The sequence below is a fragment of the Sylvia atricapilla genome, chromosome 3 (assembly GCF_009819655.1).
Source record: "Sylvia atricapilla isolate bSylAtr1 chromosome 3, bSylAtr1.pri, whole genome shotgun sequence".
In the NCBI taxonomy this organism is placed as follows: Eukaryota; Metazoa; Chordata; class Aves; order Passeriformes; family Sylviidae; genus Sylvia; species Sylvia atricapilla.
The window spans coordinates 23,448,147-24,024,862 of record NC_089142.1 but is presented as its reverse complement, the minus strand read 5'-3'; the positions used below and the strand labels follow the sequence as shown (position 1 = coordinate 24,024,862).

Genomic DNA, 576,716 nt, shown 5'->3' with positions numbered 1-576,716 from the left:
TGATTATTCATTTTTTGCTTAAGGGTTGTCTACTTAGTGACATTTATCACAATATAGTGCCCCAAGTACTACTAGTCACTACTTCAAGAAAAAAATAGCTAGGTATCACAAATACAGGGTGAAAGTTTGTTGTTTTTGGACTATAGGGAAAGGCCATTTAGTATATACAAACATCTGCCATTTTACAGGCACTTAATAGAATCACAGAATCGGTTAGTTTGGAAAAGACCTCTGAGATAGAGTCCAACCTATGGATACAGACTTTTAGCAACATTTTACTTTGAGGTGTGCTTGTGCTAAACATGACCCAATTTTGACACCTGGAAATGGACTCTCCAAGTCATCATATTATCAGTAAATTCAAGGCAGTGGGACCGAATGGAAGCAAAACAAGGAGACATCCCATGTCTGCACCCACAGCTATTCTGGCATGCAGGAGCAGTGAAGCCCTGGGCTTCTCATATGCCAAAAGGGTATGACAGATCTTACTCAGCTACAAGGAATTCTTGGATAAAAAGCAATTCTGCCAAAACTCTAAATATTCTCATTTTCAAAACAGTTTTGAGAAAAGTTTTGTCATATTTAACTTTCAGTAATGACTGGCATGCAAGTACTTTCCTGCCAGAAATCCCCTACATACACTCACAGGTCTTGTCCCCATTAGGATATTGGCGTACCTTCCTTCTCAATTCAATTGATATGTCCCAAAAATGAAAAAGGTTCTGCTTTTTATGTATTTACTTAGCGATCCTGAAATGCTGCACACAGAGTTGCTGGCAGGGTAAGTTTGCATTTGTCTTAAGCGAGGAAAACACAAAGCAAGGGAGACAAGATAGTAATTATTATAATGTCCTTTGTGTGTGGGAACTGAGAAAAGACTTGAACTCGATCCATGATGAGTTTTATTTAAATTGCAATGTAAGTAGAAGTTCCTGCACAAGGAGGCTCAGCATTATGCATACAGGTATGTGCATGGGTGCCTGCAGACACCACGCCACAACACCAACCACCAAAGTCTTCATATGTGGCAAATCACCTCAAAGTTCTATAACCTTTCATAACTGAAAAAGTGCTAACTCCTTTCTCTTCATTTTCTTCCTCTACTAAGTCTAAATACAGAGCATAAGCTGTTGAGAAAGGCTACTATGTTTTCTGCTGTTTTTTCATTGGCACTGAGCAAATATTCAGGATTGAAAATCAATTTTTCATGAGCTATCCCATGGTACAACGCATTCACCGAGTTATCAGAAGTTAATTCTCACAAGCCGTGTGATGGAAATAATTTTTTCAGTAGTAAGTACAATGCAAGAGATAGGCAAACCGATTTTCTAATGGACGTTTCATTTAAATAGGGAAGAGAAAATTAAGGCAGAGGCAGGAGGAAAAAGAAAACACTATTGAACCTGACATTACTAGCAAGGCAGAATTAACAGGAAGGCAAATAAACCCTAAATATTACAGCAAGGAAGTGATACAAGGCTCTGAAAACAAACACGGGACTCTTAACACTGTGGACCTTAATCCTCTATGTTTTTGATCCCACTTAACTTTCATTATGTTTTACCTATTTCTTATTCCAGATATTCTATTTTAGTGATGTTGGCTTTGGTCCCTTCTCTGTGGTTTGTGTAAGCTCTTGGTCCCGTAAAAGGTGCAACAGTTCTGCAAACAGTGATGCTGCCACAAGGCAGCTTTGAGACCTCAGTTTGTAATATTTCACTCAACATTTCTGATGTCAGCATTTTTTAAACGGTGTTTAAAATTTTGAAATGAGAAATGTTAGTAACAGTATGAGCCAGTGAAAAAAAAAGCACAGAAATGAGCTGAGCTTTAAAAGAAACATTTTATTTGGTTAAAAAATAAAGGTAATAAATTATTTCAAGGCAAGTTTTGGTTTGTATTTGTACATACACAGTATACTCATAACATAGCTGCTATGTAATCCAGGAATTCCATCCTAGGAAAAAAGGATTTGCCTATCAAGTAGCTTTAAATGAAACCAGCACAGTCCTTTACATGTGTCTGTATTGAAACCAACTGAATGGAATTCCTTTCCCATGTTCCCCAGTCTCCAAAATTACCCAGGAAAATACATTCTGAGTCTTGTGTATTTGTACCATCCCTCATGCTTCTTTTGCATCATCTAGATTAGTGTCTCTCAGCTTTTTTTAATCAAAGAGCAACTGATTATTATGTTTCCTGCCATGTTGGTGCACTAGCTTTCAATTTCAACTGGTAAAATGTTCAACTGGTAAATTATTATGAATATTAATTTGCAATTTCATCTTCTGATTTTACTTGTTTCTTTTGCTGTGTGTGAAGATACCAGCAAATGCTTTTTAGTTTTGCCTCTTTCCTTTTTCAATAATTCAAATTCACATCAATATCCTCTTTTGAAATCTTATGGATCATCACAGATCCACACACTCTGCTCTAAAGATTGATCTAAACTATGAAATCAGAATAGTATTTCCACACCAGCACATGTGACATTTGAAAGAAATATATCAGACATGATGAATAAATGTGGTGTTGCCATGGGTCAAATTAGATATGACTCAAACAAAACAATGAAAGTACATAGTCAACAATTACCCACAATACACCAGTGAGGATTGCACTGAGAGTTTTAATATCAACATCTAACAAAACATGTATGCCTGCTATGCGTTATCCTAGGATGGCCTAGTTTAAAAATCTAAGCATGTTTTTAATACCTCATTGGAATAATTCTTCAGACTAGTATTCAAGGGCATGGGAACCTTTGATCAGTCTGAATTTTTGAGTATGTTGATTGCTATATGAGGCAAGAACAGACATACAATAGACATGTAGGAGTTCAGTGTTTGAATGCTAATTAGTTGCATTCATTTATCAAACATAATAAAATATTGTCACCAGTGCTCAGTCTTTCAAATATTTCTACTTCAACTGGATAAATTCTGTGTGTTCTGGAGAGAAAAGATGCAATTTTTCTCTCAGCTGTATTTACATATGGAAGCAACACTATCAAAATAAGCACATACCATGGCCCATGCATCAGAAATTATTTGTTTTCCCTCCAACTATCTTTTGCATTAACCACTAAATTTTTAGATATTTTAACACATATGGTGAAAGAAAGATGCTAGCCTTCACAGAAGCTTCCTCTGAAGGGATGCCAAGTAATTTTTAGCAACCAGATTCTGCTCCAGAAATACACAGAGGTATTTTGAAAAAATCCATGAAGATACATATGAAAAAAAAATTATTTCATTTGGAAGAAGAGACAGGTAACTCAAGGCAACCACAAGGATATTCTGATGCTTTGCAGGGAGAAAATTAGAAGGGCCAAGGCCAATCTGGAATTTAGCCTGTCCACTGCCAGAAAAGACAAGAAGAAAGCCTTTTATCAACACATCAGCAACAGGAACTTTCTTGGCTACGGGGGGGAAACATACTCATAAAGGATGAAGAAAACACTTAATGAAGAAAGTACTTAATGACTTCTTTGCCTCAGTCTTTATTAGTAAGACCAATTGTTTTCTAGTTACCAGCCCCGAGTTGGAGGACAGGGATGAGTAGCAGAATGAAACCCCCATCATCCAAGGGGAAATGGTGAAATACCTGATGCACCACTTGAACACACATGTCTATGGGGCCAGACTGCACACCTACCCAAGGGTAATGAGGGAGCTGGCAGAAGTGCTCCCTGAGCCCCTTTCATTTCCCTGCTTAACTGGGAAGATCCCAGGTGACTGGAAGTTGGCAAATGTAATGTCAATCTACAAGGACCAGAAGAGGATGCAGGGAACTACAGGCCTATCCACTCTGATCTGGGTGCCAGGGACACCATTTCCTACAGCATTCTCCTGGATGCTCATGGCTCTTAGATGGGTGCGCTGTTCACTGGATGGTCTGTTGGTGAATGAAATCAATTCCCATCGGCAGTCAGCACAATGGTGTTCCCAAGGGCTCAGTGTCAGGGTGTGTGCTGCTTAGTATCTTCAGTGATGATCTGCATGAGGACATTCACATGAGCCTCAGTTTGCAGTTGACACCAAGTTAACAGGAGTGCTGATCTGCTGGAAGGTAGAAGGGCTCTGCAGAGGGATCTGGACAGGCTGGATCAACAACAGTGCGGCCAGAAGGACCAGGACAGTGACTGTCCCGCTGTGCTTGGCACTAGTGAGGCCACTCTCAGAACACCTTGTTCAGTTCTGGGCCTCTCACTACGAGAAGGACATTGAGGTGCTGCAGAGATTCCAGAGAAGGGCAATGGAGCTGGTGAAGGGTCTGCAGCACAAGTTTATGACTTAATTAGTCAACATCACAAAGGCAAAACGCGGAACTACCAGCTTTGCTTAAGAGCAAAAGAGCCTTGTTCTGAACTCTCCAAGAGCAAATGTTTTCTTCCATCCTGTTTCCAAGTACAGAAAAGCATTCTTGGAACATGCAACATATTTGGCATCATGTGAAATGTGAAAATTGTAGAACTAACTGTAAATCTTAGAGCTGAAAATTTTGAAATATTTCAGACCCTATATAAAGGTACGCAGACATCTATCTGTACACACCTCTCTGAAATAAGGAATGAAATGGCAAGACAGTCTTTGGAGCATTGCAGTCTCCTCTCTTATCACGAGGGTGCTAATGGAATATGTAATTGTGCAGGTGAAGACAAAACTGGAGGAACATGCTTAAACTACCCATGAACTACTGCAGCTTTATGTTGCTCTAACTCTCCCATTTAAGCGAAAACAACATAAAACCCCCGTATTTACTGTACTGGGCAATAAAAATATGGGGAATAAATTACACAGTAAGTACCATGGTAACCTTACTGATCTCTCTGCATTACACAGTTGCAAAGCTACTTCTTGATTGCACAGCTTACCCCACACAATGCTACAAATAAAAAACATATGTATTTATCATACAGCTTAGTAGAGTCAACTCAAATTTTATTTTTACATCATTCTGCAACAAATTTTGGTATTTTTTTATGATGTCTTATAAACCACAACATTTTTAATACATTTCAAAAAGCTGAAAATTATCAATCAGTTGTTGTCTTTGAATAGTATTTTTTCACCTATGCACAAATATCTAGTGCCTGATAAGCTTTTTGTTTTTTTCTCAAGGTTTGTCACAAATACCCAAATACCATTATCCTCATTTATTAGACAGCTGGCAACTCACTTTTTCTTGATTTATAATCTTTCTTCACATCTGGTTTATGTTTGTTAGCATGAATAAAGAGGGTAGTGCAATTAATAAGAGAACAACCAACAACTTTGCAATCTGAGAGGCAGACAAAGCTGTTTATTACAAGGCTGAATTGAAGCAGTTTATTCACTGGATATTATGACTGTATGTAGGAGTAGCTTATTTAGGACACAAATTGAATGAGCACTGAGGAGCCTACATCACCCGGCCGCACTGCCCCATGCTTACAACATTGCTCCAGAGGGCCATGCTCAGCACTGCCTAACTCTGACCAGCTTTCACAGAACTGCCCTGAGAGATGTGTGACAGAGCTAGTGGAGTTTTATTTAATGCAGGAATGACACGATATTTCTTATGGATTTCACAGCTCCCAAGCCATGTGGCCAAGTGACCGTCATCCATGGCAACAGCTATTACTTCACAGCCTTACAAAACTGAGAGTGCATTAGGTGTGTGTGGGTTGTAAAACTTGCAACGCGGAATGCACATTTAGGACACACTGAATGAAGTGCATCTCTTTGGAAAGGCAGAAACATCGAGACAAGCTTTGGGAAAAAGGAGTTGAAAAATACAAACTCCAACTTTTTCCTCCAGAAATCTCCACATCCTTTTTCCCTGCTGATACAAGGATTTTTCTCCCCTATATTTTTCTTTTTATTTTATGGACAACTGGGTTCCCATGGAGACGTGAGGCAAATCAAACAGCACTGGGTGAGCATTTTCCACTAACACAGGTTCTGAAGGAATCAAATGAACACTTGGTCCTTGCAGCACCCATGGACCTCCCCAATGTACTTTTCAACTTTCAAAGCTGTAGCTGCAGGCAGGGCATGAAGTTGCTCTTCCCATGGTGTCAAGCAGAGCCTTATCCTCCCCAGCCAGCACTGGGTCTTGTAACATTGCTAAAACAGTGATGTCAGTACCTTAAGTGTCTGACCCTACTTCCCCTGAGGTCCACGGAACTAATTTCAATTAACCTCAGATCAAGCCTTAGTGCAGACCATTCCTATGTGGGAACTCTGAAAAGAGATCTGAAAATAAAAAAAATGCTAGATCTACAGACATTTTTTGGCACTATCAAGTCTATGAGCAGGTTCTTCACTGAAGGCTTTTAATCTTCTGTGCAGATGAAAAGCAGCAGCATAAATCTACAAACACAGACTATTTGGTAAATTAAAGTGTCTGCCTTATCAGGACTCTTTAATTAGCAATCTACTTGGAAAAAATACAGTAAAATATTTCCATATTGCATGAGTATGGATTTCCCAAAGCTTACTACAATATGGAAAGCACTGTCACTTCTAAACCTGCCCCAAGACCCTTGTTCTCCCTCTTTTATTTCCTTCCCAAATACACCTCTGCTTAAAAGCATATGTCAGAGATCATTAGCCTATGAAGGAAAACTAAAGATCTTCCTAAAACTACCTCCACCATTTTTAGTACCAACTGCACTTCAGTTCAGGTACTATCCTGGACAAATGTCCAACTGGCCACAAATTATTAAGTGTTTTAAAAAGTATGGTATGGCATTGCTACTGTCTGCACAACTGTGGAAGTGTATTGTGTCTATGTTGAAAACACGCCTTGAGAACTGAGACACACCCTTATCTTGGATCTGAACACGTTGCCTCTGTTGGGACAGAATATTTAAATTTAAGTGTTTGTTTGGGAAAAATACTAACTATGGCATTTCATTAAGGAATGAATAAAGTGCCCACCAAGAAATTTACAAAATCTTTTGTGATCACAGGTAATGGACACACCTAAACTTTCAGCAGAGGACTGAGATGCAAGTCTTTGTCAGTCATACAAATAATTAGCATCCCCACAATGATACAGTTACTGCTATGATGCACGAGTCCTAATAAAGTTGCCTGAGAAAGAGCTTGAATAAAAAGCTGACACTGCTTCATTGAAATCACTAACAGTAACTACGGTGACTTCATGGGAACCAGAGCAGGTTCTGGGTGAGAAGTAGATTTCCATTTAAAATCTATTCCCAGGGCCACAGGTACATAATACAAATGAATTACATGTAACTGGTGCACTTTTGCCTTTTTGGTCTTTCTTTCTAAAGACCTTTCTGGAGGACTCTTTCATAGAACACTGTGGGACCTTTCCAATCTAAGACTGAACTTGTCTCCTAAAACTCTCTCCTGAAACACAAAGATCTGTATAAGAATTCTAAGCTCTCAACAGTGAAATTAAAAAAAAAAAAAAAAAATCTGCATTTGTAACAAAACTGTCACAGAATATCTTACAGCTAAATGGTTATGGAGTCCTTCTAAGACATAAACTTCACATCCAGGACAGGATAAGCCAGTTGAATGCTCTGGCTGAGCACTGCAGATGAGAAGTGGATGTCATGCTGCTGCCCAAACACATCACCACACCTGTGATGCTTTTTGTAAGCACTAACCTGTAATCACTTATTATTGAGGAATTTTTTATGATACAGAGGCTCAGACAAACCAAGTGTGTCCCTTAGACTGCAGTTAGGTGCCTCAATCCCTTCACTTTTTACTATCACCCTTCACCGATACTTTCTTTGTCTTAGGAAAGGTGTGTAATCATTTGATGTGGGGATTTTTACAGATCTCACTATTAGCTGCCAAATTTCTTGCAGGCTTATAATAGTTATCCTCACATTAAGGCCATTAAAGCCATAGTTACAGAAATATCTGACAACATTTGAAACAGACTATTTCAGACTGTGAAACTCAAAAACTTACCTGAGAAATGGAAATCCACAGAATTTATTTTTTAACACCAAATAGAAAAATGTAATGAAAAAGCTTTTTTAACAAAGACATTACAGAATACTGGCATGCTGTACAAATGTAATTAACCCACTGAAATTTAAACTAGTTGTAGGTTATGTTCAAGGCACCTTTTTTATAAATAGTTTTTTTAATGCTCATTCTACATTCACACTAGTTTAACCATGTAAACAAGTCCATGAAAACTCAGAATAAGGTCACTTTCAAATCTCTATGCCAAATACTTCAGAAAAATATAATATTACACAGAGAATTCAAGAAAGTAAGATAGATCTTACTGCCCAAACAGTTCAATAGATGCTATGGGGTAAATTATTAACCTAAAAGAGGTTTCCAAAAATTAAAGATAAGTAACATGCAATGCATTAACATTTGTGTTTATAATTTGAAAGTGTACAGAAATGCTGAAAAAATACAATTTACTATTGCTAGTGCTATCATATTTTTGAAGGGCAAATCTTTGAAAACAGTATTATCTGCAGTTTAAAAACATCCCCCATCTTTTTTACCCCATGTTTATTAATCTTGCCATATGCTAAAATGTATTTTCTTCACAAGGAAAATGTATAAAATTAATCTTACAATATCAACACTATAAACAACTTCCTTGAGACATTTTCTGGACACCGAATTTCTGAAAAGATTTAAGTATAACAATTTTAGAATAATTATTTTTTAAAATATGTACATTCATTCCAATGTCCTAGACCCAAGAAGAAATCCAAGTAAATTCTACAGAAGTTAGCCATGTGTCTTTGTCCAGGTAAGACTACATCCAGCTTTGCCAGTCTTGCTGTATTTCAATATAACCAACAAAATTATGATGTTACTTGTTTTTGTGTAGTAAGTTCCCAAACTTTTGCATAAATCCTCTCAGCTTGTTTTCATTAGGCTGCAATGGGTGGTAAGCAGTTGAGTTGTAGGTGACCATGTGATTACTCCTGCCGTAATTATTCCCTAAGGTCTTGCTTTTGATATCTGATAGATGTGAACTGCTGTTGGCTGCATTTCCTGCAGGCTGGCTGGCATTTTCCATCTTACAGAATGGCTCAAAGCGACTATAAACACGCCTTTCACTCAAACGAGATCTCAGCTCTTCCTGATGCTTTGAGCCTGCCAGCTGTGGTGTCACTGAGCTTGCTCTTTGGAGAGCAAGAACAGGCACACTTTCAGAAGTAGCATTTGTGGAGATTTCCCTTGCATCTTGATACTGAATCTGTTCTGTATTAAATCTTGGAGTAGATGGATCTCCTGCAGTTTCTATGAACTTACTTTCAAGGGGACATAAGAGAGGACACTTTTTATTGCTCTCATCAGATGGAGGTTTTGGAGATTTTGGTGACTTCGGAGACTTTGGAGACTTTGTTGGACTCCCAGTGACATCTTCTTTACTTTTGTTCAAACTACCTTGAGAATTTGATGACGAATTTCTTTTTCTCCTTGGGGAAGAATCTGTTGGGGAAGATTTATTTTCAGAAATCTTTGGTTTTTGATTCTCATCTTCAGAAACCAACGTGTCAGAACTACTGCACATTCTGTAAAAGGCAGGACCTTTGTTTTTTGACAAGTTTTCCTTCTTGTCTGGTGTGAGATTAAGAAGTGACCGCAATTTCTGGGATCCTTTCTTCAGAAAACTTGGGGAACTCTTACTTTCTTTCTTCGATGTGCAATCCTTACTAGACTCCTCCCTGCTAGCTTCAGTGAGAGCTGCCATGGAGATTGCCTTGCTAGCAGTTGGGCTCTTTAGCTCTCCTTTCAGCTCCTTTTCCTCCTGTGGCAAGTGGTTGGTCACACTATGCAAACTTTTAGCACTCTTCAGCATGTCTTCTGGAAGTTTTGGACTAATTGGCTGCTTAAGTCTATGCCTAGTCAATGTGCTGTAAACATAATTGGATGCATGTTTGTTGGTACCAGGATCCAATATGGACTTGGAATTAAACATGGGAAAACTTCTCCTTTTGAGCATATTTTCATTTTGAAGGTTCTTCAAATTTTCTGCATGTTTGTCTGTACAGAGTGTTGTGTATAAATACAGTGATGAGTCACCAGCTGCATTTGAATTTACACCAGATTTTGTGTCATCTGAAATCTGAATTCTTTGGGCTTTTGGTGCATCTGATTTGAGAGGAAAGTTTGTGCTTAGCTCCTCTGAAATATTACCTGTTCCATTTTCCACACTTGGAGCATGGTTAGATGTCCCTTTAGGTGTTGCACTTCCCTCTGACCCAATTATAGTTGAATTTGAAGAACTTGCACAGCTGCTTACTTCCTGCTGTTCCGGTAAGGTTGGCTGGAACACCAGTGACGATCGCAAGCGAGAATGAGAGTACAGTGCATGAGCTTTAATATTTTCAGCTGTGTCATAGCCGTCATATCTGTCACCCAAGGCTGAGCCATTTGACTCTACTGGATAATCTGACTGATCATTCAAATATGACTTTATTCGCCAGTTACGCAGAAATGATTTTGTTGTGTGCTCAAGGGTTGGCATCCTCTGCTGCAGGTGGCGGATATGATTATCTGTCCCATTGAAAGACCTCCGTACAATTGAATTTCTCTCCGCAAGATTTACCTTTGGTCGTGAGAACTGATCAGCAAAACTTTGCTGGGGAATATTGTAGTTACTTGCATATCCTCCTCGTAATGAAGACACAATACTAAGGCTATCAGATGGCATTTTCCAAGTATTTGGTAGATTGTTTGCTCGGTTAACAGCTCTGTTGAGCAATAAGTAAGGTGTCCTTTCTGGCTTTTCCCCAGCATAACTATGCCTCTTCCAGTGCTCATTTTTTTCACTAGGTTGATACTGCTGGATTGGATTTTGAACATTAAAACCTGGATTAAATGGTTGCTTATTATAGGCTTGATTTCTCAAGCCATATTTATCTATTTCATTTACTGCGTATCTTCCACGAGATTTCCAAACAGGATCCATCTTGAGAACATTGTCTTGCCTACCAAAAAGGTTTCTTTGGCTAGAAACTGAAGCCAAGGAAGACACTGAATGCTGGTATGTATCATTATCCCACAGCGTCTTGCGACTGTTTACCCGCACTAATTCTGGAGCAAATGAGCTAGGAACAGAAGAACGAGCATACAGTGTCCTGAACTCTTCATCAAAGGATTCAACAAGCTGTCCTGTGATAACTTGAACCATACTGAGGTTGGTTTTTTCAAATGACCACATAAAGCTGAAAGAAGAACAAATGACCATTAGATACAGTACTTTTGAGCTAAAGTACTACACTAGTCTTTCTTGATAAGAAAGCTTTTACACAAACTTTGGATTTGTAAAAATATCTTCTAAATAAATAAGTCTAGGACATGATTCATGTAATTTGGACTCAGAAGGTCGAATGTAACACCAGTTAAATTCAGATGGAGGTTTTCCACTGATTACAGTGAGAGCAGGAATAAATCTATATAATTGACCTTATAAATGTATTCTAAAAAAGGATTCACAAATGTAGAACAGTAAAGTAAAAACACTTAATGGAAAAAAATCACTTCTACAATGTCTATGGCAGGACTAATCTATACCCACTGTATTAACTCCTCAGTAAGAGAATGTTACTGTGTGATTATGTTGTGAAAAAATACATTTGAAGCAACATGCAGGACTGCATGAGCAATTTTGAGAGTACTTCAATCTAAACATTTTCAAAAAGATGCATTTTCAGAATTTGAAAAAAGTTTACATTTTCTAATACACACACTGCATTGGGTAAGAAAATTTCTTTTAATAGCAATGATAATGCGTTGATAATGCTTTTTCTCTTTTCTGCTGTAAAACAGAACACATGCTCAAAGCTAAGTAGCTGCAATTAATTTACAGTGACAAAATAAGATTAAATAAATTAACATGTACATTAAGGATGCTGCAACAAGATTAATATCATGGAGTAAAAAACATACAATTTGTAGATTATAACAAAGAAAAAATTTGTTTTGAAATTCTACTTTCATAAAAAAAAAAAAAGAATTTATTTATTTGCATTTTTCATCTGGATGTTAGAAAACAGGTTAGTTTTGTTCACAAAAATAGCTTACTGACTAAGGGGTTTTTGCTGCTTTCGTATTTTTCAGTGTACTTATAGTGTACCAAGATTAAATCAAATTGTGCTGTGTAAGTTTTTTCCTATTAATTCTCACAATTAAGAATAATATATAATATTTTTAAAAACCCCTGAACTTTAAATTGAGTTCAGTGACAGAGTTCAGAAAGACTTGTTTTTCCTGTTACAAATCACTAGATTCTTTTACAAAGAAGGCCTAATTTCTACAGAAATTGATGATTCCAGCCTCTGTGGTGCAAGGTGTTCAAGCAGTGTTGTTTTTCCAATCGGAAAGAAAAAAACCTATCCTGTTCTCACAGACTATGACACTGTGTGTAGTTGTCAAAGCATGCAGGCTCTCCCTGCAGTCTCTTACCCTGAGTCATTTATGAACTTGTCACTTACCTCACTACCATTTACACGCGTCAGTCTGAATTTAGGGCTGGCTGAGTCTTGGAGGAAATAAAAGGTCAGATTTTCAAAAGCTTACAGTGGTAGAAATCTATGAAAGGCAGTGGCTGTGGATCTGGCACCCAGGCACTATGCTGGCAGAAACTAACTCACTTGGGCAAAGGAGAAAAGTGTAGCATGAAAAGAAGGAAAATATTTAATAATGTGAGTTAAGACTGTCTCTGCTTTAACTTAGGTTTTTTCCAGTTCTGCAAGGCTGTAAGTTCTTCCAGTCTGTTTTGCACACACACACAGTGGAAATAAAAAGGAAAACAGAACACAGAAACTTAACCAAACATAGAGAGAAACATGGGCAATTTTGAATTTGACCATCCTATATTAGAGAGCCACAGAATCAATCTCTAGTGTTAGCTTTAGAAGATTATAACATGGAGGAACTATCCAAGATAGCTTATGAAATAATTTTGACACTTCTCTGGAGTGAAGGGTAAACATTCACTCCAAACAAGAGTAATTCAGACACTGTAAGACAGATCAGGATTTTTTTTTTCTTTTTAGCAAACCTCCAGCTGTATCAAAACATTTATTTCTTATCTGTGAAATATGATCATTGGATTTCTTAGGCTAGTTAGAAATAAGTATCTATGAAAACTTCTTAAATTACAGAAAACATACTTAAATTTACACATGTGATTCCCTAGAGGAACTTTCACAAATGCAAAATCCCCAAATTTGTTATAGCAGCAGTACTGAGATGACAGGCTTGCTGTAGACACTTCAGTGATTGATCTTACCTGTAAGAACCATATATGACTTTCTTACAGTCAACAAGAATAAATTTTTGTTCCATTTTTCCATAGAATTTTGCTCCTGTTTTAGAATAGTAATCTTGTCCTTTCACTGTCCGCACCCTCATATTCTGAAAAAAAAATCAAAACATTTTATTTTGTCTACTATGTTCCATGTTTAGCATCCAGGGGCGTAAAATTCAGAGGAACAGTAGGAGAAAAGTTACATTATTGCATATTAATAAATTCTGCAGGGAATGAATTTCTGATCAAAGTTATTGCTGAGGCCACAGAAAATGAAATTCCACTTTTCCATAGCCACCACTTCAGAAAAGAGGCTCTGGCAGAAGATATCTGCAACAAGGGAAAGAGGTTTTGTACTGCAAAAAAAAAAAATCTTTCCATCAGCTGATGCACATGTTTACAATATTTCCAAGTATCTCAGCTAACCATAGAGAACACTTAAAAGAGCAGGATCGTTTTTATTTCAATTGAACAAGGCTGTTTTGTCTACAAATACATATACTCTATTCTGAGATGACCCACTAAATAATACCACTTGACACCAGAATCCCTTGCAGTTTCACTACCAATAACATTTATCTATCAGCTTTGCACCATGAGATCAATCACATTTTCAAATTCAGAGACACCAACACAACTTGCATAGGTAGTAAGAATTCAATAGAGCAGTTAATTTTGAATTCTATTAAGCTTTATGTTTTATTCATGGAAACTCAGTAAATAGCCCTTGAGAAACTTTCCACATCAGATCTCAAAAACGTGGTCAAATTTTATCCCAGACTACCGATGAAACAGATTCAACTAAGTCAGCATTTTGTGATTTTCCTCTCTCTACTGTCACTTGGTTTTTTATGCTCATGGAAATAGAAAATTTGAAAGAAGTTGTTACTACAACTTATGGACTGTATGATAATAATGATTTCCAAGAATTTCTTATGGGGATGTAGAAGAAAAGGTGCATTTAACAGAAATTATTATACAAAAGGTGCTTATTTATAGAAAAACTAAAATTTATATTCAATGCAAACCAACTTACAAGTATCTACCTCAAGTAACTATGACAAGTTACAAGATACATCTAACTATGACAAGCAGCTTGGAATATAACTATGAATGATTACAATATTTATTGTAGTTTCTAGCCTTGGAATAGTGGAATAGTTTTTCTAGCAACCTTAAGTTTTCCAGTGGGAGTAAAATCCATATTTTGCACTGGCAGTAAAAAACAAGAATCTACACAATTATTACATACTCTGTACATATGGAAAAGGTGGAATGTAAGACCTGTGGATAGACAGGAATGTGATGCTTCACAGGACTACTAGAAGGACAGGCTGCAGATCACAGCAGATGTGCTCTGTAAAGGTCAGCTATACGTGGAAGGGCTGTTCACAAAACAAATGGAAAAGACTGTGTACATGGTAAATCCAGCAAAATCAGGAGGATTAAATAGATAGGAAAGGATGGGATGGGATGGGATGGGATGGGATGGGATGGGATGGGATGGGATGGGATGGGATGGGAGAGGATTATTTAGATGGAAAGGATGTGCAGTAATCATCTAGTCAAATTAACTGACAAATTCAGGACTGACCAAAAGTTAAAGCAAATTATTAAGGGCGTTTTCCAAATGCCTCTCAAGCACTGACAGGCTTGGAGCATTGATCACTTCCCTAGGAAGCCTGTTCCAGTGTTTTAACATCTCACTCAGTAAAGAAATGCTTCCTGATGTCCACTCTGAATCTCCTGTGGTGGGCTGAACCATTCCCATGGATCCCGCCACTGGATACCAGGGGGAAGAGACCAGCATCTCCTTTAACCCCCATCCTCAGGAAGCTGTATAGATGTTCAAACTTACAAATTCATTTAAAATTCCAGACTGTAAAGTATGACTGAGTTTGCAATACAGTGACATAAGACTTCATTATCTATGGGAGGACTTCTAGATTTGCCTAAAACATATGAAGTTCTAGTAGATAGAGTTTGTAGGAGGTTTAAGGATAGTATCTATCACAGTCCAATAAACTTGATTTTTCCAAACAGGAAATTAAAAAAATTAGGAGAAAATATCCATGACATGAAAGCATGTTTCCAAATAACATATGCATTCTAAATCAGTGTATATTTCAGTGTCGGTATCTTGAAACTTTTATCAAATGAAAAATCAAACCACAGAAGCAAGAGTTACACTTAAAAGCTGCTGAGTTGGAGAATTAGAGTTTAACTCAAGCTATCAAAGTTCTTTAAATTCCTTTCACCATTAGATGAGATTTTGCTTTTCATTTTTGTCGAGCTTTGAACACAAACTCAACTCAGTTAAAATGTACAAAGACAGCATTTAAGAACTTTTGTTTGTGAGCTGTATGTCTAGCAAATATAAAATATGTCTGGCAAACATAAAATATAAAGTTATCTCTTAATTAGATAAATAAAAGCAGTATTATTTACAAGTGCTGTAAAATTTAAAAAGGTAAAAAATTTAAAAGCAAAAATACAGGTAGATACTTAGGTTTATTTTCAGAAACAGCTACAAAACAATTAATAACAACCCAATTTGCATTACTGAATGCCAGGTTAACATAAATTTGCATCTCTAGCTGCTAATTACCTTTGCCAATCTAATGTTCTATCTTTAAGTTTTCTGCATTCCAACTAGAAATTTTCTTATTGATGTAGGTCGATTTTTGTGGTTTTCCAAAGTGATTTTGTTGAAATTTGAACAAGTCTACTGAAGAAAATAATTTTTTCACTAGCAGCTATTCAAGCTTTACCTAATTACATTAAAAGCTTCTATTTGAAAGATAAACACAATAGAAATAGTAATTCCTGAAAAAGAAGAAAATACTGAAATTTATCTTTTCTAAAGATAACTATAATAGTAACCCCTTATTTTAATAAAATCTTGTGAATTAGTAATGAAATTTGCATTTACTTTAATGACTGTTTTACCCAGTTCTATACACCTCATAATTATATGTGTATTTCAGACTTATATTTAATTATATTTAATCATATTTATGTCATTATAATTTGAAAAAGGTAACTTGAGAGCAGCTTATACCTTTTCAAGTACCCATAAGAAGTAATGTTGGCCTAAAGACATACCAGTTGAACACATTAAATCTTACTTAGATAAGGTCTGATCAGTATTGGACAGAATATCATTTGGGAATCAATGCTGGAGGCACAACCAAGTCTAATGGTTTGCAAATTACCATACTACACACACACACACACAAAAAAAAAGCTTTGCCTTAAGTACACATCAACTGAAATATAACTTTAAATCGGCATAAATTTAAATAGGAATAAAATTAAATTAAATTGCTGAGGGTGTTTAAAAAAATTATAACCACTGTAGTCACCCTGTTCTCCTTTTTGGTTACTTTCTCTTCAGTATTTTTTCCTCCTGTAGCTTTTCCATCCCTATTCCCTGATTCTGAACTCTTTTCCTACCTTGGTAGGTCATCCATTACCAGATTGGAACATGACAAGTGAGATCATGCTCACCTTTCTCACATAACTTCCTTTTCCTGCACAGTTCACCCAGCATTCTTCACCAGATTCAAACCCTCTAATTAAGGTGCCAGGAATGCACACTTTTATTAATCACCCCAAATCCCAAATCACTCAAACCCATATTTGAGGATATAGAGCAACAGTGCATTCCACTTGGGATTAGAAGCAGTAAACATACACATAATGAATTACCAGCCCCATCTGGTATGAAATGCTGGGCTTCACTCTCCTGCCTGGTTTCATCCTCAGGCTAAAGGACTCTCCTAACAGCAGTGTGCTGCCACACATCACAGCATCACTGTGGGTAAAGCAATTGTTCATTTATGAATGGAGAGTTTTGAAGCCAGAGGATCTTCTCTCTTGTCCAAGAGTTTATAGGACCCTCAGGAACATTTAAAATATCCAGTGGCTGCAATTTAAGGATAGCCATCAGTGCTATCCAGTTAATGACACCCAATGCTGAACAAGAAACAAGTTCTAACCTCTTTTTATGTACATTTTATGTACATTTTCATTCCAGAGAGAGCCTGATAATTCATACTGCCACATGCCACCATGATTTGAAACTCTGAAGTATTATTCACCACTACACATTTATTTTCTCTAGTAAAATATCTCCATTACAATAGCTAAGTAGAGTGAGTATATTGCTCTCAAATATTTCACTCAGCACGTTTTATTTGTAAGCACTGCTTTTATCAGTGTTCAATTGCTTGCCCTGTACTTGCTGTCAAGAATATGCACAAAGAAGAAAATGGATGTCTACCTAATATTTAGCCTAACAGTTTTAAAGGAAAAATAGTCATATTTCTCATATTGCTCCTCATTCCTAAAATTATTTATTATCCTGTGCCTCTCATCTCTAGTAAGACAAAATAGGTCATAGAATGATAGAAATAGAATATCAGATTGGAAAGGACCTCAAGGAACCTCTGATTCTACTATTCTTTGCAAAAGTACAGTCTGGTCAAGGTGGCCCAGAGCACCTACCCACTTGAGTCTTAGAAGTGTCCAGTGTTGATAAATCCACCACTACTTTGAGAAAATTATTTCAATGGCTGATTGTTCTCATTGTGACAAGAGTTTCCTTTTGGAATCTCTCCAGGAGTAATTTGTTCCCAAGACGGTTCATTCTTTCCATGTGACTCCTTGTAAAAAATGAGTCTCTATCCTCTCTGTAGCCTCTCTTTCCATTCTAGAACACTGTGATAAGGTCTCCCTTTCTCTTCTCCAAGCTGAAAAACTCAGTTATCTCAGCCTTTCCTCATAAGGCAGCTTCCCAGTCCTTGGATCATCTTTGTGGCCCTTCTCTGGACCTTCTCCAGACTGTCTACATCTTTTTTTAAGTAGTGGGGATGAAAATTGATCACACTGTTCCAAATGTGGCTGAGTAGAGTGGGACAATGACTTGTTTATCTCTGCTGGTGATGCCCTTGCTGATACAGCCCAGCACATTGTTGGCTTTCCTTGCAGGAGCAGCACACTGCTTGCTCCCATTGAGCTTGTTATTGGCAGAACCCCAGCTGGTTATATCCCAGTCTGTGCTGCATTCCTGGATTATGCTTCCCCAGGTGCAAGACTTTACACTTGTCCTCACTGAATTTCGTAAGTTGTGGGCTTGTTAACCCACTCTTACAGCAAACCCACGTCCTCCTGCAGGGTGGCTCTCTCTTCCAAAGTGCCTACTTATTCACTCCATCTGGCAATACCACCTGGTATTGCCAGCAAACTTTGTCAGGGTACACTTGATCCTCTCATCCAGATCACTTATGAGGCTATTAAACAGCACTGGGCTCACAGCTGATCCCTGGATGACTCCACTTGTGACAGACTGTCAGTTTAAAAAAAGCTATTTACCATATCTGTGCTGTACAAATGCCAAGCAGTTTTCAAGTTCGCTTCTATTCTGACTTTGAATATCAATCAATGACCACTCAAGACTTGACTGGAGTTTGGTCCTCATCACAGAAGTTTGCTCACAGATACAACATCATCCTGTGAGTGGCTATTCAATAACTAAATTTGCCTTAGATTTGGAAGTACTGGAAAACTTTTTGATGATTTTGGTAACACTGGTGAGAAAAAACAGGCTGCAAGCAGGTCTCAGGGGCAGCTCCTACTGTGTATTTAAACACGCATATCTGGGATTACACATCACAGAAGCAAAGTAAAATCAATTAGTGGTTTTATTTTCTCTTTCCTGCAATTTATTAAAATGAGAGGATTATCAGGTAATAAACAGGTCCAGCCAAATTGCTTTCAATATCCTCCTGTAGCAAAATGATTATTCATTATTAGCAGAAGAGTAAAAAAGAGGTTTCTCTAAAGAACAGAATCTCCACCATGTCTCGCGTTGTATCAAATCAAATACCTGTAAGTAGCAGAAAAAAGTAGTAAAAAATTTGCCTATTAGTTTTTCAAAAATCACCTGGAAAAAAAAAAATTAATCTGTAGCAACTCTTAACCTTTCTATGCAAAGGAATTGCTGACCAAGCAAGTCAGACCAGTGACAAAGTCAATCAAAGAAGCTTAGACAGAGAAAAAAAAAAAAAAAAGAAATACATTAATTACTGAGGACAAATGCAGTACAGTCAGAAAACTAATGAAACTGGAAAAGAGAAATGGGGAAGTACATGAAAGAAATTACATGAGTTCTACTGATGGATGTGATGTCAAGATGAGTATTAGGTAAAAAACAACCTACATGAAAAGATACTGCAGAAAAGACTAAAAATAATCCTAGTAACCCTCTGACTTCATAGTTTCCTACACGGAATTCACAAAATAACTATAGAATATATGGTCCATCTATTTTTTTCAGTTATATGTTTCAATAAAGAAAGGAAACAAGCCCTGAATTTGGAGTCAGAGTATAAATGAGACAAACTGTCTAAACAGACATTTAATGAAGATTTATGAACAAAATCCTCTTTCTTTTCCAAACAGAAGACTATTTTGTTGTAAATCTGAATTAAAAAATACAGTTTTGTTCATCACTGCATCTCGGATTTTTTACTGATTCAGAGGGAGAGAAAAAGAGACAGAGATGTTGAGTCTGAAAGCTCAGCAGAAAACTCATCATGAGTGTATGAAGAAGACAAGACTGAACCAAAGAAGCAAGACTGAACCAAATCATGCAACAACAGACAATAACAAGACCAATGCTGCTGGTGCTACATCTTCGGATAAAGAAATTGACCCATACAACTCTGTTCTCTTCTTGCCTTCACTGAACAGAAGTGCAAGACCAGGAGCCAAAAGCACAGTAAGTTGAAGATGTTTATTTTTTTTCTGAACCTTGAGTGATGTGAAAAAGGGAAAGGGAGAAAACATCTTCAAAATATTGGCTGTTCTTTCATAGTCACCTGCATTTCCCTTTTATCCTCTAAAAAGGCACAGGAGTTAATGCAAGAGTAATAAACTTAGAGCTATTCTCAGTGCAACAGTCACTGGGAGTAGCCCATGGATGAGAAGACCATTAATTTGAACAGCTTTATTACAAGCTAAACTGGAAACTCAGCACACAACAGGATTGCTGCTTAGCTCTTTGGCACACAGTTTTTTATTTTCTGATAAAACTCAAATTATTTTAAGTTAACCTTGCAGAGTAAAGATGTATTTTATTTCTCACACCAAAACCCAGAAATGTATAAAACACCATGTCACTGAAGAGTCTACAAACAAACCTCTCCAATCCACACTAAAGCATACAAAATCCACTCTAATCTATATATATTAATTATTTTAACCACAGCATAAATACCTAGAAGTCTATAAAACAGTCTTAAAAAGATAACCTTGAACCCAAAGAAGGTAAGCTTTTGAAACAGCTGTGGATATACATTGCATGGAACTAATTTGAAAATGCATATAGCATTTTTGAGACATCACTTGAAAGGCATGGTCCTAATTTTTTTTATTTTGGAAGGACAAAACTCATTCCATATATAGACATAGACCGTTTCTGGCAATCTCTATGGCACAATTAACCCAAGCAATCACCAGAGGGTGGTATCTAAAGCTCTAGAGTATGGAAGTATTGCCAAATACTGACTTCATGAAGGCAATCACTACCAGTGTTTATAAAACACATGGTTTTGGTGGTTTTTTTCTAGAAGTTCCCACAGCTCTGTGTATTAGGACACCAGAGATCAATTCCACACTCATAAGCAAGAAACAAGCATGGAAAGTAGAGTGGGAATACTTCTGCAGATACTTCACCACTCCAGAGCAAAAATGGGTATAAAAAAGAGTTTGCTCTAAACATCTACCAAAAATCCCTCTTTATCCTCACAAATACACCACATCTGAATCCGATTCCTGAACTGGGTTCTTAAAATAGGTGCTGCTTAAAAGAGCTTTTATAATACTTTTGGCTGGCATAAACACAGCTTAACTAGTTACAGAGGCAAGGAATTTCAAATGGGACTATGAGCTAAGACAGTCCTCAGAACTCTGCAAGGAGACTCTGACAACATCCTTGGAACTTCTTTAACACTGTTAATAGCAGAGTAAATCTAGAGGTATTTATGAAGCACATATGTCAGTTCAGTGCAGCTCATGGTTTATATTCTAACCCCTGATGAACATCTGGGCAGTGCAGAACATCTCGTGAAAATGTAAGCACCATCTTGTTATCTCTTTTACAGGATAAAATTACATATTTAATGTGTAAAAGCAATTGGATAAAGCACAGACATGAAAATATGGATTTTCAGGAAAACACTAACAAAATAGAATCTCAGGCCTCCTAAAGTATTTTAATCCATAACCTTAAAGAAGAAATCATAAAATGAAGTACACAACTTATTAATTTATCTAAGTTTTATAACTTTATTTGCAGGCAACTACAAGAGAAAGAGAAAAAAAAAAAGCTTGGTTTTTCAAACATGCAACATTCCTAAATACACAATAATAGAAAATTCTCTTATAAATTATATATGAAAATTATTTCATTCGATGAAATTCTCTTGTTTTGACACTTGAAAAATATGCTTTTAAAAGAAATACACCTGTAGAGAAACTTCTGCTTAGACTGTATCTATTTACGCCTGGTTGCTAATTTGAAAAACCAGTATTCAATAACCACTTTTTCAATAATAGTCACTTTTCAGTGGGCTGTGGAGGAGAAAGTAGTGAATGTTCATTAAAAGGAAAACAGGATGCCTTACCCTGAGCCTCTGAACTTGACAGCCTTGTTTCTCTGTCATCTTCAGAAAGTGACTGAAGTTCGATTCATCAAGCAGGATATAAACTGCAATCCCTCTAGCAGATGCCTCCACAATTTCTCTAAAAATATCCACATCTGTAAACATATCCATAACAATGGCAATGACCTGAATCAAACAGGAAAGACACAAATTATTGTATTGTATAAACTCATATACAGAATTCTTCACTGAATCCTGTGCTAATACGCTAATATTTTTTAAACATTAAAATGTTCTATATTCTATGCTGTTCCACTTAAACTGAAGGCTTTCAAGACCACTGATCTTCTTTTCAAGAAATCAAGTGATCATCTGTGTGACATTCATCACAACTACCAAAGTCCAGCAAATGTCGTGTTGTGGGTTGTCTTGGTTTTGTCTGGAATTAAGTTGACTGTTCCTAACAGACAGTGCCATACTGTGGTTGGGGTTTAGCATAAAAATAATGTTAATAACAAACTGATGTTAATAAGAACTGTCTTGTTGCTTAGTAGTTACTCCAAGTGAAGGACTTTCCAGTCCTTCACATCTGCCAGTGAGCAGATGCATAAGAAATTGGGAGGAAGCACAATTAGGAAAGCTGACCCAAACTGGCAAAAAGGATATTCCATCCTGCAGCATGTCATGGTCAGTGTACAAACTGAGGGGAGTTGGCTGGGAGGGGCCAACTGCTGTTCAGGGATGGGCTGGGCATTAGTCCATGAGTGGTGAGCAATTGTATTGTGCATCACTTGTCTTTCTTGGGTTTTATTTTCTCTCTCTTTCTCTCTCCCTCCTTTTACTTACAATTATTATTATAACTACCAATAGTATACTTATACTTCACTTTGCTTCAATTATTAAACTGTTCTTATCTCAACCCACAAGGGTTTACTTCTTTCCAGTTTTCTCCTCCATCCCACTAAGGGGTGAAAGAGCAAGTGGTTGTTTGGAACTTTATTGCTGGCTGGGGTTAAACCATGACACGGGTGTGTGTAGTGACTGGTTTTACAAGGAAAATGAAACCAAATAAAAGAAAGGGAGGGAAAACAGCAATACAAATGATGTGGAATAACCTTTAAAATAAAACTGCAGTATGCATAAAAAAAATCAGATAAAATTTTTGTACATAGGGCTTCTCACTCTTTCATCATTTTCTGAAAACCAATGGCTCAAGAGCCTGAAGTAGCTAATAAGCAGACACTGAAGAGCTGGAGTGACTCTTACTGGGACAAAGCCTCCTCAGCTTATGAGAGCTTGGCACAAGAAGATGAGCACGCTGAACACCATCTACCAACAACCTTCAATCCACAGGGACAAAGTATGTTTGATTTTCTGATTTGGAAAAGCAGAGGAATACCCTCTAGTGGTATTTTGGATATATATATATGTATGTTTTACTGTTGACATATCATTAGTAATTTGGGAAGAACTACTGCTGAAACGTGAAAGGAAATAAGAGGAAGAACCAGTGTCTGTGTAACTTCTAAAGGTAGTGTTTTTATCCACTAGAGTTTTAATGAAAAGTTCCAATGAGACGTCTCAGGTGCAAATTCAAACCAAATAAAAGCTTTCACAGATATCACAACAGGTTTTACCATTTTCACTAATCTTTAAACTACCTGTACATCAACTTTAAAGGTGTAATTGTCAAGTTGCAAGTACTCATCTTATTCTGGAACTGAAATATTTACCTCACTCAGGTAAATGCTGTTGCACACAACCAGGTAAAAGTTATGTCTCCAGTCAGTTGTATGAAATACCTTTTTTGAATCCCATCTGCTTAGAACTAAAAGTTTCATTTATGCCAAACATGTATTTAAATCACTAGAAATATAAATGAGAGATGGCTTACACAAAATAAAAGTCAAAACAGTGAAAACAACCAGAAAAGGTAAAAATACAACTCTTGAAAAAGAGAAAGGAACAAACTTGGCCTCTTCATTACATGTCACTTGGCAAAAAACAGTCTTTAAAAATTCACCAGTCAGAGAGGAACTGAATAGCATCAAAGAATTCCATTCTTTCAAAACTCTTAGGTAATATGCCAATGCACTATCTCATTTTCTTTATTGACTTTTTGAAAGTAAAACTTAAACATGTTTATCTTCAGTACAGAATATATTTCTTTATCTAAGGACTGAAAACATGAATGTTTATCTTGGATCTCATCACTTTCAGACTGCACCTTCTGCTTGGTCTTGTTTCTGAAATACACAGTGTTAACTGAACACGGCAACCTTCTTTATTCATCTATGTTATTTCACTTGTGTCTGAGAAGAAAACTGACAAGACAGATCAAGTATAGTAGGTAAAAAGACCAAAAATAATCTGTTCTCAAATAGCCTGTTTCATTACCTGTGTCTCCCTTCCTCTGAACTCCCTAATTTCTTCCTAGGCTTTCCTTTTCTTCACATCTTCAAGAAAAGGGTGCTCATTGCATTCTATGATCAATTTAAATGTAAGAGAAAAACCTGAATGGATTCATTAGTGCACAAGTACATGATATGAATACATGAAATATTCCAAAAAGCAGCACAGCACTCAAAAATCATTCTAACACTTTCCGTGGCAGATATCTAAGATATTCAGGTTTGCAGCAAAGACCACTAAACTGGAAAGATGCAGAAAAAAACCCACAAGAATGCATCATAAAAACTAAAAACCAACACTGACTAGAATGGCCATATCTATCTTTACGAAGAGGAAGGTAAAGAAATAAACACATAAGCAAGCAGGCTAGTAAGTTGGTGACGTAAGAAGGATGCATGTGCACTATTGTGCAGACATTTTGCTTGGGAATGAACAGGGGACCCTCTTTGTCTTCAGTAGTAGAACTGTTCTTAAACCATTCAGTTTATTAAACACGGAGTAATTCTGCAAAGCATCAAGTAGTCTTGCAAGAAAACGTAGGTTTCACTTCCAGAGTTGGAATAGGGATTGTATTTTGAAATCTGAAGCTTGTGCTGTCCAAAAAGTCCTTACCAGCATTTGAGTACATAGATGCAAAGCCACAGTGATGATCTGACAACCAAATGGGCATCCATTTGTGCATTTCCTAAAAACCACAAGTGACTCTTGTTGAATATCCTCATTAGGCTGCTCATTTACTCTTAGCAACACTCAATTGATCTATTAAATACAAACATAATTAGGCTTGGCTCCTGGAGAAGACTGCCAAATTTGAGCAATACATATGATACACATATGATACACAGAATATGTAAAAGGTCAAAGTCATTAACAGTGATAAGGTAATTTCTGCATACTGATTTCCATAAAACAAAATAGATGTTTGACCATAAACAATAGTTTTGATTCAAAAAGAGTGGATTCCATAAAGGTCATGGAATACTCAGGCCTTCAAATGTATTAAACTTTTTTTTTTTTTCCTCTCCTTTTAACAGGGGTCTACGTACATTTCCCTGTTTGTTTGTGGTTGTTTGTTTGTTTGTTTGTTTGTTTGTTTTTCCCTAAAGCATATTTGTTTTCCACAAAGCAATTATCTTTTTAAAAGGAACCACTCATGCTTTTGAAGCAAATACAATGGCCTTCCAACCATTCCATGAAAACCAGATGGGTACAGCAGTTTTTTGATGAAAGCACCAGAATTCTGGGAGAACTTTCCAAATCTTGTCAAACTGATTATCACCCTGATCAAAAATTACCCTCATTTGAGAACAGCTAACTATGTTACACCTTCAGGGAGGAGAAAAATAGTTGGTAGAGCAGCCACTTGCAGTGCACAATATCACATAACACTGAAATTATGCACAGCAAGAGGGAACTACCACCACCTGAGTGGGCATTAGATAGAAGAGCACATTTCAATGATCAACTGAAAGTGAAGACAGTGAAGAAAACAGTTTTTTATTCTAGCTTTTTTCTCCCAAAATTAAACTTAAATAATGTTGTCATCACTAGTATTTTTATCTTATCTACCCATTCTTCTTTAAAGGGATGTTTTTTAAGCTTAAAAATTTATTTCAATTACATCCTTACAAAAGAAAATCTGCTGAAGTCAATAAGCACAAATTACTCCTTATAAATCTGACAGCATGCTCAACTTAACTGAAGGCAGCAACAGAGCCACATGCTATTATTCTTCTTACCGTCTTGACTGTGCTTTGCAACAGGAAAGTTAACTACACACTCTACTTTGGCATTTAAAAAAACATGTAAATACAGACAAGAAAGTGTAATTTTGTTGAGTAGCATTTTTTTAATGCAAATATTTTAAACTATATTTTTCAGTAAGCTGATTTATTTAATTTGCACATTAGTGATGAAAATACCATTTTAAAGTTCTAAATAGTGATAGTCTCTAAACTATCATTACTTTAATACAGAGTTCTTTTCATTCTTTCAAAGTTCTTAATAATCTTCAATTTTGGTAAATGACCAACTCCTACACAAAGTACCAGTGAGAAGGTTCATGAAAGACACACAGACGTTTGTTTTGAAGGTTAAATCAAATAGCTGAAATATCCTGCATATCTTTGCTAAAGAGGAGATTAAGTAGATGGTAACATGGCAACAGAGCAGATAATATGACACAGTAGATGGAGGCCAGTGTTCAGTTCTGTGGCAGCTATTACGCAACAGGGTAAGTTATTGCTAGTTTGAGCCCATTCATGCACATTGTATTTGCTTAGATGGTTCTCACCTTCAGAAGCTAACTTAATTCAGAGGCTTATCTAGAAAGAAGTTGCCAATCCCAATAGTTACACTTATCATTAGACATCTCCTGAGTGTGTCCAGGGGAGGGCCACCAAGAGGGCACCTGCCCTGTGCAGACTACATGAAAGAGCTGGGTTGTCCAGCCTGGAGAAAGACAGCTTCAGGGAATCTTACAGCAGTTCCTGAGAAGTTCTCGAGGGACAAAGTTGGGTTCTTTGCAGTGGTGGCAGGACAAAAGATAATGGTCAAATCAAAACAAGACTGGGTATAGCGAAACCCCCGAATTCCAACAAGGACACCCACGTACTACAGCAGGTTGCCCAAAGCAGTCCAGTTACCATCCCTGGAGGTTTTCAAGACCCACCTGAATAAAGCCCTGGGCAGCCTGTTAAGATACTACCACTAGCCATGCTTTAAGCAGGACACTGGGCTGGAGACTTCCAACTGACCAAAGGCTGCAACTCAATGATTCAGAGATCTTCACTCCCATCATTTTCAAAATGAAAGCAAATTTTGCCATGTTTGGTAGTAATTATGAACTTTGCTGTAAGGCCTAAAGAACTCAAACAGAGACTATAAAAAGAGAATGCTGAGAAATATAGGAGTTTTTCTGCTTTACTTCTTCCACTTTTGACAAGAAAAAATAAGTGAATTTTAATCTTCATTGAGTTTTAGAACATCAAAATCAACCTGAAATTCAAGCATCCATGTAACAAAAGGCCTTTACTGCTAGCACTCAGTAAGTCTGCTTTGTGAACCCTTGACAGTTTCATTATCTCAGCATTGCCACTTCTTTCACAAATATGAATTGTGGTTCTCTAGGTTATATAAAACTGTGTGTCACTTAACAACTTCTTTGCTATAAACAGTAACAATACAGGAGTCCTCTACTTAAACTGTTTCCTGAGGGCAGGTTTTACTAGAGACACCTACGAATATCAATAACCTAGTAAGAAATAATGCTGAAGACCTACCCTACACTGCAAGAGTATTGATTTCTTGTAACCTACATGTGGCTTACTTTGGGCATTATATAACAAAAATCCATATTGTTCTGCAGTGCTTTTAAACTACAGTTTAAACTTCTAAACCCTTTCTCACCCCAAGAACAAAGAACCACATCTCTGACAGAATTATTAATTCTATTTTCATTGACCTTTTCTCCGTTACTCTGGTCCTCTTTTTGCAGAACTCTGTTTTGAGGAGAATCTCCTTGTGGCACATGCTCAGTGCTCCCTGAGCCTGGCATTTCTCAGAGAGCAGGCAATTGCAACAGTGCAGGAGGAGGATATAGTGCTGTGTACCTTAGGAACAGGAGGCAGATAGCAAATTAACGGGTGATTTTCTGGCATCATAAGAAACAAATCTGGTGATCAATGCAGACAACCTTCTCTCTATTAAGCTATTTAATATGTCCCACAAATTATTGTGGGTTTTTTTCTTAATTATATTATGTTGGGTTTTATGGTTGAGGGTTTAGATCCAGTTTATGTTTTCTGCAGTTCATATTAACAGATCCCTAATAAATCATCTGCTATCTTTACTTTCTGACACTCACACCAGAGTGTTTCTATGACAGAAGCTCATTAATTTGGTATTAATTTGCAAAATTGAAGACAGCCCTGAAATGCTTTGCACAACATATGCTCTCATTGCAATGTGTACTCTGAAACCATTTGTGCTGGATGAATTACTGAGGTCTCACAACACAGTAACAGATGAGAAGTTTTGCAATAAAGTGCCAAAGTGTAATATAATAAGGGAAGCCTTACTCTGTAAATACAGCCTAATAATATAAATAGTAATCAACCATTTGAGTATTATCCATTCTCCTACAATTTCTGTGGCAATATAATGGAACAAATACTGAGGTAATTTATACTTAAGCAACATTTATGAAATTAATGTCACTACTTGTTGCATTGTCACTACTTGTATGATCATCATAATTGACCCCCTGAGATCTTATTTAATATATTTAATTTGGCTCTAGAGACACAGAGCGATACACAATAACTATGTGCTGTACTTGGAAATATTCTTCCATCATTGCATTTTTTAAACGCAATTTAATTAACTACAGGGTGAAGCTCAGCACTTCATTACAGGCAGCTACACCACCGCAGAATCAGCCCTCCTAACCCTCATGATCCTCTTTTCCTCCTCCTGCTCCACCATTTATTCTGAGGATAAAAAAACACAGGTTCTCAAAACTGAGTACACCTTTTGTTCTGATCTCCAAGCCTCATTTTATCATGTCACATATCACCTAAAAAAAACTAAGAAATTTAAAGTAAAAACTAAGTTTATATGGAATAAGAATTAACTTCCAACATGCACGTTAGCAGTCTTCAATAACCTCAAGAGCTTCTCTCTGCAACAGGATGTCAGAAAAGTTCAACACCGACAAAAAATCATATAAATAAGTTCACTGTTTAATATAAAATAAATTTAGCTTCTGCCTGCAATATTACAAGGAAAACAAGTGTTTTTTTATTAGAAAATTATGAAGGCAGGTAACCACATAAGGCAACTATACAAATAATTTTAACTGTGTTTACCAATGCAGTACACATGGTAAAGACTTAACTGATCTGTCCAAGAAATACACACAAAAGATGTGCAGTAGAGGAACTTTCTACCAATATCTATAACGGGAAAATATTCTGTTTCTGTCAGCGAAGAATAACATGACAGTAAAAAGAGGAGCTCTGAGGAAGAATGTAATTTAACTTTGAAAAACACTGGGAAAACAAATTTTTTGCAATGAACAATCTTTTTAAAACTGCACGAGAATTCTGCCTTTTTCTCAATTTGGCAACTTTTGTATAGCTTAATATGTCTAAAAAAGCAGAACAGAAGACTAGCATTAGCTCTTCAATGGGCAAAACTAAAACCAAAACAAAAGATCTCTGAAATATAAATAAGACCATTTTCTCAAAAAAGAGAATGTATAGAAAGCTTCTGCATTACCTTTGAGAAAGTTATTGCAGGCCAAGCTAGCAAGTCATACATACACCACCTTAAAGTGATTCCTTCTCTGTTATCTCTTGAAATTCACACAGCTGGGAATTTTATCTTGCAAAACTTATGGGAGAGAGCTGACTCTAGAAATGTGATCTTTATCTATGGGTTTGGTAGTTGTTATTCCAGCTGAAGGATTAGTAAAATGTGAGCTGACCAAACTACAGAGAACACCACCTCACTCCAGCCAGCAGCAGAGGCAGTAATTCCTCTGAAGCTTGACTTCCTCGCGTGCAGAATTGAGTGTCAGCAAGTCATGGAAAACGAGAAGATGGAAGGGGATATACCAGGAATTCTTCATGGGGACTTTCCAAAGAGCATTTATAAACCTTATCCTTGGAATGAAGTATCTGCAAAGAAACTGCTGCTGCTCACTGCTGGCACACCATAGGCAAGAAAATATTTACCTAAATCTGCAAAAATATGTCATGCATGATTAAAACATAATGCTCGGTTTTAACACTTTTCTTCGTGCTTGCAATGCTCTCATCAACAACTAAAATGCTTTTGATATTTAGCAAGCAAGTTGTGTCCTGTCACTGAGAACAGAAGCAGGCAGAGGTCCTAAAGAAAAGGACATAAGGCAGCACAGAAAATCCTTGGCAAGATGGAGGGAATGCATTAGGGACCTTACTCTGCCCTTTCTTCTCTTGCCATTGATATTGCTGCTATATTCCCAGAGTCATGTGGGCTGCAGCTGGTTGGGTAGCAAGATTATAATATTTGTATTTAGCTCTTCAGAATGTTCATATTCAGTTGTTGAGAAGCTGCCAAGCTTTTTCTGAGGAAAGCAAACAGAAAGGAAATGCCAGGATTTCTGACAGCCTACGATCTGTTATGCCACAATGGAAATTCATGACAAAAAATGAAAGGTACTTTTCTAGCCTCTGGCTTTCTCTATGATGAATTTCAAAGACTTGCTGCTTCAGAAATATTTTTTTTCATTTAAAAGAGTATTAAAAGCTTCAATATGTGGGTTCTTATGGGTTCTCTTAATATTTCGTGAGTGTTTAGGCTACTTGAATTAATATTATAACACAATACTTTTTATTTTAAATTTGTTTATAAGTAGAAGCACTTACTCATTCACATGTGCAGCATTTAGTGACCGCACAAAAACAAATAATGCACAATAGTGTGATAAACCTCAATTATCTTATTTAAAAGCCCCTGTAGTATGAGTTGACCACTGCAAGGTTAAAAACTCTTTCAATACCTGAAATTATTATCTCACACCTGAGAAAAAGGGAAAGGGATGCCTCAAATGCATGTGGGATAGGGGGAAAGCAAATGGACAAAAATATTTTTTAAAATGTACTAACAGTCCTTTCAAATTATTCCTGCTTAAAAATGCTCCATGCCACAGTAAACTAGAATGAACATTAATACTTCTAAGGGATCTTCCTGTGATTTCTTACAAGAAATATTAAAATAATTGCTTATCAAAGTGTCAAAGTAAATATACAAGATTTCAGCTAATCTAGACAGCAATTCTAGAATATTTTGGGGATTTGGCACCTTTAACAGTACATTATCGTGGGGTTTCTTAGATTGGGAATGGACTGATGTTCTAAGTCAGTCTGCCTTCCCACTGATTCACTCAGTTTCCTCAAGAGTCCTGCATAAATTTTCAACACTAAACCCCTCTTCCTGAGAGTTTATATATTGAAAAATGCTACAAGATGTATAAAACCACACAGTATGAATGAACATTTACAGGCGGTGAACTTGAATCTATAAAAAAGGCATTTCTTAAAGTATAGAATTTTGATGGCATTTGTTAATTAGTCACTTGAAAACAATGCAAGATTCTCTTCATTAAAGGCAGATTTGTAGGAACAAGAGATGGTTCAGACCAACTTTTCTAGACCAGGAAGGATAATTTTACTTTTAAGTTTGCTTATGCAAGAGCTGTGTACAGTTTGTCATCTTTGAGACCTTAATAGTAAACTCATTTCTGAAACTAAATGAAATGGGAAGAGCTGAATAGCTAATATTTATATTTGATAAATAAGCTATGTATTTAAAATACCCTGCACGGGTTTCAATGCTTCTGCTAGTGTATATATATATTTAAAAAAAAATCCAGAAAAACATAATTACATAGCTTGATTGTATAATACTGCCTGAAAACCCTTGCACTTGCTTACAAGAATAAGTAGGTACAACAGGTACAACTTGCACAGAAGAAAATCCAAAAAGAAAGGCATATAACACAGGGGTGGAAACAGTGCTGACTGACTCCACAGTAGATGCTGGAAAAGGATGGAATTAGATGAAAATAAGTGTCTCAAAAGCAGGAAGCACTTATTTTTGCATTTCTATGCACATGAAAATTTTGGTGGTCCAAGTCAGCAGAAAAACCTGTTGTGTTTCAGGTTGGCTTATGATTTCGGAAGACAGACTTTGGAATGCCTATATGCAGTACGTTAAGCACAGGCCACATGAATGGCCTATTAACATTTTTGGAAAGTGGAAAAATAAAAGCACACAGTTGTGGAAGACTTGTAAGTTGTGTACAGTTATGACCATGCATCTTATACCAGGGTGACCTTGCACCAAATAAACACAAATTCATGCAAAGACTAATATTTTCTAACATGGAAGACACTGCATGCAAGAGAAAACAAATCTATTTTTGTAGGCAGTGCCCAATTTAAAAAAAAAAAAAAAAAAAAAAAAAAAAAAAAAAAAAAAAAGTTAATGAGATTTCAAATCAGTGAAAAGCTGCAGACCAAAGAGCATGACCTATGACTGACTTAATGACCTTAATACTGAGCAACAAGTCCTAATTATATCATTACTTGTTGAAGGTTAGTCCTCTATAGACGCTCAAAACTTCTTCCAAAAGGTAGTCTGAGTAAGGTACACTAGTAGAGAAAGTGTTTCAGAGATAAGTGTAGAAGAAAATGAGGAATAAAAAATTAGGAGTCCTTGCTGAAGACATTGTTGTATGTCCACAGAATCCCAACTAAGACTAGAACCAATTCTGATTAAAAACCTCCTTTAGTTCATGGTCTAGAGAAGGTAATGCCAAAGCGAAGAATAGACACCTCAACAGAGACTCCTTTTAGTCTTTGGAAAGTAGTGGCATAATTTCTTTGTCTTTAGGTTAAGAAGGTTAAGAAGGAACATTACAGTGTACTGCAATAGAGTAATATTTGTCGCAGTTGCAATTAGCAGAGCTGGATGGTTCACATGCAAAATAATTTTGCTGTTGGTAATTTTTAATTAAACTTTTGAGTATGAGGGAAGTAATGCTTATGGCCACAATTCAAAAAACAGTCTGATGACCCAAGCTGGTTGCTCAGCCTGACTTCTGAAAGGAAAACCAACATAAGAGTCAATTAATACAGAAATGAAGGCTAATCACATATTTAGGGAAGGGGAAATGGGAAAACACCTTTTCAAATATTAATTATTGCATCCTTTTTCAAAATACAGCTTTTGTATTCAGCTTCATACACGTGATTGAGAGTCAGTAATAGATACGTGAGGTATACACACTTAAGGACTCGATATTGGCCAGACATTTAAAGCAGTTGTGAAATCAAAATGAAAACATTCTGATTGCATGCATTTCTAGCGACCTGTAAGGCTCAATGATATTAAAGATTTTCATACTGCTGTCACAAAAGGGGAAGCAAACCCATTACAATTTACAGATTATTATGGCCTATTTCTGTTCCATCTTCCCTTCCTTCTGTGACTGCCTTTGCCTTACTTCCCTCTTCCATATCCTTCTCCCCTACCACTTCATGCCTTTAATTCTTTCTTTCTCCCTTCCTGTCCTTTCTTCCCTCTTTTAAGAGAGGAATTCCAAAGTCATTTAAACTTGAGACTGAAAAAAACTCTGATATTGGATACTGAATGTGGGCTTAAGATGGGTTCCTATGCATTTTATACAAGCTTAAAAATACCCCACTTTTTATTCCAGATTTTATGACTATACCCTTATGATATTCACAATAAAGCTTTTGATTCCCGCTACAACTACTGTTTGCTTCAATGCCACTAATTTCAAATTCTATACGTGTGCCTAAATACATTTAAGGAGGTTAACTCAAGCAGTAATAGAGCAAACCAGAAAAATACAGAATGCAGGCTGTTTAAAAATACTGGTCACAGGTCAGTCATGGGTCAGTACAAAGGAAAGCCAGTGATCCTCTGGTATAAGTAAGAGAGGATGAATAATGCAAAGTTTCTGCAGGGTTTAGCTCTGCCAGGTTCTCTGTTCATCCTTAAATTTTTTCCAGTTTAGCTACATGACATAGTAAAATGCATTTATAAGTAAAAATAGCATGCCTGGACAACACCTGTAGTAACATTTATGCTGCAAAAAAAAGCAAGAGCAATGGTGTCAGATCAGTATTCTGAAACATATATTACAGACATAATGTATGCCTGCATAAGTCCATATGGCATATAGTTACATCTGAATGCCAGTAAACAACCCAATCAGATGACTTAAACTATTTACTTTTAAACATGCTGCCAATTGAGCAGGAACCTTCCCTGATAGCCATGAGATGCAGATTACACCACCTGCTCACAGAGCAGCCACAGCTACTTGTGCAACATATTGCTAATGACTGAGCGCTGGCAGACTGCATTTCAATTTCACCTATTTTAAAGACAGGTTTTGAAACTAATTAATTAATTGTTGTCTGCAAATCATGTTCAGGTCCTCAGGTGAAATCCATTACCCTGGCTTACTAGATTATTTAGTATAGATTAAACAAAAAAGGAAAAAAAAATTGCAGACTAGTCTGAAAGCATCAGCAAAATGTCCTAAAGATAAGAAAAGATTAAACTTGTTAGTAAGTAATTATGTGCAGCTTTTCAGGAAGAAAACAGATTCAAATTTTTATGCATAATAACATATGGAGCAAGATGTCTGAAATAATAGGGAAGCAATTATAAAAACCCTGCTCAAACCTCCCATGAAGCAAACTGAAATAAAGAAGATAAGTAATGCTGCAATTCTTGTAGCCCCAGTGGTGTGAAGAGTGAATTGGAACTAAACAAGGAACTTAATGGAATTTAATTCCTGAATCAAATGCAGCATTAAAAAAATAAAACAATAAAAAAATTACAAGTAAAATTATTATTAGCTATAACTTCAGTATCAATGCTATGCTTTAAAAATATTGTATTTATAAAAAATTAATTCAATTTTTACATCTTTTATAAGTTTTTTAAGTGAAACCTGACAATTCTTGTTCAAGTGTGAATCTTGCACAGGTAGTGAGGTATTTGAGGGAGTTGCAAGCCAAGGTATAAGTGATGGAATTCAAAGACACAAGTGAAAAAAAAATTAAAGAAACATTTCTTTCTTACTTGTTCCTGCCAGGTTTTTGCTCAACTGATCTTTTGCCTCTACATGAGCTGACTTTGAATAACCATCTCCGTCAAGCAAGAAGCAATACAGCTTTAGAATTATCATGGTGACACTGTTATTTTGTAAATGCAGCATCAGCTTTCACTAATCTCCATACAGCTCTTCCACAAGACCACACAAGTATTAATTCATCATTTGCAATTTGATACTACAATTATGCAAAATCAGACGAAAGATTATTTGATTCTTGTGATAAGGTCTGATCAGGTATTTATAATACTCCATCTTTGTTATCTATTACTCTTTCCATTTAAATGTAAAAGTTTATTTTAAATGGTTACAAGTTCATTAAGTGTGTTCATAATGTTTTCTTAAATCAGAGCCCCAGGCCACTTCCAGGACACATCTGGGGAGGAACAGACACACAGCCAGGCTGCAAGCCTTCCTTCCATGATCCACATTCCATCTGCCTCGGCCACAGATGGGCACGACGCTCTGATCCTCTCATTTTTCTCATTCTCACAAGGACAGGATGCGTAACAAAGAACTCATTCAAGAATCCTTAAAATTAACAATTATTCAAATCAATGAGTTGTCATCCCGTATACTCAACTGAGCTAGTGACCAAGTTAATGGCAAGTTAACAGGGTTTTTCTAATGGGTAAAAGAGAAACATGTTACAACAAATCTTGCACTGTGCAGCTTCACGTAAGTGAGAGCATTCCCCTTTCTACAAAATATTCCTCCTAATGTGCATTGCACACCAGTTCACACACACCCCCCTAACATCCATTTGGGTAATGATAATCAGAGATCTCATCAGGAAGCGTGCTAAACATCTGCAAGAAATGCAAAACTCCTGCTAGAGCAAGGTGGTATCCTCCAAAACATCACAGCAGATACCTGAATTTAAGAATGGAGGAAGAAGAAAATCAGTCTCAGGGGCACGTACTGCCTCTCCTCAGTACCTTTCTCTGCAAGATGCACTGCCTATTTGTGCCAGTGAATCCCCTGCAGCCACAAAACATTCCTGCATTGAATATCTGTGTACCTCAAGGGTATGCATGCTAGGAAACATGAGGGAGAGAGAGGAAAATTCGCTTCTTTTGCCATCAAAAGCACAGCCTTCTAATAATGTGTGAAAGCAGAAACACCACTGACCAAACCACCCATGGATTTACATTAAGCCATGTTCTGTTGGCAAATTGGCTCTGCTGGAAAATGTGCCAAGCATGCTAATAGCTAAATATACTAGATAACTTTAGTTGTTTGAAATAAAGATAGAGATGAAAACATGCAATATACATCCATGGAGGAGAGGTGAACATTTTATTCCAAGAGCACTTTGTAAAGTGTTGCTTTTTGATGCAAAATAGTGCCTTTCAAATAAGTATTTGTTCTTACAAAGTACCTCTCAGGTCTCAGGAAACACCTTCCCTTGAGTAACCCGCCCTCTCCAGGTGCATGCCAGAAAGCCTCTCCCCTTACCAGACTGCTATGCTCCCTGTGCATTGTGCATGCATGGAATCCACATCTTCTGTAGCACAGTGTGCACACGTGCGTGTAGAGGATTACACATGTACACACACACTGACTCAAAAAAACACATTTTATTAATTGCCTCTTTCCTTTCGATAAAATGTTTTAAACCAGCACTGTATCGACGAAAGAAAAAAGAGCAATTATTTCAGATGAAGTAACAGGACGGTTCTTATCCTTTTTTCTTGCTCACTTAAAAAAGTGTACATCTTTTTCTGCTCTTTGGAGTCTTTCCCTGTAATTCTGAATCTGCATTCAGATGTTGGTGCAGTGTGTACTCACTCAGGATTAGAAGTACAGCTGTCAGGAAGGAATGTTTCAGAGAGTCTGTTGTAATTTTTGGTTTACTGTGACCAGTAGTTGGTAATTAAAAGACACTCCAGTCTCTTTTCAATCTTAGAAATGCAATAAACATTATTTTCATTGACACAGGAACAATTTTTGCAATGAAACAAGAGTCAGGTATGCCAAGGTAAGTTTTTCATGACACTTCCATGGGTGACTGCGCACTTGCTGAAATGCAGCCTAAGCTAGAAAAACAGTGAACAAGAAAAAAATTATGTTTTTTCACTGATGCACAGAGGAACACTGTGAGAAAAAAAGTAACATCAGAAGATGGGCAGAAATGAAGAAGCAAACAACTCTTTCATATTTGGATATTAAAAAATATTTCTGCTTGAATGCTCTAAAGCAAACAAACAACCTCACGGACGAAAAAAATACACAAAAGGTTGATGCAAAATCTAAATTTTAAACCAGAGGAAGCACCTGGAAAAGGTAGATTTCAGCATAAGCTCTTGAAACTATGTTCTCTACCCCTAGCATGAGTACCCCAAACTACCTATTTGTCTTTACAAATCACTCTGAGATTATATTCATATTTATAAATAGTCTGTGTTCTACAAGGAATCTGCATACAAGTCTTCCAAGTCCTAAACAATGTATTTAATCAGATTTTTTTTTATATTCAGTAAAAAATAAAAACATACAAAAATCTCCGTATTCTTTAAAGGATGTAAAAGACCTTTGAATGGAGACAAATGCTGGGAACTAGAAAAGCATGTAAATCACTCTCATTTTATCCAGTTCTAGAAGGTATTAGCATAGAAATACATTTTTAATAGAGCAATGTTATTTACAACCTCCCAAATCATCCCTGGAGCTACTAATAAACCAGAAACTTACTGAAATCTGTTTTCACTACTTCTCTAACATAAAAGACACTGGAAGAACTATCACAAAAAAATAAGCATAATTTTTAACTCCTCCTAAATTAACACTTAAATGTACACAGAAAGCTTTTCCTCTGTAAAGCGCTAACAATTCCACAAATGCAGGAATAACATTTTGCATCTATTTTTATCTGGGAAACTGAACACATACAGGGCGTGTGCGTGTGCATGTGTGTCACACTTCTGTCCTGTGCAGGGACACCTGAGTCAGCCCATTGCTAATGACCTTTGCCACTGCAAACAGTCTGGTCACGCTAAGGTGATGCTCCAAGGAGGGGGAGACACCCTGCTCCTCGCCAGTGTCCTTGTGCACTGATCCCTGCTCTGTGAGCAGATTCTCAGGGGCCAACAGCCTGGCATTGTGGAGAGGTTGAGCATCCCAAGGTCCCTATGAAAGCAACCCCTGCAGCTACAATTCAGCCTGAGCCTCACCTCACCTCACCTCACCTCACCTTACCTCACCTCACCTCACCCTCCAGTGCCACATTTAGAATTCTCTGCACCTTCCCTTTTGACTGACTGTCACGTTGACTGATGAGATACACAAGCAGAAAGCTCAAGCAGATTTGGTCAGGGCTTGCAACATGGGTTTCCTCAAGGAAATTCCATCATTTAGAGAAAAGTGATTGTCCAAAAAAAAACCTTATCTCCTGGGCAATCATGAATTAGTTACCCAGAAGTGTTGATGGTAAGACTAGCACCCACCTGTTTTAGGTCAGATTTATTCTTAGTATCAGCTCTTTGAAGATGCAACACAGTCAGGCTTGTGTTGTGCAGGGAGTCAAATGTCTTTATTGTTACAGTCCCTCCTGACACCAAAAGCTGTGAATCTCTCAGTTTTATCAGCCTCTGCTGATTTTGCAGTCCAGAAACAGCTACAAAGATGAATAGGGAGAGGCTGAACAAGCTCCAAGTTTTTAGAGGCTACCAACACTGATCACAGGCTCATGGTTACCCAGCTCTTTTTCAAAACAACTTCCAGTAAAATCAATTAGAAAATCACATCTGAAAAGGAAAGCAACGACAAGACTCATGAATAGGACACATGAACACAGTACAAGCAGCGGCAGATAATCAAGAAGTATAGAAGACTGCTTTATACAAAAAAATAGCATTCATTAAAATACCAGAATAACTGCTAGTCTTGGGGGGAGATCATGTCTCTATGAATGAGTTCAAAACTACCGACCTGCCACTGGGATTTTGAGGGGAATGAACCTGGAGCATAGGAATTCTCACTAGATCCAGTGCAAAGAGCCATTCATTTCAAGTTCCCAGGCACAGAGAACCACAAAGGATGCCTAAAAAAACCATAAAAGGAAGCAAAACCTACAGATTCTGTGAAACACTGAGGAATATTTTACAACTCGAAAACAAATTAAACATTTAAATTGAGATTTTTCTTGGTTTTGTGGTTTTGAACAAATTTGAGAATGGAAGGAAAAAGGAATGTGCAGTTTATTACCATTAAAATCCTTCCTGGACAACCTGCTGACCTTCAAGAACCAAGCATGACTTTGAAATTAATTAAACTGTCCTACGTGAAATACCATTCTCAATTTTCATAATGCATTAATTTAGTTAACTATGTTCATAATTACAATGAAAGAATTTTGGCACACAACATATTCACAGGTCTTCTGCATTTCAGCCTGTGGCAGCTGCTGACAGCAAGCTTTTCAATGAAATTCCAGTGTGTGTGTGTATGTGTGTGCGTGTATTTATTTATATAAATATTTTGTACCTGTTAATACAGATTATTTAAAAAATAATTAATGTCAGATTTTTTTTTTTTTTCAACAGGTAAAATGATTTCTCTTATTTAGTTTATATATTATATAAGCATGAAATTTATCCAAAAAGGATGCTTTGCATTTTTGCCATTTCAGGCCAAAATCCAATTTAGAGCCAGAGATCAGCAATTTAAAAACAAAACCAGAACAGTTCAGTCCTTATTACTTACACTGTAATTGCTTTATTCATAACTGTTGAGAAAGAAAATATACAAATCAGTGTATTTTTACCATAATTTAGAATAGTCAGTGGAAGTCACTAAAATTAGAAAAAAATAAAGTACTGGATTATTTTTAACTTTTATATTAGAATGCTTTCTATATTTCCAAATTTCTCCTCACTAGAGAAGTAGCTTAAATCCTAGTCAAAGTGATTTATTTCATTATCTCCAAAGTGGAATATATCTAGCAGAATTTTCAGAAACTTCTCCACTGTTAGGATAGCAATACGTCCAGTTGACATCAACAAGAAGCTTTTTTGTACCATATCAGGGGTTTATTTTCTTGAGGGAAAATTTTAGGTTCTTCACACAGATTCAGCAAAGAATGATCAAAGAGACCGCCCAGATTTAGATCTACTGCGTAAGGAGAAATTATGCTAAAACCCATGCTTGTTTCTTTTTGCATGCACTATACATATTATGAATCCCCACACACCTGTATGACAACAAGCAGCTCTGACAAAGTTCCATTTGAGTTTGTGAAACTAGAAAGTCTGTGTGAACGTCAGTGTGAAATGAAAGGCAGCCAACAATGCCACTGTTGCTTCTTTAAAACAAGTCAGAAAGATTTCTGTATTTGGAATTAAAATGTCACAGCTTTTTGTTTCTTATGCAGTAATTTTCCACAACAGGTAACTATAACTGTGCTCCTAGAATGTTTCAACAAACCTAGTTAGCTGGAAATCCTCCCCAAATCTTTAAACACCTAGTTTTGTGGTATGTTCAAACTAATTACATTCTATGACAAGGATTATCTTCTAATGAGGCTTTCAGAAAGAATACTCAGTTTTGTAACTTCAGTGCCTGCATTTAAATACTATTATTACATATTTCAGAAATTAGGTATTTTTCCTTTTCAAATTATCTGTGTTTTTGTTATGTATAGTCTACTATCTTAAAAATAGATAGCTGGGTTATGAACTAGACAGTAACACATTAAACTGAAATGTTTCTTTCTTTTACTTTATATCTCAAAGGACTACTTTGTATAATTAAATTCAGCAAATAACCTCCTCAGACAATCTAAGCAACGCCTCTGCACAGAACTTGACAGACTGTGAAATTCTGATTCCTACAAATTCTTTGATACACCAAGAAAATTCCAAATAGGTATACCAACCTATGTACACATCATTTTGTATCAACATGTCATAACTGTCTACTTCTCAAGGTAACTGTTTTGCTTTAATTTAAAAATCGGGAGCATTTAGAAAAAAATCCATAAAATGTTTTGGAAAGTTCTACCACAATAACTAAATTCCAGATGTTCACTTCTTACTGGTTTTTCTTTTGTTTTCCTTACTTGCATGCCAGCATGCATGAAAAAGTGCATGTGTGCTTTTTGCAATACATTTTGCAATCATTTTTAAAGTCTTAAGAATACAAATTGAGAAAGTTTTCCATGGAATTTTCATTGCAGTGTACATAAGCTCAGTAAACATGTGTAATGTGGCAGAATACAATAAAGCCTGTATCCCCATATAAATGGTTACCGTTTGCTAGCAGAGGACTTAATCATTTTGGCTGAGGCTTTTTATAGGAAACTATAGAATAAAATGTTCTTTGATAGACATTCTCTATTGGCAAAATCTGTTCTTGCTCTTTACGTATCAACATGATAAATTAAGTCTCACTCTTGTATTTCTTTTGAAGGGACCTGCCTATCTTCTCTAACATCTATTTGTGCATCTATCCCACTTTTCCAAGACCTGGGCCTGAATGCAGAGACCAGTAAAGAGATTGAATAGCATCTGGGGAAAGGAAAATATTCCACTGGTTTCACGGCTTGGCTTGGCTTTCAGATATTCAGTTATTCAACACAGTTTTTATTTACAATTAAAGAATTACAGCAGTCTGCTTGGACACATTTTTTTAGGCGCTCACAGTGGATGCAATCACCTGAAGATGTGGCTCATTTTGGACTACAAATGTACTGTGGCATGATTTAAGAGAAAGAGATTAATTAAACGTTCAAAATTAGATCCTTAATGATATATGGCCATAGCCTTAGGCATCAATTCTGCAAACATATGCATGCTAAGTTAATAGAACCTCTCACGTATACAAATTATAGTATTTAAATCCTCCCAGAATTACGGATCTAATTTTCCTTGAAGAAAAAAAAAAAGTGTTGCCATTGAGGAGATATTGTATTTTTATCTCTCTGCCCTTTAAGAAATATTCCCCCCAAAATTTCTTGTCAAGTCTTATTTGATGTACTATTTGATAAAATGAGATGAAAAGCAATTCTGTATACAAGTCACGGTTGTAATCAAATAGCCCACTGCTATTTCTGATACACAATTGCTCGATCTCTAAACTTAGTAATTTTTGCCAAAAACATCAGTCCTGTTCAGAAAATATACCTTCCCAATATTTACTGTCAGATATGCAATTTATAATAAAAACCTGGCAATAAAATTGATTAGACTAGCAATTCAAAAGCATTGCTGTGTTTTTAACATCATGTTGGTGTTTGTTTCTTGCTGAGAGTGACAGAGGAGGGAAAAAGACACAAACACTTAACACAGTACTGCAAGCAAGTACTGCAAGTCTTCATGTCTGCTGACTGGCATGCTCCAGGCAGCCACATTTTTTTATTGACCTAAGAGGGAGATATTATTCCCAGATATCACACCTGGAACTGCTTTCCAGAAAGATGCCAGAAGTGTCTAGAGCAGGCAGCAAATGTTCACCTCTTTCTGAGGTGCACAGTGATAGGAGGAAGGACAGAGGAGATAGGGCTATTCACAGGATAGAGCTGGAGAGGGGGGCAAAGAGGGAGGGAAAGGAAAGAGGAACTACTGCCAAAATGTATGCATAATGGTTTCCTGTCACGCTGTAAGCACGGTCCCTTCAGTATGGACAACTTTTTGTGCCTTACTCCTACCCATTTAATACAGATTCTCAGGGAGTTACTTCTGATCAGTGTTCACCACCACAGAGCAGAGCCCAGCTGATTCAAAGATCTCTGTATGTCTTAAGCTGTATGATGTTCTAAGACTCCAGTAACCTCAAGCTGCCAGCATTTTCACCCTGGGTGCAGGCTCCAGAGTGTTATGGTCCCTCTGAAGGGCTGAACAGTGTTTAGCTGCTGCACTGGTTTCTCATAAGAATCAACTAAAAGGACTGGCAGGATCCCTGGTCTTTTGACTTGCCTCTTTCCCAACACCCAAGAACAGCACATCTGTTTCTTCCTTTGCTCTCCTTCCTCCAAAAGGCACCTGGAGCTCTCTGACTCTGAAAGGCTCTGGCATATACACAGAAGAGCTTTCTGAGCTCTCAAGAACTCACTGCAAGGATGCTGTTTAACTCCTCTAATTTCAAGATGAAGAACAGAGCCTTTACTTGGGACAGGAATGCTGTAAAGGTGATTGTAATATCGTATTATGGCACTCCAGATCTGGACTAACTTTCATCATTAAAATAATGCATAAGAAATCAAGCTGTTTGACTAATGAGATTTCTGGCACAAGTGGCTTACTGATATTCAGTAATCCAGAATTCATTAACAGAATAGATGATGATATTATTGCAATCATTTTGTGCATCATAAAATCCATTAGAAAATACAGTGATATAACTGGTGCTCATGTTATGCTAAAAACATTAAACAGGGTGATAGCAAATAAATGAACAAACAGAAGAATCAGTCACAGTTTAATCTCTATGTTTACTCTTCCCATTTCAAAAGTATATCCTTTGAGAAAAATAATAGTTTTTGTTACATTTTAAAGCAACCTTCTGTAGACTCGTTAAGAGTACATACTGCTGTAAAAGTTAGACCTGTAGATGGCTGTATTTTTAGGCCCATGCTCAGCAAACTGATCTCTATCAAATATATTCTGTGCAGCCACATAGGCCTGCCGATTATTTAAAAAACCCCACACCCTTAAGAGTGACTTTTCAGGCAATTATTGCATGCCTGTGCTAATCCACCATTAGTCAGTGACAGGAAATTATCAGAACAGCAGACAGCTTCAGATATTTCTGTGCTCTGTCATGCTGGATGGAGATGTAGTTGCTTTGACAAGCAGCATCTCCTGGGCATTTGAAGCAGTTTTGCTGGCTTGACATTGTAACTTCTGTTTGCTGCCTCTGATGTCTCTAATCAGAAGGCTCACTGGCAGGGAGTTCTGTATAGCTTAAGAAGAGCTTAGTCCCTTAGTGGAAATTTCTTGAGAAAGCTCCCACTGGGAATCATAATTTTTTTCTGTGCTGGTTATTTCATCTCATCCTCAATATTATTTCTTCCTTATCAATCAAAAGCCTAAAGAAAAACACTAACTACTATGCCTTCTGTGGGCTGATGCCACTCAGATTCCCCCGAATTCAAAGGTGATGTCTTAGTGCTTTACCTAGTGCTTAAGCCATAAAGGGAATTTATTGAGCTGAAGTGCAACCTTCTTGGCAAAGCATAGCTGCAGCTCCAGGAAACAGCATGAAAATAAGGCTGAGATGCTACATCTGCTGTTTGAACTGCAGGCACACCTATTTGGCTACCTGAACACACAATCCTGTGCTACTCTTCCAGCCTGATTGCCAGTGGATGATGCGGATGCAGTTTTCTTTTCATCTCTAAGAGATATGGCACATAACTTCACATATTATCCTATCACCCAGCTTTGTCTCTGACAACAGGATCACTGGCAGAAGTGAAAAGGCCCGAGGAGATCTGGTGCTGCAGTTAGCAAACCCCCTGGATAAAAGACGCACCAAGAAGCTTTCTGAAGGCAGCTACATCCCCACACTCCTTGCTGGGGAACGCAGGGTTCACCATGGATCCCGTTTTTGAGGAATCTCTTCTGTTCCTTCACAACACACATCTGGGCAGTCAGCACAAGCACTCCAGAACAAGAGACAGAACTGGTTAAGATAAACTGCTCGTAGATAAGGTATGAGAACACCCTGTACACGTCACACCCTCCTTATCTAAAGTTAAGAAATGCTTCATGCTTTTACAAATATATTTGAAAAGTAAGCATTACACAGCTACAGCTGCAAGTTTGCAGCTTTTATCAGGGAAGTACTGATGTTCATCAGAAATTAGTCTGCATAATTACAAATGCACAACAGCAATTTTTATCAAAAACTAAAACCACAGAGGCAAGAAAATAAAGAATGGCCCCTACTTGCGCTGAATACTGTTTCCTAATGTACAATATTCTCACACTTTTGGTTTATAACTGTACCTTAAAAAATTTTTTGTGATTTATGTTCATTAAATGCTCAGTGTATCCCAGTAGTCCCATTTACAAAACAGCACACACTTTAGTTATGTTCTTTGCTGGCTAAGGATAAAGGAGAGCATACAAATTCTGAATCTACTGTTTACACTGCAGTAGTGGTATGTCTGTACTGGCTGGTACTAATCAGGAAGACTACAACACCAGTAACATGAATGATATATAGACATGCAGTAAAATTTAATAACTTTTCTATTTACTGCTTCAGAAAACAAACACCTAAGATATGGGAAAAGATTACAAACAAGGGCAAGGAAAGCAGAGATAGTTTGGTTGCTTATAATTCTGTATTTATAATGCCAATGACACTACTATAAATTCAGCTGGCTTACTGATCAGTGGACTATATACTGAAAAATTATTAACTGTTGATCAAGCAAGCCATGACCAGATCTTGCAGTTATTTATTTTGAACAGCTCCGTTGAGGTGAGTCATTTTATGGATGTCTGCAGATCCAATTGTAAAGTAGCGAGCTCAGCACCAGTTACACCCTGTGATGGTTGTGATGGCCAATGCTTCCTTCCTTCCAAAGGTAAATTACAGTAGGGTTTTACAGAGCAAAAGCCCTCTGAGGTCTCAGGCATGCTGACAGCATTTCTGAAAATGTGGACTTTAACTTCTCTTGCAACTTTATTGTATCTTTATTAGAAAATGGTTATAGACATACTTTATCAGCAGGCCAAAATGGAAGGCATGACTACACAGCTATCTATGGCAAGGTCTGCACTTCTTTTAGAGACGTAAATAATAAAGTGTACTTTGACCCTTCTATCGTGTACTGGAATACTTGCAGTACTCCTCAAAGAAAATAATGTAGCATTAAGCAAGTCCTTCTGAAATAATTACAAGTGAAGTAGATACTTGTACTCAGATCTGATATATGAGAAAACTTAATACATGTAACTCACTGGCATGCAATCCCACTCCTTCCAAACAAAAGAATGAGAAATTTTGAATTTCTTTTGTTTTGTCAGCACTTCTCCACTTTCTATGTAGATACTATCACACTGTGTTACACAAATACTACTTCAGTACTGCAGGTATCTGCACACCAAGCTATGCTCATTTAAAATTCTACCACAGATAATATAATATAATATAATATAATATAATATAATATAATATAATATAATATAATATAATATAATATAATATTTTAGTTTCCAAACTCTGATATATAACAAATTCAAAGTTTAAAATTACCCTAAATGTGTCCCCCTCAAAGCATCACTGGCTGTGCTGGAAAGCTATCATAAGTTGAAAAGCTATGCTAAAACTGCAAAAGATGAAAAAAGGTTTATGGATTTATGAATGTGAAGTGATTAAGGCTATAGTTCCTCAGGCAAGATTGTTTCTCAGCTGAAAAAAAGCCCCAGAAAAATGGAGATCTCTCCAGGAGAGGAATTCAGATGAACAAAAATAGCACTTCAACATTATCAGCATTTTTTGGACAAGAGAAAAAAGGAGAGGGACAAAACCCAAACACATTAGTCCAGGCACTGAAAGAAGCATTCTGCCTGGGAAAAAATTATTTTAAATCAACGGTTTTGTATTTATAGCATATTTTGATCTGTAATTGCTTCAGCATAATGTAGTAAAAAGTTATTGTTGAATATGATAAAGAACACTTTAATCTACTGAATGTGCAAAAACCGTAAATGACTTTTTAATGGCGCTTTTGTTTTGACTGACAGAGATTTATGTCAATGAGAGAAAATGCTTTAATGAAAGGAATTGCTACAAAGCACATGTTTATGCTTACTTCTCATACGTATGTGAATGAGAGAGACATTAATGAAGAAATACAGCTGCCTGCAATATCTGGCCTTTAATCTTCCATATTCCATTTTTAAATTCATCAGGGAGGTGTGGTATTTTGATAACACATTAGCACAGTTCTGACATAAAAATGGCAACACCTAAAAATTATTTAACTGCGTCTTTTAATACAAGTACTGAAGATGTCAAAAGTGTTGCAAAGATAGGAACCTCTGAATAGAAAATTACAACTAATTAAAAATTTTGTTCTCAAAGATTCCCCCTCCCCAGGCTCTGAGCTCTGCTTGCTCTTCAGTTTTGGATCCTGCCCAATTAACAGGAGTGCTACCAGGAAAAATGGTGGGTTTCATGTTTAGAGCACGTAAGAATTGGATTTCACAAAAGTCCCAGGTTTTCCAGTTTATAAAATTGCTTGCAGATGTGTCCCATCGATGGCAGTCCTCTCTGCCTGAACTGTGGGGCACTGCTGAGACTGCTCTGGGACCACCCTTAACATGGGGGGAGCAGCACAGCACGGAGAGAAAGGGACAGGCAAGTTAAATAGTTTGAAGATTCCAAAGGCAAATCCAAGCAGAGAAAATGCTTGAAATAATTACTTGTGAGCAGCACAACTTTGTGATGACAAAAAATTGATACTGGGTCACACAGTAGCAACAAGTGCAAGTCCTCTTCCAATACACAGCATGTACTCTGTGCAAGTAGAAAAAAAAAGGGAAATTACCTCATTGTCTGAAATAAATCTATCACAAACTAAAAACTATGTTTCACCTGGAAACCATACACATGACTGCCATGCTGGTTTTCAACCAGGAAGTCTTCTAACAGAAGCTGAGAGGAATTCACCCCTCGAGCAGAGCAGCTGAACCAAAAGGCATCTGCTGCAATCCTTGTGGGGCAGAATATCTAGGCAGGGAAAACACTGCCTATATGCTGTCAGATAGAAACTGAGTATTTCTATGTGTAAGTCTCATCTTAAAAAATGATATCCACTGATTATCTAATACTTTAGAGATAATACAGAAAATGTCTGAGTGGGACAACTACTGCATTTATCTATTCTTTCTCCCTGAATTCAGCAGATTGCTCTGGTTCTTTTATACGAAAAGGTGCAGCCTCTCTCTCATCTGCTTGAACCAATGTGATCAGTGAGCTAAGGCAAGCACTGCCACAAGCAATTCATTATCATTGTTCCAGTCTATATTTAAAATAGTTGGCAAAGAGTGAAAGAGAAATAAAAGATTGCTCAACACATCCATATTCTAGAATTTTTTTTTCTGTATAGAAACATTACTGCTCATATAAGCATGTAAGAATTTGATTTTCTTTCACACTAGACTGCAGCCATTACTAGACTATTATTATTATATTATACACATGACCAAATGAGATTAACAGTAAATAATAGTTAATTAATAATGAACAATAATGAATCATAAGAGTAAATAATAATTAATTATTAGTGAATTATTTTTTTCTGTAATACAAACTTTTACTCTTGCCTGAAACAATATACAACAAAATAAAAAACCCAAAAGTAAAAGAAAATATTTTCCTTTTCATATATTTGTAAAATGTGTCAACTGTTTTTATCTGACAAGGTCTACTGCTCTAGAAAACAACAAAGGCATTACATTTTGTACATAACTCTCTCTCACAAGAATTCAAAAGGAAGAATTTTTTGACTAAGTGCTTACCTACAGTGTGTCCAGCAAGACTAATAACAAGTTACATTGATTCACAACATATAACGTAATTCTTTCCTAAGGGTCCAAGTTTTGCAACTCTTCTCATTAAAAACCCCAATCATGAGTATTTGAGCAAAAACAACTGCCTTTTTTATTTTCCACAATTATAATACACTAACAATTCAAATTCAAAGCAATTTGGTTTTTAAAAATTCTTACAAATATCACTGACTTCATGAACCCAGGCTTACGACTGGCATTTGAATAAAATAAAGTCAGTGAAAAGTACTGCATATTTTTTGAATAATGTGCTACCTCATACATTCCATCATAAATCCCTAAAGTATATCACAAAAGTCTTTAAGTGTTCTCTGGCATACGCCACAAACCAGAAACCCTTGGGTTGTCCAAACAACACGGTTCTTTAAAAAACAGGTTTAAATTCTCTCCAGGAAGAGCAGATCCTTATTTGGATATTACTCTGAACTGTGCCTTCTCTCTAAAACTGTGTAGAAACATCTCCATGGTCAACAGAGGAATTTTGCTACTGTAAAAGAGAAAAACACACTGCCAGAAGGTCCTTTTGGTGCTCCGTCCTGTCCTTTCCCTGTTGCCTCACCCTGTCAATTACACCTGAGAAAATAATACAAGAGGTTTCTTGCACATAAGACAAGCCTCATAACTGATGGTTTTGAGGCAACTCTAATGAACCCACAGAGGGAGAGAACACTTCATTATTGAAGTCTCTGTGTTACAGTGTACTAAAAGAAGGAAGTTTCATGTTAACCAGAGTCAACACACTATGACCTGACACAGATGAGTAATAATCTTGATATCATTTCCCAGATGAATAATCTTCTCAGTAAAATCTGCCAAACATTATCAGTTGCTGTTCAGACAGCCCAGCCGTGATGAGTCAGGCTGCAGGAGCACCTCAAGCCTCAGAGAAGCCGGAAACCTGCCAGTGATTAAAGGTAGAAGCCTCCAAAATGTAAGAGAAATAAGGCTACCAGCTTGTTTACAAAAGTCTCCATCATTAAGATCAGACAGACCTTGCAGTGCTTCTTCCTCACACGGTTGTATCAACATGTGAAAAGACTCGTGTCTCCCCAGCTGACACAGTCATGCCAAACAGCCTCCTTGCGTGAACATAGGTCATGTTGACAGAGAAGGGTGGTTGGCAAGCTGTATCATTTAGAGATGAGGTCTAGTTACACCAACTGTAAGCCCCATCTTGTTGACATCTTGGTTTGACCTAAGGCACTCTGCTAACATCATATCTATCCCACAGAAGTGCTGTAGTATACAGGTGACAACGTAAAGCCATGCTCTGTTCAATACAGTTTCCCTGCTCTAACAAAACTTCAGAAACATATCACAAGCATGGATTCATCTCTTTAAAAATGGTTAGCTCATTTTTCTAGGATTTAACAGTATTGATCCTTTTCTGTAAGAATTCTATTACTATATCACCTGTACTTTACAATGAAGGTGATGTCTATAATTTTTATGATGCTTGTGAATTCCAGAAATATGTGACAAGATTTTATTACAACACTTTTCTATAGTCACTGGTTTTAATCTAGTGTAGCATGGCCTTACAAATAATTTTCCTCTAGTCAGGAAAAAATCAGTCAGCTAGAAAGTTGCTTAATATTGTTTACAACACCTTCTTAAGGTCAAAATTAACATACATAATTATCATTTTAAGGAGTGACACTGTGATGCATCAAGCATGAAAGAGGTCAAGAATAAGTCCACTAACAGTGCTACCTTATCCTTATCTATATATCCCAAAATTCAAAAGCATCTAGGTTTCAACTGGTTCAATCTCCCTTATGAATTTCTGGGACAGTTTATACATATAAATACACACCAAATGGGTTCCCTCATGGAGTGAAGTGCAGAAACATTCTCTGCCATGCCCTTGCAGGAGCTGGCTTCCTACTACACCAAGTCCTCAGGTATCTCAGTGAAATCAATGCCTGAACCCAGACACTGAGGCTTGGTGCTTAAATTTAATTGTTATGAATATGCCTACCCCCAACAGTCTGTTTATTTTCACACAGAAGTTTGATGAAATTCCCATGGATTTTGCTCAGAGTTGTGTTGGCTGAACATGATTTGCTGATTTATTCTTTACATGTTTCTGTTTTTCATGTGCAATATTATCCTATTGCCTTTGAATATTCTCAAGACTACACATCTCCACTGCTGCATAACAAAGAACCTTGTTTAATACAACTACATTTTTTAAGTGGCTTAGGAGAAATGCACTAGCCTGTTTACAAAGGGCTTACCTACTGTAAGCATGATTTAAATACTTTACCTCACTTAGAAATAGTTTCAATTTCTCTATGCATCTGCAGACAAAAGAAGCTGAACAACACCATGTCTCTTAATTGCTGGTCCCTGAAGCAACCAATCTATATCACTGTATCAAAAGTGTTATGGGTGTTGACGTTAAGGTTGTGCTGATCAACTAAACAAAACGTTCAGCTGTCAGATTTGCCAGTGACACACATAAAACATCCTCTTTATAACGTGGAAGCAACACAAGCACACCAGGGAGCCAACATACTATGCATTCAACCTTCTTCCATAGCAAACCAAGAATCACACCAAATTTTTTTCTACAGCTGCATTCAAGGAGCAACTAAGGGGGAATGGCCTAACCTCATGGCATTTCAAGACCCTGAAGAAAAACTGAACTAGCCCTCTCAAGGAAGTTAATAGTGTTTTAGTTGTTTCCCTTACAGTGGATACATTGGTAGGTCAGGAGGCTCAGTTGACAGAGTACTTTGGGGAACTCACAGTCAAGTCTCACAACATATCAAAACAGAAAACACCAAAACTCACTCAGAAAGGGATAAAGAGGGAGAGAATTAATTACCTCTTCCTTGAGCATACAGTCATTCAAAATCATTAACTGTAGGATAAAAGGCCTAGTGATAACTCTGTTATGGCAACAAATTATATGCTTTATCCAAATATAGCAGAGACATTGTAAAAAGACGCAGAGTCCTTCCCTGCCCCGCCCTGTTTAGACCCTTTCTACTGCACACATTTACATTAATATTTTAGCCACTCTATTGTTTACAGATTTATGTGAAATAGAGCCATTCTACCAATTTAAAGGTCATGCAAAACACAACTGTATTTCACAGGGAAAATTTGAGACTGTGACATACTTGCCAGAAATACTTCTGAAACTTTGTCATACTTCTAAAAGAGGTATTATGACCCTGTGACAAACAGATCTGCATGCTAAAAGCTTTTTATTTTTTTTAACTGACATTATTTTAAAAGTTTAAATCTTAAAAGTTTTAAATGGACACATTGAGAGCAAAAGTGGTTTGTACATACAACATTCTGCAACTAAGGTGTAAGCTGGGTGTGCTGTAGGAAACTCAAGATACAAGTGATCCTAAGTGGAGACAAGTACATTTGGAAAAATGTCTAAATTTTCTAGTCACTAATCAGAAATGAAGGCAAGATACACAAGTAAAATCTATTTCTTTGTTGCCTAACTCTAGTTCATTTTTTCCATTCTGAGTTTGATTTCTGCAAGGACAGGCCAAAATCATAAAACCTGACTCTCAAAGCACATGAGCTGGATGAACACTGAAGTGTTGTTTTCTTAGAACTGTCTGCCATGCCAACTTGCCTCCCACCGAGGCAAGAGAGAAGTATAAGTAAAAATCCCAAAGTTATACAGAATTGTATCCCTCCCTGTATATTCAACTGAGGTCAAAGAAAAGGTGTGCTGATTATCTCCAAATTTCTCATGCACTGGTCAGCATTACAGTAAAACGATAATTATTCATTATAATGGTAGGATTAATTAATCTCTGCAATTAACCCTTGATCCCTCTGAATTAAGGTTAATAACACTGATGCATGTGACACCAAAGAACTGATCTCATTTTGGGAAAACCTTTCTGGATGAATTGTGAGCAACCATATAATTTTTTCCTGCCAGGACAAAAACAAAAATTAAAAAAACTCTTGTAATAAAACACCAACTGGATTATTATTATTGCCACTTTTTTTTCCAATATTATTTTTCATGTTTACCTTTCTTGCATCTCGTATCATCTTCCGAACAGTTTCCTTTATGGTGTAAGGCTGTGCCCGTGGTGGATGAAAAAGTAGATCAATATTTGTGCCACCAGAAATTCCAGGCATCAGATAGGGCCAACCTAAGTCAAGATTTGGAGCTTCCACATCTGATTCAATGGGCCAGTAGGTTCCCGAGGAAGAGGTGTCATCAATGGCATGGTTAGAGGAATAAATTGTGTTTTGGGGAAGTTTGTGAACATTGTTCAAAATATAATCAATTTCTTCATCTGCTAGGAACTCTGAGCATCTCTCTTTGGAAAGAAATTCTTTGTAGGCTTCTAAACCTCCTTCAATCAGAGCATCAATAGCTATTCGGTACCATTCCTTGTAATGAGGTTCAATATAATTGTCTGATCTACATTCATCATGTAAGGAGGACAGCAAAGACGAAGTTTCCATTTTCACATGTACTTTGTATAAAGTCTTTTAAATGTCCATTCTTGAGCAGATGAAATGTATCTGCAAAGAGAAAATAAGTAAGAAAACAATAAGAATATTTCTAGATACCTATGACACACACACAGTTATTAACTAAAATACTTTTCTGGTAAAGTTGTTCTAAGTTTTTCTAGCATCTTCCATGAATTTAAAAAATATTCTGAAAAGGCTCAGGGACTACTACTGCCACAAATAAAATATTAAATAGATAGATAAATATTAAAGAGATATTAAAGAGATAGATAAAGAGCTTTTACATAAAGTAAACTAAACACATATTTCAGCGATTTTACGAAGTTCTGATATTACAAGCTATGTAAAAAATCCACACCAGTAACACCAATACATACCCAATGCATGTTCTAATACACTATCATAGGTTGTGTTTCAAAACCCCCTTTTCAACAACTAACTGAATACTGTCCAAAGAAGCACTTCAGAAACAAATTAAATTTCCTACTTTTTGATAAATTACTGTCTCTGCAATGCATCTCTTTTCTTTGCCTTCTTTGAAACCACAGTCATTCAGGTACTTCTCCTGATCTATCTGTTCTCCCATGCTGATCTAATCCATTTGTTGCTCTCAAGCAGGACCAGCCTACCTCATTTCAGTGAGTTATGAGGAACTCCAGAAAGATTTATCCTCCCACATCTGGGATCAAACTCTGAATCAGCAATTTGATGTCTAGTTTCCAACCTGCTCATTCCTTCTGCCAAAAGGAGCGGCTGCTTTAATCTTTTCTTTTTTTTTTTCTTTTTTTTTTTTTTAACATTAATAACCAAGTTTACTGCTGATGTTTTATAAATTCATTCTTATACTTTTTATTTCATTTAACAAGGTCTGAAAGGCTTGCTTTGTGCTGCGCAATGGAGATTTAAGAAAGAGAGAGAACAAATACCCAATGTTTCTTACTTCACATTTCTGCAACCCTCAGTAACTGACAAAAAAAAAGTGGGGGGAAGGTGTTTCCTGGCAGCAACATCAGCATAGCCATGTAAAATAGAAATATGGCAGCATATCTTCCAGGGCTAGGGCATCAAGCTTAAGAGAAAGACCGCAGAAGTAAGAAGAACATCCAACAAAGGCAGAAAAGTTAGAAAAAACTTGATAGCTTGAAAGTTAATGCTGGGTTTCCCCACAAGCCTAATTTAATAGTATAGCAGTATAATAGCAAATAGTCATATGGAGTTCTGATTTCATTTACTGGCATATAAATGTAACTTAATTCCCTCTTCCCATCAAGACCTTCCAGATATTTTTGCAAACAGTTTTCCACTGTCTGTTGGGAACAGTTTAAATCTTCCCGAAAGGAAATGTAAATTAGCTATATTAACCTAAAGGAATGAAAATAAAAATCTCCATAACTACTGATACTTCAAAAACCAATTAAATGTTCAATTAAACCAAGATTTATAAGGAACTTGGGAAGTCTGAGGTTAAAAAACAACCAAGAAATAAAAATCCAGATCTGAAGCTGGCATCAGCATGTCATATGGAATAATTCCATTTGAATCCTGTGTCTCAGCCAAGTAGCAGGGCAGATCTTCCCAGATAGGACTGCTTTCGAGCCTGGGGGAAAGGAGTGTTCCTGGCTCCTTCAAGAGTAGCTCTTTGTGGTGAACTGGAAAGCAGAACAGAAAAGGGATCTGACTGCTCTCCCCCCAACTAAGAACTACACGTATTCCTCTTACAGCTACGCAGAGCTTCATTCTATGCTGCTCTCACAAGAAGAAATTAAATGTTATAAAATAGGAGTGATACCATTTCCCTTCTCACAAATGCAAATACAGCTTGGGGCAGAAGGTGACAGAGAACCAAGCACACAGTACAGGCAAGACAGACAGATTCAAAGATTAAGCTCTCAACATATTGTAAAATTAAAATAGCCACATCAGGACTGGCCCAATCGTCTGGAACAAGTTTTCAAGACATTTTAGATACAGAATGAAGAACAACCAAGAATACAAAATGCAGGTATTCAGCTGACTTATTCTCAAGAGTCTGAACAGTAACACAGGTGACTTCACTGAGATTCCAATACACCCCTCTTTTAGGGCCTTTCAGGACAAGTCATTCTGTAGTCACTGTAGTAACACAGTCAGTCTTAAAAGTCAGTCAGTAAGAATAAATACGATTTTACAAAGGCAAGTGAAAGATATTTCTAAAATTCTTACTACTTTGGAATGGACATAATTCTAAAAAAATTAATTTTTCCACTGACTTCATAACTACAGTTGAGAAAGACATGTTTATTTCAAAAGCCTGCCTGAATTTATTTTTTCTTCTCATTCTGTCCTTTGAAAATAATTTAAGGGAACAAGACTATACTTAATACATAACATTGTGCAATATCAAATATTGAATGTTATGAACAAACAAAAAGCAAAAAATTGTTACATGTGTGTTCTGCCTCACATGCATTTCTTTCATTTGGTTTGGCTCTTTCATTTGTTTTTCACAATAGTATAGTATATTGCCTGACTTTTCATTGAACATAATGAATGAATTAATTGTGGCATAGGTCAAATACAGCAACTTATGCTCGAACTTATGCTGAAAGCAGGGTATACACATAAGTACCCGTGGAAAGGTGAGACTTCTGGTGCAGCATCTTCCAAACAAGAACAGTCATTTTACAGTGAACATCTTTGATGTTTGATTTACAAGTGCTGCTAACAAAAGAAGCTTAAAGCAGTGCACATTAATTTAAGAAAGTAAATGTAAAATTTGCCAGCATGGAAATAAATCACAGAACACTTGAGACAAATGAAAAAATTTTAATCCTGGTTTTTGAAATTAAGGACATCAACATGAGATACATTCATATGAAACAAAAGAAACTCCCGAATTAAAACAATGGCTTTCAGGTATACTTGACAAAAGCTCTAGGTACACAGATATTTTTTTCCTTAGAAGGTAAGAGCTACTGTGCAGAAACTGAACCTATGGAACTATATAATTCTGGATAAAGAAGTAGAGGTTTGGACAAAATTCTTAATAAACTTTTTCGTGTCTTCTTCAACCATGTATTGTGATTTCTGCATAATAAACTTGATTCTTCAAAGGTCCTCCTCAGGTCAACTATTACATTATCAAGGTTGTGCAGAATGAGGCCCATCTCTGGAGGCTTATAGATCTTTATCACACTTTACATACATGATCACAAATTTTACCAGCACCAGGAAAGTCGTAGCTCATCCTCAGAGAAATACCCTTCTCTGTCAATCCCAGTCCAGCATATCAGCCATCTTCTCTGCTTGAACACAGGGATCAGCCACTTAAAACTTTTTTAGCAAGTGCCATTAATGACCTTAAACTGAATTTAAACTCCAATGGAGCTGCTAAAACTGGATCTTCTGCTGAAGAACTCAAATTCTGAATCCCACATTGATGTGATTGTCTTGTCCTTCTATTAACAACATGCTCAGACCTTTCTACTGCCATTATCAGGAACCCAGCAAGAAAAGACCTTTTTTCTATGAGGAAGAAGTAACTGTGGCTTTATACAAAAAGATTTGGAGAGTACCCCAACCTTCACAAATGCAGCAGATGACAAACGTCCACTAAAGAAAATCATGCAACATTCTACAAGGGTTCCAGACTAGTACTAGGGACAAGGAACTTCCTTGCCATACTAATATTCACAGGATTTGAAAAAATTCCTATTCAGCAACTTTAGGGAGCAGCTCTAACCTCAGGCTCGTATAGCCAGTCCTTGGCAAGGGCCTGGCCATGGTGCTCTCCTCAGGATTCCTTATCTCTTTTCCAATGGAAATGTGATTACTTTGACAGTTTCTGCATGAAGTTTCAACCTTGCCAGGAAATCTAAACCTCGGGAACAGCTTGTTGCAAGCTGTTGCAGACTCTCAGGTACGGTTTTTGCGGCATCCACCTGAGCACCTCTGGCCCACGGCTCAGCCAAGGAGCCTCCCCACGGCTTAAGGGCCTGGCATGACCAACCTTTAACAGAACAAACAGGCGTTTTATGACACCTGCCTTCCACCAACCTTTCTATTAAAGAATCCTATCAAAACTAAATAATAATTACCTTACATGAAGCAGTGACAGGCAATTATTTGATTATTAACGAAATTACATTTTCTGTGAATACAAAGGGCATCAAATCCAAGTGAAAAACAACACCGCAAGCGGTCCTGCTGCTTTCTTTCTTTTCTCTTTCTGTTTCTGTTTGTTTGTCTGCTTGTTCTGCGGCGGGTTTGGTTTTTTTTGTTTTGGTTTGGTTATTTTTGGGGGGAGGGGGGTGGCTTTGTTTGTTTCAACCAGCAAGTTAACTTTCCAGGCAAAGCAAGGGCAGCGGGCGCTCCGCTGGCCGACCCCGCACGTGTGGCGCCCCGGCCCGGCGGGCGGGGGCCGCTTGCGCTGGGCGGCCGAGGGCGGGAGGCGGCGGGGGAGCCGGGGGTGCCGGGGGTGCCGGGGGAGCCGGGGGTGCCGGGGGTGCCGGGGGTGCCGGGGGAGCCGGGGGTGCCGGGGGAGCCGGGGGTGCCGGGGGAGCCGGGGGAGCCGGGGGTGCCGGGGGTGCCGGGGGTGCCGGGGGTGCCGGGGGAGCCGGGGGAGCCGGGGGAGCCGGGGGTGCCGGGGGAGCCGGGGCAGCCGCGCCCGCGGGCCGCCCACCGCGCCCGGCCCCCGCTGCCGCCTGCGCTCCGCGACCCGCGGGACCCCGTTTCAAACGGCCCGCGGCGCCGAGCGGGATGTTGGCGGGACGGGGGACTGCCCTGCCGTGCCCTGTCCTGCCCGTGCCCGTCCCGTCCCGGGAGAGACTGAAGGGAGAGCCACTTACTGCGCCGGTGCCCCGCGTGGGGTCTCGCCTCCGGAGCGGCGGGGCGGCTCAACCGGCTGCTGCGAGCGCGGCGGCGGCGAGTCACGGCGGCGCGGCGCTCATCGCAGGTACTTCCCGTCGCTCTCGGGCGCGGTGGGTGTGGAAACCAGTTACAACATGTCAGGACGGTGTCGCACCAAACCAGCCGCCTTTGGGAACGGGGCGAGGACTTGTCTGAACTGGGGAAGCCCGGCCCTCTCCCGCGGAGCGAAGGACAGCGCCTTCCCCGGGCCGCGCCGGGCCCCCCGCCCCAGCCCGGGCCGGCCCACCCTGCATTGCCCTGCCCTGCCCTGCCCTGCCCTGCCCGGCCCGGCTCAGCTCGGCCCTGCCCTGCCCGGCTCAGCTCGGCCCGGCAGCCGCGGGAGCCCGCGGGGCAGGGGCGACCCGAGCCAAGGCAGCGGCAGCCCCGCGGCGGCCCCGGGAGCGGGGTGTGCGTGGGAGATTAAACTCAAAGTAAACGTTGGCTTCAAAAAAAAAAAAAATAAACGCGTCAGCCTCGAGTCATGGTTTCCAGGTTAAGTCCGGTGGAGCAAGTCGCGGCAAGGGAATGATACCCGTTTGAGACCTTCAAAGTCGGATATATGGACAAGCCCCTTGTCCATAGCTCAGTTGCTTTGCAAAGGCTCTTTGCTCTTGATGTCTCGGGTGAGAGAAACGGGCCTGAAGGCAGAGCCCCCCATCCTGGCAGCAGTGCACCGGGCCTTCCTGCTGCACTCTTCTCTCCAGCAGCAGGCTGAGCACACCGCAGGGCAGTGCACGTGTCGAAACCTTGGAGAGCCCTCTCTGAAAGGCTCTTTGGAAACACCATCATCTCTTCAGCAGCACCTTGCACGTCCCATGCGCATAACAAGCTCGCCGAGGGGGTTTTGTAATTTTAAACTTTTTGTAGACTTTGTACTCATTATACTCTGGTGCCTAACTGCAGGCAGTTCTTTTTTGAAGCGTTTAAGACAATGTAGTGTAACCCTGACAGTTGGACTTTATTAGCAATAACTCATCCAGTCTGGCTTTAAGCACAAACTCATTATTCTAAGTTTTACTGCCTAATAGTAAGTGTGGGACATATCCTATGCTATGACATTTTGATGATGGTTTCTGAGAAGAAAACAGTAAAAATATGCAATATCTGCATAGCAATATTTGTATATTTATATGTGTGTGAGTGTATAAGTGTGATCATCAGGGAGTGTGTTTTCTTGTGCAGTTAATTCAGGTAGTGGAATGCACAAGAGGAAACAGTTGGTGTTAGTATACTCATGGACTACCCTTTACAGAAAAAGGAGCATTTGGATTAAATTATTAGACTGTTCTCAAACTCAAAAAATAATTTCCCTGGTTTTGATGGGGAAAAAGGGTGAAAACTACTTTAAAAACAAAACTTTAAAATGTACCTAGAACTTTATAGTTAGTACACAGCACTTTTTATCCCATGAAAATACACAGTCAGGAAGAAGTACCTGTTTCTGTGGAAACTTATCCATAAGGAGGTGAGGCTATCTAAATTTTTAAAATAGCAGATCCATTTTCTAAAATTATGAAAGGGTAGGAAGGTAGATGAATGGTCGCAAAACTCATTTTGACCTTGACTGAATTGGCTGGACTTTTATTACACAAAACTTACAAACCTGTGTCTTCTAGAGAAGTTAAGTGTTTGAGTACAGGCTGAGCATAAACAAAAAGCAGTAACGAGACCAATCATAGCTTTCTAAATAAGAAAATCTACATGAAGTAGCTAGGGGGGTTTTGCCTCATTAGTATCTGTACAAGAAAAGGTTTATTTCTGCTCCCTTACACTGTTCCTACAGCTCCCTTACAATTTATCAATTGAAGCCCTCCAGTAGCTATACTAGACCAGACACTTCATAAAACCTAACTTGGGTAATGCATTTTGGAATCTGTTAGCTGTCAAAATAAAAAAATGTTTTTACCTAGCAGGTAGCAAACTTCTGTGTCCTGCAGCCACAGGCATCAGTAGAAGCAGATGGTATGAGCAAGCTTAGTAAGCAGTAAGACAGATTCATAAACAATAGGTATAAAACTGTATTGTAAAAGTACAAGGCAGGAGTATGTGCTTCAGTATCCTTATTTGTAGAGTCGTGGAACTGCTGCAGTATGGGACAGCATTTCCTTTTGCCACTGAAAATGTAGCATTGGGCGGGATCCATTAAGGCATCCTAATGTTTGGAATTGTTTTACTGTAATCCAACAGATCCATAAAACCTCAGAACCTCTAAGGAGGTTCTTAGACATAGCTCTTTCATAAACTATGTGGGATAAAAGGATCAACTCAATATGTTTGATGCCACTATCTTTAGAATGGTTGTCCTAAGAGGTGTGGGTACTCAGGTGAGATGGTGGTGCTGATGGATGATCATCCCTGTTACTCCCATCTGTTTCCAGCTCGGAGACTTTTTTTTGTATTGACAGATCATCTTGCCCTATACAAGTCTAGCTGAATGCAAGCAGAAGATAAAAGATTATTAGCACATATGTAGAGACGCCAGTCCAAAAGTTTATTATATGGATGATTGTTAAGAATAAATACTTAGGTGAATTACATTCATATAAGTACATCCTACTGCATGCTTACTAAGATTTCATTTAGATTTACTAAAGGGAACATTGATTTGGAAGCAGTGGGGGTCTATACAACTCATGATACCTATGAGTTGAGCTTTTATTATATTTTAAGCAGGTGAAGAAAGAAGACGGTCCTGAAGATCCATGCTATTTGCAAATCAATGACCATCTAATTTAAAGCATAAGCACAGAGACTTCACACACTGATCCTAAAATTAGAGGAAATTTGCTTTTACAGATATGAATATAAAAGGACCTGCAGTCCATTTATACAAAGCTTGATTTGTAGTGATACAAAATCCACACCTTTCATAAAGTAGCAGAGAGAAAAATGAGACAGAAAACTGCAAACTAATATGGAAAAGCAGATGTCCTACTCTCAGTACATCTTTTTCAAATTAAATAATCATAACTTACTCTATTTGATATCATACTCTTAAATCAAGAATACATTCATTTGGTCCTTGTAATATTAAGGAAATACTTGGCAATGTCCAATCATTGGCTTGTTACTTTCACAGCTTCTATCAGGAAAAGGCCAGTAGTCAAAATACAGATTATTAAAGCCAAGGTCTTTTACTGAGAGGATTCCTAACCCATATATTGGGCCCTGGGTATGTGTGCTATATACTATATGGTAGATTGTTGTTATAGGTCAGGTCCTGTGTGAAAATTCCCTCTGAAAAAAAACCTGAAATAACTTCAAGAAGTTCATTTTTGTGAAGAGAATCTGTGTGTTTCATTTGAGAAATTTATTGCAAGATATTAATAAAGTTATGCAAAGTACATTATTTTTGAGACACAAGTAAATACATAGAGATTCACCAGTCTTTGTTTTCTGCCCACAGCATAACTATGTGAGAGAGAGGGTAAAAGAGCAGAGTGAGAAGAATGATCAAAGGGGAAGAGTTGCCATCTGAGGAAGAGTCACAGAGTCTGGGACTCCTCAGACTGGAATGGACTTGGTGATTGAGGCTTCCTGGTGTGGTTCATTACGCGACGTGTAGCTCCTATGTACAACAGGCCTGAATACAGAGAGGGAAACTCCTCTGAGGTCAGCTTTAATATGAAGCCAGTATCTCTCAGGCAGTTCCAAGACAAGAAGTTCTAAACTGATGGAGGTTGACAAAGTATTCTCTGCTCCTATACTTCATTCCTCTTACTTTCCTCTTTGCTGCTTATCTGCGTGTCATGAAAGGGCTACACAGACCTTTGTTCTGAATTCATACAGCTGTTCTTATATTCCTTCAGAGAATGATAAGGCAAATGTATAAAGAAACTTATATATGTGTAGAATATGAAAATTATATAAACGAATATGAATGTAGAATATGAAAATGTGTAAAAAGAAATTTAGAATATGTGTAGAAGCACAAGTAAGATTTCTTACTTGGGATTAACTTCCCCCTCTATGGATCAGAGAGGTAGCTCCTCTTGGTCTTCTTACAGGCTTGAGATATCAGTGCATGCCGTTAGATTAGATTCCTCCCCTGCTTTGGGAAAGAGGACTGCACAATGGGCAATAGGTTTCTCTGAGATTTTTATGTCTTTTGAGATTTTAAGTGTCCTTGTTATTCAGTGTCCTGGAAAGTTTTCTGCTCAGGTGCCCAGGTGCAAACGTTGTTTTAGCTTTCAAGATCCATACTTCAGGATGATTCTTGTAATTATTTTTTCTTTGCTCATTTGCCCTTACTTTAACATCCTTTGACTTACTTTGGAAATAGTACTCATTGTACTATTACCACTACAAGCAGGCAGTAATACAAATTTTAACAGAAAAAATAAAGCAAAAAATCAAATGCATCTTACTTTTCTTTTGATTGGAACACTTTCTTGTGTCTTGCTCTCCACTTGCTCACTTTACCAGTGAACCTTCTGGTGTATCTTCCTTAGCCTGTTCTCCTCATCAGATCTTCCCAAGGGCTGGTGCACTGCCAGAGTTTGAAATCTTAACCATATATTTTGCGATCCAGATTCAGGGTTTAGAGGTTAGGGATGAATGAACTTGTGTCTCCAAGTCAGACATACTTTGAGGTAATATGAAAATGAAAATCTTATACTCTTTAGTAAAAGGTAAACCTAAAGTAATTTTTAAGTAAATGCATTTAATATTATAAAAACTACTATATACAAATTCACATTGTATATAAGAATCAAACTATTACTAGTTTGATACACTAGTTTCATACACTAGCTGGTCTGACATTTTGAGTACATTTAAGTCCAGTTCGCTGTTTGTCCATTAGTAAAGGAAAATATCTCTAATTGTTTAAGCTGTTTCTCCTCATTACAGATTTCATGAATGTCCATCCCCATGTAGGAAGGGAGAATAAGCCCCTTATGGAATGGGAAGTCATCTGCTGTTGATCTTAATATTTTAATGATCTGCAGATCCAGATCTTGCAATAGGCCATCACCAAAACCCCAAAACAAGTACAGCGGGTTCATAGAATCATGGAATATTAAGATGTTGGAATGGGCCTTAAAGATCTAGTCCCAAGCCCTCTGCCATGGGCAGGGGTACCTCCCACTAGACTGGATTGCTCAAAGCCTAGTCCAGCCTGACCTTGGATACTGCCAGGAACGAGGCATCCACAACCTCCCTGGTCAACTTGTTCCAGTGTCTTGCCAACTACGCAGTAAAAGATTTCTTTGTTATACCTAACATGGATTTCCACTCTTTAAATTTGTACCTCCTTGTTCTGTCTACAGACCTAACAGAGTTCCTGACAGCTTCTCTCCTGACAGTTTGTCTCCAGCTTCCCTTAGGTCCCTTCAGATACTGGAAGGTTGCTGTGAGGTGTCCACAAAACCTTCTCTTCTCCAGGCCGAACAGCCCAAACTTTCTCCACCTGCCTTCATAGACTGGTGTTCCAGTCTTCATCAACTTCATCGCCTCTTCTGGACTTGCTCCCACAGTTCCATGTCCTTTTTGTGCCAAGGACACAGGACTGGATGCAGCACTTCAGATGGATCTCATGAGAGAGGAGTAGAGGTGTAGAATGACCTCCCTCTCCCTACTGGCCACACTGCTTTGAAATGCAGCCCAGGGCACAGCTGGCTTTCTGGGCTGTGAGCAGTCACCACCAATTTGTGTTTAGTTTTCATCAGCCGTCACCCCCAAGTCCTTCTCCACAGGGCTGCTGCTCTCAATCCATTGTCCACCCAGCCTCTAGTGGTGCCTGGGATTGCCATGACCCAGGTGTAGGATTTTGCATTTCTCTTGGTTGAACTTCATGGACTTTGCATTGGCCCGTGTCTCAGGAGTCTCAAGATCCCTCTGGATGACATTCCTTCCCTTTATGTAGATTCTTGCTACATAGCCATAAGGATCTTGGAGTCAAAAGGAGAATTCACAGCTCCTAGGCTTCTTTGGACTGAGAAGAAAGGTGAATAAATTCATAGAAAGAGGAAAATGAGATAGGGCTAGAGGGAACAAATCGTTGTTTTATTTGTACATGGTTTATTTTCAAAACTGTAACCACTGTGACAGTGGGTTGGCACATACAAGGACCCAGTTTTGGCCTAGTATTTACCTCTCTGCTTGGAGGGAGGTTGGCAAAAGGATGAAAGGTCTTTGTCTCCTTCCGATCCCAGAAGTGCCTGAAGCTAGTTTTCCTCGAGATGGTTACTTGGAGTCTTCAATATTACCCTAGTGTTTTCTTGGATGCTTAGGGTGCTCATGAACTTTATACACCCAAGCCCATCTTCCTTGTAAACCTTTTCTTATTCTGAGACCTGGGGAGGATTAAAGGTTTCACAGTGCCTTTAGGAGTTCTCTGGCCATTAAAAGTAATACTGGCAGAAGCAGAAAGGAAAAATAAGCCAGGAAATAGACCAGCCAATATCAAATGACATTGAAGTCTCAACAACAAAGGAAGTTATGTTAATGCTTTAAAATACCAACATCTTCAGTCTGAATGCAGCTATTAGAAATGGCAGATTTGTTCTTTCCTGGGTAGATTCCCAAACTGCCAATGAAGTTAAAGCCAAGGAAGTTATTAAGAATGGCATAAGTGGTAAACAAGTGCCAGAAATATTCCATCCTCAAATACAAGGTTTTTCTAAGTGTCCACATACCTGTCCAGAAAACAAAAATGCACTGTGATTAGGGAATGCTTATTGAATGGAATGGTACACAGCAAATACTGGAGTTCACTTATGAGCACTATGAGCTCAGCAAATGTTTTCCCGTTAATTTAGTGCTTTATAGTCAGTGTGAAATTGTCAATTTACATGTACAATTAGTGAAACAAATACGATTTTTTCTGCATTTATCAAGGTGTCCTTAGAATTAATGTAGTGCAGTAGTGACCAGGATAAATGAAGATTATTCTTCATTTCAGATTCAGATTTTTAAGAACAGATAAAATCTTTCATCAAAGCATCTAATTGTTGTTTTGGAAATAAGCTTATGGTCACTGACACTTCTCCAAACATGGAATAGACACACCAAACTTCAAATACAAGTACAAACTGTGAAAACTGCTCTGGGTTAAACTGGAGATGTTTCAACTACAGAAGAGACACAATATACAGTTACAGGAGTAGCTGTACTAGATCCATCTAATTCAACATTATGTCTTTGACAGTAATTGGTTAGAAGAAAGTATTTGGGTGAGTTTATGCTCTCTCATCTTCATCTCTTAGCTCTTTCAGAGGCATGTGAAAGTTGGGGATGGTGGATCCTCATCATCGTCGTCCCCAAAGCATGCTGAAAAGCCAAACATATCTAAATTCCCAAGTAGGTAAAATACAGAGTCTCTCATTTCAATACATGTTTCTTGCTGTGTGGTTGTGGGAGGAAGGGGATACATGGTAATGGAATCACAGGTTGCGGCAAGAGAAAAATCTAATTGTGCACCGGAAGATTCTTCCCTGTGGGGGTGGTTAAGCACGGGGATGTGCTTCCTGGACAGCCTGTGGGATCCACCTCTGTGGAGATTTTCAGAACATGACTGAACAAGACCTTGGACATCCTCATTTAATTTTTCAGTTAAAGTGACTTGAAGCAGGAGGTTGAACTAGATGACTTCCAGAAACCCTTTCCAGCCTATTTTTTTCTGTGTTACTGACTCTGTCCTAATTTTCCTTCCTGTAACAGCTGTAATTCTGACAGAGGTTATACCATCCTGAGAATGGTAAAATGCTTACCAGAGGTTTTTGAAATGTAATATTTCCTTATTCATCTCTATTGTGTGTTATATTATAATCCCCAGGCTTTAACTAAAAATACTTTATGATAATCAAAATTTTGGGTTTATAAGTGTAACAGTTTTACATTAAGAACACTTAAGAACACTGCAGAAGTTACCTCTAGTAAACTGAGGGGGTTTGCCAATTCATGTGAGAATCAACTGAAAACCAGTGAGAAATAACAGCTTGAGGTTATGAAATAATGTTATTATCTGATTGTGTCTACAGATTTTATCAATAACAGAATGTCTAACTTCTCTGATACTTAAATTTGCCTTGGAGTTAAACAGCAAGAGTGAGGGATACTGGTCACTTCCTAACACTTCAGCCAGCTCTTAATGTCCTTAAGGACTGTCTTGAAATCCTGAAGCCAATAAATACATAATATTTCTTAACTCCAGTTTAGGTCTGGAACCATATTTGTGTCATGCTATGTGTGTTCCTTATGTATGCAGTATACAAGACTATCACTTACAAAACTTCAAACAAAACAAATATTGTCAGATTTTACTGGTAATTGCTGAACTATCTGACATCAGAGAAAAGCTCTACATCAAATATTTACAAGTGAACAAGGTAAAACATTTTTGTACTTTGTAAATAACATTGATATGGCTGCAAGAGATTGTGTTTCAATGTTTAGAATAATGCTTTGAGTTGTCAATGATATGTGGTGGTTAGTCTGAAATTATCAGATCCTTGAACAGTATCTTGGATATAATATGCTCATAAATTCAAATGTTTGTGGATTCTTTCCATTCCCTTCAGCTACCTGAAATGGAAAATCTGTCTGACGAAGTGCCTAGAGGTGGGTTTGAGCTGTCATCATATGTTTACTTATTATGAGATGTCATGTGCTCACAATTCATTTTGATCGAACAAATGAATTAACATTTAAGTGGCAGTCAATATGACTTGTACTGAGTTAGGAAATGAATAAGGGTAGTTCAACTAAAGGCAAAAAATATATAGACTGAGGAGTAACTGAGTAGAAAGGGCTGGGTTATGAACATGGAAATTTGCAGTTGCCCTCACCAAGAATTGAACATGTTTTTAAATGGAGTCATTTATACAGAAAAAAAAAATGAAGTATTTATAAGATAGAAAATATCTTAAGTTCAATTATACTGAACTATAAATGTATGGCAAGCTAGAATGAGGCAGAGCATCATAAAAATGTTAGCCACCATAAAAATCTTCTTTAAATGAAGTAAATACTATCCTTTCATTTTTTAATCAAAGCCTGAATGAAGTAGCCTAGATGATTTCAGCTATTAAAAGGGGCTTTGATGACTAACACAGGATTTCAGACTCCTGTGTTGAAAATTGCTCATCAAATAAGCTCTTTTCAACTGTTATTTAAACTTGCTCCAGAGAATCTTTTATTTTCCTTTTAAAAACATAAGTGTGTCTGTGCTCTGTGATTGTGTATACAAGGGTCTTGGGACTTATGTTCACCTTCACACCTAACTCATAAGTGTGATCAACTTCTAGAAGCTTTGAATTCTTCCTCTCACATCCCACATGATGGTCAGATCAAAAGGTTTTCAGGTACTTAGGTGCTCTGTTGGCTCTGATCCTCTCAACTACATTTCAGACATTTCAGTTTTTATTTACTGCAATTTGCAGTGAAATCATAGAAAATGCTCCCAATTCAACTTGCTTCAGTCGCCTGTAGTTCAGGCTCCTGACAAACAGCACAAATCTCAACAGAGACGTGAGCAGAGCTCACCAGAGACTGGTGCACAGACTGCAGTGAGTAAGGAAGGCTTCCGGTGACCTCAGGAACGTGAAGGGCTGGTGACCTTCTACAGCATGAACCAGAATGCAACATGTCCACACCCACAGGAAAAGCAACAAATGCAAGGTCATGTCCAGTTGTTATTGTGCATATCCTAGTCATAGGAAGCAATGAAATAACAGTGGAGCTGGAAGACAAGTAAACAACAGCACTTAGATTTTGATCAATATTCTCCAAATTGTCAGTTATATTACGCATTTAATTGCTATATTATTCATAGTAGATATAGTTTTTTTCATGAACGAGGGTCTTTATAAATCATGGCCTGAGTTTGGGAAACTACTGCCTGTTTCAGAAGTAACACAGAATGAGACAAAAGGATTGGTGAGAAATACCAATGCAAGTAATTGAGATGTCATAAGAATAGAAGTATTCCTTAAGAGCTAGTTCATAGGCAAATAGTTTAATAGCATCCTCTGTGATCTCAACCCTTACTGAATGTGCACATACATACTGTTTTAATATACCTTCTCAGCAATGTCGTTTTCACTGTCAGAGTTTTGTTTTCTTCCTTGTAATCTTGCAGTTTCTCAATAAAACCTGCTATTACTGGGAAAAAAAATCATTCTCCTTTCTTCTGTGAATTTGTTCATTGCTATGGCAAAAAGTTCCTCCATAGCCTAATAAAGTGCAAAAGTAGCTCTACAGAATTTCTGTAAGTTTTTGATTTAATTTAATTTCATAATGGGCATTGCAGAAAGCCAGACAACAAACAATGTATAATAATCAAGAATATTTATGGCAAAAAGTGCCTGAGTGACAATGAGTTTGATTGAATTATTCTCCCTCCATTACCAGGTGGAAAATGGCACAGTGAAGATCATGTTGTCAGTAGACACCTAGGAGTCCCACTATTCATAGAAGAAGCCTTGAGAGGTTTCTGAAAATGCCTGGCAGTAAGGGTGATCTTGGCTTTGAGAATGGAAATATGAAGATAGGGAAAAAGGAGATTTGTAAAGCATTTCATTTTGTGTAGTGTAAAATTAAGGTTCTAGTTCAGTGTTACTATTCATAACAGCAACTGTAAACTGTTTTGATAGTGCATCCTGGACATCTATTAACCAGGATGCTGAGAAATGTGGGTTAGTGACTGGCAACTTTGAGGAGAGCTGTCACAGTGGAACTGAGCAGATTACTCCAACTAATTTCTGGCATCACAATAAATGGAAATACACGTGAAAATACGAATACTCCATACGGAGTATCCAGGCAGCAAATGTAACACAAAAATGAGGTGTGTAGCATATTTATTGTAAATTAAGGATTAAAAATAAAATTAGATGGAAGTAAAGATTTATTTAATAAGAAAAAGTAATTTAAGCATAGACCTAAATACATTTGTCCAGAATATGCTGGTGCTCATACTTGGAATATAGCTCTTCTTCAAGTTAAGATTAGAAATAAAGATGTTAAAGCAGGAAAGATTGTCATGAATTAAGGTCAGTATTTTTCTTTATTTGGACATTTATTGTGTATTTACACTGGACAACTTTATGTTTCAGACATTGTACCTTGATAGTGTCAGAATGACGCTAAATGACTTCTAGTGCTGGTAAACTTATTTAAGTCTGAATTCATATGTACTACAGTCTGCACTTAACATTCTTCAATAAAAAGCATGTTTCAGTCAATACAGATCTAATACCTTATCTTTCATCACCTCATACCTTTCCTCCATCACCTCATAAAGTTTAGGGTAAGCCTTGCCAATGGTTCATGAAATAGCAGGTACAGTTCCATCCATTCCTTTTTCTCCACAAGGAAAGTTGTTTACATTTTATACTGCTTGTTTTGGTAGGATTCTGTAGGAAGAGTTCGGGATTTTAAAAAACAAGCAAACAAAGCTAACAAATAAATACTTGGTATGTCTTGACAGGAAAATTTAAGACTGAAGAGACATGCATTGCATCTGAAATGCAAATTGCTAAACACGCAATGGTTATTTTCTGTCAAAAAAATATTTACATTTCCTGGAGTGACCTACAAAAAATTCTTTCTCTTGGAGACTCACTTTATTTAGGCAAAAAGTTGAACTGTTGTACACATAAATTCGTAAGAGCATTGTATTGAACAATGAATCACATTTACAGCTTTTTGATACCAGTTGGATCTTTTTTGAATGAAAGGTGTTCTTTCAATAATGTCAGAATTCTATTTTTCCATCAATTTAGTTGATTCTACCTGCTTCATGCATTATGTAATGAACTGCTAAACTTCCTGATAAGATTTCAGCAACAGTAATGAAAGTAATAGATTATTTTATAATGATAGAAAAATGCTTACAAAGAAATCAGAAATACACATGGAAAACGAAAAGGATAATCAAAATGATTTTATTGACATCATGTGAAAAACAGAACTTTCAATCTTTTAAACTATTTTATGCAATAAACTCTTCCTATAATTAAATAAACTTGCCTACAGGGACAAACCATACCAAAACAGTGATTGGAAAGTACTTTAAATCTGATGGATATTTTGAAAAAGTCTTCTCGTGCAAATTTCAATCTGCCCTTTTTATGTATACACATTATCAGATGGCTTTTAATTACATGATTGTATTAGTATTGTTTCTTCATATTTGGAAATCCTGCTTTATTCTGTAAAGGGGTAGTTATTCCTTATTTCTTCTTCCTCCAGTATTTGATATCAGATCTTACTCAACATCCAGCAAGCAAATCTTTCATCAAATTCAAAATTATCTAATATCTTCAGGGATGATTGTGCTGTGCTCTTGCCATAACATGCAAGTGCTTAATAAAATTACTTAATCTATGGCTCCCTACAAAATTAAGTATACCACTATTATCCTCATTTTATAAATGAGAAATTGAGACATGTAAAGATTAAGGTCAGAACTGTCAAAAACATTCCCTAATTTTGGATGCTGAACATGAGGTGTTTCATGCTTCATTTTCAAAGCACAACATATTTTTATCATGCTTTTTGTGTTTAAAGCGCAGCAATAATCAACTTGAAGCTGATAAACTTTAAGAACAGTATTGTAGCTGTATCTCTGCCTGGAGAGACTGTGATTGGGTGTTTAGCAAATGGATTTATTAGCTCTGTATGGGAGAGATGGGGTACATACACTGAGTGTTGCAAATAGGCCTTGCCAGAAGAGGAAAATGGTGCTTCACATCTGTTCTCAGCTTTGGAAGGGATTGTGCTCTCATGCTTTAGGGCACACATTTGTGTGGAGTGGATTTTAGAGATACTAAGGGAGGACCACTTGAGCTGAAATGTCCACATGATGCTATACGTATTAGGAAATGCAAGCACAGTTCCTGTGCTCTCAGGTAAGTGGTGTCTTTATATCAGCATGGTGACACACCTCTACTAACAAGCCCCAATTTTCAGAGGGATGAATTAGCTCACATGGTAACTTCATGGCAATAGTTACCTTGTTTGGGAGCCAGCTCACTTGTCTCACTCTGCAAATAGGATAGGCTATTTGCCCACAGAAATAAATGTGCCTGCTTACCCTAATCATGACTGATGCCTCTCTGTTTAGCCCTGTTTTGTCACAACAGAGAATCTGTATTCATGCCTACCAGTTTCCCATCAGTCCCAGAAATTATGCCCTTTCTACCATTACAGGTGCTCAGAGTCCTGTCAAGGTTCTCTTCTCTTTGTAGGACATAGGTCCTTTATTTTTGGTGTTGAGCATAACAGTAGGGATACCAGAACCTGTGTATAGGATAGACAAAAAAAGGTCTCAGGCTTTCTGCAAAGTAACTCTCTGATATTTAAAAATCCATTTATTTCTAGGAATCAGAAACAAGGCCTCTTATTCCTTATTAATGACACTTGCAGAGCATTTTTCTTGCAACTCTTATTTTTTTAGTAAATATGTGTCCCAGATCAAGATCTTTACATATGTCTTATGTATGGCTCCATCTTATGCAATAATCTCATCTTCTTTCTTAAGGTCTGCCCAAAATCTAGGATTTGTAGATCGATAGATGCTTTCTGGCATGTTTTAAGTGCTCAGTAGCAAAGTGTAGTCACACTACAGAATGGGTGAGCTACTCAGGGAAGGGGTACTCAGGGAAGGGGGAAAGAGCCAATTTTTTTTTTTTTTTTTTTTTTTAGCAGTTTGTTGGAAAATTCCTGCTAAGGAAATGTGCAGGTGAATGGAGAATCCTTTCTGAATTAATTAGTATGCTTATTTTTAATGTTTTGGGACCTTTAATGGAAACCAAAATAACTGATCTGAAAAAAGATGATCTGTTGATAACTGCTGTCCAACTAGTCTAAACTTGAGACAGACGTGCTTAATTATGTTAGCACATGAACAGACTCAATTATTTTCAGATGTAAGCACCTTATTCTGTAGAAGACACTGATACCTTTTTGCATTTTTTACAATTTGCCTGGAAGCAGTCTTCCCTATGGCAGATCAGTTCACAGAAAAGATTTTATTACAAGGAAGAGTGATAGCAACACATTCTTGCAAATGAAAACACCAAGAAAAAATTGTCTCATGAATTCAGGAATTGAATGCAAGCTTAAGTTAAAGTATTTTCATTCAGTTATTAGCTTCCATATTTCCTTTCGAGATAAGTAATAAGCCCCTGCATCTTCTTACTGTGGTACTTTAAAAAATGGTTTATCACTTTCAGGTGTTACCAGTTTTACTTTCCTTTATTTCCTTTACATTTCTTGTTCTTAGAATTCTGTACTAGTAGCAGTAATGAATTTGTCTGTCATTCTTACATCTTGCCATTCCGTATGTTTATTTTACATCTTTAAAGGTCTTTTAGATGGATAAATGCGTGTTTTGTGACTTTTTTCCATATTTTTATTTCACTCACACTTTCCATTAAATTTTGTAGATATGTAGCATGTCTACCTATGACTTAAGCCTTTCTTACAGTATTTTTTTTCTTTCTATCTTTGTAACATACCATTGTATTACTACACAAAATAATCCTAGTTTTGTTTGTTCCTTCTCCAGATACTCTTGACTACATGGTGCTTTTGACAGCTTACCAGGACAGGGGCTGTGTTGAAGCATACCACCTCAGGAAAAGCAGGATGAAGGACTTTGCTGCCTTATTTCAAGGATGGTCTTTTATTAAAAGGGAATGTCATACTACATATTAGACATATAATAACACATCTATTTCTTGTATCTTGTTTAAAATGCCAGAATAATTTGGTTTGATTGATGGCTGTTGCCTGTTGAATCTTTTGCAGCCATCAGAGCTACCTTGATACCTTGCCATGGTCAGAAAGAATAATTGTGTCCAGGTTCTTGACATATAGGACATGCTGGAACTTGGAGTTCGTTTCTGGAATATTAGGCTGTTGGGACTTAACATTCACCTATTCTTAGTCATTTTGCCAAAGAAAAGTAATTTGTAAACAAGATAGAACTTGGAAAAATATTTAAAGCCACTGGAGCTACCACTGTGCAGTGGATTGTTCGCAGTCTTGGAGATCTGGGCTGATTATCCCAATCCAAACCTTTTGACAGGGCACTAGTATAATGATAAACATTTCATTTCTGTGTGAATGCCTCCCTTTTTTTGTCAGCTGCTTTAAATTTCTGCACTTATGTCTGGTTTCTGAGATATAAAGTGGCAAAGGTTTTTGTAGTTAAAATAAGCCCTGTACAGATCTATAGGTGTACAATACCATTACATTCTTAATGTGTTGACAGAAAGCTTAGTTCATCCCACCTGCCAAGCACAGGCTGATTGAACCATTTTGGATTGCCAGCAGGTTTGGTTGTTCAGCACGAGTATCAAACTTTCTGCTTGACTGCTTTTAATATTTAATTCATTAACAGCACTTGATGATCCCGCCAATGGGTAAACTCTGAGCCTGTACGTAAGTGTGAGCAGATAACCAGCTGATGTTATAATCAGCCCATTATCCATATAGCCTTTTCCTATTGTGAAATGAACACTTTGGAAATTCAGGAGTTTTGGAAAATGATTCAAAATCTCAGTGCACATTAAAAACAAACTTCTATTTTATCCCACTTCAGGCAGATACTTTGATTTACACCATTACTGGTAAAAGCTGAAAGAGGGCCACAAATAAAATGAACTCCAAATATTACATGAATGTTTCACTTTTATTCAAAGATTTGTTTGTGATGATTTTGCAATGCTGTAGTGCTGCTATTTGTTATTTTGAAAATAAAAAAAAATCGAGATTTTTTTTTCTCAGTTTTTACAAGGTCACAAAGATATAAAGACATTACCCAGTGAACATTCTCATTAAGTTCAAATTAAGTCAATGCAAATAAGGGCTGTTCTTAAGAGCAGAGATTTATGAAACTTCGCTTTAGTTGACCATGATGACATAGAAATGAGAAGACACTAGTGTTTGATAAACAGATCCCATGATGTATGGAATTTAATTCACCCTGAGTTATCATCTGTCTCCCTGTAGCTGGCATCGAATCGGTGCACCAAGTCTTGTGGCTGCGTGCCATTCATCCTCTGCAGTGTGCACCCCTGTGTGACCCAGGATGAGTCTGTCTTGTTCAGGGATGTGGTCATGCATGGCTGGTAGTAGGAATGGTGAAATCAAATCACTTGTTCCCTGGCTTGTGCTCTCTTGTGTAAATACTGAGCAGCCTTAAATTCCGTTTTGCTCAACATTGCAAACCAAGAACCAAGCTCAATAAGATGGAAGAAACATCTCTAAATTGGCAGCCTGTTTAAAATCAAGGATATTAATCAAAGCCTAAAGTGTTTGAAGGACAAATTGTCCTAAGAGTGTTAGATGTCTTGGGAAGTTTAGAACCATTTTTATAAATGGTGATAAAAGTGATAAGAAGTCCTCTTTGCTGACACTTTGATGGGATGTGAAAAACATATTGCTTTAAATATAATAAATGAGTGAGATTTCATATATCTACAAAGGCCAATCAGTGAATGCTTCAATGACTGTGTGAAGCTAAAACAGTTTTTGTTTCAGTTTCAAATTTTCAGTAATGTACTTGTCCTTCACTGCTTGTATTAGGCTGAAGTTGTGTTTGGATGTTGCTAATCCATTAAGAAATAGGTTTAATTTGCAAGTGAAATTTGTATGAAGCAAAGAACAGGGAAAGAATACTTCTGGCAGACAATGTGTCCCAGTTGACATTGCTGTTGGATGGAATTATGTAAAGTTAGCACAGACAACACCTAGCATAGTTTTTCTCTGAAATCAGAAAACAACTAGCTACCATTTTCCTTGGGCTCTGATATGACCATCCATGCTTTCTAAGTTTTGTGCTTTCAGTAATATGAAATAAGCCAGAAGAAAGATCTCTATTAAATATTTTTAGACAAAGAATATAATTCCCCACAAATCCATAATTTTTAATATTACAGGTCAAGGAGGAAGGGAGATGCTCATCAAAGTCACAGAGATAGAAGGCTGACTGTAATGAGGTCCCTATAAACTATGATTGCAAAAGACTGGCTATGTAAACTGGAATATGCTTATTTGGAATTATGTAATTTAATACACTGATCAAACTAAATTAATAAATTATTTGAATTACTGGCTGGGATCTATTGAACACTATTGATCTGAGCATCAGTGTCAGATCAGTCTCATTGCAGTTAGGTCATATAATATAGATAACTGGTTTGGTTTGGTTTTCAGTATGAAGAGATTTGCAATTTCAGTCTAACACCTGTGAAATGGCCCGATACTTCCTCTGCTTATACCTTTTGGTGAAGCTTAATTGGTGTTTGAGAAGCTGCAGAAGTCTCAGGAGCACCTGGTGCTGTTGCACTGGGATCATTTGTCATTTTGCCAAGCTCATGGATGAGTTAGTTTGTGATTCATTTGTATTTCCTCCAAGGGCAGACCTGACATGCACCCTCTGAAAGCTGGCTGCAAACTCAAAAGCCCTATCTAAACCAGTTTTGAATAGATGAGATGGGTATTGGCACTCAGCTCCTCACAGTGCAGGGCAGCAGTGCAAAGCAGTGTGTGTTTGTTGACTTCTAAACTATTTGTTCAGCTTTCCTGGTGGATTTTGCAGCCTTGCTCAGGTATGTCAGCACCATCTGCAGTCACAGAAAAACTAGCAGTGTAAATATATTCTTAACATGAAATTTTGTCCTGCAGCCACTAATGCCAGGTAGACAACAGGGTAATAATTCATAGACAAACAACAAGAGCTTAACTTTAGTAACATCAGTTAAATACTAACAATTTGATAGTTGTGAACAAGGGCTTTTAGGATGTATTACACTTTTTATGACACATTATGTAAGTCATTCCAATCAGGAAAAGAAATTTGACTTACATAGAAACAGAATATTTTAGAGCAGCCTTGTAGTCAAACATAGTAACAAAGATTTAGAATGCTTTCACTGATGTGTTGAAAACTTTGCTGCCTCCAAAAACACAGAATTCTTCATCTTAAAAAATACTAAAATTTTGCAGTGAAGTTAAACACACTGATAATAGATATAAGCTGAAAATTACTAAATTGAAATTATAGTCTTTTGACAGAAACATAATTTCACCTATTTTGATGGGTTTTCTTAGAGTAAATTGGCAAATATCTACACTTATAGCAATTTTTCTGTATTTGAAGGAGGAAAAATGACATTCTTATATGTTATTAAAATAGAACCTGGCATAAATAGAAATTGCAAATACGAGGTAAACAAATGTTATCTATCAGGTTCTTTTATTTTAAATCCTCTGCATTCACATTTTTCCCCTTCCAATTGTATTATACGGGCCTCCTTAATATAGCTATAACTGCCCTTAAAATCTAAAAGCCTATTTTTCAACTAAAAATAAACTTGAGAATTGCAGAACTGTACTGTAGTTAAAATATACCTAAACCCTGTGATCCCAATAAGCCTAATTTAACTTTTGGTTCAAAAACAAGGGTACAAAAAAGTCAGAAATACTGAGTTCCAACAGTAGGTGACTTCTACTGAAATAACAGATCTTACAATGTTGGCACTTAAATAAGAACATTTTAACAGCATGTTAAAGTGAACATTGTTTCGCTATGGACAGCATAATTTTATTTATTAGCCTTTTATGCAGCTTTTAATCCACATGCTATTCCAGATACTAACCCAATGACATGATCCTACTTGAGCAAGATGATGCAATGCTAGTCAAATCTTCTGACAGAGCACAGAGAAGAGATGGGTAATGAGAGATGGTAAAACACTACTTTAAAGAAACCTATAAATCTCTGTTCTCAGGCATGTACATGAAACCTGTTGAACATGCAGGATGACAATGCAGGCTGCAGTGCAAATGGGTTTTAGATGTATTTGTCATTTTTAGTACTGTAACCACTCACTAAAAAGGCATCACAAAGCCTTCAAGAAATTATTTCCTCAAAGAGGAGCAACTGTCTGAATTTGAAGTTCCTAACTCACTTTCGAACTTTTATTAAGGCAATTTTTAGAAATGTTAGAATGAAATCACTCCCTTTACATTTTCTAGAACCAAACTCTTCACAGTGGTCAGTCATTAGACCAATTTTGCAGTTTCTGGAACAGACATCTCATGGTTCTGCATCTTCTACTTGCTAGGAGGTGGAGTTAACTGCCATGTGTTTTTTCTTGATCTCCAAATTGATATTATGGTCATGATCAAACCTTCCAAACAAGCAGTGAGGCTGTCCAATGGAACCAGTATATGATACTGATTATATAAGAGCCCTTTTGCTCCTTGGGTAGTTCCTCTCAAAGTCTACTGCCACAATTCTTATTCAGGCCAGTTAAACAGAACTTAGTCACCACCACTTCCAACCCTGCCAGACTGCTGGTAAAAACCTGGGATAGGAGAGAGAACAAGGGTGTGACATTATCTCACTTGCCACTGATGTTGTAGTAACTGAGTGGATGCACATAATGAAGAGAAGTAGCAACTTGACAGTGCTTTTAATCAGTGTGATAGATACCCTCATACCATTGCTAGAAAAGTTCTAGAGCTGGGGAAGACAGAGCAACAGTGTGGAGCACTGACACCTTTAATGTGCTTTTTTTTTCAGTGCATGAAAGACATAAACTAGACTGATCACATTTTAAGCCCTCCCTTTAGCAAAATATCTAGAAATGAGCCAAATGTCCATAAGGCAACAACTAACCATCTACCCTCACCTCACCTGTGCAGACTCATCCAGCAGAATAATTTTATTTGATAGTGAGTCAGCAGGACAACGACATTGAGGATACTGCTGTAGATGTATGTCTTGGAGAGAAGGGCAAGCCCAGGTCAAGTGTGACAAGATTTATTAGATTAATTACACACTGTACATATTGATCAAGACCCATGAAATATGTCAAAGTGTGAGAAGCTATCTCTATTAACACTTTATTTTCCTTATTCTGGGAGCCACAAAAAAGGTATTTTAAATGAGGCACGAATCTTTTGGGAGAGATATTACCTTTCCATGTGGTCTCATTCTATATTACATTGCACAGACATGGTAGATTGGGAAAATTTTTTGCAGTGTGAGATCACCCTGCTGCAAAAAATACATGCACTATTGGTGCAAGTGGAGGTCTTGGAGTTGTAAGCATCTGATTAAATGCTCCTAGGATTAAAATGTGTAGGTGCTTAGTTGTGGCTATCACTCCCCCTTTCAACCATTATATCTACATGTATTGTCTCTCTGCTTAGATGACTGTGTACACCCACATGAATGTGTGCTTGTGTTAATATTCACCACACTTATTTATATAAGCTTTCAAGTCCCTTTTCAGATTTTACTGCATGTCCATGCAGCCAGAATGGTGAATTCTTGCTGAAGGCTGCTTCTTCTGGCAGCTGACTTTGCCCAAAATTGGGTCCTGTCACTGGTCACCAGAGAGAAGAGCTCAGTGCCTGCCCTTCTGTTTCCCCTCACGAGGAAATGTAAGGGCTCACCCTGGCTGGACACCAAAGCTTCTCTGTCACTCCCCTGTGCAACTGGACTGGAGAAAGAAAATGTAATAAAGGGCTCATGATTTGAGATAAGGAGACATCACTCACCAAATACTATCATGGGCAAAACAGGCTCAAATTAGAGATAATAATTGAATTTATTACGAACAAAATCAGAGCAGAATAATGAGAATTAAAATAAGACCTGAAAAAGACCTTCCCCCATGTAGTGGTTTGAAAGCAAAATGAGTGAGAGGCTCCAAGTCAGAAATACAATTTAATGAGAAGAAAAGGGAGAAAAGGTAAAATAAAATAAATGCAATAATACAAAAAAAGACCACTGACAGAGTCACAATACAACCTGAGCAGGGTGATGGAAGCAGTCCAGGTGAGGTAGTCTTCCTGAAGCAGTGATCTCATAGAAAAGGTCTGGTAGCTCTTGTCCTCTAGGAATTCAGTGACTAAGAGTCAGCTGTACTGTCCCAAATCCCAGCTTATATCCAGGTGAGAATGCTTGGCTCCTCCCCCTGGGCGGAGCATCTCACAATGGGATGATGAGTCATGCAGTGGGTCCTTGACGGCCCATTAAAGAGAGATAGCTCCTGGAGGAAGTTACGTATGAGTCATGCAGCAAGGCATTTGATGGGCCAGAAGGCATCCCAGATGGAGAGGGGCCTGGGAAGAGCACTGCTCCAACAATTGGATTCATCAGTTCATGAAGATGGTGATAGAATACTTTTTGCACATCTCATACTACGACCCAGGACACCCCACTTATCCCTTCTTCCCAGTTCTGCCTCCTCCCCCACAGCACAGTGAGACAGGGAATGGGGGTTATGGTCAGTCTATCACAGGTTGTGTCTGCTGCTGCTCAGGGAGAGTTGTCCTTCCCCCACTCGAGTGTGGGGTCTCTCCCACAGGTGATAGACTCTCCAACGTGAGTCCATGCCGTAGGCAATGGTCCCTCTCAAACTCCTTCAGCGAGGGTCACTCCCATAGAATGCAGCTCCCCAAGGACAGGCTGTTCCAGCGTGAGGTCCTCTCTCCATGGGCTTCCCATGGGGTCACAGCCTCCTTTCAGGCACTCACCCAACACAGGAAGCTCATGTTTGAGGTGTCTCCACAGCCTCCAAATCTGCTGGTGTGACTTCTTTCCTGTTGGTATCCTGCTACCACTTGACCCTCAGAGCACGATGGATTTGACTACTAAACCAAAAAGAAAACTCTTACCCAAACATTAGCATCTGAAGCCTTGAGTATACATGCAAGCAGTGCCTCTCAAACTTGCTCTCTGACTTTATCACAGCACTTCTCTAACCACCCAAATATCTCACAGGATGACACTTACATGTGCTGTGTCATGCTGTGTACCAGTACTGCACTCTTCTATTTTTTATGACAGCTAGTAATAGCACTTGACTGGAAATGAAGTGGGAAGCACACACATTAGAGGTCTTCACCTGTAGTTGTTTACACACCAAGCTTCAGCACAGTGTAAAGCCCTGCTAATAATCAATGTGTTGTCTCATATTAATAAGTTCAGTGTGTATATAAAGTGCTGCTCAGCTGAGGGTTGTATCTGATTTAGACTGAAAGTTAATGGGATGTGGATTTTATATGCCTTTATATTAGTGAAATGGAGTGGATATCTATGAGACTATCAGAGAGTGTAAGTGATCTGCGTGTGAAAAGAAGGTGTGGATTAGTTTTGTACACATTAGGGTGTGTTTTTAATTTTATAAGTGTCTGAGTAGAATTTTGCATATCTCATCACCTCGCCCCTGCTTTTATCTTTCTTCTCTTGTTTTTTTGTTCTTCCCAATCCTTTAATTTTCCTGCTGCTTTTATCTGCTTTGCTTCCTTCCTCCTATCCTGCTAGACATCTTCTCTGCTTTCATCTATCAGGTCCTCTTCTCTTGCACTCTGCTGTCCCCAAACACATATCTCCAAGCTAACTCTCTTCTTTATAATCCACATTACTCATGCCTTTACTTTGGCCTTTAATCCTATGTTTTGACATGCTACGTTAGGGCTGAAGGTTCTTTGAAACAAAGAAAACATGTTACATGTTGCTGCAGTACTGCTCGCAATTCACTACAAATACTTTACTGTGTTAACTTAGATGCTTTATATCCATCTGAGTTTAGAAACAGAGGAGAAATAAGAAGTTACAAAGCTCCTCCAGTAGTCTAAATATTTATCTGTATGGAAGAACATGCAAAATGCTTTATACATGGAGATGTTACAAGTTGTGATCAATAATAGCTCTCTTCTCCAAGAAAAGAAATTAAAATAGAGTCCTAATATTGTAGACCTATTTGAAAGACTTGTTGAATTTTGAAGAGGACTTAAAAAGTTACCTGCTTGAATGTTAGTATTTTTATGTTTTACTCAGAAGATGAAAATATTTTCACATCTCAGCAGCTGAAATACGACTTCTTTCATCTCCCCTTTCCTTTACAATTGGAACTTATATTTCAGCAGAAGCAAATTCTTGAAACAATTTCCAACAAGAATGTCTTTCCAATTTTTTAAAATGTCTTAAAAAATTATTATTCCGACCTCATTGTGGTGAACAGAAATAATGACATTCCTATGTCAGAAAAATAATTTTATTATATAACACGTGACAATAGCTTTGGATGTAGCTGCTGTCAGCTCTATCTGATCTTGACTTTTTTTCTCCTGAACAGTCATCCCTCTGTCATCAGACTCAGGTGGAAAATGAAACTTCCTTATCTTCTGTGCCAATGTCAAAATAAAGCCAAATTCACCTACTTTCTAATAGATGATCTCTTTTACAGATGATATGTCCTTTTCTGGGGAAGACTGCAGTGGCACTAAGCCTATATAAGCTTTAAACTACAGCAGCAGCCACAGGCTGGGTTTGAATATGCTGCCCAGCATCTCTTACTGACACAGTAGGAAATTGCACCATAGTTTAGCTACCTCTCAACCCCCAGGTTTGAATGTGGAATTCATATCTGCTTTCTCACTTCTAGCCTCAAGTAGGAAGTCTCCAGAGACCACAGAAATCCTTAAAATGGCTGAAGAGTCCTCATCATTGGAGGAAAGCCCTAGGCACTTGGTGTATTCGAGGTAGGCATGCAAATACAGAACAAACCAAGCACGAGGAAAAAATGTTTCCACTTGCCATGTGTTCTAATGTAGGCTGCCACAAAACTTTGGGCGGGCTCTAATACTTTAATGAGAACTCACATTGCACTTGAGCTATTTATACAGAATTATTATATTCATTGAAGACAATTTAATGTAAATACTGCTGTTTTCTTAGAACACCTAGGATGAATGTGAAATCTTCTCTGTTTCAGAGAAGGGAAAACAACTGTGAAGAATTTGCATGACACAAACAGGTTTATGTTTTTCAGCAGCCATCAGCTGCTGCTGAAAGAATGGACTTCTGCTAAAAATGAGAACTGAGAAGTGGTTCATTTGTTCTGGCTGCTCTTGCCCATTCATCTGAGGTTGTCTGATTCTGCCTCTGTCTGATTCATACACCTCTATCCTGCCCTTCCAAACAGCCATTTGTAGCAGACTGAGATTTATTAGGGGAGATTATACTTGTCGCTTGTACAGTGTCCTTAAGGATGAGAAGTCATCTAAAGATAGTGGAACATAAGGACAGTCTAAGTTATTACTTTCAATCCCTTTACCACGTTTTGCCTGATTCTTGAAGCCCCATATGTTCAAACAGGATATGGAAATACACATTCAGCTGAGTTTCCTAGACATTTAGCAACATCAGTAACCATCTGATTTTTATTTTTGTTTTGTTATAAGTATCTGGTTTTCATGTAGTGATATAAGATACCAATTCTTAGCAGCCATTGCAGTTTTCAGAAAGAAACACCTTCTCCGTATCAGCAAATGGGTCTTCAGAGGCTCAGGTTATTAAGTTCTCTCCTTATTTGCGCTCTCAGAATGAGCAATAGATTTTGTTGATGCCTAAAATTGTTTGAAGAAGCCCAAATTAGTGTCAAAGAGTATGCAAACAGTAATAAATTGCCAGGTCTTCTTGTCACCTTCCAGCAGTGTAGGATTGCTGCTCACAAGTAGTTTTATGGGTAAAACTATCATGGCTGATTTTAAACATACCAAGAAATGTAATCTTTCTTCTCTGTAATGTTCTTCCACATATATTTCTGGCTGGATTCTTCTGGCAAAATGTCTAAATATCCTTTTCTGCCATTTTTTCCCCATTTTTCTGCTAAAGGTCAAAAATGCTTCTCCATTTTAGTTTTGCTGTTCATCTGCAGACAGTGAGGCTGAAGCACCCAGCCCCTACATCTCCCAAGAGGCTCTTGCAGATTAAAATTGGAGCACAGCATTTTGTGAAGGAAGCCAGAGAGAGATTTTCACGTGGCAACTGCGTAAGGACACAGCTGCTTTGCTGAGGTGCAGCATCTATTTGCCCTCAGTGCTATCAGCACATCAGCAGGGAAACAGCAAGCAAGAGTTTAGGAGACATGGTCTCCTGGGAGATCTGACACCATACTAATAACGCGTTACATGTTTATAACTTCTGAGTGTTTTCAGGCTCTTATGTTCTTTAGTCTTTCTTTATAACTTCTCAGTAAAAAGAAAGCTCTTGCCATTTCTTTGGGCTGTTTCCTGCTAAGGAATCTCTTTTTCCAAAGGTATGTGGACTTCAGTGGGCATAACGTTACAATTGTAATCTCCATTGCAAACACGATTACTATACTTCACTGCTCCAGGCACCATTCTCTGCCACCTCCAGGCTCCAGGAAGCTGAGATGATTCTAACAGGACTGTTCACATGACCAGCACACGTATATATGTGCAGACTTAATTGCTTTACATCTACAGATTTTACATGTCATCTGCAGCATAGCTGACTGCTCATACAGAATGAAATGCTGGCAGTGCTGCAAAAGGCCTGTAAGTTCCTATGTAAGTATGGGTCACTCTGACATGTTTATGTTTCTCCTGGATAAAAAGTATTCCTTTTTTAAAAAAATCTGAGGAACTACAGGTCGACTGCTGCTTTGAACAAAATCACAACAGGTATCTAAATAACAAAGGGGAAATTCTTTTTTTCTTCCTTTTCATCTCTTTTTCATCAATCACCTTAGTTTTGTCTCTACAGCCTTATTTCCCAGTGGGATTTCCCATTCTAGCAATCTGTCTGACAAAGATTGTGTGATGTGTATGACAACAGGAGAGAGAGTTTCCTTTGATGCATACCTCTTAGTTTTGGTGAAGACCTCCAATATAACATGCATATGGCTATTATTAATACTTAATAAAACCCCACCTTGACACTGAACTGTCCAAAAAAATCGTATGAACAGACACAAACACCTTATATCCAAATACATGCAAGGCCAAATTCTGGTTCAAGTAATTTAAAAATGTAAGACTCTCACACTGTGTATGCTGATCAAAATAATGGCTTACAGTGGTTCGCAATGACTTCTGAGAATCCCTCTGCAGTCTCATGCCCATGGGTACGTGGCTAACCCTTGCAAGATTACTTCATTAAACATAAATCTAAAGCTGTAAGATATAAATGCTCCTTTTAATCCTTATCAGGAATGGAAATGTCTCTAAGGCCAGTGAAGTTGAAACAATCCTGCTTTTCTTTCAAGGTTTTAGTATCTATAAATTTTACCGTGTTCCCTGCTATATAGGGCTTGTGTGCCCCAGGCTGAAATTACACTGTTCACCTCCATGTGTTGTTCTGATACATGGCGAGTTGGATTGGGTGTTTAAAAAAGCATGCATAGAGACATGGCCACACAGCTTAGCCATGGATTTGGCCACTTGGTACTATTGCATTTTGGTGGTTTGGGTTATGGATACCTAAAAAAAAATCCCTTATTAATTAATCAAGACTTTTTTAGGACTTGTTTTATTTCTAATTGTGGAATATTTGGTTACCAATAGGAAAATGTTAAGCTACACAGTTGCAGGTGGTTTTACTGCCAAATGCAATGTTTGATATATTCAATATACTACAAGGAGACCTGACACATTCCAAAATCCCAGGCAATGCTGGCAGGAAGGCAGGCAAACAGGGCTCTGGGTTGTCACACCACAGAGAAACACAGAAGGGTTTTGATTATCACAGATGTTTTTATATCAGCATGAATCACTCCCTGGATAAACAGTGTTTTAAGAGACACAGCTAAAAGGGGATGACGAGGAATAGAAACAATACTAAGAACAGCATCTTCAAGCAAGCAGATATACTTTGACAACCTGGGCCAATAAAGGTGTGAGGTGTAAGGCAGGTCTTTCTTGGTGTAAAACATATAAATATGTTTAAGTGTTACACAGTTTTATTTAAAGATCTTTTGCTATTTTTCTTCTCTTTGGCTGCACAGAAGAAATATCTACATTAAAGCATCCTGTGCTGGTCAGTGTGTTGCATGGACTGCAGATAAAAATCCGTTTTAGCTTTCAGACTCAGCATTTGCCATTCTGGATCCAAGAACATAAGCTATGTCTGTCTGCAGAGGTGTGTGCTGTGGTACTCTGTCATATCAGGGACAGTATAGAGGCATGTAACCATTTGGCTTCCCTATGAACTGTGCTACTGGCTCTTTATCTGCGTCTTCTGAGATATGGAGACTGTGGACTGGTGCTTCCTCAGCAGCCTCAGACAGCCCCAGCATCAGATGACAGTGGTGTCTATTTGCCTTTAGGTACTACAGAGAATGTGCGATTGCTTCAAGATTCAGAGCATCCTCTTAATCATTCACATTTAGATGAATTTGTCATTATGATTCCTTACATGTAAGGAAAGGAGCTAAATTTAGACGTATGTCAAGCTGCTGTATTCTTGCAATTGGAAAACAAGCAAGCATACTAATTTACAAATTTATCTCCAGGCTTTGAATTGGAATTTTGGAATTGGAATTTGGAATTTTTGGGAAGGCGACAGAATAACAGGAATTAATCTGTGTACAAATGTCAGGTTGATTTTGAGATGTATCACTTGAAATAATAACAGTTTTAAGACTTACTATTTTCATTTTTAGATTCTTAAAGTTTACTATCCCCTATAACTAATTTAAGAATTTTGGAAGCAGGTTACTTTTAAATCTGTGTTTAACCAAAATTATGTATTCACCACTGACTTTTTTACTTAGCTGACTGAACAGCAGTGAAAGCAGGTAGACGTAAGCATTGGAGTCAGATCAGAAGAGATCAAGGTTTAAGCAGTGAAGTGTGCAATGGCCTGATAAAAGAAATACATGGGAGCTACTTGTGAAAAGACAGAAGCCTTAGATTAGAAGCAGCATTGTATGTCAGTCACTCCTATTGTAAATTAATCTCTCCTTATACCAGGGTTAATAACTTTCTGGAACACCCACAAAAGTAAAAAAAAAAAAAAAAGACAATGAGAGGTTATTGCATGAAGATGTTTAATTTCGGATTTAAGCTATTGTGTCTCATCTTAGGGATAAATTAATTCAGAATTAACAGCCATTTCCAGAACTGCATAGGATTCCACAGGTTTACACTGGTTGAAAGTCATGCAGTTACCCTGAGCAGATGTGTGAGAAGATACATTCTAAATTCTAGATTTAGTAGTGAGCCACTCTTTTCAGCATGGCTTGTAGCAAAGGGTTTCATGTGTCACGGAAGAACCTGGAAGTACAGAGTTTATGGATTGTTTGTATCAGACTGTCCAAGCAGAAATTTGAACCAGGAGAGTTCACCTTTTGCTTATTCATGGCATCATGAACTGTATCTCTGAAGAGGACTGCAGCTGCGGGATTTTGAAACTAGAAGCCTGAGCAGTATGAAATTAATATTGACAGAAATGCACAAATTCAAGCCCTTTTCTGCCAGCTACAGAAATTTGAAGGGATTTTCTCTGAAAATGGATCTGAGTTAGAAGCAGCTTTAGACTGCATGAAAATGGAACATGTTTCTGTAAAAAAAATTTTCCAAATTTTCTATCAGGTTGTACTATCCATAAGGTTTTTGACATCCCTTTATACGTGTTGTATGTGTTGCTTCAATTAAAAAAAAATTACAACAAAATTATTAGAAATGGTGTGCCCTCAAAAACAATGCCAACATAATTGAGCATTTATAGAAATAGATGTTACCAATACTGAACCCACAATTATGTGATGCAATCCCTGGTGTATTTTGCAACTGGATGTTACTGAACTCTGCCAACACAGTCACTAATCTTGTGTTTTTACTGTGGTTTCAACAGTGTTGTTTCTCTACAGCAGAGACCCAACGAAGTATCAAGTAACATGAGAAGGGTACCCCTAAAATACTACCAATGGAATTATTTCAATTATTGTTTATTAGGAACATTAGGTCAGTCTTGATTATGTATTTTTCTAACACTAACAATTGGAAAACATTCTTTTTCTTTAGCAATATTTACAGATACTAATTAATATTTTAAAGTTTTTATTTTCATTCCTGTCTGTCCAAAAATGTAAAAAAAAATTAAGAATACTGTAGAAACCATAGATGCTGCCTGCTATGGGTGAGTTATTCTAGAGTTATTGCCAGTACAAAATGTTGACACGAGGAATAAGTAGTCAAGTCAGTGTCAGAGGATCACAGGAGAATTCATGTATGAGGGAAACTCAGGGGGTATCTAGTCAGGCTTCCTGTTCAAACCAGAATTAGATGTGGTCAGAGCAGATTGCTCAAGGATTTACCAAGATGAGTCTGAATACTTCAGAGGCAGGAGACTGCACAAGCATTTTCTGGGCAGCTTCCTTTCTTGCTGTGAAAAAACAGCAAACTTCTCCTCCAAACTTCCCATTTCAGCTTTCAATTTGCTCTCAACCTCCTGTGATACAACACTGGGAAAATCATGACTCCTCCAAACTTCCCATTTCAGCTTTCAATTTGCTCTCAACCTCCTGTGATACAACACTGGGAAAATCCTGACTGCATCCCAAATAAGTTTCCTGTAGGTCTTCCCTGGAGCTCTGTTTTCTTCTCCTGTCTGAACAAGCCCATCTCCCTCAGCCTCACCTCAAAGCCAAGTGCTCCAGCCCTGATGGTCTGGGTGCACTTTCCCAAAATCACTGCAGCTGATCAGTGTTTGGTGTTTTAGGGGGAGACACATGGTTGCATGTTTTAGATGTGGTCTAATGAGTGCTAAATGGAGAGGAATAAGCCTGTCCCTGATCTCCTGCCATGCTCTGTTAACACAGCCCCAGGTGCTGTTGGTCATTCCAGCTGCCAAGACTCCCTTCTGGAATGGGCTCATCTCGGTCTTCCCCAGAACCACCAGGGTCTGCTCAAAAAATCTGCCCCTGAGGCAGCCAGACCCCAGCCTCAATCACTGTCTGAGGTTGTTTGACTTTGTCTGTCCTTGTTGAATTGCACAATTTGTTCTCAAGGTGTGAGTTAAAGGAGTCACCAGGTTTGGTACCATTCCAAGCCATGCGCACAACTGGGAATCAGACAAACTCAGATGAACCAGGAGAAGATCAACCATTCTCCTTTCTGCTTTTTTACCCTTGGGCAAATCATGTCACCTCTCTGTTTTAGTGTTGTCATCTAAAAAGGCATTTGGCATTTATTGGTGTATTTATTCCCCTTGGCAGAGCACTCATGGCCTGGTTTATCAGCAATATTTGATTCCTTTCTCCTGAAACACAGAGGATGAAGGATTGAACTCAGACAGGGATTGAACCCAGGTTTTCACCTGCAGAGTCATTTATGAACAGGATTTCAACAAATAGATAAAATCAGTGTGTAATTACAAATATATGTGTCTGGCAGTGAACTAAGTGTAAAAGCGATTTTGCTTTAAACCTATTTCTCAAAAGTATCTAGATTTGATATATATGAACTTAATTTTCATCAGAAGCATCCCAGCAAAATTCTGAGTGTAGTGTTTACAAGCTAACTCCCAAGGTGCTAAAATGGAATCCTGTGTGATTCAGAATTATTTTTTTCTTTGCCATTTTTTCTGTTTAATATTTCATATTTTAGCTCATTTTTCCAGGCTCTGCTGTAGATGGTCTATCATCTGCTGATACTCTTCCCTTGACAGAGTGCTAAATAAGCACTTCATGACATTACAAAGTTTGTCTTGGGATTTACTAATTTTGTAGCACCCCAAAGACAATGTTTCCTGAGAAGCTGGACATTGCAGAAAAAAGGAAATCTGCTCCTTGGGTTATTTCCAAGTAAATTTTGCACATTATTTTTTGTGGGACACCTGCACTCTGAAAAAAAAAAAAAAAAAATCTAGGCCAAACTTTCAAACTGTGTTTCCGTCTGTGATTCATGCTGCACACCCTATGCAGCAGGGTGTGACTCTACATGTTTGGAACATGTTTGTGCAGATCCTTGCTGGATACCTGTAAAACCCAATGGTTATTTCTGACAGAGAAATAAACTTGCTCAGTAAGTAAAAAATGCTCCTCAACTATCAACTTTCACACTACATTTTTTGTTTTAAAAGGTCTAGCACTCGCAGCCAGTTGCAGACAGTACCTTGGAAGTGTCCATTGAAGGCCAGGTGTTCATTTTGTGAGAAATGTGCCACAAAGTATTGATTGGCTGTTAATTCTGAATTCTCACCACTTCATTTGTCGGGCTGTTAGCAGGAAAAACTGCTGCCCTCTAGAAATGGTTTAAAAGGTAATAACTGAAGTGACACCGTTCTCCCATGGGATCTCTTGGCTGTCTGATATTCCTCCCACCACACAGATCATGGCTCAGGTAGCTCTAATACAATTTTTTTTTTTTTTCAGTAGAATTAGAAGATTCAATGTGTCTCCTTTATGGGTTTGTCTCTTTTTGACAGTGAGATCTCATGCCAACACCACAGTCCCTCATGAAAGCTGTTATCAGCCCTAGTGTCAAAAAAAGAGTCAAATGGCATTATGAGGCCTAGATGCCCACCCAGGTTTTCCCTGTGGATAACAGAAGGCATCTAGATGCAAGCAGTTCCAACTCTTTCTTATCTACAAATACTTTAACTTCTTTCATATCTTTAAATACATAAAGAAGGAAGGACTTGGAATCCTTCCTCAAAATCTCTCTGGAGTTGTATACAGCAGCTGGTTTGCAAATGCTATTACCATGAAAATTCTGATTTGAAAGAGAAAGAGAACTCAAGCTCAGTGAAAACATACAGCAGACATTAACCCTGGAAAAGAGTTCTTGAAGGAAATATTTCTTGGCTGCATTTTCCTCTCCCACACCAAGATGTGCTGTACTGACATTTTATAAATGCTGTAGGTGTGGTCAGCAGTAAATCATGACTCTTCTGGGGAGTTCACTTCCCAGCACCTTCAGCCGTATTATGCCTTGGGGGCAGCTGTCTCACGGTGTTCTCGTGCGCAACTCAGTGCTTAGGCAAAGAATCTTCACATTCATGTTACAACATGGGAAAAATATTTCTGTAACATTGGTGCTTTTCCAATTGCATTTTCTCATACCTGATGATCGTCCTCATACTTAAGGGCCCTTGAAAAGAAATGTCTTGGCTGCATATACAGCTACAGCCTTTAGGGTTCTGGCTTTTCTCAGGAAAATGATGTTTATCTTTCTGATAGAGTGCCAAGCATTAAAAATTCCTTCCTGCAGTATTACAGTTAAAGAAGGTGAATTTAAAGAGAAAAATAAAATTAAAGCCAACAAAACGACCCACCCTTATCTATTATAACAGTTTGTGAGCTTGAAAAACCATAAAAAGCAGTAAACAGCCAAAATAAAAACTGACAGCTTATGTGATTTGATGTTTCAGTTGACAGAAAAAAGTATTTGGGTACCTAATCTCAGTAGTATCTCTGCATTATTGTAGTGCTATAGCAGTTAGGTCTGACGCAGCAACAGATCTAGTCATTATTGAAATGCAATTGTATGACTAACACAGCTAAGTTAGTTTCATTCTTTTTAATCTATCTTGCTTTGTCAAAGATTTGTGTGCTCCTCTGATTGCCTTTTGTCCTTTTACTAGACTAACATATTCTGCATCATGCAGCACTGGTCTCTGTTTTAGGAAAACGGATTTGAAAGTTAGCTGTATCACGTTGACACACACAAAAAATCTCACAAATTCTTCCAGTAGTAAAAATGTAATAGATCACAATGGCTATTCACCAAGAAACTGTGAGGAATAAAACTACATTAAAATACTTGTGTTGAAGATACAGCTCTACCTTTGGTAATTTTGATGATTAATCAACTTTTTTTTTAAAAAAAGCTGGTTAACCCCATATGCTAATAATATTTTCTACATTTAAAATAAAACCCACGAACCAAAATGGAGCAGTACTCTTATATAGTCTGATTGCATACTGTGATATGATCTTGTTTTTGTTGTTGTTGACATCATACTATGCATATGGTACTGTTTTAACCACTACTGACAATTCATTTTTTTCCACTGCAAAATGAGAATAAGGCACTTTTAAAGACAAAACTGTGGGACAGTTGAAGTTCAATGAAAAACTTCTTGTTTATAGTGTTTAAATCAAACAAAATATGTTCCTTCATCCACTGACTAAAGACTGAAAGATTTTGTTGTTTTCAAGTTAATAAAATCTATTTCAGGAGTTACTTTCTACTATTTATGATTTTTTAAAGAGACACAATAAAATTAATTATCAAATTATTATAAAAATATGAGATAGTATTTTAATGTACAGTTATGGAACAGGATAGTTATAATTTCTGTAGTTTTTGGTTACTGTCAGTCTGTTTGCACCAGTACGTGGCTGGTTTTACTTATTCTCCTTCTGATCCTTTATCTTTCAAGAAACAAACAGAAAAAGAGCGAGAACTGTTTTCTCTGCAAAGTCTCATGTTTGTTCCTGATCTAGGCTGAGGGTTTGGAAGTTGTGCAGGCTTTTTCAGAAGTCTCCTGCATTAGCTAGATGTTCTTGTTTGCTCTTTGCTAATATTTTTTTTTTTGCTTATATTCTGTGAAGGCCCCATGAGCTTCATCAGCAGGCTAGTAAATCCTATAACCCAAGTTAAGTGTAATCCTGCAGTTCTCTGACAAAAAGCCCAAGCAATCAAACAGGTAACCAACCAACTGCAACAGAGAGGAGGACAAAACCTGCCAAATGATAAAAAAATCCCAAACCAGACAAAAAAAAAAAAAAAAACAAACAAAAAAACCCAAAACAAAACACAACACCACCAAACAAAACAAAACAAAACAAACAAAACAAAACAAAAAACAAACAAACAAACAAACAAACACCCCAACACCTGGGAAAGCTTGAAAAACTGACCCATCGGTTTTCTTGCCTCAACTACTTGTTTCCAGTCAGGAGTGAGGTATGGGGAAAAGGCTAAGAGACATTCCACCTCCAAGGATTTGCCTTTTTGTGATGAGAAAGATAAAATACTTCAAAGTTAAGTAAGGAATATAAATTTTGAAAGTGCTCAGAACTTTTCAAAATGTTACTTAAAAGGACTAGGATACAGACTTCGAAATATCTCTTATATGCAGTCCACATCTGTCTGAATTTGAAAAAAAAGGTTCTTGTGATGAGGCTATGAGGTAAAGACTCAGTTTAATTATCCTCCCTCATAGTTATGCTTTTGCAGGTGAGAAAATATCTGTTTTTCAATTCATGTAGTACCTAGCTGCCCAGCATAATCGTAATGGATAACTTTTAGTACTCTTTTGATAGAAATAGGAAATACCAGAAAACCAGGGTTTGCCTCTGTAAGTTTGGGGGGCTTTTTAATTAATTAAAGCTCCTGTGCCAGAAAAATAGGAATCAATGTTTTGCATTTAATTTTCCAAATGATGTTGACATTTTAGTTTGCAGAAGAATGAGATTTCATGTTAGATTAGAACATTCAGCCCGACCTGTAGCATCCTGAATGTTAATAATCTGTCATCATCTTCAAGTTACATATGGATTATGCATAATGTGGTAGAGACAAGATAAATCCCAATGACTCTTACTAGGACCTGATAACTTCAGATCTCATGCACTATTCCAAACAAAACCAAGTACGGACTTCTTTTAGACTTCTAAAATATGTCTGAAGCAATCGCCATAAAATCTTTTCTATATTGCTAACAGAAGGAAGATCTGTAAAGTTAATGTCTTCCTGGAAATGCATGTCAAGACATCTGTGGAATTGTTCCAAGAGTAGCTCAGCTGTCTGGCTGGTGCAGACTCAGAACAGCTTGACATAGAGGGCAGAGGGGGGAGATGAGACAGAATTGCTCTGCTCGCCCAGCAGTTGTTCAAATGTTATGTGGAACTTCCCATTACACAGGAGTGGGAGGTTAAGTTATCATGTACCACTCTCCTTACTTTCATCACCAACTTCATGTCAGCTTCAGCTTCAATCTTCATCAGCAATTAGTGTTTGAAATCATTGCTTCCCACTAAAGTCTTCAGGAGCATTCCTCTTGACTCCAGACAGGTGTACTGGGCTCTAAGTTGAACCTTTTGTGTTACCAGTAGAAAAAGGTAATAAATTGCCAATAGGAGAATGAACTATTTCAGCAATGGCAGGACAGGTTTTGGTGGAGTTTTTTTTGGTTTTTTTTGGGGGGGAGGGGGTGTTATTTGAGTTTGGTTGGGTTGTGGCCTTTTTTTTTTTTTTGTTTTTTTTTTTTTTTTTTTTTTTTAAGAAATATAAGCAAGCAACAAAATATACTAATATTTATTGCATTTCTGTTTAAGCATTTACTGCTTGGAGCCGAAAACTAAATTGTAACACAGCAAAATAAACTATTTTCTCACTTGGTTCCGGTGTGTCTGGCTCAGGCCCAGATCTACTGAAAGCAAAATGATTTTAAGTTTCCTTCCTTTCAGGCACTCCCAAGCAGAGGCTCACTTTGTAGTCACATTAACCAGCTGTGGGCATATGTCTGCAAAGCCCTCCTGTGACTTCCTCCCAGCAGGTCTGCCTGGCCAGGTGTCCTTCTCACAGTGTATTCTGATTAACATTCTGTGGTGTACTGTGGTACACCAATTTCCAATGAAATCTGAAAGCTCAGCAGAAGGTAGTGCTCATTGACCCAGCAGCTGCCATGGATGGAAGAAAATAGGCTGAATCCTAATCTGCTCTGAAGTGGCTACTTATGGAACGCTGGATTCAGTGTGATACTCTAAAATGCCTGTTTGTCTGTATAGCCTGTCTGTTTTAGCTTCTCCAGCTTGCTGCTTTACACTGCTTTCCTCCTGCAGCTGTTGTGTTGGATGCCGACACTGGAAGTCACAAACGCTTCAGCTCCGATGGGGCAAGGGCAGAGCTGCCCTGTGGAGCATTCTGCTGCTAGAGATAAGCTTGTCCTCAAACCTAAAGGAGCATTCAAAACCAGACCACTTCCTGTAGGTGCCTTACTGGGAGCATGCTGGGGGATACACTGTGCTGTGGATTATTTCCTCTTGAGATGAAAGCAAGTGAGTTCTTCTGTAATGAACGATTTGATGTTTGGACTTCATTAGTGTTGCCTAGATACTGCAATGACTGATGTCTTTAAAACACAAATAATCTTTTAAACAATAGAACATTGTCAAGGTTGCAGAGTCAAGTACTCAAAAGATAGGAAATGCCAGAACTAAGATTGGCCAGGAAGCTTTAATTCAGCCTCTTTTGCTGAATGTACTATGGCACTTCAGTTACATAGGTCGCCTGCTTCATTAAGCATGAAGAGAAACAATGTTCCAACAGTGAGAAGTTGGGTATTTTATTTGCTTCTCACTCTTCACTGTATACCCCATGACCTTATTTGCTTCACACTATTCAAACACTTCTGTAAGGCAAAATTATTCATTTCCTCTGGGTGTCGGAGTGTTTCACAAACATTAATTCATTCAGCCCCACAAAATTCAAATTAACTCATTTTTCTGATAAGAAAACCAATACAGAAGTTGTTTAAGGTCAGAGGTTTCTATCATGTTGAGGTGTCAGTCAAGGTGATCTAAACTAGGAACTTCTAGAATACTTTCAACTACATCTTCAGGAATAGCATCTGTTGACTTTAGCTGGATCTTCTACTTATTTTATATGTAACAAAATTTTGTTTCTAAATAGAGTTTGCATGTATGCATAAATATAATGTACCTAACTCTTGACATTATAATGATGTATTTCTGCTCTGAGAGATATTTTAAGTCTGTATTTTCTAACTCAGTGCTCACTGAGTCAATGCTCACTGAGTCAGTGCTCATGTGTACTGGTCATTGGAGACTGCATACTGGCATCATTGATGCCAGAGATATCTTCAAAATGCCTTGAAGACTCTCTATAGTACAACATTCTGAAGGAGTGTATTTAGCACAGGGATCTCTCATAAACATACTACCCTTGGACCTTCACCATGACATTTTTCATTATCTAAATGAATTGTGTTTAACCTTTTCTGAACCTCCATTTAAATTAAATGCTTATTAAATACATGTACAAGAAATTGAATTTTTTTGTGGTCTCAATATTTAAAGAAAATTTTATCCCTCATCTACACTGATGGAGCATCAGCTGCTTTATTATGGGAATGCACCTATTTTACATATGAAGTTCTGCTTTAAAATTTAGTATGAGAGGATTTTCCTGGCATTTATAAACCCTATTCTAAAATGTGTTTGTTTCTTATATTACAGGATATTTGGTCTCTGCTTTATCCGTATTATATTCCAGCACATCTGTGCCTGTGTAAGAAAAGTTGAAGAAAACAAAAGACGAAAGTGCGAATACACCTTTCCACAACTGCACAGCTCACAGCATCCTACCATGGGAATATACTTGCCTTTCAAAGACATGGCTAAATGACTATAGATGTTTGCTGAGCAGTACAACAGTCTAACCATAGTTGTGCCAGGTTTACTGTTAAAAAACAATGATGTTTTGCAACAAAGAGCTATGAAGTGTTCAGGCTAATAACAAAGTTTTATGTTTGGTTCAGAGATTAAACTGAGAGCTGGACAGTTGAGAAAGGACCTTAACGTGACTTTATTATATGTTGAAACTGTTTCAGGGTTTGTTTTTTTTTTAATGAATGACCTATTGAAATAACTCTGTGGAAATATCTCCAGGATTAAGTTGTTTTTCGAGCTAGAGAAGAAGATGTAACCACAACCCTCAGAGTCACATGAAAACATAAAATTAAAGCCTATTTCTCTCTGGTTTGCATATTGGCAATGGTAATTGAAAAAATTATTTAGTGCCCTGTAGGGACATAGTTTAAATTCCTTTTTGATTTTAATGGAATTTGGATGAGGCACTTAGTTCATAAATCTACCAGTGAGGTATAAATGAGTACAGAGCTTTATTTGCTGCATATCAATATAAACTTTTTGTTGTTCTTTGCTGTTCAGTTATGAACGCATGAATTTGGAGGCACTCATTAAGATGTATGTGGCAATATTCTAAACTATCTGATACCAATTGTCTTTTTGACTGTGACAGATTTCTGAAATATTATTTAGCCATTACTAGAACATCTTTTTCATAATTTCTGTATTTAGCTTTAGTTCATTTTAGATGTATTGTCAGAGTTCATTTCCTGCAGCTTTTTTTGGCAATCCATGTAATCCATGCTTTGTCTGTTGTAACCTGCTCATAATTAGCCTTTTTTTGGTGTATATATATGTAGATATACCAAATAATACTGGGCTCAGTATTGTTTACTTTTTACACCAATGACTTGGATGAAAGGGCAGAGGCCTCCTCAGCAAGTTTCCTGAGGACACAAAGGTGTGAGAACTGGCTGATACCCCAGAGGGCTGTGCAGCCCTTCAGAAAGACTGGAACAGGTTGGAGAGATGGGCAGAGAAGAACCATCTGAAACTCAAAAAACGGAAATGCAGGGTCCTGCACCTGGGGAGGAACAACTCCAAGCACCAACACAGGCTTTTGCTGGAAAGCAGCTCTGCAGAGAAGGACCTGGGGGTCTTGGTAGACAACATGTTGTCCCTGAGACAGCAACGTGCCCAGAGGTCTGGCAGTATCCCAGGGTGTGTTAGGGAGAGCATTGCCAGCAGGTCAACAGAGGTGATCCTGCCCCTCTACTGAGCCCTTATGAGGCCACATCTGGGGTGCTGTATCCAGTTCTGGGTTCCTCAGGATGAGAGATATGGAGCTCCTGGAGCAGATTGAGCAGGTGATGGAAAATATTTTAGGGATTGGAGCATTTCTCTTATGAAGAAATGCTGAGGGAGCTGGGCTTGTTCAGCCTCAAGAAGAGACAACTGAGAGAAAACCTCATCAATTTCTATTAGCATCTGAACACAAATATGAAGATAAGACAATGGACCCAGCATCTTGGTAGTGCCCAACAATAGAACAAGGGGCAGAAACTGATACACAGGAAGTTCCAGCTGAATACAAGGAAGAATGTCTTTACTGTGCAGGTGACTGAGCAATGGAACAGGTTGCCTAAAGAAGTTGTGGAATCTCTCTTAGGGGAGATATCCAAGAACCATCTGGATTCAATCCTGTGCAATGTGCTCTAAATGACCTACTCTGGTCTCTTCCAACCTGGTCTGTGATCCTATCCTTTGTGATTTGTGCTCCTTTAAAAGACAATTTTTAAAACAGAAAATCTGTTCTTCACTTCCACAACTGAGCTCTAGGCTGGAACTATGAATCCATGTCAAAAGCAAATGTTGGGCACTCAAAAGAGATTCTGCCTACTTAGAAGCTGCATAGCAGTGCCCAACAAGTAATGCATACCATGAGAGCATCCGGCTTTCATTTCCACTAAGAGGACCCACCTAGTTACTTCTCTGCTGATGTAACTGCTGGGGTATTAAACTCATCAGCAGGCCATTAAATAATATTTATTTGCTGTGAAGTCTTTGTGTCTGGAACTTTACTCCTGTGCTGAGATGCAAGGGCATGTCCCAAACTCTTTGTGGTCCTGATGATAGTCAAATAGCAACATCTTCACACTTGACATTTTTTTATCAGTTAAGACACCTAGACCGGTGTAAGATGATCCCAATAGAGTATCTGCTAAAGACAAGCATTTATCTGTTCTTCAAATCTGATGATTTAAATCTGCCTAAGACTGAGGCTGTATCTTTCTTACCTATGCAGAGATTTTGCTAGTGTCAACTAGGATAGGCAACTTAGCCAAACTGGAGGTGTGAATTACTTCTGTAGCATTGCCAGCCCTTGGATTCACTCGGAATCAGAAAACTGTGAATGTCACTTAAAGACACTTGTTCTTTGTTCTCTTGATGTAGCTACACATTCAATACAACTTGGGTGATGTGGATGTGTGAGGAAAAAGAGACAGAGGGGGTTGAAAGAAAGAAGGTATTAACTGAAAAAAAAGGTGATTACAGAATAAATATTTTCACCCTTCAGCTTCAGACCAAAATATTGCAGTCTGAGCAACTACTGTTGTATTCTCCAGGGCCCTGTAAAATTTATTTACTGCAAAAGTATTTAATTGTCCTTGTACTTTATGAAACAAAAGCAATGAAATGAAGTTTTGGTTAAGTCCTTATCTAGTTAAAGTTAAAGGGGAAATTGAAAAGAAGTTTTCTAAGACTTAATTCCAAAGAAAATTATCATGCTTAAGATTTTTAACTTGTAATACATATTTTTTATCTCTACACAATCTATCTTTAAGATAAAATGAAATATTTCATTGATTACTTCAAGAGTGATTCATTCTTATACTCTGTCTTCATTCTATCCTTTTTTTTTTCCCAATAATTGACAACATTTTGCATTCTTCTTTTAAAAGATGCTAGATATTGTGTCTTCTTGAGTATTCAGGTGTTCTCTTTTTTTTCCCCCAATAGTTTTTTTAACCTCTTCACTCCAATTCTTTTGAAGCTATTTTTTAATTCTTTGCAATGTCTGTTTTTTCTGAGTTTCATGTCCTCCAGTTATGTTTGGAATCTCAAGCTAAGTTAATGTAAATTTTCTTCTTATTTTTTAATAATGGATAATGCATTTCATTAAAATATACTTTGAAATAAATACTACACAGTGCATAATTTACATTGTTAGAATAGTACAGATTTCAATACACATCAGACAACTTGTCCTCACAAATTCATACTTAGAGAAGCTTACATTATTTGAATTTAATGCTTTTAAAGTCCTATTATGTTGTCTTGGGCTTTTGTTTGAGTTGGACTTGGAGATTTTTAATGTAAGAACAAAAAAGCCAAACAGCCCACCAGGTCCTGGCACTTGACATGGTTTGATATTAGAAAACAAAACAGTAAAAAAGGCAACAGCACCATCTAAGAAAAGGCCCACACTGATGTCAGCTCTAAAAGGAACCGTGGAAAAGCCTCTTGGGTAATGTCTAAGGCATGACTTTTCAGCTAAGATGAGAATATCTGCAGGTATTTGATTTTTGAAGAATTTTGCTCTTTTATGCCATCATTCTGTGGTTTTGCTTAGCTTAGGACATTCTGTGCTCTCTAGTGCAAGCATTTATTAAAAAAGAAATAGGAAAAAAGTCACAATAAATTTTGCAGTACTTTGGAAGTTCAAAGGTCTCATCTGCTGACTTACACAAGTTTAAAAACACAAACCTGCATTAGTTTAATAATGATTGATTCTGAGGCTCCATCCTCTCAAACAGGCAGGCAAAATGTCCTGTTAAATTTCCTAAAGAATTTTTCAGAATAGTTAATCTACTGAAGACCTTTATTGTTAGAGGGAATAAATTCACCTGATTTGATATTGTGGTTGACATGGTGGAATTTTGGGAGAGATGGTCATTTTCATACAGAAACAACTTCAAAATCCTGTGTAGGTTGTAGGAACCAGGACAACATTGTAGCTACAGAAATCAGTATAAAATGAACTGCAGTGTTTCACTTGTGCAGAGTTGCACATTCAGTTTTGAACAATATCAATGGAGCTAGAATGGCAGAGGGAGATGCTGTGATTTTTCTCAGCATATGCCAATGTTGGTAATGCAGTGATCCCTTTAACTTTTGGACTGTTCAGTGAAGCAGAAGTTGCACAGAGCCCTTAGATCATGGAAAGGTTGTTTGAAAGTGACTTCTAGATAATATGTAGTCTAACCTCTTGCTCAGAGCAGCACAGTCACTAACCCTACAGTCATTCACCTATGGTTTCATCTGAGTTTTGAAAACCTCCAAGGATTGGACAACCTGTTTTAATGTTGCATTGTCTCCCAGTGGTTTCTTTCATTCATTGATTGGTTTTGTTGTGCTGTGTGTGTTTTCATTTCTGCAATGCACCTCTCTGGGTTCAATGTCTTCTTTAACCTTTCTGTCATGCTGACTGCCACTACTGAGGAGGCTTAGGCACTGTCATCTTTGTAGCTAACCCCAAGTAGTTGCCACCTGCTGTAAAAACTTCCTTCACCTTCACTCTGTTGTGCTGAACAAGCTCAGCTGCCTCAGCTTATCAGCGAGGCAAAGGTTTGTAAAGTAGCAAAGTCTGTGGAAAAAGTATTCCATTTAAACCACATGCAGTAGATGATGAACAACTGAGTTGGATATGGGTGAGAAAATCATTGACTTGACTACTATAAATATACAGTAATCTAAAAAGAAAATAAAATTGTTATAATCATTACTATAGTGTCTAAAAGTTTCTATTAGCATCATACCCTTGTTGCTTTTAGCACTATGAAAACTCAAGGTATAGCAATTCCTCATGAAACATTTTTTCAGAATGTCGCTTTAACACAAAAGTTGTAGGAGTAATTTCCAAATTAATATTTTATAGAAGTTATGGGAAAATATATCTAGTTTGGTCCTTTTAAAATCCACAGAGACAAAAAATTTCTGAGTTAAGAGGCTCAGAAAAGTCATGAAGCAAAGAGTCCAAACTTTTTTAATCCTTTGTTCATTGCATTAATTTCTGCCCTTTGGGCTCTTTTCAACTGAGTAAACCACTATAATATTATAACAGCAGTCTATATGAGATACCAGACTACCATAGGTTAAGGTGTTACTCTGATTCAAAGTCCCATCTTCCTATTTTTTTCTTCAACAGAAATATTCCTTTCCTATTTTTTCCCTTTCCACAGAAATGTTCCCAGGGAAATAGATGAAGTGGGAAAGGTGTTTTGGCCTGATAAAGATAATTCTAAGTGCATTTTCTACATGAAAAGGTATGCAGCCATAACTGAAGAGTGGCTTCTGTGGCTAAGCTACCTTTCAAAATCATTTTACACTTGAGAGGTAGATACCTCAAACTTTTGTGTTTTAATTAAAGTAAGACAGTGTCTTGTGCAGTACAATTTATCTCTTCAAAGCTGAAAGTTGATCAAATGCAAAGTTTTTAAAAGTTAAGAACAACTAACATGTAATGAAAGTCTGTTAGTGGAAGAAATTGTAAAACCTGAAACATACCTTAAATAGTGAGAGTTGTGAAAAATAAATACAAAGGATAGAAACAGATAGTTGACATGATTTTTTTTCCCTTTAAGGTTGCAGGAAAAAAATAGTATTATCCATTCCTACAAGACCTACTCTCAGCAGGTGCCAACACTCCTGTTCTTCCTGAATATTTTAATTTTTTCCCAAGAGATGGGACAGGAGCTGGGATTTATTTCTTGTAAGTGCAGCTGAAAAAAAGGGAAGGACAGAAATGTCAGGACAAGCAATCATTTTGTGTCATGTCTGGAAGAAAAAAAATATATACATGCATTTCATGGTTACAATGTCAATCCTCAATTCAGCAAGGGAAGTGGGAAAATAAATGGGTAGAAAGCAATAGAGCACAGTAAGAAGAGTGAAATAAATTACTGGAACAAGAATTGGGATAAGAATAACTGCATCATTGGGTGAAAGATTTAATTCCTTTGTCAAGAAGACTTAACATTCAGACTTGAAGAGTTATGTCAAGTATCTCAATAAGAAGTACTGTAAGAACAAGCTGAAGAGCTAATTAGTTAATTTATTAACTAAAATTGTAATTAATGCTCATTTTTAAATGGGAGTTTCCATTAGGTAAGTGGATATCATATTTAAACATAAATAATCACAAACATTTCTTGAAAAATTTGGGTAAAGGAAGGGAAATTGGGTGAGAACTCTTCTGGAAATACAAAGATTGTATGTGCCCTTTGTGAACTATGTATAAATTTATTTTGTATTGCATATCAGGTCTTATGGCAACTCAGAAAGAGTACAAGAGTTAACAAAATATTGGAAAAATAAGACATCCTGATTAAATTGTGCATTAGGCATGCTGGGGTTTTTGTCTCATCACAAAGTCTTTTGTCTTCTCCAACAGCATGAGTCTTAGACAAAGAAGAGAAACTGGTAAATACACACTGATTGACAGCTTTTGCAATTTTCAGCTTCAGCTAATGGAATCCCAGGATACCTGAGTATGCACAGCAGGCTTGCTGATTTTCTCACAAATAACCCAGCAAATTCTCTGCAATGGTCTGGGAAAAGAGGGTGTGAAGACCTGCATGCTCTGTCCTCCATAGAAAATGTTGCACAAAGAGACAAACAGGTGAATAATGGAATGGTTGCTTCACAACCTTCCACACTTAGCTATTTTGTTATACATAAAAGCTATGTCATAGGTAAATTGGAATGTGACATATAAAAATAGAAGACCTGACTCAGCTGTCAGCAAACTTTTCTCTTTTTGTCCAAAGGTTTCTTCATCGAGTGAAATAATTGGATTGCTATAAGCTGGACCTGGGGAATGAACTAATGTGCATGCTGTGCAAAATGATCATTTGAATTGGCCCCAGAGCAAACAAATCAAACCACCTTGGTAGTAAAGTTGTTTTCAAGAGTAAAGCTGTTTTCAAAAGGTCACTTCCATTTAGTTAAAACCAATATTTGCATCAACAGATGACTTATTACTATCTCTAGAAGTAAAAAAAAAAAAAATCTATTTATTGAATATATGCTATAAAAAGTAAATTCTCTGATATGCAACATCATAAACATGAAATTCATGTAATGAGAAATATTTGTGGTAGTGAGAGCAGCAACTATCTACCTTAGGACATGGTAATAAGTATTTCTAACGTATATAATAAAATATACGTTTATAAATAACATTTAACAGAATATATATACATATAGCATTTAACAGAGTTAGTTTTCCTCTATACAACTCAGTTTAAAGGACACTGGATGCAAGTCCTGTCCCTACCTTTACCAGTAATCAGCAGTTGGAGACAGCTCAAATTCTATGGTTAAAAATGATACATTTTGAGAACAGAAGTCCTATTGCCATAGGAAGATTTTAGAAATCCAAATTTAGTCAAATTTTAGAAATTAATTCACTTTTTGTATCAACTCTTTACAAACAGAATTTTAACAAAATGTATTTGTCAGCACTTTTCTAATTTGTTGAGTTTGTAGCCTCAGAATTTCCAATGCTCTTTCAAATAAAAAGGTACATTTTATGTTTATTTTTATAGCTACAGGATTTTGGGTAAGCAAATCCAGATGTCTCTGTCTTTTCCTCTCCTGAAACATCCAGTTGGACAGAGGAACACATACTAAGAGAAGGACAGCTCCTCACAGTTGCCCTGAGAAGCTGTGGATCTCCATCCCTGGCAGAGTTCAAGGCCAGTTTGGATGGGCTCTGAGCAACCTGGTGTAGTGAAAGGTGTAGTTGCAACTTACCCATGGCAGGGGATCATTGCAACTAGATGATCCTTGAGATCTCTTCCAACCCAAGCCATTCTATGATTCTAAGCAAGAACCTGAAACTAGGAGTTACGTCCTCTATTTTTCTTTGACTACGTTGTAAAAATGTGCTAGCAAAGGTTGAGGTCTGGTGACACAATGTGCAGTGTGTTGCTGTTCACAGGAAAGCAGATAAAAACTGATCAAAATATATGAAGCACTGGGTTAGGAGCTGGGAAGAATGACAGTGTGGTAATTTAAGTAAAGCTTATGTTTGGCTGAAGGACAGAACTAGACAGGCTCCAATGATCCTAATTCAAACTTGATAGTTTACCAGTTAGCAAAGCTTAAATATGTACCAGTGGCACAAAAATCAAAGAAGCTATAAGATTTTTGATGAGGATCCATCTCTGGATCCTGAATTCTCAAGTAATTACTCAGATTACTGTACTAAACTGATCAGAGTTTTCTCAGAGCATGAGCAACATCCTTCTTAAATGCATGTTCAGACCTGGTGACATAGTTCTGAATCGGTTGCTCCATAAAGGTTATAACCAGCATATTCACCAAACATTTGCAGTAAAAGCTGTAACCATTATTATCACAGCAATCCTCTCCCCACCTCCACCTTAAAACTGAAAACTCTAAATAGCATGAAACAGGAAATTTCACAATGCATTATTCAGGTAGGTGAGATCTGTTCAGGGAGGAGTAGACAACACACTAATTTGTGAGTACCTTTGCCGTAACTCATAAGTGTCTTATTTGATTTAATAAAGTGTATTTCTTCTTCCTTGCTTCCTTTAAGAACACATTAGAGGAAAACACATCACAACTGTAGAGGAAAACACAGTGTAGGACACAACAGTCAATTAAAGTTATGTCCATAGACCCTAATTACCTGTATTTGGAATGGCTGACAAGTATAGCAAAAGTACTGAGCTAGGCAGTCAGGCAGGAGGAAACATCAACATTTCATAAATTGGCCCCATTACTGTCATATTGCAGAGCTCCAGAAAAATATTTTTGTGAGCTTGTAGTGAGTAGGCTCTTCAACAAATACACAAGATAAAAATGGATATTTCCATAATGAAAAGTAAGCTTCAAGTGTGAAGCCATAGATTCTGGAAAACAGACGAGCAGGCCTTCAAAAGAGAAATTCTCTTTGCAAATGAATTACATGCTAGTTGTTGAGGCCACAGAGACAAAATGGCAATTTATATTTAGCTGGGGTTTTTTCGGGGGGGTTTGTGGGATTTTTTTTTTTTTTAATGTCTCCAAAGTGATAAGTAGCCCTGGTTCAAACCAGTCTTGCCACTTCATTCCCACCTGTGCACAAAACCTGGTGTGAGCATATGTCATGGTGGTAGGATCATATTAATTCAAAACAGGAAATAAGAGTAAGAAAATACCATTTTACTTAGATACCTTTTTTAGTTTCTTCTTAACAGAAAATAATAAGTTTTTGAACATATCCTGTACCCAGTTCCTTCCAGTGCAAGCTCTCTCTCTAGAAAGGCTACATCCCACTTTGCTCTCATGTGTCCTACAAGGGTCGTCCAAGCCAGCTCATCTAGCTTTCCTCAGGGCCTGCTGAATGGAACTAGGAGATGGACTGTGCTTCTGTATTCCTTCATGCAGGTAAAAGACCTAAGGCCACACTTAGAATCAAAGTTGCAGAATGGCTTGGATTGGAAGAGATCTTTAAAGATCATCTAGTCCAACCCTCCTGCAATGAGCAGGGACAGCTTCAACTAACACGGGTTTCTCAGAGACCCATCAAACCTGACCTTGGATCTTTCCAGGGATGTGACATCTACCAACTGTTCCAGTGCCTCATCACCCACACTGTAAAGAGACTTCTTCCTTATATGTAGTTGGAAGCTATCCTTTTTTAGTTTAAAACCATTACCTCTTGTCCTATTGCAACAGGCCCTGCAAAAATGTTTGGCCCCATCTTTGTTTTAAGCCCCTTTTAGGAAGGAACACTGCTCTAAGGTCTCCCTGGGGCCTTCTGTTCTCCATGCTGAACATGCACAAGTCTCTCAGCATCACTGTAGGGTTACTCCAGGTCTCAAATTATCTTTCTGACTCTGTTCTATACCTGCTCCAAATGGTCCCTGTCTTTCCTCTGCTGGGGACCCCAGAGCTGGACGCAGCACTCCAGGTGGAGTCTCCCCAGGGCAGAGGGGGAGAAGCACTTCCCTCAAAGTGGTGACTACCATTGCTTTTGATGTAGCCCAGGATGCAGTTGGGTCTGGATGAACTGGATTAGCATTTCAATTGCCCAGTGCTCAGCAAGGGGCACCTCTGTGAGGAAGGACCAGCACAGAAGTGGGAAAGGTCTGTGTCCTGAATGTAGCAAAGTGCCTTTCTGCAACCAAGAATCATTTGCTCCTCCAGGTTCTTGTGGAGAGTGAATTACCTGGGGGTCTGTTTAACTTTGCTAAAGAGAATTCTCTAGGGACATTTTTTATGGTTTTGAGCCTTGAGTCTTCTGTCTCAGAGGCGTCTACTTTCTCTCTTCATCTTCGAGGATCATTCCCACATTGCAGCTAGATGTCATACTCTGCCCCAATCTTCTGTTTTCCCTACATTTGTTTTTAAAGTCTGGCATTGTCAGAGTTGTGGCGGGGATGTGAGGATCGTCCCCTGGCTGTGGGCTGGAGGTAGCCAGCCCAGTGGCAAATGCTGTCAGCACCCCATAAGCCACACTGAAACTACCTGAAACTGAGCATAAGCAGGCTTTTAATAAGCTTGTTCAAACTGCAACCGAGATGCCTGGCAAATGCCCAGAAATCAAGACTTTCCAGGGCAGAGCCACTGATCTAGTAAGGCTGGCACTGGAGTGGTAGAAAGCACATATGCCTACCTCACTCTGAAAATTTTGCATCTTAGCTTTCTAACTTGAGCTCCTGGTAGAGACACATAGCAGCTAAAGAGTCAAAGATTTTTTGAGCTAACATGAGCAGAAGCTTTGCATGGAGCATCAACCATTGAGCTGTGGGTTCCAGCACACAGAAATGTACCACAGGCTTGGACACTGCCCAGCTCCTCTGCAAATACCTCCCTGTGCACCAGGTATTTGGGATGCAGGCTCTTGCAGTCATGCTCTGTGAGCCAAGCAGAGCGAAAATAACAGGATTTCCACTGAGTATCAGTAAAAGCTGGCAAATGGTCATGTCAGTAATTGAATTGTTTGCAAACTGAGGAGGAAAGGGAGAAAGTCCTGATAGGATAAAATGTGATCAGAATAACAGCTTGCTGCTAAGCAGTTAAAACATAGGCTATGTGAAAAAAATCTGGAAATACAGCAATTAAGACCTTTATTTAGCAGTTAACAGGCAAGCACACGCAACAGTGTATGCCTTTGCACAATCAAGTTCTAACAAGTTAAGAGATATCCTTAAAAAAAAAGCTGTGCTGTACTGTACTCACTGGGATGCATGAAAGGAAGGTGTTTGTTGTTCCTATTCCTGTTTTTGACCAAACGTTGATGGAATTGGATTTGTGAAATGTGATGTGACATGAGAGGAACCATCACTCGCATGAAGGAGTTTTTTAGAGTGACATCCTAAAAACAGTTTTTTGTCAGCACAGCATTGCTTTTCTTTGTTTGGGCTTTTAAATTTAATCACTGCTATGGCTGCAGATGTTCATGAAAGAGTGAATCACAGAAATTACACAAATGTTTATGTTTTCATGCTTATTCTCTTCATACTTGTCAGAACAAAAGGAGGGCTAAGTATCTGCCTGCAATGCTTCCCAGCAGCTTTATTCCTGTTGCAGTGCCCATCCTTTCAAAGGAGCAATTTGACCTGTCCTATTATTTCTGTCACTTTTCTTGGTTTAGGATCTGAAAGAAAAACAATCTTTGTAGGTTGTTGATCCCATCTTCTTTCAACACAATGGAAAGATGGAACTGAAAGACTCTTAGCTAATTCCATCTCATGGAATCTTCTGGCTTTCCTAATCTCTTTCTATGACACAGAGAATGGAGAAACATTAGGGCCTAAATTAAGGAGAGGATGAGTTAAAATCCCTTCAATGTCAAAAGCAAATAAACAAAAGGAGGTGACTATAAATGAAAGAAAAAAAAAGAAAAAAACCAGAAAGGTATAACTGCTGTTGATGTGGTTAGAATAAAGCCAATTATTCTATGAGAAACAATTAAATCAAACAATTAAGCAGGAGGTTGGCACAAGGCATCTAAGTAAAGCCTAGGAGTATGGGAAAGCAAGCAGGTTAAGCAGGTTTTGCTGCTGTCTCAATATTCCTAAGGTGCCTATGGATAATACTAGGCTTGCCTTGCTCAAGTTTCATTTGAGTTACATCAGAGATGCCAAAAGCTGGTGTTGTACTTAACGGAACACCTCCCTCCCCAGACCTCTATTATTGATGATTGTGGAGACAGGGAAGTCTTTAATAGATATTTTCTTGCTCAGATTACATATATGAGTGATGCTCAAGGAGAATCTGGTGGAAAGACTGATCTGAGGTTCCCCTCCCGCATTTGAGAGAGAATCTTTACAACTAGCTCACTTACTCATTTGGTTCAAGATATTCATTACTAATACAATGATTGCTGCTTCCTATATTTCAGAAGGCAAGGTGACCATACACAGCTCAGCACTATTCCTACAGAGTGTAAGTTGGATTATCTAAATATTTTTAATATGTAAGCATTTGTGAAACAAAAGCAGCAGTTCCCATGCTCATTTTAAAAAAAGCCAAACAAGAGGTTTTAAATAAATGTAGATATCTAATAAGGATAATAAAGGAAATGGGATAGTTTTAAAGTAACATTTGCATATTGAATATGTATAGAGATGAAAAATATTGATTGTGTACAGGGAAAAATTATGCGTTCTGATTATCTCCACAAATGTTAGATTATCTAACCATCCACCTCCATTCCTCATTATTTGAGAGCAGTTTACTGATTCATTTTATGTTTAGAAACCCTTCCTGACTGAAACATAATGTAGGATAAAGCACCTAATGTTTTCATAGGATCTTCTGTTCCTTTCCCAGGAATTATTAAAATATTTAATAATTTTAAATATTTTCTGTTCTGGGTCTCATTCAGTGTTTGACTCAAATAAATTAGAGAATTGCTTTACATTTACTTCCCATAGCTAGACCTGTAAGAAAAAAGGGCAAAATGTGCAATGGGCTAAAATGAAAAAAAAAAAAAAAAAAGAGTTGTGATTAGTGTCCATGCCCTTTAATTTGCCTCCAGCTTTCCTGTTGTAAAATTAGTTGCTTATGCCATTTTATTAGGGATCCATTCATCAGAAGACACATTGGGCAAAATTTGTTGATCACAATATTTTTGCAGTACCATGAAAGACAATCCCTGCTGCAGACGTAGATCTCTGGTGGTTTTACTTTGTAGAGTCATTAAGGGTGGTCATATGGTTCTGGAAAGGCTTAATATTCAACAGCCATCTGGAGAAAAAAAAGATAACTCTAATCCCTATTAGTAGGATGGGGAAATTTTCTTGTTTTTTCTTCTGGGGACTCAAGGGTGCTATTAACAGCTAAACCATAACTTCTGCATAATTTTGATGTTCTAGTTGTGCTGTATACCAATTTTCCCATGTTTACAGATGAGGCAATATTTGTTAAAAGAGAGTGTTCTAGAGATAATGAATTAATGCTTATAAAGTATCAAGATTTCCCAGAAGGATTACACATGACAAGTATACTTGAGGTATGTCAGGTTTCTCATGACAGTGTATTTAGTTGTAAAATGTATTTTAGAATGAATTAATTTTTTTCTGGCAAATATTGAATTTTAAGGTAAAGTTTTCTATGACAAAACTGTTTATTTTCCAAATTTAAAATATTCCCCTAAAAAAAGTAACAACCAACCAAAAATCCAAAACAAAACAAACAGACAAATAAACAGAAGAATTTGAGCAAAACATTTAAAATATTTCTTTGATCTTTTGAGAATGAACAGCCTCACATATTATACTTGAGTTTGTAGCTCAAGGTAAGTTTGTGATACCATTAGCCTAAGGTTGCTTATGCGTATAATGAAATAAAAATCATTAAAGATACTTTTGCATGGGCCTTCAACCTCGAAGTTGTATATATACAACACACCTTTTTTCTGGACTAAAGCTATAGCTGTATATAGAAGACAGCTTGTCTTCCTGATGTGTTCTTGTCTAATCTTTCCTTAAAACTTTCTATTTCAGTTCAATTACTTTTCAAAACTGCCAGAAATTATCATCCTACATTTGGAAAACTTATTTAAATAATGTAATTTGATAATTTGAAAGAATAGCCTAAGGGTTTGGATATATGTGTGGGGAAAATTCAAGCAAAACAATATTAAAAAGTTGATAAGAAATTAGATCATATTTTAGGTCTCCATGTCAACTCATTTAAAAACTGGCTTATCAGAAATTTTAGAGACTGCAGCATATAATAACAAAATCCTGTCACATAAACCTTTAACAAAGACAAAAAAAGAACTATCATGCACATTATTCTGAAAATATCATAGAAGTTTTAAAAATTTTGGAATACTAATTTGAATTTAGGTCACATCTTAAACAGTGAAATAACGCTTAGGTATGAGGTTCTATATAACAGCTGTCTTTTTCTATTAAGTCTTTATTTCAGAAAGAAAAAATTGAAGTTGGAATAAGGAGAGGATAAGATTTAAAGAAAGAAAGCTCTTTTTTTCTTATGTTAGCCCTCCATTTCATTTTTATGAACTTGAAAATAGCATTATGGTAGACCCCAGGAAGAGCTGAAATTCAGCTATGTTGTTTTTTTGAAAATATAGATTAGGTTGTATTTGCTAAATGTTTGTGCAGAAACACTAAGTGAGAGATAATTCACGCCCTTTATAAATTCTATGGCTTGCTGTCAACAACTGTTAATCTGAGATGAAGCTCACAGTAGGGGTGGAATGCTGTAATGGTTTTGCCAGCATCAACTGTGTAGGAGGTGTTTAAGAAAACTCTAGCAGTGTTGGCACAGGGTGCCTCACTTTGTCTGTTTTTCCTTAATGATACTCTTCAAATTACTTGGAAGCTCTTCCCACACATAATTAACTGCCATGTTCAGGACAATTGGCTCAAGAGTAGTCTGTATTACAGTCCCTTACCCAAAACTGTATTTCCAAATTGTAAGACTTGCTTCCTGAGCAGCACCTTGACCTTCAAGACACATGTACCCTCTGCTCAACATAATGCAAACATATGCCATGCATATTAATGTGTGAAAGGCACGTTGTTCGCCTACTAGTCTCTCATGCCACTCAAGGTGTGTCTTACTAGTTCCAGCTTGCAGGAGCAAAGAGTTTTCATTGATATGCTACAGGGTGCTAAACCAGTTCTCACTATATCTGCAAATAAACAAGCGTGAGTACAGATATAGATACATATTTTATCCAAGTGGAAGCCATCACATAATGCTAATCCTCAGTACTGACAGTCTCAACTTCTCTGTATGCTGTGCCTTTAGAATAATATCCATGTGTCTCATTGTGTGTAGTATAGGAACATATAGCTTTCATTTCACAGCAACAATGTGGCACAGAACCCTTCCAAACATTTACAGGAATGTGAAACCTGGACACTGGGAATTAGTAACTGCTCAGTAAAAACTCCAACTTATTAATGCCTCGGGAAAATTGTGATTAAATATTCTCTTTTATCCTCTGGTCAACACAATAGCATTGTAGAGAAATACGGAAATACACTAGAGGTGAAGTGAGCCCAAATCTGAGGTGAACCATGATCCTATATTCTCTTTCTATGTCAGTCAATAGAGTTGTGTTAACTTCCAAAGAGGTTCACACTGATCTCTAGGAGTGCTGACAAGAAAAATATATGCTGTGGACTCCTATAGCTCCACTGTGATACAGAGCTGCAGACTGGAGAGCGTCACTGACATGAAGTAAGTTGGTCACTGTAATGCAAGTCATTGATCTTCCACAGATCTTCTTCTGCTCAAGGTCTAAGACAGTTCAGAATCAATATACAGAATTATGTACATAAATCCCTTATATAAAACTACTTCCTTTCCCATCAACTCTCCATTGAGAGATTTTCTATTACCTTGATGGCTCCTCAAATTCTTTCTTATTTTTATTCATTACCTTTTCATGAGAGCTATGATTTAACAATACCTTCACATCCATTTAATACATTATTGGTCTCTCTTTTTTCAATGGTACCATAATTACAGCTTTCCCATTTGCACAAAGGTATGTGTTTAGGTCTTTAGACCTTTTGTGAAATGAACTTTTCTCATTAAGCAATGAGTTTTAAGTATACACAGCCATCACTCAGTTGTCAGGGTAATGGAGGATTTGAAAAAACAAAAATACAGATAATAGCAAGGACATTAATTATCCTACAAATACATTTAGTACATTCTTTTCTCATAGCTTCAAAATCCTGTTTATCCAGTTTTTGCTCAAAAGAAGGGTACTTTTACATAGCAACAGGCCGAGTTCAACCTTTTAGTACCAAGTCCTTTTTATCATGCATTTTATGGACAGTTCTGTATGTCATCTATCATAATGCATGGGAGAGGAAGGAATGGGGAAAGTGTCATTAAAACACTCAGAGGAATTATGTTCTGAGACCTCTGGTCACTGTATCTCTTCCTTTAGTACTGGTCCTGCTATTTCTAATATACAAGTCATGTATATGCCCACTTTAAAATTAATATACACCATTGGGTTTCATGGGAATTAGTCTGTTAGTCGTTTGCAACTATGTCTGTCTCTCATGAGGAATTCCCGGAGCCAACAGTGCTGTCAGGAGGTGCCTGCTCTTTGACCCTTTGACCATGAGGCACACGCTCTCACGGCGCTCCTGGTGCCCTCTGATTCACAGGGTTGCAATGGTCATACATGGATTGCCCACGTTTTGGGCAGAACGTGATGATTTGGCTCTTCATAGAGAACTCAGATTCTGAATTACTCATGACTCTCAATCTGCTTCTGGCTGCAGTATCTTTGTCTGTCAGTGTTGATCCTGTGTCAAAGATGAAGATTCAGTCAAGACTGGGTGATTTTATTTCTCTGAACAATGCAACTACTTCCCTAAGTGTAAATTCTGGGTTTCCTCAACAAAGCCATGAGCTTTGGTGTGTATTATATTCATGATTTAGCCTGTTATCATGGGTTACATTAGCCTCAACAACTTGTAAGACTGGATCTGCTGCCTTAATATCCAGCATAAACAGAATAGACAACTGGGGACGCAAGCATCATAAAGCCACCCCAGGACATTCAGAGATTAACATCTTTGGGTGGGTGGGGTTTTTTGGGTCTCATCTTTTTCAGAAAAATGTCAGTATTTTGCACAGAATGTTGTCTCCCTGAATATTTCTTATTTCTTGTTTCATGTCAGCACAGGTATAGGTGACTGACTGCTTTATTATGAGCAAGGCCATATGTTGACAGAAAGATTGTTTTCTGACTAGCCAGCATTCATCATTTACAGTTATATCATGGATTGTTCTTTATGTATCCATCAGCCTATGTGTTTCCAAAGAGTGTAGATGACACTTTTACTGACCCACTAAATGGGATTTTAGCTGTCTTTAATGACCTTAATTAAATCACCTTAAATGCTTTGCTTAGTCAACATCCAGAACCATGAGTATTAGGTAGATCTGAACACAGATATCAAACACTAGTGTGTGATTGCCCACACTACACAACTGCTTAGATCTGAACACAGATATCAAACACTAGTGTGTGATTGCCCACACTACACAACTGCTTGTGTGTGTGTATTCCCTGCTGCATGCACAACGGTGGAGAATGTTGAGCTCTAAGGACACAAGCCATGAATGATGCGCCATTTGCATGCAGGACCAAAGGAAAGCTTCTTGCACATTATATTTAGCAGCATATATATAGCCAAAGAGTCTGACAGTGATCTGCTTCCTTCAGCCACTAAGTTTAACTGATCACTATCACAAGTCAACAAAGAAAATAGCTGCTTGCAAACAGTGTGGTCTGTAGCAGTTCAGTTGCCAACATCCACAGCCTGCTCTCTTTAAATTAAAAGTGTTTATTCTATTTTTTATCCACAAAATGCTGTCAGCACTGGAGGAGGAGAGGGAGAGAGGAGTTTATGAGGAGTTTTAAGATCAACACAGGGGCTGCCAGGGAAGCCTTTGTGGCCAGTCAAAGCCCTGTCTTTGATCTTCTTGCAGTTTGCTCTTACAGGTGGAGGAATTCCCCCCTACATACATGCTGATCCTGGCTTCCAAGTGACATGTTCTCATTATTACTTAATAAAATTAGGTCACACATTGTCACAGTTTAATAGTCAAAAAAAGATACCAAGAGACTGCATCTGATAATGCTGTACCAAATAAAAGATCCTGGCCATGAGTCTGGTTATACAGAGACAGTGAGCTGACAAGTTGACACTGGATGGTGATAAAAGTATTCACTAATCTTTAGCCAATAAATTATTTTTTAGAATAACCTGCCAAAACATAATTAAGTATTACCTTTAAACTACAATGTGCACAAGCAAAGTATCTAATCAATATATATCCTGTCAACTTCAAATTGGTTTAGGCTCTTCATTAAAATGCCATGCAGTGAAATTAAAGTGTTTTTACATAAGCTCATGTGAAATAAACTAACACTGTTGTACTAACATTTAGTTTTTTGAGAGAACATGCTTTCAATACAGAGATGCTTAATATTAGGAGATTTGTATTAATTATATTGTCTTCTTCTAGCCTTCTATTGATACAGATTCAGATCCACTTATCTTGTCATTTTACTTACAGTTATTAACTAATTTTCAAGCCTGACATTCTCTGGTAACATAACTCAGTCTTTTAAATACTATGAAGCATTATTTTTATTTTATTTCCACAGTCCCTTGATCAATATCTAAATATTTATATTGATATAAAACAGCTCGTTCCCATGCCAGATCCTCTCCAATTGAAGGTTATGGCTCAAAAGACTCATCATCTCAATAACTACTCAATAAACATTTATTTTCACTTGTATGACTACCAAAACCTTGCCACAGAAACCAAATACAGTAATTGTGATAAAATATACTTCTTTCATTTTCAAACCTGCTGTGATCAATATCGGTGGATATTTGCTAATGACAACTCCTTGATTTCTCTTTCTCTTCTTCTAAACAGTATGTAAGAGGTGAGTTGCAAATCAGAGATCATTTGTTCAGAGTTAATTTTTTGCAGCAAAAAATATGTGAACAAGAGCTGAAAATTCATTTTCTGGTTTAAGTGGAGCTTCATTCCACAAGTTCTGATTAAAATAAATGCTGCAGAAATATGAATTGTGCTGTGTGTTACACAGCAAGAGTCTGAACATGAACTGCTCAAATACCAGGAGATCATCTAGTAAGGCTGCAGTGACAAATGAAATTTGAATGGGGTGTGGTTTTTTTGTTGTTTTTGGTGGGGGGTTTTGTTTGTTGTTTTGGTTTGGTTTTGGTTGTTGGGGTTTGGGTGGGCTTTTTTTGGTTGATTTGGGTTTTATCTTTCATTTATATCCACTGTTTCCAATATTTCCATGTAGCCAGAACTATGTGAATCCAATCCAGAGAACTATGCTCTGAAAGATATGGTGAATCCAAGCTGCCTAGTATTTTTGTGTCATTTCTGCAACTAGGCTGCTGCTCTCAAGGGTGCTAGATGTTAGATGAATCTGTTTCTGAAGAAGAAAGAATATTTCTGACAATATCTTCTTTCATAATAGAAAAGGCATAGAGCTTTACTCATCTGGCAGAACTAGAGGATTTAGTTCTTCTCTCTTACAGACAAAGTCCCAGCCCATTGAAAGGAGCGGGAAATATGTACTATTTAATTGAAGCTAAAAATTTATTCTAAGCTGAAAGGACACATTAAAGTGAGACCAAAGTTCAAGCCTTCATGTTTAGCTACTTTTTTCCAAATTCCAAAATTTATTTTAGAAAGATTTTTTATTGATTTATTTGAATAGAAAATATTTGGTTTAAATTTAATATATAATATTTAATATTTATACTTACTCTAGGTTTTTTTGCTTAAGAACTTGTTGATTTCCATTCATCATAGGATATATTTTGCAGAACTTCAAACATGCTTTTCTGCTACTATTGCAAAAAGTCAGATATAAAATCCATCCATGATTTTGGATTGTTTTGTGTTTGGAGCTTGATTTTGAGTGCTCAACGACCTGAATTTTGCAAAGGACTCATAACTGTCAGGTAGGACATTGACATTGAAAGAAGACTTGTCGGCCAGTTGACTCCTGAATATTTTCACAGCTGTGTTACACAATAGGCTGTGTAATGGCAGTTTGCAAAGAAGTCTGCTGTTAAAAAGTCATATTTTTATCCATCAATAGACATTCAAAACAAAGAATAAATTGTAACTAAACAGCATTACATGCAAAAAGACAACAAGATGTCTAAATGTAATTAGCTAAGTGTGGTCATGTATGCAGGTGGACCAGAGTAATCCATTCGAATTATCTTTTTTACAAGCTAAGCTAATAAATCTGCCCAAATACAATAAAGGAATTTGACTAACAGCACTCTAGCCATTATTGGTGTAGAAAGTCAAGTTTTCAATCTGGAAAGATATACCAAATGTAACATAATTCATAAAATCAGTCTAACTTTTTGGGTTTTTCTTTTAAAGAAGTTTCAGAGAGGGTTTATTTTCCATTTTCCACAGAAAATGTTGCCTCATTTAGCAACTGTCTTTCTCCACTCCTGGGGATCCTTTAGGGATACACATTTAATTACAGTGGACTCCATGGGGACTTCTATCACATCTTATGATTTCCCCTGTTCATTTTGCACCTCACAAGGCAGAATTCCATAGGTAACTTCAAACATCAAAATGTTCTGAACATGGTAGGAAAAACATGCCTGTTTTTTAAAATGCCAAAGAGGTGGAAATAGAGATTAAATAAAATAGTTTTATCCCTCTGATGCATGCTATTGTTGCATTGACAACTACGTTACATAGGAAATTCAATTATAATTAGTTTATACTGACTTTATATTGCATTGCTGACTCAACAGGAAAATAATATAACACTCAGTTTTTCATCTGTAAGAGTGTTTCTTTGCATGTATCTCTCGATTTATGTCACACTTTTTGCCTCTTTTTAGTCGGTTTACATTTTCAGGAGTTTCTTTCTGATTGGAGTACAAAAATAATGTCTATGCCAGCATTTACAAAAAAAACCAAACAAACAAACAAAAAAAACCACCACCACTTAAATACTGTTTAAAATTTGTTTGTAAATCATAGGAAGGACGTTAAAGTTAAATGTTCCATATATATTCTACAAAGTCACCTCCTAGTTTGAAGATGGCTAAATCTCCAATTATTACTAATTTGTTTAGAGAAGGGAGCAGAACTGGAGGAAGGAGGGGCACAGGAAGAACCACACTTGTACGTGGGTGGTCAAAGAGAGGACTGAGAGAGAGATTATTTGAGCAATTTTGAGTGAAGAGAGGGAGAGCTGACACAGCAGATGGCTCTCTTAAAAGCAGGATATCAGAGGAGACCTGGGTGGAACGCTGAGCAGGAGATAGGAGTTGGAAAGGCCCAGGCACATCCAAATGTCTGGGTAGAAGAGAGGAGTCTGTATAGCTCCAGAGAGAGATTTCTGTGGAACCCTATGGTTATGTCTGGGGGAGAGGCAAAGGCAGAGAACGCTTTCTTCCCTCCTTTACTCATCAGCTTCTTCCTTCCTCTTCCAGGGCATAAGAGCAGTGCTCCCCCTTCCTGTTCTCACAGTTCTCATTAGGAACAAACTCAAACCATCTTCCTGGGCCTCTGGGACCTCTTGGCAAGATCAGGGCTGTTTCCTCTGAGACCAAAACACCATCGGGATACTGCTGCTCCAAGTGCACTGGAGTGGCACCAGAGACACTGGTCTGGACAAGAGAGGACAGGAGGATGTTTTAAACAGGGCTACCAGAGCTGTATCCCGAAGACACTGCTGCTCACCTTTCCTCAGGTGCCTGCCAAGCCTGTGCTCCAGCAAAAATTCTGGAATGCAAATACCCTATATATAATCAGCCTACAGTCTGATTCTCCCTGGATCCCAAATTCTTTCTGCATCTATTACACTTCCCTAAGACTCTGGGTCCTTAGAGGACGAAGTGGCAGGGAAAAGCCTTGTCCTGTGCAACTGACAGCTCACAGCACAGCAACAGCTGTAACTGGGGACTGGAAAATGTGGACATGAACGCTTTTGAACAAAGGAGAGTATTCTCATTTCTGGATGATAGTTTTAAGGTCATTTATGTATTACTAGGGAAGACAATAAGACTTCCTGATACATATTTTGGAAAAAAACACACCAACAATATGTTTTCAATTTTTATGAATGAGAAGATATTTATAGCACTATAAATTCAAAGTGTAGTAGGTACCTTCTATCAGCAGGTGACTGGCCAATAAATGTTGCAAACAGACTGTCTTTGAAATTTCCTGTCTTGGTTAATTCGAGACCTCCACATACTGGCTACTGAATGCTGCTGCTGCTCTAGACTGGAAGGACATATAGATATCTTTTGATCCTGCTATAGCAGTCATATAAATAAGTCCCTTTGGGGAACTTGGGATGAGGCAGAGTGGAAATTAGTACTTATTATACATATAGATATACATACAAGTAAAATCTGCATATTAGGGATTATCATAAAAGTTTTTAGAAAACATAAGCGAGTGTGATAATTTTATCTATGTAGTTTCATTGTCTATGAAAATGAAATTTTATTAAAGGGGATACAGCGTGCTGGTCTCAATATCACTAAGATACTGAGAAAACAGATGCTTACTGTGAATTTCATCCAGTGGAAGCTGTTATCAGTGAAGATAGCATTCAGTCAGAAAGAGAAAGATTAATAAGGGCTCAGTTTTGAAAAAAACCCCAGAATTAATCCCAAGTTACTTCAATTTCAGAGTCATAAATGCTTCCAAGCAAGCTAGGGCCAATTCCCAGCAGACAGCTATTGCCGAGGAATACTTAGGAACAGTAAATGCTAAGACTCTTTGCTTTGAAGAGGTAGTCTCACAGAAAGGGCTCATTTTCTCTGTGTTCCTCTTCTTTCTTTAAAAGCATAGTCAGAACAAGAGTGCTTTACTCATCATCCCTCATTGCAGCAGGATTTCCTTGTACTGGGAAAGGCAAAGAGACCTCTATTAATTTACAATTCAAACGAGAGGTTAGTTGATCTGTTTTGCAACGACAGGCATTAGGAAAGCCTTATTTATGTGAGCTTTAGTTGTGTGAGCCTTACTTACATAAGCGGAGAAGACCTGAGCTAGACCCTTCAAAAGTTCCCCACCCACCTGGCTTGGGGCATGATTGGCAACTTCAATCTTGGAATAAGTAAATCTCCATCTTTTTTATGATATGCACACAATTATTTTTTTTCTTACAACTTTGATATCACCTAGATTATATCCAAAACAACCCACCTCCTTATCCTTCTGGCCCTACAAGAGGTAAGTCTCAGAAATTAAAACCAAGGTTTTAATATAGGCAGATCATGTTTGATCATCAGCATGTTTGGGTTTACTTGTGACATCTATCTTCACAATTAGTTCCTTTAATCCTGCTCCCATCTGAACCATTACAGGGGCAAATCAAGCTATCCTGGGGTGCTGTACCTGCAACAGGTTTTGAATACAGCATTCTGCCCTTGCAGAAATTCTGAATGTTTAGGAACTGAACCACAACAATTAAAATTAATCACAAATTCATAATTATCAATTTTGACACATACCATATGCACATCAACAGAACTTATATAAATGAAGAGAATACACAGGAAGATTTAAGAATAAATGTTATCAAAATATATATGGTATATATAATGCAAGAGGTAGTTTCTCTCCATTGGATATTGTCAAGTTCTTTGCAGCCATGTGGGATATAAAGCAAACCACCCAAAAGGCTTTCTGCAGGCATTCCTTTCTTCACTCTCCACTGTGAAACATTTTCAGCTCTCAGCAGGAAGTCTGACATTTGCATACAGAAGGGAAGAAAAAAGTTACAATTCAATACATTAAAATACAAAAGGAAGAAATGACAGTTATTTAAAGAAAAGGAAAATCAGTGCATGTTAGGTTTCAGGTTTTAATATGTGATGGACTGATGCTACAAGAAAATAGATGCAGTTCACTTTGAACATCATTTCTTTGGTCCACTTGATTTAGAAAGAGAGCAAAGCCAAATAATTGATTTAGAAAGATTACAAAGTAAAAAAATTGAAGAGTTGCAAATTATGCCCAAATGTTATTTCCCAGAATTGCAGTATCTAGGCAGTGAAATCTGAATGTTCTTTACTAAGCAGAGTCCTTCAGGACATGCTGTGACTATTTCTCAAAGCACTACAATAAACAACCTTTCCTGAAACACCAAATACTATCAGCTGCAAGAAGCATCTGAGCATGAGATGGCTAAAAATCCCAACAGAACTAAAAAAAAAAAAAAAAAAAAAAAAAAAAAAAAAAAAAAAAAAAAAAGTAGAACATCAGTTCATAACTCTGATGTAAAAAATACAGAACATAAATAATTAGGAAGTGATTAAAGTGATTATACTCAAGAGGTCAAGTGGAGGAAGGTCAAGTCTTCAATAAATATCAAAAACTGTTAAACTGATTTTCAGGACTGTTAAGAACTGAGAGCAAATCAGACATTTCATTATTTTCCATCAGTTTGTGAATGTTCCCATATATTTTAAAGAATCAGTAGAATCCTGAGAATCTATATTAACGGTAAAAATCAAAAGGGTAAATATAATCTCTGAAGATGTGAAAGACCTTGAAGAGTTACAAAAAAGATAACTTATCAGCAGAAGACAACAAAAAGATTGTGAAAAAGATCCAGAAAATCACGAACAGCAGAGATTTGGAGGAACTGAGTGGGGATGGATACTTCACTATTTGTCGCAATATCTTGGGAGCAACTAGTGAATCTTAGTCTGTGAGAAACAACAGGACTAAACTAAATGTCTTGAAAGAAAAATAGGAAGAATTGGAAAAGAAAATTAGAGTTTTGAAATTATAAAATCACAGGTACATCTCCTCTGCACATATCCTTTCACAAAGGCATTGAGGCACCTAATAGTATGGGCCAGCCTGGAGGTAAAAAAGAGCAAAGGACATGAAGGAGACTCAAAAGGAAGTGAAAATGGCTAAAAATACCAGGTGTCTGGGACACAGGCCCAGGACTGTTCCTACCATCCATATCAATTCATTCCCAGCAATTCTCCAGGCAAGGCAAGGCTAGTTTTTAGGCTGTGGCAACTATCAGACAATGCCCAAGAAAATCTGAGGAGCTGAATGAGCCAGGGGTTATTTCCATTATAGAGTCTGGACAGATGTAGGTTCTTTGGATAAGGGAAGGAAGTTTATCTGTAGCTAACTGTGCTACTCCACTTTCCCTAAGGGCCACATCAGACCCTATTTTTTGTGTAGATCTATGTGAGATCACAGAGATTCCCATTAAGCTTTTGGTAGAGAAGAAGATCTGCTTGCCTATTACCAAGTTGGAAAAAGCTGAACAGGGGATCTCCAAGACAATGAAATCATTAAGGATATAAGATGAAAAGCAGAGAAGGACATAGGCAATACCTCAGTATAATGTTATAGAAACCTGAAAGAGAGGTTGCCCTGTTGCTTGCCCTTGAAGCTGTGTGCAAGTGTCTTGTCACTATACAAAAGAGAACTAGAGCACAGAGGGATTTATCAATACTGTTTGAGTGGAAATAAAACCTACACCACCGTTCTTAAGGCAGGTACAAGAAGGATGGGTATGAATTGAAAAAACCCACATTTTCATGGCTGATGGCATCTATCAAGTGGGTTATTTGTTCCCTCCAAAAAACAAGGCTGTGGGGATTTTCTCTGTCTTAGGCTGCACTTGGTCTTGCAATTGTCTTAATCATCTCCCTAGGAGAGGAAGTGAAAAGCCTGGGCTGCTTCCACACTTTCTCTCCTCCTCTTTAAGACCATGCAAAGACATAATTCTTACTAGAGTCCACACAGAACATGTGACTTTTTGTCTCAGCTACGCCAACATTGCCTTTACACTGGCTGAATATCAGTCAGTTACACCACCTTAAGTATTTCATAAATCCAAGGTGTGACCGAGAGGGTGGGTATTTTTGAGAATGTATGTCTTCCTATATGTATGAAAAAAATCATATAGACAGTAATTTCTGCATCAATGTGGAGTTCCTATTTAAAATGTACAGCAACAAGAAAAGAAAAATCAAGCCTTTCTTGGAGCCTACACCTAAAAATTGATGATCAGCAGAAGAAAATCCTATTTATAATGAGTATATAACAATGATGTTACACCTTGGGCACAAATCTTAGTGTAAAGAATGAAGTATTTCTATGCAGCTGACAACCACCCAGACTGTTAATACCCTTTTTATCTCTATAGCTTGGATCAAAACTGCACACATGACAATCAGGCCACTGAGAAGTAGACATTGGACCTATTATGGGCTATGCTTTTCAAATAATTTCTTTTTGAAGAGGAAAAGTAACAATGTCTTCCGTATTCCATTTTTGATATCAAAATATGGTCACTTAGTCTGTCATGTCATTCCAATCATGGACATGTGATTTCTCCTTCCTTGATCAAAGGTCAAAATTGTTTAATGACTCTCAATCTTTAAGTGATCCACATTACTCACCACTGGGAATGGGTCGAAGTGAAGCACCCAGAGCTGTTGCACCATGTGCATGACAGGGTTGTCTCTGCAGCCTCATACTCAGTTCAGAAGAGAGTTCTCATCAGAATGGCTACAACTGAATAAAGTAGAATTACAACAGAGGTTGTGGAACTTCAAGGAGCAAAATCAGAGTTCTATGTATGGCCAGCAGGTATCAATCAGCCATTTCCAGGAGAGATGAATGAAATGAGAGAAGATGCCATTTATGCATGTAACTGAGATGATTTTTTAAACTAAGATATCTGTTGCCCTTGTGGGTATGACGGTAGGAGTGGACAATAAAAATTTAAATGGCTAACTCAGTCATAACCTTGCAATATTTTTTAAGAGAGTAACCGAAACTTATGAAAAGCTCCTTTGACCCACTCATTCATATTTCTTAGTTTCAAAATTTGCATAAAGGGGGAAAGAAATCTGCATTTTCAATTACATATACTTGAAGTGGATGAATATAGTAGGATTTTTATTGACTTTGTTAAGGATACTAAGAGCCATGAAGAGTGTCATACATGGAGATTGTGTGTCCCAAAGCTGCAGGACCTCTTTCTCATGTGTCCACCAATTTCAGTTGGTTGTCTCTTTAAAAAAAGACCTACCAACCTGAGAAATAACTGCTTGAACTAGCTCTAATTGCATCATTTTGACCTCTTTGAATATCTAAAAACATAAAGGAAAATTCTTTGCAAGATATTTAATGTTCATTTCTACCAATAGGTGTGGAAGAAGTAATGCTCTGAGTATTTTTTATTCCGTGGTGGCACAAAACAGCAGGTGTCAAATAACAAGCACACAAACATTTTGATTAAAGAAGTCAGCAGAATCCCATGCTACTGAAGGAGAGGAGATGTTAATTACAGACCTCATGGTTACTGACCCACCAAGAAATAATAAGTATAATGTTCAACTTCGAATGCTTTATTTCCTGATTCTTACACATTCAGATATTTAGACTAAGGTCAGCACTTCTTTTTAAATTCAGTTTTACCTGAAAATACAAGCGAGAACATAAGGCAGTAAAATTTCAATTCAGTCTTATCAAAATCAGAACTTATTTAGCTCTTTTTAGAATCTATTTATTAATAAAATAACCATAGAACTAAGGAAAAAAGCAAGCTTGAAGCAGACATGACATGCAAAGAGAAGCCAATAGAGCACTAACCAGCAGAATCAATTTTCATTCACGTGCAGCAGCAAGTCCAGCCTCTGTTCAGGTGGGAAATGTGGGTCCCAGTGGCCAGCTGTTGCCCCAGGGATCAAAGGATCAGATTAGGGCAGGATTTAAGTGCCAGGCTTCCTTCCCTGTTTTAGAGAAATGCCACTTCATTGTGACAGCAGTTGAAGGCTCCTACATTCCTCTTGAATGATGTGTTTGAGTCCCTGGGCACTGCTAGTGAGTACCTTCAGTAGTGCTTCCTTGTTGGATGCACTTTTCACAGGTAAAGGGTTACTCTACCCAAGCCTATTTGGCATTCAGATGAGGCTCCTGTGTGCTCAAGTCTCTTTGAGATGTCAGTCCTGTCTTCAAACATCTCTTACACTAATTATAACAGCCATGTGAAGTTTAGTCTGTATTTGAGTAGACTAAGTCTTGTCACTGAGACTCCCTGGGAATTGCTGTACACAGCCTGTAATAATGACATTTGAAGCCATTGCAGCAATCTAATAGTTAAACTTCCAATCTAAGTGACATTACCTCAAAGACACTTCCAGAAGATGATTAATGTCATGTATTATGTGCACCTCTTAGATGGTCTTTTCTCTCTCTTGATCACAGAAGGAGCTTAGGTGCCTGACACAGCCTATAATAATAACAGGAAAAAAGGAAGAATTTAATGTTAAAGTTATTTAACTTGGCTCTTTGGTTTCTTGTAGTTTGTTATGTTTTGTGTATTAATTAGGCTTTTTATGGGAAGTGTTGTTTGTTTTGTTACCTGTGGTCAATGATATACTTGGGCAAGATGTCATAAGCTCAATATTAAGTCCTTTTGCGTGTGGAAACTTAAACCTGTAATGTCTTACTAGTGCTGGTTTCAAATATTACATCTGTCTGGAAGTAGACTATTTTAAAACACAGATTTTGAAAAGAGCAGAGGAAAGCAGCAAGTCAAACCACAGGAGAGTGTACAGTGAGTAGGAGGGATGGAGCTTTATGCAGATAATTTTATCCTTTCAATGTCGAGTGACTTGCATTATCCTTTCTGCAGCTAAAATTGCGTTGTGTTTATGTTAGTTAATCAAACAGTAGAAGTCAGTTATTTTCCCAACAGGCAAAGGATTTTTTGTGAAGGCCTTTATGTACTAAAATATAGATGCATCAAGTTAGCTTTGATTTTCCTTGAATATTTAAGCACATATGGAAATTACCTCAGAACATTCTCTATCAGAAAATGGTAACATAAAATAATTTAAAAATTATATATCAGAGATGTTTTTCTCAATAATTTATTCTGTTATTATTAATAATGATACAGGGAGAAATTTAATTAATACATTAGTATATTGCATTTATTAAATAAATATTGCATATGTAATGTAATTGAAGTCTGAGGTTAGTTCAGATTCAAAGAAGTACTTGAATTCTATTTTTGTTACCATTTCTTGTGTTCTTAGGCTGTTTTTCAGCAAAGTCTTAACATACTAATATAGACACACCAAAATAGGGAAGATTCAAAATATTCAGCTAGAAAAAAGAAGAATGATTCCCACTGATTTTTAATAGATTTGATACCTAATTGCTATTTATGTCTATACAATATTTTCTGAAATAATTGAAATCAAACAAAAACTATAATGCTCAAGCCATAGTGAATAAAAGTGAACTTGGCCAGGATTTTAAACCAGCATGGTATTTTCGTACTTTTATAGTCTGCTTGTACACCATATCTAAGCTTTTAACAATAGATATGCCCTTCTGTCCTCACAAATGAAAAAAACTTGGGCTAATTATTTTTTATTTTCCTGCCCCAAATGTGAAGTACAGGGGAAAACTCATGCTGAATTTTTGGCTATCTCTATTACACATCTAGTATACATGGCACCAGAGATAGCTGTGCTCCACTGCCTCGTAAACTATCTATCACTCCCCTCTGCGGATAGACAGGAGAGAGAAAATATAATGAAGGGTCCATGGGTTCACAAAGACCAGGAAAGATCACTCATCAAATACTGTCATGAGGCAGACTTGAATTAGAGATATTAATTGAATTTATTACCAACAAAATCAGACCAGGATAAAGAGAAGTAAAATAAGACCTTAAGCACACATTCCCTCCTTCCCATCTCTACCACCTCCCCCAGCAGCATAGGGAGACAGGGAGTGGGGGTTATGGTCAGTTCATCACAGGTTGTTTCTGCTGCTGCTTAAGGAGAGGAGTCCTTTCCTCCTTCTGTGTGAAGTGTCTCCCATGGCAAATAGCTCTCCATGGATTTCTCCAATGTGAATCCATCTCATGAGAGACAGTTCTCCACAAACTGCTCCAACATGAGCCACTCCTCCACCAGTGAAACCTCCAGGCACAGCCTGCTCCAGCAGGAGTCACAAGTCCTACCAGGAAACTTGCTCCAGTGTGGACTCCTCTCTCCACAGGTCTACCAGGAGCCTGCCCCAGCACAGGCTGGATCACACCCTCCTTTCAGGCATCTAGCTGCTCTGGCATGGAGCTTCTCCTTGGGTTGTGGGTGCATCTCCATGGGCTGCAGGGGCACAGCTGCCTCACCATGGGCTGCACCACGGGCTGCAGGAGAATCTCTGCTCCAGCACATGGAGCAGCTCCTGCTCCTCTGTCTCCGGTGACCTGGGTCTCTGTAGAGCTGTTCCTCTCACATATTCTCACTCTGCTCTTCTCTGGTTGCAATTGCAATTGTGCAATTGCTTTATTTCTCTTCTTAACTATGTTATCACAGAGGCATAACCATAATTTCTGATTGGCCCAGTCTTGACCAGCAGCATGTCCATCTTGGAGCCAGCTGGGATTGGCTCTGCTGGACATGGAAGAAGCTTCTGGCAGTATCTCACAAAATCCACCCCTGTAACAAATTGACAAACTCAATTCACTACCGTATGGCTTGAGATATTTATTCTTTCTCCAGAAGTCATCCCATGCTGTAATGTCATGAGTTTGGTGATAATGATCGCAGTGCACTTACTATTAGAGGTCTTGCTAAAACCAGATAAATCATACCTGAATTCCCAAAGATCTTCTGGAAGGGTTTGAGTAATATGGGAGATAAAATTTATTTTTTATAGTTCTTTGTAGAAGAGGTTTTGGAAACCAGAGTAACTTCAACACCTAACAGCCTAGATTTTACCTGAAAATACTTGAGAGAACTCCCATGTGCTTCAGGAGTCAAAAAGACTATTGGTTATTAGTAGTCCATAATCAACAGAACATGCCCACAGTATCTCTCCAACTCTGTTCTGGGGTGCTACATTTCAGACAGCAGACTTTAGGATGTTAGCAGCTGACAGAGGCATAAGATTTTTTTTGATGACTTACATATATACTAATACATTGATTATTCTCATTCTTTAGGATTTGTTTTAGAATTCACCATCCAAATGGAGGTTGATAGATCTTAACTAACAATGTCTCTTTTTTGGGGTACTTTATATTTCACTAATAGAACCTAGTTGGTGTTAATCTGTTGGTAATTTTAAGTGTAAAACCAATCCTCTCTAAAGTCAAGGCATCTGAAATGGTAAGAGAAAAAGAAGGGAAGAATGGGTTTCTACAGCCTTCAGGTTCCATAGTAACAAAAGAATTTGTAACAAAAGTTCACAGAGTACATTTCAGGAGAGAATATAAAACATCATACAACATTTCAAAGAAAGTTGGAGAAATGCATTATCAGAAGAAACATGATAAAGGTTAATCAACAGATCATTTTTCTTTCTGATGTTTTTAATCTGAGACATTTCTAAAAGAAAGTGAGGTATTTTACTTTGTACAATCAGATTTCCCTAAGAACAGATTTAGACCTACCCATGCCCAAGTGGGCATTCAGAGCCCCTCCTCTCTTCTAGACCTTAGTCATTGTTGAAATTCTTGTGGCATTGTTCTGGTTTAGGGCAAATTTGGGAGGAAACCTCTGAATGGAGTTCCTCTGGGGAGCAAACCCAAACGGCCCCTCCCCACAGCTGGTCTGGGAAAAGATTTCCTCAGAGAAAAAAGGGGAAAAAACTATTTATTTAACAAAAAAAAAAAAAAAAAAAAAAAAAGCCCACAAGCATGAGGAATGCAAAATTTAAACAATAAAATCTCTTGCTGCTCCAAAGAGAGATGGCAAACTGAGGAGGTTCTCACCAGGAGTTAGCTCGGCTCTCTCTCAGTCTTTTATCAGTCCCAGTCTCTCTGGTGCTGGAAAATGCCAAGGTCCAGGCCCCGGTGGGCCACGGATGCTGGATCCCAGTCCTTCTCTGGGTTTTCAGTACAGAGCAGATTTTAACAATCCCAAGAAAAAGGGAGAAAAAAAAAACATCCAGGAAGCTTCTTTGCCTCAGTTAGCTAAACTAACTAAAAGAAAAAACCACTCTCCCTGGCCGCTGTCCGTGTATCCAATGAACACACCGTCCCGAGGAGGAAGGAAAAAAGGAATGTGGAGGAGTGAACACTTTTCAAAACAAACTGCACACGTCTTCTTCCCTGCTCACCCTCAGAACCACTCTTAAAGGCGCCGAACACAACCTACAGCACACACAGAACAGACGACTGGGGACACAGAGGCATCACAGTCAACCCAGGACAGATATATAACAAGTTCCTTATTTCTTGCAGATACTGTTTTCTCACTATCTATCTATCATGAACTAGTTTCCTGGTATTTTCACTTTATGAAAATTATTTATTTCCTGTTAAATTTTGACAAAATAATGAAGTCAACATCATACAATTAATTTTATCCAAAGCCTGTGGTTTTGATTACATGGTATTTAATCAAATAAGGAAGGATACCTCATAGGCAGGTAGCATTATTTGAAGTCCAGCTGATGAGCGGAGCAACCGGAGAAGTCAGAAAACAGCAATAACAGGAAAGGTAGTTGGGACAAGTAATGCAATAAAGTAAAGACTGTGATGAAAACTGAAGCAGCTCAAAATTACAAAATGTAAAGCTGGATGTAAACACTGAATCAATATAAACTAATCACACAAGAGCTATCAGCTGACACGTGTTCAATTTCCATGTGTTCTGGAAAGTAGGGATAGAGCTGAAGAAGAATGGGCATTTGAAGAAAAAGAAGATAAAAGATAGAGTTTCAGGTATAACTGAAACCTGCTGAAAACAATGCCTGGAAAACAAATATGTGTTCAAGAACAAAAGATTTATGAGCAAGGCCAAAGTCTGTGGTAGCTGGTAGAGTAAAGAGCTGTTGACTGTCAGATTAGATAAAAGGATTAATCCATGTTATTTCTGGTTTGGCACAATCACAGTGAGTCACTGAAAGCCACCGACTTAAAAAAAATAGAGACGGAATTAATGTTTTTAGGGAAAAACAAACATTCTGAAATACAACAAACTTTGTGCTGCCTTTTGTTCTACTATATCTAAGAGGATGGACAGAGAAGAAAATACTACATGAATAACCATGAACCTGCTCCTTAAGCATACTCTCTTTTATGTGGCTTTTCCACTCCTGTGTGTACCTCTCGAATCCATTTGAGACATTTTATTTTTCTGGATAAAATCTTTTCATTTTCTTTAAATTTAAACAGCAGGAGTTTTGTGTTCCTTATTAAAAGGCTTCACAAAGTATCCTGTCAAAATACTTGATATCAAGAAATCCATTCTCATGTTTAGTAAGAATCCTAGAATGAGTTCTTAAACAGCATTCAGTTCAAAAAACCAAACACGTCAAAGTAAGTCTGTTAACACAATATAGGTATTTTGTGTCAAACCAGGTAATTTCTTTCTGTTAACCATTCACTGAACTTCCCAGTTAGATCTATCAAGAGATTCCTTCCTTTTAGGTTTTGGTTTGGTTGGGGTGAGGTTTTTGTTTGTTTTCAGGGGGAGGGGTTGTTTTTTGTTTTGTTTTGTTTTGTTTTGTTGTGGTTTTTGGGGGGCTTGGGTTTGGTTTTGGTTTTTGGGGGGGGGGTGTGGTTGTTCGTTTATGGGTTTTTTTGTTTTGTTTTTTTTTACTTCCATAGCAATTGACAGCACAAAAGAGAAGATAACAGAGAAAGTTGGAAAGTAGCATAGGTTTCAGATCAGAAATTAAGGTGCTTTGCTTTAATATGCAGGTGCAGGGAAAAAGCAAACTTGAAAGGAAAAAATAAGTCTTACAATAGTATGGCCTTTGAAACCTATTTGACCCAAGATAATTAATAAGAGCTTCAAAGGGTGATTTTAATGATGACCCACTGTTCTGTGAAGTAGTAACATAGTTAGCTGGTTAGTTTGCAGAAGTTATTAGTGGAATATTACTTAAAAGAATCTAGGACTTTTCAGATAAAACATATTTCCTGGTTACTGATTCACCTACTGATGACAAAGTGAAGCACACACCAAAGTCATCTACAGGCAATTTGGTTTCCTTAGGAAATAGGAACATGCATAATAGAGAAATAATGGGGGGTTGGAAAGTCCCTTATTTTCTTTTATAATGAAAGAAAGGAAGCAAATGTTGTGTCTGAATAAAACTGTGCAGGCTGTGGCATTCAAGAAATCTGTTTTTCACATGCAAAATTGAGCTTCACTGCCAAGAGCCTTGGAGGACACCTAAGAATGCTGGTAGTATATAACCTTTTTATAGAAACACTTGTGTTTAAATTTTCAATAAAGCTGCAGACATTTAAATTAGTTTAAAAATTAAATTAATAGCTCAGGTTTTGGCTATGACCATGGACCTGCTTCATTCCACTGGACCCTTTTGGCATAATACATTTGGTTTGAATGTGACCAGATTGTTGTTAACTGCCATTCCTTACCTGCTTAGAACATCACCATGGACTTTGCAGGGGCTTCCCACTTCCCTCCTTGTACAAGCTTTTTGCAATCTCTTGCATACCCTTCAATGTTTTCTTTGTTTATGTATGAATTCTGGATCATTTTTTGACAAAAAACCCCATGGCTTTCTTTGTCTTAAACTGTCCGGTCTGCTATCAGGTACTTTGTCAGTGTTTTTAAAACATCCCTAGATCGATTAGAAACAATGCCCATAGTGCTTAAAATTGGTAAATTCCCAGAGATATTAAGTTTTCAAGTGAAAGCAAGAGTCTCAATTCAGAAATAGGCAGCAAGGGAGCAGGTAATTTTCTTCAAAAGAAGCAAGCCATTTGTTTTTCCATTGCTGTTCTGTGAAAGCATCATCGTCCTAAAGATGGTTGTTACAAATTTGAAAGAGCCATGATATAACGTATGGGGGTTTTACATGTTAACATGAAAACTTTGTGCAGATACCTCATGCTACAATGCAGACTTCAGCTTCTGTGGGAATTTTGCCTGGCTGAGTGTTAGAGTTCCATTTCTTTAACCCAAGTTTCCTAAAGATTTGCTCTATTTCCAGTTTTCAAACTTCTTCTGCATCTGTCCCTGACCAATATTAATTAGGATACTTTCTTTTAACTCTCATCTGCTCCACCAAGTGTTTTAGCCGATGCCAAGCATGCCATCCAAATTCTGTGTGCATCTTCTGCCATCTCCTGTATATCTGTTTAATCTCTGGCAGGTTTGCAAAAAGAAGGAGAGGAGGAATAAATTAGTGTTTATCAGCAAAACCAGTTAGAAAATAATAGTGTTACAATCAACAGATTCTTCCTTCAGGGAAAAAAAAATTAACCAAACCAAACCAGAAAACTCCTGTTCATTAAAACTAATTGTATAGATAAGATATTTAGATGAAGAAAAAGCTTTTTTTTTTTTTGCCTTTTTTTTTTTACACTGTGTTATTTTTACAAGTGGCAAGTATTTAATAAAAATTACAAGCTGGGAAATGTTTGAAGAATGTTCTGGTTTGCACAATGTGTATTTTATTTACTTGGCACAATGCATTATGGTTAGGAGATTTCATAAAATTTCATGAACAATTACAAATTTCTTTCTTGCACATCCTTTGGAATCAGTGTTTACAGTTACTTCAGAGATTCTGTCTAGAATTTAGTAATGATTGTTGTTATTAGACCTTCCCAATCCTATTAAATTATGTAAATACCAACCAAAGACTAACCCAAACCCCACTGAAGTTATTTTGTTATTTATCTACTCAGACAAGAAATCCAGTCTCTGTTTCCTGCACACGTTTCAGGTCACCTACAAATGAGCTTTGTCTTTCCTGTTTACAGGAGTCCTCCTGAGCTTACCTAGAATGAATCATGATTCGATATATTAATTCAATCTATTAAAAAGGCAGGATATTTTGTTAAGGAAACATCCCTGCCTGTCCTTCCAGGAGCCACTCTGTCAGTCACACTCACACACCTGAGCTGGGACGGAGGTGCCTTTGCAGCTACAGCCCCACACTCACACAGGCACACCAGGCTTCTGGGCTGGCTCAAACCCAGGTTCCCTTCCCGCAGCAATATCAGGTGAACCAATCCCTAAAATAATTTAATCTTGGTGCAATAACTAAATGACACAAAACCACCTGGTGCCTCCAAAGTGGGACTTAATAAAAAGGAAACTCTCACAGACAGAGGAAAGTCCTTGGCTCCTGCCGTGTCCCCTGGGCAGGGCACAGGTCCCCGGGCCCTTTGTTGTGAAAGGGTCAGTGATTCCCAGCCTTTTGCTTTGGGCTTCCAGAACTCAACTGCGGCTCCCACTGCAGCTGTCACTGGGATATCGGCACTGAATGGAATCTGTGCCACTCAACACTCTGACTAAGGGTTTTATTGCTTTATTTTCTCCATTCTGATAAATCTTTAATTCTTTTGCAGCTTTGTCATATTTTAAAAGATTTGTTAAAGCATGAAAATCTAAGTGATGCTTTCTTCAAAAGCTAACTACTTTCACACTAATGACCATATCAAGTTTTAGGAACAAAGTTCTTTTAATCTCAGTTTCTCAACAGCCTTAAAAATAGATATTGCTGATATACTTAAAGTTATTCTATTTTCTGTCAGAACAGACCCCAATGTTTTCAGGAAAACAAGCAACAGATGGGTTAATCAATTTTTATTTATTAAATTATAAGTGTATCAGATTTAAGAAACAAGGGAATCTTTACTCTGTGCATGTATGGATGACAGTAAATTGTGTTTTATCATGCTTAGCATTGTTTAAATGAACAACACTGTACTCTTCAGACAGCATGAATTCATTTAGTCTACTCGACTGTATTTGAAATCATGTATAAAAGAAAATTTCAAGACAAATGGTATTTTCACTTATACTTTTTTCTGTGCAGGCAGTGAAATATATTTGCTATATAGATCACAGCATTTCATTGTGGCAAGGCTTCTATAAATGAGGATAAAAGAAATAAACAACAATTTCCTGAAAGGCAGTTCACAAATAAATACAGTATTTCTTACTGCATATTAAATTAATATATCTTCATATATACAACCCATAGTCATATGTTATCCATTTGTTTATAAGGCTAACATAACTGTTACAAACTAGAATGCATGCCTAAATAAATGAATATTTTGCCAGTTGTTTATTTTTATAGCAAGATCCAAAGCATTTCAGGGTACAAGGACAGTATCCTATAAGGAACCATTGCTAAGATGGAAAAGGAGTGGACAAGACTAGAGGATTGAGAAGGACTCTAGAGGAGTCATTACCTTTGAAAGAGTGGGGTTTGTGGCAGTTTTTACAATGGCTAACCAAGATGAGAAAATTCTACAAACAATTTTGTATAATTACACAGGCTCATCTTGTCCCGTTATATTTTTATTCCCTAATGGATTATAAAACCAGATGCTCTTTAAAATCTTCTACACTGATGTGGGAATTTAAACAAAGAAGACCATCTTCAATTTAATTTCTGAAATTTGTGGTACATCAGAAAGGTGAATATAGACATCATCTTCCACTGAGTCCAAAACAATAAAGGGAAGCAAATTTAAATATTATCCCATTCCCTTAATGAGAAACAATGGAAGAACAACACATCCCTGATTGAGTTGTATTGCATTAAAATTAAGACATAGGTAAGAAAGTAGAGAGTGTATTTTAGTTAAATAAAACAGAACTACACTACTCTAGGAATTTTATCATAATGTGACTAAACAAAGGTAGTAATTTATAAATTACAACCTTTCTAGCTACATATGAAGGAGTTAGAATATTGCAATGTTAAAAGTCTCCCTCAGTTTTAAAACTCAGCATAGTTTTGGAACCTCACACCTATAGGTGAGTTGAGAAATGTCACCTATACGATTCCCTTCAAACAAAAATATTTCTTTGGAAGAGTGAAGATCTCTAAGTTTGTCTATGCATTTTTCTGGAGAAAACAGTAAAATTTAGCAGTGATGGTTATATTAAACCTGAAATCTAGCAGTTGACCTATTAACTGATAATTTACCACAGTTGCCTATAATTAGATTTATTCATAAAATGTGCACTTTCTGACTGATTTGCTTTTTCTGTGATTATTTTAATATTGGTCCTGAGAACGAATTCACAGTGTATTAATTATTGGACAAATATGAGGAGTACTAGAGCAGAAGAGACAGATACAAAACATGGAAACTCTGAATTCTTTCTAGTTCTATATCATACATATATTTTATCAATTCTAAATACCTACAAGAGAAATGGAATTTCAGGCATATTGGCTGCAATATCACAGAAGGATCTCATTATATTTTGTAGAAATAAACAGAGAAGTTGCCAGGTAATCTTTACAATACTGTGATACTTAGATTGCTGCTAGTACATTATATTGAAGGTGATGTATAGTGATCAAAAGCTTTTAGGATGCTTATTTCCTAATGAGATTTATTTAGTTTATCCCATTTAAATTAGCTTCTAACCTACTGTTTTTGAATGATCTCACACTTCTTTTCTCTCAATCTTTTTACACTCACACAATGGAAGTTGTACTACTGTGTGGAAACACTCTCATTTTTTCTCAAAAGTACCTGAGGTTTTAAATGCAATTTGATGATGAGTTGTTATGCCTTGGAGTTTTCTGGTTCACAATGATTTACTTGGATTCTCCACAAGTCTTTAACTGTGTAATATACATGAATGCATTCTGCTTCCCCAGCAGCTCCCCATTTTTGCTTAATCCCAAATTGTTGTCCTTTAGGGTTATATTATGGACACAAACATACGTTTTCTTTACTAGAAGTAGGTTCAACAGACACTCAAGTGTAATTTCTCAAAGCTAACTAACAAGCAGATATGTGAATTCTATAAATACCATTGGAGACTTGTGCCTGGACTGGAGAACTTCAAATCCTTAAGGACTTTTCCATTTGCTTCTGGTAGACTCTACCCGCCGTTTATCCATACCCAATCTAAACTATTCATTTATCCCACAGGCATACTTGGCATGAGCAATATATTGATAATAAATTAATCTTGGTTTTATGTCTCTTTTGTATTTAAAAATTTAATTCTGAATATCTTTGAAAGCAAGAAACTGATATTTTAGTTGTTATTTCTGTAAGAAATAAAAAAAAGAAAATAGAAAGAAAGAAAGAAAAAAGTGGATTTGCAGGCCTTCATTATGCATAATACTCAGTTCTATATGCCTATCAAGATCAGCTTCTGGGCTCTTAGTCAAGAGTAATGGCCCTTGAAAAAAAACCAAACATACAGAAAAGGAAATATTGGTAAAACAAAAGGATGCTGGCAAAATGATGCAAAAAATTTATTGAGTACAATGTTATGCTTTACACAAAACTATGAATCTGTGTAACCAATGCATATCTAAGAGAAAGAAATCTAGATAAATAGTATTTTAAGTTCCCACATAAACAATAGTAACCAACATAATGTAACAATTTCCAAATTATTAAAGTGCGCTCTTTGGAAAACATGCTATTTGCTACTCCTGCCCCATATGTGGGTTGTGCAGACAGAGGCAGATGTGAAAGACCTGTTTGCCTAAATAAAGAAATTTTGTCCTAGATTTTCAGATTGTTTGCCTTCTTCTGCTAAATTTTAATCTCTTGCTTTCTTTATATTTGAAGACAGTGACTATACTTCTGAGTAGGTCTGTATTTTACTCCCCATGGACATCTTGACCTTTCAGATATGACTGTAACAAAAATTAATGATTCAGTGGACTGAGTCTTCTAGGAGATCAGCCATCAGGGCCACCTGCCTGTGTGGCATGAGCTTGCCTTTTCTCAGCTTTAGGTCAGTTTTAGGCCTTTCTAGTGGTTTACAAAAAGTATTTCCCACAAGTACTTTCCACATTGTTGTATTACATAACATGGTATAGAAAACACTATGGTGATTTCTGCTGCCCATTTCTAGTGATCTCAATTTTCCAACTCTATTACATCAACCACTCCATCGCAGTAGCCAGGAAAGCCTTGCTATCTTGTCAAATAACAACATTTTCTTGTAAAAAAATTCAAATTATGCTAGTGTTTCGGCTGCTTTCTTCACCTTCCCTTTATTGCCACATTATGTCCTTCTTTCTTACTTACTTCTTACTTACCTAGGAAGTCACAACCCATGTGATGGTCAGTACCAGCAACTGGAGCAGGGCTGCAGTCCCTGGACTCCGCATGTCTGTGTGTCACCAGCTGGGGAGACTGGGACAGGGGACAGGGGCAGCTCTGGGTCACACTGCATGTCTGAGCCCAGCTGCTGGAGGAGCTGCCTCTTACATGTGTGTAATGTGTCTCTGCCTGTGACACAAAGGTTAAAACTAGATGGCATCCCAGGTCTCTTGTAACCCAAACAATTCTATGATTCACTGATCAGATGTCAGAATGACACAGAAAAACTGGGATAGAGACTCATATATTTCACATGGTTGCTAACACAGCAAAAGCATCACTGAGATGTGATTCAGTGCCTGAACCCTGCAGCTGATCAAGGAATACAGTAGCAGAACCTAGGGCTGTAAACTCTCTGCTTATAGTCTAGGTTGGGGGTCACATTATTCATTTTACCCCGTGATATCTGACATCATCACGTTCATGAAGGCACAGACTGTACAAGATTTATGGAAAGGGTCGGATGACAGCTGAGAGTCTTCCATCAAATTTTTTTTACAAGGCAGGTTTCATTAACATCAGTGCTATGAATCATTATAATGTCAGGTTACAAACAGAATGCATGTAAACAGCTAATTGCTTTTTTTTTTTGAATGAAAGACTGTGACAAGCTCACAGTTAACACAAAACTGTTAGCAGTTACTTACAAAATGATTGCTATGACTATAGGAACTGACACAGACATGGATTTTTTTATGCTGTTCACTAAAATTCCATTTAGTCTAACACTGAGATTTTCCACCTAGAACATAAATCAGATATCAGATGCTTCAGATGTAAAGATGATAATGAGGCAGATGTGACAGGACTATTTCTGTTGAATCCCTTTGAATGTGTGTTCTATTCCACCCTCTCACCCACTTCACTCCAAGGATTATCTCTTGTCAGCAGCTAAAAGCAGAAAAGAAAACAAAACAAATTCTCTCCAAAGTTTTTAATGTACCTGGGAAAATCATAATCTGCATTAAATCAAGGGGAAGGGGAAGGGGAAGGGGAAGGGGAAGGGGAAAGGGAAAGGGAAAGGGAAAGGGAAAGGGAAAGGGAAAGGGAAAGGGAAAGGGAAAGGGAAAGGGAAAGGGAAAGGGAAAGGGAAAGGGAAAGGGAAAGGGAAAGGGAAAGGGAAAGGGAAAGGGAAAGGGAAAGGGAAAGGGGAAGCCCATTGCTTTCATTCTCCAAATCCCTTTTTAAAGAGCTAATTAGCAAACTATCACATCCGTTTTTAATTGCCTCTGCATCCTCTTTTCATTTGACAGGCATTGCAATGAGTGTCAGTGGTTCTATCCATTTGCTGCATTGCAGCTTATGATGGATTTGAAGAAACTGAAGAAAGGTATGATGCCAATACCATTGTGTGTAAAGAAAAGCATGTCTTTATTCATTTCGTGTATTTTTACTGCATTGCTTCCAACTGCTCTCAATTTCACAGGTGTTTTCAGTATGCTGTGATTGTCAAGGTCAGCTTCTACCCTGTTTCGGAGACAGAAACAAGAGAATGCTACCCTTTATTTTCAAAAAATCTTCCAAATTGTATCAGGTGCATTTTAGCTTTTGAGTTAATGTTCTTGTAAGGTAATCACCTTTAAACTAGCTTTGTGCAAAGCAGTATGTTCACTAACTAGTGCTGAGAGGAATGAGAAAGGTGAAAAATCTAAAGAAAGGCTTTATACCACATTGCAAAACCCTGAAAATCCATGTTGTTTCACGCTAATTGACACAGCTTAAGCTCCTTATTTTGCATCTAAATAATTAAACACTCACTGTAGGCTACTAATGACCTGTTAACACAATTCTCACACAACATGTGGGTTTGCATGGTTTTGCTTTTTCTTTGCTTATTTGTTTAACCTCACCCATTTCAATTGCAATTTAATGGTGGGGAGTTGGTAATGAACCAGAAGCTTCTCAAGATTTGTTATACATGAGGATATGCTATTCTTAGTAAGTGGGTCTGTCCTCACCAGCTGAGTTTAAAACCACTTTGTATGATTCTGTTAAATCACACAAAACTGAACATTAGGTGAACTAGAAGATTATTATTAATAATAATAATCAGCAGCAATAATAATAGTAATAATAATAATAAACTGTCATTTTTGTCATTGGTGAGATGGATATGGAGCAAAGCATTAATTTCAGCAAGACCGTCTGGTATATACTGGCTGCAGTATATATATCACAATGTCAAATGGAGCTTAATTGTCCAAATTTAAGGTCAAGCCTAATGGATAGCTCTTTAAATCGTATGGCCGTGAGTCCATGATAAAGATAATAAACATGAAATTTACCACAACTTGTCTATATGTCTATAAGATCCCATTTCCCTGAGACAGAGGAGGGGATGAAAATTCACACCACTACTGTGGTTTGAAATACTCCATTGGAAGCCCATTGGTTTGTACTCATTTTTTCTGCTTCTAGTTAAGCTCTAGGAACTGATTCGGGGTTTTAAGTATTTTAAGCGCAAGAACCTCACCCTTGTTGAAAAACACTGTGAGATCTCTTGTTTATAGAATGGGAGACCAATGCCAAATCTCTTCCTTGCTTGTGCTGATATTCCTGTAGCTAGGAAATGCTCATCAGTGATACACCTGAGCTGTTGCCCAGTTCTGGAGTTCAGTGAAAGAGTGAAGTGTTGCCTGCATAAAATCCACATGAACTTGATCTCTGGAATTCCCTAAGCCAGTCAAAACTGTAAGTATCATCAACAGCTCTTTGAAAGAACTGGTCTGAGATGCTCCATTTTCCAATTAGCATGTGTAATTACCTGCACGGGAAGGAAAGAGTGGGTCCTCAGCTTTTCCTGCTTTAGCCAGATCCAACCTTCTCCTTCAGCAAATGTCCCACAGGTGCAACAGGTGACTCCTGGCTGGGCATCTCGCCCCTCTCTGGCAAAGGTGTAACATTATAGCATGAAAGAGAAACGCTGGTGGTCCTAGGAGGGAAGGTACTGGTTCTGTGAGTGTGCTGGATGGATTTGGGCCCTTGAGAATTTAGGTGCATTAAGTTAATAAAGTCTAATGAGGCTGATTTCTTAAGCCAGACTTGGTCTGAGCTTGTGTACGTCTATGAACTTTCATTCACTTTGGTGTAAAAAAAAAGTACATTCTAAATTAAGCAGCTCATGAGCTTATATTCAGCAATGTAATTTTAGACATGAATTCCTAAAGCATTTTAAGTTCTATTTTAGTTAAAGAAAGCCTTTCTTTGCATCTGGCCCCTTGTTTGTTTCAAGTTTTGAGCAAGAATTGGGGCGTATTCAATTAACATTGTCTCAATAGGAAATAAGCCTTCAAAATTTTTTAATCAATACTCTTGTTATCAGTATTCAAGACTCCTGCACTTATTGCATATTCAGATATTGACTGAAATGTTTTATTAAGAGAAAGGCTCTGCTTTCAGTGCAGCACTAACATGAGTTTTGATAAAAAGCTTCTAATCTGTATTCTGACCACCGTATTTAATATATATCAATTATTTGTGGTGAAGTCTGGTGGTTAATTGGTTGTTTTGAAGACAAGAGACAGACAATGTTCTGATTATTTTGAGATAGAGGAAGCTTGCATATGTATTTCTTTGTATTTTCAGATAAAAATTATCTCAGGATTCCCCCAAAGCAGGTGAAAATTTGACATTTATGGACTTTTTTATTCTAAGATTTTTTAATTGTTGACTTTTTTTATATATTGAGTTTATTGTCATAAAGAAATTATAAACATAACTTTTTTCCTAATAAGTTTAGGTGAAATGAGAAACATTTGAACTACAGAAGAAATTGGCATACCTCGGAAGTTCCTTAAGTGGGACACTATAATTTAAATCCCTTATACTGCCTCAAAAGAAAATCTACCATGAACTTTTAAGTCTAGCTCTTCAGTTTTCTTGATGTTGTAGTTGAGACAAGGTTCTGCATTTATCTTGATACACTGCTGTCAAGTAATTTACAGAAATGAAATACAGGGCATAGAAAAACTAGTTGTTACCTTGTGTTCGTGTTAAAAATAAGGCAGAAAACTCCATCTTGAAAAACAACAGAGTAATATTCACCTGGTCCTTTATCCTTTAGACAAGCTTGTGTCTTTGGAAGCATGTTAAAAATTATTGTATGGCTAATATATAAAACAAAATTGGACAGGTCTTCAGGTAAATTTGAGCTGTTTCTATAGTATTTGTACGTGCATGATCTACTCGAAAAATGAAGGAATTATCTTTTATGATTGATACCAGTCTGGTCTCTTTTCAAATGGGCATTTTACAATCTAAACAGCTGTCAGTTTCCAGCTACATGACATAGCAGGCAGTGTGTGAACTATGGTGTTTTGTCCTTCTCCACAAGGTGTAAAACTATTCCTTTTAAACTTAAACCATTCCCATGTAAACTTTACTCTCCTGGCTGGATGATTCAGCCCATAGATGGTGCAGGGCAGGCTTGGCATCAGCCTGGCTGGGGACAGTTTTATGTCACTGCTACTCCAATGCCCCTCCAGGTACCACTGATCACAGAGCCTTAAAAAAGGCTGCTCAATATTTACCAAACCCACATCTCTTATTTTTCTCTTTTGTCTCTGTCCTACTGCTCTTAACAACGCTCAATACACCCAAACCCACTGCTCCTGGTGAATCACGAGAGGTGATTTGTGCTACTTTGCAGTTACGCAGTTACACAGTTCTGGGGCTGCCCCATGGTCTGGTACCTGCCAAGTGCTGAGCTCCTCAGGAGTCAGCCTGGCTGACATCAGCAGTCCCTGCTGGCCCTGCAGGCTCTGACGTGCTCCATCCATCACAGGTGTAACTGCAGCTGTTTCTTTCAAAGCTTCTTTCAAACTTCTAAAATTTATAAACAACTGAGTAATACCAGCAAAATATCAACAAATAATACTGTGTGACATCTGTACAGAGTACCATGAAGGTATGGCTTGAGCAACTATGGTTTACATAGCTACAGTGAGTGATAAATAGCATCTTCCGCTGCTGGGACTTTTCTGCCAGGGTTTGTTCTTGGGTTTTTTTTCCTGCATCTATGTTTTCAGTATCCATATTCTTCTCATTCAAACACTTTGGAAGAGTCACTTGTTGGGGAGGATGAATGAGAGAAATGTTATAAATATAATTGCTTAAGATTCTGAAAATATGAAACCTATAATCGAAATAGAAATGAAAGCTTACTTTGAGTTGTAGGATACTGAATCTTAATTACTGTATAACCTGAAAACAATAGCCTAGCTAGCTGAAGGAGAATCTCTTTTGATTGAACAATACCTTTCTGCTGGCTAAGGGATCCAAAGGTCAATGTAGCAAAACAGAAGTCTGAGTAGTTTTTAGAATTTAAAATATAACACAGTATGGTAATGTAGTAGTTCTTATAGGCTGTATGTACATTCTATAGGATTTTGTGTCTTGTATTGGTCGGTCACTGTAAATTAGAATATTCATCACAAAAGGAAATAAATGTATTGTAACAAGGACCTCGCTCTCTTACCTCTTAACTTTTACGTCTTAACTCTTACCTCTCCTAACTCTTACTTCTTAACTCTTATCTCTTACTTCTCTTATCCCCGCTCTCCTACCCCTGCTCTCTTCCCCCTGTGCTCTCACCCCTGCCACCTTGCTCTTCTGCTCCTTTCTCTCTTAGCTCTCACCCTGCTGTTCTTTTTCCCTCTCTCTTTGGAACTTCCCTTCAGCCGAGGCTGGTGGCTGAAGGCAAGGCCCTTTTACCCATGATACTTGCAATAAAACCACGTGTTCTAGAATATACAGGTCAGCAGAATTCCTTGTCCCAGCCGTGCATGGATTTGCCTACAGTCACCCATCTCCTATCTTGGTGCTGTCTAGTAACAGTCTGGCCAGTCTGGGGTATCCAAAATACTCTGTCTAGAGGCAGCCTTTCAAAGGTATTTTACTCAAAGATTACTACTACTTTGTCACTAATACATAATTGGTTCCTATATATATTTTAAAGCTTTTTTAGTACTTTTGGACTGCTTATCAATTATTGATTATTTTGAATGATTGTTTACTAATGATGAGGTTGAAGCTGTGAAGCTTTCCACTTGATCCACTACAGCAGAGCAAATCACTGCCTTGTAAACACAAAAATGGAGGTGGAATGCAGCTTCCACTGGAATAGACAGGCAACATCAAGCAAGACTTGAAAATTAAAAATTGTTACTGCTTTGTGTGACTCTCTGAAGAAAAGGTGGAAGGTGGAAATCTCAAAAGATACATTTTTAAATATTCCCATAACTTTATTACCTGTTGCTGTGCAATCACTTGCTCCACTACACTGTGAATTTTAATTTCTACAGGACACATACCATCCAGAACAAAATCAAATCTTGCAAAAGTACTTAAGACAGTATTTAGATTTAGATTTGCCTCTAGGTTCAGCAATGCTACTCAGTTATGTACTAGTTTATTTATATTGCATCTTTTAACCCTTTGAATTTTTCATAGAAGTAATTTCCAGTCAAAACTATGGAAACTTAACCTGAATGATGTAAAAATTAACTGCTTTTAACCAGCTAGATTTCTAAGCAGTCACTGGAAAATCCTGGTCTGTTGTCCTCTTTCCCTTTCTGTGCAAGGATGGGGCATTGTTTGCTTTGTACTTTAAAGGAGTGAACTGCAGTGTAAGAGAGCTTCACCTAAGCCATCTCAGTAACTGAAATTGTTAGTAACTGAAAGGAAAAAGAGATGAGGATATTCAAACCTCATCCAAATTCCTAGATTTTTGTTTTTCATTTTAAATAGCAGTATCATCTGTCACTTTTTATATGAGTATATTGGGTAGGGAAGTTCATCTCTATGTTCATAAATTTTGGACGTTATCTTGAATCTGTTCCTTGAACAACCAGACTGAGCCCAAATTTGGTGGTTTGTGAGAGATTGCTTCCAGTCTGAGCAGGTGATGATGTTTTATTGGAGTGGTGGTAGGAAGCAAAATCAGGAAACAAAAAGCAAGTAAATTAGTACAAATAGTCAAAACACTGGAAAAAAAGAGTTCTTGACAGTTGTCAGGCAGAGACAGAGCAGAGACTGAATACAAGGTGGCATAAGCCAATCCAGAACTTGATAAAGAGGGACAATGTCATGACATAGAGGCAAAAAACCATAAACCAAAACTCAATTAATATACCAGAATTCTAGACAAGGATTTATGAAAAAAGCACAATTTTAACATTTAAATAAATGGAGAAAAGTCTGCTAAAAATGTGAGGTTTTTGTTTGTACAGCAAATTCAGAGTGCTGATTACTGAGAAATTGTGGTAGGAATCACAATAAAGTATTAGTGCTGAGCAGAGGGTAAAGATCATCCTGTGGACCTGCTGGTGTAGCCCCCAGTGCTGTTGGCCATATCTGCTGCCAGGGCTCGCTGCTGGCTCACACTTTCCTTGCAACCTGCCAGAACCTCCAGCCCTTTCCCACAGAGCTGCTTCTCAGCCTTCTGTGCTGTGTGGGTTATCCCTACCTAGCTGCAGGACATGGGTCCCTGTCAGCCTCCACTTATTGACTATTCATCTAGGCCATTAATTAAGACATTATACAAGTACTGATCCCAGAATTGTGTTTATTTCTGAAATGGAGTAAACCAGCTTACCCTCTTTTTCCTTTCTTTTGAAATCTAACAGCCACATCTACACTCGTTTCCCAGTGCCTTGACTGTGTATAGTAATTATTTGCTTTGTGTTTCCTGATTCACTCTCACACCTCTCCTATAAACCATGACCATCTGTTTAAATCAGGATTGAGAGATATTATTCGCACTCTGACTTTACCTATCAGTCTTGCTGATCATAAAAGACACAATTATGATTATGGTTGAAAATCAGCCATCACTGCAGAAAATGTACATTAACCAGCAACCATTGTATCCTCAATATGATGTTAGATGTGGAAGAAAATATTAGTGAATATGGCTCCTAAGAAATACTTATGCTAATGGACTTGCCAGTGTACAATTAAAGGTACTCAGAACTTCTATGGGGATCATTTTCAGAATTATCAAGCTTACAAAATGTAATGGTTTACAAATTGACATGTTAAATATACAGAAGAATTACAAAACATGGTCAAGAAAATCCTGTGAAGCAATGATGGCATGAGACATGTTTGAAAGCATTTAATTCCACTTTATATTGGCCAAAATTCTTGTCTACACAAAGCAATCATTCAGTCTAATAATACTATAATGTACGGTTTCTGTTTTTCAAACATGTTAAAAAGAGACGCCTTTTCATATTACACTTTATGAGGAATGTCCTTCAGATGCTTGACAAGGAGTAAATTTTTTTCTAAATTACAAATCGATGCACATCAGTCTTGTGGTATAAAGAACGGTATGTTACAATGGTAATAATTTTATTTATTCTTAAACATGCCTGTTGAATCATTGATAGATCTGTTAAATACTTAGACACATTTTATTATTTTCTGACAAACCAATTTGGTGCCTGTCAAAAAAGCTTCCAAACATTGTGCTACATTAAGAAATTAATGCTTGCACATTTTTTTAAAAATGCTCCTGTATATTCATAAAAACCACCATGATTCAAGAAAACATCTACTGAGGAACAGCTAGCAGGGAAGTCCGGTGGGTACGGGTGAAAATCATAATGCAGGATAAAGATTGTGTTCACGACTCTAGAGTATATTAACTAAGGTGAGAGCTGGTTTGACATCCTCTGACAACTCACAGCTTACACTGGCACAGCAAACATTGGAAGAGCAGAAGCATCCACACAAATGTATACAAAAGATGTAAACATTAAATTGGTTCTTTTTGAAACAGATACAATGGTGACAATTTCTACTCTGAAAGAGCATGTGTGGCCTTTGCCTAGCAAAGCACTGTCAGTGGTCTAGTGGATCTAATTTGTGCCTGTGAAACATCAAAGGCCATAGTACAGCTTAAAAGCAGATATTTGTGCTGCTGAAGGTGTTTAAAATAAATTCACCAGCTGATTTTAATTTGTGATTATGTTTTCTGATCAGCAGTACCAGTTTTTATTTGTGCTGCTCTTAAACAGCAACAAGAAATTAGTCTACTCCAGGACTCCAGTGCACTGTCCCTATAAAACATCTCCTAGCATTTAATGGATGTTGTGGTTAAGAGGAATATTTTATTCCGAATCCTGCTTGAGCTGTCTATGGTTGACATGACTGGACAATGCATCCTTTTAAACATCATTGTTCTGAGCCATGTAACACAATTTGTCATAATATCTCAAATAATATACTATGACATAATATAATTATTGGTTTTATTTACTAATTTTTTAAGTATTTTGTCTAGGTATTTATCAGTACTGGATGAAGATGGTAATCACTCTGCCTACATTAAGTGTTTCAGTTTAGATCCCTAAACTGGCAGCTTGTTTATCCTGTTTACCCTATATTCACTGATTTCAGCAAGTAGTGAGATAGAAGCATTTTAGGTAATTTCAATCTTGTCTTTTTACTGATTGAAGTTAAATATGTCTGTCTATAAACTATATCGACAGAAACTCAGGGGTTTAATAGTACATGGCATGAGCATTTCTGTTATCTCAAAGAAAGTGAAATAACCAGTAAACTGTTTTCACTCTAAAAATAACAAAAAAAAATCCTCCCAAAAGAAAAGGTTTTGAAAGTTGCTGGTCATTTAATTGGTATATTTTCAGTTTATCTTCTTTTGAGTTTGAAAAGCCAAAGTGTTTTCTCACAAGAACTCAGGAGATGTTAAGTTCTAGACAATCAGTAGTTTCAACCAGTTTTAAGTATCAGCTTCTCTTTAAAATTTGAGACATGATAAAATCCAACAATATTTTTATGTTATTGTGAATTACTACTGGTTGATGTGCTATTCCATACTGTCACGAGGAATCAGAAAGGAAAAGTAATAGAATAGTAATAAATTAAGTGATTTTGAAAGGATAATCCCACTTTAAAGTGTCATTCTTTAAAATAAAACAATAAATATTTTCATCTCAATACATCTCTCTGAGAACAATTTCATTTACAAAAGAAGAATTAAATCAATATATCTTTCTGAAGAATTATTGAATTGCTGATAAAAGGCTTAATGTAAATTTTAGGACAAGGTTTTGTGCAGATCATCAGTCAAGTTGACAGCACAAATAAATAATCCAGGTTTTTTTAAGAATGTGAGATCCCAAACTTTGGAATGACCTACAGTTTTTCTCCAGTATTATGACATTTTTGAAGAATGACATGTTTTTTATTCTTCATTCAATTTATTTATCTTTTCATTTCGTGATTGTCTGAGTGTCAATTCTGTGCAAATTTCTTTTTTGAATACTCTAAAAAAGCACAAAAAACCCAAACTGTTCATTTTCCCATGCTTGACAGGTTTTATAAATAAGTTATCAAGAAAAAAAATCAGCCCACGCACCTGCTTTGTTTTGACATAATATAGAGCAACCAGATATACTTAAGGATCTGGATGTTCTTTTATAAATTACTCTAAAATGTAGTGGCTTATTGCAGACCCAGGAGCACAAACAGGAACAATATAGAGAAGCTGAATTAGGACACAGATATTGGCTTTCCACTGTGCAACTGAACCAATGGAGACAAAATAGGCTATAGGATTTCCAGGTCACCAGTCATCAAAAAATATTTGACACGTCCTGGTTTATTTAAGAATCTGATAGAACTGATTTTTTTTATTGCTTGCAATCTTTTTTCCACTTGCTTTTATTACAGTAGGAAATCAGGTTTACAAGGTAGCATCTGTTTCCCTGAAAACTTGAATTATCTCTGTTTCACAAATATTAATTATTAGCTTGTTCTTTTGAGACTTACTTTTCTCTTCTCTAGGGTTACAAAAGAGGGTACAAACCACTGGTTATAAAACCAAGATACTTGATGGCAGCCACATCCTTGGTGGAAAACAGACTAGAAATTTGCCACTATAATGCATCCTCAAAGTGTGTTCTATAGTCATTAAGTACAAAAATGTAAATTAAATATCCTTAATTTCAATCCATTTTAGTCAAATGGAAAGTCTTGCATTATAAAACACACTTTAAGTAAAAATATTGAAAAGGATACTATTGAGAACAGTGAAGAAAATTGAAGACGTGATCATAGCATCCCTAGTGGCACATTAACACTAAAACTTTTAAATAGCAACCCTTAATGAGACACCAGACTTTACTGAGGAGCACAGTGCATGTAAGAATGACTTTCAGCATACGGCGATGCTTCATTGTGCCTAGAAATTGTAAGAAAGGCTTTTATAAATGAGTAAGATATTTCAGAGAAAACCATACAAATTTCATACCAAAACAAATTTCCCTGTGGTTTTTCTTAGCCCTTCTGACTAGGTATAAGAGCACAAAGACATTTCAATCTTTAATATTCTCAATAAGTTGAAAATGTGTCCTGTTTGCAAAGCTCAGACATTTGTCTCTGAAGCATATTCAAGGAGTGTAACCTGCAATCAGTATTATTCAAGAACCTTATTCATGCCCTCATTTGTGCTTTTCCATCTTGTCTTTGTGTGCTGTGCTCACCTATGGGGCAGTCTGGCAGACATTAATTATTCCCACCAACTGCCTGGCCGTGTCTATCTCAGTTCCAAGTGGAAAGCTGGCACTCACAACCCTTTTTTGACTGCTCAATCCCCTGTTTGGAGTTTTGATGTTTCATTATGCTTACCAGTCTGCCACAGGAATTTTAGAAAATATCTCATCTTAACATTCACATCACTCTATACAAACTGAAGTTAACAGCACAGATTATTTTGACTGGCCTTCTGCTTCTGCCACTAGAAGTGGACTTTTATGCTGTGGTACAATCTTCTTTCAGGGGAGGTTGCCTCTGCTTCCCATTGTTCTGTGCCCTTTGGCAAAGACAGATAGCTAGTGATGCTGTTTTTCCACTGAATGCTCTCTGATGAGTGACCAAATACCAGTCATGAGTTGTCTGCACATTGTAAGATTTGAGGAGGTTTTAATGCAAGATTTTGTCTTAAAATGGTGACTCTTTTTATCATCATTCTTTAGCGAGTGAGGCAAACAGTTGTAAATGTGTCATAACACATGGATCTCACAGGTCACAGCTGTACGAGGTGCATGTCAAGGCACAATTTGGCCTTTAAATATATAAACATCTGAAATTAAACGCACATGAGGAAAAGGGCAACTGTAAGGGAAAGAGATAATGTGTTAATTTTATTAAGGCAGCGATGACTGGCAGAACCTTAGAAAACAATTTGCCCATTCTCATTGCCTTGCTGAAATCTGTACTAGAGTGGGCTTCAGTGTGCTCACTGACAAGCTGGGGAGTCTTGGAACTCCAGCTGCAGGAAGAAAGGTGTTTCTACAGAACTGGCCTTGCTTTCAAGATATATAATAATAAAAGAGATGCACAAAAACAGAGTTTTAAACAGAAGAAGAAGATATAATTGTAATTACTTTTGCAATTAATAAGATTTCTATTTTTTAAATTTATACCAGATCCATGCAGTTACAACAGAAGTGTGTTCAATGGCTGCAGTTTTTAGCTGATATCAGTATCTCACCTTGTGTAGTGCTCAAAATTAAAAGGAAATTAATAAAGAGCAACAAAAAGTCATCAAAGCAAGACAGAAGTGACCAGGTTTCAGTGGAAATAGCACATAGAAAAAGGATTAAAGGTAAAAAATTAAAATAAGTAAAAAACAGATTGCAGCTACCATCACACTTGGATTCTTGTTTATTGCTGCATCTGGGGCCCTTCAGTTTCCTGTTAGAAAGCATGGGCAAAAAATTTGGTCACACTGGAATGAAAGAAAAATCAATAGAATCCCTGGCTGAAAGATGTGTTTGCTCATTTTATACCATATTTGACAGAGCATTCAAATAGAAATTAGGAGGGGATAATACACACTTAGCTTCTTTCAGAGACAAATAATGTCTGGCAGCAACAGGGGTGAACACCAAGGAGGTTTGGAGCAAGACCAGGAGCTGCCCAGGGCCTCTACAAGTTTGTCATACAGCTTCAAAAAGGTAAGTTCCTTGCTTTCACAAACCTCTTGCTGCATGAATGTCAAAGAACTTTCATTATCTTGATTAAACACTTAATCTTGAAACACCTGAATAAACTGCTGAATATCTTGTTGATAATGCTATTAATATCTTTAGTTAATAGCATGATAAATTATGTAAAATATGTGAGATAAAAAAGTAATTTCAAGGTGTCCAAGATGTTTCTTTCACCTGAAAGAAAAGTGACTTCAGGAGCTTAGGCAGAAACAAAAGAGATGACTGGCATTTCTGTGCCTGTTGAACACATCCATAACTTGTGAGTGCTAAAGGAATTTTGCAGAAGGCAAAGATGAAGGCCTAGATAAAATGGTGAAGAGAAAGTTTGGCTTTGTTCCGCCATAACTGCTTGTAGTTTGAATTTGTTTAAAACTTGCATATATTGAGCTTTATACATCTCAACAACAGTAGAATAATACTTAAAAAGTGGGGGAAAAGTGCAGCAAGTTTCGTTTCACCCAGTTCATGCCTGGCCTGAGACTGCATGAGGTGAGGAAAGGGAGCACCATCCTTGCTACATCAGAAATAGGGGTATGAGTGTCAGACCATTAACTCCCAAAAACTCTTTCCACCTCTTGTTTACAAGATGAGAGATCCAACATTGTTTGCATCTGACTTGGAAAATTGCTACCAGGAAAGTAATTATAAATGGCTATTTTATAAAATTTAAATATTTATTCCGATAAAATTAGGTTATTGTAATTAGCTTATTCCTTATACTGAAATTCAGGTGGTATCTACTGTTGTTTGAATTTTTCATGCTAAGAACTGTTCTGGGAGAGACTAGAAAATGATGATGTTACTGGGATTTATGAGACTACAATTATATTGACTGGTTCATGGTATGTCTCAATCCAATTTAAAGTTTCAAAGGAGTTAATACTCTTGACCATAAATACTTGCAAATGTATTTATAAAAACTTAAGAAAAAAGGTTTTGTAGTTCTCATTTTGCCTTACTTTTTCTCTACTATTTGAGAGTATTTTGTGGGTTATTTGAATTAATATATTTGTCACTGCAAATTGCAGGGCATTTCAAATGGTTGTTTGTAGAGTTATGGACATTTTTTGGTCAATTGAGAACTGACAGCAAGGACATCTCCCAAGACAAAGCCATATTGGACATATGTGAGATATCTAACTCAAGACATGGTGAGGAGATAAACTTACAAGGATCAGAAAAATTATGAAATGTACTTTTTTTCTTTACAAAGAGATATTAATAAATCATTCAGGAGTTTTAGGGTTAGGGCTTCTTCTTTTGTGAGAGTATGACATGTCAAAGTAATAAATTTTAGTCATGTCTTAAGCAATAACAAATAAAATTGAAAAAACCTTGGCCCATGTGACATTATTTTACAGCTCCAAAATATTCTGGAATAAAAATATCTTTACCAATTTCAGCTTAAAAGTCCTAAATAAAGGTTCCTTGCAATTAGTTACTATAGACAAGCATGCAAAAAACTGATTTCTTGTTCTGTGAAAAAGAAGAAAGTAATCAGATTTTAATTTCTTTATATAAATTACTTACCTATTACTGAGCAGTGTCAGCAATGGAGTTCTTTTAAATAATATCTCTTTAATACTAGTTTTGATGTCATAATTTCAGGTAAGATCAGTATACTTCTCTCTTTTACAAATTCTCTCAAGTCATCCATAAATATTCTAAGCAGAATTTCCCAATCGTTGCATGATATTTCCCTGTCCATAATACATTAAAAGAGTGGTCACCATTAATTTATGAAATAAATTATTTCAATCTGACTGCAGGAGGGAGCCATCCTAAAGGAATATTCTCCATCAAAATTCTTAAAGAAAAAGTACCAAAATAAAGCTGTAGCCAAATGAGATATTTTATTTATGTACTCTTTCATGTTGGCTTTTGCGTTTTTTTTCTTAAACACTAAAACCACTGTGGTTGGTAGCTTCAGTTACTGAATATATCTGCTGTGGAGATGTTGTCTATAACTTAAAAAGGTTTTCCCTGGGTTAAAAGAGAGAGGCTTACTTTGGCAAGAGGATTATAACAGTTCACATTTGCAAAGGTTAATTTCATGTGGAGAAGATCTGAAAATTCAAAGATGCACAAAAATTATTGCTATCTAAGCCTTTAGATGAGTCACAATTATTCTCTTCCTTTCCCTCCTGGCTTATGGATTTCTATGCAATTAAAAGCAAGACACTGAACTAAATCAAAGTTGAATCAGTTATATAATAAGTCTGCTATTACAGGCACTGTGTTCTGGGATCTGGCCCAAAGTCTTTAGGTAAAATCCAGTGCTGGAACTCCTTTGTAGAATATTATAAGGCAGGAACAAGCATTAGAGTGCCCAATTTGGAAAACATCTTAGTTTCTAAGTGAAGGTAAAACAGAGATAAAAATTTTCTTTTTTTTTTTTTTTTCTTTTTTTTTTCTTCCTCTGACAGAATAAAAAAATCCAGCAAGAATGGAAAAAGAAAAGTGAGAGTTACTACTCAATAAATGCAAGCACTGATTAAGGTAACTGGCACATTATCGTGTGGACTCATCAATGACTTTTTACAGATGCTGGAATAATGAAATTTTTTTAAATGTGCATTTTTAATGAAAATGTTTTGATATTGTAGTTCTTGCTGCTGTTATTTATCTTTTGTTCGGTTTTTTTATCCAACCCCCCAAATATATGGCTTTTAACACTGTGAATTTATTAACATATTACTGATCTGGAGACCAATACTATATGTGACAAGATGCCTTTAAAGAATATATAAATTCATGTGCCATTAACTGTCACTGTAAAAGCCAGCAGACAGAAAGTCCACTGTGAAGAGAGAACATACCTCTCAGATCCATAATTTCCAAATTACTGCAGCTGTGGATTTGTAGTTTCAACTCAGTTGTTTTCCTAGGAGAAAAAGGTTTATATGGATAGAGGAATTAGCATTAAGGAAAGGAGGGTCTCACTAATTTTCAGATAACCTGAAGAGCAACCAGTAAACTTTTCACAAGTGCTGAGTAGCTGAACGAGAGCAGCAGTACCAGCTAGCAGATGAATAAAGATGTTCTGCAGATAGGATGTAAGAAGCAGGATTACCAAATTGGGCTCTTGCAGCCCATAAATGGATCAGAGAAATCCCTTCCTGCATTGAAAACAGGTTAAGATCTTGTACATATTGAGTTTGCAGATTCCTATGTTTTCACAGGAGAAAAATATAATTCAGGTCAAAAGGAACCTCTGGTCAGCTACTCCACCTCTCTATTCCCATCTTCTTCAATCTTTTAAATTTTCTTTCTAAGTTGTCAGATAACAACTTGGCTTCTTGCTTACCTCAAATAAATTTGTTTTTTCCTTTAAGCTGCTTCCACTCTGCAATGATGGGAAGGGCAAAGTAAGAGGCAGGGCACAGAGTGCAGTTCCTGTCCACACAGGGAGATATGAGATTACTCAGCGTTAAATTCTTGTAGCTATTGCTGGGGCGTATAACACACTGACTAATTCCACAGAGTTCTCTCTTCTCACAACATTAGTAATTTTAAACAGAACTTATGGAGTCTCTTTGTATGATGCATTCTTCAGTTAAGATAGCAAACAGGAATACCTTATGAGAAAGTATTACAATGATTGTCCCTTCCCTGGCTTTTAGAAGTGTGTGATCACAACTAAATGTTTTGCCAAAGCTCATCTGTGGTTTTTTGGGGGTTTTTTTCTTAATCTTCTTTTATTGATTGTACACATTTATAGTGCTTATTTTTTACTACATAGCCCATTTTAAATTAGGCGCAATTTCATTCCATGGCTAAGGCTGGGTTAATCTAAGCACTTCAGTCAGCAATGAGAAAGCTGTGCTATGATGTTCCAAAAGTGACTATGTGTGAAATAAAAACACTTTGCTTTTATCAGCTTTAGATTTGCAGCTCTTCTTTTCCCAGTATGGCCTATTTCTTGTATTATAAAAGCTCAGCTCTTACAGTGCATGATTCACATTCCGTGATTTGTGGCTGTTTTATACACCCATATCCCACATCCTCTTACTCATCAGCTATACAAAACCAAGCAGTGAAATCCTGACCTGATTGGACTCAGTGGGAGTTATGACATTACCTTCAATAAAACTGGGATTTCACTCAGAATCTTTGTAGCCTTTGAATGAAAGAGCCTTTGGTCTCTTCTTTTTGGAGGGGGAGGAAAAGCACTGAGAGAACACGGTGAGAGTATTTATGATTTAACTAGATGTATCTCTTCCATTTGTGAGACAAAGCAGTCAGTAGAATCAGAGAGGACATAAAGGTGAAGTAATTAGAATTTACTAGGATGGGAATACATTGGCTGAAATCTGCATAAATATTTCTTTTGCCATGTTCTGTAAAGACCTGGACTTAAGAAACCACATTGACTCATTTGGCTTGTCAGCTTATTTATTATTCTAGTCTCTATTAAAGAAAAGCCAGGCCTGGTTGAGCAAAGTTTTAAATTAATCAGAGGTGAAACAAAGTTATCCAGAGTTTTAATTTTGGAATGAAATGAAGGCATTTTCCTTTCCCCATTCATTCCTTTATGTCCCATGATTGATGGATCAATTCTTTTCCTCCCTGTGAGCATGAACAAAAGGAGTGGGAGCCCCTCTCCTGCTGGGTTGCTGTTAGAGAGTTTTCTAATATCCCTCACAGTATTTTGTGTACTGGACTCCAATGCAGAGGCAGCAAAATGACTATAGAGTTTCAGAGTAGGAAGTACAAACCAAAGAAGAACCAGCAGCATTGGCTGCATGCTCAGCACACAAGACTTAGCCAGTGCAACCATATTCCTAAAACAATAAAGCACGACTATTCAGTCTCAGTGTATTTTTTGACAACTGCTGGAAAATTGCTGCTTGGCCAGTCCTATGACTGACTTCTAATTTTCACACCATTTTCAGTTTGTGAGTCTGTCAAAAAATACACTGAGATTGAATAGCCATGCTTTATTGTTGATCTGACGCATAGAAGTCACAGCTGATGGTATTAAAGAAGAGTCAAAATTGAGCCTTAGAATTAATGCAGCAAAGTATGTTTTCAATATTTCTTCCCTTGATTCCCCAAACACAGTCAGGGGAGTTAAATCTTGACTAATTAAACAATGAGCAGCATTCAGCATGAGGTAAGCAAGCTGCCAGCAGCTCCCTGAGCTGAGTAGGTTGATCTCTATCGCTTAATCTGTTTTGCTAAATTACATTGCTCTGTGACTCTATCAGCCATCCCATACTCTCAACCCTCTCTATTCTGTTCCGTTCCATTCCATTCCATTCCATTCCCATTGCTTTTGACAATTATCTTCCCTCAACCACAGACAGATATATAAATATGTATATAAATACCTCACCGGCTTTATTAAACTTAGCTACTTACAATGCCTCTGAAATACTGAGGGTTTCATTTTGTTATAGGTAGAAATGGAAGTTCACAGATAGCAAATTTTGTTTTCCTCCCTTGAGAGCCAGGACAAAAATATGCCAGAATAAAACCCAGTGGCCAGTGACTGAAAGAGTCACCAGATAAGATATGTAAAATTGAGGAAATGGGCTTTTGATTTTAGGGTTGCTTGTTTTTGAATGACTGCTCAAACTGTAATGACCTTTCTCTTACAGTCAGGTCAACTTTCTCTGCTCCAGTGGAGATACCACCCAGTTTCCTCAGAAAGCCAGTGCTATGAGTGTCTGTAACATGTAGTGCTCTGGCAGCAGCTAAGACTGGTGAGCTGGTGGACCAGGGTGGAGAGCCCCTTCTCACAGCTGCAGAGCAGGATGAGGGCTGGGATCTGGACATCCAACCCCTAACTCCTGTCAGCAAATACCCAAGGGACCAGAAACAGAACTTCTGGTGGTTGTTGTTTAAAAATTCAGCAGTTTTGTTTGACCATTTTTGTCTTATCTAGGTACTTTCAGCATCCAGCAGCAGCCAAAAGACACAAGATATTTTCAGGATCAGTTTTGGAGTGTAACTCCAAATTCATCTGAAATCCTGTACGAATTTCGGTCTCTTGCTTCTTTGGTTCTTCTCTATTACGTGGAGAAAAGTCTTCACTCTATCTTTACAGTTTGAGAGGGCACAAAGAAATTGCCACAGCTTGTAACCATTGTAAGGGCTTGTGTTAAAGCCCCACGGTTAGTTAGAAGTCTTTTTATTGATTGATTTAACTAAATTTAATTACATGGGTTTCAGTGACTTTTAATAACAATTCAGCTCTTTCCCTTAACATTTTCCGGAGTAATATTACTTGTAAAATTGAGATGTTGCCTTTGGAACATGTAACAAACCAATGCTTTTCAACTCACTGCAGTGCATGGACAGCTTCTGTATCCAGATTTCTTTATTAGACTCACAATTCAGGCACTAACACTTCACAATACCTTGTTACCTGGCTTTTCTGGAGTGGGAGCATGTAGGCATTTTATAGAGAGATGTGCATATTGCATCCTTCTTCTGGTCTCTAGGTAAAGAAGGGAAAAGCACTCAGGGGCCTACAGCAAGCCTCAAGAAGTTTCTGGAGCCAGATATCTTTGCCCCCAACTGCAGATCCTCTTCTGGAGAATTAAAAGTGGATGGCAGGGATAACAGAGGGAGGAAGCAGGAAACAAGGAGCCCTAATCGACTCCTTGGGATACATTTCACATTAGCAGTGGATGAGAAGCAAGAAACACTAATGACTTTGGGAGCTCAACCTGTATGCAAGACTCAACCTTACCATCTAAAAGATTTAACCACTAATTCACTGATTCATATTCCTTGCTTGTTTTTCCTCTAAGTCTAAAGTATGCTTTTGAGTCTGGCACTTATATATGTAAGACATACTTAGTAATATAACAGCTATCTAAGGGGCTCAAAATGATAATTGTTTTGACCTATCCCACAGTGATGGTAGCAGTTATTCAGAAATCATTCCAATAAGTGGCTGCAGTAATTTGTACTTTTGATGTATGCCTGCTGAGTATATCCCTTATCTTTGACCTTGGCATCAATGAAAGCATGGCAGATCCCACAGGTTTTAAGACATAGATTAGCTTGTTTGAAATTATTACTTTAGTGACCTCTATTTGCAATAATGGAGCATGTTTTCTCTATGCTATAATATCAATGGATGTTTTACATTGTGTCCTTCATAAGTTACAAGCAGCTCTTCTATGCATTTTTCTTGGTTGTATTCAGTGCTATTGGTTACAACATAAAAATTTGCTATTTGCTGTCTTATTTTATATCTTTGCTTTTATTTTGTAATGCTCTTATTTTGTATATACAATCAGACCACAAGTTCTGTTACATTTTGTTTACACCATTTTGCTCTCAAAACCAAATTTAATGCATTTACTTTAATGCATTTGCAATGAAGAAACACTAATCATTTCTCTAATATAAAATTTTATTTGTATAGTTTAAAATTACAGGGAAGTCCTAAAGGTATTTTCTGTAAGTTTAGAGACTAAAACATCCCTCAGAAAACAAAATTAAAATTAATTGTATTTGTTATAGATACTTTTCTTGGGGGACTTCTGATGGAAATTATCTTATTCAGACCTTTTACAATCAGAAAAAAAAAAAATCCAGAGTAATTATACTCTTTGTAAAGAGGTGGTGTCTCTTATTCCATGAGTTATAACTGGTACAACTGATAAGGAGACTGGTTTTCTAGCTGAGAGTAAATCATGGTTAATGTCTATCCATTTCATTTATTATAAATCTGTTGGTTATTCTTGTAATTTGATTTTCTATAGTTTCAGAAATTAAATCTTATTCATAGGGATTTGAATTGTTGAGTAGAATATTGTTTCTAACACTATTTGGTCTAAAAAAAAATTAAACACTGTCTGTGGGTCTGGATTCAAAATTTCCTGAGAAAATATTATTTTCCCCCTCCAGGCCAACATACAATACAGACTTTCATAAAAATCCTTTCAGTGTGGTTCATCATGCTACACGAGTACTTACTAGGCTGCCCTCTATTCCTTTACAGTACATTTGAGGACATGCATTTAATTTTTTCTATATATTGATCATGAAACAATAACATGTGAAGCAAACATTCAAGTTTGCAAGGACTCCAGGAGGAAGAAGCAAACTGGCTGTGTACTGCTGCATTGTCAAAATGCCTTCTGTCTGACAGAGGGAGAATCCTCAGACTGTATCCTGGCCCACATTTCACACAGTTTGTCTTTTTTTTTTTTCCTGCCAAGAAAAATTGCCAGGAAGATCATCTGATATGATAGATGTGTTCTATTAGACTGATCAAGTGGGAGAACTTGAATGATTGTAAGTTAATGAGTTTCAAGGAAGACCAGAAGCTTAACAACATAATGAACATACAAATCTCTAGTGAAGGGGGAATTGGTTAGGTAGGAAAAGATGCAGCAGTATCAGCAAGATTCCAGATGCACCTACACTGAGAAGAGAAATAGAGCAAACTAACAAGAACAAAAATATGTGTATGTAACATGTATGTGAATGTAAGCAACGTTATTTCAGCACCAAAATTATCACTCAGTTGATCATTTCTATAACCATTTATGAATGCTGGTGAATAATGCCACTTATTAACAAGTTTGAGGTACAATTTTATGTATCAAGGTTATATGCTCTTTCACTAAATCCAAAGTACAATGACATTTACACTCATTAAATCTCTACACAAGAATAGAATGGAAAAAACCAAGAATATTGCCATCAGGTATGGTCTGTTGCTGGCTTCTAAATTAACAAGATCAAGTGGAAGAAGCCTTTAGAAAAAAAATAAAAAGGAAAAAGCGTTAGCACCACCATCTGACAGATAAACTTTGATGTTAATAGCAGCATTCTAACTCCTGATTCACTGAAGAAAGAGAATAAGACTATACAACAGGGAAGCAGGACATAACTTTAGATCCAGGAAGTTAAGACACAGTTTAAAAATAACATTTTCTTCAGTTCTGAGCAATTTTGGAAAATTGGAAATATGGCAGACATTAATGATAACATCATGCAGTGTTTCATTCCTAGGGAAAAAGGGAGAGGCCTAAAAGGTTGTGCAAAAAATTAGTTTCAGTTTTCAAAGAAATATTAGAAATAAACAACTTGGAAAATTCATCATCTAGAAGACACGAAACTGATAAGAAATAATCAATATGGGTTTGTCAAAAAGAAATTCTGATTAACCAAATCATTTTTTGACATGATGGCAAGCCTGAGAGTTGGGTGAAAGCAGATACTTTGAATTGAATAGGACTTTTGACCCTGTCCAACAAGATAAACACTTGGCTTCCTCCAAAAGTCCTTCCATATTTCTGATTTGCTTCTCACAAAATGGATAAATAATTGGAGAAAAAAATTGTAATAGGTCAAAAATTAAAGTACTACAGGGGGATTTTATGGTTCCATACTCTTAAATATTTTCATTAAGAACCTGAAAAAATACAATGCATTAAATGTGCAAATCGTGTGGTTGTGAGCTTACTGTAAGTGTAATATTAGAATGAAGGATCTTGACAAAAGAAACCAAAGCAAACAGCAACAATTTAAGCAAAACCAAAACCAAAAAAATAAGCAAAAATACCAAGACAAACAGTAAGGGAAAAAAATACAAACCCCCCTGTCCTAGGCAGGAAATACTGACAATCAAAATCAAGTATCCATAGCAGTCAATGGCATGTCATATTAATGCAAATAAGAATTTAAATAACTACTGTTTGCAAAAAAAAATATAGTAATATTACTGAAATACTGAAAAATAGAAACAGAATTGTTTAAAATTAATGACAAGAAGTAATCATTCTTCTCTTCTCAGCAATGGTATGACATCCCTAGGACTACCACTTCCAATTTGGATGTTACACAATCAGAAGGATGAGCCCTTAACAATTATTAGAAAAATAAAAATGGGATTTGGTTTTTCAGGAGAGATCTATGGGGAAACATAATACCAAGCTTAAAAAGATGATGAAAAAAGAAGGAAGGGGAAAAGCTTTTTTCATGTCTGCTGAGGATGAAGCAAGTAGTATGGACTAGAATTGCAGCAGTGGATGTGTACATCAGACAGGTAGAAAAATATATAATGGGAAAGACGGGTAAGTACCAGAGTAAATTTCTTAGCAGTAATGTACTGCATTTCCCTCTGCAGGCTTTAAGAACTTACCAGACATCTGTCTGGAATAGTACAGATACAGCCAATCTTGCCTCAAACTGGGGAGTAAAAATGAGATGGATTTTCTGATTCCCATCTCACTCCCCATGATTCTGAGAAAAATTTTAAAGAAAAAAAAAGAACATACAGGTTAAAACAAGTAAGCTACATTGGATAACTTGTGTCAGTGTCATCAGAGGAAATATTTGTTTCCTGCATATGTGTACTTTACTTATCTTATGCATATTTTAAAATTCAGCGTTAGTTTCTTGGTCTACGGCATATATTCCAAGCTACTCAGTTCTGTCCTTTTAGCACAACTCAGTTTACTGTTCTGAAAACTTGATAACATTTCTCATGCAGTACAGTATAGGGCTTATACAGTGTAACTAGTGAATCATACTGTCATCCCAAATGTTTTCAAAAAGACTTTTAATTGAATTAAGTATCCCTGAGGTCTAAAGCAATATTCTCTATTACTGTCAGTCCCACTTGAGCTTCTTCCTGTGCTGGACTAAGGCTATCTGTGACTTCCTGGGTCTGACATCATATTTTGCTTTTTTTTTTTTTTACTGGAAGTACACATAGGTTGGAATGAGCTGTAAATTCTGCTTGTCTAATGGATCTATATTTACAAAGAAGTATGGTCACTCAGCTGGAAACATTGTTTTGTTATCTCAATAGCATGCAGGCAGCTACTGCTTTTTGACTGTGAATTCTGTTTCTGTACCTCTAATGTGTCTATTCTCATGGAAATTTCATTACAGAAACAAAGAGCTTCACATCATTTTAGTTTTTAATTAGGAAGAATAGTGCTCCATATTTGCTCAAAACCTTTAGACTATTATTCATTGACATAATTTGACTCAGGTGTCATGCTGCAGAAAAACGCATGATCTAGGCCAATGAAATTTTTCCTTTCACGTTTTATTCAAAAGAATGATCCAGCCTTCATAGGTATAAAAAGAAAACGGTGCTCAGGATGAATGTATGTGCTTCTCTTAACCACAGGAAACGCATAATGGAAGACCACTTAGCAATCCCATATGCTTTTTTTCCCGCATTCTTAATGGACTCAGCAGATTGCCTCATGCAGCATCTTCTCTGGCAGGTTTCAATACAGGTGCATTAGGAAGAAACATAAGAAATAGTATATACCCAGTGATTCCTCTTAGTGTACTTTCTCCTTTTATTAATTTTATTAGTTATAGCTATATTCAGAAATATTCTTTTTTATATAATTGTTTGTCAAATATGCCATTTATAAAGAAACAATTTTTACTAAGCAGTGGGTGAGAGGGAATGCCCCATGAAAACCATTATCTTTTATATTCCACATTATTGGAAAGGAGAGGAATATTAACTGAATTAAAGTCAAATTTCTCAGTGTAAGAAGAGAGAACAAAAGTTTCATTTTTTGTGGTTTTAATACAATTAGGGTATTGTAATTGGAGCCTCAGGAACAGGAGCCACCAGCTGAACGAAGAAAGTGCTGCCATCTCCCAGCCAGGTATATGTCTGTATTTAGTTTTTCAACAACATCCTTTATACTTGCCATAAACTGTCTTGCAGGACACTGATTTTGAGATAACCTAAAGGGAATGGCTCTGACATTACCCAGCAGTACTTTTCAGAGCAGCCAAGGTGTAGTAGTATACTCAGGTTAGCTTAGGAATACTTTCCAACAGGTGTTATGTAAAAGAAGAGTCTTCTGCTTTCTGTCACCAGCCTGGAGAGTTCCTTTGCAAAAGCAAAAGAGGGAAAAAAGTTGGATGTTTGGGTTCCTGAGGGAACTTTCAATAGATACAACAATACAAGTCAGACATCAATGAACAGGAAGGAAGAAAATGCATTGACTAGTAATGTCATTTGGTCATGACTGTGAGAAATGACAAACATTTCTGAAACACCCTCAAAGTTCCCTCCAGATACAGCCAGGAAGACAGACATCTGTATTTTCACACTCGTGATTCAGATATAACTAATGTACAGATGCAAGAAAAATCTCAAAGAGCGAAATCCAAATAATTTTCAGGCCTGAGGTAACTGTTTAGGGAGAAGCAGCAGCACTGCTGATGCACACTAGTAAGTGCTTCAGCTATACTGACCTGTGCCCACATAGAAACACAAACCAGCCTTACACAATTTGGAAACCTCACACCCACATGTCTGAACAGACTTTATGAACCTCTTCTCTCAGATGAAAGTTGGGAAAACAGCTCAGAGCACAAGCAAAGCACGGCATTAGTGCTCTAGAAACTGCTGCACTACATTAATGGTTCCAACACAGGAATGAACTTTAATAAATACTTTTGCTTACAGTGCAATCAGGAGTTCAATTCCCAGGTGCAGTTTTTCACTCCACAACTGGACTTTCCAAGCAAAGGGTGATCGACACCCTCTTGTAGTGAATTGAGAACTAAGGAGGGCTGGCAGGGAAATGCAGTAAGAAGGGTAACTATATGAAAATGGATTAACAGAGCTTGCAAAAGGAACACTGCAACTGAAGCTGTGTGTGGCTGGAAAAAGAAAATTGCATTTGAGAGAAGTCTACTGAACATAACTTTGCTCAGGTATCTAAAATGACTCTGGGATTTTTCTGCAAACGGCTGACTGGTAGGATGGGAAGTGGTTGAAACAGTATAATAAGAGGGAGAAAGGCAGCTGGTTGAGCCTCACCCAACAGTAGACTTCTGTCCACAGAATTACTGTGCCGTGGTTTATTATTTAAATGCAAATGCTAACATACCAGGTAGCACCAAAGTAAGCTGTGTCTTGGCCACATGCTCTTTTGTCAGAAACTCACTAATATAGCTGAGCAGGTGGACTCAGTGTAAACAATAGAATTAAGGACATTTATTTTTTTTTCTTTGGATTCCTTTTTTGTGGGAGAGTCTTAAGTTGTTCTTAAAGTATGTGTAAGGTCCAGAAAATTCTCAGTGAAAGATCTCAAGGCATTTTTCTATCATTTCCCCCCAGTGCCACTCATCCATTGTGTAATAAGGGGTTCTTCAACCCTAACAGTAAGGTCTTACTAAGTAAAGTAAGGTCTGCTTCTGCTTTCCTCTTTAGTTTAAGTTCCTACATATTTAATGAATATCTCTGAGGATCTTCTACCATTAAAATAGGCTACAGCTGGCAGTAAGTTATTAAGGAAGGATTCAAGCTCATTACTTAATAAATCAAGGTAAAATAGCTACAGGAGAATGGTGCTTTGGAGAAGTAAGGACTATTTAAGAAAACACAACTCTAATTTTAATTGAACATTAAAATTTCATTATGAAGTATGACTATTTTTTTAATTGCCAGATGAATTACAGGAGTGTTCTACTGACAGTGTACTTGCCCATATCAATAGAGCAGAATCATCTACTTTCTACCAAACTACTGGGTGACAGGAAATTTACTTTTCTTCACCTTTTCCTCCATTTTGAAATAACATTCATATTTCTATACTGTACTAATGTTTACTCACCAAAACTTTTTAATATCTTCAAGACATTTTGAAGATTATATACTTGACACTTTGCAATTTGATACATTTAATAATCAGAATTAAGAAATCCTCTTGAGAATATTGAATACTTAGACATCCAGCTCTACATCCAAATATATCAATCAATAAATTCTCAAAAATACATAGCTTAAATATATATATAGGTATATATCTCTCCAACACACATAATATTACCCTTTATAAGAGACAAAATCCATTTGAACCAGTACAAATGTTCCATATAACGTGTCCTCATATTTCAGGACTTTCTATTTATACTCCTAACTAAGAATTTTGAAAGTTAAAGGAAATACATCTTAGTGAGTCGCTTAGTGCCTTTTAGCAATCCCATTTCATTCATTTTGATGAATATTTTATAAGTGTGAATAGTAAGACCTTGATGTAAGATAAAAAAGAAGTGTCAAATGTTCAATATTAAAATATACATTAAAGAAGAAACACCTCTCTTTTCTGCATGTCAGAGCTGTTGGATTTATATATTACAGTATTTTTTCTACTTAGTCAAAATTACGATAATGAGAAAAATTATGCTCAATTGGATGAGCAGAATCATTCAGACCTATATGACCTCTCTCAAATAAAACAAGGACTATTATGAGCAAGGATTACAACATGAGATGTATCTGTGCACTGTGAGGTAAGAGAACAGGGATTTCTTTCTATACATGGGAAATGAATGCACAGCCTTCCACAGGATGACACAAGGAGCACGGACAGAAATTAATTCCAAGGTTTTCAGGCTGATAACTGGACTATACATTTAGCTTCTAAACTGAAATGTGACTCACCTTGACACCTAAAGCCAGCTGTCGCAGGATCATTTTATTAAAGTGAGTTACGAATTAAACTCCCAACTCTAATTGATTATTATATTTTTATGGGAAAGTATTATACTTTTATAGGGAAGATATGATCATGGTGATTAAAAAAGCCCTTTTCCATTTCAGTAAGAAGACTTCCTCTAGGTCCAATCATATAAGAACTCCTAGTAGCAGCACATCATATTTAATTTGTCTTGAAGAAAGGGCAATGTGATACCACTCAAAATAGGCAAAAGTATATTTTAAAAATCCTATGTATTCAATCTTTTAATAATAGAATAAATGGAAATGCCTATAACTATTGACAGAAGTCAACTTGCCACAGCCTACTACAATATTAAGAATAATGAGCATACCATATTCAATAACACTAAGAATACTATCTTTACTGAATCTAAGAAATAAATATGCATATAATAAATGCAGACGTCTGGAGTGATACATGGTTTTACATTTTCTATTTTACATCCTAGAGACTTAGCAAGAGTTTTATGTTCCTGAAGTTAAGTGTCTGTGGGAGAGTTTTAGATAATTTTTTACCATTTTTCAATTTATTACAAAGCTCACATATTCAGAGAAGAAGGGTTTCAGTATATTGCCTGTATGTAAACCAAAAGTCTTTGAATCTGAAAAAAAATCTCCAACATTTTAAAACTGATTACTATTTACATTAGTCTTATGATTCTGTGAGATCCAATTTAAAAATACTTAGCTGTAGGATTTTGCAAGACATATCTGGGTAAGAATGCAATGGGCGAATGTTGCTTTTACTTTGAAACACAGCATTCATTCTTGTCTTTCCATTGCTGCTATATGGAGTACAAGCTGCAGTCAAGCTAGATAAAGCCCAACAAGCTAACACCATTTAAACGATGAACATGCAAAGGAACTGATGAATGGAACGACTTTGTTCACTCAGTTCCATTTAGCTCAGACAGAATGACAGCCAGCCTGGAGAAACTGCTAATGAAATTTACTGCCATTCTCAAAATAGAAACCCCAGCTTGAAATGTAGTGCCTGTGCTTCTCAGGGGCTAAAGGAAATGGAAACGTAGCTACAAATACTTTTTGGAAAGACATCAATGTATTACAATGTTTTCTGGAATTCAAAAAATCTGTATTAACCATTTTGAAGGATCCTCAATACCTCTCTGTGGTAAGGAGCTTTATCTATCGGAAAGAAGAAAAGGAAGTTAAATCCCTGTGTGTGTCTTGTTACTATTATGGGATTTGCACATGTGGGATTTAACATAAGAAATTGCAAAAGGAATGAAGTGCTACTCTAGACTCAGCAAATATTTCTCTCTCTCTCTCTTTTTTAAATAATTTATTCCATAAAATTCATTTTGCATAAAGTTTCATTTCTCCTGGAAACTGAAAGACTAGTGTTTTTTTGAATGGTTATAATCTTAAACAATTTATTTTTGTCAGGCTCATGTAACAAACAATTCCAGCCTCACGGATCACACTCAGGATTTTGTGATTCTGCATGCATGTCCATCCCCTCTCTCAGCCTTACATAGCTTAGGTGAATGCACACTACACATGTGTTGAAATCAATCTCACTGCTTCTCAAGACATGAATTTCCAGAAGGCGCAGTCATAATTTCCAGAAGTATGTATCTAGAAAGTAAAAGTGGCAAATAAAGAGGTGGAAGAATCTAAGGCATACAGATTTACTATGCCTAGGAATGTCAAAGTAAGAACAAAGAAAAAGTGTGTGCCCTGTGTGCACCTGGTAAACAGGGATGACACATAATCCACAAAGAGTTTTATAGGCACAATAATGTTAACATTAAGTGGACAAATTTCCTTTACTATCCCTCATTTTAACCAGTCCTACATACCCCTTCACATACATAACCATACAAAATGAATGGTTACCTGCCATGGACTGTGGAATTGTTCTGGTGGATCACAGGAGATCTGAAGTTCCACTCACCAAGTATGGAACAACCCAATCTAAATTTCCACCACTAAAACAAGGACCTCTATGTAAATTCATACACAAATTTGTGTACGTCTAAGTTTAAATCAGATGATTAATTATGAGCTGGAAAATGTTTATCAATTTGTGCGTATGAAAAGGAAGGACAACTTAAAGTGAAAAGTAAAGAAAATGAGTAATATCACAGATAATTCCAGAGGATGAAGGATTGCATGATGTTATCAGGCAAAACCTCTCAATTCCTGATTCTAGACATTATTTTTGTGCCTTTTGGAAAGCAAAGGCTCTCTTTAGGATAAATGAAACATTGATTTTAGGTTCTAGCTAGACTCTATTAAGATGCTCTTTTAAGTTACATTGTGTCTGCAAAGAGTGGAGTTTTATGAACAGAAATCAGTTTTCTAATACCCATAATGGGCTTTTCATAAGCACTCATAAATAATTGACCCAATTTTCCTGTGCATCAGTAGAACTTGACCTGAAGCTTTCTTAAGGACTTTCAAAAAACCTTAGCTGCACATCTGGTATTGAATATATCAATGATGACTGAGTTATACTACAGACAGCCCATTTGTTTCTAAATACAGGAGCAAGAAAAACAGCATGGTGGTGGGAAAAAAAAAAAAAAAGACAATCAATGACTCACAAAGACTTTCTCTGTGTTGAAAGCAGATTATTTGAAAATTTACTTGAATAAAAAAAGACCATCTGACCAATGTGATAATGGTTTGGGATGCCTCAGGGTCTGCTAGTTCTGTCTATACTGCCAGATGCATCACTCCCCAGCTTCCAAAAGGTGTTTTAACACAACAGACCTGGAGTGCAACAGACCTGGTCAGTGCAAAACACAAAGGGAAATGGGGGCCCAACCCTTACAACTCAAAGGGGCACTACAAGGGAGGGTCAAGTTGTCCTGGCTCAGGCTCTGAGCAAAGGCAATGTTTCACCCTATTCAGAGCAAATATCAGACCTGGAAATCAAATCAACAGAAAGAGATTGTGCTTCCTTCCTTATCTCACTCTTGGAATGGTCCAAAGTTTTATTGCATCTCTGACAATTCTGTTCAATTACCTAACCCTGAGAAGGGTGGAGAGAATTACAGGAGAGCAGGTCAACCCAAGGAAGGCATACTGACATCCAGAGAAGCTTACTTGTTCAGAGAAGGGTCAGGAACAGTTTCATTTTTCAACAATTACAGTTTGACATGACTTGTGCCATACTGTTATATTGTGTCCTGGTTTCGGATGGGACATATTCTTCCTAGTAGCTGGTGTAGTACTACTGTGTTTTGGATTTATCATGAGAATAATGTTGATAACACATTCATGTTTTTAATTGTTGCTGAACAGTGTTGGCATAAGGTCAAGGACTTTTCAGTGTACTGTGCTCTTCCAGTGAGGGCCGCACAGAAAAGCTGATAGAGAACCTCACTACAGTACCTGATCCAAACTACCAAAGAGTTATTTCATACCATGGAATATCATGTTCAGTTTATTAACTGAGGAGAGTTATCAGGAGGTGCCAATCATTGCTTGGGGACTAAAGAGGCATTGGCGAGTGGGTAGAGAACAGTTGCATTTTGCATCGGTTCTCTTTATTGGATTTTATTCCTCTCTCTCTCTTTCTAATCTCTCTTTTCATCCCTGTTGTCAGTGTTATTATTGTTGTTGTTGTTATTATTATTTAAATAATTCAACTGTTCTTATCTCAACCCACGAGTTTTACCTTTTTCTGATTCTCCTCCCTGTCCCACCGGGGTGGGGGAGTGGAAGGAGCAGGGTGAGCAAATGGCTGCATGGTACCCTAATTTCTGTCTGGGTTTAAAATCTTACGGAGAGCTGATGTTTTCTTAGGAGATGCACCATATTTCAAAGATTATATATATATGGGAAGTTGGTACTTACTGCTCTGATGGATGTAAAATGAAGAAATGAAGAATTTTTCTTTTTTTCTTTTTGCTTTTTTTTAAAGATAGACAAAGTTATTACCTTCCTTGATCAGATACTCACACAAATCTTTAAAGCATTCCCCTAGAGACAGCTTTCACATGTGTAGACATACACAAACTTTAGAGGTTGTTACAGCTGCTTCTGATATAGAAGTTGTCCCCTCTGAATACAGACAAATACTATTGCCCAGACTGTCACTGTTCTAAGGCATTGCTCTAAGGCAATAGAGCTGAATCATTTCAAAACAGCATGAGTACTGAGAAGCACTAATCAAAAGTGTTTCAAGGCCTTGAGGAAAAAGATGCCAAAAAAAAAGAGAAAGCAATGTTTTCTCCCAGTTCAGCTAGGTCTGAAGTCCCACCATCTGCCTCACTGAAGTCTAGTCAGAGAATAATTTTTGTGCATGCTGAGTATGCTGACACTATTTCTGTGGATTTATGCATATATTTCTGGATGAGAAAAGTAGCTTTTGAATAAATTATAGCACCACAAGTACCACCAGTACTTCCCATTTAAGAAGACAAATGGAAAAGGAGTGTTTCTTGTCCTATTTTTTAATACAAATTCACAGGTTTCACATTCATATCCAGCATTCTGCTCTGTTTAAGAAACAAACAATCTCAAGGCATTTCTTACTACTCAGCAGGCTTTGCAGGTCAGAGAGGGTTTGTGATCCTCCCCCTCTGCTCAGTGCTGGTGAGCCCACACCTGGAGTACTCTGACCAGTGCTGGGCTCCAGAACACAAGGAGAGATGGATGTACTGGAGAACCTTCAGCAAAAGTCCACAAAAACAATGAAAAGACTACAGCAGCTCCTATGAGGAAGGGCTCAGACTACTGCCTCCAGGCTGGAAGTTGCATCATGGAAGATGGTCATTCATGAGGTCTCCATGTACTAACTTTTTCCCTTCGGGAGATTTATTAGTGACTGCATAGGCAACTAACAAGCTAAACAAAACTATGAGAGCTGCAATGAGAGAAAAATCTCTCTAAAATCATTGGCTCTGTTATCACAGCATGTGTTGCAGGTGACCACACTTTTCCCTGTCCGTTGGCAGGTCACAATTTATAATGTAACCAATTTGCTGCACATCAAATCCATGAGCCAGAAGTTGGCAGCTTGATCTTCATCTGAATTCCTTCACAGCAGCATCTTAAATCTTCTGGTCTGTGTGGATATGAGTCATGGAGTGACACGAGGAGTGTACAAAGTAGAGATCAACTGCAGTTAAATACAAAACTTGAACACGGGGGGGGTTGTCCAGTAATTAATGTATTGTGACACCTGTGTTTTGAGCAGACTCCTCTTTTTCTCCAGTCTTACTTGAAAGTAACAGTTCTTGGTGCAGCAATGTTTTTTGATCACTCTTGTAGTCTTTGGCCATGGTTTGATGAACCCGTAGTCTGTACTGCCACTCTGGGTGTTAGACCTGAGGCTTTGTACAGGGCATATCTTGGGGGCAAATTTCTCTAGGAAGGCTTTGGGGGTTATTTTTAAAGTCTCTAAGGGAGCAGGAGTAGAGAAGGCTTTTCAGCGGCTTGCTACCTTTAGATCTAGGTTGGTATTATAGGCAGTGTGAGACAGAGTAGTTGTAAACTGACCTCACTTTTCACTGCTACCTTGTGAGAAGAATGGTAAAAGACAGGAAGAGCTATTCTGGGTGATACTAAGAGTGAAGCATGAGAAAAGAGGTATGGAAGGACAACAGCTTTTTCTAATAAGCCATTGGTGTTGTTGATATCAGGGCAGAAATGAGAAAAAGTGGTAACATCTTCAGTTGATAACACTGTGGAAATAGAATATAGGGAACAAAGACAGTCCCATACAAAATATTCAGTACCACATTTTTTAGAACAGTGTAAAATGGAACGTGATGACAAAACCAGCACTCAGGTTTTATGTTTGCTATCTTCTTAACCTAAAAAGGCCTTGGAAGGGTGTCTAGATTTTCAGATGCATTTTGTGATGGAGAATAGATCCTTGACACCAGGCTTGCACATTGCATTTGACTTTATTTTTTTGCAGTTGTTAGTAGGGCCTGTTTTTGTCTAAAGTAGTATCATTCCTGACACTGGTAACAGGCCATACACTAGTTCCCTTGTTGGTAGGGTGTGCTACCAGGCTTGTGCCCGTCGTGGCTGCGGGACCTCCACAGGGATCAGTTCCTTGCCACCTGTGGTTCAGTGAGAGAAATCCGGCGCCCCTGCTGATGGCGCTCGCTCCACCCCGAGGAGCTTGGGATGTCCCGTTCGGGTCTTAGAGCTCGTCCCTCATCACGTTCCATCCTCCTGAGCTTCTCCCGCAGTGTTTGGTGCCAGGTGCTGCAGGACCTCTGTGGGGATCGGCTCCTTGATATCTGCGGTTCGCTGAAAGAGACCCGGCGTCCCCGGTGACGGCGTTCGCTCCTCCCTGACGCTCGGATGTCCTCTTCAGACCTTAGAGCTTGACCCGCATTGTGATCCATCCTCCCTAGCTTCTTCTGTGGTGTTTGGTGCCAGGTGCTGGGGGACCACCCCAGGGATTAGCTCCTTGTCCCCTGCAGTTCAGTGGAAAAAAGGCAGTGGTCCCCTTGATGGTGTTCACTCCTCCTCAAGGAGGCACAGACATGCCCCAGGCCCTGCCAGTGTCCTTGTCCAGCAAATCTGCTCTGCTCTCTTAGAAAGCACACAAGTGGATGTCTGCCCCTGATGGAGGAGGCCAGGCACTGTGGCCCCTCAGGCCTGCCCGGTGTAACCAAAGGCCGTGCTGTCACAGGTGTCACAGTGACTCCCTGGTGACAGGGGCTTTTAGGGGCCACACCCAGAAGACACAAGCTCCAGCCTCAGGAAAAAAACTTCCCAGATAGCTCATCTCACATGCTGTTGAGCAGAGCTTTGTTGCCATGTTTTTCACATAAATTCACAGGTTTTACCTTTCACACCCAGTGCTATGTTCTGTTTTAGAAACACACCATTCAAGGCCTTTCTTACTCCTCAGCTGGCATTTGCAGGAGCAGTTTTGGTGTCAATTCATACCATTTCAGACACTAGTGCTCTTTTTGGTAGGGTGTGCTTCCAGGCCCTGTGCCTGGCAGGGCTGTGGGGCCTGCACCAAGATTGCCTGCTTGTTGTCTGTCCATTTTACTCTTCCTGACGTTGAAGGGCGTTATTCTTTTACAGAGCTTCCTGTGTGATAAAAAAGTTAAAGTTCTTGCACTTTGGCTCCAAATTTATTGTTTTATAAAATGTATTTTAAAAAATTACAGGAAAGAGTTACACAGGCCTGTCTGTGTAACTGTGACTGTGATTAGTAACTGTGACTATCAGTCAGTGATCTCAGCAAAGCAAATTAATCTCTTCTGTACAGATACCTTCATAGTTTTAGACTAATTGAGCAGCATGCCTTTAGAAAAACGATTTTCTCTTCCCTGAGATTTGTGCAGTTCTGAACATCCTGAGTACCTGAATTTGCTGCCATTGTGATTTGAAGATCTCCTGCAGAAGAGCTCTAGACCCAAGTCAGTGCTATGGAGGAAAAAAATCTCTGTGTTTATCCAAACACACAGATCCATGCATCCAAAGATGCATGCATGTGCTGCAGCTATTGTCATGCCCATTACTGTGATCCCAGTTTGTTTTCTGCAGCATTCATTTCCCAAGCATCCTTTAGCTCTCCTAGAAGCTGTACTTCCACATGTAAAAACTCAGGAGTATCTCACACAGAGGAAGTTGTAAGTAAAAAGCCACACATGCATGACACTGTTCTGGACCACCAAATTGAACTTTTCAATCATCTTGCTTTACCAACACCAGCACGTACTTTCAGAATTAAACCGAAGGCTTTTCTTGACATCTGTTTCTACGTGCTTAGTTTTTGAAATTTCTTCCAATGATTAATAATTTACCCCATTTTAGGGTGAGACAGTGGCAGAAAATCCTCTGCTGTTGGGGCTATAAGTTGAATGAGCAGAGGACCCCAGGGAGGACTGAATATCCCTACCATGCATAGGAAGGAAGCTGGCACACACATTCAGGCTGAAATTCTATGGACCCTGATGGAATCCACCCCAGAGTAATGATGGAACTGACCAGGAACTTTCCAAACCACGCTCAGTCATCTACCAACAGTCCTGGTTAACTGGAGAAGTTCCAGTTTTCCTCCAATTAACAAATTTAATGCCCATCAACAAGAAGAATTGGAAGGATGATCAGGGGAACTACAGACCTTTCAGCCTGACCTCTACTCCAGGCAAGGTGATGGAAGAGATCATCCTGAGTGTCACCCCACAGCACAGGCAGGACAACCAGGGCAAAAAGCCCAGCCAACATGATTTACAAAGGCTGAACTTGCTTGACCAACCCGATCTCTTTCTGTGAAAAAAGTGGCCCACTTAGATAAAGGAAAGGTCTAGAAAACATGTCTTATGATGAGTGGCTGAGGGAGCTGGGATTTTTAAGTGTTGAGGAGGATCATGAAGGACCTCACTGCTCTCTACACTACCTGAAAGGAGGTTGTGGTGAGGTTAGGGCTGGTCTCCTCTAGTGTGTCTGCAGTGAGGATGAGGGGAAATGGCTTTAAACTGAGATGGAAAGATTCAGATTATATATTAGAAAAAATTTTCACTGTTATTTTGCCCAGGGAGGTGGTGGAGTCACCAACTCTGGAGGTGTTTAAGAAGCCTCTGGATCTTACTCTGGGTGACATGGTTTAGTTATTTAGGGATCACAGTTGTGGTGCTGGATTTAAAGTTGGACTTCATGATCTTAATGTCTCTTCCAGCCTTGATTGTTCTATGATCCTATGATTCTATGAAAGAGTGGAACAGAATCAGACTGAAATCAAAGCTGCTGTTTTGCCCACTTATATTCTTTCCTTTTCTGCTATTAGCACTCGGGTGGTCTGTCCATTGTGAAAATACAGTATGCAGAAATTACGTTAAATTTCCTGTACTTCTGCTCTCCTGAAATAAATTCCAGCAGCCTTTCCAAAATACCATGGAAACTTATGGGAACTCAAGTTCTTAAGTATACACAGATGGTTTGCCTGCAACCTTATTTAAATACAACCTTCGGTGTCCCAAACATTAGCATTCCAGTAATAACAAAAGTAACACAAGAAATGCAAACATGTTAACAGGCAGCACACCATGAGGGACAGAGAAGCATCAGAACAGTGAATGAAAATCCACATTAAAAGTAGCCAATTAGTGAAATGCCATCTGTTTATACAAACTTCACTCAAAGAAGGAAGATTTTCTGATCAATGGAACAATGAATTCTTCAGGACTTGGAAAAAATGAGTGATTAGTTGTACTCTTTCCCCTCTGTCTTTTTTCATTAGATGCATAATTATACAGTTATTTACCTTGAAAATGTCAGTAGGGCAGCCATCACTATGGTGCCCTAGTATTTTTTTGTTTCTAACAGTGTTGTATGAAATTTGGCAGGATCTATATTTACTAGACATCAAAGATTTTGTTGTTGCTGTTGTGGTGGTGGTGGTGGTGGTGGTTTTGGTTTTGTTTTTCCTTTTTAAAATTCTGGTGCATTCCTTCAGGGCAGTTGAGATAATCTCCTGTTACAGTCTATTTTGATTTTGGTTAGTTTTTCAAGAAGGAAATCAAAGTGAAACAGGGGTTAGTTTCACACCAGACTGGATGGAGTGGAAATATTACAAAGATGATGATTCCAATTGAAACTTATTGTTACTTTAGACTTTGTCAAAGCTTGGCCCAAACTTGCTGAAAAATCTGTAAGTATGGCCTTACTTTTTGCTTTAGATTGAGCCAAAGCCCAGAAAAATTTCCTGAATTTTGTTTCCAAAATGAAAGTACAATTACTTTTTGCTTCCGTACCTGGTGGAAACCAGAAAGAATCATTAAACCACTTCTGCCCTCCCTCTTCTTCTAGCCTTTTTTGCCTTTCTTCCGATTTCAAAATTTTCACAAACTTGAACAATTTGGGTTCTACTGAAGCCACACTCTTAATACCCTTTTTCACATGTAGTGAATTCTGCTAGCTAGTGGTACACAGTGCTCTTAAAAAAATTTTTATGTAGTTAGAAATATTAGATGTGCAGTTTCTAAAACCTTGATGGTCCAGTTTTGCTGTTTCCAAGTTTCTTAATGAGGAGAAGCACTTCAACTGGAGCACAAGTCTTACGAGGCTGAGGAAACTGGAGTTGGTTAGCCTGAAGAAAAGGAGGCTGGAGGGGCACTTTATTGAAAATTGGGGGCATTAGTCTGTTCTGTCAAGTGACAGAACAAGAGGAAATGGCCTCAAGTTTTCCCAGGGGAGGTTTAGATTGGATATGAGGAATAATTTCTAATACTGGATATTAGTAATAATATTTTCACAGAAAGGGTTTTCAAGACTTGGAAAAGTCTGCCGAAAGAAGCGGTTGAGTCCCTATTCCTGGAAGTATTTTAGTGAGCTGTAGATATGCCACTTGAGGGTGCATAATAGGGATTTGGCAGGGCTAGGTTAATGGTTGGACTTGATGATCTTAGATGTCTTTTCCAATTCTATGATTCTGAGTGAGCACAGTATTACAACTGCATCTTATAGCAATATTGCTGATGAATTTGGACCAACAGCTGAGTCCTTCACAATATGACAGTACAATACACTACAGCTAAATATTTTTCTTCTACTCATATGTTTTCTAGAAATTTTTCTTTGATAACACATTGGACTATGTATCATGATTTGATAGGCATAATGGATGATACTTGTGTTTTTATGCTAATTTTGCTGCAGTGAGAAATAAAAGATTATAGTCTCCAGAGCTTTGCAATGGAATTGCAGTTGTACTTATATTAAGGCAGTAGTTTTAATTAATTAATTATCTATGTGTTTCTATGGCTGTCACTTGGAAGAGCTCAAAACATCCAGATAAGCCTAAAGTATTAGGCTTATATTATTATATAAATATTATATAAAAATGAAACCTCCAGATAAGCCTAAAATATTTCATACAGAGCCTGAGGCAACCCACAGCTTCAAGAAGCCCAAAAACTTTAAAGCACAGAGGATTTAAATGGTGAGCAGGGTCTGGCCTCCTGCCTCAGGTTTCTTCCTCAGCTGCCTTCTCCAGGAAAACCTTTGCACAGTGCTGCTCCATGATGAAGATTTCCAGACAAAACTATAATTGTTATAGATGAGGCAATAACATTCACTGTATTATGGTGTGTGTATTTGACAGCTAGACTTATAAAGAGAAGAGAAAATTTATTCCTTTCATTGAATTCATTCTGTCTCTAATATGCCCTAAATAAAAGTTATTTGAGTCAGAGGTGCTTGCTCTGCAGCCCTCACTCACTGACCTCTGCCATCATTCCTGGTTGAGGGTGGCTGCTGAACAACGTAGGACCAAGAAAATTTTAAGAGCTGGGAGTCTCTACATTGTCTAGAAATAAACAAGATAACTGGATACAGGTGTATCTTGACTGAGGGGATGCAAGAGAGCTTTAGAATAAAGCAATGTTACAATTTTCTCTTTACTGAGGCAAATACAGCCTCTATCCTGATAAAGGCTTGGTCCTTGCAGTGAGGAATGGGGGCAAAAATGCAGGTTCATATAGGAAACAGCTTCCAAATGGTAGGTATAGCATTAAGCGCCCAAGTGCAAGTTCCTGTCACATCTCTAGTAAAACACTACATTGAAAAGATTTACAAACATATCTCTCTCTTATTCTGATTTCTAGAAGTGTAGCTCCTCTCTTCAGCATTGCTCTTAGTCTGGCAACTTTCCATGACGCCTGCAACTACAGGAAAACAGTTCCCTTGTTGTTCTCAGGACTTGTCTCATCCCTGTTCTAGATGCAAATCCCGTATGTCCCTGGGAGTTCTCCTTCTTCTTGTTTCAGGTTGTGCTCCTATAAACATGTGCACTAAGCTGCACATAAAGCTTTGCGGCTCTGAGTCCCAGTGTTGGCTGCCAGCTTGAAGCTATGAAGCCTCCCTAATTTCAGCATGCCCAGGTGAAGCTCTCCTTGAGGAATCTCTGGGCATCCAGGACAGAAAAAACATTCTAAATAAGAGGCTTAACATACAGACCATATCTTAGGAAGGTCTTGTCTCATAAGGAAATCAGGAGCAGCAACTGCCACTGGCAAAAGTAAAAGCTACAGCAGTGCAAACCAATTTGAAGTAGAAATAAATAATCCCCCCCAGAGTTTACTGAACATGTTATTACAGTGTCATTCATTCCAAAGTTAAATTATACTCTTCTGAAATCTTGACATTTATGGAATCAATATATAGCAAGAGGTTGGGAAATAGGTGTGCAGTTGATTCAGTACTCTTTCCTCTCAAGTACTGGCTTAGCTCACTAAAACTAGAAGAGTTATTTCTCTCAGAGCATTTAGAGCTTCTAAAATTGCTTGTGTTAAAATTTGCTATGAATTTCAAGCGATAAAGGGGGTTTTTGTGTCTAAATTCACTTTACTGTATGACAGAAAAGGCCACAGTGCTGCAGTATGGTACTGACATTTTAACAATAGTTCCTTTAAGTGATGCAAAGTAAATTGTCACCCAACTTTAGTTTCAGAGATGTTATTTCAGAGGCATGGGCATTTGCCGTATGCCACCGCTGTGAAAAATTCTGGAAGGAACTTGCTGATGACATTTAGACCACAGGTTCTTATTATAGAAAGAATGAACATTTTTAAATACACTGAAGGTATACCTAGAAATTCTTTGTTCACTGGTACTTCCTGGCAGCTTTTCTCCCCCCACTTATTTAACGTGCCATGTTTTCTTTCATACATCATTTTATTCCAGTTGGCATTTGGCCTTTGGATTAACTGAAACTGAAAGACCTAGAAAGTATTAAATTTCTTCTTATGTCAGTAGTTTCAATATTGATATTTTAATTAGCAAATAAGCAAAACAGTCCTCAAACTTGTCAAGATTTGCAGCAATGCTTATAAGGAGGGGATTTGGGTCAAAAAGCTGCTTCTTCAGACAGAAGAAGCTATGGAAGCATTAGGAGTTCTGGGTGTCTCGTTTGCACTAGTGATCCAGATCAGCAACACCAGGAACTGTGCCTGGATTACAGACAGGTCAGTCAAGACAAGCAACAGAATGTCCTTTCTATCTTTTCCTCTATTTGCAACAGGCTTTTGGGAATGTTTTCAGGTTAAACAGGGAGTGGAGGGCAAGCAGTTCAGGAACTAGTCTAGTCTAGACTGAATTGAGGAGAAATTACATTTTCTTCTTTATTTTATTTTAATTAAAACATTATTAAAATCGTACAGGTTTGGTTGTTGTTGCAGGAACAGGAATACAGTCTTTCACTGCAAGCTATTTTTGTATTACACTGAATACATCAACTTTGTGGGATCGACTAGAAGAAAATTAATTTCCTGGATTCTATTGATACATAGATACAACTTATCTACTTAGTTGTAAGGAAGGTGGATAGAAAATATTCTTCAACTACAGGATCAGAATTACTTATATTTCTTTGAAATTTATTATTCAGTATGACCATGAACTGTGTGAGCCAATTTTGTTTGGAAGAGCACATAGTATTTCTGAAGTAATTTCTGATCAGAGTATGTATTGTAAAGAGATTAATGCTAACTGCATAACTCCATTTTTTCAGGAATTGTTCAATCAGGAGGAAACTTCCTACTCTGTGATCTGTCAAGGTTTTCAGTAGCCCTGGTTATAACATGCTTTTAATCTGAAGGGGTGCTTGTACTCGGTGAGATCCAAGAGTGCTGTGATGTCTGCAGTGTGTTCCAGGAAGACCTCATGAGGGTTAATAGAAAGGTAACTTAGAGAGAAGACATTATTATTTTCCCATAAAGACTCAATATACAACAATGGAAAGAATAGATACACCAAGCAGAGTACGGTACAGATAAACTATGGCTGTCCCAAAGTAGCTAAAATCAGCTTCTCAATATCACACTCATTTCGTCCACGTAGAATCCTAAAATAACCATTTTCTCCCCAGGACTTTCCCCAGGAATTTGCAGCAATCTAAAAGTAAACAAAACAGAAAAAAATTATCAGTCTTAATTTTAAAATATTATTTAAATGTGCAAGGTGCAAAGTGCAAAATTTATCCTTTGTGTTAGTTTCCTTTTTAAGAAATAAAGTCTCTCAGATTGGGTGCACTGAGAATTAGCATGTATCTTTTTCTGATTTCTAATAATTTGTTCCTTTTTTTGGTTTGATCAAAAATTCAGTTCCAAAATCAGGGTTAATAAAAACAGAACAGTATTTCTACAAGACAGTTTGATAAATTGAAGCAGAAATCATTAAATGAATATTCAACTCTCTGCTGGTAAAAGTGATTATTGAAACAGCAATGGTCAAAATTCCAATTACAACTAACTTGTTAAAGACACACCAAAGATATCCTTTTTTAAAAAAAAAGCTGGCTTTTGCAAAAGGAAGTTTTTTTCAGGTAGCTATTGACATATTGAGCAATTTATTTTCTGATGAGATCTCAGTAGCGTCAGTAGGTTTTGACTTTGATACCAGTGAAACTACCTACCATAAGCCCTACCATCTGCTATATAAACACCAAAATACCTTTAGACAACTGCAGGAATAATGGGATGAGCTGTTAGTCATAATCCAAGGAATAAAATCTGACTTACTCTAAATGGCTTAAAGGATATATTCTTAGTTTGATTTGTTTTAGTTTTGGAGACTTATTCTTATGTCTGGATAACAATTGCCAACACTGTTCAAACAGAAAATTTGTCTTTTCCAAATATTTTACAAATAATATTGATTAATTTTACTGACTTTCATTTGCAGGCATCAAAAAGAATTGACTCTTCATGGAAATTTTTTATGATATTTGAAAAACTTAATGAGATTTGAAACAGAAAAGGCAGTGTAGGAAAAAACCACAAGTATGGGTGGAATGAAACAGGCTTCGAAATTGATGTAAGTGATGCTATAGTTCAATGGACAGCGTGATGAAAGTTGCCAGAGAGGGAAGAGAATTATACAGGACAAATTAAGGTGAAGGGAAATATAGTTGCAGAGACAGTGAATGAAAGAAGTAGGTTATAGATTACCCGTGTTGTTGAAATCTTTTTTCCTGCTTCAAAACACTGTCCTAAGTATTCACTTACCCAGAACTTCTGTTTCTGTCCATTTTTGTCACGTAATGCTCCCCACCTTTTAGAAAAGAATGAAACTTTGATGAAACAAGCAATCAGAAAATAAAAGCATTAGTTGTCATAAATACCAGTTTCAGAACAAAGCATGAGTAACAAACTCCGATGATTCAAGTGAGGTTACCTGCTGACTTGCTAACCAGAAGTCAAATCACCATGACTGATTACAAAAACTTAACATAAGTCTAGTTTTAGTTTTTCTTTGCAAAACCTCGTTTTCATTGACAGAATCTCTCTTCTGGAGAGCTTGCCTGTGAACTGAAATAAACTACGTAGGAGTATTGAAACTATTGTGAACATTTTTTTTCAACTAATCTAAAGATCCCTAGGAACACTTTTGTTAAAAGTCTCATGCAGCACCTTTACAGAAATAGCTGGTGAGTTGGGATTGAAAATATTCCTAGCCTTTCTCAGGTCAAATTGAAATGCTGACAGCTTAATCTGTTTTATTGCATGGTGTGGGGGAGGTTGATGTTTTTGTCATCTTTGAGGGCATGCTAACTTTTGTGGAAATATCTATGTAATTATACAAGAAATTTTCCCCATCTGCCAAGTAATAGGATTTTCGTAAGGGTATAGCTGTAGCTGAACTGCTTAGTGCTCTGCTTTTTAGGTTTCACTTTATACACAGGGCAGTTCCAACCCAGGGCAGCTCCAACTTGGATGTATTTCAGTGAGCAAGAGTTGTACTGCACATCTTAGGTAGTTAAGTACACATGGTCTTTCTGCTAGAGCTTAAAGAGCTCTGTCTTGCTTTGAATTCATGCAATAAATGCTTGTATAATTATTATTCACAGGTCATGATGCTTGGGGGCCTATAAAAGGGCACAAATAAACAGAAAACCAAAGATGTGAACTTTTAGATGGTTTTCCCCAGTGTAAAGTTAATCCTAGGGTATATCAAATGCCGTTGACAGAGTGTTTACTGGTGCATATCCCATCAACACCACATGTTTGAGCTGTATTTGCAGTGCTCCAGTCAAAGGCAACCAGCTAAAATATGATGAGAAATCTCACACTGTGAATGGGGGAATTGGGATTTTTCTGTCACCCTTTGATTTTAACAGCAACAGTGGCATCAACTTGGTGAACCATCATTTACATGGAATACCTGTACTTGCAGCCAAAGGGAAAAAGAAAAGAAAGACAAATTGGTGACTAGCAGAGAGATGAAATGTGGATTGTAGTTGAAAGCACAAATTGTAGCTACTGATAATTAAATTCAAGGAATCATAAAATAATATTTGCCATAATAACCCTGGAATGCAATTATTGTTGTTTTTTTTTAAAGAGGCCTCATGATGCATTTTTTTCTCATTTCCACATGAATTTTCAGGGATTAGCAATAATTGCCATTTCTTTGATAAATATATTTCAGATGCAATCTGTCATGATCATAGATTTTAAGAAAAGTTACAGGCTGTTGAATTTCATATCAGATTCATATTTGCTTCTTTACTCATGGATATTTTACTAAAGAAATTTACATCAGCTGTATCACGAAAGTCCAATATTTACATCAGTCTCAAAGACAGAGAAAAATTGCCTCCAATTTATATTCACTGATTCCTGCATTTCCTACTAAACATAATTTATTCCTCTTGCTTGAGCATGATGATCACCAGTTCCCACAGGGTCATATTTCTGTGATTAAATGCTTTTCCAACATATGTTATTTCCAAAAGGGTCGACTTGTTTCATATATTGATAGGAATTTATTGATTCTCAGAAATATTTCTAAATGAAAGAAGACTTGGAAGCAAGGTAGAAAAGGAACTTTTTTTTTCCTTAAATATAATGTATTCTTAACTATGAATTTAGTTTCCCAGGGTTTGTGTCATCATAGATACATAGGCACTTGACATTTACAGTTTAGGAAGAAGAGCTGTTTTCTCAGTAATCAATGCCTATGAGTATTCATCAAATACTCTAAATTAAATTATATTAAATTAAAATATAGAGTGCAGCCAGCAGATCAAGAAAAGTGACTGATTTCCTTTTTTGGGGACTGCCATTCTGTGTCCAGTGCCCAGTCTTGAGCTTCCCCACACAGGAAAGGCATTAACAGGCTGGAACAAGAACAAGAGGGGTCCACTGAGATGTCTGGGGTCTGGAGCACATGACGTATGAGCAGAGGGAGCTGGTTTTGTTCAGCCCTCAGGAGGGAAGGCTCCTGAGGGAAGGGCAGATATATTTGCTGTTTTCTTCTTCGCAAAGGACGGATAAAAGAGAAGATAGAACAGACTCTCCTGATACATTTTGGCGGTCCCCCCCCCTGCTCCCCGTCCACATCCCCTTCTTGAACCTTAACCTCCAGTGGGGGTAGTGATGGCTGTATCCAGCTTACTCTAGATAGATTTCCAGATCATTTTCCCTGCAGAGGAGCAGCTCAGAGAAAGTATTGATTGGTCCCTCAAATTCTTCAAGACAAAAAGTAAAAACAAAAGGCATAATCCTGAAGGAGTTTAATAAAGTAACTCCAAGAGGAATTAGCTCCCAAGTGGAATTGACAGAGACTTTAAAGTGAGTTGACACATGCTTGGACAACATCCATTAGATAGCAATATTGCATTTTCTGGAAGGATGACCAAAATAACCTAATCACACTCTTTTGTTTGCTTCTGGGATTATTCCAGTTTGATATTTACTCCAAATGAATGCCATTTTAAAAGCAAAGAGATGTTGGATCTCATTGTACTTGGACAGACAGGGAATTTCTCAGGGTTATTTTTGCAAAGCTTTAGATCTCTGATGTCCTTACCTTTGGTACTTTTAGGGCAACCTTTCAACCTTATGTCCTAGTTTCAGCTAGAATACAGTAAATTTTTTCTCAGTAGCTGTTACGTAACAGTGGTTTGGATTTGGAATGAGAGTGATGTTGATAATATACTGATGTTTTGGGTTTTGCTAAATAAGGAATTATTTTTTCCTTTTGTCTTATGCTCTAACACTGAGGAGGAATTCAAGATAAACTAGGAGGCATCCTAGCTGGGACAGGTGGCTGGAAGCCACCAAAAGGTTGTTTCCTCACTATAGAACTCATGCCCAGTATATAAACTGGGGGAAGTTACCCAGAAATGCATCTGGGTTCAGGAAGGGGGGTTCTGGGTTTGGTCAGCAGGTTGTGAGCAATTTCATTGTACAGCACTTTTTATCCTTTTTATTATCATTTGCCATTGTTATTGTATTTTATATTATATTTGATTATTAAATTGTTGTTATCTCAATCTACAAGTTTTACTTTAACTTTATCCCCCATTCCACTGGGGTGTATGCAAGGAGAGATGGAGTTGAGAGAGTGACTGTTTCATTTCCAACTGGGCTTAAATCATGACACCATTTCATATTCAAACTTTCCATTTTTATTTAGAAGAAGAAGATGAGATTTTAAGAAATAATTTAGGAAGTCTGTCTATCAATTACTGAAAATTACTTTTAAAAGGGAGTTTTCTTGTCTATGGCAAGAATATTCTGTGATAAATACTCCACTTAGCTTTTCCAAAAGAAACTATCATGATCTTCAATCAAAATAACCTTGAATTAAAAAAAGTAATTTCATGAAACTGTATTCAGTCCCCTTCAGGAAAAAACTAATCAATGTGTTTCCATTTACTCCAAAGAAACCTGCTCCAAATAACTGTAAAAAGAATTCTGTTGCTCTTTCAGAGAAAAGAATGAGTACTTGTGGTATTACATAAAATGATTTTCATAATTTTCTGTCCAATTCTATATAGTAGAGGCACCTTAGCTGTCCTTTTCAGTAATAACTTTCCCTTGATATTAACTCTGTAGGAACAGGCCCTGAATACACAACTCTGCCTGACAGGAAAGAAACTAGAATACAGAGACTGTTTCAGCAGTGTTATGGGGAATGGAAATTGGTTTTATTTGAACATTTCCTAGTTTTTTTTTTAATAAACTACACCATTAAAATGAAGGTGGACTTCACAAGAAAGGAAGAGAGAAAGCTATCATGAAAAAAGTAAGCTGATAATTAATCATTGAATAAAATAATAAAAAATGAGAAATATGACTAACAAGATAAAAAGGGTTATCAGCAGTGGCTTCAAAACTAAGGTGTTTTGGCAGATAACAGAAACTAGATTCAAGTGTGCTTACATTCACCTTTGTAGGTAAAATGCTCTTAACATCAAATACATGAAGACTTCTGAAGAGTGTGCTAAATAACATTATACAAACTGACTCCTTAAGACTGAAGATTTGAACTGAAAACAAATATGGCCTTAAAAATCAAGACAAATGGCAGGTCTTAGATCTCTAGCTAATTTCTGCGGATTCATTGCTACTGGTAGAAGTCAATGCTTTGCATTAACCAAGGATTTAAACTACTTGCTGGACAGAAATACATGCAGCCCAAAATGTCTCATCTCAGTTTCTTCCCTGGACTTGGTTGTATAATTCTCATGATGCTAGCAGAGAAAAAAAGGTGTAACTATTATGGGTCATGTCCTATTATTAGTGCTGGGTCACAAAAATTAGCAATTTCATCTACTCAATTAGACAAAAGTTTAATTCTTAATCTTGTTTTAAAAATATGAAGGTTAGAGTCAATGACTAATGTTCACCCTAAGAGAAAGCTTCTTAGAAAATATTTTCAGGAATTTGCAATTGTAGTTTTGCATAGACTTTTCAACATGAGAGGTGAGTCAAATTGAGTCAGTGAGCCAATAGTTAAATCAAGCCCACAGATCCCACAGATCTACTGTAATGAATTATATGAGGGATAGTCTGGTGGATTTAACTGCATGAATCATCAGACACTGTATCATTTTACCATTATCTCCTCATGTATTTCTTTGCTGTAAAATGCTTAAGTGTTGCTGTTTAATTTTTAACTGTAATACCTGATGTTGATTGTCGGACAATGAAAAACTATTTTTTTTTCCAATGAAAGAAAAAGAGGACTCAAGCCCAGGTTTCTTTATCCAGGAACAAAAGAGTTTGGGTTATGACTTTTGGTGGTTTGTTACTTGTTTGTAGTTATTCTGAGTCTAAGCTCGAGTGAGGGCAACTAAACAGAAAAATATAGAGAAAAACAGTCTCCAAAGCTCAAACCCCAGATATCACTAACAGTAGTCAAGACTTGGGACTTTGGACAGGTGAATCATTTAATTATGTATTAAGTCTTAGAATGTTGTTGCTCTGTCTGGCTGTCTCGTCAACACTAAACCACAAGCTCTTTGCCTCACATACCAATTTTATCTCCATTATTATGCCTTTTTGTGTTAAACATTCAACCAGTGTTTCTTTAGGGCATAGAAGTTTCAGTTTAGTAGTTGGCTAAGCCATTTAATCTGCTGCATTATTGCATTTAAATCTTTCAGTGAATGCTAATTAAAATAGAGGGGAAATATATATATCCAGCTAATGTACATCTCAGTGTCTTCTTATTAAAGCCTTTTGTCATTCTGAGCTCCTTCCAAACATTGAAAATCTATCTTGTTCATGAAAGACTCTCAAGGCTTTTAATAATATTTTCTTGTTTCCTTCAAGTCTTAAAGTGATAGTACATAGATTTAATTGCAGCCAAAGGCATGGGCTTTTGAGACCTTCCTGAATTTTTCAATGTCATGGCTTCACCAGTTGCAGCTTTTTAGTGAGGTATGGATCATATATTGTAGCTTGGCACTAAAGTGATTCAGAAATAAAAATCTGAGAGATTTGTCTGAACAAGCTACAAACATTCATGATGGATACTTCACTAACTTTGAAAAGCAATTTGTTTGAACTAGAACCACAGCTATTCCATCCAGTGTATTTCCTTGACAGAACTGTACTTTCCTTACCAAACAGGCTATGGCATTTTATACCAACAAATCTGCCCCAGGTTTTCTATTCCTATGGTCATTATAGTTCTTTTCCCATATGGAACTAAGCAAGCCAGAAGACTAGAAAGAAGACAAAATAAAATTTAAGAAATCCAGCCAACCAACTAACACACACACAAAAACCCAAACAAAAAAAACACCCACAAAAAAATCAAAATTGCAGAGAATCTGGTATAGAATAAATATGACATGTTTGATGAGAAATCCTAGCTTAAATGTACAGATTTGAAAGAAATCTACCACCAAGTTTATCTTTGATGTGAATTTAGTCTTTTTTTAATTAAGAGACCTTAAAATAGAAATGACAGTTTCATATGTAATTTTTCAGCCATCAGTCTTCTTAAAATAGGAGAGTGCAGATTAGAAAATGAAAATTATCAAACTAATAGTTTGTCCTCCTTCGTCCCACTTGCCATTTCATCGTGTCTCTTTAACTGATGTTCATTCTGGTGTCATTAAGAGCTGTAATTGTGTATGCATGGATCCATGAAAGCATGTATGTACATACACTCATATATATGCAAGACATTCTAAAAATACTGTCTTACTACAAATATTACACACCAGTCATTTTGGTTTTAAGCAATTTTAAGATGCTATTGCATGTGGGATTTCTCTAATCTAGATTTTTTCATTTTAGCTATTTAAATGTGATGTTATCCCACAAATTCTATTATAGTCCACAAGGAGAAATCAGATCCAACAAAGCAATTCAGCTCACCTTTAGATACTTAAGCTAGAGCAGATGAATATCTATAACTAGATGAATATCTATAAGAGTTTAATTTCTCTACATTAAAACTTAGCTGTTATATATCACAGTCTCCATTATTCACTTTTTTTGCTTACTTCCCTGTGTCTGGAATACTGACACAGAGACTGCCTGAGAGATCCTGCTCTCTCGAAGTATCTATGGGTCAGTCCATCCTGCCTTCAGATTACTGAAAGCCCTATTTCACTAGAGAGGCTCTGACCAAACCCTAACTCTGCTGCCCACAACAGCCTCCACCTGGTTGCTCCTCATTTTCCTCTCCTCTTTTCCATGCTATTTCATCTTTTTATATTCTCTCCCTGAGCCTGAGGTCACACAGTACCTGACTGGGGATACTCTCAGTCTTATCTCAGCTGATTTTATAAATAAGCCTTTGAATGTTAGAAAATAACTTGCAATTTCATGTTGCAGAACAAGGAAAGCCAGTCTAAACATTTAAAATCCTTCCACTCCAGTGATCAATTAGGCAGTTTCTAAGTGCATGTCTGCTTTTGTACAAATAGCTCTTGCAAGCTTCACCAAAATGTATTTGCATTTTATCACTCCATTGCCTTATATGTTGCACAATTCACTGGCAATTTAAGGTATTTCCAATGATGTTTCTGAGATATTACAAATATCAGCTTAATAGGGTCAGTCATTATTATGGCTGCCTTTTACAAGTATTGAATCTTTTTTATGGAAGGGATTATGAATAAAAAATGAGCCTACAATAAGCATCAACCCACTCAAAACTGCATTTTTTATACTATCTATCAGCATGTCTCCACTTCTTTTTGTCTCTCCAGGAGCCATCTCAGCTAAGCAAAATGCAAATATTCATCAGTATTTTTATCTGAAGTACAACTATGATGAGATTCTCACGAGTTTTTATTGAGGTCAAGGAGTCTAAATTTTCCTTTGTTCCCAAGCTATATACGAATGGCAAAAAACTTACACCTATGACATATACTTTGCATTCAAATTCATTGAAACTAATCACGGATATTAAAAAATGATGGCTTAATCATGAAGACATTAAAATCTATACAAAGAGATGGTTTAGAGTTCATGATGCAGAATCACATTTTATCATTTAATCATTATTTATCATTCCTAGATTTATCATTACTAGGATTTATCAATACTAGCCTAAGGCTCCAACCTAGCTTAAGGCTCCAACAGCCTCCAAGTTGTCAAGATCTAATTAATCTTTTACAGTTAAACAGCTCTGCAAATATTTTTATATGGCACAATCTTGGAGGCCACATTTGTACATTAGACAATTCAAGAATTGGTAACTATATTGTTGGATCCATTAACTACTTCAGCAATATTCAAAATAATTAAATGTTTAATAAGTAAATGCATTCCACACATATTAAACTCTGGACAACTCTGGGGTTTCCTAATATCTTCAGTTTTCTTCTTTTTCCTTCACTTCTTATGTCATTTTTCTGTACATCAAACTACTCATCTTTTCTCCTACTCTGTGTTTAGCAGTGACTCAGTCAAGGCACTCAGATTTTGCTCAGAGTGGCCCCTTGCCTAAGGATTGCTATCTTTTCTTTGCACATACTGTCTCTTCCCATTTAACTTGGGGAAAGAAATTAACTTAGGCATAGAAATACCATATCACAGGATATACTGACTTGCAAGAGTCCCACAAGGATCACTGAGCACAGCTCCCAGCCCTGCACAGGACAACCCAAGAGTGCCTGAGAGCACTGTCCAAACACTCCCTGATCTCTGTCAGGCTGATGCTGTGACCACTGCCCTGGGGAGCCTCTTCCAGTGCCCGAGTACCCTCTGGGTGAAGAACTTATTTCTCATATTCAACCAACACCTTCCCTGACACAGCTTCAGTCCATTCCCTTGGATTCTGTCACTGGTTACCACAGAGAAGGGATCTTGTCTTCCCTCTCTTCCCCTCACAAGAAGCTGTAACTGCTGTGAGGTCTTCCCTCAGTCTCCTCCAGGCTGAACAGACCAAGTGACCTCATACAGCTTCTCATATGAGGACTCTTCTCATACAGTTTCCCCTCAAGGCCTTCACCATCTTTGTTGCCTTCCTTTGGATGCTCTCTAATAGTTTAATGTCCTTTTTATGCTGCAGTGCCCAAAATTGCCACCTAGCACTCGAGGTGAGGCTGCTCCAGTACAGAGCACAGGGGACAATCTCCTCCTTTGCCCAGCTGACAATGTTGTCCCTGACATCCCTCAGGACAGGGTTGGCCCTCCTGGCTGCCAGGGCACTGCTGATTCATATTCAACTTTCAATCAGCCAGGATCTCCAGGACATTTTCTGTGGCAGTGTTTTCCAGCATCTCATTTCCCAGTCTATTTGTACATTCAGGGTTGCCCCATCTCAGGTGCAGAACCTACACTTCCCCTTATTGAACTTCATATGGTTGGTACATATGGTTGGTACATTAGTTATCTCCTCCTCTCTCCCTCTTCAGCCATCACTTTGTCCCCTGGTGGCATTCTTGCATAATCACTCATCTGGGTAGGTTACTCTGCACAAATGTGGAGCAGCTTTTCTTAGGGAATAGTTGTCATCACCCTATGCTTGCACCAGGCATACTTCATAGCCCGCCCAATGCCTGAACTCACAGCCTTACAGCAGCTCATCCCGGAGCTAAAGTATTCAAATTGCTCTGCAAATTTTACTGTCTAATGTTATTGGTTTCTCACAGCTGTTACCTTAAATACACACACAGAAACCAACACATACCATCTGTCCTTCATAAACATATTTTCCTAATTCAGTGCTCCATTTTTCTACACTAAATTCCAGTTTCTCTCTTTCATTGCTTCACAATATTCTCTATAACGATAATTTGGGAATTTTTTCTCTATTAGCCTGAGTCAATACTTTTTGCAGCAGTGTCAAAGATGATCTTGCATAGGCATGCTGCTTCTCTTTGCTTCTATGCCACTATCAAGCACGCTCTTGTAATCCACAGCCAGCAGTTTCCACAACCATAGGAATTCCCATGCCCTTCATGAAGACGACTTCACTAAGATCACAAGGACAAAATGCACCTTGTTTTGCAATGTTATGTTCTTGAAGTACTTGTTGAAAATACTTGCAGTAATCTTCCTAGCACACATTGAATCATTATTTATATGATATTCTAGACCACCAATAAAATATTTGTTTCGGATTCTCCGGTCATTTTTCTGTGTATTCACTCACCGATTTAATAATTCCTTGCATATTCCCTCCATAGCAAAGAATAAAGCCTCGTGGTGTGTTCAGTAATTCAAGCATATGCATTATTAGATAGTCATCATCTTAATATAGTGGCCCTGGCCTACATTTGAGAGGAAATCCACTGGTGTATGGCACACATGCTTCTGAAGCAGTCTCCCAAATAAAACCAGCAGCATCTCAGCAGCAGTTAGTTGCTATTCAGGACACAGAGAGCCCAGACTGCTGTGCCAGTAAGTTATGCCATTAAAGTGGGAGGTCACTGTCAACTTCCATGTTTCTATTTGCATTCTGTTTGGTGGCATATCTGAAGAAAATTATATAAATTTTGTTCACAACTTGATATGTACTTGGAATATTTGTGATCACCCAACCAAGTATTTTTTATGGTTTGTCTATACGTATATATATATATACACACACACACACACATAGACACACCATATACACATGAATACCATATATACATGTGTATATATATATATATATACATGTATAGACATATTATGTACACACACATATATATATGTATGTGTGTGTATGTATGTGGGAGGGTTAACTATATTTATATAGGATTTAATGGCTTATTCTATAAACACTGTATTTTAATTTTTTCAACAAATATAAGAGTAGATTAAAAGATGAAGGGTCTACACCTCTTTTCAATACCCTCTAAAATTCATAGACAAGGCAAAAATGAAACATCAGTCATATGTTGAGAGCTAGTAGTGTTCCATCTGTGATAGTCAAATCTTTGGGTTCCAAAGATTGGAACCTAAATCATTGACATTTTATTACACTCATAACTGGCAGAGAAAAAGGGTGAAAAAATGTGCTTTACTCACCCAAGGAGTTTGACCGAATGAGTTTTCCATTTCGATCCTGCTTTCTGGGAGTGTCGATATATTCCCTCTTTGTAAAGGAAAAAATCATCATACACTTTCATTATAGCTGAAAAACAATAGGAAAAATCACCACAGTCAGCAAACATTACTTTTATTATTCTTCGCTCCTTGCATTTTACCAGTGAAATTCTTGTTGTGTGTTGGACTGCATTAAGTGTACTTAGTAATTCTGCTAAAAGCATCAATTCAGAAAGTTCCCTGCTGTGAGTGAACCAATAGAAATACTTCAACAGAAGTCTCTCAAACTGTTGGTTTTCCTTGTCATGGACACTCTCTCTCATTGACTTCCAAGGCAGTAAGAAGAAATATTGCCTCATGAAGGCTTCCATAAATTTTGAAATCTAATTCAATAAAATTAATTTCCCCAAGGTCCATATAAACTACTCAGTTCTGACTAGGATCTGCATATTCAAGAAAAGTATTTAACAGAAAATGTATACTCTGTGAAATATGGTGGATTGACATGGTGATGGTGATTTTTTCTGAAACTTAAAGTTCATCAAATACACAGTAATCTTCTTAAAGAAAACTAGATTGTTTGTATATTTGTAAATCATGACTGTTAGTTAAAAGTGTGGAAAAAATCATCCCTTTTTTCATAAAAATGTAAGGTGAAAGAGCTGAGGTACTGAAAATTTTGTGCAAGAGAATGAAGATTACAAGTAGCTTTTTGAAAATAATATGCCTATTTTATATATATTTTTAGAAGCATCATTCATTTGTTTATTAAGAAAATAGTTCTGGATTTCTTTTCCACTTATGTTCTGCCGCCTTAGTACCATTTAGTTTACAGTTGTCTACCAGATCCAGAGAAATGAAAATACTTTTCAGGTCTATGATACCTTTAGATTCCAGTGAATTAGAAGCATTAAATAGAAGCTATATTTCATCTTCATTTTAGCCTATGATTTTAACTGCCACACAACTTGGAACATGAGAATTAGTGAAATCCAATTTCCTAAAGTTTTGCACCTTGGCAGGCCCATAAAGTACAAGTTTCACAGACCATATTTTATATGGTAAGACCATTTATAACATATGTGCCTGGTATAGATCTGCAATATCCAGTAAGCTGAGGTCATGCTGCCATTTTTTCTGTCTGGCATACATACTTACAAATTTCTTTTTCCTACCTGAATATTTTCGTAAACTTGAAGGAAATTAACTATCTTTACAACAACCTCTATCATATTTGAGTGAAAATGAAAAAACAGTCAAAAATTTTAGGTATGAGAGAACTCTCAAAACATGTTGAAATGAAGTCATTTGCCTTGCCATGGACATGCTTGATATCGTGCCCCTTCCCGATCACATCTTGGATGATGCTCTGCCAATGAGACCCACTGTTCCTGAGCAGAGGAGAATATACCTTGTGCCCCAAATGAGACCCATTCTTGTCTGTGAAGAGAATCATACCTAAATTTGATTTATTGAAATGAAGTAGAAATTTTTGAAGTGTACTTTCAAAATAACTTTTGTTTATGTGATAGAATTTTACCCATGATTAAATACCATATATACATTGCACACATGTGCATGCGTGTATACATATTTTGTATATATGTGTACATATATATGCATATGTATATAAAGTACCTTGCAATCAGGAGCTAAAATATGGTACAGCCCTTGGAGTTAGAGTGGTCTGGGTGCATGAAGTACAAGATGGACAAAGATGATGATAATTCTAGATCTAGTACTGAGATATTTTTATTTATTCAGTGACTTTGTCCTTATACAGACTGTGACTTGGACAGGACAAGGTGATCACAGTCCACCACCTAATTTTGTTCTCTCTCACACAGGAGAGACTTTGTATTTCCCAAAATGAATGGATTATTAATGAATCAGAAAAGGCAGCAATTTTCATAAGGTTGACTATAGTTCATGCATGAGCTATTTCAGTCATCCTGAGACTGTCAGATCTATGCATATACATGCATCAGATTAAAAGATTGATTCCACTATGAATTCCCCTGCATAAAATTCTTAAATAGGGATTTTTGTCTCTTTTTAATCATACAAAGATGCAAGAAATGAAAACTAGCTCCTACAAAAGGAAACAAAGTTTAGCTCTATACATTAATATAGCCAAGTTCTTTCTACAGATCATTTTCATGTGTTAGCTAATATAATTTTTTTTCTCAAGATCATAACAGCTGAAATTGTCAGTTTTGTGGGGTTAAAACTCTGATGTATTGCCAACAATGTGTGAGCCTTTCTTTAAATTGAGACTGACTAATGTGTCAGAGACGATAATTTTCCTACATCAGCATTATAACTGTCAGAGTACTTCCTAAAGTCCATGAAAAAAAAATTATGAATGAGCAATATTAGATTGTCCATCTGAATGTTTTCAAATTATTGCTGAAATTTCACTATGTTTACTTGAAAATGGATTTCTTTAAAAACTAGTATTTCATCATTTGAATCCAAAAAAGCTAATTGCTCAGTTTCTGTACTATGTAAGACAATTACATAGATCAGAGAGAAATTGTCATTCAAACTTGAAAGCTGTATAACATAAAATCTTCAACTACATTCCTAAACCTACTGCTTCACAGCTGTTAAAAAAAAATTCTTTCTTAACTTTAAATATGTTCAAAAATCAAAGTCCATTCATCATCATGATCTTGAAAGGATCTTGAATGTTTCCCAGCTATTAAATGTTACTTAGTACATTAGATAAGACTGTCCCTAAGCACTATGTAAGTTCTTCAGGAATGACAAGTGAATGAATAATGGAAAACCTCTTTCAGTATTTGAAGATCATTTGCAGAAAAAAAGTATGATATGGTTTTAAAATTAGATTTTTGCCTTGGTTGCATTTGTAATATGGGAAGAGAGAAGAGAGGATCAGTGACAAATTATAGGGTCATAACTGTGATTGATTTAAAATTCATATTATAGCCAAAAGAGAAAACAACAAGTGATTTCACTCATGTGATGCATACTCTCGGTTATATGCCATTATGTAGATCTTGATTTTTCTACAAACAGCAATACCTTAACCTGATACACAAAAACTACTAAATTTTTTTAAAAAAATCACATGAATTTTTGAGTGCTAAGTCCTAGCAAATGGCTGAATATTGATTATTTAATGTGTAAAATCTAGTACTAGCAGATTAATCCAGCAATATCTGTGTATACACAGACTATGAGTCCTAATTTTTATCATTTTCTAAAAACATCAGAAATTACTTTCTTTGCATCTAGATCAAATGCAGTGTGAGATATAATATTTTCCTTGAGAAAAAAAGACTTGGACAGAACAAAAAAAAAAAAAAAGACTGATGATTTTGATCTTGTTAAGTCAGAGCTTCAGATTAATTGCAGCTGCCCACATAAAGAGCTTTAAGAAGTAATTTAAACCCCATGATGCACCAAAATGAATTCTATCTAATAATCAAAACCATTTGAATGATAATTTGAAGATTATTATAACTCCCTATATAATTAAAGGCAGTAGAAATGCAGAAGTCCCCTGAAGTAAAATTCTTTGGTTTTGCATCAGCCAGCCATCCAAGACAGGTGGAGATCCTGCAGTATGACCTTTCTCCATAATCCCAAACCCCACATCCATTTATATCTCTAGTTACAGTGGCCTGGGCTGTGAGCAGGAACCTACGTTTTCAGCCGTTGCCAGCAGCATTCATGGCCACAAATGGACAATATCCAGGGTAAAAACCAAAATTTTTGCAGTTCCCTACTCAGTGCTGAAACCTCTTTATTTCTGACATCTGAGGGGTCAGGGATCTTCATTGCAGAGATCAGCAGAAAAATTCAAAACTGGTAAGCATCAACAAGAGCATTTGGGCTCTGAAATGAGAAATTCTGGGGTATTTCAGTACTGAATGATTTTCTGGAAGGCCCATATAGTTCAGCATTACCTTCACAGGAGAGCAGGTCTGCTGGGCTGGCCTTAGCCAGTGGGGGAATCAACCCCAGCCCTATCAAATCCAGTTTGGCTAACATTTAATTCCATCTGCACAGCCATGAGTTGTTATTTCACCAATGACCAAAGAACTTTCATGAGAAAAGCCACACGGATTTTTTGCACACAGATTTTGCACAAAATTTCAACATATCCATCTCAAGGTCATTTTACTCTTTACAGGCTCTGATGCAATCATGCTGTTTTTAGGGCTACTATTTACCCACCAAATGTCCCTGGATGAATTACAGTGCATATGGCCAGTTTCTTCACTGTGGCATATAATTTGCATTTTCTAATACTTTGATACAAGGTCATTGCACAGTCTAAATATTTCAATAATGTTATCATCCTTTAAACTTACTGTACCTTGCACTGGTCCTCTGTCCTTGATTTCTTTCATTATATCAGTTTCCTGAGAGGAGGTGAGAGCAGCAACAGGGAGAGCAAGAGAAGATAAAATTTATTAAATAAAATTAAAACTCATTCTAATTTATCATTGTGTGGACATACATACATAGTACAAATATACATGTGTACTTGTATTTCTGCGGGAGAATATTTGGTTTGCCAAATTAACATAACCTTCAGAAACATGTTTAAGAAGAACTGCACTGTTATGACTCTGTACTTTTTTTCTATCTCTAATTTCTATGGGACCACAAAGCATTAGATTTACAGAGATGATGTAGAACTCTACAGAGAAACTATAAAGAATTTCAACTCTTAGGAAAATTCAAGGGCAACATAAAGGAAAATTTACAGCTCTATTCTTGTAGTAAGGTAAACATATTTTAATATGCCAGTTAATATTCAAACCCCAAAGGAGTAAAATTGTTGAGACAGCAGACAAATTTCATTAACTTACTTTTGAGGACACCCTGTAGTGAGAGGCACACCGGTATAACCGATTGGATTTTTCAAAAGCATTTGGACATGGCCCATTTGTATGGTTTTTTCCATATTCACTTGACACATAACACTGATTTTCAGCTGCTGGCCCCAGGTGTTTGTTCCAAAATGATGGATAACAAGCATATGATACAATCCTGTTCAGGTTTTTAAAAAAAAAAAAAAATCATAAGAAACTTGCTTAACCATTTTTGCAATTTTGCTTCAAGATTTCAATTATTTTGCAACTGTTGCATTTCAAGTAATATTCTTCAGAAGTGTGAAAGACATATCTTCCACTGAATGGCATTTCCTTCAACTCATATACATGATATTTATGATAAATTTTCTATTACAGTAGTCCTCTCCCCACCCTTCTCCAAAGAGACAGAGGGTAAAAAATGTGTTTAGCACTTGCCACCTGGTACATTCATTTCATTAATGATGCATGAAAGTTCACTCTGAAAAAGATCAATAAATTACCAGTGTTGTCAATAGGCTTCATTTATCAAAAATGGCTTGTGAAATGGAATACATGGGATACTGTTGGAGAATTCTGAAACAATATACATGTTTCCATGTTAATGCCGTGCAGGCCTATGAGAGGGTTTCTTTTACAGAGCACAATTAAATATTTTGTTGAAGCAGAATATTTAAAATAGACAGTCTTATAAAAAGCATTTGTATTTAGGTAGCTCATCAATTATATTGGACTTTCTGAACCTGAGGAACTGAAAACTACATTACTACACAATATGGAGTATAACTATGCTTGCCTGTGTATACTTAGCTGTCAGAAGTTTTTCAAGATAAGCTCATACGTGCTTCAGCTGTTTTGAACATGAGATGGCATTTTACCATTAGCATTTGGTGATAGAATATCTGAGAACATCTTTTTCTTTCTGCCCAAAGTGGACCACATACACACAGTAGCACACTGGAGCTGCATGGTAATCCAGATAAGATCTCTCACTGAGAACCAAGAGTCACAGTTTGAATCTTTTCACCAACCACAGTTTCTGCAGCCTTGATTAACACAATTGAACAGCTCTCAGCTGAATCATGATTCTGTATGTGCTGAAGCATCTGCACAACAGTAAGCTTCAAGAGGAAGACCCTTCCAAAACAGTCATAGAAGAAAAAGAGAAATAGATGGGAATATGTTTATATGCACAAATATAGATACATACATACAAAAATAAGGTTAGAAACAAGCAGGATCCAGGGCCAACCAGGGAAACTCTGTAGTGTGTTCATACATTCTTGACAGAATTCATTTGAAGTCACATTTGTATATTCAATCTAATGAAATATTTTGTGGATTTATTGCATTTATATGTTTGAATTGTGAGATAAGAAAATAATCCTAAACATTAGACTATATTATTTGCAAGTTGGCTAATAACAATAACATCTTTCTCATACCCTGCAACTGCCAAGAGCCCAAGATACAAATCAGATTAAGCCCTATTGAGATTAGAAACACTATTTACATTCACATCTAACTTCTATACCACCTGAAAATGAAGTATTTCTTCCTCATTCTTGATAAATATAACATTTTTGTTTTCCTTATTAGTTAAAATAGACTCTTTCAAAGAACACTCATTTATCCCAAATTATGATTTGTAACTGAAATACTTAAAACTAATGATAATTAGTAATAAAATACATATTTACTCTTTAATTAATGGAGGAAGACAAAGAGAAAGTGATGTTTAAACGGTGTTTCAGCTCCACTTACAGCAATTTTCACTGTTAATTGGGTGTTTAGTGATTCTGAAAAGTCAGGTCTCAGCACTGGCCAACCTTCATGGAGCTTTATGGAAATCTTTTTCTGACTTCACTGGGGATAGTTTAGGTCAGCACTTGATTTTTCTGAACATCTGTCAAAAACCTGAGCTAAGCACACTCCAGGAAACAAAACAGCAGAAACTTTAAACAGCACTGAACACCTGCTGTGATAATTTACAAGGCCCCACAGAAAATCAATGTGTTTTCTCCCTATTGCAGGGCACGGAGATAAGGAAACAATGATTGCAATATAGCAGTTCCTAAAAATAAGTCACCTGAAAGTATGAGAAAGCAAGGACTATATGACAGTGCTCCTTCAAAAGACACTTCTGACTTGTATGACACAAATTTCCAGCTATTTTCATTGTCACAGACAAAAGGTTATGGATCATTTGGTTTAGCTACAAAATTGATTAAATTATGAGTCCAGTGAATCAAAACAGGTTTGGTGTTTTGGGGGGGCTTTTTTGTGGGGGTTTTTGGTGGGGTTTTTGTGGATTTTTTGAGTTTATTTTTGTTGGGGGTTTTGGGGTTTTTAATTGTTGCTCTTGATATTATTTGCTCTTGGCTACTCTCAGAGACTTAACATTGGGTTAGATGGACCTTTGCTCAGACCCAGAAGCACTGTTCTTGTTTTCTTCCAGTATCTGTTCTAAAGATATTTTGATATTTGCCTTAATGCATTTATTTGTGCCTGGAAATGTCGGAGTAGGTTTTGAAATATCATTTGAACTTGAGGAAAAAAAAGCGGAATGTAGAAATGCTTATAAAAATAGATAAGTAGGGATGCTTTCATGTGTGATACTTTGATGACAAATCAATGATCAGGGGTAAAAATGTGTAGCAAGTGAAAGTCTGTCATAGCACAGTGATATTGTACATCATATTGTACAGAACAAAAAATTCATGATGGTTTTCACAACTGCCCTTCAGATCCTTTGCTGGGATGATCAGCTGCAAGAGGCTGATGAATACAGGAGGCAGAGCAATAAGCAAGTACTTGGGAGTGTGGTGGTGAAAAGACAGTTCCCAGGTGTGCTGTGTGAGCGGAGGTGCTGTGGCTCTGTGTCTCCAGGGTCACACCAGTCAGAAAGCCTGCTCAGAACACCACTGTCACACTGCTTCTCAGTCAGGTCAAACATCAAACAAGCTCCTGCGAGGGTACAGCTAGGTTGATAACGAAGTGCCTTGTAGAGCTTCAGCCTGCCTTGCTTTTCTTTTAAAAATAAGCTAACTCTTTTATACTAAAATTGCTTCTGCATAACAGGCCATGTCACTAACTACAGTGCTAAGGAAAAAATACTAGTACATACTGGCATAAGAAGAATTTTATTATTATGGGGCTCATGGTAGTTTTGCTTGTACAGGGGTAACAGTCAGAGGGAATAGAAAACTAGGAGGTTGTCCTATTGGTGTATTCTTTACAGCTTTTCCTCTAAAAATAACATGCTCCAGCTGTTGTGGAGATAACGCTCATAAAAATTTTTCTCACTTCTCTTACCTACACCAGCAATTCTTCTGATCCTGTTTTTAACAGGCAAGAAACAGTCCAGAGAGAAAGAGTTTCAATTACTCTCCCAAAACCATTAGCTACTGAGTATAATGAGACTGTTCTTCTAGTTACAGAAAAGTATTGCATTTAAAAATGCTTACAATTAAAATTTCAAGTTATAACTTTAATTTCTTCATTAATTAAGCCTTTTCTTTTATCTCCCATGGTGCTGAGGGGCCTTTGCAGAGTAGAATCACTCATCTTAAGCATCTCCTGCTTAAAACCTAAATGCAAACTGGTTTAGTGTTGAGACTCTGAGAGAAAAAGACAGAGGAGGAGCACTAGAATAAACTCTCCCCATAACAATACAAAATCCTTGTCATATTAGAAATAGTTTGATACACTTGCAGAAAGAAGAATTCTCACTTGTCACCAGAGTGCCATGTCAACTATGACACATCTCATCTGACATTCTTTTGCTCTTGACATGGTTTGTTTGTTTTTTATAAATAAACTTATATACTTTATAAAAGTTGACAGAGAGAACACCTGAGATCTCTCTGTCTGTCAGCATCAGATATATCAGAGTAAGGGATGGGATTGCGTGAAAGCAAGACAGGAAATAGATTTTGGAATGGAACAGAAAGGACAAAAAAATTCTGGTAATGAGAGAAACAGCAGGATTTAATTATATGGTATCTAAAATGCAGTTATTGAAATTCTCCTGGAAGTCATCTCCAGGCATACAGATTTCAAGAAATTGACTGAAAGCAGGATGTGCAGATTTACCATGACAGGTAATGATGATATGATGAGACAACCTGACTATGTTGAAACTACCGGCTCCATACAGAATAAGTAAAGCAGTATCTGTCATTTACCTTGTCTTTAGTGACATTTTCAGCATAGATGTCTGTGGTATTCCTCTAGTTTTTTGGCTTAGGTAAACTACTTACAAGGTCAGTTGTGGACCAGCATGTTGAAAGGTCTATAGGTCAAAGTGACTGGTTTATTAATGGAATTTCCCAGAAGGCAACACAAAATCAACATTTTTGCATCTCTATTAAATCTGTACAGCCAGATGTAAGGCATCCTTAGCAAGTTTGTGGAGAGTATAAAACTTGTAGGGAGTGATTAGTATGCATGGCTGCTGTTCAGAGCAGTGTTAATAGGCTGAAAAAACAAGCCTGACAGAAATATCCTGCATTTCTACAAAGACAGATGGTAATTCCTGCCTCTGAGCCAGAACTGCCCAGGTACTGGCAGGGCACTGCCAGTGTAGGAAGTTGTTTCACAAAGGACGTGAGGTCCTGAGAAACAGAGAGTTGAATGGAGGTGAGCAGTGAGCCCTGTAGGCAAATTTGGACAGTCAGTACTGGGCTGCATTACCAAGAACATAACCAAGACATTGTGAAAAATTAATATTCCCCTCAAATTACTACTGTGCAGATGGAGCTGTATTTTCAGTTATTTGTTCCCTGGGAAAGACGCTGACAAACTGAGCAAATCAGTGGAAGACACTTAAGAGACTGGAGCTGAGGCACCTGGACTTGCTCAGTTTAGACAAGAGAAAGCAAAAAGGGTATATAATTCCTGTCTTCAGCCACATAAGGAGAGGTATAGAGGAGAGAACAAAACTCTTGGAGATGCAGAGTGAAAAGCTGAAAGGTACCAGTCACAAGTCCTACCAAAGAAAATGCTGATATAAGAAAAAGAATGTTTGACCACAAGTCAAACAAATTGACCTGCTGCAAGGGAGGTTGTGAAACCTCCATCCTTGAAGATCCTCAAAATGTGTCCAGGGACATGGCCTAAACAGCCTGATCTAATTTTAAAGTCTTGCTTAGAGCAGACTATTGGACCAGGTCACCTCCAAAGTCCCAACCAAAATAATTTTGTGATTCCATAAATGATTGCATCCCATTTTAAAATTTCTAGCTGTTCACGGGGAATTTGATAGCCCTTAACTCTGTTTAGTCTGTTCGAAAGGAAGAAAGATCTAGATACAGTCCTTAAGAAAGTGTTGCACTCTGGAACAACCTTGAGATGAGAAGATTACATGTTGCTTTATAGAGAAAAATGTTTGATTCTTTTGAATATTCACAATATTGCCTCATGCAACTGGCTGCTTACTGTATCCCAAGAAACACAGAAGTTCTTTTACATATTGTCTTATTGCAACTTAAGCAGCTGGTTCAATTTAAAATAATCTCGACTGCCAGATAAAATATTTACCCATGCGTTTTCAAGTATCTCCAGGCACCATCAATACTTCCACCATTACATCCATGCTGATTCCTGGTATCACAAGAGATCAAGTTCTGAGCAGAAAGGTTGTCTGTGATCTGACCCTTTGACTGAATGGCTATTCTATCTGCCGCAACACCTGTTTGAAAATAAATTTTCTGTTACCAAAAACAAATAATTACTCACAACTTTGCATTTGTTTTTGTGAAAAAGAGACAGAAATACAACCTCAATATTTTCTGTCTGTGCTGGTATCTTCACTTAACAATACCGATATAATCTGTCCAGACTTTTGTGAGAGAGGATTGTGAAACTGTGAAGCATCATAAGCAACTTGGCTGTTATATCACAAATTTCTAGATTTACTGGCTATTATAAAGTCCCAAATATCTAAACATCAGATGAGACACTTGCATAATTGTTTCTATCATATTTGTAAAAGCATATTCACATCTGGTTGTCTTCAGCAGAAGAAAGAAATAATTCCCAGCTTTCTGCAGCTGAATCTACAAATCTCTTTGCTTTCTTTTCTATAATTTTTTCCTTTATGTGAGGGGGAAAATTTTAAAAAGAGCAGTCCTATGAAGAAGAAAATTAAAGACTGAAAGTATATACTGGCTTTATTGCAGAGAATATTTGGAGATGTTCATATTGAAGAGTAAATGTAGGACTCTTTGTACCTCCTTCCTTTATAACACAAAATTATTCATCAGACATAGATACCTTATCTGAATTCAATGACATAATCAAGATTCTTAGTACCTATATATTTATGAACTGATTTATTGGCAGACTAGGTTAACTCAGTTGTGGGTGAAACTAAGGTACTTCTACTTTCTTTATTGAATGACAATGAAAAAAACATTAAGCCTCACTGCCAGTTATTACCTGCAATTAAGTTTTATTTGGATTACTTCTAGTGCCACATTTTTGAATTTCAAAATAAATTCTTGAAAAATTTATTGAAATCTAAATCCTATCAAAATCAACACTAACTTTGGTGAACTCTGAGGGGGATTTCAGAAAAGAAAGTTTGCTGATGTCACATGACAACTGTATTTTGTGCTTTTGTAAGGTGTCCCATGGTAATGAATCTATTTTCATGGGAATAAAAGCCGTTTATTGTAAAGTGTTGGAATACTTACAGAAATGATTTAATATGAAAAAATTATACAGAAATGTTTGTCTGTTCACTGAGCAACAATTAATATTGAAAATTCAGACAGAAAATGTTAGATGCACCTAAAGAACATGTGAAGGCATCTCACTCTACATACCTTTGAAAAGAATTATGTGAATTAAAATAAAAATATTTCTTTATGGGAAGGAAAACTTAGACACAATATCTGCAAAGTCTTTCCCTCAGTGATCTCTGTACATCTCTGCAGTAATCTGTCAAAAGATCTGTTAAAAGCTCTTATAGTCCTCTTTTTTAAAATTGCAGTGGATAATATATATTAAAAAAAGAGCATGTTTGCTGTGGTTTTTTTCAGGGAGCTGAGATTTGCTGGCCTAAATGCTCCATTCCTTCCCTTACTGCTGTGATTTAAAGAAGCATTTGCAGAAACCTGCACCTGTGAGGACCCACTGGCCAAATTAAGTCATAAAGATTGATTGCATGCTTATATTCCACATTTTTATGAAAAGCAAAGTGCTGAAGCTTGGATTGACATTTAAAGATTTTGAGACAATACAGAGAAAAAGTTGTAGCAATTTTAAATGTTCCTATTTGGTAATAAAAGGTGAAAAGCAAGCTGATATTTTGTTACTAACCCCTACAATTTTCAATACGTATCTACCATCACTGATACTTTCAAAGGGAATAAAAAGAAATATTACTTGCGGTTGAAAAAGCCCAGGATGCTCCACAGTTTCGCTGATCCAAAGGATCATGAATCCACTCAGGCCACTCATAAGTAGCTGAAAAAATTGCAGGAAACTTTTCTTCTGGAAGTGACTTTCCCTAAAAGAAAATGTAGATCTGTATATCGTCAATTTCCCATTTTTATAATAAATTTTACCAAAAATTTTTTGTAAAATTCTTAATTTTTAGACTGAGGAAATCTAAAGCATTGGACCCTGTGTCTTCCCAGGCAACTCTGTGGTGGTTTCCCTATGGCTGGCTTCTGCAAACCCCTGAAAGCAGGAGGGTTCTGGCACTCCATTAGTTGAGCTGAAAAGCTGAGCTTCAAGACTGTCAACCTGTATAATCTGACCAGTTCTTCTCTGATTTTTTATTCAAACAATAATTCCCTATTAAATTTGCTAAGTATGACCCAGCTGGTGTTTTTGGAAAGAAAAGCCCTCTGCTACAGATAGTGGTGAAGTTAAATACCTGTTACCCTGTTCTCCCAGACATGTGGCTGTAGGTAGGAAATTTTAGTCATTGTGGGAGAGGAATCAGTACAGTGTATCAATTTGTCTTTTACATAGAGGTTATTCAATCTGAAGCAATTATTCCCTTTCCAGAATAAAAATCAGTGATTTTTCTTCTGCTTTTCAATTTGATAGTCAATTCATGAAAATTCATGGTCTGGTCTCTAAAGCAATTTGGCCAGCCACTTCTGGCACCTTCATCTCTCTGTCTTAATTTATGTCCCCCTCCGAAGTCCTCCAAGCTTTGAACAGAAATTTGCATATGCAAGAGCCATCTGCTACAACTGATAATAATCTGCTCTGTGTTCAACATATAAAAAGCATTGACTCTTTTTTTTAAATGTTGAACTTCATGGAATGATGGATTATGCTGTGCAAGGAAATAGGAATGGCCACAGAAAATTGCAATCTTGCGCCTTACAATCAATCTGTTTCAAAAAATTGTTGATAACCTCAGTTCCAGAAGGAATTAATAATTCTATAATAATTATAATTTATAGAATTACTCCTATCCTGTTTAAATTCCTTTATTTTACTTCAACTTACTTATCTTCAAATTCTGGGTACCCTTGCTAAAACATTTTTCTAAATTGTTTTTGTGATTTACAATCATAAAGCATACCTTTTGCTAAGATGATTTAAACATTTGAGCCCAGTTTTTCCAAAAGTATTTTAGGACTCTTTGGAGAACCAAATGTTAGTCTTGTGCCTGTATCATGATCACTTTGTTGTGTACACTTTGAAACAGCAGTGCCTCCATCCAGCTTGTACACCTGGATTTGCCACAGAAAATCCCCAGCTGAGAAAAAGTGGGTAAGGAAAAAGGAATCTTATACCTCAGGTTTATATCTGACATTAAGCTGGGATACAGCCCCAATAGGCAAATTGATATAGTCTGTGTGTGTTCCCAGACCCAGTGGTTCTGGGTTGAGCAGGTTAGACACAGGCTGCAAGTCCTGAATCCATTAAGGAATACTGCAAGCAGCTTGGTCACTTCAATGATTTTGAAAGTCTCACCTCCACCTGTACAAGGCAAGTAATTTTTTAAACCTTGCTAAAATATTAATCTTAATATCTCAATATTCTAATTGTCTTAATAATCCTAATAATCTTAATATTTTGATTAATCAGTTTCAAAAGACTGTTTTTCAGGGTTTTATATACATGAGACTTGCAACATTAAGTGACACTCAGAAAGCAGCAACTAATTTAAAGAAAAACTTGACCAATTATCATTATGTCCATTATTAGTGAGTAAGCACTAGCTTAAGATTTACTTTGAAAATTAAACGTACAGGAGAAATCCCAGACAAATAGAATTTCTTTCATATGATGAGACTATTTACATCCAACCAGTAAAAAAGCAAAATTTGGCAAACGTTTAGCCCAACTATGTGGGTAATTGCTGCTTACAATTCCTTATTACAAATGAGGCAGTTGAGAAAAGCAAAATTCTAAATAGATCTCCAGTCTTGACAATGTATTGCTTTATGTATTCCTAACCTACTGCTAATGTATCCATTAGCCTCATATTGTAAATCCCAGAGCAAAATCCTCATTAACCTTCAGCCTTGCCATTTAGAAATTCAGGACTAATCTGTAGCCAGAAATACTGGCTTTTTTTCTGAAAAAATTGCTTCCCTGATATTGAGAAGTGCTGCTGGTCTGTGGCAAATATCAAGTCTAGACAACTGTTTCTCAATATATGCTCCATGGACCAGCACCAGACAGCACAAGGCAATCAGCAAAATGACTGGTGAACTATTTTTAAACCTTTTTATGTACTCTCTGCAGTGAAGTTAGCAGCCTGGCCAAAGCAGAAAGGTAAGAGGATACAAAAGAACACTCGAATTTCAACAATGACTTCTTCAGAAAAGAAAGAAGACCAACAAGAGAAAAAAGGTCAAAGATAACTGAATTTGCAAATGCGGAAATAGTTTCCCTGAGGGAAAGTAATATTTTGTTTTTGATTTTTTTTTAATGTAGCAAAAAGATTCTGGACATCACTTGCTTTATGAAGAACAAAAGGGCATGAGTGACTTTCAGTTTGCAAGACAACTACAACTGCTGAGGGTTTTTACTGTGAAAAGCCATATATCAATGGAACAGAGGTTTTACTTTGTCTGCTTTCCAATTGTTTCTATGAGTTTCTTGATATTTAGTGAAAAAAGTAGTGTCTTATTACTGAATTAGGTATTTCATTATCTTGTAAGATGGCACTTAGGTGACCACCTCATTGCTGGGGGTGCAGATCTTATGTCTGCACGAGAGGTGCAATGTGCCTCTTGCCAAGATTTGTGATGACAGAATACCACCAGAATCGTATCACAATGGTTTTAAAGGTGTTGCAATTATTCTTGTGCTACATGAAACTCCAAGAATGATTACCCTGTCTCCTGCAGTGAAAATGCCTTCTCAGATGGAGGAGCTTCAACTTTGTCAGGAGTCAAAAAGTTTTACTGGTGCATTTAGCCATTGGTCTATACTCAGGTCCCACCATACTGTGCAACAGAGGGTCCTCGGTTCAGATTTGATTCTTGATCCATATAATTGTCTTTTGGGTATCCTAATCTATCATCAGGTCAAACATCCTTTTCAGACAAAAGCATCATCTTTTTGAGCAGGGGAAGTCTTTTATTAATGGCAGAAGTTTTAAAAGCTCTACAAGTGATTTCAGGAAATTTGGGATTTCCCTAAGAATTTTACAGAAGCTGAAAAAGTCATATAGAGAGTACTATTTTATATTTTTAGCTTTTGTAAGCAGAAAGATTTCCTAGAATCCCATGAAAGGTATGTCATTCCAGAAACATGTAAGGAAGTTTCATGATGACTAAATGCATGAATGTGCCAAGCTGGATTTCTGGAGAAAAATGCATTGAATCTCCTTGGGTGTCTGGCAGTGCCAAAGGGAGTTGGGTTGTGGCTCACAGATTTCGTAAGACAACAGACAGAAAAAAATATGACTGAGAAATATATCTGTGGAACAAAGGCTGTAGGAAGTATAGCAGTGAAAGTAGCTGCAGGAAGCTTAGTAACAATAATTCAATAAGCTGGATATAATGCAGATCCACTGAGCAAACAGCTACTGAAAACTGAATGGAGGAAACTAAGTGTCATACAGAACTTCTTGAAACTTTCCCTTTCCTGTTTTCCTAGGTGGGATTTGTCTCACCTAGCTAGATACCTAGCAATGGAGGTGTCAATCTCTGGGCTGGGTGCATGACATCCTTTTTTGCCTGTACTGTATGAGCTTCATACTGTATCCCTCAAGGAAAAAGCCAAAACCAACAAATCAATCCAACTCTTTTGAGCCTCAGTGCAGTTCTTAAGGCAGACACCTACTAAATATTGGAATAAATTCTTTTATGCCATTGTCTTATTTTGACCTGCTGTCTTCAAGTGAAATGATCCTCCTTTGGCTGCAAAGAATAGTTCAGAAAATCCTACAAAGCAGAATTCCAAAGTTTAATTCCTGTCCACTTCTTGCTCTGGCAACCCTTCAGAGTGTAATTTTGATTGAGTTGGCCAGTCTGGGCCTGAGCCCAATGCCTCACCATGCTGCTGCAGGGAGCTGAAGTTGTCTGAATCAAGCCAAAGGGTTAGGACTGCTAAAATTACTGCAGAGACCATGTCCTCTTTCCCCAAAACCCATTCAAGCTCTGCACTGTTGTCACCACAGGGCTTTCTATCTTGTGGAAAATCCTTCTGCCACTGATGCCTAATTTTTATATATATATATATTTGCAGCCTCATAGATTTTTAATATACAGCTGTATAATTTTTCATGCTTTCTCACACTTCAGAATAGCAGATTACCCTTTCTCACACATTTATGCTACCTTCTTGAATTCTGTTTAAATAAATAGCCTTATTTTCAAGAAAAGCATTTGTAACAAGAACACTGTTTTGCACCAGCACACAGGAGACATAACAAAATATAGTACTGAGAACCCCTTGGAGAGACTCCAAGGGGCAGGCCCAGGGGTGCTAACCAGGGCAACTGGTCTCCTACAAATGTACTTGCTAGATATATTAATTAATTAAACTTATAAAATTTGTGTAAATCCAATATCAGGCATGAGAAAAGATATTTTGTTCACCTGAAAGCTTCATTAAGGGACTGCTCTTTATATTACCACCTTTAATATTATTTGGAAAGTTTAGTTTTGATTGTAGAAACACGACAGCAAATAAACAAGCATCAACAATTGGCTTCTAATAGATAATCAAATGGCATCACTTCCCTGAACTATATTGAAGGCAAAGATAAATACCTGTTATACTCAATGCTTTTGCAAACCTTGTATCTATCTTTTTATACTTCTGCTTCTTCTAATTTCACTCTGGTGAGCTAGTTAGGTGAGGGTCTTTTGGTCAGTGAACTCCATAAATTGTGTCCTCTAAGAAAGAAACTAAGTAACTGATCCAAAGCATTGGAAAAATCACTCTGGATTCAATTGCTTGTATTTTTTCTTAAGTTGCTTAACCTACGTACATAACTTAAAGTATATTTGCTTTGATGCAGAACTAATTTCAGCATAAATAAATGACAGGAAATTTAATTTAGCTGTCATGAAAATTGCCATGGCCAAGGGGTTTAGAAAGCTGGTAGTAGAGAACCATTTCATTTTGCAGTGATTCTCATAATTTTGCTGTCCATTTGTTCAAAACCCAAAAAAAAGCTTTCACAGCTTCTGTCAAAGATTGCTGTTTAGTCTCAGCTGTTAGCCCTAATGAGCTATGCCCAAATGTATTTTTCTGTGGTTACAGCTTTGTGTGCAATGATTAGCAAATGGAGAGAATATGGACCCCCCTTAAGGAAGAGAACTAAAATGATAAATTAATATTGCTGTAGAGCTTCACAGTGATTAGGATTTTCTTTTGCTCCTTCTCATCTGATTTCTGTCAATAGGGCCAGACCTTCCATGACTTGTAGAACTGTTCAAGGAACATCACATTCAACATGGAAACATTTAGTGACAAAACCCTGAATCATACTCTTATGATTTTCCACATTTATTTTTCCATGTGATAAAGTTATTAAGAAAACTAGCAAGTGTACATGACACTTACAGGAGCTTCTCTCATATTCAGCAAAGAATGAGATGGAGGGAAGGTGCCCAGGCGCTTTTTGAAACCTTCTTCCACTGTCATTCCCCAGAACTGACTGTAGTTGTCAGCTTTCCATCTTCCTCAAAGATGAAAACCAAAAATATAAGACCCAGGTTAGAGATATCACTCATGTTAACACATTACTCATTTTAGAGTACAACAAGCAAAAGCATCCAGAAGTAAATTTTTGAAATTGCATTTCAAAAGCTTGCATTCAATATGTATGAGAAAATAATCGATGGGCCTTTACACTGCAGATAAGTGCAGGATGGAGCAACACAGCACTATACAAATGGTGGTGATTTGGGGTCAGCATGGCATCAGCCTGTAGGACCTGAGTGTGAAACACGTCAGAGTAGTACTGGCAAATGAGACACTCAAAGCGTTACTGTTCTCTTGAAGTTATGCTCAAGTCATGCTCCAGCCCAGACTCCCACAGAGGACTAGCAGCCTCAAGTAGTGAGTTACAGTGCACCTCCAACCTCTGGTGCACCAGAAGAGAGATACTGCAAACACAGCAAAAAGCCCAGCTGACACCTTCTGCCTGAGTTTTATACCAATAGCCACTGTGAGAGAAAGGGCTCCCCATGGCTCTCTAAGTATTCCCCACTCTCAGGTGGACTCAAATCAGATTGTAGCACACTCTATGTGCTACACACACAAAAAGAACCACCCTTGCAGCTGTGCACATTGGGAACACGCTGAAATTCACCACTCAATAAGGGGTGAGTGACAGGAGCAAGCATTCTCTTTCTTGCTTTTGTATAAAGAGCAAAGAGTGGGATTCATGCTGCCCAAACAGCCCTCATTGCTCTTGGTCTCCCTGTGGTCAGTGAAAAGTGCAAGCACATGGAGAAGGTTGGTCATATCTCACCTGTCACCCTGTGACAAATCTCATTGGTCACCACTGACAAGAGACAGGTTCAGGCTCCAGAGGCCTAACTTGGTTTTTTATCCTAATTCAGTCGGTTTAAATGTCTCCCATGAAGTACAAAATGTTTCAGCACCCATGGCAGCTTGAAATCTGGACAAACTTCATTGGCTTCATTGGCACCCTAGATCCTAGGGAAGTTGGCCCTGTATCTCTGCCAATAAACAGCTAGCAGGCTCCCAAGGCACAGATCCAGTACTGGGGTCCCTAATCCCTGTGCACTAGCCAGGAGAATGAGATTGTTAGCAGGAAAAACACCAAGCCCCCAAAGTTCTGATAACCTGATCCCTATTGCGCGCATCTTCTCTTGTTCCAGTGTTACCTGGAGTCTTGTCACATGGAACAGTGCTCTCAAGGGAGAAGAAAAGATTACTTTAAATATCTATCCCAAGTAATAAACACAGTGAAGAATAGAGGAAGATGATGCAAATCATGTTTTGAAAGAAAATAAATTCTCTTAAATTTGGAGACTATTTCCAGCATAAAATGTTCAGTATCTTTCCATTTCAAGCTTTATAATCTGCCAGCGATTTAGGAAAGTTTCACAAATGCACACTTACTGTCAAAATCCTGTAATGTATTTGGAGAAGGAAGGGGTGGGGAAGACTACGTACCTTGTAATTTGCACATAGACAGAATGAGCAATACTGTGATGCATAACAAAACTTTAAAATAGAAGGGTTCTCACCCATAATCTCCAGAATTGATGTGCTGAATTAAGTCTTGGCGAACAAGGCACACGTCTGTTGAACATTTCCAGAGACTGTTGGAACATTTGCTAAAAGGACAAGAATATCATTAAACAAAAAAAAGGAATTGTCAATCGAAAAATATGCACTTTAACAGCATAAGGCAGATGGAGGCAGAAAAAAAGTGTGAACAATATAATTGTCACCGAGTGTTTATGAGAACACAGTATCATTTCTTCCTGCTTCGCCATCTAATGAGCTGGAACAAGGTGGGAAGGTTTACAGTTTGTGAGAAAGGTCATATGCGAAAAATTTTGCTTCCATCTTTGTGAGATCAAACCTGGGAATGTAATGTTGATGTTGCACTCCTGAAAACATGTGATGTTTTGAAGAAGTTTTACTCCGGAAACCCAGAAAGGGTTTTGTGGCCCCAGACATTGTGCTCCAAAGACCCTGGGATAAAGTCAGCACAGTGGGAACTCCAGCCATATTTACATGGGGCTGGAGCCCTGGGATTCCAGTCCCTCCAATGTACGGCAGGTTTTTGGAGAGCCAAAGCTCAGGCAGCCAGGGCTGATAGCAAAGCTCCCCTGCCCACACTGTCTGCTTCTGCCCCAAGGCAGAGAAACGGGTGCTCAAACAATTCACCCCTTTCCACAAACATATATATATATATATATATATACACACACATATACTTCCCTTGCAGGTTAATGTAAGTTCTCATTACTAATGCAAAAAAATTGAATTTAAGGAAACCCAAAAACACCAAGGAGGAAGGATTCCACAAAGTTTAATGATATTTGTTTGATCTGCATTTAGGTCAATGCCCAGGTCTAGACTGAAACCATTTCTATTTAGGTTTGACTGAGCAGGAACAGAGCAGGAACAGAATTAGGCCACTGAGGAGGAGATTTTAAAAGTAAAATATCCATATCTTATTTAGAAAGTCCCATTTCCTTTTTTGCTGTTTTCCTAAATTGACTGTAATCTACCTCCACAAGACCTTGATACTTAGCACTACTTTCACAGCCATTTTGATTTGATTACGTGTTTAATATAAATTTAAAGGTGCTCTCTACCTTAATTTCTGTTTCATGACATATGCTAAATAAAATTCAATTTGCTGTTCTCTGAAACATTACCAGGAATTGCAGTTGTCTTTAATTATTGTTCCTTCTCCGTAATATCGGCCATCTTTATAACAACCTGCCAACACAACATATAGATGTGTGAAAATAAAATAATTCTTCAAGTGAATTACTGAAAAATCTTGTATTAATTGGTTTTATGCAGTATGCTTGAATTATTTAGTTGAAAGTCAAGAATATGGTTCCAATTTCTTCCAAGTAATGAAGGCAGTTTAATGTATATTATTTTTCAGGAAACAGATTATCATTCATAGTAAATAAATTCAGTGTCAGATTCAAAACACCCACTGAAAAATTACTATCTTACATATAAATTTTTAAAAATCTTCAAATAAAGGCAAGTAGCAAAAAAAAATATTTCTAATAGATATTATTTTCTAATTGGCAATTAAAATAGAAATAAGTTTTTACATGTAGAGAATTAAAAAAACTACTGAATATTCCAAACCTATTGTAATAAATTATTTTATTTTCCCTTGCCAGATTGGCTCCTATTTGAGAAACAGACAGATCAATTGCACTTCAAGGCAAATGTATGTTTCATGCACCCTCTAAAACCCACTATAAAATGTAAATTGAGCAATGAGTTCTCCAAAAAATACATTCCTCTCTCTTTTTATTTTTTGTTTGATAACACTTGACTGAGAAAAAAAATTCAGTGTGTTTCAACATCTTCCACACAAATTGTTTAATTGGTGCATTTGATTGTCAAAGCTTCAGAGGAAAAATGATCCAGAACTCTGGCACAATGTGTTGGATTGAGTCAGTAACAAACATTGTACATTTATCACACAAGTCTGTGTTTTGCCTGTTCCAAGAGTAGAGCCTACAGACACCATGTTTCTTTCCCCACTGAGAGGGCATGGACTCCCTTTTCCTCTGCTTTCAAGAAGCTTAAGTGTTGACTTGCAAATTTGCAGGGCACCATGCTTTTCTCCCCAGCACGAGTGTGAGGAAGGGCATGACCCTCTCATGGCCAGGGCTGGAGTTTGTCTGCCCAGATCCACACACACGGCTCAGCCGCCTGCACCTCCTTCGTAGCCAGGACAGAGACATGCCCTCCAAGCCCTACATAATTAAGATCTTCCAGGTAAAAAGTACTTTGGCATATGTGGCCTTCAATTTATTCCCCCTGCTTTACTTTTGGCTTTATTATTTGCCTTTTACCTTCTAAATTACTTACACAATGAATATCCAATAAAGAGATATTTAAAACTTGCAGACTTTCCAACTTTTAAAGATCAGAGAACCAGGATTTTTTGTGAGATGACATATTAAAAAATAGTATAAAATCATCTATAGGACAAGTAAAGGTACTGTAAATATAATTGCTACCCCTGGCAGGTATATTAGGAGTTACAAAACAGTGAACACAAATGCAAAAATTTGGATTAAGAAAGCAGCAAAAACATTACCCCTCACCTATTGCCTTAACTAAACCTTCTGTTACAGTTCCACCTTTTAGAGGCAGACTTGTGACAGTGACCATGTGGCAAACTGCTGCAGGTTTTGTAGTGCTCCAACTCCATAAGGCAGTTTGCCAAAGTAGACCCACCAGCTCTCAGCTCTGAGCACAAATACAACTACATGTTTATGTAGAGCTTGCAACAGAAACCCCACGTTGAAAATAATAGACACCACTACACCAAATAAAAATAAAAATTAAAAAAAGTCTTTATTTACATAGAGCCCTAGAACACACTTTTAAATGGTTAGAAACACTTCAGAAAATAAAATTTGTTTTGCAGCATTTCTGTCACTCCTACTTATCAGATTTTGGCTGTGTGCTTAAGAACACAGCCTTGCGAAGAGCTTGTGTTTTGTGTGCTGAACTGCAAGCAGCAAGGTTACTGCAAACAGACAGTTAATTTTAAAAAGTCACAGTAGTATTTTGTTGATTTTAAGCTTTTGAAACTTTGGTACATTCTCTACATCTTTGCCCAAATTTGGTGTACTGAAAGTAAGAAGCTACATAATCTTAAAATCCACAATACCAAATTTTCTTCAGCAGCAGAGATTTGGCCTACTCAAAAGTCAAGGGAGGACCAGATGTTTGAAAATGCTTTTTTTTTTTTCCAATCTTTTGTACTAAAAATATTCAGACTTAGTTTAGAGTAGTCCTGGAGGGACTTCCACTGCAAACTAACTAGTCACAAACTAAAATATGCCACAAATCCTTGTTCTAAACATATCCCTTCACCTACTCCTTGTTCCAAGCACATCCCTTCATTTAGTCCCACACCTGAGCTGTTGCCAGAAAAACAGTGCCTCACAGGAAAGCTCTGCTGCATCAAAATCATTGCAGAGCACCTCAGATAACCCTCAGTTTTGTTGATGATTTGTTTGTACTGATGGACACAAATATTTAGAGCTTACTGTTCACTTCATGTTAATTTGTGCAACCCCATTGAAATTTTTCAGTTTATGGTAATTTTGAGCCAATGAAGTTGTTCTCTGAAAAGTTTCAAGCAAGACTGAGATTCTGTCCAAGAACAATCAAATCAATGCTAATGTCCTAGAGACAAAGAAATAACAGCTAGTAGAATTCTCACTCCATTTTCACACTTAGTGTCTTAGTTCACCATGCCTTTAGTCACATTTTCAGGATTTATACCCTCTAGAGACTAACCAGTAATTTTACTTCTACATATATTTTCACTGCGATGCACTAACTCCAACTGAGCATTTTCTCTCTGCTTACCCCATGCTGGAGGAGGCCAAGGCTCCTCTGACCTGGGGGGCTCCACAGGGTGGTTGCAGACATCCCAGTAGTCAGCACAACAGTCTACAGGCCCAGGAGAGCCTGAGGTGCAGTACTGGTCACAGTAACAAATAGCTCCTCTGGAGACAATGGTAAAGCTGCAGTCATCATCCCTTCCTGTGCAACAGCCTCGTATCCTGCAGGATGTTCCATGATACAGACTCCTTTTAATCCTGTTCCATGTAGCAGAACCACTGTCTGCTACAGAGTAAAGTCCTTGGGAGACATTTCTTTTAGAATCAAGATGCTTTGCCATGGAAACTTCACTGGCGATGCAATATAAGAGCAATATCTGAATTTCACGCCACATTCTTGTGCCTCTAGGAGCCTTTTCTGAGGCTTATTGTCCTTCACTTTCTCAGCAACTGTTTATTTAACTCTAGATGTAGTACCTCCAGTTAGCAATCCAAAAGAAATCTGAACAGAAAGCTGCTGACTACAGTTTTCTAGGAAGACTCTGCATGTGTTAATTATTAGTCAGATATGTTGTAAACTTATTTATTTGCCCAAGATACAGAGGTACTGGAAACAGAGCCATAACTATGTATTCATCATTATGAAACTGGTGCGACCTCTTGCAGGTGAGGACATTTATAGCAAAGTTTCAACATATATCAAATATATGATCCAGTATTTTAGTTCTATACTTGAGACTTCTAAAATCAAAACAATGTGAGAAATGAGTACATGGTGTCAAAGGAAGGTCTCTTTCTTTCCATGTGCCTATAACCAGCGTGTTCTCCACATAATTAGAAAACCTTTAACATTTAGATTTTAATTTCATCTACATTTTCTGTTCTGATCAGCAGGGTGACATCACTTATAAGTGACATAAGTTTATCACAGTAAACTTATCCTGCATCCCCCATTTCAATTTTATTTGCAGTGATCTAGCTTAGCCTTACATGCTTCAGTCTTTTTACTGGTTTTACTATGGGCAAAATCAGAAAAAAAAAAATCAGGCAATATTCAGTATAAACTATTACTCAAAAGTATTCTTTTAAGGTCTGCCTTTTTGTAGTCAAAAGAACTTGGCAGTCATTCTAATTAACATAATGAGTACCCACTGATAAGTGCTCATTGCTATTTAGAATGTAAATGGCTGTATTTATATATCCACAGGGAAAAAAAAAAAAAAAGGCAGATATCAAGGATAAGGCATAAGTCTAACAGCCTTTGCTACTTGATATGTAATCTCCAGGTTTTTGAACACCAGGCTTAAAGAAATATACATGGTACTGTTGCTAGAAAAAGATTCAGAAAAAAGTATCAAAGAACTTTGAAGTTCCTATCAGAGACAGCACATAATGCTTAACTGAAATAAAAAAACACCACACACAATTTCAAATCTGAACAAGACAATTTAATTCTCCAAAGCTGAACAAGCAGAGGTAAAAAACAGTCATCCTTCTGTCTCCATTTCTTAGCATGTGAGAGGAACCTGAGAAGATGACGGTGGGTAGTTTCCTAGGGAATCAAGGGGATTTTTCCCTTTGTGACTTCAGCTAGGCTGCTTGGGAAGACACTGTATCAAAGGGCAGCTACTTTTGAAAGCACAGCTGGTGTGGATGCACTGCCATGAATAGTAGAGACATTAAGAGGCAAAGTGTGTGTATATTTTATACATTTGGGCTTGTAATCCAAATATTGAAGTCTTCAATACAATTTCTTGCCAGCAGTGCTTTTGTTGGACCTGCCTCCTACACTGTCCTTGTCACAACTAAGGAGCTGCAGATGAGGGAAAATTTCATCTGACCACACAATTTTTATTTTTCTCTCCTGCAGGAAATTTCCTGTGTGAAAGATAACAGAAAGGCCAAGGTCAGCAACAGGCAATCACTGTCCATCACATTAATAGTACAAAGATCTTAATCTTAGAATTTGCTTTGCATTTTTGTAATTGTTTTGTTCATAATTTAAAAATCTGGACAACCTTAATTCTGTCACTGACTGCAATGATGCAACAAATACAAGGGAGATGAGAAAGGATGTGTTCATGGGAACAGTGAAGTAGTCTCCAGAAATTATAATTCATTTCTTTTCCTTACACCTGTGCAGCTCTGTCAGCTCCAAAAGAATGACCTTTGATTGGCACTGACATTAGCAAAATTCAAATCTCCTTTGTATTACAAATCTTCAGAAATACTTTTATCTAGATATCTCTTTGCTCTGGGTGCATAAGAAAATATGTGGTAAATGTCTGTCAGTCAGATTAAGCGAACAGGCATATCTCCATTTAACTTTAAAGACCTGCTGATGATAAACCAGAGGCAAGGAATTTGCTTGGTAATCATTTACACAGGAGTTAGATTTCTATTAAAGGAACACAAAAATCTACTTGTGTTCTAAGCACTTTTGTTTTGCAACAAAGTTGATATAACCCATTTTTTCCACTTGATGGCTTCTGTTCAAATCTTCAAAAACCCACAAAACTATTCAATTGTGCTTCAGAAAATAGATTTTTTTATTAGTGTTTTCTTCAGTAAGCCAAGCAGCTCTGTCTTCACTGTGTGAAAGCATGCACTGAATTATCTGTAACAATTTAGAAACAGCTTGACATGATCCTTTTTCTCCATTGAAGATTAGCCTGTTCCAAGCATAACAGCTGTCCTAAGATTTTGAGTCAGGGTCCTGGTACTAGTTCTAGTTGGCACAGTTAAGTGCAAAAATGTTTGTCTAGTTAAGTGCAAAAATGTTTGTCTAGCTCCTCTCACAGCAGTTCTTTATGTTTACACTTGAGCTTCAGGAAACACCACACATTTGACAGAAATTCAAATATTGATACCAGTGAATGATTGTTGGAGCAACAAATAAAACTCAAAAAAAAAAGTTAAAATGTCCAAGAATTTCTTTAAAGCTGGATCAGGGTTATTTCACAGCCTTTCTCTCAAAAGCTGTCCTAATTTGTCTGACTGAGTCTACTGGGCATCATGGAAATCTCATCACCTTCAGATAAGGGTAGGATCACAGTGGCTGGCAATACTCTTGGTGATGAAGGTGACTCCCAGGATGGACTCCCATGATGGACAGCAATTTAATTTGGAGAATTAAATTGTCTTGTCTCTCTGGATGCCCACCAGGCAACCATAACACCTTCCCTTCTCCTGGCTGCCACAAGCAGACTGGAGTCAAGCCTTGTGCAGGGGGAATTGCTGCACTATGACCTTATCCCAGGAAAATGAAGGGACACTCAGCCAGTTAGGGAAGAAATCACAATGCCAGACCCCAGGTCAGTCATTTGCCAGGACTCAACGCATCAGTGAATCCAAGTAATTGCTTATCTGCAGTTTAAACTCTGCAACCATACCATCCACCCCTTTAATTGAATTCAGATGGAAATTTAACTGGTGACTCCTGCCACAGAATGCATCACTGATTTCTAATGGCCACAGTACTTTATGCTTACTAATCTTTTTTATTGATGTTTACAATGCAGTGAAAGTTGTCAATGCAAAATTACTTCAACAAAACTATTATCCCACAATGTATTCTCTCTACTTTGTACTAATGGCAGAATAGGATTCATCCTCCCAATTTGTGAATGAGTAGTTCTTAGATATGTTTATGCAGAGACAAGCTGTGTGTTAAAGTGATTTTTTCACTGTCAATTCAGTCTTTGTATGTCTGGAGCAGGCATAGGAATGGGGATCCCTTCATCCTGTTTGACAAGAGCCTGACAGCTCACTGCTGTGGGTTGTTGCTGTGGTAGCAAGCAGTGTCTCTTTTAGCTCAAAATTTCACGGCTGCCTATCTCAAGTCTTATGATGCTGATCTAAATTACAGGTAACTCTGAATAATGGTTACTTATGGGACAAATTTCATCAGATGTCTGAGTCCTGTCACAATGTGACTTGTCATTTACAGTCTCTGGCACCAGTTCTTTCAATTCATCAGATATTTGAATCAACAGATTTAGGGCCAGAGGTAGATAAAGAGCCATGGACCCAAATTGTTCATGCCAAAGAAATCCCATTCCTTGCACACAGAGGTGCACACACACTAATGCCCAAGAGTTCAGAGTCAACAACCACAGGTAAAAGGAAATTACTTTATAGGTGTTACATATATACATTACATGGATCATTATTATTATTATTATTATTATTATTATTATTATTATTATTATTATGTGGTTGCTATGGCCTCACAGCCTTTTTGCTCTACCCACCACAGTAATTGACCATGCATATTTCCTGTGCCAGCTGCATCACTTGGTCAACCTGGAGGAAGCAGATGCCATCTCATTCTTCCTGCCAGCCACGCTCTTGTGCTGTGCCAAGGGCAGCCCACTCTGGGCTCAGTCCAGTGCAGCCTGTGGAGAGTGGGGGACGCTGTCCATGAACCAGCACAGTGTCTATGTAGTCATAAAATTGCAGGTGCTCTCCTAAAGGTGTTTTTAGGACTTACAGAACAGGTAGCAGCAGTCATTGTGGATCATACCTGAATAGGAACCTCTGAAGAAACACCATCAAGTATGGAAATTTTGGCAGTGACCCAAATATAGGATGGACCATATGCCACCTTCGCTATGCCATCAGTGAAGACTATTGTGAACATATTTACCTGTGCATGGCTGCATTTAGCTTCAGAGAGGTGAAGTTTACTGTGAACTTGCCAATCCCAAACCTCATCTACCAGTCAGAGATGAAGGAGACAAAGATTATACTGTATTTCATTGACAGAATGAGCTGTCAGAAAGTATTGTGCTGGTGCTGCAAGGAAGTCATGCACATATTGGTGTTCATCTCAATTGTGTGCTCCTACCTGATTCCACCAGTGAATCTTAGAATCATAGGATCATTAATTTTGGAAAAGAAATTTAAGATCACCGAGTCTATCACTATGTTTTCCACTAAACCAAGTCCCCAACTGCTACCTCCACACACCTATTGAACATTACCTGGCATGGTGAATCCACCACTAACCTTAGAAGCCTATTTCAATGCTTGACCACCCTTTGGGTGAATAAATGTTTTCCTAACATCTAATCTAAACCTCCTCTGGTACAAACTGAGGCCATTCTTATCCTATTGCTTGCTACTCGGAAGAAGAAACTGATCTCCCACCTGGCTACAGCCTTCTTTCAGTTATTCATAAAAGGTTACAAGGTCTCCCCTGAGCCTCCTTTTCTCCAGGCTAAACACCTTCAGCTCCCTCAGCTGCTTCTAGTAAGTCTGTATCTTAATCCTTTTAACATGCTGGTCCTCAGTGTTGCCTAGTTGCCACTTTGTGATTCTCCACTTTCAAGGATTTTTTATACCTTAAGGTACAGATTTTTCTTTCCTTTTCTATCCCTGAGATATCCTACCAAAATCCTTCTCTCTGTGCTTTTACTTTTCTCATTTTGCATAGCTTCAGCTTGTGAACTCCCTGACATTTAAGCAATTTTCTCATTAAAACTGAGTCAAGGCCAAAGATCTGTACCATACCAAACCAGGCTTTGGATTCCAGCCAGTTGAACCCTGAGGCCAAGGGCTGTCTTTATTCTGATACAGATCCAGATTTTCTCAAGTATGTCACTGCCCAAATAAACCTATTGTGCTGGCCACATTTCCCTTCTGACCACTTGGGCCAACTTTGTAAGTCATTTTCCTGATAGCCTGAGTTGCAGCACATAGCAACAAAAGAAACATCACAAGCATGTATGGGGGAGGTGTGAACATGACATATCAGAGAAGAGAAGTTGAGGCAAAAAGAGCACCATAAGCCCTCACCAAAGATACACAGCCATCGTGATCCTGATGGAAATGTGTATTTTTCCAGAAAATCATTGCAAAAATCAGGATACAGGCATCACAACCTGGCCTAAATATATGACACCATTGAATAAGCAGCATCCATTAATTTTCTAGTACTACAGAAAAAGCAATAACTTTCATGTTCCTTTGCTCTTTATAATCTCTCCTTAAAGACTTTTTTTCTCTTAATACTTTTTCCACTGGTTTCCCAGGACAGAATTTCTAGAGTGTAATTGCCAATATAATCCAAATTTTCATTCATAGATGGAAGATGTTTTAACAGAGAGGGAAACTGTTTCTTAAAGTGCACACAGATAAACAAAATCACAAATTCAGAGGTAAACAAAAGGATTTCTCCCTTGTCCTTCCTCTAATCCTAGTCGTTCTTTCTCTTGCATGTGTTCTTTTCACATATGGGCTTTAGTCTATCTCATGAGTTAATTTGAACTTAAACTTAAGCCATGTGAACAATCGTCTCAGCTAGATATGCTTATAATGCATTTGGGCTCTACAAAAATGAAAATCAAGAGGAAAAGAAATCTGGGGTTGGAACAAATTCAGAACAAAACAAATACCTTGGAAAAAAAAGGGGCAGGAAAGCACACTAAGGCTTTTGAGAATCACACAGATCACATGGCTTTGAATATTATTTTTTTCTCATTTCAGTGCTTTACTGAAACCAAGAAATACTATTAGGTCCTTGGTGGGTAATCTATTACAGCTTCTACAGTATTTTTAACACATTTATAATTATAGATGTTCTTATATATATGAATTTTTAAAATTTTCTATAATTTTTTGTTCTATTTGTCTATGTTAATTTCTGTCCCCACAAACTCTTTTGAACTCACAGAAATGCTTTTTCATTTTTTTTCCACCACCTGGTTAATAGGTATGCCATTCACAAGATCTATACAGTTAACTTCTGTTATTTTTCTATTGAGAAAGAAACTAATACAAAAAAAAACCACTCTTAAATGTGTAGCAATCTTTTCACAATATTCTTAAAAATTTATATATTACCTCTAGAGAGAAAGACTTACTGATGGCTGACCTTTTCTTCTGTTTTCACAGCTACAGAGTCCAACAGCTTAAAAGCAGGCTGGATTGAAGTTACACCAGGTCCAAGAGGGCAAAAGGCTGAGTAGCCTATGGACTATTCCACTTAAGCTGATTTTAATTTTAATGTTTTTCCTTATGGTGGTATTTCATAAAATAGTTCATCACATTAATTTTAATGAAAACAGCAGGGGTTCTCATAAAAATATCAGTCTTAATCACACTGCATGAGGAGATAAAATGCTCCTGCACTCTGGGACAGGGCTGCAATGCAAAGGTCCTGAGCATGTTGCCAGAGTCACCTGAGGGGAGACTTGGAGTTCAAAGAACCAAAACACTGGGGAGAACTCAGGTAGCAGACAAAGACAGTCAGCTTCTTTAGACTTTCATAATGCATTTTGAAAGCAAAGTCTTTAAGATCCAGGCTTGGACAACATCATGTGGAAGCAGCATAAACTGGAAAGTGGTGTCTCTTCCTGGCGTGCCAGGAGCACAGATGGTAATTCTGCCTGCACTCTCCACCTGGTCAAAAGGGCTATGAACATTGCATGGCAGGGGAAAATCACCGTGCATGTTCGCGGCTGTGGGTGCTGACACAAACATGAATAATCCCTGGACTACTTCACAAAATACAAGTGTCTGTGTGGTGGCAAGACGTGACCAAGTTTAAGTACACAGGAGCCTTTTTTCCCATTTGGGAAAAATGGGAAAATAACTGACATTTGTTCTCAGCTATTTGAAACACATGGAACCAGATTTGCGGGAGTAAAAAAACAAGAATCACAAAAAAAACTTTGCAACAAAAATACAGCTTTATTTAATTTCAACATTTATATTATTTCTAAAGAAAATATGTTGTGTTATATTGGGCATTTCTTAAACTGGCAAGCACTTCAAGAAATGGAGTATTCATGTGTCTATCTCCGTGGTTAATTATGCTAGTACATAAGATTATTTCTTGAAAGAATATTTGAATGTTATTACTGCCTTGCAACTAGCATATCAGAAGCAATTTTTTTAAATGGTGCTTTTAATAAGACTGGTGCTGTGGATTCCTTCTTAATATAGAAACAGGCTTCAAAATTCAGTTTCAGATCTTGATCCTAATTTGGGGCTGCAAAAGAAGGATTTTTGTATGAACACAATTTGTCAAAAAATACAGATTAGTAAGATGCATATCACATACTGAGGTCACTTAGTTTTCCTAATTTATACAACCTGATGATCCAGCTAACAAATAGAATTCATAGTTTCACAGAAAAAAATAAAAAAAAAACCTAAAGATATATGCAGCCACCTCCTTTGTTCTATAGTTGTGGGAGAAGATGAGAGCTGGCAGATCAGATTTGTCTTGTGAGAAGCTTGCCTGTCTTTGCAGCAGCCTGAGGCAAACTCCTTTTAGAACTTAAATTTTCACAGAGCTGTAAAACTGTTCAAATTCAAACTAAATCTCTCTCTGAAATTTAGAACCATTTCTTTTTCTCCTCATAGGAAAGATGGAAAAGTGACTAATATCCCTTTATAACAGTCCATTATGAAGAGAGAAGCTGCTATGCCTCTACTCTGTCCTTATTTCTTATCTTCTGTGTGAAGACGCTGAAGCCTTTACATCTTTTCTGAATATCCCATTTGTTTCCCACACCCTATGCCACTGATTTTGCACTAATACTGGAAAAAAGAGTAATTATCTTCATCATATTAGAAGCATTTCTTCCAACATCTCCCTGAAAGCATAACCTCTTCTACTCAGACTCAGTTTTTCCTCTCCTATAATCCTCAGGCTCTCACCTGCAGTATTACTGCCATTCTTTTTCTGTTTTTACCCTTCATATTTTTTCATATTTTTCTTCAATTAATTCTAACATATTTATTTCAAGCTATTCTTGTAATGAAAGTAATTTTTAAAAATTAAAATCCTGGCTTCTATGCTGCTTGCAAGTCCTCCCAAGTGAGCATTATCTGCAAACTGGGTAGGCCTATTGTCCATGTAATTGAGAAAATAACTGATGGCAAAATTTTATAGTGCTAGAGCTAGAAGACAGCATTCTAGAAGTCTGTGAGATGATCTTCCACTTGGGCAGCAAAAAACTCTTCTCAAAGTCCTGCTTTCCAATCAAGTACCTATCTGCCTTATGTGAATTTAATTTAGTCCATATCTGCTTTACTTGCTTAGGGATGCTGTGTGAGACTACATTGAAGATACACTGTATAAAACACATCCATATATCTGCTTTGCTGTCACAGAAGGAAATGAGATCAGCTTGATAGGATTCGTTTCTGACGTGTCCCTGTGCAAATAATCTTATCTTCTTACCATTCTCTAGATGCCCACAAACATGTCATTTAATACCTTGTTTCCAGTGTCTTAGCAGTACTGCTAGGACAGAATTTTTTGTAAATTTTTAGATTTTTCTTTACTCTTTTGCTTAGATGGAACACTGTGTTTACCTTTCTCCAGTTTTCTGGGAACTTACTCGTCCTGCTAATCACTACTATTTGAGAAATTGCTTAGGTTAAATATTTTAATGGTAAATTTCATTAGGCTGTTCCATCCTGAATACTCCAATTTACGTCAGTATTCCTTCAGGTGTTATTTTCAATTTCTCTCCATGATAGTACTCTCAAATTCTTAATAATAATTGAAATAAGCTTTTAGTCCTAATTAATCTCTTTTTTCCTGAAGACTGAAACAAGGAAAGAGAAAAAAATGCATTGAAACTTTCAGCCTTTTCAGTATCACCTTTTTGCTGACCTCTCTTGCTAAGTACTACATTAAATCAGCTCTCAGCACAGTACATAATTTGCAAGGCAGTATTATTTAACTCTAGCAAACCATTCATTCAATGGCAGTATGTGGTTATGTACTCAAATCTAAAAAAATTCATCTTATTTCCCTGACATCCTTTCATAATCTAATTCCAGAGTATACCTCAATTTCTTCCAACCATTTGATTGCATCCCACTTAAAATTAATTCTATTGTGACTTTATTCTGTCATTCTAAGAATTGTAATTCTGCATTGGTAATTATTGATAGAAAATCATTCACCAAATATAGCCATCTTATTACCCAAACACTGAGTTTTGTACTTAAAGCATCCTATCATCTTTTCAAATAAAATGATAAAAATTTGATAAAGTGACACCAAAGTAGTTACATATTCAAATTATGACTGTAATCAAATTTAAAAAAATAGTAATACTCACCATCATATCTAAACAGAACCTCTCTCATTGGAAACCTATAGAAAAATGAAAATAAAAAGTGAAAACAAAGTGAAGAGTAGAATAAAACCTGCAATATGTTATACAGGAACAGTTATAAAAAATGGTGGAGAACTTCATACAGCACTTCTCTTTTTTTTTTTTTTTTTTTTTTTTAATCAGTAGTTTGCTGCTCGCTTCATTTACAACTCTGTCAATGCATGAAAAATCATCCTTGGTTCGGTAAGCATTCTTGAGGAATTCTGCACACAGCAAATTTCAACCGACAAGTATCACCTTGACTAATTTCATGTCAGAGAACATTTCATATTTACATTGGTTTTCCACTTTCCACTTCTTTTTTGAACCTCATGCTGGAAAGACAGAGCATGTGGGCACCCTTGCATTCACATGACATGGGTATTGCTTGCCTCCCCATTAGCAAGGATTTTGCCAGTCTCCTATAACAGCCTGGTACCCAAACCAAGGAGGAGGATGGACTACAGGGTGGACCAATAGCTATCTGAGATACTGGTCTAAAAAGATAGTATTCAGCAGTTCAAAATCTCTGTTGCAGTTGGTATTTCAGAGGATGCTAGGGCAACATCTCCATCAGAGATCTGAAGAGTCTATATGTCCAGGAAATCTGTGGATGTTCCTAATTTGGGGGGTGAGGGAGACTGATATGCCAAAGGTATGACTCCCATTCTGGAGGACTTTGCCAGACTGGAGGAACGGGCTAGCAGAAGACTTGTTCACAAAGGCAAATACAAAATCCTGCATGGGGCAGGGGACAAGGAGGTACGGAGGAAGTGAATAACCCATGCAACAGCACAGGACAGTGACTGACTGACTGATTGACAGATTGGGAAGCAACTCTGCTGAGAGGGACATAAGGCCTAGCTGACACCACACTGAATGCACATCAGTCCTGCCTTCTTGTGATGAAGGACAATCTCATATATAGTTGCACAGATCAGAGCATAGCCAGCAGGTTGAAGGAAGTTATTCCCCTCTACTGGGCACTAGCGAGGCTGCATCTGTAACATAATTTCCATTTCTGAGCCCTCACAATAAAAACAGGTTTTTGCTTTGTCAAGCAAGCAGAAAAAAACATTGGACAACTATCAGGATAGTTACAAGTGTTTGGTGATTTCTGGGAAAAATGTGTGAAAGATGAGGGGGGGCTACAAATAGCACTTGTTAAACCTAAAGAGTAGGTTAAGGGTTATCTATTTTCCCTTTCTAGCAATTTGAGAAAGGTTTAATGACAGCTCAGATTTTCACGATGAAAGAAAACAAGGTAGCGAGTGGGGAAATTTTAATTAGGTATAAGGAAAAATATTTTATATCATAAGAGCGGTTAAACACTATAGCTAATTTTAATCTGATTCTATGATTCTAATTACCTATGAATTAGTTAGGTATTGAATAATTTTTAAACACCTTCTTTAGCCTACATCTATGTTCTGACTAGCTATTCACAGCGAGTTCTTTTCCTCTAAAACTATTTCTCAGAACTCCTGCCATTCTTTGAGAGGGACCAATAACAACAGCTGTTTCTTAATGTCAGACAGAATTAGATTCAAATTGCACTTTGTATCATATACTGATATTTCAAACTTTCTCTTTATTATTCTCATATTATTAAGAATATAATACCCTTACTACCCTTTCAGACTTTTAAATGTAATCTGATAAAACTAATATATTTACAGAAATTATTTTTATGCCATTACCCTACAAATAAAATTCTATAAATGCATATAATGCTTTTCCTTGTTACAGTGTGTTGATCTAACATGCCCTTTCAAGTCAGTAGGCTAATTGAAATTTTTTTTACTTAAGAAAAGAAGATATAATTGAAGCTGACTTAAGTATTGCTCAAATACCTGTTGCAATATAAATTTGCTATTGAACATAAAAAATCTTAAAGAAAAAGAAATTAAAGCATTGTTCTATATAAAGTATCTAGAAAGTTTGTCTGCTGATATTTAAGATTTTATTTGAGAATTTAGAATTTAGTGCATTGTTTAGACCTGCCTTTCTATTTAAAAGTATCAGAAGGCAACAGTTTACTGTTTCCATGGCCCATCCAATTTAGAGGTTAAAGAATTTATCACAGCTAACACCTGGAAGTCTTACTCGTTTAGTAAAAGCAGTAGTTATTCCTACTTTTAATGTTCATTTTCAGGGTCGTTAAACTTTCAGTTAAATGAACTGCTGTAAGACCTTAGGGTTGCAGTCCTTGGCTTGGTCAAAATAAACTAAGGGTGGTGGGACCACAGCTCCAGAGAGGAACAAGCAGCAATGTTCTGCCATACCAGCCTACACCAGCTCTCCACTGCCTGGGGAACAAGGCTGCAAACTTGTGCAAGGTTGAATGCAAAAAGTGAACAGTATGCCCATGATGAGGCACATGAGGAGCCCATGTTTCTGTCTCCTAGGAAAGCACAAGGAGCAACACCATCTTTTTCCCCAACATGGAAAGATCTATCCCAGTGCCAAACAGAAAAAGTAGGTGCTTGCATTAAGTTGACCTTTGAGTGGGAGTGTTTCCAGTACGGTTCCCTTTACTTCGATTAGGTATCTATCACATCCCTGTCCTTGCTTTGACAAGTTGGAATCTTTACAAGTTGAAAAGGTATTGAGCACTATTCAAGAGCTGAATCATTACAGAATAATTCAGGGTCCAGTGAAGAGGGTGTTTAACTGGAAGAACATCACTTTGATGTAGTAATGCATTTTAGGTTGGAGCTTTTGTTTAAAGTTTAAACCCTTTACATAAATTCTTTAGTGTACAAGGACACTTCCATAAAATGGGTACATTTTCCTCTTACATGTAGAATCTATCAATGATTAATGCTATTGTTGACTTCTGAGCAGGAACACTCCTTAAGTAAATAGAGACTAAGAGTAATGTATAACAGAACTTTGGACCTTATTGACATTTTCATGGAATTTCAAATTTCAAGAACTTTTGTTAGTTTGCACAAAAAGTCAGTAAAATCCTGTCACCATTGAAGTTGATAGAATAAGCTTTCTCTCATGGGGTCTTTTTATGAATGTTGACTTTAGAAATGCTATTGATTTTTCAGGTAAATTTTGCAGATCTTTCTTGAAAAACAAACAGATAAAACTGAGTAATTACTCAACTGCAGCAAAAGATTACATGGACCTGAAGTAATTGTATTGGTAACTGTAATTAGTCATTTATTAGTAATTATAATTATAGATTTGGGATTTTGTAAATCACAGATGAATAAGGGTAAGAAGACATGTATGAAGACATAAGTTTAGCCTCTGCACACAATGGGTGTTTTTCATATTATATAGGTACATATGCCCCATTTTCTCTCTAAAGGTTCTGACTCACTAAAATTCTGAGACTGATTATAACACCATTCACACATGGTGTTGGGCAAACACCTGGGCAAACACATGCTTTATTTGAAAGGAAGGCAGTAGGTATCAGAAATTATTGGCATATTGCTTGTTTATGTTTCAAAGTGTATCCATCAGATCTCCTCCATTTAAAATGCACTGGTAGCAGAAGAGGATTTCACAAGGAGCAGAATATTGCCTATTTATTTTCTTACTTTCTCAGGGAAGTCACAGGTCTTACTTGGCACATGCTATAAGAGAATGATGCTAAAATTACATGAACCCTATTCTTCTGACTATAGAGGTATCTCTGTTTGTTTGTTGGTTTGGCTTTTAATTACTATTTCCACTGAACACTTTGCTTTGAGGAAAACAACACAAATTACTAAGAAGAAACTAGCAACATATTTCCCTCATTTCCTCTCTCACTTCTTCTTAGAGGTGTTTACATTTCGTAGAGCATCTGCCCATCTGTTTGGGGTTTTTTGGAATTACACATCACACTTACTTTTTCATTCTGAGGGAGGAACACTGCAGGAGAAGTTAACTATGAGCCTATATATAATATGAGATAAAGAGAGCAGATAATAATTTAGATAATATAGGAGAGTGATCTTAGGGTCTTATGATAGCAGTAAGAGTAATATTTCACTTATGACTTGGCAGATTTTTTCCTAATCAGTTCATCATCCAAACCGAATTCACTGATTAAAAAAAAAAAAAAAAAAAAAAAAAAAAAAAAAGACATTAAATTACATGGGGATTTGTGGGTTATGAAACTCATAAGGTGGAAATTTGCTATAAACTGTTCCTAGAGTCAAGATAGGTTCCCAAATAAAAAGGAACAATGCAGGTGCCTGAAAGATGTTGTGATTTTAAAAATCATCAACCAAGACCTACCTTGCTTTTTTTAATGCACTGGAAAGGGAAAACATTATAACATACAATTCTGAAAACCCAGCCACACAAAAGAAAAGATGGTGAAAATGTGTTTGTTTTTCAGAGACAACTCAACAACAACTTATCTCCAAGAAGCCACTACCCTCAGGTCAGCTAAGAAGGCTGTTCCAAACAACTTGAACTGCCCCTAGTTCTGTGTTGCTCTCCTGTCTGTCTCCAAGACAGCATAAATGTTGATCTCTTTCTGAGTATCAGTTCTGAATACTTCCATTTCCAGCAGTAGATCTCAAAGATCTCAAAATGCCTTTGTTCTGTCCTTCTTGACTGAGAATGAGAAAAGGGGATCATCTCCAGATGCCTTTGTGTCTTCTCTGACACCCTTCGTATTAAAAATACGAAGAGATTGTACAGCCTTCACATGGCCAGCATGATGTGCCCCGGTCAACTCCTCCAGCTAAAAATGAGATTAAAAACTGGGGAAAATATTAGATCATTTGCTCTGTAGAAGTGAGTTGAACAGTTCTATGAAAAAATGTTTTCTTTGATTTGTAATAGAGAAAATAGTAAATGTGTCATCTCTTGATGTTACTTTCCGAGCAGCTTGTGGTGAGCCTGACATAATTTTTACTGATATTTCTAGATAGACTGTAGTCCACCTGCATAGTCATAGCTGCAAAATACACATTTAGTGACAGGGCCCAGGGAACCAGCACAAATAGTCAGCTTGCTCAGCAGTAAAAAATGGTATCTGACACTTTTTTTCAACTTTAAAGCTAGTCATTTGTCTCTAGCTAATGATATTATAAGTCATCCAATAAGATGTTAATCAAAGAAAATAAAAAAGCATACTGATAACATCACTTATAAATCTTCTTTTTTCCCATCAATTGTCTTTGGTCCTTATAAATGCAATCACAGTTTCATGAGATATAGTTCTTCTACAGGTCATGGTACAAATTCTCCCATTGTTGTAGTACATTTAAGCTTTTTTAAAAAATGTAGATAGAAATCCTGTTCAAAGTATTTATTTAAAATATAAGGGAACTTTTAGAAGACAGTTCTAATATACTTTACCTGCCTTGGAACAGATCAAGTTGGCCTCTAACCAAAGGAATTTTACACTTTTTTGTGTCTGACTTTACTCTGTCAGCACAGGATCCTTCACTTTCTAAACAGATCTTAATAATGCATCAGTTAAATTATGTGTCTTGTCTCTTAGAGAATTCTCTTTGAAAATATCTGTCTTTCCATTAGATTTGCAAAATTCTTCCTCAATGTGCAAATTGTGAAGCAGAAGGATGAGAGACAAGGATTTAGCTGTTTGCTTTTCTCCATTTTCAAACACATTAAAATCATCTGCATCATCAGAGGCTGCAAATATATACACACACACTTATACAAATAGACATGTATATACATATGTGTATATATATACATGCTTTAAAGCTCCTGGTGTCCTGCAAATCTGCTTAATCTCAAAAACAAATTTATCCTCAGAACTACGTAGTGTCTCTCACTGCCTTCTAATGATAGACCATTATTTCAATAGTATTTCCAAAGTTTTACAGCTGAGGTGGAAAAAAACAACCTATCTGAGAAGATCTGAAGGGTATTCTTAGTCTAACTTCACTTTGTGAGGGCATTTTGGGTCTTTCTTTGAATAGTTCCACAGACACTGTAACACCTGCTTTTGAGAGAATCAAGAAGTGGCTCCTGGGAGGCAGAGGAAAGGGGATTGATGGTGTAGAAACAAGCAGAAATGTCAAAGGCAAGGAACAAAGGAGGAGATTTGGAGGGCTGTGATGGAGATTCAAGCAAAAAGAGTTATGAAAGAGCTCCAAGTCCCTGGCACCCTGTGCAGAGAGGCCAGGAATGCACATGAAAATAAGAGGCTACAGTCATGCCTGTACATTCCTGGTGCAGAACTGCAGTCTGTTGATCCACCCAACAAGTGAGATATCAAGCTCTTTTCATTTTTATCTTTTTTCCTCCCCTTTTTTATTTTTCCAGTGGAAACTGAGATAAACTGTGAGGATATATTGATATGTTGTCAACAAACTCAGAATTCAGGCAAATCCTCCACTTCCAAAATGAAAAGGGCTTGACCCCAAAACTCCCACAATATTTTTCAAAACTGAAAGGAAGTTACTAATTTGGTAGAAATGATTGGCAAGCATCAATTTCATTTATTTAAATTATCATACTGCTGCTTTCAGACAAACTAGAATCTAATTTTAAAATAATAAATTAAAAATAAACTGTTTATAAATATGTAATTATCATTCCTATCTGCATTTTCACATTCATTAAAAAAACTAATGAAATAATTGTGAGAATGCACCTGGTTAAAGAGGTCACAGTAGTAAAAAATTCATTCTTATGTCATAAATGTTCTCATACTGCTATTATTGGTACTAACTTATGCCTCCATCAGTGAATTTCTAAAATAGCATTTAAAATGTCCTGCAATGAGCAATGTCCTATTACATTCCAAATCCTGAATAAAGAGTGTGATAGGTAATTGAATTACATATATTTCTTTCAACACTGAGGCTGTAATTCATCTTTCTGCTTATAATCTTGTTGGAAAAAAGGACTTGCTGGTGCCAGCTGAACCTTTTTAATTTTCTATATGTTCTGTCTCGTGAGAAAATTGATAAGGACTAATAGATAGCTTCTGCTTTCACTGAATGAATTATCTAGGATGGTAACCACTATGGTCCTAGAGTTTAGACACATAAATGTAGTAAGGAACTGACCATTGAATTTAGACTTTCAGAAAATTTTTATTCTTCTTCAAAGTCAAAAAAACCTGGCACTGAATTTTGATACTAGCCAAACTTGAATTATTTTTTATGTTTTATTGACTGTCTTTTATGAAATTTTCAATAATTAATTATCCTAAGTGCTTCTGGTAGCTGTTGTAGTACCTGGTATTTGAAACAAAAGCTATATCAGTGACTGAAAATTGTGGAATGTGTTATTTAAATATAGCTGCATAATTTAACAAATGCCATTATTTAACAATTCCTGCTTGCTAACATCCCAACAGCAAATATCAGGAACCTGAAGTATAAATGTTACAGTTATTTCAAATTCATATAAGTAACACAGTTGGTAAAACAGCTCTGGGTTTTGTTCTTCATTTATCATTAAGAAAAATTAGTGTTTATGTAGTCTCTGCGCTGGAAAAAAGCAGGTTTGGAAGCTCAGAACATTTTTACTGATCAACAATATGGGCTCTGCAAATAAAAGATAAAGCTAGCATGCAAATGCTTTAACTCATTAAATGTTAACAGATTACCTCCTTGGATATGAGCATCTCATTTTCTGGAATAGGCGCCATGGAAAGACTGGGCTGCTGAGCCAAGATGTCAGAGGTTGAAGAGAGCATGAGGTTAAATACCGGAAAAAGAAATCCATTATCAGTTCAATTTCCATATAAAATATCACTAAAATTTAAAATTAAAGCAAATACCCTCAGACATACTAGGGATAGCAAGGCAATGAGATCTGTGTTCAGCAGGCTCTTACTACTTCTTTTTGGTACTAAAATCTATTTCAAGGTACGGCCTTGAAATTTCTATTATATTCCCATAATTAACAGGGTGGGGAAGGGATAAATCCCTTTTAAATTTGAAAGAGGCATCTCAAGTAAAAATCACAGCAAAAGCACCTACTTTATGATAAATTTAGTATGAGAAAATGCATATAAAGTTATTTTAAAACTGAAACCGTATTTCCATCACTTTGAATATCTGTCTTCTCAGATCTCCTCCAAAAGAGCTTTCCTTAATCTGAAATTTCATAGACATAAATCATGCAAACATTTCATTGAAAAAATGGTGTATAAGAGTAATTAGTATATGCAGAAAACTGTTTTCAATCTTGGCAACTTTCCAGCGTTTTGATTATTATATATCTTGCATCTGAGTGGTGAAGTTTGATGGCTGTGACTCAAGTGAAGACCCATACCAACTTCAATGAGATTTTAATTAGAATGCAGGTAAATAGATCAGCTGGAGTTTATAAAGGCAATGTTAAGATCATAAGCTTGTGACATTTTCTTATTGAGTGACACAGAAACAACTTCTTTAAAGAAAAGGTTGCTGAAAGTTTGAAGATTTGGATGTTTGAGAATTCTCCAAAAGCCTGGAAGAAGCCTGCTATTTTCAGTGTATCAAAGGCGTTAATTTGTTTTAGCATTTAGATTAAATAGTAAATCAGCAAATTATGTGTTTCTTAAAAATATTGCTCTTCTAAGAAAATTGATTTTTACACTGTGCTTTTTGAAAAGCAAAACTGATCTTCTAAACTGGCCCCATACACAAAGAAACATACTGAAGTGGAATTTACTCTAATTTTCTGCAATTACTTTATGGATATTTCTCTCTTCCTTTGTAAATTTGCCCCAATTCCTTTCCAGAGAAGAGGGAATCTACTTTAGCAACAACAGAAGCTTTTTAACTTCTTTTTTCATGATTATTATTCCCAAAAAATGAAAAGGCAAGGAATAACTTTAGGCAGCAAGTTTATTTATCCTATAGATTTTACAAAGGAATAAATTTATGCAAAAGAAGGGTAAGAGGTAAGGTGCCTAGATCCTCTCTGTGGCAACATCCCTCTCCCTGACACTCATGTGGTTCTCAATGTCAATCAGGCCAAGGCATCCCCCAGACTTTACAGCACCCACAGGAGGTGTTTCATTGTCTGCATGGAACAGAAGTTCTGCTTCCAAACCCAGCATCCCATGATTACCAAGGCAGGGCAATCCTTGATGACACACAGGTACAAAGTTCTAGCAACACCTGTGGCATCTTGGCTAGTGTATTTCATTGAAAGAAACCCTAGAGTTGAGACATTAATTGCCTGCAGCAAGGGTCCCTGACTATTAGGAGATCGGACAGAACAGATGACACGCCTAATCGATACGGCCTCCATGTTGAATTCCCCCTTTATTATCAGCCCGTGGCAAGTTATATAGGTTCACCACATAGTTTACAGTTACAGGCAATACAAAGAATGCAAACAACCCTTATTTATCTAAGTCTTAAGGTGGCTAAAGTCTTAGAACTACAATTCTACATTTAGGAACCCATTACTTCCCAGAACACCTTAATATAAGCTGTGAGTTTTTCTACTGCTCCACAACTGTGAACTTCTAACCGCGTAACTGTGGCCTGTAGGCCCCGTGGGCTCAGGGACCCACAGGCTCTGCAGGCCAAAGGGCCCAGTCTGGAATTGCTCACCCTCAATCAGTCCAAATATAAATCCCAAAAATTGCCTCATCAGAATATGGCACACCTGTATACCAGGCAAAGTAAGAAGGGTCATCCACAAAGAGAAGAAGGAAAGTATTGTTCATATTCTGCTCACTTTCTCATGTATGGCAAAACCTTCTGAGAATAATTCTCCACTGCTCACAAGAAAGTAAAGTTCCCCAGTCAGACAGTGATCTGAGAATGCAACAGCTCTTTTTCTCAATTTACCCAGAGAGCAAATCAATGAAAAACACATTTCTGCTGTGTTATCTTATCCTAGCCTTTCTTGCTGGTATTCACTGCCTGCCCTGTTAACCTAAAATGTCTCTCTGAGTCATGATTCTGCCTTACCTTTCTTCTTGAATGTGAGGTCTCAAGTCAGTCCTTAGACCTGACAAAAGTAATTACCTTTTTTGTCCAAGAAATACATTTGCTTCCCTTATTTTGATAGCATCCTCTTTTCAAACTAAAGAGCAAAACTGTGTGACAGTCTCCACAGAAAGGAAAATTATTTCTATTTTCTGGAGAGATGCTCAATATTAATTATTTTGGAGAGATTTAATTAAAAGAAGGCAAGGAATTCACCAATTAATAATGAAGAAAAATAGTCAACAATATAGAGTTCTCTCTGTTTCTACAAGGCTTCTCTGACCAAAAACCTTGAAGTTATCATAGAAGAGTCTATACTTTCTACTAGTCAGGTGGGTCTAGTCTTAAGGAAGTCACATATGGCTCATTTATAAGGAAGTTTAAGTAGTACTTTAATGAATATAGAACACATAAATCAAGTCCTGCACCCTTTTTCTGCTGAAATAACACTTAGTCTTTCGGTTCCCTGAAAGGAAGGTCTTCAGATCTTGTCTGAAATCATGCAATTCTGCTTTTGCCAGCTGCAAAGGAAACAAATGCCTTGGCCTGGGTGACTTCATCCCAAAGACCCAGAGGCTGATTACGTGTTATTTCCACCAAGTGTCAGTATAAACCAAAATGTGTCTGCCTTGCGGTGGAAAATGTCCCATACTTGTCCTGAGTTTAACCAAAAGGCTACAGAATCTTGTTCTTTCCCTTATGATTTTTCCTTAAAAATATGATTTTTGTGTTCTTGACTGCACACAACATGGTCATCTTAAAAGTACAGGAATATGAAGCAGGCAGAATGAGGCTGGATTAGCCCTTTCTTACTAGACATTGGGTGACTATCACCTCTCAGAGTCATATAGGAATGTGCTTGTGTCCATCAGATCTGAGGTGTGAATGCAACTAGGACTTTGTAATTCTTATGGGTGTGTAGTTTCAGTGAAACCTCACCAAACTCTGTCACTGGCATTCTTTCATTTTCAGATCAAAGCATCTGGCAAGAAGCCCTATCTCCTATGCAAATGTGAAAATATTGTGTCTGTTGATGGTGGGAGATGAATATTGCCTTTATAATTACTACTTTTTTTCCTCTGACAGTTATGAAATTCTGCATTATTCTTACAAGGTTAATCAACAATTTTTAGCTTTTCCAGATGTTACTCAGTTTTCTCTTAATGTGGCATTTTTTTCTTTATTATTTCTAAGAACTATGAAAAAGCAAACTAGACAAATCTGCATTTGTGGCTGCAAAATTGTTCTGAGGAAAGCAGAATATCTTTACAACATATATAAGTACTAGCAGTATGTAACTTCAAAGAGAAATTATACACCTGCCCAAAATAACCTCTTACAAATTAGGACAAAGCTTAGAAAAAGGTGGTTATATAATATCTTCATTAGATCTTTGCTCATTTAGTTGCTATCAGCAAGACATATTTGCCTTTAAAAGGTCAGTTGATCTTTATTGTGCTATGAATCCCAGCTGCCTCTGAATTAATAGAAAGCTTTCTGAATTGTTCTCAGTGTAAGACATTTTTCATAAATCCAAGTCGATCTCTGGAGGGTCTGCAACCTTTGCTAATTGAGGCACTGGCTAAAAACTGGAACCAGTGAGAGGTAACATACATAAGAAGTAAGCATATTTCAACTATAGTAATCAGAGAACCTTCACAATTACAATACTCTGTCAAGTCTTTAATCCCCTTTGAAAATAAATTAGGTATTCTAGACCGTTACTGAACATAGATGCTTTCCTTCACAATAGAAAAAATGGCTGATTTCTCAAAGAGTAAAAGCATTTTTTAAGCACATACAGCAAGCAAATACTTTTATAAAACAGTTGTATGCCTCTCCACTTTATCTGAGTGACAATGAACATTAAATACTCAATACAATAAATGGTAAAACACCCACAGCAGCAGAGCAAGGAATACTTTCAACTAAGGGGAAAGAAAATATTATAATGTAGAGGGGAAATTTATGATTATAATGTCTCTAGTCTCTTTGAAATTACACAGCATAAAAACTATTTCAAAGATTCAGTCCTTAAACACCAAATTCTTTTGCATCTTGTACCTCTGTAAAAAGGAAAAGTAAAGTAGAAATAGTGATCACAATACAGATTTACAATGTGCCTTGAGACTTATGCAGTAAAACATCCTGACAGACTTGCAAATGCTTATTATACACTATTGTAGCCATGCATTTTTATTTTGAAGATTTCAAAACTCTTTCCAGGTACTGAAAGTACCTGGAAAAAAGGAAACAAATCTCACACAAGCATGGTTTCCTGACAGGTTCTTACCAGACATAGGCACAAAGGACACCAGAGTGCACTGACACTGAGAGTTCTGAATCTAAATAGAATGAATCACAAAACCATGGAAAGGTTTGGTTTGGAAGGGACCTTAAAAATCACCTAGTTCCAACCTCTTTGCCATGGGCAGAAACACCTTCTACTAGACCAGTTTCCACAAATCCCCATCCAATCTGGCCTTGGACACTTCCAGGTATGGTGCATCCACAGCTTCTCTCAGTAACCCAATACCAGAGAATACCAGAGGCTGGAAGAGTTACAGGGCTTTGCAGTAAGGATTCCTTATTTGTAAGTGGAGTTTGAGGGAGATGCATGCAAGCCCAGCAGTGCATCAATTTTCCTTGAGTCGCTTTTCCCCAGATGGAGTTTAACTCCACATTCAGGCCTAGTCCATGATGGATTTGACTGAAGATCTACTGCCATATTTTTTCAATGAAAAATACTAGATAAAAAAATTATGCTTTCTGAAAAAATTTTGATATGTCTTGCAAATTCTTGCTAGTAATTTAGAAAATTAAAATGAAGTATTCAGTTGCAAGAAAACCCATCTCTAACTACAATATCGCGTTTTCTGTCTTGGATGTTTAATTTTGGATTATTTCCATAAAATACTAAGGTGCATTTCACTATCCACTTTGTGGCATTCATGTTAAGAGCATCTATTTTCTCTTGTGGGCTAATGAAGCACTGCAATTCCTTGCAGGGCTAATTTCACTATTGGTGATTATGGGAGCTGGTGGCCAGCAAGGATTCCAGACCCATGATGAATGCTGGAGGCATGAGGCTACACATCCATAGGGTAAGGCAGCAGAGACAAATCTCTTCTAATCACATGGATTAGAGCTATCTGCTTTGAATTAGTTCATGTAGCCCAAAGGATGCATATTGGTTTCTGGAGTATTCAAATGTTTTCAAAATTTAATCTGTATTGGAAAGAAAATGTCAGAATTTCCAACAACACAAGTATTTGAAATTTCCCTCAGCATAATGGCTGTGAACTTTTTATGGACTCAGGGAAATAGAGTAATTTCTTAGATGCTTCCTGCCCAAGGAAGGGGCTCATTTCTAATTGAATGAAAACATCCAAAGAACTCTAACTGCTTTCCAGGTGACACTGAAATGAATGGGATTTAATTTTCAGAGCTGACTTTGCCCCACATATTTTATTACCAGATTAGCTGTTAAACTGAAAAATCCCTGTTTTCTGAGCAAGTTATTGATGCAAGAGACCTTCTACCTTAGCTACTTTAAGTTTAAACCAGAAACTTTGAATGAATCTTCAAGAGTGCACATCAGTAACTGTCACCCATTATATAAAGATTTGCATTAAGATCATATTCTGCCCATAATATAATTACTAAAATTATATCTAGTGTTTAACTGAGAAAAAGAAAAGGCTAGTTCACAGCATGTCTCTAAGTCAGTAAATACTGACTTCTTGAATTCAAGATCTGAGTACAGCCTTGGAATTTCACAAGAACTAGTAATATTTTAGGCTTTTATCTAACATAACTGAAATTGGAGTGAATTAAGACTGTATTTCAGAGTATACATTATAGAAATACTTGCAACAAAAATGTCTGTATAGCTCTGGGTGTTTTGGGATAGTTTCCATGAATTATGATTTTCTTTTTCCTTCAGGCCTTGCTCTTTCACTATTTCAATAAAAAGTGCACAAGTATAATTTTTGTTTCTCATACAAGTTCATACGCACCAAATCTGGTTTGGTATTCTTCACTCATTTACATTATTTCTGCTAATGCTGTTAATAACAGCCTTTACCTCTGGATCACTCTGTTCTCAGAAGAGTCGTTAGCCAGGGCCAGAATTTCTATTATATTTGGGAATGTTTATTGTATAAAAAATTTTGGACTGAAATCCACTATGCAGAAGACTAGATGCCATTACCCTAGAAAGCCAGATATAAGGACGAACTCAAATTTTTATTATGTAGAGACTTCAAAGAATAAAGACAAAGCATCTTAACCACTATTTGGTGTTTAAGACTAGTTTAATCTGTCCCAGCAGAGACAGTCTGTAAAACGGAAAAGGCAGAAAGAAACAGAAGTGGCTGTAAATATGCTTCAAGAGGAAATTTGAACCCTCCTGGGTATGTTCACTGGGAAGCATCTTTTGATTTCTAAGCATAGAAAGTGCCTGCTGGGGCTTGATCCTACTGCATTCTGCACACGTTTTCTAAGTGAACAGAAGCACACCAAAGAAATGCCAGGGTCCTGCCATCAGCAGCTTTTCCTACTGGAAATAGGACAGAAAGGCTCTCAAACTTCTCTAATTGCCCAGGTCAAAAGCAGTGGCATATTAATCAATTCTTTTCTCTTTCCTAGGAAGAGCTGTCTCCAGCGAAATGGGTAGCTGAGGTCATTCCAGGTAGTGCCAGACTCAGGACACCTCCATGTTAAGTCCATGTTCCTCAGTCTCCTTTTGAGCCTAAGATACCTTCAAGTTCTGTTGCTAATTCAATGGCTTTGAAGAAAGCAATTGATTATGTTTAGAAAGTTATGATCTTTCCAAAAAGTGCTTTAGGAGAAGCATCTTTCTTTATAGATAAGCTGAGCAGGAGCTCTAGATGCATTTTCTGAAGGCATTATCAAACCAAGTCAAAAGTTAGAAATGTCATCTAAATATGATATCATTAAAATAAATCATTAAGCCCAAGAAATGCCATAAAAAGAAGACACAGCAATATTAATCATTAATATTTTTCCAAAGAGGAGGTCCAATTTGTAGATCAGCCCTAATGAACTAACTTGTTTACCTCTGTTTTTCCACACCAAAGCAATTTTTCTGGGTCACAGATAGTAGATTGATCAACCACAATACACCTACACAAGCGCAACATTTAAATACCAAAGTTCAAAAGAGAAAAAGAAACTGTCTTCTAGACAATAAAAGCTGTGGGATGATGTCTGGGAGAAAAGTGGTTTTCCATGGCAACCTTGAAAGGCTGCTGTATTCACAGAATGTCAGTTGCCACTACACTACAATTAATCAAATACAAACTCCAATGAGTAGGAGATTGGATGATGATGTAAACACCACAGATTTCATTTAAAAATAATAAAGATTTCCTTTAAATATTCTGCTTACCTGTGAGCCTGGAGACCAGCAAGTGATTATGAAAAGTTGACACTTTTGGCATGACTACATTTAGTGGTTTCAAGAAAATTCCATTTAGATAATTTAGGAAAAAAATTACATTGGCTTGAGAATAAAGTTGGAGATTAAAGAGAACTTGTCCTCTGCTACTATTATAAGTAATGCCTGACCAGATAGAAAACGTAATTTTTTAACATATGTCACACTGTTTGCAAAAAGGCAGCTCCCTCCAATCCATTTTCAGAGGCTGTGCTGCTAAATATTTAACAGGGAGATTTTCACAGGGGTGTTCATAAATCGTGTATTCAGGCCTTGCTGACAGAAAGAAAAGTTTGAAAGTCACTAGGGACTTAGAAGCTGAGGGATCTACACCCCCTCTTTTCTTGCCTCTTTGCTTGAGCAGGTCATTCCTTTCTCCTTCAAAAAAATAGCTGATTTTCTAAAATCTAGTGGTATCTGCCCTGACAGGTATTCACAGCTATTATGCCTCCTATAAATCACAGAATCTTAGAACAGCAGAGATTAGAAGGGCCCAGCCTTTTGAGGGAAAGAGAGCCTAGGTGAGGTACCCAGCACCCTGTTCAAACACACCTCGAAAACCACCTGTGGTGGGGACTCTATACATCCCTACAGCGGTTGTTCTAGTGATTGGTCCCTCTCACAATAAAAAAAAAAAAAAAAAAAAAAAAAAAAAAAATCTTTTGTATAACAAGATGAATCCTCTCCTACTGCTGGTTGTGACATGATCCATGGTTTTAGGTCCTCACTATATCCAGTCTCCTGATTATAAGACATAGCTATTCATTTGGGTTGTTTCTATTTCCCATTTCTGAGGGAACATTGTTTAAGATAATTTTTTAACAACAGTGCAGGTGGAGAACAACTTAATTCACTGTGACCTCCTGTCCCCTTTCAATACTGTATTTGTAACATATTAAGAATGGTTATAAGAATTTATACTAAAAGGTTTTTCCCTCTAGTGGAAGGTGAAGCGAAACACAACATATAATTAGAAACTAATTCATCGATTGACCCTGTGGACACTGACCACATGTTTACTGCATGGCTGGAGAGGCAGTGAGTGAGTCACTGCATATTATTCCTTATCCTAAAAGATGAGAAGTGGAAAGGGGAAACTCCAGGGAACTAACAGAGAAAATAATCCAGGTTTAGTAGAGAACAGAAAGAAATTCCCATGTTTACAGAATGTGTCTAACTTGCTAGTACAGGTATTTATGACAATAAATTAAATAATTTCTTTTTGAAAACATTAATATCTCAGACTTCAGTTGGGTGGTACAGGAAATAATAGGCAAATACTGTTAGGAATTTTATCAGCATATACTGATTCAAATGTTAAATATTGATCATGAGTACAAAATCAAAATTAATCTTCCTTGGTTTTCAATGAATTTTACTATTATAGACCAAAACAGAAGCATTAAAAAATTCTAACTGGTGAATATTTGCTGTGGGGGTGAAAAAGCCTCTGTTTATATTAAAATAGCCCAGTACTGACATCTGATTATTCTGTTTGCCAAAGAACAGCTGACATGACATACTAAAAAATTACACTATCTTAGTTATCTTGAGACGCCTTTTTCCTGACTTATTCACTTTTATATTCAAATTTCTGAGTTCTTAGCATTGTTTTCATTAGCAACAGTAAATACACATTTTCATTATAAAAAATGGTTCTATTGGTTATATGAATTATCTGCTTGTTCATGTGAATGCCTTCAATGAACCAGGAAACTTGTCAAAAATATTTGATTATAAAATCTTTTCTGCTTAAGTAAATATGTCAGCCCAGTTCAGTAAAAGTTTAAACAGAACTTTTGTCTCTTCTGAGTCTTTCAGATGTGAAAAGGTGCTTTTGTTCAGGATGTCTCAAAGACAGAATGGAAGGTTGATTTTAGTTTTAGTTTTAGTTCTGGTTCATCCTCATAAGTGGGTAAAATGGTAAATCCCCAGGATGGGAGGGGCCAGTATCAAACACTGTTGACACTGCCTATTAACCTAAACTATGCTTCTAGCATGGAGAGAGAAAGGCATTTCCAGGTATTTCTTTAGAGTCTGACAGGTGATCAACAAGTATTCTCTGCAGAGATAATATATTTTTCCAAAGCAGTCTTGACTCACTGTCAATGTGCCCGAAACTAGGGATACATATTTAACCCTGGTACTTCCCCTGAAGAGAAAACCATGGCATAGCCTAAAGAAACAGGACCCAATACCTCGGCTTTAACCTCTTGCATCCCAAACAAAGTACGCTGTACATCTCAGAATGGGGTAGTCTCTCCTGGAAACAAGGTTTGATCATTTGCAGCCAGATTCTGTGTTACAAAAAGAGGAAATAGAAGGGATGCATCTGAGATGCTACAAACAGCATCTTTTATGAACTTCCACAACAGATGCTTTTCTAGGGCAATACTTCTCTTGAAGTAATGTAAATATCTTATGTCACCTGCTCATCAAAAAGACTTCTGTTAAGGCACAGGACACAATTTTCACCTTACAAAGTTCATTAGCCAGCCCTGTTAGCCACATACCGTGGACTACAGAGATTTTTGTCCAAACCTTCCAATGCTGTTTCAAAGCAGATAAAAATGTCAGCAATACCATCATTCACTTTGTACTGGCAAGGGAAAACTACTTGTCAGGATGACAGATAGAGCCACTGGAAAAGTCTGTATTTCTCTCAGATTAGTCTCTCTTCGCTCAATCACCAAGAAAAAAAGAAATACCCCACTGCTTTAGTGTGGGTAAATGCTAAAACTAATCTGAGCATGAGGGATGAAATAGATTATTTCTGCTTTAGAGAAGAAATAGTTTGAATGAAGAGTGGAGGCTGTCCTACCTGGTCTAGAGAAAGAAAGACCCAACACGAGCTGTGTCAAGGAAAGGAAAAGCTGTAATATCCCCAGGGAAGTTGGGCACAGAGGCTCATCCGACATGCATCTCCCATAGCACTTGCCAGCACTGAATCCTAATGACTCAGTTGAATTCTGCCTAGAATTAAAAGGATAACAGTCTACAAAGGTCTTGATTTACACTCTACTTGATGCTCACCTCATTGTACAAAAAGTTTTGTCTGTAAGGGCTAAAAGGATTCTCATGGACGTCAGATACAATGGAAGAGAAGTGGCTGAAAGGTCAAGGGTTTGGATAGTCAGTGAGGGAGATGGATGGAGGACATAAAGGGGACTTAGTTGGAGGGATCAGTATAGTTGGATACAGAGGACATAGGAGACAAAGAATGGAAGAAAAGAAGAAAAAAAGAAAAGTAACAGAAACAAATTAATGGGTGCAAAAGGAAAAGTTTGGGCAGAAAGCAAAGTGCTTGTCTTGCACCTTTTTGTGTCATTGGTCTTGATGGTTAACCAGAAAAGGCACCGAATTTTCATGCCAATACAATTGATCTACACTACATTGGCATGAAAGTGCACACACAAAAACCTGCAGTATATGTCCTATGAAACCAGTTATACTTTGACTGGAGTCCAGTGCATCTCCTCCTGCACCTCAACAGGTGTTCAAGTGACAGAAAAGGAAATCCTTGAAGGATCCTCTGCTAGGATAAAATGATTGCATTTGGGAAATTTAATGAAACAGGAACAAAACCAATGTAAAAACAGTGTCTGAAAGGTACAAAAGACAGCTCTATTTGAGCAGGAGCACTCCAGGGTCTTTAGCAAGACTCCAACAAGATTTTTGAGATCTAAGTGTTAAACCAAGATTCATACGCAGTATTTTTTGCTGCTCTAATTTGTCAGTAGTTAATAGTATTTCTGGTTAAGAAAACCCAATAAATATGCTCTTTTTGTGACTAAATGATAAAATCCTTTTTAAAAAGAGAGTTTCAAAAGATTTGGGATAGAGCCAAGTAGGCATACCCAGGTTTGGGCACACTTAGATTTTGCCAAGGCTGTTGACACAATACATCCTGGATTCTCACCCAGTTGGCTGGCTGTCTAGACTGGAAACTCCACTGTGCTGTGCCTCTGAGCCAAAGAACCAGAAAATTTGTGACAAGAGCTGTGATTAGTTCCAGCAGAAGCTAATGCATCACCAAGCAAATGAGTGAGCACAAGCAAACAGCGGATCAGAGCCCCGCAACAGCCCAGCCACTTCAGGCCAGCCTTGCCTCCTGCCATGCCTCTTCAAAGGCACCAGTCCTGCTTCTATTAATGATAAACCTTTGCAAACTGATCACACAGATCCACATCAAATGTAGCTAATGTCTCTTTAGTTCGTCCTTATCTTTCTTCTTTCATTGCCCAAAGTAATTTATTTTTAAATGACAAAGGGGTCTGTAAACATTCCTGCTAATAAATATTTACAAGCACATGAATTCTCTAACATTTCTTATGAGTCATTTTATATAATGTGTAACAAAATGCTTAATCTTCCTCTGGAAAAAAAAAATCCCAATTTCAAATTAAAAATCTTCATAAAGCTGTCATATCAGCACTGCTAGATTTGTATCCAGTTCCAGTGTATTTCATGGTTCTTTTTTGAACAAAGTGGAACATAGAAAAATCCTGGAATGCTACTGAAATGTACTAAGAAGAGAAAAATTCTTTCTCATGATGGGGAAAATACAATCTCCAGTATAGGCATATAAAAATGTGGGAGACTTAATATTGTTGGATTGAAACCTCAAAAATATTACACTCTGTCTGAAAAAAGTGTTTGAGGGGTGGATATCCACTAGGTAATAGTAATACCTAGTGGATAGTTTTACAGGCCCTCAGGGGAAAAGAAATAGGTGGCAGCATATGCTAAAAAAAAAAAAAAAAAAAAAAAAAAAAAAAAAAAAAAAAAAAAAAGGTCTATATAAACTGGGTTTTTTTCTTGGTTTATTACATTTTATTGGCACATGAGTGTAAATCCTTTCCAGATCCTTTCCAGATATTCTTTACTAATTTAAATGTTTTTTTCTCTGTTAGTTACTTTGGATTATCTGCATGAGATCATCTATCTGTTAAAGGAAAAACTACTATTTATTTTTAAAGGAAATGGACTTTTCCACATAGCAGCAATTCTTAACAAAATGAAAAGCAAACAAGCCACTCTCTGGTGTGCAGAAAACACAGTGTTTTCAACAGAGGGATGTGAAGCTGAAGGTCAGCAGTTACAGCTGGCCGCATCATTATATCTCAAACTGAATGTCACCCACATAGTCACCAGTTCTCAGTGTCACACTGAGAGGTTTGGCAGGGCAGGGAGGTACTGCAGAGGTGTAAGAAATATCAAAAGAGATAAGTTAATAAAGTGATGCCATCTGAAATCTTATCTCCTCCCTACCCTCCTCGAAGATGCAGTCTGAAAGGGTCTGTCCTTTCAAGACATGCTATGTGAATGAGAAGCAGCAACATTACCTAGAGAGGTTGTTGTTGGCAACGGTATTAGAAAAAAAGGAAAACTCAGAGAGAGGGAGAGAAGGAGAGAATAGAAATGCAAGAGCTGAACCTCCCAGTATGATTGGAAAAATCTTCAAAGAAAAACAGGGAAAATCTGTAACAGTATGAGCACTTTGGCCCACAGTCAATGCCTGCTAAGTTCTTATCTGAGGAAATATTAGCACAGGCTCTTCCACAGAGAGCAGAATGCCTAGCTCCCAGTCTTCTAGTTTTAATTCCCATCTCTTATATTCCATGAAAGCAGTAAATTTACCTAATTCGGGGGGAATACTGGTAGGAAGAATTCCCCCTCTTTGGAAGTCAGCCACCCTAAAGAAAAATATGCTTTTACTGAGAGCAGTGAAGGGGGAGAATGAGTCACTAGTCTTTACAAGCTAAAAAACCCAAGGTTAGAGACAACCAGAGCAATTTTCAAGCTGTTGTCTTGGTACCCAGCCTGGTTTGACAGTCAGTGCTGCAGCCTTCCCACAGGTACAAAAACCCCTCAGGAAAGTTTCACAGGTGCTGTAATATTGTGAACATCCTCACTAGGGCATCTAAGTTTCCTCTTATTATATCCCACAAGGGACATAATATCAGCACCATGAACTTACTCTGGGAGGCAGGGGCTGAAATTAAGAGCATATGCTGTCATGTTCAGCACTTTAGTGTTTTCCCTAGATTTGCATATTTTTATACTATTAATTGTACTATGAGACCACAATGAGAATCATATAGTCATTTCTCACACAAACAAAACCAGTTTCAGTTAAGTGAATCCATCTGAATACAAGTCACTACTTCTTTTTTCAGAACAAAGATGCCTTAATAAAGATCTTCTAAAATAAGTATTTTACAGCAACTTGTAATATTACTTAGCTTAGGACAAAAATACCAATTTATCAGTACTATAAAGTGTACAACATAATTCATTTAAATAAAAGAAGCAAAACTGAACCTATTAATTGTGAAATTAACTTTTTCATCTATTAAAACCCAGTATTTGTTTTGTTCATTTTAATATGTAGCTTTTATATAAAATAATTTCACCTTCTGTTGTAACAACAACAACATTGGACTTTTTATGCTGTCAGTATTTCAATAATATGTGCCACAAGTAATTTATAAAGTATAAGTTGATTGGTTTCCACAGTTAGCTTCAAATGTCATAATGCTGCAAGCTCTGACAATAACTGCAGGTTTGTATTTGTCTAAAAAGATGAAGTTTGGTGATTACATAATCCTTTCCATCAGTAAAACTATAGCCAGCATAATTAGTGTCCAGTGTTGATGAAAGGGAGGTCTGAACTGCCCCTGTCTTTGCAGAAAGGTTCTGCTGACATGGCCTAGGGCAAAAGCTCTACAGTAACATCCACATAACTCTCTTGCTCTTTCATCCCAGGAAAATGGCAGCACAGTACCTTGATACAAAAAAGCTTTCAGTAAGTTAAAGCATGAATAACTCACTATCAACTCTCCTATAGTCACTGAACTCAAATATTCACGGTCAACCTCAAAAGTTCAAAGTAAAATTGTAAATCACAATTTTTATTCATTTTTTCTTATATTTTATATAAACTCTACATTCTGTGGAAACCTTTTGATGCCACCCGTATGTGTTGTTGGAACCCACTCATACCACAATTATTTTCCTCTGTACTGCTGCAGTACTCTTGAGGATTTCTTGGATATTTCTACATCAAATCAGAGCTATGGAGAAAAATGGAAGGAGCTAAAATTAAATTCTTAATTAAATTCTGTTTTAAAAGGAAGAAGAAAGGGCTGCCATTGCTAAAATGTCTAATGTGAGCAGAGGGGCACAGGAATAAGAGAAATTCAATTAGTAAGGCATTTTATTCACGTCATGTCTGACAAGAGGACTATTGGCTTCATTTTACTTCCCTCCAGATGGAAGACTCAGAACATACTGGATAGGTTAATAACAAACTCTTACAGGGACATTCAGATTGTGTAAAATATTTAAGGTTTTTTTCCCAAAAATGCACATAAACACAAATGCATGAGGAAAGGCTGTCACAGCCATTTAGCTGGAGTTTCTCTGAGATAATGGCTCATACAAGTCAGCACAGTTCAAGATGTGTTTTTGCAAAGTGATCCTACAGCTTCATGCAGAGGGCTGTGGGAGAAGACAGCATCTTTGCTGCCCCATGGGCTGCCCATCATGGGGTTGAACTGTACCCTCAGTCTGTGGAAGGACATGGACATAGACCTGGGGGAGATACGTGCTGGGAGTGGAACAGGAACACACTGGGGCTCCTCTGCAGACTCCCTTGGAGAGGAAATTGTGAACCTTGCCCAGTCCTTGCTGTCATTTCTCTTCAGAGAGGATCCAGGTCGGAGGCCCAGATGAAGGAAGCACTTTCTAGGAGATATGAGCCAGGCATCTGTTTTACATGGAAGCACAGGACTTCAACCCTCTTTTTTACAATGTTTCTTACAAACTTCATGCAAAGGTCCTCTCCTCAACATACAGGCTTTTACCTCGCCAGAAAAAAACTGTCCCTGTAGAAAGCCCAGCTGCCCATCTCAGCTTGAAGACTTTCCTTTAGGAGCCAGGTGCCCCCTGGGGGATTATCTAACTTTAGAAAAAAAAAAAAAAAAAAAAAAAAAAAAAAAAAACCACAACCAACAACAACAACCAAAAAAACTCAGGACAAAACAAGGATCTATTTTTAGTTCTTCATTTTTAATGAACTAGTTGAGGCTACAAAATCCTTCAGAGTGAGAACTACTCACCTGCTCAATATTTTGATCACTGATTTCTTCAAGGTACTTTTTAAAAGGATTGGGTTGATAGGGCTCCTCCTTTTGCTGTGCACTCTTTCCTTTCACCAGCACGGGACGAATGACACCAGGTTTTGTCTTGACCCATAGCACATCCAGGAGAAAAGACATGGAAGAAGAATCACATAAAATACCTTGCAATTTATAGAATATTTGTTAGACTAGTCAATTCTGGTGGGGCAGTACTGACTATATTTTTAAATTTTATTAATGACATATTTCATCACCAAAATTATTCAGGTGTCATACTGACTGGACTACTTCTAATACAGATACTTCTAAAACAGCATGTGTTCATTACTGACAAAAAGTAGCTACTGAGCTGTCAGTACATGGACTGTGCATTTTGCTGGCTGGTGTTTTTTTTCTGGCTGTTCAGCTGCAGCTTGGTAAGTTCAAGTCACACTTTATGCACAGCCACACTACGCTTTCACACTGGGCTCCTCAAAACAGTAACTGTGAAACAAGGAAGGACAACCTGTGATGCTGTTATCTTATACCCAGGCAGAAGCATGTTAGGAAAAGTCTTACTGGGGAATAATACCAGTGACTGCATGCTGGATTTTACAGAGTGATAGGAATTCCATGTAGGTTGGAATCACTGAATCACATAGGTTGGAAAAGACCCTTACAATTCATTGAGTCCAACCATAAACCTAATACTGCCAAGTTCACAACTAAACCATGTATCTGAGCACTCAATCTACACATCTACTAAATACCTACAGAATATTATGTCGAATGAGTGGAAATATTAAGACAGAGTACCAAAAGTGGAGACATACTATTGATTTCAGGTACTGTAAGTTATACAAATGTAGAATAGAATTGTTTGGATTGGAAAAGGCCACTAAGATAATAAAGTCCTAGCTATGATCTACCACTGCCAAGCCCACCAGTAAATTTTTTTCCCAAAAAATCCACACAAACACAAATGCATGAGGAAAGGCTGTCACAGCCATTTAGCTGGAGTTTCTCTGAGATAATGGCTCATACAAGTCAGCACAGTTCAAGATGTGTTTTTGCAAAGTGATCCTACAGCTTCATGCAGAGGGCTGTGGCTCACTAAGAGCCACATCTACACATCTTTTAAATTCCTCCAGGGATGGTGATTCAACCACTTCCCTCTGCAGCCTGAAGAAATTTTTCTTAATGTTCAGTATAAACCTTCCCTGACATGACTTGAGGCCATTTCCTCTTGTCCTTTCACTACAATCTCTTTTCAGGCATTTGAGAGTGATAAGGTTTCCCCTGACCTTCCTTTTCTCCAGGCTAAATACCCACAGCTCCCTCAGCTGTTCCTCACAGGACTTGTGCTCCAGACTCTCCACCAGCTCCACTGCCCTTCCCTGGACTCACTCCAGCCCCTCAATGTCTTTCTCACAGTGAGGGGCCCAGAACTGGACGCAGCTCTCCAGGTGTGACCTCAGCAGTGCTGAGTGCAGAGGGACAATCCCTGTCCTGGTCCTGCTGGCCACACTATTGCTGACACAGGCCAGGATGAGACTGGCCTTCCTGGCCACCTGGGCACACACATTGGCTCATGTCTGGCTGGTGTTGACTGGCATGCCCACGTCCTTTCCCACTGGCCTCATTCCAGCCACTCTGTCCCCAGCTCTGCATGGGGTTGTTGTGACCCAACAGCAGGGCTCAGCACTTGGCCTTGTTGAATCTCATTCAATTGGCCTCAGCCCATTAACCCAGCCTGTTCAGATCCCTCTGCACAGAACCCTCCTACTCAGAAGATCAACACTTAGCTTGCAAACTGGCTGAGGGTGCATTAAATCCTCTCATCCAGATCATAAATAAAGATACTAAGCAGAACAGGTTTCAGTACTGAGCCTTGGGGAACACCCCTTGTGACCTGCACCAGCCAGATTTTATTCCATTCACCACCACTCTGAGCCTAGCCATCCAGCCAGTTTTTCTCTCCAGCTCCCTCGGAGGTTCCCCTGTCTTGGATCCCATCTGTGCACCCCACAGGAGCATTCCACTGCCGATCAGGCCAGCACTAGAGCCGCTCACCTCAGTGACAGTGACAGTATCTTTAACAGTTCAGTTGGAAAAGTACCATTTTAGAGAATCTGATCAGCATGGATAAGTGATACCCACCATTTCACACAAATTGGATTATTTAATCAAGAAAAACTCCTTGTTTAGCAACCAGTGAACCAAAAAATTTGACTATTAACTTCTCAATTTAGTATATCTGTGATTTTTTTTTTTTAATTCTTACAGTAAAACTGACAAGATGGATTGTGACATAAACTCTAAATGGAGGCTAAGGGATAATTTTAAAATAGACACATTCAGTGAGCCAGAAAAGGAAGAAAAAGTATACTTTCTTACTTGAATTTTAAAAGTAGTGAAGTCTTTGAAGATCTGTGTTTGAATTTAAACTTTTAAATGAGTCAGTTGTATTCTCCTCTGTTATGACTAACCCATAGAAAATAAGTGGTCTCTGTTACAACTTATGTAGGTAACAGGACTGCTGCTGAGCTCCTTCTATGGTTGCAGCACAGAGGGGTAGCTCACCCAGCCAGGACTGAGAAACAAGTGTTGTCACAGTCCACCTTCCTCAGTATCCAGCCAGGTATAAAAATGCTGAGAATAAACTAGACCCACTATTAGACTTATTTATAAATAAATATGTATACTTAATAACACCATTCTGCATATTTATAAGAGCAATACTCAGTCAATCCGGAAAAAGAGAAGCTTACTATGAAAGTAAGCTTAAAATGATGCAGCTGAGATTGCTGGACATAGCGTGTAAACAGAGTAATGGATAACCTTAAAACAACATCTGCAGTCATCCAACAAGGACAAGGCAAGAGGGATGTCCATTGGAGAGAGAGTGCAGAGGGTGTTTTGTGCTCTGCTTTTGCCCTGGGAAAGGACAGAGCACAGCTCAGGGTCTGAGGTGAAGGCAGCAGAGGCAGGCAGGAGCCCAACACACCTAGCAGAGCAAGGCCCAGGGAGCAAAATATCTTCCCTTAGATTTGTGTTTTTTTACTCTCCTCCCTCTCCACAGACTGGGGCCCTTTCATTTGTCTCATCAAGTAAGAAAAATATTCAACTAAAAGCAAAAAAATCAGCCATGCAGTGATACTAATTGTTTTTAAAGAGTAGTAACTGTCAAACATCATCAAAAATGTTTTCATTAAAAGATCAACTTTTCCAAAGATGCAGTCCTTATTTAATGAATTTATGGTCCATAGTTCATTACTATATCTTTGTAGGATTCACCAAAAGATACTTATTTTTCTATCGACATTTCTGAAAAGCATCCGTAAAATGTCTGCATTTCAGCATAAAGATAAATATAAATTTAAAAACAAAGGTACAGTTGTTATCAACTCATTATTATGCAGACAAAGGACATGTGGCCTTCTGGCACTTCTCCACACCATGTAACCATGCAATTAAAAGCCCATTGTGGTGCCTGAAATCATCAAGGATAAGCTACTCTTCTTTTGTAAGAAACCTCTTCCAAAAGCATGCAGTAGAAATGTTTTTAAAGAAGCATTTTCTAAACAACATCATGTACTCAAGTGCTGACTGAATCATATGTTTATGTCTGACTTTCCTAAAAGAGTGACAGATATCAAGCCAGCAACCAGAATTCTAAACACTTTATTAGCACCCTGACAAGCTACATAAAATCTTTGATCCAAAACTAAGAACTTGAACTCTTTTTTGATTACAAATGTCACAGCTGACATGCTGAGATCTAAAATTAAGTTTTGCCAAGGAAACTGTTGGTCTTCCTACAACAATATCAAAAAATGGTACAGGCTGCTGTGGTAGCACTGGGCTGTCATCATATGTGTACAGAACTTTCAGCAAATTACAAAGGGCCAAAGCACAAGTTCCAGAGCTGACCCTTAATCAGTGATACTGACCAGTGCCAGGGCATTCTCTGGCATGGGTTTGGCACAAGTCAGCAAGTGCACAATTAGAAATAAGCTACAGGCTGGGCTGGGTGCCTCTCTAAAGGCAGCATGGACAAGGCCACTCTCCCTCAGGAACAGAAAGTATTTTGCATGAAAAACGAGCCTTGCATAATATCTGTCTGAAAAGTCAGAAGGCTGAACATTGGCAGATGCATGGGCACATTGACCTCTCATTTTCTGCCCTGTTATTATGGCACTAGTTGCCCCTTGAGATCTTGCTCAAACTGGTGGGTCTGATCCCAGTTGCAACCCCATTCCATTAGTGACAGAATAAGAGGAATTTGCTTTAAATTTAAAGAGGGCAGATTTAGATTAGGTATTAGGTAGAAATTATTTGCTGTCAGAGTGGTGAGGCAGTGGAAGAGGTTACCCAGAGAAGTTGTGGATGCCCCAGCCTTGTCAAGTTGGATGGAGCTCTGAGCAACACAGTCTAGTTAAAGGTGTCCCTGTCCACAGCAGGAGGGTAGAACAAGCCACAAACAGTCTCTCAGTTCCTCAGAGATCTGCTTGGGAATCTGGGCTTTGAACTATGGATGCAGGTCAGATAGAAAAGAATGTCTGGTAAGGTGACAAAGCTTTCTGGCAATATTAATTAGGGAACTAAAAATATTGGTGCAAAGAGTTACAGAGAGATCTTACAAAACTTAGTGAATAAATGATGAAAGGCAGTTGAAACAACTGAATTCAGCATTGATACACTTCATAGCAAAAAACTAAACTACATCCTCAATCTGCTCATGTTCATGCACCAATGAACTAACTAGCTGTGAAACTAGCTCTCACTACTCAGGAAATACATCTTGACTTTATTGCGCATCGTTCTGTGCAAACATGGGCTTGCTGCTCAATCCAAGTAAGAGTTAAATAAGGAACTATAAATCACTAAGAAAAGAATATAAATAGCAATAAAGACCTTCTCACATCCTCATGTAAATAGAAAGTTCTGTATTCAGAGCTATACAAGAGCAGATTATGGTTTTAGTCCCCCAGTCTCAAAAAAAAAAAAAAAAAAAAAAAAACAAACTGAAAAAGATATAGAAAAGAGCAAGAAGGATCATCAGTGATGTGGGACAGTACCCATACTTTTCAAAGAGTGACCAAGTAATTTTAAATTTTCTACATGAAACAGAGATGACTAGTAGTATTAGGTCTAGGTATTATTGTAAATACCTAGAAAAAAATTATGTTCTTTAGAAAGTGAAGAAAGAAAAATTAATTGCTATTTCAGTACAAGAATTGAGGTCAAGTCAATTTTGGAAAACAGTGTATCACAACTGTGTTATACGTACCAGCTGACTCTCAGTTACCATGGGCACTGACTTGTAAAGGTTGGCCTACAAAAAAAGATGAATATATACAGTATTACATTATCTTTGTGACTATATTGACAACAGAAAAAACCCCAGGTACAGCACCAGGCTTAGCTTAGCTACAGAAGCTTTTCCCACTGATGCAGTGGTATGAGAAAATACAAAACATTCTCATTTCAAGTTTATTTCTAGATATAATCAAATGTCTGTTAAGATTTTAGGGTTTTTTTTTTCCAAGTGCAACAAAATTTCCCTTTTTCATCCTGATCTAATCATGAAATTTAAATCTTATTTTTCTGAGCCTGCCATTATCTATTAATTTGCAGGATCAATGTTATCAACACTATGAATAGTACTGGGTTGGGTACCTTCTCAACCTTTTCTCACTTTACAGTAGGTGAACCAGAACAATCCTACTTAAGCACATATGTCAATAATATGGACATTCATTTTCCAGTAAATCATGAGAAATTCGTATCTAGAGAATCATTGTATTATTATTAAAAATCAGCAGTATCATCCCTAAAGCCAACAGAGACACATTATTATTAAATGGTGAATGGAGTCAAATCAAAGACCATACAGTTTTAAAAGTTGTTAAATTACAACTGTAGTATTTAGTTGTCAGCTGTTATAAACTGAAGTTAGTTTTCATACTTTTAATACACTTCCTTGTTGTTTATACAATCATTTACATCCTTAAAAGGTTCTGAAGTTCATGAGAAGATAAAAGGCAGCTGAGGCCAAGACTAATCTATAACATTTTAATTTTTAAATGGCAGGCTATTTCAACATACTTCTGTACTACGCTATATAACTTATTGAAGTAATTAGCAATATTACCATGTGTGCATAAATATAGCTTTACATGTGGTGGTTATAAATTATACTTTAGCACTACTCATAAACAAATTTAAGCTCCTCTTTTAACCAAAAATGCCCTCAAAGCAACTTTTTGACAAGCATCTCAATATTAGTTATTGTAAACACAAAAAGAAGAATGCTTCTGTGGAAAACTGCTTCTGTGTGCTCTTTCCCTAATAGCCAGAGGAGAAATCACCACCTGGATTATTAACTGGGGTAGAAATAGCCTTTTTATATGCTACTAAGGAAGCGCAGCAAGAGAGGAGGAAAGAGCCATGATGCACCTATGTTGTCATAGACACCTGATACATCCCTCAGGAGACTCTGCTGCAGAGTACTGCAATGGCAGAGTACAGGACAGGCTGGACCCATCAAGTTCAGGTACCACAGCCTAGCATGGGGACCCCAGTCTGTCTCCTGACACACAAAAAAATCAACACACCTCTACAATTTATAGGAAAGATTAGCCTTCCAAAAAACCTGTGTTATTCCCAAATGTATTTTTTGGGAATGATTTGTTTCGTTCATCTAGAAAGTTCTGGTGGAAATGGAAGAAAAAGTGTAAGGGTGATTTTCCATGCCATCCCTAGGCTTCCCTAAGCTGGATGCCTGAATTTATGGTATATGTCCATATTTCAGTTTTGGGAGCTGGATATTTGCACTGGAGTGTTATTAAAAACACTCTGTTCTCAAAGACTACCTCTGAAGTACACTCTTTTATTTCATTAAAAAGCTCTCCTCTGATATTCTTCCTAATTAGTGTGAGCCAGCACAATCTGCCAAGCAAAAATCACAGTATGCAATAAAATATGCATACTGCCACATTCAAGAAGCAAAATTGAATTGATCAGTCAAGCATTGTGCTGGCATAAAACTGGGAGACCTCTGCTGCTTTGCCAGCACTGCTTTGATTTGAGGTTCAATAGAAATGCTGAATGATGAATAGTAAGCTGAGATTTCTCACCACATGACTAAATGAGTTGCAAGTAAAATGTGGAACCTGCAGTAACTGTGTATGCTAGAGAGAATTAAAATGTTAATTGGGTTTAATGTTTCAATAATTGAACAAATGACTCAATATAGATATTTTCATCATATGTTAGAATGTCTGTGTATGTGACAAAACAGCTTCAATTCACCTAAACTGTGGGTTTTCAGCCAGCTCTGTATCTTGGAAAGCAAAGTATGGATCAACCCAGATTCTGAAGGATAAGCAAGAACTACAGGACTTCTACCAAAGCAAGTTCTCTACAGCGCTGGCTGAGTCCAAAGAAATGCACTTTCAGCCCTGATAACAGTCTCTTTACCAAACAGCTGAACTCTTGCCCCAGGCTTTAGGGAAACAACAAAGAAGTGTATGAGAAAATTAATTTTAGTGTCATGTTCACACAGGTAAAATTATCAACAGACACAGCAGTGAAGAGACTCCAGCCGGGATGGATTTACTACAGTGGAAAGACACCTCAAGTCTCAAATGCCAGCACTGTAATAATGCATGTGCTTGTCTATCTGATATTTGCACTGTCTATGTGCTAGTCAACATCTGATATCACAAGTAGATGCTTGTTCAGACTCACCCAGGATCGTTTAGGAGCAAACAAAGTGTTTTTGCACACAAAATACAGAGCAATTGTAAATGTACTTACATATCTGGTTTCACGCCCAGCTGCTCGTTGCAGTGTTGTTGACGTCTTGTAAAAAAAACAGATATATAATCAATATACTGAGATACTCTGAATAGTAACTCCAAGAGATTTTCACCTTTCTGAGAATTTATTAACTGCTCAAATTCAGGAAAACTTGTGTTTTCCAGGAAGACTAACACCATACATGAGACAAGGCATATTTAAGTTTTGCTTGCACGTTTATTATAAAAAACACTACTTAATTTTATTGCTCAAAAACATTGATCTTGCTCTGTTGAGGATGGCATTTAATATGAGAATTCTCCTAACAAAATGCTTATTATTAGAGAGCCATAGGTATAATTGCCCCAGGAAATTGAAGTCATATTTGCTCACAAAATACAAAATATGGCTTCTCCATGCTTTCCTTTGCAAGAATTTGCTTTAATTTGACTAACTCATGACAATACCAAGGCATTTACTTATCAGCTCTCTCTTTCTTCCATGTCTGTGACCTACTTTTATGCTCTGTTAAGCACTTTCTGATCTCATTCTGAGATCCTCACCACTTTTAGCTTGGTCCCTATGCTACATCCTGTTAAGCTCACCTTTTTCTCCCTTTTATTTGATTTCATGACTGCTAAAAGATGCCTTCCATTCTCAATTGTCCAAAGAAGTGGTTTTTGGATACTCCAGCTAAGCTTGGTAACAGCATTTTCACCATTCCAGATTCTTCAGGCATTGGAAAACACACTTAGTAACACTGTCTGCCCGTCCTTCTCCTGCTATCACATTTCTGTCTTTCAGCCTCTTGGAGCAATTCACCATTGCATGTTGATTGACAGAAGTAATTTCAAAAACAAAAATTAAATTTGAATTGTATATTCAACACAGCCACTGAGAAATGCTGGACTTGTGCCCTATTTTTGCATGGTGGGCTGGACATTCAGCAGGATATTTTGAATGGATTAACTTTTTGATGAGTACATCTGCCAGAAATTCCTTTCCTCCCATTTTTGTTGCATTTCTACCATTTTTACTTTCCTATATCTATGACGAGCAACTTAAATTTACCTGGAGCAAACTGAATACAAGACCTTCCTCCCTAGGTAAGCCGTCCTTCTGAACCCAGAAGGCACATCAGTATAACTTAATGAAACCAGAAGTTTAGAAATAGAAGATTAATCCTGCCTCTCACTACCTATTTCTTAGTTATCCAGGAGAAAGAGATGTTGCAGATATCCTCCTTCTCGGAGTGGTGAGACTTAAAAGTAAATCAGAACTTCAGAGCAATCCAACAATTAATTTAATACTCTCATTATTTGAAATAAATAATGAACTTGAAAAAAGCCCTATGTTCTGAAAGATGCATCCAGCCATCAAAGCTAGAAACATTGCTTGTTTTGTAGTAAGGACACATGGATGAGATGAAGTCTGGGAGAAGGCCAGAGACCCTGCCATATGGCAGGCAAAGTATGAGAGATTTGTAGTCTCTGAAGCCTTAATATACTCTTTCATAATGTATCTCCTCCTGAGTTCAGGAAAGCATCCTGCAGCAAAGACTGCACTGACTCTAGGGCTACAGTTCTGTCTTTCCATGCTTTTTTTAACCACCAAACACTTCTATTATTGCATTTCTCAGCTGCAGCTTTGAGTTGCCATTAGTCTTACTGTTGCAGCAGTCTCTACTGATTTTGCCTACCTTTATAATTACCTGAAGAGAGCCCTTGCCGTGGAGGTGGGCTTATTCACCTACCTTGCCAGCATCTGACTCCGTGCTCATCTGCAGAAAACTTGGAGAAGACTCACACCGGCGCTGGAAAATTATTTTCAACAGAGAATGGATATATTAATGACAAGAGACAAAAGGAAAGGAAGACAATAAGTCCATTCCACATAGTGGTGGGTTACCATAGTCAAAGGGTCCTGCAGGACTTGATCAATGACAGCACACAACTCTTCTGTTTGTTGTCTGAGCTGGGCAGGTGAGCACATCTGAAAAGGGAGGATGGATCACTCAGTTAAACTTTGATTTTTGCTTTCAAATAAAGATCTGAAAGCTAAGTAACATCACTACCTCTGAATGAGTGTCCAAAGCAGTGCCTTCAGTCCCACTAGCAGGTATGGTAGGTTCTTCTAATGCCTGCAATTCAAGAGGTATTGGTGTGACACTGAGTTGACATTTTTGAAGATCGAGCAAACATACACTTTCTTCCAATACCCGGTTTCCAAAAGTGGCACTTACTCTTTCACCATGGAAAGATGGGAAAAAAAGGAGAAATTACAGGCCTAGTGATGTTCTTTAGGTTACCAAAACCTGATTCAGAATCTAGATATGGGTTTACAGAGAAGAGAGTATTCAATCAGGGTGAGTCATCTCCACTTCTGAAAAATCAGAAACTACCAGCTCAAATTGTCTTCTCCTTCACAGTAAATGTGACACAGTGAGGGTGCACTGTGGACCACAGTGGTGTTGGCAGATGCCTGCTGTGTGCCAACAGACAGCCACCTCTCAGCAGGTGAACAAGGCAGGGACCCAAACACACAAAAGGCCCTTTCTTTTCCTTCAGTAGATGTTTTCTGTAAAAAGCATCTCCTGTTTAAAGACAATGGTGATTTCATCTTGCAACAAAAATAGCATTTGCCATGCTTGGGTTTTAGCTCAAAGTCAAAAATGTATGAATCAAAATATGTTCTATATTCTATTTGTACAGAACAAATATATATATTTACTCACATTAATCAGGGATGCAATCTCTCCAAAATGAAACACAGGCTTCTTGTGGCTTGGCTATACCACTCACTTTCCTATACAAGTACTTGAAGCAGGTTTGAGAACACTGGAAATCAGTTTACCAAACCCTTAACTTTATAAGGGTGACAAAACACCCTCAAAAGCCAAAATCCACTGCTCAGTTCCCTTTTCATCTTTATCCAGCATCTGTGAAGCACATTCTTCCTGCCATCACCCATTTCTACTTTGAAGTGATTTTCAAATAGACATCGTGCTGAGACCAAAAATTACTCTGGAAGCTTGCTGATGTGTCTGCTAAAGCTGATCTACAGGGAAGGGAACTGCAGGATTTGTGGAGTTTTTTTTGTTTAACACATTATGTTTTTGTAAGGTTTCCTTTTGTTAATTTTGAGAGGTTTTAAGTAATAAGAGTAATAAGGGTAAAATAAGAGAAAAAAAGAGCATCCCAGTAAAGCCCTTTTTTCATGCATGTGGGATTCTGCATTAATGGACTGGTCCCACTGAAGTGGGTGAAGTGGGTATGAGGGCTGCCAAATGCAGAAGACATATGTAGACCTGTGATGGAAATGTCAGAATATTTAAAAATTAGAAAAGAAGCATACTTATTTCTGAGTTTTACTTTGCTGAGTGCATTTATTTCTTTCCTTGTCCAGCTACTGGCAATATACATCTGTGTACATCTAAGCAAAAAGTTAACGACAATTTACTTTTAACATTATCATACTAACACCCACAAATGATCTTGCACAAAAGCACATTTATGGAACACCATGTCTTCAACTAAAATTAAAAGTCGTTTTTCCCCAATCATTTCTTCCTTCCTTTCTATCTCTTGACAAATGTGTTGGCCTTAGAGTAGTTGTAGTTCAAAACATAAAAAGTAAAAGTGACTCACTTTGATATACAGAAATTAACGAAATCTTATCCCAAGACAGATCAGGAAAAGATTAACAGTCTTTCTCATCTCTGAAGTCTCATTATAGTCACCCACTAGAGTTTCAAAAAGACATACAGTGCTGATGAAGAGGAGGGGTCAGCCAAAGAGAGCTCAGCACTGCACTCAAATACAGTGCCCCTGGTTCAATAAAATTAGGTAGAAGAGTCATTTCAGTACCTATTAGTGTCAGGATTGACAAAGCCTGATGTAGAGGGATGATGAGTTTGAATGTGAGTTATGAAAAAAGAAAACTTTTAATCAATCATGAGTTTGGAATGGAGAAACATCTAAGTTTCTCAAAACCCTCAAGCAACCAGTAAAATAATAAACATAATGAAGGAATTGTAAAGAAAAAAACTACATGTTTCTGTTTCCTATTCACTTCACCAGAATGGTGAGTGAACAAAATCAAGTGTAAGAAACCATTACCCTGAAGATTTGGGGGCATCTTTCCAGAGGAATTACAGCTATATCCAGAAGTCTTTGTTCAGAATCAAGACTGGCCAATTTAAGAATCTATCAGTTTCAGAAACTGAGTTCCCAAATATCTTTCCATTTCGGAGCCTTCAGTGACTAAGGAATTCAGGCAAGCACAACACCAAGGTCTCTCCACAGTCCCTCTGAGATAAAACCATCATGCACAAGCCATGCTAGAAAAAGATGCACTGTTCTCCCTTTCTGTACCTTTGGGAAAATAAAATTTTAATCTTCAAACCAATTAATCTAATTTCATTCACTCTTAGACCTCTTTAATTCTCCTTTGTTTCTTTCTTCTTTCTTTTTACTATTTTCATTTTTTTCTTATTTCAACAGCTGAGTTCTCCAAAGAAAGAGTAGAAACAAGAAACTATACTTCCAAAACTATCCATATCACCTCTACAAAGGTAAATGATTCTGTTTAATCTGTTGTTAGATTTTCAAAACACATCTCAATTTTTTCCAGCATGTCTTCTTTTTATTTTCACATTTTCACATAGAAAATTTGAGATAAAAATGTACAACTACTTTTTTTCAAAATTACTGGTGTTATCATGCAAAAAGGTTATGATTAATTCCTATCTACATACTGCTGATTAGCACTATCAACAGTATTCAAGATTCACTTCCTGTGCTGATGGTCTAACAATATTAGAAGTGGAACATTCTTATCTAGACATTCACATTTTTGATTATATATAAAACAACAATCTAAAAGAACATTATAATTTAGATAATGAAAATGTAAAGCAATTTAAAGGAAATAACCAGTTGCTGTACCACTATTTTTTCCTTGAAAAGGGCAATTTTGAGGGTGTGATGCATTTGTGCCATTGACATCACTGACAACTACAACCCTTCCCTCCTCTTTCTTTCTTTTTGATTGCAAAAGCTCTATCAGAGATGAAAGGATACTGATAAATCACCCAAACACAATCTCCAGTATTTCCTTAGAAGACTGAAAGGTCCAAGCAACATATATGAAATATAGAACATCATTTCATTCACCAATGAACCATACCAACAGAAAGAGAAAAAATTAATTTTGTGGCCTAGATCTGCCACAGCTGTCTTCTTACTGCATTGTGAAAACCCTGGACTGAGCATAATTTTCCCATCATTATCTTTTCCTAAACCCTCTGCCCATGCAAAAAAAAATCCCACTGTATAATGGAACTTCATATATCATTGATTCCTTTATCTTCTTTCTTGAAGGTTCTGGGGGATTATACTGAAAATTTTACTGAAATTATACTATTTTCTGTCCTATAAAAAAAATAATACTGAAAACTGTGAGGTCCATGAAAAATGAGCTCATAGGCTGCTCCTACATTGGCATATTTGATTATTATTACAGACAAACTAGGTATTTTATTTAGTCCTACAACTGCACAAGTTATTGTCTTTCTTACCATCCTGCATTTGTTTCTAGCCTTGAGAAACACTTTGATGTGAATACATAAACTGGATGCAAGAAATTCACCTAGTGAGTGCACACCAGATGTATCTGAGGAAAATTAAAACCTATTTTTATCAAATATTCTCAACAAAGTCTTGTCAAAAATGCTTTCCAGGTTGTTGGGGGTTAGGTTTGTTCCTTTTTTACTTACAGAACTTTTCCCCATAAGCTGCTAGGAGACTATGTGTTAGGTGCTTATGGGTGCTCGATCAAAACAAAGACGTGGCCAGAAGCCGGGAGGGGGAGATGAGACAGCTTCTCTTGCTCTCGGCATCAGAGAGAGGACGGCCAGGCTGCTGCTTGCTGCGGGAGGAGTTCACTGTCCCCACCAGGTCCGGCCCTGGGAAATCTACCACCATCTGCTCGTGTGCCCTGGAATCCTGAGCTCCTCCTGCCCTGCGGGGCCCTGTCCCGCAGCCTCCGTTCGCTCGGCGCTGCTTTGGGGCTTTTTGCTGCGCTGTGGCCCCGCACTGCCCTGCCCTGCCGGGGCATCCCTGATGTTCCAGCACCACCGAGCTTCTGATCTCATCCACCAGCCCGGGATTTTCCAGCTTTCCAGCCTGGTGCTCTCGGAGTCCCAAGACACTGGGCTGCCCTGGTTCCTGGATCTGTTATTATTAATGCTGTCGTTGTTGTTTGTTTGCCTGGTTATACATACCAGTGAAGAACTGCTATTCCTATCCGCATACCTCTGCCTGGAAGCCCTTTTAATTTTCTAAGTTATAGTAATTTTGAGGGAGGGGATTTGAATTCTCCGTTCTGAAGGGAGGCCCTGCTCCTCCCTAGCAGACACCTGTCTTTCAAACTGAGACACAGGACCAGAAAGTTCTGATGGGTCTGATAATAGCCAATCGTCCAGCAGTTAGGTCAATCATCTGAAAGTGAGAAAAAATGGCTTCCAGGTTCCTGCTGTATGATTTCAAGAAGCAATCTGTACCTGCCTTTGCCACGATCAGTTCCTATAGCAATGGATTTTTGAGAATACAATAACTAAGAGGTTTTTTAAGGCAAGAACTTAAAGCTGGGTCTTCAATGTAGCTGAATGCTGCCATATTTCCTCAGTTGCATTTCTTCCTTTTCATTAAAAAAAACAAACACACAAAACCAAACAAAGAAACAAACAAAGAAACAAAAAACCAGCCAAACCCAAAACCAAACATATAATTTTTTCCTTCTGCATGCGGAGGAAAATACCTTTTTCTATTTTTTTCTTCCACAAGGAGAATATGCTGCACTGCCTACAGTCTGTTTCTGTAGGCGATGGGATGCAATTATCAGGTCTTTGGAGTTTTCCAAGAAGTGTAGCAAAATATGGAAAGACTGTTTTATTTTTTCTACATTTACACTTAGATTTTTTTTTACATTTAGAACTGAAATTATTGTTTTCTCCTTGTAATTAGTTGATAATGCAATCCAGATGAGACAACATTTGCACCTCTTCCATCCATAGCCAGTCATATCTAGTGTTTTTCAGAAGACTTGGTAAGTGTGGGATCAGCCTGAGCTGTGAAGCAGGTTTTTTTCATGAAACATTCCATCACCCTGTGCCACACTTCCTCCCCAGTTCAGGCTGAGGAAAGTCTGAGCAGAACATTTGCAGAGTCAAGTCTGTATGCCCATGTTTCTTTTCCACCAAAATGATGCTCAGACGAGGGAAATTCACCCCAATCAGTTTGTAGAGGGGATGTGTAGCTGGACAAATACAGCAAACCCATATTCTCCTGCATAGACCTTGCTGTAGACCAAAACCCACTGAATTGTTAAGAGAATACTTTTTTGGTTTATAAATCCAGAGCCTATAACAGGTTTTGGGTTACATCTCAAATTTTATGTAATCCTGAAGACGAAGTTGGACTTGTTTTAAGAGACAATTTTCAAGGCCCTTGAAAGAAAGAAGGAGTTAATAGACTTCTTCTACATTGGCACATTTGGTTATTATTACAGACAAACAAGTCCTCTATCACTCTACAGCTGCATAAATTATTGCCTTTCTTTCTTAACACAAGGTATTTAAAGTTATGAATTTTTCTGTAGCTCCCAGAAATAAACTCTTCATCTATCCATTTTGACTGAAAGACATTGTAGTAAATACTTGATAAACACAACCTCTAAATAACAGACATATTGCTTTTTAAATAATACCCAATTCAGAAGGGAATTTTGAATTAGACTGTGACCACATCGATTTAATTGTAGAACCTACACAAGAATGAGCATCTGCAGAAGGGTGACTCACTGTTTCAGTGTTAATAAGGCCAGAAGGAATGACAGTGCTCACCTTATTATGACGTCTTTAAACCACAGGACTATCTGGAACATGAGGAGCCAGAGAATTGTCCTGCCTTGATATTTCAATTTTTGTGATAAAAAGCCTATTTCAGTCTCCAGTAATTTTGTATAATGGTTAATTAATTCTTTCTGTCAAATTTTTGCCTTAAGCCTATATTAAGCTTGTTCAACTCTCCCTTCTGGCCAGTGGATCCTATCATCCACTGGGCTGAAGAGTTCAGTATCACAGCCTGTGAACCTGCCACAAAGCTCTGGATTTGTGTGGATGTGATGGCACTGCTGACTGACCCTGCTTAACACCAACTCATTACTAGCATTTCTGTCATCCTTGCTCAGGCACTGTGGAGCTGTGGGCTTGCTGGCAAGGACATTGTCCTGCCATCCTGACTGCCATCTCAGCTCTCTGCAGAGCAACCTCTTCTTGCTGCTCCCTGACAGAGCCTGCTCATGCTGAGGGTAAGTCCCTTAAAAACAAGTTTTGTTTTTCTGGCTGTGAAGGAAGTTACAGCCCAATCTTCCTAGAGATATCCCGGATAGTGCAGTTTGTGAGCAGAGAACAGGTGATGTGAGAAACATCAGGTTCATGCAAATTCAAACAGCTGGGAAGTTTGCCAGTAAGGAGATTTTATGAGGTTAAGCCACTTCTGGGTTTCTCAAAGTATATGCATATATAGCAAATCAACCTTTTTCTCTCTACTTATGGGCACATATTTGAACAAGTCTCTTTGAGTAAGAGTACTGGAGGACAAGAAGAACATGTTCTAAAAGAAACATTAAGGTGATGACAAACTAATGGTTTCATAAAGCAGAAGTTGGAAAATGCCAGTTTAAATTAAACCATCTACACAAACATAAAAAAATAACTTGAGAAAGAAAGTTAGACACCAAGAGAATGTTTAGAGGCTGACAAATCATTGTACCCTACATGGCACGTGAGTGGCAGTTTTTTGTCATGGGACCTAATTAATACTGCAGATGAATTGCTACTAAGATCACCCGCAACACAACTCTGACTAATTTTATTTCTCATGAGCACTTGAATTAAGTAATATAATTACTCACACAGTGGGACTAAGTTGACTTCTGACAATGTGCATTTCTAATTTAATCAGAGAACAAAACACTTTTTTAGCACCTTAGGCTAAAAACTGTATCTAAAATTATGTTGTATTTCTAATCACACAATAATTATTTTAACGTTAATAAAACTTCACTGATACAGTTAAAATCTTATTGTCCTAAATCTCACTCTTTTTAATGCTGTGTATAAAACGTTTTGCATAAAATGGGAACAACATAATTACTGTCATTGAGCTAGAATGTATCATGAGTTCCCCACCCAACATTTCTGAGGAGAATACTTGGATATTAGGGCTTGGTAAAATGGGGCCCAAGTGTGCCATGTGACTACTTCATGCTTTCTCATAGGAATCGTACTCTAAACTCTTATCAGCTAACACAACGGGACTAGTTGAGGAGCACTTCAGTTAGCTGCTGCTGCAGATCAATAGAAGATTGTTATCCATAACTTCTGAGATGGTAGAAAGCTTGTACTCGGGCAATGCTGAAACATACACTTACAAAATTATTTAGTCAACAGTCTCTCCTGAAGGCAAACCCTATAGCAGAGAACTGATTTCTTATTAGCACTACATGACCGCTTTCACTACTGAAGGATACACAAAGGCTGCAATTTTCTGTAAATCAGTGGATAACCAAAAGTCTATCTAAACACAGATTCTTTTCCTACAAATGCTGGCATTAGACTGCACACATCAGTTTTATGTATTGGGGATAAGTAACATGCAGGTTGTGAGTCAATGCCTCAGAGGGCACTCAGCAAGACCATCAAAAGAAATCCATTTTCTTACAAAAAAGTGCAATCAGACAGCTGACATCAACCCACTAGTTCACATCAGGAGTGTGATCTTAGAGCGAGTAGTACCCTGCTCAGAGTCACCTACCTGGCTTGGGTTGCAGAGTGGTGCAGTCTCAGAGTGCACAAACAGTGCCTTTCAGGTGAAGTCAAAAATGAAGTGGTACTTCAGGAGTCCACCAAATTCTTCCACCTGCTAACAGGCTTTCTGCTCAAACAAAACCCTCCCAAAATACATTCTGTAGGGGTGTAGAATCTCCTGCATCAGCTATTTTCCTTTACAGAGCCGTTTCTATTGCACCACATTGCAAGCTGAAGCAAACACAACCTTCATTAGTGCGTTCAAGATTTAAGTAAGGGAAGGATCAGGTTTTATGCAAAGGATTAAAAAACCATTCAAGACTAAGAGAACATTGGAAAAGAAAGGAATGTCTCCTTCTTTCTCAAAAAGAATCTGATTTATAGCACTTAACTTACAATTACTAGATCACAATCAGAAATATTTCAAGGGAAAAAATATCATCTTCAAATTTTGTACACAGTTAAGTTCACCCTAGACAGTAACTTGAGGCTTTGTAAACTACTAGTGAAATCAACTGAGCTGTATATGTGAATAAGTATTCAGATGTGTAATCAGGAATGCGTAAAGAAATTAATTAGAGGCTAAGTTCTTCAGCTAGGTCTTGAACAGAAAGCTTTTTCTGATAAAGCTACAAACTGGATGTAAGCATGATTAAGCATGTCTTTAAACATACAAGACACTTAGCTCATGGATCATCAGAGAAAATTTTTGTTAAACTTAGCTATTCATTTGAGCAGAAATAATTTGGGAAAAATATTTTTATAACGAATATCCATGGGTGTTTTGAACCCTTCATGCAAAGCTTAAATTTTCAATTTCAAATCTACTTTCCAAGTAGAATTGGCTAAATAAGACTATACAGCCCAGCCTTTGTTGACTGTGACTTTGGCCCTAAATCAATGCACTGAAGTCTGGATTTGACTCTCTCTGCCTGTCCTACAGAAAATGATTGTTACCACAAACTGCATACTGGGAATTGCCCCCTGGCTAGCTCTTACAGTATTCAGGACGAATGGAAGTTAACAGAGGTCAGGACAATGGCCAGGATGTTTCTCACAGTTTAACAAGACAGCTGCTCAAAATTGCATATTTTGGGATGTTAAATTTAGGGGTATAAGCACAGCTGCCCAATAATCATTAACTGATCTACTGATTGTCAGGTCCCAGAAGAGCAATGCTTCAGATGCTTTCCAGTAACAAAACAGATTTTGAGATGTTGCCATAAAAGGCAGTTCCTTTAGGACACTGGGTATTTTTTTCCTTTATTATAGTAAATTGATTTTCAGAAATTCAGATTAGTGAAGTCTGATCTTCAGTAAAAGTCGCTGATCCTGAAAAATGTCTGGAATTACAACCCTGAGTAGTTCCCAGAATTTACATTCTGCAGAAATGTCAGAACTTGTACATGAAATTGAATAGTCCCGAATATACAATGCAATGCTCATGTCTCTGAGCAAACACTAACCTTCTGTTCCATAAGCAATGTGTTTGTTGGGATTGCTGCAAATGCCTTGTAGCTTGTCTTGATCTTGTACTGCTAAAAGGGTAAACCAGAAAGCAGGAAGAGAAGTAAAACAGGGTAGAAGAGAGAGAGAGAGGGGGAAGACAGGGGAAAGGTATGACAGAATGAAAGACAATTACAATCATCTTGCAGACACGTTGCAACAAAACAATGCTTACATATTTCCTAGAAAAACTATTTCTTTAAAAAAATCTAGAGTTTCTGTTAAGGTTTTATGGTAATGTACATATTTAGTTCTTAGGAATGAAGTAGGACAAGGCAAATTCCCTCTACCTTATAGCTTCCAAAGTTTAACCACTTTCTGCAGACTACTACCCTTGAATGAATATCAGAGGAGGCTGTAAGTTTTTTCCAAGTTTTCTTGTGATTTGATATGAAAATGCACAGCTACTTCTGTCAGTACATCCACCTCAACAACCTCACACTGTTGCTGAGTGGTGTGATCCTGAACCATGAAATCAGAGGGATTTCTGTGATTGGCTCTCATGAGACTGCTTATGGTCCTTAAATGCTGAATTGCTTGTTTGAGTGGCTATATCATTTAAATCTTCACACAGCTGTTCACTTCTTGAATAAATAAGTCTACCACCCAAACAAAATAAGTATAGGAACTTACACACTCTAACAAAGCTAAATGAACTGACAATCTAAACCATAAAAAAATGTATGAGCTTGGGTATGAAAACTCTAAGATCAACTTTAAAAATTATTATTTTCAAGTAATTTATATTTTAGACTATATTAGTTTGCCCATCTTTACATACTATATTTTTTACATTTTCCTTGCAAATATAGAGGATGAATTCAGTAATTTTTAAAAGATTGATGAGATTCTTCTATACTTATAGGAGTTCAAGAGGTAGGATTCTTAATCACATGACTGCTAGAATTATTATTATTATTGTTATTACTATATTAAATATGTATTTGCTATATTGTTCCCTTTTAAACAACAATCTAACAAAAAAAGTCATAAATTCACACAACAATAGACTTTTAAGTTAGTGATTGAATACTTCTGGGACAATCAGCCAGAAATAAAGTATTTGTTAATCAGATCAGGTTTTTAAATGTACTATTACCTGCAACAGTAAATACTGGTAATTATGAAATAACAGTCTGTAGCGGTTTCATGGGGTATCATTCTTCCATATTATTTGATTTTTCATATTTGAATGTAGGTCAGGAATGCATATAGATCTACTCAAAACAGTTGGGGAACAGACTTTAGCAACATGGAGCTCAGCACAGCCACAAAACCTACCATAAAGCAGGAAAGATTATTCATGAGGAGCTCTATGCTACAAGGCTTGGTCACTGACTTTAAGCCTTTGTAGCATGTCTAGCCCATTTTGCAGTTCCCCATGGGTGTCTTGGGTGTTCATTTGAACAAGAAAACTAGAATGTTTTCCCCCAAACTCCCCAGACTGATATTTGCCCAAGCTCTCATGCTAGAATTGGTTTGCTTTTGGCTTTTTTGCCGTGGTGCAGACCAACAGACTTAACAGACTTAACTTTTGAGGCTGCTCAAAATTACTGCTGGATTCCTATGAAACAGATTCTTAAATGTATTTAGGCATTGAAAAAATAATTTTAAAAAACACGAAATAATGTGTAAAGAAACATATAGATGAGAAACCGAGTTAAAGACTTTCCACTCATCTCAGACCTCCAAAACCAGCACATTGCTCACAGGTTCTACAATATTTGGAAGTGATGAAGCACATGAAAGCAGTATAGAAACTTCTACATTTTAGCAGTCTGTTATGTCTTTGTTTAGTTCACATAATAGTACAACTAACCTCAAAGTGATCATAGTTCTATTTTCATATGAGATGAACATTTCATCATATATAAAAGCCTTTGCACTGTGGAAGACATTGTATTTCACTTGTTCAATTATGCAATTTTAGTTGGATATCAATTACAATCAAACAAGGATACATTTTTTGAATATGCCTATTTTAATATTTAGAATTAATCTTCCATCTCAGCGATCAGTATTTTATTTTTAGTTTAAAATAACTAAACATAAGCTTAGTTATGCTTAACTAAACTTATGCATATAGTTTTTGTATATGCGTAAATATATCTATGGAGCTATGCAGTGTTGCTGTCTAAATGTTCAAAGGGCAGGATTCAACTCATATGACTGTTGACATTTGAAAGTTATGTATACAAGCATAACTTAGGTGATTCTCTTACAGCTAGTGAAAAGAATATGGTGTATTGGGAAGATTATTTTATTTTACCTTTCTTTTTGCCTACTTTGGGATGAGATTAATTCTGTAGAAAAGCCTGTGATTATTAAAAAGCATTAGTGCTGACTGAAGAAACTGAATAGTAGACATCCAAGTTAGAATGACTAAATCTCATGTGAATAACTATCCCATGCTTTAAAGCCTTATCCACCAAAAAATAGGAAAAAGTTCAGTTCCAGCATTTGCATTCATCTGCTTTGTGTAGCTGTTAATTCAGTATGATTACTGTGATTATTGGCATCTTGAATGACTCATTCTCCAGTTTCCAACTAAGAATGAGTGAAGTTAAAAGCAAACAATATTATGTATAGAAAGAATTAAAAGGCTGTGCCCTACACTATTTCAAGACAGGTATGAGAATCAATTTCTTATGTGAGTTAAAAGTTTGCCCACTCTTCTGTCATCGAGACCTTTAGTAGATATAAAGTAAATGAAAAGTAAACAATGACCCAAATTGCAACATGCTGTTTCAGACTGCTATTTCATAATCACCAGATTTACTCAAACCAGAAAGCCAGAATTTGTTATTCTAACAACTATTCCTGCAGAATTTATCTTCCCTACTCTGTCCCACTGTCCATTTTGTCCATGAGGACACTATTAAAGTAGCTACAAAGTCTAGGAAGAGGGCTTTTATTTCCTGTGGTCACTCAAAGTCAACACTTCACACTGATCTGTGGATTTATGTTTATATTCACTTTTCAAAACATTCCCATTTTTAAATCATTAACAAATATAAACCAAGGGAAAGCACATGCTTATACATACACACATATACAAACAGTTAAATTAATAGGTTAGCCTTTGATTTGCATTAATTGGTGCATTTCCAAATTCTGGTTTAATAGATGTTGGTTTAATGTGTCTTAATGTTCCTGCAATGACTGTTGAAGCAACATCAATGCTGAAAAATTACACATGCCAAATTATACACACCAAGCACTTCTAGATGCTTTTTCCCCTTGATCTTCACTTAGCACATTCATATATGAAAAGATTTTGTCATGTGTCAACAGTCGTCACATGAAGCAATCTGGTTTTTGTCTAGTTACAAAATTAAGCTGATTACTACTAAATAGATCTAAATTCTGCTTAGGATATTTAAGTTTTCTCTCCTCAAAACTTTTCTTTTTTTTCTCTGGTATTATACTGAGATTTGAGGCTGGAGTGTCACAGAATAGCCTGCTACCATTAACACATCAGCAAAGTTCATTGAGCTATACCATAATCTAGGGATGGAAATAAGTGAGAGCAGGGTTGAATGGACAGTATTATTAACAGTAGATATAGTCTCAGACTCACGTTTTAAAGCCATGAGACACCTTTCCTGCACTGAACACCCATCTGCACTAGATTTAGGTATTTTAGGTCTTCCACATCTCCAGCTGAGTCAGCTTTGTCTACATTATTAAAAATTAGACTGGACTAATGGTCCAAGTCTGTTATACTGTGGACACTCTCCCAGTCTCCATGGGATAATGGGGCAGTTTCAAAATTGCCACCATATTTCATGATAAAGCAGAACTAATAGGAAAAGGGACAGTAGGAAAGACAGAAGGAGTATAATAACCTCTGCAAATATAAATCCAGGCAATAGCTCTGTCACAAGCAGAGAATTTCCCTACTGCCAGAGACCTCATAGTGCTCAATGCACGTGCTAGCAGGAACTGCAACTGTTTTGCAATCTGCAGGCTTGGTCACATGTTACAGTTTGGTCTCATGGGCTTTTATCTTGGAATTTCTACCATTTCATATCTCTTTTTGTTTCATAAACTAATACTGGCAGGGTGTAATAACACTGTACAGCTCTGCTAGGCACAATGGTTCCTCTTGGCTTGTTTGGGTTTCAAAAGAACCATTCATGACAATTGCTACTTTGTTTTGATTTTAACCTCTCATTTTACATTTAACATTTTTAAGTCATCTCTGCCATGGCCAAGCTGTTAGTAGCAAAAGTGACACAACTTGATCTAGCAGACCAGGCTGTGATTTTGTGCTGTGAGCAAATGAACCAATAAAATATGATAGACTTTGTCTGATGGACAGAGCTCAGATATGAGTTAGAGGAAGAGAACACAGCACAAGGGAGGCATAGAGTGCAAAGTCTAGATAAAAGATGTTGGAAAGCCTCCTACACCTCTGGTGCCTTCTGCAACTAACTCCTTCTAATTGCATAGCAGTTACTCTTGTTTTCATCTACCTGCTGTATGCTTTTGGATATCCTTCCCTTCCCCTCCCCTTTAAATCTCCAGTGTGGCTGGTTCCAAGCCCTCCTGCAGCAATTGCCATCATTGCTCATTTTCACTCTACGATGGCTCTCCTGCCTTTGGGGGCATGACAAACAGCAGGAGCAAGGCTGATCTGCCAGGTGTGAGACTTTTGTATTTGCAGTAGTTTGGGCTGTAGGAAGCTTGGCTTTTCTTTCTCCCTTGTCCTCTGTCTAGCACAACAAGATCAGAGGAGTACAAAAGAAAGGGAAGAAGCAGGAGACTGTCCTCATCTTCCCCTGCAGGCCCTTGGCCACAGCATCTTTGCTCAGTCTGAGCTCATTATCGCCTCTGAGCTAGTCTCAGGGTGGCTGAGGTGAGGAAAGACTCCTGGGAAGTGAGAAGGACAGGTGCGATAGTATGCTTGGGAATTAGTTGTCAGTGGAACATCTAATTCATATAAATTAGATTAAACTGATTCTTGCTCAGCCGTGCACCTAAGTCACCATACCTCTATTAATTTCCCTGGGAACACGTATGGATTTACTTTAGAATGGAGTGAATAGAACATGCTTCATGGTCGATTTTTGATACAGGTGAGCTTCACAAATATGTGTGCCAAATGTACATCAGAGCCACTGGACATAAATCCATCTTTAGTAGTAAATCATATTATTCAAGAATAGAGTATCTTCTTTTCTATGCTTAAGAATTCCTAAAACATCTCCATAAATACAGAACACAGTGCTAGCAATTTGAAAGGTAGGATTTCATTTTCACCATATTCACTGTTGATACAAAACCTGTTCCTTTTCACATTTTTTCCACATCCCATTTATTTTAACTAGTATTCTGCAACATGGATGTGATTTTTTTTTTCCTACAGGGACAAAGACTATTATAAAGTAAACATGCACCAAGAGTACCTTGGGTTTGATGTTCTCATGGTCAGGAGGCAGGGAAAAAGACTGTGGTGAAGTCAGCTCTCTGGGTCTTGATGGCAGTGTGCCTGGTGACTTGTCTGAGATGGGAGATCTGCACTTTAACACTGATGAGGCGGTAAAATGCTCAGGTCTCAGAGAGGAGGACTTAGACCTAAAATTTTCTTGCCCCAATGAAGAATTAAATTGCAGTGGATGGAAATTAATATTACCAGTTTGTGGAACCAGTGGGGTAGAGTGAGGCCGTGGGACAGACCACTGCTTTGAGATGCTAGAAGGGGTAGGAGAGGAGGCACTGATCTCTTGAACAGATGTTTGGGGTGAATTTGATTTAGATCTGGAAGGTGAGTGCAAAAGACTTGGGGAAGGAGATGAGTGTTTTTCTGTGGTGGGAGACAATGCACCACTAAGACTGGTAGAAGAAAGCAAAGGGTATGACCGGCAAGTAAAGATGGGCGAGTAAGTGTGTACTCTCTGTGACTTCTGAGGTGCCCGAGACGTGGAGGCAGAATACCCCAGCCCTTCTGGAGAAGGAGAGGTGGGATATGAAGGAAAGGAAGAGGGAGCTGGGGCACAAGGAGGAGGCACTGAAGACTGCAAATCTGGAGAGGCAACTGATCTTCTATGGGAGGAGACAGGGCATGACAAAGAATTTCGGCAGTCTGGAGAAAGTGACTGAATGGAAGGGTGCTTTTTAGGAGAAAGGGACCTCGCTCGAGGGGTGGGATGAGGCTTGGAAGGTAAAGGGAGATGCTGAGCCCATCCTGAAAGCCAATAATTCTCTTTGCTGGGAGAATCTGGCCTTATAGGAGGGCTTGAAACAGATTTCTTGGGGGTTGGGGGAGTTGTTTTAAACTTTTGATCTATTGCAAGTGTTGAGGAACTAAGGGAGCTAGGGGAAAATGTGGGACAAGAAGCAGGAGAAAGTGGTCTTCGCTGAGAGGAGCCTGATCTCAAAATAGCAGTTAAGAGAGTCAGTCTGGTTGGCAGAGGGGATTTGACTCCTGACTTGGCTGAATTTCCTCTGGATAATGTTTGTGTGCAAGGTTCATTTATACTACATATGGTCGAAGAGGACCCGTAAAGAGAGGGTGGAGACAAAGGTTTAGGGCTAGGAGATAATGAATGTGTTATTATATTTACAGGGAGAGGAGACAGAGCATTCAAACTTTTGGAAGAACTAGGGGATACAGACTGAGCTAATGATCCTTGAATTTCAGTTGAACATAGAAGATTGGAGGAAAGACTTGGACTCCTTGCCAGAACAGAGGATGTGGTGAAGCCTTCCACTTTGCAAACACATCCAGGGCTATAGAGACTTGGTGTTTGTCGGTTATCAGACAATCGAGGAGTAGAGTACCAACTCTTTGAAGCAGAAGAGGATATTTTAGATATTGAGGGAGGTGAACTATGGGAAGCAGACTGAAAGTAGAGAGATGAGTCTTGCTTAGAAAACCCAGTTGCTGACTGCCAGTTGTTACAGGAATCTTCCAGCGAAGAGACTTGATTCATGTTAACCATGGTACCGCACACTACTTTCTGATTAATTGGAGAAATTAATTGGACAGCAGGTGGTTTAGAGGAAAGATGATCAGAGGTGGAAAGAGTAGAAATTAACTGGAGAGAAAAAAAAAAAAAAAAAAAAAAGAACAGAATTGTTAAAACAGGTAGAACTTGTGGAACTGTTAAACACCCCACATTTTAGTCCTGTGGTCATGCGTATAGGGTTTCCATTAGTACTGCTGTGTGGGTTAAAAACATAGGGCTGTTTTAAGCTTGGACATAGAGCCCGATGGATAAGGTCCTCACAGGAGGTGACTAAGGCAAACAAACTTTCTGATACTTTGGGTTTATGACACCTCAGTTTTGTTGATATTAACAAGGTTCGAGGCTACAGTATTTTTCATTTTAGGTAAAACCCAAGACAGTAGTGCCATGAGTTTCTGCAATCATGTGATTCCATCCACATTATATAAACACAATGGCAGGTAAGAAAATTGCAACAGTGTCCTGTCTCACTTTGCCAGCTCAGTGGAAAGCAGCCTTTCTAAAAATAGGATTCAAGTCAAGTGTTCTTTTTCTCGTTCAGTAAACAACTCCTTCTGCAGCACTGTGATACCAGAATGAGAATTTTGCTTGGAACTACTTAAATCAGACATCCAGTCTTCTTTTCACTTCTCCTGTCATTCACAGAGCAGAGCATTTGACAGTTTGCAGGCATGTAAGAGTCCTTATCCCCTTCTCCACAGTCTTTTGATACAATAATAAAACAGTAATGAGCTCTTTCATGAGTGTCTCTTTTCTTGGGTCTATTCTAATTAGGATTTGTCAAAACTAATTAGAGCACACAAGTATATTATCAACCTGTTATACAGTTTCATGCTTCTAAAGAAAGAATTCTCTCAAAATCTTCCAAATTATTATAATGCTGAAATTAAAAACTGAGGTATACACAATATGAATAAAACATACCAGTGTGAAATAGTGATTAAAGTCAACTATAAAATCAAAAGGAAACAAATTGTCACCTAACATTTGACTGAGCAATTTGAAAGCAGAGAAATTGACTCTAATTTCATCAAACTTGATGTAAATATAGGAACACCTATTTAACTACTGTTAGATATCCTGAAAATATTATGCAGGTCTGTGAAGGACAATTATACTATTCAGTTTCAACACACAACTTGCTCGTGGCTGTGGCTCAGCCTATGAATTATATTTTTAATTCACATGTCGTGCGCATAAGAGAGAGGAATGATGATGGTGAGGATGACGTAATATAGGATTGATATATCACAAAACAAAAATAAGAACAAAACAGCTAATTTTCAAGAGAAAGCACATGCAGAAGCTGCGACAGAAAATCAAGGCTTAAAAGCTTTCAAGGGCAAAATAAGGCCTAAATATAGGCTAAATACACACTTCAAAACCCAATTAGCCCTTATAAATTAAAGGGCTAATAGTGAAAACAGTATTAAATTAAATAGTGAAAACAGTATAATAATGAAAGAGCAAGAGCTCTTCTTGCTAAATGATACAATACGAATAGCAAGCCTTTTAAACCAAAGACACTTTCTGTAATAAGGTAACTTCAGAAAAGCCAGGTCAATGCTTTGATTTTTAGGAATAACACAAAACACCCAAATGCCTTTACAACAACACTAACTTCCCCTTGTTTTAGACATAGGTTAAGGGATCCCACTTCAAAGTGGAAATTCAATGGATGTATACAGGGCAAATATTGGAATATAAAAATTAATGTTGCTTATATCATTGTACCTATATTCTATTGGATTGAGAAATTAGGACTCTTGCTGACAATGTTCCTAATCAAGAAGCAAAAATACTGGAAATTGAGAATAATTTACTAGTATTTCATCTTTATGAAAAAATATTATTAAATATGTCATGAAAGATAAAATTATTTAACTAGTTGAAAAGCAGTGTGGTAATAAATCTGATAATTTGGAGCAGCCTCCTGAATTTAATAATGAATTCTGGAAGTTAATCAACTACCAAAAGAGACGTGGAGTATGAAATCTCTATATTTCAAAACAGAAAAGATAAATTTCCTTTACAAAGATAACAGATTAAAAGAAAGTGAGGAACAAATATGAAACTTCATAATAAAAGCACAGGATTTGCACTGACTTCTAATTAGTTAGAACTTAGTCAGATTTATAAGCAGCTACAAAAATGTTCATGGTAGCAGATGAAAAATATGCTCCTGAAAGTAAGATAAAGACATTTTTCAGTACTCTTCCAGTTTAAATGCCACTGAACATTTACATGCTGAGCTAATTGAGCCATTAATCAAGCCTTCAGAAATGATTTTGCTATTGAAACACAGTATTAATAACCGCATCAATAGATGATCAACTTCTTATTTACAGGATCAGGAAATTATAATCAAAGTGGGTTGGAAGTGACTTCCAGAGGTCATGTAGTCCAGCCTCCTACCTAAAGCAGGGCTCTCAGTGGCACCAGTGGCTCAGGTCAGCTGTGGCTGTGTCTCCTCAGTCTCCAGAGCTCTGATGGAGCTCCAGCACCCCCAGGCAGCCTGTGCCAGTGCTGCACCACCTCCCACTGAGGAAGCTGCTTCTGGTGTCCCCGTGGGACCTCCCACGCTGCAATTTGCAGCCATTCTGCCTCACCTGCCCCTGCAGGGAAGAGTTTGGCTCTGTCCTGTCCATGACTGCTCTGCAAGTGGTTCTGGGCAGTTTCCAGATGCTTTCTTGACTGTCTCTTGGTGGGAGTCAACAAAGCCAGCTCCTTCAGCCTCAGCTCATACATGCCCCAGACATATTTACACTTTTGTGCTGGACTCTATTCCCTTCCTCACATCTCTTTTGAATTTGAGGGTTGCTGGGCACCAAACTGAGCATGGCTTTACAGCTGCAGCCTCAACAGTGTCAGGTGAGATATAACAACTTCCTTCAGTCACTGGATTTTTTTTCTGTTTAGTTTCTCCACTGGTTTAAAACCCTCCTGTAGGTGAATTTGATTAGTGCAGAAGAAGTGAGTGACCAAAGTAGATTTGTGTTTCTTTGGTCTGTGATTCAACTGCAAGCCTTTTTCTCTTCTTGTGAGCACTTCAGATATGCGTGTCCCAAAAATGCATAAAGAAAGTTGAAATAGGTGGTAAGGTTACATTAGCACAAAGGGATAAAGTCACTTGAAAAATATCTTGGTGCCTTGTAGTTAATCATTCCAGAATTATCAAAGTGGACATAATACTAGTATTGAGCCTTGCCCAGGAGATCTTCAGGACATTTGAAATGGCAGAACCGAGCTGAACATAAGGCAAATGGTCATTCTGGTGAGGTCACATTCTTTTGGAAGGGCACAAAAGATGTGGTTAGTTATACCTGCAAGATCCTGAAAGATGTGGTGGTCAAACAGTAAAAGGGAAAAAATATGCAAACTGAGAGCCCAAAAGGCAGAAATCATGTCTGAGTGAATCATGTCTTCAATTTAGACCTGATCCTGGGCCCCGTCAATCATGCCTTGATCTCAGTAGAATCTGCTTATAGATAGGAAAAAATTAAACAAATTGCCTACAAATACTGCAACCTAAGAACCAGAGAGTAGGAAGCAAACACTGGAAACTGCAGAAAACTTGAAAAAATCCCTGGAGACAACACAGTAAATCAGACTGTGAACTGAGACCAAATTAATATAAATGCTACTTAGAACAGTCCAGTTTCTCCCAACAAGGAATTGCATTCTCTCAAAGCAATGGCAGGAGTTTGTAGGGACTCCTGACTTATTTGTCTGGAAAAGCCAAACTAGATGACAATCAATGGACAGAGAAACGCCAAGTGACTCTGACTAACTAAAAATCCTTCCAGCTACTGACTCCCCACATCGAGTGAAGAAACTTCTCCAAGTTGGGCTCATTCCCTGACATTCAGAAAAGCAGACATCCCGTTCAACCCAAAGGGTAAATTTCCAAAATCAAGAGTCAGTCTGACTCTCTCTTGCATGGCTAGACTCTCTCTAACATAAACAACAAGAACAACAACAACAACAACAATAACAACAACAAAACTCTGCAATACAATATATAAATATTAAACTATTTACAAAACGTTCCAAATGTGACCAGAATAACAGATTTTTTTTTTCAGACTTTGAATATAGCCTGGCATTTTCCAACCTCGGTCAGGACCTCTATGTCTCACAGAACAGAAGTCTTTTTTTTTAAATGCTTTCCCTTTTTCCTTCTCTTTAAGCAAAGTCAGAAGTTAATGAAGCTGAACAAAGCCTCTGGGTCAGTTAGAGTGATCTCTTCTGCAACACAATGGTTCCCAATACTGGTCCTTGCTTTTTTTCCCGTCTGACAGGAAACTCATCATCTAATTATGCTTTTAAGTTAACATAATGTTATATGCAATAACTCTTTAAAGGGACATGATACTGCCCTTACAATCCAAGAACTGAAAAGGTAGCCCATATATGGAATCCGTTGGAAAAAGGAAATATACCGACAAATAAACCATGCATCTCTTTAATCTTTTTGTACTTTGCCCTTCATTTCAGAGGTGATGATCCTTCATTAGATAACAAGTCAGAAAGAATTATGCCTAAGGAAACACCTTGGAACCAGAACAACAGTAAAAGGCAACTCAGTAAAAACATCTTTTTATGAAGCAATAGAGATGGCTAAAGATACTGAGATAATGAAGACTGAGAATGTACAGTCTTGAAAACTTGTGAGTAAAGAATTACGACAAGATATGCAATTACCCATATTACATACTGCCTCTCTTCCTGTTCGGTTGAATAGTTAGCAGAGTTGGGCTTAATTTCTTGTTCCATGCAATCTTTCTGTGACCTCATTAGCCAAACCCCTCTAACTTCTCAAGTCACCAGAAGCTTAAGTAAGATCCAAAATAGGAACTCTTCTATATAGTATTCCAAAATTCACCCATTTTCTGTAAAAGCTTTTTAAAAAAATACCCAAGTAAGTCTGAATATTGCTAAAGTAAATTTTTATTTCCTCACGACAAGTATTCTCTTACAGGCTGCTTCCTCTATGTATGCTTAGCTATGACTAATCTTCCTCATGGAAAATTCTCACTAACTTTACTGGAATTTTCTCGGAAGAAACAAACATTTCAAACTGCTGTTAATCCCAAACCAGAGTGGATTTCTTATTTGCAATGTCTTCAATCAAAAATTAACACTGAATTTGATGGAAAATTGAGTGGCAAAAGTATTTCAACACAAGATAGGAAATCCTATTAATTTTCCGAAACAAAGTAGCCATGCTTAATATTTGTTTTTAAATTATCAATGAAGAATTGCATTTTCAAGTGATGGTAACCCAGTCAAGGTCAAAGGAAATACTTGAATTTATTTCATGTGAAAATGATATTGGTATTTTGCTAAAGGTGGAATTTTCCATTGCATATACACCCTTCAATATATATAAGTGTTCTTCCCAAGATGGGAGCCATTAACTTTTCATGCAGTAGTTTGGACTGATGCATTTTGTAAATGAAACTCTGTGAATGAAACCATTTCAAAGACTCTTTTTGGAAATGCCCCAGGGAGAACTGAGAATTTAATAAGTCAATAAATGCACCTATAAAGATCCACATTAAATAGAAATGTCATCCTCATTAGTTCTTTACATCTGTGCAAAGTCAGGTGTACCAACCAACAATCAGAATAATAGGATTTTTACAGCCCTTTTCTCTTGCATAAATGACTGCAAGAGGTGACAAGGAGAAAAAGGAATCTAGGTCCAGGAAGTCTGATGCTAATAATTCAAATGATCTCAAGGTTCCACTGATTTCAATTACCTTACCCAATTTAGACTAGCTAGGAATCTAACATCTGATTAACTTGCTATCATGATGAGCTGCTCTTAAAGGAAAGAATATATCTGCCTCATCTGCTCCACACATTCACCAGAATCATATGGAGAGGCAGCAAGTCGGAAAGGTTGGACCACCTCCTTATGGTTCAAATGTTACAGAAATGGTCAATGAAAATGTTAATCAAAGAGGAAATTGACCAAGCTGCTGTACAAACTGACTCCACATCCTGAAAAGTTTAGAAAGCAAAGGTTATCTCTAAGGAGCTTGTTACCTGATGTTTTTGTGGATCAGTAGTGCTGTGGGAAAGTGCAACACCTGGAAGGTGCCCATCGCCAGGAGGTTTCCCTGCCCCAGTGCCAGGTGGAACATGAGATGTGGTCAGCAGCTGAGCACTGATGGGACTGTAGCCATTGGAAGGCTGATGAATGTTGTTGGAGGCAGCAGCTACTTCATCTTCATCACCAGAATCCGTAATCAGGATAAACTCAGCCTTAAAAAGGTCATTCTCCTGCATTTCTCCTTTGCTTGAATGACACCTCAGGGACTGCAAAGCCGTTCGAGTGCTGTCTGTACAGACAGTAGACACACAGTCTTGTTTGGCCCCACTCTTTAAGACCAGCTCATCAGAGACTGCGTCAGACTGCAAAAGATACAAGGAAAAAGATCCCAATTAACTGCATTTTATTTGTGTTCCCCAAAATGTGAAGCAATTTTGGCTTTAGGTAGTGGCTGTCTCTACACTACCAAAAGTGCAGTAGGCAAATGAAGGACTTAGGCATGAGTACACAGCAGAAGCCACTTCCCCAGGGCGTCCCATCTTCCAGCCCCCAGCCAATGCAGAGGGGGTGCCTCCCCAGCAACTCACAGAGCAAAAGGAGGCTCTGAGCACAGCGAGGGCCCGAGACACAGCCAGGAACCCAGAAGGAGAGTGCAGTGAAGCCAAATGAGCTGTCAGACCACACTACACCAGACATGATGGGAAGGCATCCTGACCGCGGGATCCACAGAGCACACAATGCTCCTCACAGGAGTCCGACAGACAAATCTGGGACAAAACCTATACATATTAATGAAGAAACAAAGGCCCTTAAGACAAGGCATTCTCTGAAGAGAGCAAACAGATGCAGAGGTCAGAGAGCTTTGCTGTATGTTCAAGCTTCACAGCACAGACCACAATTGTTCTTCGTATTTTCTGCAATTTCCAGATCCAGTATGTCACTTCTCAAGCATGCTTTAGAAGAAAGCAGGAATAGTGCAGACTGCACATTTGTCACACATATAATTAAATCATTCATTATAGAAACTGCTATTGTAAATCATATTTTCCTCAGAGGAAGAATCAGGTAAATTAATAGAAATATTTTGTACTGCAAGAAGAAGCCTCCAGATGGGGCTCATATTTGAATGCTGCTTGAGGAACATAGTAATTACAAATTTCCACTTCACTTGCAGCTCCATGAGTCTTGGAGTTCAGTTCTCTGAAAAAATTTTGGACCACAAAGAGGGATATCACCATTATGACTTTGACAGTGTTATTTTGATTATCTGATGTTGGTTGTTGAAATATTGTTCAAGTTCCAGACATTTTAGTAGAGGGACTAATCTGTGCTATGAAGGCCTCACAACTGCATCAATTGCCAGAAAAGTTTCCTCTGTTTAAAGAGAAACACATGGGGATGGATGACAGGAAGACCTAATTCTGCTTTACCTTGGGCATTACTTACAACAAAACCAATACTGAGCAGCTCTGAATGCAACTAATGAGTTAAACTGCCTTGGGATAATAGTCCAGTGGATGTCTCTTCAACTACATCCATCCTTTTTTCCAGACCTAAACCCTTTTTCGACAGATAGGACAATGAAATGCTGGAACATCTTCAGGTCAGATGGCTGTGAACTCCTGTGAAAGGTTTATTACGTGGAAAAGTACCCAGACCTGCAGCCCCGGCAATATCCCAGGGAAGGAGCTGTTACACAAAAGCAGAATTGCCATAAGCATTAATATTAACCTGAGGACTGTGGTAGCCTTTCAAGCAGCATGGAATAAACTAAAAGAGCATTAAGTTTTGTGAGGCAGGAAAGAAATGACAAACAAAGGACTGACTAAAGGAAGGAGAGCCAGTAATGTTGTGCTGCTGGCTTCACTGTTGCAGGAAATCACAGGGACAAGTTTTCAAAAATCAAAAGCTCACTTCCCCTTTGATGCATTACTATGCAGCTATGAAAGGAATTGGCACCTTTCTGGAAGCATTTGCTGAAACCAAGATCCAGTGAACAACTCCTGGTCAATTTCCGTGTGATAACATTCCTTGCACACCACCCTTGCTGTCATGAAGATCTGGAAGGAATCCCCCTCATCTGCCATTGTATGACTGACAGAGGACAAAATTAGGATGATCAAGGGTTTCCTTACAACATAAAGTCTGCCAAAGGCAAAGCAAGCTGTTGAGCTTTCTCTTGAACAATGATTCCACATCTTGGTAATTAAACCAAGCACAGGCCAAGAAACCATTCAAGGGAAAGAGCTTCAGTTCAGCTGTGCTCAGAATAAAATTTTCTTTATCTTTTGAAGAAGTGGAAAAAGTAATGCAAAAAAAAAAAAAATCTACCTTATTTACAATTTTTTGGTTGCTCAGATCCTCTGGTTCCTCTGGAATCGTCACAAGGAACTTAGAGATATCCACAACCTCAAAATGGGTTGGAAGTTGTCCAATGGATGGTACAAATGTGAAGGCCAATGGTTTGGTTCCAGATTCTTGAGAAGATACCTAAAAAACACAAAATTAGTTCAACTTTTTATCCAAATAAATATTTTTATCAGAGTTGAGATAATATGAATAATATGAAATAATTAATCTACATAACTTACATATCTGTTATTAACTCTACTGGTCATTGTTTTGGTGGAATTTTTTAATTGGCTACTTGTATATTAAAGCCTTATTAAACATAAAAAATACTGCCTTGGTTATACTTATCAACATTCTCTATATTCTAGTGGTGTGGCACAGCAGACAGGAAAACTTTTGTTTGATAGCTTGCTATTCTTTCAATTTTCCATAACAAAATCAGAAAAGCATATTCAATCCATTTCAAGGCTCTTTTTATCTTTCTTTAACTCCACTTTAGTAGGACAACAATTCAATTATACCAGTGTATCTGGGAAAATTAGCTCCTAGAGTATTTGCTTAACAAAAACCAAATCGGAAAAACCTTTGCTAAAAAAAAAAAAAAAAAAAAAAAAAAAAAGTCACATTTTCTACCGCAAATGCAGCTAATTCTGAGCAATATCTGAAATAAATTGTGATTTAAGCATCTTCTCCATTTTCTTTGGGCTTTCCAGCCACATATACCAATTAATTGCTTGTCTGTCTGCTTATTTCTCCTCTCCCTGTTGCCCTACCTCAGTAAGTCTGTGGATATAGGGCCTGAATGCACCAAAGACAAAAGAGACTAAACAAAGACAATTTCATCTAAATGTTCTATTTTATCACAGTGCTCTCAAATAAATTGAATCCCCTTCACAGGATAGGAACAAGGAAAAGAAGTTTGTATCATCACGAAACTCTCAGTTGCTTTGTCAGCTATTAGGAAGAGGAACTGCACGTGCCTTCACAAGGTAAATAGAGGGAACCACACCCCAAACCACTGAACCTGACACGCTGGCTTTCCCACTACTTTTCAGCGTAAAAATTCTTTATTCTGATCCAAAGCTATGGAGTACATTGATTTTTCCTTTGTTATATCATCTGATGTAAATCTTATGACTGTTAATTGTCTTTTCAATGAACCCTAATATGCAGAGGCTTGAACTGTATTGAATCATACAGGACAAGAGGACTATTGCTTCAGCTCCTTTATTTTTTTTCTTGCTTGCTTGCTTGTTTAAAGTGAAACAAATTGAAGAGCTATGACTTCATTATGCTTCTTTGTAATTTGCATCCATAAGTAAATAGCAATTATGGAACAGAGTGGAATTATGGCTTACATTACTTGATCATCTTGTGGCTGGAACATTAAAATGATGGACACAGATTTCCAGTTTTAAAAATCTCCAGGCAAAGATTAGTTACATCTACTAACAGCTGCCTCCTGGACTGCCTGGGCAAAACAGAGGCAGGTTATTGTAGAAATGCTGTCAACTGGTCCTTCCTCTACATTTTGGAAGAACTGTGCTCTCTCAGACACATCCAGGTGTGCAGGTACGAGGTGCTCTCCTACTTTTACTCCCCCCTCCATTTCACACAAGTGACCAAGCAGTGAAATATATCATGCACAGCCTGAATCAACAGTGAAAGAGTAACAGCTGAATGCTGTACCATGCCAGGAGCTTGGGTTGTTATTTTATGCGAAGGAGACACAACAGCTCTATCCTTCTCTCAGAAGCTAAGGTACTTGAGTCTGATCATTGCTTTTCATAAAAGAAAAACACCATTTTTAAATATTAGCCAGCACATTAAACAGTTAGTCCTTGCACCTGATAAAAGCCAGCAGAGTACCATCAGTCCTTGAGTACTCTCCAGCGAGCAGCTGCCAATCCCTACAACCCAGCCAGGGACACAGCCCCCAGCCGAGCACCTGCTGCACCCAAAGGTGCCTTCAAGCTGCAGGATTACCTGCACACAGGCAGGAGCACCCAACACAGTAGCATTAGTGATTTCTGTACAGGTGACACAATTCACTGCAGTCTCACACAGTACCTGGGTCTACACTAAAATCAGCTAGAGATGGCCTTTGCTGTCCTGAAGACCTGAGTTTTACTTTCATCTTCTCTATCTAATTAGGAAGTGTAGCTGGTGACTTTGGCTACCTTGGTTGATTTTAAAAACCTTTTCCTCCTCTACCTCACCCTCTAGTCATGCTCTTATTTTGACACTTGGCAGCAGCTGTTCTGTATCACTGGACATTTTTGTGTCAGAGAGCAAAACATTCCTTATAAAAGAAAAAGGAAGAGATGGAATAAGTGTGCAAATAGTAAATCCAAACAATTTATGGCAACTTCCAATATAGTGTGGCAGCACTGCTAAACTCGCACTATTTTATCTGCATATTTGTAATGAGAAAATACAAACAAGAAATCAGACTAGAGGCTTCAGGCTGTTGCATAGTAATGGAGATATCATGACATCACCTGATTTTGTATGTGTCTTACCATGCACTTCTAATTTCATTGCTTTGGTGGAAAAATTACAGAACACACAAAGAAATCTTGCTGTATTTGGCCTAAAGATATTGTGGAAATAACCACCCAAACTGCTTGCAAGCAAAAACTATGATTGGAAAATAAATAAAAATGGACAAACGAGGTTCTTTTCAGATGGGAGGCACCATTAAGTCATGGCATTATTTATATTCCCCTAGTGCATATTATTTTCTTGGAGTTTAGAAAGCATACATAAGCAAATAAAATCACTGCATTTCAGGCAGTTTTAAGTTGCTAGAGACTTCACTAAGCAGTGACAGGACTGTGCTCCTCTTAGTTTCAGTCATGGCAATCGAGAAACAGGAATATCCAGCTGGTAAAACTGGTCATGCAATCTAAGCTGCTTCACAGAAACCTAAAGAAGCAAATATCACATGACTAACCAGTCAAGACTGGTGGAAAACAAAAGAGAAATATTTCTTGCTTTAATTTTTTAAGTGCTTATTTTCATTTTATAGATTTTTTTAAATAAGTAAAATACTTTGATATTTTAAATTTTAATTTAACAATGTGAAGCAAAAAGAACTGTTACATACTACTTCCTTTCTTAAGATAGAAAAAATATTTTTGCACCTTTTTTCATATACTCATCTAATTTACTATCTCTCTCTCTCTCTGGCTGATATTAATAACCCTGAAGAACTGAAAAGAAATGGACTTCCAGCACTTCATTACATCTACTGATAGCCATTCTGATATGTAGAGGTAAACAATAAAGGAAAAAGCTTAAAATTCAAAATTAAAATATATATTAAAAATAGATGAAACTTATCATCTTTTCTCCATAATCAGTAGTAACAGCAGAGGTAATTCAATTCTATACATTCCCTGCTGCTGGAATTCACTTGAATCAATACAGTCACAGCGGCAGAAAAATACAAAAAAAATACCAAATGTGACATCTATTGAATTCAATACTAAGGAATTCTGGTTTATTTTATATCATCAATCTTATGCCCATAAAATAATTGATTGTGTATAATAACTGATTGTTTATAATAGCTGATTGTTTATAATGCAGCCTTCGCATTAATTAGTTCTTTGAAGAATACAAATTACAGAGTTTAATACAAATAACCTTTGAATATCCATTGGTGGCTATTGGCAGCTGCATAATATATTGCCAAAAAGCTTCAAAACAAAAAATTTGTTCTAGATGACTTCCATGAACTCCTATGTCATCAATTTACAAACAGGTTTGTTGTATTATAATTATAATTAATGCCATCAATTTACAGCTGCCCTGGGGATAGTAACTTAAATTATATTAATTATTGCTTTCATTACCACAACTTCTGTAGTCCTTACTTGTAGAGCCCATTTTTATTGTCTTGGTTACCTTATGAACACAAGCGAACACTTCCATTTAATCTCTCATATGCTCTATATGCATTCAGCATACTGCTTATTTTGTAATTTAAATTGAGGTTCCATTGTCAATGAGTGCTTCTCAGAACTTCCTCCTGGAATACAGATTGCTAAAGTGAAATTCAATATGCTGGTTCACGTTACCACTTCTTCCACTGATTTGCTAATGTAAGTCATTCCATTAATAAAACAACACCCTGAGAAAACCTCATTCTTGAAACATCTACTTCTTCATTTGAAAATATTTATTTGTTTAAAGGACCGAAAAGGAAAGTATGAGTAAATAACAGCAAAATAACAAGTGTGTACATCATGAAATAGAAACATGTTGACTGAAGCATCGTTTTGGTCAGAGCACAAATTAACATGCTCACAATTCCTGAGTGATAAATATACCTCTGACAGTCAGAGAGAGCACAGCTAACACCATTCAGCCAGTCAGGGAGAGGGGCCATCCAAATACACAGCCCAGATTCTGTAACCTCTCCTTAAACTCCTTTTCTATGTTCAGACTAAAATCAAACCTCAGAGACATTGTCTCCTCCTTGAGGAAAAAAAAAAAAGATCTAGTCAGATGGAATTATCAGTTAATGAGATGTAAGAATCTTCATATCCGGACTTAATATAGCCATCACAATAACCTAATATGGATTAGCTGTTTATTGTGTAATATTAACTCTGGCTTTTCTAAAACCTTCTACAAACAGCAGGAGATGATCATCTGAACATCAACTTTCTCTCTGTGAAATTTCAGAGGAAAAAGCTGAACCCATTCCAAAAGTCCAGAACGAAATTACAGTCAAGATGAAGTTTGTTCCAAAGTTCCCAAGGATAGCTGTGGTCCAGAAGCTTCCCCAAGCTTTATGATGTGCCCATGCTATCACATTCAGCAAATCATTTGTGCTTCTTTCATTATATCAACACATACTCAAATGCACACAAGTATCTTTTGAAAATGAACGTGTGATGTCTGTAAATCACTGGAAAAAGCAAATGAATAATAGTAAAAAAAAAATTTAATCTATTATTGAAAATGCAAGAGGTCATTCAGATTAAGTGGGTTTTTTTCAAACATTGTTTTAATTAGCTCTTCAGCCCAGCAGACTTTATACAACTGTAATTGCTCTCTGATACTGCCCTACACATATGCAGCTAAGTTTGATGGAAAGTAAGTAAAAATAATGTTTAATTTCCTCTTTTTTTTTTTTTTTTACAGCAAGTAAAATAACTTGCCTGTTATGCTTACTTGGCTTAATTAAATGCAGTGTAACTAAATGGTTGTAAAATATTAGATCCTAAGATAACCTGGGTCTTTAAATCATATTTATAGTATTGCTGACACCCTTAAACCCCTTATTTGCTTCCAGTCTCTGAAACTTCCCAAGAAGCAACATCTCCCAAGTTAAAACACTGTGATGTAACACCCCAAGCTGCTCTAGTCCATCACCCATGCACAAAACCACAGTTAGGCAGTCCCATACCCAGACTGCCCCCAGCTTCTCCCTCAGCAGGTAATCACCACTTCCTTCTGGCTGTCCTATGTTCATTTTGCTGTGTAGATCAGCCAGAAATTAAGCTGAAATATTGCTGCTGATTTTGCACTAGTGTGGCTACACATGCCATCTTGCCTTCCATAGAGGCAGTCAAGGACTGACAAAAGTGGACTGAAAAAGTTTGAAGGCTGATTGCAAAATAATTTTTTTTTTTAAATCAAAACAAAATAAAAAGGTGGTGCTGTCTAACATGCACATGGACTGCTTCTCAAATATTTTTATATTGTTCATTGTCAGAAGACTCCTTGGGAAATGTGAGACTGTAGATAAAGAAAAATAACTGCCTCGAAACTGGAGTCCTTACAAGGCCATAGGACTTCATACATAGAATAACCTTATGCCTTCATATGTAGAACACCCACACTAGCCCATTAACAGATATATTTAAAAACTGACATACATAATATATGCTTATGCAATGTCATGACATCTCTGCCCAATAAAAAAGGCTGGTGCACTGGTTAGTCACATTATTATAGCAGTGATGCAAAACACATCTAATTTTCCAGTCTATTTTCGAGCAATTCCATTTTGATTACTCAATAAGAAATTGAAACTTAGGATTTATTCTTTTTCCTGTAAGAGTTTCTTGCAATTTCATCCCTGTAAGAGTCCCAAAATGCTGCTGTCACCCTCACAGAAACCTTGAAGCACGTTCTCTTTATTCTATATGACGCCATTCCTCTCACTGTCTTTCCCAAAAGCTGTGCCTATCAATAAGAGGGTGCAGTTTTCAAATTAAGCACTAGGAGGATAAATAAATCCCTACTTACTTCTGTCAGAGCCAAGACATCAGTCTTGTGGGATGATGCTAGCAAGAACTTCAATTTTAAAGTATCAGGCATTTGCCTTTTGATGTCACAAAATGTCTGAGACATTGAGGGCCACAGGGATTCCAGCCAGAGCAGTTCCCTCCCCACAGAGCTGAGGCTGAGGTTCCACCGCCACACACTGAGCGCTGTCAGTCCTGCCTGTGGCACCAGAGGAGAATCAAGCCCAGTGGTGCTGCCAGCATAGGTGAGCATCTCTGCCATTCTCCTTTCAAAAACCCATTCTAGAGCAAGTTTGGTAACACACCAGTGACATTGTTGCAAGCAATACATTTTGGGAGAAGGTGGTGCCCAGCATCACAACTGTGCCTGCACATATCTCTGCATGTGTTGAAAACTACACCCTCTTATTGACAGAATGACAGAATAGTCTGAGTCGGAAGGGACTCAGAAGGATCAACGAGTCCAACTCCTAAGTGAGTTGCTAGGGATTGAACCCAATTGAACCCTGCCATTCTTTGCATATGCTTTAACCAACTGAGATAGTCTCCTAGCAGACCATTAATTCTGTACAATGGATTAACCACAGAGTGACTCCAGAAAAAGGATACATATGTGCTAATACTACATGTCAGTCATGCTATCATAGCTTGAAAGCTGTTGAATGAAAACAAGGGATTTTAAAAGGTGCTCCCGAAAGTACAAGCACAAGACAATAGCAGAAGCCTTGAAAATGCAAGTGTGGAACAGGAGCCCTAGGGTTACAAGTACAAATCATTAATAATGATACTCACTGCAGGAATTCAACCTTGTGTGCTGGTATCAAGAATAACAGAGGAAGCAAAGAACCAGTATCTGCCATACAAAAAACATCAAACACCATCAAATTTAGATATAGGATGTGCTGGCCGATGAAAGAGGAACAAGTAAACTGTTAACAAAGACAGTAAAGTAGCTTCAAGTGGGCCCAAAGCCCATGGTAAGCCCCACCACCAACATCATCCACCTTCCTGCAAACAACTGGAGATGCAGGCAGCTTCCATAATAATGCATAGAAAATAAAAGTGGTAGAAATGAGAAAGTTGTCTAGGTTACTTTCTACTGTGTTATCGTTGGGAATGAGCTGCAATACTGTTTGTACTTCAAGCATGAGTATGTCTGTACCTATACTACATCATAATATGTCCCATGTATGTGAGAGTTTGTTTGCTCTTGGGTGAACAATATAATGAGGAGGTGCTAGGAGAAAACAGATTGAAAAGAGGGTGTGAGTGTAGTGCACAAAAGTCTTTCCTGAATGGATAAACTCAGGGGATTAGTGGTCTAGTTGAATACAAAATAAATGATAAATTCAGAATACCAAGTGTCAGCCCAAGACCACCAGAGCACACTGCAATCAGCAATGAACAAGTAGAACCCCACCCAAGACAGCTACATCTGCTGTACACACACAAAGACTGCAGGATTACACATACATGTCACTCTCTTAGAAGCCAAAGGCATAGAAGTAGAGCCTTCTCCTTCTGCTGTCCTGAAGGGCTGGCCATGAGTTAGTACATGAGGGCTTGAGAAAGCTGCTTGAGTAATCAAACACACTATGTGAATAATTATCTGTTTTAATAACAACAGCCTCATTCTCTTAATGATAATATTTTGAATAGAAAAAGGGTTCATTAAAATGTTGTTTTTGAGAAATGCTTCCTTCAACTTGTTCCTGTCAGGGAAAAGGGAATTAACAACATCATAACTCTGTGATTAGACTGCTAATTTTTCAATTAGAGTAACTACATTTTTTTCATCTCTGTACGTGTTTCACTAGCTTACGTAAGTTGCACAAGGTATCTCGTCTCACCACCCTTGAGATTTGGTGGTGATTTGGATGCAGCAGATGAGATTGTGCATTTCCCACCTGTGCAAGGCACAGTTTAGAAAAAACTGTTAAAAAAAAAAAAAAAAAAAAAAAAAGGTTTTTTTGGAAAAAGAAGTTTTGAGGCACTGTCTTGCTGGTTTGCTTACATGCAACTGTAGGAGGACTGGTACAGCCCCACTTTAGCAGATGAGTTACACTTCAAACTTCTCCAGGTTAACAGTTGTGTGTGAAATTCCTCATGGACCCTTATGAGGATATGCTGGATGTCAGAGCTCTCAGTAGTTCTGGGCAAGCCTGCTGTTAGCAAGAACACTTTAGCAATATTTTGGCAAACACAACATCATTTGTTTCACAACATCGTTTTCTCGGTGTTTCCCCGGGTATAACTCTATCCAAAACACTTCAACACAGTGTGAACACCCCAGTCATCCAAGTCTGACAGGAAGAAATGAACAACCACAGCCCTTTGTACCATAGTCACCTGCTAATTGTAGCATTTACTCTAAGAAAAATTGTCCTCAGACCTGAAGAGCTACAGTTCCAGGTTCAAATTCATTCTCACTGCCAACACTCCCAGCAAAGAAAATTCTTTCCAGGAGAGAATACAGGACACTTTCCAACATCCCCCACTCAGGGACTGCGGCTACCTCTGTAAGATTTAATGTGCTCATTCCCACGCCCCAGGTTAACAGATCCTGTCATTACCTCCTGATACAACCAACCAGCTCCATCTGCTCTCATCAAAACACCAAAATGCAGTGATATGCTCATACACGACTGGCAGCTACTACATGCATATCTCCACTGACAGCTGCCTCCTCATTTTGATTTTCTGATTTCCTAAAAGTTTCTTTTTCCTCTAATTTTCCTGTTTTATTACTGTTGTCTGCTCTCAGCTAAACAAAACTTGTTAAAAGTACTTTCAAGTTTTTGATGCACTTTCCAGTTTAGTTTATTAAAATATTTTCTTTTTTAAAACTGTAAAAAGTAAGGTAATTTGAGTGTTAAAATGGTTTCAACAAGTTTTGTTTAACTGGAAAATAAATTTTCATTTAAAAGCAGTGGATCTAGTAGTAGGACAGTAAACTAAATGTGATTTGGTTCTGGCAGCACAGATTCTGTAAAATTCTTTCCTATGTTTGGACTCTGCTATAATTTTAAAATAGGAATCAATTTTCAATAGATATCTCCTTTCCCAAACTGCTATAACTTGTGTCTGGGCACTGGTACTGCTGAGGAACTATATTCTTGGAGCAGAGATCCAAAGAATATTAAGAAAGAGTTGTGTTAAATTTTCAAAAGGCCATACAGCTGCCACCCACACGCCAAGGATAGATAATGGCATATCTTTCATGTTTTGGAGTTATCTCACTAAATGATCATGACATACTCTCAAATATGTTTTTCAAGATTCAAAAAGCCATCTGGCCTCTGAATTTAACAATACATTTTATCAATCAGAAAAGGGTATTTTGAAAAAAGAAAAGCAATATTGTCATAGATTTCAACACAGGCAAATTACAACCTGATTCTCTATCTACTTATATATGACCAGACTGAGGGCTTCTAGTTAGTCTGTCACCATTGTTTTTCTACAGTCATTCTAGCAGAAAGCAGTGAAAGTCTTGTAATATCAGCTAATCCATATTGCTCAGCTCCTTTCCATAAAGATGAGAACAGAGTTCTCAAAGATGGTACATTAGGGATACACAGAGTAGTTTGGAAATACCAGCTGCTAAATTTTCAGCTTTTAAACAAAGCACACATAAGGGAAGGCAGTTAATATTTTAATCTCTAAGAAATGGATTATTTCATCTTGCATTATCAGCAATAAGCTTCCCATCAGAAGCTGCACTCTTTACAGTCAACTGTGCCAGGCATTTAACAAATAATCAATACAAGCTCATCTACAAGCATTCTTACCTGTCCCCTACTAATAAAACTCAGAGGGCTGATAATTCAGATGCCTCCTTCTGCAGATTGCTGCTGGTAGTATGTAGAGCACAGTTGGAAGATAAATAAAAAATGAACATTAAAAAAGCAGCAACAATATGTCTGTGATAAAACTGAAGAAGAGGTCATATTTTCCCCTTCTCAGCAAGGATTTTGAGAGGTCCTTTTAATGAGCTATTTTCTGAGTAGGTCTGTGTGGGCCCAGAAGAATGCTGGCTACAAAGAGTAATTATTCTGGCACTCAGCTACTAGCAAACAATAGGATAAAGCTGAATGGCTGTTGGCTTCTTCTGCATGTTCACAGGAGGGCACAATAATAAACTTAGAATCTTGTTTTCTTCTCTGTGTTAATCATTAAAAAGCAGCTGTCTTTAAACATTTAACTTGAGCTTTCCCAGATACCAAGAACACTGCATGTTTAACAGTGCTAGGGTCTTTTTCATATGGCTTTATCTATTGGGAAAAATAGCTACACTTGTTCCAATTAAATAACTTTATTTTAACTTACTAAATAATTTTACATTTTATATATATACAAACTTGACTTTGTCTCATTAAAAAACTTTGGCATAATAATTCACTAAATGCAGTCGTGTACCATTCCTCAGATATTTTAGAGTGTAGGAGAAAGAATAGAAGAACTGTAGGAGAACAGCAGCCTGTATATTTTGCACCAAGAACAAGCAAAATTTCTTTAGCCAAGAAATCTGGGTAGTGAGAAAACACTTCATGACCAAATACGCTACTAATGTCAGGCTTCTAAAGAGTCTTCCAAATTTAAGGAAAATCCTGTCAGTGTTATAAAGAGTTTCAGTTGAACACATGTAAATAAATTCTTTCAATAGATGCTACAAATTACCTAAAAGTACCAGAGGATCAAAGGATTATAAAAAAGAGGAGGGGGCCTAACTGAAATGGACAAAAATCTACATGCTGTCTACTGATACTTTCTTCAGAAGTTCACAATATTAGAATACAGGTGACAATGCAAAGGAAAACACTTTTGCATGTAGTGAGAAACAATGTCGATTCAGCACTTAATTCCTATGTATTTGTACTGTCATGTTGTATCTTCATTCCAGGAAATTGAAGGAAGGCATGAATGTATTAATCATAGCTTTCGATTAAAGAAGCAATTGAATTAATTTACTGACAGAACTGCAATACACGAGATTTTATAAATATTTTTACCACCCTAAAGTAATTCAAAGCTTGTATTTCCTATAATATCCCAAAACAAACTCAGTACAATAAAGGTTGACCCTGGCAGTAATCCCAGTATATTTCATACAGATCCTCAAATCATCCCAATCACCAGCGGATATACCCAGAGGTCAATACTCTCAAGTTGTGTATTAAGTGACATTCCTGACATACATTACAAGGAACGGATTTTGTCTCTCCTCCTGTAAAGGATACTTAGCATTTTGATGATGTTAGGAGCGTTCATAAGTCAAGGTTCTCTTGTGCTGTGTTTTCTGTTAGCTAAAGACACATGCCCTCTTCTTCAAAGTCCAGGTTTTAGAGTCCAGAATTTTGGGCCTTGGCTCCTTTTGCCTTAGTGGGAGATGAATCTGCAGTCTCCTAGAAGCAGAGCTGACAGATTCAGGGAAAACATAGTTGCTTACTGCAGTGCTCTAAAATGCCTGGATTGAGGAGAATCCTGCAAGATTTCAGGAGAAATGGTAAATTTTTTTTAATGCATTTTTTCTTAAAGTTACTTGAAATAAGTCAAATTTTACCCAAGAACTGAGTGAAACCGAGTATGATTCTGAACTTGGTCTTAGCTTTGAAAAGGGAAGAAATATACCTTGGATGAAGACTGAAATTCAAATTCAAATTAAGTAAAATAGGAAGTTAATATACAGCTAAAAAAATGAAAGCATTTCAGTTATCAGTTTTCTAGTTTGAGATATCAGTCACAGTTTTAATTTTCAAGAGCAGGGATCATTAAACCAGAAATCTAATATATATCCTTCATCTAAATTTAACAGAAAAGACCCTATAACTAAAGCATTACTTTTTCATCCAATGTTTTGACAAGATAGAAGATTTACAGATAATAAACAGATTTGGACATCATAAAAGTCCTTGTTTTGCATCAGCAAATGACTCTTGCAAGTATTCTTTATCCCAGAGATTATATGTCCTCTGAACAATATTAAGAAATGACAAGCATTTTTAATAAAGATCTCCTATCTGCCTGCACAAGGCACCATGCAATCTGTGAATGGTTCATAATCAATGTCTTCTGAACAGCTTAATTAGTTTACATAACACAGAAGCATATCTAGTCTCAAATTAAAAAATAAAATTAAAACCCCTGAAACTCAAAGTCATATATCAAGACCATCCTAACAGCAATGTATTGGCAATCCAATCAAATTTTAATTATGGACACTTCTCACTAATTCTTTGGATTATTTTTAAATATTCTTAACTCAGTTTTTACAAAAAAGACAATGTACTATCTATATCAAATTCTTTTTCATAGTGTTAGACTTTATGTTCCTATTGACTACAGCTTCTGCTTCAGGAGAAAAGTGATGGAGGAGTTGTGTCTTGCCATGGCTATCCAGGTGACGTTTTGACTACAGCAGAGGCCACAGGCCAAGGGGAGAGCTCAGGCACCCAAGAAAAGCAAAAGGCAGATATATCCACAGGCCCAGTCCTCTTCCCTAAAACACCCATTCTCTGACTCTTAAAGCAAGCATAATCAGTGACCTGTTCTCCCAAAAAGTTGTTCCCTCATGCAGTATTTGGCTCACAGCTCCAGTCTCTGACTTTTCATCTGCCCTGCCTATTAGGTATTGTTTGTTAATTAGCCAGAAATTGGCATGGAGAAAAGAATTTAAAAGTTAAGGAAATGAAAGAAGTTATTTCTGGAAGTAACTTAAAAGCCCTCTTGTACCAAGGTATTACTTTTTCTCTGCTTTCCAAGAAAGATTCTTTTAGAAAATTACCATATATACTAGTAGATGATGAAATTTCATTAATTTAAAAGGCTGCCTTCAATTTCAGTAGAAGTCAGATGCTGACTGTTCTGTTGCATGTTGCAAAACCATTTCGTTTTATGTTGCCTCAACAGACTCTATATTGCCATTGTACATAGGAAATCCCATCTCCTCTACACTTCTGCAATGGACCAGGAATTTCTCATTTAAGTATTTTCTTCCACATTGAAAAAGTTAGTTTGCTTGAACAAAGGCTTTTAACAGAACATATTTTGCTTTATTCATTTTATCTGGAAGGTGCTTTGAATCGGGGAGGGAATAATTAGTGGAAGCACCAGAATGGAGAGACAGAACTGCTTTTGAATATGTCTCTCTTTGAATGACAGGAAGGAAACTCACCCCACGTTTCCTACAGTGCTGATGAATGACCCAGCTACCAGACTGTTTTCAGATGTCTCTTTCTCAGATGTCTCTTTCTCTCAGCACAAGCTTTGAAAGAGGTCTTCCACCATTAGCATCAGAAAACAGATTGCCAAAGGTTGAAAGCTTCCTTCTGATAGCCTTTTTCTAGTCAGAATTGTTAGACCCAGTTCTTGTTATACTGGTGTTAGAACCTTCCAGAGAAGGGGAAGCATTTGACTCAAAAATCTTGACAATAAGGCCTTCTAAGAAGGATTTGAGGAGCAGGAAAGAAGTTTTTAGTAACTCTGAGGCGACAGGTTTTGTTCTGCAGCTCTCAATGAAACCTTTTGCCTGCAAGAAGCCAAAAAAGCTACTGCAGCACCTGATGGTCACAAACAAGCCAGAAGGTTGCAGGTGAAGGATCTGCACATCTGATCTGTCAGATGCCTTTATTCTTCTTCCAAAACAATGTATATGAAAAATACACTTGGTCACAGATTTGAAGCAATTGGCAGACATTTTTGTTTGGCTCCTCACTAGTGCAAAATAAACACAAGATTTAAGGCTGTATGGATCAACAGCTGTTCTTGGCAAAATTCAACAGCAAAAAAAGGTTCAGAGAGTGATTTGTGCTACAAAAACAAAATCAGGTCTGCTTAAGAACTCCTTCTCTGCTACACAGGACATAAACTGTTTCTTAGTCATTGCATTTTCACTCCAATTTACTAGAACCTCAAACATTCAATAGAGCATTCAGGATTAAGAGGCTTTGGCATGGTTTCTGTAGAAAGTGCATGTCTTTGTGCGTGTGTGTGTTTGTAAAATGAAACACAGGAGAATGCTATGTGGGTGGAGGTGAAGTGTCAAGAATTTGGGATTTGCTTTCACAAATAGCTAGGTCAGCAGACTATATACTTGTCCTATTACAATACACTAGGCCTTGCTCACATGAAAAAAGTTTTTAATAAAATTTTTTTAATGAAAAAATGTAGATTTGAGTGAGATTTTATTATATTTTTGAAATCGCATCAAAATATAAAATAAAATAGGCTTTCTTACATTTGTACCTGCTACTTAAAAGTACACTTCATTCCATGAAGACTAATGAAAGGAACAGTTCCATAAGAATTATGCTATATCACTTCAGAAGACAAAACTCTAAATTATCAGCTTGTTTCAACCCTAATTACCCATGTGGCACACTTCAGAAGTTGTTTTCTCATCCAAATTTATTTTATCTCTCTTGGACCATGTGCGCCAGATTGCAAGACTATTTTTAAAGGTTATTATCTGTCAGTGGAGGTACAGATAGTGAACCAATCATTTAGGGACTGCTGGACATCCACAACTGCAAGATAAAAGAAATTACTGCTGTGCAAATGGAATTACTTAAATAGCCTACCATTACTTCTTCCCTGGGTACCATGAGAATGTGTCTCTGCTAACAGGGGATGATAACTCATTTGAATGTATTAGTCAAGCATTTGCAGTCATGTGACTTTTCACACCTGGTAAAAAAAGCCTGAAACATCATGAAAAAATCTTTTGCAGCATTTCTTAGTCAGCAACACTGAATTCTACATCACTTCTAAAATATTTATCTTCTTTTTTGTTTCTTTTTTTTTTTTTATGCTGTTTGTCACCACTTTATAAAACAGCTTGTACACAAACACACACTTAGAAAGTATATTCTGGGAAACAATTCTTATACACTGCATCCATCATTGCAACTGACCAGTAAGATAAACCTTCTGGTAAAGCTTCATGTTTCTTTTCTGTTCAGATTGACTGCACATTTTTCCAAAAATTGTAAAAATGCACTCACTATATGATCAAAAACAACTTTTGAGAGCCTAATGAGATCTGATTTGATGCAAAGGATTTTTCATAATTATTACTATTATAAAATTACAATATAATTATTGAAAATGAAATCTAAAATAAAATTAAAAAGAGGCATGATATCTTTGAAGAATATGCAAAGAATGTAATTTACTCCTGTAGCAGCAAAGGGAGGTGCACAAAAAAGTCACCAAGAATTGGTTTGTTGTTAGGTTTTGACATCAAACGTAAGAAATTTTCAATCAATTAAATTATGTTCAGAATGCAGAGAAAAAAAGCTTCTTGAAAGCTTCCAAGGAAAATGGAATCATTAGGGGGGAGAAAAAAACATAATAATAAGAATATTTAAGGAAAAAAAATACTATGTTAATATAAGGTAACAAAACGGGGTTCATTTAACAAATACGTAGAAATTCCACAAAAAAATCCATATAAATAATTAATATTTAGGGCAATGCAAAAACAACTAAGGATTAGCTGTTGATCAGGACATGGGAATGGAAAGGACAATTTAGGTCCCCTGCTCTGGCCCAGTGAATATTCAATTAGTTAAACAAAATGAAAGACTTTCATTAGGAGAAACTCACTGACATACTCTGTGCCTAATGATGAAGTATCGTAATTGCCTCGCAAATGGAGAGATGTGAGTTCAGCTCATAATGCTGGCCCCTTTCTCACAGGATTCTTAGAGAGGTGTCAGCTCTCAGACACAGCCTCAGACAGGACACTGCACAAGCTGGGACTCTGGCTGATCCAGCGTGGCAGTTTTTATCGTCTCATTCTCGTAAGAAACTGATACCTAGTTCAGAGGCCTAAATTTGGAAAGAGACACAGCTGAGAATGCCGAGCAAGGCGAGCTGCTCCCCCGTGGCTCCATGTCAGATCCTTACCGCTTCCAAGGGCCGGGGCTTGGGCTCTTTTCTACAGTCGGCTTTTCCTGAAGGCTCCCTGAGGCAGCTTCACAACTCCAGGGTCGTAACTTTCTTGGGTGATTACTACAGATAGATCCAAATTATCCCTCCTTAAGCTCCAGAGCTCGGGAGACCTGAGCCAGTCTGGGTCACCAGCCACGCAAATACAGGCTAATTGTGTAACACGTCACCTAATTTAATAAGCAGAGCACAGCTCTGCGGTAACCAAATGACTCATCCTCCACACCAAAGTGGCTCCCATCCAGACGGTCACAGCATGGTGGTGCCTCCTTCCCTTTAAACATGGTCATCCGAGCTTTAGAGGGGATGTGCCTGTGTGCATGGACAAAACACCACACAGCACCTCCAGATGAGTCCTGCAAAGGCAACACAGGACTAAGAGCTATTGTGGTCCCACCTCACACGATTCCCAGGTGTTGCTGCTGTTAGGTGCATGAAAGGACGAAGCAGGCAGCAGGAGGTCAAGCAGGAAAACTCTCCACTTTATTTTTCTGACTCCATATATATACTATTTTACAAAAAGGCCAAGATTGGCTACACAGATAGCAACCTCTTCGACCTTGTTGGTGAACATCACCATCAATCATCTTTCTCCTCCCAGAGGAGAAGAATGTAAACAAAGATAAAACATACATAGTTTACTTGAAGCTGCATAAGAACAAAATGCAAACAGTGAAAGCAGGCAAACTTGAGGCAACACACAGGTTCCAGTCAGCACCTCTCAGTTCTCACAAAACATCTTTCTTGTCCAAATGTGCACTGCTGAGCCCTAGACAAAACCCCACACTTTCTGTACCCTTCCATAGTACCTACCTGGTGAAAATAAAAGTCAATGGCCAAATCAACTCCAGTGAGATCTAGAGTGCTAATTCATCACGAATTTGTGCAAGTAAATGCCTCACAGCTCAGCTTCCCACCATTCATTGAGTCCATGCCAGTTATATCACCCGAAAATTCCTGTACTTTGGAGGGTTGTGCAATTTGCAGCACGCTGTTTTCCAGACTACCTCCGCTATATCAGCCTAGTATTTTGATACCAGCCATTCACATTCAGAAGTTAGCAACCTCTAATCAAGTTTAAATTGCAATCAAATGATTGGCACATCTTAAAGATGCATCAGTCTTAACATAAGTAATACCTAAATTCCATTTTTAACAGAAAAAGTATGTTATTCCAGACATCTAATTTTGATGGAAATCACAAAAATGGATTTGTATTCTGAAAAAAATAATCTTTGAATTATATTAAATCTGTTCACTATTTGAATTGCTGTCAATGAAATTAATTGTATGACAGCCCCTCATACAAAAACGTTACCTATAAGCATTTCATATCCAAACCAATAAGTGCTATCTTTGTCACTAGGGGGAAAGAAGGCACAAAAATAACTACTGCCTTCTGAAGGAGATATTAAGGGCAATGCTAACAAGTAAACTGAACCAATATATAGTAATCTTACTCCTGCCAAGGAATATCATGACAAAATCAATATGATATATGTGTCAATACATGCCAATGTTATTTTAACATCAAATCAGAGTCCTAGGTCAATGTTTTGTGTAGCTGGTGATAAAAGTGACAGTGGTAATAGCAGTATTACTTATCAAGATGTGTTATGGCAGCTTGCTTCTGTTCCTGTCAACACTGAAAACGTATAGTGATAATGCACTACATATGCTACCCACCTCTCTCTGCCAGCATCAACCTAACTTATGCCAAATCTTTCTAGAAACACTAATCAACATGCCCTGCTACAGACAGCTGAGATACTGAGGCTGTCCAATTTAAGAAGCTGATGAATAAATAATAAACTTTCAAGCATTACAAGCAAACTAAGGTTCTGCCAATGTAGATATTATAAAAGGCTAAAAATGATTGAAGTTGGACATTCTAATAGCTTCTATATTATGAAAATACCTCATTTTTTTTAGTACCACACACAGCATCTGTAATACAATAATGGCAGTATAATAGAAATGTTTGATTACCTAGAGAAGATCTTGAAATCATTTTACAGGTTTTTCCCAGTGAAGATTTCATTAAAGACCACAGCACACACATATACAAGAGATATGTCACACTTTCCACTGTCAATAAAGGAGACAAAAAAACCTTTTGAAGCATCATTTTAGCCTAAGTACCGTTTTCCAGCTGTGACAGCCTTCATTAAATAAAAATACCCCTTGGAAACACCCATATGCATGATAGCAGCTTTTCTGGGCCCAAGTATCACCTTCAGGAAAGACTAATCCCTAAATCTCTAGCAACTTGGAGCTAGTCCTTTGTAGCTCGATCCCACTTAAACAGGCTCTGGCAAACACTGCCTCTGCAGTCTGGCAGCAAGTGCTCAGGTCACAGCCACTGAACAGCATGTCCATGGCTCACTGAGACCAAAGAGGGACAATGTAGTGTAGTATATGCCCAAACCAATTAATGAGTGCTGAGCTGGGGAGTGGTGGGATGGAAATTCTGGGACCAGATGGGCCCCTGAGATTTTCACTGTTGATTTCAGTGAAGAAACACCATCAAATTTTGTCCAGAGTACTTTCATGAAAATGTTTAAGTGAGGTCAAATGTGCTGCTCTTACTTTCTCTAATGAGGGTGGACTTGGTTTATATTCTATATTGGAAACCTAGTCTAATCCTGTGCTAGATCCTCTCAAAACATGACACAGAAGACCACACCATTAACAAGGCTAAATATTATTACTGTGCAAAATTCAGAACTAAATGTAAAACATACATTGTATCTTACTCCTTATGAGTCTCCAGAATAACAATCTTTGTGTTATTATTCTCTTTGGCTTGAATATTCATCTCATTAGCAAGACACATTATAGGGATCAAAATACTTGAAGTTTCACTTACAAAAAATACTTCAAAAAGTCAATTCTTTAAAGAGTTTAATTGGAAGATATTTCTTCTTTGCTGTTCAGATTCAGGAGCAGTATATCTTGTATGACTGGACATGCACCATAAATATTACAGACGGTCAGAAGTAATGTATTAGCTTGTTAGATTTTAAAATGGCTTCTAAACAAATAAAAAAAATTTATTGTTTCTATGAATAAAATACATCAGTAATCTTTGTAGTAAACACTATCTGAGGTAGAAGGTTTTACATTTACAGTGATTAGCATGAGGTTAATCTCCATCAGTCAACTGCAGCTGTAATAAAATACACTGATAGCCCTTGAGCTTACGGTGTGGAATTCTACAAAAGCAATCACATTTCTCTGCCTGTTGTGGATGTGAAGTTTTTTTATGACAGCCAGCCAAGTTCATCTCTAGTGACAGAGAAAACCAATGGTATAAAGACAATAGCCTCAGGGATCTGTCTATCCATTATCTTCAAAAAGAATCAATTTCATGCTTATATAAACATCACTGCACCTTTTCAAACCCTAATTCTCTAAAAACATTCCCAAAAAACATACTTGATCCATGCAGTAAATACCGCAGTGAAACACCATTTTAAACTAAACCAAATAGCTTTAAAATTGACAAGGATATGAAACTGAGGAAAGGGAAAGCTAATGATACCATATTCTTTAACACAGTCCCTACAACTTGCAGGCAAATCCTGAACTAGACCTCAAATGTGACAAAGAAAGTAGCAAATAGTTTTCTAATCACCAAAAACACCATGATATTGGTTCCTCTGGGGTGGAGAATCTCTTTAAAAAACCAAAGCTTTGTTTATTAACACAGGTCTTGGTTAAACCAGAGATCACCTAGTGACCAACTTCAGACTTTTTATCATCTGTACTATTGGTTGATACATCATTCCATACAAAACACTACAGACCATTCCTGTAGAACACTCTGCTGCAGAGCAGCATTTCAGCATCATATAAACCATTGCAGGTCTCTTCTTTTTCTTTAAAGACGTCTAAATATATTGGTAATAGCAAGCAAAACAAAAAAGTCTGACACCACTGTGCCTATGAGAAAGCATTACAGTAACGGAGCAAACTTTATAAAGAGCTAAAATTGTGCAATAGTAAAGAATGAATCCTGCAACTTCAGGAAAGCATAAAAGAATCTGAAGTATCTGAGGAGAGTTCATTAAAGAGGCAAAACTCATCTGAAGGTGTATTAAGGGACTGTGGGTTTCCTCTTCAGCTGATGTCAATTTCCAGCAGTCCTTGTATCTCCCTGTGGCTTCACTGGTCCACACTACACAATCAGTGGGGGAAAAAAACAGAGCAGGAAGATATTTCAGCTGGGGATCAGGAAACACTTTCCAGTGCCATCTAGCACTCTGAAATAACCCCTCAGGACAGTAATGCAAATTCTGTGCCAAACTTCAGCAATCAGGGTTTTAGTAGCAGAGGAAAAAAGGTAAGGCTCAAAAAAGTATTTCCTATATAGAATACTACCATGAATCTATAGTAAGGACTATTGTTTATTTGTTGCAATGTTTTCTCTTAGCATATAACCCATTTCTAAATATCTTCCTAAATATTGTTTAGCATCCCATTAGTATCCTCCATAAACTATTAAAGTTTAAGTTGTTTGATTTAATAAATATTTTAAATGTTCAAATATTCTTTCTATTACACTAGGAAGAGGCTGGCAATATAGAGATGGTTACATTACCAAACAAGTGCAGGTGTGTAAGATAGGCAGTTGTTTTCCCATTTCAAACCAGCTTTCTGAAAAAAGTCTGCCTGAAGAAACTTAAACCCATGTATTTCCCAGCCACCACGCAAGAGGCCATTCCTGTAAGAGTTAATGTTCATTCCCTCTTCTATTACACTGCTTTATATTCAGAAAATATTTAGTATTTATGATTGCTAATTTCCCACCAATAGTTAAGGGATGTTATTAACAGAGGGTGAGATTTGGGGGCTGAGATGCATCTTAAGGTTGATTTAAAGAAATTATTCAAAGACTGGGCCTCCAGAATGCTGGAGGCACCCACATTCTCCTGCCCCACTCCAGTAGAATGCCTTTTAAAAGGGGAAAATTATTTTTCTTTTCCCTTTGCCTTTGTATTAAGCAGAAATGACTACCCTATGGATCTCTGTTCTGTGAGGGGGGCTCAGATTAAATTCATAGGATCAAAGGAATTATCAAAATAACTTCTGTTTTCTGCATTTATGATAGAGATATGGTTTTGCTCCAGCACCAAAATACTCAGAGTATACTGTAAAATGAAGCCACTGAAGCTGAAATGGATATGCTTGGGAAATTTTCATATAAGAAAACTTTGAAAGCCCATGACTTGAAAGGAACTAAAAATCCCTTTTCCAGAATTTCAGCTGAGATATTTGAATTATGTCTGAATCTTACTCTGGGTGGAAAAAGCTTTTCATCTCAGATCCCAGGAAAGGAGACTTCTTCCTTGCCCGCCACTGTAGTAAGCTAGCTGGCAAATATAGTCAGTAAGAGCCATTTAATTTTTCTGCCTTCTGTCATCTCCAGCTGAAGAATTGTGGTATAAATCTGGAAAATAAGTAGGAAGAGACCAGATGTGGTTTTGACTAAATGGACTGAAAATAACCTACATGCCAGAATACTGCACTGTTTCTTGGACTAATCTACAGGCCAGAATACTGGACTGCTCTCTCAGTGCTGATATGTGACCTTCTCTCTTAAGATTTACAGTATCTTTAGAACAGTGGGCTTGGTGGTGGGAAGGGAGACAAAACTTAAGATATCCTTCCAAGACACTCCTCTAGGTCTATAAAATAAACAAATGTACACATCTTTTTACAAATGTAGGGTGGGGGCCCACAACAAAAAGAATGCAGCCAACTCCATGGTCTCATGCATGTCAAGAGAGTGGTTTCCTGGGGGAAGAAGAAAACCTCAGCTTAATGCCCTGGGAAACCTCTTTTTAAGTATAGTAAACAAAAGGCTTACTCCCATGTTTCCTCAGTTCAAGTATGTCAATTGTTGCTAGAAGGTTCACCGTTCTTTGTGTTACCACAGGTTGATTTTTTGGTGCAGAAATTTTAATATTCCTACTTACTCTCCCCTATTGGACCATTCCATCAGACCCTGCCTTTATTCCCACCCCACACCTCTATCTGACCCTGGACCCTGCCTTTTGCCCCTTGTTACTGCCCTTTTCCAGTTAGTTGCAAATATGGTGTACGCCTCCTTGCTTATTATTTTGGTATTATTAAAATTCTGTTTCTGGACTACTGGATCAAGGCCGCCTTTCTCTATCAAGTTGCCATCTGGGCAGAGTCTCGAGGAAGCTCCAAGGGGTCTGATCATCCAGGCTCGGACTACTGGAAGTTTCTTCTAGGAATCTTGCTAATCTCAGAATTTTCAAGAGAGCCTGGAATAACTCCACATCAAATTTCAGTAAAACTGATTTTAGATAGATAGATAGATAGATAGATAGATAGATAGATAGATAGATAGATAGATAGATAGATAGATAGAGATAGAGAGAGAGAGAGAGAGAGAGGGAGAAAGATTTCTTTTTTTTGGGGGGTAGTAAATTCTGATCAAAGCAGACTGAGGCTAACAGGTTTATATATCCTTACTTCCACTTCATACTACTTAACTTCAAGCAATTTCTCAGTTAAGCCAGCTTGATTTTCAGATGCTGTAATCCAATGAGCAATATGACTGAGTAAAAGAGCAGCACCCTTTCCAGCTCTCCTCCAGCCCAACTCCTTGTCTGCAAGTGATGTTCTTTATCTCTGCAGTTCAACTGTCCAGACTTTTGCTCTACCTCAGGCAATGTAGAATTTTTCCCCTGGAGAATTAAGTTTTCTCTGTACAAAACAGCCTAAGAAAAAATAATTTAAAAAAACTATTGCCAGTGACTTCTGATTTCAGTCCAATAAGTGCAAGCACAAAGGAAATTAGGTTAATCTGACACCAGGTGCAATGAGTCCGAGTATCTGGTTCAGTCATACAGGTACTAAGTGGGTTTACCTGCTACAGGTACCATGGTCAGTATCTTTGATAAATCTCATGGATTTAATTTCTGTCTGTGTCACTTCGTATCTGTTGGTACATATGTATCACACTTCAGCTCACCATTGCAAAAAACAGGTTTGATTATTGTTTTGTTATTGAGCACATCACTCTTGGTGATGCAGCACAGCTTGGCTACATATATTAATAAGGTTTATCAGGCGAGATATAATCCTCTCTCTTCCTGTAAATGTCCTTCTTTATTTGTAGACAGAGTGTCCTTTGTAAAGTTACTCTTGTTAAAATGAGAAAAGCTGTTTTGTTCCTAAAGTTTTATATTGCAAGGCATTTTTTCCTAGAACTGAAATTTTCTGCATTATGATTTTCTAACATAAATGGAAGACTAGATGAGAACAATCAACTGTTTTTTGCAGAGTTCCTGCATAATTTTGCTGCTTTAATTCATACTCAGAGTATTTAAACTCTAAAATTAAGCAAAATTCAAGCAATGGAAGTAGGATATTTCCACATATTTCTCTCTTGCACTTTCATGACAAAGGCATAGAAAAGTTCTTTGCAGTCTAAGTGAAGCTTAGTGAAGCTTTCATTAATTATTTGAAGGCAGATACACTGACTGCATCTGTGATGATCAGTGAATGCATACTAGTTTAATAATCTTCTTTTGACAAATTAATACTGGGTGAAAAGCATTTATTAACTATATGTAAATCATCCTATGAGTAGATTTTTTTTTCCCCGTATTTCCTAACTCTATTTCCCAAAACACAATAGAATTGCCAAGGAAAATACAGGTAATCCTACAGCCATTTGTTTTCTGCAGCTGTAATTGCCCTCTCTCAGGGCATTTTTCTTTTCTGACCTAGAAACTACTAAATCAGAGACCATCCTTAATTCACAAACACAGCAAGGAGAGTAACCTTCCAGGACTACTCTCTTTGACAATTCAATAAAGGCCTTCTGGATCAATCTCATTGCAGTGGTGATGTCTAAATGGCAACATTCCCTAAGAGGAAGGAGTTATGGTTATTACAACCTGGAAATTGCTGTTCTTAAATTCACATAATTAACATGACAAACTGAATGCTCTTCTGACCATTTGATCCTTTATCATTCAAGAAAGAAACACGAGCAGAGCCTTGTTAGCTTGCCCAATGTACCAGAAAAATATAGAGGGTGTAGCAGAATATTAAAAGAGAATGTAGGGAAAAATAGATTCAGAAAATATGAAGAAAAGACAAGAATGTATAAGATAATAAATGCCTGACATATTTAACATGCTGAAAATACTCTTTCAGACTGGAATCCCCTCTGCTATCAATCAAAAACAGTGGCTCTTAATATAGCCTAACACTTTCCACGGGAGGAGGAATGTCAACGGCTGTTTCTTGGGACTGTGCCCAGATTTCAGTCTACATTTTCCTCGCATTTTCACTTGTGTATATCTTGAAATTCACATCTAAAGTTTTGGTGTGCCTGTTGATACCTCTCTGTTCCACATCAAATATAACTCTGAGCAATGAATTAAAAGAATTTACAGACAAAAAATAGCATTGCAATAATACGAAAAGCCGAAGTTTCAGCAGACTTAAAGGGACATTTCCTGTATAGACAATTAAGGAAACAGAAGCATTCACCAAGTCTACATGTGAGCTTGTTTAAGGTTCCATTGTGGCCTAAGGAAAGAGAATAGACACTTCTTAGAGTGAAGATAGGCATCTAAACTACATCAGAGAATAATGCCCAAGAAGTCCCTACTTCCTTCTGCTGACTGTAACAGGAGCCTGCACAACCTCTTCAGATGTAAATGCAACTGTCTAAATTCAGGAAAGATTAATCACGGCCTACTGATTATCCCTGTTAGCTAAAATATGCATTTCTAAATTACCGATTTTAGGGAATGAAAATCAAGTAGTTGAAGCAAGGTCAGACTCTGAATTAGTAGAAGAAAAAATGCTGTAACCTGGGGTCTACTCACTCTCTCCACTTCAATAATTTCTGAAATATTTAGCAAGTAAAATACTGAAATCTTCTGTAGGTTTCAAACACCTAGAGTCCGCCTTCCACATCCAGAATTCATAGCACAGGTCCTGAATAAACTTAAAATGGTACTTTGGTACTTTCTTTACAATATCTGTATTGAAATATCATGCTGGCACATGAAATTTTTGTGGGAATGGACGCTGGAATGCCAGAACAATCAAGAAATTGGTCCGAAGGTCTTTTTTGGTTTTTTTTTTTGAAGAAAGCATAGTGCTGGAATGCCAGAAAGCACAACTAGGAACTAAATGTCATTTGGCTGTTAGTTACAGAAACTGTGTAAACAGGGTAAGTCAAGAGGTTCTTGAAGCCTACTTATTGGCTCAGTCGAGGGTTATGTCTTTGAATAATTTTTTTTTTGTCATATTTTCCTATTGGAGAATTGTTAAAATCAAAATATAATTTCCAATTACTTAGTGGAATCAAGCTCTATGGATTTGGCATCAGGATCAGGAAAGACTTAACATCAGAAGGGCAACATCAATTGCAAGGCAGCATGTTTGTGCCAATGTTTATTATGGCAGCAACAGATTCCTCAGCCATCAGGGAGATCAAATTTTTGGAGTGGATTTAAGATGGCAAGCTCTCAATTAAAGGCACACCACCAAGGCACTTGTAAGCTGAAGCTCACTATCTCCCAGGTGCAGAGACCAGCTCTCCTCTTCCCTTGGCCCTGCGATCATCTCTTATTCCCCAGCCCACTGAACACCATGTGCTTGTGAGGATAACATTTACCTGCTGCCTTGCTTTAGTTAAAGGAGCAAAGGGGGGGGGGGGGGGGGGCGTTTCTACCTTGCTTTGCTGTTTTGTGTGCTCTCTCTTCCTCCCTTTTGCTAGCTGCCAGACACAAGATAGCATTAATCAAAATGTTCTGGGTGACCTTTGAAGAGACACTCTGCCGGGAGCCCTCTTTGCAATCTAAATGAAACACTTATATCATCCAAGGAATGGGATCTTCTCTTGAGGTTACAGACAATTTCACCAAAAAAAGTGTGGGCACATGATGATGTCAGGCATTAAGAAAAAACCCCTGCTTGAAGAGTATTAATTGTATAAAATCTCCTTGCCATTTCCTTCTGTACTGCAAGAGCACCTTAGCTAGTGCCCAAAGGGTACAGTTACCACTTGCCCAAAGAGAATCTGAGGAAGTCAGCAAGTAAAATGCATTTTACCAGCCTATTATATGGTGAATGATTTCATCAAGCAGCTTTTTACCAGGATAATGTATATTTCTTTTTCCTTAGTGAATGACCTCTACAAAAGCAATATTCATCTGCCCAAATGCAGATGTGTCCAGAACAGAAATCTACATCTAAGTCACATTCTCTTTACAGTCAGATTTACATTATAGACATTATCTCAAATTATGTACATTATCTCAAAGAGGGGATATGATTCCTGTCTAAGCACCATTAGTTGGACCACTCATGCACAAGATTCCCTGCAAATGTGAGTCAGCAGGTACCTAGAACAAGACTCTGACTGCTATAATTTGTAGAGAAAATCAAATTTTATGTTTATATTTATATTTATAACATCATGGATTCTTGGGATAAGAACAAAAGTGCCATGAGGCACCACATGAATTTATCATACAAACAAAAAATGGCATTTCATAGAACACATAATTATTATAAAACTCGCTACAGCAGGAAGTTCCAGATGCCAAAAAGAAAAACAGATCAAAACCCAAGAAAATACATCCACAATGTACAGATCCACTTATTTATACTAAGCTCAGAGGGAATAGGAAGACAAAGGAATATTTATCCTTTTCACTATGCCTTTTTTTTCCATAAGCATGAACCTCAAGTAATAGTCAAGGACAGCACACTGAGCTAGGTGGACTGGACCTCCAATTAAGTCATCCATTCCTGTTTTCTAACCTCATATTGCCAACAATGTTCTTAAAGCCAAGCAAGGAACATTATAGTCCTCTCTCATTCATACCATTTTTTCCCAGGATTAACAAAGGCAGGTTAAGCCTCAGTTTTACACCAGGAAGCACCCAAAGCACAAACAAAAAATGCAAGCCATCACCTTACCTTCACAATATTACTTCAAAACATTTGTGCTTGGTCCAATCCTCCATTCCTGATACATTATTTCAGTAGAGATGTTTACTGGTGAGGAGAGTTAGTGTTGGAGCCAAACACCTACTTGATATTATCCATTCTGTCATCAACGTGACTCACCGGTAGCAGTCTCATCTTCCATCCTTTTGAGCAATGTTGAAAAATTGCTAAGATAAGCAGCAGAATTTAACTGCAGAGTGTTCTTCTGGGGAACTCAAATCTTAGCCTGTGAATAATGCTGCTAATTGAATTTTTACCTCCATCTTTTTAAGGGAGAACACAAACAGTAAAAGATAAGGTTGCTTTTTGTAATATTTCTTTTTATTACATTGTCCCATCCCTTTTTTTTTTATGGCAGTGAAACACCAAACTATGGCTCAAAACCCTTGTCTTAAATACCTTAACTATTTTCTGAAGAATTGGACACATAGGGTTTTCCTAATAATACTTTGGAGCTCAGGAGTGAGCTATCATTGCAACACAAAATAAGCTCTGACCAGTTTGTGATAAAAAATATTTTACATATGACATTCTTTTTCCTTTTGTCCAAACATCCCATTTTTCTTTTACTTTTAAATTAGCCATCAGGCTAAATACTGTATTTCAGCAGTCACTGCTGCTGTGCATTACCAAATATGAACTCTTATGCCAAGCTGAAGGAAACACATATCCCTTATATTAAATACATCTCCTACATGACTGAAAGAATTATGTTAGGGAAGAAAAAATGTTACCTTATGCTAAGTCAATTTCTTTTGAGCACTTTTAAATCCACTGAACAGAGAGAAAAAAAAAATGAAAACTAAATAAATATGGAAATTATAAATATTTTTTGCACTACGTAACTACCATTCCCTTCATCACATTTTACTCCAGAGAAAAATTAATTACTGTTATCTTCCAGTAAAATCAGTGTAAATTAGTTATTTCAAAACTGGGTAGAAATAGACATAGACACGCACATCCCCCCAAAAGGAATATCAAAATGCTGTTAAAACCAGGAAATAGTTACAAGTGTTTTCAAGAAAATCCATTAAAAAAAGAAGATTTGTGTGTGTCTGAGGGGTTTCCCCCAAATTTTACCCATGTTTATTGCAGCCAAGCCTGTATAGAGAGCCTACAGTAACAGGCAGGAATAGGAACTATATCAGTATGCAAGCCAGCTGTCTGGATAAACCTGCATTCTGTGGTAAGTTTAAAAAATATTTGTAGTGTTTGGGGCCTTGCTGCTGCTTTTTTTTTCAATTATAACAAAATGGTATATAATCAAAACCGGCTGCATTTGTAGAAAAGGAGCCACATGAAACTGAGCACTAGCAATTAACAGTGAAAGTGCTTTTCCTAAAGGGAGATACAATCAGTGCTTAGATTCATCTCAGTATTAGCAGCCAGACACACAGTGCTTACAACAATAATTTTCATGGAGTTATCAAATTTTTCAACTGCAAACTCCAGTCTCTATGGATATTAAATCACAGAACCAATCCAAACAAAATCAGTGGAGGAGTGCTGCTAATGAAATGTGTGCACAGATCCACACAAAGTTGTAGCCCTAAATAATTGTAAGGGAGGAACAGGTGCCAACCAGATGCCAAAAAAATAAACAGTATGTCAGAAATTAATAGCAGACAGTCTGTTGTTCCTGTAAGTGACAGAAGACAACTGAAATTAAAATAAAGGAACCAAAATACAACCTTGTAAGAGCCCACAAACAACAAGGGCAACCGCACAATCTAATTTAAGTTTCCGATATTACTTCAGGCTTCCTAATGCTGAAAAAATACAAGGTTATCCCTAGACTCAGATAAAGAACCAACCATGGGACTGCAGAGTACTGCAAAGCTGTAAAAGGACGTTTCTTGTTTTAATGCCCAAAGCTCCTGCCAGGCTGGAGCACAACAGCTGCCTCACATGCCTGGAGTGCAGTGAGCAGGAGTGCCACAAACCCTGTAAACACTTCAGAAAATACAGGAGAACAAGAGGTCAACCAAAAATGTGACACATTGCCTAGTGCTGTCAAGTGAGAAGGCAACCACTTCACTGAAAGAGTAGCAGCAAAGGAGGATTGTCTGCAATGCTGGAGAGATATTAACCATTGAAATAATAATAGCAAAATAAATCAAGCAAAGAGCTGAAGCATTCTCACTTGAAGATACAATGCAAAGTATCACTCCCAGCTTTCTGAGTAGAAATATATCTTCTAGTTATACACCAGTCCCAGGATATAAAAGTCATCTGTATACCTATCTACATCTATTTCTATAGATCAGCAGAAAAACAATTGGTTAAGACTGAGTTACAAGTGCAGTCAAGTGCTTTTATATAAAGCGCCTGAGGGAAAGGAGGGAAATCTTGTTTACGGTTCAGCTAGGCTCGGGTATGGAAATCAATGGCAAAATGTGTTTGTACAGAAGGAAAAGAGTTTTCCCTAGTATCAGCATCAATCCACGTGGAAAGCTGTGCTGAGAAAGCCAACAAGAAAAATGCGACAGCAACAAGGTTTTAGTCTCCTTACTGAAATCCCTTATCCTGTAATGTGTGAAAAAAGACAACTAAACATTTTCATGGAAGAGGCTAATAAGTGTCTAGTGGGGAAATAACAGATGTTGGGAGAATCACTTCACCAGTGCTAAGGGTTGCTATAAATATATTAGCAGAGGGAGTTTCTGCTGTTGAGCCATACTTAAAAGCTATTTACAGGTGTTGTCACAAGTAATCTCTGAACACAATTATTTACCAAAGTGTGAGGAAACTTAATAGTAGGTAGAAATTATAGAATTATTACCTTGACAAATAAAATACAGCTACTCTCATATCAATTATTAAAAGATAAGCTTGCTGAAAATTGAGCTACTCACATCCCCTATTTTTCATTCTTCATCTCTATTCCCATGTTTCTTGAACTTTTTAAATTCACACATATCTATTTAATTCTCACTCCCACCAACTTGTAGTCTTTTTTTGCTTCATCTTTTTACGTCATTTTTCAAAAGTAATTACCTTTTTTCATTTCATTTTTCAAAAGTAATTACTTTTTTTTTTCCCCTTTTCTTTCATTTCTCCCATTTTAGACTCCTATTACTTTTTATGCACCTTCTTTAAAGAATTTTTAGGACTCCCTGCCTCTCCTGTCTTATTATCAGCTTTCTTCTCAAGTCTTGCCTAATGTGTGTATTACAACCATATCTATGGTGTGCAGTACTAAAAAAGTTTGTGGTGCATGCCACATTTTGCCACAGCATCAGTGAGTGCACACAGCCCCCCGGATTCACCCCACTTTTTACTTCACCAGTACTTTTCCCTGCAGCACTGATTTTACCGACATAGGCAGCAAAGAGTCAAATGATTTTGCTAAGTTCCATTGCTTCAGGAAACAATGAAGTGCTGAAACTCCCCACCGAAACCAATCTAGTAGCTCAAAATAGCACTTATGCTTCAAAAGTTCTCCCAGGTTCAACTTTTCAACCCCTACTCCTCCTCCATCCTCATCTCTTTTCCATATCTGGAAACTCGCATGTGCCTAAATATGGAGGTAAAACACCCTTAGCAACCCAAACCCTTATCCAAAGCTGTTACTGCCTTGGTTCAGCTCAGCATCCACCTGGACGTTCATCTCACAGCCAAAGCCAGACTGGGATTTATTACTCAGGCGTCACAGACCACAACTCCTGGCAGGCAGCACGCAATGCTCAGGAAAAGCCACATTACGAAACCAGGCACCAGGGGTGTTTCTGATAGTGGAGTGTTGCTGTTCAGCTGGAGGAGGACAGACAGGGATGACACACCACAATAATGGGCCAAAACCATGAAATTAAGAGGTGACAACATAGTAAAACAAAGTCGAAAAGTAACTGGATGGTGCAAATAAACTTCACTGAGATATAATTCACTGTTCCGTGTCTATTTTAAAAGTTAGAAAGCGACTTTGAATTTCTTTGTGTGTTAAAAGTCCCAAATACCTTGAGTACTTGCTATTCCACATAATACCTAGCCAGTCACTTCAGCAGAGTTCTAAATAACTGATTTCAGCACACAGCTAATAGACACAAATGTACTTTCTGATGATTTTTCTGTTAGATATGTTCATTCCTCCAAAATGAAAGCAACAGCACAGAAAACATTTTAAACTTATTATATTATTATGGTTACAAAACTTCATTAAAACTACTTAAACTACTTTAAACATGCCTCATTTTTCAGCACAAACCATTGTAAGTTATGGAAATAATTTTCTGTTTATGAAACAGACATAATTTAAATTACACACATTTAATGAGAGAACTATTCATTGAATTCAAGAATATAACAGTTTTGGATGTTTATTCATGCATCAGATGGGAAAAAATAAGTTGATCACAGTCTTCTGAAGATTGCTTCCAGGTCAGTTGAATTCATGCTTTTTCCACATATTCAATAGCAGCTTAAAACAAACATCCGAACTTGAAAGACATTTACAAAGAATTCATATGAAGAATTTAGTATACAATAGCACGAGCAGTGTGCTCTGCAGATAGGTAGTCATTGGTTACTCCTAACCTTGAGCTATAAAGGCCCTATGTAGATGATTTGTGGGTGAAATTGCAACATACATCATAGAAAATTACAATATTAGCATTACTAATATTGATACAAATGTTATTAATACTTATGCACTTATTTCAATTCTCCACTGGTTTCCAAAACAATAATTTGGAATTCAAATATTATCTGATTCCTTTTATGTTCATTAAGCTGGAGGACTAAAATCCCTTTCACAATTTCCTCCACTCCCCAGACAAGAAAAAGAATACTTGTTTAGGATACTTCCCAGAATGGCCCAATTCTCTCAGAAGTGGGCACACTCACACTCTGAACAAGTTCTGGTCTCTTCTTTTGAGACCAAAGGTGGTGGACTGAACTCAGAAGCATCCAATAATGCTAAAAATACCTTTGCATTCTGCTTCAAAAGTGAAAGCTGGTTTTACAAACTCCCTTCACACTTACGCTGCAAATTCTGTCCAATGCCTGCATGTCCCACACCTGCAAATACAAAAATACTGTTCTTGATTGTTTGGCATCTGTTCTATCGTAGGGTAGTGTTTCAGACATGCCACACAGATCACCACTTTACATATAATATAGTCTATTTGCAGGAAGATATATACATGTAAGTAACAACAGATTCACTGCAAAATCATCACCTGCTCACTCAGGCATTGAGTGAAAGTGGCTATTTACTTTGAACTGACCTAAATATATTTTACGTCATTCATATGTCATATAAATCATTAATATGCAATGAAAATTTGATACATTATTTGACTACACATGTAAGCTGGTGGATATTCATCTAGAATTGTGCCCTCTCACAGACATCAAGAATAGCGTGGCTACAATATAAGACAATCTCTGTACTTACAAAGGGAGACAAGCAACCGAATCAAACCGAATCACTGCCACCCTGAGATAGCTCAGTGAGGTAACTAACCACTGTAACTATTTATATTCTATGCAAAAGCCATTATTTCAAATATAATTCCATTAATGGAACAAATTGTTCTTGTTTAAGGAGTCTGAAAGAAGGCAACTATCTCCTACATTAATGAAGGAACATCTAAACCTGTAAGATTTTGTATGAAAAACAATAATAAAAACAGAACACAAAAACATTAATTAGAACATTATAGGATACAATTTCATAGACAAACAGTGTTTTACAAGAAACCTACAATACACAATAAATATAACAGCATATAAGCAATTCTGTTCTTAATAGAGTTTCCTATCAAGAAACTTAAGCATAGAAACAGCAAATAAATTTCTTCAGAATACTGGGGTCAACATTTCAAATAAGATTTGAATTTTGAGGAATGTGTAATATTACTACACCAGAGTATGTTCTGAAAATCTACATCAGCATGTGTCAAAGCACATCCTAATTCTGCAATGCCCAATCTCAAACCTCTCCCAAGCCTTACACTGCCCAGAGCATCATGAAAATTATTTCCATACTTTTACATGACACTCATATCTGCAGTACTTGAGCACTTCACAGAGGCAATGTTCCTAGAAGTCAAGTGGTCTGATCACTTACATTTCTTAAAAATTACTAATATCTACAAATTTAGCTGCTTTTAAGAAACTGGTTTAACTTGTCTCTTTTCATTTGTAGAGTGTTACCCACATATTTGCTGCCAGGGGGTAATTTCTGAGAGCACTTTGCAGTATGCAGAACCATTTTCTGGACACTTCCCTTTGACTGCCATTACACAGAGGGGTGAAAATGCCAACTTTCCCTTTCTTTGGACATATCAACCATTTGACTTAGATTTTCTGCATATGTCAAGAAGCACATGTTCTAAAAAAATGCAAGGAATATTCAACTGGAAACAGAAGGATGAAATATTAGGTTTTATTTTACCACATTTTAATTATAATACCACTGGGGGTAACTACTATTTTTTTCAGATCCAATTATATCCTGATGTAGTTGGTCATGGTGATTGCTAAGCAAAATCACTATTGGAGAAAAAAGAAATAGCCTGTAATCCTGTTACTGACACTTCTATCATAACATTCATGAATAAAACAAAGCAAATAAAACAGTGAAAATAAATTTTGCTCTGATAATCCTATTTCCCAAACTTTAAAGTGCACTGGAGCCTCTGAAAACCCCAGGCAATCCATCACACAACGCAGCACTGTGTCACTACAAGACAAAACAAGGCTGGAGGCTCACACTCCTGACTTCTAAGCCTTAGAAACTGGGAAGGAACTGAAAGTCATTACAGGAATCATTTATCATTATAATCCTTCGGCACATACACTTTCGTTCTCAGAAAAAGACACTGTAAACTAGAATACATTGTTATTAAGAAAAAAATTAAATGAAAAAAGAAAATCTTTCTTGCTTGATTTAGCTACTTCTCTCCTGACAAAAAAACCCCATCCCACTGACATTTTCTTTGGATTTTTTTTTAATATGTAAATATCAGTGTCAATTCACCTAAAAGACTGTAAATAAGATTGCCATAGGGAAAGCTGCTGTATTTTTAACTGAGATCTGTTCATTACATTAGTGAAAACATGATCTATTAAAGAAAAGCAGAGAGAAAGACAAATCATGCGCTGGAATTTTAAATACGAATACTTTGCATTTTGCTTTTGTTGTCCTAGACTGAAAGAGCTGAGTTTTGGCTCAGGAGCTTTGCTAAGAATTACTCTTTGTCTGATTATCACTTAACTCAGTTGATATTTTGGGTTTCATCTGGATATATTTCAAAGTGCATTTAATTAAGAAGAATATTAAACCATTTAATTCTTCCTTGAGGCTGAAAAATCTAATAATCTTTTTCAAACATTCATTTCATATAAAATCATCACCAACAGCTGTATTTTTAAGAAGCAGTAACATAGTGATAAATGTACTGTCAGTAACATTTTATGAGATGTATGGAGTTTCTATGAAAAGCATTTTTAATCTACTCAACAGGGGAAAACCATTTGATGGCTCTTGCCTGAATCTTCAGTTTTAAATACTGAAAGCAAATCCTGTTGGTTATTTTAAATCACTTAAAAAACATAACATTTATAAAACACTGTAAGTTTCCCATATATGGTTTCCAAATGTTCTTCAAGATCAAGAAACATGATTTAGTGAAGAAAGTATGGCAATGATTTGCTTTTTGTCTCATAGAGAAAAATGTGAAATTGATTTGGGGATTTCTGTCAGTTCTGGGGTATGAATACATTCATTTGTGTACAATTCATGATATTAAAATCTTCAACCAGTTACTTCCTACTTTTGAGAATCCTGAACAAATTAAAAATGGTTGAGCAAAATTAATTTTTCACCTACATTCAGCAAATCAGCTTTTGTTCCTTTTCCTCAAGAATGGATCTTTATTATCAGGAAGCAAAATTTCCATCAGAAATCATTTTGCAATATGTACTACAGGTCACCATCAGTTCCTTCAAAAAAGGCAACAGTTAATTCTCAAAAATGAAGTATTAAACGCAGAAAGGTCTCCTTGATGACCTTCATGTTCAATTAAGAGTTGAAGCTCTGCTCCCTTCATACACAGAACTTTGGGGTTAGGATTGTGCTTCCCTAGAAAGAAGAAGCAATAGTAAGGAAATATTTTGGATGGTCCTAGAAACTAAGGACCATCAGACATTGCTCCATTTTCCATCCTGTTAGGAAGTGGCAGGTACTCACCAGTGCCTCATCACTGTCTGTGGCACACACTCATTCCACACACAGTTTGTGCTTCCTCAGTCTGCCTTTTCTAACCTCAGTGTAGCATAATATGCTTAAAAAGTGAAATATAAGCTACCCTACTCCCGCTTCTCCTCATCCAGTGGAATCTTCTTCTTAAGGAGAGATGAAAATAAGCAACCATCACTTGAGGGAGGCTTGGTGCCTCACTTAATGTGACTGGAGAAGCAGGCTATACTGAGGTAGGGCAGCACTTTTTTGGGATAAACATCCTTGTTCTGGTTCCTGGAGATATGCAAACATAACACAGCACAAGTGCAGGAATTAGGTCTAGAAGCAGGAATGGGCTGCCAATAAAAGGCCAACCCAGTGGAGGAGGATCTAGACTGCCAAAGACCCCAATGCCCTCCAACCTGTTTCCAGAGGGATCTAGAAGAATGGATTGCACATAACAACTAATTTGCATAGAAAGTGAGACAATTAGCTCCAGAACAGGCAAAAATTATCAATAAAGACATACTCCCACAAAACCCAGACACATGTGATCTAGGACCCTGGACACCCCATCAGCAGGATTGATGCTGGAGCCAGGACTGATGAACTTTTTCTCTTTCCTTTTTTCTCCCTGTCTTTAATCTCTCCTTCCTCTTTCACCCTACTCCTTACTCAAAATTCACTACAGTGTGTTTATGCCACATGGGACTAACATTCCAGTTTCCATGCCACGTGTATAATTTACTAACAAAACTTTGCAAGTTTTTGTAGACCTTCTGACTTTTGTCATTCCTTTTTGACCACAGACACCTGTGAATCTTGGGTGCTCCCTTCCCCTTAAGGGTGGGACACCACATGCATGTTGTTCTCCAAGTCCAGCTCCATTAACATTTGCCTTCTTTCTCCCTTTCATTAATCACTTCCCTCATTTTATTCTGTGCATTGTCAAGCAGTTTGTCTCAGTTGCAGCTGGGATACAGTTCTTCTTAGTAACACACTGACATTTCAGTTTTTCCTAACTAGTGTTTATTCTAAAGCAAGGACTTTTCAGTTTCCCTTGCTTTGCCAGGGAGTAGATACATAAGAACTTGGGAGGGAGCATGGTCAGGAGAACTGACCTGAACCAGACAAAGCTATGAGCCGCATCATGGAACAGCATGCTCAGTATATGAACTGGGAGGAAGGAGTTTGTCAGGAGGAGCTGATCACTGTTCAGGTACAGTCTGTGCATTGGCCAGCAGGTGATGAGCAATTGTACTGTGCATCACATGTCTTTGTTAGCTTTTATTCCTCTGTCTTTCTCTGCTTCATTATTGTCATTATAATTACTATTCTTGTTTCATTTTGTTTCAATTATTAAACTGTTCTTATCTCAACCTACAAGTTTTAACTTATTTTTTTTTTATTCTCTTCCACAATGTGGGGTGGGGAACGGGAAGAAGGGTGTAACTGTGTGGCACTTAATTGCTGTCCAGGGTTAAACCACAAAAATCTCTGTTTCTAGGAATTCATACAAAAGCAAAAGATTTAATGCTGCCACTCTATTATTGAGTGCTTTCTGAATTCAAAGAACAGTGAATTGAAAACATTAGGCTTAAAATGGGGATGCCTTAATGATAGGCACTGTCTCATTGTGTATCCATACTAAATGTGTTAAAGGAGATTTGCAGATGGGAAAAGCTATTAGCATGTTTCATGACAAACGCTGTAGTATAGCTTCAAAATTAAATTAAAAAAATGTTTAGAAGGGACGTCCAAAAATCATCCACTCCCCCATATAGATTCAAGTTCAGACTACTGCCAAAGCAAAGCCATGATTTCATATGGTAAAGTCCTGAAAACTCCCCAGAGTGGATAGTACACAAATTCCCTGGTTGTTCCAGTGCTGCCCTATACTTCTAATGAAGGAGCTTTTCCTAGAATTAATTCTGAATTTCAGTGTGAGAAATTCAGCAGCAGTGGACAGTGAACGTCTTCACAAGTATCATGCATAACTCACACATTCCTGAGGAATATCTTAGAAAAAAATAAGTTTTTTCTAAATAACAGTCTCCACAGCCAAACTTATTTCTGGAAATGGTCTCTCACTCATTATAGCTCTCAGGTTATACCTAGGTATCACTCAGGGAATTATCAAACCAAAAGCATACAACAGAAAAATCTTTCCATTTAACTGATTTCTAGTGAGTTTCATTCCTGGAACTGTTTCCCAGAACTGCTTTAATTAATCAACAAGGGCTGTCTCTCCACACCAACATTCTTTTTCTTGATGCCTCACCCAAAATTCAATCACTTAAATTGCCCTATGTGACTTTGTGGCAGCATTTGATCTGTTACAGTGGTTCTTATCTTTCCTCACCCCAAAACATTAAAATAGGCAATTGCTACCTGTTCATGAAAAGCATCTTTTACCACAACATTCAAGACCCTACAGGAATCTGCTACACTCCTCTTCTGAACCCCTGTGTGATATTGTATGGTATTGTTCCACACAACCTCCAATCAAAAATGCACTGATGACACCTCTCCAAGATAGCTCTTTTCCCACTGATACAACAAAACCAATCTCAAATGTTCCAGCAGTGCCTCTGTAAGACTGGTATTAGCGTAAAGAAAAGGCAGCTCTTGCCCCATTGCATTTATGTTCAGTGACAGGATTGTAAAGAAGGGCAAACCAAGATTCAGTGCTTCCCACTTTCTTTTGTCCTGTTTAATGTCACATCAACAGTGCTAAAAATAGGCTGCTACGTGCAGGCTCCAAGTTTATTCCCCCCTCAGGTTCCTTCTGGGTGATTGCTTGCTGAAGTAATCCATGCCTCCACACAGCTAGGCAGGAATGCAAGTCTAGGTATGCAAGAGGAAATGCTGATCTTCTGCCTGGAGCTCTGCCTTCCTCACTTTCCTATACCTGTACAGCAAGATGCAATTGCCACCATGGTGGCACCTTAATACTGTAGCAACTACAAAGCCTCAGATCTACAAAGCTCTGGGTTATTTGAAACTGGCTCTTCTGAAGCAATCCTTTTTGCCAAAGCTGCTGTAATTCGGGATGAAACAGCACAAAATGCCTTAACGGCGTCAACTCACCTACCTGAACTCAGGTACATGACAAAATCTCCCAGAGGAGGTCAAACACACCCTCCACAGCAAGAACTGAAGCCTTCCTCTTAGACAAAGAGGAATCATTTAAAAATATATACATATAAAACCTTCTCTGACTCTATCCTTTTACGTTTATTTAACTTCATATATCATGAGATGAGCACAATACTCAAACTTCAGTACCAAATTATCAAATTGAGAAAAAGATTCAGGCAGGCAATGTATTTTTAGGGCTTTATTTTGTGGGTAGATGTATTCTTACAGGAGACAGAAGTAGAAAAGTCAAGGCGCAAAATAAACCAGTGAAGAAAGGGGACTTAAACAAAAACTCGCTTTACCTCTCACCTTTCCTCTCTCACTTGAATGTGACCTGGCGGTCTAGCAGCCCCCAGCCTGTCCTTTGCCAGGGCAGAGAGCAGGCAGAGAGGAGGCGGCTGTGGATGTGCCATCGGCTTCCTCCTGGCGTGTAACCCGCTGAGGCACCCGCACGTTCCGCACTCCGGGCTGCGCTCTCCCCCTCGGAAAACCTGCCACCCGCACACGCCGCGATCACCGCCTCCTCTCTCCCAGAAGAAAGATGTGACCTTAGCAGTGCTGTTCCGTGATCCTACACCACCGTCCTGGCTGCATGCGTTCGAGAGCGGCCACCCTGAGCCCGCACGGACACCAGACACCTGATACACACGGAGCGCGCAGACCTGCCCCTCTCGGAGGCTCCAAGTTCCTTCCCTGGAGCAGCAGCCGCATCCCCCCACCGTGACCTTTCCAGCCTCGCCGCCCCGCCAGGAGCGGCGGCTCAGGGGCGGCGTGTCCCACAGGCTGGCACATCGCTACCAGCGCATGCAGCTATTCTGTTCTTACTCAGCCACGGAGACTTTGCTGTGCCAAAGACGATCCTGTTGTCCAGGACTCTCTCTATCTGCACAAAGAAACACTCGCTCTTCCCTCGGCTCCTGTTCCTTCCTTGTGGCGACCCACGGCGGCCTTACCCCCGGCCCCGGGGCCTCAGCCGCCTCCAGCAGCACTGCCTGATGCATTCCCAGAGGGAGCCCGCAGAGCCCTGGCCATGCGGTCCTGCTCCTGGCAAGGAAGCGACAGGCAAAGCCCAGAAGGAGTGCTGCCATCTCTGACAGCAGCCCTCACAGCACAGGAGCGAGGGTGACCAGGCAGAGGAGTTTCCATGGAGGCACGGCTGTAGCCAGCGCTTCCCGCCCTGCCCTGCCCTGCCCTCTCCCACCAGCCTCCACCCAGCTCGCTCATCTGCTTTTCTAACAACCCTTCCCATCTCATTCTCGCTTCTCACCTGGTTTACACGTTGTTAAATCAACAACAAAACCTTCAAGCAGGACCTGCCACCACCTCATTAGTCACCATCCTCCGTTGTGTCTGGGCTCCCTTATGTGGCAAATTTCAGGAAACAGGCTGCCTTCCTCAAGGAATCTCTACTTCCATACTTCCCATGGAGAAGGCCTGGTATTGACAGGACTCTTGATGTTGATATCAGAATATGAAGATTGTTTCACCTGGGTGAGCTTGATCCAAATTGCCTTGCTCTGTATAAGCTGTATCCACACACTGTTTGTGAAAAGCAAATACTAATTCTTCTCTGAATAAAGTCTTCAACCCTGTCATTCAAAACCTAACCTTAGTACCATTTCAAGGAGTGCATGGCATCCTTTCTGATTCATATATCCATTAGGCTGATTTATTTTCTCTACAGAACTGTTCTTTATTGCTACTCCATGTAAGAAGAAAGTAAAGAAAAACCTTTATAATGCAAACTTAAATGCAAAGATTAAATGTTCCCCGTTAAACATACCAATGTAAACATTATTTTAAATGCCATTATTTATGTGGTGTTTTTTTCATGAGGAGAGAACACATCACATAGGAAAGAGACAAGTGTGAAATATAATTAAAATAAATTCAAATAAGGCAATATGCATAAAGGGATGAGGACTTCAGAATGAAAACAGACTATTTTGAGGTGAGCCATCATTTCAGTAGGGAAACTTTGGAATTACTGTGTCCTTCTGAGCTATCAAATCTAGGAAAAGGAAAAGTATGTACATCTACTTAGCCCAATCTATTTTATAGTGAGTCATTCTATCTTCCCTTCACAAAATGAGCCCTCCATTATCTTCTATTCTCACAGTCAGCTCCACACAAAGACTCTCTTCAGGATTCTGGCTGCCAAGCAGTCTTCCTCCAGGAAGCAAGGACAAGAATTCTTTAACAATGAATTTCACAAATATTATGTGAAATAGCCTGAAGTGGTAGAGAATTTTATATTATTTATCTCATCCACAGTAAGTAGTGAATGTAAAGGTACAACACCACTTCATAAACTGCCTGTGAGGTTGCCTTCTATGTTAGACTGAGCATGAACTGTTCTCTATTTGATTGACATGCTACAATCAGTATTTTCAGGATGACATAGATTTTGTTCTTTTGAAAATAGCTAGAAAATATTTGTAACAAGGCATACAAATCCAAGATTGGTCTTACACAAATACATACAGGTCATAGACCTGCAACATCACAGAAATAACACATGCAGTGGGATCGCTCACATGGCTATAGTGCTGCAAGGGACACAGGCTCTTCAGAAAGACAGGGAAAAGAAAAAAATGTCTGTGTGAAGCAGCAGCTAAAATGTGGAGAACATTTTACAGGCTGAACAACAGGCCTGGTTGAATGCTTGTGGGTCAGGACCAGAGGAGAGGTCAGTGAGCGTGACATCGCGGTGGGACTGGGCTACAGACACCATGGTAGGGGTGAGGAAGTGGAGTGTGCTCCTCACAACAATTTCTTTAAACAACTCAAGGAAGTATGTGGACTGCACGCCCTGTTTGTTTGGGTTTTTTCACGAGACATAAGCTTTTGTGACACCTGCAGAGAACAAAATGGCACGGCACAAGCAGTGCAGACCCTTTCTGCAGGGTGTCAAGGACTGCTTCTTGATGCAGGCACAGGATGGGCCAAGCAGTGTCATACACTGCTGGATCTGTTATTCATAAACAAGGAAGAAGGGCCTGTGGATGTTATACTTAGTGGCAGGCTTGGCTGTAGTGACTAAAATAGTGAGGCCTAAGACCTTGTGGGGAACTGAGGAAGACAAGTACCAAAACACACACCCTGGGCCTTAGGAAAACTGACTTCAGCCTATGCAGGAGCTGATAAGTGAGATACTTTAGAAGGCAGCTTGGAAACACAGAGAGCCTGGGAAAGCCATCATGTCCTTGAAAACAACACATGCAAGACTGCTCATTATTCAGGAATACAAGCAGACTAATCAGGACACCAGTGTGGCAAAACAGAGAGTTTGTAACTGAGGTGAAGTGCAAAAAGGCAGCACAGGAGGTGGAAGCAGAATATTTAATAGTGTGTGTATTTGCTCTACTGAAGTTAAATATGTGAATAGGTATCAACAACAGCATGTACAAATAGTATCCATACCACAGACTGACACTGCTCCATGCAGTCAGTTGACTTGACCTGCATGTAACAGAGAGTAAGGGGCAGAATCAATAAAAATCCCAGAGATACAAAACTAGGGAAGAAATGTGGGGGCAAACAGAAAGAAAGGTGTTAAGACTAAACAGGCAGAGACAGTTTGAGGTAGGACATAGAGGAGGCTGGGGCTCATCTGGAAGGGGACAGGGAAAGGGCTGGGAGGACCGGCACAGAGCCGAGGCATTCCTCCACTGTCAACAGAGTGCTGTGAAACCCCCTGAGCCAAAGCATCTCTATCCCTTCACTGAGCATCCACAGGAGTGTGACTGCTAAGGGACACTCCCAGCTCAACGTGTTGGGACGATTTAGTTTTGAAGCTATTGAACAGTGTGTGACCTGACATGGGTGTTAGCATCGCTCCCATCAGTGGGGTCCCTGTTTGCTCCAGTTTGCTATTCTTAAAATTAGTAAATGATGCACACAGAGAAGGTCATCAGCAGATCATCAGTGTTCCAAATGAAGCACTCTGCATTTTGGAAAAGCCTTACTTAAAGCTGGCTGCTCAATTCTTTGTACATGAGGATATGATCTGAAATTAGATAATCATACTGGCTGATTGCATTGCTATATATTTTCTCTATGCAAGAGCTAGAGTAAAATTTCAAAGGTTTCCTTTGAAACCCTCCCTGAAGATCAAGTGGATTTTATACTTGTTTTTAATTTTGAAAAGTTTTCCTTATGTTTTATATATCAACCACAAATTGAAAATGAGGTCACTGTCTAAAAATTAATTAATGAGAAAATGAAAAATTAAAACAATAAACAATATTCCCATTAGAACTTACTGCTGAAGCTTTAGCAATGCTCTTTTAGATATTACTCTTTAGATAAATACTGCTTTTTTTAAGAAAAAGTACTATAAGACCAGGTCATTACTTTCAGTTTCAATACTTTCCTTATTTCCTACCCAATGCACCTTGCCTTGGTGAAGTTGTATTGAAAACTTGTTAACTAACACACAAGCTTGTGAAAACTAACTTAACTGAGGCTGGTAGAGGCCAACATTGTGATTAAACAGGAGTAAAAGTTGGCCCACTACAGAATCGAATCAAATCAATGCAATGCCACCCTTTAAATGCTAAAAAATTCAGTGCTAATTTGCTTCTTAGCAAGAGTGATGAGTTTTCTTCACAGCTTTGCGAAGCCAAGAATAAACTGCTCTTTTTGTGATATCAAGAAATTAACCTCATTAATGCAAGGCAAATTATAAATTGCATTGCAAGCCTCAGCTAATTAGGAATAAGCTGTGTTTTGACTGTTTTCACTTTCTCTTAATAATTTGTTATGGTCATACCTCATTTCAGTAAGTTTCAGACTCATTCCAGACACAAACAATTTCTTCTGCCATTTATTGATCTAAAGTTATGGAATATAATGTGCAAAAGATATAGTCCCTTAAGAAAAATACAAGAAAATCACTGATATTAGCTATCAGCTTGAGTTATGACAACAAAGTTTAGCCAGATTTCAGTTTTTGCATTTCACATGCACACAAAATGCATTCACAAATTTCCATAATTTCCAAAGAAAGGTACTGTCATAATTAATTTAATATACACGAATGAAGTTTTAATCTGCAAGGTCAGTGATTAAAGGAAGCCAAGAAATAATCTTATAAAGTACAATGGATTATTTCCTTTTCCTGCTTATAATTACATTTTAAAAAAATTTAAAATATCAACATTTCTCAACATATCTTACCATTTGATTTTCCTCTAAAGCTTCTCTTCCTGAGGCTTTGCTTTCATGTTTTCCTAACTCCATTTCCCAGGGGAATAAAAATCACCTAATATCCTGAGCAGAAGTGATTCAACCTGACTACATGTTAGATACCCCTGCACTTTCGGAGTCAGGAGAGAAAAGTATCAGGAGCGCTGTGGTGATTTCTGGTCAGCGTGTGTTTCCATTTATAGCCATCAAAAATCCACAAATAGAAGCGTGGAGAGAGGGCAGACAGCTGCCTCTGATAACAATAAACATTGGTTTGGTATCACAGCAAATTGTTCAGGATGGATTTTGGTTACCAGCCTCATTCCCTCTCTCCTTGTTCCCCTCTGTCCCAAAAGCTCATACAGAAAAAGTCCATGAAAATTAATAGCTATGTCTCAGTAGCACTAACCTGAGTCCACATGGCTTATTAAGCAAGCAAAGTAATGAATATAATTCACTGACAACACACGTGCTATGTTGAGACAAAAAGTGTACAGAAAAACATTTTAAAACAATGCTTTACCGTAACTGCTGGTCCTTCCCTATTGAGTGTTTGGAACTGAGCTATCCCCATACTCCTTCAAGTAGAAAGTACTCTCCTATCCTAGTATCACAATGACATCCTGCACTTTTGAAATGCAGGAAGAATTGCTAAACTTCCAGCAGGCACTGCGAAGAAATGACCAGTGAACAACTAACACAGAGCTGACAGCCACACAAGGGTGTTTGTGGAGTTTGTGAGTTGACTGTTGAAGAATAACCTGGCTCTGGTTCACGGCGATAAAGTCAGGAGGCCAATATTAGAAACTGCAGGGCTGAAGGAACCTCTCAGTGGCTCTCCTGAGGATGCCAAGGTTTACAACACGCCCTTCTGTTGCCACATCAACTGGGCTCATGTTGTCTAAGGTGTGAATCACACACAGGGGTGGCTCTGCACGTACCAGCAAGGGAAGGGGAAGCATGAAGACACAGAGTAACACAGAAAAGACTTGCTACTGTTAAATAAGAATGTGCTCTCTGGTAATATGTGGTTTATTAAGAGATGCTGTAAAGCTGGCTGTTTAAGCACCTCACTAAATCCCTAGTAAACGCACATATATTCCACCTCTTCCTATCAAGACATTGGTAAAAGAAGACTCTCATGAAATAGATAAATAAGCAGATAGGATAAATGAATAAATAAATATTGAATCCTTTTTCATCTATCGTTTTTCAACAGCCCTTACTAGGCACACTTTCTGCACACTCTTTTGATAGATGCTATACTCACATGATCTTTAGAGCCTTGGATAGGAAGAAAAGGTAGCCAGTCATCTCCCAACAGTCTATATACCTTATATATCTGAAAAGGTGATAAAACCTTAGACTGTTCCTGTTCTGAAACATTCTTCAGAACAAAGGAAAAGTTACTTCAGTGACAACTGTATTTCTTTATTATTTTTTTAACCTGTGTTTTTAGAAGTGTACAACAGCCATGAGAAGAGTAAATATGGCAAGGCAAATGCAAAGAGCCAGTCAAATCTGCAAAGGCTGCTGTAGCACAAGGAATAAATATGAGCTTGATGTCATGAAGTAAAAATACACCCCACTGTGTCCTGGAAATGCTAGGATAAAAGGAGCAAGAGTAAGTGACATAATACCCAGAGGAAAGCTGCAGTTCTCCACTCTTCAGTGGGAAGGCAAATAGTAATAAGTTCATATCTCCATAATCTTTTTTGTGAGGTTGAAACTTTTCCCTGTGACAAGGGACTTCATAATGGCTTTGCACCACTTAAAAAACCTCAAAGGAGGTCTTCAGCGGGCTCGAAACAACAGCTTGCACTATGCTGCTGCTTACATTACTGACCATTGCTGCAGCCCAGATGAAGAACCTGAAGCCCCTCCAGTCCCATTAATCAGTCCATTTGCAATGGTTTTAAACGACAGACAAGGACAGGAGCACCTCAGGTGGGCACATTCAGCTGCATGGCTCGGTGCCCTCCCAGCCCTGTCCCTCTGGTGACTGGGGGACCCTGGATGTCAGCAGGCTTCCAAACAGCAGCTCCCACTTCCTCTTTGGGCTGGGGAAGAGACATCCATGCCAGTAAAAGAGCAGGCTCTCAGTGGTGCAAGAAACCAGCAATGCAGGATTTGAGATATATAAAGCAAGCAATGGCAGACTTTTACCTGCTGTTTATGCTGTGTGTAACTTAGCACTCATCCTTACTACCCCAAAACTTAATCTTCAATCATGTTCATAGTCTTTACTTGCAGGGTATAATACTGTTTTCATGTGTCAGCTCACCCTTTGATATCAAAAACAATCACCACAGAAAGACACAAAGAATTGATTATGGAGTGAACTGTACTCAGTAATTTTAACATAAGATATTGTTGAGAGTATGTAGTTTCACAAGTGGGTTTCCCTTTAACATTCTTGTAACAGCATCTAACAGCATTCCCTTGAGAATCTCCACTCCACTTCTCATGAATGGAAATTTATATTCTGGATGCATCATGCTGCTGACTGTGCAACTGCAATACAGTTGGAACAAATTGCATTGGAGACAGGAACATGAAAAAAAGGCTGTGCATGCAAAAGAGTATGACACCACACATGTGCATGCAAGAGAGTATGACTTCATGCCATCACACTAAAATCAAGAAGCCCAGGAAACACTGGATGCAGAGTCTTCTGTAGACTGAATGCTATTATATAAGGACCCTGGAGATAGCATTGGAAAGCTGACATCACCTTATTCTCTACCACAGCTTGCTCAGCATGGCATTTCATCACCAAACCTGAGGAAAATACTATGATCCTAACCATCTGAGAATTTGGTTTTACATAACCATGAGAGTACATTTCTTATTCCTACAGAGAAATAATGGTTATCCTACTCCAAGGACTTTCTAAGACACTGTTAGTAACTCTATATTTCCTGTTTTACTTCACAAGAGGAAACATAGCAAACAGGTGCTAAGTAAAAAGCATGTTCTGGACATTGCCTAAATTACTGTGCTATTTCCAATTGCTTCTTTTTATTACAGTTACTTATCTCCTGACATCTGTTTCTCTTCTCAGAGCAGGAGAAAAGAAACAAGAGACCAAGAGAAGAAGCTGACGGAGGAGAGAGGCTGTAGACTTTCTTGTAAGATGCAAGTGCTGAATATCCCAAATAACAGTATTACGTAAATAAGGCATTTAAACAGATGTGTTTTCTGTGCTCATGTGATTTGCTGTTCCTGGAGAAGGAAGCAGGTGAGTAACATGATGTTTGTGTGTCACTCTCAGCTCTGTTTTCACTCTCGTGGCTCCTGCAATTCTTTAAATTTGCACATTTTCATTTTCAGCCTGGCTCAGCAGTAGACCAGGGCAGCCAGCCAATGGCAGCAGCACACGTCACACATCTGCGCTACTGCTCTCCTAAGCCTGTAGCTTTTATTTGATCAGTATCAGACACACCATAGGCATTCAACAGAGGTATTAATTCCTCCCCTGATGTGGTCAATGAGACTACACTCAGCTGAAAACCATCTACTTAATTTACTTAATCACATTTACCAGTTAAAAACCCTAAGACTGATACAGAAATTACTCTCACAGTGATTTTTAAAGTTCTAATGTGAAAAGCGTCTCTCTCCCACACTTCAATCAAAACGTTGAAAAGAACAAGCGCAAAACTCGGCAGACTGCCTCACTACTTGTAACTGCCAGTCCAGCAGGTGGCACAAGCTTGAGCTTTCCAGGTTATTTCTGGTGCTCACCCTTTTCTCAGCCCCAGTGTGCCCTGCCAGCAAGCATTCCCCACGTTACCCCAGGTCACATGCACCCAAGGTCACATGCACACGCCTGGAAACGACAGGACGCCAGCAGCATTTCTAGCTGGTATTCTATGGCAGGATCCCTGCAAAAGCAAAGAGCATGTCAGAGCTACAGAGACAGCATAAGAAGCAGGCTTACCTTCCAGGCAGCCAGGAGCCAAGGGCGGGAAGCCGATCCTTAAGAGAGATGGGTCCACATTCCTGCCGCAGCACCCGACAGCTGCTGCTGTCACTCCCTAGGGCACCCCGTTGGCTATGCAAACACTCCCAGAGGGGGAGATAGCAGGCGTGGAAAAAAGAAAACAGCACAGGCACCACAAGTCTCTGCTTTGCACGTGAGGAAGCAGAGCCCTTCATTGTCATGTACAGGGGGCAGAAGGCTCCTTGACAAATGTTCTCCAAAGGGAGAAGTTTGTTTGTTTGAGGATGGAAACAAAGAAGGTTATTTCAACATTACAATAAACTGATTCCAAGAGCTCAGAGCCTTTTCTGACATGACAGTCCATGGAAGCTGTACATGCATTCTTCTCTTTGCAGGTCTTTTAAGTCAGTTTTTTTGAAGCGGACAATCCTTGTGCTGGCAAGGTCCTACATCTACTGTCCTCCAGGAGTATAGACAGGAATGGAACAACAGACTTCTTTTCTGTCAGATATCCATTGTTTCAGCTATATACATGATGTCCCTTAATATTACTGCTATATCCCTGCAAACCAAATTATCCTGGGCTGTAAAATATACATAAATAGATTAGTTACACACACAAAAAATCTTCCCTCCCATATGGATTGCTACAGTTTGCCATGCCTTCCTCCACAACGATGGGTGTAACAATGATGAGATGGGGCTAATGAAATACATTAATAAAGCATTATATATCTTCATAGCTATCTTTAAAATGATGTGGCAGCTGAGAATGAGAAGCCCACTCCCCACAGAAAACAAGTGACTGCTCCACAGCTAGGCAGTAGCTTTTTCTAGTCACCTCCCAGGCCAGGAGGAAATGAGAGCACAGGATATGAGCTGTCATTAACAGACCAACTCCCATTGAGCCTCTTCAACTTCTGTCTCTGCCCATTCTTATCAAATAGCCAAACCTCAAAAGAGACATTACTCAGTGCTGATAAGGACACCAGCATCTGACCTTTACCTCTGCCCCTCTTCCCGCAGAGCAAAAGCAAAACATAATCAACTGCCACTGATTTTTTTTCTTAATCGAAGCTTGAATAAGCATAGGCTTTGACTGATATATTTTGTAGAGCTGCATGTCCATAGTGTTACCACTGTAAGTTTATACTCACAGCAAAATTCTCAACACTGCAATATGAAATTTGCCTAGAAAATCAGTGAAAAAGGACAGATAAAAATCTCAGTGTTTAAAAGTTACGTGAATGGTGACAGCAATTGGTTAAAAGCTTGTCATTTTGATAGCAAATGTTTTGATTTCCAAGATCTAATGAAGAATCTAAAACAAAAGCTTATGCATGGGAAGTTAAAAGGAAGAAAATACCAAGTTCTCAACAGAACTCTCCTTTTACTAGCTTTCAACTACAACTTGTTCTGCAATCTAGGGCTAATTTATAGCAGCTGAGGATCTGGGGTTTTTTCTGCAGTCTAGTAAGACACAAAGTAGTAGGTAAAGTGCCAAAGCATTTGTGGGTTGTGAGATTGATACTTTTGCAACATGTATTGATCAAACATTAAGTCATGGTGAAAGAACCCTGTATATTTTGGAGGAAGAAAAGAGATGGAAAACAAATATTTTAAATATAATTTAATTTATCAATATCATTTAAGCCTATGCTTACAGACATTATACAGTCTTTATTATTACAGTCATAGCAGATTCTAAGATAATGTTCATTTTGCAAATGAATGAAGTTAGCTTAATATTTCTATTGCTATCGTCAATTAAAATGCAGATGTACAAGATAATAAAAAACAAAATGGATGCCATTGACATGATATCACAGTGGTAGTGCAAATCCATCTTTTCAAAATAAAATATCCCTTTTGTTAGTAGGAGATATTGTTCCCTTTGTGATAGCCATGCCCTCCTGGGAACTTTCTAATCCTGTAAAAGCCAGCTATCAGCATTCGTTGAAGTTATATTTGAATGATCACCTGAGAAATCTTTCTCAAGAATGTGAATAAAAGATGAGGATTTACCAAGACACTGGGTTGTGCTATATTACATTTACAGGGAAATAAACTGTATAATCATCATAAAAACCATCCATGCACACTTAATGTACATGAAAAGAAAGTCATGGCATTCAAGTCTAGCAGCATCAGACCCCACCTCTGAGTTAAGGCAGCACTGTGGAACCCCAAATAAAGAACAGTCCATAACAGTTCTTCTTAAACAGCTTAAAATGCATTAGAAACCCAAATAGCAGTGAAGAGAATTAAAGGACTGAAAACTGTTGGAAAGGACAATTTGCTCTTAAATTCTTCCCTCACACACATATATATATGTGAAATACAGGCATACTGCAGTAAGGCCAATTAAAAGTGTTCTGCTTATATGCAAGTCAGGGAAAAAATGTTTCAGACAGTCCCTCAAATATAAGAAATTGCTTCTTGCTTCACTCTCAGGTACATAGTGGCATAAGGCGCCTTCTGCATTTGGATCTAATAAAATACAACTTACAGGTACTGTTCAAATCTGATGTACCTTCACATTACTGATAACAGGAGAAACTGTTCTTTATTACAATACAATGAGATAGAGAATCCAACACAGATAACATTTCTCAGTGGGTAAAAAAAAACAACCCAGCACTATTTAAAGACAGATTTTTTTTTTTAATTCTCATAGAAAAATGACATTAAAGGGACAAATCAAAGGAACCTGGGGGGAGAATAGAAGGATGAGCTGCATTGACAAAACATGGACAGGAGATTTTAAAAAACCCACCCAACTATACAATTGTTTTCAGTATGTTTCCAAATGGGTAAAGTATCTTCTGAATAAAAACCACCTGCTTTTTTTCTCCATTACCATTTAGGTGCTGCAGGGTACCTTTACAGGTGGCTACTGAAACATGTGGTGACATTCACATAACTTGACCTTGCGCACTTACCTTCAGACTCACTAGTTCTTGCCGAAGAAAAGTTCAAGGCAATGAAATACAAACAGGGTTCTCCTCACAAATCCATCCTCCATGGTTTTCACTATAAATAAGGCATAGCGGTTCAAGTACTACATTAAATGTAATCAAACAATGGAAAAGAAAACCACCCATGAACTCCTGCCAGAAAAGTACTTTATTATGGAGGATAAAAAGCACTGCTCAGACAGTCTGAATAGGCATGGCCTTCTGCGCTGTCAGGCTCCTCAGGCTCAAAGTCATCAGGGTCTGGGGGCAACTGGTCAGCATCTTCATCGGAAGTGGAAGGGCGTGTGAGGATTATCCGAGGTATCTTCAGCAAGATGTGAAAGATTTCAGAGAAAAGAATCAGATCAAGAACAGGGAACTGTTTAATGGGAATATTTTAAAGGGACAGGGGAAACAGGTGATGAGAAGAAAAACAGGTGAGAGGTGTAACACCATAGAGAATCACAGAATTGGAAAACACCTTTAACATAATCAAGTCCAACTACCAACCCAGCCTTGCCAAGTCCACCGCTAAACCATGTCCCAAAGTGTCACAACTACATCTACATGTCTTTTAAATACCTCCAGGGACAGTGAGTCAGCCACTTCCCTGGGCAATGTGTTCCAATGCTTGAACATCCTTTCTGTAAGACTTTTTTTCTAATATCCAATATAAACCTACCCCGGGCACAACTTCAGACCATTTCCTCCTGCCCTGTCACTGGTTACATAGCAGAAGAGACCAACCCCCACCTTCTTACAATCTCCTTTAAGGCAGTTGGAGAGAGCAATGAGGTTTCTCTGAGCCTCCTTTTCTCCAGGCTAAACACCCCCAGCTCCCTCACCTGCTGCTCACAGGACTTGTGCTCCAGATCCTTCACCATCTCCATTGCCCTTCTCTGGACTCACTCCAGCCCCTCAATGTCTTTCTCACAGTGAGGGGCCCAGAACTGGACCCAGCTCTCCAGGTGTGACCTCAGCAGTGCTGAGTACAGAGGGACAATCCCTGTCCTGGTCCTGCTGGCCACACTATTGCTGACACAGGCCAGGATGAGACTGGCCTTCCTGGCCACCTGGACACACACACTGACTTATAATCAGCCAGCTGAGGTCCAGCACCCCCAGGTCCTTTTCCACTGGGCAGCCTTCCAGCTACTTTGCCCCCAGCCTGTAGCTCTGCATGGGGTTGAAGGGCAGAACCTGACACTCGGCCTCACTGAACCTCACATAATTGGCCTTGGACCATCAGTCCAGCCTGTCCAAATCCCACTGCACAGCCTTCCCACCCTGTAGCAGATCAACACTCCCACCCAGCCCGGTGTCACCAGCAAACCTATTGAGGGTGCACTCAGTTCCCTCATCCAGATCATTGATAAAGATATTAAAGAGGGCTGGCCCCAGTACTGAGTCCTGGGAAACACCACTAGTGACCAGCCACCAGCTGAATGTAGCACCATTCACCACCATCCTCTGGGCCTGGCCATCCAGACAGTTTTTCACCCAGTAAGTGTCAACAGTGTCATCTGCCAACTTCCAGTCAACTGGGATCTTCCTAGTTAGTCAAGACTGCCAATAGAGATGAAAGGGGCTCAGTGAGCACTTCACCAGCTCTCTCAGTACCCTCGGTCTGGCCCCGTGGACTTGTGTGTCTAATTTGTGCAGCAGGTGTTGAACATTTCCCCTTGGATTTTGGGGGTTTTATTCCACTCACTAACCTTGTGTTACAGTTTAGAGGACTGGCACCCAGAGAACAACTGGTCTTGCCATTAGAGACTGAGGCAAAGAAGGCATTAAGTACCTCAGACTTTTCCTTATCCTTTGTCTCTGTATTTCTTACCACATCCAATAAAGGATAATTCCCAATGGCCCTCCTTTTTTATTTTTCAAAAAAGCCACTGATAAAGCAAAATAAGGATAAATTGCCCTTTTCTCTATTAGCTAATCTTAAAAAAAAAAAAAAAGATTAATTTTTTTTTTAAATAAAGACACGTAAATATGAAAAAAATATTTAACTTCCTCATTCATTCAATTAATCTCCTGAAAGCAATAAAGGATGAATTAAAACTCTTATATCAATTATTGATCTTTGAAAAATTGCACATTTGGGCTTCTTTATTGACAAAATATATTTAAGGGAAACATTAAGAGAAAATATCAATGTTTAAATTTGTCAATAAAATATGCATACATGGATTTCATTAATTTTTTTTTTTTGGACAAGAACTTTCTATTCTTTGAGAATTATATTTCAATGCTTTAAGAATAATTTAAATGCTATAACTGATGAAAAAGAACAGTGTCAGGCTCTTTATGTATAGTGAAATAATGTATCAGTAATTATTTTTATCAATGAATGGATTATTACAAATTTTACTCTGATGCACAAAATCATCTTCCTTTTTACTGCTTTCCAAAAAAGGTTTAACATGTAATGAAAATATATAAGGGTGAGTCAATATATCTCAAGAAGAGGTAAATGATAATGTGTAATAAATAAAGTGGTTGTCTTATTAGAAGTATGAAAATTTTAAGGAAAGTTAGTACTTCTTATTTATCAGCTACTTCTATTTCATGAGAACATTTAATGTTGCCACCACAGAATTCAATTGTTTATATATTATTTCCTCGCTGTACATTATTTGATTTAGGAAATGACACAAGCATATAGATACTAGTAAAATGAATTATTCCCCAGGCTCCCCTGACATTAGCTGCAACTCCCCCCATCTCACAGCACACTACACACATACACCAAAGTGCAAGTGTCAGTGCACAGCTGAATCTCACCTCTAGTATATGTAAACTAATTTTAAAACCATGTATAAATTTTGTGTATACCCTGGTGTACTGAACGTCCAATTTTATACCTTTTTTTTCCCCTTCTTTTTTCTTCTGCTTAAACTAAGGACACATTTCTGGAAGCTTTAAGTAACCTATATAGATCCTAACCACTGGCCAAGCTACACCTCCTGGGATGATTTGCTTTTGTCATGCACACATGACATCATTTATAAGCTTTCCTGGCACTGGATGGTTCTGTTCTTTGTTGAAAGATGCTTCTTGCTTAACAACAGCCAGCAGCCAGCTGCTTTGCAGTACAGCAAATGAACATCTATACATACAGGTGCTTTACTGGGTCACATAATGAAATTCTGACACCTCAAGGACTACTGCAGAGGTCTATGCCCTAAGTTACCTACAGTCATATCCAGGACCAGGCGTTGCATTTCATTGAGCTGTCAGTTCAATGCTCAGGAAGACCTTTGTGTACTATGCTGTTCAAAAATAGACATGTGCACACCTCTCCATGACTGACATGTATTTCATTAGCAATGCAGAGTGACAATACCTATTTTTCTTTTTGAAGAAAGACCTTAGCCATGAATGTCAGTTTTGAATATCAGTTTTTTAAGTACTCTATTTCAGCATGGTTCTTACTCCCTAGTTTCCAAAGATCCAAAACTAATTCTCTAAAAGAGATTTTCTTCAAACATTTCATGACTGCTTGCATATCTTTCATATATTATGATGGAACTAGGTCTAAATTATAAAATAAATTTAATTGATGAAAAGTGCTCCTTCAGCATTTCTGTGGTAATTGCGTAAACTGCTCCACGAAATGCATAGTGTTAGAGAAGTCTTAAATCTAATCTTTCATGTTGCTGTAGGTAAAGAGGAACCAGCACTAAATGAACAACCAGTTTTCTACAGCAGAGGCTGAACAGTATCTCAGCCCAGAAGTGCTGCAATGGCTGGACACCTGCATTCTCAAGAGAAGAGTGGGCTCAGGTGTGATCTACAGCAGCCCCTCTGTACCCTCTCCAGGCAGGTGAAAGCTCACACATATGCTGACTCACACTGATTTGGAGACATACTGCTGAGTCTTTCTAACAAATCAAAGTTTGTCAGAAACTTGGTCCAAGAGCAAGCTGTATCCTCTGTCCCTCTGCTTTCTGCACATGTCCCTGCCCACTGTCTCTCTGAAACCCCATGTGAACCCATGCCACTGCTGTCCCTAAACCATTGCTGCTCCTTCCCCTGTGGCCAGTCATCCTCTTCTGTGCCTCTCTCCCTGATGGGATGCTGAGGACCTGATTTCTTCAAATCTGAATCATAGGTACCAATGAAAAACCAAATCTCAGCTGAAGATGGTGCCAATTACACAATTGCAAATGCAACTAGGTAATAGAGCATGCATTTGTACAAGGTCTAATTCAATGAAAAGAGGCTTGGGCCTCTAGTCTCTCTCCTTGCAGCAAAAGTTATCAATTAAGCTTCTCTATAAACCAAAACCGACACAAAATGGATGTAAGAAACACATTTCACATTTCTAAGCACAGTGGCCTAGCCATCTTCATCTAACCATCCCCTAAGAACCCAGCAATCTCTATCACTGCCTTCACATTCACCCAACCTCCAGGAACATCACAATATGAAGCTTTATCAGCTTCATTTACTCTTTCAGTTTTGTGGGGGAAAAAAAAAAAAAAAAAAAAAAAAAAAAAAAAAAAAAAAAAAAAAAAAAAAAAGGAAAAGGAAAAAAAGGAAGGAAAAAACCCTACAAACAAAAGAAAGTAACAAAACTCAACAACTCTAAAATTTCCACTGTATTTTGTTACATCCCTTTCTCAAATGCAGTGCTTCCCTTGCCAGAATCCTGGGAGGATTTTACCTTCGCTTTCATATTTCCCTGCTTATCTTCACTGACTTCAGCATTACCCTATTAAATAGGCAAGCTTTGCTCTTAAAGCTTTTCTTTACTATTCATGTTTGAATGTACATTTCCTGGTTCAGCATGATTGAGAGAAGATAAGATTTCCTATGTGAAAAAATGGCACAGCAAAAAGGAAGAAACTATTTCCACTGCCCATTACAGACAGGGTAACACAGAGGCATTTAGGATAGCAATAAGGAAAACTCTTCCAGTACAGGCAGCTGTGTTGCTTGTCTATGGCATGTGAGAAGGTGTGAAACTTCCGTCTTCAGTAGATAATTCTGAAAAAAAAATGATGCCAGTGTAGGAGGACAAATTATCTAGATTTTCTCTTATTCCATTGTTTTCCACTGTTCGTTACTCAGCAGTGTTTGAACTTGTTTAAAATACTTATGTTGAAATTCCAAAGTCCTCCTACTCACTTTCCATCATCATGCTTTAAATATAATTATTTAAATAATATTGGAACTACTATTCAATCTCAAATTGTCAAAATACATAGAAAACTTTTTCAGAAAAATGCATTATTAATTACTTGAAACAAGTTACTATTTTTCCATTTTCCCCTGAAATTGCATTTTCAGTGCCTAAAAAGTAAACTTCAAACTGGACATGTCCTGTAGTAAAACCAGTGGGCTCACTGTGGAGACTTCTTCCATCACCTTGTTTTTGTCACTTTTTTTAACGTAACATTAAGACTTTCTATACTAAAAAATTTCAGTTTTGTTTGAATCACACATAACTAAAAATCAAATAATTTCAGACACTCTCATTAAATGGGATTAACAGCCTACACTGAAACTCAGAGTCCTTCAACTGGAGCACAGACAGGGGGCTGCCTGTGCACTCCTGGTTCTCTGCAGAAAGAAGTAAAATAAAGCCATCTAAACAACTTGGGGCAATTCAGCTACAGTGTTGGCTGCAAAAATTCTTTCATACTGAAACAGAAGAGGAACAAACCCACAACTAGTTATGATGGGTGAAGGCAGTTTTTAAACTAAAACATGATAAATGAGATGTCTTGTCAGGTTAACATCCGATAATTTTTAACTTCCAGATGTGCATATATGCTTTCCTTACCTACTTTTAATCAAAATGTCTGTCCAAAAGGTTGCAGAACAGTCCATAAAAGACAGTTCATTATGTCTTTTTATAATTTTTTCAAATCTAAAACTGAACAGAACAAACCCCACTTTCTTCTTTCTTCTTCTTTTATAAGACTTTCCCTTCCCCTGGCCTCTCCCAGTCCAAACGTCCATATTCCAGTGTTAGCTGGAGAGGGAAGTTCTCAAGGCAAGAGTCAGAGCTACAACCCAAGCTTCACATCAAAGGCATAATCAACAGTTGCAGGGCAAATCACAGCTGGAAGCATGGCCAGCTGCTGGGGACAGAGGCTACAAATCAGAAGGTGAAACGACATATGAAAGGCCAAAGTTTGATGGAATACGGGCAGGAAAAAAGAATTAGGATTGACCTTTTTTTAGGAAGAAAACCAGACAGACATTTAACTTGAGTTCAAAACAGGTAAATTTTAAAAGAAAATATCCCCCAGCTAGAAAATACCTGTAATAGGAATGCCTAGCTCAGCTCTAAATTATGCACATTTTTAAAATTTGACTTTACAGTTGATCATCACTGACTTCAGTGCTAAGGATGGTACCCTTAACTGGGGAAAACAGGGGAAAACAAAATTATCAACACAGCTGAGAGCATGTGCAGGGGGTTAAATAAACCTCATTAATAATGTTATGATTTCATACTTAGTCTTACCTGTTTTGTTGTCACTGGCACAGAAGTAATTTTTTAAACCTGAACAGGAAATTTAGACTTCTCACTAAACAGTGAAAACAGTCCTTTGCTAGATGCAAAAGATCACATTCGATAATGACTGTCTTCACAGAAGAAACTGTCTAAATCAAATTTAGTAAAATAGGGCGTTTACTCATGCCTAAAAAATATTAACACAGCTGGACTTTAAATAAAAATTTTAAAAAGAGGATGCAGAAATGCATCCAACAGAAGAGCAGAAAAGGGGCAGATCTGCTGCTGCACAGTTCACAATAAACAGGCATCCGATGGTGTCCTTAACTGAAGTGATGTCAGCAACAATAGATAAAAGCAACCTTATCCCCAAAAGGAAACAAGGAAATACAAGTCAGAGAGAGAGAATGAGATCAAATTAGTTCCTTGTGAGTTCATTACTCACAAGCAACCCCACCTCCAGGCGGGAGCGGGCACAGCAGCCAGGGCGCAGCCGGGACAGCAGCTGGGGCAGGGTCGAGGGGCGTGGGACAGTAACAAGGTGATGCACAGCTGTGTGTACGAAAACACATGAATCTGGAAACCCCTCTAGGCATTCAACACAGCTCCCCTTTTATAGCACATCAGGGATGTTTCAATAAGCATGTGTTTTATGGTGCACCCTCAACTCTCCTGGTCTGGAAATCCCCGGCTGCATCCCTCTCCCTGACACATTACAATGCTATTTCACTGCTGTGTTTGATCTCTGGCAGAACTCCAGAAATTGTGAAGTCGGATGGAGAGAGAGAGGTATAAACCTCTCCTGCACTCTGGGGAAGATGAATCTTTGGTGAGGCATGGATGAAGCACCTCATTAGATTGGCTACAGGAGACCTCTGCACAAGGAAATCCGTGTGACCTGCGCTGCTGCCCTCAGGGAACAACCGGCTCAGGACAACTGCTGTTGCTTCGGGCTGCGACAGGGCAACACATAATTCAGTTTATCCTTGCCTTTGGAACAGCCACACTACTCTCAAGCACCGACAGAGGAGCTTTGGCACCATGCTTTTGGAAGTGCTGCCTCAGTTTTGTGTGCAGCAGCCTGGTGAGGGCCCTAAGCAGGGGCTACCCCACCAGCCCATCCCTCTTCCCTGTTGCTGTTCCCACACTGTGCACAGTGATTTTCTCCAAAATCTAATTCAGCTCAGTAGGATTTCCTGGAAGTCAATGCACCAGACGAGCAGTAAAACACTGGAACAGGTTGCTCAGAGAGGTGTGGATGCCATTCCCGTTCCTGGAAATATTCAAGGACAGGTTGGACAGGGCTCTGAGCAACCTGTTCTAGTGGAAGATGTGCCTGGTCACTACAAGTGGGGTACAAGATGACCTTTAAAGATCCATTCCGACCCAAACCACTCTATGATTCTACAGACACTTCCTCTGCGTGAATTTTCTAGATACTGATATATTTTACAGCTCAGGTTTAAAACTGAGCATTTTCTCTACTTCTTGGAATAGCAAGAGAACATCTTGCACGTTTCATCTGTCTTCCAGCATGCAGTATATATAACATTTGGTCATGTCACATTTAGAGCAAAGCTCCTTTCTGTTCTTGCTCTCTGCCAAGTGCCTCCCAAGTGCAATGCACAAGGCAAGAAAGAGGGAGCTCTGTCAAACTCACAACAAAAATGGAAGACCAATCCTCATCATGTCATATCTGCAATGCTGTCAAGCACAAAAGTCTCTTATGTGATTCAAATTGTGTATGAAAAATTGTCCTTTTTCCATTTCTTTCATCTTCTAATGTACCACTGGATAGTGACTTCCCTGACACTGGAATCTGATTTACAGATTTTCATATAAGTGCTTTCATGTAAGTGTGTAATCATTTCTGGCCTGATGCTATGAAAACATGGAAGAAAATGCATTGCTCTGACCACACTGGGACACTTAAAAGGCATTGCCCCCAAAAGCAGTACTACCCTTGATTCAAGTTGCCAACCCTATGATTTTTTGAAGAAAATGCATCACCCCTGTGAAAGGCAGTGGCTGTCTGAAAGCCTGCAGGAACTTTGTACAGTCTCTTCCCCTGAAGAGTCCATGAGGATGCCTTTCACATGGGGAGACATTGATTATCATTTGTGTAGTTCTTTAAATATTATTTAAATAATATTTAAATTTATTCTTTTATTCTCAAATTTTACTCTTTTATTCTCAAATAATATGCTATGTCCTATGGCACAGTTCAAGGTGCCTTGCTTGAGTCTGTTTGTCTTTTACATGTTTTTGCTTGTATTGTCTGCAGTGCTTATATTGTCTACCATATGATGGACTCACTTGGTTGATTAACTTGGAGGTATTTTAATATGGTAACTTGAATAGATCAATTAATGTCCTGCCTTTTTTAAAGGTTTTTTCCTATTTAGTGTCGTTAATTACAAGCTTTACAAAATCCAAGAACTTAAAGTTTGAAATGAGTCAGTTTTGACCGAGTACTGTGAGAAAACTACTTAAAAGGAACAGAGGAAAAAGATACACTGTGTGAACAGAAGCATTTGCTGGGAGCAGGAACTTAATTTCAAATTCACAAAATAAGTTCCCTAACCACTATACCACGGAGGCAAACACAGTGTCTACAACACACACCTTTTATCTTCCATCTTTCATTGTGACTCAGAAATACTCAGTTGCTTAGATAAAAGCAGGAGCAAAATAGGAGATGAAACGGAGGAGGCAATCACATGGCACATGTGTGCTCACACTCCACTGAAGTTCACACAATGGCTAAGGTTAGCTAAATCAACAAAGCTCATAGGCTTCTTTGCAAATGTATGTATATCCGTGCAAGAGGCAAGGCAGTGGAGAATTAGATTCCTGACTTCTAAAACTAACTTAGCTTGTCAGAATTGGAAAAAAAAAATAACAAACAACAACTCCTTACCTGACAAGATTAAAAGCGTCATGAAAATGTTTGGAGAAGGGACAAAGCAGTTTTTTATAAGAAACTTGAAGTAGTAGATCTTATGGTGCTACAGGTCAGTCAAACACTGTATGTGATGTGTGCAAGGTCTTTACTGTTTGAAACAAGCTTAAAAAGAAACCTGGCTTTGTTCATGATAAGGATATTCTGAGTCTCATTTTACTTGTCTTCTTTTGTACTGCTTCTCTGACCTGAGTACTCCACTGGCTTTGCTTTTAAAATTGAACAAAGTAAGACAATGACTAAAGAAGCAAAAGTTTTATTTTACGTTGTATGATTTCAATTTTCTGGTATGTTTAGAACATGCTCTGATGAATAAAGAAAGGGTTTAGTAATTAGGTTTTTGTTTTAACTAATGTAAGTGGATCAAGTTTTTTTTCCTGAAAAAAAACCCTTTATCAGCTGGAAATGAAGAAGGTAGATCTGCTGGGATTCTCATCTATGTAAGATTTCTCACAAGTTGCACATGAACAATATGAGACAGAGGCAGAAGACCAGCAACTGCAAACTGTGGGAGATGGTGTATCTGCTTATGCACTTTGTGTAGGCTCAAGATGATTTCATTTTGATACAGGTTCTAGTACACTTGTCTGTCTTCTCAGCAGATTTAGGAATCCTCAAGCATCTCTGCATTTTTAGCAGATCAGCCAAAAAATTTGGCTTTTTTAGCCTGAAGTTCTTCACATTTTTTCAGTATTGTAAGCTTCACCATTTATTTATTTATTTTATTCATTCACACAATCACTTTTAATGGGAACTCTTACTTTAATCTTCCTTGAAAACTCCACTATCCACGTGTAACCCCAGTGACCTATATGAAAAAACATAATTGAGAAAATTCCCAGGGCAAACACATAAAATTAAATCTAAAAATTTACATTAAATACTAGATTAAACTATTTTCAATGCTTGAAAATATAAATTACAAACTATCTAACATCCTTATTACATTGATAGCCCCAAAAATGAGTCAAAGAAGATGGCATGATGATGCATGTTATGAAATGACAGAAGATGCCGAAACCTGTCAACATTATCCATTCAGTCAAACCAAATCCTCTGTGAATTTCGGTCAGAGGCTGAACAAAAATATTTATGACGGAGAAAGATTGTGAAGAGTTGGCTCTGTATTTGAGAGGATGGATAGGAAACAATAACAGAACTGGAAATGAACAATCCAGAATCCAAGTTAAAGTTCCTTCTGTTAAAGTCAGCATGGATATGTGGTTATATCCCTGATAATTTTTTTGTTTAAGTTCCATTTAAATATTTATATTTAGATATATATAGTAAACAAAGTAAAATATGTTTTCATATTTTTGAAGAGTAATTAGCATAATTGAGACAAGTCTAGAAAATACTGTATGCAAAAACTATCTAATTGTAATTAAAGTTCTGAGACCTCTATCTACATGTCAGCAAAATACTCAATCATAATTAAAACCAAGGAAGATTCTCATTTTTCCTTTGCAAAACAATGACTCACTGTGAAAGAACATTTCATTTGTCCAATTAATTACTGGTCATTCACACTGTCATGAAATCTTAAAGTTGGCACAAAGGGTTTGAAATTGAGCTTGGCTGGCTGAGTTAACAATTAAATGAGCCTTTGAGAAGCAGTCAGAGCAACCAAGCCTATGGAAAACAGAGAGAAAACCTGAACATGGCAGCAGTGTTGCCTGTGGTAATGCCAGAGCAGCAGGCTCAGAGATGGGGTGGGCTGTGGCTAGCAAGAATGAGACAAATATTATCACATGGAGCATATGCAAAGAGGATGTTTTTTTAAAATTCAATAAAAATAAACAGATGAAGACACTATCTGCTGGAAGGCAGGATGGTGACATGCAAGAGAGGGAGAAGAAAGATGACACCATCTGGCACATACTCAGTTTTTGCAGAATAGTAATAGGAGTCTCTGGTTTCTCTGCCATTATGCTTCAATTCTTCCCTCCCTTGATGTAGACACAACCATCTTCTACTGAAACTTGATCAGAAGCACAAAGGAAATGAACCTTCCTATATTCCTAGCGCAGAAGAAGATTCTGCATTAAGGTCCTACTGCCACCTGCTTATCTGAACATGCAAAGCAAGTCCTCCATGAGAAGCCAGGCTCTAAACATTTTTCAGATAATAAGATTTCCTTCAGTTACTGAGGAATAAGAGGGACTTGAAAGTGAGAACAAATGAGAAATTGAGCAGTCCCAAGCCAGCAGGATACTCCCCATAAACCCATAATCCCTAAAATTGATGAATGGTGCTCCAGGCTATAGGAAATAACGTGATTCATTTGCTACAGCACAAAGATTTTGATTTCAAGAAAGAAACAAAACCAGAAACACAAATGTTTCTTCCCAAAAGAATTTGCACATCAGTTACTTTTGACACTCAGAACATATTCAGCCAGTTGACTCCTCTGAGTACTCAGCTCAAAGTTAACTATATCAGTCTAATCTGCCTCCTACCCTCACTACTGATGAAGAACTTTAAAGGGAAGCATACAACACAAAAATACAGTAATTTATTCTTTTTAGATGAAAAAACTAAAAGTCAGATACTACTGCAACAGATCCAGGCCATTGCCAATGTCTGAACAAACCCTTTCGACAGTGGTTCCTCTAACAGGAAGCCTCATGCTTCCTGCAGTGCTGATAAAGACTGTAAGAAACAGCCGCCAAGTATAACTGGACAAAAACAAACAAACAAACAACCACCAAAACAAATTGATTAAAGTGTTTTCAGCTGGAAAATAAAACTGGTCTAAATGTTTCACAATATGATGTTGGAGGCCAGAGGCCTCAAAGTAAGTTTCTTTAAGCAACTAATGGAAGGGAAAACCTTTCTTAAGTGTATCAAGGCTAAGCTTGGACAAAAGCTGCAGCTCAACATGTCAAACAGTGATTAACAGAGGAAACCAGAGAAAAACAGTTGCATGATCTATTTGCTCACTTTTTCAGTCAGCTAACAAATCACTAACTAAATGGTTAATAAAAACTTATATGTTCTTTGATTATAGTCTTTTATGTATAATATACATACTTTCATTTTTTGCCATTAGCTGGGTTGGTATTAAATGGTATTCATGGAGAAAGATTTAAAAAAAGACTGAAAGAAGATGAATCAAACAAGCATTCCTCTGGCATTTGCTGTAGGAGAAGCAGTTGTTGCTTCCTGGTACTTCAAGCTCCACACAAGCAAGATGCTTTTTGACCTTCATTATTCAGATACCTTGACCTTATTATACCTTCCTAGTAAAGCCATAGTTTCAGTTGTGCACATAAGTGACTAAGATTAGGGTAGGTCTTCAGAGAGTTGAACATGCTACAAAAGTTCAAAACACTGGATTTCTAAAAGCCACCCTGCAGGCTCAGCTGTTGCCTTCTGTGACATGTGCAGTAGGCTTTCTCTCACCAGTCACCTAAAATACAGGCAGGTCTTAGCCTGTGACACAAGTTCCCCCCTCCAGTCAAAAGATGAAAATGGTCATCTCCAGGTAGCTATTCACCCTCTCCCTCCTAAATGAGGGAGAAATGCTGCTCCTTCCATTAGCTAGAGACAGAGTCCAGACAACAGAATAATGACTCAGACTGGGGGAATGGACACGACCCCAAAGACCCTAAACCAGAGCACTTCAAAAGCTCTGCTCTGCTACACGGGTGCCCACCCAGGAGCTGAGCTCCTCCATGTCCCAGCTGCAGTGACAGCCAGGTAAACACTTGGTAAGGTCTCTGATCTTTGATATGTCTTGAGTTCTGTGCCAGTCTGCACTAGCATTAATGACAGCACAAATTTCTTAGGTAAGAGTGACTTGTTATTTAATGGGGCCATCCTACTTACTGTTATGACATGGTTGACTGTCGGGAAGGGGCTGCCCTTGGGGGAAGCTTCAGTAGGACCAGCATGAAGGGCAGCAGGTTCTGAAACAAAGGTTGCCTTTAAAAGAAAACACCAGAAACACATTTTTATTCTGAATACTGTTCAAGAAGAGGAGTTCCCTCCTCTTAAAGTTAGGATACAAACACCTAGCCCTGTTGTTACATGCGGTTGTACAACAAAAGCAAATAAAATTGCAATTCTTACTGTTTCTCATTTTTGGTGAATTTTGTATTTGAACTGTTGAAATTATCAGTTCAAGAATAAGAAGTTGTAACACATAGTGTAAAGAGAAAAATGCTTGTTATTTATACACAGATTAGTCCTGTGGTCATAGCATTAGTATTTCTAAAGCACAGCCCGTTGCATTGATGCTTTCTTGTGACAGACACAAAAACAGCAGAGATTTGTTTTCTATATTCTTTAAACAGATGAATGATTCTGCCATCTTGTGGGAGATGGAGAAATCCTAACTATTTGTACAATAACAGCAGGGCAGAACAGGATGGAACAGAAATATCTTCTCTTTTTCACTTCTGATTAAGTGAACAGACTTTAACACCTAGTATGTTCCAAATAGCCCCCAAAATAAAAAATTAATTACAGCCTCATGGAGGAACCTGAGCAATGGGGTTGATTTTTAAGATACTAAATTGACCAGAAACTCTGCTCAGAAGGTAAAGGCACAGCAACTCAAAATCCTGGGGTCTTTCCCCCAATGATCTGATACGCTGAAATATGTAGAGAATTATTTAAATTCTCTCACATTTGTTAAAGTAACTTTGAAAAAAGAAAAAATGTATAATTATACAGATTTTAATCTATAATTACCCTTTTAAGAACTGTTAAACTAGCAGAATATTTATATGTTATGAAGACCACATCTATTAATAATTCCATAGCATAGTTTTACAAGATTAGTGGAATAATTTACCATTAAATATTCTTTGGCTGATGCAGGTTGTATCATTATTTCTGTCAATTTAAAAGACATACAATATTGCTTGTTCTATCACACCTTAATTCAACATGGAGCATGTTGGAGTAAAAACTACTAATCTAATGAAGTATAATTGACATTTTAAGAGAACAAGAGCTGAAAAAAATATGGACCAGCTTCACATCAAAGTAATTTCATAGAGGTTCTCTTCCTCCACCATTCTCAGCAGGTAGAAACCAAACAGTACATTGAAAGTATGTAACACAAAACTGTATGTGATCTTTTTTTCCCATTGCTCTTGGGAAATTCTGAAGCTCAAGAATGTGGCTTCTGCTAGGAAAGATGAGGCTTGAGGTGGAGCAGCCTGAGAGGCACATTTATCCCTTGGCACTTGGCACTGCAAGCCTCCATCAGGGGAGTTATTTTGAGCTTTTCTCTTCCCACCAAAAATTACCTTGGGGAAATAAACTCATCTAGTTTATATCTCTGTTGCAAGTGCAATGAACTCAGCTAGTAAATCTAAAACCATGTCACATGAAAGCATGGATCAAGTACAACTGCATTTATGCTTACATAACTGCTTACTAAGACCATTATTTTCCTTTGTAAATCATTCATTTAAGTGAATGATATTTAGTTAAGCACTTTGAACATAAAGATCTGACAACCAGAACATAATAAGAAGGAATACAACAATTTAATGTTATTATAATTTCTTCATAATGGCAGGTATCTAAAAAGCTACTAAGGCAAGCCTAGATCTGCATCTCAAGTTCCCCAGCTCTAAGTGATTTAAGACAACAACAAGAGAACGCGCTCCACAGTGACAAACAACCCATTTACCTCAGCCACTCTGTCTCCTGCTTGTACCCCAGCCAAGTCTGATGGACCATCTTTTGGCAGCCGTGCAATCAGGATCCCCTGGTAACACAAAACATGAGTTTTAGAAGTGATAGTTTCTCCCACTGTTCTTAGATGTAAAAAGCAAATGGGAAGTAATTAATTTTCAAGACTTATTGTTCTGTTGCCTCCATAAAATTAAAAACTAAATGCCTTAGCACATTAGCAAGACAAAAAAAAAAAAAAAAAAAGCCTCCATGGCTGACACATACAACAATGAACAAAAGTCAGTAATTGTTTACGTTGTGCCATGGGGAACAGACTGAGGAAAACGAAGATTTATTTAAAAGATAAATGTGTGAAATATTTCTCTCAAATCAAGTTAGCTCTTGGGAGGGAGCAAATGAGACTGGAGAAGCATGTGGATTGCCAAGGGAGTGACTCCAAACTGAGGCAGAAAATGAGAATTAGACAACAGTGTTTCAGCCATCAGGTTGCCTTTGCAACATTATTGGTTTACATTTGGGTATCTCTCCCAAATCATCCCTTCTGGAGCTTCCCATCAAAATCTAATGCCAGATCCTACTCTGGGAAATACGCTACCTATGTTTACCCTTGTTCGCTTTACGAAGATGGAAATGTTACATGAAGGACAATCTCAGAAAGCAAACAACAAAATACAATAACTCAACGAACTACTCATCAGTCTATTCCTAATGATCACTAGATAAATTTTGAATAATAAAATGCACCTCATCACTTTCTTTACATGAAGATGAGCCCTTTCCACCAGCAATGCTAATACCAAGACTCCCCATTTGACTGCACACAGTAATGGTTACCTGGAAAAGAATTATAATGGATAAGTGACCTGATTAATCAAAAATATTTCCTATAATTATGTGAGCCTTGAAAAATCTACCTCCCACTCTGAACACCAGCAGGCATGCCCCTGGAGAGCCCAGCCCAGAGAAAAATGGTGCTACACTTCAACACTGGCCCATGCAAGACTTGCCACTGCTGCTTTGAAACCATGGACTGAACAAAGACTCAGCTCAGTACCCACCTCCATGTGAGCACCTTTGACTTGCCCTCACAATATCAAAGCATCTAAAGTGAGATGCATGGCTACAAGGAAACTGGGCTTTGTTGGGTTTTTTTAATGGGAAATTCTTTTTCCATATATGCCACGGGGAGCAATGACAACTCCCAGCTTACTCTCTTTAAGGTAAGCCTCATGACATCTGCCATGAAATGTCCCCCCTTCTTTGCATCTTTTATAAACTGCCTCACCCAGGAAGAGTTCCCCACAGACATAGGGACTGCCCCACAGACATGCAGAGGCCCCCAGCAGCAAGCCCAGGCCACACAGCAGTTCCAAACCTTCAGCGGGGGCTGTGGCACATCCAGCACCCGCAGCTCCTCCGCGATCCGGCCGCTCTCGCTGGGGAAGCTGCCTGCTGCTGACACAGGTGGCTGCACCTTGGTGCTGGATCCTGCAAGAGTCTTCCCTTTCACTGCCAACTTGTGCTTTTCTTGAAGCGTTGTTCTGGGATTTCTGTGATCTCGCATGCTGTCATTGCTATCAAAAAGGCTACCGGAAAACTTGGAAATCGGTTCCTGAGGGTTAAAGATAAAAAACGTAAACACAGCAACAGCAAGGAGAATCTAAAACACAGACCTTACCCATGCTAACATGAATTTGTTCCTCACTCTCACATTGCTGCATGATAGAATTTATTTCACTGAAGACAAAACTGCAACTTCACAGCAAACATACAAAGATTTATTTTACCATTATTTCTCTGGGCATATCTTGCCCTCAACACTGGGGTTGACACTGTGGGAACAGGGAGAGGACTGGCATTTTGTATAGCCTTTCACTAGATTCTCTGGCACACACAAGCACATGTAACACACACATACCCATATGTGCAAAAATCCTGCAAGGCCCTGTGAAAATGGCAGAGCATGAGAACAAGTCTGTTTTGGGCAGCCTCTAGCAGCTCTGTAGCACTGAATCCAGTGTTCCGGGAGAAGGAACCACACATAAGGCAAAGGAAAGATATTTCCATACAGAAAATAAAATGTTTCTCAAAACTCACCTTCCATTTTTGGGAGCATAGGTGTGAGAGGGAAGGCAAGCCCCTAACTTGCATCTACATATCTAAGACTTTGTTTCAGTCATTGTATTGACTTCAGTTGCAAATGGCAGTGAGTGGAGACCTGGAAACTCAAGTGATTTACGAGTCCTCTGGAAATGGGACCTCAAAGGTGATGCATACTAAAGTCTACTCTGAAACCTGGCTCTGGGGTGAACTTAGTCAGAGATGCACTGAGGAGCTCACAATGTCACCCTATGCTTAGCTAAACCACAAGGGCTTGAAAAGAGAAATACACAATTAAAATACATCCACCAAACAATTAAAGCTTCAGACAAGTTTGAATGCAAAATGTAGTGATGTTTCCCAGCTATCAGTTATTCCTAACAAAGAGTTAAATTAAATTCAGACACGATGCCCAAATTCTGTTCACATTTTAGGAACGCTTTACTTATATTTGGTTGATTTTTGCTCCTTAATTTTATGGGTTAAGGTGAAATCAGATCTTCATATTGCCCAAATCCTTCTCTCTTCTATTGGCAGTAAAATGATGCAGCAAACACACATGAACACCTCTGAAAATAAATCCCATAAGTGTTTCTCTAAACTTGGAAGTTTAATACCAAAATATAAAGCAGTGGCATTACCTTGAACAGCTGTGCAGAACCCCACTGGACACTTTACTTTTCAGTCTATATTGGCACTTTCCCACAATGTCTTTTTGGTTGGGATGGAAAGAAGCATTGCCAACTCCAGGGAAAGCATAAAAGGCATGATTGCTTCCCATTTTCACTTAAAAGGAAATTTGCTTAGCTTTGTGTCACATAAAACGTTCACTACCTATCTTCTCTTGAGAGAGATTTTTCTTTACAGTGCCAGGCTGACTAACCCAGACACGTCTGCAGTGCTGTGGGTGCCAGAGAAGAAGGCCATGAGAAAGAGCCACAACTGTGGGCTGGAGGAGGGGGCACACCAGCAGCACTCACAGGGGCTAGGAAGGAAGCAGAGGTCCTGGAAGAGGAGCAGGAGCCCCAGTTCCTCCCTCATCTCCCAGCAAACACCAGGAAGAACGGTGAGCAATGCCCTGAAAGGGAAAGGCTGCAAGAGTGCAAATCACCACCTCCTTTTAGGGGACTCCTTTTGGAGGTTCTTCCCTAATTTATTCCAAACCAGGACACCAGGCTAGGACCAAGAGGACAACCAGACTGCAGCACAGGTGACAGACACCTGGTAGGCACAGGATGGAGAAACTACAGCAGGCAGGGGCTCACAGACATCAGCATCCTGGAAGAGCACCAGAATTAACATGCAGTGGAGGAGCACACTGCAACCTCACTTTTCTACCATCCAGGCCTAGGGAGACACTGAACCCCAAGTGCTGTCAACAACCTACTCATCAGAAAGTGATGGAGGGAGCTTGGTAACTGGGGATATAGGTAGAAGTAAAGTAAAAAACATGTCTCCTCATTGCTCAGGTTACTCATCTTAACCTGCAGGTTGAACTGTACTCCTGAGGGCTGGATGGATAAATTGCAAGCAATGTGAAGGAATAAAACGCTGAACATAGCTCTGTACCTTCTGCACAGGCAAAGACATGAGAGTGTAAGCACGGCAGGTCCCCCAAACTCAAAGTGCTCTGCTGCACAGCAGTGTGAGCAGCTATAGCCTCTTCATAGATACACTTTGTCTCTCCAGATTTCAAGACTACTCACATCATCAGGATCCTCGAGTTCCTCCGCTTCTTGCTCAGGACTGATCCTTCCTTCTCTCCATTTTCCATTGGCAGAACTCAATTTGTACAGGTTACCACCATGAAAACCTTCCTTTCCTTTCAACGAGGCCCAGCGAGAGCCCTGGGAGCTCCAGTTATGGCCACTGTACAATTTGGGAGACTTGGGAAGCCACTTAATAGAGTCCTGAGGGAAAGAGGACATTAAAAAAAATAAATAAAATAATAGATTTTAAGAAAGCAGTTGAGGTATGTAAGTGCAGAAACTGCCTGGCAAGTTCTGCCAGGTATTTTAGATTCTTGCAAATACTGTTTCCATTTTTTACCTTTAGAAGTACCTTCAGTCCCACAGAGACACTTCGCCAGTTAATGGGCATTACTGGTGATACAATGAGCAAGCAAAGGCTGCTGAAAATAGTGAAAGCCTTTAAGGATTTATAAGAGCATGGGACCAAGCCTACCTTCAGCATCATAAAGAATTAATGATCGACAACAGTCTTCAATAAAGTGTACTATTAAGAAAACAAACAAGAGTACTCAGACTTTAGTGACCACCTCAACTCATGACCTGAGTTAAAAAAAACTATTAAGTCACTCCCCTCTTCATTATTCATTAAATAAAACGTTCCATTTGTTGAATGGTACCAATAGAAAGCACAATACTTAATTGATCTTTTAAGGATTGCTGATTTACAAAGTGATTATAGTTTAGTTATCTCAAAATGTCCATTTGCATACAAAATACTCCACCTTTCTCATTCAGAAGTTTATACATGACAAGTTGTATCAAGGTTGCCTATGTACCTAAATTTCATTGAATTTTAGAAATAGTTTTTCAAAGTAACCTTTATCTTTCTTTGAAGTTTTCTTTAAATCTCACTTCTGCATTTTCTTACAGTGATACAAATCCAGCAGTAAAAAGCAGCCTGACACCAAACAAATAATATACATCAATAGAGAAAACAAACTAACAAAAAAAGTTTTCAACAAGCTTGTGGTGGAGCAATCAGAAGCACATGGTGACTTTCACGTTTTAATGGGTATTTGATTCAGATTTAAATGGTTAAGTTTCCATTTTCCTTTTTAAATGCAGAACAGTTATGTTCACACACACACACAGATATGCTGCTACTACCAGCAACTCAGATGTCACCATCTCTATTAGATCTAAGGTGGGTAAAGACAAGGAAATAGGACAAGACTGTTCATGCTGGACACACTGATTCATCTTCAGCTGCTAAAGAAGGTCATCCTCTTGGGACTCTTCATTTGCTCTCAGTTTTAGGATGGCTGAAAACACTAGGAAATGGAAATGGACAGTATCCAAGTGTCTCATTGGAAAACACTGTAGACCTTTCTGTGAGTCTTGAAAAGATGATAACCCCATCACAAGATTATTTGTATTGTACAAGGAAGGTGCAATTGGTCTTTTCCTGCAGGAAATTTGCTGTTAAACCACATTTAAACTGCATTGACACTCAGTGATATTGTTATTTGCTGATAAATAGCCCATATTTCTGGTTATTTTAACCACACATTCTAAGCTCAGGACACTGGAGCTGATTGTCAATTCAGCTGATCAATGGGAAAGCAGCACAATCAATCACAACACAGCATTGGCTCCCTTTCCTCTTGATTATTCAAAATGCAAGGCAGGATTTTCTTCACACTCATCTTGAATAAAGAAACAAACTTTGCTTTCTGTTAATATTAGCTAGGGGGATAGCAATTCTAATCAGACAGATGAACAGTACACTTGGTGAAATAGTTTGCTATTGGCTTGGACTGTTGCATTTCAGAATCGTTAATGTGACATCACTCAGTGTTCAGGGTATTTCAAAACCGCTTAAATCCTTGTCAACTTCTAAGCTCATTAGGAAGTCATAAAGCAATTTCACTCTAAAAATAAACACAAGTACAGTGAAGCATTTACCTTCTTCCAAGGAAACATCTCATCCTTGTTTGACACTGATCCCTAATCCTAAACAACAGCTTCTCAAATTCAGCCTGCCAAATTCTGTAAAACCAGTAAAAGGCTATTCTCTCAAAGTAACAGACAGAGATTTCAAATTAAGCTTACAATCCCTTCATCATTTTCGGCATACACTCAGCTGCAGTGGCAGCCTCCAGTATGCAAAGGAGCACGGTGATGAACATCAATATATTTTCCATCCCTATGCCCCCTGCAGTTCAGTTGGGATACAGAGCTGCAGGGCACTGCTCCCTGTCGGCCTTCTCCTATGGCAAGATGCTTTTCTTCATGCTGACATACAGCTGTAAGGAAAATTCAGTACCTGTTTAACACCTGTAACCCAAGAAATTTTAGTCTTCAATATTCTTGATCTACAGTACTACAAAGTAAAATAAAAACAACAGAAATTCTGGCGAATATTTTTCATCAGGTCTACACAGTACTGTGGATAGGATTATCTTTATGAAAGCAGTTTCATGATTTGGTTGTATCAATAGCAAGAGATGGAATGGAACAACTAGAAATGCCTTTTAGTCTACATTTGCATATACCTGCTATATGCAAAACACCACATGAATTATACTTCCACAAAGTAAAATGAAGGAACCAGGCCAATAAATGCTACTGCTGTGAGTGCAGGCTAATATTATTTTGCAAGCAAATCTCAATCCCCAATTGATTTTTACAACTTGATTCTTTCTGATGATAGAAAAGGGAGAAGGCTGGAAATAAAATAGTGAACTCAACTTCTCAGTCTCATTTTTTAACTGGATTTTGTTCTCCCTGCCAAAAATGAAACCAATTCCTTATTCTGATGTATTAATTAAAATTGTTTTAGATGGGCAACAAGCTTCCATCACCCCTCAAGGTCGCTCAGGTAACAGAGCAGACTCGTACTCCAAAAACAAAGCTCTATTAAAAAACTTTGAGTAATTTATTACCTTATTCTCATTTTATTAAATACTGTAGGACCATGCTTTGAGACAGAAGGCTACAGGCAAATATCCTAATATGAAGAAAGAAAAATCAGTTCTCCTTACAGAATTTTACAGATTGGTCTTCTTACTACCCAGGTCGAGTTTGGAAGTTCTTGTGTTTCACATGTGGGGAAGCTAAGACCCAAAAAGATTAAAAGCATGATTCGTTTCTGGCAGCAAACACAAAGTGAGATGCACACAGATTTACATTTTTTTCAAAGTAGCTGGAATGAAACAAAGAAGGCAAATTCTGTATTTAGGACTTTAAGCTTCATGGGTATGTGGGTGGTGTAACACTGCTGTTTTTGTAAAAGCAAAAGTGTTTGGAGGGAGAAAATATTTATCAGCCTAGCAGTTATTATGTTCCATGGAAACACATTCTCTCTTCTCTGTTCACTGTTAATGAGCCTAACTGATTTGCTAACAGATCATTCTCCTTCAGTATTACACCAGCAAGTGACGTTTTTACCACCTTTCAACACATTTTTTACCTTTTCAAAGGCAGTCTCTCCATAACTACTGCTCCAGATCATACCCCTGTAGTTAAGAGGACAAATTGTTCTCATAAAGCACAATGCATCCATTCTGTTAAGATTTCACTAACAATTGCCCTAGAGAACAATTTCCTCCAGGAAACAAGTGGGGGGGAATGCTATGTATCACCCTAAAACATTCTGGTAAATGAAAGAGATTCCAAGACAGCCTAACAATAAAAGCCAAGTTACGAAAGCCACCCATGTCTCTGAAGCACCATTCTGAAATCACAGTGACAGTGATACACACTGCTTAAAGCCACAGCCTAGCCTCCACTGGCAAGTAGAATCTAGTTACCTAGAACATTTCAATGGTCATACACCTGCTACAACAATTCAACTCAAAACCCCAAACACGAATTCTCACCTATTTCTCTATTTAATAAAAAGATGATTTGCTTAAATAGCACAATTATGGGAGAGAAAATGGTTTTAAAGATGTATTTCCTAGAATATATACACTTTTCTGCTTCAAAGTACAACATAACACATTCTACTAATAAAAAACTATTTCAGACTCATTCCCTTTTTAACGTACAAAAGACTGTTTCTAAGAAAGCTTTGTGTAATTCACATGAAACAAAAGCTGAAGAAAATGCTGCTGAAACAAAGCCATCCTTGAATATGCTTCTGCTGAAGGAGAGGCAGTGTATTAGCTACCTGAACTGATTATGGAAGCAAGCCTTATACACTTTGCTAGCAGTAAATACACAATTTAATTTCAAACTCAGGTATTCAAGTATTAATTAACCAGATGAGATTTTTTTAATTTCCTGAAAATAAGGTTTTAAAAAATTGTTGTAGGTTATCCTAAATCCACTATGTAAATGGTCTGCAGACTTGAAGTTTTCTCCCCTTCTGAATGAAGTCATCAGTAATATTCAAACAAACCTTTCTGTTAGATAGTCTGGATGATGTTTTGGTTTTAAGTTGCTTAGTGAAAGTCCAGGATGCCATTAGCAAACTCATGTTTATAATCATGTAGTCATGATTATTATGTTTAATGTTCTAGAAATAAGGGACAATCCTATCTCCTATGGGGAACTTCAGAATGATTTAAAGCAGCCCATTTACTTTGGAGTTGTGTAAAACTGTCAAGTTACTGAGAGAGATGATAGAATCAGACTGTTTCCATCACAAACACATTCCTACAACTTGCCCGAGTTTGCTTCAGGAGGAAAAGAAGATAGGACATTTAATTAATTGTGTGTCGAACTAGAACTTTTTTTGCATTATACTGGGGATGCTTACAAACTGAAATCCAGCTGCTGATGCTTTAGTGGTATATCTAAGCTCTGTGTGCATCTGTGGATCTTGAGGGAACTTACTGCAGTCCACACTGGTCTTCGCAGAGAGGGTTGCAAATATTTTGTGTTTGGCTGTTATCACCAGCTGCACATCAGAGATTCCAGCCAAGAAAACATTCCCCAGCAACAGATGAGCACATCAGAGAAACAGTGTCAAAGGCTACTGTACATCAGGTGTTCACTTCCTGGTTTTAATGCTGAGGAAGGTTTGCTAAAACCCTTCTCTGAAACATCATGCAGGAGACACAAAGTTCCCTCCATGGACAACAATGATGCTATATTTTCAGGAGAGGTCTTCTTCTGGAAAAAGCTAAGCTACTTGTTAAGATACAAGAGTTAATGGACTAATAACAACAGTGTTTAGAGGCAAACATCCCAAACAGGTTACAAATTCAAAGCCAGACTGCCATGAGCCTTCACATCTGAAGTTAGCACAGTCCAGCTACACTCACTGAACTCCTTCCTCCAAGCCCTCTGCTCTGGCAGAACCCATGATTGACCAGCCCACTGCCACAAAAACTGCACAAGAGAGAATAAAACAGTGTCCCCAATACCCACCAGAAGAGGAGACAGGATGGCTCCTGCAAAGCAGCTCATAAAGTTGTCCTCAAATCAGGCATGTGCTACTAGCCACTTTGAAAAAAAAAGAAAAATCACATTCTTCATTCAGCTGGTGGAATGATGATTCTAGTCCTGACTTTACAATAAAAGAAGGAGGCACTGTCTGAAAATTTCACAATTGCTTCAGAAGACAGGGAACACCCAAAACAATTACTAATAGTCAAGACCAGCTTTTGTCATGCAATGCAAAAAAATCCTGACAGCAATGCAAGCACAGAAAGAGATTTGTGTGTTTGTCAGAAACTGAAGATGGGAAACACTTGAATACCAAGTCAATTGAAAAACTAAAGTAATTTTATTTTCTGGAGTCAAGGGAAAGAATGGTGGTGAATTTTCCATTAACAAAAGGTCTAGACACTTCTGATCAATAGTGTGCTTCTGTCTCAGTGGGAGGCAGACATTTACAGCACACATGGACAGTATCAACCAATATACTAAAAAATATGCTTTTAATAAAACTAAATTCCTGGCGTCACTACTCTCTCTTAAAAGCTGAAATTACAAGCTCCAAGTAGTGAAACCTGTTAAGTAGCTAAATCAGCAAAAAGCTGCTCACCCAGCACCAGGAAAGCATCAGTGCTAGACCAGAAGCAGGCCAAGCGGGACACAAACAAGTCACTTGCTGGAAAGAACAGCACTATGCAAGTTTCCAGTACATACTTTCCTACAATACGTTGATTATCAAAAAAATGGAACTTAAGCCAGAAAAATAATCTCAACACATAAATTACATGGAAGTTGTGGGAAAAGCCTGGAGCAACACACAGGGGATGGAAAAATCCACTGCTACACTAACTACGGTAGCACAAGAGTGCCTTTTTTCTTATTGTTCTTTTAAGACTAGGAATTGTGACTTTGAATAAAGAGAACTTGTATGCAATAACTGGCAAGTTAATATTAAATCCACTCCACCATATGGTCAGTTGATTTTCCCTGGTTACCTGTTTATAGTTAATAAAACAACATGCAAATTTTGTAGCCTCTTTGTATTAAACCCATCTCTCAAAAGACAAAGTAAAGTAGGAAAAGTTTATAGAGAAAAAAGTCATAATCATTCAAAGTCATTCACTATTCAGGCTCCTCACAGTATCAGCAAGAGAAAAAAAAAATAGACTGGGAAGAAAGGGCTCGTGCTTTCAAAGAGAGACACTGCTTCATCAGGACATGTGTCATCAGCTTTTTCTGGCTATAAAACAAGAGTTAAAACTGCCTGGAATGTTATCAATGCTGTTGGGAGAAGGAGGGTACTTTCAAGCACTCTATAAAATGGCACACACATGTATCACTCAAAAGATGAGAGGGACTTTGGAGGTCTAGGCTGATGGAGGTTTGGTCAAACAAAATGACCTGCAAGTCACTCTGCACACTGACCAGCATTAGGAGGAGAGAGAGGGCAGCCACTTGTCTCTGTTTGCACAGCAAGAATCCAAGCATCTTGTCAGCCCTGATAAACAACACTTCATATGCTCTTATTCCATACCACTGGCAGCTGTTGCCATACCTCAAGGTGTACCCTGGAAATTACACTTCCTGCCAGACTCAAACACTACACTACCTTGTATACGTTGCTGAACTACCTGCAGCAGAGCAGAACCTCAAACTGCCTCGCCAAAAAGCATAAACAAAAGACATTACTGAGATACAGTGCTACACAATATTACTGAAGAAACCTGAAAAATACACCTCCTTCTTCATCTCTCCCCAGACATTGACTGAAAAAACGTAACAAAAATGCAGATTTCGACTACACAACAAAGTGAGGAGACATAGCAGTGAAAAGCAAGGAATGCCAATATTCTTCTGAGGATAGTAGCTGGTTGCTCTGATGATGGACTTCAGCCCCTCTAACTTCTCATGAAGCAATTGTTGGATTCTAGTCTGCGCTGAATTAATTTTCTTTTACAACTGAGTGGAGGCAAGCACCTTCAGTATGCAATTCATACCACCCACCTTTGGCTGATATTACCATCAGGAAATGATCATCCTGGACTTCTACTAAGCAACTTAAAACCAACCACCCTTGGGTGCAGCAACGTTGAGTAGTCCCAAATGAAGGGACACCCTGAATCACCCACTTATTTATCTGTAGCCGGAGAAACCACAGCAAATATTCCTTCGACTATTACAAAAAAGAAAAAAAATTAAAAATCCCCAAAGTAAAACATACTGACTGCTGAGCAGTTCCTTTGTGCCGAAGTGGATGCAGCAAGCAGTGCTTGCCTTGTGGTGAGTCTGTGGGCTGCAGCAGTCTCCATGAGCCTGCTGGAATGTACGAAAAGCAACTGCCGAGTGACACAGTGCATATCACAGAGCTGCAAAAAGATTGACTTCTTGTTCTGACTGCAGCAGGAGGGAGTAAGTGTACAAGAGCAATTAATTATTTTCATCTGGTAGCAAGTCAGGCAAGGCCCAAATCCAGGCTTTATACATTCCTCTTGCTGATGGAGCAGACACTAAAAACAAAACAAGCCACAGCCTCCAAATGAAAAACTGGCATCACAGTGTCTTGCTGCCTTTGTCTCTTTTAGGAACTGTCTTTTTTAGGAACTTTTCATCTCAGATGGGTTTGTTGCTGTTTACTTGGACTCTGGGAACAGGGTTTCCTACATTTTTAAACTTTTGTTGTGTCAATTCCAGTAAGTACTTTAAAAAGAAAATTCTACCCAAGGCTAGAGTCAGCTGTACCAAAACCTGCTTTTCTTCTTGGTTTTATCTTAACAGCAGCTTACCAAGAATAACCAGGAGAACTCTCCCTTGGGAACAATGAAACTGCAGTTTCATACTTGCAGATGGCTTGAAACACTTACTTGTTCAGTATCAAAAATACAGCAGTGCCTTTGTAAAAGCATCAAATAAAAATTTAGAGTTAAACTAAAAAAATTATCACATGTTGTAGGTGAACAGAAGTTATTACTTCCCAGATCTCCTCCTTTTCTATCTTCTCCCAGATATCCTCATGAAACCAACACCTACTGGAAAAAATGTTCAGTAGAAGAGGGAGCACGGTTAGCCACACAAAACTTCACTTTTTTTGAAATTTGGGTTCATTGAAAATCTAACACTAAATACGTGACATTTTTGCTCTGTACCTCAAGTCCCTGAACTGAACCAGCCAGTGGTCTTTGTTAGCTCATGGCAGATATAGAACCCAAAGACATCAACATCAGTCTTTATCAGGCTTTTGCAAAATTGTTATTTACTGAATTCAACTCAGTTAATACTCACCTTTATAAACAAATCAGAACTCACAGATTTAGTAAGACCTTGAAATCTGCACTGGACAACTGAAGTGCAACACAGTAACAATGATAGCATTAATGCACAGATACTTGAATTGCTGTTTTAATGATACATCACATCTACTGAAGCTTTTAAAGATGTTTTTATTATGGTTTTATAAATTTTTATAAAACCACCAAAGCACTTTAAATAATCATGCTTTCTTGTGTAATACATAAAACTAATTTCATACTGTGCTTCTGAAAGTCTATCGTGCTGTTTTTCAAGTTATTTTACAGATGGCACAAAAGAAAAAAACAATGGAAGCATGAATTTCTAGTGACTGCAATGCAACAAGGCATCCAAACCAAGATGTTTCATTACAACTAAGATAAAGTGTGAGTGCATTATGCAATAAACAATAGCAGTTTGGTCATTTAATCTTAATTCTGTTAACAACAAAACTAACACTTGTGTTTCACAACCTAAGATCCCGTAATATAAACGTAAGTTCTCTGCTGTAAAATTCCCAACAAATTATTGTCCAAAAAGAAAAACATATCTAAAGCAGGAGACCAAATCTATTCACTTTCCTTGAGAATTTCTATATTTAAGACTAATATGACATACCAGACACAATAAGGCACGATGGGTGGTACAAACAAATGAATACAGTTGTCCATGAAACTTGTTCTCTTCCACAAATACTAAAATATGTACCGCTCAAGATAAATTTTTTCTTAAAAATGAAATACATCATCTCGTTATGAAAGTCCTATACAAAAATTTAAAATTTACACCATCTGAGCTGCCAAAAAAATAAAAAAGTGTATCGATTTTCCCACAAAACTATATTTCTCACCAGCACATCCAGCCACTGGGAAGAAGATATCCCAGCACTCTGGAAAAGAAAAGCATTATTTCCCCTGTGTTTAAGACAAAAATATTGTATTCTACATACAGTAGTGTATTAAACTTAAAAAAGCCTAGGACTATTAAAATTACAATATTGATTTGGAAATTATTGGTTCACTGCCTGGATGAAATAAGGCACTTTCTTCCAGCGGGCCGCACTTTTCATGTGTATGGAGACGATGAATCAGGTTCTGGTTAAAAACAAAAAGGGGCTCAGTGAGGTCCCAGGAGACGACAGGAACATTTCAACAGCAGGGGAAGACACAGGAGGTAAAACCTGGAGATGAAACTCTACACGGAAGTGGTCACTCTGTCAATGGCATTATTGACCTCGTTTTTGTTTGAATCCAGTCCTTTAGCAGCATTCATATCATTCCGTAAATTCTCCACTGTCTTTTTCATGTTCTTTAATTCTCCAGGGTGTGGAGTGGCTCGCCTTAGAAGTGTTCTCTAAAAATAAACAGCGCAATAAGTGGTTTTGCCTTTGTCTCTCTGCAAAAACAACATAAACTTTCAAGGCTTCAGCGTTCACATACCAAATATTAAGTACCAATTTTTCCCCCCTTTTCCTTTTCAAACTATGATGCTCTGTGCTGAGCATTACTTTAAAAGCTGCTTGTTTATGAAGACAGGGAAATAAGTTTTAAGAAGTCTCTAAGCGCAAATTTTGTCCTCTTTTGGACTACTAATCTGAAAGCCACTCAAGTAAAGTACAATTAGAAGTAATGAAGTGAAGATTCTTTCATAACTAACTCTACTTGGGGATTTTTTTCTCCCCAAAACTATACAAGTGATTTAAGATCACACTTAAAGCATTCATCTGATTTTGAAAGAATCCCACAAGATCTCTTTACAGCTTTAAATAGTGTTTGTGTGGAGCTCCATTTGCCTTTCAACCCCACCACACAGTCTGGTTCTCTAGGTAATTGAGAACAAGCACCTTGAGAGGAAGAGGGAGTATTTCTCTTCCACCTTAGACACAAGAATGTATATTATTGTGCTGAAACCTTTACAAGGAAAACAAGACTCACAAAAACTCCAGTTAGCATTGAGGCTGGAGACCAACAGAACACCACAAATACAACATACGTATTATACACGTATACATGCAATTACTTTTTAGTGGCATGCCTGTAAACTGTGCAGAACTGATGACCCACAAGTGGGTGCTTTGGTCAAGACTGCTTTGGAAATCTGCCCTTCCTTCTCCTCAGTAAGATCATAAACTTTTTTCCCCGTAGGAAGGTTCTTGCCTCAAATCAGGCAAATCAAGCTCTCATCTTCAACACCTGAGCTCTCACTGCTCTATGGACATTCTGGGGTTGGCACGGTTGTTAAGCAGCATTATTCTGAACTCCCTACCAGTCAGTGAACCATGCCTGTTAAGAGACATTTTCTTTCTGCTGCTTTGGAGTAAGCAACTACCTGGCTGGTTCGTTTCCAAACTAAAGTAAGAGTTTTTGTAGTCACTTTTTAAACTAAAACAATCTAGACAGTGCCCTGAAGTATCTCAAGCTGAGGTCTAATGAGGCCTATCAGCAACATTTTAGAGCATCAGAGATGCACATTGAAAACGTGACTGAAGCAGTGTTAATCTTTACAAGGACTTTTAATTGTTAATAAAAGCTAGTAAAACTACAGATCATGCTGTGTTTTGGTCTTTAGGATATGCACAGCCCAACTTAATGGAGAGGTCTTGTAAGTACAGTGACAGATGTTCCCACATCCTTTAAGTGGGAAACTAATAAGCAACATTCCCGCTATTTATGGACACCATGGTTGGTTCAATGCAAATGGTGGAGCTCAGAAAAACAAACAAAAAAAGAGCAAGAAAGATAGAAAGTAGAAACAGGATAGATAGGAAATAGAAATTAGAGAGACAAACAATAGCAAACTTAATGAAGACACATGCCAGAGTGCTGGAATCATAAATTAGACCCTATATACTTTCAGGCAGTAAAGCTTCACAGAAGCAGAGAAAGATCCTATCTTCTTTCTGGGAAGAAAACATCCTGAGCAAACAGAGGAAAACAAAGCAAAACAGAAGACTGTCCTGCATCAAAATGTAAAAGTTATATTCAAAGCAGAAAAAACAAAGGCATTTAAAGTCAACATAAAAAGTTTCAGCAACCAACACGAACTGTTCCTTCTCCAAATGTACACACAAAGCATGCAGTCCAAGCTGAAACATTTACAGCAAGAATGCTCAGAGACTTTTTATACTTCTGCATTCATGTCACAGTGTCTGGAGGTATCCAAAGGCTTGGAAAACATACCATTTCATTTTCCTCTTCATCTTTTTCATCTTCTAAGAAGCGAATTGCACTGACTCTGTTCACTGCCCGCTCATTCCATGTTTCATCTGACATTTCATTTACCAGACTCTCTAATGCACCACATCGTGGTAGGTTATCTGTTAGAACAGGAAAATGTAACTCAAGGTTCACAGCAACATGCATGTGAAGTCACACAATCAACATGCTATATTGTTCATAATTGCAATATCTGAACAATCACTCATCCAATACTTACAAGTGGCTATTCTACTGATTTTGGAAGAAAATAGAATTTGCATTAGTTTTTCTATCAAACACTAAATGGTTTCTGCATAAATTAGGTATTTTTGTACTTGGACTGTTTCAGAGTTCTAGAATACTGGTTATATAATTTAATATACTTAACACTTTTCTTGTGGAACATTGCTGCCAGCTGACACTAGCCAATTTCCTAAATGGCATTCCACAACGTAGGACCATTGCTTTTATTAATATCATCCTTTCAGTACTGCTAGGCATACACATCCAACGTGTTGGATGCCAAGCCTTCTACCCTTGAAGCCATGAGATTCACCTGGAGAGGACAAAATCTAATTTCTAGTAGTAAGGCCTTTAGAGAAAGTCAAGTCAACCACTGTTACTCTTCTTGAACTAATTCTAGAACTTAATTCTCTCTAATTCTTAAGGGGTTAATTCATATATTTATTTTAAGTCTTAAGTATTCTTAAAATCTAGGAGCTGAAAACAGAAGCATTTCTATCCTCCTACTGTTTTAATGGTATCTCTTTGCTCCAGCCATATATGATTAAAACTCTGGAATTAAATCTGGGTATCAACAACACAGATACCCATGGCTGAACTTTTCTCCTCAGGCCCCTTTGTACTCAGTGGAGAAGAATCCACATGATTCTCTTTTAAAAGTCCATTTTTGGATGGGATAAATTACACTCCAGTCATTACAGCAGAAATTTAAATATTTGCTCAGATGAATCTCCTTGAATGTTCACACACAGCTTTAAAAGCTTGAGGACAAAAACCATTCAGAGGTTACTGGCAGCAATACAGCTAACAAAGAGTTTATGGTTCCACCTGGCCCAGAGGCAAGTTTCAACACAAAAGGGAAAAGCAACTTATACTGCAATTCTACACTTGTTAATGAACATAATAAAGTTACCATACAACATCTTAGCTTGAATGAAAATTAGCTTGCTAAAAAGTAAAAAAAGTCCACTATTTGATTGCAATTTATTTTCCTGGTAAAGAGATTGCAATTGGAAATACATGATTTTTCCATATATATATGATGTATAATGAATGCACACAAATATAGACACCACTACTGGGCACACTTGCAAGCCTCAAAATAGTGATATGAGTAATTCTTTTTCTTCCAGATCTGTATTTTATTTATTGTAGCTACTGTCACTGTATTTTCAGTAACACTCAGTGCAAAGTTTGCAAGTCTTCTGAAGACTAGTAGGGTAATAGGAAAAAAAAGGTTGAAAATTCAACCAGATCTTTGCTACTTTGCTCACTACAGCTTATGCATGTTTTACAAACATGGGACAGCTCAGTAAACAAAGAAGTAATACTTCCATACATAATGAAAAGCTGATTCTAGGCACTTACCTTGGCAACCAGGCTCAGAAGGCATTTGAGGAAGTAATACACATGTTAAAATCTTTTCTCCTGTTTCAGGGTCTGTGTCAGTCTGAAATGTCAGCAGAGGTTGCGACTGGTTATCAGACAACCACAAAGCCTTCAGCTTTAAGGTAGTCAGTGAAATGGGAAGATACGTCAGCCTAGTTCAAAAAGCAAAGTAAAAGAGTCAGGCCAGTCCCTGGGAGACTTAATAAATGGTCATGAAGTCGACTCAAGACAACATTGCTGAGTTGGAACAAACAGGACTGAAACTAACACCTCTAATAGAAGGCATTGAATAGTCATCAATTCCAACTACTCTATTCTTTATAAAACACCAAAACAAACCTGCATTTTAGCTTTATTATAACTCCATAATCCTCTGAAGCTGAATAACAGGTAAAACTATGCCGAGCTTTCTCTACTGCAGTAAAGTACCCTGGAAAGCATGCAGCTGCTTCCCATCAGCAGCTTTATATGTCAACAGTGGCCAGAACAGAAATACCTCAAGTGCCTCTGAGACAATAATATTGCATAGATGAGATGACACTTGCTTTTCTTCTGTTTTGGGTGGGGTTTTTTTTGTTTTTGTTTTTTTTTTTTCCATTTAACTTCTTACTAAGAAACTGAACTAATTTGCTGGTTTATGCTTTAATCCACTCATTTTTGCATGTTGATGTTTGAAGCACTACGATTCATGAGAACCTGCAAGGCCAAAGTGGCTTTCCTTGTTACTCACACTGTATTGTGAAGATAAAACAATCAATATTGGTGCCACTTGATATTACAGCCTGGAAGCTTCACCTGAAGTTCTATCCATTGCCTAGATTCTCAGTTTTAATTCAGAAATACATTAATCCAGAAGGTCTTATTTAAAAATCCAATATTTTCCTCAGGGTCAAAGTAATCCAAAAATCCCACTCGTGACAAAACACAATTTATGCTTCTTTTGGCCCAGGGGGAAGGCTACTCTGACAATTTCAACAGTAATACTAACATGAATGTCCTAACTGGATTTTTATTACTCTGTTCTTAGACACAGTATAATTTGCTATCATAAAGAATTAAGTAAATACAGCAAAAGAACATGAAAATATAAAAATCTCTTGCCTGTTTCCAGCAACATCCAGGACATGAAGTTCAGTGGCCTGTGAAATTTCAGCGGGAATTCGAGATAATCTGTTGTCACGTACAGAAAAGACATTAAGACTGCAGCAGCCCCCAACCTACATTTGAGAAGAGGGAAGGAGAAAAAAAAAAAAAAAAAAAAAAAAAAGGCAAGTCTGGTTTTGTTGCACTACCACAGTGTAACAAAGACATGCAGTACGGGTCACTGAGTGTGTCACAGCACATTCAAGTTACAATGCCTGCCAGACACTTCCCCCAGAGGTACAGACTGCAACAAATGTTAGCGTAGAATAAGTCTGAAGGAGCTGTCTCTTGAACATCTGTATCGGCAAATAATAGATACCTTTACATATAGGTCACATTCTAGCCACCTTTTAGGGCTTTCCACACCCAGAAGAAACTAGTGACCACACAGATACTACTCTGCCCCCAACATTCACAAAAAACCTGACACTTAACTTATTCTAGCTCTCCATTTTACATATTAATCCATTCTTTCCTCATGGCACACCTTTATTTTCAAGCAAGTTAAATGGGGCTTGAAGCAAGGCAAAATACTAAATACACCAATCAACTCCCAGAAGTTATTGAGTCCACAAAGATTGATGAACAGTTCACTAGAAGCAGAAGACTCAGTAAAATCTTTGATGCCCTGATTCATTAGAAGCACCACCTTTCCACACAATTCCCATATGAATTGGCCTTCTTTAATCTATTTTAATCTAATATCTTCTGTCTCTATCAATTTACCCAAATGTAAGCATTTACAATCTCAAGTTAATTAGTTTTTTGGGTGCAAAGATGGAATTTTCATTTTTACCTTTAAAAATACATGTTTTGCACCAAAAGTAGCCGTTTTCAGAAAAATAAACCCCCCACATTTGATTAAAAAAACCTCATTCCAACTTTATATACCAGAGGGAACTTCTATAAACAGGAAGATTATTAGTTCTAGCAACTCAAAAGCTGCTTCAAGTAACTCTTTGTTCCTATTAATAAAGGAAACTTACCTTTGTTTGCCTATTGTACAGAGTTTCAAAAAGCACTGCTGCTTGTTTGCTAGTTCCAAAACTCACCATAAGAAGGGGAAAAAAAGATTTTTCTTTTCTTACTCCAAGTAACAGAGGCAAAATATCCCAATGCCATTTGAAGCTTCCAAGTTAAGCAGACTTAGAATCTGATTATAGAGTCCAAACTAAACAGAGTGGAAAATCTCAGTTCAAAAATTAGAGGACATCTGTAGTGACATACATCTAAGAAGGTTCTTCCCTCACACTATAGCCAATATGTAACTCTTGGCCAGGAGCCCCCAAAACTAAGCTGAAATCACTGTGTTCTTGCCAACTGTCATTTGTTTCTCTGCAAAACCCACAATTCAGTCCAAAGTCAAGACTGAGATTATAGACAAGCAGCATAAAATATTTTAACTAGTAAAGGAAAAATAGTGTCGCTTTAACCGACACTATTTACTAAGGAAAGAGCCACTTTCAAAGGATGCAATTGTGACTCACAAAATAAAACAAATGGAGCATTCACATCCCACTCACCTTCCTTTGTATCCTAAATGCCTTTTAACGGAAGAAAACAGCAATCAGCTGCTCAAGGCCTCTGATTCACAAGGTACTTACAGCAGAAAGTTAAAGCACTACATTCTTGACAAAACAAAATCTGTCATATTTCCCTTAAATCACTGCACTGTTAAGATGCAGCTATTTCATAAGATAATCAGTTTCCCCAGCCCTGTGTGTTCAACAGAAGCATGAACCTTGCAAGCCATTTTAGCTTGTGAATCAAAGTCCTTAGAAACCAGCACTCAAATAGTAAGCAAACATTTCTTGGTTCGAGAATTCTGCTATTCACTTTCAAGCACGTATAAATTCTTAAATAATGTGCCTTCACATGTTCACAGAACACAGCGTGGTGTTAAAAAAAATAGATACACGCTAAGTGTCTAACTGGTGTTTCTAACATGAGGAGCCGTGAAAAGCAAGAAATACAATTAGGGAATGTTGATGAGCTGGCAAGTGGTGCCCTCAGTGTACACAGAGTGTTGCCCTTTTCATGAATGGAGTTTGCATTACTCCATCTTGGAGCATGGAGATCCAAACAGGTTAGCCAAACAAACCAAGTGAAGCCATGCAGCCCTGATGAAACCAAAATTTCTACACTTTTGACAATGGAAAAATGCAGCAGTGGAATCAGGACAGCCTGAGTCATCATGCATTTAAAGCAGTTTAATGAAAGGTAATAGTAGAACCATGGACAGAAGAATACTTACAGGGTTATCAATTTACCTGACCATAATTTTCCAAGCGGCTAACAATTAAGAAAATACAAGAGATGTTCAATTTATTTTTCTTTATTCATACTGGACAAGAGCATGCCAACAAATGAAGACAGAACATATATTCTTCTACTGCCAAAGAGGGTTGTAACTCCTAAATAATTTAAACTTCAGTTAATTTAACTTTGCTCTCTATCAGTCAACAAACAGGCTGCTGTTCAAAGGTTTGGTTTCACTCAAAAGTAGCAAAGACCTTTTATTTTAATACGGTAATAGGGCAGATAAAAAAGAGACACTGAATTATTTAAATTAAATTGTTTTTAGAAAATGCAGACAGCATTTAATGAGCAGCATCAAGTGAGATACCACAAAGAAAAAGAAGACAAGCTGACAGTTAAAAATCAAAATCTTTGTCATTTCCAACAAAGATGGCACCCATCTAGCAGTACAGAAAGGCATCAGGACCAATGTTTGAAAACCTAAACATCAAGCTGTACCACGGAGGCAAAGTGCACACACTACACGGCAGGCGGAAAGGAAAACACTGTTGTGGCCACCATGAAGTAACAGGGTACCAGAAGGCCACTGGTTTGGCTCAGAGTGGTTAGCTGAAGAAGAGCCATGCTTTCCAAGGGTCACATGCTCACAACTGCCAAACCACCCCTTATGCACCAGGGACACAGCTGAGGCCACAAGCCCATTAGTTAAGCCCACCAGTTAAGCACACACTTCATTTCCAGCACAGACTTCACTTAATGGTGACAAGCATGTGGTTAGTTCTAGGCACATGAGCAACTGTTCCAAGGACTGGAGGATTAAAGAAGTCCTCACATTCTCCTGTAATGAGCAGGACATCAGGAAAAGATCTTACGTGAGTCGTGCATGCCTAAGTCATACTCCTGAGACTTAGCTCATTTTAGTAACTTTAGTTTAAGGGTTATTGACTTGTCACATCACACCAGCTCCAAAGAACAGTGAGCCTAGATAAAAACTGAAAGGACAACCACAAAAACAAAGCCCACACAAAAAAGTCAGGCACTAAACGGTCATTATTATGAAGGGTTAATTTTTAAGATCACTGACACTATGAAGATGGAACAAAACTTCATATTTGCATTCAGGTGGGCTTCATTGAGAGGATGATTATCACTAGGAGGCCTCTGGATTCCACATAAAATTTTAACTCTTTAAACTCTTTAATGGATGATCTTATTGCTCTTCTATCTCAGTCTGAGGCTCATCTTTCTAACAGCTTACTCATTCTGAGAAGCAGTAAGGCTTGGACAAACATAGACAGCATGTCAGCTCAGTTGATAAAACTCTCCCCTATGCTCTCATCATGACCAGCATTTAGCACTTACACCTCCTGCTTTTTTGCCATTCATATGCCCACTACTAGTCCATCTTAGACAGTCCTCCAGAACTGCGAGTCTTAACAGAATGCTTCTCTGCTGGTGTTTCTAATGACTCTAAAGTAGATCTGTTTACTACTCAAAAGCTATGAAACAATTCTGCTGTCATTTAGCAGTTAGCATCTTTCACACAACTATAAGCAATGTAAAAAAATAACATTATGACAAATACTGTAATGATTAGTCTTCCACTGTTGTGTGAATAGATAAAAGTCCAGTGACGCATCTCTTTTACTCGGCTCTCAAAACAGCTGTCAGTGTCAAAAACTCTCACAGACTTATACAAGTCCGATAAATACAGTGGCAATTTAAACACGGTTCCCTTTGTGTCGTAAAATCTTTTCCAGCACGTCATATCCAAAATTTTGTTTGCATTCAAAGTAAACAAAGTCAGAATTTTCCTTGGCACCAAATAAAGTATACTAATTCTTTAACTGCAAGCAGAGAATAAATTTTGGGGGTGGAAAAAGCTGCCCAATTCATAATTATTAACTATTACTCTGTTATTATTATTTACTTTAAATTGGCTAGGAAAATCTTCAGCAAACTCACTTCAGCACCTCCTGCACCTCTGGTGAATAGCAGGAGAGGAGTTCACCAAGACAACTTCTCAGCTCTCTGACTCAAGACAAGTTTTCCTGCACTTTTCCTTAGTGCCCTTTTTTCTTTCTCTGAGACACATATACTTCCACACAAATGAGAAAAGCAACAGAACATCCAAAGTGAAAATCAGAAAAAAAACAAAGTGATCCCAGCTTGTTTTACAAAACCAAAAATTTAAAAAGCACAGTTATTGCCAAAAAACCCAACCCTGTAGTACTGGTACCTAATAGAGTAACAATTCTCACAATATACCTCAGAAACAGGAAGGACACATTAGCAGATCTCTGCAGGTTGTAAAGATTCATTAACAAAAGCATATAAACTGGAAAACATTCCAAAGAGGTTATTTATGCAAGTGCCAAAATCAACACACCAGTTTCATCAGCGTTCCTGTGCCAGGGTGGGATCTCAATACCAAAGAGTCACCAGGCAGGTCTTTCAGGTTTAAGGGGAAAAACATTTGTAACTATAAACAGGTTTAGACATTCTCAGTTCTTGCTGAATTCTGTTTCACCACTTCAGTCAGAGAGGGACTAAGCTGCAAAACGAGATACTGAAGATGAAATCTGTCAGTGACTCAAGCCTTGGTCATACATTCAGTTCTTCCATACTTTGCCTTTATCAGCACAAAATACAGAAGAACCTCTGAACCAGGAAACTTTGAAGGTGTATTTGCATACAAACTCCTCAATAATCCCAAGCCAAGAAAGTTTACACCAAAAGATAAAGAAGTTTTACAAGTGTTCCTTGAAGCAATCCTACAATATAATGGTTTAACACACTGACTGAAAATCCAATCCTCCCAAACTGTTGACAAAACAAAACCAAATCAATATCCTTCTACCCCCTTCCCCCAAAAAACCCAAAAAACCACACACCACCACAGAAAAGGTAAAACTCAGAGATTATCTCACTAGGCTACACTAGAGCAGGCACAAAATTTCCACCATCCTATCTACAAAAGTGGTCTTTGCTAAGGAATAATTCTGGGTGAAACAACAGCGACACCAAGCAGATACAGTATTGGGTACATGTATTCTTCTCTCTCGCTGAATTTCACTTTTTTCTACACACATTACAAGACTCTGTCTCTATCCCACTCCAATAGAAACCAGTAACAGCTCCCCATGTCCATTTTTTACTGGGATGAAGACCATATATGCACAGCTGCTCTAGCACTCTGTAAGGCAGAGAAAGAATGAAGAGGTAAGAAAAGCACATAAAGGAAAAGAAGGAAAGATACTGCGAAAAAATACCTGCAGTGTATACTCTACTTCTGTATCCAACTCTGCTTCTGTGAAGGGGGAACCAGTGTACAGTACTAATTTTGAAGTGCAAAGCTCCGAGACCTCAGTCTTGGCCATACTGTCTCAGGAAACACCTTAAGCAATACAGAGCAGGCAGAGGCATTGAAAATTACTTGTCAGAAGCTAGTGCCTGGCTTTAAATCTTAGTCAGTCAGTTTAGGATGAAAATAAACAGAAAACATAGTATGCTTTCTCAATGTCAAGCAGCACCTTCCAACAGATAGAAAAAGGGTGACACATCTTTCTGTCTTACCTAAGTGTGCTACCAATGCATTTTGTATTTTTTCCCAAGTCAGTAATGATGAGAACAAAAATGGAAACTGAATTTTTCACCCAAGACACCAAACTGTTCCTCCCTGCCATCCAAAGAGAAACTCAGAACTGGAATTTTTGCCACCATCAGCCCCCTAAAAACTGCTCCTGTGCTTTGCATAACAGCAAACAGTACTTGTTATACCTCTGCACTCAGTTCATGTAGAACAATTTTCTTTCAGAACTACGAAATATGACTCTTCACTTAATTCCTCTGAATTTTAAGCAGAGAACCTGTACTATGACATCTTCACGTTTGGTTTAAAGCAAAATGCTGCTTGTTACAAAAAATACTATACCAAGAAAATGCAGCTTCAGGACCAGATGGAATATGGGCAGAATCCTTTGTTTTTTTAAACTACCATTCACCACTAAGGCACTCTCACTAAGGCACTCTACTTCAGGAAAAATGTATACCGTGCAGCCTAAGCCCAAGGAATTCAAACTGAAACTTGAAAAACCGAAACTGAGACGTCTTAGCTAGGCAGTAGGTTCTGCAATACATGCATATTAACAGTATTTTTGAGGCACACCATTGCCATCAGTTGTTTATGCTTTCTACTAGTAACATTACCAGCTTGGAATTCAAATGAACTGATCAAGAGTGAGATGACCCTGCAGTTAGAGAAGGGCTGACTTCCTTTAAAATTAAATAATAAAAAATTAAATATCCACAGAGCAAAACTTAAAATCTTACATTACATATAATTTCAAAACATTTGTTCCAATTAGACAGACACGCTGGTGTGGACACCTTTAAAGGAAAAACAAAAACTCTATTTCAAAGTCATTGATAGGCAGCCAAAGAGCTCTGTTTCCTGTTTCCCTGCCAAGCTCCCTTCGGAACCACCCTCTCCCACTTTTATTTCCTGGGATTCCACAACTCCCCAGCTCACCTCATTCCAGACTCTACCTTCTTCAATTTCCTCATTATTTCCCTTCTCCAAACACAGGCTCATCCCTGTCTTCATTCCACTTCTGTGCAGGTGTCCATCTCTCATGTGCCCTGATGTTCTCTAGACACATTCTCATTCCTCAGTTCACCCTTGCAATATTCCTCTACTCCCCTTCACCAACTGAGCAATACATCCCACCTCTGAAAAACATTGGTGGTTCCAAGTCTTCAGTATCTTGCTCAGTATTAATCCCTCCATTGTTCTGCACTGAGCTCCAGACTCCACTACACCCTCAGACACACTCCATATCCACCTTGCTTTACCTGCTCCTGCAGCTGAGCCTTCTCCTCTTGCCTGCTCCCGTCCCTGCTTCTTCCAAAGCCCCACAAATCGCCCTTATGCACCACCTCCGAGACCATATATTTCATTTACTGAGGAAAGTGCTTATACACTACACAAGCTATTCATGGCCAATCTGGAATAAACTGTACTAGTAAAACGTAAAAAACTAGTGAAAAAACTTCCATGCAAAACTCAAAAAAATTGTGCTCGAAGGTGGAGTGGACATAAAACTGCACAAGTCTCAAGTACAGGTATTTTAGCAAACAAAGTCTTCTGTTGAACAGGCACAAGATCAGAAAGATATTGAGCTATTAGAAAGCGTCCAAAAGAGGGTAACAAAGATGGTAAAGAGCCTTGAGGGGAAGGTGTATGAGGAGTAGCTGAGGTCACTTGGTCTGTTCAGCCTGGAGGTGACCAAGGGGAGACCTCACTGAGTTACAGCTTCTTGTGAGAGGGGGAGGAGGGGCAGACCCTGATTTCTCCTCTGTGGTGACCAGTGACAGAATGCAAGGGAATGGCCTGAAGTTGTGCCAGGGGAGATAAAGGCTGAATATTAGAAAAAGGTTCTTCACCCAGGATTGCTGGGCACTGGAGGAGGCTCCCCAGGGCAGTGGTCACAGCACCAGCCTGACAGAGATCAAGTGTTTGGACAGTGCTCTCAGGCACATGGTGTGACTCTTGGGGTGTCATGGGCAGGGCCAGGAGGTGGACTCCTGGTGGTTCCTTCCAACTCAGCATATAATTATGATGAAAACTGCTACCACATACCAACCCAAATAGTTTTCCCAGGGTCTTGCCTCTTGCTAGCCGTGATGCAACCAGTCTGGCTCAGCCCTGTCACAATTCTGTTCAGAACCAGAAGCACCACAGGAGAGAAGACACTGTTCTGCTAGAAAAGCCACAGTACTGACATGTCTCCCCCCTCACCTTCCCTCGGTTATGTTACTGGCCTGTGGCAGCTCAGACCCAGGACACTGGAATGGTTGCTATCAGTGCCACAGCAACATCCTCTGCCCCTGCTTGATCCCTCTTCTTCAGACAATCAGCTCTCCCCATCTCTCTGCCCCCTCACTTCCTTCTCATACCTCCTTCCTGAGGTATGTCCAAGCTCTGTAAGAAAGTGAGCTGATACTCCTCTCAGTTTCCATTCATTGGCTGTCACCGGAGTACATAACCCTCCTGGCTCCTTAGGTGACTGAAAGTGGAGAAGAGAAGCTCGGAGCCACATGTTAGATAGGAAAATTAAGAGGGAGAATTACTCAGATAAAAATTACAGAGAAAAAGCAGTACAAACAGAACCAACTCACAGCCCCATGCTCCAATCACAGGATGCTGCTTTCCCGACTTCTTTTCACAATTTACTGCTGAACTAAACTTGTAAAGCCTTCATTATAGTTAGTCTGAAAACACAAACTCTAGCCTCATTTCAATCCACATACTATTACAACAGACAAGAAGTCCTAGTGTTCATAGCTGTAAAACTTGAGGTACCTAGGTCACATCAAGTGCTTATATTTGAGGGCAAAAGCAGTCCAGAGATCTCCAAAACTAAAAAGACTGTCAAGACAGTCACTGAGCCATTTTTCAGAGTAAGAAACGTTCCCTTTGATATTGGTCGCAAGAGTGAGGTGAGGAAGAGTGTGGCAGCAGTTTCATACTACATGCAGAAGAGACACATTGGTGTCACATTTGCCCAACTACAACTCCGAGTCTTCAAATAGTGAGGGGCCTGACATCCACAGTGGGAAATCAGTTTTACTGATTATTTTTACCAGTTAAAAGCTAATTAGACCCAAGTTAGTTACAAGCTAGTTAGATCCAAGACCTTCTGTTCAACTCCAAAGACATTTTGCACTTCCAAGCCACTAAATCACTACAGTTCAGATCTAGTGGACAAGTTTCTGGTTGACATCAGCTTGGAACAAACACCCACTGGACCAAAGTTGCCTACTACTTCTTGCAGGCAGTTAAAATCAAGAGTTTTCTGTTTCTACAATCTCATCTGCACAAAACTTACCTCTTTGGGCAAAGATGTTAATTTGTTTCTATCAGCATTCAAATTGTTCAGCTTCTTTAGTTTTCCAATGCTCTTCGGCAATGACTGTGCCAACAAAAACAAAATAATATACAAACAGAATTCATAAATACACAGTCATGAAAAACCACTTAACTCACTTTTAAAATTAATTAACAGTCTGATCCACTTTCAATTCAAAATTGAAGTGTAGTTAAACCTCATTACTGCCAGACTTTCCAAAGAATAACCAAAGGTTCATACTGCAGAACAATTCTGGGAATGTCAGTTTCTAACACAAATACACTCATTAATTATCTCTGCACTATGACAATAGACACACAGCAGCTGTGTACAGAATGCATGTACACAGGATGTATTATCTAACTTTACACTCCCAAAACTGCTTCTCAGTTAGTTATCTCCTAACTCAGGTGCTATGAATTCACTACTGGAGAGGCATCTTCTTAACAGTCTTTACCTTCTAACTCAACCAAGTACCCGCTGAGCTTAAGAAATGCTCAAGCCTAGTTTATTTAAAGACAGCTACTCTCCAAGTGTCAGTGTCACAAGAAGTTTCAAAATAATGCAATGAAACACCTAACAGAAGGAATTCTGAGATTTTATTTTAATTGAACACATATTATATGTAATACCTGGCTAGAGCAGATCAGCAGAGCAAGGAGCAGTACAAGCTCTGCAGTGCTCAGGGCTTCCGTTCAGTTCCAGGAAGACTGATCCAGATAATGCACAGCAAAAACTGGCAATAATGCAATACAGCACAACCCCTCCCCCAAGGAAAACACAACACAGTAAGTGATACCTGCACTCCACATGCTCCAGTTCTCTCACTGGTCATAAAAGACTCAAGAGTGAATATGTAATTGCCTAAGCATTCGAAGGGCAGATTGTTACTACACACAACTTGATCTCCAGCTTTCATTTAACAGGTAAGAAGTAAGATGCATTTAAAGAAAATGCACTACTTAGCAGTAGCAAGGGTGAGTAACCTAATGAGCTAAGTGATTCAGCACTTAACAGCAGGTCTTATTACCAGCTGCCATTTGAGCAGCCATGACCATGCATACCTGCAGCTGGTTTTCTGTGAGAACTAGTTCAGTAAGGCTTTCACAGTCTCCAATGGAATCAGTTAGTTGAATCAGTTTGTTCTGATCAGCCTTCAAAATGGAGAGCCTCCGCAATTTTCCTGTTCAGAGAAAAACAACATGTATTTTTAGTCTCCTCCAATACCTTTAAGTACATAAACTTTTACTGCTGAAAAACTTCCAGAAATCTTCTAAAACAATGAATTTTTTTCTTAGGTAAAATAAAAGAACCCAAGCACTGCTTTGCTTAGTGCTTACACTATTTTTGCAAGTTTTAATATTACTGAATTCATACTCAATATAAATATTCATTTCTAACATTTAGCCATAATAAACTGTAATGAAGTTACAATCTGAATGATATCCCACGTACATATCAAGGATGTGTCTACCCAAATGCCTATAAACAAGTGAAAATTATCTGTTTGGTCCTTATTATACAATGTTTATTAATAAAAGGAATATTCAGAAGATCACCTACACCTAATCAGCCACAGTAAGAACATCTTGCACTGAAGTGACTGCACAAACCCAAACAGGATCAAGGTCTCTTTGTCCTAACAGAGAACTTAATTAGTCAGACATGAAACTCAAGTTTATTCTTTAGATGAGAAATCAAACTTCTTTGAAGGTGATTTTTCTCATGAAGAACAAAATACTACCTCAGGGCAGAAAACTCACTTTGTTCTACTCCTTTGTATCTGAATGGTCTTTGGTGCAAAAGCTGACTGAGGCAGAGCCCAAGACAGAGAATTCAGGAGACAACACTAGTTGCTGATACCTCCCTGGCATCCCTGTGTGGTCATGGATTACAGTCAACAGCTGTAATGACCTAGAGTATCAAGTTCACTGATGATACTAAATCATGAAAGGATGTCTGACACACAGAAAGATATGAACCTAAACAGAAACCTGAGGTTTAACACAAAAAAATGCAGAGCTTTGCACCCAGACAGACTAATCCTGTACACAAGCACAGGCTGGGAAGTGAAATATACAGCTATACAAGAGTCCTGCTGGAAAGGACATGGATGCTATGGTGAGCACTTGGTTGAATACTAAATAGCAGTTAGCGCTCATCAGAGATAAACATCAACTAGACTACATTAGAATTATGGCAAACAGATCATTGGAAGTTGCTGTATCTTATCAACTGCAATTAGTGAAATCACACCTATAAAATCATTCTCAGTTTCATATGATGTTCTGTCTTCCCCCTCAACTCCCCCGTTCAAGTGATGGGGGTCCAGTAGGAAGCTATCAAGATGGCCAGAGAACATGTGAGCTGAGGCTGAAGGAGCTGGCTTTGTTGACTCCCACCAAGAGACAGTCAAGGAGGCATCTGGGAACTGCCCAGAACCACTTGCAGAGCAGTCATGGACAGGAAGAGCCAAACTCTTCCCTGCAGGGGCAGGTGAGGCAGAATGGCTGCAAATCGCAGCGTGGGAGATCCCACGGGGACACCAGAAGCAGCTTCCTCAGTGGGAGGTGGTGCAGCACTGGCACAGGCTGCCTGGGGGTGCTGGAGCTCCATCAGAGCTCTGGAGACTGAGGAGACACAGCCACAGCCGACCTGAGCCACTGGTGCCACTGAGAGCCCTGCTTCAAGAGCTCTACAGATCCACCATTCCTCCCAAGGATTCAGTGATCAGCTGGGCAATGCCCAGGAGCTTCCACAGACACCAGCAAGGTTCACTTCTGCCAACAAGCTCTGTCTAGCCAGGGGCACGGGGTGCTGACTTTCAGAAGCTACAGCTCCATTTCTGATGCACAACAACTGTACTGGTCAGCACAGGTCATCAGGGAGGGCTGCCACAACTCCCTGTCAAACACACATTAGGCAGCTGCAGGACCCATAGCTCTTACCCCACTCCCCCAACCCTAACTTCTAGAGAAACTTTTACTCTTATATAGAATATACAGGAAATGGAAAGGTCTGACTACTCTTTTCCAAACGTTAAATATAGTTAAACCACATTCACAAGTCTTCCTTATCCTAAACCTTTATTCTGGGGAGTTCTTTAAAAAAAGAGTCCTCTCAAGGAGAAGGCGCACTCCCTACGAGGTGGAACTTCCCAAAAAACAGCTGATGTGTTGAGGAAAAAAAATGCTTGTTCATCTACTTGTCGCAACTACTGCATAGATAAAAAACAAACACCTCAAAAAAGGAGCTGGTAATGCTTCAGGAAATATTCTTCAGTTACTGAACCCAGTCTAAGAGGTCAGACTTAGAAAGGTTGTAGTTTCAATCCTCGAGGCAAGGACTAACAGCCTCCAAGGCAGACTTCCACGAGGTTCAGTAGAGAATTAATCACATTGTGCAGCTGAAGATAAATACACATCACCATTCAAAATTCTGTATTTTCTGTAGTGATACTTTCAGCCAGTCTTATCAAGTGACCCACAGCATGTTGCAAACTGAAATTTTACAATGTTAAAGAGTTCTGATGGTGGAATGGATACAATTGGAACTGAAGGGACATATTAACTTTTATGTTGTTTGAGAAGTATCAAGTGAAGACTGAAAGAGGATTATGAGGGAGTCATTATGCAGACAATTAAAATGCAGCATTAATAGAGCTATGAATTTGCTACTAAGCAAAAGAGGGAAAAAAACCCAACAACATAAGACAAGCTCATCTCTTGCACAAAAGAAGTTTAAAAACCCAAATGACTTCCAGTTACAGTGGATTAAATGGTTCTGTGTGATAGCACTGTACTCACCAATGCCATCAGGTAAGACCTGAAGTAAATTCTGAGAAACAAGCAAGTCTGTTAAAGAAGTCAGACCACTAATTTCTTCAGGAAGGCATTCCAACTTATTTTCAGAAACATCCAGACAAAGCAGGTTTTTCAGGTTTCCTACTTCCTGTGATACAAGAAAAAAAATTTAAGTCATGCCCAAACACGTAGGAAAGCACTTTGAAAAATGTACTATCAGAATGAAATTCCACAAAGAAAAACAATTATCTGTATGACCTCTTAATTGGCTATTCTTCATATGACCTCTAAAAGCAAAAAAAAGTAAATAATTGTGTAAATGACTTTACATATGATAAACTAACCAAGCAATTCGGTCATGGTTTCTTATTTTAAATATTAAACTGGCTTCAGCAGTCATGCAAGCTATGCTGAGCACACCCAGGCAAGCACCAGCCAAACCTGGAGTTTTCCTCAAGTAAAGACTGCAGAGTTGTCTTTTTTCAGAATGGCAGATTATCAACCACTACATAATTAAAGCCTATCCCTCCCAATCAACCCTAGGCAAATTAGGATTAGTTTCTCCTGGCTGCTACAGCAGCATGCCATGACATCTAGGGATTTCATATCTCCATATCTCCCAACTACAACAAATGTAGACACAAGAACTGGGGTGCTGCTCCAGTGAGCATATTTGAATGCCAACTTATACTGCCATCATCTACCATTATTAATGACTACTTGAGTTTTTATCATGGCAATCCAACCATTAGACAGATAAACACCTTTGCCTCTGTTAGCTATCCCAGCACCCCTACATTCCCCATGCACATAGACATCCCTATACAAACTTGAGGATAGATCTCATTTTAGCCATCTAAATCACCTTTCAGAGAACTGAACAACTGAGGAAACAGTGCCTTTTACTTTTACATATATGAAATTTTCATGCAGCAATGGCCTAAATCCTAACTTACAAGATCAGTTCTTTTACTTCTGAAATGTCTGCCTCTCAAGAGGATCTTTCATTAAACACATAGTCTTTATCCTACAAGTTCATCCTTTGGACATTGGACAAAATACACAATAATGGCCAGTTTCAATAAAAATGGCTGCTGAAGTGACATTTGTATGAATTATCATCTCTACTTACTAAGCCAAGCCAACAAAAACCAAGTCAACTAAATCCACTAAACTGTAATTGACTTGCAAGACACAGTTGACAATGAAGCTCATACAGCAAGTAACAGCAAACTGCAGGAGGAACAGAAGAAAGCATGTTTCAACTTTGCTGTAAGGGAAATAGAGGCAAGAGGAACCATCCTACATATTATAAAAGTTCTTAAGAAGGGAATTTAGAGTGCTGTAAGCTTTAAATGCGAAGTCCTCTCATCCCATGACTGATGTCAGATGGGGGATTTGCCTTCATAAATCAAAATTTCTATTTATGGCAACAGTTCTATTACTGTATTTTTTCCAAACACCATGCTTAAATGGATGAAGATGACTACAAAAAATGAAAAAAAAATTCATACTCAAATCTTTTAAAACTGCAATTCAGATGGATACACAAAGTGAGGGTTAGCTCAGACAACTAATGGCTCCCTGATCTTAGGGCAAGAACTACAAACAGAGGACGTGTCGTCCCACAAACTAAACAATGTGCCTATTAGGAAACAATTCCTTTGTCAAAATGCTTAAAAGAAAATTTCTGACAACATACAGTATCATGGCCAGTCTCCTGCAAAGGAATTTATTAAGAGAAAACCCTCACACACCCAAAACCAAACCCAGGCAAAGTAAACTGAGAAAAATATTCCATTTTACACATTTCCCTGTAGGAATGAATGAAAAGGTTTTCTTTAAAGAACATCTTAAAAACAGTATCAGTTGAGGTTATTTTTACCTGAGGTATTTCAGCTAATTGGTTTCCATCCAACCAAAGGTCTTTAAGACTGAAAAGTGCACCAATTGTTTCTGGCTACAACATAAAAAGCAGTACAGTTAAGTAACATAGGAGCTTCAAGTAGAAAAAAATGGCCACCCCACAATTACAGCCTAAGTAAACCAATTCTTACTGCAAGCACTATTTAGATCTACCTTGGTTAGAAGTAGCAAGGGTGACTGAAAGCGTTTGGGAACTCCGTCATACAAATTAACTGCTATAGCTTAATAACCTACCATTCTTTCCTGGCATGCACTAAAAAATTGTCAGTGCATCCTTGATCTACTGAAAATCCATCCAACATTGACCTGAATCAGCTTAAGGGAGATGACAGATATATTTTTGGTAGATCAATATGCGACAATGTAGAACATCTCAATCCTCAACAGTTTTGCATCATCCCTTTGCCGAAGATTCCCACTCTCACCCTGGAAACTGAACTGTGCTTAGCACATCCAGCTCCTGACACAAGTCCATGTGGTCATTGTAACTGCAAGCACAGATGAGATTTGTGTCCCTCCACTCCTTTTTATTTCCATAAAAACAGCTGTGCCATGCTCTCATTTTCTAGAGATCAGCTGCAGTTTTTTGAGTAAAGTAATACTGTACTGAACAAGACTAAGCAGATAGGAAAGCACCAGCTCACTGTCAAAATTCATCTATACCTATAAAAAGACTCTCCCTCCATGTATTTTTCTTTCTTCAATTTTGGACATCCTACAATCTAGTTAATCAAAATGATGCATAAAACGAGACCAATGTGCAGTTTCAGTGGTATGTTCTCTTACCAAATGATAAAGTTCATTGTTTCCTAAATCAAGTTCTTCTAGTCGCTGCAGCTGGGCAAGTGATCTATGAGATGAGATAAATCAAAACAAAACCACATTAGACTAAAGCAACAGAAACCCCATGTATTTGAATAAGCTCATTTTACTGAAACTTGAATTTCAAATTACAAGGTACTGTAGGCAGACAGTTATTTTACCAGGCACAGACTGTTTGCAGTATTATCTCAAGGAAAAAATAATTGGGTTTGTCAGTGTAACTGTATGCCCTTGGAACTTTAAACTTAATATAGGCAATCAAATCATTACTTTTTTTTTTTTATTTAACAATAGGTCCCCTGGGGTAGCAAATGCCACATAGATTAGTACAGTTAGATTTATTTTAGAGGAAATTTACAGTGATGAACTAGATAAAAACTCCCCATAGTGATCACATAACTATGTGACTCAAGAGTCACTATCTGCTATTTATCTTATCAACATGATCAGTCAATTTCTAAAATACTTCAGTTTTTGAGACTACAGAGGGAAGTACAAAATGATGTAAAAAACTTCGAACACATGGGCAAGAGAGGGCCACCCTTCAAAATAAGGCTGTCATAGAGCCCTTGCTTACTTTCGCCAAAGCTGCAGTAGCACAAAAACCAGAGAGAATTTGTCAGCTAGCTACATTACTGACAGTCAGAATTTTCCAGGAGCAATAAAACTGTCAACATTTTTGATAGCTTCATACTAATACTGCATGGCCAAACTTAGCAATTCCTATCTTCTGACCACTGACATGAAAGTGTCTTGTGGCTCACTGCTATGAACAGCCACAACGAAGACACTGGGTAGACTGACAGGAAAAAATTACCCCAAAGCAACTGGGGAAGAGATTCTGATTAAAACAGGTTAAATCTTTTACAATATCTATTAGATTATCTAAACAAGCAGAACAGGAGTCACCTAAACTCTTGCAAGAAGCAACCAGATAGTGAAGGAAGGAAACTCAATTTAAAAAAGAGGCTGCTTCTAGGCAGACAAAAAGGATGCCCAAAGTACAAGATATCAAATTAGTCTACCAAAGGACCACCAACTCCTCTGCCACAATACAGACAGTACAGAGACATCTAGAAAACTCTTTTCTCCAAAAATTACAGTGGATAAAGTCAGACTTCAGACATCAATAAGGCCCAGTTTGCTACCAAGGGTTTCATCTCCAGGTTTTAGAAGCTTTTGGCTACTCAGTCCTGAATAGAAACACTTACTTAAATGTTGTAAACGTCTAGAGTGAAAATCTCTGAGATCTTACTGCCCTACTTTCACAGTTACAAAACTTCATCATGAGAACAACCCAAACCACCACTCCCACTGATGATTAGCTTGTCCAATACATGCAGGAGGTGTTTGCTGCTTCTGTATTTCATAAAGAATACTTTTTTTGTAGAACAAAGTCACTCTGTGCAGACTGCAGCCTCCTGCTACTAATCAAGTACAACTAAAAGTAATAGATGTTAGTAGATATTGCTCAAAGAAAGCTGTATCTCATGTTGTCAATTGGCTTTGAATTTTTTTTCTAGCTGCCATTCAGTTTCATGTGTTAGCAGATTTTAAGAAGAACATTTTATAATAATATATATATATTATAATAATATATAAAATATATAATTAAATACATGCAATATGACTCACTCAGGTAAATATGTCAGCAAATTTTCTCTCAGTTCCAGTGAAGCCAGGTTATAAAGACTGCAAAAAAACCCAAAAAAACACATTTTAATATCATCTTACTTTTTATATTCCACATTTTAAGAAGAAAAGTGTGCATTTGCACAGTTTAAAACAAGTTGCTATAAACTGTTTTTTTGTTGTTTTAATTGCACTGGATAATTCTGTGAAAGCAGAATAGAAATACTGTTTTTGCTTGTTTCTCTGTGATACTTCAACAGATTAAAGCTAGAAAGTAAACCAACAAAGCACAAATTTCCATTTGTTAAAAGGTTTGTATATTAATAATATTGCATCTGAACTGCTTTTACTCACTCACCTTCAGAATGTGGCATGGGCTACCAAAGTTACAGAGCAACAGGTAAACCCATCACTGTCCTAATGACAGCGTGCTCATTACTCTAAGTGACATTATGCTGCTAAGCGGCTCACTTACTCCATATCCCAGGCTTTTACTAGCATCACCATAGCAACATTCAGATTTCTCAGGGGTTTATTTATGACTAAATGGAACACAAGGAGTCAGACATTATCCCAACACTATAATCTGCTCTAATCCTCCACCATCCCAGGGAAAAATGAAAATCAGACATGGTGACTGCAAATAAGTTTTCGACAACAGAATTATGTTCTGTCCTGGTGTGCAGGGAAGAGGGACAGTGTGCTAGGCCTTGAATAACATCTAGATAAAAAACAAGAATTCCACTAAATTTGAAATAGATGTTAATTCTAAATTGTACACTTCAGGAAGAAAAAGCAAACAAACAAGTCCATGCATTTAGACCACATAAAATTGAAATCTTTTCTCATCTCAACAATACCAGTTTACCAAATTACAGAGTAATTAGTTAGCTCCAGTAAAAAAGTAGCTGATAATAAAACCTATCCTCAAAAAAAAAAAAAAGAGAAGAAACATCTTCACACTGCAACTTCAATAGTTATCTAAGCAGAGCAACGCTACAGAACTGATGTAATGACTAATAGAAAGAGAAAGAAGATTCTTCATGGATTGACTTTTGATGGTGTCTGAAAAATAAATCTCTCTCATGCACCTGTTTCATACTGCTTTCAAAAAACAATGAACGAAATCTCACAGGAGTTTTGATTGCAGTCTCAGCAGCCCTCTCTAGCTTTTAAAATAAGTACATTTTACCCAACAGCTTCCATTTTCCTCTAGAAGCATAGTTTAAATATGCCATATATGCAAAGATATTTTAGTAGAAGTCTACTAAAAATTCAATTAAAAGATAAGTGGGAAAAACTCTGCTACTGCCACACAAATTCATTGACAGAAATAAGCAAGCCATCACTCCAACAACACAAGAGAAAACTCATGGTATAAAACACAAGCCAGGATGGGACATGGTATCCCCAACATTTTCACGGAAACCAAACAAGTGGAGTGGGAGAGGAAAGGGGTGATGAGAACCCTTTCTCTCCAAAAGAAATGTGGGTTTGATCTTGCTCCCACTGCCGCACACAGACTGCCATTATGTTCACGTTTACAGGTCTTTCTAGAAACCTATTTCAACCTTCCTCTGAATGTTCCACTTTCTCTTCAAGCTTCTATGAGGTGAGGTCCATGATTCATTCTTAACAAGAGAATACAACAGAGATGTGCACACCTCCAAGCTGCCTTGCAATCTTGTGTTTACACATCACCCCACATCTACTTAGCTCCCTCCCCATCACGTTGAAGCGTTGATGAGTAAAATGGTGCAATCTCTTAATTTCTTTTCCTACCTCAGACACCACTTTGGCTGTGACTGAACAGAAATCTTTGTCAGAAAAGCATATTCAACACCAATAACTTGGGAACCACCATCTTAACCACCCTCATCATATCATTAGACTGGGGCAGGCCATCAGCTCAGGAAACTGATCCTGCTCAAAAATAACCCAGCAAGGAGAGTAACACAGATCCCCAATCCAACACAGAATAAATCCCCTTAAACACCTGGGCCAGTACAGCTGCCAAGAAGATCCAAGGAAGGCAGCTGTGCTACAGCATTGTGAACACTCAGTGGCACCTGTGCCCTTGTGAGTACCTTGTGAGCATCTTTGCAGAGTGATTGTGGCCCACCACAGTCCCAGCCTAGGTTCTCTTCTTGTGGGAGTCAGCTACTTGCCACATCATGTCTTCATCTCTAAGCTTTCTGAGGGAGAGATACTTTATTTATTCTACAGCTATTCTCACACCCACAGCATGTTCACAACCCTAACTCTATCCCTGGAACGAAAGAAAAGATACTGCCCCACACTCCTTTATCCTTTCTACTTCTTCCAAGGTCTTTAGTCCAAATCCAATATAAGCAGACCCCAATAAGCAAAATTAAGCTTCCCACCAATATAGACACCTAAGTCTATGAAATTTAAACCAGCAAAGCTGCATCATTAGGGTGAAACACTATGTTTAAGATAGACCCATTTGATAGAAGGTCAGAAAACAAAAGGAAACTTGTGTCTTTTTCTTAAATCTTGTCTAGTTACAGAAATGGCTCCCAGCAAACCTGTGTGCTGCAACCTAAAATGTGACAGCTATCATATATTTTATCATATAAAAGACATGTTGATGTACTGAAGCACTAACCTCCAATACACTAAAAAGCAAAGGAATCACTTGTCCTTACATTTACCAACAAGTTCTTAACAAATTGTGTATGTACTAAAATTTTTCTGATTTTAAGTTAAGAAACACAATTTTAAGTCTTTTACAAGAAAAATTCTACATGGCTTGTTATTTTTCAAGTATCTTTTCTGATTTACTAACACTCTCTCCAGAAAGTGCAATCCTTCTTCTCAGCTACAAATAGCTATTTTTCACAATACACTAAATGAAATAATTTCTTTTTTCCCTATTTCCTTAATTTTAGTGGTGCACTGTCAGTCCAGTATTTCTAAAGTGCCTGAAAAGAACTAAAGCAAGCCGTATCTTATTGATTTCATAATCTTCCCCTAAATCTAATCTCCACCTTGTAGAGAAAATTCAGTCATGGGAAGTTACCATAAAACACAAAGGCAACAGCAATCTAATTTGCTCAGACTAAAGACAAATCCATCAGCAGCTGTTCACCAACTGCACTTAGAAATGCAAACGCACCACACAGCATTGCAGGCTGCATTACAACAAACAGTCCTTACTCTCCCAAAAAAAAATCCAACAGAAAATGCACAAGCATTTGCACAATGTAAATTATATTCTAAAGGAGAACGAAATAAAACAGTAACAGCAAAAATAGAAAAGAGAGAAAAAGAGTAAAAAACAGCCTAAAGAAAAAACCAAACAGAAACAAACATAAAAAAACCCCACCACTATCAAAAGATACTATTTCCCCACGGCTTGTAAAAAGCATTAATATTGTAATAATTCTCTACAAAAGCTACCACACAGACCTCAAACACTGATCATGTGTGTGAAATTACTGAGCACAAGCAAACAGACAAACCAGGCAGAGAATGAAGTTAACTGAAATAATTATGAGTTTTCCATCTCAGCATTCCAGACAATTTCTGGCGTAAGGGTGGAACCAAGCTGAATTTAGAAGTACAACATGGCTAAAAATGTCAGTTTCAGTATAAACCAGACATATTTGTTCAGCACTCTATGTACACTAACTGTAGATATTGGTATTGTGTGAGCTAGAAGAATGAAGAGAATGTGAAATCAATAACTGAGAACAAAATTAATAGCAACACAGTAGACAAAAAATGCTGAAAGTGTCTTTCCTGATCATTCCTGTCAGGTTTTGAAAGAGAAACGCACAATTGAACACAATCTACAGATAGGGAATACCACAAATATTCCTTCATCAACTGCAGCAGTCTACTCTAAAACAAAGGTTAGACTAGAATCATCTGCTAAAACCAGAAACAAAGCCTGTTGTTCTTTTTCTTCCAAAGCAAATCAGTTTGGATTGATAACAAGATTATCAGCACCACCATGTTCCACAAAACAACCTTTTCACAGACAGATGACTCTCTAAACAACAGAGATTCACTGCAATAGGTTAAAAAATATCACTGAAGTTAAAAAAATGGAAACAAAGGACAGATATTCCGTAGTTACTCTGGATGAAATTATATTTTCAGCGTACAGCACACATTAAATGTACTTTATTTTTTAAAGCAATAAAATACAAAACTGCTATGAGTTTATCTTAGAACTTTTACCTTGAGAGACAGTTGCAGCATATTCCTATATCCATGGAGACAGAAAGTCAGCCTTAAGTGTACACAATAGACAAAACACCCCATTTCTATCACAGTCCCTGCAAAAAGACTAGGAGCTCCAGGCCCTTGGCAGAGACCAGCAAAGGTTTTAACACATCCGCTGTTTCCTTGTGGGAAAGGAAAAAAAAAAAAAGAGCAGCTAAAATTACAGAACTGGAAAGAGAAATGTGGGAAAAGCTAGGAGAAAACAAAGATGACAAAAAGAACTGATATAAAAGCTAAAGATGCTCAGTTAATAAAAACTGAACAATGCCCTTCTCTTGAGTAACAAAAGCTACACTTTCTGACCTTATGTCAAAAGCAGCACACAGCTAAGCCAGCAAGACAAGAGTACAGGCTTTGGGAAATAAGGAAGCAAAGCGGGAAGAGATGAAGATCTAAAGCACCTGCAGAAATCCACGGCCTGATTTGTGCCCTTCCAGCAAGTTTCAGCTGGTTAGAAGAATATAAAATCCCAAATATAATTTTTCCTCACGCCTGTAAAACTGCAAAAAGGGGAAGAGCGGACAATGGGCACAGCCCCCATACTGTGAGAATAAGAGAAGGTCCTGCACAATAAAGATAGCTAAGGTGAGAACATGGTATAGATTCTGAATATGATCTGGTATTACACTTTTTATGCAGCAGCAGCAACGACTCCAGAACACAGCCCAAGGATAATCTCTCATTTCTGTGGGATGCAAGTCCACATTTTGATCAGTGCACCAGTTCCAAAGGACTTCAGTTCACTGAGCCAGCATCTGAAGATTACTAGTACTTAGATACCCTGCCTGGGTATACAACACATACACTTTGAAACATTCATCAAGTCACTAAACTGCGAAGGAAAGGAGTATAAACTAGGCAATTTACTGTCCTTTTTTTTGTGTGCAGGAGAGGAAAATGGTTCTTCTGTCTATTCAAGGGTTTTCCAAGAGATAAGGTAACTGTGATACTCTGACAACAGCATAAAGATGCATGAAACTAGCCATATTTAAAGTTATTACAGCCCATCCTCACCGGCCAAATAAAGCTACCAGTAACATGTATGACCTTGCCCCAGGACACACCAGTTAGATGACTATGCACTCACGTGACAGGATCCTAGTAAGCTACTCCCATCTCACAATGCTTCTAGCTGCAGATCAACAGTGCACTGGGAACCTGATGTTTAGCAGCTTTTGTTCCCCAAGAAAATGACACAGTTAATCAATAACTAGCCAGCTCTCAAAATACCACTTACTCAGACTCTAAGTACTTCAAGGTACAGCATATACTTTTAGGATAGGCTCCTGTTCCAAATCACTCCCAAAAAACCCTTTCTCTTCTCCTCTATTGACTTTTTCCTCAGCTTCACACAGACCCTGAAAAGACCAAACATCCAAACTCCCAAGGCTACATCATCCACATCACACGGGTCTGCATAGAAAAGTGTAGCCAGCAGGTTGAGGGAAGTGATTTTGTTCTGCAGTGGTGAAACTCCACCTGGAGCGCTGCATCCAGCTCCAGGGGCTCCAGCACAGGAAAGGCATGGTCCTGCTGGAGCAGGTCCAGAGGAGGGCCACAAAAAAGGTGAGAAGAGCACCTTTCCTGGGAGGACAAGCTCAGAGACCTGGCATTTCTCAGTCTCCAGAAGAAATATTTTACAATGAGGGCAGTGAGACACTGTAACAGGACACCTAGAGAAGTTGCAGATGCCTCCGTCCTAGAAGCCAAACTCAGAACAGGGCTTTGAGCAACCATATCTAATGAAAGATGTTTCTGCCCACAACAGAAGGGTTGGATTAGATGAGCTTTGAAGGTCCCTTCCAACCAACCCAAATCATCCTATCTATCAAATTAGATGCTTAAAGCTTTCAAGAACTCCTGTAGCATGTACCTCCTTCTAGAGTTAACTACCACTTCAGTTCTTCCCTGAGTCTGCCTTATTTCACCCAGTTACTATACCTACCAGTAATCTATCTTCCCTGTGTTTGAACAACCAGCTCCATGTGGATTTTTGGTGTAATGACATTTCCAATGCAACAAAAGGAGCATCAGCAGAAAAGGGAAGAATTATGCTTCCAGAAGTTATTAAGTATCTCTTAACACATAACCATGTAGTTGGTGGTCTGTATGTTCCAGGCATGCACTTTTCTCACCTTTTTTAAAATACCACATGCCTATTCTGCTGCCAGTTACTGCATAATCCTGGCATATAATTACACAAAGTTACCATGAAAGAACCTTGCAATTCATATCCATCATATGGTAACCTACAAATAGTACAATAGTCCTGCCTTGGTTACCTTTTGCTCACAGAAACTTGTTTTACCATGTGAATGATAAAAAAGAGCACTGATGAACTTTCATAAAACTAATCTGACAGAATTGGAAAAGACCTTCTGCCCACATCATGCAATAGGGGAGAGTGATTTATGCAAATTCTAAGGTACTGAATGCCAGAAATTCTTATATGAGCTAGAAATTACAGGAAGTAATAATTTCCTAATGGAGAGCACTTCCTTATTTCAAAACAAACCGATCTTCACACACAAAGTCCTGTGGTTCTATCTCAGAATACAAGAGAAGCTGGAAAAGTAGAAGGCAAAGTAACTAGATTTGGTTTTGATGAAATTGTTATTTTGTCTGACCGGTATTGTTAAAGACCATTCTTCCAGAAATATCTTTGAAAGGTTTCCTCCTCCTCCTCCTCCTCCTTTTTGGAGGCAAAGTAACTTCAGGTAACTTGCATCTAAATTAAACATTATTTTTTCCTCTCAAATTTCAGTGTGTAACATTCAGGGCATGAGGCCTTCCTTAGCAGTCTACTTCTAGAGTTTGATAAGCAGAAGAGCATTCTAGCAGTAATTCTTGTAACAATAGCTGAAATTAAGGATTATGTTCTTAATATTTGCAATTTCCTACAGAGCTGGGAGAATTGGACACAAATATGGGTGGGGAAACACTCCTTCCAAAGACTGATTTTGAATAGGGAGCAAAAAAGTGAAGCTGATAATTTTGGTCATCCTGGACTTCAACAGCAAAGACACTGGAAGTCATAGAAAGTGTATTTGCATAGTCAGTTACTTGAACTGACTTGTCAACAACATTAATTGGCTCATTAAAAGCTACATATCTTCCATAAGCAAAAACAGGATAAAAAGTCATTATGTTATCAGCCACTAACTGAGGGAAAGCCTCAATAGATGGCCAGCAGTCCAAGTCACATTCAAATTTTAAAAAAAAAGTTTTACATTTTATGGCCAAGGAATTCCCTAAATGTGTTACAGAGATAGTCCAAGTTGGTCTTATTTGCTTATCAAGACTATTGATATGGATTGAGAAGGCTAAGCAAATTCACTATTACCACAGAATTTAATTTTTAAAATGTCTTCTGTTCCACTCATGCAACATCAATCTTCAACAACTTCAATAAAAATGGAAGCATTTCACTTTAAAAAAATACTGCTAAATACGTTACATGTCTTTTTCTTGTGTAACATACAGGATGCAACATCTCTTATTTAAAGGCCAGATGGGCACTGCATGCACTGTTACATTTCTAGTGTTCTTGAAATAAACTTCCAAGTTCTTAACATTCAGTTTTGTCATTTACCAACCAGCTGTGATTAACACTGAATGCTCTACCTACTCAAACTCCGTAAATATTTTTTGCCATGCTAAATTCAGTTAAGCCACAGTAGGAGTTTTTTAATACTATTTTTATCAGCCTAGCCAGACCACCTACATTAGTCCTCCTTCTACGTATTTGTGAGACAAGCTTCCCCATCACTTCTGCTGTATCATGTAAGACTCTATGTTAATGAGACATTATTATGTTAAACCTGAAAAGAGAATTAAATTTTCTTGTTCCACACAATTTTAAGAACATTTTCCATTCTGTGTGATGCTACCAGATGCATGATTTACACTTGAAACATCCAGGCATACACTAAGAAAAACACAGTCATGGACTGCCCCAGGAATCCGTTCCAAGGATTAGTATGCCATTCTGATCTGCTTCTGTACCATCTGTATTGAGCAGGTTATCCTTGCCTTTGAAGATCTTTTATTCTCTGGCTACTTCTTTCACAATCAGCATTAGAGATTCTGTTTCAGAACCTGCTGAAAACTTCGAACTAAACACATATATGCAAAACCATCACCCTCAGTGACTAATAGAAAATCTCTGAGTATTTGTGGTTCCATGACTGTTGAAAAGCATGCCTGTAACAAATCTTTCTGCAAAACAATGCTTTTAAGCACAGCATTATTTGTTCTGTTCTTTTCATTATGTTCACTTCCATGATGAAATGCCCATTTCAGCATTCTACCTGCTAGCTGCAAATGTTAAGAGGAAAATATCTCTGCTTACCTGGTAATTCCCTTTCAGTAGTAAGGTTCCACAGATCCATTCAGCCTGCTTGCAGCTTGGGGGTAAACCAGACTCATCAGTCGTCAGCATCAGAATATCCTTCACAACTAAAGAAATTCACCCCTCCCCACATCAAAAGTTTCTGAAGCTAAAATAAAGCTATGCTACCTTCTCGCATCACAGATCCTGCAGTTGTCTTAAAAAAAAAAAGGCGGGGGGGTGTTAGGGAGGAAACTGTGAATGAAAGGGATACTATAAATTATTACATTTCTGTGATCTTTTGTTGAATCCTCAGGATTTTGAAATAGTTTCCAAGTAGGAGACCATCTGTATTTTTAGGGGAGTAATAACAATCGCATATGGCAGAGGAAAGCTTTCTTCATCTGCCATGTAGAGAATTTTCAAAATACCCTACCCACCAGTCATGAATAATCTCTTACTTTAAAGTTTAACATAAAAAAGAGTAATCTGGGTCTAAAATCATAACTTAAAGCTCACTAGTGAAGCTCTGCCCTTTGCTTCAGCCATTTAAGAATGTAGTTGATTTTGCCACTCCTACAGAATGGGACAGATAACTGTCTTTTTCAAATACACATTTCCTGCTGAAAGGACTTTATTCAGCTAAGGCAAATTCCTCGAGAAGCACTGTTCTAAAAGTCCAATGCTAGATTACACATTCGAGACACATAAAAGGCTCTCCAAAGAAGGTACCTTGTTCAAGCCTAAGAACCACAAATAAATAATAAAAACACAAAGCTGGCACAATCTCTCTTCTCCTTCTAGATATTAAGCTGCAAGACCACTTTGCAGATCTCTAAAATCATCAATCTTTACTGGCAAAAAGCCATCACAGTGGTCTGACGCCAACACTACAGAATGAACACATACGGACAAGGTGCTGGGCATTCGAATATTCATGCCCTGGGAAGCCTCACAAACACCCCAATTTATTCAAATGCCCTTACATACAAATGCTCTGATTTTTAAATCTCAGTAAAAAAACATGGACTGTGTTTTGGGTGCTGTGTGAATAAGGAAGTATTGAAGAAAAATAATCCTAGAAGCAAAGGGAAATTCCTAAATGTTACCTACGCTGGGAGGAACAGGTTATGCCTGCTTGTTGGGCAGCTCTAGACACAGACGGCCCAGCAAAATAGGCAAGGAAATTAGACTTGCTCTCATTAGCCTGAGAAAGGCTGTAAAAGACACTCCTACTCATAGCTTCAATGGTGTAACTTGTTTCTCCAAATAGTTCAACTAGCCAACAGGACAAGTCCTGCTCCAGGCTGCACCCACCTAATTATCAGCTTAAGTATCACATGCATTAGCATTCACTGTTTTACTCCAGATAGTAACCAAACCACTTGTTAAGAGAACACAAATCACAGAGAAACACGAAAAGCAGCACTGGTAATATTAGGACATCTAGTCTGTTATCCAGTCCTGTGTTTGTCACACATCTTTCTAGACAGCCCTGAAACAATACATGTGCTTAAAAGAGATAGGTTTAATCCAGAAAGGAAAAACGGCACATATAACAACACCAGAAAAGCCGACTGTAGTGGTCACACAGAATAAGAAAAGTTTACATACTCAGAGCATGGCTATGCCTAAGCAAGAGGAAAGACAAAGGGTTCAAGGAAGGCCTTGCCTATGCTCTTCAAACATCCAGCTGAAGTACTTAAAAATACTCCTCTTGGCATTACAAAGGAAAACAAGAAATTACATTACAAAGAAATATAAAATATGTGCGCAGAAGAATGCATAACAGCACAGTAAAAGTACTGAAGGAACACTATATATCAATGGTTTGAACAAGCAGTTTGAACAAGTTCACTGGCCTGGGACAGTGAAGCTGAACTCTGTCACTCACATATCAGACCATGGGAAAAACATGGATATCTGGAATTCACAAGGAAGACACACTTCCACTAAGGCCTCACCACAGGGCAGTTCACGTCAATTATCTGCCATTAATAAGAACTTTCTTATTAACATTAAAGTACTGCTGTTTGTAAAAGATTTGCCATTGCTCTTGCTGCTTTCCCCATTTAAGACAGTAAGGTAAATTTCCATCACCACAAGATTGTAAGTAGGTAGCTTAAAAAAAAAAAATTTAAAAAATAGATGCTAAGTACTGATACTGATCCCTGTACTACATGAAGATGGGTCAGAGATTTCACTGGCTGTATCAGGCAGTTTCCTAAACAACACCATAAGACTGTAAGCAATTAGGATGCACTTCTCCAAGTTTCCACATTATCTAGTGGCCAGAAGACCTGAGCAAGCACAGCAACTTCAAGTTTTTTTCCCAAATAAGCCCAACTATAGTAGAATAAATACCAGCATATATTTGTTTGCTCACTATTTGGCAGACCCCATATAGAGCACATTGGTGCAGCCTATTCCATCAAATAACAACATGCATTATTATCCAAAGCATACTGAAACTCCAATAAGGCATTTGGAAACATATCCAAACACCTTTTAGAGTCTTACTTAGTCTCCTCAGCCAGAAAAACAAAATTAGCATTACTTTTCAATTCTCACCACTGGGGGAATGGGGTCCCAGCAGATGAAAAAGAACAAAGGAGGGAACAAGTACAAGTTTGTAAGTTTTACCTTTGGAAAAGCCACAGAGCATTTCACAGCTTTTACCAAATACAAGGTGATTGGTAAAACCATCAAACTTACTTGCAGTAAATTATGAAAATTCTGCCAACTAAAATAGGAAAGTTGCACTTGTTGGTAGCCAGACTGAAAAAAAAAAAAATCTTACTCATAGATTTAATGCTAAAAAATCAGTAAAATTCACTCTCAGAAGTGATCCATAAAGACTTCATGTTGCAGCTCCAGTTCACTACAAGACCTCCCAATAATTTTGAGTTGGAAACAGATAGGATCTCTCTGTTGGACATTCCCCAACAGACTTCGGGAACAGTTAGATTTTGGGTGGACACCCCATGAGTTTCCCTCATGCAATATTACCATTCTTCTGAGTTAGAAACTATGCATTTTCAGTCCAAGCTTCCCACTGACCTCCCAACATATTCCCACCGATTCTGAATACTCGATGAGGCAAAAACAACAGCCCTGCACATCTGTCTCTGCTTCTTTAAATATAAACCTAATAATAAAAATTTCTACCCATGAGATTAAAGTATTTTTGTAAAAATACAATATTCATATTCTAAACAGCTAATGTGGGAACACTTCCCAGATCAAAGCAGCCTGTCAGACTTGAATAAAAGTCTATCCCTCCAGGAGTACTCACCAAGTCCATCAGGACAAGCTTGTGGCTCTTCCTCATACAAGTGAGGACCCCAGATTTTTAGTTTCAATATCAAGGATCAGATACTAACTTTAAAGAGGGTGGGTTGCATGGCTCCTTTCTGCAGGAGCTCACCCTGAAACAGTATCACAGCATTTCCACTAACTGCTTAGGATCACTACCAGGCAAATTTTTACCTTTCTTTCTTGCACAGCTCCATATACCAACATCTCTACAAATTCTGGTATACCAATTTTATCCACACTGGTTTCCAGTCATCTGCTCCAAAACAAAGGCTATCACCGCTCACAATACCAAATGAGAGGCAGAACAAGCAAGTAGCCAGAGCCACCACAGCCAGTGAGCTCTCAGGGAAGCCAACAACCTTCTGCAGCTACTGTTGCAAGGCAGCAGTCCACACCATGCCTTTAGCAATCACGCTTGTCAGGTCTCTTGGATTTATTTACAGAATCAGGCAAGATCCCAAAGTTTTGGCCTTGAACAGGCCTTTTCTTAGCTGCCAGTGCTGAAAAAGCTGCATGAAAATTTTTGTGAACTTTTACAGTGAAGGAAGAATATCACAAAAGTCCTGGCCCATGCAATTTTTAGGCAAGACTCTGCCCTAGTCACTGGGCACACACTATCTGTACCTGTTAGTGCTTGCGGGAGGTTTCAAAAGATATTTTCCACTTCTGTTGCAGCTGGTGCGGTGCCAGCTGAGAGCTTTCATATCCATGGGAAGTGGCTAAACTAATGCCAGTCTGAACTTGACTACATTGCAGGAGCTCCAATGATTAAGATCCTTTCTGCAGGACTCCTCTGTTTAGAAACAACTGGATTTTACCAAATTAACAACAAACCAGTAAAATGGGTAATAGCTGTGTGCAGCTATTTGCCAGGGGAGAACATGAAAGAGGTCTAACATATGCTCAAGGAGAAACTGGACAAGTACACAAAAGAGAGATTCATTATGGGCTATCAATCAGATAAACCAAAATCCAAAGCTCAGGAAATCCTCTGCACCAGAAACAATCCGGGTATGGAAAAAAAGAGTCATCCCACACTCACAACTGTTCTTCTAAACCTTCACTAGGCATCTACTTACAGCTACAGCAGAAGGAAGGAAACTGGGCTAGATGAGCCTTTGAGCTGAATCAGCACAGTCATTCTCATAAATTTAAGTGAGGAGACACGGAACTACTACTTCTCCTTCAAACTGGAAGAGACATCCTTCTCTCCACTAAGGAGAAAAATTTCCCATCTGCAAGCGTGGATGTTTATTTCAGTCAAAAGGAAACGCATGAACACTGTTCACTTCACTTTCCACGTTTCCACTTTGAAAGTCCGTCCTTGCAACACTGATCTACCTTCCAGAGTGAACTAACACTTAAAATAAAACTTACAAAATTTCATCTTAAGAGCTATTCCACGAGTTTTCATCTCCACAGCTCTCACTGAAGGTTTTTTCAAAACCAGACTGCTCCCATAGCTAGTTAGGAAGCTTCTGAATTTCCATCCTGATCACAGCCAGCTTTTCCCCAGCTGCTCTTGTGCCAGCAATTGCCTGGTTTTGAGCTAAGCTGCAAGCCATCTGACATGATCAATGGATCAATGGTCTACTTAGGAAAGCAAAAGGTCAGATCAGCACGACAAAACACTGAATTAATTTTGCACCTAAAATTCCAAGTTATTTTAAATCCTAAAGAACAGAGCTGAACTATAAACATACGCACTTTGGATTCTGCATTAACCTGCAGACGTCAAGTGAAAATGCCACGTTTCAGGGTTTTTTTTAAACAGATCCCTCCAACTTGAAAGAATAGAAAAAGTAAGAGTAGACCTGTACATAATTTTATAGGTGCATTAGATACAATTATGTGAGTCATTTATACAAGAAGTGTAACGATAAAGAAAAAAATAAATTTTAAAAGTAATAAAGCACGAGAACTTACTTCCCAATGTTTTCAGGTAGTGCTTGCAGAGAGATGTCATTTACTGAAAGACACGTCAGATTCTGCAATTCAGGAAAGCTTTCAGGCAACCTATGGAGATAATTCAAATCAAGAACTTCCAGAAGTACTCTCTCATGTGACCAAGACTTTATTTAGCAAATACGCACAGAAGGAGGAAAGCCCAGATTCTAGCATGACTCTCAGAAAATTCTAAGGATCATAAAAAACACTCATGATTTAGGGACGTTGAAGTCTATTCTGTGTCGAAGAACAGGGGATATACCACTCTCTTCCCTGCACCCAATTTGAAGCTTCAAAACACTGTAGGGCTTGAGAACATTTTAAGCATTTTTACAAAACTGAAAAATAAAACCAAACACATTAAAAAAAACAACATAAACTTCTTTACTAATATTTTCCTGTATAACCAAATGGTAAAATGGTTTTATTCTTATTCAGGCTCCAGTTAAACACACACTTATAGCATGGCCATTCTGTATTAGCTGCTAGGCTGCTCTTCAATTGCTGTTTTTTTGAAGAAACATGCTGTTCACTATGAAGACAATGTTCTGCTGTTACAGCATTTCACATTTACTGGTTCACAACACAACAGCATGTTAATCCCCCCTTCATACACTATAAAATGCAGTCATATGCAGAACACTTCCAAAGTTCCCAAAGCCTTTAGGTCCATCACCCAGCAAGGTGTGGGTCCCCTTTCTTCACACTGAGTGGCTCCTGTACCACTTGCTGCTCACTGGCAATACCAAGAAGCTCAGTTTGCAGTTGCACAAGAGACAGGATGAGGTAAAGGGTCCAATTAGGTAAAGAAGCAGAAGTCCCTGGCCCAGCCACTCAACTTCTGCTCAACCCCCAGAGCATGCAATCTAAGATCAAGCTGTAGCATTTGACTTGGTCCTGCTCTCCCCATCACCCAGCTCAAGGCACATGGTATGACCTGCAGACAACTTGCCAAATACAACTCCGAACAGGGGGATGAGGAGAAGGGAAAAGGCAAATTACAGTGTGGGGCAAGAGGGAGTTTTCATGTGATCAATTCTGTACTGCACTGCTTCGTATTTTGGACCTTATTAACAGATGCTCAATATCTTCAAAATGTGAGCTCCACTGGAACCGCTCGTTGCCATTTAGAGTCTAACAGGTTTAAGAGTGGAGTTAAGTGGTTCGATTGTCTTTTGCTCAGCCTTGATTTTAACAGGTAGTTGGACTCAATAATTATTGTAGGTGCCTTCCAACTAGGACTATTCTATTCTCTCTACAGCAGGCAGTGGACTTCCATATCTATAATAAATCTACATTTATACATATGTATAAATATCTATAAATAAATGCATTGGCTTTTTGCTGATATAAATAATATATAAAACTGAAATAATCTGAAAACACCTGGAAAAATGGTCTGCCAGCCACCTTCAGTGCTCAGTTTCATGAGGGATTTAAATCTGACAATGAGGCAACATACTGTATTAGTGGCAGGACACTGATTGCAAAGATCTCTGACTGGCTTCGAAGCTTAGAGGAAATAAGGACAAGAATCAATGGCTAAAAAAAATTTCCAGAATATTACACAAAAATAGCTATTTGACTTTCCCACATTGACTGGGAAATCAGTACAAAAACTTACATGCTATTGTATAGGAAAACTGAAATTCTGGATCTCATGACGTAAATAGCTAGCAACCATATGTAAACAGTTCCTGGAATCTGTGCTTTCTAACTTAGTAAATTGCTTGGAGTGATGTTTTCCAGGACATGCATATGCTTTGGAGCCACTTTATCGAGAATTTTTAGAATTCCTTTGAATTATCAGCAAAGAGTTATGATATCTACTTCAACACCGCTGAAAAACTCTTTTGTGAATTCCATGAAGTCGTAGCTGTGCATTACAGGTAGTGTTTAAGGAAATACATTACTCAGGCCTTACTGAGCACACAGAATGAAGAAGGATAACTAGAATACAACTAGTGAAACTTTTGATTTCAATACCACAAGACGCAGATCTGAGCTTTACACAGTGCAACTGATGCCTGGAAAAAGGCTGCTCAGTGACCCTCACCACTTGTGTATCTAAACATCAGTTCAGCCTCAGTTTGCTTTGCTGGATTTTTGTGGTATTATTATCTTCACTATATGAATGGGCTACAGAGCCATGGGGATTAAGATCACAAGTGTTCCTTTAATGCTCAGCGATGTGACTTTCAGAGAACTTAAGAGGCACTATGGGCAATATTCAAAACACACTTCTGAAGAATCTCAGCTGCACACGTGGGAGAAGTAGTCTTGCAAAACCACTGGAGCTGCTTAAGCTCTTACAGACTCCTGTTTGTTAACACTGCAGCAGCCCAGCCAGCCAGCTAACCCTGCAAGTATCTGGCTATCTCAGTACAAAGCAAAGCAGGTCAGTGAGCACCCACTGTGAACACTCTGGCTTATGTGACTTGCTCAGCACCACAAAGGAGCTCTGTGGCAATGGCTGGTTCAGGAAATAGTTCTCCAAACAGTATTCAAAGGATTAAACTAGCAAATCACTGCTTCCTTGCCATCTCCACCCTCACTTCACCAGAAAAATTTCAAATTCTTCAGCAAATTGAACAGAGAAATATAACAAAACTCCTCTTTCATACTAAAAGTGCATAACCTCCAAGCCCTGGCTCATCAGAAGAGAGGCTGGCAGCAGACACAGCAGCCACCAACAAACACAGTGCACTTCTGCCTCATGTTACTGCATGTCACTGTGTCCCAATTGACGGGAGGGTGATGAAATGCTAGTCCAAGCTTTAATCATTAGTAAAAGCCATTATCTGCAGCAGCTGATCTAAAGTCTATTCCAAATCATCAGGCACCTGGGTTTGTGCCAATTCATTCGCTCTAACCATTGCTGTAACTTTCCCAAGTATGAACATGGTTTTCCTATGCATTTAAGAAAAGGAATGAAAAACATTTTATAGACAATCGTGTTTACCAAACCAGATTTTTCTGGTTGGCTAACAAATTTCACCCCCACCCAAAGAAAGATGCACATCCACTTTTTAAATCTGAACTTTTGCTGCAGTCCCTGCCACAGACAAAGACTGTTGGCAATATTACACAGACTCTCGCTCACAAATTTTAAGAGCTTATTTAAAATTGGAATTGTTACAGCAAAATTGCAGTTCTAGTATGTCACGTACTAAGAAGAAGGTGAAGTTACCTAGTCAGTGGATTGCCACTGAAATCTGCTACCTGTAGTGCTCTGCAGAATGAGATGCTTTCTGGTATTTCAGGAATATCTGCAGAAGAAAAAAAAAGGAAATAATTGTCAGCAACTGTACTGCATCCGCACTGAAATTATTGCTTAATCACAGCAAGTAACTTGCTACTGCAAGGAGTTATCTTGGTATCTTTCAAGACATTACAACACGCAAGACTGCTCCCTGTCCAAGTACAGAACTATTGAAGCAGACACATTTTGCTCTTTTTCATACCCTATTTTCCCCTCGTGCTCCATGTTCATCTTCCTACTACTCACCTGTCCTTGGACTGACCTTTATCAGAGTCTGCCCATCAAAAGAATCAGACAACCAATGTGCTAGGGCTGTCCTAAAGAGCCAGTTATAATCTGAACCTCTGGTGAACTGATCAATACATGCCCACATTCTATAGTGGAAGAAAGTATATGGGAAAGGGAAACAGTGGAAGGAAGAAGAGAATGTACAGGTCTCTCCACGTGTAACATACACCCATGGAGCAGAAACATCCTCCTTTACACCACAGCCAAGTAATTCAAAAATTATATTCACACTGACAGGTCACAAATAAGTGCTACTACACCATTTCATATGGCCAGGAAGTAAACAAGAGATATTTATTCATGGAAACAGGTGGGTTTTTTTCAAGGAACCTCAATACAGCACATTTATCTACTCAAGTCAAGTGTATCTTAGAAATAAAGTTGTCTTCTGGCCCTCTTACAGCAAACTGAATATCCACAAATAGTTTATGAGTCTTCTAATTAAGTACCTGTTTACTGTCACTGAGATCCAGCAAAAATTAAACAAATATTTTTGTTTCCTTGAATGTCAAAATTAATCTCTATGATTAATTTCAAAAGTAATTAAAAAAAAACACAAAACAAACAATTTTTAAGTAAAGGTCAGGCTTCTGTTCCAAAGTTTTCAGCTATTTCCACTGACCTCAACAGCCATGTATGATCTAAATACATCGAAAAAAAATTATGTAAATTTGTTCTTTTCCTACCCAGCTGAATAATTCAGAATTGACTACCTACATATTTTGTTCAGATGTTCTCCCCAGAAGAGGTGTGATGGGGAAAAGGTAGAAAAGAGGAAGTACCTGCTTACCAGGTTCAACTCCTGCCAGGTAATCTCACCAAAAAAAAAATTTTTTTTTTTTGAATGCTTTCCAACTCAGAACAAAACCACAGAATGATTTGAGTTGGAAAGCATCCCCTAGTCCCTACTCCCTGCCGTGGGCAGGGACACCTTCTACTAGACCAGGTTGCTCAATGCCCCATCCAACCTGGCCTTGAAGACTTCCAGGAATGGATCATCCACAGCTTCTCTAGGCAATCTGTTCCAGTACCTCCCCACCCTCACAGCAGTTAACTTCTTTCTAAAATCTCACCTAAATCTAGTCAAATAGACACTGTAACTTTTATCTCGCATTACAGCAACAACAAATACTGACACTGAAGGTAGCTAACCAACAGCAAGTAAAGAATGTGTCATCTACTATCTAGTCTTCATACTATTCTTCCCTGAAGTAAAAAAAAAACTATCCTAATTTGTTTGGGGGAAAAAATATACACATAAAAATGCAACACAGAAAGCAGAAGATAAATCCTCAATGCAGAAGTTTCTAAAACTAATCATGCTACTGATTTCCTCCACTAAAATATAGTTTCACTGCCATACTGCAAATAGTTTCTTTTGTACTTCTGTATGATGTAGTGCAAAACCCAGAAAATATGCCTTCTCAGTAAAACTATTTTGACATGCTTTTTGTGTTGTAACAGTCTTACTGTACATCTGTACCATCTGTAAAAGCCAACAAGTATCCAAGCTAAGAAAAAATTACTTCAATACAAGATATCATTTGCAATAACACAGTATAGGCATTGCTTTTAGTTTGGATGTATTTGCAAATTACTGAACCTGCTCTGGGAATAAAATGTGCTTTCCCAGACCATGAAGTCACTACATGAGCAAAACTCTTCAATAAGAAATGCAAACAGACACAGAGAAAGCAAGAGAAATTTCATTTCTGTGGGGTTTTTTCACATCATCTCTGACCCCAGAGAACAGCGTAAAGCAGCATTGGAAGGAAGACTTCCATGGTCAAGAGGGATTGGGTTAGAGAACACCTTGACTTCTTCAAGTCCATGGGCCCTGTTGATACACGTTCATGGTGCTGAGGGAGCTGGTGGACACCATGACCAGGCCACTCTCAATCATCTCTGAAAGGTCATGGGGATGAAGGGAAGTGTCTGAGGACTGGACAAAGGCAAATGTCAGCCCAGTCTACAAAAAAGGCAAAAAGGAGGACCCAAGGAACTGCTGGCCTGCTAGCTGCACCTCAGTCCCTCCAAAGGGATGACAAGAAGGTGATCAGGAATAGTCAGCATGGATTCACACCTGATCAAATTTACTGCCTTCTGTGATGAAACAACTAAAGAGACTAATATTGTCTCTTTAGACTTTAGCAAAGTCTAACACTGTCCTCCACCACAATCATGCAGGCAAACTCAGGTGGTGCAGACTAAATGACTGGAGAGTGAAGTGAGCAGAGAACTCAATGAGCTGTGAGTCCACACTTGGACAGCCGTGTCACCTTCTGGGCTCCCCAGGGAGCTTCTGGAACAGGTCCAACAGTGGGCAATAAAGATGATTAAGGGACAGAAACACCTCTCTTACAAAGAAAGGCTGAGGGAGCTGGGCTTGTTTACCTCAAAAAGAGACAACTGAGAGGGGAACTCATCAATGTCTATCAGTATCAGAAGGGAGGGTGTCAAGAGGATGTTTCCAGGCTCTTCTTGATGGTACCACTCAACAAGACAAAAGGCAACAGATACAAAGTGACACAGGAAGTTTCACCAGACCATAAGGAGTGACCAAGCACTGAAACAAGATTGCCCAGAGAGGTTGTGGAGTCTTCTTCCTGGAGATACTCAAAAACCAGCTAGACACAATCCTGTGCAATGAGGTCCAGGACAATCCTGCTTGAGCAGGGAGGTTGGATCAGTGACTCACAGTGATCCTTTCCAGTATTATCCCTTCTCTGATTCTGTAAAGTGCATTTTCCTCCCTCTTGCTTGATACTTTTTCACTATCCAATTCTCTCCTCTGCCTACCTGAACAAAGGATGGACAAAAATTCAGTGCAGCTCTCTGAAGTGAAGATCATTATACATTTACTGAATTCAAAAAGGTTGAAGTATAACTCATTTTCATTGCCAAGCATCTTAAAAAGATTTCTCAAGCAAAACACAAGTTACAAGAAGATACTTTATCACTACTTGTGAAGACTAATGTAACATTGCAGTGAATAAATCAATACAGAAGAGAAAAAAAGAGGAGCATTTTATTATAAGACAAAAAAATGGAGTAACAATTGTAGCAGAGAAGATAATGGTACATAATAACACCACTGACATAATCAGCTGGAATGCAGCAGAGGATATTAAAATATATAAAGAAGTCCTTGTGTCTCTTGATGGATTTAGAACCTTTCACCACTAGTGTTGACTACTCCATTTTGTTACAGACATTAACATGTACTTACCTGCCAATATCAGCAACAGTAAGGTTGAATACTTTTCTTGCCACTGTTGGATAACCAGCTCAAATCCTACTTAAATATCTAGGATTCTTCTAATGCTACACTCTGATGAATGCTTTGCATTTACACGATGCCCCAGATGTTCTGGCATGCAGACTGTGCAGCGCTGCTAATAATAAAGCCATAAACCAAACATAAGCCCTGTGACGTGTGAGAGTACAGATACACTGACAGCAGAAAAGAAGTTGTGGCAGCAGCAGTGGATCAAAATGAAGCTCAGCAGTCATGTATACCAGACGGTATGTGTCCTCTTCTACATTCAGAACAGCTCTCCAGATCTTTATTGTTACAGTTTGCACGAGAATTTGCTGACAATTTAGCAAACCCTGTACAAGTAACTTGAGAAATAAGTTTGACACTAAGGAATTCTGTACTGTCTAGATGAGGAAATTATTTCTAAAAATCCTTCTGTTTGATGATAATCCTTTCTTCACCACCACTCCCTTTTTTGGGGGGGAGGGGAAAGATTTTTACAACAGTTACATCACTCAATCCACATTCCCCCACTTTTCTTCCTCTAATGGCTGGGAGAGTGATTTTTAAACAGATAAAATGTTTGCCTGGCACATTTTTCCAGCATTCTATATTAATTTCAGAACTGATAGTATTCCATCTACACAAATGCTACAGTAGAGCCAGCATCCTTTATATATCCCACAATATTGAACATCATTTCCAACACCTAATCAATATCACAATAGCAATGGCCAGGAAAGTTCTAGGCCATGACAGGGCTGCCAGACCTGAGCTACTCAGTGACTCTTGAGTAAAAGTAAAAAGTACTTTCACAAGAATTTTGCTGAAGTCGCAGACATGAGAGATGCACCACATCCCTGAGGGAGAGTTTACCATGCTCAAGAGTCTTTCAGGTAGCAGCTACTGGACGCAGCTTTCCAGCTGTGGAGAGAACTCAGAGCACCGTGCATTCAGGAGCACAGGAGCTGACACACTGCACACACCTCAGCCAAAGTCAGCTGAACAGACCCCATTTACCTGGTCACAGTGGAAAGTCCACCAAGAGGTATATACAGCACTTTTACATGAGACAAAACACCTTTAACTGTTTAGTGACTAGTAGCAATTCATAAAATGCAATTCAGCAGTTGATTAGTTCACACCGAATTTATACCCAAGGGACCCCATTCTAGACTCAAAGGCTGGGAATCCATGCAACATTATCCCTCAGAAGAGATAACCAGCAGCAAACCAGGTCTCATCCATCCAATTCAATACACAGATTATTTTTCATCCTCCTCTTTTAACAAATACATTATCAACAATGGTATTTACACATACATACACACACACAAAAGGTCCACTGAACCATTAAGCACTGCAATACTCAAGTGACTTAGGAGGCTAAAGGTTCTCTTGTCACTTCCAGGGAGGTTCCTCTCTGCCACCCACCTCCTCAGAGAGATCTCTGAAAAGCCTGCCCTTGGAAAAGCTCAATTTCCCAGCCCTGCTCTCCACCTCACCTCCTCCTACTGAACGTGGAAGGAAACTGCCCGCTTTGTCAAATACCTTTCAAGTGGGAATTTGTGTTGCAAGCATTTTTTGTCTTTTTGAAGGGCTCTGCAGCTGGAAAGCCCAGCAGAGCAGGCTGCTGTGTCACAGATGTCCCCACCACATCTCTCTACACTCCCAAAAGCAGCGAAATGCAGTTGCCAAGGGTCTACTCCTGCAGGGAGAAGGGATGGAGGAAGGTTACTCATCCTCTCCCTCGCATTTCCATACTGAGATGGTGAAATTCACAATGATCAGACAAGTTTTTCTTTTTTTTTTTTAAACCACGAGGCTTTGCTACTAGCCCTAAAGTCAGAAGTAATCAACCTATTTTGATGAAGTGCTACAATTTCTGGGGCACAATGTGACAGGAGTCATGCAGTTCTTGCAAAATCTATTGAGATTAAGTGGTTCTTGAACAGGTTGTAACATTTTCCTCGTCAGGCTCTGAGGCTGAGGATATACAACATACAAGACATAAAGCTCTTTTTAAACCTGTCTTTAATGCTTTAAGGAAAATTCATAAACAGGGACAAGTTGCATATTCTCAAGTAAATCCCTTGCTGAATAATTAACAAGAAACTGAAGAGGCACGTCTCATTTCATCCCCTCACTGCTTCTGGGAACATCCCTTTTCAAAACAACAAGAGCACCAGGGCAAAAAAAGTCCTCGAAAAACAGCATTCATGCATACATATATTGCATGGAAGAAAACTGTGTAGAGACATAAGAACAAGCTGGGTTTTTGAACAGATAGTATGTGGTAATTCAACCGACCATCCTTCTCAGCTGCAGTAAGCACCAGGAACAGAGATCAGGAGCTGTAAATACGAAGCAGGAGGAAAAAAGAAGAGGAGGGAAAGAGAGGGGAGATATGGAAAACCAGATCACGAGGAAACAGTAGTTCCAGGTGAATTAAGTGGAAGAGCCCAAGATTGACAACAAATTTATGTATTCTACCTTTTTACTTATACATGCCAGTCAAGAGTTAAACAGAAGAGTTAATGGAGATATTTCTATAAGAATTTCCACCTTGGACATCAAGAATAACAAGAATGTAATACTTTTAGTCTAAGCAGCAAGAAGGTAAAAAATGTGAAGACTAGTATTCTACCAACGAAGCAGTGGATGAGAAAAAGTGTTTTAAGAGCATTCCAGATTTATTCCAGATTAATTTTTCAGTACTTCATTGTCATGTCATCTTACATTCTCAATAAAAGGGAAACCTAAACCTAAGCAAATCTGTGAACACAAGAACTAACAATGTCTGTATGCAGATTACCATTTTATGATCTCTAATCTAGATTATCCAGAAAATTAAATCTTTATTTTATGTCACTCCTCTATGTACTGTCTGATGTTTAACACTGTAGCTGACATTTGAGGCAGGTCTAAGGTTTCTGCCTCCAGCTTGGCCTGCTCCTCTCCACAGCTTTCCCCTGAATTTGTATGAAGCCAATATTATTGCTAGATGCACACACAAGTACATTAAAGTCTCATCAGAGAGAACAATTAAATCTAGCAAAACATGCCACGATGGAAAAATCCACTTTTCTGTAATCCATTTAAAAGTAACAACTTCCAGACTTATCTAAATAAAGTATTTTATCATGAGATTTCATTTATCTTCTCTTTCTCAATCACAGTGCTTACTGCTTCTTCCTTCTCCTTGAGGAGAGCAAGGACATGATCCAGTAAATTCTCTCCTTACCTTACTTCTCCTGTTGCATATAAAGCTCTCCTCTTCCTCCAACCTACTGACATCAAATTAATTTTAGTGACAGATTCACAAATCACATTCACTTTTACATCATTTCTTCTAAGCAAGTAAGAATTTCTACACGTCTGAAGCGCTTTGCAGAGCTCCAGAGTCCAAAAGTAATTTGCAGCAGGTGTTTCTTTCTTCCCTAATATGCTCCTTTATACATCGATCCTTAAACTTCATGTGTAAGACATTAAAGCGATGATGGTTTTAAGTACAAATTTTAAACTAATCTCAAGGGAGAAATGGGAGATAATACAAAGAAAAGGTTTGTCACAAGAAATTAGACGTGTCAAAAAAACCACAACTCAAGCATCAAAACCCAAACATGCAACACAACCGTTAGCAAGCAACCATCTAAAAGAGAGGAAAAAAAATCTCTTATCTCCAAGTCTGCTTTGCTTTCATTAGCAGCAAAAAAGTCCCCAAAATCCCCACAAAACAAAAAAACAGTCACTGTTCATATGCAGACTGCAGCTTAAGTTACTCTACCACCATACAAAACACAATAGTCTCTGGCAGGATGCTCCATCACTTTCAGGTGTACACACCAGGGTTGCAGCAACTGCATTCACAGGATGCTTTCTTGTATCAGATAAGACATGTCCATGCAGGAGTAGGAGAGCAAATCTTGTTTGTCTGTAAGCACTCAGTTGGACACAAATCAGTTCAGAAGGCAACCAAGCAACATCCAGCAGTTGCATATGTTAACAAAATAGATGCATTTGTCAACTATACTGCCTTCCACCACAGGTTGCTGTCTTGGTGTTTTTCCCTTGTCCACTGAGCAAGAAAGCATCAGTCCTCATGTACTTCGTAGCATTCTAGGTTTTGTTGTTTGTCACCAGACCGGTATCGGCACATTAATGTTAAGGCAGCTGGTGGCAGGCAGAGAAGAGGAATTCATGGAGGAAGTCTATGCTCAGAGGCTGTGGAAATGCAGCAGAGGTGGACAGCCACACTCCAGGCAAGAGCACAAAGCAACAGGAGCAGCTGCCACACAAGAGAGCAAGAGTCCATGTGAAGCAGCAGGACAAGATCAGAAGACACAAAAGTGCTTCTCCCTACTTAGTTTATCTCTTCACTGTAAAATAGCTGGATCACCAGCCCAGGCTGAACTGAAACAAGTGTTCAAGCCTTTCCTCTGTCAGAATTCCTAGTTTGAAAAAATACTGGTTATCCTGTTTTCAGTGGGGGAGAGGAAAAGGGAAACACTTACTCACTTTGTGGGCAGAAGGGAAGTAATCTTACAGTACAGATGACAGATATATCTTGGAGAGCAGATGGCTGAATTAAAAAGGGAAAGCACTGATGTGCAGGCACTGATACGAACAAGTGAGCTGAGTCTCAGAGAGCAAAGCAAAGATTCTACACCACCCTTCAGCAGGATGGACTGAGGGATGCTCTGCAGGAAAGCTTCTGCCCACTCATCTGGCTCTCTAATAACTTGCTGAATAAAATTTACCTATCACAATGCATGTGGTGGCTTGAGGATTACCAAGATCTCTAAAGAGACTTTCAATTAGGTTGTAAAGTGGCTAAAAAGAATAAACATTTCAAATAAAGTGCAGAAATTCAAACTGCCTGCAGCAGAAAGTAGAACAGTTGAACAACACAGTTGTAGAGTTCTCCAAATACCCTGAGAGCTGAAGGCAAAACAAACTACAGGTTTCTAATTTTGCAACTGTGATCCATTTTGGAAGCAAGGAAAACTTAAGAATAAGGCTCATAGAGCACTTGGGATACTGATCTTCTAGAGACTGCCTTCCAAAGTCTTGGACCCTGCTCAGACCTTGCATAGCAGTAACACAGGCTTTTCTCACACAGTGTAGGGACTATTGACATGCTTGTGAGGAACGATCTCTACTGCTACAGTAATTCTAAAGTAGCATATTTATCTTTGGTTAAACCTGTAATTATTTTCATATAAATGACAGCATATGGCAACTATATGGAGAGAGGATTTTGAAATGAGAATATCCTGATGTCACAAGACTTGTGTCCAGAACAACCACACTATCAATACAGTCCTAAGCTCAGTTTAACCAGAAACTACAAAAAATAGGTAGCAACTAATATATCATGCAGCCAGAATTCATCGCTATGATGGGTATGAAATATGAACCATTCACATTAAACAAACAGTATAATTCTTATTGGATATCATAGTAAAGAATGATGTTGAGATTTTGACATCATGCAGAGCCAAATATAGCTTAGCAAGATATGCCCACATAGATTTCCTCAATAGATGCCACAGGAAAACTCATCACCCCTCAGTTCACAAAGTAACGGATCTCAGCTCCACTGAGAGCTGAATCAGCAAACAGAACCAGAATAACCTACCAATTATATAAAAAACTACTTAATTCTCCCATTGCACTCACACTTGCATCTTTTCCATAGTTTTGAGTCTCGCGGCTTGGACTTAACACCAAACTGCAAGGTTACATAGCACTTCCACAGAAGACCACACCATGTGAGTCCCTTACTTGCTGCCAGCTGGAAAGCCACTACAGACAGACAGTGCAAAACTGCCAGAACAGACAACAAACAGCAACTACCTACACTATGGGCTTGCACGACCAAGTCCTTGGTACACACATTCAATGGAAGCAAGAGGAGCAGCAAAAAAAGCCTGCCAGGCTTTGATCACAAATGGAGAGCAACTCACAGATAAACACAGCAGTGCAAGAAGCTCCTCTCCTACAAAAGCAATGGGGTCAGCCTGCATCAGAGAAAGGGGTGGACAGCAGGACGGTTCAAATGACACTCCTGAAGCTGGAAAGGATAGGAAAGCCACTCCAGCCCAATGCCTGGTATCCTAGCTCATAGTGACTTTCTTCTTATGCTCCAAGAGCTGAATGAAACAAGTTGCTGACAATCTGTCAATGGCTGTGAACGAGTGTATGACATTAGGAACAGAAAACCTGGCGTCCACAAGCACACCTGTTAAGAGGAAGTGTGTGCAGGATAGAAATTTCTTTCAGATAAGAATACAACAGTTAACACCTTCAGGGCATTTTAAGGAACGTGCAATGTCACGACAAAAATGTATCAGTGGAGTTTGGTGGATTTAATGTTTATCAAAGGCAAACAAAATCCTTTCTCTTGGAGGAGAGGGATACCAAAAAGGATTGCACTACCTCTGCAAGAACACAGCACACATGCATAGTATACATAATCCTGAATATCAGCATGCATTAAATTAACTACAGAAACTTTATGCATCGCCCCTCCTGTCTAGAAGAAGCTACAGAACAAGAAAAGCCATTAACATTTTAATGATAGGATAGCAGAGCCCCAAGCTTTAAGAATTTGGCCTCCAGGGGTTGTGCAAGGAGAAAAGGGGGGGTGGAATCGCTGAAGGAGATCTCTGGGGGATGAACAGCATGGGTAGCAACCTGCTATAACTCACAGAGATCTGAAACACAGGGCATGCCTTTAGAACAAAGAGAAGCTTTATGAAGTGCCAGTCGAGGCACCAGCAAAGGACTGCAGAATTTTTTCTGTCTTTGGAGACTGCATTTAATGAATCACAGGGTCTTTCGTGACTTACCTGAGAGAATGTCCAAGTCCTGTGGGAAAAAAAATAGCATACAGGCACTTCTGACTGTGCTTAGAGCAGAATCTCCCCCCCTCATCATGCAGAGCAAAGACTTGCACTGGAGCTCAATGCAAAGCAACTGAGCCCTACCCAAACTTTAGGGTCATCAAGCAAGAATGCTTCAGTGACCCAGTGTCTTCACAGAATTCACCTGTGCTATGAGAATCCAGGAAAAGATTTGGTCAACCTTGGGGAGTCTGAGGGAACCAGCAGTAGCTTCAGACACACAGCAGATGAGTATCTATCCCAGAAGATTCCTCAGGGAACACTCCTGAGTTTCAGACATGCATTGCCAGCAAGTCAAAAGCTCAGGCATCCACTGTTGAAATCCTACAAGTGTTTTCTTCAGCCTAAGAATGAGTACATGAGCTTTTTGAACAACTTGATACCAAGAGGCAGAGATAAACTGGATTGCCAAATAACGTTCAAAGTGTTCACCAGCACTATGCTGTTTTTTTAACACAGCTTCTCTGCCCTCTTATATTCCAGTCCTTGATTCATCCTTTCAACCTCAGCGCAAATACCAGCCTCAGCCAGACTAGAAAAGCACAGCAGGGATGCTTCCTAGGAAAATCTGCATGAACACATGGGCCTTGCAGGGAATGAGAAATAGCATCAACATGCAAATACTCCAGGAAAAGTTCAATAATATATGGCTGCTAGCCTTCTCAAATCCTTTTCCTTCTGCACCACAAAGGCTATCTTTACCCTCCCCAGCCTTCTCTCACGTACACAGGGAGAATCAAATTTACATCTGCTCAAGACTTTTGGCTTCATTTCTTTGAAGGATTTTTGTAGTTCTGGATTCACTCATTAACCAAGAAACTGCTTAAAGAATTGATTATTGTCACACATTTTTAACATATATACTAGCAGGTCTTGGGCATTTCAGAACACCTGAGAATTTAGGAGAAACACATTTCAGAGTCTCCCTATGGACCCTTCCCAAGCACCTACAAAGCAGGGCTACTTACATGGCACATAACACTGCATGGCACAGGTACACAGAGCTACCTCCAAAGATCAGGAGAGACTGATCCCTTCTCTAGATTCAACACTTAACGGCTGCTCCAAGCACAGCTGGCCACTGCAGCGTGGAGGAGCACCCAAGTCCACCCATTTGATACACCCACCATCTCAGATGGCTTCAAAGACCGTCTGCTTGCCGAAGGGTTATAAAGTAGGAGAAAGGAAGACATGTTACCATTTTATGACAGCAGAAATGAAAGTACTCTGTTTATTCAAAACCTTTTCCTCCTTCTGTGATGAGAGGTTAAAATAGAAAAAGCTGTTCCTCTGCAGAGAACATTAAATGAATTTATATCTGCATTTTTAAGCTCTTGAGGAAACAGAATGGCCAGCATTGAAGGCAATTAGTGCACCAAACCAGACAACTAGAAAAACAAAAAACACAGAACAATGATCTCTTATTTCCCAAGCTCAGATGTCACCATCACACTTTCCTATTCATGCAGCATACTGCATTTTGAAAAGCAGGGCTGTTTTTCTCTGCCTGAAAAGAACACGAAGAGCTCCTATTTTTTTTTATTCCTAAGTAGTTTTGGGCAGTTGGAAAAACAAAACCTTTTAGAGTGCAAACCACTGAACAGGACAAACCTGCAGCAGGTTTAGAACAAGACATAGTGGGAGGCAGGTTCAAAATACAAAGCTAATAAATTAAAATACTGTAAATCTCAAAAACCTTTCACGAGAATTCCCCCTCCAGCATCCCAGATGGTGTGTGTTTTGCCTTTTGATTTGGAGAACCATGAGACAATCATAAAATGGCCAAGCACTGGAAAGTAAGGCTAGTTATCTTCCGGCACGGCCCCCTGCACCACACTGTACAGTGCATTTTTAATTTGAAGAGTCAAGTATGCAGCAACTGTGACATAATTAAGCAGAGGAAAATGGTATCAGTCACCTTCTGCAATGAACCACAGAGAAAAGAAAGCAATGCAATAAAATGGGTAATTAACACTGAACCTTGGATATATGAAAGCAACTGCTCCCTGCCACCTGCATTAGTTCAACCCATCACTGGAAAAAATACTTCCTTGTGCAGTAACTTCTAATGACACACGCATCTACCCAGCCATAAACATTCACACCATCTGCTCTTGTTACAGTTGAGTTCTCAAGCCAACTTCCAAGTCAGGCTGACAAGAGTTCACATGGCTCTGATCCACCAGCTTTTTTCCAACTAGTTATTCATTTGCAAAGAGAATTACTAAGCCAACAGAGGGTTTCTTTTTGTATTAGGTCTGCCACTGACAGCACCCAACTCAGCCAAATTTAGTAGCCAAATACCACATCAACTAATGTATTTCTAAAATGTTTCAACTAAACTGTCTCTTCAGTCTCTGGGTTTTTTTCCAGTTTTCTTCTCTTAAAAAGTTTTCCAAATATGCATAAAATTATATGGTTCACAGAAATTTTTCAGCAATTGCCTGGAGACTCATCACGCTTCATCAGTTATATTATCAGATAAAGACAGAATTTAAAGCACCAAACAGATAAAGGAAATGTGCTATAGTAAGGTGAAGTACTAACAATATTTTTCAGTCACAAAGAATCAACGTGAAGTTAAACCATTAAAGAAAAAGGCTCCTCATTACCCTACTTATTTTCTTGAATATTCAATTACAACCCTCATTTATTTACGAGGTTACACAACCTTGGTCACTCCCACCCCTTCCATCACAGCTGAGAGAGCATTTCGTGCACATCCACTGCATGTAGGGAGGCAAAAATAGCTGACAGTTGCTCTAATTTGGTAACACAGATTCACTGTTTCTAGATCACTGGGTCATAAGGCTGCTTAAAGGTGACCCACCAGCCCCTGAATTTCTTGTAGAACAAGTAGGTTCACCAGGCCACAGAAAACAAAAATGTTTTCACTCCATCACAATGCAGGACAATACACAGAGCAATAACTGCAAGTAAGCAATAAACCCATGTTGTTTCCAAGAACACATTTTAGAAGACAGTTTCTCCCAGCATTCTTTCTGAATTTGTCTCTGCAGTTGACAGACAGACTGATTCTTCTTCCAAAAGTACAACTAGAAACACCAGCACTCTGCCTCTTGCTAATCCCAGGTAAAGAGCAGAGCAGAGATAAAGAACTGGACTTCTAACCCACAGGCAGTCCTTTTTTTAGGACAGAAAGCAACTTTATTTTTTTTTCAACTTCCTTTTTTTTCTTTTTTTTTTTTCTGTTTTTTTCCATCTCTAATTGCCAGGCAGTTCAGAGAGCTTGGGAAGTCAACATTGTGACAGATACATATATAAAACTACCACATAAAGTATTTTTTAAACTGGAAAAAAAAGCAAGCTCTCAAAAACAGCAAACTACAGTTAAACATTATTTTATTACTATGTTTCTACCACAAGCTTCCCTCTGCTCTTTCCCTCCTTCCCATCCACAACTAGAGGTAAACCCATTAATTAGGCAAAAAAAGAGTTCTGCATAACATAGGTAACAATTTCTGAGACAGAAAACCCCTACTAACGCAGTTTTCTAGACCAAGTCACAAGACAGTATAGAATCAAACAAATTAACTCTGGAGATTACCATTTCGAGACAAATCAAGTTCCACCAGCTGCATGAAATTCGCTATTTCTGGAGGGAGCCGTTGGATTTCATTATCACTAAGTCCAAGTTTCCGTAACTTCACAAGCTGGAAGAAAGGCTGAAAGAAAGAAGAGATTACATTTCAGGAAATATTCACGTAACTCACATATAGGCATGATAAATGAAGAGGAATAACTGGAATCGCTTTCAAAATGCGAGCTAATTAAAGCTATTGCATGGCATTAGTTATGCAGATCTCCTTCACACCTGTATCAGGACAAACATTTTGTTTTAATTTGCACATGCAAACAAACTATAACTTGTGTTTTAGCTAAAATGAAAATTTACGTTAAAAAAAAAAATCCGTAAATCTTGCTGTTAAAGATCATTGCAGATAGACACCACCAAAATCCAGAGTGCCAGCTTCAAGCCATTAATGCTACCAAGCAGAGTAATTAAAAGCATCCTAATTACACACCAGGGCTCATTAGGAAGTTAATGCAGAGGGACACTTCTAAAGAATAAGATCCAGAAAAATTGACTAAGAGGGGCTGACAAGGTCTTCTTCACTGGTGAACACTAAAACCAACTAGGTTACAGAAGCAGCCTCTCTCAGCAAGGCTTTCTTTCCAGCCTCAAACACCCTCTGTTCTATGGCCCAGTTTCAGAAGGACTAATGAAAGTTGGGCAGGATTTCAGGTCTTCTTTGCCTGAGGAAAAACCTAGTCCAGCCCTGTCCATAGTGAGAAGACAGGAACACAATGCACACGAGATGCTAACACTGCCTGACCCCAGCAATGGGCTCAGGGGGTCTGGCAGCCCCCAAGACAAAATAAAATCAAACGGGCCAAGCTGAAAGTCAGGTCAACCCCAGACACCAGGAGCAGTTGGAGAATGAAAGAGAAAAATGATCATTTAAAACCTACTGAGATGCAGGCATTCGTAAGAAAGTTGTGGAGCTCTTATGGCAGCTTTCCTTTCTTCCAGGCAGCCCTTTCAAGGAGAGTGACTCCAAGGGGTGAGGGTTTGTGCAGAATGAAATGACTTTACATACAAGTCATCTTGATCGAAACTGAACAGACTCCTCCAATTGAGTGAGTTTTGTGCCCCTGCATCCCCATGGTTTTGCCCACTTAGGGTGACTGGAAGATACTTTGGGATACCTGCTTACATTTGGGATCACCTACAATCCCTTCTAAAAAATCAGCACCTCTTTTTGAGTTTTTATTTAATTTAGATGATGGAGTCTGTGCTCTAAATGTCACTCAGATACAACTTAGATTGACACAAAAAGGGACAGTAAGGCATCTCACTAGGACACAAGACAAAAGCAGTTTCATGAATCTGCATTACAATACAGTTTTTCAATCTTACTTTGAGTGTCTTGTGGCCAAGATCATAAATCAGGTTTTTAAGTGCAGAGTTTTGCACTTCTACATCAATCTTTCAATATACACTGTGTCACAGAAAAATTAAACATGACTAACATGACTGAAACTAATGTGCTTTCCCTTAAAAACATGGGTTCCTTTTAGGGGACAAACTTTAAAAAGTAAAAGTTTTGTAAACTTTAAAAAGTTTACAAACACTTGACAGTAAAAGCTGTACCAGATCTGAATGTGGAATTTCAAAGGCATTTTTGAGTCAGAATGGCACTCCTCCACCCTCCCCCATAATAGAAGTGTTTTATAACAGAGTTGAAATTTTGAGAGGAAGGTAAAATCCTCTGTAATTCCATATTTCTAGCTCTCTAAAAACTTATATTCCAATTAAAATAGCCACAAATGCTTTTTAATCCTTCACTGTCCCCAAAAGATCCGTAACTGCATTTTCATATCATTACCATTCTTACCTTAAAACAAATGTAGCCCTTTCTCTAAATATTTATGAATAAAATAATAAACCAAGAATCCATCAGAAGCTTAGAAAAGCACTTAAAGACACTTTTGTGAAAACACAGCAGGAGCACGCTCCGCAGAAGAGATCCCAATCTGTCCTAACACTCCAAAATAAATATCTGCCAAAATGTGTTCCTCAAAGGAGTGTGTAGCTGTTAAACTATATGACAGCTATAAATATTGATGTTCTACTACAAATCTTCTCCTGAGCAACAGTTTTCCTGACAGATATTCAATGGCAAGTGAGCAAAGACAGAAGGAACATGGTTAAAAGACAGAATAGTCATCAAAAGCCTGTTAGAGCTGGATATCCCTAGGAAGGTTTGAGGGCCCTCACGTGTCAATGCAGTACATATCTATTAAATGTGCAGAGCAACAAGCAGTGTTACACAAGATTTAAAGACATTCCTGTTTCTTTAGCTGACTATTACTTAAGAGAAAAATTAACTGGAAGTTTTATTTTCCATCTGCATAACAATTTTTAAATGAATGACACCATTTCCTAGATAAAATCAAACTGCAGCTACATGAATGGCACTTCTTTGAACTTCATTTGTTTCTTTTTCTTGAAACTATAGGACTCAATCAACTCTTGCAGGTTTAGTGCATCCTACTCCCATTTCAGTAAGTGTTCTTCCTTTATCCAAGACACAACATTAGCGCTCTGAAGCACTGCTGGACAGACAAGCAACTCCTTTTGGCCATATATGCTCTACCTTTCAAACAGGCCACTCGGAACAAAGAGAATTTTTAAAAGCTTACTCAGTAGAGTTCAACATATGTAAACACATATATATGTGTGTGTGTGTGCATGTGTATGTACATATGTGTCTAAACATTAGCAATTTTTTAAATACATTCCAACAAGAAACACGTTGCTAATTGATGTATCTAACGAAGTCCTGCCTCTATCTGACAGGCTTTAACACAATCCACAGTGCAATGGAGTTGTTGGCCAGAGCAGCACATCCACCCAGCACGCTCTAATAGCTGGTTTTGATTGCAGACCCAACGCCTCTATGAGTATCTTGGCAACACTTGTAATGCTGCTTAGTTTAGCCAGCCTAATTAATAGTGCCTCAATGAGAAAAATAATGCCAGGAGCATAAGCACTGAAGTAGCCTACAACCTGATAGTAACAGTTCCTGACCCTCAACTGAAGCTTTTCCTGCTATGAAAGAATTTATAGAAATTCTATTATATGGATTTTCTAAGAACATACATCCCGAACAGATCCCTTCTCTCACTGAAAAACTAACCAAGTCTCTCTCACCTGGACACATATTTAAAACAAAAAACCTCATTCTGACAAAATTCGGTCGATGTAAGCCAATGGAAGAAAAAAAAGTAGGAGATAAGTGCATAACTCACTGAGAAGTATAAACAGTGTGATCCCATAGCCCTCATTTTTTATACCTTTTTTTTTTTAAGAATACTGCTACAACTGGCACTCAATTCTACGGGGGGAAAAAAAAAAGTAAAGAGAATTAAGCCAAACTACTAGGATATTTTCTTCCATACAAATGGCCAAGCCAACATAACTCCGTGTTTCTTTCAGCGGTTTTCTCATGAACCAAAAAGTATTCATGCCTGAGAATTTCCCCTGAATATTCAGCACCTTAGCTGATGAGAATAAAAAAAGCATAAATGGAAATAGATGAAAACAATAAACAGTTGAAGTAAAACACATAGGTGGGAACAAAGATGTATTTGCAGCTAATGCTATTTAAGGGGAGGAGCAACATTTCAGCAACATCTGAGCTGCTAGAGCCTTTGCAGTGCTAGAGACACATCACACTCCAAACCCATCTGGCACAGGTACATAACTAAATGTTTACGGTGTTAAGCAAAACACTTCCATAAAAAGGCTACTACTAGCAGCAAACAGAATTAAAATTAGAACCTTAATGAATCCACTGCCTAATTCTTACAATGGGCTAGCATAAGCAGTAGAAATTAGAACAAAACTAGAAGGAGAAAGAAAGCTGCAAATTAAATTGGTTCACAGTTACACGCACACCAGATAGGATGAGGGTTTGGTGGTTTTTCGCTTTTCTTTTTTTGTTGTGGTTTTTGCAGGCACTTGAGCTGCTGCTGACAAGATTAAGAATTTGTAAGCATTTGTTCTTATGTCAAATTTCCCTTAGAAGCCAATATGGATTTTCCACACATACATGCTGCCTCAGGTTTTAAGGCTTCTTCAGGCAGTTACATTATTTTATTAAAATTAATTAAGCTATAAGACAGAATATGTTATTAGGCTCTGTTTCTTAAGTACATCTGTATTTATTTTTCCCATTTTCCAGACTTACAAATGACCAACAAAAGGCTATCTGTGCTTTAGAACTAGGAAGTGGTACATATTAATTTAAACACTTTAACTCCTAAATGCATTCTTGTTTCAGATCTTACTTCAGGCCCCATAGTCTTCTCTTACATTGTAAACAAAAATCAATGGATACACCATTTCATCTGTTTACTTCCAATCACCAGGCACGTGTCCTCCTCTGGTCACTGGATAAGGGAAATTACAGTCAATCCTTCCCCACACTTTTTATACTACCTCAAAAAGATCTTTTTCTGAGGTCTTTCTGGAGGCAAGCACAAGTAGAAGAGGTAATTTTGGTAAAGTGAAGCAGTGAACAGGAGATAAGGCATCAAATCCCTGAAATAACCTTGCAACATAGCTGCTCCCCAACAAAGTCCCTAGTCCCTTGCTTTTGGCTCCTAGAAATTACCATTTTGACTGCATTGTTGCATGGCTTCAATGAGCAGAGGAAGCCCAACTCACTTTAGGTGAATTCACTGCTTGGTGGTCAGGATACCATGAGGAAAACAAGGATTAAATCCAGTAATGAAGCAGGACCACTGAATTCAAGCACTCTGCTTCCTCCGAACTGGTTTCATCACCAGCCTCTGCCACAAGCATATGTGCACATTTCCCATCTGCCTGAAGGGCAAAGATGAAGAGGGAAGGGTGAGCTTTTCCTCATTCCTCTCCCCACTTCTGTGTAACTCATGAACAGAATGGCCTTTCACAGGCTATGAATAGGGGTCACTCAGTGCTAAGGATTCCAAAAAGATCGGACACTCAGTGCCCTACACTCACCAACTGGTGGGATTCCAAAGGTCACTTCTTCTCCAGTCAGCCAGTGGACATCCCAGTCTGGAGCTCTCAGAAAGTTGTACTGCACCCTGCACTCCACTCAAGTCTCAACACATCCACCCTCAGTCGAAATCCACAACTAACTTTGTGCAAAAAACTCTCTCTAGGATGCAATCCTGTACATCACTGTCTTAAAATCCAACCCAGAGACTTCTGCCAGTAGCACGGATGGGAGCACTGAGAAAAACCAGCAAGAGCACAGAAAACAGACACCTTTTCCACAGAAGCACATCCAAACTAGCTGCACAATAAAATGCTGAGGAAGCTGGATCCTACTCTGGATTCATGAAGTGTGAAAAGAGATCTCAGCAGACTCCAGTAAGGCCTAGCATGGGCATTATCAGTTTGGCATCTCCCAGAAAGCCTGCTAGCAACATCAGGACCCCTCAAGTCACTCTGCTTTCGCCTGCAAGGAAGGACAGCTGGCAAGGGCAACAGGGTTTCACAAATAAGGATCCCACGTGATCCTTTGGGCACAACATACTTCAATTTTCAAATAAAATACTCCCTGAGATGCTGAAACAATTTCTGAGGACAGGGATGAACTCAGGGTGCAGCACAGCCAGGGTCATCATACAACTGATGACTGCATCAAAGCAGCAGCTGATGGATTCCCTCTGCTGCCATGAAGAGATGCAGCAGCAGCTGTGATGGACAGCAGCACACAGACCTCTGTGGCAAGCTGGCAAATGGTCAACTACTCCATGCAGCTGGGGTCTCTAACTCTGTCTTCACATCTGCCATGAGCAAAACCAGAACTGTTACATACATCTGGCATGATGACAGGTTGTTTCACACACCCAGCCATGTATGAAGAATATACTCAAGCTGGACTTAAATCTCACAACATTCTACTGTCAACTTTGTCATCACTAATATTAATGAAAGACATCATGGAGGTGGACATTCAAGCAGGAGTCCATTCAAAACATTAATAAAATTACCAGATTTCAGAACAAGAGAAAAATATTAATGAGAGATCACATTTCAGAGGCACATATCCTAAACAGAACCAGATGCTGCAACTGCTGTCTCTCCCTCCAGTGGGTACTTCAAATAAAAGGCCAACAGAAAGATCAGCCAGGCAAGAAGGGCTGTGGGGGAAGGCCTATACAAGACAAACAAAAATTATACCAATGCCTCCTTGAAGCTGGTATTCAGCATCAACCTGCTATGCTTCTGACACCCTATTTTCAAAGCATCTGCCATTTTCTGAACCATGACAAGGATAGGCTAATTGCAGGTCCTACTGTCAGTTGTCACCGTTCCTTTTAAAAAACAAATAGGGGACTATCCACTCTCAAAAACCAACACACTGCAGCAGTGAATCAAAATGCTGAGCCACCAAGAAGTGCATTGACCAGGTTGTCTCATACTGTTCCTGGCAGGCAAGGATTTACTTTCTCTTTTATGTCAATTAAGCAGAAGCCACAAAGGTTAAAGAGCACTCCATGCTAAAGCTAGAGCATAGTGGTGAAAGGGACTACCTCTTCCTTTCAAGAGAGACCAAAAAACATCTACTACAATGAAATATGGATTCATTGCAGTTAAATGCATTTGCCATTTGGAGGAAAAAACCCAACCAGAGCCCACATTAATCTCTCTAATGAATTTCTAGCATGCATTGTTCCAGTATACAAGACTGTTGGCAGGAGGTAATGTCTTTTTTTTAGACCAATTGATATAATTACAAAAATAACTCTATGTATAATCATAAAATTTATTTCAGAGGTACAGATGTATAATGTCTACCCACAAACCTTGTCTCACCTCTGTACATCACAAAGAGAAGGGAATGCTACCAGTTTACTACAAAAGTACAAAAAAAGTTAAAGGTATTGAAACATAACTACTGAATTACTTTCTTTCAACTCGGGTCAAAAATCCGTAGAGCTGAGCTGTTATTATGAAAACCTTCCATTAGAAAATATTTCAAAACTGCCACTAGAAAATATTTCAAACCAAGAAGACTTCAAAAATCTTCTGAACAATTGCAGGGACACTAACAGGGACACTCATGACTTTCCTTTGTTTAGAAAACAGCAGACAAAGTTCTTCCTCTGCTCCCATCAGACTGTGGTCTTTCATATTTGGGGTCAAAATGTAAAGTATTTCTTCAAGTCTGAAGCCATATAGAAAAATCTGCAAACTAGGAAGAGAAAACCTAGATATACTTATCTGGTAATAAACTTCTTTGCAGCCTTCAACACAGAGCTCTATGTTTAGAGGCATGTTAATATAAAGATCCAATTAATGTTGCTTCTCTACAAACCACATGGATTTTGATAATTCAAGCATATACTGCATGACAGTACTAACTGACTATACTCACAACAGTTACAAAAGGTAACATATTCTCAAGATACTGAAGTTGTAAAGTCGCTGGTATTCTTAGCAAGTATTTTAAATAGCATTTGTCATGCCGAAAAAATGCTTAAACTTCTATTGAAACTACTTTGACTGTGTGCTTACAGTCTGCTTCAGCCTCACCCAGTGGCTCAGTTCTCTCTCTGACACTAACTGTAAATACATGCTTGTTTAAATCACACAGTGGTATTTCTTTAAGGATTTACAGCAAGATGTGCAAAAACACCACAACACTCTCAATGTAAAAAGTAAAACAATTAAACATTTGAGGATGAATAAACCGTGAGAAACACAACAATTCGATCTGTATCATTAAAAATAGCCGAATTAAAGACAGGCAAAATCTCTGATATGCCCTCTACAGAATCATAAAACAGTTGAGGTTGGAAGGGGCTCTAGAAATCACCTAGTGCACCCCCTGCTCAAAGCATGGTTCACCTAGGACCATGTCCAGTCAGGTTTACAGCATCTTCACGAACTGCATAACCTCTCTGGACAATCTATGCCAGTGTTTGACCATCCTCACAGTAAAAAAGTATTTTCATATTTCAGACAATTCCCTGTGTTTCAGCCTTTGCCCACTGCCTCTTGTAATGTCACAGGGCACCCCAAGCAAGGTTTTATGCTGAAACACATATTTATATACAACCACGAGTCTTTTTCTTTTTAAGGCTGAACTATTCTGGCTCTTTTAGTCTTCTCTCCTGACAGATGCTCCAAGCCCTTAACAGTCTTTGTGGATCCTACAGTGTGTGTCCAGTATGTCCATGCCTCTTCTTTTGGGATCCCCAGCACCAGACAAAGCACCCAAAGTCTGTTTCCCCAGTGCTAGCCATAGGACAAGGATCACCTGCTGGCAATGCTTTGTGTTATATTATATCCAACAGGATACTGTTGGCTCTCTCTGTCGTGAAAGAGCACTGCTGGCTGATGGTCAACTTGTCCACCAGGTTACCCATGACCTTTTATTGGAAAACTATTTTCCAGATGGTTTGCCCTCAGCCTGTAGTGGAGAATTGGGTTGTTTCTCTCCAGATGCAGGTGTATTTTTCTTTACTGAACTTCATGAGATTCCTCTCTGTCCATTTCTCCAGCCTCTCCCTGTCCTGCTGAATGACAGCATAAACATCTTTATTACCAACCTCTTCCAAGCAGAACCCTAAATATAATGAAGGTTTTTTTTTCTCAAGATACTGTTTATTGTCCTGTTCCTTCCTCTCAGAACGCTGAACTCAATGGTCACTACAGCCAAGGTGACCAAGGTCACTACAGCTACTGCAACCCTGATCTTCACATCTCAACCTGTCTTTTCTTGTTTGTAAGTAGGAGGTCCAACAGATCCTTGAGCACCCGCATTAGGAAGCCATCAAAGTACTTCAGAAAACTTCTGGATTGCTTATGTCCTGCTGTGCTGTCCTTCCAGCTGTCATATTGTTCAAGACCCATGTGAGAGCCTGAGCCTGCAAACATGAGACTTCTTCCTGTTATCTGAAGAGGGCATTATCTACTTCTTCATCCTGGTCAAGCAGTCTACAGCAGACAGCCAAAACAATGTCATCCACTAATCCCAAGCTGCTCTTAGCTGGCCCATCCCAAAGCAAAACTTCACATATCCCTGCTGCTTTCTCATCCAAAGGGCAACTCCCCATCCTTGCCTTCCTGGCCTGTCCTTAAAGAGCCTGTGTTCATCCACTGCAGCACTCCATCATGTGAGAGATCCCACCACATCTCTTCAAACCCAAGGAGATCAATGCATTCAAAAAAAGAAAATGAAGTTCCTATATACGTACAACTTAAGCAGCCAAAACACAAATTTAAAGAGAGGTCTAGTACGATAATCATGCCTTTCCACAGATTACTGGCCACTGACCAAACAAGTGTCTTTCAGGCTTATGGTTGCATAATGATAGAAACAATGACAGAACACTGAAATTTAGCCCAGAACAGGTTTTGTCCTGAGACAAAGGTGTGGTATGGGAAGAACAGAGTGACTGTTTCTTAAGGAGCTTTCACATGATTTTGGTAAGATAACAGCACCCTGGATTTCAACACCATGCATAACACAGATACAGTGCTGAAAGCCAAACAGCAGCATCCCTAACAAAGAAACTGGGGCACAGGAAGAGGTCAGGGTTTAGCTAGGTCTCTTGGGAAAAGGGTCTTACATCTATTTAGTAACTCTACAGAGAAGCTTTAGTATTTAAGACCAAGAAGAAAAATTACAGATGGCAGATACGATTTGCAAGCTCGGAGATGCAAAATGATTCAGAGGTGCACTACATTAGGTTTACAAGCGCTACATAAAAATCATTCCCCAAAGAAAAAAAAAAAATGTTCCTCAGACTCTTAGGCTAAACTAAGTGCACAGGAAAAAAAATGGGTTTTTTAGGGGTTTTGGGGTTTTTTTATGGTTTTTGTGGTTTGTTTTGGGGTTTTGTGGTTTGTTTTGGGGAAGTTTTGTTTTTTGGGGGGTTTTTTTTGGCCACTGGAGTTTTTCCATAAACAACATCTGCTAGAAGTATCACAGGAAAGTGGTCTTTATTCTTTGAGTTAAAGAACTGAGCAGCAGCAAGACAAAACAGCAGCAAAACAAGAGTTATAAGCTATTTCCACCACCCACCAATCCCAAGAATGATGTGATTTAACACAAAGGCCAAAATATAATACTGCATTCAAGAGTTCCTAAGACTTTTTTTTTTTTTATCACTGGAAAAAGAAATATGCCGGGATTCAGTTTTGTACTGCAAATTTGAGTCACAGAGAAATAAAGCTGACAGGATGTATTTGCCCTTAAATTCTAACGTACGGGAGTAGAAAACAACATTTCATCAACTAAGGACTGATCTATAGAATTGAAAGCATTTTATTTTTATCTGATGCTTTTCATTAGAAAAGCTATTGAAACGCATCAGGCAGAATGTGTTATTTTCTTCTATCAAAGCAATTTGCCAGAAAGCCTACTCTCCAGTGAAGAATAGTTTTTGACATGCAGCAAATGAGATACTACACATTACAGCTTGAGTCGAAAAATTCTTCAAGTTTTCACTCCCAAGGAAAATAAAAATGCCACAGGTTTAGAAAAAAACACACAAACGACATTTTAAGTTGCTCTACGCACACTAGCAATCACTTATTATTTTTTTCCAATAAAATCAGATGCATAAAATAATCAGCAGAAGGCACTGGAGATCCAACACACGAGAGGGAATTATTTAAGCAAGTTAAGAGCCACACTTTACCACCAACTCTAGACAGCCCATCCTTTTCAGACCAAAGGGTGAAGCTCTTTAATTTGTCTTGTAAAACAGAAGTGGCAAGAAGCATGCTGACAGCTAGAAATTGCTGTTCTGTGGGAAAACAGCCACATGTGCTGAGAAAGGCTTCAGAGAGACTTCATTATTGTGGAAAACCACCGGCAGCTTAATAGTATACAGCTTGCTCCTCCAGCACATCCCACCAGGCTGGCTTATCCTGCAAGAAGAGCAAGAGCAGAGAAGGAACCTGGGAGGCAGCAGAAAGGAAGGGGAAAGAGCAGAGTACAAAGAAAAGAGATGTTTGCAAGGGCAGTCAAGAACCCAGCACAGAAGGGACAGGAGAGGAAGCAAAGCATCAGAAACAGACAGCAGACACAGTTCTTTAGGTTGGAGGAAATAAGCAAGATCCTGGAACACGAAGGACAGGGGAAGATGGGAAAGTATGAACATGCAGGGTGAGGAGTCTGAGACACCAGTGCTAAGGACAGAAAAAGGTCACTGTAAACATAAGCACAAGTTCTGCATCATATAACTGGGGAATGGAGCGAAGAAGGGACCCAGGGATCCAGCAGAGCAGATAAGGAAACTCTGACAAAGATTCATTTACTGACGTGGGAAACCAAACATGCAGCCGCAAAATTATATAAAAAACCTTTAAATTACTATACAAACAGCAATTACTATCTTGTATTCTTGAAATACTGACAGATACAGCTTGGTGAAAAATGGTATTTGTAAGGAAAAGGAGGTCAGAGAAACAGCTCCTTTTCTGGTCCACATATTAATGCCCAGACATGGGAAAGAGTAGAAATAATGGGACAATGACATCTACCTTTCTCTGCTTCTCCGACATTTCTTTTCAGGTGTTTTCCGGATGACCCCTTCCTACCCTCTCCTCTTAGAGAAAGGTGAAGAATTCTACCATACATTTTGGTCAGCTTACCAAAAAAAAAAAAAAAACACAAAAAAAAAACAACCAACCACCACCAAAACTACCAAAGTTTTATTAATTCCCTTGAAATTATTCAAGTATATTTCTTGTTTCTCCTGAGGATACTTCACAGGACTCTCATACAATTCAACAATAGTGCTGGGTCCTTCTGCTAGTCATTTCCCTCCAAGACGCTACAGCAATTCTCTAAATTGTCTTCTGTATTTTGAAAGGATTTTAAGGTGTGTTTTTTCTGCTGGGTTTTTTCATTAACACCCTAACATATGCCACGTTCTACTGGCTTATTCTAGAATAAGAGAGATTTTAAGTACACTGGGAAAGATTGCAAATTAAACAAAGCCTAGGACTACTTCTGTATCTCAAAATGGAGATTTTAGGGTGTATTAGAGTATATACTTTTTTTGGTGGATTGGATCAAACCAACTAAAGAACACCTTTTATTGATAGAAATGGGGGCAGAGAGAATCAGAGGGGAAAAGGGGGAAGTGTGTGCATCTGACACAAACTGCCTCATCAGCCTGAGAGAAATGCAGGTCATATATTTCATCATGCCCCTTGCTGATATTTATCTCCTTCAGAAAGCTTTACATCTAAAGGGATGAAAAAAAAAATGCAAGTGGATGGAAAGTGAATGTCTAGAAATAAAGCCATCATCACCGTCTGACTTGTAGCCACGGCAAAGCTGGTAAAAAACCTCACCAATATCAACTCGATTTCAGAGAAGCATTACAAGGCCTCCTGCCTGCTGTAATTGACTTTTCAGACCACAGCTGCCCACACTGGGAAAATGAGTCCAAGCTACCTGTGTGCATAAGCAAGAGCTGAGCAGCCAGAGTTGGGGTTTCCTCCTCCATCCATGGCAACTTCTGCTGCAAGTGACAGAGTTTACAGGGCAATTCTTCTTCACTGTACCAAGGTGAGGCTTTACAGCAGCAATTTCCTAAGGGGCATCACAACCATCTCAGCAACACAAACACCTTATCAGTATTAAGGGATTATATTATGGCATCAGCACAGCCCACAGATGATTCACCAGGAATTGGCACAGATCACTGTGAACTTCAGGTCCTCATCCAGCACTGAAAAACACCTAACTAACCGGCCACTGAGAGTTACACAATTCTCCTGACTTGTTTAGGCTTCAACTGAGCCCAAATCTAGCTTGATTTTGTATTACTGCCTTTGTGTACGCAGAGAAGAAACTTAACGGAGGTAAGGTCAGACTAATACAATCAATGACACTAAATTTTGGATGTAACGACCACTTTTATCTATGCTGACCTAACAGGTTGTTAATTACACACTGATGATTTCCCCCATTTTTTTCTCTACCAGAGGTATGGTATACCTAAGATTTTGCACCGATTTCCAATTCTGTATCTGTACTTTGCATTGACACTTCCCTTATAATTTAACAGGAATGAGCAATGTATGCTGTAGTCACCTTCTACTGAGAGATCTTCCATGATTCCCTTCAACCAGATTCCAAGAGAAGAACTTTTAGAACTACCTTCTGGTAGAAAAGTTGAACAGGGCTCTTCCGATCAGTTCCACCTTCAATAGATTACTTTCACATGCACTACTGCAGCTCTATTTTTGTGCCTCAAAATTCTGCAGAGTCAACATTCATACGAGGTGATGATGCTGTATTCCATTTATCAGGAATCATTAAGAAGGAACTGACAAGCAAAGTTCATATGTTCGTGCAGGAACCACCAATAAAAACACCTCCCTGCATTGCTGACAAGGCACAAAGTACTTAGGACAGGTATAAGTAAGTTTCTGTGGTTGCATTTCAACAGATTCCTCCTAGTCCAGCTAAAAACCCACAAACATATTCTTACAGTATATTTAGGCACTCCTGTAACATGATCCATCCACATTAAAAAAAAGACAAAAAAAGCCTTCTTTCTAACTTCAACTTTTGCTTGATTCCACCACAATGCCAAGGAGCCTGGGTTGGTTTGGGGAGTTTTTTAACCCCCTCCGCTATTCCTTACATGTATGGAATATAATGCATAGTCACATATAACTAATAGGAAGAACTGGTCTTTTTAAGCATCACAGGGGAAAAAAAAGTTATTTAATATATTAAGGTTCAAGAAATAGAAGAGAAGCAATGAAGAGTTGCACTCTACAGAAATTAACATCATATAACACCACGAACAGACGTCATCCTTTACATCTGTACACAGCAACCAGTTGGTGGTGGAGTTCTTATTTTTTTAAAAAAATCAGAGAGCCATGGGTTTCAATGGGATTTTAGTCACACGTGCACTAAATACCCCTGTAATATGATGTGCACAAGCCTGAAAGCCAACACTAAGAAGAAAGGTCTAGTACAAAGGGACTCCTGAGTTTGGTCTGTGCACAAAGCCAGCAAAAACTGCTGGAAGTAAAAATAGCACCCACATACAGGCTATGTAAACCAGTTTTGCTCTACTTCAGAAGCATAAAGAGTTCAGTCACAACAAGATGCAAACTTGCACCTAGGTTTTTCAAAAGAAAAAGCCAAATTTATCACGTCAGTTCAACTGAATATTTTTACTACTGTCTGAAGGAAAACCTAACCACCACGATTACTTTTACTATGTAGAGTTGAAAAAAAAAGAGTGTATGTGAGTGCACTGAATTTAAAAAAGGAAAAAGTAAGGCTGTTTAAGTCTGGGTATGAACAGAGCAACTTTGATTCAGGTACAAACAATGGTGCTTTTGAAAAAATTTCTGGCTAGTAGGTTCAGTTTCTTGGATTCCAAGTTAGTAAGAGCCCACACAGTTTTAACACGTAGCTTCCAGGTAACACTTCCCGTGTCAAACTCTACCAACCACAACTCACAAAGGCTTCCGAGTTGTCCAAAGTTTAAAGAACAAACACGGGGAAAAAAAAGCCCGTGGATCCTCAAGTCAGAAGTCGAGCATGCCTCCCACTCACTGCATCTGTGGAGCTGCAGTGCCTCGCAGGAATCACTCCGATGGAGCCCCTCTGGCAAAATCTGCAAGTGCCACCTGGAGAGGCACCTGAGGTACCACCTCAAGGTCTCAAAGCCATGCTGAACTTAATCCACCTTTTGACAACAATACCAAAATATATTGCATGCATAAAACTCTGACTACATGCTTCAAGGGGGAAACAAAACACTGACAACTGTGCGGGACTTAGAGTGAGACACAGAAAAGGCTTATTCGCCTATCATGTTTTGCACAACGAAGTTTCAAGGAGTAGAAGGCAGAAACGGGAACGCGGTTATCTGCTGGAGGGTTTTGGTTTTCCCATGTACGGAGCAGATAGTATCTACCGAAAGGGGAAAAAAGGGGAGGGCTAAATACCCTCCAAGGTCTCGTAATTCCGATGACGTGCCTGTTAATCACAATATACACACTCATGTCCTGCGACTCCGGCACCAACCCCCCTGCCCTCCAACAGGACCCGTCCTCCCGCAAGACGCGCATTTCCAGGTTTTGCTCGTGAACGCTCATTTGCCATCTAACTCCGGGGAAACGCTAACCTGAAACTCCGGCTCTTCCTTTAACTCCAAGGGCTGCTGCCACAGACCGGCGGCCCCAGGAGCCCCTCGCCGCCGCCTCGGTGCGGGCGCCGGACCGGGGAGCTCGGCGGGCACCTGCCGGGGCGGCGCAGCTGGCGCCCGCTCCCATTCCCGCTCACCTTGGGCAGCTCGCGGAGCTGGTTGGCGTCCAGCAGGAGCTCCTCCAGGCTGCGGCTGTAGCGGTAGATCTCCTCGGGCACGGCGGCCAGCGAGCAGTGCCGCTTGTCGATGGACTCCACATGGCGGTTGCACCGCCACAGGGGGATGCAGTGGAACATCGCCCCGCCGCCGGGGGCCGCGGGGCGGGCGCCGCCGCTCACCGCCGCCCCCTCCTCGCCGCCGGCCGCGGGAGCTGCTGCCCGCTCCGCCGCCGCGCAGCGCGGGTCCCGGCCAGCCGGCGGCCGCAAGCCGCATCCAGCGCGCCGCCGCCGCCGGCGGGAAGCAGCCCCGGGCGAGCGCGGCGGCCCCGGGAGAACAATGGGCGGGAGCCGGAGCGGGGCGGAACCGGGGGCGTCCCCCTAGTGCCTCTCGGAGGGCCGCTGCCCTCCCCGCAGGGGCATCGCGGGGCGCCGAGCGCAGCGCTGCCGGCCGCCGCCGCGCATTCCCGCGCCTGACCCGGAACACGGGCGGCCGCTCCCGCTCCCCCTCTCCTCCCCCGTCCCGGCTGACATCAGCGGGCCGGGCCCTGCCGCCCTGCCCCGCCCCGGGCCCGGACCCGGCCCGCCGCTCGCACACCCCCCGCGCCCGCCCCGGCGGCGCCTCGCTCCGGGCAGCCGGGGGCGGGCGGCCGCGCAACTTTCTGCCGAGGGGAAAAAAAAAAGCGGCGCCGGCACGGAGCTTCCCCCGGCTGGAAGGGTAAGGTGCTGCCCGGGCAGCGGGGCTCGCAGCGCAGCCCTCCGCCCGGGGGCTGGCGGGGCGCGGCTCCCTCAGCAGCGGCCGGGCGGCAGCCGCCTCGGGCTCTGCCATCGCCCCGCGCGGACTGCGGCCGCTGCTGTCGCAGCCGCGGTGCCCGCAGTCACCCGGAGAGCCGGGGAGCGACTTGGACCTCATTCTACCCACTCTGGGACACGCCGATCCCTACCTGAAGCGCCCGGGAACACCGAGCGGGAGCGTGCGCAGACCACGCTCACAGTTTCTTTTCAATTGTTAGAACATGGTCTGGAAAGTAACACAATAAAATGTATGGAACGCACTCTAGGTACATGGCCGTGAGTAATGTTTCCCCTCTCAAACTGCATTGGTCTAACATTAAATATATATATATATATATATATATATATGTATATACACTATCCTCAAGGCTTTCCGAAATATGGGGGGTTTTTTAATTCCACTTTCAAAAGGGCAATTTTAAGGTCACAGGATTAGCAAAAACAAATAGTCCGGCGGCCCTCTGCCCGTGACTGCTGGCTCTGGGCTCTGGCAGTCCCACTCCGCATCTCTGAGTAGGGCGATGTGCTCCTGAGCTCTGATGGCAAAACAGTCTTGAAGGATCTCGTCTTTCTGGTTGCATAATGGCAATTTTGTAATCTACACAGCAACACAAAACACTTTTGAAAACAGGCAGCTAACATCAGAGCTGTTCTTGAAATATTGCTATTTTCTTGCATAATTATAATTGGATGCAGATATAGGAATAGGGGAGAGGGGGAGTTTATTGTAATCGTCTCTGTTCTTCAATCCCTGCATGGTACCAACAATACTTAACCTTATAAAGTTGCAATATTGTCTTTTTCTAAAATATTTATTGTTGGGTTCTTCTTAAATCGGCTAATAAATCTTATGAGCTGCACTTGTTAAATTTCTGTGGGAATTGGAGTGATCTGCCTATTTTTTAGTTTTGATTTTAGGTGATTGCCTACTATTTCCAGACCTACAAAACAAGAAACTTTAAAAATATTAACTTCTCCTTATAAATATCTTTAAAAATAGCCATCAGAACCAATAGTTTCTTCCTTCTATCAATATATTCAGTTATTACAAAAGAGCATTTATAAACATCTCTTGTCTTGTGCTCAAAAACCAGGGCAGACACACACCAGCACTCCCAAGCCTTCCTAGCCTCACAGCAGGAGGTTAGAAAACTTCGACAGGAGAAAATCAAACCAGCCTGTTGTGTGTTGGCAGAGCTTGGCAAGGACAGGGATGCAGAAAGCTGCCCAGCAGATTATAGAGGTGGAGATGAGGAGGACCATCTCCATCACAGTTAGTGGATCCCAGCCAGGGCCAGCCAGGCACTTCAGATACACTTCTTGCAGCTGCTGGTGAGACTGGTCCTCCCTCATGCCATGCAGAGGAACTAGGTTCAGAAAATCAATCTTCTCACGGCAGCTCCAACCCAAGACTTGACACTGAAGGTATTGAACCACATGCAGGGAACGTGGAGGCTCAGCAGAGATGAACTGAACAAATATTGAGGCAGATACGAGGCTCAAACTGTTCACAAGCTTCTGTGACCAACCAAGATTTGCTGCCAAGATTTCTTTGCCTGAATTCAGTAACCTCAGTGCTTCTGTTCCTGGGGAACCCTCTGAAGTGAGACTACAGAGGAATCATGCAGCAAGGCACATGAACAAGGGAGGGCTGCAGCTGACTTGCCTCCAGTTTACCTAGGACATGCAGTACTACAAAGGACTACATCATGGGGATGGGATAAATCAAAGCTTTTGAAGCTGGAGAACAATGTGACTTGCTTACTTGCCAAACAGAAGGATGAGCACATTGACTCCTGAACTCCAGCTCTCAAAAACAGACTGCCCAGTGGCACCTCAGGACCTCATGTCCATCTTTGGCTCGTTTGGAAGCATCCACATTGTCCCACAGCTGAGTCTGGCAACAGGCAAGACCTCTAGCAGTGGCCTCAGTGGAAAGGTTCTCTCACCATATTATGCTGCTTTCTGTCCCACCGTCCTCTGTGCCATTTGGGAAAAATGCCCAGCATGCCCTCCAGACAAAGAGGACTTCAGACCCCAGCACTACACTGATTGTCTCGGATGGCTGTAAATAGCCTAAACCTTTCTTGCATGACATGGACACAAAGTCTGACATGAGATGTCACTTCTGCAGATGCTGTCATGTGTCTCATGACTAGGCCTCACTGTGACAAGTCTAGGCAGTAACAGGAGGGTGACTGACAATCGGGTGAGTCTGTGTACTTTAATGAAGAATGAGTCAAACCATTTGCACACTTCTTCATGAGTGTCAGGGAGTCCAGGGGACAGAGTGATGGCAAGAAGGCTTAATATTTATTTATGAGATATGCTTTCACCAGCTGACACTCAATATAAGGATAAAGATATTTCCCTTCTCGAAGCTGGACAGCTATTGTCATAGGATCTTTGATAAAATCCTTGGAAGCTTAGGACACTATATCGGTGCTAGTACCCCTGGCCCACTGCAGAGGTGAAGATATAGCCTGAAGCTATGGGGTGGAAATAGGCATTGAGGAAGTCAAAAGGCAAACCAGTGCCATTCTTGAGGAAATAGTATTCTCACAGCAGAAAGCAACCTTCCAAGCAAGCAAATTTGTTCAGCGTTGGTCAGTGTAATAAGTTACTGGTGTCTGTGGTTCTTCTGCACTAGGAACTAGCAGCAATAAAAAACCTTCCGTAAATGAAGAAGAGACCTCGTGTTGGGACAAATTTTGGTGGGAGAGGTCTTGAAAAAAGGGTGAGAAAAGAGAATTGTGATACAATACAATAACTAGAAGCTCTAGCCAGGCATGAAAATTGTGAGAAAGGAGGACAGCAAGTTGCCAGGATCCATAACAACACATACCTGACAACCTTATTACTTGGGGCAACTGTGCCCCTGAGGGTCGGAGCAGTATTGCCCTCTCTGAAAGAAGCAGTCCTGCTGCATTACACATTTCATATCAAGCGAAGGTGTGGCTCACATGCAGAAGGAATGAAGGTGTGCTGGTCTCACCGTCCTGCAGGGGGATTACCTGGCTCGAGCGGCCATTTGGTAAGAGAGATAAAGCCAGTACTTCTGCAGGAGGAGCATGAATGTGGGGAGCAGCTGTGTGCTTCTTTACTAGCCAACTGCTTTCTTCAGCCTTGTGCAGACAAGGTCAGACTTCTACCAGCTCTGATTCGGAGGGGAACAGGTTAAGTCTGCTCTCACTGTGATATCACTGCTATTCACACTGTGATCAGGCAACCCACATCAGAGTTTGTGACAGTCACTGTTGCCCCTGTTAAATGGTGTTAAGGTGCCATAAACAAAGGTTGCAGCCAGTTATTTGCAGGACATACACAGCAGGAGGTGGGTAAATTCTCCTGCATGGCATTGCTGGCAGTGTTGAGTGCAAGAGATGACCCTGCTGAACAGTTCAGTGCTTCCAGGGCTCTCTGTTGGGAATGACACCAGGGGTATCAGTCATACACACAGTCACTTCATAGCTGAAACCTGGGAGACTACTCATCACCAAAATATTCATGTCTTATAGTCCATTAAACAAAGAGCCAACCTTCAGTCACTACCAGCGGGGTCTGGGCATATAGCCAAGAGTTTCAGTGCTAAAAATCTCAATTTCTCTTGCTAGATACTATCATCCTGTGTGATCCTGAACAAAAAATTAGGTCTCTGTGACTTATAAAGAACACAGGCAATGAAATGTGAAATACAGATAAGGCTGGACTGATCTCAGGAGTGTTCCTGGAAGTTATAGTTTGAAAGAAGCAAGAGCAAGGTCATGCAGCAGCTCTCCCTCCTCGGCACAGTTCAGACAGAATTGCTTTCTGGCTTGTCAAAAGGCAATTAAGCAAACAATGGCAAATTTTAAGTTGAGATTTTTATAAAAAGGCCTAGAGCAAGGATATCCATGGGCTAGAGTGAGTGCAGAGGAGGCTAGTGCTGCTACAAAGAAAGCAGTAATATTCAGAATAATCAGAATATAATAGTAATGTACACTGTGGGATAGAAAGAAAACATAAAGAATGTGTAGAAATAGATTTGGCATCAGCATAGTTTAAGTAATTCATAAAGCTCATAGTTCAAAATCTACTTAACACCAGAAAAAATACTAAATGAATGAATAACCAAAAAACTACCAAACACACACACACGCACACACACACACACACACAAAAAAAAAAAAAAAAAAATCCCCCCCCCCCAAAAAAAAACCCAAACAAAAACCCATGAACAAACAAACCCACACAGATAAAATAAAAATAAAGCAGGACAAGTTCCTGAAGCCTCTTTCTGCATTCAGGACTTCTTCCTTCCCCCAGATTTCTAAGCCTTGCTATAAAGAGATATGGATACATAGCACAGACAGTCCAGGGCAAAACAAGAAGAGTATGAAGACAGAAAAAGATCCATTATTATTTTCCCCCATTTTTGGGGAAAATAATTTAACTAGCACTGGATTTCTGCTGGAAGATTAGTCACCCAGCACCTCTGAGCAAATTAAACAGGAATACTACCGAACCCACAGTAACTGTATTACAGCCTGCAGAGCTGCTGAGAGCCAGCCCCGGCAGGGTGCTAGAGGTAATTAGCACTACCATACTTCTCTTTGCTCAGTTTTGCTGGCGGAGGGCTCTGGCCTCATTTGCTGTTCGTTTCTATGTAAATTGTTTAGAGGTGGGCTGTAAAAACAGCAGGTAAATGTGACTGCAAAGTGTTCCCATACTGATTACACAGCTACAGTTACAAATTATAGTTTAATCATCGCAGGTACCACCACAACTACAAGGTTTTTGTATGCCTAGAATAAATGATACAGAATCACATAATGCATTACTAGTACAAAGGCAAGTCTAAGCCACAATGAATTATTATAGCCATAATACCAAACTGAGGCGGCACATGCTCGTGGCAGCACATTTAACATGTTCACTGTGGTTTTCCAGTGTTATAAATAGCAGTCACTGTGAGCAGAAGCTGTAGCATCTCCTGTCCTCTCCACCCCCACCACCAAACAAATCACTCGTGTTAACGTCAGCTTTTATTTGAACACAATGAGCTGTAATCACATGAGGTATTACTTTGATTTAATCCTACTTGCTTCAGTTTGGTTTGTAAGGAGTGGCCAGTCATATGTGGTTGCATTGTATCCAGTAGTTTCATATTTCTCATCAGCTTTCAAGGGCTGACACCCCTCATCTTCTTCAGACAGAAGAACAAATAGATGTGTTCATGCAAATAAGGAAAAGACATTCTGGCAGCTGGGATGGGCTTTTTCCTTCTTTCTTTTTACCCTCTCCAAATTGCTGGGCTGGCTGTGGCAGCTGATGGATAGATTCTGGGTCCCAACCATTTTTTCAGGGTTTTGCTGTTTTCAGCTGGCTCAGTACAACTTCTCACAGCAAATTCTGCTTCTCCAACCACAATGAAGAGAACAAGCAGAGACATGAATTCAGGTCTGTGTTTATTTTTTCATATCAACATCATGATGTAACTAAATAATCCTTGACTGGGTATAGTTGGGTGCTCTCTTTCCTATGGCCAGCAGAAACAACCACAGTGCTGGATTTGGCATGAAGTAAAAAGGCAGATACAAGCACAAAGTAGGTCACACTGCCTATCGCCCCAGCCTGAGGATCTGGGTAGGCATTAAGCCTCACCTTCATTTCATGATCTCTATTGGCTGAATTATGAGAGACCCCCAGCTTCTCGTGGGCTTTCAACATTGCAAGGGTCAGGAGGTCACATCTCTCTGGGGGAAGCTGAGCTGGTGATTCCCACCAGTGCAAGGGTAGCAACAAGAAATACCATTTGGTATGTCAAGAACCTGTATCAGGAACACTCTTACAGTCCATCATTTCGTGGACTCATTGATGGACCATGTTTTACAGAGAGGAGGAAGAAGCAGCTAGTACCAGGGCTAATGTAAATTTTATAGCAGTGAAAAGTATTTTGACTGGCTTGTAATTCTTTGAAACCTTTTTTTTTTTTTTTTTTTTTTTTTATGTGGTTTCTTATTTTGGTCCTCTCAGCTGGAAGGGAATTTAATGCCCTTAAAATAGTCAAATGGGGTATTATCAACAATTACACACACACACACAATTCCACATTTAGCATTCAAAAACACAAGTTTAATGTTAAGTCACTAATATTTCACTAATATTTATATTAGCACATATAAATGCATGTTAATTGCACAGCTGTACTTCAGTGAATTTTACCACGGAAGATTTTCTAAAATTTAAATTATAAAATACCATGTTATAAAAGTGTTACTGATCTGGAAAAAGAATGAAAATTTTCTGACATTTCTCCTTAGAGCAAGCAAAACTGAACTGTGAAAGTTGCTTATTCAAGGAATAAGACCAAGGATATATAAAATATAACCAGTAATTATTTGGAATACCAAAGGGAAAAAATATACTAAGCAGTTGCACCAGGTAAAATATTTTTCTGCCTTTAATCATGTCACAATAACAACTGGCATTAAAAGCAGACATCTGAATCCAGTGAGTTACGGGGTATGAAGCAGCTACTCAGTGAGAACCACAACTGTCTTCAGAATTAAATCCCTTTCTGCAGAGATGTTATGCAGAGGACTGAAAGATGAATTAGCAATGTAGGACATACATACAACAGCTCAATCGCACAGTTAGGAAAAAATGTAGTTTAAGAAGACAGTAGCATTAAAAAGTAAATAAAACTGAAAAAAAACCCGGCCTGTACTGTTGATAAAATGTCAGAGAGCTTGTGAGTCCAGGTCACAGTGCTTATTAATCAGCTACCCAGTTCCGTAAAGCCTGTGCTAAGTTGTCACAAATGATGGTTTTCAAAAGAATTTAGGTCAAGTAAATACTTGGCAAACAGACATACAGTGGTGAACTAGGAAGTCCATGCAGGCACCTCCAAGCTCTGCAGGCAAACAGAAGGAGTAAATAGAAAGCAAAGTGGGCTGGAGTGTGACCCTTCAGCAGGAACCAGCCCAGAAACTCACTGTAGGTCCCCTCACAAAGAGCTACTCTGTCCTATCCTTGGTCATTTTATGAGAGGTTTTCTAAGGTACCATGCACTCAGTAAAGACTGTTTTGTGTTGGAAGAAAGTAGTGAAATTAATTTGATTGTGAGAAGACCTGAGATGACTACAAATGTAAAATCATATTACTTGAAAATATGCGGACAGAAAAGGGCCTGGTACTTCAAGAAACAGGCTTCATCCAGCTGACACCAGAGGTGTAATATACATCTTGTCTTGCTAATTGTGGGAATCCTGGCATGGAAGCACCATCACCCACTATAGATACTGCTCAGCTTTAATAGTGAAATGCCCACTAGTTTTTCAACCATTGCAGAAACACAAACCCTGAGCCTAGACATTTTATTCAAGTTTTTAACTCTGTATTTCTATTTCTAGTTTTTAGCATTTTGTCCACATACTGTGCAGGGGCGTAGGCTGACAGGAGGCCAGACAAGGCTGAAAGGGAAACCTCGTCTGCTCTGGCATGCTCCTTCCAGCCACAGAGTTGGCAAAGCAGCAGCTTGTAATTTTGGCTGTTATTTTGCAGCCTGGCTGTCCATACCCCTTTGCTGTGCATGGCACTGGGCTCTTTGCTTGTGGCAGAGGCTTGACTTCTCGTCTCCCACTTCTTACCATGGGCTCGCTTGCTTTAGGCTGCCCAGATGCATCAGTGCTTTCAGGTTTAGGAGCTCGACAGATGGGGTTGTTCCCTGGTAGAAGTGCTGCTGCAACATGGGCTACCCAAAAGAAACAGAGCCCTCCCAGGGATCCCTTTCCTATATGTCATTTTTTCTCCAACTTTCCCCATCCAGCCACAGTCATCTTGTGGCTCACCCTGTGTCTCTTCCCTGCAGGAAGGACAAGCTGCCCTCAAGCAAAATCTCAGCAGAAATCTGATCCCAGGATACAGATGTTGGGGGTAATACAGATACAGCTGTATGATGCAGCTTTTCCTTGATTCTTTTGTCTCCCACTTCATCCCTGTGTGTCTCTGACAATACCACCATGAGATAACATCATTTATTTTCTGGAAGATGGGAAGCTCTATGCTGTATTTTTAATTAATCTCAGGTCTGCAAGCCGAAAACAGAAATTGAGAGTACACAACAGCTATAAATAAAGCAAAAAATGAAAGCATCTCACCCCTTCTAGCAGCACACATAGCGCCAAACGGGCAGGTTCCACCTTACACACATCGCCAAGCTGCTGCCAGTTTCCTAGCTTTGCTTCCCTGCTAACTTTCCTCAGCCAAAATCCCCCTCACCAAAAACAAAGACCCTTTCTTTAGTTTGGAAACCTCCCTAGGAAGCAGAAGGGCACCCTTTGTCCTTCTGTCATCAGGAGCAATGGGAAGAGATGATAATCTCCATCGTTAGCTGGCCCAGTACTTCCTTCTGTAAGATTTAGTTCCTACTTGTTTGCAACCTCCACAAACTCCAGCTATCAGGACAATGTCTTCTGCCTTACATGTCCGGCTCAGACTCAGGTATTTTAAGAAAGTTTCAGCTAAAATGAGCATCTGGTTCTAAGAATACATTTAGAAGACAATACACTATGTGTATCTTGAAAAGATGCACAGTAATTTTGCTGCTGTGACCATTTGCTTTGGAAGAAAAAGAGCATTTTTTACCAGAAAGCAGCAAGCTCAGCCTCCTGCCACAAATGGGCTTTTGCTGCCACAACCATGAAACTTGTCCAAGATTCCTTTGAAAAAAAATAAAAAACTCAGTTCACAAAGGCCCAGTAGCCTGTGCATGTAACAAGCCTAATATTCAGCAGTTGAAAGTCCCACAAATCCTCCATGGACTGCATCGTGTTGCCCAGCCTGTCCAGGTGATGTATCAAGCATCCAGCCAGAGCAAGACACTGGTGCAGTAACCAGCTGAAGCAAAACCAAAATTCCTCGAAGATCTGTTGTTAACATAGCAGGGATTTTGATCTGTATAAGGACTATAGATGTGTGACCCACAGCTTGGTGTGGCTGCACAGTCAGCAATCTAGGATACAGAGCACCAAACGGGAGAGTCACAATATATCAGCTCAGCGTCATCCCTTATTATAGCTGAAATAAAAAGGGTTTATTTGGAGTTCAGCCTTACAGGCTGCATCCATGCTGCTTATTTTGAGGCAGATTTGTAGCCCATGCAAACTACTTACTTTGGGGATTGCTGCCATTTCTCAAGAGGTAAATCCTGGCTGCAGCCTCAGCTTTAAAGGGCTCTGTGCTTCCCTAACAAGCTGTGTAACAGTTCAGCAGCTTCCATCTGTCTTGTCAGTCCTACTCTTGGCTTCCTGTAGAAAAAAATTTCCCTGGCTCATTTCTATAAGTGTTGCCTACTTGATGAACAGATACATTTGCGGGCAGCCTGAGTACAAGCTGCTTAAAAGGAAAATATGCACCCAGGACTAAGGTTTCCTAGCCTGAATGAATATAGATGTATCTGTAAATGGAAATAGATCAATTATTGATTTTGAGCTGCATCTGGACTTCTGTACTGAGGAAGCAAAATCCTCTGTGTTTGCTATAAATCTAGGGTTTGCTGCTTGCAAAACCTTTAATCTCTTTTTATCACTCCAAATTAAATCTCCAGTTTTACAATACCTAAAAGCAGCACCCGACATTTTCCAAAGAGCTCTTCAAAAGCCACGAGATGCAAGAATAGGTGGATCCCTGGAAAAATCACAGAAGGCTTCAGCTCTCCAGGGATGACCATGAGCACCAGAGAGAAAAGTGGAAGTATCCATCCTCAGTACATAGATGTTGGACTCCAGTCCCAATTCTCTTCATCTGTATTTGCCACCACTGTTCACATGGCCCACAATGCCCTTCAGAATGACAGAAAAGGATCAGTAAGTCTTCTTCTAGAGGGACAAGTCTGAGCAGTCTGCAGGCTGTCACCAGTTCCTAAGCAGTTTAGAAGCTGTGTTTTCTGAGAGATGATCATTTAGCCTAAGGTGAGCAAATTTCAGAATAGTATCACAGTTTCTAGGGCAGGGACATGACTTTTGATCCACTCCCACAGCCAAGTTAGTCTCCAGGAGTGGAGAGCGCTCATTTCCTGGCTCCTCAGCTGCTGGCAGCTCTGGGATGGAAGAAGTCCTGCAATACACATTTTCTTAAGAAGCTGATCTTTGCTCCTCACTGTCTGCAGAGCAATCTGCTCCTACTACACTTGGCTCTTCTTCTCCCTGTTATAGAAACATGAGCACGTACTTAGGATTAAGGTAACAGAATTGTGACAAGAATTGTGTCATCCATATCTGCCCATGGTGGTTTTCTCTCTGTCTTCCATCTTCTGAATCTTTCACATGAAATTTAGGCTTATTCCAGAGTCCAGAAATCAGCAGTTACTGAGCTGGAGCAAATCCCAGGACTGAGACTCCTGTCAGGAGCACCCCAGGTTTCTACCCAACTGAGCAGCTCTGGGCACATCTCCCTTTCTACAGTGGGCATAAAAGAATGCACAGGGGGTGAACAACTTTGCATGAGCATCTACCAGTCCTGCAGAGCTGTGTGTGGAAACATAACATGTTCATCTCTTTTCCTGAACCTGGTGCTGATCCACTGAATGAGAAGATAAATAAATGCATACCTGGCATCAGTCATCTTAGGAGACTTCAGCAGCTACAGAGGCTGACTCCTGCTGGAGATGTGCCTCACACACCAGCCTGGAAAGAACAAAACTACCATCCTGGTACATGAAGGGTAGGTATCTAGTGTAAGTGTGTCCATTTATACTAAAAGGTGAGTTTCCCTAATGAAGGAAAGAAGCCTAGCCTTAATTTTTTTTTTTTTCTGAGTCTGTCTTCCACTCATAGTAAAATCTGCTTTCACAATTTCAAACACATGTTTAGAGAGCACAAGCTGCTGTCTTGGTGGAATGTAGTTTAAGAGCAGCTTAAATTAAAGAAAAGGCAGAAAGCTAGAAGTAGACCTTTTTTCCTTGAAATTTCAAACTGAAAAAAATCAGCCATACTGATTTTCATGAATGTGTTTTCCACATTTCATGAACAAACATGAAACCCACGTGCACTACAGACAGCCCATTGTCAAACTTTCTGCCAGCTCAGATTTTTATAAGTTGTTGGAGGGTGTCTGACAAGCAATGTCAAATAATAATCAGAAGACAGGAATGTTTGGCAATGAGGATGATGCCATTAGAGCTGCAAGAATGAGGAGACTGGATGAGAGAGAGCTTTAGCTGCAGGGAAAGCTTGGGCTGAGAAATGCCCTCCGTGATGGTGCAGGCAGGGGAGCCTGTGGCAAAGAAAAGGTGGGTGATGGTGGCTCATGAGCTGCAGGAGAATGGCCAGGTTGGATGGGGCTCTGAGCAACCTGGTCTAGTGAAAGATGTCCCTGTCCATAGCAGGGACATTGGAGCGAGATGATCTTTGAGGCTGCTTCCAATCCAAACCATTCTATCATTCTGAGAAGAAGCAAAGCTAAGCTCTCTGGGCAGGTGTAGCTACACACACAATGTGATGATTACCTAACCCCAGCAAAGTCTTTGTGGGATCAGACAATCAGGACTCCTGCAAGCAGAGGGAGGTACCCTTGAGAATTCACAAGAATTTTGAAAAACCGAGCTGCTGTCCAAAGCCACAGTAAAAACTGCAGTAAATTCCAGCAAAGGTAGCACTGGAAAAAGGAAGAACTGTAGTGCACTTTTCAGTGTTTAGGAATGAAGTCCTGCAAAGCAAGGTGTTACATACATTACTCTTAAACCGTTAAAAAAAAAACCCAAAAAACCAAGAAAATAAGAGAAAAGGAAGAGAGAGTTGAGAACATCCAGTCGTAGTTCAATTATCTTGATAAGTGAAATGGATTCCATTGCTCCATGGGTGGTAAGCTTGGAGTTTAGCAACACTCAACACACAGAGAATTTTTTTTGTGCAAGAATATTTTTATGCAATGCTCTGCAAACTGTCAACAACACATGGCTTTCCAGCTGATGAACCTTTGCAGACCTTTGAAAATGAGGACATCCAGTGGCTGAATGTTATAACTGGGATTTTCATCAGGGATTTATGTCTGGGATAGAACCTCACCAGTTATGCCGAATTTCTGCCCTTCACAGAGACCTGAAGTAGGTTGTGTGTGAAGCAAAGGCTTTTCCAGAAATTTTCTATGCTGGGGTGAATTCTAATTAATTACAGGGATCGTGTTTATAACAAACTGAGGTGAGCTCAAATCATTCAGTAATACCTAGAATATTGTTTCATCTTTCTGTCTCTGCTTCCCTGTCATCATAGGCTTATGCTGATATTTATATTTTTAAAAAAGTCCCAAGTAAAAACAAACAAAAAATATGCAAGCTTTTTCATCCCATCATGTTTCTTGTTTGGTCTCTAGGTCTCTTATTTAGTTACTGAGAGTAAACACAGCTGTGAGTTTTAGAAACCCTCAGCACCTAGCCAGTCCCTTTGGAACCAATCAGCACAGCAAGTGTCACCATGCTTTTAGTAATTTAGCCTTAGATGTATCAATTTGAATATTTACACCTAGTTCCTATATTACAATAACATTTAAAGACCAGTTGCAGTAATTAATCTAAATTCAGTGTAGGAGAAGAACTAAAATAATAATAGATCAAATTCATGCTTTCCTGCCATGAAAGGGCAGTAACACATGACTAAACAATACTACATTCTAGGACAAGAATATTGTGCCTTGTACAGAACATAGGAGAAGCAGAATGAAAATATGAAAAAAGTAAAGTAACATCTAAAGAAAATGGGCCACTGGAGCTTTTGCACCTTTGCAGGCCATGAATTCCCCTGGAGAATGGCCTGTATAACATGTATAATATTACTGTCTGCTATAAGAAACATCTTACCCAACATTAGGCACTGAATTTCATTTGGCACTGAATGTGGCAGTTGAAAATTGTGAAACAATGCTGCATTTCCAGGATGAGCTGGGTAAGGCCAGCAAGAATAAGAACCCTCACCTTCCTCAAAAGCTGATCTGAACAAATGTCACTCTGGATTGTATCTACATGCCCCAAAGTAATCCTTTGAAGATTTTTCAGGTAGTGCTTCATACAGTTCATACCTCTGAACCAGCAAAACAAACTACTTAAAAGAGAGGGGAAAAGAGCACCCCAGACCTTCTCCCAACCTCCACCACTCCATTTCAACATGGAGTGCACAGTGCAGTCTCCACCTTCTGCTTCCACTGGTTTTTTTCTGGTCTAGGTTGATTGTAGTTGCACTGATTAAGTCTCCCCATGTGGTCAAACGTAACCTGCTTCTCAGCTCACTCCAGTACAAAATGTCATTGCAATTTAAGCCTATGTTACTACAGCCTACTCCTCCTCTCCCCTGCTCTCTCTCCTGCGCCAGCCAGCACTAATGCTCATGCAGGCACATTACAGACAGTTCATGCAAGTGGATTCAACTGGAATCCAATCCAGCCATCATTAGTAGCTGAATCTGCTCTCTGAACTACTTCAGTTCCCAATTCCATGGGAACCAAGTACCAATTCAGTACACTTTTCATCAGTTGCATGTTTTTAGACTCTGAGGCTACACTTTCAGTCTAAGCTTAAACCACTTAGACAGTGAGTTACTTTAGGCTTATACCACTATGTCAGAAACTGAACCCAGTGCCCTCATGATTAGCAAAAGAGGGTTTAGCCCTGAAGCTCCCCAACAGGACAAGACAATTCTCTCACACTTTGCCAGTGTTCTTGCAGCCAAGCACAAGCTGGACCATTTCTCATAGGGCTTCAAGTCAATTTTTGACCATCCTGACCCAGGCTTCTACAGAGAGGGGAAAAAAAAAAAAAAAAAAAAAGCTCTTCTCCTTTGCCTCCCATTCCACAAGCTCTCCTGTGCATTGGTCACAGCTGTGGGGTAAGATCAAGCTTGTAGGAAACCAAAGCAGTATGAGAAATACAAATAAACAAATTGGATTTTCATTTCATTGGTTTTGAATGCTGAATCAACACAGCATATAGTACATGAGCATTAGATCTGATTGAAGAAAGGAGGTGGAAATGTTTGGTCAGCAGTTTGGGAGTCTATTTTTACCAATTTGGCTCACGGCTTAGTCAGAAAAACACTCAGCTTGGCGCAAAGAAGGTGCCAGGAACATACAGCAAGAGAGGAGAGAGAGACTATATCAATGTCAGTTTTGATCAGTTCACATTGTTCTATCTTAGACTTGAAAATTTTACTGCTTTTTCAATTGGGAACTATATTTAGAGTTCATAAAAAGAAAATGGTGAACAAAATGGTGCTGGACAGTACCACAAATTTACTTTCTTTGAAGGAGAGCTGTAGTGTTCATAGACTGACTCTTCTAAAATTACAACACATTTTTATTCTCTGGCTTGGGGCTTATGAAGAGCAGAATAAAAGTCCCACCATGGATTTCTGGACCCTGTATTAAAAAGTTCCTGTATGATAGGCAGTATTTGGGGTGGCCATGTCTACTGGCTAACAGCGTAAAAACTTCTGCTTTCACACATTGTAACATAATGTGGAAGCAAACAGCATAAGTGAGAAATTTAGGTTATTTTTCTCCCCATTACCCTTAGCATTCTCTGTGTCTCTAGTATCTTATATGGTTTCTGGACCATTAGTGTCATACTCAGCTATTTACTTGGTTTTACATTGTGTTGGGGAAACCAGTGCACTAAGCAAAGTCAGGTCAAGATTCCCAGTCAAACTGAATTGCTCTTTGTTCCTCCACAAAGGTTATTTTAATTACAAACTTCACAGAGGAGCTCAGGAGGCACACCTAAATTACAGACAGCAGGCAGGGACAGGTGGGGAAAAAGTGGCTTGGAACTCTGAGAGACGTTGCAACCTGTGCTGAAACATAAGAGAATTGGCAAAACAACTGAATACCAATACTAGAAGGTGCTTTTCTTCCTTCAACAGCACTCTGATGCGTTTTTTACATAGAGCCCTACCAGCTCACAAGAACTTAATCCTGAAATTAGAAAGATCTTTTCAATTAGCATAGTTTTATGGCTAGATTATGTGGGCTTTATTCATGGTATCTGCATTTCATTGAATTCATTATGAATGCAACCACAAAGCATGTAGTTATTGCTCTAGAGGCTGCTTTAGATTATATGTTGACAAATTATATATTGACAGATTACACAGTGACAGGCAGCTCATCCTTGCATTCCTTTCACCAGCCCATCAGACAGAAACCTCACTGTACACAGGCTGAAAATGACAAAACAACCACATTACTTCCCGCTCATGTATCTAATTTGCTTTCAAAGTGCTTGTTTTCATCTGAGAGGCATAAAGGCAAAAATATTATCACCCTTTCTACTTCAAGGAGAAAAAGAATGTGTTAGTACTGTAAGTAAGAAAACAACAGCAAATATATATTTTGATTTTCCCAATAGTACAATGCTTATAGAGCCATTATTTATATACGAATCAACCTTAGATGTCTGTGGAGATAACTAAATACCCCCCTTCCACTTAGTATGGTATGAAAACTGTTCTTTTCAGCTAAAAACGTTCAGAAAGTTCTGTAGCACCTATGGCTCATGCTCTACAGAGTAAAAAAATATAAATAAATAAAACCCTATTCCCCTTTAATACAAACGGGATGCTACATCATCATTTTGTCTGTATCAGCCTGAGCCAGATCTGGATCTAACCCAGTTGTCTGTAAAAGAACCCAGAAAACATAAGACAGAAAATTGCTGGCTATATCCTGCTGAGGTTTGAAAATAGTGAGGCAACATATACTGTATTTTGAAGAGATTCATCCATATATTCATCACATTATCTTACAGTTTTGAAGTCCTAATAGATAGAAGCTATGCTTATATTGAAAAATAAAATGTATATCACAGGCCTTTGGTTTTCCACTTTAATGACAGTGGATGTTTTTACTGGACTTAATGGACTGTGAATATTGCAATTCATCTGACTGAGTGCATATTGTCATTCCTGTGTTTCTTAAGTTCCAGCATAATTTTCTAGAATAAATCCCAGGTGCTGCATATTAGCACAGATTTAAATGGTTCAGCTTCACAGCTATCAGCTGCTGATGGGTTATGGAAACAGCCTTTGCATGGCTGCTCATCCACGGACACCAATTCCACTCTAAAACAGGCACTACAGAGGCATTTATAAAGAGATAGGATCTTGCCCTGATGCTCAAAAAACAGATTCCGAAGGGATTATCCAAGCAAGGGAAAATTAGTTTTCCCGAGTTCAGTCTGCATGCCCTCCCCTGCCCAGCCTCCGCAATGTTTACAGTCAACATCTCCACTCGGATTTATTCTCCAATCGAAGTCTGGGGACTTCAGTGGATGACTCCTATTAACATTCCCCTCAAGTAAGCATTACCACCTCTCTGTCCTGGCAGTGCTGTGTTTCTCTAACTTCCTGAAACACCCATTCTAATGCAAGCTCTATTTTATGCAAGCAAGAGATTTTTAGACGACCTAACAACCTGTTCTATTTAGAGTGGATAAAAAGAGGCTAAGTATATAAGGCCAATGAAGTGTCGTGGCTGCACGTGGGTGGTGAGGAGTGTTGCCACCTTCCTCAGAACCATCTTGAAAAGGATGTCCTGAGGGGAACAGACACGTCCAAGCTGCTGGAGTGATTTAGCTCTTTTGTGAAAGCTGTGGGATTCAGGTGACACAGAAAAAAGGGACAGAGCCTTCTGATGCAGTTCTCCAGGAGCTTTATTCCCCAGAGGATTCCAGGGACACAACACCGGCGAGCCAGGCAATGCAGGGCTTTTATACAGGGGAGGCAGGGGTGGAGTTACGTAACTTGGCCGACCAGGTGAGGGATTGAAAAATGAACCAACCAAGGGAAGGACTGAAAATGGCCCAATTAACTGGGGTAAATGGGAGGAAGGAGGGAAGAACCAATGGGGTACAACCAATTAACCTGGTACTGATAAAGCTTTATGTGGGTGGAAGGGGGAACACACCACGTCACTATGGGACAGAGCAGTCTCCTAAGGTTTCTTCCCTAGGGGGCTTACCACAACCCTGAAGCCTAGGTGCTGCTTTCTCTCCAGGGGAGAGTGTCCTTGGCACAGTCAGGCTCCTCAGCCTCCCGAGGCTCAACTCCCTCCACAGTGAAGCTCTCCAGGAAGAGAAGCAGTGAGCCTCATAGTCTCGGTACACAAATACATTATGGCATATCCTAAAAGTAATGTCACTCTCCTTTAACCTTTTGTGCTTAATTTTCTTTAGTGGAAAGTGGCAGCCCATTAGCAGCAGACTCAAGTGAATTGCTGGCTCCTCCTGAATGAAACCTGGAGGTTTGCTGCCTGCCACAGCCATGCTGCCAGTCAGTGGGCTGTACCGCAGGGACTGCTGTGACAAGAGGATTTATTTTAAAGCCCAGATGGAAAATGATGGTGCTCTTGCAAGGCATTTGAGGAAGTCTTCCCTCTAGCAAGTCTCCCTCTTATTTAACAGGGACAAGTGACATCTGATTAAATTGTGAAAAATGCAAGCACAGGCATTGCTCGCTGGTCTTTGTAGACTGCTATGCTGAGGCCACCAGAGCCATGTGTGGTCTCTTATGGAGATCAACATAGTTACTACTGCTTGGAAGTATCTTGTCTCCACTAGATAAAATAGTACAACGTTCTTCCTCTGTGAAAACAAGAAAAAAAACAAGCACTCTTTTTTTAAACCCGCCAAAAGGCATGGGAGCCAAGGTTAGGTGAGCAGAGGACAGCCTGTTTATCTACTCACTTCCAAATAGGCACAGTCCACTCATCACTTGAGGCTGTAAGCAGAGCTGCACACAAGCAATACTTGTGAGCATGGCAGGTTTTGGCAAAGAGAAAGTTCCAATTTTTTAAGTCCCATTTTCAAGCACAGGAACTGAAATTGGACTTTCTAAACCTGAATTTGAAGCACCTGCCTTCAGGAACACAAGCACCTATTTTACACTTAACAACAAATCAGCAAGTCAAAGTGCAAAGAAAACAAATTTAATAGATTTAAAATTATGAACAAACACTTGAAGACAGCAAACACATCCTCAATTTTGGGATTATTTTGGGATACATTAGCAAGGAACAGCTGCATCTATGAAACTAGGAAGCATTAATTTCCTGTTGGAGTGCTACGAAAAATAAAAAATGCCACTGGAAATACATTTAGGGAATTATCTGTAATAAAGAACAGGGAATGGTTTTGATGTTGGAACTATGGTGTCACCCCTAAAAACAAGAAAAGAAAAGCATGCATGTGCATCACAAGAGAAGCAGAGTATACACACTAGGGCTTCTCATAAAGACATTTCCTTGTGCAGCATTGCTATATTGCACCAGGATCTGGAGGAAGGAGGGTTATGATAAAAAGAGGAGGTACAAAGACAGACTGCAGGATCTGGGTGAACAGAGAAGGTTGGGAGTGGGAGGGCAGGTAAGGACACACCAGGCTTTGGGTAAAAAAAGAGGTAGAAGCAAAACTCATCTTACTCAATGTTACTGGGAGAGCTGCTGAGGCACAGAGCTACACTAGCATTTTGGATTATAGACTGAAAAAACTTTATATTATTCTTGACCTCTCAGAAGTTTCTCTGATTTTTCAGATTTTCCATGCTTGTGGCTTGGCATCTGTCTTGAGGAAATAAACCCTCTGAGCTGCACACCAGCATTCTTGGAAAGGGGCTGTCAAGGCGGAAATGACCCAAACAATAATTTTCATAATTGCCTAGAAGAGTTACAAAGTCCAAGTGTACCCAGCTTCAGGAGGAAACAGGAACCTGCCTGTCACAGCTTCTTTGCAGCACTTGAAACCCTCTGTAACAATCCTTCCTGGGCCATGGAACAGCCACTAGGAAGGACGGACAAGTAGGGACAGGAGCCATGCTGCAAGAAGGGCACAGGAGATGGGATGCACAGCACCCACCCAACTCCTTACCACCCTCAGGACTGCAGTCTTGTGGTGACACTGTTAGCCTTCTGCTGTCAAAATTCTTACCACATTCTGGTACCTGATAACTACCTTAAAAAGACTGAATGACCTTTAAAGTTAGGTAAGCAGGATGTATCTCAAAGCATAGTAAGGAAAAGGCAGCTCTTTCCTATCTCCCCACAGGTAAGAGCCCTAACTCCCCCAGCAGCAGCACGCTGACAGAGAAAGCAGAGAATAATGGATAGGCATCCAGGAAGACAGTCAGTACCCAAGCAAAAATGCCTTCTCTCCAAGGGAAACAGCAGTGCCACAGGAAATGGTCATTTTTTGAGAATCATAGCAATTCATTCCTAGAAGAAAAGCCTTGTTATCAAAATAATTCAACAGATTATTATAAACAAGGGATAAAAGATGAAACTTCCTGTTGCAGAACAGTGAGAAAAATACTGGTGAAAAAGAATGGCTGTCTTCTCACTCACCAGCTCAAAGATCTCAGTAAGTTTTAACTACCAAGAACTAAGAAGAATGTAAACAGCTGCTGCTAGTCACAGCAGTACCAAATGCACGGTCTGTTACATCCTTGGTTTTTCCCTTAAATCTTCAGAAAAATCCTTTCTGTGCTCTGCCATAATTTTGAGCAAATTATACGATGTTTTCAACACTTAACACTGATTTATATGCAAAATATAGCTCAGTCTTATTTAAACAATCTAGAAAAACACTTCATTCATTATGCATGAGTTCTTCCACAAAGCTCTTGATACAGATTATAGAGAAACAAGATACACTGAGTGTTGAAAGTTTTGATAACACTGAATGATTAAATAACTTCATAGTAAATCAAACTCTAAGGTTTTCTAGAGGAAACTCTTTCTTATGCTTCTCTTGCTAGGCAAGCCAAAGACATTCTAGCTCTCAGAATGAAGAACATGTTGCTGTACCAACAGCAGAGCAAATACAGATACAGCTTACAGGAAACTTCTGGAAAAGGCATTCAATACAGACCACGGACATTTCCCTTCTTAAGGACCCATACCTTGCTGAGAATGTTAAATTTTAACTTCTTAAGATTACTAAAACCTTCTATGATCCCAGTCAACCCTGAACATGCATAGGATCTGCTGTTCCAGCTGGATCCCTGTAAGTTTATGAGGCCTGACAGAACTAATCCAAAAATACTTAAAGAGCTGCCTGATGTCATCACAAGATTTCTCTCAATGACTTTTGAATGGTTTTAGGAATCTGGAGAAGTCCCAGCTGGCTGGAAGCTGGCAAATGTTGGCCCAATTTTCAAGAATTGCAAGAAGGATGAACTTGGAAACTACATGAAAAACAGGCCTGTCAGTGTCTCTTCTATAAATGGAAAAATTATGCAGAATATTATTCTGAAAGTTATTGAAGACGACCTAAAGGATGACACAGTTACCACTCACAGCCAGCACAGCTTCATAAGGGGAAAGTTCTACTCCTCAAACCTAATTTCCTTTTACAACAAAGTAATCCACCCAGCTGATCAAGGGAAGCCAGTTGATGTAATCTTGGATTTCAGCAAAGCTTTTGATACTGTCTCTCACTGGATCCTTCTGAACAAAATGTCCATCACATAGCTGAATAAACACATCATGTGATGGGTGAGCAACTGGCCCATGGGTCTGGCACAAAGGGGGACAGTGTCTGGGGTGACACCACACTGTCACTAGTGGGGTTCCACAGGGCTCCATCTTAGGCCCTGTGCTCTTCCACATCTTCATAAATTACTTGGATGCAGGACAGGAAGGGATGCTGGACAAGATGGCAGATGACACTAAATTGAGGGGAGCTGTTGACTCCCTTGAGGGCAGAAAAAGCCCTGCAGAGAAACACAGACAAATTAGGCAGCTGAGCAATCACCAACGATATTAAATTTGAGAAGAAAAAGTGATGAATCTTGCACCTTACCTAAGGAATCTGAAATTATGCCAGCTAATTATTCAGCTGGTGATCAACATTCAGTTCACAACAAAACCTTGTGGCATAGAGACTTCCTTGCTATAATGAGTTGCCCAGTATATCAATTTTGCCTTTTCAGAGCCACACAGAATTTTTTTATCCTTTCCTGTTGAGAGATTGCTATCTCTGGTCAGGGCCTGAGATCTTCCATCCCTCAGCTGCAGAAGCAAACTCAAGTCTCAGGCTTTCTGGAAATGTGGAGAAGCTGCTTTGTGCATAAGCCTTTGGGGACTTTTTAAAAAACATTTCATTCTCTCCATGCTTTTCTAAATACCTAAGCTCAGAACTCAGCTGTCAGCACTGCTTGAGCATGATACCAATGCTCTAAAAGGTCATACTTTAATACACCACTTTAGTGTTTATCTAAAATTTGAGACAAACTAATTATCTAACTTTCAGACTGAAAGGTCTGGAAAGTATTAAAAAGCACATCAACACAGGTAACTGAGGGAAAATGTGTTTTGCAGAGAGTTGGCTACAGCACATACGTGGGAGAGAAAAGCTGAGAATGCTGAGCATTGTGAAGAGCTGCAAGTAGCAAAAATGCCTTGTCTGGTGAAAGAAACTTACCTAATATGCAGAGCTAGATAGCATAAGGAAGAGTGCTTCAATGTTTGCCCCTCAGAGAGGTCAGCAACTTGGAAAGAGGGGATATTGCTTCCCAACCTGGTCTAAGCAGCTGTTTGCTTGCCCCTCTTGCAGGTTAGACTCCTTCCTTCGTCCAGAGGCCAGGAATAGTTTGCTCCTCTTTATTTCTGCCTGAGCAGCTAATTTTCCTGCTTCTGAAGCAGCATCTTTCTGCAGTCTCAGCAATTCCATAAACACAAAGGGATAGGGCCTGGAGATGTCCTCAAAAGCTTTGTCTACTGCTCGTATACCTATTTACAGTTCTGTAGGAGGACAGCTACAGAAGATTTTCCAGAGTTGCTCAGCCCTGTCCCTCAGCAAGTGCCATTTTTAGGTCTGTCACCAGGGATAAAAAGAGGCAACTTCTCTGTAAACAGAGCTAACATAACATACACTGCTAAAGGCTTCCTCCCGCACTTCCCACAGCAAGCACTCCATATAGGGCTCAAGCTACACAGATTACATTCATGACTTTATAGTTTCACATTTAAATCAGGAATTTTAAAGTTCTGCAATTTGAGGGGGAAAAAATAACAAAACTGCAACCTTGCATGCTATTCTGACCTGAATTAGTTTTATCTTCAGAAATAAGGAGAAACATTTGGATTCTGAAACTAGATTTCTATGCCTTTAAACAGTTAGCAATTTTCTGAGTTTTTGACACTTAATTTCTGGAAAAATTGTGACAGTCTCATCACATATTTCCTTCTAGAAAACCTAACACTTCCAAGCTCCATTTCTAGTATAATTTTTTGTCTAGGGCGCACTGGTGAGGAAGTTGGGTAGGGTTAAAATGCACAGGACTGTTAGACCTCAGATTCCAGGATGTTTCATCTCCAGGCCATCAGAGAGTTGGACTTTGTTTCCACAGATGGACATACTATCTCCTCAAGTCTTCTGGGATTAGTACATTCCTTTACACATTTGGGAATGCTTGTTTTTCATCTGCTTTTTTATTGTTTTAGATCCAAACTCTCTACAAATTATATTCATCTTTTGAAAAGCCTGCAATTCTGCCTCTATAATATGTGTGTAGTTACAGGGCCCCTTTTTTTGCTAACAATTAGGGTTGAAGTTTTAAAAACAGCCCAAGACATGTAATCAAAGGAATTCTGTTCAAAGAATTCTGTACCACAGAATAAAACATAATTCAGCTCTGTGAAAAAGTTTACAGACGGAGAAGACATGACAGCTGTGTTAGGATGTAACTCACATGTTCAAAACAGAAAATTTAATAAAGCACATTAAAAATGTTTACTAGAATTTGTAAGAGAGGAGGCAGATACATTGCACATCACTTCCATTAAGCAGGAAGAACAGCCTGTTCCCATTCTCATGTCAAGCAGCACAACTGCAGAGTGATTCCATCACTTTCCTGAAAGGTTTCACTGCTAAACAATGGTACCCAAAACAGAGACCTTTGAGAACTAAGGCAAATGATCACACCAAGAAGTGCTGAATGCAGCCCCTACACTGGATCAAATATGATTGATCAGAAGAATCCAACACCATTCTTTTTCCCCTCCAACTGATTCTGCAGATAGGAAAGGAAATGTTTTGGGCGCTGGAGAGAGAATTGCTCATATGGAAGTTAGTGAGAAAGAAAGAAATAAGAAAAAAAATCACAGTACATTTGTCCTGTGAATAAACAAGCCCAAGATCATTTCTACCAATGTGGTGACCCAGGAGAGACTTGTTCCTCCACTGGCAGTAATTAGTTACAACTGCAGGAAAACAGTCTTGATAAATTTCACCTCTGTTCAATGGTGAAGGTGGCTGAAAGGGGAGATACTAAGCTGTCTAATCCAGGCCTTCAATCCCTCACTCAAAAATCTCTCCTGTCTTTACAGGAAGGGCAGGGAAAGGAAATAAAAAAAACAATGAGGCACTCTCATTGATTTGGGGTGATTTGGGGTTTTGTCAAGTGGTATTTTGTTTGGTTGGGTGTTTTTCCCTAAAAGCAGTATATAGAGGATGGTTGTCTTATGCATCTGTGCATCAACATTTTTCACCACATTAAGCCTTGTTACAGACATTTTGCCAAGCTTTCCGATGGCAAGTCTGGCATCTGCACTATGTGAGGGGATTTCTTTTCTTTCTGCTGAGGTTATAACCTATGACTACCAGAAATCCTCAGACATCCCCAGGTACTACACAGCCAATGTCATCATTCTCAGAGCTGTAACCTCCCTGCTCACAGGGATTCCAGCTGTGCCTTGCTTTAGCAGCAGCTCAGATACTGATCCCTGAACAGCAATAACTGACAACAGCATGCATGGGGCACTACACTGATGTCTACAAATTCTTCCAGAAGGATCATGCCAAACCCTACATCCCATTCTGGCCTTGGCCCAGGACTTAAACTAACATTTAAACGCCTACAAGGTCCCCAAGAAGAGCTTAGATCCTGGAATTCACATGCCTTCTGAGCAGGGTCTCATAAGAGTGAACACTTCACCTCAAAACTGTTTTCCTTCTCCTACCACAGGGACTGTTTAGATGGCAACAGCATGCATCCTCCTTTTTTAAGTGGTATAGCTGTCAGGCCAAGTACTCTTCTTGGGCCCAACCACTAATAGGATGGAAAACGTTCCTGAATGCTATGAAACAAACACTGTCGGGAAGTGGAAAGTGGTTTCTATGCTCAAAAGAAGAAAAAATATCAAGAAGAACTATTACACATTTGTGGTCTTTTCTACAGCAGGACATTCCTTTTGTGCCCATATTTTTCTCCCATTAATTATTTCAGAAATTAATATGGAAATTGCTTATTACCTGGAGGGAAAAGCATTATGCTGCTGGGATAAAATGCTCCAGAGACACTGCAGGAGGACTAGGAGCTGCAATGTGTTTTTAGGGAAGAAAACACCATCATGCACTTGTAACATTCAGTCTTTCTGTGAAAACAGTCCCTTATGCAAGAAGGATCAGAGGTCTCCTCTGATGAGTTGTGGCAACCAGCCTGGGGAATATGCAGCAAAACCAACCAAACATCTTTCACCCATCTGCCAGAAGGAAAGTCATCTGCCTCATGCCAATATACTCCAATACCATGTGTACTGTTAGGTATGTCACATGCCAAGAATACATATCTAGCAATAATTCCTCTATACTGGAGTAACTATATATAGGGATGGAAGGCAGGAGACTGCAGAAGCATCTACATTAGTGTTCTAGTTCAGATTAAAAGGATATGCTTTTGAAGTCAGCTTTGAATTTGCCTCCATGATTGATTTGTATTGTATCATCAAGCAGCATCAAACTACAAAAAGAAGATTCCTCACAAAGATGCATTCCCAGAGCACCCCAGCATAGTACAGCCTCAGGTAGGCATTAGTCCATAGGAACAGACCACAGCATAAGCAAATGAAAAATCCTAGCCTAAAGTATGTGTAGCACCAACTACTTTATAATAAAGAGATTTGCTTGTCTACTGTATTTTCTAAATTAGAAATTGTGAGCATGACAATCTGATCCCATGAGCATCCTCTGCATATCTCTTACCAGAGCTATATCTATAGCCTTTGAAGTGAGATACAATGAGAAGAGGAAATGAAAGTCACCTAATCTTGAAGTCAAATTTGCCCGCTGCATAACTCTCCTACCATTGTCAAGGATAGGAAAAGTTATTGCCAATCAACAATGAAGTCTATTAGTTAAAACAACTATTTATCCTGCAGACTCCAAAGTGGATATTCCCATCATCTATATCTGTTCTGGATGGCTGCAGCTGTGTTCTCAAATGCCAGAGCCAAACCAATGACTTTGTCGAAACCTTCAGCTGAAGTGAGCTTCTGCCACCAGCTGATTAGAAACAAAGAGTGGTATATTGGTCATTCAGCCAGATTTAAGTCTTGTAAAGAATGCTTCTGGAACAAACTGTTCAGGTATGTATGACATATGCTGCATTACCTCTCCTACTAGTTAATGTTTGTTTTGATTCCAGAAACAGCAAAAGCTGTTTCCAGTTCAACACGAATGTTTTCAACTTCCATTCTTTTTAGTGCAACTATAATGCATGGAGAAAAAACAAACACAGCAGTACACCTGCTGACTTCAAATCCCTGTATTTGCAGGGATTTGCACAAGCTGTTATGTATGAGTGACTATGTTAATGTCTACAAAAGCCATTTTTAGTAGCAGTATTTTAGTAATCTACCTATAATACTTAACATATAGGATGGTGAGGAAATTCACACATAAGGTGTTTTGAGTAAGAGACATCAACTCAAAGGTTTCATGACAACCTTACCCTGTGCTTTATGAGGAGTTCTAAGATGCCGAATCCCATGGAAGTACAAAAGAGGAAATAAGACCTACTTACAACTACTGAGTGCAACTGATAGAGTTCCTCCATTTCTAAGCCACGCCTTCAAGGCAAAGTCAGGCTTATGATTCATGCAAATGAACTGGTCTAGAAGAAGAAACTACAAAGACATAGCTCATTTCTAAAACTAAACCCATTCATAGACCAACCCCCAAACTGCAGCAGTCCCTAACTCTTGAAAGGACAGCTATCCAAGACCAAATAGCTTCTTTACTTTAAGACAACTGGTTGTGAGCTTGTGAGCTAGGCCTCTTCATGACAGACTGAGAGCAGCAGATCAGAGTACAGTCCACACTTTCTTTCATCTCCACACTTACATACAATCACAGAATGACCAAATTGTTTGGGTTGGAAAAGACCTTGAAGATCTTCAATGTCCAACTGTTAATCCAGTATTCTGATCCTCAAATGCCACATCAATACATCTTTTAAATATCTGTAGGGATGACAACACAGCCACTTCCTTGGGCAGCCTGTTCCAATGATGACAACCCTTTCAGCAAAGAAATTTTTCCTACTATCCAATCTAAACCTTCACTGGTGCAACTTGAGGCCATTTTCTCCTTGTCCTGTAACGTAGGAGGAGAGACCAACCTCCATCTGTGTAAAATCTCCTTTCAGGTACCTGTAGAGAACAGTAAGGTCTTCCCCTCAGCCTCCTTTTCTCCAGACTAAACCACCCCCATACCCTCAGCCATTCCTAAGAAAACTTGTGCCCCAGATCCTTCACCAGCTTAAACTCATAAACACATCACCTATAAAGGTTCATATAAACTGATTTGTCATTAGTATGTACTGACCTTATTTCAGTTCAAGTAAGAAGGCAACAGTATGAAAGGATTCAGAGGTTTCAGTATTTATTGTTAATTATTCACCCATACAACTTTTCAGAACTATTTTAACTAAAGCAAATTGAACAGTGCTTACATGAACATTACTTTCATTCACTGTAGCACAATATACACACAGTCACATCAAATTAGCTTCAAATACACAGTCATTTTATCATTGTCCAACTCTACTCCTCAGTGCTTTCAAAGTTTTCTTCATAATTGGTGCTATTTCTTCAATAAAAACAAAGCAAAGAGACCAATTAGGATTACAGCTATGAGGAACTTAAAATGGTTTTAGTTTAATATTAAGCATATATTAGTAAGCAGAAGATTAAAACAATTAAATTGATCATCTTAGGAAACACCACTTACTTTTGGTAGGCGTCTTTCCACCTTGAATCATGACACCTGAGCTAGAACTTCTACAGTTGCCAGGAGGTATCAGATTTGATAATGAGTTATTCCTGTCTCTCATTTCTGGAATCCCTGTTCTTTTGAAACAAGCAAGAAAAAAGTTATTTTTTAATATCAAGTTACTATTTGCCTTGGCCCATTTTGAAAAAAAAAAAAAGACAAAACCAACAGCCTGATTGGATACATTTAAGAGACTTTGTACATTTCAGAGTCATAGGATAATTCAGGTTAGAAGGGATTACAAAGGACAATCTTTCCCATTTTAATTCTTGAACAAATATTGCATTTATAAGGTTTCATGTCTCTTATTAGTCTTTAAAATGAAATTATCAGAGTTTATGACAAATCAAAATGGCCAGCAATACCACTGTGATTCATAATGCTGTGCGCTCTAGTTTGCACCTTGTGTTAGTTTTCCTCTTTGAACACAGCTGAACTGCTAACTAGCTCATTGACAGCAGATGAAGGCAAATGTTTAAAGACAAAACTTCTGTAACTGGCTAGTAAAAGGCACGATAACTAACAAAACAGCATACTGGAATCTTCAATCAACAAGACAAGGACAGTGGCAGACATATATACAGAGCTGATGCCTCATGCTAAAGACCATTAACCCAACATAGCAATAAAGTGTCAGCACAATGTCACCAAACATGACCAGCCCTGTACTCCTCAAAAGCAGTCACTGAGGATTCTGCCAGCACTCGGTACCATTGCACTGACTGAGAATTGCAGCCTCTTAAGGAACTACATGTCTGCATGCAAATCTTTAGCAGGATTTTTTAGCTCCTACAAGACCAGCTTCTCAAGTGACAATTTCACCCATACAAATTCTGCAGCTTAAAAAACCAATAGGTCAAAGCAGTGAAGTTTAACTCATTGTGCCTAAACAAACCCTTTGGTTCTCAAGAAGGCAAAACAATGATCCTCTTACAGCTTCTTTCATGTGTGACAAAAAAAAAAAAAAAAAAAAAATCATGCAAGGCTTGGTCTACATCATTCAGCTACTGGTCCAGAGATTATATGAGCACAAAAGATACATGCACTTGTATGCTACTGTACCTGAAGCACCTAAACTGGAAAGGCAGGTCCGTCACAATACAGAATCAACCTCCCACAGAGCAACTGAAAGCAAAAGTGCAACTCAAAGTGCCTTAAGCTACTGCCTTGGTGAGGGACTATCTTTTCATTGGAAATAGCAGCAGTATGGAAAGAACCTTCCAAATCTCACCAGCTAAAGGCACAGTTATAAAAATTTATCTGGTGTAAAAGCTGAGTTTAAGAAAATTCTTACATTCAAGCTGCCCTTCCTAACCCATACTTACAACCACCTTGAGCAGCAAAGCTGTTTGACCAAGCTTCTGAAATTCACAGGGGGAAAAAAAGTAATACAAGTTCCTGCAGTTCATTCTGTTCACCAGGCAGCTGATTGGGATTTTATTAAAGCAGGAGAACATGTGAGGCTACCAGGCAGGTTTACAGACCCAAAACATCAACAGTGGAATTGCCCTAGGATGGCAAGCAGCTTTAGTGCAATCTGGAGAAAAGAAACAGCGTCCACTTACACTCCAGCTGGAAGGGTGAATTCACTGGCACTTTTGAGAAATGTGCAATGACAATGCACACATGACAGAGGAGTATAAAAGACTTAAAAGGCAAGTTTGTTTGTAGCTACTAGCCACTTAAAAAAAGGGAAAGTAAATAGAGTTATTTAGAACTTTAAAATTGTTTTGCAAGCACGATTTTGAACTAAGACACAAACTCAAATTAAAAGCATAGTACCTAGCACTTACTTGCACTTCTCTGTGGGATGAAGCTGGATGACAGGTCCTGCTGTCATATGGATTTTTTGCTGTCGGCAAATGTTCCTGGGGGGTTTTGCTGCACCAGTCACATAAGCCATTTTTACTTGCCTGCCTAATATTAAAAAAAAAAAAAAAAGCAGAGAATGCATGTCCTTTATGTCCAAAACTCTTTTCATGTCCTTTATGTCCAAAACTCTTTGCACTGCTGCTTAGAATCCTTAGTCCAACAAGTAAAGTAAGATTTGTCTAATGCATAATATTTGCAGGATACACCAACATATTGTATTAATTAATGTGTTTATTTTTTAAGCAAATTTTAATTTAAGAGTAACAGCGTTCATTCTTGATGATTTCTCCTGGAAGTACAGAATTAGTACTCACCGCAAGCAAATCACTAAACCAAACATATTGTCAAGAACAGCAGAAGAGATCGGGTTTTCTAAGTGGAAGAGATAACCAGAGAGTTTACCTTTTGGTTTCTCAGACTGAGCTGAAAGAATAGTTTTTGTAAGGATCTTCAGTTTTTCTTCTCTCTGATTAAAGAGTCTCCAGTACATTTCACGCCAAGACTCATATTCCAGAAGGCTCTCATTTTTAAAATCTCTTTGGCAGTGTTCCTTCCACAAGTGGTCAGTCTCTTTTATAAACATCTAATTTGAACACAAGATGGCTTAAATCAGAGATTTAAAAATAATATTTTCAAGAGTATCTGTTCTGAGCCTACAGACACAACCCAAACCTTTGGTGGAAGAAGGTACAGAACCATTTGCCCCACACATGCTGACAGAGGTACCCACACCATGTCAATACCATGCAGGGACACTGACTACAGCCTGGAAATCACACAGCTTCAAGTAGCAGAGCTGGAGTCAGTGAGCCATGCTTACAGGCTAGACTTGTGTTTACAGCACAGGCTCAGGCCACTCCAGCTTGCAACTTGAAGCACACAGAGGAAAGGCTAACTTGCCCTAGAAAGGACTGCACACTCAGAACATCAGTGGCCAAGTGCATGGAACTCAAGTCCTGACAGTGTAGATAAGCAATCTACCACAACATGAGATTGCACCCCAGCTACTTCCTAACCAATATGCTTTGCAGGCTTAATAGTTTGTAACTTAAAAACAGTTGGTTCTGAATTTCCTAGCTATTTCAGTGGTAAATACGACAGTCATCTTTTTTTCTTTCTTATTTTTAGAAACAAATACTCTTCTATACATACTGTTTCTCACTTAGTCATCAGTAGTAATTTTCCTGAATGTTTTAAACTTCAGAAAGGGAGACTTGATAATGACAGCTGAATTCAAAGAAATTAGTATGCAAGACACAAAACCAGTGCAGCCCATGGAGTTATGGAACTCTGTGTTTTCCCAATTTTAACAAGGCAGAATTTACCATATTACATTTCTCTATTCGAAACAACTGCTCTGGTGTGCAACGTGCTAGCACAGGCTCAAGAATTTCAAAGGGCACACCTCCTGCTTCTTGTAGCACTACAAAAGAGGACAGTGGTTTCAGTATCTCACTTATTTTACTCAATGGGTAACACCACTCAGACACTTTAAAAATAAAAACACAATTTCAGCAAGCACTAATACCACATCCCATGTCAGGCTATGAAAATATTTATAAATCAGCAGTTCTATACTGACTAGAAGTTATACTTGAGGATGGATAAAGCATCTTGGAATAGTCATTGCCCCATCTTTACTGATATGCATCACTTCCTCCTCTGCCTATGCAAGGAAGAAAAGAATGTCTTGATCACGACAAACATGGAGGGCAGGGACAGAATTTTTAGTTTATCACTTATAGGATATTATTTTAAGTAAACTCGGACCTTTAAAATGGTAAGCTTTCAAAATAAAGCTACATTTAGCAAAGTCATCAATCCATTTCTGCAAGTGCCTTTCAACTAAATCACCATTAATAGGGAGGAACAATATATTTTAATGTGTCACTGGTTGGCATGGAGAAAAAAAAAATCTCATCCCCTTAGAGCCAGAAGTGTTACAAATCCCCTGCAGTACTCACACTCAATATTGTTGTGAAGCATGCGGATACACTGCTCATACAGTGTGAGCATCTTTGAAAGGCAGACTGCCTTAGAGCCAGAGTAAACCTGCATTTTAGAGTTCAGTCTCTGTCCTGTGAATTGAACTGTATCTTGCGGCTGTGAATTGACTTGCTGGGGTGCTTCTACAATGGGTACTGTGGACGCTGCAAGCAAAACATCAGGCAGGTTTCACAATGCTTCAAACATTCAGCTCTGAGATAAACATATATTACTTTTGCTTACATATACAAAGTATTTTCTTAATACAAAGTTACTGCATTACAGCATAGGACCTTTGCACATACTGCAAGTTGCAAAAGTCCATTCACCATCACCTAACTCCAAGATGCACATGGCAAGTGAGCTGCACCAACTCAAATCAGTCTTGCATTTTTATCACCAGTCTATATGAGCTGTATTCACACCTCAGTTGTTCTGTTATCCATGTACAGAACTAATCCTCCTGAGTTATGTTAAAGAAGCCAGGAACTCCAATAGCAGCAATGTTTCAAGATCCCAGTGGTAGAAAACCACTGAAGCATCAGAAGAGCTGCCAGGGGAATCACTGGTACTTTATGTCACCTACCTATAATGATGCTAGTGATTCCTGTGCCAAAGCTAGACCTAGTGCCTCATATATTTGTTTTACCTAAGATAATTTCTGCTAAGACTTTGCCTACTTTAAGTTACAGAAATGAGTAAAGATAAATGGAGCCTGCAGAACTGCCACTTGATTTATGCCTTCCCCAAGTCTGTGGCAGCATTACTCAGTATTCCTTTATTCAGTAAGATGTAAGAAGGAAGGCCTTATAACTCCCTTCAGCTTCAACATGATTTCTACAAATGAGAAAGTGAGGCCCTTCTTTGCCATGGACTCATGAGGTAATACAGCTTATTGGAAAAGGGGATAAAACATTTCTACACAGAGCTGTAAAAACCTACACTATTTCACATTTATCAGCCTTGTATATTACTTACCTGTGAAGTCTGCAGTACATGGGGGAAATAATTCTGAGATGCCTGGCAGAGTTTTAGGTAGTGGAGTACTAAGAAGCTCTTGGAGGGATGCCACTTTGGCCTGTGCACAGTCAAGGAAAGATTACTTCACTATTATAAAGTTGAGGTTGACCAGGCTTAAAATAAGCTACAATAAACCCCCAAATATTTATGCAAATCCCAAAATGAACAAGGATAATCAGAATTCTTGCTTTTCTACACTAAAATTTACTCAAAGGATTACTTTTCAGTATATTCTTTCATACTCCACTTACCAAGACTATACCACAAAAGGAACTTAGTGGGATATCTGCAATTAGCACATAGATTAAAGAACAGAGTAAATATGTAGAGCTAACGGGCTTTCAGATAAATCACTGTTGAGGCATGCAGTGAATGAGGCAAAACTGCAAGATGACAAAAGCATAATTCTAAAAGACAAGACACAGCTTTATACCTGGTCCTATCAAATCTCCTAGATCATATCCCCTAAAAAGGGATTTAAAGGTGCAGCAGCCTGTTAAGTATAGGTCCCTACAAATGGATAAGGTGCAACACCTAAATCAGGTCTCAAATGTCCTCCAATTGCAAGTCAGGCACAGCCCAAAACCTGCAATCCCTAATCTCATTTAAGTATCTATAGTAACTTCTCACAACTGATTGAATATCAAAGGTTTTTCATCAAACAGTTTATGTTAGAGTATCATACATAAGCCTCTACAATAATATTTCCCCATCTGGGACAGAAGATACCACATTAAGATTGCAGATCTTCCATAATAAAAAAAGCCTGATGCTTTCACATCACAGTGAAGATATAAACCTGAAGACAACTCTAATTTTCAGTGCACAAAAGGTCTTCATTTAAAAGGTCTAATTAATACACATTTTTGCATACACATTTTCTCAGAGGAGCTATTTAAGCTTTTTGCACTTCAAGGGACTAGCTCAGGTTAAGAATATGCATAATTTAGTTTTATATGCAATACTGTGGTTTACTTCAATGCATTTAAAGAATGTTCAGTTCCACTGCAAACCTTAACATTCACTATTAAAGAGCCACAGCATCTGACAGAAGGACTATTCTACACACAAAGAGCTGCAGCAGCCACAAACTAAGATGGTTAAGAAAGAAAAAAATGTGGATGTCTTTTCAAAGTTAACTGCCTTTGCATTTAGCAAGTCAAACGCAGATTAGTTGGTAAGGACCAAACACTGATGTTGGAAATAATGCTAAAATTACAAGTAATTCAATTGCAAACTGTATCTCTTTTTTTCCCCCACTACTGTAATTACTGGCAATTGCAATGCAGCTGATACATCAGAGTAATGCAATCTGTTCCTTAAAATAAAAACAGATAAATCTCACTGAAATTAAAAGTCCAAAGCACTTGTTTGTCTGCAGTTTATCTGCTGTGATCTCAACCCTGTAGTGGCTTACCTTTTTACTGGGAGTTTCTGATTGATCACTCTCACATTTTTTTACATCTTCAACTCCCTCTTTTGCCTGAGAAAGTTTTGAAGTCTTTTGGGGTTTCATGCTACTCTTCTGTTTACTGCACTTTTTGGGCTGTGCACCTGTAGAGCAAGCCTTTCTCTTTCTTTTGTTGGTAACCTCATCATAAGTAAGATAAGATTCAAAAGACATAGCAGGGGGTTCAAATTCCTCATCACTAGATGATTTGGCTTGGTCTTCCATAACAAGATTTTGTTTTGGTTTCTTTACATGTTTAGGATTTCTCTGTTTGGAAGCATCCTTACTAGGCTTTTCCTTCAGGAGTAATAAGCCCTCATTGCCTGCAGAGGAATGCTGCTTTTCTGAAATTTTCTTGCTCTCTGTGGAGATGCTCTCTTTGAACTCACTTTCTTTAGCCTGTGAATTGGTACCCTGGGAAGCATGCTTAGAGCCATTGCTGCTACATTCTTTATTATCACATTCTTTTGGAGACTCAGAATTTGTACTTTGATGGGTCTTTTGACTACAAATATGCTCTTTATTCAACTTTGTAGAAATAGGAGCACCACTGGAACTTCTAAAGGCCAGTACAGATGTTTCAGGCTTCTCTGAAGGCTTAATCTCCTTGGAAACAGAAGTTGGCATCTCACATGTTCCTTTTTCATTATTTTTTCTTCCCCTGTGATTACTGCAACAATAAAAAAATTACACCCCATTCTGCAGCTGATGCAAAATTCTTAAACAGTCTGTTTTTCCAAAACTAGTTCAACTAAAAGCATAAAATCACACCATGTCATAGTTTCACAAAACCCAGAATTTAGTTCTGCACTGTGTTCTTATTCTTCCATTATCAGTATAGAATCACAGAGCTCTTGGGTCCAGCATTGCTAAATACTGAAACAAGAATTGATAAGCAAAACAAGTGGAGAGTAGGGACATACCCTGAGGAGAAAAACAAACCTGGTAGTACTATCTGCCTATAACATGCTGGATACCACTTTTCATAAAGCTTCCCTGCATGCTTTATAACAAAGACATAGTACTTTGAAATAGCTAGGAGACAAAAATTTACAACATGCTCTGTAGGTGAGACAGATTAACAGGTCAGCCTTCATGATTTGTTTATCACAGGTTCTGGTATTTTACTTTCCTGCTGCTTGAGCAACTTCAGACTTAAAATGCACTAATTTAGTCAAATTATTCCCTTGGTTTTCTCAGCTCAACTGTCTGGAACTATTGGAACGCCACAAACATCTAAAGCAGAGGTGGCCTGGCAATGGCAGTGGTGGCTGCTTCAGTCTCAGAAGAAACTGCATCTCCTCACTATGCCTCCTCCTCCAGAGGAAATTGCATCTCCTCAGAGTGCCTCCTCCTCTCAGCCCACAAGAACATTACAAGAAAAACCTCCATACAACCACATCACTGGAGAGCTGCCTCATTTAACCACCACATCTGGGAAGAAGGAGAAAGTTTCCTAATTTCCTGAAGTGCAGAGCAATGCCCATCAAGGTTTAGTCCTGTTTGCACCAGCTGGGACCTAAGAACTTGTGCCACTCACAAAAAAGCAGCTGAAGTCAGGGTGCTGACTGGCTAGTTGACCAATAATAGTTTGATTGTTTTCCTCATATTTTACAACTGCATTCTTATTTCTTGCAATCAATTCACATTCCAATTCAATGTACATTTGTCATTCCAAACACCTTCCTAAATTTCCAATGTGTATTTAAAAATTACACTACAGTATAATTAACTTTAAGGATAAAAGTTCACACCTACCTTTTACTTTCTGGAGAAACAAGCTTTTTCCATTGTTTTAACAGACTTTTAGCTATAGTGCCAGCAGTGGCATGTTCTCTAAAACTGTTAACTGTTTTTTCTATGCCAGTTTCCTGTTGAAGATAGTGCAAGAAAGATGGGCAGAATAAATCACAACTCATTCCAAAAAAAGCCTCCTCTAAAACTGCTACAAACAGTATTTGACTAGTATTCAGGGCAGTCCTATGGCAGCCAAAGAATAAATGCCCCCCATACTGCAAATTGAATCGAAGGAAATAGTCATTTATAACCAAATATGGGGAACAAAATGCAGGCTTAATTCACAAAATGAAGATATGTACATTCAATGGAGAAAAACTACTTGTTTCAGGAATTTCACTTCTCTCAAATGCTTTAGTCCACAAAATGCATCAATTCAAGTTTCCTTTAGGCTTATGAAGTACATTTGAGCATATTAGAGAGCGTATATTTGGGTGTGGTGTAATATAATAAATACATCTCAACCAGTAGTACAGGGTCGAGGGGTCAGAGCAGCAGAGTCATTTTCACAATATCATTGTGTCTTCAAGTCTCACTCTAGTGTGTCTTGTTTAAGCAAAAATATCTTGCAGACTTTGAGTATTTGTAGAATCAGAGGTGATTTTAACCCTGTATTATCAGCAAGCACATCTGATTCACAAACCCTCACTTTTAAGATGCACATAAAATATGGAATCCAGTAGGTTCACTGCAACCTGTGAATGCTCTTGCAAACTAGTGAAATTATACTCCTGTGAAGTGTGAGCTATACACATTACTCCCACATAATCAGTTCAGCCTCTAGAAAAGGCTTCCTTAAATTCACTTCAAGTATATTTAGCTTATATATAATTTGAGCAACCTGATATGGTTAGTCAGTTATCGCAAACAGATGGAAGAAATCTGGTGGGACTACTTCATAAAGCTATTTATGTTCTTGAAATGCATTAAAAATATGTGGAACCCTCCACTGTAAGACATCACTTTCCTCTATTTGACTTGAAGGCTTCCATTGCAGTCTGTCCCATTATAAAGCACGCAAAATTTCTGGGAACATGAATCATCTGCAGAAACTCTTTGTAATTTTAAGAAACTAATTGCAATATGAGATTATGTATTTTTATTGGAAAACAAAATAAATATCGCTTCATTTCAGTAGAAGTCTGCCTGTATCTAGGCAGGCAAATGCCTTTACCTGAACAGGCCATCCAAATATCTTGGCAACTATATTTTTCCTCTTACTCTTCAAAGAATTGTTTCACAAACCCCACATTTTTCTTCTTTTCAAAACACAGGCACATTGCTTATAATAGCTAGAAGCTTCACAGACCAGTGCAAGAATATCTAATATAGAATTTCATAGGAATGCAGCTTGGATAAAGACAAATAAAAGTCACAGGTATCTTTATTTGGGATTCCTGATCTTTACATGCAAGAAACTAACTTTGAGCTGCTAATGAAAGATGGTAGAGTTAGACAATTGACCTAAAAAATGGTTCACCCATACTTGCTTTAAGCATTGATTTAAGGCAGTTTTACAGTGAAAAGAAGCCAACCTGATTAGCAAAGTGTTCTCTGTATGGTCATTTCCCTGCTCTGTACTATCACTGTTGACATAGTACTGCATTTATTAAGTTGGATAACCCTTTTGAAAATGAATCTAACCAAATAGGATATAAATTCAAAATTATAAAATACAGCATGTTCACCACTTGTACAAATGCACAATCTTTACATTTACATAGTAATTCACTACACAAGAGTTCAATGTATTATTACTAATCACTTACCACTAAAATATCCAGTGATAAATCCAAACCTTGTAGTACCTTAAGTGTTTTTAGAATCTGGAAGGAAAATTAAGATTTATTGTTGTAAAAAAATAATTGAAAATCTTATTCTGATCCTCTCATCCTCATTGACATATTTAATCCAAAAATACATGATAGTGTTAAAAGGAACATCCAGCAACTCCTGGAAAATGTCAGGATTCATTTACTGCACATCAGGCCAGTGTTTGCAATCTGTGCTGTGAACCAGTGCAGTCATGCCAACCCCTCAATTTCAGTAACAACAGAAAATCCAGTAAATAGTTTGAAATTCACTGCTACAGAGATTACAGTAAAAATCAGTAACACAGAAGTAGAGGCTACATATATATGCCTACTCATCCTGTAGCAGGCACCCTCATTGGCCACAGAGCCAGTACAAAAGCTGCATTATGCAAAGCCACCAAGCAAAATTCAGCCTCACAGTCAGCAGCCCTACTCCATCAATCCAGGCCAAGAAAGAACAATAGAGCTGGTGCGAGCCCAGACTCCACAAAATAAGGTTTTGAAAACATAACTGCAATTTGAACTTTAACAAAATAAGCCCAAACTAGAAGAGCTGTTTTCTTTTGCACTGTCAAAGCTTGCACCTGTTACAAAACTCAACACTTCCATAAAAGCAGAAAAGATTTTTTTCACATACAAAATGTTCATCTTCCTATGAGAAGTGCTTTAATAGCAACGAAATCTCGTTTATAAGCAGAGCATAAATTTCAACAGGAATAAAACCAAGTTTATTTGGCAAAGGTTTTATAGCACCCCAGAATCTTGCAGCTAACCATACAGAGCAAATTTGTCTTATCTTTGTCATCATTTGAGAAACCATTCCTCAATTTAGGGCTGCCACTGAAACACTCCCAACCACACACATGAAGCTATGTTATGGAGACTACAGAACTAATGTACAACTGAAATAACAGCATTTCACAGACCTTTCACAGAGCCTGAAATACTAGTCAAGTGTTTCAGATCATTGACACTTCTCAGTGTAATAGCAGGAACACAAAACACATTACCCAGAAATCTCCTGATAACAATAACAGCTATATTAATTTAAATAACCAATAAAGCGTCATTTATTATTTTAGATGCTGCTTCTGAAATGGCATTGCAGGAGGTGGAAGAGGTACTAAAAAATGAGTGGCAAGCTCAAAGAAGCAATTTACAAATTGCACTCCAAAGGTATGTTGCTCTAAGTTTCACTGTTCCTATATTGCATTAGAGCAGTGGAATGCCACGCTTGACACTGATTTTCATTGTGTCCAGTGGGCTCCATCTACACACACCTGGCATGCAGTTCTGTAAATCATCCACCCTGAAACAGTGCTTCTGAGTCTAGGCAAGCACAGGAAAAATGCTTCACAGTCTGGGAAAATGTGAGACAAGGTAAGACATACACCTAGGACAAGAGGTAACAAATCAAGTCTGTCCCAAAACATTCAGCTGGCTACAAAATGACAGGATACCTACCAAAAAAAAAAAAAAAAAAAAAAAAGGGGAAAAGGGGGGGGGGGAACCCCAAAGAAAAAGCAACTTCCTTTCCAAGATTCCAGAATCAGCACAAAAGCCATATGAAGTTCTGCTTGTCTTTAAGATAAGGCACTCCCCAAGAAAAATAGTAGTTGCTGAAAATGTTAACATAGTTTCTAATGCTGGAGATAATCAGTGTCAAGTTAGTTCACTTTTATTTAATTAGAAGAATATATATCCTCATTGATTTAATTTATTTTGCAACGGAAAAGGAAGTAACCCACTGCTGACACATTATATTGTGATATTTAACATGTCTAGATAATCAAGCAGTGCAAATCACTGGGAATAAATCCCATTTATTTTGCCAGAGACAAACCTATTTGTGGAAGAATACTAAGGGATGTTTTCATCAAGACAGTAGGGATTTTGAACAGTTCCTCTTGATGGATTTTGGACTTAGTTAACTCAAAGCCAAGCTGATTTCAGAAGAAAAAAATTCAGGAAGCAGGCAATTACTATTCATGCTACTTCAAACCAACAGGCTAAATTACAAACAAAGTACCTAGATGACAAGCATGTTCAAAAGCAGTCAACACATTTTAATGAAAAGCAAAACTTGCCAAATTTTCTAAACTACAGACCACACTGCTCATTTTGGTTACTTGAAATGTCTATTACATTTGGAAAATTAAGACAAATAACACTGTTTCATTTTAAAAAGAGAAAAAAGGGATCAGAGACCCTCATAAAGTTTTTAGAAGTTATACCAACCACTTAAAAGCAGAGAACAGCTTGGGCTGCAGGGGAATCAGCAGCTCTGCACATACAGGACTAGTACAAGACTTTATTCTGTAACTGGACAAAAATGGCCACATCCAGCCTGCCAGTAGGAATAACATATCTCCAAGTTCTTGGGATTTACAACCAAACTTACTTACACACAAAATCAGAAAATAAGCAAATATAATTGTGCCAGGCATCTGTAGCAGCGCAGTAACTCTGTATTTATCATATTTGCTAGAGGTCTCTGATTTCTCTACCAAAGACAAAGCACAAACACCAAGCTCCAGTATCTATCAGGCTTTGGAGAAAGGTGCACTGCGAAGCACAAGATACAGCAAAGTCTGTCACTAAAACCAGAGCTTGCTAGAAACACAAACTTTGTTGTCATGATACTTATACATAGTATACCATTATAATTATTCCATAAGGCAAAATGATGAAGACTGTTCTTAGCAGGTCTTCAAAAACAAAATGAAGACTGACTATTGAGGGATCTTTCTCTAACCATTTCTTTCACCATGGCATTTGTGGCCTATCTGGCTTTTACCTCACTGGACTGGATCTGGTAATTTCTTTATGAAGACCTTCCATATACACACAATACATATGTAACCCTCCACTGGTTTTCAAACTATTTTACCTCATGTACCACTATCAGTTATATCCTTGTGGGAAAACTCTACCAATTTCAAGAGAGACTCTAAACTTCATAGAAAAATTCTGAAGAAAAGTTATCTTCATATACAATTCCTGGACTAGTCTACATAATCCCAAAATACTGATTTATAAAGAATGATCAGAACCCTTTAGGACTGAGGGTTTTTTCCATAAAATACATTCCCAGAAAAACCAAGACCTAGGTCTTCATGCAATATAAATAGGCAAAGCCTTACGGACCACCTGAGAGCTGGCACCCTCTCTGAGCGCTGTGAGACAAAAGCAAAGATGACAGTAGGAACAAAAGCAAACAAAAATACAGGGAAGAAGGGAAAGCAGGCTGGAATTTGGAAAGCAGAGATCAATGGAAACGAGCAACGGGAAAAGAAGCACGTAAGCAAAAAAATTTTCCAGGGCCAAAACAGAAAGCAAAGTGGTAACAACAGCTGCCAGGTGCGCTGGGTTTGGTCATTTCCCACTACACCAGGGTTGCTCCGTCATCCTTTATACAACTGTTGTACAGTCTCCTCTTATTTTCCTATCTGAACCTGGAACCTCAGGAAGGGTGGAACCCATTAACAGGTTCCCAGACCATCTGTCCTCAGGGGACTGACAACATTTCTCTACAGTAACTCCTGTTTTCTCTTCTTCCTCGCCCAATAGCTGCATTTCTCTTTCAAAGACCTCCCTAAGATTCTTTAGCTTATTCTCTTGTATAACAAAGCCTGTGAAATTCCATCAGGTCAATAACTTCTGGCAGAGCTCGAGAACTTAATTGAAAGAGCACCAGGACTTTGAGGAAAACACCTTAGAAAAAACCCAACTCTGTGCCAAGCAAATAATCCCTATGCCCTCACCTAACAAAAAAAAAAAAAAAAAAAAACCAAACAAACAAAAAAGAGCCCAAACCAAAAACAAACAAACAAAAAACCAAACCCACACAAAAAAAAAAAAATACCCAAACGCAGCTGTTCACCTAAAACAATTGCCTAGTTTTGTTTTCAGCTACTAAATCTAATGATCTGTTAATTACACTAAAGGAGCTTTCTTCCAGTCATCTTACACAACACAGAAATGTAAATACTAATCACACACATTACCTTGGCTCTTTAGTTTCATGAAGTTATGCTAGCCAGAGCTACAGCCATTCTCTGGCTATCTTATTATCTTTCCAGCTTGGACAGTTTTGTTTTTAAAAACAGTTCTCAGAACAGGACATAATATTCCTATAATTGTCCCTCTAAAGCTATGTAGCAATAATAACATAACCCTGCTAAGCTACCCAAAGATAGCATTTACTCCATAAGCCACTGCACTCTACTGCAATTTCATGCTCAACTGGTAATACATCACAGCTCTAAATCATTTTCTGAGTCAATGCTTTCCAAAATACAGTCTCCTATCCTGAGTGACCTATATTCATAGCTCCTAGCTGTGACTTTCCACTGAGCCATGGTAAAACATGTGTTGTTCAAATAAATGTAACCTACCACATGATCATATTTGGTTTCTAGACGGGACTCTCTTAATTTAATACAAATTATTTCAGTATGTGTAGCATTTCCCTGCAATGCCTGCCTGTCTTCCAAATTAAGGAAGATTTCAGTAGCATCATGTCACAAAGAGATGCATAATCACTCTCCTACACCCCCAAAAAAACCACAAACCCACAACTCAACATTGTCTCCTGATGAGGTCTGGAATTATTTTTGGCAAGTGCAACTGAAATCAGTTTTATGCATTATAGCAAACCCATGACACTGCTAGTCCAATCAGGATCATACAGAAGCAAGCCAAGTTACTTGAAACTTGCATATATTTACAACAATTAGTGTCAGCCAAATACAGTTTGAGATAAATTTGGCAGAACGTATCTACATAACATCTCATTGAATGGTATGGATCATGGCACCACCGTTAATTTTTCATCAGTTACATCTTAGCATCATACAGCTGCTCAGCGTGTTCCTTTATGATCAATGCCAATGATCAATAAATACCATTTCACTGACCTTTAACACTAGCACAGTACTTTTTTCCCATACCTTCCCAAGACCCATAAGCATCATTCAGTATCTCCTCTTTCTTTTGGCAATTCTCTGAAAACTCAGTGGGTAGCCACCAAACTTCATACTTAAGAAGCTTCTGAAATGGACAACTGATGTCCTGCATGGTTATCAAAACCTTTTTAGCAGTATTAAAAAGTCCAAAGACAAGTATTCTCAGTATGGAACAGAAGTACTTGACAACAACAACACTTGCCTACATACACATCTGTAATATTGATTTGAAATTCTTTTTACACGTCTCTAGAATGCTCCTCTTTGCCTTTGAAGATACCGACCACGTAATTCATCTTATTAGATTCAAGTTCTGTTAGGAGTATCCTTCATGACTGCCAATTTACAGCTATCAGTTTCTCACTTTCCCTGCCACTCCCTAGGCCCTGTTAACTATAAATACTTCTATTTCACTAGACAGTTTTACCAGGGAAAGAAGTGCTGCAGCACCACCATTAGCTCCATTTTATGCAGCACCTACAGGCAGCTATGCTACATAAAAACATTGCGTCTTCTCCCTTAATGAATCTAAATCAGCCAGAGTGGTTCTCAATTTTCACTTTAGCAGAATGCTTTGAAACTTACTGGTTTGGGATCATTTAAAAACTAATTACCTCTAGAACTGCTTCTTTTCTTTTCCTTTGCTACCTCTTGTTCCAAAAGCCTGTCAACACTAGTCCCAAGTACAAACTCAGACACTGTAATAGCTGATCATTTCTGTCGCATAGGAAAAGATCTTTAGGTTCATTGAACTGCAAATTAAAACTTCTGAAGAAGCACCTGCACAGATATTTGCATTTTAGACAGAAATTTTCTACATCACAGGCATTGAAGAAGATGAACCATTATTGGCTATGAAAACCAGTATGTCCTCTATATGGATACACATACTTTGAAAACACACTGCAGACATGATTAATAGCTAAGCTTCTCGTCAGCTACCAAACACAATGCCACTTCTACCGCTGCCCTCTGCCTCCAACCACGAACTTGCATCAAATTTTAATGCCTTTGAAACCTATCAAGGTAAAAGCGTCCTTTATTTTCAAAACCAATGTGACCCTCCGAAGAAAGAACTTAAAAATAAAAAAAAAATCCAAACCAAGCAAAAACCACATCATTGCTTTGAATACACCTTCTTCAGTCAAATATAATTTATTATTTCATAAAACATTCTGCTAGTTTGGCACCCGCTTCTTCGCTCCCATTTCCTCGGGAGTGCCGGCGGCCGCTCAGAGAGCGGGGCGTGCCTCGGTCCGCTCAGCGCCTCCCGGCGCAGCGCCAGCACCTGCTCGGTCTGCCTGCTGCACGGGTCTCTTACTGCTGCTCGCAGCTGCTGAGCGGCCTGGCCACCCTACACGGCTTGTTTCAGAACAGCCGAGTCCTTCTTGGGCCAGGAAGAACAAGAAGGCAGGGCTCGACAGCCCCCGCTCTTCTTGATGTGCGCCGTTAAAACCAAGCAAAAGCACCTATTTCCACAGAAAAGCTCTTATGAGCACGGAAATTACAGCCCAGCAGCTGCCGCGTTTCCCCTCCCGGCCGGCTACCTCCGCGGGCTCCTGCGCACAGCGCAGCCGCTCCTGCAGCCCCCGCACCCTCCGGGCACGGCTCCGGGCACTGCTCCGCCCCTTCTCCGCCATGGAACCGCTCCGCCCTTTCTCCTCCTTAGCATCACCGCCGCTCCGCCCCTTCTCCGCCATGGAACGGGCACCGCTCCGCCCCTTCCCCGCCTCGGCCTCGGCGCCGCCGGGGCCGCTCTGCCGCCGGCCCGCTTTCTTGTAGCCGCGCCCTCTCCGCCATTGGGCGTGCATCCGGGCCGGGCTGGTTGCCGAGAGCAGTGACCGGGCCGGTCGCTCCCCAGCTGCCAGCAGTAACAGGGCGGACGGTGTGCGTTTCTCTGTCCCGCATGTGGACGCACGGTGCGGTGCCGAGCAAGCACTGGGGTGAGGCCGCGCACACGAGTCAGGGAGCGGCGTGCCCAGGGAGCCCACGGCGGGCGCTGTGCCGCTGCCAGGGCCGTGCCAGCCTCGGGAGCAGCCCGGGCCCTGTCCCGTGTGCGCCAGGAGGGACACGGACAGTGTCGCTTGTTGGTGCACATCTGTCCTGTGAGGTGCAGTAAGGCCGAGGCCCGGGGCATCCTTGGTGACTGTGTGGCAGCGAGGCTGCCCTGTGGGAGGGCGCCTTGTGTTGGGGTAGCGAGGCCGAGCCGTGATGACGCCACTGCCGCCCGCAGACAGCCCAGCGCAGTCCTGACTGCTCCTTCGGTCCTGCCTTATGTACAGCCTGAAGGCTAAGGCGCCTGGTTGTTTTGGTGGGGGGGTTTTGCGGTTTTGTTTTGTTTTTTTGTGGGTTTTTTTGTTTGTTTTTTGGGGGGATTTTTTTGGTTGGTTGGTTAGTTGGGTTTTTTTTACGGGTCTGAGGACTCTTGAGCCCTGCAACTTTCAGCAGGGCTCTCCCATTAATTACCTAAATTAGCTTATGACAGGGAATCAGTCTTTGCTGCTGTATGAACTGCGCATCTAAAACGAGATCTCTACCATGGAGCTTGCCCGAAGCTGAAGATGTGCTCATAAGACTGCCAAGCTGAACGAGTCCCTCTTAAAAAAATCTGTGTGTTTGCAGAATTTCCTGTGAAGTTACTATAGATGTAATGAAAACAGGTACACAGAACACCTTTCAGTCTTTAAAGTAGTGTTTGGGAGAAGTGTTAAAAAGAGGCGCATCCATTCTGAACTACAACGGCATTTTAAATCAGCAAAAGTCTGGTATTTGCACGTTAGCATTGCTGTTCTTGCAAAATAGATCTTATTACAGCTTGGCACACTTTATAGCAAATTCATCAGCAGAGAAACAAAAATAGCTGATAGGGCAGTACAGTAAATAGAGCACTCAGATTGGAAATGAAAAAAATAAATCCAGGTCCCTGATGCAGACTCTCTCCAGTTACCATACTCATGTTTTTATTTTACAGAAATAATCAACTCATCTTCACAGTATGTAGAGACTTCATCAACCCTGCCTTAAAATAGGCCATTCACAACTAGTTACTCTTCAGTATTCTGGCTCTAATAGTATAACATTATTTATTCAAAATGGCATTGGTGCAGAAGAAATCTTTAGAAAAATTCATCCCACACCAGCATTATGATTAAAGTCATTATTGAGTAGGGAAGTTGAGAGTCAGATTGTCATAGGGATTATGTGATTGAAGCTGGAATTCTCATACGCTGTTTGAAAGCCTAATTATCAAACTACTGGTTTTCCTGGGACGAGGAATATGTTCGTGCTGCCCAGTTGTTCTGAAAGATCATGATTTCATGAAGCAAAGACAATATTTAAAATTTCATAAGTTTTCCTAGAACAAGCAAAATATTTTTAGCCCAGACCTAACTGAAGCACTTTTCGTATTGCTTGTCATAACTATCAAGAGGAAAGAATTCCAAGTTACTCAGTCTTTCAAAACTGCAGCTAATGCTGATTATTCCAAGGATCTGTTTGTTTGGCATTGATGTGTGACTCCTCTTAGGAAGAAGTGGGCTTGGCATAAACACAAGTAGAGCTCAAGGGGTGTGTTGTACCATCAGCTCTGCTGAAGGCTTGCAAACTCTTCCTTACCTTACCTCTGTTCTTACCTACTGCCAGTGCTCCGTGAGTTTCCAAGGAAAGACTGAAATCAGAAAGAGTAATAGGCTTTGTTTGAGCTCAGGAGAAGAGCCTGGTGAGAATTTCAGGGGATGGATCAATGGGCTTGACTAGGCAAAACGAGGCAAGGAAGTGGGAGCAAATGACCAAGTACAGGGGGAGGTCTGAGTGACCGAATGGGGCTGGGTGCCTTGCTGCACACAGTTCTTTAGAGCCACCTCTGTGAAATCAAGAAATCAAGTTCTGTGCATTTGTTCCTAACAATGCTGGTTTTAGATTTATTCAGCAGCTTTAAAAAACTGCACATTTCTTTTCTATCTCTTTTTTGAAAAGACTGCAGTTGCCACTGAAATTCAGTATGCTCTCACAGTTACCTCCTGTGTGCATAAGGAATTTCACCCTTCCTAAAGGCATTACTGGTATGATTACCTAATACATTCAGATTAGTGCATTTGAAGATATTTTTCTTAACTATTTATCATAGAGAACTAAATTTGGGCTTTGAAGGTGTGTAGTACTTGGCTGAACAAACACAAAGTGATCTGAGGAAACAAAACAGCCATGATCTAGAGCTTTTGTTTACATCTTTAGTTGACCAAGGTACATCTCCACATGGCCTTGGCTGTTACGCTTGAGTTCCACAAACAAATCAGTGCATGTTGACTTCAAATATAAGGCTTTCCATTTCCAGAAAGAGTGTAGTAATGATTGTGCATGGATCAGAAAAATAGCTGTAATTGTCTAAAGGCCTGTCTTTCCTGACAAAAGAACTTTCCCTGTTGTTGATTCTGAACCATGCACGTGGAGCAAACAGTAACAGTTGTTTTTGTTCATTAGTGTGAGAAAAATCTCTTTAAATGCTTCCACTTTTTACCCCTAAAATGTTGAAACATTTCTTCATGACCTGCTACTGCTGCATGAATTGATAGTATGATCCTTAGTCACTCATACAGACCAATTGATTATGAAGAAAATTATATATTTTTACCCAAGATTAATTCATACCTAAAAGGATACATCTTGAGATGCTGAAGGTACTTTAAAAAAAGTATTATTCCATCTTCAAAGTGAGAAGACAATAATCTGATGCCAAGGACTTCAGTCAACATAAAAATGTTTTATGGTAATTAAATTCTATGGCATTGAAAGGAAATAATCAGAATGTGCTATTTTCAAGATATGAGGCAAACAGTATTGAGTATCTGAAAATTAAAAAGCATATTAAAGTTTGATTTTTAGAACTTGTATTATGTAAATTATATATATATATGATCTGCATTATGCAAACATATAATGATTTTTGATGCTGGTATTAGTTACTTTTAAAATACTTTATTGTGTGCTAATTAATGCAGAATGAGAAAGACTACTTCCAAGACCAGCTTGTGTGCCACACAATATCCAAGTATGCCATCAGTTGTCCTCTGTTCTTGAAGACCAAGTAACTAAAGGTTTTGTGGATCTTGTCCTAACATAGGACCAAAGTTTCAGAACTATGTCAGTTTTAGTAAACTGAGATGTTGACTTAATCTCTACAAGATGGTTGTCTCTATATTGCCCAGTTCAAAGCATGTTCAGTATTTTCTGGAAATTAGAACTTAGTTTTGTCTTTTCAGTAAGGATGCTTCTTGGTGTTTCCATTGTTTTTTCAACAGTGAATCATATAAGGATGTTGGAAATACATTCATAGAGACTGAATAAAAAATAAATTTATTTTTAAATATGCTAGTAATTTTAAAGATATGAAAAGTAGAATAATATGTTTTCTACATATCATGATACTGTGTTCATTCTGGAGGACAACTGTCCCCCTTATTAAAAAAACCCACAACTAACTGAAAAATTAAAAAATAATCTTTCTCTGAAAAAATTGGCCTTTTAGGGCATCTTAAAATTATGAAAATTGGTAGAAGTTTGGACATGATCTTTTAGAAGAGGGAACACTAGGTAACTCTAGTTAAACATATGATACATGTTTAGTAGTGCTGTTTTAGAAATGTGTTTTTTCTACCTACAAGACCTAATATATTACAAGTTCTTAAAATTCATGGAGTACTGTGCAAAGTAAATTCTTTGTGTAAAAATCATTGTAATCAATCCTATTAATCTAAAGCTTCAAATCTTAAAGATAGTTGTTGATGTAAGTAATTTAATAATTAGATTAAACTGGTAAATTAAAATACATTGAGATGTGTTAAGATGATGAGAGATGTCATCCGACATATGAAATAAATGTTGTAGTTAGTTGTATTTTTGAGGCAGTAGGAATCTACATGGAAGGGAAAAAAAGGACATATGTGTTTGTTTGGCACAGCCTGGTTTTAGGTAGCACGGGGCCCACAGAGATGTCTCTGGTGAGAAGCTGCTGGAAGGTCTCACCATGTCCAGCAGAGCCAGTGGCCGATGGCTCTGAGGAAGGACATGCTGCTGGCCAAAACTGGGCCAATGAGAGAGGCTGGTAACACCTCTGTGATGACATATTTAAGAAGAAAATAAAAATAAGAGTTTTGCTTCTAGTCAGAGAAGAGAAGGAGGTGAGAACATGTGAGGAAAACAACATGGAGACACCAAGGTCAGTGGAGAAGAAGGGGCAGGAGCTGCTCCAGGCACCAGAGCCCAGATTCCTCTGCAGGCCGTGGTGAGACTGTGGTGAGGGAGCTGTGCTCCTGCAGCCCCTGTGGGGATCCAGGCGGGATGGAGAGAGTCACCCACAGCCCGTGGGGATCCAGGGGGGATGGAGAGATCCACCCACAGCCCGTGGGGATCCACAGGGAATGCAGAGATCCACCCACAGCCCCTGGGGATCCATGGGGAATGGAGAGATCCACCCACAGCCCGTGGGGATCCAGGGGGGATGCAGAAGATCCACCCACAGCCCGTGGGGATCCATGGGGAATGCAGAGATCCACCCACAGCCCGTGGGGGAGATGCCCATGCCGGGGCAGGTGGGTGCCTGGAGGAGGCTGTGATCCAGTGGGAGACCCGGTGGACAGAGAGGGTCCCGCTGCCAGGCTGGAGCAGCCCGTCCTTGGAGGACCGCACCCTGTGGAAGAGTGACCCACGTCACAGCAGGTTTGGGGGAATGTCTGCCCGTGGGAGGGACTCACACTGCAGCAGGGGAGGTCTGGCTGCTGCTCGTGAGAGTGGCCCCACGGCGGGGCAGTTCACGGAGAGCTGTCCCCTGTGGGAGGGACCCACGGTGTCACAGAGGAAGGATTCCTCTCCCAGAGCAGCGGAAGAAAATCTCGGCGATGAGCTGAGCAAACCCCCATGCTCTGCCTCCTTCTGCTGTCAGCGGGAAAGAGGGAGGGGCTGGCGGGGGAAACAATGTTTTAAGGGCTTATTATACGTCTTATTATCCTCCTCTGATTTCGTTAGTAATAAATTCACTTTGCAACTTAAGTTGAGCCTGGTTTGCCCTTGAAATATTTTTCCAGGTCATTATCTCACTCATGAAACCTTCGGGGGTTTTTTGTCGTCTCTGCCCGGCTATAGCAGGGCAGGGTGAGCAAGTGAGTCTCATGGGTGCCTGGTGCTGGGCCAGCGTCAAACCATGACAACATAGTAGATGGAGACTCCCTTTTTACTGGAAATCACAAAGAAAAGATGGAGGATGGCTACAAATTACTCCTGAGGAGATTATGATCTGACAGAAGAGGAAAATTTTTCACAATGAGAATATAATCTCCCCAGGGAACTAAATGGTGGATTCCCCAAGGTCGGACACTTGTAAGCTTTGCCTGAAGATAGTGCTGGGCCATGTTGTCAAAATAATGCTTTTGCCAAGAAAGGTGGGGCCAGGTGTATTACTTCCAACTTGGTATTCCATGATTCTATGAAAATGAGGCTTTGTCCTTATTTTTTCATAGTTGTGGCGCTATTTTTCAAAAGGAAAGCTGGTTACCTTGTTGCTGTTGGGAGGGCTGAGCCTTATATCCCTCTCCTTCACTCTCATTTCACACATTTGACTGACTGTAATTTCCTATTCTGTTTTTTTCATTCTTACCATATGATGTTTTGTAGCTCCACCCACACAACAATGCCCTTTTGTCAAAATGGCAGGTGTTACTTTGCAGCAGTTGTTTTAAAAGCCTGAGCCTGAAGGCAGCCAAATCTGTATGATACAAGGCACAGCCAAGAGAAAATCCTCCTGTTCTCAGACTTCCACATACCCCGGTACTCATTCCTTCCCATGCAGACACTGGCACTCTTTTTATCTCTCCCGTTGAATGAAATTGTCCTGGGATGTGGCTTTATATTATTTTATTATCTCCTGGGTTTGGCTTTATATTATTCCTGAGGTTGCCTGGCAAGGATGCAGAGATAAATTACTCCAGCATACGGTATAATGCCCAAGTTAGGGTACACACTTGAGACAGAAGATCAAAGTTCACATCTCTGAAAATGTATCAGGAGGTGAGCCATAATCTTTGAAAGCTGAGGCAAGTCTTTATGGAAGCTGTGACGCATCTCCACAAAACAGAACATGACTGAATCCCCATCAGCTGGTCTCCTTTCCTCTTCCTGGAGTTAAGCACAAAAAATCTAAGAAAGTGTAAGGTGCCAGCTTTTCCATGGTGTTTTCTGTGGGTTATTTTAGGTCATAAAATAATAATAATCATAGAATGGATTTTGATGGGACCTTCAAAGACTATGCAGTTCCAACCCCCCTGCCATGGGACACCTTCTGCTAGATGAAGTTGTTTTAAATTCCATCCAACCTGGTCTTGAACACTTCCAGGGACTGAGGCATCCACAGCTTCTCTGTGCATCCCATTCCAATGCCTCACCACCCTCATCAGAAAAAGTGTCTTCTTTATGTCCAGTCTAAGCCCAGGCTCCCAGCTGGGAGCTGGGGAACCCAGTGGTTCACCCTACACTTACCTGAGGCAGTCATTACCTGCTGTAGTTATCTTCACCTTCCCCTCCCTTTCCTGTCCTGTCCCTGTGCGTTTGCAGGTACATTATCCAGGCTTGTCCCCCTGATTTTCAGTGATCAGGCCGCCCAGGGAAGCTGAGCTCCCGTGGCTGGGCAGAGGCAGGGAGTAAGGCATGGAGAGGAGGGGTCATTTTAAAGAGCACCCGAGCACAGGCTCCGGTCTCTCTCGCTCACTGTGACTGCGAAGTGCCTCACTGAAAACCAGTGAGCTGGACTTAAGTGGCCTCTGATCTTTCCCACTCCTTTTCCCCACAATTCCTCTCTTTTTGTGTTCGTATTTTCCAAGGAAGAGGCATTTTCACCGACAGCTCTGGGACAGTATCTTTCTGAGGAGGGTAAGAGGTTTTTAACTCCTCACTTTGATAGTTTTTAGAAGGTGGCATTTTAAATCAGGGGGGAGGTGGGTTGGTATAATGCATTGTTTTTGCACCCCAAGTGTCCTTTGACATGACTGCTACTTAAACTAAAATAAAGTAGGTGAAAGCAAACAATCATAGAAAACCAAATCACTCAGGGTTTTCAAAGTTCAGTATTCTGGTTTTATTATAGGATTGTTTGATTTGTTTCAGTAGGTTTGCATGCCCTGTCACAATGCTTGTACACTAAGCTAGCTTGTGAAATTTCTGCTGATGAAAAAGCGTTTCTCAGGAAAAATCTTTGGATAGTGAGCATTTTTGAACAGAGAGCTTAAAATGTTGTATTTAAATGAGCTCTGCAATCATGCAATGAGGCAATAAACATTGAGTTTAAAATGTATTAAATTTTTTAGGAACAACTCTCTAAAAATAGTTAGAAAAACAGATAAGGCTGCCAAATGAACATGCCCTCACTAACTTTAAAATTGTGACTATTAATATGCAAAGCTATAACTATGTGTATAACCTACAAAGTTATGCAAAAGTTTTATTTTGCCTCTTTTTCCATGCCAACAAATATATGCTACACTTGCAAAATCATAGGGCTTTTGCAACAAAATTGTGTTAAACAGCCATGTATACTGAAACACCAGCTATACCTTCAACTGAACCTGTCTTAAAATGGCAAGCTGCTGGGAGGCTGCTATTCTGGGAGGTGACTCTGATAGGTCTCAACAGATGCAGCTCCTGGAATGCAGCCGGAGCGGGGGAGCCGGGCAGCAGCTGACCCCTGCGCTGGCACACTGGCATATCAGGGATCACAGCTCACGTCAGCACAGGCTGACGCTGACACTCTGGGCACACATGGCCCTCTCCCTCGCCTGCTCTGCAAATGGTTGTCACCCAGCAGCAGCAGCAGCAGCAAAAAACTCCTGGTGCTCACAGGCAGCAACCATTCCTTTCTATAATTAAATTATCATTTTGTTACATGCTGTGTGTTTCTTAAGGAAGAAATGATATGCTGAGATTCTAGATTGAAATATTACTGAAGTCTTTTTATTTCGTTATCTACAGTAAACCAGTCATTTGATTTACCATTAATCGGAATTTTTTCATGTTTGCGTTTTTATGACAAAGAAAATTAGCATGTGTAAATTATTTTGAAATCAATGGATATACTGGAGATAAATGCTATGTTTGAATCTATTTGAATGCTGATCTCCACAATTCTGTTTAAATTGTGTTATTGAAGATCAGTGCTTTCCTTCAAGTATATTTGAACATACATATATTTGTTTGAAGTAACTCCTTTGTTAGTAGGGGCTGTCTCACATTACATTTGACAAAAAAAAAAAAGTGGCTCTTTATTTGATTGAGAGCTCACCTAGGGCTGATACATATAATTTAAATATGTGTTCTAACATAACTCTGGAACTGATTTTTACCTTCCCATTTGCAGAACTTATTTAAAATAACACATCCTAATAGAATTTGTGTGACATTTTTTCAAACAGAAGTTGAACATCTTCTCCCTAAATCTCCACAAAATCCTAAAAGTAAGATTATAGATTTCAAATTACTGATTCTGAAAAGCAATCAAAGTATGCTATGAGCAGAAAGTATTTGCACATCTGACACGAGAAATAGAACACTATCAGTCTATAAATCAAAAGTTACAAAAATCTGGAAGCAGTTTGGAGCAGGACCTAAATCTAAAATCAATATGACATCATATTAAAATCCCCTTTCTCTTTATGTCTCATCTGTCTTCGTTTCTTTAAGAATTTTTCCCAGTCTTAATATTTCTTGGTCAAGTTCTGAACTCACCTGTAAGTCTGTAGCAGCCCTGGAGTAAGGATGAACAAAGCTGGGGGCCCATATTTTTCCTGTGCTTCAGGCTAATGAATTCAGATCTAGAACCTGTCTGATTTAAATAAATATATACAAAATTTTACACTCTGGCAAACCCATTTAGAGAATTTGATTTTCTGAATGTGGTGATAATAAGTGAATTTTAATTTATGATGTTGTTATTTAAAACAAAAATAAATTACTGAATTACTTGTACATATATTCCTCACAATTGATTGTTATTAATAAGCAGCCATGCTGCAACCTAGAACTTAGGAAGACAGATTATTCTGTGTGTTTGGTTTTGTGGCATTATACGTATTGACAAAGGTTGGATTTGTTGCATAATCACATAGCTATTAAATTTCACAACTGTGGTGTTTAATTTTATTTTTAGCAAGTGCTTGGCTGTAATATTTCATTGCAGTCATGGCCCCTAAGAAGAAGAATGTGAAAAAGAACAAAGCAGATATCAACGAAACAACTATCATTGTGGAAGACAGCCCCCTCAGTAAACTAAATGGCTTGAATGGACTCTTGGAAGGAGGAAATGGTTTCAACTGCATCTCATCTGAGGTTTCTGACCCATCATACTGCCCAAACCTCTTGGAAGGTCTAAGCAAAATGAGACAAGAAAATTTCCTTTGTGACTTGACTATCAGTACCAAAACCAAATCATTCAGTGTTCATAAGGTAGTGATGGCTTCAAGCAGTGAATACTTTCACAACATCTTAAAAAAAGATCCATCCACTCAAAGAGTGGACCTCAATGATGTGTCCCCAGTGGGTCTAGCTACTGTTATCACCTATGCTTACACTGGAAAACTTACTCTCTCACTCTACACAATAGGTAGTATTATTTCCACAGCGATTTATCTACAGATTCATACCCTTACAAAGATGTGCTGTGATTTTCTAGTACAAGAAATCAGTGTTGAGAACTGTATGTACATTGCCAATATTGCAGAAACATACGGACTAAAAACAACCAAGGAAGCAGCGCACAAATTTATTAGAGACAACTTCATTGAATTTTCAGAAACTGATCAGTTCCTAAAACTTACTTTTGATCAGATTAATGAACTTCTTGCAGATGATGACTTACAGTTGCCTTCTGAAATTGTTGCATTCCAGATTGCAATAAAATGGCTGGAGTTTGATCAAAAAAGAGTAAAGTTTGCTGCCAATCTCTTAAGTAACATCCGTTTTGGTACCATCTCAGCCCAAGACCTTGTCAATTATGTTCAAACTGTGCCAAGAATGATGCAAGATGCAGACTGCCATAAGCTCCTAGTGGATGCCATGAACTATCACTTGCTTCCCTATCACCAGAATACACTTCAGTCCAGAAGAACAAGGATCCGTGGAGGTTTCAGAGTCTTAGTTACTGTTGGGGGACGCCCTGCTTTAACAGAAAAGTCTCTTAGCAGAGATATCTTATACAGAGATCCTGAAAATGGATGGAAGAAGTTAAGTGAAATGCCTGCTAAAAGTTTTAATCAGTGTGTTACAGTGATGGATGGTTTTCTGTATGTGGCTGGTGGGGAAGACCAGAATGATGCCAGGAACCAAGCCAAGCATGCAGTCAGCAATTTCTGCAGGTAACTGCTATTTCTTTAAAAGGGATGGAGGTATCTAGTCCACAGAAAGCAGGTAGATAGACTAAGCTGGTTTGTGTCATGCAACATGAACCACTTGGACATAGAGAAACGGGACAATGGAGGGGAGGTATAGATGCTATTCTATATTAAATGAATATATATCGAATGAACAGAAATACACAACTAGAGTTATGCAAAAAATTTCACCATGGTTACACATCCACACTGAGAAGTGAGGAAAAACTGAAAAAACTTCTTCCAAGCAGAGGAAATAGATAGGAGCATGAATAGGAAGTCATGGAGTGTTCTAAGGAGACATCTCAAATTTTCAAAAGCTTTTGATGCCTGAGAAAGTTTGGAAAAACACCTCTTTAGACATTATAGCCTTCATTTTCTATTCACCATGTTTTCAACAGCTTCTGTATTAAATTTTATATCCTTTAGATTTATTATTATTATTATCAAGAGTTTAGAAACAATAGTACCATTGTTTGAAGGCTGTCTTTTACAGTCTACCCCAAATAATACCTTGCTTCTAAAATATTGCAGTTCCTATCTATAGTCATCCGAGACTGCACTGGTGATAGCAAGGTCAGAAGAGTGCATACACTAATATGCAATGTCACATGGGCAATAGTAGTTTTTAAATAGTCCAGCCTAAAAGCTGTCAGTGCAAAGTAGCTTGAAGCAAAGGCTGGAGCTGGGAAAACTTTTATCTGCCTTTTATCTACTAACAGACTGTGGACATGCAATGGCATTACACAGCCACAGTTCTACCAGTGCTTCCTTTTCTGCTTCCAGAAGGAACAGTCAGCTTCTCCTGAGAACATCAACAAGTGCACAAAGTTAATGAATGAGGAACATTCTCTAGATCAGTTTTATTGTGTAATCTACTTTGTCAGAAAAATATTTGCTCTCTTGACCTTCTGCCTTTAAGCTATGCCTCACATTGTCACAAGGAGTTGTGTCCTCAGTGCAGACCTTGGTTGGAGGGAGGAGGTGGAGGAATGCTCGTTATGCCTTTAACCTTGAGCACGTCAAGTCACATCAGTATGTCTGTGGACTTGCAGATGACAATGCTGAATGAAAATTAGTATTTACTTTCCCATAGTCTTTTTCTCATGTGATTCTCTGGTCCCCTTGGCATGCAACAGAAGTGAATGGGTCCACTAACGTACCTCACTCAGCATCTTCAGGAGTCATAATTTGAGATTTCCTATTTCAAAGTTGTTCATTTAAATGTCAAGGACAAAGAATAATATTCAGATAGGAATAGTGTTAGAAAGCACGAATGCTCTTTCCACTGCATGGGAGTCGAGAGGAAAGCATATTCACCATTTAGAAAGCACTAAGAGGATGCAAGTATAAATCACCACCTGAAGTTTTGTAAAACTCTCTGAGTAAACATAGGCATCTTTGCTGTAGGTGTAAATTGCAAAAGAACTTCTAAAATTTCTATTATGTCTCTTTCCATTATTTTAATGAGATTATTGTACAAAATCAAATTACAGAGGAATCAGATTTACTTCATTAAAATAATATCAGGTTTGAATGATACAAAAATATTTTTTCTCCAATCAAAACCTAAATTTATTTGGAAATTTAATCACAAGTACCAGTTTCATTACACTGACTTTTAATAGGCTAACTAACTAAAATTCTATCAACTTTTCTCTTTCAGCAGTGGCAGAGAAGTTCTGTGTAATTTAGTAGACCAGTAAATAAGACTGTTACCTTCTTTTTCTTAATCCTTTCAGATATGACCCTCGTTTCAACAGCTGGATTCACTTGGCAAACATGAATCAGCGGCGCACCCACTTCAGCCTGAACGTGTTCAATGGCCTCCTCTTCGCAGTGGGTGGCCGCAACTCCGAGGGCTGCCTCTCCTCTGTCGAGTGCTACGTGCCTGCAACTAACCAGTGGCAGATGAAGGCGCCGCTGGAGGTGCCCCGGTGCTGCCATGCCAGTGCCGTGGTGGATGGCCAGATCCTGGTCACGGGAGGTTACATCAATAATGCCTACTCTCGCTCGGTGTGCATGTACGACCCCAGCAAAGATAGCTGGCAGGATAAGGCCAGCCTCAGCACCCCAAGGGGCTGGCACTGTGCTGTGTCCCTTCTGGAGAGGGTCTATGTCATGGGTGGGTCTCAGCTGGGGGGGCGAGCAGAGAGGGTCGATGTGCTCCCTGTGGAGCGTTACAGCCCGTACACGGGGCAGTGGAATTACGTGGCACCGCTTCAAACCGGAGTTAGCACGGCTGGTGCCTCCACCCTTAACGGGAAAATTTACTTAGTGGGTGGCTGGAATGAAATAGAGAAAAAGTACAAGAAATGCATTCAGTGCTATAACCCAGATCTCAATGAATGGACAGAGGAGGATGAGCTGCCTGAGGCCACTGTGGGCGTATCTTGTTGTACTATATCCATGCCCAACACCAAGACAAGGGAGTCCAGGGCCAGCTCAGTCTCTTCTGTCCCAGTCAGTATCTAAAGACAGGTCTAACCAGCAATAAGTAAAAATGTTTACCAGCACAGCAATATAATTAACCCTTTAAGTAAAATTTTTGTGCTTATATGGAAAAAGAAATCATTGGCTTTGCAAATGTACTTTTTAACAGTGCAAACTGGCCAGTTTTTGAGAACTTTGGTGCAGGTGGCACATTAGGAGTAAGATCAATTTTCTTTGCAGGAAAAGTGAGTTAACCCATAACCACAGAATTTCATTCTCTTCTTGACTTTGCCACTGACTGTGGCAAATAATTTCATTGCTTTATGCCTTGGTTTCCTTACTTATAAAACTGAGATAAACTTGCTTCAGAATATTGTTATGAGGCTTTTTAATACTAAATTTTAAACACTTTCAGGACCCAAAATGAAAGTCAAATATGACTAGTAATAAATCTTAATATAGATCAGAAATGTGCCATGCCATCATAAAATTGATCAGTTTTGTTCTTTTCTAAGTATTTTATATTTTTCACAAATGGAAGGGAAAAAAAAGGAAAACCAAAATTACCACATATAGCATGTGCATACTTTCCTTTTGGGGCAATGGTATTCACAAAACCTTCTCAGAGCATTTTCTCCTTCAGAAGGTAGAAGAAAGAAGTTCTCCTGTCATGAAAGCCTTTAATTCCTACATAAAATGCTGTGACGTGGCTTTCAAGATCTGAATCCACAAAATACTTTAGCTCCCATGAGCACTATGGGCCAGCCCCAAGGGACTACTTCGGTGTCAGATGGTGGGTGTCCTGGCCTCTGTGTACACCAAGGAACATCACCTCCTCCTTCTCCTTATGCCAGGGAGACACCCCTCTCATTCCAGGTGGAAAAGCCTGGAAGCTGAGTTCATGCCAGGAGACACAAAGGGCTAATGGAATCTGAACATGGGGAAGATGCATGGAGCAAACTCCCTTACATTACTCCAGCAAATAACCAGTGGAATAAGGAACAAAGATAGAATAAAGATTTCAGGATTAGAATTTGTGTGGAAAACAGGGAATCATGGAAAAACTCCCTTAGTAGAAACAAAGAGATACCTTAAACACCTTTCTTGCCAGGTGTAGGCACAACACTTCTCCTGGGCATACCATTATGCATTTCCTTCTGAAGCCTTCCTTACAGCCCTTTTTGTGGAGATTTTGTTCGTATTATTCCAAAGGCTAGACTAATACTCTTTGTGTTGAAGTTTTCCCAGTGAAAAGAGTAGAGTCTTCACTCAGCTTAGGTTACCTTCCAAGAATTTTTTGTCCTGATTTCAGCATGAAGTGAGGGAATTAAGCATGAAACCTAATCCTATTCCCATAGCCAAAGGGATATGCAGCCCATCATGTCCCATAAGGATTTGAGATCAAACAACTGCTGTCAGCACAAAATGTCTACATCAGTATAAAATGTCTACATCCTTCTTTTAGGGAGGAAAGAGGGAATATACAGAATTAAAATGACTTAATATAACCAGAAGGACTCACCTTAACCAGTTCATGGAGGCTTCGCATTCAGTTTCCTCAGATTATCACTGGCACCTCCAGGCTTCAGTGCCAATGAAAAGCCATGCTCTTAGGAACACAGACATTATGAGGCAGACAAATTTTTATCTCATTTGCAAAAAGGGAACACTATAAAGTTGTTTGTCAGTGCAGATGTTGTTGAGACAAGCATTTTCAGGAGCCAAGCTCTTTGTAGGTTTGTTAAAGCTGCACATTGAGGATCAGCATGAGCATGACATGGTATTAGAGATGAAGTAATTCACTCTGTCGGTTGGGATTAAACTCCATGGTACTCACTCCTGTTTTCCAGTTCTAACTTAGAGTTCATGTTTGCATCCTGACTAGACAATTTTAAATTTCAAATTGTATTTTTGACTGATGTGTGTTATTGGAATATATTGCCATCAATTACTTGTGGTCAGAGTAGCACTGTAATATAATTTTGATTCATTTAATTGGCATATAGTTGTTCTCTACTCCATGTAATAACAAATAATAACAAATGTGGAACAGAGGAACAGAGTAAAATTACTTTGTTTTAAGTATGAAAATTCTGTTCTTGCCCATTCCAGTCACCAAAAGTTTTTCCTGCAGGAGAGAAAAAATTTCTCTTTTTCCAAGTCATGACCATGTGTTCCATATTAATTCATTCATTAATTTAGGAAGCTCTTTAGAAATAACCATCTCTTCCAATTGGTTTTTATAATTTTTTTAATCAATCCAGTCTGATGAAGACACCTGTACACATTCAATTATAACTGTGTACATGGTGCAGTTACTTAGTTTTTATAAGGTATCCATAAGGTATTTATGAATTGAAAAAACAACTGTTATGGCCTCAAACAGACATTGGATGGAATTGTCATAGGCAAGTGTCTCTTTTTCTCTTTCGGAATTCAGTTCCAAAGTGCCATGAGTAGTCATGGCTGCATGTTTTCCTGTTTATGATCTAGCACTTCATGTACATCAACAACCATCTTGTTTTTGAGTAGTAAATTATTTATGAATGATGGGCTAAGTGCAATGAAACTTCTCTCTTACTACTTAAAGGGTTAAAAACTTTGGGGGCCAAATCCTTTTCATCTTACTCACAAAAAAAGGTTCCATTGACTTCAGTGGGAGACTACTGAATAAGATGTACAGGATTTTGAACTCTTGGCCAAATTCTGGCAGAACAGTAGATAAAACTGTCATACCCAGAAGGAAGACTGTTCCTCTGCCTCCAGTGCCCTTGGCCATGACAAATCCATGAAGACTTGTTGTCGGACAGGAGCCAAATACCACTGGCCATGTGTTCCTTCTGTAGCACAAGTTAGGTACATACTTCAGGCCAAAAATCTTAGGTAGATTAACAAATGGTGTTGTTACCAATATAACACTACAGCTTGGCTTTACATTATTTTCTCTAAACATCTGTTTAGGTTTCAACTGCACATTGAGCCAGGATTTGGCCCTTAATATGTGACACTATTAGCTGGACTTAATATTATGGTGAATCATACTATGTACTGAGCTATTTGTGACATTTTTATGTATGATCTTCTTTTGTTAGAACTGTGAAAAATATTTGTATGTTCTGTTTTACGGAATGGTGTCCTTTCATGTCTGGTACCATATATTCTATCTCTAGATGTTTAATAATGACATCTCAGTTGAACTTGAAATACTGTATATACGGAAAAGATGTTTTAAAGTACAAGGAAGTACTGTATACAGTAAGATTAAGTAGAGCAGAGGACTTCAACTGTATCAGATGCAGACTGTTAAAGCACTACAGGGATCTTCTTTAATGCTATACTAGGAGTAGGAAAAGAAAAAAAATAATATAGGCTGTTATCCTCAAAAATCTGTATAAAACGCCCATGTATTTTGTAGTTGACACCTGTGCTTCAAATTCAGATCTGAAAAATAAGCTTTCTTCAGTCTGTGAGAGAAGCAGTTTGCAAGGGTTTGTTTTCTTGTTGCCTGACTGTTTAGGTGTATGGGAGAGTGTGTTAGAGACTGTGAGGGAGGAACTTACTGTTGGAAAGCTGTGTGAAAGGAAAATGTTGTGTTTAGTTCTTAATGAAGACAAGATCATGATCATTTAATATCTTCTTAAAGTTAAGCTGTAAGATCATCTGTGGATGAGTCAAGAGTCCAGTAAACTTGAATTCTTCAAAGAGGGAAGCAGGCAAAATTAGCAGCAACCAAGCTCAATGAGGTACTAAAAAGTGCTTTATGTTGAGATTTTTAAATGTCAGTTCTTGTAGAAAAAAGGATGCAATAAATTAAATGACTGAGTAAGAACATTTATAATATCCTGAAACCTAGATTATTTTATCTCGCTGTTCTAACTCTTGCCAAATCATACTGGGTTTAGGAGCATTTTTTCCTTAGCAGCAGCTGGGCTTGGTAATTCTAGTTGCAAACTTAGCAGTCACACAAATAGTTGTATGAGCATGCATACCTTCTTGCATTCAGTGGGATTTCTGCTACAGAAGTTATTCTCAAAGATTTGTATTTGGAAAAACAAAATATAAGAACTAAATCCATGAGCAGACTAAGATCAATGTCTAATTAAAGCTAACACAGGGTATTGGACTGATCCTCAACATCACCATTCACTTACCATACCAGCACATGGCATTTTTTTTGAGACTCAGTTACCCTGTAAGGATATTTCCTTGGAATGGCTGCTCAGTGAAATCCTGTGTATACTGCAAGGGGTTTTTTTCTGCAACACACAGCATGGGAATTGCTCTAGTCCACGGAAAGGCCAAAATGGAGCCACTTAGAACCATGAGCAAACTAAGATTTTGTTCCCAGTCTTCAAGGGTGTTTGAGAAGAATGTGTTGGAAAGAAGCACCTACTTCAACACATACCTTTCCATAAGCAGTTTAAATTATGTTCTATCACTGAGATTTTCATCATCTCTCTGAAGAAAAGCAAAGATCAATTTTTAATTGTCTGTAACTTAATTTTCAGTTGAACTGAATTTTCAGTCCATTTTAACTGGCTAGCCAAGCTGGGAGATCTTTTTCAAGGTCTGAATTCACCTGCTCAGAGAATGCAATTGGAGCCAGTAGTCCAAAGGTTCTTGACCTTTTTACAATGAATCTTCTCATCTTTTTTGTCAAAGATTTGCTTTGTGTAAGTACTCAAAAACATTGTAATGCACAGATTTATACTTTGACTTCTCCTTGAAAGAGAAAGATCTCTTGTCTCTTTTGATTTCTCTTTTCTTATCCATAACTGAGTGACTATCAGCACCAAAGAAGATGCACAGATGCGAACAGTACATAAAAGCTCAACTGTGAATCTGTAAAAATCTCCTTGCTGGTGGCCACAATAAAGAAAATTACACATTCTGAAATTGCTGCTGGATGGAAAAGGGTGAAACATCACAAAACCACAGATTATTCTGAGTTGGAAGGGACTCATAAGGATCATAGAGTCTAACTTTTAAGTGAATGGCCTGTTTGGGGATCAAACCCACAACCTTGTTATAAAATGAGTTCATTTGCAAGTGTGCTCATTTGCAAATGTGATCCTGCACAGAGCTCTGTTCCCAGAAGTTCCCTAAAGAATAAAGGAAAACACATGCAATTCTATACAGCTGGTGTGAGAGATTTGGTTAATACCAGATAAGTTATGCAAAAGACAAACTTGTCTCAATGAAAATTTTCAATAGCAATATAGGCTATTAATAAACTTAGGAGGAATAGACAATATCTGTTGTAAGAATGGGAACACACACATTTAGATACACTGTGAAAGGAAGACGTTGTTACTCTAGTTGCAGTCTTAGCAGTTCCTTTATTGACAAGAAAAGTTAAAAATATAACTTATTTATGTAAAGCATTTTCCTGGCTTATAAATGTTAGATTGCTTATACAGAAGGGTTTTCTAAGTGTACACTTTAAAGATGGACTGTGATAACACAAGGGAACATATTACAACAGAAAAAAATCTGTAAGTGTAATGTGAGAATGTTACGACTTAAAAACTAAAATTGTAGTGCAGCAAGTTGTCATTAAGAGGAAAACAGCATGTTGGTATTTTTCATTGTGTGCTTTAAATAAAGCTGTTGACACATGGCGCAAACAAATTATTCTTATTGTAAAATCAGTTGGAAACTGCGAGACTGTCTTTCTGACAAATGCCTGGTTGCAGTTGAAATATGCTTTGTTTTCTGAGCCCTGGGCTGATCCTTGCTTTCATTTCAGCCAAGTGGAACGTTTGTTACACCCAGGCTATCAAACCACCTTCACAATAAGCTGCACAATGTGACACTGGAACCACTTTTATCTTTCCCATTTTATAACAAAGACAACAACTTGCTTTTTTACAATTAATTTCACAGTCCTTTGTTGTAATCAAAATGCCTAACAAGAAGTGATGATAAATCAGATGTCTGACTAGCAACTGAACACGTTTTCATTTAGCTTGTATGTCTAACAGTACCAAAAATAAAACCATCTAACTTCCAAGGAAAAAATTAGTCCAAATTCTGAAGAGCAATTATGTTGTGCCACAGATGAGAAGGTTTGAGATGCCAAAAATTGTTCCTTGTGTTGTGACACAAAGGGCTTGGTTCAAAGTGTGATTCTATAGGTCACAACCTGAAGGGTTACCTGGCCTGTGGCTGTGCCAGAGATCATGACTGTGGGCTCCTAAGATTCCATAATACACCAGGACACAGGCTTTATCCTCTAAAATCTTCTACTTTTTTACATATTATAACAAAGATCATGCTAGCAAGTATACCGTAGTTATTACAGTTAATATGAAGATCAAGAAAATTATTATGAATTAATATGAATGTCAAGCTATTACAATTATTATCAGCAATCAATAATACAAATTCAGATTAAAGGTCTTGCAGTCTGCAACTTGTGTTCTTTTCAGTGAAAGCGGCCACGGGACAAATCACGACTTTTCATCCTGTGTTGGGTAACGCCACCTTTAACCACGGTGCAAATGGTTATGCAGGGAATATCTTTGATAAGGCTGCTCTCCAAATTGTTACTCAGATAATCAAGAACGCCATGTTGATTTACTGAACGTAGCAAAGCTTGTTTTTCTCAGCCTGGCTTAATGTCAGCTGGGGGCTTCTATTTCTTGCCTGTAGTCAAGGGCACAAGGCTTGCCCAGTTAATTTAGTTTCAATCTTCAATTCGGCACCTGATGCTTATGCATGCCGAAGGGTCATCTCTCTACGCGGGATCTCTAAAGGGTTTTGCTCTGCTGAATCGTTCCGGGAAGGAGACACTGGAGGGCACCAGAGGCCGGGTTTGGCGCCGGGCTCCCCGCGGGCGACAAGCAGGGACAGGAGGGGACGGGCGGAGAGAGCCGGAGCCGCGGCGTGCCTGCCAGCCCGGGCCGGGCCGTGGGGCGGCCGCGGGAGGCTGACGGCGGTACCGGGGAAAAGGCGGAGGGAAACCAGCGACTGCTTGTTTCAGCCAGCAGTGCTGGCGGCTCCGGGGAGGTGAGAGAAAGAGGGGAAGAACATTCAAGTCATGAGTTATTATGTCATGTAAAAATATTTATTTCAGCAGTGGTCTGCCCACTGTCTCTTCTCTTTTGTTAATCTATTGTCCGTAAACATCCCGAGAGAAAAGACTCATGTTCGTACCTCCGGACGATCCCAACAGGTTGGTGCCACAATCCTAAAAAAGCAGAGTGCAATTCAACAAGGATGAGCTGAAAAAAGTCCCATTTGCTAAAATCAACGTGCACAATGGTGCATGAGGTTTGACAGCAATAGCATCAGGGAAATGTTTCTTGGATTCAGAATGAGTTTCTGATCACCTCAAGAGAGTACCAGCCCTGCTTTCACAGGGAAAATGACATAGTCTTGACTGGGGAGGACATACATCTTTCATGTTTTTGGCTCACATCAGGGACTTGGTTTGCATGTTGCAGATACATGATCTCACCATCAACCTATCTGAAAGTTTTTCAGTCTCCTCTGTCAGAGCTGTTCCAGTTTGAATACATAACTTCATATTTACCCCCCTTATAGGGTAGGGAATACATTTCTTTTCAGATTCCCAAGCCAGTCTGCTAAATGCTGATAGCTCAGGACAAGTTCTTGCAAGAACATATTTTGCTTTCATCCCAGTGCAGTATGAACACATTTTTTAAATTACTGACATTTAGCAGATGGGAAAAACAGTTATTTCCTATGTTGCTGAGAGAATGGTGCAGCCAACAGATTTCTGGCCCAGCTGCTGCTTAAAGCTGTTATGCTGGTCACTACATACAATTGAGAGTTCAGCCAGTGAATTGTGGTTTGCTATAATAAGAATATTTTGCTTTCCATTAGATCACATTCGGTGGAACAACAGCAAATGCACTGAAGCAGCCAAAAGGGCTGTAGTGAAATTTCAGGGTCCCTTTGCTTCATTGCTGATGTCAAACAAGTTCTGGCAAAAGGACACCTTGACCACATTGTCAGAAATAACAGATCAGCTCTTCTGAAGAAGGAACAGATGTGGTAGGCCAGGCGAACTGCAAAACACTTAAGACTTCAAAGAAATCTTAACAAAGCTGAAAAAATGAAAGCAAAAATCAGGTATTAAAATTCAATGCAGAGCTCTCTCAAGGTGTTATGTGAGTAATAACACCCTAAGATGTTAGCAGCAGCTTGAATTCTTCTCCTGCAATCCTTTGAAACAAAAGATACACTGGTCTCCTGGATGGAAATTGTTACAGGGAGTCACAGCAAAGAGACTGGTTCATGCAGCAGAAGCAGAGCAGGAGGATATGTCAGTTTGAGTCGCTACCCAGAAGTGGAATCTGTTCATATGAGAAGTGTTCAAAGAATTCCCATAGGATCATATCTCTTTGGAAGGGCAGGCCACTTAAAAAGGCCAGATCAGTCATGCAAGTCATGAAGCTGAGGAGTTGCAGGCATTAGCTGCTGTGTAAGCTAAATGCTTTCATATCTGCCATTGGTCCTTTGGAACACTGAGGACAACCCAAGGTCAGGAAGCATAAATTTAGACATCTATATATATGCACTAGATATTAAACCTTCAGTTACAGGCAGTACAGTCAAAGGTACACTATCAGCCAATGCAGGCACATAAAGTGATTTATTCGGTTACCCACAAGTCCTACTGTAGGATAACCCAAGTTACTCCTTAGGCTTTACTGACTGTATTGGCTAGAGACAAGATTCACATATAAATGTCCAGCACTGCCTGTGTGCTAGGAGGGTGTCCTCTGGCATCCAGCCATCCCAAAAGGACATGGGTTTCCCTTGTATTTAAGTGCCAGGCACATCTCATTCTGAAATTCTTCCAAAGGCACTAACATCTAGGCAAATGAATCAAACCACTAGTTTCCACTGATCCATTCATCAGTGTAGTGCATGTTAATTTAAGAGCCTCCATCTTGAAGTGAATTCCACTCCATGTATTACCTGTTTTTCTCTGTCCCTGAAAATTTTGTTCACTAAAAGTTTCATTTTGAAGCTGTTGTGTCTTTTAATTTTAGAAGCTCTCCTGCTTTGTTTCAGTCACCTGAAATATGTCCATCAACAGTTCACATTCTTAAGCCTTAACAGGCTGGTGCAGAATAAATACATGTGCACACAGGTAGCTCAGTGTTTAGAGACTGCATTCAAACTTTCTGAATTCTGGCTTACTCATGTTTTGCAAGAAAATCCCCGGAAGGCAGCCCTGTGGTCCTCCTTCATCATACAGGGACAAAAATTGTACTTATGGGGAGTTACGGTTGACATGGGAATGAATGTGTTTAAGAACATCAGAAAAAAACAGTAAAATGAGTTCAAAGGAATGGTCAATATTAATAACCAAGGACATATATGGAAGCAGTCAGACTGGAAAATGCTTAGGGGTGGGTTGTTAATTTATATAGTGACCAGAAGGCCTCTGCTTCCTCTGCAAGAGAATGGCAACAAGGATGTCACATGGACCATTCTTCCTTCCACTGTGCCGTGAGGAAGATGAGGATACTCAAACAGAGGTATCAAGGACAACAGAGAGCAATCTTTCCAGAGTTTTATGTAGAACAAAGCTTTTGAGAATGAAATGAGGTTCTGGCATTCACTGCTCATCATTCAGCATTGTACTCTGGACCAAATTCTGGTCAAGATCTGCTTGGGAGTGATTGCTCCAGTTCATTAGTTTTGAAGTTTTTGTCCCAGCCTGCATTCTTTTGTTTTTGCTGGAATGGAACACAAAACAAAACCTGCCTGACATTCAAACTGCTCTGCTGATGATTCACTGTCCCACTCCATGGCTTTAAGCTAGCAACTAGCTCACTTGCTATCTCATTTGTGCCTTCCGAAAAGCAGGGTAATGAGTTACACTTTGCTGATAATGACAAAGGGAGTATGAATGGAATTGTTCCCAGAAAGTAAATTACTAAATAAATATGCATTAACAAGAGATCCTAAGACAAGAACATGCTTGTTGGAGCACCTGCATTTTCACTGAGGCCAGTCTTGAATAACACCCTGCCTTACAAAAGGCTGAGAGTCACCGTGACAAAGCACAAATTGATATCAAGGTTATTAAGGCAATAGTGACTCTTTTCATTCACTGGTATCACAGGAATCAGCAAATGATGTGGCACATTCTTCAATTTTGTTTCCTCCTTTTGTTGTCTGTGGCTGCCTCTTCTCCAAGTACAGCTTGATCCTGCTTCTCAATCTCCTTCCACCAACAACTGAGCCGAGCTTAACCAGGCAACTTTGCAGGGCTGGGAGTATTTTAGAGACATTGTCCTAACAACTTCCAGACCTTTCAGTTTAGAAGCAACACCACTAACATTTACATATTACAACAGGACTAGTACAGTAATGTATTCACATTCATTTACTTGCATTACCATAAATTTTATAGACACAGGCAGGTGTGTTGACTTTTATTGTGCTCAACAAAGAAAATGTCTGAAAAGAAGCACTTGGACTGGGAGCCATGAGGTAGAAAGTAACAGGAAAAATAAACAATCTGAGGCAGCAGGTTCAGTATAGCAACCACTCAACCATCATCAAGAGTTTAGTGGGGCCTGAGGACTTTCAGAGAAAATAATTAGCTGGCTATGAGGTGTTTACAATGACTTTTTCAGAGAGGAGAGAGTGCTTCTTGGAAAAATCATCAAAAGCACATGTTTGAACATTATGAGGTTGGAAATGGAAAATTACTAAATTGCATCATAAACTGATCAGAGGTAGGGCTTGACCTCTAAATACTGAAAGGGTTATTTTAGAAGTTGCTTCATCTGAGCAGTCACAGCACACAGAGTTGTGGTGAGTTCCTGGGAATAATCACTTAATTCCACAAACAGTAAACCTGGTGAAGCCTGGTTTATTTTGAACTCATGTTGTATTTCCTTACACGCCCAACACAATAACCTCTCCTAAAGCTCTTTATGACTTTCTCCTCACCTCAGCTGTACTTATTCAGCATGTTTCTTCTCATGACCTCCAAATACCATTTAGGTGAAAGGCTCCCTGACAAGGGGCATATTCTGTCTCTCAGCCTGATACCCACAGTGAGTGGCCCAATCACTCCTGGTGAGCACACACTTCAGCTTTGCCTCGTTAAATTTCCTTTCTTAGGAAATTTAAGACCATAGAGATGGTGTTGAGAAGTTGTGTAGAAAATCCCATTATTCTTCATCTCAGATGATCATCCTAATTAAGCAGAAAAAAGAGAAAGGCACTCTTAGTCCATGATTCATCCTATCCCAAAATAGATATCTAAATCAGGTCATTTGAATCACGGTTAAACATGCCAGCTGGTCTCCACTAACTGTAAGGACAACCAAAGGGATTATCTCAGATGAAGACATTGGTACTACAGAAGTCTAAACTTAGGTGAAATGAATCCTACAGTAATTATTTTGAGCTCTATGTCACTTCATGATGTTAAAAAGCAGTGATTGGTTTAAAAGCTTTTAGAGTGGGAGAAATGGATGGACACTGTGATCACTGAGTCTTCCTTCATCTGAATGTTAGGCTGAAAAATCAAAAAATCTTCCCAAGGAGAAGAGTGAAAAAACAAAAATATATTTGTGCACATTTTCACAGATGAAGATGCTACATTTTCGACCATTTTTTTGAGTTCTCTCCATCTGCTCAACAGCCCCTGTACATGTGTGAGTTGTTAGAGCAAGGCACCTCAATGCTGGTGTCACCACCATCTTCCCACCAGATAAAACCAATGCACATTGACAGCAAGTACCAACAAGTTGCCCTCTTACACAAAGGTGAAATTAGATCACTTACCTTTTTTGGTTTTTGTAAGCTTTTCCAGGAATTAATATATATTTTTCTAGTCAGAGATAAAGAAAGAAGGTGATGAAAGAAAGAAGATGAAAGAGAAGTCACACTAGATATATTCGTTCCAACAAGATCAGAATATTTAGTTGTTCTGTATTGCAAAACAGAAAAAACAACCATTAACTAGTAAAGGACCTTGAAACTTTTTCTTGCAATGCCCTCTTTGAGGACAGCCCGAGTTTCCACATACCTCTTTCTCCACCCCTGGAGCTAGCCTGCAAAATCCCTCCTATGGGCTAGTGTGTAGACGCAGAGGTGCTCCACAACTCTGACTTGGTTTCTCAATATACAAAGAAGTCAATTTTATGCAACTTCATTGTGAAAATCCACCCTGAACACACAGTTGTACAATAAATGCTCATGACTTACCTTGTGAGTGAAATTCTAGGACAGCTGGGCTGGGGACACCTACCAGCATGTCCTACACACCATTTTACATACTCATCCTAGTCTGCCACTTTCCCATCTCTGCAATTCTTGTGGCTCCCTGGGGAATGCTGTCTGAGGGCTCCTGCTCATGCCTGCTGCTCCAGCACTTCCATCCTGCTTGTGGCATACTGTGACATGGGGCTTGTGCTCACGTGTGCACCATCCCAGCTCAGGGAAGTAAGGATCAGAAACATTTCACAAAGGCTCACAGAACTCTGCTGGAGGTCGCTGTCACTGTCCCCAGGTTAACAGCCACCCCCAGGCTCAGCTATCCCACATAACCTCACCCCGTGAGGAAGCACAAGCTCCCAGAGACTGCCCTGCATCCTCCTCCTTGGTCCTCTGAGAGAGAGTTCTCTTCCTCCCCTCCAGCTCTGCCTCCTGTGGGCACACATGTCCATGTGGCTGTATGGAAAACCACATCACAACCCTGAGCCAGAGTACAGCTGTGCTTTTGTTCCCATTGGCTGAGACTTCAACTGGATTAATTCCTTTGTTGTTCACATCAGGCTGGTGCAAATACATCGGAGAGGGCAGGAATGAGCAGGAGGGAGGCAGCACTATATTTTTTAGCACCAATTCTGGCAATTGTTAGCTTAAAAATACAATTCCTATCCCTGAACCAACTTCTCAGCAGAGCAATCCTTTTCAGCCTTCTCTCCATGAATGTGGAGGGCACATCTGATTCTGCAACTGGGCCACACAAGTCACAGAGCCCACAAGGAGCAGCTGTTGTTAGAACTTGGATGCAAACTGAAAGTGCCAGGAGAGGAGGCTCTGAAAGTGTTCACTTCAGCCAAGTCACCAGGTTTGTGAAAAGCTGAACGAAGCAGTCAGCTGCCTGTATTGCATGGGAGCCTCATGGCAACCCTCAGGACACAGCATATAGAGCTTTTTGTGTTATTATTTTAATTATGTTTTAATTTAGTAGTGACTAAGCAACCTGACAAATTCTTGTTCTCCCTCTGCAAAAAGAGTTAGTAGGTTTGAGCTGTATCAGACTGTGACACGTGTGATGCTGCTCATTGACACAAGCAGGAGAGACCCAGACAGAGTGCTTGTGCTCCAAGAGGGCTCCTGAACCAGGCTGGCCCTGTGCAGGTGAACTCATGGAAAACATTGCTGCTGCTGCACAGTGACAAACACTTTGAGGCTGCCTCCTCTCTCTGTGCATCCCCCTTCTCCCCATAACTTTGAAGTGCAATTAAAAAAAAGTCACCTGAGTTTAATTCCTGAAACTCCTTTTTCTCCTGAAACTCCTCTGCAAGCTGTGCTCTGTGGAGTATCAAAATTCCGTTTACATCTGCATGTTGTACTTGAAGTTTTGGAAATAATTGATAGTGCCAAAGATTAATATAAACCAACTCACCAGCCAGAAGACAAAATACTTGTTGCCATAATTATCTCTTTTTCTGTTTTAGTATGTTTCCGACCAAGTTTTGGTAGGAAAGTGGCAGAGTTGATGGCTAACTTGATCTGTCAATACAAATGAGGAATTAAAGTCATTTAGGAATATCAGGTGCCACCCGGAAAACAAGCAAGAGGACTTTAAAACAATTATGGCTAAATGTATTCATTTTTTGCATTCCAGAAGGCTCCCTTTGGTCTCTCCTGAAGATAATACATTAACATTAGGATGAAATATTGGCCTGCTGTTCAAACTTTTCACCTGAGATTAAATTATAAGCTACAGATGCTGAGTCACTGGTCTTTTTTATTAGCTCAGAGAAGTAACATGATATCACACAAGGATAGAGACCAGCCAAATTTTTCCAAAGATAAGAAATGGATTAATTTTCTCTGGGAAAAGAATTCCTTATCTTTCTGGCTTCATTTGGTGATACATCAACAGAATACCAAAATGAATTGATAAAAAGGATTTGCTCATTTATTTTCTTACAGAATATTTGATCCTTTCAGATGATTTCAAATAGCATCATATCGGGTCAGAAATTCCTGACTACCAAGGAATTGGAAACCTGATTTTCATAGCACTGCTGCCACATATTGATGTAACTTACCATGGAAAACACCCTATATTGATTATATATAACCATAGTATGGCCAAAAAACAATACAAAGAAACACATCCATAAATTTTAATTGTTTTCAACTCCAAGCAGCTTAAGATCTAAGCAGAGAGCAGAGATTTTAGGGGAGCATGAGCTATTTCATGTTCTAGTTCAGATGGAATTTCTAGCTAGTTCAGATGGAATTGTTCAGATTGACAGAGGGAGCAGAGAAGATGGTCAGTATTTTCTAAAATGCAGTATCTTATGGGTTTGTTGTATAATAATGGTGTTAAACTTTCAGAAAAAAAGACCCTAGTGGTGGGTCACTAATTAACGTACAGTTTGATCAAGGGGAGCTCCTCTATTTGGTCAGTGCTTGCTGAAAAGCAACTAAACAATTTTGTGTATTTTTGGCAATTATATTTACTTTTGGTACCATCCTCACAAATAGCAATGTCCATTTCAAAGTTCAAGTATCTACTTTTAGATCTCTTAGTATTTCAAAAGGAAGAGAATATTTAAAATAAACTACATCCTTAGTGCAGTAAATCAAATACTTCCCCATCAACTAGGACAATTTCTATCTTCTGATTCCTCTCTTAGGTTTAATTCTGGTTTGGATACTGCTACTGAGCAGCTCTGTAGGTCTTGAAGACATCGGTGTGCAAGTGGGACAGCTTAACAAATGCAGAAATCTGAAATGCAGAAACTCGCTTCCTTCACAAGTACAATATGCTACTGAATAGCAGCTATTGTCTTTATTTTACAGTGGGCAAAATTATGTTCTATTTCTTAAGGAATGAAGAAGTCAGGACAGAAATTAATAATTTAGTGTTTTTTGATTGGTACCATATACAAATCCAGCATCAGTGTTTACAGGAAAGTGTCCAGTGGTTCTCACTTGAAGTTATTTCCTTTGACTTTGCAAGACTTCCATACAGCTGAAAATTTTCTCTCTTGGTATCACTAGGAGTGCCCATCATTACAAAAAGTTGTCATTACTGAGAAGAAAAGACATAAACCACACCTTCTTTATGGAGGGGTTCGGTCACTGTTCAGAACATGACCAGGTGGGAAGCATGCTGTTTCCTAGCTTAACAAGACTACAGTTGGTCCCTTGGGAAGCTCTTTGGTAACTATGAATTTGATGAAGAATTTCCCACTTGGAAAGGTGAGGGTTGCATGATATGAAAAACTCCTCAGATTCCAAGCACACAACAAACATGGGTTGGAAGTGCTGAGGGGGCCTGCTCCTCCAGTCTGTGGAGGTTTATGATCCAAGCAGGGACTGACAAATGTGCCATCCCCACACAGCAACACTGCAGCTGCTCTGCCTGGGACAGCCTTATGCTCTTGTGAAGGCTCCAAGGCAAGGATCAGCACACAGACCCAATGGATCAGCACAAGATACACACTTATCACAAAGCAATTATGAAAAGCAAATACCAGAGAGTTCTGCGATCAGTTCATCTCAGCTTCTTCTGGAGCTGAGAATAAGCAAGTTTCATTTATCAGCATATAATGTGCTAAAGGGAAGGAGAACACAGATGTCTTAGCATCCTTTTGGCACTGACTCCCTGGGAAGGGCAGCCTGTTTCTGAGTGCAGTTCAAAGGGCAGAGGATGTGTTATGAATCAAAAGCATCCTAACTTGCTGAGGAATGCATAAATGACAACATGAATATTGTATACATAGGAGGCCTGCATTTTCACCTTCCCAATTTTGTGAAACTATGAGGTTATTCACACACACCACCCTAGCAAAAATGGCCCTGAACTGAAAGAAAATTGTTACTGCAAAGTCAATTCCTTTAATGTCATGAAATGCCAGAATTAAGCTTGCCTTTAATGTGACATCCTGTTGTGTACATATTATTATATACTTTTTTAATGATTCAACTACATTGTGCTTCTTTTAAGAGATCCCTACTTCATTCAGTACACAGGAACAGATAAGTTTTCTTAATGAGATTCTAGACAAGATTTTTATTAGCACTGATCTTCTACACCCTCTTTTGTTTACTGAACTCACTCCCAGTACCGCTATGAATAGGAAATTAAAAATGTAATATTTTATGTAATTATTCTCAAAGTTCACCTAAGCTGCAGCTGAGTTCTATGACTCAGTTATCCAGGACAGTAAACTAAAAAATGCAGACTAAACAAGCATTGTAGTTTTCATGTCTTGTGCCCCCAGGCTTTGTGAGACAGCCATGTCCAGCTGCATTTACTGTGGCAGTATTCTTACCCTTGTTGAAAGTTCCCTACTCAACCCTAAAGCTGACATTTCAGAGAGGAGCGTATTTCAGCTCAACCCCAGAAAATACACAATTTTACTCTCACAGTTACACCAATGTCCTCAGGCTGACTGACTGACTGTAGGATATGTTTGCACAGTACAGACTACAGAGAATACCTGAAGGTATCATAGGGAAATACAAAGTTGAAAGCTTCAAATTCCCTCTGATCTATGCCAGGACAGACCACTGTATCCAATGCTTACATGCAGAGACGAAGAAAAGAACTCCTTTCTTCGAAGGAAATGTGTCCACCTGAAGGACATATTTTTCCATTGAGTTTTGATTACTCAGCAACTCCATATCATTGAATTTTGATTAATCTGTCCACTTGAAGGGGGACCATTCCTCCAGTTTTCCAGAAGAAAAAAAGAAAGACAGATGCATCCTATTTGTTAAAAAAGAAGTGGAAACCATAATCCATTTAAAGGTTTCAGAGGAGAATACATTAAGGGAAACCAGAAAGTACATTCTCTGTGTGATTAACTCTTTCACCCATGACTTCTAAACACACCAGCTCTAGGGGAACTTGCAGGAAAGATGCAAGTTTTCACATGTAGATGCCCTCTTGAGTGCCTGACATATCCTACTGTGTTGGTTGGCCAAACCAACACACCCAATCAGCCTCCAGCCACCAAGGCAGAGGGCAAGGAGGTTCAGTAAGTCCTGTGCTGTATCTTCAGCCCTGTGTGGATGTCCTGGCCAGCCTCTGCAGTTTATCTCCAGGCATCTGCCTTGCTCCCCAACACACATAGATGTCCATGTTTTGGCATGAATTGCCCTTGTGCTGCCATGCAACTGATGCTCCAACATTCCTGCCACGGCATTTGCCCAGCCAAAGCAGGGTGCCAGAGGCAACAGTGAGTCATTGCTATGTTCACCCCAAGACACTGTTGTGCGAGGAAGACAGGTTCTTGCTGTGTTCTGTTTATAACAGGGCTGAAGCTGTACTTCCCACAGAGCTTAAAAAGTGAAAAAGAAAGCCTCAGATGACATTTCAAGGGAGCATAGCTTGGGAGGTGCCTTTTCTTCTTAACCTCAGCAGAAGAATGAGGATATAATCAGATAAGTGTCAAAATGAATGATGAATCCACACATCAGATAACTGACCCAGTTTTAAAAGAATATCGTACTTTATTATTTTAGATTGAAAAACAGGATGGTTCAAAATTTAAGGGATTAAAACTGTCCCAACTGCAGCCAATGGAAATATTGCCTTTCACTTCAACAAAAACAGAAAATGTCTTCAGTTAATCTGAAGAAAAAACTTTGAAATGCTGGAGTGATTACTAGTTGCTGCCAACCATTAACTTTCCTCCTTTTCCTCCAACTGAATTATGCCAAATCTTTCATGGGCAGTACATTTCATTGCCATTTACTTATTTGCTGTCTTGCTTTTCTACAGATTTTTGAGAGGAAGATGAAAAGCTGATCTATTTCCAGAATTTATGATAGGGGGAAAAAAACAGCTAAAAAAAAAGAGAGAGAGAGAGAAAAAGAGGAGAAAGAAAGCCTACCTTAGTCCCATGGACCTGGCAAGAGAGATTGTTATCTCCTAGAGAGAGCTGAGGGTCAAGCTTACAAAATATGCCACTACTAGTGACCACCCTCCCTCAGAGCAAAGCCTTGTTGCTGGTGTCTCACTGATCTGTCATACTGCAGTCCCAGCTTTATCCGCTTATACCCATGACAAACAAAGATAACATGTATATGCAGGATGATGCTGGACTGTGCATGAATAGAATTTGGCTATTTGTTATTCAGTAGTGGCACTTTATCACAAAGAACACTACCCAGATTTCCATTGCTATAAAGCTCTTGATTAGTTTTTCTCCACTTCCTTTCCCTAGACCCAGATCCAGTCACATCTTTTGCATTGGCTTTGTGCTCATCAGTACATTCATACTTTGAGTCAACTCCATATGCTATCACAAATGATTCACCTTTTTTCCAGTTTAATATTCTTCTCAATTCCAGTAATTAGAATGGGCTTGGTGCAGGGTCAGAAAACACAAGCCAGTGCATGTAAGGAGAGGTAGGCCAAGGCAGAAGGAGGGCAGGGAGAAGGGCACAGAACCTCTTTACGTGGAAATGAGCTGTTAGACAATGTCAAGCCCAAACGTGTAACTTTACCTGTGCAGCTTTTCTGCAGACACTTTAATTGTTATGTGTCCTGCAGGCTTCTCCTAAGAGCCATCTGCAGTCTGACCGCAATGATATAGCCAGGCTCAAAGGCTGAGCAATAATGTGATAAGGTGAACATAAAGAACTCCAAGAGAAGGCTACCTTTTCAATATCTTTAGAGGCCTAAAATGTTGAGTAGTGTTTACTGAGGTGTTTCCAAAGCACTTAGGGATCCCTTGAGAGCTACATGTCTGTTTAATTGTAGCATCTTTGTCTTTGAGAATATATCCCTTACCTCTGAACAACCTCCTGGGTCATTTAGAACTGCATCTTTCTTTCTGCAACACAGGCTGAGAAACAAGTGTGGTAACACCACCAAAGACCCTGCAGCCCATGATCCATAGCTACTTCCAATAGTGGTGTTTATGCAGCGTGTGGAAGCAGCAGTGAGACAGCAGCTGGGAGCTGCTCCCTCACATAACTCAGTTTTTCACTGGGAGAAAGCAGATCTGTTCAGCTTATATTCCACCCATTTCACAGTACCTGAAGCTCCATCCAGAAATACAAGCTGCCAAAGAAAGATAAAAATGGAATGTAAAATTATTTAAATAGCTGAACTATTCAGTGGAAGGCCAATGTCATCTTTCTTGATATAGCCGGTCTATTTGCAAAAGGGCGGTTCAGCCTCACTAGCATTTGCTGAGCTATCTTACAGCATGTTTTACTTGAGATGCTTGGAACATGTTTAGGCTTATTAATAAATTCAATCTTTTTTTACATGTAGTAAGACACAAGTTTCTACTTGGGATTTTGGACAACCCTTTCATGATATAGTTAAAGCCTTTTCCTTGGTGGAGTGCCATAGAATTACACAGCTTTTATGAAAAAGAAGATTAAAGTAGACTGGAATCACGAGAAATTTGAGAATAACAAAGGTTTCTCAGGGGGTGATCCATATGACCAAAACCTGCACACATACACTAGAAGGGATGTTATAATCAGCATTAGACTGAATTATTTAAACATGGAATCTTTTGGCTGTATCTGCTGTTCTTCCTTCTTGCTCTGCTGCTGTATGCCCCCAACAGCCTGCACTGAGGGAACCTTGCAGCCTTCTCTGCCTCTTTTACCAAGCATGGATCTGTGCAGGGCACAAACCCAACAATGCTGCCTTGGTGCTGCTACCCAACAGCTGTGGCTTTGGAAAGAACCAGCTGGCAACAGCTAATCCAACAGGCAAAACCTGGGAATCCTGGCGTCAGAGCCATGGAGTGTGGGAGAGCTGCAGGTTTGGCAGGCAGATTGTCACTCTTTTACACAACTGTGCAAAGTACAGTTCTTGTGATAAAACATTACAGTTCATGACAGGTTGTTTGGGGCAAGGGTTACATTTCCCTGAGTCTTATCTTGGTGCCTGATGCATTCTTTGGCAGAAATGTGAATTTGATTAAAGATTAAAGAAGCTACAGATGTGAACAAGTGGGTTACCACATGGAGGTTGTATTGTTGTTACTGGCAGTATTAGGAGAGGTTAGAAATGTGAGGCATATAATCATTTACAGGCCTAGGAGAGAAACCAGGCAGTTATTTTCTATAAACCTCAACTACTAGAACAATGGAGCCTTGGGGGATTTGGTAATGCAAAGCATGGTTTGGGTTCCAACTCTTACCTCACCTGCTCAGGTTTAACTATTTCTTCACACTTGAAGTAAAAATCTTCCCAAATGCATATAGATTATTATTATGCATATATATATATTGAAGAGCAATATATATATTATTTATCCCCTGAAACAGGGGATATAAGCAACTGAAATGTGAACCTGAAATGTGCAAAGCAAGGTTAGAAATACATTCCATATATATATACACTTGAAGGTGTATGAGTATTTTAAAGGCTTTTTACATATATTTCTTACTTTTTCATCACAGGTTTAGTATCAGCTGGTGAATGGCCAGGAGAATATGGTTTGTCAGCCCTTCCAAGGCAGCAAGTCTAAGAAGAGGTGAGGACACAGCATACACTTTATCTACCTGCTCCTCTGACCTTCTGCACAGGGAAGTTAGATCACCATCCGTCTCTGGGCCTGACATCAGGGGGTTGCCAGGAAATATACAGCTCAGACCAACACATCCCTCAGCAGTTCTGACCTTTGCAACAGTCTGCTTTGACCCAGAGCTCTCCCCTCCAAGTCTCAGTCACTGCTGTTTCTGTATTAAATGCCTTTCAGGGTTGCAGCCCACCAATTATGCTGCTTCATTAGTGCAGCCATAGGGCAGGGATGCCACTAACCAGTTCCTGGCTCCTGTTAGCTACATAGATGAAAGCAGTCAGATGAGAGATCAGGACAAGAACCATATCTAACAAACCACTGGCCAGTTCACTGCCTGGGGGTCCCTGCTGGAAGGGGGGGCACAGCAGTGGGGCACAGCATGGAGGGAAGCTGCGTACCTGCCTGCAAAACCCTCTGCAACCCACAGGCTGCCTCTCCTTGCAGGCAGGCTTGTCACTCTCCACTGCCAGCATCCCCGGCAGGCTGTTAGTACTGTTTGTTATGCAGTAATTCCATGGCAAGCTTTATGGGAAACTGAGGGTGTTACTCAAAGAGAACTGCATCAACCCTTAGAGCTGGGGACCTAAAGGTAAGGAAGGTAAGCAATAATTATTTCAGGTATTTAAATTAAGCCTTCTGTATCCCTCACAAAGCAGCCTGACATCTCTGCTCCTCTGCTTGTCTACTTGTACACAAGACCACTTGTGAGTTCTTCAGCGGTGCTATAAATAACAGCAACATATTACAAAGTGCTGTAACTCTAAGTATTAGGCCAAAGTGTATCAATTAGTCCACCTAAAGGAATTTCAGAAGAGGTATTTTCAGTATCATGTTTGATTTCTCTTTGAAATGGAGTCTCCAAAACACTTGTAACCTGCATTTGGAAGAGAAACCCTGAGAAGTACTGATCTAGTGGAAATACCTAGGAGGTATGAATGGTGTCAACAGTAACCTTCAAAGAGTATGTCATAGCAAATAATGAGTTTCTCTCTAAGTCCTCTTTTGCTAGTTTCTTTTTACTGTTTTGATTTGGCACTCATCTGTCTGAATTCTTTAAAAAATCACCAACCAACCAATTTCATTCATAGAGACTTTCATTCATTCCTTCAAGGGGAATGCATTTCCAATAATTTTCAAGTTTTGAATAGAACTTAATACTCCACATAAAATCAAATATACAATATGAAGTAGAAGAAATGAAAATACTTTGTAATTAAAGATTTGGAGACATGGCCCTTTAAAATACAAGGTGATTATTCCTATTTGGTTCATTGTTACCTGACCAAAAGCCTACATGATGAGCAGTCTTGTAAATATTGACTACTCCCATCCGGAACTATAACTTATACTGCAGTAATAATATTGAAGGATGAAAGGAGACAGAACTGCAACACACAATCTGCCAGGCAATGAACAAATACACGAAGTGGGGGAAGGGGGAACAGGTCCTGTCTTGGGAAATCTGTGGTATTTCCAGATTTGCAGATTTAATACTGTGGATGTTTAGTATCTTGAGCTGGACCTGACCTGAAGGAATTTGAGTATGGAAGAATCAAATTCATGTTTGGTATCTACACAGTTCTCAGATGTCTGTTTTCTCTGGCAGGGAGACCTCACTACATTAGGGCACATCAAACTGCTCCCAGGATGGGAAAAGCTTGTGGCTCTAGGTTGCTGCCTGGCAGAGGAACTGCCTCCAAGTGAGACCACTGAGCCTAGGCCCATCCCAAGGGGAGCACAAGTCAATGCAACAGCCCCTCCGCCTTTCAGTGGCCTGGAGTGTACCTGGCAGTGCAGCTCACTGGCTCTGCTTTTATTTCCCAGCCTGTAAAAAACTGATGACAGAAAACTGATACTGAAATAAATATTAAAGCTGCTACTAATGCATCTTACTTAGGAATTCTATTTTTTTCACTAAGGATCAGTACTTTATTGTTTGCTGCTAAACTTTATGTAAAAAATATGCTACAGCTTGAGTGTGGCAAGAAAGATGAGACAGTTACTAAAGAGAAAAATATAAATAATTTATTCTGCTTTTTAACTAACTTTTGAATGTTCCAGCCCACACTCAATTAGTATTTGTGGGTTTGTGGATTCTTTTCAGGAGATGTTGATGATGCTATTAGGACTTTTTGGTGTATTGTCCTTCAAGAGGATACCTGTATGCAAAAGAAGTGCACACACCTACACTCCTGCCTGTGGTGGGAATTCAAGTAACCAAGAAACTCAGTTGCTTTGTTAAGATGCACACTCTGAATTCAGGCTTTTGTAAAGCTTAATCATCAACAGAGTCTTTGGAAGGACTTTGCACTCAGCCACTATTTTTCTTATGTCTAAAGAAGAATTTCACTGCTTCTGATACTCACAACGAATGAAGTGATGCATTAAAGACAACTCGGCACGCAGAAAGGATGAGAAGGTAGCCTTCAGCTCTGCTACCTGAGCGCCTGGCATTCTTTTATTTTATATTACACAGTTATCTATTAAGAAAAAAAAATCCCACAGGTCAGCCTATGGAAAAGAACATAAAGATAATACTCTAATAAAGGTCTCCATCTTAGAAGATGCTGGAAATAAAATAAACCAGAAAATAATTGGGAAGTTCTTGCTTTCTTTGGAATACTTTGTATCTTGTGGATATGATCAAAGAGCCTCTTTAGGACAGGTTTGGACACAGTGACATCTGAATTGGTAGGAGAGTGCACTTCCAAGGGAACTGGTGGTGGCTGGAGAAAAAAGTGAACAGGATGCAACGGCCATCAGTCACCATGCCAGACCACTCTGAGAGAGAGCAGCTCAGCAATGGGCACACAGAATAATTCACACAATACAACTGCTATTACTGCTAGAAGCATTCATGGCATGATTAGATATGCCCAAGTCAGTCAAGGCACCATAATCATATCCTGTCCACAGCAAAAGAATATGTGGGCTACTCAGAAATGAGAAATTCAAGTTCCTTGCAAAAGGAACATGCTAATACAGACAAAAGTGGTGAAACTATGTGATTATATTCACTTTTTACATAAATGCACGAAACTTTATAGACTGAAATGAACAATTCATCCTTACTGAAACTAAAGAACTGCAACCCTCAAAACCAATGGCTGTCAATAAAAATGCACCAAAAAGCATCCCAGAAATGCACCACTTAAGACTCATGACATAACTTAATGCTACTACAGTTGTTGCTACATCAGGCAACTGCAAGAAAAAGAAATTTTAAAGCACTACTGACAAGCCACAACAGTGTCTCATACACTAATTGAGAAGTTAGCATGGAGAGGAATAAGCATTATTAGTTAGACCGGAATAAGTCTCCATTAGTCATATTCCTCAATGCAGAGCAGGAAGACTTTAACTAGAAGATGTATCAGAAGATCATTGACTTGAATCTTTTCAGTGCCCTGACTTCCTTCTCCCCCTAGAGAGATCATTTAATCCAAGTTGCTAGTCAGCAAGACTTCCTGCATCAAGAAATAATTGACCAAGTACTGATCTCTCTAGTGCCTCAGGAAATGTCTGGAGGCCTCCTCACTCAAAAGGAAGCAGTTATTGCATCTGCTGCTCACCTGAGTCAATTATACTGGACACAGGTGCATATCATAAATTATAGACCTAGAAGCACAAAAATTTGATTAAAAAAAAATTCTACCAAACATACCATTTCAAAACTTTAGAGGTGGATTGTTTCATTTGAAGTCTTTTCATTTTACTCCAAGAATACACAGTATGCAGCAATACCAGCTCAAGGATCACCTTGAACAAAGCTGCTTTAAAATTGTTTTGCAGATGATTCATGAAGTAAAACAAATCTTTCTTTCCTCCTTCTAATAACAGCTTCATCACAAGATGTTTGCTCATTGCTTATTACTTTTAATGACAGCCAGTAAAAGAAAGGATTCTGTAGGAGTGGCCTTACCTATGAGTCTACATATCTCTCATCTCTCCCAGCGGGCATATTCTCAAAGAGCCAAGCTACTCTATTTAGATTTAGTGGCAGCTGATTTGAATAGCTTTGCAGCTATACAAAACACGAAGTGAGTTATCCTCTGGAGAAAGGCAGGAACATGTCAAACAGCTCCTTGCTGTGCAGGCTTCAAGTCATATATTCTCCTCCGATCAACCTATTAAATGAGAGCTACATCAGCGTGTTCCCTTAACAATTTCCTTTGGACTGTTCAGAAAAAGTAGTTCAGCCTTGGGGCTGGGAATATGGGTACAGAGTAAACTAACAACATCATATACTGCCTGTATGTTCAGAGAAGCTTTTTTTCATATTAAGTCTATTGGAAGTAATTATACATGATACTCAGTGTACTGGAAATAATTATACAACATTAAGCATGTGGGCAGATATAATACAATGGTGGTTTGTCTTGAAGCCATATTTTAGGTGATGTGCAAATGAACATTTCTGCATGTGATGCTGTCAACTTTAGAATGGCTTAGTCCTCCACTATGGATCACCTCACACTTCCAGAACACATACATTAGAACTAGAGGGGGAAAAGCTTCAACTGAAGGTAGTGAACCGTTCATAAACAGAGTCACACTGTTATGCTAGAGATTGCAGTATGAGAAAAGAGTTTACATCTTTATCAGTTTTACTGGTGCAAAAGGAAAATACCTTAATTTTCTGTTGTAAACAATGTATTAGCTCTATAGTTGACGAGACTAAGCATACAGGACTGGAAATAAAGCAGATATCAGCACTTAAATAACACAAAAATGACCTGAGTTTAAATACTGAGAAAGACAAGACACTGAAAATGTGCTCTTGAATTTCAGGTCAAATAGTAGCATTAGTGGTCAGCTGAAGAGTACAGACTACATAATAGCAGCAGCATGCAATATAATAAAACTGATCTTAACTTCAAAATTTTGTGTATGTTCCTGGAATTGTTTACAGGGCATTTACACTAGCACACTCAAAGCAGCTACAGTTATACCAAACACCCAATTCTTCCAGAAAAGTTTTTCTTCAGAAAAGTTACACAGGGCTCTTGCTGTCAGCCAAGTGAACTGAGAGCATGGAACCTAAACAGTATAGACAGGTTGGTTCAGATTCATGATGACAGAGTTAACTTTGATTTGCTTCAACAAGGTTTGCTCCAGACCCAGGCTCACTGCCCCAAGAGCAAGAAAGGGGCTAACACAGCTGTTGTCTAGGACTGCCAGGACTACTCAGGTGTTTCAGCTCTAAGTCAAAGCTGTGGAAAAGCTGAGGCTGGATGGCAGCATGATGGCACTTTGGAATCTTGACATTTGGTGCAATTGCTCTCAAACATGCAAGGCTTTGTCCCCTTAGATCTGAAATAAAAGTACAACTTGGCTTTCCTATGAGAGATATGCCTCATCAGACTGCCACTGTCAAGTGTGAGACTTTTGGCCTCTTGTTTCAAAAATAAAAAAGGCTGTGGGATTTCTTAGTTAGAAGAAAAGATTGCTTTCTTGTCCCCCAAACTAAGACAACTAGCCATCTCCAGATCTACTGCCGTACCATCAACAGCACTGCTTTCAATCAGGCCAGCCTGCACAATTTCAGCCAAAACCATGAGGTTGTTTTGGTTTTTTTTTAATCATGAGCTCCTAATAAAACCCTCATTATAAATTGTTTGTATAATTGCTCTGTCAGTGCTGCTCTTTCTGTAGAAACTTCCGTCATTAAAATACTTTTGAGTAGTTTTGCTTTAATATTTGGTATCTTCCACTAATGCATATTAGTTTTGTTATGCTACTATCTTGGGAGCTTATTCTATCCTTTAGGCACCTCATATCCTGGAATAAAGACAATTGAGCAGTTCTTGTAAGTACAGTAATTCAGTTAATGAAATATCTAATAATAGACTTCATCCATTACTGGTCTATATCACAATTTAAATACCTGATTCTCAAAGCACTGGTTTATCACATAGCAGCCCTGCTTGTCCCTGCGGCCTATGATGAGCTTTGTGACTGTAATAATGTAGGACCAAGAGTGATGAATTTCCGCTTCTCAGCGGTGAGAAACTTTCTCTTCATGTTACGTTCAGCCTTTTGTCTCTTCATTTAGTAATGACTTAGTCTAATAGGCCTTCCTTCTACTTTTTATTGAATGTAAAACACCCGCCTTGACACGTCCCCGCATGCTCTTTCCTGAGACAATGCTGTTGCAATTCCCTCCACAACAACTCCCAGGTAACAAACTCATTTTCTACATCTTCACGAGCTGGGCTTATGCTTGACACTACAACATGTGGATTCCGCAGCCGGAGAGACGCAGAGGAGGATCTACGAGGGATGAGGGGCGACCTCTCTGGATTTCACTCCACCCACTCCGAGCATCGCGTTTTATGCCGGTGCTCTGTTCTCTAATACACACAGCAGCCTTCACACACTGTCCGTGCTCTGGGGCCTTTCAGTCAGGACCCTTATTCAGGCGCTCTCAGGCCCACAAGGGTCCCTTTCCCGCAGGAACACCGCCGGCCAGACGCGCCCGGTCCCGCGGGGGGACACCCTCCCGCCGCCATGTCGCCTGGCGCAGGCGAGCGGCGCCCCCTCCCGTCTCCGGGGCGTGGGCCGGGCGTTCGGAGCAGCGGCGCTCACGGTCGCTGCCTGGACCGGATTTGCCTCCCCGGGGACGCTCCATCGCTCCATGCCCTCCTCCCCGGGCGGCTCCGCGGGGCCGGGAGCGCCGGCAGCGCCGCCAGGCCGCGCTCAGCCCCGCGCTCAGCCCCGCGCTCGGCGCGGCGGGGGCGGCGCCTGCCGGCGGAAAGTGCTGAGTCACGGCCTGACGCGCGGCCGCCGTCACGTGCGGTGCCGGGCTCGGACCCGCCGCCGCGGCACCGAGCGCACCCGCCGCAAAGAGCGCACCGCGCACTAGGGCACTCGCTCCGCTCCGGCTCCGCTCGCTTCCTCGGCCCCCCTGCCTCCCGGCCGGCATGGGGCTGCTGTCGCAGGGCTCGCCGCTGAGCTGGGAGGAGACGCGGCGGTACGCGGAGCACGTGCGGAGGCACGGCATCATCCAGTTCCTCCACATCTACCGCGCCCTGCGCGACCGCCACAAGGACGTGCTCAAGTGGGGAGACGAGGTGGGTGAGACCCCTGCGAGCGCGGCCTCCGCCGCCGCCTGGGCCGCCCCCCGTGGCGGGCGCAGGTGCCGTTCGGTGCGGGTCGGGCCGGGCGCGGTGCCCGGAGCGGGCCGGGCCGCGGTGGCCGGGCGGGCGGGGACGTTGCGGGCTGCCCGGCGGGGCTTTGTTTACCGCGCGCTCGCACACGCGCTCGCCGCATCTCGTTGCGCAGCACGGCTGCCCTGCTATTGCCCGCGGTTCGGAAACGCCACAGCAACTTTGAGCGTTTCCGCCTGGCGCCAGCCGGTTGCCCGGGCAGCCCCTCGGGAGGTGTATTCCCGGGGCGGTGATGCTCGGCAGCGTACGCTCCTTCTCCGGAGTTTGTTTATGCTGTCCCGATGCGTCTGAGTAACGTCTGTGCTTCTAGTCCAAGGCAGTGCGTGCTCGGACACAGACTCAGTTTTTGGGAGGAAGGTAAGGGAAGCAGGACCGGGGATGAGCGGGCGGACTGCAGTGGCAGCCCTCTAGCCGCGCAGCGCGTTCCTTCTGTATCCCTGTGTGAAAGGGACCTGCCGAGCCCTGCTTTACCCCAGAGTTTCCTGGGCGTTTGGTACATGTCAGCCTGCTTTCTGAACAAGCATCGGGATGATCGTTCGGGTCATGAGTTGAACTTTGTTACAGGTGCTTTGTGCCCGAGGACCGTAACTTTAGTCACAGGTCTTGGGTGTGTTGCCTTGTAAACCTGCGCTCAGCTGTGCCACTGCTTGACAGCACTCTGCAAGGAGCAAGGGCTGCCTCCTCTATTGATAGTACCCCAGGACACGGGGAGCAGCTTCTGCACTAGAAGCTATCCTTGTCCGTGGTGTTGCTGAGGTCCAGCATTGGTCGCTTGATGCGGCTGCAGGGAAGCTGGAAGAGCAGAGTAGGATGCAAGCAATGTGGAGACCTGGCCATTGCATCTCTGTCTCATGCAGAGTTTGCTTTCTGAGCAGCAAAAGCATTTGTGAGAAAACTTTATTCAAGTAATAGCAGCTGTTCACGGATGTTCTTTGCCATAGGAGAATGCTGTTCACCTTGTGCACCTTGAGAGAACTTGTCTCTTAATGTCAGTTCTCCTTTAAATGAACCCCTTTTATAATTCACATAAGGGCAAGGCAAGCGTCAGTGCACAGAAGCTGCTTCCATGAGTGAGTGTGGGCCTGGCTACTAAAATCTGTTCAATGAGTGTGTAGTCAACACAATAGGGTTTTGCAGCTAGAGTGGTGTGGACTCAGAAAGTTTAAATATACTTTTATCTCTCCCTGTCTGACGTTTGTGTTCCCACATGTCTTGTATGACTGAAGTTACACTGACAAAAGAGCCTCACAGTCTTGAGTCCAGGAATATAGACAGAGTCTTCCTGTTGCTCCAAGACTTAGCTGGAGGGTTTTCTCATTAATCTTTAAGAGACGGTACTCATTTTTCAATGGGTGTTAGATTTTAGTTGTCCTTGCTTTCTCGGAGTGAGATTTCACAAGATAGCTAAAGCTGATCCACTAGCAAGCTGGTTCAGCTTCCCTCCCTGTCTTCCAGGCTTGTATTTCTGCTGCCTGCCTTGTGTTGCTACTGACCAGTTGAGTTCAAAAAGTTAACCCAGCAGAAAACTCTTATTCCATTCAGTTTTTTAGGGTGATTGGTTTTCTCAGCAGAGCTTTCACAGGTATACCGAACAAGTTCTGTTTAATGTGAGAAAAGTACCAGGAGTGTGTGGAGGAAAGAGTCAAGTACAACCAGCCCCTGGCAGCACCTTCAGCTGATCACTTGGTAATCATGGATGTATTGTGAGACTGGACTCTGGGAGCCTCATTCTTCCTTTGGCCTGGGGACTGTACTAAAAAAAGTGTTTATGCTCCATAAATAGTGGAGCGTTATGTTAAAGGAGATCCACAGTTTTCTTCTACCATGCCCCAGCATTGCAAGAGGCAGGATTTTAAGATCAGTATCATTGCAGACATAATTTTGATAAGGAGCTGAGAGCTGTATTAGAAATATCTGTGAACATTCCAAGAAGGTCGGGTAACCTGGTTCATTGTCTACCTCTTCATTTTAACAAATGTTAAAAAACTCAGGTGTGGCGACTTCGTTCGGCTATGTTATGCAGTTAGGTATTTTTATGTAACACAGCATTTAGGAATGTGTTAATGGACCAGGTACTTGTAGCCAGTCTTCTCTTGTGCAAACACAAAACCATACCTCGGTCCATAACTTACTTGAGCTGTGCTGTAGGTAGACCAATGCAGAGGGCAGTACATTCGTTTTCCATTTTTCCCCTCAGATATCTAGTTGTTAGAAAGTGGCGCCACATTTTTATGCAGCTTAGATGAGTCAACTGACTAATTGGACAATTTTCATAAAAAGTCTTCTTTGTACTTTGACCTGCATGTAAAAAGTCATAGCCTGAGGGTGTTTAATTGTTTTAAAAACTTCTTGAAGATAGAAATCAAGAATGAAGATGACAGCCCTCATTTAATGGTAGAGATAATATCAGAATAAACAAAATTACTTCTGTGTTCAAGAGGTGTTTCTGTAATTGTGTTTAGTGAAAAATGTGTTTTGTAATTTTTTAAAAGAAATATTTATGAGGAAAAACCCAACTTCAGTAGCACATACTGTGTTTGTCTTTTAGGGCATACGTGTGAATACTTGAAAGGTTGTTCTCCATCTAAGTGATACTATTGTTAAAAGGAAATACTGTGTTTGCTCATGAGTGTACATACATTTGCTTCATTAGGACTCTCACTTTTCAGTGTGTGTTGTAGGACTCATTACAGAACTGTGGGGGTTCCTTGTAACCTCCTAGGGATTCCATTCCCTGGGATTCCAAGGGAGTGAATCTCTGGGGAATCATCGTGTACTGTTTCTTGGGTGTCAGACAGAAGTGTTACGGCTCAGTGCTAACAGAACATGGTGCTGGCATCTGTTTTGAAGGGAGTGAGACAGCATCACAGCTTACATAGCAGGGTAGCATTCCCTAGTGCTCCCATCCTGTCCTGAGTAAAAAGCTGGAAAGGTCAAAACTGGTTCTTCTGCCTTTTGAAAAATCAGCTCTTTTATTGCTTGTAGTGTTAGTAGATCCAAGAGCTGCTGTCTGTTCTAGGGTAAGTTCTTTTTTTACTCCATTTTCTGCAACCATGAAGCCTATGCAGTGGTAAAAAAACAAAAGCCTACCAAATATGAGTGTGACAGAGTAAAGTTTGCTCTAAAAGAACTTTCCAAAGGGCTCTTTAAATTTGCACTTTCAGGTAAAGGTCCTCTGCCTCTTAATCATCCTTCTACCTCATTTAAAACTGACAGTTGACCTCCCTGTTTATGCTTGACTTCTCCTGACTGTGGAGATTACAAAACAGTGAACTATCTCATTATCCCTCATCAAGCCCCGCCTTACTATCGTTGTCTTAATGCCAACAAAGTTTGGGCAACAATTACATCTGCTGGTGAGGCCCTGTTATGCTAATAAGTACAATCTCCTTGTGTTCTCATCTTCCTCTTCCATCCAGTAATGTGTGCTTGACCTCGGGTTTGCAGAGTTGTGATCATGGTTTATTTTTTTATTTTTGTGCAGCAGAATCAAAAAGCTGCTTTCAGTACTGTGTTTCAGAACTCCAGTACAGTTAGCAGATACTATATGAAACAATTAGTTTCTGCAGCTTGGGCAGATGCTAGCCTGTTCTGCTGCTTCCCAGCTGTTTTCCCAAAAAGCCCCCTTCTGTGCCAATGCATTAGTAGTCTCCTGTTCAGCACCTCTTGTCTGCTGGTTGCATTCCTCTAACTGACGGATGTTGCTTAAATTTCCCTTTGGAGCTTTATGCGGACATTCGGATCAGACAAGTGGAATGGCTGGCCCTTGGCAAAGCTCACTGCTGCTGTTTTGTGCTGAGATTGCACACAAGTGTAGACTCACAGCATTTCACACTGAACTACATACACATATGTATTCATATGTGCATGTAGTACTTGTCTTCCACAGTCTGTAAAGACTAAGGAGGAGCTGTTTCAGCCTAAGAAAATTTTGAGAAATGTGTGCCAGAAGGAGATCTCAGAAGGAAGGGATTTAGAAAGCAAGCATGGGCAAAACATGACAGTTTTATTTTAAAGTACATATGAATGAATTAGGAATCTGACTTGCTCAGCCTTGTTTAGTGAAATTGGACGTAATGACCGTTTTGTTGTATGTGAGTCTTGTTCCTGTCAGTGTGGGGACCTAGCACACAATAAGCATCTTCAGCTTTTAAAAAGTTGTTTTCTTAGTGCAAGCTTGAAGTGAAATTTGGAGGCCTTTAAAAAGATTTGATAATGCTCTGTATGAGGCAGCATGAAAAATGTACCACTGCACTGCTTTTGAGTTGAAGTCTTACTGAGTTAATTCTCATTTGGTTTTGGTTGGTTGTTTTCTTTCCTTCCTTTTACCTCTTTCTCAGTGCTTTTTAAGCTTCTTTTGATCTTTCTCCTGTACACTCAATTAATTCTCCTCCTTACCCTTTAGTTTTTCAATTATACCTTGTAAATAAGTTAAATGAGAACTAAAATGAGCATGTGCTTATCAGCACTTTCTCATTCAAGAAGCAAAGCAGCACTTCTCAGGACCTACCTGAGAGGCCAGAGGTTTCTTACCAGAATGTCCCAAAGGTGTTGCTTCTTATGAGAAGATGCATGACTCTTGAAAACGTTCTCCTTTTTTCATAATGAAAGGCTAAGCTGTGAAAAGAGCTGAATTTCCTCTTCAGTGATTCTTTCCAGGGAGCTAGCTATTGCATTAGTGTCTTGTTACAGTTTCTAGCCTGTTATGTCTTTAGGTGTTTCCAGGGCAGTAGCATGGTGTAGTTATGTTACAGTCTGTGGAACTTCAGACTGGTAAAATTACTGCTGCATATTTAGGAAATGAATTTGGGTTCAGATGCACATGGTTTGAGGCTCCAGTTTGCCTGTCACCCATTTAAAACCAGGAACAAAATCTAGGGCATTGTTCAGCAATGGTGAATCTAGCTCACCAGCTGCACAGTACAGGTATTATACCTAACGTACACAGAGGAAGTTTTCGTCATCTCTTTGCTAAAGAGGCAACCAGTGAGGCTTGGTGAGAGACAGATACATGTGCATAAAAATGTTCAAAAAGAGATAAGAAAGGACCAGGATTGATGAAGGAGTAGGTTCAGAGAACATCATGGTGTACAGAAAGGTAGTGTTCATTTCTCATTTTACAAGAAACTTGTCTAACCTAATGGACCAGAAGAGCAGATGTCCTTTTAAGATAGTTACTTATTTTACAAAGCCTAGATGCCCTGTGGAACAAGATGCTACATGATAGCTGTGAAGCTGAGATAGACATTGACTTATATAGACAACAAGAATAAACAGTTTATTATGGTTTCTTTAAACTTTACATGCTGAAAGATGTTTGTCCATCTATCCAAACCACTTGGATAATTGTATGGTGAATTGTGGGATTTCTTTAATGTTTATCTGAAGCTATCTAACCAGCTTTTTGTTCTATATGTTATAAATAAAATGGAATCACAAAAAACAAGTGTTGTGTTTTCCAGAATGTTGGTAATGTATGGTCTTTAAAAAAAAATTCTTCCAAGTCATTATACAGATTCATCATCATCAATATTACGATGATCTCACATTGTCACTTTGTACAAACTGCTGCAGTATACCAGTGTGCAGAAAATGCTTTTTTAAAAGCTTTTTTTGGTATTCTTGTGCCTATATTAAAGCTTACAGTAGCCTGAAGTCTTATAAATTTTTTTGCATTCTTGTCATTTTAAGACAAATGCTTTTAGTATCCCTGTCCCCCAGTGAAATTCCCCAAACAGGATGCTTTTTTTTTTTTTTTTTAAATGCAGAAATTCCTCATGATGGCCTCTGCCAAATGTGGCATGTACAGATGCATCTGGATGGAGCTGTCTTAATCGATGTGCTCACCCGCTGGCTGCTTGGGGGGAAGCAGCACTCGTGAATGATTTCGTTATTTGTCACGTGTCTGCTTATTCACCCTTTCTCTGAGCTTTATTTGGCTAAATAAAGGGACAGTGGAATTATTTGTTTACCAATAGACTTAGTGCTTCCTCAATATCTCTTCTATGGATACCTGACTGTTTGAAATAGTGGTGTTTCTGGGGCTGGGCCAGAAGGTATGATGTTAGTTAGCGCATCAGCTTATGCTGCTTGACAGCCATACGTGTGTATGCATGCAACTTTTAAAAGGAATACACTAATGCACAGGAATATAACTCTTTAAATCTTGGCTTGAGCAAGATAGATGTCCTTGAAGAGTCTTCATGTTTATTCCTTCCCAGGATACTTTGACTGACTGCCATGAAACTACTTTTTCTGCCTGGTTTTAATTCTGGCATCAGGGAAAACCTAAACTAAACCCCCTAGCTCTCAAAACGCACACAGTGTACTAACCCCGTGATGGCAGATAATTCTGTTTCATCTCCCTTTGCTCAGCTTTTCCATGGCTGAGTGATGTGTATAGTTTGTAGTGCGGCACCAGTGACCTGAGAGCTGTACTGCCAGATGCACTGTGTGTGTGACATGCAAGACTCATTGTAGTTCGTACTGAGATGCTCTTTGAAAATTTAATTTTGTAATCAATGAAAAGTAGTTTGGAAGTTTTGGGCTTTTCTGTTGTGTGGAATTTTGTTTGGATTTTTATTTAGGTTTTTTTCTGTGTTTGTTTGGGTGGGTGGTTGGTTTGGGCTCTTAGGAGATTTTTTTTCCCGAAGCAAGCTGCACTTGGTCATAAATACTGACCCACCCCCATAGTAAACATTGATTTCCTCCTTCCCAACCTCAGATTTTAATAAGAGAAGCTTAAATTACCTACTGTTTGTATATTTCTGATAACAAAATATTCTGTTCACAGTGTATTTCCTTCTGTGGATATCAGGCGGATTGCTGTGGTTTTATCATGGGATATTTTCTATTGTAATTCCTATTTTCCCTCAGGACCTCTTCCTGCTGTGCAGATGCCTTATTTTGGTTAATAGTATGAGGAAGAATGGGTACAAGAAAGAAAATTAAAAAACCTGAACCAAATATTCAACATTAACAATAAAATCTTTCTGAGACAAAAGGCAAATTAGAAACTTGCAGCATTTTGTTTCACAGGTGAATAAAGTTGTCTTGGCTGCAGACAGCTAAAGTTAACATGATCCTAGTCTTTTTAATAATATTAGCCTCAGGTGTTACGTAGTACAGAAGTCAATGATGCTTCTTTCTGTAATGCACCACATCTTATTTCTTTCAAATCATGGAAATGGTTATAACTTCTCAATTTTAATTTTCAATAACCCAGCTTCCTGCTTTGTGGTGTGTGCAGAAGGTTCTCTAGTAACATTGTATCGTGCACAAAAAAATCTGCAGCCCTGGTGTTGTCACATGGGAGGGGGAACAAGCAAGAGCACTTAGCTGGGGCTGGCTGTGTTGGCTGAGATGAGAGCCTCTGCATCCTCTTTTGTTTTGTCTATGATAATAGTTAATGTGGCATAGTTGTTCTTAAATTTTTCATTATTGTCAATATCATGTAAAGCATGAATTTTGTTTCTGGGACATGCTTTATGTAAATTTGTTTTGTTTAGTGCTGGCAATGGTGCTTTTTAATTGGATTGGCACTTCCAATCTGCTTGATCAAAATTAAGCATTTTGGGAATTACATTTTAATCTTGGTTCTCCTGTTGCAGATTTTTGAAATTATTTCTGTGGCAGAGAACATCCGTGATAATCTCATGAGTGTGGAAATGCCTTGCCTCATGCCAGTGCACAGTCTGGGGGCTTGCTGGCTAGAAACAGGGTAGCCAGCCTCTGTGGCACTTCCAGACTTGTTTTCCTCTGAAATTTGCTGCCTCGGGTGTTAGACTTATTGTAAGACAGTAAAGCTTTCATTAAAGGTACATTACCAGTTGTTTTTTTCTGTGGCTCCATGCTTTATCATATCAGTGGTGAGAACATAACTGCATCAAAAAAAACCCACCTTGGGTATTACCTTCTACATCCAGTAGAAGTATTTGTACCTACAGAAAATAATCTGCTTTTTCCATCTAACACTGAAAACTTGTGGCAGAGGTTTTTTAGTGAAGTCAGATTATTAAAACTTTGTTCTTCTCATGACTGTCATTTAATGATAATGATACTTTAATGATGCATTAACTGACTAATAAATATATGGACGAATATGTGTTTTCCATAAGTGAGCTTAATAACTAGTGAAAAGGTATTTTGTACTGCATATATATGTATATAAGGCAAACTGCATGAAAATACTTCAATGTTAGTAGTGGCTTTTGTTAACAGTAAACAATACGCATGAGACTCCATTGGGTGTTCAGGAAAAATTTTCAATTTCTCTTAAAACTCCAGGCCTGAAGGTAGGTTCAAATGAGGAGACTGCTAACAATTGTTTCAGGTATGTGTGGCAGGAGAAGGAGCCACTTCTCCAGTGGAAGGAGAAAGAAGCTGTCATTAAGATTTTCCTTGAGAAACAGGAGTGGTCTATGAATCACCTATAATCAGGTTGATTTAGAATCAGAAAATGGTGTGTGTTGTAGGGGACCTTTGGAAACAATCTTGTCCAACCAAGTCCATGCCCTGGGCAAGGACATCTTCCATTGCACCAGGTTGCTCAAAGTCCCATCCTAACTGGCCTTGATCACTTCCAGGGATGGGACATCCACATGTGATATGGGTGGTCAGGAGTGTGATATAAGGCTAATGCAGGTACTGTTTTTTACACACAGAAGGCATGAAGCAATGCTTTTTTCATTGCTTTTCACTTAAAAACAAACAAACAAAAAAACCCAAACAAACAAAAACCCTCCTCTTCAAACCATTCTTCTAAACTATTTTCTTCTATTATATAACCTTGGCACCTTACTTCTGAGCTTACTAAGGTCCACACTCTGTGCTTACCAGTGTTTACATAGGCAGAAGTACTTCATGGCAAAGATTTTGAATGTTAAAAGGATTTTAATGTTTAACACTACAGCAAAGGCTTTACTCTCATCTGTTAGATAGGTTTTGTTCCCTGTGTAGGTAGCATGATGGTGTTAAATTGAGTGTGCAAGGGTGGATTTTCATACTGGGAAGCAGACCACTACCAAGGCAAGTATTTGGACAATGATATGTCACTGTCCAGGTGTTAGAAAGGTAAATTACTTGTCGGTAGAATTGCCATGTTGAGGTTTAGGGCTTGACATGCTACAGTGATCTTAGGTTTAGTGGTAGGGGTTAGCAAAGGATTTACTACTGATAGTGGGCACAAAGGACACAGAATTTACAGGCCACAAGGACATTTGGCAAAACTCCCAAGATAAGTAAGAAACCAACTAAGCCAACTCAGCAACTGTGTGGAGATCAGTTCCAACTGGGTAAAAGGTAATTCTGGCAGGAAAGACATTCCCACCACCATGGTCCACTGACTCAAAAAACCCACCAACTCAAGAGAAGTGCTGAGCATGCAAACTAACTTTCATGAGAAGCAAGAGAATCATTTACCCAAGAGAAGATAGGGTTAATAAGAGAACTATGTAACTTGTAGTCAGTGATCTGCGATTTCTGTGCTGAAAATGTATAAATGGTATAAAGCTTTGATGATAGGGGAGCTAGCAGCCTGTTGTGTGTTACCACCTAGCTTCTTGCTTGGCAGAAATTAGAATAAAGAAATATTCAGCCCTAAGTTGACACGTGAATGTTCCAGATTAGACATGAGGAAAAAAAAAAAATCACCATTAGGGTGGTCAGGCATTGGGATAGGTTACCCAGGAGGTGATAAAGTCCCCATCCCTGAAGGTGTTGAAGAGGTATCTAGGTCTTGCTAGCTGATATGGTTTAGTGATTTAGGGGTTACAATGGCAGTGTTGGGTTGACAGTTGGACTTGCTGATCCTTAAGGTCTCTTCAAACCTTGAAGATTCTGTGATTAAATAGAAGTACCTTGTCATGGTGTGTACATTGGCACTGCACACTGGACAGCAAGCCCACATTTGGAACAACAGTGTAGCATAGATGGCGACGTGGTTCTCTTTGTTCCTTAGAATTGCTGCTAATGGGTTGTTTCTGATACACCTTCATTTTTAAAAAGCATTCCTTATGCAGAAATAATATGTGTAATTACGGTCAAATAACTCAGGCATTCAAACAATTTCAGACTTGCTTACCCATTTGCCGAGAGCTGTCATGTTTCATTTTGCCTCCAGACAAGTCCAGCACAACTGTTTGACTTAATGAATGGAGAATGGTTGTGGTTCTCTGCAATTGAGAGGCTTCAAGGTCTCACTTGTATTTACAGAGGTGTTATCAAAGAATTTTCAAAAGCCTGAAATTTTCTTGGTAGCCAACTGTGAGAAAAGGTCATAGTGAGTGAAGTAGCACCATTCTGGGTGCTAGCAAGCTAATGGAGCATAGTGCTTCTTGAGAAGATTCGGCAGTGGAGTGGAGCGGAGCTGGCGTGGAAGTACTCTGCAGGTGCAGTTACATTGCAAGCCAGTAATTTAAAGGAAGAAAGCCTCTAAAGAACAGCTTCCCTTGTGTTGGCTCATGAGTAGTTCTGATACTCTGGGTATTTGCTTTAACGAAGATTGTATTTGCTTTTTAAATGCATTTAACTGTAAACAGTAATTTATTTTAGGCTTGCTTTGTGTCAGAATGGGGCAGGGGGTTGGACTTTCAGCTTTGGCTTTGCAACTTGGCTGGCCAAACTGCTGTTCCTTTGCCTGGTAAGGTATCACAGAACTTCTGTGAGCCAGGCACACCAGGAGTGGTTAGAGAGATTCATCTATTGAGGTTGCACAGAGCATTATCTGTCAGCAGGGAGGAGCTGGGCTGTCACGTCTTGTCCTCAGCAGCCTTGCAGCGTGTTCCAGCCAGAAGACAGAGGTGTGTAAGGTTTGCTGCACGATGAGAGCACTGACTGGAAACTTGAGTCCAAAGTGGCCATGACAGGGTACATTGTCATCACTGGCTCTAAGCAAGGCTGCCTGTCAGCTATCTCCATCAGTAGTTTGATCTGATGTGTATTTTGCTTCTTGCTAAGGAGCCTAGTTAAAGTTATAGGGAGAAGTGAATTCCAAAGAGTTCAGCAAAATAATGAATTATGGATGTTTGGTGAAGCCCCTCATATTTGGCCTTTGAACTGGAATCTCTGCCAGGCATGCTGATTTTTCTCAGCTTGGCTGCATTTCTCTGAACTTTGTTGTGGATAAAAACATTTGAGAAGTCTGTGAATGATAACCTGAAGTTGAATGTAAAAATGTGTACTCTGAATTTGTTTCTTTTTTTTGTAGCTGTAGGCTAAATCTTTTGATGAGCCTAAATTACATTCTTTAAGGATGTCTATTCAGTCAGTCCCTCTGTTGTCAAGATACTCTGTGGGTTACTTGGAACTGTTGGCAGCCATCTGAAGTTTTTTATTTTCTCATTTAAATTAATGGCAGATCATCTGTGTGTTAAGACAGCTTTGAAGATTTAGTCAATGCTTCTGCAGGCAAAAGTAATAATTGTTTCTAAAGCTAGATTCATAAATGCAGTATATTCACTACTGTACTTGAAATATGAAACACTTTGATTTCTTCATATTTGCCTTCTTGACTTAGTGTTGCTTTACACTTTTGGCTTGTTTGGTTTTGCTTTTTTTAACTTGCAGTTTGGTTTATAGAGAAATACAGTGTTCTCCCCACCAGCTGCATTTGGAGAGGGATTTCTCGGACAGGAGGCTAATCACAGTAGCATACTCAAGTAAAAGTGAACAAATGTTCAACTCTGGGTCTTGACAGCAGCTGCTGTTCCTGCGTCCTTCGTTCTGCTACCCTCACCCACAGGCACTGTGGGGTGAGGCCAGGCATGGGGTGAGCTTGATGCTTATTCTGTGTCCATCTGAATGACTCACAGGTGTGGGCTCACATACCCCCTATAGATTAGGCCAGCTCCGAGGGAGAATTATACTTCTGCAAAGCAGGAGATGATACTGAATGTGGTAGGAAACTGAAGGTCCCTTTTTCTTTCCAGTATTCAAGGTCAAGTGACACTGGAGAGACTGGTGCTGGGCAATAATTAAATCAGTGCTCAGCTGTGTTCTGGTTGACTTTAGTCTCTAGTTATGTCAAGTAGATTATTGTGGCATAATGCACACAATTGCCAAAATATACCACGCAAAAAAGTGCAGTCTGCGCAGAAACTAGAAATCATTATTTTTTCTGCAGGAGATTAAAATTTGATCTTCGAAAACATACAGCAAATGTGTATAATTTCTGGATGAGTCCCTCCAGAGTTGGTCTCTGATCAGATTCTGTAGAATTGCAAACATTCTTTGATAATATTGCTTGTGATTTAATCACAAATCCCAACTAAGGATTATATTTTCTGTCACTGTAGTAAGCAATAACTCTTCCATGGACACTGAAGGAACCAAAGAACATGAAGACCACAAATCTACTTAGAGCATGCTGTAAAACATGGCCCAAGTTCCCTGTCTTTTGGCAAGCTGCTTTCCTATTGTCATTGGACTTCTGTACAAAATAGAAACTGCCATGAGTTGGTATGCTGCAACTTTAACATCAGCATCTTGCGTCAGTCTGAACTCCTGGCACTGCAGCAGTCGCGTTTGTTAAATACAGAGAGATGTGGCTCTAGACAGTGTGGAAAAATGAAACTGAGGAGCACAATGCACCTCTGACAGTTCTAGCTATGAAATTGCAATCTGAATTTTTAACTGTAAGTCATGTTTGACTTAGATGATTTTTGGAAGTCTTGGTGGCAGTGGTTCAAGAGCCTCCAACAAAAGGCACTGCCTGTCACTGCTGGTCCAGCTGTGGACCAAACTACCAGACCCCTTTCCAGGGGTTTGAAAGCCAGAACCCTGGTTACGCATTTCCGTGTGTGACTTCTGTTTTTACATGGTAGGCAACACACCACACCTGGAGGCTGGTTTGTCTTCTACACTTCCTAGAACATTGCTAAGCATCCTCTGAACTAGAGGTATTGGCAAATTGTAAGTATTGAAGGGCTACAAGGTCAAAGCAGCTGTTAAGCTGCCATGCTGGGTTGCATTCTAAAAGTCTTCAGGGAGCTTTGACAGCAAGTGTGCATGGAGATCAGGAAGTTTGAGATGAGGGTGTTCCAGATTTGGCTGCTTTCAGATATCAATTAGGGCAACATATTCTCTTGTGCTGGGATGCAGCAGTGCTGTCACAAGTGGCTTGCTGGTTCTAATGTGGGTTGCAGCATGGTGCAGGGACAGGAGGAGAGCTCTGGGACTAGGTACTTTGCTGGGCAGGAGAAGAAGAAAATGTGGCAGCAAAGCTAAATCAGGCAGGGGTGAAAACCACTGCACTATGCCAAGAGCTGGAGTGTGGTAATGACAGGACTGATGCTGTCACCAACAGCGGTGAGCTTTCTGTGGTGTAAATGAGACATAGTCTTTAATAGCTCCAACAAGAGATGGGTGTAAGTGGATGTCTTGTCGAATAACTTATGGTTTTTTCATTTGTTTGGTTGTTTTTTTTATCAGCAGAAGAGACTATAACTGATGGGATGAGGGTGAAATGTTTGTAGGTTGCATATAGCTTGCATGAGGTTTTAATTCCTTCTTGTTTAGAAATAATGTAGAGGTAAGTACAAATTCAGGATTTTTTTCATGAAATGTCTTCAATTAGAAATGGAGGGAAAGAAGTTTCAAGGAATTTCAAGTCTTTATTTCAGATGAAATAAGTTTACAGCCATCTTTGCCAGTACTGCTTACTGCATTTGTAGTTAGTAATGTTTTTGAACCTTCATAAAGTTCAGTGTGACGTACCTTTTTTTTCACTTAATGCTTAAGATTGCATGCCAATGTGTTTGTGTCTGAACAAAACCTTACTGTTTAATTGTTTGTTTTGTTTTAATTATTTACAAGGTGGAATATATGTTGGTAAAATTCGACCATGAAAATAAGAAAGTGCGTTTGATACTCTGTGGTGAAGAAGTTGTTCAGACACTGCAAGACAAGGGAGAGAAGGTAAACCCCAAGTGAGTAGCTGTTTCCAGTTTCTCTTTGGGTTTTTTTTTTTGTTGTTGTTGTTGTTTTTTTTGGTTTTTTTTAATCCTCCTGTTATGATACTGTGCAAAATTTTGTTAACCTGGGTTAACATTCAAGTCTGCTATTGGTAAAACTGTAAACCACAGATACTGATATTTTCAGATAAATCTGCGGTTCAGGAAGTGAAAGATTTTAAGCATGCTTGCAGGCAGTCCATGCACTTTTTGTATTATGCTTTGAAATAAAGGAGGATGTAATGGTGAGCCCACAGAAGTTGCAGTTTGGGTGCTTTTTTTGTCTTGCTCTGATTTTGTGTCTGTGTGTATGCAGTAATCCATGTTCCATAAAGTACATGTGCATCTGCACTTGCTCTTGTGTCACTTGACTACAGGAGCAAGTGAGGGCTGTATAGGGGAAACCTGTTGTCTGTAGGAGCACTCGCCCATTTTTGAAAGAAGTATAGATGTAAGAGTGGCAGGGAAGTTTTTCCCTATCCTCTCCTGTGCAAAAGCAGCAGTGATCTGTATTTTCTGGTTCTGGTTAAAACCCCAAGAAACAAAGCTTGAGATAGATGCTAAAGGTGACTGATTTGGGTAGGCAAATCCTACTTACTGTACTGCACAGCAGCACTATCACTGCCAAACTGCACCTTGCTTTCTTTTCACCACTTCCTGATGGTGAGGTACATTGGAAGGTACATTGTGTTCCTCTGTCAAATATTTAAATAAAGGAGATTTTTCTTGCAAGTGGTATTAATTTCTGGAATTCTTACAAATAATTCATCTGTTTTGAAGTTGCAGAAATATTTAAATGTGGCTCTTCTTTTATTATAGTCACCCAACACTCTGGAGACCGGAATATGGAAGTTACATGATTGAAGGAACGCCTGGAAAGCCATATGGGGGAACCATGTCTGATTTCAACACTGTGCAAGACAACATGAGGAAAAGACGGCAAGAGGCTGCTTCTATGCTCAAAGAAAATGAGGCTGTTTGCACAGTGACATCATTTCCAAGGTGAGAAGGTTGTCAGTGTTCTGTTCTCCTTACACACTTTTTCTCCATATTGCATACAGCTAAACTGTTCAATGAAATAGAGAAAAATATTATTTGGTTAAAGTACTTTGGGTTGATGTTCCAGTCATGTTTTTTAAAGTTTTTATTGCAATAAGACAAGCAAGTAAGCATCTTTTACATTTTTAGGTTGCTTCTAACCTATGATGATTTTGTATTAGGAGACAATACTGAATATTTGTAACATAAAGTATTAAGTCTAGAGTGGTCTACCACCCTGAGTTGATACAGAAAATTATATAGAAAAAGTTTCTCTTTACCTATTTAGTACACTGTGATCTTTATAAGTAGTAATTTTGCAAAACATGGCTAACCTGATCTATTTTTAATACCACTAAAGTACATGCAAGCTTCTGGTAGTTTGGGGCACCTGGACTTAGAACTTCTATTATACTCTAGTTACTGAATCTAGAATGGAGGGCATCTCTCCTGGGTTAATAATACCCTTACAAAGGATAGATTTTGTCCTTTTTATTGTTGTAAAGGGATTCTTGAAGAAATTAAATTTAGGATGAATGTCATTATCTAGGAGAAACTGTATTTTGTGACATTCCTTTCAAATAAAATTCTAGATAGAGATTTATTACATTTGTTCTAACTAGCCTGGTCAGTGAAGTGGATGAAGATAGTTATGCTTGTAAGGGTGAAAAAGTTGCTCTGCAGTAGAAGTGCCTGACCTTCCCAGCTAGTTTCTTGTGTAGTACAGAATGCAATAGCCTAAAATTCTTTCTGAGAGGAGAAACAATACAAAATATGCCTTAGCAGCAGTGGTGCCAGAATTTCTGCATAATGCCCCATGAATGCTGTTTTAAGAACACTGTTGATAAAATTCACTTTCACATTATTAGAATTATTCTAGATGTAATAAGAGTTTATTTAAAGTCCAACGGTTAAGTACTTGTATTAGAGAATTGGGGGTTCTTCCCCTGCAACCTTACAGGTACATTATGTCATTGAATAAGTTTTATATACAAACATTTTGGACCCTGTCTTGCAGGGAATAAAGGAAGAGGAGTTCTTCATCCCTTTGTAGATACAGATAAATACTTTTTGCATCGCTGTAGGAGCAGTACAATTGACTTCTGTGAAAAGCCAGTAAATAATAAGATGTAGTTTGTTTATATCTTGTGGGTCATTCCAAACATACTTTCATCCCTTGGAGATTGCACTCCCTAGGCATAATTTAGTTTGTTATTTCTGCCTTTTGCTATCTCGCCATTCAAGTCCTTGTTGGTTTGACAGGAGTCTTGTTAACCTGTATTTCTGAGGTTTCATGGGGTTGAAGTTTTTTCCACATAATACATATGTATGCCTGCGTGCATCTGGGCACGTACATGTGTATATAATAAAGTCTGTGTATTTGAGAAGACAAAAAAACTAGTTAGAGTGCTGACAGAAGAAAGGTAAATACATAAGCTTATTGAAACTAAAATAGTTCAGTCAAAAGTGAATGATTTGAAAATGTTTAAAGAATTCTAGCTTAGATACTGAATGACTATCTCTAGTTCCTAAATTTGTGAACCCTCACTGTTGGACCAGAAAATTGTTTTCTTTCTTGAGGACTGGAGGAATGCAGTTTTCAATGTAGCACTTAAGTAAGTGATGAAGCTGGCTTTACAAGTTGTAGGAGAACTTTCTGAAACCAGGAAGAAGAAACAATATTGAACATAAGTAATATTCTTGGAAGTGTGAGTGTTTCCTGATATTTTGAGTAGTTTCTTTGTAATTGTATCAGCTATCTTTTTTTAATCATGCAAATACTAGAGCCTTTCAACACAGTCTTTGCCCTTTTTACTCTGCAACATGGAGAAACTAATCTTCTACTTTACCTCAGCCTTGTCAAATGTTCCTTTGTCTCAGCTGTGCTGAAAGCTTGTTTCAGGTGACTCTGAAACTTTAAAATGGAGTTACCCAAAGGGGAGGGATGTATTCTGATCAGCTTGCTTATCTCTCAGCATTTTATGCCTAAGAGCTGCAATTTTTCTTTGCTTATGACATTTGTCTTGTAGGAGTTTTCAGAGTTCTGGAAGTGTTATAAGACTTAGGATATGTGTACCACTTGAAACTACATCTAATTCTTACAGAGCTGGTTAAGCATGTATTTTAAAAGAGGCAGATTGTTAAGAGTGGAGCTGGATAAATTACTTTGGCAGTCATCTTGTATGCTCGAGATAAACTTTGAAGCACGGATAAGATGCACCAGCACACTAAAATGTTTGTACCTCACATAGTACTGAAGTTTCCTGCTTCAGCCACTGAAAATGTCCATGTTTGCTGTCTAATGATAGACTACTGGGGTTCTACTTTAAAAAAAAGGCTGTCTTAACCACTGTGGAAGGTAGTTGTTGGCTGGTTGTCTACTAGAGTCCTAATCTCTGATCATCTGACCATTCTAAAATCACAGTCTGTTTTCATCACAGCTTGGATCTCATTGTTGTGTTACTTAGGTTAGGGTGTCCTGGGTTTACACTGCCGGAATATAAGCCAACACCAGTAGAAGAAGGAGCTTCAAAATCCCTCTTTTTTCCAGATGAAGCCATCAATAAACATCCTAGATTTAGGTAAGAATATTTGGGAAATTTGAGAAATCTAATATTTTGTCTCTACCTAAATATCATAGATATATCTGCAAATTCTTTACATTACTGGAATAGAGAGCACTGTATCTGATTGCTACAGGTATAACAAGGACTTGGACAGAAATGGTTGTGATGACATTTATTTTCTTTTCAAAGTGTCTTAAGAAAATTAATTGTTAAGTTAAAGGAGCTTTGTATAATAGTTCACACCATTATAGGGCAAAAAGTTGATTTTGCTACTGCCAAATCGTTTCCAGTTTGAAATCCTGTGTCTAAATGCTTCCATCATGGTTAATCCAGCTCTTACTTAGGTATGTCACAGAAACATCTGTCTACTCAGTAGCTTGCCTTAATTACTCTGAAGTGGACGATTTACTTCTCACAGTAAAGTGAGACTTTTGGACAATGAAAATCATTCTGTTTAAAAACTAAGCATACCTTTTAACTTGACCTTGTATTCTTCAGGTCTGTAGCCTTTCAATTCTGACTGTTTTATCAGTGTAGTACTGTGAAATCCGTCAAAATAAGACTGATTTTACTGAAGAAAAATTCAGAGTTGTATCTTTTACAGCCCATCTTAAAACTAGGAAAAGAACTAGGTTCTTTTCTCTCTTTTTCTCTTTTGAAAGAGAGTGCTCAAAATAAATAGAAAATTGACATTCTGAAACCCTAAACATTGTTGAAAAAGTAGCTGCAAAAAAATTTGCATAAAGAGAAAATTTCATGTAATTCAAAATACTTTTTCTTTTGTTCTAGTACACTGACCAGAAACATTCGACACCGAAGAGGAGAGAAGGTTGTGATAAATGTACCAAGTAAGTAAATTCAGTCTTGTCTTTGTTCTTTTTCAAAATAATTGTTTAGTCTTATGCTCTGAGTTACTGAGTTTCTGTATTTTCCACACAGTATTTAAAGATAAGAACACGCCATCGCCTTTTATTGAGACATTTCCTAATGATGATGGAGAAGCAGCAAAGGCATCTAAGCCAGACTACATATATATGGATGCTATGGGTTTTGGAATGGGAAACTGTTGTCTCCAGGTAAAGTGCATCTGCTTGCAAGATGTTAGTGCACACTGTCATCTCTAAACCCTTCCCTTTCCAAGACTTGTCTTATGTCTACTTTCACTTTCTTCAACTGATACATTGTACATCAGTGTGGCAAAAGGGGGACAAAAGAACAAGTGGTATGTCTAGTATTCTAGTCTCAAAATCCAAGTGTATTTGGGTTCTGTGGCCAGGTTTTGCTAGCAGAGGGGCTGCAGGGGTGGCTGCTGTGAGAAGGTGCTTCTCCCATGGGAAGAAAGCCTCTACCATGTCCAACAGAGCCAGTGCCAAGACAGATCTGCCACTGGCCAGGGCTGAGCCCACCAGTGACAGTGGTAGCACCTCTGAGATACATACAATAAGAAGGAGTGGAAAAACTGTGCAACTCCTATAACATAGGAATGAGACTATGTAAGAGGAACAGCTCTGCAGGCACCAAGGTCAGTGAAGAAGCAGGGGGAGGAGGTGTTCAAGGTGACAGAGCTGAGATTTCCCTGGAGCTTGCAGTGAAGATCTTGGTGAGGCAGGAGGTTGGCATTGGAGCAGAGATGCACCTGGAGGACCCCACACCAAAACAGGTGGATGCATGAAGGAGGCAGGACCTGTTATCCCATGGAGTACCCATGCTGGGGCACTCAGTTCCTGAAAGACTGAACCCTGTGGAAGGGACCCACACTGAAGCAGTTAAGTGTAGCCCATGAGAAGGGCTGTTGTGGTTTAAACGGAGACCGCAAATAAGTACCATGCTGTTGCTGCCTCACACACATGTATACCCCCTTGCCCCTGGTGGGATGAGGAGGCAAATCAGAAACAGATGAGACTTGTGGGTTGATAATAATTGAAATAAAATATAATAATAATGGTAATAAGAGAGGGGGGAGTAAAACTCAAGAAGAAGGTGGTGCTCAGCAGTACAGTTGCTCACAACCTGCTGACCAATGCTCAGCCTGTCCCCATACAGCAATTGGCCCCTCCCAACCAACTCCCCCAGTTTATGTACTGAGCATGATGCCATATGGTATGGGATATCCCTTTGGCCAATTCAGGTCCCAGCCGTGCTCCCTCTTGGCTTCTTGTGCACCTGCTCACTGGCAGAGCATGGAAACTAAGTCCTTAATTTAGAGTAAGCCTTGCTCAGCAAGAACTAAAACATAAGTCTGTTATCAACAGTATTCCCGTAGTGAATCCAAAACACAGAACTATACCCAGCCACTAGGAGAAAAATTACCCCAGCTGATGTCATGTTGGAGCAGTGAACATGTTCAGTGGAGGACTGTCCCAAGGAAGGAACCGCACGCTGACACAAGAGTGTGAGGAGTCCTCCCCCTGAGGGAGAAGGAGCAGCAGAGACAATGTGCGATGAACCAACCACAGCCCTCATTCTCTTGCACTGCTGGGAAGGGAGGAAGTAGAGAATTTAGGAGGGAAGTGGATTTTAAGATTTAGGTTTTATTTCTCATTATTCTACTCTGATTTGACTTGTAATAAATTCAATTAATTTCCTCAAGTTAGGCCTGTTTTGCCTTTGACAGTAAGTGGTGAGTGATCTCCACTGCACCAAGTTGGGTCAGTGTTGATCTGCTGGAGGGTGGGAAGGCTCTGCAGAGGGACCTGGACAGGCTGGATCAATGGGACAAGGCCATTTGTGTGTGGTTCAGTAAGATGAAGTGCGGCGTCCTGCACTTTGGCCACCAAAAGCCCATGTGGAGCTACAGGCTGGGGACAGAGTGCCTGGAAAGCTGCCCTCGTGCAAAAGGACCTGGGGGTGGTGGTTGACATCCAGCTGATCATAAGCCAGTGTGTGCCCAGGTGGCCAGGAAGGCCAGTGACATCCTGGCCTGTGTCAGCAATAGTGTGGCCAGCAGGACCAGGGCAGGGATTGTCCCTCTGTACTCAGCACTGCTGAGGTCACACATGGAGAGCTGGGTCCAGTTCTGGGCCCCTCACTGTGAGAAAGACATTGAGGGGCTGGAGTGAGTCCAGGGAAGGGCAGTGGAGATGGTGGAGGGTCTGGAGCACAAGTCCTGTGAGGAACTGCTGAAGGAGCTGGGGGTGTTAAACCTGGAGAAAAGGAGGCTCAAGGGATATCTCATCATTCTCTACAGCTGCCTGAGAGGAGGCTGTAACAGGTTGGGGTTTGCCTCTTCTCTCAGGCAGCCATCAACAGGACAAGAGGAAATGGCTTCAAGTTGCACCAAGGGAGGTTTGGGTTGGACATCAGAAAAAAATTCTTCACAGAAGGGGTGATTAGATATTGGAATGGGCTGCCCAGGGAGGTGGTAGAGTCACTGTATCTGGAGGTGTTCAGGGAAATACTGGATGTGCACCCATGGTGTAGTTGACAATGGTCTAGTTCAGTCACAGGCTGGACACAGTTATCTTGAGGTCTTTTCCAATCTAACTGATTCTGTAATCTCCCTGGCTTTACCTTGATCCTTGTGCCTTCTGTTACATTTTCTCTTAGCTGTCCAGCAAAAGAGGGGAGTAATTAAGTGGCTTTGGTGGATATCTGGCTTCCAGCCAGGGTCAATCCAATATACCAGCTTTGTTTGCTTGCATTACGATTTTTTTTCTGCTAATATTCAAATGTAACTGGATGACTTGCTGAGAGGGCTTCTTGAACTGGTCAAACCACATTTGATCAAGCACCTGCTTCTGAAACTCCAGCACTTTTTGAGTGTAAAAGGTCATCCTCCCCTCTGGTCATCTTTTAGGCATTACCAAAAGACACTGTGGAGATGGAAACTGAGCTGTCTTGTAGAAATGGGAGAGGTTTATTAGTTACTCATTTTGGGTGTTTTCCTTCTTATGCACCCTTAGAACAGCAAACGCAGGGAGTGGCAAGAGGTCACAGGAGTATTTTTAAAAATAAGTAGCTTTCTGCTTTTGTATAATTTTATTTCATTTACAAACATCATTAACTCCTGTATAAAGTTTCTCATACTTAAATATTTTTAGCTATCTGCTAAGGAGTTGTCTTCTCACTGCTTGTACCACAAACCTACCAAATCCATGTGGGTAGTTGTCTTCTCTGACTGTGTGCTGGAAGATATTTTTGATACCATTTGAACATGCCCACTTTTGATGGTTTTTAGTAATTTGCCCGAGTTATTCCTGTCTTACAGTATCTTCCCTTTAAATCCCGGTGCTGAATATTAAAGAGTGCTTTAATCCTTTAATTTTCTGTTTGCTTTAAATGTTTCTCTGATGCTGGGCACTAACACCTTAGGTAATTGTGATCTTGATAAAATAAATGTGCTTGTGGCCACTACAGTCTTGGAAGAGCTAGGAAGAGGCTAGTGTTAACTCTCTATGCGATTAAAGGAAATCCTCCCAGCACTTCTTGTTTTGTAGCAGGGACAGAAAACTTAATAAAAAGCAATCCCTTTGAGCTTGAGATACTAGAAGAGCTGTATAAATAAAAGTTCTTGACAGGTGCCACCTATGGTTTCTTGTCACTAGGGCAAATTAGGGCAAATCTGATGAGATAGTAAAGTTTACATAATACTGTGTGGTTTTACAAGGTGTTAGTTTGCCATGGTTTGTTTTATATCATGTCTCTTATTTAAGACCAATAAAAGAATTCCAGCCTTATTCAGTCACTATATGAACTTTAAAAAACATTAAATTCGTTTTTAAAGGAGTACTATTTTACTGTTAGATACATTTTATTATTACATTCTGGTAATCAGTGGCCAAATTCAAATTTGGTAGTCCTGTTATCATCAAAGGGAGAATGAAAACAATGCTGGCAGCTGCTTCTGTATCAACTGATAACTCCTGATAACTGACTAGAAGAAAACATGTGTTGCCCACTTATTTTTATAAGGTAGTTTGTAGTATATATACTTCATTTCATGTTTGGGAGGTGGTCTTGTTGGTTTGGTTTTTGCTCCTTTTTTTCATACTGCACACCAAGCTTCAACTTCGTTTGATGCATTTCCAGAGGTAAAAATAATGTCCCGATGAGCTTGGGCTGGGATGGCCTGCACTGGCAGTGCCCATAGCCCTGCTGGAGAAGACAGCCATGCCCTTTGCCTCTGTAATGGGACATTTGCCTAGAAACCATGTTGAATCTCAGATTTAATGTGGTTTGGAATAAACACAAAAGGAAAGGGGAGGCAAATATTACTGTCTGGGGAAAGTATAAAAAAAAAACCACCCCCACTTCAAGGCTGGCTCCCTAGTGCTGAATGTCTAAAATTAGTGATGAGAAATCATACTTAGCTGCTTTTCTGCAAGATAATTATTAATCTTGTCTTTTAACCAACTGGGTTTTTGTTTGTTTGCTTGGGTTTTTTTCTGAAAAAACAAAACAAGCCACTTGAAAGATAGACGCAGAAGCATTTTCTCCACAGCGCAGCTGTTTTCTAATTTGGTATGTTTTAATGAATATTGGATGAACATTTAAAAAGACAAACACAAACAAGTCCCATATTTCCCCTATACCACGGTCATGAAGGCTCCCCCAAAAAATCCATCACTAAGGCACTAGTGCACTCAGGAGTTTTGGAGGGATTTGTTGGTTGGTTTGTTTTTTAAAGTCTTACTTGAGGTGCAGTTTGGTTTAGTGGCAAGCTGAGAAGAACATTTGTGTTTTGTGGGATGCTCTAGTTACTATCCTTGGAAGAGGAAAGCCTGTGTACAACTGGAATTCTTCAGGACAGCAAGCAGGGATGTTGATTTAGAGCTGAAGCCTGTTGCATAATGTTATGATAGTGGTATAGGGCAACATTCCCATCTAAGTTTTCCTGTGATCTGTGAGTACATAAAATGCTAAGACAAAAAGAGTTTTGAGACTGGTCACTCTGTGCAGTTTTTAAATTCATAAAGTGTTGATTTGCAAAGTCTACAGGATAAGGTCTGCTATTAGAAATGTGTTTTCTGTTTGATGCTGCTCTGAGTAAATTTCACAGAAATATTACAAAGGAGTTACCTATTCCAGTGGCCTATCTGTGGTAGGGCTTCTAAAGCACTAATACCTTCTGCAAATAATTCTTCTTTTCTATTTTTTGCTGGGTTCTGGACTCTAATACCAAAAAAAGCTGGATTTTTTTCTTTAAAAGAAAGTTACAGTAGACACACAGATATTCTTTTTTTCCCCCACGTTTTTCAGGATCAAAGGCATCTTGAAATGTTCTTTAAAACAGCATTAGCGTCACATAAAGCAAATGTTAAATCTACAATAGAGTCAGATTATTGCTCTAAGTAGGTTCCTGGCTTATTTCCTGAAGGGTGTATTACTCACCCATGTGTGTTCTGGATGTTAACTCGGTTTTCTTAGATTCTGGCAAGTGTTTGTATATTCAGCCTCACCATAGAAGCATTAGGGTCTGAAATCTTGTAATGCACAGGGAAGTGGCATAGAAAGAAGCTTGTAATATAAATGCTACTGATAGGTGGGGCAGAAATGTGTCTAAGACTTAGGGGGGAAACCCACACAAAAAAAACCCACAAAACCAAACAAAAAACCCTAAAACTTTAAGTAGATAAATAATTTTATAATATATTTGTTTTTAAATCTAAGAAGACTTTGCTTGTATGATTATAGAAATTTGATAGCAACTTTACATCTTCCAACAGGTAACATTTCAGGCTTGCAGCATTTCCGAAGCAAGGTATCTCTATGATCAGCTAGCAACGATTTGTCCCATTGTGGTAAGTAAGGGACATCTGCTAGATGAATTCTTCCTTCATGGCAAAATCCGCTGACTGTATTTATAAAAATAACACCCAAATTGCAAGCTCACAAATTGGGTACTCGGGGAGAAGACTCTGTCTAGGTTGTCACATGCATCGTGTTAACTATTTAATGTGCAGATGACACCACAAAACAGGTAATATCTGTTCCTTCTTGGCCCTTAGGTCTGTTTCTTCCCCTCTGCTCTTGCTTCCACATGCATGAGACTCTTGTTGAATAGTTTTAGAAATAGATTTGGGTGGCTTTTCATGGAAACGAGGCAAGCTTGCTCCTTTAAACAATTTTTAATTTTTCAACTGGTATTGAAAACTCTCTGGTGTTACAGAGGGTTTCAGCTTAGACTCTTTAAATCTGTCCCTTTTATAAGCATGTTGTCATAAACAACTGTTTATAACAGGAGTTACGAAAATAAAGTATGTGTCTGGTCTGGATGATGAGTAGATCCTGCCTGGAGTGAGTTATGTTCCAGCTATGTTACTAAGGTGCTTGGCCAAACAAAAATAAACAAAATAAAATGATTGCCAGGTGAACTTTGGAAGTCAACAAGCAGAATACTTTCTGATTTGTCTCAAAAGTGCTTCTGCCAGCATCATTTTTTTGTGCCTTAAATGCTGATCTGTAGAGGTAAAACGTTTGGAGAGTGTCAGGTGCCATTTCAGGAGCGCCAACCCTTGACCCAGGCATTTTTTTGGAGGTAGCAGTTGAGCTATTTGACTACAGGGGCTTTGGCTGTATATTAAACTGAAGTATATGTACTTCAGTTCCTTCTGGATCCCTTTCCAATGGAGCTGTATTTTGCCTTTGTTTCTTTGGGCTGTGCTTTGTTTTGATGCCGGGCTGTTTCATTTTAGATGGCGTTGAGTGCTGCATCTCCATTCTACAGAGGCTACGTGTCTGACATTGACTGTCGCTGGGGAGTGATCTCTGCTTCTGTGGATGATCGCACGCGGGAGGAGAGAGGCCTGGAGGTACGCCCTGTTACGTCGTAGGTGTCTGGGCTTCTTCAGGCAAAAAAGTTAAATTGCCTTAGTATCAAATTTTGCTTGTGCTCATCAGAATCCCTGATGAGGAAATGTGATGGTCTTTGTGGTAGATACAGGAGAGATGTTGTAAACACCCACCTTGTTTGGTCAGTTTGTGTTAATAAATATGTATTTTTAATTAGGTATGGAATCCCAGTCTTCCACAGCTGGCTAAAAAGGGGCCCCGTATGAACTTTTATGCTTGAGCACAAAAGGCAATAATTGTAGTAGATTAAATAGTGGGTGCTGCTGAGTAGTATAAACTAGAACTAAATCAAGTGAGTCAGGTGTCAGAACTTGTAGAGTTTCTCTAAGCAGGAATTTCCATTCAAGGCACTTAAAAATTACATAAAATAAATAATTTTTAAAATTTACTTGAAATATTTCTTGAACTATTTATTTTAAGGGCATCTCTTACGGTGTGCACATGGTGAAACTGTTGGTATGTGTTCAATGCTTTCCAGGTGCTTGGGGTAATAGTATATTACATCAGGAAAACATTTCAACTTCTAGAGGGTTGTAGTCAATGTATGATGATTGATTTTTTGCTCAGATAAATGTCTGCAAACAAAATAGTTGTAATTCCAGAATTGCTTTATATTGAGCCTATTTAAGACTCATGCTTTTAATAATTTTAGTTGAGGTTGTAGAATTTTTTAAATAGGATAATAATTCTCAACGTAAGTGTCATTAGTGAGCAAAACTTAGGTAACATTGTTAACAAGCTGTTAAAATATTGTATTCTTAAATTATATAGCCACTGAAGAACAACCATTATAGAATCAGTAAATCCAGATATGATTCCATAGACAGTTATCTATCTGAATGTGGTGAGAAATACAATGACATTGATTTGACAATAGACAAAGATATCTACGAGCACCTAATAAAGGAAGGTAAGTGTTTGCTTCATTATGAGCAGGTTCAGAATTATGTTTGCAGAGTGTGGGGATATTTTATGGTTTTGTTCTTGTTTGTTACAAACCTTGTGCAGCCCTCAGAGTGACTCCTACTCAGGAAGTATCTGTGCAGAGTGGTCTTGAGAGGTTTTTAAAAAGGATTCATTTGTAACAGAAACTGTCCCTAATGCATCAAACTGAGTTTCTCAAGCTGGAATAAGTGTTTTATTTTTATGGAGAGAGCCAAACTGCTTTAGGAAACATGGCACAGAATGCATCAGAAACCAGGAAGCCACATCAATATTCAGCTGCCATTTCCAAACAAAAAACTATTTCTTTTTGGGGTTTTTTTCTCTTTTTAATCATTTCCTTCCTTCCTGAAGTCATCACTTTAACAGGATGTGGTGGGTTGAGGTAGCATTGCAGTGTTAGATATTTTCAGTCTTGTAAAAAAAATAATTTCCTAGAGCCAGTCTTGATACATGTGAATTGTTTGTTTGAATTTTCATTTTTTAGGTATTGACCACCTTTTGGCACAGCATATTGCACACTTGTTCATTCGAGACCCACTGACTTTGTTTGAGGAGAAAATACATCTAGATGATGCAAATGAATCCGACCATTTTGAGGTTATGTCTGATTTAGAGGAATTTAATAAATATATATAATTGCTTATTTTTATAATAGTACTTAATTGGAGGATGGCTGTATTAGCTAAGAATTTTTTCATTAATTTTTCACTTCAGCTAGTTTTTTAGAATATGACTTTACAGTTATAAGCACATTCATTTATTTTTTTTATCTTTTATTTAGAAGGTGATGGCTTATGCTTTAAACCAAATAAAATATGAAGAGCCTAAATTATAGCTGTGTGTATAAATGTTGAGGGGAACTGTCAATTTTAAGGCTTCCTGAAAACTGGTTTGTATTTTATTTATGTAGAAATCTCTATTTTAAAGCCTTATGAGGTAATAGCTGTGGTAATATTAGGCCTTTTTAGTTCAGGATGTGTCAGCCCCTCATGAAAAAATAAAGTCAGCTGCATGCCAGTCCCTTAGTGTCTTGTACATAATACTCAGCCAAAACAGCATGAAAAAGTACAACATATTTGCTCTTGGGATGGGTAGTTGTACTGTGGGCTTGAGGAAGTTACAGCACTTACTTTGGAACCACTTCTCTAACCCCCTACACTGATTCCACGGAAAACACTAGGACTCTAGTTATCTGCTATTTTTCTTTGATTAGTGATGTGTATCTGGATTGTGACAGATTATTTCATGTGCTCTGCAGAATATTCAGTCTACAAACTGGCAGACAATGAGGTTTAAGCCACCACCTCCAAATTCAGATATTGGATGGAGAGTGGAATTCAGACCTATGGAGGTAAGTAAGACATCAGTATTTACAAGAGCACATTTCCTTTTAAGTGGAAAAGTACCAGGCATTCTGCCATCCAGTATCAAACTCCTATTACTTGTGCTGTGTTTTCTCCCCTTTGATTTGCTAGATGCAAGTGAAGTGGACAGCAGTATTTAATCAGACATGGACTGTGGGAATGTAACTGACAGGGGAATCCACTGCAGCACATCAACGCATGCTAATGGATTTGGGGTGATGGAGAGAGGAATTAGGCTTGTATTTAAAGCAGCAGTAAACAAAGCCCCATTTAGCTTCTAGAGACTGTATTTCTCCAGTACATTTCCTGGTACTGAACAATTCCACTGTCAGTTTTGTTTTTTTCACAAGTGCTTTTATTCTATAGCTGTCTGTTTCTAAGCTCTCTGAGTTTAATCCTTTTAAAGCAGAAATTTAAAAGCTACTATACTTCTGTAATTAGAGAGCCTGAAGGTGCAGGTTATTAGTCTTTTGAAATACAAATGTGCTTTGCATCGAATTGCAGGGTTGAGTTTGTTGAAGCATGTGCCTGCATTGTGCACTGAAAGTCACTGCTGGTGATTGCACGTGTGCATCACCCCCCTCAGCAAGTACAGTGTGTGTGAACACAAGGACTGACATGAAGATCTGAGTCAAACTGTTCCAGACTCTCCTTGGATGAGTGTGTTCCCACTAAAGTAATTGAATCTCTACTCCTTTCATGTCTAGGTCCAGTTAACAGACTTTGAAAACTCTGCATATGTTGTGTTTGTGGTATTGCTAACCAGAGTGATTCTATCATATAAACTGGATTTTCTCATTCCTTTGTCCAAGGTAGGTGTGAAAGATCAGATCTGTTAGAACTAAATGTAATGCATCAAGTCTGGTTTTTATCCACTGCAAGCTAGGAAATAATATTCCTCCACTTACAGAACAGTCATTTTTATCTTCCAGTCAGTTTTCATTTGTATCGGTACTTTGAATTAATTTAAACTCTACAGTACTGAACAAATATTTTACTGCTGTCTCATGGAATTAAACATACAGAATTGCTGTAGGAATTTCTGTGATGCCTAGCAGTGTCTAACTGCTGCAGAAATGTTGAGAAATACCATTGTCACAAGGCTGTTTCGAAGCTGGGAAAGGGTATGTTTCCCCCATTTTCCGTGCAGGGGGGAAATAACCTGCAGAAGTCAAAATAAAAATTTCAGACTTAATATGGATGTCGCCTGTGTCTCATGCTCTTACTCCGTGTTTTGTTTGTATCTAGTGGGGAGGGAAAGGAGGAGTTCAGCATGCTTAGTGTTACATAGTATTTGAGTGGAAACAAGTACTGCTGATTCTGGTCACAACTATGACTTGTCTTCAGACAGACAAGCCATGCAAAATGTAATTTTTCCTTAATCTTGTCCTCACAATTGCTGAACTGTTTTGTCTGAAACTGTCCTTGCATGTCCTCTTTCTGAGGTGCTTGACCAAAAAATGTCTTTCTAGGTAGATATTCCTGCAATGTTATAGGTAACTTTAAAAAAGATCTTGTAGAGCAGAAGGCTTTTGACACCATACTGGAAGATTCAGCATAGCCATACTATCCTAAGGCTTTTCACAGAATTTTTTAATTAAAATGGAGAAAAATACTGAAGTCATAAATTTACTGTAATCACACTATACATACATGTTATGATTTGGTCTGACTTCTAAAAAGAGATGTCAGGGAGTTCAGACTGCATAAATAACGCAGCAATTTAGCACTTTAGATTACATAATTACATTATTATTTGAGTGTCTCAAAAGCACAAATTTTTAACTACCAGTTAAGAGTGAATAAGAGATCAGGTGCTAAAAGAACCTGAACAGAATTGGAGGGCTGGAGGGCTGAAAATTGCTTGGGCTTGCCAAGCAATTTGGCAGGTAATGCAACACAGAATTGCACAACCATTGGTAAGCCTGCCTCTTTCAAGTAAAATAATAGGGGGTTTTGGGGCTAATCTCACACTAATCTTGGCTGTCTGATTGAATGCGGTTGAACACTTGTCAGCTGGGACTGGAGCTCTTTCCAACTTTCAAAACAACCTGTTGTGTAAATAGGTTTCATAATATAAAATGAATTGAAACCAAAGCTTTAAAAGGTAAGAAGTAAGCAAAGATTTTGCATAGCCTTTAGTTAAAGATCAGACAAAGAATTCAGAAAATTATATCTCTTTTTCTGAAGACAATATGGTAAGGCTAATGTCCAAAAGCTGTATGGTGTTAATTCCCTGAGAACACACCAACCAAAGAAATTGGACAAAATTTTCCATGCAGAAAGACAGAGCAATGCTTATGTCATTTGCAGAGCAAACACTGTGGTTTGGAGGACTTTCGAGAAGCAATCTAATGCTAAATATCTAACAGATGTTTGGGAATGGAATAGATACAATTCCCGTACAAACTTACTTGAATGCTGTATCTGAAAGTGGTAATTCTTCTAAAGACATTGATAATTTTGTTAATAAAAGCAGCAAATTATGGCTAGGGAAATTGAAATTTTCTTCTTCCATACTTATTTAAATTGCATCTAAATATGCAAAGAAGTCTGCCAGAAGGGATGCAACCTGTTAAGTGTAACTATTCTGTGTTTTCATCCAAACTTAAATTAGCATAGCATGTTCTAATGTGATTCCATTACCTATTCTGCTGGAGACCTAGTTTCATAAAATGTTGTCTATTTGTGGGTTTGTCTTGGATGCTGAAGAATGAAATAAAACTTGGCTTCACAACTTGACCTTGTGTGATGAAATAGTGAGAAATATAGTAGATGTTTCAGCTTATGAAACCCAAATATGACAATTCAGTAGATTCCTGCTTTTCTACAATGTCACAGATCTCTGAAATACTTTTTTTGCCAGGTGGATGAAAACATGAAGGTGGCCCAGAAAAGAGATGCTGTACGACAGGGAATGTTTTACTTCAGAAAAGATATATGCAAAGGTATCACATCAAGTAATCTGAGTAACACTGTTGTAGATGATTAGTGTATGTCTTGCCTTTTAACCATTTTTTCCTTTGCCTTTGTCACACATGAAGGTGGAAATGCTGTTGTGGATGGATGTGGCTCTGCACAGAATGGGACAGGCACCGACACAGAAGAGTATACGTTAATGAGCATTGATACAATTATCAATGGGAAGGTCGTAGCCTCTTCTACTTGGAACACATTCTATTCTACCCTCCCAGAAACCAGACAGTTTTATGCTGATTCTGTTCTCTTACACAGGAAGGAGTCTTTCCTGGTTTGATCCCAATTTTGAATTCCTATCTTGAAAACATGGAAGTGGATGTCGACACAAGATGCACCATCCTAAACTATCTGAAGCTAATAAAAAAGAGAGCCTCTGGTATGTTGGATGGTTTTGGAAATTTACTTTCTTGGCATTTTTCTACTTTCAGTTGGATAAGACTGATGGGAGCTGTGCATGTCTCGTTATCTGTTGAATCATTGAGCAAAGGACTAGAGTGTGTTCTCTGCTTAAATCTTGTCCTGTTTCTGATTTTTAAGGTTTAATGATTCATTTTAGAATTTAAATTAGGAGTAACTGATAGAGTAACAATCATGGTTTAGAGAGTAGTATATGCCCAGTTATTGATCTTGCTTTTCAACACCATTTACTGCTGCTTTTGCCACTGTATTGTCCACTTTGAAATAGTTTAAACATACACTAGTCTATTTTGCCCTGTCACTTAAGTGTTGTAAGAGTATTTGAGGCTGGTTCTGAATAGCTTCCCTGATATTACTGGTGTGACTCCAAAGCTTACTGCTCCAAAGCATTCATAAATCTAAACTCAGGTCTGCTAGACCAGGGGACATAGACTTCAGCTCTCTAATATGAAAGTCCTTCCATAAGTAGCAGAACTCCTTCCAGGCAGAGCAGAGCAGGCTCTTCCACTGTCTTCCCCACGTTGCAATGTTTTTCAAGACAGGTGTATAATGACTGTTTATGTTTCTTTTTAAAATGCAGCAGTATAATGAGTAAAAGATGCAAGCTAAACTTAACTCAGAACTATGTGCTTAGCCCAGTCTGCAGCAGCTTTTCAACTTTTTCTATGTAAATCTCCTGTATAACTGTATTGATGTAAATTTAGCTAGATGATTAATTTTAGCCTCATAAGTCAAGAATTTTTTTCCTTCCCTCTCCCCACTCCCTCTCCCAAGTTTTAAACTAAAGTATTGCATTCCGTTTTAATTCTTGAAAATTGCTGTAGGAGCTTCTAGGTAAAGACCTTTCTAAAGCTGGGGTGGAAATTGGGATTTTGTCTTATCTGGTAATTAACTACTTTAGTAGTTCTTCAGAATAGTATCATGTTTTTAAACATTCACTCGTCTGTTGGTTTTTTTGAGGACCATTTCCTTAACAGAAATGGTCTTGAGAAAACAAGGAATACATAACTCTAGCAGAGTCTTTTTCCTAAGGCCTAGTGACCTGGGTCCAGCCCCAGCTGCAGGTGTTCCCCACCAGAGAAAAACCTTGTTACCTCGTGCAGGGTTGCAGTCATTGCAAAAGTCAGCTCCTGTATTTACACAGACCTAAAAGCTGTGAGAGTGAGGTAGATAAGAGTGTAGGGTTTATAGTTCAGTTCTTATGAACTGAAATGACTTTTAAATGAGGCTTCTTAAGAACTAGAATTCACGGAATAAAAAAGCACTAGGTATTTATTACTGTGCCATGATATTTCTCAGTTGTGAGATTTGGATTATTCCAGTGTATTCTTGGTCTTAAATGAAATGTTCTTGATCTGCAGCCTGTTTAGTGTGAGACATATCCACAAAGAGTGGCCATTTTTCAGATTTCTCTAATGGTGAACACAGCACTCATGAGTTAAGACCACTGACACCTTAGCTGCTGTGGCTGTAACCTTGCCCAGGCATAATTCATTTGAGCTTCAGTCACCTCCTCTCCCGCAGCACAGCAAGGAATTACCCTCCTGGTCTCTGTATAACTGGTGTGTGACTGCCACCACTCAGTGTGACTACAGACTTGCTAGGCAGGCAGCAGCTGCACCAAATATTAATGAAAGCAGTACTGAGGTAGCAGCATCAAGTGGTCCTTGTCCTGGTGTGCTCTCCTGGCTGCCTGCAGTGCAGTAATCACAGAGCTGGACGAGCATTCATAGATGTGATTTCCATGATTTTTGCATTACCTTTCTTGAAGCAGTTACAGGGTTTTTTACCTTGAAGTCATACAATAAGAAATTACACACTTCTTTTATATGCTTTTTGAAAAACTTAATTCTGTACTTTTGTCATGTTTAAATGCTCTTCACAGTTATTCCATGATACACCTTCTAGTTCCTGTGCTGTAGGATCATGATTATCTACTTGTCATCAGCATTCATAATTGTATTGACTTCTCCAGTATATGGTTGCACCTGAACTTAAAATTCCCTTTGTGTCTCCTTGCCTGGAAGGTGTCTCATGCTTTTTGTCAGTCAGTGGTGCCATACTCCGGTTGGTATTTTTGAGAGCTGCAGGCTGTGCTCCCAGTGAAGGTGTGCAGGTACAGCAGGGCAAGGCTGGGGAGTGCCTGGGCTGCCTGGCCACTAGGTGTCTGTGTTGATGTGCACTAGACACTCACCGGCTTCTCCAGCACTGATGTGCAGCCTGCACGGATTGCACTTCAAATGTGCTTCTTTTAAGCTTCACTCTGCTCATCTCCTGACTCCACTGACTTTCTTGCAGAGCCCCTGCTTCTCGTTGGTGTCAGAAAGTTTTCATGTTGAGTTTTTAGTGCCTTCAACAAATAAAGCCTCTTGGGTAATTTTTTTTCCTGCCCTCTTACACAGAAGTGTAAACTCTGGCCTCATTCTTTTAAAACTTTAGTTCTGGTTTTTGAAGCACATTTTGATTTCTAGTAACTTTTATTATTCTGCTTTTCTTCAGGGAACTTTCTGCAATTTTTCTGGTTAGTCTTCAGGCACGTCTGTTCAAAACCACTGCTAGGATATTTTTAGATAGTGTTGGATTTTTTAACAATTTATTTGTGTATTCCTTCATGCTTTCTCTAACGTGATTCCTCTTGCTTTTTGCAGTATTCCCAAACCAAAGACCTCTGTAGTGGAAGCCCTTGACTCTTTTCACTCTCACAACAAAGCTGATGTTCCAGTAGCTAACCATGAAAGTTCTTGGGTCTTTGCGCATGCCATCAGCCCATCTTAATGTCTTAACTGTCAGTTACCTTAAACTTACAGTAGTTAAGGTTTGCTTGCATGTCCTGCATCCAGGAGCAAGATTCAGCAGTCTGGACACTGGTGTGCTGCTACTTCATGGGGATACCAGTTTCCTGCAAGTGGTGTGTGTCACTCAGTGACCTCGTATGGAGGTGCTGGGGACATTTAGGTACCTGCTGACCAACTCAAGAACTGTGGAGTGAAGCAGGCACTCTGTACAAACCAGAAGTTGGTATAATTGGGAACCAGCCTAATTTTTGCTAAAGTAGCTGCCAGAGGGAGAAAGAATAGTAAGTCAAGGTTGATTGATCAAAACTAGCAACTCAGTTGGATGGATCAACTACAAACTTATTTTATATAAGTATAGTAGTGCAGAGGTGTCTGTTGATTCATCTCAGCCAGATTCTCTGTTAAATGAAGTGTTTAAGCCCTTTTGCTATACAATCTGTTGGTAGCACCTGTTCCATTTGCTACTTCTCTCTGCATTTTGTCATTGGAACATCTGAAAGTTGAAAAATTGCACCAGATAAGTGGCTTTTAGACCATCAGGGATATGTGAGCTTAAACTTGAAAACCAAAAAGTATAGGAATGTGTTTTTCATGAAAGCACGGGCTCCTCATTAATTGTGTATATAGTGCACAGAACTCAAGGTGTTCTACTGCTAAATTAGATGTATAAACTGTGAAATTAAATTTCCTCTTGCCCACAGGAGAATTAATGACAGTTGCTCGATGGATGAGGGAGTTCATCGCACAGCATCCGGACTACAAGCAAGACAGTGTGATAACTGATGAAATTAATTACAGCCTTATGTGGAAATGCAACCAAATAGCTCAAGGCCAGGCAGAGTGTCCTGAACTATTGGGGGTAGGATTTAATAAGAAACAAAGTGGAAACAAAACTGACTCTTTGGAATAAATGAATGATTGCTTCTTAAATAATAAAAAGATTAAGCCTTTTAGCAAAGCACTAGCAAAGATACTGTGAATCTGGTACAGTTTCATGGTGTGAAGACCAAAACAGGGATACTGCACTAAAAATGGGCCAATCTGCCGAAAGATTAATTTAAGGCATCCTAAAATAGGCATATTCTTATTGTTAAGGTTTATACAATATACATGTAAATATTAAAATATTTTTATGATTAACATCAATGTATTTTAATAACATTGTAACTAAGGTTATTGTGAATTAGCTTGTACCTTTTTTATGCTTAATATAGAAAGAAAAATTGTCATGAACAGCTTTGTAAATGTAATTAATGGTACTTGTATATTCTATGCATTCCAGTTACTGAATGTTTACTGTAATTTTTTTAACCTGGAATGTGCTAAGTAATTGACCTTATTGTGTAAGAAAAAAAAAAAAATCCTTCTGGATCTACCTGAATCACAGATACTTCTTCCTTCCATTTGGGTTTTGAAAGTATGTAAGAACAAACAAATATGTGTGCATCCCAGCTGTTAATCTTAGAGCAGTTTCTCAGTTGCCACAAGACCTGCATCCACTTGTAAACTGTAAAACTCAGAGGAACATATAGGTCTTTATTCATCTTTATTCAGATAATGCAAGTCAGCCTGCCTGCAGATGCAGTTATTTTCTTCCCCTCTGAAGTAAGCTGTATGCTATCTCAGTTCAGAAATCTGCCCAATGATTTCACAAAATAGTAGTAATGGGAGATGTGTCAAAAGAGGAGGAAGTGAGAGCTGGACATACTGCTCTCTTCACAAAGGAACCAGAGACACCTGCTCTGGACTTCAGCCTGCTTGACTGCTCCTCTCCCACATTGCTGCCGTTCCCATAGTTGACAGTGACTGTAGCGCAAAACCAAACTTCTGTCTATTCTTCCTGAAAGCTGAGTTTTTCATTTTATCATTTTGTTAATTATGAATATTTTTGTCAGCATGTTTAATTTCTGTAAGATAATTTATGTAGGTGGCTGGGGTTACCTACATAGCTGTAGTTATGGACAACTTAAGCCCCTCTAGTAACAGTTTTAAGAGAAATTTTGGAATGCACTAATCCTTTGAATTGGATGCTGGTGCTGGGAGTGACTGTAAACTATTTAAATTCAGCCATTGTGTCTGTAAATAAAGCAAACTTAAGAGGCCTTTTTGATTTAGCTTCTTAACTGATTTCTAAAAGTGAATTGCATTAGGGGTAGAAGATGCAAAGCTTAATTGAACCCTATATATAAATACCTAAGATGTAATGATTTTTTTAAAAGAACTAACGCAGAAACTGCAGTGGGAGGTGCACCAAGAAGCTTTTATGTACCAAATTACACTTTGTTCTGTGTTCACGGGTGTGCTTTAGAGAATAAAAAGAATGCTCTTTCTCTGCAGTGGTGAACTTGTTTTAATTAACATGTAGGCATATGCTAATTTAGTTTCTGTAATAAGGAAATAAAAATAAAATTTGCAGTATGTTTTGGTTACTTGCATGATTTGAATCCACATTTTCAGATTCAAAAAAAGAGGAGTTTCCCTCTGGCAAGTACAACTCACCCAGACTCACTTTGTTCATTCACAGTGGAGCTTCTCAGGACTCAGACAAATGGTCTGACATTCCTACAGCAAAGAAGTCCTTGCTGTTTTCAAGGTAGCATGTCTGATTGCACAGCATGAGCTGCTATGCTTGGAAAACCCCTAAAAATAGTTGGAACGCTTCTCTGCTGGTACTGCATCAATACATGTACTTACTCCCTTTCGGTTGACATTGAATCACCCTTCCAGCTGACAATGTGCCCTGTAAGATAGAGAACATTTTGTCATGATGCCTTAAAAGTTGTGGCTGGAAGTTTCCCTCCTGCCTTCTTGTGTGCATGTTTTCAGAAGGGATGAGTGAGATCAAACACAGAGCTGCTGCTGTTATGTTATTTTTTGAGACATGCATGGTTGCAGCGTCTAAGCATTGTGCTTTCACTAGATGAAGAGTTCAGGTATATGATCCAGCCTGTTCTTTACAGTGTGGTGAAGGCTGTCAGCACAAACCAGAGTTGCTGCAGGGACAGGGGCCAAGCCTTGCCACTGTCTTTGAATACAACTTAGAGGTGGCTCTTCTCTGTGCCTACTCTAAGGTAAAGAAGCAAACACTAGTCCAAGCCTCAAGCCCTGGCTGACCTTTTGCAGAGAGCATGAGAAACTCCTTTGGGCTATGCATACAGGACTTTTGGTTTTGCAGTCATGAAGTGCTTTCATGGAAATAATGATCTTTCCAGCAATCATGTGAGCAAAGGGAGGGGAAGAAGTATCAGGCACCTGAGGTGAAATGTGATTGCTTCCTTGCCCAAAGACTTCAACTGTGCATCAGTCGTGGCACTTCTAAGTGATCATTCTGTTGGCCCCTGTTCAGCTCCAGTAACATGCTTCATGCCTTCCACTCAGTTTTCAGCTAGGAGATCCCATTGTGATCTCAGAGGGAGATCTGATGCTATGAACTCTGATGCCAGTTTTCTCTTGCATCAGACTTTATACTCAAGTGTCTGTTTCTGGATTATTATAGCCATAGTTTTATCATGGCCTGCATCCTTAAAATTTGTATCCTTTTGTGTGTGCACCGAGCTCTGCAAGCAGTTTGCCTTTCTGGGAGTGGTGCAAACCTGCTCCAGCCTGGGTTCCTCTCTCCACGTGGCCACAGGTCCTTCCAGGAGTCTCTGCCATTGTGGATTTCCGACAGGATCACAGCATCCTTTGGGCATCCATCTGCTTTGCATGGGCTGCACCACGGGCTGCAGGGAATCTCAGCTCTGTCACCTGGAATGCTACCTCTTGTCCTTTTTTCTGACCTTGGTGTCTGCAGAGTTGTTTCTCACACATATTGTCACTCCTCTCTCCCAGCTGAGTGCTGTTGTGCAGTTTTTTCCCTTTTTCTTAAATACACTATTCCAGAAGGACTACCACTGTTGTTGGTGGGCTCAGCCTGGGCCATCAGCAAGTCCAACTTGGAGCCATCTGTCATTGACTCTATTGCACATGGGGGAAGCTTCAAGCAGCTTCTCATAGAGGCCACCTCAATAACCTGCCCTACACCAAAATGGAGCCATGCAAACCCAATGCAGTGTTCCTTGGAATAAGATTCCCTTAGAAATGGGAAACTCCCTGTAAGATTCTCCTGGACAGGTGAAGTCAGGAAGGCTTTGCAGTGCTTTCTGTCCATTCCCTCTCAAGTATGAGGATTCACTCTGTACAGCCGTGGGAGCAGTAAGTGCAAATTCCTGCCGTTTGTGTAGCAGCATTATGTCTCCCTTTGAACAAAGCAATGTCTTTTTTGAAGAAAAGTGTAACTGTAAATGCTGGCTATGAATTGAACAACTGGGCAAGATACTGTGGCTTGTGTTAAGCAAGAAATGGCTGTAAACTCTTTTCTCAGTCTTTGAAAACAATGTTAATTTAGCCATTGAATTTAGTTACGTATCTCAAAGTTACACTCCTGTGGCATGACATAAAGGGAAAACTAAAATCATGCTGACATTGAGAAAGTAAAAAGGAAATTTTCCTTCACTTCCCAGTGAAGGAAAAGTTAGACAGAGCCACATTGTGCTCAAAAAAAAAAAAAAAAAAAAAAAAGGTTGATTCATGATGGCTCCTCATCATTGACTTTTCAGAGTTTGTGTTCTGGCCAGAAAAATACTAGTTTATAAAATATTTAAGAAACAACAATTGTTCTTACTCTGGAAACAATCCAATCTCCTATTAAATGCAGTTAGATCAAAAGTAAGGAGATTTTTATCTGAAGGTACAGGGTGATGGTACAGATTTTGCGAAAGATCTTGAGGAGTGCGTTACTATCAGTGCCTTGACTATAGCCAGTCTGTGTGGCAGTGAGGAAGAGCTTGCTGTGTGTTGCTCTGGCACGTCACATTCAGAAGAGGTGACTGGGGGCCGGGAGGAGGAAAAAATGAAGGAGAGAAGCCTATTACCATCCTGAGAGGTTCCATTTTCTCCCTAGTCTTTGTGCTGGGGAAGCATCTGTGCCAAGATGACCTCAAGTTCTCCAGCATTTTTCAGTTAGGTTTCTTCTTTCCCTTCCAACTATTTTCTAGTTTGGACTGTATTCCTTCCCGTCTGTTCCCATCCGTGCATGCTCAGGCAGAGCTGGACATCTAATCCTTGCCAGCTTACTCACCACATGGGCATTCAGAGGCCAAGAACTTAGAGTGTTTTTCTTGGCACTGTAAGGGACTGGGACTCCTTGCCCAGAGACTGTCACACAGCTGCCTAATGAAAAACAGGAAAGCCTTCCAGCAAAAAAAATACCTCTCTGCTGAGGGGAAGCAAGAGTTGGCATCACCCACATTTCCTACCTTTCATCCTACTTTGTAGCATTTGTGTGTATTATTCATCCCACTGGCATCAGCTACAGGCATCTGATTCTAAAGAGCCGTAGGACAGAGGATGGCATGGGATGTGAGTGGAGGCAGGCCAAGCTGGCAGCCAGCTCTCCAGACACCCCTGGCTGTGGAGAGCAGGAGATGTGGCTGTTGTACTCTGTTTCAGACACAAACTGGACCACTGAGCATAAACCACTTCTGCCTGTAGTTTCTCACCCCAGTAGGGTGAACCAGAGCAATGCAATATAAACTCCAGTGTGATCCCTGAGCTTCAGCAGCGTGACCATTGCCAGCAAAATGAAATAACCTTGGCACAGAGAGCAGAAAGCCAGGCAAGGTCCTCGCTGGGGTGTGCTCAAGGCACGGGGATGAGGTTGGACAAAGCTCATTGCTAAGCCCAGGGCCAACCCTACGTGTCCTCCTAAGGTAAGAGGCATTGCAGTGAGTTGGGAGAGAAAACAGCTGTTCTTGGTGGAATAAACGGGGAAAGGAGCCAGAGCCACAGCCGTTTTCCATGTCCAAATCCTCTGTGGATTTATGCTCAAGTTGCTACTCATGGGTTTAGCCCATAAACTCTCCCCGGTGGGGTTGCCCAGCAGAACAGTGGTGATTCCTCTCCCTTCCTGCTGCATTCCCACTGGGAAGGGGCAAAGAGCAGCTGAAGCCAGTGGCAGGGCTGCCTGGGGACACCCCAGCTGGGAGCCCTCCAGGCAGATGTGCTCTATAGATGCTCTATAAGCAAGGCAGACTCTGTGTGTGTTTAAAGAGCAGTACAGACCAACATGTCCCTTTCCAACGTTTGGTTTAGCAATACAATTGCTGGCAGCGAAACTGCCATGGTCCAAATTAAAACATGTAACATTCCAGTGCTTCCGGACATAACACATCCTGAACAACCGTGTGAGGTGAAGAGGTGTATTCCCCTTTTAAATGCAGTTTGCTCTTAAAATAATCATTTCTAGACAACAAAATTCACTCACTGTTTAAAAAAAAAAATCTATCTTGGCCTCCTCAGAGAATGGCACAAAACAACATATTTCAGATTTTTGTCTTTTTTCTTTACTTTCAGTGCAGCCCAATTGGCACACATCCCACAGCTTCTTGTGGGGGAGGGATGCAGCCATTTCCAGAGATGCATATGAAAAGCAGAGCTCCAGAAGGGAGTGCCCACACATCGCTGGAAATTCATTCTGACTTTCCACTTCCTACTCATCACAGCACGTGTGGTGTCATCAGTACCTGACCATTCTCACTCAGGCCACAGGAACTCAATGAGGTGGCATGGTCAGGAAGGGAGAACGTAGCCAGGCATCCTGCTTCAGACCCTCCAGCTGTAACTCAGGCTTCCAGAAACGTGGCACTGTAAGGCTTTTAACTGATAAAGTGTGATGCTTGCCCTGAACCCCAACGCAATGCTAGGACAAAACATTCTCATCCTGCCTCAGAAAATCAAAATCCACAGAACATAAAGGAAACTTGGAGGATTACAACTGTGCAATAATAGTATCCAGGGAAAATCCCAGCAGGCTGCTGTTTCTCACTGAGTGTCTCCTGTACTCATATGTTTGTACAAAGCTCTGAATTAGTTTTCAAGATATACCACAGCAAGCGGCTCTCCAGGGGAGAGGAACACTTTCTCCAGGACCATGCAGTCCAGAGGGGATCATCTGCCAGGCACACCAGTTGTCAGGACATCAGCAAAATGGTTAACTGTTTCCAGCTCTGCTTTCGTCCTGAAAGGGGAGGTTTATCTCCTTTCGTCCTGATGCAGCCAACAGTTTTGTAGTCTGTCAAAACTTTGGTGAAAAGCACATTTACTGTTGCAATGACATGCTACATCTCACAGCTGACATATGGCAGCCAGAGGCACAATGTGCGTTTAGAAGTGCCCACAGGGTGATGGTGCCCATAGGTGGTGAGTCTAATGCTCTAATTGCAATTAAAGCATAAAGCATTATGATATATTTTATCATCAAACTGCATGGTCTTTACAACTTTTCCTCAGCTGTGCCTAGAGTTTGAGAGAGATGACATAGTGACAGCCTTGCCCACCCACTTCCTCTCTTTTATCATCAACAAATACAGAGTGTGTATAAACTTGGTTTGTCTTAGCTACTTCCTTGTAAACAACTTCTACTGGTGGAGCCCACTGGCTCAGAGTCAGCCAGATTGGAGATTCTCCAATACCTGTCATGAAAAAACATCTCTGGGCTGTGTCCTGGGACACCACAGGTGGCTTGTGCCTCCAAGAGGACATTACAGACACTGAAGAAATCACTCAACACTAGTGCTGTGTCTTCATGGCACACCTCCAGTTGGAGGTCAGCAGCTATGACAGCCCTACAACAGGAACTGATGATTTAGCAGCTACTCTCAAAAACTCTTTTAATGGGGCAGGAAACACTGATGTAACACCAAGTTCCCAGTTTCGAAACTTGCCTGATGATTTCTGTGAGGATTTCTGTGAGGAGGGAAAAAATCTGAATCACACAGTACCCAGCATATCCCATCTTCTCTGTTGAAGTGCTCCCAGGAACTCTGCCTGCTCCATGAAGCAAAGCTAAACTTAGTCAAGAGGAACTGAAAAGATGTTTTCCAGGGAAAAGGCTAGCTTCATCATTACTTCCCTCTCTGCCAGCCTTACCTTCTCCTTCATGACCACACCATTCCTGCCCCCTCTTCTCCCCAGGCAGCACATCCCTGTGGTTGAGTCTCTTGTTTGATTGACTCTTCTTTTGCTCCTGAGTAAGCTCTGCCTCCTGATTTTGCTCTACCTGCCTCCTCCTTTGCAGCTCCATATCAGCATCCTTACACCCGTGGGATGCAAAGTGGGAGGCTGTCCCTGCTTCCAGTACTACCCAGATGGTTGAAGAGACACAAAAAACCTGGGAAGCCAGACATGGGTATGAGCCACGCAATAGTTCTCTTGAAATGCCTATTATAGAATATCAAGAAGGAAGACTGCAAGGCTTATGCAGCCTAGACTTGAGGACAGAGTGCACAAGTTACAAGTTTGTGTGTTGTTGCTGTTTCACACCACAACAATACGGACTCCGAGATTCAGAAGGCTGAAAATTACTCCTTTATTTTTGGGATGTGTCTCCTTTTTATACTATCTTACACAGGTCAATTTGATTGGTGAAACAAAGGCAAACCTCTTCAATCACATTGGTCAGATCAGAGGGACATCAAGAAGTCCCTCCTAGAAAAAGGAATGAATAACGTAGGTACGGTTACAAAAACATTTCTCCTGTTTACAGAAAATTCCCTGGGAAAAGAATTTCAGAAAACCAAAACACCTCAGGCATGGAACCAGGGCTACAGTGTGTGGCTTCTTTTGTCAATGGTTAATGAAAAAAAAAAAGGAAGAAGGAAAAGAGGGAGGTGCTAAGGAGCTCCAGTTTGTCCAAGTTCAGTTTATCTAGCAGCTCAGATTTCAGTGTGGGTAGAAGAAGACAGGTCTGGCATAAAGAGTGAGTTGTAAATTGTCTGCAAGGAGACAGGCAAAGGAAATTCTGCTTTTATTTAGAGACAGCTGATATGGAGACCAGCAGGACATAATGGAGTGGTAAGAAGCTGAGAATAACCCACCAAAGGGTTAACCCACCTAATAAAGTGAGGTGATAGTCAGGAGACAACCTAAGAGTGGGCAGAACAGCAAAAATCAAAGATGTAGACAGCAGTGAGAGATTAGCAGTGTCTGTGAAACCTGATGGTCCAGGCAAGAAAAGTCTGGCATGTAATTTGGGATGGAAGGCCTTATTGTGTTTCCAGAATTTAATCTTTTAAAAAAACTTTTTAAAAATATCTTCTCTAATTTTGAGCCTCTCCTTCCATCAAGTGATTGCCAAGGAATACTTTCATACTCTTACCTCGTTAGGCACATAGCAAGGCAGGCAGGAGCTGCTCTGTGTCTGGCCACTGTGGAACCAGTTTTGGACATGCACCCTTTTCTAGGCTAAGAAAGCTGAGCAATTCCTTCTTCCCAAGAAAAGCTGGGGGTTCCATCCTCCTTCTGCTTCTTTCTGTGTGTCAGATAGAAACCAAAAAGAATGAAATGTCACTGAGGTAATTACGACAGGAATGGCCTTAGTCAAAACGTCAGGACTTGGTGCTGAAGAGAGGGTGAGGCTGGGAAGCAGCAGGGTCCAACATAACAAATGCCCACTGTGCTGCTGATGGCTGTGAGCCATGGGACAGCAAGTGAAGCTTTATATTGCTTGTGCCACTGATCTTAAATTGAACTTAGGCTTTTGCAGACTTATAGCAATGTTTTGTGTAATCAAGAGTGATAGAAGTCCATTTATGGTGACATTATTTTCCAAGATGGGTTGAGGCATCAGATCCTTGCCCATTTATTGTCCTCTGTAAGGGTCTGACCTGCATATTCCTCCCACATTTGACCTGCCAAGTTTTCCAGACCTCTCAGCACATACCTCTCCAGACATAGGGGAGCCCAGAGAGATCTGTGTAGGTCCAGTCACTGATCAAACCAGCAATGCTCAAGTCACAGAGAGACTCAGTCTGGAATAAAAGCAACAGGCTATCCACCAACTGCAATAGTGGTCACTTTCTGTTTTTCAAGAAGGGCTTAGCTTCAAAGTTATTAGGAGACCCTTGTGGTTAGGGCACTTCTCAGAAAGTGGAAGTTATATGGTGGTGCATCTTGGGCATGAGTCACTTTCTCAGGCAATGGTCCAAAATGTCTGGCTTCTGGACAGTCCTAAGCTCTTCTAGGATTCCTGGGAAACAGGGTTTTCCCATTTGAGCTTGTTGTTTAATCAATACTACCCACTTACTCCATGTAGCGTTGGTTGTGTGAGGTGTTGAGGGGATGTTTCCTTTAAACATCCAGCGTAAGACAGGCAATCACAGTGCCAAGAGGTGACATGCTTCTGTCCCAACAACTTCTGAGGCAGCTCAAACCCCCTCAAAGGCTGCTAATATTGCTCTTTCAGCTGGAGTATAGTGGGCTTCTGATCCTCAATAACTCCAGCTCCAAAACCCTAATGGTGGACCTTGGGTTTCTCCTGAGGTCCTTTGCCAGAGGCTCCAGGTGAGGCCCTGCTCCCCAGCTGCAGTGTAGAGTATATTTTGCATGGCTGGTTCTGTTGAAACAGGCCCAAGAGTTACTGCAGAAGCTATTTCCTGTTTGATCTGCTCAAATGCCTGTTGTTGCTCAAGGCCCCACTCAAAGTGGTTCTTCTTCTGGGTCACTCAATAGAAGGGTGCTCACAAGCTGACCATAACCTGGAATATACCTTCTCCAGAACCCCACAAGGCCTAAGAAAAGCTGGTGCTGCCTTCTTGTTAGCTGGTCAAGACAGTTGGTTCCCGGTGTGCTGGACACCCCACCAAGTGAAAGCAAATTGTGGCCTGCACTCTGCTGCCAGAGAGACTGAGAAAAGCACATCAGTGATATCAGTGATATCAACTGGGGCTCCGTTTGGCTGCCTTTGAGTCCACATCACACTGAAGTTCCAACATGTCTGTTACAGCAGCGTGCAGATGCAGCATGACTTCCTTCAGGCCATGATAGTCTTCTGTCAGCCTCCACTTCCCATTAGACTTTCACACCAGCCACACAGGACTGTTAAAGGGTGAGCAAGTCCTGCTGATCCCCTCCTTGGCTCTCCAGTCAGTGAATTAGTTCATGGATGAGAGTTACAGCATCTCTGTTGGTTGCCTTTGACTCCAGCTTATACTGAAGTTCCAACATGTCTGGCAGGGCAGCACTCAGAGGTGACCTGACTTCATGCAGGCCATGAGAGTCTACTGTTCACCACATGGCCTGCCCTTGGGGCTTTCCTTTCTTCTGACCAGGGCAGGAGAGGGCTGATCTTTTGGGCTGCCCCTAAAATCTGGGGTGTGGGCTTGTTAGGATAAGGAAGTATTCAGAGTTTCTTCTACATTTCAGAGCCCAGAGGATGCCACCTCTATGGCTGGTGTATTTATTTGTGGGTAATACCATGCTACCAAGCTGCTGGAATATGATGCGGAGGCACTTTGAACCGCCTTCATCCATATGGCCATTGTGCAAGAAGCATCCTCTGAACCTTTAGGGACCCTGACACGTTTTAGAGCACTATAGACGATTTCCAGTACTGCTAATTCTCTCAGCTACTGGATACCTCCATCTGCAGTGGTCCACTTCCCTGAGGAGTTCACAAGATGTTCCTTAAATGGATAACTTGCCCTCATGCTTGAGAAAAGCCATCTCCAGAGGCTGCAAATTGCTCCTTCTTTTCTAATTCCTCTTTCAATTTCCTGATCTTTAGCAAAGGATCCCAGCTCTTGGGCTTCATGACCTTCTAACTGCTGACTGTCACCACCACTATCCCAGCATTAAAGCAGCTAGGCAGAAATCCACTCCCCTGGCTGGCAGCTGTAATCTTTTAACAAGTCTTGAAGCTATGATGAGATCAGGGACAGAGTAACTGTGGTTTCCTGTTTAATTTGCCTCACTCCATTTGATTTCTTTGTTGAAGGACGTGCCTCTTGATCTAACCCCTCATTTCCTATTGTTACTTCCCCTCCTTCTTCTTCCTCTGCTTCTGCTTCTTCTGCTTCTTTGGTTTCTTCTTTCTTCTGCGTCTTCTTCTGCTGCTTCTTTTTCTTCTTATGCTTCTTCTTATTCCTCCTCCTCCTCCCTTACTAATTGGTGGCATGGGCCTGTAACTCACCTTGTCCATCTTTTGTTTTCACTGCTGGAGCAATTACTGCAGTTGCTGTAGTTTGAGTCCCTGTCTCAGCCTTAGTGTCCTCACTTGCAGTTTGGGTTCCTGCCCCAACTGCAGTCCTCTGAGAGTGCTGTGCAATCGCTCAACAGGCACATGCCAGGCCCCAGTACAGGGCAAGAAGCTGCTGGTTTTCACCAGGGTGGGCAAGGCATCCTTCTATCAGCTGACAGGTCAGTTTGTCAGAGTTCATTACCTGTTCAGGTGTAAAGGCCTAGGTAATGGGAGATGATAACCACCCTAAAAACTTGCCCAAATCCTTCCACAAAGCCTGCCACCCAAGAACTGGATGCCTCAGGGCAGATTTTAATAGCTCCTCACCTAAAGATTGTTTTCTCTTACACCACGATCATGCCGGATTCCATGAACTCCATACCATACCAACAGTATTAGTTAGTATGACTAACAGTATTAGCTAGGATTATTGCAGCTTGCATAAGGATGAGCCAAGACCATGGGAGACTGCATTATAAAAGCATTCACAATAATCTCAGGTGAGGAGAAGGAGTTGTATTCCCTTATGGTCCACAGAAGATACAGCACAGCTGACAAACTCAGTGTCCTGCATAGGAGCTTGCAACTCGATAACTACTATTTACTATTTACTATAACATGCAATAAATAACTGCCTTTATCTTGCCCTGAAGTTTGGTTGCCAAAAAAAGTACTGTAGTGGGTTGACCTTGGCTGGGTGCTTGGTGCCCACCAAGTATGACTCACCTTCCCAGTGGGAGAGATAATAAGATGGAAAACAACTCCTATGTTGAGATAAGGCAGTTTATAAAAGAAAAAAAAAAGATTAAAAAAAAAAAAAAAAAGAAAAAGTTTGCACATGCATAAGCAGAGGGAAAAGTCAATCTCTACATTCCTACCAGCAATATTCAGACACTTCTCAGGAAGCAGGACTTCAGCACATGGAGCTCCAGAATGCAAACACTGTAGAATAACAAATGCCCCACCCCATTCCTCCTCCCTCCCTTAGATTTTATGTCTGAGCTGACATCATATGGTATGGAATATCCCTTTGGTTAATTTGGATCAGCTAGCTCATTACATCCCCTCCCAGGATCTTGCCCACTCCCAGCCCCTTCGTGGAGGGGAAGGAATGTTACAGGGACAGTATCGTGCTCAGCAGTAGCCAAAACACTGGTGTGTTATCAACCCCCTTCCAGCTACTGATGCAAAGCATAGCATGGTGAGAGACAAGTGAACTCTATCTGTCAGACCCAGCAGAAATAGGCTGCTGCCTCTGAGAGTTTACATATACACAATCTCCACACAGAGTACCTAAACCAATTCCTTAACATAGTTTTTAAAGAGTCTCTGGTAGAGAGACATGAAAGGATCGAAATTCTCCAGCCTTTTTACTGGACTTTGCTACCACAGAGAACAAAACCGTGCATATTTGTAAACCTCTGTAAAATACACATTGTGCGGTGTGAGTGTTCTTCCTGCCTAATCTCAAAACACATTAAACAGAGCAAGAGATGGCCAAGGCTAAAGGGGAATTTTCAGAAAAACAGAAGGTGTTTCATAACGAAGCAGACAAAATAATTTAGAAATTGCTCTCCTGAAAATAGGTGTCTGGGAGATTAACATGGTTGAATCATCTAACTTAACTGTGGAACTGATCATTGCAAGAGGTGAAAACATAAATGGCTTTTCCAAGTGATCAGCCAAATTAATGGAAAAGATGTGGTTAGTACTTAGATAATGGCATCATGGTCATTGTCATTACTATTATTGTAATTATTTGGCATAATATTCAGTGTTCTAGTTACCACCGCCTGGGTGTCATTTCTGTCCAGGGAAATCCGCAAACCACGGGATGCTGGAACGAGGTAAATAAGTCAAGGAAGGATCATTTTGTATATTCTTACAAAATTCAGTGTTAATTGGGAAGCAGGCATAGTGGAAACAACACACTTCAGCCTATCAGGCAGGTGCTGGAAGCTGGATTGGAATTCAAGCAATCATGAGAAAAGGAGGGGAGGGGAGGGGAGGGGAGGGGAGGGGAGGGGAGGGGAGGGGAGGGGAGGGGAGGGGAGGGGAGGGGAGGGGAGGGGAGGGGAGGGGAGGGGAGGGGAGGGAAGAGGGGAGGGGAGGGGGTCCCCTAGCAGGTAACTAACTCCCAGGCACCAGCACGCACATGCCCTACTCCAGTGGGAGCCTTGCCTATGCCTGTGGCGACTCCTTGGGGATGGCTGTTAGTGGCTGAGCATGCAACTGAATTAAAGTCTTCAGATTTCTGGGGGAGCCCTCCAAACACAGCAGCATTGCACAGCAGACAGACCAGCTGGAGCCATGTTACTGTGTTCCTTGACAGCAGGGCAAAGCCTGCCCAGCCGTGTCAGCAGTCACACAGAACAGGTAGGTGCCTCTCCTGAGATGACTGAGGCCTCTCACAGGGCTGCCTCTCTAACAGCCTTGACTATGCAGAATGTAAAGAAAGCCCCAGTGTTTCCTACTCTTTGCTATGCAGCAGCATTTTCAACCATTCTGCTCCATGCTCCTGTTCTAGATGAACAAGTGATTCACATCATCTCCCTAACTACTGAAGTAATGTATTAATCTCCCTCTAGCTGTTCTTTCTCATGCCCCAACTACTTTCCCAATGATGTCTTGTAACCTGATTAATGGGTACAGGCTGCATCTTGAGCAACACTATTCTAACAGCCTGTTAATATTAACTAGCCACTTTGATGGAATTATTTGTTACTTGGAATCATGGAATGGATACCTAGCCCTACCCATTAGGCAGAAAATATTTGGGGCTCAGATACAGTCTAGGGAAAGCATAAATGGCTTGTCTGGTCACATATTTGTACAAAAAATATATTGTTAGCTTATTCCCTGCATGGTCCTAGCTCAAGCTGCCCAGGCACAGTCCATGAGTCACACAGGCAGGATGCAGCCACACTATTCAGAGGCAGGTAGAATTAGCTGTATTATGTTGTGGCCTAACCCCCATCAGCAGCCAAGCCCCATATGGCTGCTTGCTCACTCCCCCATCAGTGGGATCAGGAAGAAAATCAAAAGAATAAAAGCTAGAGAATCTGTGAGTTGAGATAAAGACAATTTAATGGAAAAAGCAAAAGCCACACATGCAAGCAAAACAAAACAAGGAATTAATTCACTGCTACCCATGGCAGAGGTTCAGCCATCTCCTGGAGAGCAGGGCCCCATCACATGTGACAGTGACTTGGGAAAACAAATGCCATCACTCCAAATGCCCCTCTCCTCCAATCCTTTTTCTTCCCCCTGCTTTATATACTAAGCATGATGTCACATGGTCTGGAATATCCCTTTGGTCAGTTTGGATCACCTGTGTCTCCTTCCAGCTTCCCATGCACCTTCAGCCTCCTTGCCAGCATGGCAATATGGAAAGCAGAAAAGGCCTTGGCAATGTGTAGGCCCTGCTCAACAATAACAAAAATATATCTATATTATCAAGCCTCTGTTCAGCACAAATCCAAAACACAGCCCCATACCTGCCACTGGAAAGAAAACTACCCTTGCCAAAGCCAGCACATGGATACAAGCAAAGCTGGCAGGTGAGCTAGCCCTCTGACTATTTCATTTACTAGTACAGAGGTAGCTTATGTGCCTCCCACCAACAAACAGGTGGCAAAAACAGGTTATGTCTATAAATTAGACATAATGACATCTCAACTTTCATGTACCCAAATATTTTCTTGGTTTCGTCACCTGACCCTCTAGAGAACTAGGGGAATGTTATGCCTTTGGGGTTACATCCAGAAGCACTTGATGATATATCATGTATTGTACAGGACCAAAGGAGCCCTTCACAGATGAGGAAGCTGGTCAAGCACTGCAGCTTCAGGCAATGGCAAAGCCTCAGAAATTTATGATTCAACCTTGTGTAAATCAAGCAGCATTTGAGTCTTATATAGCAAATGTTCTTTTTACACATTGTCTTCATGTCCAACTTTTTCTAAAACATCTAAAAGCTACATGATTACTTTGTGTCCAAAATAGGCATGAGAGGTTCTCACGCATGGAGGGGGTCTAATATCACTGCCTGTTACCTGTAATATATGCAGGAAGTGATTTGCTTTCCTGATAAAGGAAAATGCAGTTCAAGTGCATAGCAATTTGCACATCAGGGAACAGAAGCACATAACAGTTGGGGTTGAAAGGGACCTCTGGAGATCATTTAGTCTACCCCCTGGCACCCTTCCTAAGGCAGGGTCAACTAGAACACTCCACCTAAGACCATGTCCTCATGGCTTTTGAATATCTCCACAGATGGGGACTCCACAGCCTCTCTGGGCAACCTGTGCCAGCGCTTGGCCATCCTCACAGTAAAAAAGTGTTTTCTTATTTCAGATAGAATATCCTGTGCTTGGGCATGTGCCCATTGCCTCTTATCCTGTTGATATCTGAGAACAGGCTCTGCCTTCTGCATATCATCCCATCAGGTATTTATATACAATAAAAAGATTCCCCCTGAGCTTTCTCTTCTCCAGGCCAAACAGTCCCAGCTCTCTCTGCCTTTCCTCATGTGAGAGTTGCTCCTGTCCCTTAATAAACCCTTGGATACTTCATGGGACCAAAACCACTGAGGTCATACCTTTCTTGTCCAGGAGAGCCCCGCACTGGCACAGCATGCCAGCTGTGGTCTCACCAGGGCTGAGCAGAGGGGAAGTGTCCCTTCCCTCAACATGCTGGCAACACTTTGCCTGATGCAGCCTAGGGTACTATTAACCATCTTTGCTGTGAGAGAGAATTGCTAGCTCATGGTCAGCTTGTCCATCAGGGCCTCTTTTGCTATATTATTTTCCAGCTGGTTGGCCCCTAGTCTGTAAAGCAGCATGGAGCTATTCCTCCCCAGGTCTAGGACTTTGTATTTTTCTTTACTGAGCTCAATGAGATTCCTCTCTGCCCCCTTCCCAGGCTCTCCAAGTCCCTCTAAATGGTATCAGCCACTCATCACAATTTTGAACCATTAACAAACTTGCTGAGCTTGTCCCATCACCAGAGTTATTAATGAAGAGGTTAAGTAATAGCAGTCTCAGTATCAGCCTTGGGGTACACTCCTAGTAACAGTGGTACTTTGTGCCACTGACCACAACCCTTTAAACCTGTCAATTCACACAGTTATCAGTGCACCTCATTGTCCACTTATCATGCCCATACTTCTCTGTTTGTCTATGAGGATGTTACAGGTGACAGTTTTGAAACTCTGGCTAATGCCAAGAAAGAGAACATCCACTCACCCACCAAGCCACTCTTCTCATCATGGAAGGTCATGAGTTTGGATAAACACAATTTCCTTTTCATAAATCTGTGTTGACTATTACAAATCACTTTGATCAAACAAGGCTTCTTCCACTTGCCTGAAGAAACCTCAGCTATTACTTCTTTCCAATCCAATGATCTGTACAAGATATCCACAACTACATAACCCAAGTTGGTCTATCCACTAGTACAAAATGAATGACTATTCAGCTTCAGGCAGGTTTCTAATGTAGACCAATGGACAATGATCAAGTTGTGGCAGAGACACACACAGAGAGGAAAAGATCAGAAAATGCATCATGGTTGGTCCAGAGCATGATCTGGCTTTTTGAGATTAAGCAGCCAGAACACTGCTGTGTGTCATGGAGCATCATAGGTCTGCTCTGAATATCTTAGACTAAAAGAGTCTAAGACTAAAACCAGAAAGAGGTCTTCTCCAAGTAGAAGGATTTTTGCACTCTAAATACTGCATCAGGAAGTTTGGGCAGGATGTAAGGAGCATGTCCTGATGTTTAGAAGGCAGATACTGCCAGGAAGGATATCTCTCCTCCCAGGTTCCCTGCTACTCCCCACTCACTCTTATGTTTTGGGGCATCCCCAGGATCCATGGAAAAAAACAGCACCAAAGGAGTTTTAATAGGTGTTTTGCTTCCTCAAATTTGTACCATAAAGCCTGATTGTATCCATGAATGTTTTATGAGGTCATTATTTGTGTCAGGTAACAGATGACAGATAGGAAGTCACATCGACAATTTGATTTTAGCTGACAGAGCATGCATATTGCATATCTCCTTATATCTCAAATTTGTGAGGAATTATATCCTCCTATCCTTACCTTTGCTGATGCTTTCCTTCATCTTCTAGCTTCGTGCCCTTTTCATAGACTACTGGAGAAACTTTACTGATCTTCTAAGCACAAATTCAGATATCCTCATCCTTCACAGATTTCCAGTACAAGACATGATTCCAATGCTACTGACCTCATATTTCACTCCTCAATTTCAACCTCATATGGCATTTGTTTAAAAGATATCACACCTCAGAGCAGAGATGTGTTACTTATGACACAGAGCCATGCAAACCAATGCCTGACAGAAGACATCCAGTGCATTTTAAATCAACACAAGGTAGGCTGCTAGATGTGGGTTCCCTGACCTGTGTATCTGTAGATGCAGAGTTACAGCACTGAGGTTACCTTGGCATTACACAGACAGTAAGTGAGAGCAGAGAGTCATTCAGCAGGAGGGTTTTGCAATTGGAATGGTTAAACAGATTATCTTTTATTTTTCTTGTCTACTTATCCACTCACTGGTGATGTTGTATAACCTACATCTGCACTCAGGATTTGTTTAAATGTAGGAAGGCAATACTCTTGGAGTCCTTTGCAAATACATTGAACATATTTTGGGAAATATTTTGTTTAACATTTTTGAAAGAGGAAGACAGATCAAGAGTACAGCATGCCTGTGGTCCTGTCCTGTCCATTCCAGCAGTTATTAGTATCCAATGGGTAGAGGGGAAAAGCTGTTTCTGAGGAGCATTTACCCTTTTTGAATATTGCATTTGAATTGTGCAACTACAAGAACAAGGAACGCAATACAAAAATCACCAAAAAAGGTGATTTTGATAAAAGCTATATACTTCACAAAATCTAGAATAGACAGTAGGTGATTTTGTTACATTTAGGCCTTGTCCTTAATAGTTCATTTTGCAGGAGTTGTAAGGAATGGCATAAAATTTCAAATTACTGCAAGAAAAGAAAATGGCTATTGCTCTGCTGACACATGTACTTACACACATCTTTCTGGCAAGATAAAATAGCCTGCAGTGTATCCATATTTTAAAGCTTCTTCCCACTACCAGAGGACACAAAAGTGTTGCAAAGTGCTTTAAGTGGTTTCTCTTAAATTTTTCTCATCTTCTGGTAGTCAAGATTAGCACACAATTTACAATTTTATGTGAAAACTATGATTTTGTCCTAAAACTATTATTGTTGTTTTCATAGCAAAACCAAAATCAGCTCTTGCTGTAAGCTAAATTTCTTGTGGATCCTGGAGGAGTGAGAAATCACAAGATTGTTCAGATGTTGGAGCTCATTCTTGTGCTTTCAGTAAAGCCCTCTGTGGATGACAAAAATGCATTTGTACTTATCGAAGTATGTTTGGCTTCTTCAGTTGCTGCCTGTAAATAAATATTGCACTAGCACATCTTTGGTAGTATTCTAAAAAAAAATCACAAGAGCAGCTCAGGAATATTTCAATGTTAATAATACCTTGAGCTTGTCTAACAGGCTTACTCAGTGACCTCGGAGCAAGCACTGAACTCTACAGCTGGGAGGGAAAAAGGGACAACATGGCTTTCTGGAGGAGTATAAGCATGCCCCAGCCACGCCTGGCTGTTTGCCACAGCTGGGGAATAGTTCACTGACAAAGATGGGAAGTGCCGCTGCCATTTTCCCCCAGAAAAGCATTAAAACTGTTTCCCCCTGCACTCAATGGCACTGTTTGTGACCGTGCATTGAAAACAAAGGGCATTTGTTCTTATGGATTTAAAAACATAGTTTGCTTTATATATAGAAAGAATAACTGTGTTTAGTTATTCTTCATTGTCAGACATGACTCTCTTTGGGCTTATGGCCATTCATTTTCAAACTTCAATTGTCTTCCCTTGTGTTTCCCAAGTGTTTTTTTATAAAGCAGTTGTCCCTCTCTAACTGGATAGCAGCAGAAGTAAATCAGCTTCCACATGTTTAGAAACAAAAGAACAATGAAACATTCAGCCAAGCTTGCCTCAACAGATTACTCTATTTTTTTAATACTTTCAAGGCAATTTGAAACAGGAAAACTGCCCAAGAGCTCAGAGGATTTGGGAGGAGGTACTCTGAGCAGCAACTGTGACTCTCCTGGCGATTAGGGGCCAGATCCTCCCCTCACTTAAGCTCCTGGAAACTGTGCAACTGCCCAAACAGAGCTGGGAGAATAGTTTTATCCATTTTCTTGCAGCAGTATGCTGAGGGTAAATTACTGTGATTAAAGATTTACGTTTGTCAGTTGAAGTTCAGTAATTTGGTACATCACAGCAGCTCCAAATTTCTCAGCAGGATAAGCAAAATTCAAGCATGAAGAGACTCTGCTTATGGTTCTGGGGAGAGGTGAAAAAGCAAAGTGGGATCAGAGCCACCAGGTGCCAGGATTTTGGGAGTATGTGCAGCCAAGGTAGGCAGCCCACAGCTCCCCTGTCATGCTGCCAAAAGCAGCTGCCCAGCCTTGCTTGTAACACTGGTGAGTCCTGCTCTGCCTTTCTCAGCCTGGGGCAGTTGTGAAGGAAGATTTGTTTTTTTCTAGCCATGCAGCCAACAGGTTTTAGATGATCATCCTGTGGGCTGACAGCAAACAGGCGATGGAGGCCAGGTGTCACCTGGGAAGCTGTCAAGGCACTTCTGTTCAATTGCCTGGACATACACTTCCTTAAGTAGTAGGTGGCACTTTTATGCAGTGGCACTTACATCTCTCCTGTCTGGAAGCATATAGCTTTTAATAAGGCTAGGGCCACATTTTAGACCTTGAAAGCAATTTCCAGTTTTTGTGACCTGAAGCCCAGCAAAATTATTAAGCATCTTGTTCTAAGACACGAAAAAGTGGTAGAGATGGAGAGAGGAGGGCATCACCTACATGCCTTCAGTCAGGAGCTGCAGTAAGGACATGGTGTGGACACACCTCTCTAGCACTCCTACGACATGCAGAAAGATACCAAAACTAGTTCAAACTGTTGAAGATAATTTCAACAGGCATAAGGCAGTCATGTGAGCTTGAAAACAGCCAAGATGATGATTAGCACTGTACAAAAAAAGCCACCAGGGATAAGTAATGATGAGGGCTGTCTGATGAGTTGCTGCTGGGCTTGGAGCACAGGGTGCTGTTTCCTGCCATGCTCAGCAGCTCTCCTGCCATTTGCCTTTTGCACAATCACCAGCTGGAGAGCTGAGCAGAAGTGGTGACAGCCCCTGGCATCTTTCCCTTCTGGTTTTCTGCCTTTTTTATCAGGAGGACTGTTTTGCTACTTGGCAAAGCCAGGGAGACGGTTTACCTTCAGCTGGCTAGGCTGCTGGTGCTGGCAAATATTTCCAAGAAAGTGAAGCTTACAACTTCTGTTGCTGTTTTAAAATAAGATATGGTTCTGGGTTTTGCCACTGGTATTTAAAAAAGGGAATGTTACAATAGATTTTATATAAATGGATGTATTCTTTATAGTTCTACAGTTTATTTAGGCTGTTCAAAATGCCATCTTTTTCCAGGCAGCATTTCCTCATTACCACCTCTTCAGACTTCACCTGATTTCTCTCTGCTTCTCAGCTCTGCCCTTAGGATAGCATCCTTTTGTTTTCTCACCAGTGTTCTACCAGCTTTCAGTTTTACTTTATGACCTTCTCTTTTGATTCTTTTTCTCAGCTAACTAAACTGAACAACCAACACTATAAATATTTGTGACTTTGGTGATACTTTATAATGTAAAAAGGAGGGAGGTACAGGAAGGAAGTACATATTTTTAGGAAAAAAAAGAGGATGTTCTGAAAGTACCTGAAGACAGATGCCAGCAATGCTGGTATTGAAAAAAAATAGGATATGCAATGGGTGAATGCCTTTCTGATCTGAATTTATCTGAGGGATGAAACATGGTCTTATGGAGGAAGTTTGGTCCTAACTGCAGGATTTAAGATGACAATGTGACCATGCAAATATAGTGTGAAGAAAGAGACTTCTGTGTCCCTCAGGTGAACAAGGCCCAAACATCCCCATGCTGGGCTATGAGGGTGCACTCAGTAGTTATGGTTAGAAGAGCACGGACTGAGAGACTGGACGAGACATCAGCCAGTGGACACTCAATGGGAGGAGAAAATGCCAAGCGGAGGTTCATGTTACTAACACAAAACTGACCTGCAAACGGGCAAGACCAACAGATAAGGTACTGAATGAGGCTGGAAGCAATTTGGGTCCCAGACTTCTGTCCAGCTCATGTCCATTCAGCCCCAGCCCACTACCCTTCCTGACAGGTAAGCACAATTCTCCATAGTGGTGCAGGCTGAGATGCTGCACCAGGCATGACAACATGACAGCCACATCCATCACTGTTTGCTAGAATTTAAATAATTAAATTCAAGTTTTAACAAAAATCTGAACCATCTAAACATAAAAAGATACTTGTAGGTCTCTCACCAAGCAAAGCTTCTGCTAATGAAACCTACTGTACAAATACTATGCTCAGGGAGAGGGTTCCAAATAATGCCAACTGATTTTCTCCCTTAAGGTCCAGAAGATTTGCCAAAGAGGTCTCATAAGACACTTCCTCTACCATCCTTATTTTCCTTTTCAGAACCATGCTCAGGACTTTAACGCTCCTGTCGGTTCTGGGAGGCCTGTGCTGCCTTCATGCACCCCAGAGAGATGCTTGCCCCTTGCCCCTGGCCAGGGCAGGTCACGTTTTCACCTCAGCTAAGGCTAAAGCAGTGTGAAGAGGGCGTGATGTAAAGAATAAATCCCTACACATCTGCTGGGAAGTGATCAGCACCTCAAGCTGCCCCTCGGGCACCTCCCGAGGCACTCCCAGAAGAGGAGGAAGCATGAATCAAGCCAAGCACAACCTGTTCATCATGCCTTTAGCCAAAGCTTCTTGGCCTCGCCGGCAAAATAAACCATGCCTTGAAGTACCTCAGGGAGTGGCCCGCAGCAGCACATCCTGAGGCAAGAGGACGAGAGGCAGGACTGACTGTGGAAAACAAAACACGAGCTTCCCGGCAAGGGCTGGGCCGAGGTGGCACCTGAGTCACCGCAGCTGCCCCGGGATGCCGCGATGGGAGCGCGGCTCCTGCAGCACCGTTCCCTGGCCAGCGACACAGAGCCGGGGACACCCTGCTCCCAGCCTTCATTCCTACCACCTGCAAGTTCTCTCCTCTGCTTACAGGTTTTACACAATGTGGTCTGGTAGACAAAACTGAACTGAGTACAGAATTTGGGGGGTTTTGCCCTTTCACAAGAGATGGGCCTTTTTTCAGATAAAATAGCATTTAAAAGGGAATATTATAACTATGGGGCTTTTAAACAATTTTTTACCCAAAGTGATGTAATTAGTCACGATCCAAGAGCAGTTTGCCACACAAAATCCAATTTTCAGTTGTTGTATAAAATCAATGTGAGGCTCATTCCTTCTGCTGTTAAAATCAATGGCAATTTGAGTTTAAGAAGAAGCTGGACCGATCATTGTTCTGTAAAAATGTAAACCAGATCTTTCCTTCTTTGCCCTGATCTTTTTTAAAAAAGAAACCTTAACTATGTTACTTTCCCTTTCTTAAAAATGTATGTTTCTAAAGAAGTTTAAGGAAGATTTTACTCTTTTGACTGAAATATTTCCTTTATATCACAGTACCCATAGAGATGGTTCTGTGATCTTGCAGCAGCTACATGTGAATTTCCCAAATACATACGACTAGACCACTTTCATTGAAAAACCAGGTGGTTTTTCATAGCTGTGTGACTCTGGGATCCCTTACACTGTGCATCCTAACAACATTGCTGAGACTCTGGGAAGCAGAGCCATCGTGTCCCACCACCTGTGGGCATGCTTCAATTTGCAGGGGCTAGTCATGGCACTAATTGATTCTAAGGCTTCACTGACAAATAGAAAAAAATGACTGAACCGAGAGAGGTCTTGTCAATACCTGCTGTTTTAGACCTGCTCTCTTTCAGTTGAAAGAGATCTGACAGCATGGTTTTCTTCCTCCTTGAACATTCAGCCAAAAAAAAAGAGGAGCTAATGTAGGAAATAAACCTTTGGTGTGGGAATAAAAGAATATAAAATAATAAAATCAGAAAATTTATTAAGTATCTGGTTTTGAGATATTGCAGGCAACTAAAGCAGAAAAGAAGTCAGTATTTTCAAAAGTCTGTAATGAGAGGCAGAAATGAGGGGTCTAATCAAAGGTACCTTTCTAGTAAAGGAGACCATCAGCAGGAACAAACTGTGGAAAGCATGTAGCACCCATACCTGTGTCTGCAGAGAAAAATGACACTGTAGTTCCACAATTCCTTAATCTAGCACAAGTGCTTATTCAAGCTGGAAGGGGTGATTCATTCTTCCCCCAGCTCCCAGGCCTCAGTCCCATTCTCTCTCTTGCACTTGCATTTGACCTCAAACTCTTCTCGTCCAAGCTCCCTGCAGCAAGCAGAAAGTCTTCAACTAGATCAGGTTGCTCAGAGCCTTGTCCAACCTGACTGTGAGCATTTCCAGGGACAGAGCATCTACCAGCTCTCTGGGCAAGCTGTTCCAGGGTTTTACTTAACCCACAGCTATAACCCTACAGTCAATTATTACAGTCCCTTCTTAGTCTTTCAGTTACCAGCATGCCTATGAAAGTTGCTTTCAAGGAAAGCAACCCATCTTACTGACCTGTGGTCTGCTTGATGCATTCTGATTTCATTCAAGAATGAAAATTATACACATACAGTACACCAGGCAAAATCTGAGTTTAAATAGCCAAATTTCATTTTCTTAGAAACCTTTACCCCCTGTTTAAGCTAAAACAGGATCTAGATAACAGATGAACATGTTTACTGCACCCTACCCAGGCAGGTTGCTGACACAGTTCTACATATGGGCAATTAGGTGTGTAATGTTGTGCTGCAAGCACCAACTAGGGACGACTATTTTAAAAAGCCAACATTGCACACCATTCATTTGGGATGTGCAAGTTTCCCCTGCTGATTCATGTCAAATTAATTCTACATACTGTAGAGTACAACGGTGCAGTAAGAAACACTGATAAATGTGTTAAGCAGAGACACTAATCTGTGGTGCTAATATACACAGAGTGAAGTTCAAAGCCCCTCAGTGCCTGTGTGGCCCATCCTGCCACACAGGATGGAATAGTCATTCTTTAAAGCCACAGTGCTGGGAACACTAAGCCTCCTTGTCAAAGCAATGTTCCAGAAGAAATCAGATGACTGCAGCTTTTAAGTCAGTCTGGCAGAGGTTAGGGTTGAGGAAAGGGCAGGGGAACAGCAAGCACCTTGAAATAAAACACAGGGGGCAAGTATAACAAAGCTATGTGTTGGAACCAGGAGGGATAGTTAGTAGTCTTGCCCACAGGTCACAATCCACCGAGCTCCTTGTGGATGGGGCAGGACCTCTCTGCAGCAGGCACAGTACAAACACAGCTGAGGAAGAGACATGCTGCCTCAGACCACCCTGGCATCCAGCCACACGTGGGGCAAACATAAATTGCTGCTTCAGTGTCAGAAATCAGCCAGCCTTATGAGCTGAAACACACTTTTCTGCCTTCCTTTAAAAAAGACAACTCTACACTATCAAAAGGCAGAGTTTGACTCAGTTATTCTGCCATTCTGATCTTAATGGGCTTCATGCTGTTGGCATTATTAGACAAGACTTTACTGTGTGGGTGGAAGCAGAAAGTCTGCCAAGAGCTCCAAAACTATGTGAAGAATGGGGGTTTCTGATGAGAGCCTCTGATGATGAATCTCCTGCTACTGCATTTGTGAGAACAGGCAGAAGTCTGAGCTCTGCCCTACCTTTTCTCTGCTGACAGTGCTCTCACTGCAGGGTTGGAACAAAAATGCAATGATTATAAAAAGTGACACGATCAATGATCCATACAAGGGATATAACAAGGCAACTACCTTGTCAAAATGATATGAGGAACGAGTATAGCGAAAAAGCAAATAGCCTCAGTAATGCATTTTTTTTTCCTCGTGAAAGTAGGTTGAAGAAACCAGTATACATCAAAGCTGACAGTTCATTGAATTTGGCAGCAGTTCAAAGGTAGAACGTCTTGTCCATGCTGCGCAGAGCTCACACCCACTATCTGCAAGAGGTAGGAAACAAGGAGCATGGACACCTCACACAGAATAAAGGAGTGAACTGATTATTCTTCCGAGTTTCAGAGAATGCTCTATGCAGCCCCCTACACAGGAAATGCATATACTCAATGAGAAACTACTGTAATAAAATAACAACCTCCTGGCTGGCAGATGACATAAAGGAATTATGTAAAAAAATGCACTCCATTCAGCTTCTAATGCTTCTACTGGTATACAATAAAAAGACAAGAGCTATTTACTAAGACTATTCATGTGTGTAAAGTCCATGCAAAAAGCTCCATTCAACTGAAAGGTGAGGAGGGTGTCAGGCTATCACCTATTTGGAGCTAAAGCTTCAAAACAGTTTTTCTCAGTGATAACTGCATCTGGAGTTTAGTGCATTTCAGCTCAGACAATTTTTAACTTGTCCAATTATAGCATGTTGGTAGTGATACTATAATTATGAGAACAGAGGTGCTCTCATATAAGAGCTGCTGGTGCCGAGGAGAGCTGGTAGCAGCAGTAAGTGTCCTCAGCATACACTGAACTACTTTAGTTCTTGTTAAAATATATGTAAGGGCTCAGGCACCTGAAGCTGACCAAGTGTCTGTGCAGGAGCAGGAGATAAAAGTGCTCAGCCCCCAGCAAAAGAGTGTCACAGAACCTTTGATCTGTAAAGGTTCAGAATCATGTGCTTCATTTCTCATTTCCCACAGAAAGTAAGACAACAAACAAATTAATTCTGTGGCTTGATGTGGTAATTCATTAAAGATCAGTAACTTGGCATTTGTGAGTTCCAGCTGTTTTGTCCTGACACAGAGAAGCCATCCTGGAGATGAAAGGGTCAAGGGACATCCCACAGCAGCCATTCCCACACAGAGACTGGGGACAGCAGTGAACAAGCCACGGGAACTTTCAATTTTAGAAAAAAATCAGTGAATAAAATTAGTCCAATAATAAAATAAAAACAGTCTTTAGTCAAACCATACTAATGAGCTTCCTTTTAAATGAGAGAAACACAATTACAAGAATACAAAATGCCTCTAAATTCTATTTGATAGAAATTTGGTATTTAAAGTTAAGAAATCATAGCAGTACAGCTATTAGACATTGATACAGCCAAAGCAGAAAATGAGATCAAGTTCAGAAACAAAATATCTTGCGACAGAAATCACTGAAAAGATAAACTTTAAATGCAAGAGATGAAACTGTAGCAGGACTCAAAAAGCAGAACATGCCCCATTTAAAATGGAGCTTTGTGGGAGAAATAAGGACAGACAAAAAACAAGGACTGGATCTCATAATTCAAATACTTTCATAAAAGCAGCTGATTAGAAGTGTGGGTGCATTAACCTTCTACACAGGGAAGAAGTCTACATGACCCACATCCATCACATCATCAGCACCATGAAGCTAAGTAGGATGGATATGGATGTGAAAGGTCATTATGTAGATTCTGACAATAGTGTAATCATACCATCCTCCTTTTCAAACAAACCAACAAACAAAAGAAACTCTAATAATTGTTAGTCAGATATTGCTGCTCAAGTACTAAAATGAAAATTTGTGTCAAAGGATTGGAAACAAAAATTATGGCAGAGAAACAAACAGGTTTTGGCAGACTGCAGCTTGAAAATGCTAAAAATGCAATAAATTATGAAGGCGGGTAGTTGGAAAGAAGACTATAGATCAAATTATGTACCAGAGGCACAGGAGAAATTTTACGTGTCTCCAGAATAGGTGTAAGGCTTAATGAAAAAATCATAAAGCTAAAAGACAGCACTGTAAACTCAAATGTATTTTTACTGAAAAGACAAGTCTGGAGATATGTCACCTTAGCAGCATTAAAAAAACAGTTTTGGAAGCAACCCCAGGTATTTGAAGTACTATTTGCATGCTGAAGTAAGTAGAAACTGTTTAAAAAGAATTGTGAGGAAGGCTAGGCGCTCAAGAAAAATTACGAGCCTGACCAGAGCATTGTTTCTAATATAATTTTTTTTAAAAAGTGTAAGTCAGGATTCTTTCTTTGAAGACTGGCCCCCAGAGACTGCAGCCTCTGCTCAAAGCAAGAACTCCTCTTTCCCAGGACCTCATCACCACCTCCTGTGGACTTTAACGTGGCTTTGGTTGGCAGTCACAGTCTCAACCAACACGCTTCGGACATGATCATCTGTGGGGCTGGGGATGTTCTTTTTGGCTGCTGACCTTGCACAGCAGGAATAGTTCAGTATCTTTGGATATGCCGAGGAAAATCTCACTCTGTCTAAGGGTGAGGGAATGGATTCAACCATCTCTAAGACTTTTGCTTACTTACAACCTCACGATGAGCCCATGAGGCTGCCCTGGATAGCGACCAGGAGTTTACGCAGTCTTCCCCTATAGCTCCTCGGGTCATTACCAAAATTACTCCAGGGAATGTGACATTTCTATACCCTTCTCCCATCTAAGTATTTGAAGTGTACTATGCACTGAAAGTGGGAAAGAGTCCCTGCCCTGAGTTTACAGTGGGAAAGGTCAAAACAAGAAAAGAGTGAGGGAGGAAGAGAGGAATATCTGCTATTCTTTATCTCATTATCTATCTATATCTTGTATTGTTCACAGCTGGGAAAAAAACTGCATTCCTAGGATAATAAAAACCAAACCACCCATCCTTCCCAAGGAAAGCCAAAATACTTTTCATCTGACAAGTAGGGTTATATTAAAATACCTCCTCCACAAAACCTGACCTGGACTGGTTGTTATATCACTCACCAAAGATTATTCCCAATAGCCAGCAGGTTGCTGCTGGTAGCTTATAGCTGAGGAGCCCACCCAGGGGGCCATCACAGTTCTCCTGAGGTCAGCAGCAAGGCTACAAACCAACAGCAGCCACTGCTTTGTGTGGCTCTCTCTTCAGCTACACATCTCCAGAGGGCTCTCTGAAGATGGTCAGTGAGAATGGGAAAAAACCCCAAAAAACAGTGATTTTGTATGTTTAATTTTTATCTTGTCCTTTATTTTCCAATTGCCTGTAAAATACATTCTCAGCCTTCCTTTTTCCCAGACCATGTAAGTGGAGGTCGCAAGAAGACTGCAAAGACCACAGGACAAAGGCAGGTTCTGCCTTCTCAGGTGAGAGCTAGAATAACCCTTAAAAGTGGGAAAGGATATCTGAACACTTCAGCTGAGCAAGCAACAGAGACAGCACACTGGATTTGAAAGTTCTGCTGGGAAGATGGGCAGGGGAGGGCTCCAAGTGTGTACTGA

General features: G+C 39.0%; 8 protein-coding genes across 14 annotated transcripts; 2 read left to right on the top strand and 6 right to left on the bottom strand.

Moving 5' to 3' along the window:
- Positions 1 to 7,728: 7,728 nt before the first annotated feature.
- On the bottom strand, positions 7,729 to 53,036 carry FAM83B (family with sequence similarity 83 member B). Its single transcript, XM_066314954.1, has 4 exons — positions 52,593 to 53,036; positions 21,957 to 22,121; positions 13,249 to 13,373; positions 7,729 to 11,179 (listed from the first exon to the last, which is right to left on the bottom strand). Exons 1-4 carry the CDS (start codon positions 53,034 to 53,036, stop codon positions 8,815 to 8,817), a joined length of 3,099 nt encoding a protein of 1,032 aa, XP_066171051.1. The 3' UTR covers positions 7,729 to 8,814.
- Positions 53,037 to 175,785: 122,749 nt separating this feature from the next.
- Positions 175,786 to 212,237, bottom strand: TINAG (tubulointerstitial nephritis antigen). The gene is made up of 11 exons (XM_066314952.1): positions 211,783 to 212,237; positions 209,076 to 209,139; positions 207,930 to 208,019; positions 206,272 to 206,386; positions 200,662 to 200,785; positions 198,811 to 198,961; positions 193,267 to 193,447; positions 192,768 to 192,813; positions 188,402 to 188,507; positions 177,695 to 177,740; positions 175,786 to 176,582 (listed from the first exon to the last, which is right to left on the bottom strand). The coding sequence occupies exons 1-11, from the start codon at positions 212,150 to 212,152 to the stop codon at positions 176,466 to 176,468; spliced, it is 1,410 nt and encodes a 469-aa protein (XP_066171049.1). The 5' UTR covers positions 212,153 to 212,237; the 3' UTR covers positions 175,786 to 176,465.
- Positions 212,238 to 219,432: 7,195 nt separating this feature from the next.
- Positions 219,433 to 323,838, bottom strand: MLIP (muscular LMNA interacting protein). Of its 2 annotated transcripts, XM_066314944.1 has the most exons (14): positions 323,657 to 323,838; positions 279,890 to 280,048; positions 277,552 to 277,920; positions 269,935 to 271,566; positions 264,484 to 264,555; positions 255,221 to 255,286; positions 255,055 to 255,138; positions 254,900 to 254,959; positions 253,165 to 253,209; positions 250,634 to 250,678; positions 245,341 to 245,466; positions 229,431 to 229,484; positions 221,846 to 221,880; positions 219,433 to 219,753 (listed from the first exon to the last, which is right to left on the bottom strand). In XM_066314944.1, exons 1-13 carry the CDS (start codon positions 323,717 to 323,719, stop codon positions 221,854 to 221,856), a joined length of 2,802 nt encoding a protein of 933 aa, XP_066171041.1. In that variant the 5' UTR covers positions 323,720 to 323,838; the 3' UTR covers positions 219,433 to 219,753; positions 221,846 to 221,853. The 2 variants fall into 2 exon arrangements, with proteins under 2 accessions (XP_066171041.1, XP_066171042.1); XM_066314945.1 differs by lacking the exons at positions 264,484 to 264,555; positions 269,935 to 271,566.
- A 6,500-nt stretch (positions 323,839 to 330,338) lies between these two features.
- Positions 330,339 to 349,860, bottom strand: LOC136359796 (uncharacterized). Its single transcript, XM_066316737.1, has 6 exons — positions 349,810 to 349,860; positions 349,467 to 349,670; positions 347,036 to 347,272; positions 345,656 to 345,733; positions 343,837 to 343,932; positions 330,339 to 330,893 (listed from the first exon to the last, which is right to left on the bottom strand). The coding sequence occupies exons 1-6, from the start codon at positions 349,858 to 349,860 to the stop codon at positions 330,741 to 330,743; spliced, it is 819 nt and encodes a 272-aa protein (XP_066172834.1). The 3' UTR covers positions 330,339 to 330,740.
- An 8,396-nt stretch (positions 349,861 to 358,256) lies between these two features.
- LRRC1 (leucine rich repeat containing 1) lies at positions 358,257 to 428,118 on the bottom strand. Its single transcript, XM_066314943.1, has 14 exons — positions 427,885 to 428,118; positions 412,584 to 412,701; positions 398,489 to 398,567; positions 395,278 to 395,367; positions 381,453 to 381,509; positions 379,782 to 379,845; positions 378,955 to 379,029; positions 377,073 to 377,217; positions 374,331 to 374,449; positions 373,246 to 373,329; positions 364,055 to 364,170; positions 362,933 to 363,105; positions 361,304 to 361,440; positions 358,257 to 359,477 (listed from the first exon to the last, which is right to left on the bottom strand). The coding sequence occupies exons 1-14, from the start codon at positions 428,041 to 428,043 to the stop codon at positions 359,319 to 359,321; spliced, it is 1,575 nt and encodes a 524-aa protein (XP_066171040.1). The 5' UTR covers positions 428,044 to 428,118; the 3' UTR covers positions 358,257 to 359,318.
- A 27,240-nt stretch (positions 428,119 to 455,358) lies between these two features.
- LOC136358849 (elongin-A-like) lies at positions 455,359 to 472,313 on the bottom strand. Of its 2 annotated transcripts, none has more exons than XM_066314940.1 (11): positions 472,221 to 472,313; positions 465,662 to 465,718; positions 463,854 to 463,966; positions 462,063 to 462,765; positions 460,604 to 460,703; positions 459,604 to 459,789; positions 458,965 to 459,062; positions 458,042 to 458,222; positions 457,561 to 457,684; positions 455,726 to 455,844; positions 455,359 to 455,584 (listed from the first exon to the last, which is right to left on the bottom strand). In XM_066314940.1, exons 1-11 carry the CDS (start codon positions 472,311 to 472,313, stop codon positions 455,526 to 455,528), a joined length of 1,833 nt encoding a protein of 610 aa, XP_066171037.1. In that variant the 3' UTR covers positions 455,359 to 455,525. The 2 variants fall into 2 exon arrangements, with proteins under 2 accessions (XP_066171037.1, XP_066171038.1); XM_066314941.1 differs by having other exon boundaries at positions 457,567 to 457,684.
- Positions 472,314 to 479,404: 7,091 nt separating this feature from the next.
- On the top strand, positions 479,405 to 485,715 carry KLHL31 (kelch like family member 31). Its single transcript, XM_066314942.1, has 3 exons — positions 479,405 to 479,589; positions 481,859 to 483,062; positions 484,820 to 485,715. Exons 2-3 carry the CDS (start codon positions 481,891 to 481,893, stop codon positions 485,550 to 485,552), a joined length of 1,905 nt encoding a protein of 634 aa, XP_066171039.1. The 5' UTR covers positions 479,405 to 479,589; positions 481,859 to 481,890; the 3' UTR covers positions 485,553 to 485,715.
- A 27,324-nt stretch (positions 485,716 to 513,039) lies between these two features.
- Positions 513,040 to 549,698, top strand: GCLC (glutamate-cysteine ligase catalytic subunit). Of its 5 annotated transcripts, none has more exons than XM_066314946.1 (16): positions 513,041 to 513,339; positions 527,248 to 527,360; positions 528,204 to 528,386; positions 530,891 to 531,004; positions 531,779 to 531,837; positions 531,929 to 532,065; positions 537,655 to 537,729; positions 538,624 to 538,740; positions 539,552 to 539,690; positions 540,210 to 540,322; positions 540,984 to 541,076; positions 541,797 to 541,901; positions 543,956 to 544,037; positions 544,134 to 544,237; positions 544,324 to 544,444; positions 547,982 to 549,698. In XM_066314946.1, the coding sequence occupies exons 1-16, from the start codon at positions 513,190 to 513,192 to the stop codon at positions 548,188 to 548,190; spliced, it is 1,914 nt and encodes a 637-aa protein (XP_066171043.1). In that variant the 5' UTR covers positions 513,041 to 513,189; the 3' UTR covers positions 548,191 to 549,698. The 5 variants fall into 5 exon arrangements, with proteins under 5 accessions (XP_066171044.1, XP_066171046.1, XP_066171047.1 ...); XM_066314948.1 differs by lacking the exon at positions 513,041 to 513,339 and adding an exon at positions 513,560 to 513,792; XM_066314947.1 differs by lacking the exon at positions 541,797 to 541,901 and having other exon boundaries at positions 513,040 to 513,339.
- Positions 549,699 to 576,716: the final 27,018 nt, after the last annotated feature.

Excerpts from the sequence above, each read along its gene's own strand:
- GCLC (XM_066314946.1), top strand. The coding sequence starts at position 513,190 with ATGGGGCTGCTGTCGCAGGGCTCGCCGCTGAGCTGGGAGGAGACGCGG. Across the intron at positions 513,340-527,247 it reads TGCTCAAGTGGGGAGACGAG|GTGGAATATATGTTGGTAAA; the intron begins GTGGGTGAGACC and ends ATTATTTACAAG. Across the intron at positions 540,323-540,983 it reads ATGAATCCGACCATTTTGAG|AATATTCAGTCTACAAACTG; the intron begins GTTATGTCTGAT and ends TGTGCTCTGCAG.
- LOC136358849 (XM_066314940.1), bottom strand. The coding sequence starts at position 472,313 with ATGGCGGAGAAGGGGCGGAGCAGTGCCCGGAGCCGTGCCCGGAGGGTG. Across the intron at positions 459,790-460,603 it reads ATGTACTGCAGACTTCACAG|CGTCCACAGTACCCATTGTA; the intron begins GTAAGTAATATA and ends TTTTGCTTGCAG. Across the intron at positions 459,063-459,603 it reads GCTTCACAACAATATTGAGT|TGCTACAAGAAGCAGGAGGT; the intron begins GTGAGTACTGCA and ends CCTCTTTTGTAG.
- LOC136359796 (XM_066316737.1), bottom strand. The coding sequence starts at position 349,860 with ATGCCCATTAACTGGCGAAGTGTCTCTGTGGGACTGAAGGTACTTCTA. Across the intron at positions 345,734-347,035 it reads TGCCACAGCCCCCGCTGAAG|GGGATCCTGATTGCACGGCT; the intron begins GTTTGGAACTGC and ends TTGTGTTACCAG. Across the intron at positions 343,933-345,655 it reads CAGGAGACAGAGTGGCTGAG|GCAACCTTTGTTTCAGAACC; the intron begins GTAAATGGGTTG and ends TTTCTTTTAAAG.
- LRRC1 (XM_066314943.1), bottom strand. The coding sequence starts at position 428,043 with ATGTTCCACTGCATCCCCCTGTGGCGGTGCAACCGCCATGTGGAGTCC. Across the intron at positions 412,702-427,884 it reads AGCTCCGCGAGCTGCCCAAG|CCTTTCTTCCAGCTTGTGAA; the intron begins GTGAGCGGGAAT and ends TCTTTCTTTCAG. Across the intron at positions 379,030-379,781 it reads ACAATGAACTTTATCATTTG|CCAGAAACAATTGGTGCACT; the intron begins GTAAGAGAACAT and ends TTTATGTTGTAG.
- KLHL31 (XM_066314942.1), top strand. The coding sequence starts at position 481,891 with ATGGCCCCTAAGAAGAAGAATGTGAAAAAGAACAAAGCAGATATCAAC. Across the intron at positions 483,063-484,819 it reads GCAGTCAGCAATTTCTGCAG|ATATGACCCTCGTTTCAACA; the intron begins GTAACTGCTATT and ends TAATCCTTTCAG.
- TINAG (XM_066314952.1), bottom strand. The coding sequence starts at position 212,152 with ATGTGGCGTGAAATTCAGATATTGCTCTTATATTGCATCGCCAGTGAA. Across the intron at positions 206,387-207,929 it reads ATCAATTCTGGAGATTATGG|ATGGAAAGCTGACAACTACA; the intron begins GTGAGAACCCTT and ends TCTTTGAGGAAG. Across the intron at positions 188,508-192,767 it reads GGACAGAGGACCAGTGCAAG|CTATAATGAAAGTGTATGAT; the intron begins GTACAGTAAGTT and ends ATTGTTTTTCAG.
- FAM83B (XM_066314954.1), bottom strand. The coding sequence starts at position 53,036 with ATGGAAACTTCGTCTTTGCTGTCCTCCTTACATGATGAATGTAGATCA. Across the intron at positions 22,122-52,592 it reads TGATACGAGATGCAAGAAAG|GTCATTGCCATTGTTATGGA; the intron begins GTAAACATGAAA and ends TGTTTGATTCAG. Across the intron at positions 13,374-21,956 it reads GTCAAGTTCAGAGGCTCAGG|AATATGAGGGTGCGGACAGT; the intron begins GTAAGGCATCCT and ends TTTTTTTTTCAG.
- MLIP (XM_066314944.1), bottom strand. The coding sequence starts at position 323,719 with ATGGAGTTAGGAAAACATGAAAGCAAAGCCTCAGGAAGAGAAGCTTTA. Across the intron at positions 280,049-323,656 it reads CTTTAGAGGAAAATCAAATG|GTATCTTCTCAAGAATCTGG; the intron begins GTAAGATATGTT and ends TGTGTTTTTTAG. Across the intron at positions 254,960-255,054 it reads TGCAGGACCCTTTGACTATG|CGCCGGTGTGAGTCTTCTCC; the intron begins GTAACCCACCAC and ends ATAATTTTCCAG.